The 516,035-nt window shown below is 34.8% G+C and overlaps 5 protein-coding genes and 1 long non-coding RNA gene across 11 annotated transcripts; 2 read left to right on the forward strand and 4 right to left on the reverse strand.

Moving 5' to 3' along the window:
* Positions 1 to 6,075: 6,075 nt before the first annotated feature.
* LOC118194685 (52 kDa repressor of the inhibitor of the protein kinase-like) lies at positions 6,076 to 10,847 on the forward strand. Its single transcript, XM_085824229.1, has 3 exons — positions 6,076 to 6,253; positions 6,892 to 6,990; positions 8,227 to 10,847. Exons 1-3 carry the CDS (start codon positions 6,204 to 6,206, stop codon positions 8,354 to 8,356), a joined length of 279 nt encoding a protein of 92 aa, XP_085680355.1. The 5' UTR covers positions 6,076 to 6,203; the 3' UTR covers positions 8,357 to 10,847.
* Positions 10,848 to 183,606: 172,759 nt separating this feature from the next.
* Positions 183,607 to 204,567, forward strand: LOC118182031 (uncharacterized). Its single transcript, XM_035351299.2, has 3 exons — positions 183,607 to 183,761; positions 193,066 to 194,012; positions 204,441 to 204,567. Exons 2-3 carry the CDS (start codon positions 193,077 to 193,079, stop codon positions 204,486 to 204,488), a joined length of 984 nt encoding a protein of 327 aa, XP_035207190.1. The 5' UTR covers positions 183,607 to 183,761; positions 193,066 to 193,076; the 3' UTR covers positions 204,489 to 204,567.
* An 8,700-nt stretch (positions 204,568 to 213,267) lies between these two features.
* On the reverse strand, positions 213,268 to 257,104 carry mRpL22 (mitochondrial ribosomal protein L22). 2 transcript variants are annotated; one of them, XM_035351298.2, is made up of 6 exons: positions 256,949 to 257,104; positions 241,347 to 241,582; positions 228,624 to 228,689; positions 225,166 to 225,243; positions 224,969 to 225,038; positions 213,268 to 213,638 (listed from the first exon to the last, which is right to left on the reverse strand). In XM_035351298.2, exons 2-6 carry the CDS (start codon positions 241,551 to 241,553, stop codon positions 213,424 to 213,426), a joined length of 636 nt encoding a protein of 211 aa, XP_035207189.1. In that variant the 5' UTR covers positions 241,554 to 241,582; positions 256,949 to 257,104; the 3' UTR covers positions 213,268 to 213,423. The 2 variants fall into 2 exon arrangements, with proteins under 2 accessions (XP_035207189.1, XP_035207187.1); XM_035351296.2 differs by having other exon boundaries at positions 213,268 to 213,641.
* An 8,855-nt stretch (positions 257,105 to 265,959) lies between these two features.
* MED15 (mediator complex subunit 15) lies at positions 265,960 to 462,348 on the reverse strand. 5 transcript variants are annotated; one of them, XM_035351291.2, is made up of 16 exons: positions 461,832 to 462,346; positions 455,331 to 455,418; positions 446,270 to 446,321; positions 296,211 to 296,561; positions 291,187 to 291,323; positions 287,529 to 287,624; positions 281,938 to 282,011; positions 281,703 to 281,833; positions 277,000 to 277,131; positions 276,826 to 276,889; positions 276,605 to 276,659; positions 274,186 to 274,373; positions 270,397 to 270,560; positions 270,161 to 270,259; positions 269,883 to 269,980; positions 265,960 to 266,118 (listed from the first exon to the last, which is right to left on the reverse strand). In XM_035351291.2, exons 1-16 carry the CDS (start codon positions 461,903 to 461,905, stop codon positions 266,065 to 266,067), a joined length of 1,857 nt encoding a protein of 618 aa, XP_035207182.1. In that variant the 5' UTR covers positions 461,906 to 462,346; the 3' UTR covers positions 265,960 to 266,064. The 5 variants fall into 5 exon arrangements, with proteins under 5 accessions (XP_035207182.1, XP_035207183.1, XP_035207184.1 ...); XM_035351292.2 differs by lacking the exon at positions 287,529 to 287,624 and having other exon boundaries at positions 461,832 to 462,348; XM_035351293.2 differs by lacking the exons at positions 446,270 to 446,321; positions 455,331 to 455,418; positions 461,832 to 462,346 and adding an exon at positions 367,149 to 367,374.
* On the reverse strand, positions 381,545 to 404,756 carry LOC146995513 (protein FAM200C-like). The gene is made up of 2 exons (XM_085824231.1): positions 404,678 to 404,756; positions 381,545 to 383,428 (listed from the first exon to the last, which is right to left on the reverse strand). Exon 2 carries the CDS (start codon positions 383,420 to 383,422, stop codon positions 382,982 to 382,984), a length of 441 nt encoding a protein of 146 aa, XP_085680357.1. The 5' UTR covers positions 383,423 to 383,428; positions 404,678 to 404,756; the 3' UTR covers positions 381,545 to 382,981.
* Positions 462,349 to 486,017: 23,669 nt separating the features above from the next.
* Positions 486,018 to 493,303, reverse strand: LOC146995514 (uncharacterized). Its single transcript, XR_015043116.1, has 2 exons — positions 492,231 to 493,303; positions 486,018 to 486,345 (listed from the first exon to the last, which is right to left on the reverse strand). It is a non-coding gene; the product is annotated as an uncharacterized LOC146995514 (long non-coding RNA).
* Positions 493,304 to 516,035: the final 22,732 nt, after the last annotated feature.

Raw genomic sequence — 516,035 nt, forward strand, 5'->3', positions numbered from 1 at the left:
GTATACTGTACTATTATGCATATATTATACTTAACAGATGTGTGAATTTACCTCCCAGTAAATTCAGGTGGGAGGAATATGTAGCGAATAGTTTATCCAACAGATGGCAGTATCTGCCAAGCTCCTTTGGTAATTGTCAGTGCGCATGCGCAAGCGGAGTGTAAAAAGAAGTAATTGATTAGGAGAATGAGCTTTCGGTAATAATGTTGCTGCGCGTTTTCGCTGTGTAAATAAAAGTATATTTTTATATCATAGATGTTCTTTACTCTCTAATGCGAAGCACTAGGTTAGTGCACGAATCTCTTCTGATTCAGAAACCATTTTCAAACCGTGGATCACCACAATACTGGTGTTATCGCCTCCAAGTCGCTACAATCACTTGAAGCTGGTACTAAAGGCCTAGAATTAAGACAGGATTCAATTTGGGTTATTAATGTCAAAAATTCCTCGTATGTTAAAATAAGTGTTCCTAAACATCTTTTTAAGTGATGTTTCATAGACTTGATACCCGCTTCCCAAAGCCCTCCAAAATGAGGGGCAGAGGGAGGATTAAACAACCATTTAATATTTTCTAAAGAAATATAACCCTGTAGCTGTTCATCACGTTGAACAATAGAAAAGGCTTTCCTTAATTCTTTATTAGCTCCTATAAAATTCGTTGCACAATCACTGTGAATTTCACACGGTTTGCCTCTACGAGCTATAAACCGCTTAAGTGTCGCGAGGAATGATTTTATTGAAAGATCTCCAACTAATTCTAAGTGTATTGCTCTTGTAGTAAAACAAATAAATAGACATACGTAACACTTAAAGATTTTGACTCCTCTACCAGGACGATATTTAACGTTAAATGGTCCTGCTAAATCAATCCCTACACGAGAAAAAGCTCTACTTTGAGTAACTCTTGAAGCGGGTAAATCTGCCATTAGCTGGGCTGCAGTTTGCGCTCTAACTCTACGGCAGATAACACATTGGTTTATACACTTTCTTATAATATCTCTAGCATTCACAATCCAAAATCTATGTCGTATGACAGAAGTGAGTAGCTGCGTACCTGCGTGAAGATACGTGTCATGATAATGCTTAATAATTAAACGCGTAATATTGTGATTCTTAGGTAAAATCATAGGATGTTTCTGATTATTTGAAACTGCAGAGTTTCTGAGTCTTCCGCCTACACGCATTACTCCCGCGGAATCCAAGAAAGGACTTAAAGACAGTAATTTACTTGATGTCTTCAAGGGTTTACCAGATTCTAAACAGAATAATTCTTCTGGAAATCCGGCTCTTTGCACAATCCTAACAATCATAGAAGTAACTTCACAGAATTCTTCAGTAGATAAATAACCCTTTATACGCTCTGTAGGTAACTTGCTACAATTATTTCTAAATCTTAAACACCACGCTAACACTCGACATAACTTTAACCATGATGAAAATCTTGAAAACACACTAGGCTCTTCAAATTTGGAAGCATTTGAACTGAAACTCTTTTTCAATTCCTTTAACATAACTTCACCCTCTAATTCTACACTTGAATTTGGCTGTACATGAATTACGGATTCGTTTAACCACTGCGGTCCCTTCATCCATAACTCACATTGTAGGAATTCTGATGGAATAAAACTTCTGGTCCCACAGTCTGCAGGATTTTCTTTCCCAGCAACATAATTCCATTGAATACCTGGAACAGCTTCCTGGATTTTTGCAACTCGATTTGCCACAAAAGGTAGCCAACGGCGAGGTTCGGACGAAACCCATGCCAATGTAACCCGCGAGTCGGTCTATGCGTAAATATTGTTAATAGGCAGTTCTATGCATGATAATACTGCATGTAAGAGGTTTGCTAAAAGTAACGCAGCACACAACTCTAGTCTCGGAAGAGACTAGGTTTTTAAGGGCGCTACTCTGGTTTTCGATGTCAGAAGGCTGACTTTGACTGACGAATCAAGGTCGATTGTACGGAGATAGATGACTGCACAATAAGCCTTTTCTGAAGCGTCGCAGAAAGCATGGATATCTATCACTACTGCCTTCGGACTCAAGACATACCTCGGAAATTGCAAGCATGAAAGTAAGGGTAATTCTAGATAGAAACGCTTCCATTTTCTACTTATTCTCTTATCAACAAGTTCATCCCAACCCAGCTGTAAGTTCCATAACTCTTGCAATAATATTTTCGCGTATATTATTGTTGGCGCTAACCATCCCATTGGATCAAAAATTTTCGCTACTTCTGATAAAATAGTCCTCTTAGTAAACTCTTTATCACTTATGCATACCGAAAAGTGAAACGTATCACTAGAGTTGTTTCAATTAATTCCCAATACTTTTACTTTCTTGTCACTGTTTATTTCAAGAGAAATACTGGATTCTCGTAAGCACTCGGGAATATTCTCTAAAATAGCTGAACTGTTTGAAATCCACTTCCTTAAGCGAAATCCACCCCTTTTCATCATTTCATTCAACTGCTGAACTAGAACATTCGCTTCCTCTTCACTTTGTGCCCCTGAAAGCAAATCATCAACATAAAAATCACGAAGGGCAATTTTTGATGCTAAAGGAAATCTAACTTGTTCATCTAATGCAAGTTGTTTCATTACTCTAGTAGACAAATACGGCGCACAAGCAGTCCCATATGTAACTGTTACTAATCTAAATGTACTCAAGGGCTCACTAGGACTATCCCTCCAAAGCATTCGTTGCCAATTTGTATCTTCTGGGTGGACACGAATTTGTCTGAACATCTTCTCTACATCGGCACATACTGCAATTTTGTGATTTCTAAACCGTAGAAGAATTGGAAACAGCTCTTGCTGAACTCTTGGCCCAACCATCAAAATATCATTCAATGAAAGACCCGATGTCGTTTTAGCTGAAGCATCGAAAACAACTCTCAGTTTAGTCGTAGTACTCGATTCCTTTAATACGGCATGATGAGGCATGTAATACGTAAAGTCAATAAGAATCTCTCCCTCAGGCACTCCCTCCATATGTCTCAGCTCAAGGTATTCCCTCATGAAATCCTTATACTGTTCATATATCTGAGGCCTTTTTAGAAGTGAATTTTCTAAAGATTGGAATCTACGCATAGCTAATTGTCTGGAATCTCCAAGCTGAGAAGGCGGAGAGTGAAACGGTAATTTCACAGTATATACCCCCACTTTCCTCTCTCGTATATGTAGATTTGAAATAATCTTCACGTGCTCTCTCCGATTTAGTAAGCATGTCAAACGTAGGTACAGCATCCAATTTCCAAAAGTCAGACAGCATCTGATCAGTTTCCACTTGTATATTATTAACATAGATAGTAGGATTAATTTCTGTTGAATTATTCACACTACCTGAAATAATCCATCCTAGTTCAGAACGAGAAGCTACCGGTTTACCTTCTTCGCATTTAATTATTTCTCCCTTTAAAAGAGGTAAGGCAATATCTACGCCTAAAAGTATATCAACAGGCCCACTTTTGTAAAACGTTGGATCTGCTAACATTAAATCATTATATTCCTCAACGTACTTCTTATCCAATGTAAAATGCGGCAAAGTTCCAATAATTCTATTTATGATAAATACTGGTGTTTTAAATGACACTTTCGCCGGAAAATGCGGAACGAAGTTTATTTCCGTAATTCCATTAGTTTTCGTATCCAAAGACCCTAAACATGAAATAAAAACTTTGGCATTTCTTCTTGCTAACCCTAGCCTTTGTACACAATCTTCAGAAATCAGGCTTGCTTGACTGCCAGGGTCAAGGAGGGCTCTACACAATTGGTATTCACCCGATGAATCTAACACTTTAATAACAGCCGTACATAATAAAACTTCACGCTGAAAGTTAAAGTCTGAAACACAAGATTTAATTACTGGACTAGAACTTGTGATATTCTCCTCTGACCCAGCCGATTGAGCGCGAGGTTCTGGCCCAGGGAAAAATGGCTTAGCCGTCACTGATAATTCATTCGAACTGTTCGAAACTCCTTTAAGTGCCTTTGGTTCATTTTGAACTCTTTCGAAATGCAGTAGTGTGTGATGATTTTTAAAGCACTTTTTACATTTATGTGTACTTCTACACTCGAAAGCTTTATGGTTTGAAACCAAACAATTAAAACAAACATTATTTCTCTTCACAAAATTAACGCGTTCCTGAACATTCAGATTTAAAAACTTATTACATTTAAAAACTGAATGACCGGCTTTACAATACGTACACTGCGCGCGAATCTCTGAGGCCAATGAAGTTAATTTGTCTTTTGTAACTTGTTTTTTATCACCTTGCGTTTTACCTGCTTGCAAGGTTCTGGCATGAGATTTCAAGAACTGTAGCAAATTATTAAGTGTTGGTATTTCCTCACTCTTTAATGTTCTTTCCCACCATCCTCTCGTCGAAGAATCCAATTTAAACTGTACTATTAACATTAAAATAGTATCCGCGAATTGCTCCACTTTGAATCCTAGATTTTCAAACGAACATACACACTCTCTTACAGTGTCTACTAACGCTAATATCTGACTAGGAATTTCAGATTGTAAATTTGATAAATACAAGATTTTCTTTAATAACGATGAAAGTAATTCTCTCTTATGTGAAAATCTTTGACACAATAAATGCCACGCTATTTCGAACTTCCTGTCACAAATAGTTAAAGCTTGAACAATCCGCAAAGCATCTCCTTTTAAAGAACCCTTTAAATATTGTAGCTTTTGTGCACCTGATAAACGGTCATTATCCACTATCGCCGTTTTAAATAAATCAAAAAATGATAACCATTCTTCAGTACTGCCACTAAATACAGGAAGAGTTAGCTTAGGTAAGCGTATACTCGCTATTTCACAAGATTTAGTTTCCACACTAATGTCTTTAACATTCTTAACTCTGGTTAGCATTAAAATTAACTCATCAACAGTATCTTGTATGACCTGTTGTTCTTCTATAAATACATCAATATCTTTTTCTTCACACACTACAAATATGTTACTAAAAATATCCGAAAGTTCGGTCATTAAGTCATTTAATCTATATTTAAAAAGTTCTAACTGATCAACATCAGCAGAATCGTAAGTCACGGTAATTTTCTCTTTCAGTTTACTTAACTTAGCTTTAGCTACACGCTTTTTAGTCTTAAGCGTTGTAAATTCCATTATCTAATAAGAAAGATAAAAAAACACACTAACTCACCAAATTTACTGTGACTCCGTAGCCGACGGACCATAAAACATGTACGTTCCGTTGTTTAAAAATAGTGGACTGTAAATTAACTTGATGTTACTTCAGTATAGAACTCAAAAAACCTCAGACTCCTAACTTGACCGAAACTTCTTTATTGACTTTCAAAGATTACGTTAGTTGAGGAACGGCGAAGACCACACAAACTCCGACTTCTGTGGCAGCTTACCAACACAAACTCAGAAGAACCTCCGCTTAGTTGAAACTCCAGTAATTCACAGCAACCTCAAAGCTCTAAACGCGAGCTTTAAAAACCTAACAAATTTGCGTCTGCGCCGCTCCTCGGTACAAAGAAAGAAATACAATTTGCATAACATCGAACAAACAACTTACATTGAAAGAAATGTTTAATAAAGTAAACAATAAATATTAAGCTTTTTTTTTTTTTTTTTTTTTTTTTTTTGTAAATTTTGATACCCTCTAGATCATAATTGTTCTTTATTTCATAAATTACGGTTTCATATTTTTAGTTTTAGAATTTATGCATGCCTTCTTACGAGATTTAAACTGATGATCTATAATCCGGAATCGCCGAAGTCCCGACGAGTCCGAATTAACGACTTTTGACTGTATAGAATTTTGACCGTTGCCGAAACAAGTTAGACTTTACAACTTGTAATAAGTGTGTTATAATTTACAATCTTATGATTAAATATATTTTATTTCTAATTTTACATTAGAATTTGTGTATATAACCTATGTTAAAAACAAAGAATCTCTAAGGAGAAGAAGTAAAGGTTTCTCGAGGCAAATGTGGCTCCGTCAGACTGAAGAGACACTGTGTATGTCCCTGAAGCTTATTTTAAAGGGGCAATCCATCCACCCTCCGTACCTTTCTGCGCATGTGCGAAATAGCAGGCAAGAAACCGGCATGTCGTCAGCCATATTAGCAATCTTTTACCGCGTTGTTCGAAGAGGTTCATTGAAAGTTTTTTTCAGTTCTTTTCTCTAGTTATTTAAGCAGATCATAAGATGGATGTTTCGCAAGGACGATCACCGGAATTCACCCGATTCTCTTTCTGTGAGGTAAGCTTGCTTTTTTAATTCGAAAACCTATCATAGATTTTAAAAATTGATTTTGTATAGTACATTAATTTTGATTCCCAAGCTCCAAAAATATTTTGTCTCATTGTATAACACAGCAGCTAGATTTTCATTCTTAATATATTTACTTTGCATTTTAGCATATGAATCTCAATTTATATAATTAATCATGGCAAGCAAATACTATAGTTTTTGCAGGCATATTGGTATTTCTTTCCAAATTTTTTACTGAGTTTTAAGCTTTAAAGTCAACTAATAATAATATTACAACAAAACGAGCGATCAGGAATAAATTTGCCATTTATAATAATGCGGCAGCTAATGGCATGTATGATTGCATAAATTAATTTTATTAATAAATTGTATTATGCTTCAGCTTTAAATTTATGCTATAGATTACCAAATAGTTTATCTGAGAAAATTTATAAACTTATTTAATATTAGTGGCCAATGAAGATTATTTTTAATTTAGTATATTGATAGTTGTATACAATTTTTCGTATTTTATGATTATTTTTGAAAATTTTATATTCATTATTATAAAAATATAATTTTGATTTCTCTCAATATTTGATGTGGTGTGGTGAATAACAGACTAACTCAATCTATCTTTTACTTAGCAAACAACCCAAATCCTGGTATCGCTGTTGTCTTTGTGGGACAACATCTCGAAAAACACCAGACAGGAAATTCTTCAGATTTCTTAAGGATCCTATTAGGTAAATTATTTCTAAGTTTAAAAGAAACTAAGCTTTGATTATTAATAATATATATATATCTCAATTTTTGATAGAGAAGCAAATATTTCATGTATTTGGAATAATTTAAATAAATAGCTTGTTTTTTTCCATTAAGTGTTCCTCATCATAGACAAATAGTTCAGTGTTCTTCTGTAAATATCCAAGATAACTGTGCTTGTGATACAGTTGCTCCCAAAAGTGTTCATACACTTTAAGAATTTGTAAAAAATGCGCTGTAGCCCGGAATTGAATTTAATTATAAAGCCCAATATTTTCGCATATCTCGAAGTGATTTTGAATAAAACCAAATTTTTTAAAATTTTTTTCTTCTAATATTTTAGAAGATAATTTTTGTAATTTATGTATTACAAGCTTGAATGCTGCAGGATATCCTACAAAAACTGACAGAAATTTAACTGCAATATTTCGTAATAGTGTCTGCAGATTTCTTTAAAGTGCACGAAGATTTTTGTGAGGTAACTTTTTTGTTACTTTTTAATTATTAATTCTCCCCGAAAGTTTTACTGTATTCTTATAATACTTTTGTAGAGTTTTGCTAAGATAAATTTATAGATATTAAAAAATTCTCACAGTACTATTTCACTGAAACATAAGTGTACGAACACTTTAGGGAACCACTACATATTAGTGTGAATAAGGAAGGAAACATTTTAAAGATGCATTTTACGAACAATGTGTACTTTTTATTGGTGCCTTATCCTTTTCTAATCATATTGTTAACAAAACTGTACAAAGAAATGCTAAATTGTTTAACTAGATACTATGACCGGTAACTACAATTTAACACAATATCTGCAAAATTATTGGTTTTCGTACATCAAAATAAAATTAGATGAAATGCAATCGTTTCAGAATTTGTTACTAATGTAAAAGGAATTTTTTAACAAGGTTAAATTTCTAATAACACTGAAAAGAGGTTCTTTTAATTAAAGAAAATAAAATTGTTTTTTGTTTTCATAGATCAAAATAATAGAGAATTAGTATAAATATGTCAGAAATGTATTAAATCATATTATGTACATGAATTTTTCCTTAAATTATAATTTAATGTATGTTCTTAAAAAATATATAACCCTTCTCGAGATTGTGTAACTAATGTATAAGGAATGTTTTAAGTTTGCTATTTTTCTACTAACACTGAAAATGGATTTATTGAAATTTAAAATATAAAATTAATGTTTTTCATTTTTATAGATCAAAACAAGGGGCTGCCGCATGCAGTAATCAAGACTTGTTAAATAAATCACCAACTGATTTGTATAAAACTGCACTAATATGTTCGTCACACTTCAAAGATCACGATTACTGTTCACCAAAGATGTGATATTTACATTTCTGTGCAGTGCCGACAAAATTTGAACAAACAGGTATCTACAGTGTTTACTGTTATTATTTCAGTATGCTTAACAATAGCGCCATCTAAGAAATAACTCATCAATAATAGTGGATCACCTGTCATGTTATGCTCAATGAATACTGTGCAACAAAATTGATGGTTTGGATCGCCTGTCAAGACTTGTTAAATAAATCATCAACTGATTTGTATAAAACTGCACTAATATGTTCATCACACTTCAAAGATCACCATTACTGTTCACCAAAGATGCGATATTTACATTCCTGTGCAGTGCCGACAAAATTTGAACAAACAGGTATCTACAGTGTTTACTGTTATTATTTCAATATGCTTAACAATAGCGCCATCTAAGAAATAACTCTCAATAATAGTGGATCACCTGTCATGTTATGCTCAAAGAATACTGTACAACAAAATTGATGGTTTGGATCGCCTGTCATGTTATGCTCAAAGAATGCTGTGCAACAAAATTGGCGGTTATTAGTCGAAATCTTGACTGTTGATTTTTGGCAAAATTAAAATTATGTAAAATCCAAGCATACAGCATTTTTAGAATTATTATATGTATAGTGAAGGTGGAAAATAGGCATTTATTGTAATTGCTATTTAAAAGAATTAATTTCTAATTTCATAATTTGAAACAATCTTCATCAGGATGAGCTGCAACAATATTTATTTGATTCAGTGAATTACAAAACTTCTTAATACCTATAGGTTTGATTTTCAAGTTAAGTATTTAATCTTATATTAATAAATGTGAGAAGTATTGAATATTTTATGAACAAAAAGAATGAAATTAGTTATTTTAGTAATTTTATGTGCAACTTTTGTAAGACTTTTTAAATGTAATCTTGTATTTGTTAATTTAAGTGAAATGCTTTTGGCTTTTGGTTGCAAACTTTGCTCTTTTTTCATAATGGTCATTCCAAATAATTAAAATTTCTCTTTTTTTTTTTTTTTTTTCCCCTTTAAAGTTGAGGTCAGATAATTGTAATGTATTTCAGTGTTTTCAATTTATTTAGGGGTACTTTTAATTGTTTTTAATTATTTTTTCTGTTTTGGTTAGTTATATGCAAATTTTGCTTGTAAACATTTAAATATGGCTTCATAAAAATTCATTATGTGTTGCATGGCATGTGTTTTCTTCTTTTTTAAGCTTACAGAATTAAATGTACTCATTGGTCGAATAATTCTTTATTAAATAGAGTTTTGGCAAAATTAAAATTATGTAAAATCCAAGCCCAAGCATACAGCATTTTTAGAATTATTATATGTATAGTGAAGGTAGAAAGTAGGCATTTTTTGTAATTGCTACTTAAAAGAATTAAGTTCTAATTTCATAATTTGAAATAATCTTCATCAGGATGAGCTGGAACAATATTTATTTGATTCAGTGGATTATTTACAAAACTTCTTAATACCTATAGGTTTGATTTTCAAGTTAAGTATTTAATCTTATATTAATAAATGTGAGAAGTATTGAGTATTTTATGAACCAAAAGAATGAAATTAGTTATTTTAATAATTTTTGTGCAACTTTTATAAGACATTTTAAATGTAATCTTGTATTTGTTAATTTAAGTGAAATGCTTTTGACTCTTCGTTTTCATAATGGTCATTCCAAATAACTAAAATTTCTTGGTTTTTTTTTTTTTTTTTTTTTTTTTTTTTTTTTTTTTTTTTAGGGTCAGATAATTATAATGAATTCAGTGTTTTCAATTTATTTAGGGGTACTTGTAATTGTTTTTAATTATTTTTTTTTGTTTCAGTTAGTTATCATGCAAATTTTGCTCATAAAATTTTAAATATGGAGTTATAAAAATTTATTATGAACTGTATGGTATGTGTTTTTTCTTTTTTAAGCTTACAGAATTAAATGTACTCATTGGTCGAATAATTCGGGATTAAATAGATTTTTGCAAAATTAAAATTATGTAAAATCCAAGCTACAGCATTTTTAGAATTATTATCTGTATAGTGAAGATGGAAAATAGTCATTTTTGTAATTGCTATTTAAAAAAATCAATTTCTAATTTCATAATTTGAAATAATCTTCATCAGGATGAGCTGCAACAATATTTATTTGATTCAGTGGATTATTTATAAAATTTCTTCCCAGGTTTTAATAACACCTGGAAGGTTTGATTTTCAAGTTCAGTATTTAATCTTATATTAATAAATGTAAGAAGTATTGGATATTTTATGAAAAAGTAATGAAATCACTTATTTTAATAATTTATGTGAAATTCTTTAAAAGGCCTTTTAAGTGTAACTTTGTATTTGTTAATTTAAGTGAAATTCTTTTGGTTCTTGGCTGCAAAATTTGCTCATTGTTTTCATAATGGTCATTCCAAATAATTGTCTAAAACATTTCTTGGTATTTATGAAGATGCTTAAAATTATTTTGCATATGTATATTCTGAAACTTGAGAAATGTCAATAAAAATAATTTTTTTACCTCAAATGTGTTATTCTTTGTTTTAATATTTAATAATATGCTTGATATGAAAAGAAAAATAGCGTTATTTATGTAATTAATTGCAGATTTGTTAGAAATCTAACATCCCGGCAGTAGTTAATTTTGTTTTCTATTAATTCTGATGTTAGTTATAAATTAATGCTAGATATTATATCAAAAGAAAAACAATTATGTGAGTTTACGGAAAGAAGGGTTAAGGGGAAAAATAATAAAATTTATTTATTTATTCATTTATTTTGCAATTGAATTTTAGGATGTTCTATGCGAAACATCTAGACGATTAAAGATTAGAAGATAAAAGATCAGCTACACAATTTATCTGAAATGTATGAAAATAAAACATTTTGAGGAATTTCAAAGTAAAAAAAAATTACTATTTCCTCGGACTGCGCTATTTAAATTCCACCCTGCGCTGCTGTTTCACTGCATAGCCGTGGCTCCTCGATATAGCGGCGCAGAGGTGAAACAAGTTTACATTGCGTCTATGGAAGCTTTCATTCTTTTCCTTACAGATTCTTTGGTTAAAAACCTCATGTATCTTCTTATCTTAAAACTATCTTGGATGGTGTGCCCACATTATCTCCATTTCTGTTAATGCATCATTTTTATATGTCTGTTTTGTTTTGCTTTTGTTTCCCCAGTTAGTTTTGTGCTATCCAGCACCTGAATTTTAATATAAAATTCTGCATTATTATTATTTTGAAAGAAGATGAAAAGTTTATTTTATAACCTATGACAATTTTATATCTTTATAACAGACATTTTTTAATGTTAGAATTTTAAAACCCCAAGAAGAGTGTAATATTATGAATCATAATAAATTTATGAAAATCAGGTTTTAAAATCAAGTGCTGAAAAAAGCGTATATGACCTTAAAAATGATAAAAGTTATAAATGATGCAGCAGATTTCATTACAAATAATTTTAAGCATTATTTATATCTTAAACTCTTATCTTACACGATAGGTTAGAAAGGGAACATATGATTAACTTAATTAAATGAATACTAAATGCAGGACTTAGAAGAGAAGAGCTAGTTCATAGAGCATCCCCCCCCTCTGAAAAAGGAAGTGAGAAGATATGACGTAGTCATGACACTAATTGCAAAGACGCAATTCGCAGCCAAGAAATGAACTTTTTGAATTTGAAAAAAAAAAAAAAAAAAAAAAAAGCTTTTAAAGAAACTGCGTGAAAAAATAGCTTTAGTTTAGAAGAGAAGATATTATTGTAAACATTTATAACGTTTAAAAAGTTAACAATACTTATTTATTAATTAAAAGAATAATAGATAAAATTCACTGCGTTTTCTTAAAAGTTATTGATTTTTTTATCTGTGCATTTATTATTAAATCGCGAAGAAAAAAATTATGGCGCTTATTATATTTTCTTCTGGGATAATTCTATTACTCTTTCTAAGATAACGATAATAACATAGTTAGGCAAAAAGAAAAAACTAAGTTTGGCGTAATTTTGAATATATGTGCCAATTTTTTTCTCTGCAGCTATAGAAAAGAAAACTTATAGGAAATTGCTAAAACGTATCATCACATATTGTAGATACTCATCGGTAGTCTGGTTCTTTTCGTAGACTTACTAATTTTCAACTAAAATAAAAAATCTGTTCTAATGTACATGTACTCAAAAACAAAGCGAGTGTTTTTATTGCAAAAATTCATAACTTAAGATATTTATCTTTTGAAAAGTACTAATAAAAGTCAGGGCCGTTCCTAGGCCATCGTCTGCTTGCGTTCCTAAGATTGCCGCCTCTGTACTTTCCTAAGAATGTCGCCCCCAAATAAAAAAAAAAATTGCACAATGATTAATAAAATTTTTATGTCATACTCACTAAGTACTTACACATGACAAATTGTACTTTACATATGACAAGTACTTACAATGAATTTAAAATATTTAGGCATGGTATTACCAGAGTTCGGCTGCCCGTGTACTCTTGCGCGCTGCAGCCTGCTATGAGCGGCCCTGATAGAAGTTAATCACATTTATATCTTAAAATCTTTGAACAAGATTTATATCACAGTAATGTCACAATTAAATTAACTGCAGTCGAACTCCCATTATCTGAATCAATTGGGATCGGACTCGATTCAGATATTTGGATTTGTTCCCTAGAAAAGGTCTATGTACACTTTAATTAACCCTTTGATGGTTATGAACGAGTTCAGCTCGCAATCGAATCGTGCTTCATAATGCGCGCAAACGAGTTCCGCTCGGGAGCAAGATTTTGACCGAAATGGTTAGTAACGAGCACTACTCGCGTAGTGAAATTTTTCCCCAATGCGCGCTGACGAGCTGACTTCGTTCGCCATTATTATTCTGCACTGATTGTGTTTCAAACGAATGCTACTCACGAAATTTAGTTAGTTTTACTGTCTACAGATGGCAGTACGAGTTCTATGAATTTCTTTGCATAATGAAGGTGGATTTTTTTTGACCTTGTTCATTTTATACGTATTTTGGCGCGGTTTTCAGGGTGTTTGTACAGTAAGTTGCTCATTTCCATAACCGTCAAAGGGTTAATTACTGTATTTATTGTGCATTGAATAAAGGAAAAATAAAATATTAAAAAAAACAGGTTTTAATTGATTAAAATGAAAAGGCAACACTTTTACATAAATGTTATGTAGCGTACTGTCGTCACCATCGAGATAGATAAGGCCTGCGTGCTGAGTTACTACGTCACTGCTAGGGAACCGGTCTTCGCGCAGTTTAGCTTCCTTGCTAAACACCCGTTTTCTAAACCTATTCTATGAAATTGGTATCTCATACTATAAAATCAGTCTAAAACAAAATTACGGCAATATAATGTTTTACAAAGCTTATACGAATATGAAATATTTTCATTTTCTTTTGTTGGTATTTATTTTCAAAACAAAATTATTTGAGAATGGTGTGGTGCTTTTAAAAGCAAATCATTTCTTTGAAGAAAAATTGGTTTTAAAATTCAAGTAGCTAAAATTTTTACTTTGATTTTTCTGCACTGTTTTTGTGTCTCTCGTTGATTCTCATCAAATTTTTTTGTTTCACCCACTACTTTAACAAAATGTTTGCCAGTTGGAATACATGTTATCTCTCATTCTATAATTATTGCATATTTTTATATCTATCATATTAATGTAGCAGGATTATAAAACATCAAACGAATGCAAGAGACTACTTAATATTTAAACTAACATTTAAATGCCTTATATCAGTCAGAAAATTTTTCTGATTGTAATAAATTACTAAACAGTCTAGTCTTAAAATTATTTCTTACTTACATATTGTATGTTAATCTGTATTACAGTTAATGTTTTCCACTTAATGCTACATAATTATTCGAGAGAATCTGTAGTTAAATTAAGATAATGTTTATTACATAGCTCTGAAGACTATCAATATTAAAATTCCAAATAAGACAGGAAAAAAGTTTTTTAAATAAAGTTATACACAATTTTTTTGAAAATATTTTAAAAATATACGAATTACTTAAAAAACTTTTAGAAACTGTAATTTCTTGCAAATATTTACATCATACCTATTTAACTATAAGCGTTACCTCTGTTCTGAAAATATTTTTTCTATTAATATCCACATGAAAAGAAAATATAAATCCTAACATTATGTTCAAAACTTTTCTGTATAATGTAAGCAATTTTTTTAACTTAACTTACATAGCTTTTGGTGGTGCCACGTACTCAAATTAAAGATTGTAATTTAAAAGATAATTAAAAAAATTGTTTTTAAAATTGCATTGAATTAAAATACAATGAAAACAAGTATGTTTACATATGAATTCAATTATTACTGCTTCTTCAATAACTGTACATTTTTAAAATTTCATTTTGCAGTTTCGCAATTTAATTACCTTAATATGACTCTGACATACATTACTTTAGAAACTTTTCTATCATTCTCAGAAAGATTTATATTGCATAACAAATTTTAAACAAACTGATTGCATGATAATAACATATATAAAAGTGAACAGAAGCTATATTAGCTAAACATATGCATTTAAGTTTCATCATGATAAAATGATATTTAATGATTTGCAAAAAACATTGATATTTAAATTTAAGAACACAGTACTCTGTCAAGAATCAAATTTACTCTGCATTTGATATTCTACATATTATGTAATGAAATAAGTGTTATGCTTTTAACCCCTTAGGACAGTTATTTCATATAAAATTAGTTTCCAATTAAAATAAATAATCATAAATTTTGCTGACAATTTTTATATTACTAGTGTTAGTAATTATTACAAGGGATAATGCTTCAGATGTCAAAAGTAAACATAAATTCAATTCTTAAAACGTAATGAATAAAAAATTACAACTTATTAAAGCCAACAAAAAGTTTGCTGAGGGTCCCTTAACCCGTGACGTCACAAGCCAGTTTCGTTTCGGCCTTATCTATCTCGATGGTGACGGTACTGTACAGTACTTACAAGTGTGAAAGTCATTGCTTGCTGAACATCTGGGTCAAAGTAAGCTGTTTGACTGTCTGCATTCGTTTTCGGGCAGCTAAGTTGCGCATCGCTTGACGATCAGAAGTTGCATGTGGAAACATTTAATTTCTTTAGTCTTAGTTTTTGGCTTAAATTCCGAAAGTGATTCGAATAATCAGCGATTCGGATAGTCGGAGTTCGAATAATTGGAGTTGTACTGTAGCTCTATTTCTAGATTTTCCGAAGAGTTACCTTCGTTTTTGGCAATGAATATAGCATCAAATTGGACTCCACACAATTAAACATTTTCCATGAACTCTTGTCATAATAATGATAATTAATTTACGAGAAATGTATTCGCTGGCAGCATAAAGTTACTTCGAGGGTCGCCAGTTTTACATTGGCACTGCTTTACTAGAAAACTATATATGATTGAAATTAATATAGGTTGTCCACATTACTAGTTTTAAACAGGCTAAGTCAGAGCAGATGCAACATAATAATGACTTCAGACTACTTTCTGTTAATCCCCCCCTCCAAGAGTGTCGCGTCGGCGAGGAGTAGCACAAAGGGATGAGCTATCCGTTCTATTCAAGGAGGTTAGAATAGAAGGAGGGAGGGGTCGCAGTTTCCTCCACTATCGGGAGACAGAACCAAAGAAGCGGCGTCCCTGTTTGTTCTGTCAATACATTGCACTACGGCAGTGAAATGTACGTGTTTCTAAGCTGTTCCGTGCATGTATTTTCCAGTAAAAATATGTTAAATTTATAATGAAATGCTTCGCTATTCTTAAACTTTTGTTTTAAAGTAATAAAGATGATATCCATAATTTACTATGTACAGAAAGTTATTAAGAAATAGTTCGAAACCTCCATGCATTTGTATAACAATATTTGTATAACATTGAATCGTTTAAAACTGATGTTTCTGCATATTTCAAGGATTTATTTAGGTTTTAATAATAACCTGTTGGGTGTACTTTTCCAATTTTTCCTTTAAGAAGTGATATTTCTGATTTATTCACAATATTATCATAATTTATTAAAGAATCATTTCATATACTTAGTTTAAGAGATAGGAAAGAAAGTATTTTATTTTAGTATGCTTAAATACTTCAGATTTAAGTTTCAATATATTAAAATAGAAATTCATATATTTAGTAACAATCATCTAAAAAAAAACACAGGTTGCATTTTTTTAAATGAAAGTTTTAAATATATCCCTTTCAAAACCAACAACCTTATAACAACAAGAAATGTTCATGAGAAAGGCGTAAGAAATTACGCAGTCTTTCTTAAAGGTATAGAGAAAAATCTTAACGTAAACAATCTTAAAATTTTAAAAGATGAAATATCCAACAAAGTGTCTTTAGTTAAAAATATTGACTTTATTTAAATTATAAGGGAAGGCTTCTGATAAATACCTCAGTGGGTGAATACGAGTGGCAAATATTAAACATAACTGAATTGCATAACGTAAAAGTTTCCCCGATGCTTGCCTTGACGGAACTGACAAGCAAATTTCTTCTGTCGTCCATTCCAGTAGAAGTCGAGCTCTCGGAGCTGGCTAATGAGCTGAATCATAACAACGAAATTGAAGTATTAAATTTAAGAAGATTTATGGTCAAAAGTTCAGAAAGCAACAAGAAGCCCTCGGAAAGAGTACTTGTCACTACTGCAGGACACCACTTGCCAGTACATGTGAAAGTATGGTTTACAAAAGTAGTAGTTTACAAAAGTATGGTTTACAAAGAAAGTATGGATTACAAGGTTTTATGATAATCCAAGGCAATGTTCTCAATGTCTGAGGTTTGGTCACGGGATTAAAAGCTGTAGAGTATTAGTAAGATGTAGCAAATGTAGTGAAAATCATACCAGAGTACAGTGTCAGAGTGCGACGATCAAGTGTGCGCTGTGTAGTAACTCACATGAAGCATCCTCAGAGAATTGCCTGAAATACATCGAAGAGGGCAATATTCTCAAATATAGTGCTGACCATCATGTTCCCATAGTAGAAGCAAGGTAGGCTGTAGCAAATAAAAATTCTTATGCGAAGGTAGCAGGAACTCAGCTATTAAGTCCTGCAAAGGAAGATTTACTGAAGGTCATGACTCCAATAATAGCTACGCTGCAAGGATCTTTTGAAAGTACAGTCGGTCACAAAAGTATTCGAACACAAATGAAAAGTACAGTCGGTCACAAAAGTATTCGGTACCTTATCAGAAAATGACAAGATGGCGTTTTTTTCTCTTTCTCTCTGTGTGTCGTGTTATTCCATCCTAGGTTTTCTTCTCCCCCCCATCTTGGAAAAAACTGGAAAAAATTGGTTACGATCTCTTTTTGAATGGGGAGATGCCATTTTGAGAAAAAGCTGACGACCCTATCTTGGAGAATGAACATGACCGCTCTACACACCCTTTCACTCTCTCTCTCTGAATTGGGAAGCCATTTTGGGAAAATGCAGACGACCCTATCTTGGAGAATGGAAATGAACGCCTCTCCCTCTCTCTTTGAAATGGGAAGCCATTTTGGGACCCTCTATTCTTGGGGAGGGAGAAAAACTGAAGTCTGCATTTCGCTGTCTCTGAATGCGGAAAGCCATTTTGGGAAAAGCGGACCCTCTTCTTCTGATCTTGGAGAACTGGAAATGAACGCTCTACACGATCTCTCTTTGAATTCAGAAGGTATTTTGGGACCTTCTAATGTTGGAAAACTGAAATGGACGCTCTACGCTTTCTCTCTCTCTCTCTCTCTCTTTGACATGAGTAGCCATTTTGGAGGATTCTCCACCACCATCCTAACCTTGGAAAACTGAAATGAACGCTCTACACCTTCTCTCTCTCTCTCTCTCTTTCTCTGAAATGGGTAGTCATTTGAAAACTCCCTAACTTTGGAAAAAACAGAAATGAACGCTCTACACCATCTCTCTTTGAAAATGGGGGGGGGGTGTCATTTTGAGACCTCCCTCCCCTAAACTTGAAAAAAAAAACTGAAATGAACGCTCTACACTTTCTCTCTTTGGACATGGGTAGCCCTTTGGGGACCCTCTCCTCTTGGTATATAAAAAAAAGAACTGAAGTGAAGGCTCTACACAATCTCTCTTGGAATGGGATCCATATTTCGGGAAACGTGGATCACCTCATGCTGGAAAACTGAAGTGAACCACCAAGATTGGACTCTATATAATATTTTTTTTTAATTGACATCATGACCCTCCTCCAATTTGTTATTAAAAAAAAGTTTTTTTGTTTTGGTTTTTATCCCATTTCCGATGTGATTTCAGAAATGCAATTCCATAACAGTTCAATTTCATTCGAGGTTAAATGATCTAAACAGTCTTTGACCCACCCATCCGTATGATTATTTTCTTCTCCTTCCTGTTGCACCAAATTTTGTAAGTCCATATAATCATTCCATACGGGAAGGGCTGGATCCTCACAAGGCTGTCTTGAAACACTTGGAGTCTCTTTGGGATGAGTGGAGGGATCTAGGATGTCTGGACCCGGCTGCGATTCTACCTCCATGATTTCTGGACCCGTTGGAACTTGTTTACCCGGCTGAAATTCTACCTCTACGATTCCTGGACCCGTTGGAACTTGTGAACCCGGCTGTGATTCTGCCTCCATGATTTCTGGACCCGTTGGAACTTGTGGACCCGGCTGACATTCTACCTCTACGATGTCGGGACTTTTTGAAGCTTGTGGACCCGTCTGACATTCTACCTCTACGATGTCGGGACAGGTTAGAGAAGAAGAAGAAGAGGATACTGGAAGAGGTTCTGTCTGTGAGGAGTCCGAAAGAGGTTGCCTGTTTGAACAAGTCGGGGAAGAAGAAGAAGAAGCTTCTGGGTTCTGAAGCGGATCTTGCACGCCAGGTAGGTTCCGGTAAGTCGACCGTTTTTTAAGAGGTAATTTTTTTTCTTCCTCCTCATCTTCAATTGTGATGACTTCAATTTCATTCCGTTGCCGGGTCGATTTTGTTTCGGGCCATGACGGTTTGGTCCAGCTCCTCTTATCATCTAAGGAAGGGATGGGTAAAGGTGGCGGAGGGTTTTCTTCTTTTTCTTGAAACATCATCGGCGATTGGAAAGAAATCTCCTCTTTCAATTGTTTCCAAAGCGAGTACGAGCACCGATCGACGAGAAAGAGACTCTTCTGGGTTGTGACGATGAGATATTGCGTTTTCGGGGGAACGACATAGTTTTGAAAAGGTCTTAGAATATATTTCTTACATTTCATCCTGTCGCTGACTTTAAAAGTTCTTTCCTTCAGATTGGGGGACGATGATTCGTAATAGGCGAGAGGAGCGGCTGTGGTTTGAACAATATGAACTTCGTCCTCAGCCGTCGTTCTCACTCCAAACGTAAAATATCGTTTCGTGAGAAAAATATTCTTCCACCGAAAACTCGTGCGCGGATCCGTATATCGCCGGTCTGTTTGAATGGGCCGTCTCAAAGCTCGATCCATCCGATTCCAAGAGAAGGGAGATTCCTCTTTCGTTTGTTGCGATTCGAATAAATTTCTGTATATATTCTGAACGAGCAGGTTGGAGGATTCGACATCTTGGTTGAAAGAAACGATCGCTTGATGAGGTGGTAAATGCGGAATAAATGTCGCACAATGACACGCCAAAAAGATTTTCAAGTTGGAGATTTGCTTTAGCGTCTTCAAATCCTCTCTGTTCGAAATCCGTTGAATTGGAAAAACGTCTAATAGCGACATGGCTCCCAATGGAAAAGAAATGATCTCGCCCAGTACTCTCGCCTTTATATATATATATAGACACACACAGACACACATAGAGGCTCTATGACGTCCGTTTTATTTGTTTTTTTTTTGTTTCTCTCTCTCTTCTTTCCAAGAAATCTTATCTCCATGACCTCTTTTTCTTTTCTTAAAAGATGAATGTGTGTGGGAATGAGGAAGTGAAAGTAATAATTTAATAAACAAAAAATTATCCAACCATGACCTTCTTTTTTTTTTCAAAGTCACCCTTTCCAATCCAAGGACGTCCAGAGATAGAGGAAGCAGGGGGAGAGGAGGAGGGAAGGGAAGGTCACACTCTCTTTCTCTCTATAAATAAAAGGGGAGAGCCCCAAAGTCGTATTTTTGTCCAAGTGGATCATGAGGAGGCATCCCCAGCTCATTACGTGTATTCCTTTCAAATATAAATATGTTGATCTTTCCTTTTATATCATCCAAGGAGTCGTTTACTTGAAAGCCTCCGATTTTTCAAAATATGCGGGTTATCATACCGTGGGGAGTTATCAAAAGATGCGGGACGAATTTTTATCCGACGAAAACGTGTTGATGGCTCGTGACATTCCACCTTTGGATGCACAAATTTTGTTAATGAAACGAGCCAAATATTTTTACACGTCCCACTTTCTAACCGTCTCGCAAATGAATAGGATTATGGATCGTCTTGAGAAGACAAAAGGGATTCTCGTTCATTTTAGTGAATGGTTGCACAAATGTCTGCACCAACCTCTCTCGATCGAGAAGACTGGGAAGAATACCTACTATATTCTTCTCGAGGACTCTCCTCCTTCGTCTCATCTTAAGGAGGCTACGACTTTTGAAAAAATCCTCGAGCAAGAAAAAATAGAATGGTGGAACAACTACCCCATCCCTCTCCCCGAGCATCAAGAGGAGCCTGTTCAGAAGAAAAAGAAAAAACCTTTCCAAAAGCCTATCCTCATCCTCCTCGATAATGATGGGGATGAGGAGAAGCCTGTTCAGATTCATCTCCGTTTGTCAAAACCCATCGAGGATGAAAAACCTCTCCCTTCCTCAAGACCCCTTGAGGAAGAGAGACCCCTCGAGAAGGAGAGATCTCTCCCATTGTCAAACCTCCTCGAAGATGAAAAACCTCTCCCTTTCTCAAGACCCCTCGAGAAGGAGGGACCTCTTCCTTTATCAAACCCCCTCGAAGATGAAAAACCTCTCCATTTATCAAGACCCCTCGAAAATGAGGGACCTCTCGATTTGTCAAAACCCCTCGAGGATAAGGGAACCAAAACTTCTCTCTCTTTCGAAGAGGAGGGACCTCTCAATTTGTCAAGACCCCTCGAGAATAAGGGAACCGAAAATCCTCTCCCTTTCTCAAGACTTCTCGAGGAGGAGAGACCGCTTCATGTCTCAAGACAGGACCCCCCTCTATCTCTTGAGGATCCGAGGGAAACGATTCCTATTGAAAAACCATCTATCGACGATCCCCAGAAAAGGTCTTCGGAGGAGATTAGACTTCCATGTAGAAAACGAATCTGCCACAATCATCATCATCATAATAATAATAATATACCCCCTTCTCAACAACAGAATCCTACAACATTTGCAGATAAATGCATTCAAACCAATCCCTTTATAGTAACCCTTTTGATTGGAGAACCCGTGCATTAGCCTCGAAAAAAAATGAGATTGTAGACTGTTTCTATGACCAGAATGTTAAGCCAATAGATAGGTCTAGCTCAGAATTTTTCTTTTTAAAAGAAAATAAATAAATAAATAATCCAAAGACTATTCGTAAATATAAATGGTAAAGTCTCGAGTCGGCTGGAAAAAAATTTTCAGAGCTGAGAAAAATTCTCCAACTCAAAAAAAAAAAAAAAAAACTTTTTGTTAATTTTTATCATGTCTTAGACATGATAAAAATTAACGACCCCCCTTACCTTTTCGTCTGGGAATGTTGTCTCACTCTTTTGAAAAACAAATCGTGATTCATTCATGGAATGATTGCCATTAGCGAAAGGATGAGTCATGGTCTATTTTTAGAAAGGGTGAGACATCCTTCCCAGACAAAAAGGGAGGGTCATTAATTTTTATCATGTCTAAGACATGATAAAAATTAACCAAAAGTTTTTTTTTTTTTTCATTAGAGAATTTTTATCTCAGCTCTGAGAAATTTTTTTTTCTCCCAGCCGATTCGAGACTTTACCATTTTATTAAGAATGATTTCTCCCTGATCTATTATTTCACAATTCCAAGTTTCGCTTCAGAACCATCTGTGCTGTTGAAGAAGTAACGTGATATATGTATTTTTTAATGAGTTCTGTCAAGATTGAATTGTGCAGGATCGACCTTGCGAATTTCTTCTCTGTGTCTTTAAATAATAATGATACCGAACCGCTTTTTGTAGAGCGCAATGGAAAAAACCTTTTGTATGGTTAGGACAATTCATGTGTTCGATCCCATTGTATTTGAGAATCTCTTGCGTCGATCCCGAAATGCAATAAATGGATCTTTGCAACCATTTTTCTAAAAACCGCCGTTTCATTTCTCCTCGCACCCAAATCATGGAAAAAGGTTCCGTCAACATCGTTAACACCCATGGAAAATAACTGTACGGAATTTCTCCTTCGTACCACGACAAGCCGTGATAATAATCACTCGCCCACACAGCGGTTCGTTTTTCTTTCTCGGTGAGCATTTGCCATGGAAACGGGTGTTTAAAAACAAATACCCCTCGAGAAGTACCGTCCAATGTGACGTAAGCCAATTCTTTCACAATAAAGGCTCCTTGAGAATCGTAGAAACCTTCAAAGTCGAGCACGAGTTCCATGTTTTTTATTTCTTTTTCTTTCCAAGGTGACCTTTATTATTATTATGATCGATGTGTATTGAGATACGCACGATATTATTCAAAAAACAAATATATATACGAATGTGACCTTTCCCAGAATTCATACGGCTTGTCAAGTGCAACCTTCTCTCTCTCTGTATATAAAAGAGGAGACGGCGAGAGAACGCTATCCATTTTTTCCTTCAGGACACACAGCGAGAGAGAGAGAGAGAATTTTGTTTTCTTTTTTTCCTCAATTGAAGAAGATGGACATTTTGAGTGCCAAACCTCTCAAAGATTCCTACATTGTTCTGGACATGGAATACTTTCACTGTTATGATCCAAAGGCGGGAGATATATGTTTCATCTTGAAAGAACAGGGCTACATCACTTGCGATTTAACCTTATGCGGATCCATGATTTTTCTCCCTCCTGTCCATTACGATGACTTATCGTCCCGCAATCAAGCTGTGGTCAACCAGACTACAAATAACCGACACGGCCTGCAATGGACCGAGGGTCGTCTTTCCTACGAGCATCTTCCTACGATCCTGAAAATACTGACCGAAAATGTGGAGGTGATCTACGTCAATGGATACGATAAAGCCGAATTTTTCAGCAAGCTCTGCCAGCGATCCGTTTACGAGTTTTACATCCCAGGGAAAACCGAGTGGCGGAACAAGTCGAAATGCATGCGACACCAATATTTCCAAAAGATGATTCATTGTGCGGAGAACAAGATGAGAAATTTTCGATACCATTTGATGGAGGGTAGTTACGTTTTCCGGAAATTACATTGTTACCCCTCCGAGAGCAAAGCTGTCGAAGACGAAGAGGAGGCGGAAGAATCTCCCCAGGAGAACTCGTGCGACGATGAGGAGGAGGAGGAGGAGGAGGAGGATGAACTTTCTAATAATAATAATAAATGTCTAAGTTGGGATGCTTTAGAGACCCAAGAATATTGGTCTCAACCCTTATCTCACCTAGACCTGAAAGAGGATCCTCAAGTGTACTCTTTGTGGTCCTCTTCTAAAATTTGGTCTTGGAGAGAACCCTTGAATGTTCATGAATGAAATGGTATGTAAATCCCTAGAGAAAAAAAATAAAAAAAAAAGTTCCTTTTTTTTGTAATGTGTTGATTTCTTTCCAATCCCATTTCTTTTCCATAACTCCAGCCCAATCGACGAGAAGAAGAAGAATTTTCCAAGTTACACAAGACGAATCTTCCAAGTTACACAAGACGTAGAAAGATTTCACAAGGATTTATAAATCACACGCTCCCACATGATATATGTATATAGAGAAAAAGACCCTCTGTTCTCTAGCCAATACGTCAAGACTTCCCTAAACTAAGAGAGACCATGAGTACCGAGGAAACCTTAGCAGAGCAAGTGGAAAGACTTTCAAAGAGATTAGAAGAGTTAAGACGGGATAGATTTACAGTTCCGCCGACTAAAGAGGAAACTATCATCGATTTCAACAAACCGCTGTACTTTCATCCTCTACCCCAAAGAATGAGACGAATGGACTCGCCGTTGAACAGTTCCAATGAGAAACAAAATGTCACTTATTTGAATAGTCAATTTCAACACATGAATATTACATAAGTATTTTTTTGTTTTTTCCCTAAAGCGTAGGGAGATCGGATCAGTAGTTTTTCCCTTTTCATCGTCGAAAAAGATTGGGAGGAAAAATCTTTCTCAGCTCTCTCAGAAAAATTTTTCCGCCTTAAAAAAAAAAAAAAAAAAAAAAAACTTTTTGTTAATTTTTATCATGTCTTAGACATGATAAAAATTAACCCCCCTTTTGTCTGGGAATGTTGTCTCACACTTTCTAAAAATAGACCATCACTCCTCCTTTCCTAAAGAATAGAATTCCAAGAATGGGATCTGGTCTATTTTTAGAAACGGTGAGACCCTATTCCCAGACAAAAGGCGGGTAGAGTTAATTTTTATCATGTCTAAAGTTCAGGGTGTTTTTTCCCCCTTTCTAGATCTTCCCTGTTATACATATATACCTTTTCGATTCGCTTTTTGCTCCTGTTTGTGGAAGACATCACCGTATTCATCGCCATGGCGTGTTCAGAAAACTTTATCGTGCTCGATCTAGAGGGTTTCCAGTCCTACAACCACAAGAAGGGTGAATTTACCTACGTTTTAAAAGAATTGGGATATGCGACAAAAGATTTTTTGACCGTGGGATCGTTGACGTTTGCTCCTCCTCACCCCTTCCACCAACTGAGTGAAAAAAACCAAAAGACGAATGCCTGGCTGACGAGAAACCGGCACGGACTTCGTTGGAACGAGGGTCATATTCCCTACAACCATTTAGGACGCATTCTCCAATCGCTCACTCACAGCTTCTCCACGATTTATGTGGTGGGATGCCAGAAAGCTAAATTTTTTGCTAAAGCCTTGGATTATCAAAAATCCGTGACGGAAATTTATGTGCCAGATGGAATCATTTGGAAGTATCGGGAAAAATGTGCCCGACATCATCAAAGAGGAAATATTTCCATTGTGCCGAAAACAAAGTGCGCAACTATCGATGGCATATTACGGAAGGAGATTTTCATATCAATCACGTCTATCCAGACGGAACGGAGAAAGAGGAGAGGATTCAGGAGGAAGCAGACAATCCTCTGCAAGCTTTTGATAAGGCCTACGATCAGTTAGAGAAGGATCCGTCCCCAAAAGCGTACGATAACCTCATCCAGAAATGGGATAATCTGTCCTGTTTCCAAGTGATGGAACATCAGGATGAGTATACGCCTTTCCACTTGATGGGCTCTTCTACTTCTTCTTTGTCGCAAACTTCCTCCAATAACTCGAGGAAGACGGAGGGTTGGGAAGACATACCTGAAAATATTCCCCATTACGATCCAGCAGCCTGTTGGGACGAACCTTCCAAAGAATCTCATGAGACCCCCAAAATATCTTCAGAGGATCCAAAGACAAAATCCACTGAGTGTTGGGACGATGAACGGACGACTCATGCTCCAAAATCCACTAAGACTATGTCCACTGAGTGTTGGGACAATGAACGGACGACTCATGCTCCAAAATCTACTGAGACTATGTCCACTGAATGTTGGGACAATGAACGGACGACTCATGCTCCAAAATCTACTGAGACTATGTCCACTGAGTGTTGGGACGATGAAACCGAAAAGACGACAGAGAATTGGGATGACCGTTCTCAAAAGTATTTGAATTGATATATACATAAACTCAGGAGAAAAAAATAAAGAAAAGATTTTTAGAAATAAGTAGGGAAAGGTTCTCCGCTTTCGCTATATTTATGGAAATGGACTGAGAAGAGAGAGAGAAAGAGACGAATCAGGAGACCAAAAAAAAAATGGGTCTTGGAAGGAATGAGTGCAAATGCATTCGATTCCTTCCAAGTTTTAGATGTGAATAAAACTTTACTGTTTTTTAAGAATGTTATTTAATGGATCGATTTTAACCTATCGAGTTTCGCTTGAGTTCCGGCCGTGCTGTGGGCCCACCTGGATACAAGTTTTCCTTTTGGAATAGAATTTCCGTCAAGGTAGGCTACTTTTCCTCTTTTTGCATTTTTCATGTCATTTCATTTGTATTACAATATACTGAATACGGGCGTTCGAACTGATTTCTAGGCTATTTCTATACAAATGGAGCTCGATCCAAGAAAGAAATGACGTCTTTTTTTTTTATTTTGTGGACTGCCAATTTGTATTGGAATATACTGAAAACGGGTGTTTGAGTCGGTTTTCAGTATATTTCAATACAAATGGAGCTCGACCCAAGAAAGAAATGATGTCTTTTTTTTTATTTTGTGGACTGCCAATTTGTATTGGAATATACTGAAAACGGGTGTTTGAGTCGGTTTTCAGTATATTTCAATACAAATAGAGCTCGATCCAAGAAAGAAATGATGTCTTTTTTTATTTTGTGGACTGCCAATTTGTATTGGAATATACTGAAAACGGGTGTTTGAGTCGGTTTTCAGTATATTTCAATACAAATAGAGCTCGATCCAAGAAAGAAATGATGTCTTTTTTTATTTTGTGGACTGCCAATTTGTATTGGAATATACTGAAAACGGGTGTTTGAGTCGGTTTTCAGTATATTTCAATACAAATAGAGCTCGATCCAAGAAAGAAATGATGTCTTTTTTTATTTTGTGGACTGCCAATTTGTATTGGAATATACTGAAAACGGGTGTTTGAGTCGGTTTTCAGTATATTTCAAACAAATAGAGCTCGATCCAAGAAAGAAATGATGTTTTTTTTTTTTTAATTTGTCGACTGCCAATTTGTATTGGAATATACTGAAAACGGTTGTTTGAGTCGGTTTTCAGTATATTTCAATACAAATAGAGCTCGATCCAAGAAAGAAATGATGTCTTTTTTTTTTATTTTGTGGACTGCAAATTTGTATTGGAATATATTGAAAACGGGTGTTTGAGTCGGTTTTCAGTATATTTCAATACAAATACAGCTCGATCCAAGAAAGAAATGATGTCTTTTTTTTTTTTTATTTTGTGGACTGCAAATTTGTATTGGAATATACTGAAAACGGGTGTTTGAGTCGGTTTTCAGTATATTTCAATACAAATAGAGCTCGATCCAAGAAAGAAATGATGTCTTTTTTTATTTTGTGGACTGCCAATTTGTATTGGAATATACTGAAAACGGGTGTTTGAGTCGGTTTTCAGTATATTTCAATACAAATGGAGCTCGACCCAAGAAAGAAATGATGTCTTTTTTTTTATTTTGTGGACTGCCAATTTGTATTGGAATATACTGAAAACGGGTGTTTGAGTCGGTTTTCAGTATATTTCAATACAAATAGAGCTCGATCCAAGAAAGAAATGATGTCTTTTTTTATTTTGTGGACTGCCAATTTGTATTGGAATATACTGAAAACGGGTGTTTGAGTCGGTTTTCAGTATATTTCAATACAAATAGAGCTCGATCCAAGAAAGAAATGATGTCTTTTTTTATTTTGTGGACTGCCAATTTGTATTGGAATATACTGAAAACGGGTGTTTGAGTCGGTTTTCAGTATATTTCAAACAAATAGAGCTCGATCCAAGAAAGAAATGATGTTTTTTTTTTTTTAATTTGTGGACTGCCAATTTGTATTGGAATATACTGAAAACGGTTGTTTGAGTCGGTTTTCAGTATATTTCAATACAAATAGAGCTCGATCCAAGAAAGAAATGATGTCTTTTTTTTTTTATTTTGTGGACTGCAAATTTGTATTGGAATATACTGAAAACGGGTGTTTGAGTCGGTTTTCAGTATATTTCAATACAAATAGAGCTCGATCCAAGAAAGAAATGATGTCTTTTTTTTTTATTTTGTGGACTGCAAATTTGTATTGGAATATACTGAAAACGGGTGTTTGAGTCGGTTTTCAGTATATTTCAATACAAATAGAGCTCGATCCAAGAAAGAAATGATGTCTTTTTTTATTTTGTGGACTGCCAATTTGTATTGGAATATACTGAAAACGGGTGTTTGAGTCGGTTTTCAGTATATTTCAATACAAATGGAGCTCGACCCAAGAAAGAAATGATGTCTTTTTTTTTATTTTGTGGACTGCCAATTTGTATTGGAATATACTGAAAACGGGTGTTTGAGTCGGTTTTCAGTATATTTCAATACAAATAGAGCTCGATCCAAGAAAGAAATGATGTCTTTTTTTTATTTTGTGGACTGCCAATTTGTATTGGAATATACTGAAAACGGGTGTTTGAGTGGTTTTTCAGTATATTTCAATACAAATAGAGCTCGATCCAAGAAAGAAATGATGTCTTTTTTTATTTTGTGGACTGCCAATTTGTATTGGAATATACTGAAAACGGGTGTTTGAGTCGGTTTTCAGTATATTTCAATACAAATGGAGCTCGATCCAAGAAAGAAATGATGTCTTTTTTTATTTTGTGGACTGCCAATTTGTATTGGAATATACTGAAAACGGGTGTTTGAGTCGGTTTTCAGTATATTTCAATACAAATAGAGCTCGATCCAAGAAAAAAAATGATGTCTTTTTCTTTATTTTGTGGATTGCCAATTTTGTATTGGAATATACTGAAAACGGGTGTTTGAGTCGGTTTTCAGTATATTCCAATACAAGTGGAGCTCGATCCAAGAAAAAAATGATGTCTTTTTTTTATTTTGTGGACAGCCAATTTTGTATTGGAATATACTGAAAACGGGCGTTCACGTCGGTTTTCAGTATATTCCAATACAAGTGGAGCTCGATCCAAGAAAAAAATGATGTTTTTGTTTTATTTTGTGGACAGCCAATTTTGTATTGGAATATACTGAAAACGGGCGTTCACATCGCTTTTCAGTATATTCCAATACAAGTGGAGCTCGATCTAAGAAAAAAAGGATGTTTTTTTTTATTTTGCGGACAGCCAATTTTGTATTGGAATATACTGAAAACGGGTGTTTGAGTCGGTTTTCAGTATATTTCAATACAAATAGAGCTCGATCCAAGAAAAAAATAATGTCTTCTTTTTATGTTGTGGACTGCCCTATTTTGTATTGGAATATACTGAAAACGGGCGTTCGAGTCGGTTTTCAGTATATTCTAATACAAATGGAGCTCCATCCAAGGAAAAAATGATGTCTTTTTTTATGTTGTGGACAATCAATTTTGTATTGGAATATGCTGAAAACGGGCGTTCGAGTCCTTTTTCCGACTATTTCTATACACATTCCACTATATTAAAATGACGTCATGGTTGAGTCCAAACAGAGTCGTCCCCGGACAGAGTCGTCTCCGGACAAAGTCGTCCCCGGACAATTTTATACCGAATTTGTATAGAAATATACTTAAAATGGGCTTGGAGGGGGGGCGCTTTCTAATATATTCCTATATACATTCGGTTGCATTCAGAAACAAAAAGAATGTCTTTTTGAATGGACAGGATGACTATGGAAACCGGATCTCTCTCTCTCTCTCTCTCCCAAGATTGGATGAGTGAGTGCCTCCTATTTGTATTGCAATATACTGAAAACGGGCTTTCGAGTCAATTTCTAGACTATTTCTATACAAATGGAGCTCTATTTACGAAAAAAAATTATGTCTTTTTTATTGTGTGGACAGCCATATTTGTATTGCAATATACTGAAAACAGGCGTTCGAGTCGGTTTCTAAACTCTTCCTATACAAATTCCACCATCTATATAGAAATGATGTCATCGTTGAGTCCAAACAAAGTCGTCCCCGGACCATCTTGATGACCAGACATATTGCCTTTTCAGCAGCCCACATTATTCTGAACAAAAACGTGGAATACTTTTATAGAAAAGAGAAGAATTGAAAGTGAAAGTCAAAACGCAAAATGGGATCCGCTGGGAAAAATTTCTGAAAGCCGAGAAAAAATTCTGAGTCAGAAAAAAAAAGAAAAAAATATATAATATATATATTATATAATATATATTATATAATATATATTATAAATACTTTTTGTTCATTTTTATCATGTCTTCTAGACATGATAAAAATTAACTGATCCCTTTTGTCTAGGAATGTTGTCTCACCGTTTCTAAAAATAGACCATGATTTATCCTTTTTAAAGAATAGAATTCCAAGAAAAGAATGGGTTCTGGTCTATTTTTAGAAACGGTGAGACAACATTCCCAGACAAAAGGGGGTACATTGAGTCTGTGCTGTAGACCCTGAACAACCTTTCGGTCACCGGTAATATATCTTGAAGGACCCCAAAAAGCTATCCACTGTCGTTGGAATTGTGTTCACTGGAGGCTATTTCTTTTTTTGCAATCTCGCTTTTAGTTTTCTCTGAAATTCTTTAGAAATGGGTGAAGATGGGTAGTGTGAAGCGGGGGACACCTGGATCAGGATTCCCGATTAGGGTAGAGAGGGAGGCCTGCTGCCTTTTCAACAGCCCACAGTGTTCTGAACAGAAACGTGGAATGCTTTTAAAGAAAAGAGAAGAGTTGAAAGTCGAAAAACGAAATGAGATCGGCTGGCAAAATATTTTCAGAGCTCAGAAAAAAATTATGAGATGTAAAAAAAAAAAAAAAAAAACTTTTTGTTAATTTTTATCATGTCTTCTAGACATGATAAATATTAACTCACCCCCTTTTGTCTGGGTATGTTGTCTCACCGTTTCTAAAAATAGACCAGAACCGAGTCTTTTCTTGGAATTCTATACTTTAAAAGGATGAGTCATGGTCTATTTTTAGAAAGTGGGAGACAACATTCCCAGAAAAAATGGGGGTGAGTTAATTTTCATCATGTCTAGAAGACATGATAAAAATTAACAAAAAGTTTTTTTTTTTTTTTTTTTTTTTTTTACATCTCAGAATTTTTTTCTGAGCTCTGAGAAATTTTTCCTAGCCGATCCCATTTCGTTTTTCGACTTTCACTTTCAACTCTTCACTTTTCCTATCCACTGTCGTTGGAATTGTGTATGGAGGCTATTTCTTTTTTTGCAATCTCGCTTTTAGTTTTCTCTGAGATTCTTTAGAAATGGCTATACAAATTTCACCATCTATATAGAGATGATGTCCAAACAAAGTCGTCCCCGGACCATCTTGATGACCGAATATGTATAGAAATAGTCTGAAAATGGGCTTGAGGGCCGGTTTCTGGACGATTCATCTACAAATTCGGCCGCATCCAGAAAAACAAAAATACATAATTTCTTTTTGGGTGGACAGGAGATGATAAATTTCTTTTCTCTCTCTCCCAATATTGGAGGAGAGAGTGGCCCAAAAAAATGGGTCTCGGAAGGATTCGAATGCATTTTGAAATGCACTCATTCCTTCCAAGACCCATTTTGTTGGTCTCCTCATTCAACTCTCCAGTCTATGGTATAGGGAAAGCGGAGAACGTTTCCCCTTCCTTAAGCGACTGGAGACCATAGCGCATCATCATCATCATCATCATCATCACCATCGTCCTCTTTCTGATACTTTTCAACGAAGGCTTGATGTCTCTGGATGATTTTGGGGAGATGATGGATCCCGAATTGAGTGATGAAAAAGAGAGGACTCTTTTTCCTTTCTTGTTCGTCTTGCACAGTCTCTCGGAGGGTGATATACGTTTCCCCGTCCTCCTCAATTTTCGTCGGAGGTCTCATGAATAATTTACACATCCAAGGGAAGAGCGACTTGTTATGCAGGGATTTCGAAGCGACGAAAGCCGCTTCATTCGAAGTGAGGACAATCTGGTTCGGTTGACCCCATTCTTTGGAGTAGTTGTCCAAATCGCCTAGTCGAAGAAAATGGTGTCGATTAGGAAAAAAGACTTGGAGAACACTCGTCGTATGCGAGACGTTCGTAGGCAAGAGAGTCAAGATATCTTTGGCATTCCAGTACAGGAATCCTAGATCCACATACGCGTGCACGTAATAGTCATCGTTATATTCCAGTTTGAGCAGCATGGCTTTTGTATTTTTTTTTCCGTTCTCAAGGCGAAACACTCGTCTGATATGAACAAGAGCTCGCTGGCGATCCGTTTATATAGACTCCTCAGAGAGAGAGAGGGAGAGAGAGGGAGAGGGGAGGAGGAACAAGGTTGATGAATTCTAAAATATAAAAAAATGATAAAACATGAGTGTTTGTGATCGGCTGGAAAAAATTTCTGAGAGCCGAGAAAAAAATTCTGAAAAAAAAAAAAAAACTTTTTGTTAATTTTTATCATGTCTTCTAGACATGATAAAAATTAACTCACCCCCCTTTTGTCTGGGTATGTTGTCTCACCGTTTCTAAAAATAGACCAGAACCCAGTCTTTTCTTGGAATTCTATTCTTTAAAAGGATGAGTCATGGTGTATTTTTAGAAAGTGGGAGACAACATTCCCAGACAAAAGGGGGGGGGTGAGTTAATTTTTATCATGTCTAGAAGACATGATAAAAATTAACAAAAGTTTTTTTTTTTTTTTACATCTCAGAATTTTTTTCTGAGCTCTGAGAAATTTTTCCTAGCCGATCCCATTTCGTTTTTCGACTTTCACTTTCAACTCTTCACTTTTCTATAAAAGCATTCCAAGTTTCTGTTCAGAACAGTGTCTCTCTCTACCCAAATCTGAAACCCTAGTCACGAGAGAATATGAGACTAGAAAAATAGTTTAGCTTATTGATCTAAAAAATGTCCCATACTAGAACTCAGGATTATAATCAGAGCGGGGCTTTCCAGTTTCCACTTCCAAGATTTTAGATTTGCCATGGGTGACATGTTCCCAAATTCATAAATTCTTCAATTATAGTCCCCTTCTTTGACAAATGGCTAAGAAATTCTTAAAGAATATCATGATAAAGATTTAGCTATCTATATATAACATTATGTTTTCTTTTCAAAAACAAAATCCAGTCTTGATCGAAATGGACTTTACGCACAATTTATTGTGTCCCCCCTTTCCAAGATTGGTTTGAAGAAGTGATAAAAAAAATGGGTCTGGAAGGAAAAGAGTGCATTTCGAGAAAAAAAAAGAGGACCCTCTTTTTCTCGCAATGCACCCGTTTCCTTCCAGACCCATTTCTTTTGCCTCCTCAGAACTCTCTTTCTTTTCTCCTCCCTCTCTCTCTTAAGAGGGATTGAAAGAAAGAGGCTAGATGGAAAAGTTTCTTTTTTTTTCTTTCGAGAAGATAAAAAAAATTTGTAGGAGGAGCAAATTTTTTTTGGGTGGTGGTGGTTGTTTTTTTTAGAAGGTAATGACTTTAGTGACATTTAAAGAGACCACCAGAGGATCCGTTTGAATCTCGGCGACCTTTTCTTGACGGGGGTCTGTCTGGCAATAAGCGCTGGCATATTGTTTAGGGTAAGTAGAAGAGTCCGTCATGCCTGGATGAGGCGGTATGTAGCGCACTCCCAGATTAAAGAGGGTGATGAAGGGAAATCTCTCCCCCGGATAGAGCAGTCGGTAAACGGGTTGATTGGGTACAACTCGAACCAGCGGCTGAGTTAAAATGCTATACACCCAGGCCAGAAGCTGATTGTTTTTAGGATTCTTTTCGGCCAGATGTAACATTTCTTCGCTGGAGAGGACATATCCCTCTTGAGAACTCCCAAGACTCTCAAGATCTTTTATTTTCCTGAAGACGTGGTGTTCGTCGAAAAACACGGAGAGAATGTCCCAGGTTCTTTTACTGGAAGTATGAATCAGACGCAAAATGTCCGTAGCGTTCCAAAACAATCTTCCGTCATCCACATAACAGCGAATGCTCACAAACTCATTATATAAGATGCGGATCATCATCTTGAGTAGAAATACGGCTACGCACAGCAGTCTCTCTCTCTCTGGGAAATAGAGTCTGTCTTCCACTCGCCTCTCTATATATACGAGAAGACCACGTGATGGGCGACGTGACGGTTGACTTATAGAAAAAAAATCAACTTTGTCTACCTCTCTCTCTCTATATAACCTTCTATTTTTTTTTCCTAAAGGACACCCCGTCACCTTTTCAAAAGTCATGGGATTGAGAGGAACGAAAGAAAAAAACAACCATCCTTTGTATACTACCTATGACCTTCTCATAGAGACCCCTGTCATTTTCTTCTCGAGAGCTACGTGATGACAGCTTTTTTTTTATTCTAGAGTTTATCAACTTTGTAGACACATGAGCCCATCACCTTCTCAAAGGTCATGTCGTATGGAATGGGACCCTTTTGGTTTTTTCTTTTGAGAAAATAAAAAATTAAACAACTTTATAATCATCTCTCTATGACCTTCACAAACACTCATGTTTTATCATTTTTTTTATATTTTAGAATTCATCAACCTTGTTCCTCCTCCCCTCTCCCTCTCTCTCTCTGAGGAGTCTATATAAACGGATCGCCAGCGAGCTCTTGTTCATATCAGACGAGTGTTTCGCCTTGAGAACGGAAAAAAAAATACAAAAGCCATGCTGCTCAAACTGGAATATAACGATGACTATTACGTGCACGCGTATGTGGATCTAGGATTCCTGTACTGGAATGCCAAAGATATCTTGACTCTCTTGCCTACGAACGTCTCGCATACGACGAGTGTTCTCCAAGTCTTTTTTCCTAATCGACACCATTTTCTTCGACTAGGCGATTTGGACAACTACTCCAAAGAATGGGGTCAACCGAACCAGATTGTCCTCACTTCGAATGAAGCGGCTTTCGTCGCTTCGAAATCCCTGCATAACAAGTCGCTCTTCCCTTGGATGTGTAAATTATTCATGAGACCTCCGACGAAAATTGAGGAGGACGGGGAAACGTATATCACCCTCCGAGAGACTGTGCAAGACGAACAAGAAAGGAAAAAGAGTCCTCTCTTTTTCATCACTCAATTCGGGATCCATCATCTCCCCAAAATCATCCAGAGACATCAAGCCTTCGTTGAAAAGTATCAGAAAGAGGACGATGGTGATGATGATGATGATGATGATGATGCGCTATGGTCTCCAGTCGCTTAAGGAAGGGGAAACGTTCTCCGCTTTCCCTATACCATAGACTGGAGAGTTGAATGAGGAGACCAACAAAATGGGTCTTGGAAGGAATGAGTGCATTTCAAAATGCATTCGAATCTTTCCGAGACCCATTTTTTTGGGCCACTCTCTCCTCCAATATTGGGAGAGAGAGAAAAGAAATTTATCATCTCCTGTCCACCCAAAAAGAAATTATGTATTTTTGTTTTTCTGGATGCGGCCGAATTTGTAGATGAATCGTCCAGAAACCGGCCCTCAAGCCCATTTTCAGACTATTTCTATACATATTCGGTCATCAAGATGGTCCGGGGACGACTTTGTTTGGACATCATCTCTATATAGATGGTGAAATTTGTATAGCCATTTCTAAAGAATCTCAGAGAAAACTAAAAGCGAGATTGCAAAAAAAGAAATAGCCTCCATACACAATTCCAACGACAGTGGATAGGAAAAGTGAAGAGTTGAAAGTGAAAGTCGAAAAACGAAATGGGATCGGCTAGGAAAAATTTCTCAGAGCTCAGAAAAAAATTCTGAGATGTAAAAAAAAAAAAAAAACTTTTTGTTAATTTTTATCATGTCTTCTAGACATGATAAAAATTAACTCACCCCCCTTTTGTCTGGGTATGTTGTCTCACCGTTTCTAAAAATAGACCAGAACCCAGTCTTTTCTTGGAATTCTATTCTTTAAAAGGATGAGTCATGGTGTATTTTTAGAAAGTGGGAGACAACATTCCCAGACAAAAGGGGGGGGTGAGTTAATTTTTATCATGTCTAGAAGACATGATAAAAATTAACAAAAGTTTTTTTTTTTTTTACATCTCAGAATTTTTTTCTGAGCTCTGAGAAATTTTTCCTAGCCGATCCCATTTCGTTTTTCGACTTTCACTTTCAACTCTTCACTTTTCTATAAAAGCATTCCAAGTTTCTGTTCAGAACAGTGTCTCTCTCTACCCAAATCTGAAACCCTAGTCACGAGAGAATACGAGACTAGAAAAATAGTTTAGCTTATTGATCTAAAAAATGTCCCATACTAGAACTCAGGATTATAATCAGAGCGGGGCTTTCCAGTATCCACTTCCAAGATTTTAGATTTGCCATGGGTGACATGTTCCCAAATTCATAAATTCTTCAATTATAGTCCCCTTCTTTGACAAATGGCTAAGAAATTCTTAAAGAATATCATGATAAAGATTTAGCTATCTATATATAACATTATGTTTTCTTTTCAAAAACAAAATCCAGTCTTGATCGAAATGGACTTTACGCACAATTTATTGTGTCCCCCCTTTCCAAGATTGGTTTGAAGAAGTGATAAAAAAAATGGGTCTGGAAGGAAAAGAGTGCATTTCGAGAAAAAAAAAGAGGACCCTCTTTTTCTCGCAATGCACCCGTTTCCTTCCAGACCCATTTCTTTTGCCTCCTCAGAACTCTCTTTCTTTTCTCCTCCCTCTCTCTCTTAAGAGGGATTGAAAGAAAGAGGCTAGATGGAAAAGTTTCTTTTTTTTTCTTTCGAGAAGATAAAAAAAATTTGTAGGAGGAGCAAATTTTTTTTGGGTGGTGGTGGTTGTTTTTTTTAGAAGGTAATGACTTTAGTGACATTTAAAGAGACCACCAGAGGATCCGTTTGAATCTCGGCGACCTTTTCTTGACGGGGGTCTGTCTGGCAATAAGCGCTGGCATATTGTTTAGGGTAAGTAGAAGAGTCCGTCATGCCTGGATGAGGCGGTATGTAGCGCACTCCCAGATTAAAGAGGGTGATGAAGGGAAATCTCTCCCCCGGATAGAGCAGTCGGTAAACGGGTTGATTGGGTACAACTCGAACCAGCGGCTGAGTTAAAATGCTATACACCCAGGCCAGAAGCTGATTGTTTTTAGGATTCTTTTCGGCCAGATGTAACATTTCTTCGCTGGAGAGGACATATCCCTCTTGAGAACTCCCAAGACTCTCAAGATCTTTTATTTTCCTGAAGACGTGGTGTTCGTCGAAAAACACGGAGAGAATGTCCCAGGTTCTTTTACTGGAAGTATGAATCAGACGCAAAATGTCCGTAGCGTTCCAAAACAATCTTCCGTCATCCACATAACAGCGAATGCTCACAAACTCATTATATAAGATGCGGATCATCATCTTGAGTAGAAATACGGCTACGCACAGCAGTCTCTCTCTCTCTGGGAAATAGAGTCTGTCTTCCACTCGCCTCTCTATATATACGAGAAGACCACGTGATGGGCGACGTGACGGTTGACTTATAGAAAAAAAATCAACTTTGTCTACCTCTCTCTCTATATATAACCTTCTATTTTTTTTTCCTAAAGGACACCCCGTCACCTTTTCAAAAGTCATGGGATTGAGAGGAACGAAAGAAAAAAACAACCATCCTTTGTATACTACCTATGACCTTCTCATAGAGACCCCTGTCATTTTCTTCTCGAGAGCTACGTGATGACAGCTTTTTTTTTATTCTAGAGTTTATCAACTTTGTAGACACATGAGCCCATCACCTTCTCAAAGGTCATGTCGTATGGAATGGGACCCTTTTGGTTTTTTCTTTTGAGAAAATAAAAAATTAAACAACTTTATAATCATCTCTCTATGACCTTCACAAACACTCATGTTTTATCATTTTTTTTATATTTTAGAATTCATCAACCTTGTTCCTCCTCCCCTCTCCCTCTCTCTCTCTGAGGAGTCTATATAAACGGATCGCCAGCGAGCTCTTGTTCATATCAGACGAGTGTTTCGCCTTGAGAACGGAAAAAAAAATACAAAAGCCATGCTGCTCAAACTGGAATATAACGATGACTATTACGTGCACGCGTATGTGGATCTAGGATTCCTGTACTGGAATGCCAAAGATATCTTGACTCTCTTGCCTACGAACGTCTCGCATACGACGAGTGTTCTCCAAGTCTTTTTTCCTAATCGACACCATTTTCTTCGACTAGGCGATTTGGACAACTACTCCAAAGAATGGGGTCAACCGAACCAGATTGTCCTCACTTCGAATGAAGCGGCTTTCGTCGCTTCGAAATCCCTGCATAACAAGTCGCTCTTCCCTTGGATGTGTAAATTATTCATGAGACCTCCGACGAAAATTGAGGAGGACGGGGAAACGTATATCACCCTCCGAGAGACTGTGCAAGACGAACAAGAAAGGAAAAAGAGTCCTCTCTTTTTCATCACTCAATTCGGGATCCATCATCTCCCCAAAATCATCCAGAGACATCAAGCCTTCGTTGAAAAGTATCAGAAAGAGGACGATGGTGATGATGATGATGATGATGATGATGCGCTATGGTCTCCAGTCGCTTAAGGAAGGGGAAACGTTCTCCGCTTTCCCTATACCATAGACTGGAGAGTTGAATGAGGAGACCAACAAAATGGGTCTTGGAAGGAATGAGTGCATTTCAAAATGCATTCGAATCTTTCCGAGACCCATTTTTTTGGGCCACTCTCTCCTCCAATATTGGGAGAGAGAGAAAAGAAATTTATCATCTCCTGTCCACCCAAAAAGAAATTATGTATTTTTGTTTTTCTGGATGCGGCCGAATTTGTAGATGAATCGTCCAGAAACCGGCCCTCAAGCCCATTTTCAGACTATTTCTATACATATTCGGTCATCAAGATGGTCCGGGGACGACTTTGTTTGGACATCATCTCTATATAGATGGTGAAATTTGTATAGCCATTTCTAAAGAATCTCAGAGAAAACTAAAAGCGAGATTGCAAAAAAAGAAATAGCCTCCATACACAATTCCAACGACAGTGGATAGGAAAAGTGAAGAGTTGAAAGTGAAAGTCGAAAAACGAAATGGGATCGGCTAGGAAAAATTTCTCAGAGCTCAGAAAAAAATTCTGAGATGTAAAAAAAAAAAAAAAACTTTTTGTTAATTTTTATCATGTCTTCTAGACATGATAAAAATTAACTCACCCCCCTTTTGTCTGGGTATGTTGTCTCACCGTTTCTAAAAATAGACCAGAACCCAGTCTTTTCTTGGAATTCTATTCTTTAAAAGGATGAGTCATGGTGTATTTTTAGAAAGTGGGAGACAACATTCCCAGACAAAAGGGGGGGTGAGTTAATTTTTATCATGTCTAGAAGACATGATAAAAATTAACAAAAGTTTTTTTTTTTTTTACATCTCAGAATTTTTTTCTGAGCTCTGAGAAATTTTTCCTAGCCGATCCCATTTCGTTTTTCGACTTTCACTTTCAACTCTTCACTTTTCTATAAAAGCATTCCAAGTTTCTGTTCAGAACAGTGTCTCTCTCTACCCAAATCTGAAACCCTAGTCACGAGAGAATACGAGACTAGAAAAATAGTTTAGCTTATTGATCTAAAAAATGTCCCATACTAGAACTCAGGATTATAATCAGAGCGGGGCTTTCCAGTATCCACTTCCAAGATTTTAGATTTGCCATGGGTGACATGTTCCCAAATTCATAAATTCTTCAATTATAGTCCCCTTCTTTGACAAATGGCTAAGAAATTCTTAAAGAATATCATGATAAAGATTTAGCTATCTATATATAACATTATGTTTTCTTTTCAAAAACAAAATCCAGTCTTGATCGAAATGGACTTTACGCACAATTTATTGTGTCCCCCCTTTCCAAGATTGGTTTGAAGAAGTGATAAAAAAAATGGGTCTGGAAGGAAAAGAGTGCATTTCGAGAAAAAAAAAGAGGACCCTCTTTTTCTCGCAATGCACCCGTTTCCTTCCAGACCCATTTCTTTTGCCTCCTCAGAACTCTCTTTCTTTTCTCCTCCCTCTCTCTCTTAAGAGGGATTGAAAGAAAGAGGCTAGATGGAAAAGTTTCTTTTTTTTTCTTTCGAGAAGATAAAAAAAATTTGTAGGAGGAGCAAATTTTTTTTGGGTGGTGGTGGTTGTTTTTTTTAGAAGGTAATGACTTTAGTGACATTTAAAGAGACCACCAGAGGATCCGTTTGAATCTCGGCGACCTTTTCTTGACGGGGGTCTGTCTGGCAATAAGCGCTGGCATATTGTTTAGGGTAAGTAGAAGAGTCCGTCATGCCTGGATGAGGCGGTATGTAGCGCACTCCCAGATTAAAGAGGGTGATGAAGGGAAATCTCTCCCCCGGATAGAGCAGTCGGTAAACGGGTTGATTGGGTACAACTCGAACCAGCGGCTGAGTTAAAATGCTATACACCCAGGCCAGAAGCTGATTGTTTTTAGGATTCTTTTCGGCCAGATGTAACATTTCTTCGCTGGAGAGGACATATCCCTCTTGAGAACTCCCAAGACTCTCAAGATCTTTTATTTTCCTGAAGACGTGGTGTTCGTCGAAAAACACGGAGAGAATGTCCCAGGTTCTTTTACTGGAAGTATGAATCAGACGCAAAATGTCCGTAGCGTTCCAAAACAATCTTCCGTCATCCACATAACAGCGAATGCTCACAAACTCATTATATAAGATGCGGATCATCATCTTGAGTAGAAATACGGCTACGCACAGCAGTCTCTCTCTCTCTGGGAAATAGAGTCTGTCTTCCACTCGCCTCTCTATATATACGAGAAGACCACGTGATGGGCGACGTGACGGTTGACTTATAGAAAAAAAATCAACTTTGTCTACCTCTCTCTCTCTATATAACCTTCTATTTTTTTTTCCTAAAGGACACCCCGTCACCTTTTCAAAAGTCATGGGATTGAGAGGAACGAAAGAAAAAAACAACCATCCTTTGTATACTACCTATGACCTTCTCATAGAGACCCCTGTCATTTTCTTCTCGAGAGCTACGTGATGACAGCTTTTTTTTTATTCTAGAGTTTATCAACTTTGTAGACACATGAGCCCATCACCTTCTCAAAGGTCATGTCGTATGGAATGGGACCCTTTTGGTTTTTTCTTTTGAGAAAATAAAAAATTAAACAACTTTATAATCATCTCTCTATGACCTTCACAAACACTCATGTTTTATCATTTTTTTTATATTTTAGAATTCATCAACCTTGTTCCTCCTCCCCTCTCCCTCTCTCTCCCTCTCTCTCTCTGAGGAGTCTATATAAACGGATCGCCAGCGAGCTCTTGTTCATATCAGACGAGTGTTTCGCCTTGAGAACGGAAAAAAAAATACAAAAGCCATGCTGCTCAAACTGGAATATAACGATGACTATTACGTGCACGCGTATGTGGATCTAGGATTCCTGTACTGGAATGCCAAAGATATCTTGACTCTCTTGCCTACGAACGTCTCGCATACGACGAGTGTTCTCCAAGTCTTTTTTCCTAATCGACACCATTTTCTTCGACTAGGCGATTTGGACAACTACTCCAAAGAATGGGGTCAACCGAACCAGATTGTCCTCACTTCGAATGAAGCGGCTTTCGTCGCTTCGAAATCCCTGCATAACAAGTCGCTCTTCCCTTGGATGTGTAAATTATTCATGAGACCTCCGACGAAAATTGAGGAGGACGGGGAAACGTATATCACCCTCCGAGAGACTGTGCAAGACGAACAAGAAAGGAAAAAGAGTCCTCTCTTTTTCATCACTCAATTCGGGATCCATCATCTCCCCAAAATCATCCAGAGACATCAAGCCTTCGTTGAAAAGTATCAGAAAGAGGACGATGGTGATGATGATGATGATGATGATGATGCGCTATGGTCTCCAGTCGCTTAAGGAAGGGGAAACGTTCTCCGCTTTCCCTATACCATAGACTGGAGAGTTGAATGAGGAGACCAACAAAATGGGTCTTGGAAGGAATGAGTGCATTTCAAAATGCATTCGAATCCTTCCGAGACCCATTTTTTTGGGCCACTCTCTCCTCCAATATTGGGAGAGAGAGAAAAGAAATTTATCATCTCCTGTCCACCCAAAAAGAAATTATGTATTTTTGTTTTTCTGGATGCGGCCGAATTTGTAGATGAATCGTCCAGAAACCGGCCCTCAAGCCCATTTTCAGACTATTTCTATACATATTCGGTCATCAAGATGGTCCGGGGACGACTTTGTTTGGACATCATCTCTATATAGATGGTGAAATTTGTATAGCCATTTCTAAAGAATCTCAGAGAAAACTAAAAGCGAGATTGCAAAAAAAGAAATAGCCTCCATACACAATTCCAACGACAGTGGATAGGAAAAGTGAAGAGTTGAAAGTGAAAGTCGAAAAACGAAATGGGATCGGCTAGGAAAAATTTCTCAGAGCTCACAAAAAAATTCTGAGATGTAAAAAAAAAAAAAAAACTTTTTGTTAATTTTTATCATGTCTTCTAGACATGATAAAAATTAACTCACCCCCCTTTTGTCTGGGTATGTTGTCTCACCGTTTCTAAAAATAGACCAGAACCCAGTCTTTTCTTGGAATTCTATTCTTTAAAAGGATGAGTCATGGTGTATTTTTAGAAAGTGGGAGACAACATTCCCAGACAAAAGGGGGGGTGAGTTAATTTTTATCATGTCTAGAAGACATGATAAAAATTAACAAAAGTTTTTTTTTTTTTTACATCTCAGAATTTTTTTCTGAGCTCTGAGAAATTTTTCCTAGCCGATCCCATTTCGTTTTTCGACTTTCACTTTCAACTCTTCACTTTTCTATAAAAGCATTCCAAGTTTCTGTTCAGAACAGTGTCTCTCTCTACCCAAATCTGAAACCCTAGTCACGAGAGAATACGAGACTAGAAAAATAGTTTAGCTTATTGATCTAAAAAATGTCCCATACTAGAACTCAGGATTATAATCAGAGCGGGGCTTTCCAGTATCCACTTCCAAGATTTTAGATTTGCCATGGGTGACATGTTCCCAAATTCATAAATTCTTCAATTATAGTCCCCTTCTTTGACAAATGGCTAAGAAATTCTTAAAGAATATCATGATAAAGATTTAGCTATCTATATATAACATTATGTTTTCTTTTCAAAAACAAAATCCAGTCTTGATCGAAATGGACTTTACGCACAATTTATTGTGTCCCCCCTTTCCAAGATTGGTTTGAAGAAGTGATAAAAAAAATGGGTCTGGAAGGAAAAGAGTGCATTTCGAGAAAAAAAAAGAGGACCCTCTTTTTCTCGCAATGCACCCGTTTCCTTCCAGACCCATTTCTTTTGCCTCCTCAGAACTCTCTTTCTTTTCTCCTCCCTCTCTCTCTTAAGAGGGATTGAAAGAAAGAGGCTAGATGGAAAAGTTTCTTTTTTTTTCTTTCGAGAAGATAAAAAAAATTTGTAGGAGGAGCAAATTTTTTTTGGGTGGTGGTGGTTGTTTTTTTTAGAAGGTAATGACTTTAGTGACATTTAAAGAGACCACCAGAGGATCCGTTTGAATCTCGGCGACCCTTTCTTGACGGGGGTCTGTCTGGCAATAAGCGCTGGCATATTGTTTAGGGTAAGTAGAAGAGTCCGTCATGCCTGGATGAGGCGGTATGTAGCGCACTCCCAGATTAAAGAGGGTGATGAAGGGAAATCTCCCCCCCGGATAGAGCAGTCGGTAAACGGGTTGATTGGGTACAACTCGAACCAGCGGCTGAGTTAAAATGCTATACACCCAGGCCAGAAGCTGATTGTTTTTAGGATTCTTTTCGGCCAGATGTAACATTTCTTCGCTGGAGAGGACATATCCCTCTTGAGAACTCCCAAGACTCTCAAGATCTTTTATTTTCCTGAAGACGTGGTGTTCGTCGAAAAACACGGAGAGAATGTCCCAGGTTCTTTTACTGGAAGTATGAATCAGACGCAAAATGTCCGTAGCGTTCCAAAACAATCTTCCGTCATCCACATAACAGCGAATGCTCACAAACTCATTATATAAGATGCGGATCATCATCTTGAGTAGAAATACGGCTACGCACAGCAGTCTCTCTCTCTCTGGGAAATAGAGTCTGTCTTCCACTCGCCTCTCTATATATACGAGAAGACCACGTGATGGGCAACGTGACGGTTGACTTATAGAAAAAAAAATCAACTTTGTCTACCTCTCTCTCTCTATATAACCTTCTATTTTTTTTTCCTAAAGGACACCCCGTCACCTTTTCAAAAGTCATGGGATTGAGAGGAACGAAAGAAAAAAACAACCATCCTTTGTATACTACCTATGACCTTCTCATAGAGACCCCTGTCATTTTCTTCTCGAGAGCTACGTGATGACAGCTTTTTTTTTATTCTAGAGTTTATCAACTTTGTAGACACATGAGCCCATCACCTTCTCAAAGGTCATGTCGTATGGAATGGGACCCTTTTGGTTTTTTCTTTTGAGAAAATAAAAAATTAAACAACTTTATAATCATCTCTCTATGACCTTCACAAACACTCATGTTTTATCATTTTTTTTATATTTTAGAATTCATCAACCTTGTTCCTCCTCCCCTCTCCCTCTCTCTCCCTCTCTCTCTCTGAGGAGTCTATATAAACGGATCGCCAGCGAGCTCTTGTTCATATCAGACGAGTGTTTCGCCTTGAGAACGGAAAAAAAAATACAAAAGCCATGCTGCTCAAACTGGAATATAACGATGACTATTACGTGCACGCGTATGTGGATCTAGGATTCCTGTACTGGAATGCCAAAGATATCTTGACTCTCTTGCCTACGAACGTCTCGCATACGACGAGTGTTCTCCAAGTCTTTTTTCCTAATCGACACCATTTTCTTCGACTAGGCGATTTGGACAACTACTCCAAAGAATGGGGTCAACCGAACCAGATTGTCCTCACTTCGAATGAAGCGGCTTTCGTCGCTTCGAAATCCCTGCATAACAAGTCGCTCTTCCCTTGGATGTGTAAATTATTCATGAGACCTCCGACGAAAATTGAGGAGGACGGGGAAACGTATATCACCCTCCGAGAGACTGTGCAAGACGAACAAGAAAGGAAAAAGAGTCCTCTCTTTTTCATCACTCAATTCGGGATCCATCATCTCCCCAAAATCATCCAGAGACATCAAGCCTTCGTTGAAAAGTATCAGAAAGAGGACGATGGTGATGATGATGATGATGATGATGATGCGCTATGGTCTCCAGTCGCTTAAGGAAGGGGAAACGTTCTCCGCTTTCCCTATACCATAGACTGGAGAGTTGAATGAGGAGACCAACAAAATGGGTCTTGGAAGGAATGAGTGCATTTCAAAATGCATTCGAATCCTTCCGAGACCCATTTTTTTGGGCCACTCTCTCCTCCAATATTGGGAGAGAGAGAAAAGAAATTTATCATCTCCTGTCCACCCAAAAAGAAATTATGTATTTTTGTTTTTCTGGATGCGGCCGAATTTGTAGATGAATCGTCCAGAAACCGGCCCTCAAGCCCATTTTCAGACTATTTCTATACATATTCGGTCATCAAGATGGTCCGGGGACGACTTTGTTTGGACATCATCTCTATATAGATGGTGAAATTTGTATAGCCATTTCTAAAGAATCTCAGAGAAAACTAAAAGCGAGATTGCAAAAAAAGAAATAGCCTCCATACACAATTCCAACGACAGTGGATAGGAAAAGTGAAGAGTTGAAAGTGAAAGTCGAAAAACGAAATGGGATCGGCTAGGAAAAATTTCTCAGAGCTCAGAAAAAAATTCTGAGATGTAAAAAAAAAAAAAAAAACTTTTTGTTAATTTTTATCATGTCTTCTAGACATGATAAAAATTAACTCACCCCCCTTTTGTCTGGGTATGTTGTCTCACCGTTTCTAAAAATAGACCAGAACCCAGTCTTTTCTTGGAATTCTATTCTTTAAAAGGATGAGTCATGGTGTATTTTTAGAAAGTGGGAGACAACATTCCCAGACAAAAGGGGGGGGTGAGTTAATTTTTATCATGTCTAGAAGACATGATAAAAATTAACAAAAGTTTTTTTTTTTTTTACATCTCAGAATTTTTTTCTGAGCTCTGAGAAATTTTTCCTAGCCGATCCCATTTCGTTTTTCGACTTTCACTTTCAACTCTTCACTTTTCTATAAAAGCATTCCAAGTTTCTGTTCAGAACAGTGTCTCTCTCTACCCAAATCTGAAACCCTAGTCACGAGAGAATACGAGACTAGAAAAATAGTTTAGCTTATTGATCTAAAAAATGTCCCATACTAGAACTCAGGATTATAATCAGAGCGGGGCTTTCCAGTATCCACTTCCAAGATTTTAGATTTGCCATGGGTGACATGTTCCCAAATTCATAAATTCTTCAATTATAGTCCCCTTCTTTGACAAATGGCTAAGAAATTCTTAAAGAATATCATGATAAAGATTTAGCTATCTATATATAACATTATGTTTTCTTTTCAAAAACAAAATCCAGTCTTGATCGAAATGGACTTTACGCACAATTTATTGTGTCCCCCCTTTCCAAGATTGGTTTGAAGAAGTGATAAAAAAAATGGGTCTGGAAGGAAAAGAGTGCATTTCGAGAAAAAAAAAGAGGACCCTCTTTTTCTCGCAATGCACCCGTTTCCTTCCAGACCCATTTCTTTTGCCTCCTCAGAACTCTCTTTCTTTTCTCCTCCCTCTCTCTCTTAAGAGGGATTGAAAGAAAGAGGCTAGATGGAAAAGTTTCTTTTTTTTTCTTTCGAGAAGATAAAAAAAATTTGTAGGAGGAGCAAATTTTTTTTGGGTGGTGGTGGTTGTTTTTTTTAGAAGGTAATGACTTTAGTGACATTTAAAGAGACCACCAGAGGATCCGTTTGAATCTCGGCGACCCTTTCTTGACGGGGGTCTGTCTGGCAATAAGCGCTGGCATATTGTTTAGGGTAAGTAGAAGAGTCCGTCATGCCTGGATGAGGCGGTATGTAGCGCACTCCCAGATTAAAGAGGGTGATGAAGGGAAATCTCCCCCCCGGATAGAGCAGTCGGTAAACGGGTTGATTGGGTACAACTCGAACCAGCGGCTGAGTTAAAATGCTATACACCCAGGCCAGAAGCTGATTGTTTTTAGGATTCTTTTCGGCCAGATGTAACATTTCTTCGCTGGAGAGGACATATCCCTCTTGAGAACTCCCAAGACTCTCAAGATCTTTTATTTTCCTGAAGACGTGGTGTTCGTCGAAAAACAAGGAGAGAATGTCCCAGGTTCTTTTACTGGAAGTATGAATCAGACGCAAAATGTCCGTAGCGTTCCAAAACAATCTTCCGTCATCCACATAACAGCGAATGCTCACAAACTCATTATATAAGATGCGGATCATCATCTTGAGTAGAAATACGGCTACGCACAGCAGTCTCTCTCTCTCTGGGAAATAGAGTCTGTCTTCCACTCGCCTCTCTATATATACGAGAAGACCACGTGATGGGCAACGTGACGGTTGACTTATAGAAAAAAAAATCAACTTTGTCTACCTCTCTCTCTATATATAACCTTCTATTTTTTTTTCCTAAAGGACACCCCGTCACCTTTTCAAAAGTCATGGGATTGAGAGGAACGAAAGAAAAAAACAACCATCCTTTGTATACTACCTATGACCTTCTCATAGAGACCCCTGTCATTTTCTTCTCGAGAGCTACGTGATGACAGCTTTTTTTTTATTCTAGAGTTTATCAACTTTGTAGACACATGAGCCCATCACCTTCTCAAAGGTCATGTCGTATGGAATGGGACCCTTTTGGTTTTTTCTTTTGAGAAAATAAAAAATTAAACAACTTTATAATCATCTCTCTATTACCTTCACAAACACTCATGTTTTATCATTTTTTTTATATTTTAGAATTCATCAACCTTGTTCCTCCTCCCCTCTCCCTCTCTCTCCCTCTCTCTCTCTGAGGAGTCTATATAAACGGATCGCCAGCGAGCTCTTGTTCATATCAGACGAGTGTTTCGCCTTGAGAACGGAAAAAAAAATACAAAAGCCATGCTGCTCAAACTGGAATATAACGATGACTATTACGTGCACGCGTATGTGGATCTAGGATTCCTGTACTGGAATGCCAAAGATATCTTGACTCTCTTGCCTACGAACGTCTCGCATACGACGAGTGTTCTCCAAGTCTTTTTTCCTAATCGACACCATTTTCTTCGACTAGGCGATTTGGACAACTACTCCAAAGAATGGGGTCAACCGAACCAGATTGTCCTCACTTCGAATGAAGCGGCTTTCGTCGCTTCGAAATCCCTGCATAACAAGTCGCTCTTCCCTTGGATGTGTAAATTATTCATGAGACCTCCGACGAAAATTGAGGAGGACGGGGAAACGTATATCACCCTCCGAGAGACTGTGCAAGACGAACAAGAAAGGAAAAAGAGTCCTCTCTTTTTCATCACTCAATTCGGGATCCATCATCTCCCCAAAATCATCCAGAGACATCAAGCCTTCGTTGAAAAGTATCAGAAAGAGGACGATGGTGATGATGATGATGATGATGATGATGCGCTATGGTCTCCAGTCGCTTAAGGAAGGGGAAACGTTCTCCGCTTTCCCTATACCATAGACTGGAGAGTTGAATGAGGAGACCAACAAAATGGGTCTTGGAAGGAATGAGTGCATTTCAAAATGCATTCGAATCCTTCCGAGACCCATTTTTTTGGGCCACTCTCTCCTCCAATATTGGGAGAGAGAGAAAAGAAATTTATCATCTCCTGTCCACCCAAAAAGAAATTATGTATTTTTGTTTTTCTGGATGCGGCCGAATTTGTAGATGAATCGTCCAGAAACCGGCCCTCAAGCCCATTTTCAGACTATTTCTATACATATTCGGTCATCAAGATGGTCCGGGGACGACTTTGTTTGGACATCATCTCTATATAGATGGTGAAATTTGTATAGCCATTTCTAAAGAATCTCAGAGAAAACTAAAAGCGAGATTGCAAAAAAAGAAATAGCCTCCATACACAATTCCAACGACAGTGGATAGGAAAAGTGAAGAGTTGAAATTGAAATTCGAAAAACGAAATGGGATCGGCTAGGAAAAATTTCTCAGAGCTCAGAAAAAAATTCTGAGATGTAAAAAAAAAAAAAAAAACCTTTTTGTTAATTTTTATCATGTCTTCTAGACATGATAAAAATTAACTCACCCCCCTTTTGTCTGGGTATGTTGTCTCACCGTTTCTAAAAATAGACCAGAACCCAGTCTTTTCTTGGAATTCTATTCTTTAAAAGGATGAGTCATGGTGTATTTTTAGAAAGTGGGAGACAACATTCCCAGACAAAAGGGGGGGGTGAGTTAATTTTTATCATGTCTAGAAGACATGATAAAAATTAACAAAAGTTTTTTTTTTTTTTTTACATCTCAGAATTTTTTTCTGAGCTCTGAGAAATTTTTCCTAGCCGATCCCATTTCGTTTTTCGACTTTCACTTTCAACTCTTCACTTTTCTATAAAAGCATTCCAAGTTTCTGTTCAGAACAGTGTCTCTCTCTACCCAAATCTGAAACCCTAGTCACGAGAGAATATGAGACTAGAAAAATAGTTTAGCTTATTGATCTAAAAAATGTCCCATACTAGAACTCAGGATTATAATCAGAGCGGGGCTTTCCAGTTTCCACTTCCAAGATTTTAGATTTGCCATGGGTGACATGTTCCCAAATTCATAAATTCTTCAATTATAGTCCCCTTCTTTGACAAATGGCTAAGAAATTCTTAAAGAATATCATGATAAAGATTTAGCTATCTATATATAACATTATGTTTTCTTTTCAAAAACAAAATCCAGTCTTGATCGAAATGGACTTTACGCACAATTTATTGTGTCCCCCCTTTCCAAGATTGGTTTGAAGAAGTGATAAAAAAAATGGGTCTGGAAGGAAAAGAGTGCATTTCGAGAAAAAAAAAGAGGACCCTCTTTTTCTCGCAATGCACCCGTTTCCTTCCAGACCCATTTCTTTTGCCTCCTCAGAACTCTCTTTCTTTTCTCCTCCCTCTCTCTCTTAAGAGGGATTGAAAGAAAGAGGCTAGATGGAAAAGTTTCTTTTTTTTTCTTTCGAGAAGATAAAAAAAATTTGTAGGAGGAGCAAATTTTTTTTGGGTGGTGGTGGTTGTTTTTTTTAGAAGGTAATGACTTTAGTGACATTTAAAGAGACCACCAGAGGATCCGTTTGAATCTCGGCGACCTTTTCTTGACGGGGGTCTGTCTGGCAATAAGCGCTGGCATATTGTTTAGGGTAAGTAGAAGAGTCCGTCATGCCTGGATGAGGCGGTATGTAGCGCACTCCCAGATTAAAGAGGGTGATGAAGGGAAATCTCTCCCCCGGATAGAGCAGTCGGTAAACGGGTTGATTGGGTACAACTCGAACCAGCGGCTGAGTTAAAATGCTATACACCCAGGCCAGAAGCTGATTGTTTTTAGGATTCTTTTCGGCCAGATGTAACATTTCTTCGCTGGAGAGGACATATCCCTCTTGAGAACTCCCAAGACTCTCAAGATCTTTTATTTTCCTGAAGACGTGGTGTTCGTCGAAAAACACGGAGAGAATGTCCCAGGTTCTTTTACTGGAAGTATGAATCAGACGCAAAATGTCCGTAGCGTTCCAAAACAATCTTCCGTCATCCACATAACAGCGAATGCTCACAAACTCATTATATAAGATGCGGATCATCATCTTGAGTAGAAATACGGCTACGCACAGCAGTCTCTCTCTCTCTGGGAAATAGAGTCTGTCTTCCACTCGCCTCTCTATATATACGAGAAGACCACGTGATGGGCGACGTGACGGTTGACTTATAGAAAAAAAAATCAACTTTGTCTACCTCTCTCTCTCTATATAACCTTCTATTTTTTTTTCCTAAAGGACACCCCGTCACCTTTTCAAAAGTCATGGGATTGAGAGGAACGAAAGAAAAAAACAACCATCCTTTGTATACTACCTATGACCTTCTCATAGAGACCCCTGTCATTTTCTTCTCGAGAGCTACGTGATGACAGCTTTTTTTTTATTCTAGAGTTTATCAACTTTGTAGACACATGAGCCCATCACCTTCTCAAAGGTCATGTCGTATGGAATGGGACCCTTTTGGTTTTTTCTTTTGAGAAAATAAAAAATTAAACAACTTTATAATCATCTCTCTATGACCTTCACAAACACTCATGTTTTATCATTTTTTTTATATTTTAGAATTCATCAACCTTGTTCCTCCTCCCCTCTCCCTCTCTCTCCCTCTCTCTCTCTGAGGAGTCTATATAAACGGATCGCCAGCGAGCTCTTGTTCATATCAGACGAGTGTTTCGCCTTGAGAACGGAAAAAAAAATACAAAAGCCATGCTGCTCAAACTGGAATATAACGATGACTATTACGTGCACGCGTATGTGGATCTAGGATTCCTGTACTGGAATGCCAAAGATATCTTGACTCTCTTGCCTACGAACGTCTCGCATACGACGAGTGTTCTCCAAGTCTTTTTTCCTAATCGACACCATTTTCTTCGACTAGGCGATTTGGACAACTACTCCAAAGAATGGGGTCAACCGAACCAGATTGTCCTCACTTCGAATGAAGCGGCTTTCGTCGCTTCGAAATCCCTGCATAACAAGTCGCTCTTCCCTTGGATGTGTAAATTATTCATGAGACCTCCGACGAAAATTGAGGAGGACGGGGAAACGTATATCACCCTCCGAGAGACTGTGCAAGACGAACAAGAAAGGAAAAAGAGTCCTCTCTTTTTCATCACTCAATTCGGGATCCATCATCTCCCCAAAATCATCCAGAGACATCAAGCCTTCGTTGAAAAGTATCAGAAAGAGGACGATGGTGATGATGATGATGATGATGATGATGCGCTATGGTCTCCAGTCGCTTAAGGAAGGGGAAACGTTCTCCGCTTTCCCTATACCATAGACTGGAGAGTTGAATGAGGAGACCAACAAAATGGGTCTTGGAAGGAATGAGTGCATTTCAAAATGCATTCGAATCCTTCCGAGACCCATTTTTTTTGGCCACTCTCTCCTCCAATATTGGGAGAGAGAGAAAAGAAATTTATCATCTCCTGTCCACCCAAAAAGAAATTATGTATTTTTGTTTTTCTGGATGCGGCCGAATTTGTAGATGAATCGTCCAGAAACCGGCCCTCAAGCCCATTTTCAGACTATTTCTATACATATTCGGTCATCAAGATGGTCCGGGGACGACTTTGTTTGGACATCATCTCTATATAGATGGTGAAATTTGTATAGCCATTTCTAAAGAATCTCAGAGAAAACTAAAAGCGAGATTGCAAAAAAAGAAATAGCCTCCATACACAATTCCAACGACAGTGGATAGGAAAAGTGAAGAGTTGAAAGTGAAAGTCGAAAAACGAAATGGGATCGGCTAGGAAAAATTTCTCAGAGCTCAGAAAAAAATTCTGAGATGTAAAAAAAAAAAAAAAAAACTTTTTGTTAATTTTTATCATGTCTTCTAGACATGATAAAAATTAACTCACCCCCCTTTTGTCTGGGTATGTTGTCTCACCGTTTCTAAAAATAGACCAGAACCCAGTCTTTTCTTGGAATTCTATTCTTTAAAAGGATGAGTCATGGTGTATTTTTAGAAAGTGGGAGACAACATTCCCAGACAAAAGGGGGGGGTGAGTTAATTTTTATCATGTCTAGAAGACATGATAAAAATTAACAAAAGTTTTTTTTTTTTTTACATCTCAGAATTTTTTTCTGAGCTCTGAGAAATTTTTCCTAGCCGATCCCATTTCGTTTTTCGACTTTCACTTTCAACTCTTCACTTTTCTATAAAAGCATTCCAAGTTTCTGTTCAGAACAGTGTCTCTCTCTACCCAAATCTGAAACCCTAGTCACGAGAGAATACGAGACTAGAAAAATAGTTTAGCTTATTGATCTAAAAAATGTCCCATACTAGAACTCAGGATTATAATCAGAGCGGGGCTTTCCAGTATCCACTTCCAAGATTTTAGATTTGCCATGGGTGACATGTTCCCAAATTCATAAATTCTTCAATTATAGTCCCCTTCTTTGACAAATGGCTAAGAAATTCTTAAAGAATATCATGATAAAGATTTAGCTATCTATATATAACATTATGTTTTCTTTTCAAAAACAAAATCCAGTCTTGATCGAAATGGACTTTACGCACAATTTATTGTGTCCCCCCTTTCCAAGATTGGTTTGAAGAAGTGATAAAAAAAATGGGTCTGGAAGGAAAAGAGTGCATTTCGAGAAAAAAAAAGAGGACCCTCTTTTTCTCGCAATGCACCCGTTTCCTTCCAGACCCATTTCTTTTGCCTCCTCAGAACTCTCTTTCTTTTCTCCTCCCTCTCTCTCTTAAGAGGGATTGAAAGAAAGAGGCTAGATGGAAAAGTTTCTTTTTTTTTCTTTCGAGAAGATAAAAAAAATTTGTAGGAGGAGCAAATTTTTTTTGGGTGGTGGTGGTTGTTTTTTTTAGAAGGTAATGACTTTAGTGACATTTAAAGAGACCACCAGAGGATCCGTTTGAATCTCGGCGACCTTTTCTTGACGGGGGTCTGTCTGGCAATAAGCGCTGGCATATTGTTTAGGGTAAGTAGAAGAGTCCGTCATGCCTGGATGAGGCGGTATGTAGCGCACTCCCAGATTAAAGAGGGTGATGAAGGGAAATCTCTCCCCCGGATAGAGCAGTCGGTAAACGGGTTGATTGGGTACAACTCGAACCAGCGGCTGAGTTAAAATGCTATACACCCAGGCCAGAAGCTGATTGTTTTTAGGATTCTTTTCGGCCAGATGTAACATTTCTTCGCTGGAGAGGACATATCCCTCTTGAGAACTCCCAAGACTCTCAAGATCTTTTATTTTCCTGAAGACGTGGTGTTCGTCGAAAAACACGGAGAGAATGTCCCAGGTTCTTTTACTGGAAGTATGAATCAGACGCAAAATGTCCGTAGCGTTCCAAAACAATCTTCCGTCATCCACATAACAGCGAATGCTCACAAACTCATTATATAAGATGCGGATCATCATCTTGAGTAGAAATACGGCTACGCACAGCAGTCTCTCTCTCTCTGGGAAATAGAGTCTGTCTTCCACTCGCCTCTCTATATATACGAGAAGACCACGTGATGGGCGACGTGACGGTTGACTTATAGAAAAAAAAATCAACTTTGTCTACCTCTCTCTCTCTATATAACCTTCTATTTTTTTTTCCTAAAGGACACCCCGTCACCTTTTCAAAAGTCATGGGATTGAGAGGAACGAAAGAAAAAAACAACCATCCTTTGTATACTACCTATGACCTTCTCATAGAGACCCCTGTCATTTTCTTCTCGAGAGCTACGTGATGACAGCTTTTTTTTTATTCTAGAGTTTATCAACTTTGTAGACACATGAGCCCATCACCTTCTCAAAGGTCATGTCGTATGGAATGGGACCCTTTTGGTTTTTTCTTTTGAGAAAATAAAAAATTAAACAACTTTATAATCATCTCTCTATGACCTTCACAAACACTCATGTTTTATCATTTTTTTTATATTTTAGAATTCATCAACCTTGTTCCTCCTCCCCTCTCCCTCTCTCTCCCTCTCTCTCTCTGAGGAGTCTATATAAACGGATCGCCAGCGAGCTCTTGTTCATATCAGACGAGTGTTTCGCCTTGAGAACGGAAAAAAAAATACAAAAGCCATGCTGCTCAAACTGGAATATAACGATGACTATTACGTGCACGCGTATGTGGATCTAGGATTCCTGTACTGGAATGCCAAAGATATCTTGACTCTCTTGCCTACGAACGTCTCGCATACGACGAGTGTTCTCCAAGTCTTTTTTCCTAATCGACACCATTTTCTTCGACTAGGCGATTTGGACAACTACTCCAAAGAATGGGGTCAACCGAACCAGATTGTCCTCACTTCGAATGAAGCGGCTTTCGTCGCTTCGAAATCCCTGCATAACAAGTCGCTCTTCCCTTGGATGTGTAAATTATTCATGAGACCTCCGACGAAAATTGAGGAGGACGGGGAAACGTATATCACCCTCCGAGAGACTGTGCAAGACGAACAAGAAAGGAAAAAGAGTCCTCTCTTTTTCATCACTCAATTCGGGATCCATCATCTCCCCAAAATCATCCAGAGACATCAAGCCTTCGTTGAAAAGTATCAGAAAGAGGACGATGGTGATGATGATGATGATGATGATGATGCGCTATGGTCTCCAGTCGCTTAAGGAAGGGGAAACGTTCTCCGCTTTCCCTATACCATAGACTGGAGAGTTGAATGAGGAGACCAACAAAATGGGTCTTGGAAGGAATGAGTGCATTTCAAAATGCATTCGAATCCTTCCGAGACCCATTTTTTTGGGCCACTCTCTCCTCCAATATTGGGAGAGAGAGAAAAGAAATTTATCATCTCCTGTCCACCCAAAAAGAAATTATGTATTTTTGTTTTTCTGGATGCGGCCGAATTTGTAGATGAATCGTCCAGAAACCGGCCCTCAAGCCCATTTTCAGACTATTTCTATACATATTCGGTCATCAAGATGGTCCGGGGACGACTTTGTTTGGACATCATCTCTATATAGATGGTGAAATTTGTATAGCCATTTCTAAAGAATCTCAGAGAAAACTAAAAGCGAGATTGCAAAAAAAGAAATAGCCTCCATACACAATTCCAACGACAGTGGATAGGAAAAGTGAAGAGTTGAAATTGAAATTCGAAAAACGAAATGGGATCGGCTAGGAAAAATTTCTCAGAGCTCAGAAAAAAATTCTGAGATGTAAAAAAAAAAAAAAACCTTTTTGTTAATTTTTATCATGTCTTCTAGACATGATAAAAATTAACTCACCCCCCTTTTGTCTGGGTATGTTGTCTCACCGTTTCTAAAAATAGACCAGAACCCAGTCTTTTCTTGGAATTCTATTCTTTAAAAGGATGAGTCATGGTGTATTTTTAGAAAGTGGGAGACAACATTCCCAGACAAAAGGGGGGGGGTGAGTTAATTTTTATCATGTCTAGAAGACATGATAAAAATTAACAAAAGTTTTTTTTTTTTTTACATCTCAGAATTTTTTTCTGAGCTCTGAGAAATTTTTCCTAGCCGATCCCATTTCGTTTTTCGACTTTCACTTTCAACTCTTCACTTTTCTATAAAAGCATTCCAAGTTTCTGTTCAGAACAGTGTCTCTCTCTACCCAAATCTGAAACCCTAGTCACGAGAGAATATGAGACTAGAAAAATAGTTTAGCTTATTGATCTAAAAAATGTCCCATACTAGAACTCAGGATTATAATCAGAGCGGGGCTTTCCAGTTTCCACTTCCAAGATTTTAGATTTGCCATGGGTGACATGTTCCCAAATTCATAAATTCTTCAATTATAGTCCCCTTCTTTGACAAATGGCTAAGAAATTCTTAAAGAATATCATGATAAAGATTTAGCTATCTATATATAACATTATGTTTTCTTTTCAAAAACAAAATCCAGTCTTGATCGAAATGGACTTTACGCACAATTTATTGTGTCCCCCCTTTCCAAGATTGGTTTGAAGAAGTGATAAAAAAAATGGGTCTGGAAGGAAAAGAATGCATTTCGAGAAAAAAAAAGAGGACCCTCTTTTTCTCGCAATGCACCCGTTTCCTTCCAGACCCATTTCTTTTGCCTCCTCAGAACTCTCTTTCTTTTCTCCTCCCTCTCTCTCTTAAGAGGGATTGAAAGAAAGAGGCTAGATGGAAAAGTTTCTTTTTTTTTCTTTCGAGAAGATAAAAAAAATTTGTAGGAGGAGCAAATTTTTTTTGGGTGGTGGTGGTTGTTTTTTTTAGAAGGTAATGACTTTAGTGACATTTAAAGAGACCACCAGAGGATCCGTTTGAATCTCGGCGACCTTTTCTTGACGGGGGTCTGTCTGGCAATAAGCGCTGGCATATTGTTTAGGGTAAGTAGAAGAGTCCGTCATGCCTGGATGAGGCGGTATGTAGCGCACTCCCAGATTAAAGAGGGTGATGAAGGGAAATCTCTCCCCCGGATAGAGCAGTCGGTAAACGGGTTGATTGGGTACAACTCGAACCAGCGGCTGAGTTAAAATGCTATACACCCAGGCCAGAAGCTGATTGTTTTTAGGATTCTTTTCGGCCAGATGTAACATTTCTTCGCTGGAGAGGACATATCCCTCTTGAGAACTCCCAAGACTCTCAAGATCTTTTATTTTCCTGAAGACGTGGTGTTCGTCGAAAAACACGGAGAGAATGTCCCAGGTTCTTTTACTGGAAGTATGAATCAGACGCAAAATGTCCGTAGCGTTCCAAAACAATCTTCCGTCATCCACATAACAGCGAATGCTCACAAACTCATTATTTAAGATGCGGATCATCATCTTGAGTAGAAATACGGCTACGCACAGCAGTCTCTCTCTCTCTGGGAAATAGAGTCTGTCTTCCACTCGCCTCTCTATATATACGAGAAGACCACGTGATGGGCGACGTGACGGTTGACTTATAGAAAAAAAAATCAACTTTGTCTACCTCTCTCTCTCTATATAACCTTCTATTTTTTTTTCCTAAAGGACACCCCGTCACCTTTTCAAAAGTCATGGGATTGAGAGGAACGAAAGAAAAAAACAACCATCCTTTGTATACTACCTATGACCTTCTCATAGAGACCCCTGTCATTTTCTTCTCGAGAGCTACGTGATGACAGCTTTTTTTTTATTCTAGAGTTTATCAACTTTGTAGACACATGAGCCCATCACCTTCTCAAAGGTCATGTCGTATGGAATGGGACCCTTTTGGTTTTTTCTTTTGAGAAAATAAAAAATTAAACAACTTTATAATCATCTCTCTATGACCTTCACAAACACTCATGTTTTATCATTTTTTTTATATTTTAGAATTCATCAACCTTGTTCCTCCTCCCCTCTCCCTCTCTCTCCCTCTCTCTCTCTGAGGAGTCTATATAAACGGATCGCCAGCGAGCTCTTGTTCATATCAGACGAGTGTTTCGCCTTGAGAACGGAAAAAAAAATACAAAAGCCATGCTGCTCAAACTGGAATATAACGATGACTATTACGTGCACGCGTATGTGGATCTAGGATTCCTGTACTGGAATGCCAAAGATATCTTGACTCTCTTGCCTACGAACGTCTCGCATACGACGAGTGTTCTCCAAGTCTTTTTTCCTAATCGACACCATTTTCTTCGACTAGGCGATTTGGACAACTACTCCAAAGAATGGGGTCAACCGAACCAGATTGTCCTCACTTCGAATGAAGCGGCTTTCGTCGCTTCGAAATCCCTGCATAACAAGTCGCTCTTCCCTTGGATGTGTAAATTATTCATGAGACCTCCGACGAAAATTGAGGAGGACGGGGAAACGTATATCACCCTCCGAGAGACTGTGCAAGACGAACAAGAAAGGAAAAAGAGTCCTCTCTTTTTCATCACTCAATTCGGGATCCATCATCTCCCCAAAATCATCCAGAGACATCAAGCCTTCGTTGAAAAGTATCAGAAAGAGGACGATGGTGATGATGATGATGATGATGATGATGCGCTATGGTCTCCAGTCGCTTAAGGAAGGGGAAACGTTCTCCGCTTTCCCTATACCATAGACTGGAGAGTTGAATGAGGAGACCAACAAAATGGGTCTTGGAAGGAATGAGTGCATTTCAAAATGCATTCGAATCCTTCCGAGACCCATTTTTTTTGGCCACTCTCTCCTCCAATATTGGGAGAGAGAGAAAAGAAATTTATCATCTCCTGTCCACCCAAAAAGAAATTATGTATTTTTGTTTTTCTGGATGCGGCCGAATTTGTAGATGAATCGTCCAGAAACCGGCCCTCAAGCCCATTTTCAGACTATTTCTATACATATTCGGTCATCAAGATGGTCCGGGGACGACTTTGTTTGGACATCATCTCTATATAGATGGTGAAATTTGTATAGCCATTTCTAAAGAATCTCAGAGAAAACTAAAAGCGAGATTGCAAAAAAAGAAATAGCCTCCATACACAATTCCAACGACAGTGGATAGGAAAAGTGAAGAGTTGAAAGTGAAAGTCGAAAAACGAAATGGGATCGGCTAGGAAAAATTTCTCAGAGCTCAGAAAAAAATTCTGAGATGTAAAAAAAAAAAAAAAAAACTTTTTGTTAATTTTTATCATGTCTTCTAGACATGATAAAAATTAACTCACCCCCCTTTTGTCTGGGAATGTTGTCTCCCACTTTCTAAAAATAGACCATGACTCATCCTTTTAAAGAATAGAATTCCAAGAAAAGACTGGGTTCTGGTCTATTTTTAGAAACGGTGAGACAACATACCCAGACAAAAGGGGGTGAGTTAATTTTTATCATGTCTAGAAGACATGATAAAAATTAACAAAAATTTTTTTTTTTTTTTTTTTTTTTTTTTTTTACATCTCAGAATTTTTTTCTGAGCTCTGAAAATATTTTGCCAGCCGATCTCATTCCGTTTTTCGACTTTCAACTCTTCTCTTTTCTATAAAAGCATTCCACGTTTCTGTTCAGAACACTGTGGGCTGTTGAAAAGGCAACACGCCTCCCTCTCTACCCTAATCGGGAATCCTGATCCAGGTGTCCCCCGCTTCACGCTACCCATCTTCACCCATTTCTAAAGAATCTCAGAGAAAACTAAAAGCGAGATTGCAAAAAAAGAAATAGCCTCCAGTGAACACAATTCCAACGACAGTGGATAGCTTTTTGGGGTCCTTCCAGATATATTACCGGTGACCGATAGGTTGTTCAGGGTCTACAGCACAGACTCAATGTACCCCCTTTTGTCTGGGAATGTTGTCTCACCGTTTCTAAAAATAGACCAGAACCCATTCTTTTCTTGGAATTCTATTCTTTAAAAAGGATAAATCATGGTCTATTTTTAGAAACGGTGAGACAACATTCCTAGACAAAAGGGATCAGTTAATTTTTATCATGTCTAGAAGACATGATAAAAATGAACAAAAAGTATTTATAATATATATTATATAATATATATTATATAATATATATATTATATATTTTTTTCTTTTTTTTTCTGACTCAGAATTTTTTTCGCGGCTCTCAGAAATTTTTCCCAGCCGATCCCATTTTGCGTTTTGACTTTCACTTTCAATTCTTCTCTTTTCTATAAAAGTATTCCACGTTTTTGTTCAGAATAATGTGGGCTGTTGAAAAGGCAATATGTCTGGTCATCAAGATGGTCCGGGGACGACTTTGTTTGGACTCAACGATGACATCATTTCTATATAGATGGTGGAATTTGTATAGGAAGAGTTTAGAAACCGACTCGAACGCCTGTTTTCAGTATATTGCAATACAAATATGGCTGTCCACACAATAAAAAAGACATAATTTTTTTTCGTAAATAGAGCTCCATTTGTATAGAAATAGTCTAGAAATTGACTCGAAAGCCCGTTTTCAGTATATTGCAATACAAATAGGAGGCACTCTCTCATCCAATCTTGGGAGAGAAAGAGAGAGAGATCCGGTTTCCATAGTCATCCTGTCCATTCAAAAAGACATTCTTTTTGTTTCTGAATGCAACCGAATGTATATAGGAATATATTAGAAAGCGCCCCCCCCCTCCAAGCCCATTTTAAGTATATTTCTATACAAATTCGGTATAAAATTGTCCGGGGACGACTCTGTCCGGGGACGACTCTGTTTGGACTCAACCATGACGTCATTTTAATATAGTGGAATGTGTATAGAAATAGTCGGAAAAAGGACTCGAACGCCCGTTTTCAGCATATTCCAATACAAAATTGATTGTCCACAACATAAAAAAAGACATCATTTTTTTCTTGAATGGAGCTCCATTTGTATTAGAATATACTGAAAACCGACTCGAACGCCCGTTTTCAGTATATTCCAATACAAAATAGGGCAGTCCACAACATAAAAAAAGACATCATTTTTTTTCTTGGATGGAGCTCCATTTGTATTAGAATATACTGAAAACCGACTTGAACGCCCGTTTTCAGTATACTCCAATACAAAATTGGCTGTCCACAACATAAAAAAAGACATCATTTTTTTCTTGGATGGAGCTCCATTTGTATTGAAATATACTGAAAACTAACGTGAACGCCCGTTTTCAGTATATTCCAATACAAAATTGGCTGTCCACAAAATAAAAAAAAAGACATCATTTTTTTTCTTGGATGGAGCTCCATTTGTATTAGAATATACTGAAAACCGACTTGAACGCCCGTTTTCAGTATACTCCAATACAAAATTGGCTGTCCACAACATAAAAAAAAGACATCATTTTTTCTTGGATGGAGCTCCATTTGTATTGAAATATACTGAAAACCAACGTGAACACCCGTTTTCAGTATATTCCAATACAAATTGGCAGTCCACAAAATAAAAAAAGACATCATTTCTTTCTTGGATCGAGCTCTATTTGTATTGAAATATACAGAAAACCGACTCAAACACCCGTTTTCAGTATATTCCAATACAAATTGGCAGTCCACAAAATAAAAAAAAGACATCATTTCTTTCTTGGATCGAGCTCCATTTGTATTGAAATATACTGAAAACCGACTCAAACACCCGTTTTCAGTATACTCCAATACAAATTTGCAGTCCACAAAATAAAAAAAAAAAGACATCATTTCTTTCTTGGATCGAGCTCTATTTGTATTGAAATATACTGAAAACCGACTCAAACAACCGTTTTCAGTATATTCCAATACAAATTGGCAGTCCACAAAATAAAAAAAAAGACATCATTTCTTTCTTGGATCGAGCTGCATTTGTATTGAAATATACTGAAAACCGACTCAAACACCCGTTTTCAGTATATTCCAATACAAATTGGCAGTCCACAAAATAAAAAAAAGACATCATTTCTTTCTTGGATCGAGCTCCATTTGTATTGAAATATACTGAAAACCGACTCAAACACCCGTTTTCAGTATATTCCAATACAAATTGGCAGTCCACAAAATAAAAAAAAAGGACATCATTTCTTTCTTGGATCGAGCTCCATTTGTATAGAAATAGCCTAGAAATCAGTTCGAACGCCCGTATTCAGTATATTGTAATACAAATGAAATGACATGGAAAATGCAAAAAGAGGAAAAGTAGCCTACCTTGCCGGAAATTCTATTCCAAAAGGGCAAAACTTGTATCCAGGTGGGCCCACAGCACGGCCGGAACTCAAGCGAACCTCGATAGGTTAAAATCGATCCATTAAATAACATTCTTAAAAAACAGTAAAGTTTTATTCACATCTAAAACTCAAGCGAAACTCGATAGGTTGAAATCGATCCATTAAATAACATTCTTAAAAAACAGTAAAGTTTTATTCTATTCCAAAAGGGGAAAACTTGTATCCAGGTGGGCCCACAGCACGGCCGGAACTCAAGCGAAACTCGATAGGTTGAAATCGATCCATTAAATAACATTCTTAACAAACAGTAAAGTTTTATTCACATCGAGTCGGCTGGGAAAAGTTTCTGAAAAATAAATTACCCCCCTTTTTAGTCTGAAAATTTGAAAATTGATGTCTTCAATTTTTGAAAAATTGAAGACATCAATTTTCAGACTAAAAGGGGGGGGGTATTTTTTTTTTTTTTTTTTTCAACCAGAGAAATTTTTCTCCGGCTCTCAGAAATTTTTCCGCACTCGACTGGATGAATAAAACATCCCCGTTTCTTTAAGAACGGGCTCACTGTTAACTATTTCAGCATTCGACGTTTCGCGTCCAATAATAACTGCCGGGTGTTCAAGAATGCAGATGCACCTACTAGATTTTCTACAGAGAAGCTTGACTGGATGGAGAGTGGATGACTTTTTCCAAGATTCTCGACTTTGGACCGTCAAAAGGTAATGCATCTTTTTGTTTTTTTCTTTTAAGAAAATTTATGGATAGATTCATTTCTTTTTGAATGGACCTAGAAAAATAGGACAAAGTTCTTTTCCAAGATTGGATGAGAGAGGGACCCAAAAAAATGGGTCTTGGAAGGAATCGAATGCATTTGCACTCATTCCTTCCAAGACCCATTTTTTTTGGTCTCCTGATTCGTCTCTTTCTCTCTCTCTTCTCAGTCCATTTCCATAAATATAGGGAAAGCGGAGAACCTTTCCCTACTTATTTCTAAAAATCTTTTCTTTATTTTTTTTCTCCTGAGTTTATGTATATATCAATTCAAATACTTTTGAGAACGGTCATCCCAATTCTCTGTCGTCTTTTCGGTTTCATCGTCCCAACACTCAGTGGACATAGTCTCAGTAGATTTTGGAGCATGAGTCGTCCGTTCATTGTCCCAACATTCAGTGGACATAGTCTCAGTAGATTTTGGAGCATGAGTCGTCCGTTCATTGTCCCAACACTCAGTGGACATAGTCTTAGTGGATTTTGGAGCATGAGTCGTCCGTTCATCGTCCCAACACTCAGTGGATTTTGTCTTTGGATCCTCTGAAGATATTTTGGGGGTCTCATGAGATTCTTTGGAAGGTTCGTCCCAACAGGCTGCTGGATCGTAATGGGGAATATTTTCAGGTATGTCTCCCCAACCCTCCGTCTTCCTCGAGTTATTGGAGGAAGTTGACGACAAAGAAGAAGTAGAAGAGCCCATCAAGTGGAAAGGCGTATGCTCATCCGGATGTTCCATCACTTGGAAACAGGACAGATTATCCCATTTCTGGATGAGGTTATCGTACGCTTTTGGGGACGGATCCTTCTCTAACTGATCGTAGGCCTTATCAAAAGTTTGCAGAGGATTGTCTGCTTCCTCCTGAATCCTCTCCTCTTTCTCCGTTCCGTCTGGATAGACGTGATTGATATGAAAATCTCCTTCCGTAATATGCCATCGATAGTTGCGCACTTTGTTTTCGGCACAATGGAAATATTTCCTCTTTGATGATGTCGGGCACATTTTTCCCGATACTTCCAAATGATTCCATCTGGTACATAAATTTCCGTCACGGGTTTTTGATAATCCAAGGCTTTAGCAAAGAATTTAGCTTTCTGGCATCCCACTACATAAATCGTGGAGAAGCTGTGAGTGAGCGATTGGAGAATGCGTCCTAAATGGTTGTAGGGAATATGACCCTCGTTCCAACGAAGTCCGTGCCAGTTTCTCGTCAGCCAGGCATACGTCTTTTGGTTTTTTTCACTCAGTTGGTGGAAGGGGTGAGGAGGAGCAAACGTCAACGATCCCACGGTCAAAAAATCTTTTGTCGCATAGCCCAATTCTTTTAAAACGTAGGTAAATTCACCCTTCTTGTGGTTGTAGGACTGGAAACCCTCTAGATCGAGCACGATAAAGTTTTCTGAACACGCCATGGCGATGAATACGGTGATGTCTTCCACAAACAGGAGCAAAAAACGAATCGAAAAGGTATATATGTATAACAGGGAAGATCTAGAAAGGGGGAAAAAAAACAATAAAACGTTTCAGAGTTGTCGTCTTAAAAGAGACATTTTTCTTTTCAAAGAGTTAAGAAGTTTCAAAGTTTCAAAGGTCTTTTTAAATGAAGTTATGATTATTATGATTATTAAAAAAAAACTAAGAATAAAATCGATTTTATAGATAACCATATTCATAGGACCAAAGGGACTTACCAGCTCAGTTCACGTCTTCTTCTGTTCTCTGAAGAAATCTCGCGGAGGACACACATTTTTATACTCGCGCGACATCTGTCGGGATCGCGACCCCATCTAAATGTCAGGGCCATTCCAACCTCTTAAAAGGATCGGGATGAAAGAAACACTTTGATAAAAAATATATTTATGAAAAGATATCTGAGGGTCGTGAGAACATTTTCTCTCCCCACCCCCCGCCTATTTCAAAAAAAAAGTCTTTCTTGGATCGCGTCAAGATTACAAAACAACTCACAGGACTTGTTTATCTCGATCTCGTCAGGGTCACCGTTTCACATAAGAAGATGGATGGACCCTGAACTTTAGACATGATAAAAATTAACTCTACCCGCCTTTTGTCTGGGAATAGGGTCTCACCGTTTCTAAAAATAGACCAGATCCCATTCTTGGAATTCTATTCTGTAGGAAAGGAGGAGTGATAGTCTATTTTTAGAAAGTGTGAGACAACATTCAAAGACAAAAGGGGGGTTAATTTTTATCATGTCTAAGACATGATAAAAATTAACAAAAAGTTTTTTTTTTTTTTTTTTTTTTTTTTTTTTTTTTTTTAAGGCTGAAAAATTTTTCTGAGAGAGCTGAGAAAGATTTTTCCTCCCAATCTTTTTCGACGATGAAAAGGGAAAAACTACTGATCCGATCTCCCTACGCTTTAGGGAAAAAAACAAAAAAATACTTATGAAATATTCATGTGTTGAAATTGACTATTCAAATAAGTGACATTTTGTTTCTCATTGGAACTGTTCAACGGCGAGTCCATTCGTCTCATTCTTTGGGGTAGAGGATGAAAGTACAGCGGTTTGTTGAAATCGATGATAGTTTCCTCTTTAGTCGGCGGAACTGTAAATCTATCCCGTCTTAACTCTTCTAATCTCTTTGAAAGTCTTTCCACTTGCTCTCCTAAGGTTTCCTCGGTACTCATGGTCTCTCTTAGTTTAGGGAAGTCTTGACGTATTGGCTAGAGAACAGAGGGTCTTTTTCTCTCTATACATATATCATGTGGGAGCGTGTGATTTATAAATCCTTGTGAAATCTTTCTACGTCTTGTGTAACTTGGAAGATTCGTCTTGTGTAACTTGGAAAATTCTTCTTCTTCTCGTCGATTGGGCTGGAGTTATGGAAAAGAAATGGGATTGGAAAGAAATCAACACATTACAAAAAAAAGGAATTTTTTTTTTATTTTTTTTCTCTAGGGATTTACATACCATTTCATTCATGAACATTCAAGGGTTCTCTCCAAGACCAAATTTTAGAAGAGGACCACAAAGAGTACACTTGAGGATCCTCTTTCAGGTCTAGGTGAGATAAGGGTTGAGACCAATATTCTTGGGTCTCTAAAGCATCCCAACTTAGACATTTATTATTATTATTAGAAAGTTCATCCTCCTCCTCCTCCTCCTCCTCATCGTCGCACGAGTTCTCCTGGGGAGATTCTTCCGCCTCCTCTTCGTCTTCGACAGCTTTGCTCTCGGAGGGGTAAAAATGTAATTTCCGGAAAACGTAACTACCCTCCATCAAATGGTATCGAAAATTTCTCACCTTGTTCTCGGCCGTACAGAAATTCCGTACAGTTATTTTCCACGGGTGTTAACGATGTTGAAGGAACCTTTTTCCATGATTTGGGTGTGAGGAGAAATGAAACGGAGGTTTTTAGAAAAATGGTTGCAAAGATCCATTTATTGCATTTCGGGATCGACGCAAGAGATTCTCAAGTACAATGGGATCGAACACATGAATTGTCCTAACCATACAAAAGGTTTTTTCCATTGCGCTCTACAAAAAGCGGTTCGGTATCATTATTATTTAAAGACACAGAGAAGAAATTCGCAAGGTCGATCCTGCACAATTCAATCTTGACAGAACTCATTAAAAAAAATACATATATCACGTTACTTCTTCAACAGCACAGATGGTTCTGAAGCGAAACTTGGAATTTTGAAATAATAGATCAGGGAGAAATCATTCTTAATAAAATGGTAAAGTCTCGAATCGGCTGGGAGAAAAAAAAATTTCTCAGAGCTAAGATAAAAATTCTCTAATGAAAAAAAAAAAAAAACTTTTGGTTAATTTTTATTATGTCTTAGACATGATAAAAATTAATGACCCTCCCTTTTTGTCTGGGAAAGATGTCTCACCCTTTCTAAAAATAGACCATGACTCATCCTTTCGCTAATGGCAATCATTCCATGAATGAATCACGATTTGTTTTTCAAAAGAGTGAGACAACATTCCCAGACGAAAAGGTAAGGGGGGTCGTTAATTTTTATCATGTCTAAGACATGATAAAAATTAACAAAAAGTTTTTTTTTTTTTTTTTTTTGAGTTGGAGAATTTTTCTCAGCTCTGAAAATTTTTTTCCAGCCGACTCGAGACTTTACCATTTATATTTACGAATAGTCTTTGGATTATTTATTTATTTATTTTCTTTTAAAAAGAAAAATTCTGAGCTAGACCTATCTATTGGCTTAACATTCTGGTCATAGAAACAGTCTACAATCTCATTTTTTTTCGAGGCTAATGCACGGGTTCTCCAATCAAAAGGGTTACTATAAAGGGATTGGTTTGAATGCATTTATCTGCAAATGTTGTAGGATTCTGTTGTTGAGAAGGGGGTATATTATTATTATTATGATGATGATGATTGTGGCAGATTCGTTTTCTACATGGAAGTCTAATCTCCTCCGAAGACCTTTTCTGGGGATCGTCGATAGATGGTTTTTCAATAGGAATCGTTTCCCTCGGATCCTCAAGAGATAGAGGGGGGTCCTGTCTTGAGACATGAAGCGGTCTCTCCTCCTCGAGAAGTCTTGAGAAAGGGAGAGGATTTTCGGTTCCCTTATTCTCGAGGGGTCTTGACAAATTGAGAGGTCCCTCCTCTTCGAAAGAGAGAGAAGTTTTGGTTCCCTTATCCTCGAGGGGTTTTGACAAATCGAGAGGTCCCTCATTTTCGAGGGGTCTTGATAAATGGAGAGGTTTTTCATCTTCGAGGGGGTTTGATAAAGGAAGAGGTCCCTCCTTCTCGAGGGGTCTTGAGAAAGGGAGAGGTTTTTCATCTTCGAGGAGGTTTGACAATGGGAGAGATCTCTCCTTCTCGAGGGGTCTCTCTTCCTCAAGGGGTCTTGAGGAAGGGAGAGGTTTTTCATCCTCGATGGGTTTTGACAAACGGAGATGAATCTGAACAGGCTTCTCCTCATCCCCATCATTATCGAGGAGGATGAGGATAGGCTTTTGGAAAGGTTTTTTCTTTTTCTTCTGAACAGGCTCCTCTTGATGCTCGGGGAGAGGGATGGGGTAGTTGTTCCACCATTCTATTTTTTCTTGCTCGAGGATTTTTTCAAAAGTCGTAGCCTCCTTAAGATGAGACGAAGGAGGAGAGTCCTCGAGAAGAATATAGTAGGTATTCTTCCCAGTCTTCTCGATCGAGAGAGGTTGGTGCAGACATTTGTGCAACCATTCACTAAAATGAACGAGAATCCCTTTTGTCTTCTCAAGACGATCCATAATCCTATTCATTTGCGAGACGGTTAGAAAGTGGGACGTGTAAAAATATTTGGCTCGTTTCATTAACAAAATTTGTGCATCCAAAGGTGGAATGTCACGAGCCATCAACACGTTTTCGTCGGATAAAAATTCGTCCCGCATCTTTTGATAACTCCCCACGGTATGATAACCCGCATATTTTGAAAAATCGGAGGCTTTCAAGTAAACGACTCCTTGGATGATATAAAAGGAAAGATCAACATATTTATATTTGAAAGGAATACACGTAGTGAGCTGGGGATGCCTCCTCATGATCCACTTGGACAAAAATACGACTTTGGGGCTCTCCCCTTTTATTTATAGAGAGAAAGAGAGTGTGACCTTCCCTTCCCTCCTCCTCTCCCCCTGCTTCCTCTATCTCTGGACGTCCTTGGATTGGAAAGGGTGACTTTGAAAAAAAAAAGAAGGTCATGGTTGGATAATTTTTTGTTTATTAAATTATTACTTTCACTTCCTCATTCCCACACACATTCATCTTTTAAGAAAAGAAAAAGAGGTCATGGAGATAAGATTTCTTGGAAAGAAGAGAGAGAGAAACAAAAAAAACAAATAAAACGGACGTCATAGAGCCTCTATGTGTGTCTGTGTGTGTCTATATATATATATAAAAAGGCGAGAGTACTGGGCGAGATCATTTCTTTTCCATTGGGAGCCATGTCGCTATTAGACGTTTTTCCAATTCAACGGATTTCGAACAGAGAGGATTTGAAGACGCTAAAGCAAATCTCCAACTTGAAAATCTTTTTGGCGTGTCATTGTGCGACATTTATTCCGCATTTACCACCTCATCAAGCGATCGTTTCTTTCAACCAAGATGTCGAATCCTCCAACCTGCTCGTTCAGAATATATACAGAAATTTATTCGAATCGCAACAAACGAAAGAGGAATCTCCCTTCTCTTGGAATCGGATGGATCGAGCTTTGAGACGGCCCATTCAAACAGACCGGCGATATACGGATCCGCGCACGAGTTTTCGGTGGAAGAATATTTTTCTCACGAAACGATATTTTACGTTTGGAGTGAGAACGACGGCTGAGGACGAAGTTCATATTGTTCAAACCACAGCCGCTCCTCTCGCCTATTACGAATCATCGTCCCCCAATCTGAAGGAAAGAACTTTTAAAGTCAGCGACAGGATGAAATGTAAGAAATATATTCTAAGACCTTTTCAAAACTATGTCGTTCCCCCGAAAACGCAATATCTCATCGTCACAACCCAGAAGAGTCTCTTTCTCGTCGATCGGTGCTCGTACTCGCTTTGGAAACAATTGAAAGAGGAGATTTCTTTCCAATCGCCGATGATGTTTCAAGAAAAAGAAGAAAACCCTCCGCCACCTTTACCCATCCCTTCCTTAGATGATAAGAGGAGCTGGACCAAACCGTCATGGCCCGAAACAAAATCGACCCGGCAACGGAATGAAATTGAAGTCATCACAATTGAAGATGAGGAGGAAGAAAAAAAATTACCTCTTAAAAAACGGTCGACTTACCGGAACCTACCTGGCGTGCAAGATCCGCTTCAGAACCCAGAAGCTTCTTCTTCTTCTTCCCCGACTTGTTCAAACAGGCAACCTCTTTCGGACTCCTCACAGACAGAACCTCTTCCAGTATCCTCTTCTTCTTCTTCTCTAACCTGTCCCGACATCGTAGAGGTAGAATGTCAGACGGGTCCACAAGCTTCAAAAAGTCCCGACATCGTAGAGGTAGAATGTCAGCCGGGTCCACAAGTTCCAACGGGTCCAGAAATCATGGAGGCAGAATCACAGCCGGGTTCACAAGTTCCAACGGGTCCAGGAATCGTAGAGGTAGAATTTCAGCCGGGTAAACAAGTTCCAACGGGTCCAGAAATCATGGAGGTAGAATCGCAGCCGGGTCCAGACATCCTAGATCCCTCCACTCATCCCAAAGAGACTCCAAGTGTTTCAAGACAGCCTTGTGAGGATCCAGCCCTTCCCGTATGGAATGATTATATGGACTTACAAAATTTGGTGCAACAGGAAGGAGAAGAAAATAATCATACGGATGGGTGGGTCAAAGACTGTTTAGATCATTTAACCTCGAATGAAATTGAACTGTTATGGAATTGCATTTCTGAAATCACATCGGAAATGGGATAAAAACCAAAACAAAAAAACTTTTTTTTAATAACAAATTGGAGGAGGGTCATGATGTCAATTAAAAAAAAATATTATATAGAGTCCAATCTTGGTGGTTCACTTCAGTTTTCCAGCATGAGGTGATCCACGTTTCCCGAAATATGGATCCCATTCCAAGAGAGATTGTGTAGAGCCTTCACTTCAGTTCTTTTTTTTATATACCAAGAGGAGAGGGTCCCCAAAGGGCTACCCATGTCCAAAGAGAGAAAGTGTAGAGCGTTCATTTCAGTTTTTTTTTCAAGTTTAGGGGAGGGAGGTCTCAAAATGACACCCCCCCCATTTTCAAAGAGAGATGGTGTAGAGCGTTCATTTCTGTTTTTTCCAAAGTTAGGGAGTTTTCAAATGACTACCCATTTCAGAGAAAGAGAGAGAGAGAGAGAGAAGGTGTAGAGCGTTCATTTCAGTTTTCCAAGGTTAGGATGGTGGTGGAGAATCCTCCAAAATGGCTACTCATCTCAAAGAGAGAGAGAGAGAGAGAAAAAGCGTAGAGCGTCCATTTCAGTTTTCCAACATTAGAAGGTTCCAAAATACCTTCTGAATTCAAAGAGAGATCGTATAGAGCGTTCATTTCCAGTTCTCCAAGATCAGAAGAAGAGGGTCCGCTTTTCCCAAAATGGCTTTCCACATTCAGAGACAGCGAAATGCAGACTTCAGTTTTCTCCCTCCCCAAGAATAGAGGGTCCCAAAATGGCTTCCCATTTCAAAGAGAGAGGGAGAGGCGTTCATTTCCATTCTCCAAGATAGGGTCATCTGCTTTTTCCCAAAATGGCTTCCCAATTCAAAGAGAGAGAGAGAGAGTAAAAGGGTGTGTAGAGCGGTCATGTTCATTCTCCAAGATAGGGTCGTCAGCTTTTTCTCAAAATGGCATCTCCCCATTCAAAAAGAGATCGTAACCAATTTTTTCTAGTTTTTTCCAAGATGGGGGGGAGAAGAAAACCTAGGATGGAATAACACGACACACAGAGAGAAAGAGAAAAAAAACGCCATCTGGTCATTTTCTAATAGGGTACCGGTGTTCGAATACTTTTGTGACCGACTGTCTGATTATACTGGGAGAACCATAAAATCGGAAAAGCGAGGGGTACACAGTTAACGAGGCAATCGAAGACAGACTGGGAAAGAGAGATCCTTTTTTTTAGCTGAGAAGCAGATTGCCCTTGAAATCCGTGACTCTGACCATATAATTTCTCCATAGACTCTTTGAACGGTATTCAGGAGACATCCTTCATGAGGGAAAAAAAATCTCCCCTTCCCCTTCTAAATCGACTGGAAAGAGAATGAGGTGGAAGAGATCCATCCACGAGAGATCATACTCTTGAACGTCAGACAAATATGAAGTCGAATAGCTTAAACAAAAAACGCTTGAAAAGTCATCGAGTCTCGAAAATCTAGGTCTCTCTCTCTGAAGGAAATGAGAAAATGGGAATCTGCGTTTTTCTTCCTCAACGGCTGACATTCATCTGAAGTGACACTCGAAATGCTTAAATAGATAAACGAGAGTCCATTCTTAAAAAAATGGCGCTGTGTCGTCAATTGGAGAATCGAGTCGGCTGGGAAAATATTTTGAGAGCCAGGAAAAAAATATTCTAACTCTAAAAAAAAAAAAAAAAAAAAAAACTTTTTGTTAATTTTTATCATGTCTTTAGACATGATAAAAATTAACTACCTTCCCCTTTTGTCTGGGAATGTTGTCTCACCGTTTCTAAAAATAGACCATCACTCATCCTTTCTAAAAAGAATAAAATTCCAAGAATGGGTTCTGGTCTATTTTTAGAAACGGAGAGACAACATTCCCAGACAAAAGGAGGGTAGAGTTAATTTTTATCATGTCTATAAGACATGATAAAAATTAACGAAAAGTTTTTTTTTTTTTTTTTTTTTTTTTTTTTTTTTTTTTTTATAGAGTTAGAGAATTTTTTTTTCCCGGCTCTCAAAATTTTTTCCCAGCCGACTCGATTCTCCATTGACAAGAGAGCGCCATTTTTTTTAAGAATAAACTCTCGCTTATCTATTTAAGCATTCCCAGTTTGGCTTTAGATGAGTGTCAGCCGTTGAAGAAGAAGCATCCTGTCACTTGGGAGAGACATATTTTGAGGAGTCAACATGTTGTGTGGACCGTTGAGATCGATTTTTCTCTTCCCATTGTGTGGACATTGTTGAGCGTTTTGTGAAGCTTTGAAAGAATGGAGGGGTTTTGATGGAGAATATTTTTTTTATTGAATTTTTAAAAAAAGATTTAAGATTGACATTTTATAACAGGTTTTACATGGAAAGAAGGTTTTTCTTCTAGTTTGACGACTTCTTTTTCTTGGCAGATGTTTCTATTGGAAAGATGGAAGGAAAGACGATTCCCACATTGAAGAAGGTTCATGAGAAACTCGTACGGATCTTGGTTCTCTTTTCGAGCCGATATATCATACGGAATCCGGGACATGTTTTGCAATCGCTCCAGTTCCTCCTCGTATTTTTGCTTGCTCGCCAATTTCATGCGGGGACGAAACTGGTCCAGAATATACAATCCCTGGGGTTGAGTCACTCGAGAAAAAGCGACATATTGCTGAAATCGATTAAAAGGTCCGTGCATGTAAATTGCGATCGACGGAAAGGTGGCTCCTTGGGCTTTATGAGCCGTAATCGCTTCGGCTAACATCAAAGGAAACTGTTCGCGATAAAATGCGAGTCTTTTCGTCGAACAGGTGTCAATACGAATGGAGACGCGATCGATAGGAGCTAGACTACTCGAAAATTGCAGCCAGACACGCGTCACAACTCCGTCTTCGTCCTGGTCTATTTGGTGTAGTGTTCCAATCGCTCCATTCATCCATCCTTTGGATCTGTCGAGCGTTTTAGTCAATTGATATCGCGCTCCTCTTTGTAAATGGAGGACGGATTCGAGATTCGCCATCTGAGATCGATGTAAATGTCGACTCCGTTTCATCATCCTCTTCCGCAATTTTTCGCTCTCGGAATAAATCACGTCTCGAGCCAGACACGAACAGTACGTCCCTCGGGATTGGAGACGTTTCATATTATATTTCTCTGCATCCTTGCTCGAAAAACAGAGAATAATAGCTTCGCGAGGAATTTCGTCGAAACTGCGAACGCGGGACTGGAAAAATGCCACATCGTCCGGTTCTAAAAAGTGATTTCTCGTTAAACGATCGAGTCTCTCCTCGTAATCCAGAGAGAATCGCATACATTCGACTAGTTCATAGTAGAGCGTGGATTGAGGCGTCCACCACCCTTCAGAATAAAAAATGGGCGTGTCGCGAATCGGTTGGAGCTGCTGCAAATCTCCGAATTTAATCATATGCACATTCCCAAACGGCTTATCCGGCACATGACACAATTGTCGAAGTTGCTGGTCGAGGCGCGAAAATAAATTGGATCCGATCGTGGAAACGTCATCCAAAATCACCATCCGTAAAGGAGCATACAGGGGTCTGTAATAGTCTAAAGTCTCTTAGGTCAGAGGTCGAACAAAAGTCCCGTTCATTTGAAGACGCAGGGCATGATGCAAAGTATCTCCCGTAATGTAGACCGCTCCTTGAGCACTGAGTGCGAGTTTGAGAACCGAGCACGCTTCGCTAAAAAGAGGCGTTCGAATCAGAGTTTGGTATAAAGCTTGGATCAGGAAAGATTTACCCGTTCCGGCAGATCCTTGCACAATAATATCCAGAGAAGGGGGACGTTTCGATTCAGGTAACGCGTAATAGGTGTACAAACGGACGAGAACGTAGATCAGGAAATTGTATTGCTCTTTATTACATTGTCGAATACTTTTTTGATAGGCTTCTTCGGACCACATATCCTTACACTGGAAATTCGTATAGCTTTCCCACTGCTTGGGAGGAAGATGTTTCTTTCGCGGTCGGGTGTTCTTTTTAAGAACAGCATAACGTTCCCTTTGAAGTATTCGTTCTCGCTCTCGATTAGCTGAATTGCTTCGCCAGCGTCGTTTCTGTTCACGCATTCTTTCCCTAAGACGTTCTCTACTGGATAGGCTCATCGTGACACCACTCAAAAAGGTGAAGTGTGTGTATGAAAATCACTTCCTTTAATTTATATATATATATACTTTTTGAGGAGGAGGAGGGGTGTGTGTGTGTGTGTGAAATGACCTCGTCTCGAAACGAACCAATAGCACTTCGAGAAGACTTGGAACGAGATAGGTTTCTTAGAGAGAGAGAGAGGCACAAAAAAATATATAAAAAATCAGAATGATTTATCCGTCGACCTCTGGGCTAAAAGTAAACAAACAAAATTTGAAAAGGTCAAGGTGAACTCACTGAATTCATCTTAGAAATCAGATAGGAAAAAAAAATGAGGGTACCCATGTTTCCTCTTCAACAACATAGACTCATCTAAAAGGAAACTCGGAATGCTTACACAAATAAACAAGAATCCATTCTTAAATAAAAAATGGGGACGTCTTGTCGATCGAGTCGGCTGGAAAAAATTTCTGTTACTCTGAAAAAAAAAAAAAAAAGAAAAAAAAAAAAACTAAGTTTTGGTTAATTTTTATCATGTCTTCGAGACATGATAAAAATTAATGAACCCCCTTTTTGTCTGGGAAGGATGTCTCACTCTTTCTAAAAATAGACCATCACTCACCCTTTCTAATAGAAACAATTCCAAGAATGAGTCATGGTTTGTTTTTTTCGAATGGGTGAGACATCCTTCCCAGACCAAAAGAGGGGACAGTTAATTTTTATCATGTCTATAAGACATGATAAAAATTAACTAAAAGTTTTTTTTTTTTAACTCAGAAAATGTTTTCAGAGCTCTGAGAATTTTTTTTCTAGTCGACTTGGCTGGACAAGACATCTCCGGATTCTTTCTGGAATGGACTCTATGATCTATTTAAACATTTCGAGTTCCGAGTTTCGCTTCAGTTGAGTGTGAGCCGTTCAAGAAGAAGAATCCATCCTGTGACTGGATAGAGAGAACTATTCCTTTTTCCATTCACCCGTTGTGTTGAACCGTTCAGATATTTGCTTTTATTAATATTTTTTTTCCTAACCCACCCGTCTTTAAACAATGGAATAGTTTGAAAGGGTCAACCCATTTTATAGATATCAACCTCATACCCTCACCTCATCTCAAGGGTCTCGAGTGGGAGGAGGAAGGAGCAGGCGACGAGAACTAAGCATATCTGTTTATCGAGTAGACGCATCGGGGAAAGAACGATACCCGACCGACCCGCAACATCCTCATTACGAATTATACGTTACGGATCCTGAAGGAAATCCTATCTTGGCTCGAGACGAAAATGGTCATGAGTATTACGCGGTAGATTTAAACGGAAACCAATACATTTTAGCTCCTCGACGGTATGCCCGAACGGCTTTTCTACGAGAATACTACCCGAAATTTCAAAATGGGGACGAGTATTCGCTTTATACGTCTGTTTTATTCCCTTATGCCAAAGACGAATCGGGGCATGAAATGTATCCTAAAAAGGCGGATGGAGTCGAATATTGTTTAACGGCCGGCGATCGAATTTGTTATGCTCGCGATGCTTGGGGAAACGAGTTTTATCCTCGAAGAGCGGATCAGCAAACGGAATACCTCTGTGAAGAAGTGGGATATGCGAAAAGAGCCGACGGATCCGAAACGTATCCTAAATTTTATATCTATACTTCTGGTTAAGATCTCTCTCTATCGAAAGAGAAGAAAATAATAAAGAGTGTGTTACTGCAATGGAGCATTCTGACGCGGAACCTGTTTCGTATTCCATTTGGTGTGTGAAATGCCGAGCCAAGACCGATACGGTCGACGTCCACTATCGCATGTCGAAAAATCGACGGCCGATGGTCACGGGAAAATGTCAGGCGTGTGAAACCAAGAAACAACAGTTTATTACAAATGCTTCCGTTCCACCTGGAATTCAGTTCCTGGATGAGGAGGAAGAAAAAGGAAAATGTTCCGAGTAAGAAGAAACAAGTATATTCAAATCAAAAATTGGAAAAAGATGGATCTTACTATTATCTGCTCTCCTAAAGCGGGTGGTTCACCTTTACAGTTTGGCATACAGACGGATTCGCATAATCCGGTTCCAAGACTCGTGAATTTTCCTCAACCGGCAACTCCACCCTTAGATACTTCTTCTTTGAATGAGTTTTCTAGCATTCTGAAAGAATATCTAAACGTCGTGAAAGAATTGATTCTTCCCCTGCATCGAAATGTTGAAGAAAAGAGCTCTGAATGTGGAAGCAAGGACACGGATCCAAAGCCAAATTCGGAGGGTTGAAAGGGATAGGTAAAAATCCATTATTAAAAAAAAAGAAACAATGGTCATGTCATGTCTTGTCGATCGAGTCGGCTAGAAAAAATTCTCTAGATGAGATTGAAAAAAAAAAAACTTTTGGTTAATTTTTATCATGTCTTACAGACATGATAAAAATTAACTCTCTCTTCTTTTTGTCTGGGAAGGATGTCTCACCCTTTCTAAAAATAGACCATCAGTCACCCTTTCTCAAGGCAATTATTCCAAGAATGAGTCATGATCTATTTTTAGAAACGGTGAGACAACCTTCCTAGACAAAAAGGAGGGACAGTTAATTTTTATCATGTCTAGAAGACATAATAAAAATTAACCAAAAGTTTTTTTTTTTTTTTCACTCAGAAAAATTTTTTCCAGAGCTCTGAGAATTTTTTTTCCCAGTCGACTCGATGATCCAAACAACAAGACATCCAAAATTGTTTCTAGAAGAAACTCTCGCTTCTCTATTTAAACCCCTCGCGTTTCCAACTTCAGATCCGTGTGTGCTGTGCACTCAACCTAGATACGCGCTTCTCCTCCCTCCTGGAAAGAGCCTTTTTTTTCTGAGCTCTTAGCATTTTTTCTCAGCTTCATTTCCATTCTCCAGGTTTCTGTTTCCTCCTTTCCGTTAACACTGCAAAATTTCTAAATTTCTCATCACTCAGAGCTTGGAAATCTGTCATCAAAAAAACATGACATAGCTCTGTTTTCAAGGAGTCGATTTAGATTCGTCAGGAACATGGCTGATTTTCCATGACGGCTCTCCAACCTCAATATTAGAGTTTGAAAGGAATAAGGTAAAAAAGTTCGTCCTAGATATCCAACGAAACGTAAAAAGAGCGACAAGGATCTAAAAAAGCTACGACCCTTTCCAGAAGGGGAGGGAGCAATGAATATTCAGGTGAGTCCACAGCACGGACTGCACGAAAATGAAACGGCTTCCGCAGATAACAGAATGTTCGAGATGTCTGTCGTCGATCGAGTCAGCTGGTAAAATTTTCTAAGAGCTGAGAAAAATGTTCGCATACCTTCACAGAAATTCTTTCCAGGAGGGAGAAGTGTGTATCCAGGTCGAATTCACAGCACAGACTGAACTGAAGTTGGAAACACGAGTGGTTTAAATAGAGAAGGGAGAGTTCCTTCTAGAAACAATTTGGATCTGTCTTGTTTAGATCATCGAGTCGGCTGGGAAAAAATTCTCAGAGCTTTGGAAAAAATTTCTGAGTGATAAAAAAAAAAAAAAAAAAAAAAAACCTTTTGTTAATTTTTATCATGTCTTCTAGACATGATAAAAATTAACTCTCTCTTCTTTTTGTCTGGGAAGGATGTCTCACCGTTTCGAAAAACAAACCGTGACTCATTCTTGGAATAATTGCCATGAGAAGGATGAGTTTTGGTTTCGCTTTCGAAACGGTGAGACATCCTTCCTTGACAAAAAGAGGGGACAGTTAATTTTTATCATGTCTATAAGACATGATAAAAATTAACAAAAAGTTTTTTTTTATGATAAAAATTAACAAAAAGTTTTTTTTTTTCATTACTCAGAAATTTTTTCCAGAGCTCTGAGAATTTTTTTCTCCCCCCCAACCAACTCAATGGACTAGACGATGAGTTTTTAAGAATGGACGTTTTGTTATTTATGCAGATATTCCGAGTTTCGCGTCAGGTAAATGCGCGCTCACCTTAGATTGGATTTTTTTCAAACAGGTCTAGAGAGTGGATAACCCATCAAGAATTCTTCGACAGGTTTTTGGAAAAAGAAATCGTCAAGAAGTGAGTATTGATTTTGATATTTTCTTTTCAACCTTGGTTCAGTTTCTAGTACATTCCTATACTAATTCCATTGTATTTAAAAAAATAATGTCAGCACGGACTGATCTGACCCGAAACGCTTGCCCATCCAGTTGGCTGGAGGGAGGGAAAAAAAAAGAAATTTGTTGTGAAGGATATGTCAGTTTTTTTCTAAAAATAGATTTCTAAGAAAAGAATGAACCTTTGTTGGAAATCTATTTTTAGAAACATGTCTAGACAACATGTTGACAAGAAAAAAATTCTTTTTTTTTCCTGAGAGCGAAATGATTTTTTTCTTTCCACCCACTTTTCTTATTCTTTGGGAGGAAGGAAGAACTTCCCTTCCCCCCGCCTTTTTTCCACTAATATTTATATAGATCCGAGTTTTTCTGCCTACAGGGTTCATTCTCGTTCTTCCTTCTCAACCGAGCAAAACTAAAATGTCGACCGATGCCGTTGCAGTTCTACCTACCCTGGTGGAAATCACGCCCGTCTGTCATCTCGAACGAGCTCATCAATGGGAACCGCTCTCCCGTTTCGAAGAATGGTTTCGGGACCCGGAGCGTATGGAACAAATCGTCCAAGAAACCATGTGCTATTTATCCTGTTACGATGGAAATATCCTGCATTATTTTTCGTCCATCGAAGCTTTCAAGCATTTTGCTTTCCAATCGATGATAGAGGCAGGAACCTTTCGCTTACACGCTTATCTGCGATGGGAAAATGTGATCGCCGTCGATGCTGGAACATTTTTAAAAAGTGTTTTACGTTTCACCCGAGTGGGTTCATATCCTTCAAACCGGAGAAGCTTCTATCCGTCTTTATGGATGGGAAATGGAATCAGAAGCCGACGGGTATCGTATGATTCCCTATCGACTGGGAGCTCGCTCCGTGTACATTATTCACGGACCTCTTTACTACCAACTCCAATTTCATGACAAGACGGTGTTTGCCGTAGACGCCCTCTCCAGGAAGAAAATGGAGCCTTTACGAGCGTTGCATCCTGAACAGCATTTCCAATTCCCTGCTCGCGAGGAAGAGAGGAGAAGGAAAAGATCCAGAAGGAGGAGACACCTAAAGAGGTACTAAAAAGAAGTCGGAAGGTAGAAGCACTTTTTTTTCATTAACGGAAAAGAACAGTGGATCATTCTTTGTATATTTCTTGGAAAAAAAAAGAAAAGACTAATAGTCATAATAGAGGGAGTTAGGAGGGACCCTATCTATATATAGCTCTCTATATAAATCGGAAGCGTCAACAGGACGGTCCACCCAAAACAATCTATCCTATCTTTCTCAGAGCAGAGTGGAAGAATGGCCAAGATGCGTGGACTCATTGGAAGCAAAATTCGAGTGGTTTAAATAGATAAGTGAGAAAAGATTTTGAGAGGTGTTGTTTTATGGATGGAGCTGGCTGGGAAAAAAATTGGCAAAGCTCAGAGAAAAATTTCTAAATTGAAAAAAAAAAAAAAAAAAAAAAAAAAAACTTTTTGTTAATTTTTATCATGTCTTATAAACATGATAAAAATTAACTCTCTCTTCTTTTTGTCTGGGAATGATGTCTCACCGTTTCGAAAAATAGACCATCACTCATCATCCTTTCTAAAATAATAGAATTTCAAGAATGGGATATGTTCTATTTTTGGGGTATGTTAATTTTTATCATGTCTATAAGACATGATAAAAATTAACGAAAAGTTTTTTTTTTTTTTTTTTTTTCATAACACGAAATTTTTTTCCAGAGCGCTGAGAAATTTTTCCCAGTCGACTCACTCATCCAAACAAGACATCTAAAATTGTTTCTAGAAGGAGCTCTCATTTTTTTCTATTTAAGGAACTCGAGTTTCGGCTTCCCATCAGTCTGTACTGTGCATTCAACCTGGATACCCATTTTTTGGAGATAGGGGGGAAACTTTCGCAGTTTTTTTTCCTGAAACCCTCTATGGATCAGAGAATCTCACACATATCCTCCTCCGTGGATCGAAATGGACTGACCGCCATATCTGTTTTAGATAATAGTTTTGAATTTTCCACCTCCTCCCCAAGATTGGACTATCTCAATATTTTTTTTAAAGAAAAACAAAATTATTTTTTATGATTATTCTACAATTTTTAGTTTTTCTTTCCCCCCACACTCTTTAAGAAGAATAAAAACATAAAGCACATTGAAACAGTTCCGATAAATTTTGAAACTGAAAGTCCATCACCTTGTTCTCCACGGGACTAAAATAAGTTTCCCCGGTCTGAGAATCTTCTTGAATTTGAAGAGGTTCTCTCATCACACTCTGAAGCCAGGTCGAAAAGAGGAGAGCGTCTGGACCCAAATCGTTGAGCAGTCTTTCCAGGGAATCGAAGGTGATAAAAGGGGTATGGCGGAGAATCCGGCTGGGGCGGTCCGACGTATCGATCCAGAGATCCGTCGTTAAGGATCGGTAAGGGCGAAAAGGGGCTCGAGAGATCCATTGCTGAATAGTCCGTTGACCTTTCGGACTCATCCAAGTCCCTTGCTGGGAAAGGCAAGTCACGAGTTCCGATCCTCGAAAATAGAGCGTGCCCGACCCCAAGTAAAACGTGAGGGGGATGGTCTTGGCGAAACGGAAACGAATCGCGAGGGAAAAAGACTCTCGCCGTAACCACTCCATGGCATTTGGTTTTCTCTCTCTCTCTCTCTCTCTTGAGGACGAGATGGAAAAAAAAGAAAAGACAACTTTTCTCTCGGTTTCTTTTAATATATAGGAAGAGAGGGGGGAGTGTTCTCGAAAAGACTCATGGGAAATTTCCTCTTCTTCTTCTTCTTCTTCTTGGGGTAGGTGGGAGGAACTCGTTTTTTTTGGCGGAGAGAGTGCGTCGGATGACATCCCTAGACATTTAAAAAAAGAATAGATAGGATGGATTCTTCAAGTGGGAAATGCGGGGTGGTTAAGGGATCTTATTCCATTTTTTTACTTTTCTAAATAACAAATAGAATCGGGTGGATTCCATTTATCTCCGTCTAAAAAATATAGCAACACTTGATCCTTCCCGTCCTTTTTCATTTCCTGTTGACGTGTTAGATTCTTTAGAGCCTCTTCGATTTTAATTAAGTAACCCCTATAGACCATCCGATCATCAATACTCCCGATATTGCGTTCGAGAGCCATTCTATAAGCAGCTTGAGATTGGAAAGGAGAATAATTATCAAAGTAGGTATTACGGCGTAAATGTTTAGGATGTTCGACTATAAGAAATATTGTGTATAAATGCATTGATCTAATCCCGTAAATTCTAGTTTGATTAAGGGATACTGAGCCACGTCCGAGGGTTGGTAGGCGAATCGGTAGCCGGACTCTTCTTCAAATTCCTGATACGCGACTCTGAACCATTTGAAACGAGGGTCGTCGTCTTTCTTGAAGCGTCTTTTATCCATTTGTCCATGCGGGAAATCCCATTCATCTTCATAAGCTAATTTAGCCTTGTACCGATCATAATCGTCTTGTAAATTGGCATGGAGAGTCGGATAAATATGGTTTTCAAATTCATCTTGAAGCACCGATATTTTTTCCAAATCGAAGGGTGGTTCGATACGTTTATTTTTTAAAAGCTGAATTAAATAATTTTGAAAACAGTATGGCATTTTTCGATGAATCATCACCACCTGTCCTGATGAGGTCTTTACCACTAAACCATATGAAGTAGAGTATTTGTTTCTCTGGATCATCTGAAAAAAGGAAAAAGAGAGAAAAATTCCTTGATTACCTATCCACTCAATGAATACATTTATGAACAGCAAATTTCACTAATTGTTGGAGCGCTAGCATGGCCATAAATCGATGACAAGATTTCGATCGACAAGATGGACATTGCTGTGGCTGACGATGTTGAGGTTTGTAAATAACAGTCCATAAAAACTTGAGAGGTACCTTTTGATGAATTTTTTCTCGAGTGGGTTCATTCGCCACGTAGAGTTTTTCAATATGAAGTCGTTCCAGATCCGCATTCAATTGCCGAATAAATTCCTTCGTATGTGTTTTCAGGTCTCTGGCTATAAACCGGACGCAGTTCGTAAGAGTATATCCATCAGAGGTGACAGCCAACACACCAACAATTTTTTGGTGAAGCTTGGTCTGTGAGGACTTCTTCTTTCTAGAGCGCTGATGAGTGGATAACGAGGGAGGAGAAGACAGTATTTCCAAAGAATGAGTTGGAGAAGGAGAAGACTTTTTCGGTACTCTAAAAACGGGTGAAAATGGTCCATAAAAAGTGGGTTCCGTATCTGGAATATCCTCAAAGGGATCTTCTTCACATGAAATGACTAAGTTATCCGTTGCCATGTGTTCGCTATCTTTTTACGAAACAGAATGAACCCCGATTTCTTTTTCAACCATTTATATACTAAGAGAGGGGGGAATAAAATAGGTAGAGGTATCGAGATATCGTTGAAAAATATTTTTAAGAACTAGGAAAAAAAATTCTTCAGTAAAAAAAAAAACTTTTTGTTAATTTTTATCATGTCTTTTAGACATGATAAAAATTAACTCTACCCTCCTTTTCGTTTTGAATGATGTCAACATGTTGTCTAGACATGTTTGTAAACAATAGACTTCCAAGAAAAACATGATCATTCTTAGAAATCTATTTTTAGGAAAGGTGAAACATCATTCAAAACAAAAAGGAGGGTAGAGTTAATTTTTATCATGTCTAAAGACATGATAAAAATTAACAAAGTTTTTTTTTTTTTTTTTTTTTTTTTTTTCAGCCAAGAATTTTTTCTACCCGATTCGATTGACAAGACATCCCAGTTTTTTTTAAGAATGGAATTTCTGTTCTATATATTTCAGCATTTCAACTGTTGCTTCAGATCCCTCTGTGCTGTTGAAAAAGCCTGCACTTCAACTCTCCTGGAAACAGTTTAAGCCATGTCTTCTCTCAAGATTCTCTTTAGATCCAGCAAAGATGTGGATTGAGTCTCGTGAAATCAGTTCATTGTTCAAGAAATTCATGGAAAGATGGGGAGGTCTTTTTAAATGTATTATTTCTTTTTATTAACTCTTTTCTTATGTTTACGACCTTGACAACTTGTTGCTTTCTCAACTTCAGGTTCTTTGGTCGGCTGTCTAAAATCAGCTCTTACCTCAGTGGACGATGCATCAAATTCCATTGTACTGAATTCTCCATTTCCCGAAAAGACTTCTTTCAACATGTGGATGGCTTCTTTGGTCAATTCTAATGTTTTATCTATCGTCTTATTCTTTTCATTTTCTCTACGTTGGAGGATAACGGGAGTTAAAAAAGGATTTTGACAACAGGGTTCAAATTCTTTCGTTTTGTCTTTGCGATCATGACGATGTATTTCTATAATCTTGTCATCCGTATCATCGGGGTTTATCCATATTTCCAAATCTAACTCTTTACCTTCAGAATTTTTGGGAGATAGATGAATAAGTACAGGATCCATCGCCATGGTTAAATTATTGCTTCTTCCTTTTTTATTACTCTTCTCCCTCTTCATTTTTTCAAAGTTTTTTTTATATAATCCACTCTTCAAGTCCCATATTCAACGAATATATTTCTGGCTTTCTTTAAAAGCTTCCAATAGCCACTGAAATCGGTATCGTATCAAGTAGGCCAGAGCTCCAAAGTAAAATAATAGAATTAAACAGACGACATAATAATGAATCTTCAATACCCAGTAAAGCGAAAAGAATCGTAGGACCTGCCGTTACCAGTAGTAAATGAATGGCGAACGTTTGTCTCTTTGACCATCCTTCCTCTTTGGGGCTTTCGTCTTCCTTTTCAAACCGACTCAATTTTTGGTCCGTTTGAAAGTTTTTCTCGATTCGTTTGAAATGAGATGTCATTCTTGACCTCTCGAAATTTTAGGAACACTTGTTCCATGTACAATGACATAATCGTACGCTGTGTTGCCTCGCAAGACCCGTTTTGTGAACCGTAACACCGACTGATTCTCTGGACAATAAATCGGTCGGAATTCAACAGATTGGTCGGTCATACATTCTCGTTTTCCCGTTAACCTATGCTTTTCGTCTATGTGTGTATATTCCAAAACACAGGGGGAAGATAGATCGCCCAGGACTCGATGCACGTAGGGTCCACATTCACAGACGTCGTTCGGCGTCCCATCCTAGTCCGGGCACGTTCCACAAATCTCGAACGCAGTAATCGACAGAACAGACCCACGGAGATGTTTGAATCATTCGATTACCTCGTCGATCTAAAGAATGGCATTGACACTGGTATCGGAACGATCCATCTTCTAACGTTTCGTAATAATCGGCTACTTCTTGAGCGGGTTGTTGGGTTCGACGATCTATTAAAACATTGAGAGAAGGATCACGGGCTTCTGGATGTTGACAGGGATAGTTGAAAGAGGAACGAGGAGCACAGAGCCATCCCGAGGCCGAAAAAATAGGAATTTCCGAGGAAGAAAGACAAGCGGTCCGGATTCCTTGGGGAATACAATAAGTACCCGGATCGAGATGATTCCATGTTTTATCAGAAAGAGTGAGTTTTTCGTAAAACGTGGGATTTGTTTCACAGAGCTGAGAACAATCGCAATGGCTATCGGGACACTGAAAAATTTGGAAAGGGCAATACGTCTCGGTTGAAATTTCTGGTAAGGCTAATGATGATGAGGGAGGAATAGAAGGCATCCGGAGATCGGGTTTATAAAAAAGATTCAAGAGAGTCACTAGAAATACAATGCATAGAATGATCGCGCTCGGGTGTATCATTTTTCTTTCTTTCCTCCTTTATAAATTAGAACCGGTTCCAATCCCTACGAGTTCTCATTATACTGTGATTCGACACTTTTCCAAGGACAAGTCGCTTCTGCAACTGTTTCCTCAAGACGTTTACGTGTTCGTCGATCAAGGTATTTGTTATTTGTACGAGAAAACCAACGAAGAGAAAACCTATATTTCAGCTATCCGGCTCGATACGCTGAAGCGGCACGATCTTTTACATTATAAATACATGCTAAAATGGCCTCATACGATTGAAATCGTGTCGTATCCGAATCATCTCACCCATCCGATGGATATTTTAAATTACAGAGCTTAAGGTTCGGTTTTGATGAAAGGAGCCGTATTCTTCACGGCAATATCGTTTTTATTCTCCGTAGTATACCAATGAGCATCGACCTCCCAAATATTTTGAATAGCCTTGCGTTGTGTTTCATAGACGGGATCGTCGAGCGATTTGAGAGGCAATAACGCGTTCGGTTGTAACCGTTGTTCGGCATTCTAACCTTGGTGAACGATCCGTTTCAATATAAACGTAAGAAACAAGCGACGTTTTCCAAAGAAAACCAGCGACTCTTCTGTATGGGTATCCATAGCCGGATGAAAAAGTGTGAAATGGCGTCCTTTTTGGGGATCCATCACGTATTGGATGACGATATGATGATACCAATCGCGTTGCCGCATTTGCGAGAGGAAGTGAAGCCGTTGCAATTGACGAAAATAACGTCGGGTTAGACGATACGAATCCATTCTGACTTACTTTTTTATCGCGCCAAGATCTTTCTTTTTTGTTGACAGGATAAACATTCACGATACAGAGCCGGCATTTCATCCAACGCGCGATCTTGTTTTAAAAAATGTCGATAATTCGGTTTGGAACAACACGCTGCTGCGTCCTTTTTCGGAATTTTTTGCTCTTTCCATAATTGGCACATCTCGTTCATGAATAAAGGCTGGATGCTCGCCATACTTTTATTCGTTTTGGGTTTATACTACTGCTACTTGTATTTCTATAATTTTTCGGTCCCGTCCCCGAAAGTTCCTTCTTCTCCTCCGACGACAACGACGCGTTTCCAATATCAGATCGAGACCTCAAACGACAACGAGGTTTCGTTTCACACCTCCACGGGAAAAACATGGACGTTTCCTCTCCCACTCGAATATTATTTCGCGGAAGGACGGATTTGGGGAAAAGATGAATGTTTTGGACAGCCCGATGATACTCAGCTCCCCGCAACGGGGGAAAACCTCTACCTGTTTTTATTACGATCGCAGAGTTTTGTACCCCGCGAAAAGTCCATGATGTATTATTATTATCGATGTCGGCACGGTCGTGTTCTAGACGTGCTCATGTGTCAAGAAGAACATTCTCCTTCTACCTGCATTTCCGTCAATCCCTGCATCGATCAGCATGACGGATCGGTTTTACCTGATCCAACCAATCGACGTTTTTATTACGAATGCCAGAACGAACAACCGATTCGAATCGCCTGTCCGCCCAAGACATTTTTCTACTACGACGCTTGCACTTCGCGAAAACATTTCGTATCTTACTGTGAAGACGGTCAACATTTTCCGATTGACGAGGTGACGTATATCGAGTGTCGTGGCCATCGACCGAAAATGATTCGATGTTCGCCCGGAGAAAAATATTCGACACATTATCGGCGATGCGTGTCTGATCTCTGCGACGGATTTCCGGATAATACGCAACGACCTCTCCCCATCGTCCAAAAAGGATCTTTTCTGTACTCTCCGGGTTACGCGATTTGTGAAAACGGAATGGTTCGCGACACTATATCCTGTCCTCTTTCCTGGGACACATGGATCGGCGATGCCTTATTCCATTTACCGATGGTGTACGACGAAACGTCCCAAACATGTCAACCGCCTCTTTTCTGTGAAAATGTTCAACTGAGCTCAAAAGAAACTGTCGTTCCCGCTCACGAGTATACGAAACATCTCCCGTCCTATCCATTTTCAACATCCTTGGATCGAGCTGTAGCTTACACGTGTGATCCAACCCGAAAACGTACGGTTCTAGAACCAGGCTATCGAGTGTCGGATCAATATACGGTTGAATGGGCTTGTGAGGATAAGACGTCATCGTCGAAACTCGCGATAGGCGATACGAGCGATCAATATTTTGATTGCGCTCGGAGGGAAATTCAAACGTGTCCTCCTCAAACATTTTTTGACGGAAATGAATGTCGACCGCGCATCCCCGGCGCGTTTCAGTATCGGCATCTCGATGTGTTTAAATTCGATCATTTATCGATCGTTGCGAATTGGATTCGGCCCTGGACGACTCTTGATCATGAACCTCGTGCCTCTTGTGACGAAACCAACGAAGAAGTTTATATTCCCGGCTATAATATTTGTTCTCATCCCGACTGCACGCCGTACCCATTCCTCAAACAATTGAAAACGGCTATTTATTTACCCACTTCTCCTCACATGTGTCTTTTCGAAAAGGGAAAAATTCGAAAAAAACGCGTTCGACGGCAAGGTTTGAAATTTTGGTCGCAGCGATTTGTGAAACAGGCTTCGACTTATAGTGTTCCCGAAACGTGTCGTGAAGGCCATCGCATACGATCGGGACGATTTATTCCCGATTCCGTATTATACGCCACTTGTAATTGGCGTCAACCTTTTGTCTTTTGTCCTTCTTCCTCCACAGAAGGAATTCGAGCCACTCCGTACGGGTATCACGTATGCGTACCCAAAGAAGAAGCCTATGAAGGGATTTTACCGGCTGGATTAACCCTTCGACTTGAAGTTCAAGAGCTGAGTCGTATTATACCGGAACATGGAGCGCGATATAAAATAGATGGACGAGAAGCTGTTTTTGATGCGACGCAGCATCCCGAAGGTATCCCCCTCCTTACCTCAGTCTATGAAATTTGGACCGAGCGCGACATGAAATTGTTTTTTAGAATTCTCGTCACGCATCCTCGTTCAGCTTACTGGGAAGACCGAAAATTAAAAGCCCTCCCCGATCCTGACATGACGTTGTTGTACACGGGTGAAATGACCGAAAAGCCCGTCACGACCGATGACTATCCGGTCTCGGTCGACTCGTTGATTCAAATGGAATAAAGTAGAAAAAAAAAATGGATCGTTATTTAGGTCAAGGTATATTGTTTTACTCTACGGTTTATATCAGCATCATCCTAGTCGCAGTCACCCTCTTAACGAACCGGCTCATCTTTTTATTTTTATTAGTCCTCACGTTTGGTCTAGCCGCTTACATGGCTTATTTGACCGTTCATAATTCCGAACATCTCAAAACGACGGGCCAATCGATTGAAGACTGGATTCGAAAGATGTATCAAAAGATAACTGGATAATCGGAGGTGACTCATGTAAATATCAAGATCGGTAAAGGAAAAAAAACATGGTTTCGGTTTACACCATAGATGAATTTGGAAAAGAACGATATCCGAAAGATCCTAAAAAACCTAAACAGGAGCTGTATTATTTCGATAATGACAATCGACCTATTTTTGCCAAAGACGAGCATGGAAATGAATATTACGCTGTGGAATATCGGGGTCATGAATATATATAGCGCTTCCTCGTCGGTACGCCAAATCCAATTCCGGAGACGAATTTTATCCTAAATTAAACAATGGAGGAGAATACCCGTTAAATTCATTGGATGTAAATGTGAAAACGTATGCTGTCAATGCGAGGGGAGGAGAGATTTATCCTAAATCCAGCATTGGAAAAGAATATTATATACAGGATAGAATTCGGGAAAAGCCAGAGACGAATTACATCCGATATGCACGAGACGAAAATGGAAATGAGTATTACCCGAAAGATCATAAAAACGAGGAATTTCTCTATATCTATCTAAGTTATGCTAAAAAAGCGAATGGTGATGAATTTTATCCGAGAAAGTGGTATTATTGAAAGATCTTCAGGAGAACAGTATCCGCAGCATGGACTCATCTGAAACGAAACTTGGAAAGCTTAAATAGATAAACGAGTCCATTATTAAAAAATGGTATCTTGTCCATCGAGTCGGCTGGGAAAAAATTTTTCACAGCTGAAAAAAAAAAAAAAAAAAAAAAAAAAAAAAAAAACTTTTGGTTAATTTTTATCATGTCTTATAGACATGTCTTATAGAAATGATAAAAATTAACTGTCCCCTCTGTTTGTCTGGGAAGGATGTCTCACCCATTCGAAAAAACAAACCATGACTCATTCTTGGAATTCTATTCTTTAGAAAGGAGTGATGGTCTATTTTTAGAAAGTGTGAGACAACATTCCCAGACAAAAGGGGGAGGTAGTTAATTTTTATCATGTCTAAAGACATGATAAAAATAAACCAAAAGTTTTTTTTTTTTTTTTTTTTTTTTTTTTTTAGCTCTTACAGTTTTTCCCCAGCCGACTTGATCCACAAAACCAGACATGTCAAAATTGTTTCTGGAAGGGATTCTTGCTTATCTATTTAAACTCCAAGTTTCACTTCAGATCACTCTGTGCTGTGAAAGAAGAAACATCTTCTTATAATTTGTAAGTACTAACTGATTTTTAGTTTATTCACTGGTTAGCTACTCCCCCTCCAAGTCATTCGTTTTTTTTCTCTCCAAAAATCTTCAGCTTTCATTTAGAATGACGATAAAAATAAAACAGAAATAGGAAAAAGATGGTCACGCATAAGTAATGCATGTAGGGTTGAAATAGGAAGGTGAATCCTGTTAACAAATAAACAATTATCGTGAAATAAATCCAATTTTTCGGGGTTCTTTCGTCTGTTCGTGATTTTTGGAGAAATGACATTCGCGTTTGGGGTCGATCGGTCATGGGCACTTTATGGATAGCATCTAAATATTCTTGCACTTTCTCGGCAAAGAAGAGGTATCGATCGCTCGCATCTTCTTCTAACACGTCCCATAGAAGATCGGGTGTGATTTCTAGAACATGGTCCGTTTCTGATTGATAAAACTGAACGTCTAATCGCCAGTCGATATCGTAAAGAGTTCGAGCGGTCAGCACTTTATTGAAATGAAACGGATCCAATATATCGAGTACGGCGGACAGAATACTTATACCCGTCAGCACATTGGAAGTAACCGAGAATCCTGTCGCGGCGATTCTGGAAAGTGTTGCGAGCGTACTTAATTGGGTCCGAACGACGGCTTGAAGGATGGCCGATTGAATGGGAAGAGACTGCATACTCAATTTGGTTAAGAGTTTAGGCATCCGTTTTTCAAGGATTTTTTGCGCGGCTTCTAATCCGATATCGATCCCTACATCAATCGCCAATTCATGAACCAAGGACCGTTTCACATGTTTCTTGGGCCAATTTTGTACAAAGTCGGGAAGATGAGGAGGATATGGTGGTAACGTATGATTTTTTTGCAGAGTGGAAATAGATCGATAGATACTGCTTCCCAAGAACAATTCGCCAATATCTTGCCCCGTCGTCGTCACACAATCAGACCCGTTGAAAACAAGACCGTACGCTTCACAATAAGGCTGGTTGAGTCGTAAATGACCCTCGACGAGATTGAGGCCGGCATGATGACGAGGAAGAGAAGGATGATTTGATTGAAAGAAAACTTGTTCGGGCAAGAGAGCTAATAATTTCTTGGCGAGATTTACGGCTACACATTTTCCATTTCGATATTCCGTGTCCAGACTTTGCTGCGTGTTGGAATATAAACGATCGCAGGCGGGTTGGCAAGCTAAACTGAAACCCGTTCCGAGTCGAATCCATCGCGGTTCATCTTCCGGGGAACACGATTCTAAATTTTCTTGGAAAGGGAAGCAGGCAATCATGTCACATCCCGTTTGCGTAAAAACAAATTTTTCGACGACGTGACATTGTTCCGGATCGAGGGTTTTAGGTATGTAGTAATCCCGTTTGGAGTCGGCTTTTCTTATTTGGAAGGTGGTATGTTTAAAAATAAAAGCGTACCGACTTTGAAGAGCTTGTTCGTAAATATAGAGTTGAGTCGCTTCTTGAGCATACCGAATAGCGTGATCGAGATCGTAAGAAGTGACAGTATATTAATTTCTATTTTGAAACGAATCCCATTTCATCTTGAAGGAGGGCTTTGTTCCTATATATTGAAAAAATGTTCGATGTTGTTGCTTTTTTAACAACAAAAATAAAAGGATTCTTTTTTTTATATAGTAACAAGTATAAAATGAGATTCAATTCAGTATTTACAGTTGCGTATGGAACATATACAAAAACCAGTTCGAAAAAAAATTTTTTTAATTAAAAAATAAATTGTCTCAACTATAAAATCGTATAAATTTTAGTTTTTACAGTTGCGTATGGAATAGCGATAAAAACCAGTTCTCAAAAAATTTTTTTAATGAACTATCTTATCTATAAAATCTTGTCAAAATCAGTTTTTACAGTTGAGGATGGAACCTGATGAAAAAATATTTTGGAAAGGATGCTATTCGAAAAACATTTTATCATGGTTAGTAGTTCTTGTAAAGGACAAAAACAAGTTCATTTCGTCTAATATTTGTGCATCTAAAGTATTTAAATCTATTCCAAAAAAATATATATATAGTCTCCCACATACCTTCAATGTATTATTGGACTGTTCACTCTTTATATTCCATTAAAGAGCCATGGAAAAAATGTTCCGAGTCTCTAGGGGTTCATTTTGCCTTGTTCACTACTTGTAGTTTCTACATTTTCGTCTTCACACTCTAGTCTTTCGAAGGAAGCTTCTACAGGATCTTCTCCTCCCCTTTCCGATGGAGGTGGACTCTCGGGAGAAATAGGATCTTCTTCCCCCTTTTCCGATGGAGGTGGACTCTTGGGAGAAGGATAACGAACAGGTTGTAAATCGACAATCGAAGGGTCGAAATAATCACTCGAAGCTAAAGTAAGGTCCGACATATTATTTCTGTTTTTCTTCTTGATTCTAGGATCCTCTCTCACATTCTTTCTCTTTTGAGAATTATTTTCTTGTTGATTCTTTTTCGCCTGGTATTGTTCCAATTCTTTCGTCTTCCAGACTTTAATTTCGTAAAATATATTTGAAAATAGATCCTCTCCAAGGTACTTTAAATACAATGCACCCCATTCGCTTACTTCATCACTGGTAGAAGGTGTAGTGTTTATTATTTCTTCTATAGTACGTCGAATCACATCCACGTAGAGAAGAGATTCCGATCGTTTGGAAACTTCGTGATATAAACAACGGACGATTCGAGCATGAACTGCTTTAAAATCTAGAGCTTCTTGTTCGCTTAAAGGTGTTTTTTCATCTCCTCCGTACTGTAGATTAAAAACATACTTTTGCAGATCCTCGCCCAGCAATCCGTCTACGGCAAATAATTTATACACTTCTATCTTAGGTATTTCCTGTCGTTTGAATAAGATGTTGGAAAGTCTTATTAGATCGGTTGATCTAGAATAGTCTTTAGATAAAACTTTCTCGATCATATTCCATTCATCTGGCGTGGAGATGGTTTTATTTTGTACCAACTGCTGTTGCACATCCATCCATAAACGCCAAATGGTATTTAAACAGTATCGATGGACGGGTACAAGAGGTTTCAAATCTTGAATCAAGGTCCACGGAAACATCATCATATTAGCTATTCTTTTTAAAACTCTCAACTGAACGGTGGTTTTAGTCGTAAACAAATTAGATTGATTAAATTCTTCCAGCACGACTTCATCCAACACGTACTTGAGACGATCCTTCAAGGGTAATGTCAAAGGCTCCAGGGTTACAGTGTTTTCCTGATCCATCTTGTCCTCAGTATGAAATGAGAAAATCGTCTCAGCTCCAGCTGTTTATATACTGTGAAACGAAAGGGGGGGGGTGAAGTAGAAAGGAGAAGCAAAAGTTGGGTAGTAGGAAAAAATTTAGCTTAAAAAAAAAAAACTTTTTGTTAATTTTTATCATGTTTTTAGACATGATAAAAATTAACTCTCTCTTCTTTTTGTCTGGGAATGATGTCTCATCTTTTCGAACATATTTCTAAAAATAAATTTCCAAGAAAGAAATGAGTCATGTTCTATTTTTAGAAACATATCGAGACAACAGATTAACATCATTTGAACAAAAGGGGGGATAGTTAATTTTAATCGTGTCTGAAGACATGATTAAAATTAACAAAAAGTTTTTTTTTTTTTTTTTTTTTTTTTTAGTATGGCTCTGGGAATTTTTCCCAGTTGGTTCGATCGATAAAACCAGAAAAAGGACTTCCACTTAACTATTTAAATTACTCGAGTTTCGGTTTCAGATCAGTCTGTGTTTTGGATACCAGCCTCGAAAGAGCTTCAGTTAAAGTCTATTATATACACATTTTGGTAAGTGAACTTTATTATTTTGTTGAATTGTTTTTTGGCTTTTGTGAATTGCTTGGATATTGTTTCTTTTTCAACTCGTTGTGTTTAAGCTCTTTTCTTTCTCAAAACAATACGAGCTTGTCGTGGCAATCGATCTCGAGCTGTTGGATGCCGTCGTGAGCAATGACTTAATAGATATCGACAAGCTTTATTGGGAATTTTCTTATTTCGTATGTGGGCCCCACCTTCGGTCACAAACGTAATGGAATGGTTACCATATTTATGAAGCAATCGATTAGGACCCACACGAACGGTTCGAGATCCAAGAACGTATCCTCGACGTTTTCTCATAGGTCTTCTACGAATGGGTCTTTGTGTTCCTCTACGATTCATATTGGAAGGAGAGGAAGAAGAAGATGCAGACGATGAAAAGGAAGCCGAACGACTTCTTCTTACAGAACTTCTTCTTCCAAAATGACGTATTTCTAAACTACGACTACGATTTCTTCGACTTTTTCTTCTTCTTGGACTTGGACTTCTGCTCCTGCTTAGACTTGGACTTCTGCTCCTTCTTGGACTCGGACTGCGTTTTCTTGGACTTCTTCTTGAACTTGGACTCGAACTTCGAGAAGAAGGAGAAACGGACGGTCGAATAATGTAAGGGCTAGTGGTTACATCGGATTTGGCATACGTGTGGAGAGGAAATTGAAGTTCGAAATCGTCAGGAAGGTCGACTTGGTTTTGAATTTGTGAAGGTAGAATATCGTCATAATAAATAACTTCGGGTGTTCCAAGAGGTGGAATTTCCTTCGAAACATCATCCTCGTTAGGATCATTCATTCTGACTTTATTTCAATCGAAACACGGATCCGACGACAGGATCTAAGTTATATCGCATAGAAGATCGATACGCATCTTGAACCGATGTGCAAAGAATATATTCCAAAGGTCCGAATCGTTTCTTTTCTAAAATAATGGGAAGATCGACCGTCCCTGCTCGATAAAAAGGCGTGAGGGAGAGAATTTCATTCAATTGTAACACGTTCCCGTGCTGGAATTCCCTACAACAGAGATAATCGATCCATTTCTGAACGAGTTTCTTATAAGCACGAGCTTCCGCGGACGTTTTAAAACACAATTGCCAGCCTTCAATGCGATCGATATGATTCAGCATGTAATCAAAAGCTGTCCAAAAATGAAATAACAGTGACGACGTATTCCGGAAGGACGTGAGATCGATTAAAATCCATGACGTGTTTTCTAAGGGAGTCGGATCGGGATTCTCGGGACTGATCCATCGATCCAGGGTAGGACTAGGACCGATCGAAAGAGCTTTCTTGGACTCTTTAACTTCGGGTAGATCCGTTTTGTAAAGGAACGTCTGTTCCAAATCCATCAGCTGTTTGGTTTTTTCCATATACCTTTCTAAACTTCCCGGGAAATGAAAATAGGATAAATAGGAACACGTATGGTATCGATCGATAAAAATCATGTGGCTCGTTAAAATGACGAGGTGTTGAGCCGTTTTAATGTCGTGGTGTAAAACGGCATGCGGAAAAGGTTCAATGTAGAATAATAAATCGCACGTGTTCGTGCTCAATTCTTCCGGTTTAATTACACGCACATGAGGGGAAGACGGGTACGTATAAAAGGGACAAATGTCAAAAATGGTGAGGTGGGATAAATGTTTGGAAATGTAATCGTTGATCACATAGGGTAATCGACTCAGGTTCCCAAACACAATTGTTTTCTTGTGTTGGAGAAGGTACTGAAACAATTCGTCTAAATGATTCATTCTTTGCTCTTCTTTTTCTTTTTCTGAAATAAATGAAAAAAAATATTTAAAAATAAGGAACCATGAATTCAGAAACGATTATGAAACAAACTGTAGCTTGCATTTCTTGGTTTTTGAATGAAACGTTCGGTCCCTCGATTGCCGATCGGTTCAACCAAGAAATTCAATGTTGGCCTGAGACGTGGAACCGGTTACGCGAATGGTTAGTTCATACGCCGATGCAGAATCCCAAAGACTGTATTTTATCGTTTGCTCAAACTCTGCCTCAGTACGAAACGTTCCAGGTCTCTTTAGAAAATTCGCTCGCTATTCACGAAGAATTTTGGAATAAAGTATTTACTAACTTGAGAGTTGCCCAGTCGCTTTTAGGATCCCCATGAATATTTCGAAGCTAGAACCGTTCGGCATCTTTGCTTTAGCGGGCGGATTACTCTATTCCATTTGCGTGTTGATTGTGCATGAGGAAGAAACTCACTTTAAATTTCATTTCACGGTCTTAACGCTCGTCATTTTTCTAGCGCTCATGGCCATCACATCTTTCAAATATTTAAAATACCGCTATCAATGTGAGAGAATGGAAGATATAATGTCCGCTTTCAAAATTCAATAATAATAATAAGAAGAAAAAAGCACTTCCATCATGAATTTTGTCGAACAGTTATACGAAATGACGTTGGATGAAATGGCCACTTATTTAAGTGAGAAAGATCCTATTTTCCGGAAATTGTTCACTGAATATGTGGAGTATGCCAATTTATTACCCGAAGAACAAACTCAAGCCGAAACGCTTTACCGACAATATTTTCCAGAATCGGAGGATACTCTCGACGCGTTTATTGACAATTGGCGACGGTTTAAATTACAGTATCGTTCCGACGATGGCCGACAGGTCGAAGAAGATGTCGAACCGAACGAGGTGGAAGTTCGTTCTCAAAAAGGTGGACCTTGTCCGGGTTTCGTCTTTGATCCGAAGGGGAAACGACTTTACAGTCCGAGAATCCTGAAACCGTTCAAATCCGATCGCCGGCCAAATGAATTTGATGTGTTCAAGTTTCTCATGGACAAAGAACGCAATCATGAAGTGTATCACCTAAATATTGAACCGAACGCCAATGAGCTGTATTTAGATATGTCTTATGAAGATAGACGCAACATGGACACTCGAGCAGATCAAGCGCTACGGAAAATGGCGAAAATGGTGACCATCTTAAATCAAAATTGCCATTATAAAATATTGGATCTCTATAGCGAAAGACGAATCACATAAACTAAACGCGAAAAGCCAAAGAAATAAAAAATATATTATTAACATACCTGAACAGAAGCTTGTATTCAGGTCATAGCACAGACTGATTTGAAGTGAAACTGTGATGGTTTAAATAAATAAGTGAAAGTTCATTATTGTAAGAAAGTGGTGATGTCTGGTCAATTGAGTTGGCTGGGAAAATTTTTGAGAGCTGAGAAAAATATTCTCTAGTAAAAAAAAAAAAAAAAAAAAAAAACTTTTTGTTAATTTTTATCATGTCTTTAGACATGATAAAAATTAACTCTACCCTCCTTTTCGTTTTGAATGATGTCAACATGTGTCTAAAAATAGATTTCCAAGAAAAGTATGATTCATTCTTAGAGATCTATTTTTAGAAACATATTGACATCATTCAAAATGAAAAGGAGGGTAGAGTGAATTTTTATCATGTCTAGAACACATGATAAAAATTAATAAAAATTTTTTTTTTTTTTTTTTAGCTCTTGGGAAATTTTTCTAGCTGACTCTGATCATTCTTGTTCTTCCTTCTTGAGTGGGCAAGATGTCAATAAAAGCAGTTGTTGGTATATTTCTTCTTGGATTGAAGTTACGCCCGTCCATCACCTTCAACGTGTTTATGAATACGAGTGACTCATCGTTATCTATGAAAGTATTTCTCTGAAAGATTTTGGATTCATCTTGGGTAGGTCTTGTCATATTTTTTTTAATTAAATCATTACTTTTTCATAAAAATGCCTCCACCTAGCATCAGAGCAATAATATGTAGCATTATATTTCCGTAAAACATCCAGTTGCGTTGATTAAAATGTTCGGCTCCTGTTTTGGGTGTCGCATCACTGTAAATAGCTGTTGCCAGGTAGCCGAAATTGAGTAACGAGACAAATACAATTCCTAATAAGATAATTACCATGATAGCCTTTGTATCCATCGTGATGTATTTTTGAATCTAGTCTTTATTCTCTTTTCGGTTACACGTAAAGTAATAAACCGACCATTAGTATATTGATCACATTGACAACCGTTGGAGCAATGAGCAACATTTTATTGTTGGCCCAGAAATCGCTCGCTGTCGTTCCTTTGGTCGTGACTTTATTCGGATCGGCAACATCGTAAACGAAAGCCATACTGCCGTAGGAGAGACGATATACGATGAGGGCCATGATGACCAGTGTTGTCACCAGACATATTAAAATGGTTATGGCGAGAGTCGAACGAAGATTAAAACCAAACATTGTTTTATCCACTAATGATTCCTTTATTATGTGATTTCTTGATGGACTTGTCGATACCATTGAAGAAGATTGAAATGAAAAGGGATCGATTGTCCCGAATAATAGACGAGTAAATTTCGGTACATGAAACATTGGAATAGGTAAAGAAGAAAAAAACAGAGTAGATGAAATAATATCATGATGGAAACGATTCTTGATCGTTCATCAGCTTGGATTCCTTATCAGGAAGAATTTCTAAGAAGTCAATTGTTATTGACGTATCCCAAAAATATTATTTTTACAGCTCAACTCTTAGACGCGCATTTACGATATGTAACGGAACATGTTTATCCCAATTACCCCTCGGCAGAAAATTTCAACGTGGATTCTTTAAATGAGGTGGATTGGGCTCATTCCGTGATTCTGGTGAATCAAGACGGACAATTATTAATCGCTCCTGAACCGGTTAAACAGCTCGTCAACCTTGATCGGCGTTTACGATACCATGAAGCGGCCGAAACTATATTCCATGGATTTAATTTCTTTCCTAAACTCTTCTATATATTTCAATTTCGATGGATCGTGTTTCTGGTGTTGGTTGCGTGGTTTATCGAATGGAGAATAGACATTCAAAAAAAGAAATTCTTTTAAGAATATGGACCCAAATAAGAAGGTTTTTCCTATGATGGAGTATAAGCTTGGATCCAGTCCACAGCACTGACTGACGATTTAAATAGTTAAGTGAAAGTTTATTCTGGTTAAAAAAGGGTAACTTCTTGTCCACATCAAACTGACTATGAAAAAAAAAAAAAAAAAAAAAAAAAAAACTTTTTGTTAATTTGTATCATGTCTTTAGACATGATAAAAATTAACTTTACCACCCCTCACCCCTATTTTGGTTTGAATCAGGTGTCAACATGTTTCTAAAATAAATTTCCAAGAACGATATGACTCATTCTTTTGTTTAGAAATCTAGTTTTAGAAAGGGTGAGACATCATTCACAACAAAAAGAAAAAAGGGGGGTAGAGTTAATTTTTATTATGTCTAAAGACATGATAAAAATTAACAAAAAGTTTTTTTTTTTTTTTTTTTTTTTTTTTTTTTTAACTCTTAGAAAAATTTTCCAACTGACATTGTCATGTTTTGTTACTAATGGACTTTCGTATTCCTAAGCTTTTTTTTTTCATTGGTTATTTTTCTCCTTTTCTAGGTGTTCCGATCATTTCAAAGTCAGGCGTAGATGCAGTTGCATGATTCGCTGCGATCGCCATTAATATACTTGTCACGTATTTACTGACGGCATACATTTGCTGCGTGAAACGATTATACAAAGGATTGGGGACTTTGAGAGGTTCCTTCTTTGACAATTCGTCTTAAATCAAAAACGAAACGCAATGGAGTTCCGTGGATACGTTCGTATCGTCTGCTTGCAGAGTTTCTTGGAATACGGCAAAAGCCCGATTCAAATCATGATCGGTGACGAGTTTCGTTAAATATGGAGCGATATATTTATCGTGAATGACTTTCCCGATCACGCCATTCAACATGTCAAAGATGGAATTAAACGCCATCAATTTTTTTAACTGAATTTCCGAATGGACGCATGTTTTAGCGATACTGTACATTTTTAAAAATCCTTCGTAGCCTTCTGGAATTTCGGTCGTTGAATCTAGAACATGTTTACTCATGGGCAGTTTTTCAATGACTTTCCGTAGATAAGAAACGAGATATTTTTCGCGAGCCGTTTCCAATTCTTGATTCATTTGCTGACCGGGATCTGTGTGTTTATTTTGAAGCTCTAATAATAGAGACACGTCCGACTGTTTAATTCATTTATGGGTAGGTTCTTCTTCCTCCTTCTCCCCCTCTCCATGGTCCATTTCCTTTTCGGATTCTTCATGAGCGCGTTTCATTTTTATTTTGATTATATGTCTCCCTTTCTTTTATTTTGATTTTCTCTCTCTTTCTCTTTAAAAGATATGATTTTTTTCCAACGCTTTCGTGGGTTCTCCTTTAATATCGGGAAAGACGGCTGGATCTAACGTCGCCGCATATGTTTCTACATAAGGAGCTCGAGCAAACGTGACATGCCACATGCCTTCCTCATTCGGTTTCATCTGAATACCGTTCGATCGAAGAAGGTTTGGGAGGGCTTTCAACAGTAAATGGAAAGGATTGAGAACGACATGGCCTTGATAAATTTCGGGAACGCGTCGATCCTCCTCTGAAAAAAGACATACGGGATATCGATACAGGAGCGTGTAGGCGTTTGCGTGTTGACTTAATTTTCCATCCAGTTCTTGCTCGATCAACTGGCAACGCGTGAGCTGGTTTTGTCGAATAATGGTTTCGTAGCACGTTTTAACATGAAAAATAGGATCTTCGTGGCAGTGACACGTATGCACCGTAAAGGGAAGGTACTTAAAAACATATTGCATGTAGTCAAAAGGCCACGTTTCTTCGATTTGTAGATGGTGTTTCTTGGATTGGACCACGTAATAATTGAAAGGATAGGATAATTGAATCGGGTCTAAATTTTCAAATTCGATGAACGCGACCGGCGAATAATCAAACATGTAGAAATAGGCAAACAGTTTCACATGATGGATCGGGGAATCGGGTTCGCTTTTAAAAATATTCGCGCAAGCATTATAGCCCTTATCGTTATTTTTCAAATAATAGGGATGATCGAGTCGCACCCCAATATTCCCATACCTCGGATCACACACACAACTTCCAAATTCTGCATGATAAAAAGTATGTTTTAAAGGCTGACCTGTAAAAGCATCGAAGGAACAGGGCTGCTGGAAGTAACCGGGTTTTTCGAAAGACGCGAGATACTTTTCGGAAAATACGGTCGGATCCCATACGTTGTTTTTTCTTCTTCCTTCGAAAACGCTAATCGTTCGTGAGCGGTCATTTCTTCACACCCGAAACCTTGCAAAAGCGGTTTGTATCCAAAATCGCAAACACATTTACCTTCTTTCAAAGGATCTTTGTCTAAATTTTCTAATCGGCCGTGAGGTCCGCAAGCAATGTCCACGTCACAGTTCCCCCCGCGTTCTTTTTGCGTGACGAGATGAGGGTATTTACAAAAACAGCTCGCGAATTTCAATCCTTTTTGATTCACCAGAACCCACTCTCCCGTAGCTGAAGAACAAGTGGAATGGGGAAGGAGTTTGGGAAGACATTCACCCCGAAAACATATTTGATCATCGTCACAATCGGTTGCGTGAATGCAAGTCGAATAAAGCGTCGTCCGCTGAGGAGGGTGGTAAGAAATGGATTGCCAAGGAGGGGTTGTAGTCGTTTGGGACTCGTTTCGAAACAGGTAGATCATGATCAGGTAAAGATAAAAGACGAGAAGAAATATCCAAAGCGTCATCTTTTTTTCAATAGAGGTTCACAACTTTTATTTTATCGCCTCGATCTTCATGCACCAGACCGGCATTATCTCGTTGGGCCCCTATTTGTTCAAAATATTGCAAAAGTTTATATTTGGTTTGTAGATTCTGGATCGATAATAAATACTTTCGAACACTGTAGACCATATCGTTTCGTTGAGCCTTCACCATTTTGACAGGGTCGTCCATTATTTTTTAAATTACTTGTTTACGCCAAACATTTGATTCAGTGCATCCTCCGTGGAGGTTCCTGGACCCCCCTTAATAACACTTACTTTTCTAGCATTTGGATCCTCTATTTGGTCTTTAGGAAGTCCTCTTCTGTCCATCGGTAATTCTTTCTGTTCCGGTTTCACCTTTTCCGCGATCGAGGTGGCTATTAACTGAAGGAGGAGAAGTTGATTAAAATTGCGGCAAGGAACGATTTTGTTCAAATATTGACTGTACTGAGGATCAATATTATCTTTTCGGTGTATAATGCTGGAAAGCATATGATCGGTAATCACAAAACTGTTACTCAACAGCGATTCCGATAAACCTCGATGAATAAACATATTATGAGGGGTGAGATAGGGAAGTTGATCCATTTCTTTTTGAGCCATCTTGGCAAAAAATCGGTAACGTCGTTTGGATAATAAATGTCGACGATGGATTTTCCATAAATCCATTTCTAAATGCTTTCTTCTTATTTAAAAATGAGTGACGGGTTTGAAGTAATTGGGAATGCCGATAATTTCGGGACACTTCTCTTCCCCTTCTTCCATCTCTTCGACTACAGGGAGGGAAAGAGGAGTTTCGATATCCAGATCGGTCGAGAACAGAACAGATTCTTTAAATAAGATAAATTCGCGAACTAAACCTCCTATTTTGTACGAATTTTCTCCGAAAGTGTACCGGTTAGAAATTTGAAGGTTTAGAATACCTAAAAAAGAAGTCGTCGTACCAAACATATTTTCAATCGAACACTGAAAAGTATTTTTTAAACCCTCTCCATTAAAGATCCGACTCTTTCGTATACACCACATATTTTTATGAATTTGAAATTTATCTTGGGCTCCTTTATAAGCAGAGCAAAACGCGGGATCGCACCGGTCCATGAAAAAACGACTGCGGATTCTCTTTCATGCTTTCGTCAATTTTAGTTAAAGGAGCACACAGTCGAGTCATGAACGAAGTTCCTGTTTTATTGTTCTCCCCCGGTTTCAAATACCAATAACCAGCCACGAGAACATTATAGCAATTTTGTAAACCAATAATGTTTCGGATGTGAACAGTATCTTTTCGAGTTCCTTTGGAAAATTGAACTTTTTGTTGACAATGTGTCTCGTACAGCGGATCGTGATTTAAAACATCTTCCCAGTTGGGACATATTAAGTTGAGAGCACCTTGACGTTCTTTTAATTCGTCGATAGCTTTCTCAAGGATGGGAGAAGAAAGAATATTCTTGATAATCAACGAATAATGCATTCTTACTCAATAGATTTCTTTTTTCGAACAAAGTAGAATGTAGTATCTTGGTTATTAGACTACTGGCCTTAGATGTTACCTCTTCAGCAGCAAAAACTGATTTGAAGCGAAAATGGGATGACTTAAATAGATAAGCGAGAATTCATTCTAGAAAGAATTTTGCAATGTCTTGTTTGGTCGATGAAGTTGAGTGGAAAAAAAATTTTGTGAGAGCTGGAAGAAAAATATCTGGAAAGTAAAAAAAAAAAAAAAAAAAAAAAAAAAAATTCTGAAAGGATTCAGATTTTAGAGTACGTCCAAAGGGGCATTGTCTCCGAAGGAATTTGATTGTCGTTAAAGATATGATAATTGTTTTTCAATACAAATGATTTTTACAATAGTTTTTTTTACTAAGGTCTATTACAATGGTTTCTTCTTACTGCGGTTGCTTGACTACCGTTTTATTGAGAATGATTACTATTCTATTGTTTCATACAACGGGAAATGGTAACCATATGGAAATGGAGGACAAGAGAGAGGAGGATGAGAGAGTGGAGGAGGATGGGAGAGCGAGGAGGATAAGAGAGAGGAGGAGGATAAAATAGCGAGGAGGAGGAGAGAGTGGATGAGGATAAGAGAGCGAGGAGGAGGTGAGTGTGGATGAGGATAAGAGAGCAAGGAGGAGGGGAGAGTGCATAAGGATAAGAGAGTGAGGAGGAGGAGAGAGTGCAGGAGGATAAAAGAGCGAGGAGGAGGGGAGAGTGGAGGACTATTACTTTCGTTCGGCCGTTTTACGTTGGTTTGAAAAGTGAACCGACACGTCTACGGTTTCCGACGCAAAACGCCCAAACGAAACTAATAGTCCTTCGGGGACAATGCCCCTTTGGACTAAAAAAAAAAAAAAAAAAAAAAAAAAAAACTTTTTGTTAATTTTTATCATGTCTTAAGATATGATAAAAATTAACACTATCACCCTTTTGTCTCTGAATGATGTCTTACCATTTCTAAAAATAAACTATGACTCATTCTTTTCTTGGAATTTTATTTTTAGAAATGGTGAGTCATGGTGTATTTTAGAAACATGGTGCTGAGACATCATTGAAAACAAAAAAGAGGGGTCATTAATTTTTATCATGTCTAGAAGACATGATAAAAATTAACAAAAAGTTTTTTTTTTTTTTTTTTTTTTTTTTTTTTTTTTCAATAGTTGTAAATTTTCCTGACAGATTTTTTTCCAGCCAGATTTTCAACCGACCTTTTCCCAATCATCATTTTTTAAAACTGGCTCGCTATTGGTTTGTTTAAAAATGACGTCATTGCTTCAAGAACTATATACACATAACTTTCTCGTACTCACTTCTCTATACGGAATGGGGTTCCCAGCTGACATAGCAAAAACCCTATCTCGCTTCATCTACAACTCTCGTTGATGATCTATACAAAATTGGGTAATTTTTTCCACGACTTTATACAGTTCTTGATCACGAGGATCTATCTGCTTGTACGGCTTCACGTGAATTCTTAAATCATAGCGCTCGTCCATATTTTCATTGACGTTATCATCGACCCCAATTAAAAGAATGTCGTAATCGTACAAGACTCTGATATTTTCCGAACATTTTGAAATATTATACTTTCGGCACGACTTTTCACATTGCGTGCGGCCAAATATCCGATACGCATATCGTGCAATATCGTGCAATGAACTGTTGATCACTCGCTCGACATAATCATCCGAAACTTTACTCCACAAAATGATATCGATATTGCAAAGACGTAAAAACTGGATCAGGAAATTGGTTTTGGGTCGAATTTGAAATGTTTCTCCTTCAAAGTATCCAAGCGTCTCATCCATATCTAAGACACAGACCACCACCATCTTTCTTTTTTAAAGAAAGAAGAAGATGAGTCGATCCACCACTCATACTATTATTGAACACGTGAAAGAAATTGTTTATTATGCTCCTTCCAAATGTTCTTGGCATTTTGATTATACCTGTTTTCTCATTTTAAATAATTTCAATCAAAGACGATTCCACTGCCTGTTTACTTCCCACTCGATGCAGTGGAGATCTTACAGTGCCAGCAGCTCTTGTGACTTGCCCGAACATTTTTTCGATTTGATCCTTCTTCATCGACAATTGAGTTCGGAGTATGTGTTGCCTTTTGCGACGCATTTCCGAGAACGTTCGGGATATACAATAGGTCTCTTTGAAATGAATCCTGGACTTTATAGTGCTCGCATTCTTCAACCGGAATATTTAGCAGAAACGTTTTGCACGTTCATTGTTTTCTTGTGTAGTATTTGTTATCGACTCGGAGGAACGGCTCCCGTTTTAAAATTATGTTCTTTTGTGTACACGGACCATCATCCCGTGCTCGTGGATATTGGAGCTCTGAATGTGGAAAAGAGAGAACGCATCGGTCATCGAGAATTTTTAAACGAGAAGAAATGGCATCGGTTCTTGAAACGACGAACGACTCGAGACATTATTCGGTACGTGAAACTCATGCATCCGGATTATTTTAAGAAGAAATGTCGTGGTCAATGCATTCTCTCCGAGAAAGTCGTCTTCAACGATGTAACGCATCAACTGATTTGTAAAAGTCGACAACGCAGTCTGGCCGATGTTTTAGATACTTTTCAAGAACTCATGCCCCATGAGCCTATTCGTCAACTCATTCGAACGTGGCTTTCTGCGAGATAAACAAGAAGATGGATTATAAACAATTCGTCGTCGATTTATTGAAACAGAAAAAATATCCCATTTTATTGGGTTATGTGGTCATGGATATTTATTACAAAGAGGTTTATAAATCAGACAGGAAAGTAAAACGATTTGACTCCCCATGTTTCGAGTTGAATCAAAGATATTTAGAAGAACCCAATCCATATAAACTGGAATTTATCACTTCGGACGAGAGTAGTAAATTGGTTATTCGACGACAAATCGATCCTAAAGATTTTAATATAAATCAATATCCGGAAAAATGTTTTCGTGTTAAACTGTCCAGCCACCATCTTGCTGAATTTGATATGTTTAAATACAAGATGTTCGAAGAACAAATTTATAATTTCATAATGTATCTGAATAGTAACATTCCTGCCATTCGAGAATTTTTGAACTTAACTCACGACGAAAGTACTCGATATTTACCCCAGTCCATACGACTATGGGTGTATAACTATGAAACGGCCAAGATCACTCATCAAATTATGGATCCCGAATATTTTGGACCGCGTTCATCTCTTTTACTGGAAACACGCATGATTCAAGGTTTATTATCACCATGCACTTCTAAATCAGTATTAATGTCTCTTCGAGATGATTATGCTTGGAAGAATCATACCAATAAAGCCATTTTACCGTCTTATGTATACGATTACGATCCTTATAATTTACATTATTCGGATCACTGGAAAGCTCTTGTCCCGCTGGCTTTTAATCCGTTAGAAAATCCCATCATTCATTAATATTCCAGTTGCAGCACATACTCATCGTCTTCACTCCCGTCACGAACAAAATTGATGTAACGTTTCGTTTGAGGATCCTTGTAGCGACAGACTTGGCGAATACCCCGACAAATAGATCCCGGCAAATTTAAATCTCGATCCATTCCTCGAGTCGGTTTTAGAATCAGACCCGATTCGTTTGTCTCGAGGGCTTTTATAAACTTTTGATCGTAGCCAACACGAGCTTTGAGTTTGGACTTTCTCTTTCTCCCTCTTTTTTTGGGTAGAGGAGCCAAGTAATGCCGAATGGGTATATCTATACTCGAAGAGCGACTTCGGGATCGATTTCGGACTCTTGTTGGACTTGGAGATCGACTTCGGACTCTTGTTGGACTTTGAGATCGTGTTCGGACTCTTGTTGGACTTTGAGATCGTGTTCGGACTCTCGTTGGACTTCTCGATCGACTTCTAGAACGTTGACGTTGAGATCGACGCCGCATATTTGGATTTATTTCTACTTTATTACGGTTTAAGAAACGTTTTACACAGTCTTGGACACGAGGTTCTTCACTCATAGCGTCATACCAGTAATTTCCCGGAATGATTATAAATTCATCGTCTCGAAACTTTATAAACTCTTCTGGACTATAGCGGGGCAAAAATTTTTGTAAATGAGACAAGTCGAATAAAACGTGCCCCAACGAACATGTCCCTGTTAATTCCGAACGACGCACGTTTCGATTTAATTCCTCTTCTAACACTTTTTGAACATACTCAATAGGAACTTTGGAAGGATAAGACATTTTTTTTTGCTTTATATATCCCAAATGACTTGTCCATAGAAATATAATCGGAAGAAAACTGAATCTCGAACGTGCTGGTGTGTATCATAGTAAGCGTGATCGTATAAATCAAACACACCTAAATGAGCCAAGGCATGTAAAGTAAAAATGAATAATAATTGCCATGTCGTTTCATTACGATAAAATCGAGTTTGATCTACATTGACCTGATTAGCATAATAGGTGTTCATATTGATCGTACCCCTGTTTTGATCTACCAGCATCTTGTTCGAAGTGGAATAGTTTAAGCAGTAATTGCGATGAATTTTAATAAACTCGAAAAGATTAAAAATAACGTAGACGGGAATTTTTCCTTCCTCGGTTTCGGTTTCATTAATATATAACTGAATAATCTCTTTGGGTCCTCCTGGCTCTTCACAATAATACATGGACATTTCGTAACGGTCCAATCGACGAATTGGATTTTCCAAGATACGATTGAGAATCGAGACCCATCGTTCAAATATGAAATGGAATTTTTTAAAATCGATCGTGGCCCAATCATCCATGATTTTAAAGCATGCCGTAAAAGCATCTCGCCAAGTATTAATTTTAGACTGAAGAGCCGTTCGACGACAAGATCAACGTTCTTCGTGTTGATCAACTCGTCTTTCCATATCCTTATCCTTTGTTTTTTGTCCAAAGAAAAAAGATGGCTGAAATATATATATTCTTGATGATGTTTGGTCTCTTTCTATTTTTCTTTCCTATTTCTGTTATGGAATCGGATTCCATCCCCATGAACGAATCGATACCGCTTAAAGACTGCCGACGAGAAAAAGTCTGGTGTGTGGATACATGTGATTTTCTTTGCACAAACGGGGAAGAAATGCAATGTGTTCGAGGACTCTGTATGCCCAAACTGAACCCTTACCCGTGTCAAACTGAAAAGGGGGGAATGATTATTCTTACGGAAAAATGGATTTTATCAGTGGTCGTGTTACTGCACGGATCCAGCTTTTTACAATGGACCAGATTGTGGAGAATCGGCGAAAGATGTTTGTCAAAATGGTACATTTATCTATAGGGGGTTCAATCAGCACGAATGCATGTGTCAATTTCCACAAGTAAAGGCTATAATTCAAGGAAAACCTCAATGTGTACATAGGAATATAGCTGGTTTTATAGGGAACCATAATGAACTGTTAGGATCAAGTCAATTAAGTTGGGTGAAAAAAAAAAAAAACTTTTGGTTAATTTTTATCATGTCTTTAGACATGATAAAAATTAACTCTACCTCCCCTTTTTTGTTTCGATCAAGTCTCAACATGTTTCAAGAACAGATTTCCAAGAAAGGTATAATCAATCTTTTCTCACAAATCTATTTTTAGAAAAGGTGAGACATTATTCCCAGACAATTTTTTTAGTTTATTCATTCAACAAAACATTTCAAAATTCTTTCTAGAATAAACTCTCTCTTATCTATTTAAGTAATCTGACTTTCGCTTCAAAATCGCCTGTGCTGTTGAAGGAGGTAACATCTTCCAAATTGGCTTACATATGCATTATGACAAAGACTTCAGTAAAGGTAGGAAATCTTTTGCTTTTTACCTATTTTTCATTTTGTTTGAAAGAAATTTTCTCTGACCAACTCCTTTCATGGAATATTCTTTCATAACTCTGATTCTCTGACATATTTCTTCACTCCCATTTTTTTTAACTCTATCTAAGCATTTCGACTGAATCTATAAACGTTAACAGTTACTATATTTTTAAAAAATAAGCTGTTACGTTTTTGATTCCATCTCTTTTTTTGCTTCTTCTAGCATATGTTTACGATAACCTACAATTTTCATGGAACGTTTAATGATAGTATAGGAAGGATTAAAAGGTCGATACGGAAAATATTTTCGAAAGAATCGTTTTAACTTTCTTGAACAACTATCTAATCTTCGAGGGAAAAGTGGGCCGGCAATAACCCAAGCCAGAAATTCATACAAAAACCGATTACGTTGATCCCATATATTGGACGATACCAATTTTTTTTGTTCATAATGCCGTCGAAGATCTGTTTCGTTCAGAATTTTTAAAATTTCTTTTGCTTTTAAATCAGTTTCAAGAATGATGAGAATAAATAATGCCATTTCTTCATATTCATAGCACTTTATAACTATTTCTTTCAGTTTCTTTAGGTCATCTAATGTAAGAAGAGGGCCTCGACACCTTTTAATATTAGTTTGCTTCGGACGCTCCCATTTAACACTTAATAAACGATATAAAAACCATAGTTTATTCTTCACTTGATTACGCGATTTCTTTTTTTCCTCAGTCAGATACTCTTCATATTTCTGTAGTGCTCTCTTATAATGATATTTTATACCATCACCATGTTTTCGATACCAGTCATAGAATTCATTAAAATAAAATTCATAATTAGTTCGTGTTGCTTCCGAAATATTCATCCGTTTAATAATATTTTGACATTCCTCCATTGACGGACATGGTATGAATACTGTATTGTCATGCTTGTGTCTATGTTTAGGAAGAGAGTTTTCCCAACATTTCCATCGTCTCATTCGTTGGTATTCCCTCTCTTTGAATCGAACGTTTGGATCTCTTCTCCTCTCTCGTAATCTCCATCGATTTGCTTCTTTTACTCTTTCCAATGACCAATAATGTTTCATATAGGCCTTTTTCTTCCTTTTCCTTTCAGATAAAATTGTAGATTCCTCATTATTCATCTTGATTCAATCCCTTCATATTAATTATTATATATGTTATTTTTGATTCCGTCTTATATTTTTTTAATCTAATCCTTTTGTGGTATCTAAAAATTAAATTGATTAAAAAATTATAGGGGTTCTATAAACCTTTTAAATATCCTTTAACCGTAAAATACAAAGCATAATAAAGTTCTAACCCCTCTATTATTACCCCATTTCTCGAACAAGGCACCTTGATCAAGTAATGGGGTTATGATAGAAGGGTTAGAACTTTAGTTATTTTTGTTATTTTACAAAAATTTAAGAAAAAGGTTTATACTAGAAGGTTTCAAAATTTTATTAATGATATTAAATTATTATTAATGATTTTTTGAATGGGTGCCAGGATCTGACGCTATTGATAAAGAAATAACTTAATCCATAATATATATGTCTGAAAAACAAATACCATGAAGGGGGAACATAGTTTTCCTAATGTTTATCTTGCTGTGTTTTATAAATCATGTAGATGGTCAGACAAATCACTAATGTAATGACAAATAAACAGTAAAGCTGAATAGTATGAATAAAGGGCATAAATGTCTTATAATTAGATCCAAAAACGGATCGGAGAAATGATTCATAACTCATTTTATCTTGTTCATTCCTTTCTCTCTAATTACATACAAGTTCTATCAATATCCTTAATGGATCCAAGATTCTACTTCAACTATAAAATTGACTCATCGTAAGATTTTTTACTTGCAGATACTCAAGGCAGTTTGGTCTGTTTATTAGAATTCCAAATACATTTCCCGCATCTGTTCTAACCAATGGATTCTGGATTTACAACGAGCGGTTTTTATCAGAAGCATAAAAGATTTTTCCCATCTATTCTCTAGCCATGGATTTTAGATTTTATTAGACCCCTTAGCGAATGTCAGTTCGGATACTACGCCAACTATAAAATCGGCTCATCGTAAGCTTTTCCACTTGCGGATACTTTCTCAGATGTCTATTTTCTTCTTTTTTTAATCCGACCCTCTCAAAAACAAAGGATAATGAATATTCATAAATACGCTACACTTTACAGCCAGTTTCATGGCTTGCATTTAGGAGGATTCAATGTGATTCAAGATACGATTTTTTTTCCCTTAGCCCATATGCGGCTTCAACCTTCTGTGATTCGAAAACTCGCTCATTTCGATAAAGTCGTCCCGAGTCAGAAACCACTCGTTCTCGCCCTAGCCGCCTATTGTAAAATGTTGGACTTGTCGTGTACCGTTTTTCTTCAACGCAATGCGTCATGGATCCTTCTTTTAGAAAACGAACGGGTCATTTTCCCCACGATCCCGAATTCATCGGAATCCTCCCACAATCTTTTCAAACTTTTCGCCACACCATTTTTTGTGAAAGATCCTAAAACGATCGAACGGTATTTACAAAATCCCGTGTTCGAAAACGTGTACCGCTCCCAAAATAATCATACAATTCTATATTTAGACGAATGGGATATACCGTATCCAGGAGGACATTACTTTGATGATGATAACGGGCCCAGATTACATTTACCAGCAGATGACGGAGGGAAAAGGTATCGTCTTTGTTTTTTGTCCAACCAGGTCCATCACGAGAACGACCTCGTCCATAATTTCATCAACGAATGGAAAGATCGACCGGACGTTTATTACGATCCTCTGAAAACGCAAACGGCTTTTCCGTCTTCCTTTATTGAATTTTTACCGTCCGTGAATCCTGAGAAACCCATCCCGTTTCCCGTTGAGTACAATAAGAGTACGGCGCTCATTCAAAAACAATGGACGTATCAGCACCATCCTCAATATATTGTCCAAGATATTTTGAATACTTACGATCAGAGAAATTCGCTTGAGAAGGTCGGACTCTTGATCGAATACCCGTTTCAAATCGGGTTCGAAAATGCTACTCGATCGAATCCTAACGGGAAATGCATTGGACTCGTCGTCAACGGTTCTGAACCGGAAACGATTTTATAAGTTCAATCACCGTATCAGCGGTACATGGAATATCAAGCCATCCCCACAACCGTGCACTGGATTCCTATTCTTTACGAACCAGAAACCACGTATCCACTTCAACCGGTCGTACTCTGTTCGACGGTCATCGGGTTTGAATACAAAAAGGCTTTCTTATGTTTAAGTTATGTCATGCTCGAATCTCATCCGAAACAACCTGCTAATAGAAACACGGCGTGTCTGTTCCATCCCGTCACAGATGTGAGCGAATTGACGTTTCTCGAGAGTTACGAATACGATTGTCAGCATGCGCTTCACCGAGTTCGATATGCTTCCATTCCTCATGATTTATGGTGTCTGACCAAAATCGAAGAAGAAAAACCAGTTCCACTTGCTAAACCCTATGCTCATCTACCTTACCTGGTTCAATCATGGCTGGAGTTTTATCATCAGAATCGTTCCACGGATCCAGAAATCATGTACGGCAATCTGAAACTCTTTCAATTGGCTCTAACTTTGGCTCGACATAAAATATGTTTTTCGGCCGAAACGGTCGAAACCGAAGAAGAAGAAGGTATCATTGTACCAAGAAATTCATCGATCCCGATCGTCATTCGCCTAAGTCGGGAAGCTCGAAAATTTCTTGATATTGTCCGGTTAAGAATTGAATTTATGGAACGACCAGTTTCCTCTCCATGTGTTCTGTTGTAAAGAGAAAAAAAACGAAGCAAATATCTGTAGATTGAGAAATGGTGATTCCCTTAGCTCAGCTAGGAACTCAACTCACAAGAAATGCGAAAGTTATCCACTGATATACACAATTCTTGAAACGATGACGTCATCTTGAAATGTCTTGTGAATCGAGTCGGCTGGAAAAAATTTCTGAGAGCTAAAAAAAAAAAAAACTTTTTGTTAATTTTTATCATGTCTTTAAGACATGATAAATATTAACTCTCTCTTCTTTTTGGCTGGGAAGGATGTCTCACCGTTTCGAAAAACAAACCGTGACTCATTCTTGCAATGATTGCCATGAGAAAGGATGAGTTATGGTTTGTTTTTTCAAACGGTGAGATATCCTTCCCAGACAAAAAGAAGAGAGAGTTAATTTTTATCATGTCTTAAGACATGATAAAAATTAACAAAAAGTTTTTTTTTTTTTTTCATCTACAGAAATTTTTCTGGGCTCTCAGAAATTTTTCCTAGCCGACTCGATTGGCAAGACATCTCAAAATTCTTTCTAGAATGGACTCTTGCTCATCTATTTAAACATTTCAAGTTTTACTTCAGATCGCTCAGGAGGGTTGAAGAAGAAGCATTTCGTCACTTGGAGATCATATTGTATTATTTTCCATTTCGGAATTGGTCAAGATTCGATTAGGAGCAGCAATCAAGTAATCATACATCTGATTACATCGTAGCAAATAATCGACCGTGATCCAATTGAGTTGAATATTCACAATCAACACTAAAAAATAGAGTATTTCAACGCGAGTTATTTCGTACGTCATATCTCCCCGTTGAGCGAACTGGTCGGCTATCTGATCTATTTCCGTAATGATAGTAAAAAAGTTCAGTGGATCCACGACCAATTCTGTATTCCATTGAATTGTAAATGGAAGTACGAGGTTTTGTTCACTCAAAAAATACAAATAGCCGTATTTCTCTTTTTCTCGAAACAGCGTTTGAATATAGTCTCGCACCGCTTCCCGTACTTCTGGATCGCGCACCAGTTCGAGCGTGACGAGGCTCGTGAAGGGCGGAAATTTATGAAATTTGATATATTGAGGTACCCCGGTATTCAGTCGAGGACGATATTTATGATGAAGAAGGTGATCGATAGGAGTCTTCAAGGATTGAAGTGTAATGATATCCATCTTTTCTTATACGAATTTCCAAATAATAAGGCCGATGATGACAAGAACGATTCCCAACAAGATTGGTTTTAGGTACGGTATATTACCCAAAACATCCAAAATACCACTCGTGATGGAACCCGTCACGTCTTGACTGAAATGCGTTAAAGCTTCTCCGATCGTGGGTCGACGGCATTTCAATTCTTGCGTCGGTGTACAATCGTGATATTGACAATCACATAATCGGCAACACGTATCCTCTTTCTCGTTGTCGTACCCTTCACACGCATTCCATTGCTGAATAGGAAATCCCGTGCACGATTCGATCCCGTGAACAGGTTCGGGTTGACAACAACTCAATTCTTTAAGTTTACAAACCATGTCCCCTCCGTTGTAGAGAAAACAGCCCGAATTGTCCCGAATGTATTGGTTGACATATTGAGAACCGAGCGCGACGGCCGTCACCCCTCCTGCGGTCAGAAGAGCTTTCTTACTAAACACTTTATCAAAAGCTTTTTGAAGGGGTTTATTCTTCGCGACGACTTTAGCGACCTCCCCTGCTCGTTTGACAGGAATGTCGAATCGTTTAAATTGTTTAGCGACTTTGCCTCCAGACTTGTTAAAAAATCGCATGTCTCTTGACCCTTGCCAGATTTTCAGAAACCAAGACAATGAACGAATCCAATTGTATTTTTAATAATCGAAAAATTCCTTGTGGGTCGGACAATATTTCGGCGTTTCGGAATATTCTCTGCCTGAACCAGCTTCGAAATCCTTATGGATTGCAAATTTATTATCATCGAATGGAATCGGAATCGCATACCAAGGTCGTTGGACCTTTCCTGATTGTGAAGGAAAATTTCTCGTTTCCGAAAAATACTGTCATTTTACCGACGCGCGAGTTCCTGGATAAACATTTCCGACCCGATTTACACGACGTCCAGTTGGACGATCTCACGTTTAAACTCAACCCGTGCATCGAGCACTATATCAACCACCTGTATTCTCAAGACCCGACCGACTTGAAACGCAATAACGCCATGGATGTGTTTGATCGGCGTTTCCATTACGAACTGCTACGGAATTTAAGTGTTGGCAACACGAACGAAATTGGTTTAGGCGTGAACAATACCACGAAGATGCAAGAAGAAATGATGGTTCATTTCAAGAGCACGCTTCAGCAACGTCTTTGCGGTTTATACCACTATATTAATAATTCAAATGTAGCGACGCTCTTCGACAAGATAAAGGTATGCGACATGGCGAATGGAGGTCTCTTTGTCGACCCTAAAACGGAATTCTCTCCTTTTTACAATTTCCTGCTGGCGCATTGTTTATTCGATTTTCATAAACTACCCAATTTATACCTCGTTCCCGAAACCGTCATTTCGAATGTCGCGTACAAGAAAGGGGTTGGGTTTTATACGTTAGAAGATATTTGTCACCCTGAACCGATTGTTGTGATGGGAGAAGAAACAGGATCTTCGTATCTCTATCAATCCAAATGCATCACGTATCCCAAAGAAACGGCTTTAAATAAACAATTGACGAGAAAGGATTTGCCCGATAATCTCATTATGAAAAATGCCATGCAGTTTTCTGATACGCGGTTCCTAACTTGCTAAATGCGAAAAGGTTTGGAGAAAAAAATTGATTTGGTTGGGGGGGTTAAAAAGTCAGTACAGAAAAATTTCTATTATGTAAAAAGGAAAAAAAACAAAATGGTAATATACCTTGACACAGAATCTGTTTTCATCATGTAGAAGCTTGTACACAGACCACAGCATTAAACGATCTGAAATGAAACTTGAATGGCTTAAATAGATAAGTGAGAACACATTCTTGAAAAAAAATGATGGTCTTGTTGATCGAGTCGGCTGGAAAAAATTTTTAAGATCTAAAAAAAAAAAAAAAAACTTTTTGTTAATTTTTATCATGTTTTTAGACATGATAAAAAATTAACAACCCCCTTCCCTTTTTGTCTGGGAATGTTGTCTCACACTTTCTAAAAATAGACCATAACTCATCCTTTCTAATGGCAATCATTCCAAGAATGAGTCACGGTTTATTTTTCGAAAGAGTGAGACAACATTCCCAGACAAAAAGGGGAGGGTAGTTAATTTTTATCATGTCTAAAGACATGATAAAAATTAACAAAAAGTTTTTTTTTTTTTTTACTTCTAATCCAGATCATCCAGATCACGATGAGACCTGAGAGCGTACGGTTTATACGCAAATTTACTAAACTTGTTCTTCATAGAACTGGCAGAAACCTCACCTAAATAGACTGGATCCTCATTGCCTTTTACATCCTCAGCCTCCTTCTTAGGCTTCTCTTTCTTGAATGGTTTGCACAGATCTGGATTGATCTTGCTTTTGATGGGAACCTGGTATGAATCCACCTTTTCAGTTTTGATTTTCTCTTTATCGAAGGTAGTGGAAATGGTTAACCTGGCGTTTAGATTTCTCGAAGAAGGTTCTAAAATATTTAACTGAAACACGGGTGGTTTTTCGATCATATTCAGAGCATCTTCTTGAAAGAGAATCATATCTCTACAAATGCCTCCTACTCTACAATACAAAGCGTCCGTTTCGTAAAAGTACCGCGAATTAATTTTAATATTTAAAATACCAATAAACATATCGTTATTCACAAATTCTTGGTCCAGGGTTTCTTGAAACACGTTTAAAAGGGTCGTTCCATCAAACACTTTGATTTTGCGTAAACACCATTGATTTTGAGACATCTGAGAATTCAGATCATTTCGTTGACTCATTTGCCGACACGCTTTACAAAGAGAAGGTCTACATTTTTCAATGAAGAACCGACATTGTTCTGAAATCAGCATTTGGGAATGATCGGCGGCCACGGCTTTGGTAATGTCCACCAGAGGAGGACAGAGTTTACATATGAAAGAATGGGCATTCAGATTCCTCTTATAATTAGTAGCGCAGAGAACCCAATACCCCGCTACGAGAATATTATAATGATGATTGAAATCTTTAATATTTGAATATAACCTTTTTCTACGGGATGCTGGAACGGGATCGCTTTAGCTTGAAAATCTTGAAACTGAGGATTGTTGGCTAATATATTTTTCCATTCCCGGCTCACGAGGTTTAACGTTCTCGGGTTATTTTCAACGATTTCGTCAATCCCCGCTTTTAAAATCGGGTGCGCAAGAATACGATCGATTAACTCTGAATATTCCATAGTTCCCCTTTATTATTATTTTATGGACTTCTAAACATCTCGGTCTGTTTCCTCAATTCTTTCGCGTACCGGTCAATGATTTCAATCGTTTGATTCATGCAATAGGTTAAGAATTCATCTTTAATGTAGGCTGTATGCGACCCCTGCCAATCTAACCCTCCTGTCAGAGTTTGTACGTCCCATTTGATGTATTGCAATAAAACATCGGTCCATTCTTTCACAGTCATATTGGATCGAATGCTTCGATCCACGAAATCCAATTTATTCAGCACGGATCTAATATATTCCTCCGACGAAAAAACGGTTTTTCCGTACACGACATCAAATCGTAATCGAAAATAGGACACGTATAATTGATAAAACAGGTCGCTGAGCATTTTGAAATCGGACGATACGGAGGGAGAAGGGGTTGGTTCGGTTTTAATGTGTTCCAATTCCTTTTGCAAGTGGGCTTTTTCGTCCAGACATCGATCTAAAGCGTGTTTGGCCTCTTGTAAATCCAATGACAGACCTCTTACATAGTCTTCGTCGACCGTCGATACGTGCTTTCGTTTATATTTCGAAGTATCGGACATTTCTACATCCTGCGGAGCTACGAGAGCTTTAGCCAGTTGGTTTTCTAAAGTTTGGTTTCGAGACCAAGACACTTCCAGTTGGTTTTGTAAATCTTTCACTTCCCGCTGTAATTCCTCCACTTGATCCGTAGGATACGTAATGGCAGGTACAGTAGTGGGTTCTTTCACTTCGGTAATGTGAGGACGTTCCTCCAACTGCCGTCGGTATAGGTCTCGTTCCTGCTCGAAATATAAAATCACCGAATTCGCCAATTCTTCAATGGGATCCGGTATGTTCGGAAACTGGGCTCGAAGCGTGACAATTTGTTTATAAACGAGATCTTGAAATTGTCGATGCTCGTGAATCACGTTTTGGAGTTGATGGACAACGGCTTGCGGCCAATCTTCCCTCTGATCACTAGGGTCATTCTGAAGGATCGTTTTTAGGAACGTGGTCAATTTCGTTTTGGCGTAGAGAAGGTACTCATTACATTTCGTATAATTACTTTCGACTTGATCGAGTTTCTGTTTCAATTCGAAAGTTGTTCTTTGGTTTTACGGAGCTCGACTTCACAATCGTTGCGATTCTCGACCTGTCGAGCCCATTCGATCATGCTCGACGCCAAATTATCGAATTGAACGACCGGTATTTCGGGAAAGTGACCTTTCAGTTGCGCCAATTGCGTTTCGAGGGTCCTCTCTAGATTTTCTTTGAAATGGAATACTTTTTCGAGTTCCGAGAGAATCTGATCGTGATCCGTGGCCCCAAAATACGCATTCCATTTAGTCCGTATCAGAGTTACCAAATTCGTTTTCAGGACCTCCAGTTTCTTTTCCAAAGCGACGCGTTGCCGTTTTTCATGTTCTAGACTCTGCTGTAATTTTTTATGTTCTTGGCTACGATCCCGATGGAGTTGAGCTTGGATTTGTTGTAGGACCTCCTTCGCTTCGTTCTGGTTCTCAATCGATTGTTGAAGATCGTGCAATCGTTGCAAGAGGGTCGTGTCTTCCATCATGCTTTTAGAAAAAGAAGGGAGACTGTGAAGAATGGTATGAGCTAAATTGTCGGGCGTTAGCGATTGATTTAAAGCATTCCAGAGAAGTGTTAATTGGTTCAAAAGCTGGGTTTGCCAATTTTGTAAATACTGGATATACGTTTGAATTTGTTGGAAGAAAAACGTTTTCCAATCTTGGTTCGCACCTAAAGGTTTCCAAAATGAGGGGGGAAGGATCGTCTGTAAAAACGTCATAAACTGCGTTTCGTGGAACTCCTTCATTTGCTTAGCCATTTCGTCTCGAAGAATCGTCTCGATATGAGGATTTTTCTTTTGCAGCGTGTCAAGAACGCGTTGAATACCTTCCTGAAAATGTGTTTCGGACTCGATTTTCCATTTTTGCAGGATGTCGGTTCGTTCTTTCTGACCCTGCTCCAACTGCTTTTCCAATATCCGTTTTTCGTTTTGACAAAGGGTCAATTGTCCTTTCAGTTCCTCGTTCAATTGCTGGACGTGCTGTTTTTGTTCCGATTGATATGATGTTAAAAACTGGTCGAGGGTTTCTTGTAATTGCTCTAATTTAGATCGCGACGACTCGATCATGAGCTGCTGAGAAGGAGGCGATTCGAGCGGTAAAGTTTCAATGACCGTAGTCGTAGAAGAAGGAGGAAGTTTCAGTTGCTCGATCGTTTCTTGTAAAGCCATTTGCAAAGGGCGGATTAAACTTTCCGTTCGTTGCATCCATTCTTCAAGTCCCGTTTCGTAGCGTTGGTGGAGCATTTGCCATTCGTTCATCAAACGGTTTGGAAACTCGATATTATTATTATTCAATTGTTGTTGTTGTTGTTGTTGTTCTACTATTTGCCTCTGCCATTGTATTTTTTCAGACTCATGCGTTCGAATTTGTGTCTGTAAGGTTTCGTGATCTCGTTTCAATTGCTCCCACTGAGTTTGTAAGGTTTCGTGATTCCGTTTCAGCTGCTCCAACTCAGTCTGCAGGGTTTCTTTCTCCCATGTAAGGCGTTCCAATTGTCGTTGCAAATCCACGACTGAATGCTCTTTTCCGAATCGAGCGGTATTCACATATTGTTCTTTTTCCACTAGAAAATAACGCATTTCGTTCCTGTGCTCTTGTTGGAGCGTCTCGATTTGTTTCTCAAAAGCTTTCCGATCTGCCTCCAATTGAGTTTCCAAAGAAGCGATTTTGTTTTCCAGGTCCTGCGATTCCATCGGAACAATCTCTTCCAAATGCAAGCCCGAAATGCGAAACAAGAAATCGATGATGCTCGAACTCTTTTTATACAGTTGAGGATAGAGATGGAGTAAAGGTCGACTCAGGAGAAAAGCATCGATCACGTCGTCTCGAAGATTTTGTTTGAGACCATCGACAACATTTAAAGATATAAAAGTGGGGTCGGACTGGTATTGAATAAGACATCGAACCAGTTCTCGTAACATTCTTTTCTTTTTGCTTTTTTTTAAATCATTAAAAGGTAGGCTACTTTGTTCAAATCGAGCAACATATATTGATATTTTTCTTCGGAGCGGGACGATAACCAAATCATGACTTCTTTCAAGTAGCGACGATTCTTTCTAAAGTGGGAAAAGTATATTTTAAATCCTTCTCGGGTCCATAATTCATTATTTCGGTAAAACGGTAGCCAATAATTACATTGTTCACGATTCACGTCGAGGAACGTTTCATGATGGAATGACGCAATCATGGGCGAAACATACATCACTAAAGACATATTCAAAACGACAAACCAAACACCGGTTAATTTCGTGTCATCAAAAGTAATTTCACAAGTATAAAAGTCCGATGGAATAGAATCCGTATGCAGGTAAGGTGGAAGGGAGCGTTTCCACAATTTATGAAGTTTGGCAGCCAATTGAGCACTCGCAGCTTGTCCCGTTAAATGTATGAAGTGGAGGATGACCATGGGATGTAAATAGTGATACCAGTTGGACCACGATTCCCAGACGTGCGTATTTCGTTTGAAAAATCGGAGGCGCATGCAATGCTCTAATTGGAAAGGTTCTCTTTTTATGTAGGTCATCGTCAGATCGCTTAAGGCGCGAAAAGCCATATTGCGAGGAAGTACTTTCCAGAACAAGGAAAACGGATTGATGGTCGAACAAACAAATAAAGTATTATTTTCATAGTAGACCTTGATAAAATCTCGAGAGGGAAATAAACTTTGTAAAAACTGATCGGTCGTATCTCTAGAGACGTTAATCCAACGAGGATCCTCTTTTGTTCCATGCACGCAAAAGACTAAAGACCCATGAGGAAACGGATAGTCTTTGTCTAAATTTTCTCCTTGGAAAATGAGTCGATTTTCACTGACCACGAGAATGCAAGGTGCTCGAACGAGACCCGGGTTAAAATGTTTCAAAGTATCGACATGGAAGATGGGTAGTTTGAAACGAACAGCTATAAAATAATATTGTCTATAAACATTTCCATACGCTTCCACATAATCCGAAACATTGTAATACTTTTCATTATCCATGAGAGAGCTTACTTTATCTCGCCTTCTTCCTCGAAAGGAATAAGTCTACAGAGCCAACTTACACGCTTTATATATACAGGAGAGATGACGTCATTCAAGGACATAAACAAGGACGTTTATGTCTAGAAAAGTAAAAGCTGGCTGGGAAAAATTTCTCGGATAATCTGAAATGCATATATATATAAAAAAAAAAAAAAAAAAAAAAAAAAAAAACCCTTTTTGTTAATTTTTATCATGTCTTTTAGACATGATAAAAATTAACTGTCCCCTCTTTTTGTCAGGGAAGGATGTTTCACTCTCTAAAAAATATACCTTGACCCATTCTTTTATTGGAGTTCTATTTTTAGAAAGGATGAGTCATGTTCTATTTTCCGAAAGTGTGAGACAACATTCCCAGACAAAAGGGGAAGGTAGTTAATTTTTATCATGTCTAAAAACATGATAAAAATTAACAAAAAGTTTTTTTTTTTTTTTTTTTTTTTTTTTTTTTTTTTTTTTTTTTTAATATCTACTTTAGAATTTTTTCTGAGCTCTGGCTAGAAAGAACTCTGGTTTATCTATTTAAGACGTGCGAAACGAATTTCACTTTAAATCATTCTGTGCCGTGAATTCAACAGTATATAGGAACAGACTTTATGAAGGTAAAAGTGCTCAGTTTATTTATTCTTTAGAGGTTCACGTGGAGATTTTATAGGATATTTACTTACAAAGCATTGCTTGTATTTTTTTAAGAAATATTAATCAAGTTAAAGATATATAATCATGTCGCAGAGCCTCCATTATTTAACAAGGATTAATTCGGTTGGAGATGCGCCCAACGATGCTTACATTTTCTACCAGATGTCGGGAGGAATCTTTTACTGTAACCGAAAAGACTACGCACAATTTTCTCGATTTTATACTCGAACGTCTGCCGAAAATCTTTTTTTAACGATGGATCTTTGATCGACGACCCATCATTCCCTTATCCTAGATATTGATATTAAAACCGAATGCGATGCATCCCTTCCTTCATCTATGCTCTACGATTATGTAGATTCTGTTATTCTCTCAACCTTAAAATTTTACTTTTTATCCCTTAAGCATTTTACTTTTATTGTGGCTGTTCGTCCAGGAGGTGGTATTCATGTCCATTTGCCGGAAATCTCGATCGCTCATGATGATTATATTCAATTCTGCAGCCAACTTCAACCCCGGTTCTATCACGAAACATCTGAAATTATTTTCCAGTTGGACATTTTAGCGAATGCGACGCTTGTGAATTCGTCCAAGCCTTATACGAATAAATACGAACCCATGCTGATTATTTATGTAGACGAACAAACCACCTGGCGTTTAGATTTGACCAATCCCTATGCTTTCAGCATGCGATTATTAGGCATTCAATCAAAATTTAAACGTCGCAAGGATAATACCAATTCCTTTTTTCGTAAACTGCTCCACCTCCAGCCAATGGATATTCAAAAACAACTTTATGAATATATGATGCCTGTGGTGACACTGTACGATCCTTTGTATCGAGTATCGTATCCCACGCTTATTAGCAAAGATGAGGAAGCTGGACCCGACGATGAAAAAGTGGCTACGTTTGTGTATAAACTAAAAACCCCGATGTATATTTACAAAGGGAAGGATTTTGGAACCGAAGGTCATCATTGGTTAAAAACGTTTTACTTTATCAAGTTTAACGGGTTTGTGATTTCAGACTTTGAATCGAATAACCGGGCTCTAAAACGATGGTACCGGGAAAGTCAAAATTCTATCGTCATCGAAAACGATGTATTTCAGACGGTGAATCAAGCTCTCAAGTTAGACAATCCTAGTTTGCATTCCGATCCCAATCCCCTTCGTACGATTATGCAGTACAATCAAGGTTACTATTTTTTACCTGTCTTTTGTGCCTTGTGTCAACATTTACGAATGTCCTCCCATACACTCGCATCCCATTTGCGTACGATATTAGAATCTCACGAACTCATAGATTCTGTGGAAAAAATCAACAGTAAAATTATAGATATCATTTCCCAAGATTTTACTCTCGACACGATGCTCTTTTGTGGTTCGAATCTCAATCCTAAAATTTACAAATTTAAAGATAAACTGGAAACTATTATCAAAACCATGAAAGGCGTTATTTTATATTCGGTGTCTGGAGATCAGCTCGTGGAACAAATTCATCGAATTCAAGAGCGATATTTTCCGATTCTCGTCATTACCATGCACAATTCCTGTAAGAAACCTCAACGCTATATGTGGAATAATATCCACGAGTACTGGCAAGAAGTGCCCCACCAGATAGAAATTCTAAACCTGATGAATGCCATCTGGTCCTCCATTCAGGCCTATGCTCGGAATCAGTTTGCCGATAAAACTAAAAACATGTGTCTTTTCACAGACATTATGAAACAGGTCAACATTAATTATGTGGTCTCGTCCATTCTGAGTCGAACCAACATTGATCGTAAAATCATTCAAATGGATCGACATAAATGGCATATTCGAACCCACGATGGGGTTCTGAATCTCTTGACGGGTCATGTAGGAGGGACGGTTCCGGAATTTTACCTATCGGATCGACGTCTGGGCATCAATTTTAGTCGACACGAGTTGATACAATTTCGTCACGATCCGGATTTGATAGCCATCTATCGTTTATTAACCGACCGGAAATTTTTTCTACAATACCTGAAAAGCTGTTTTCTCGACCTCACGGACGATTTACTGGATACGCTGCGGGAAAAAGTGCGCGAGTTTCATGACAAACTAGAAACCAACCCGCTCATTCAAAGCATGCTTCATTTTTATGTGCACATGTGTAAATATACGTGTTTCGAATACGATTTGTTCATGTACCTTTTAGATGTCCTGGCCAGTCTTCTCATTGCGACCAATTACGGTCGCAAATTTTTTATTTTGAAAGGCAACACGCGCAATGGAAAAAGTAAATTCTTTCAAATGATCTCGAAGGTCTTTGGAGGCTATAGTCATGGTATTCGAGCCGTCAATTTACAAACGACGAGTGGTCAAGGACTATCAGCCCAACCCGAACTGGCCTCTTCGTTATTTTGTTGTCGGGTAGTGACTGTTGAAGAAATGTCGGGAAAATTAAACGAAAACCTCGTGAAAGAAATCACGGGTAATTCGACCACCAGTTTTCGGAATTTGTACGAGCAAAATGTAGGAGCGATTTCCAGGGCCAAACTCATGGCTTCTACCAATACGTTCCCAGTGTGTACGGCCACAGAGGCGTTTAATGATCGCGTGGTAGCAATTCCTTTTGACGCCGTGTTTACGAAAAATGCTCCATCCCTCACCTCAGAACAAGTGATGCAGGATCAATATTTACTCGAAACCAAAGATTCTATCGTCGAAGATTCCTATAAAGGTTTCTTTTTAATGATTTATCTGCATCTGGCCCACAATATTAACATGGAGGACGGCATGATCCGTTACCGTTCCGAACCTGAAATATTAGTAGAATTCAAAAAAGAATTTCTATCTTCGACCGATATTTTTACACAATTCAAACAGTATTCCGATGTACAAATCATTCCCGGTTCTGTTACGACCTTTAACGAACTGAAATCGGCCATTCGACAATTTTTGAAAACGATGCGCGACACCTCCATCCACGAAACGGAACTCATTATGCGTTTCAATGATGAATTTGGACATTTGAAACGGACCGAAATGGATTTCAGTTCCTTTTCAGCCGAAAATAATATTTCCTCTTCTTTGGATATAGTAGAACCCCTTCAGTTTGAAAATGCCGAATTGAATTCGTCTGTCAAACGAAAGCATGACGACGAAGAGGGAGAACACTCAACCACGAAACATTTAAAAGTGGACGATGAACCCATTGATCTGCCTCAGCATAAAAGACAAGTTATTTATTACGATAATGTTATCATCAAAAATCTGAAAAAAGACAAGAATTACTAACCTTTTTACATATGCATGAGGTAGGTTCCCAACATTTCATTGTGTAATGACTTGGAAAAAACAAAAGTTGACTGAAGAAAGCCAGATTTCAAGATGTTTCTTCTTCAAAAACACAGAATCATGTGAAGTGAAACTCGCAATGCTGAAATATATAAGTGAGAGTCCATTCTTAAAACATGGTGATGTCCGGTCGATCGAGTCGGGTTGGAAAAATTTCTTAACAGCTGAGAAAAAATTCTAAAGATTAAAAAAAAAAAAACCTTTTAGTCTGAAAATTGATGTCTTCAATTTTTCGAAAATTGAAGACATCAATTTCGGAAGAAAAAGGGGAATTTTTTTTTTTTTTATTTTTTTTTTAATAGAATTTTTTCTCAGCCAGCTTCGAGTCATTCTTTCTCTTCTCACTGACTATATATAAGAACGTTGTTCTTACAGTCCTGGTATTGACATTAACGTAGCTGCTAGAATAAAAGCCATTGTAGGTATTTCAGCTAAGCACAAACAGAGGCATGGAAACAACTTTTTAAGAATTTCTTCAACGGGTACCGTGGATTGATAAACGCAGTTTCCTGCAGCATCGCATGTGCGTTTATAATGTTCTGAGAGAAGATACTTGTACTGTTCAAAATAATTCCAGGGAATGAGGACTTTTCCACTACATGTTTTAGCAAAGTAGATTTCACCTTGGGCATCTTTTAGGACGTAAGGTTCTTCATTTTTCACTAAATAATATTCGTTCCCTCGGAAATCCACCGGGTATCGTTCTTTTCCGTCCGCGTATTTGGCCAGAACGAATTCGTTTTGAATTTGAATAACGAGGGATTTTTTACGTTGTAGAGGATATTTTTCATTTCCTTTCCGATCTTTGGCATAATATGGAAGGCCGTCTCGAGTTTTAGCGAAAGGATCACCTTTGTCGGGATAGATTTCCCCCTTTTGGGAGTGAATGGCATACCTTTCATGACCATATTCACTTTTCACAAAGACTGGATCTTTTTTTCGATATTTGTAATATTCGCTACCATATCGATTCGGATAAAATTCCATTATATTGCTTTATCTTTTCAAAAATAAATTTCTCGTCTAATGATTTTATTTTTACTTTTCTTCGTGAGCATGTTTAGCTAATAAATATTGATGATATTTATTGCCGTGCATTAAATAATCCATTGTGATCCAAGTATATTTCGGATTCGCGAGCAGTGCGTAAAAATATAAGAGATAGATGCAAGTGATATGGTAATGAACAGAATCTTTAGGAAAAAACTGACTCATTGAAAATTGACTCATTCAAATGAAATCATTCATTTTGCGAATAGGGTCTAAGACTTCTTCATTCGATAAAATAAATTCTTCATCATTCCATTCCAGGGCATTAAACAGGGGCTGCTGATCGATTAAAAGATATAGGTGTCCATATTGCGACATATTATCTAACACGTGACGGATATGAGCAACGGCCTGTGATTGAAAATCTCGAACGAGTCGAGGCGTAATCTCAAAAAATAAATTCAGAAACCGGTACGTCGCTTGATAGTTTTCAAGTTGAGGATTTTGCCCAATCACGAATCGGATGAGTCGATCAATCGGTAATTGAATAGTTTTCAAAACAGAAATATCGTAATACTCTGCCATGCTTGTTTAATCCTTCGAACCGAAGAAGAAGAAAAAAAAATTAAATTAAATTGAAAAAAAAAATGAATCATTCAACCTTTCTTCCATGGCGAATCACCGAACGGTTCAATCAACAAATAGGTCCCTCCTTTCGATATATTGTTCTTATTTCCCATACTGCCACGTTTAATTTGGAAAGAGATTTAAAATCGACCTTGGGTCTTCAATCTTGGTCCTTAATACAATTTCTACAAAAGTTTCGTCAACATCGAGTGGGTATAGAATATATAACTCTGTTCACTCGCAAGGATAAGATACGTCTAGGACCTATTGCAGTACAAGTATCAGAGCGGATTTGTTTCCAACAATTAAAGAAAAAATATGGAACTCAATCCATCCACTTAGTTGGAGCCACCTATCTAAAAGGCAAATTGAGAGATTTTCATGTGATAACCGTAGAGGATTTTAGATTCAATGTTCTCCTGAAACAAGATGACCGATAAAAATAAAACATGGAATCCTATATCGTTCTCAATTTCGAAGGTTTCGAATTGAATGGTGATCCTCTCGCCAAAGAAATCAATCTTTCTTATAATGATGACTTTTCCGACTATATTATTAAAGAAGTGGCTTATATCACCCATGATCGTTCCCAAGGCATTATCTACGTGGAACCACCCATACCGTGGTCTGAATTATCCTATTCCGCCAAACAAAGTGTATCGAGTGTTCATTTACCGTTAGTGGATATAACGCATGGCTTTTCATGGAATGAGGGTCATTTGCCGTGCGATCAATTAAAACCGTTTCTCGTAGCTCTAACGGCAGGATATAAAAACATTTACTGCCCTCATTATTGGAAAATTAATGTTTTGTACCAGATACTGGCCCGTCCTATTTATTTCAATTTCGTCTCCAAGAACAAGGAGGCGTTTCATACCGCGCCCATACCAATGAACTATGAATATTAATCGTTTTGTCCGAAACATATAGGTCGGACCAAATATTGTGCTTTCCAAGAAACTTTGTTTTATTTTCATCGCCTTCAAGAGTACAAGAAAGAAACCTTTCCGTTTGTCATTCATAAATCTTTAGAAAAAAATGAAAAAGAAAGAGACTTACCTCCAACATTATCCAACACGTTATAGAATACTTTTTTTTTTCCTTCTCCATGAATGAGTCAACTAGGATCTAGGTGGGTCCCTCTTCAACAGCACGTACACATTTGAAGCGAAACTCGAAATGCTTAAATAGATAAGAGAGAGTTCATTCCTAAAAAAAATGGTGATGACTTGTGAATCCAGTCGGCTGGAAAAAATTTCTCAAAGCTATATAAAAAAAAAAAAAAAACTTTTTGTTAATTTTTATCATGTCTTCTAGACATGATAAAAATTAACTATCCCCTTTTGTTTTCAATGATGTGTCACCATGTTTCTAAAAATACACCATGACTCATTTATTTCTTGGAATTTTATTTTTAGAAAGGGTGAGTCATGGTCTAATTTTCGAAAGGGTGAGACATCATTCCTAGACAAAAAGAGTAGATAGTTAATTTTTATCATGTCTGGAAGACATAATAAAAATTAACAAAAAGTTTTTTTTTTTTTTTTTTTTTTTTTTTTTTTTTTTTTTTTTTTTCAGCTCTGAAAAAATTTTTCCAACCGACTGGATTGAAAAGACATCCCAATCTTTTTAAGAATGGATTGTCTCAGATATTTTTCTTTCTCTCACGACTTTAGTTTTTAAACAGTATATTAATGCAGATTAGGAACGCAAGTATGGCCAAGATACCTATCATAGAAAGAATGATTTTAGTCCAGTTGGTGGTGGATTGATGATTATTTTCGTCAGACTGTATCGGGTTGGCATATATTTTCTTCTTTCTTTTCTTCTTTTTCTCTTCCTCTTCCACTGGATCTTCCTGTCCTGGAAGACCGCTTTCCACTTTCTCGACCACTTTACCCTCCGAGTTATTATATATAACTTTATAGGGTTGGAACCCGTGTAGAGAAGCGCGTTTAGATCTCAAATTGGTCAAATAATCCATCGGTTTCGAATGCGATCGGTACAAATAGCCTATCAAATTTTCGGGTTCAATTCTAGGGTCTCGTATAAACGCAGGCGTCCAGGGCTTGTCATTTAAATTGGGAACAATGATGATTTGATCACACGTGATGGGGTATCCACTCGCAAAGATTTGTTCTTCACTCCCTTTCTTGAACTGGACAATGTACTCGTTATTGTATCGATCGACCGGGTAGTAATATTCACCCAATTTATTTTGAGCGTATCGGTTTCCTAAAGGTTTTTGGGTAATGCGCTTATCGGCATGAATGATTTCCGGATAGATTTCATTATTCTCTGCATCTTTGGCGTATCGTTTCACGGCCGGATCTTTCATCAATTGATCGTACGATCCTTTGTCCGTCACTAAATATCGTTCGTTGCCGTGTTGATCGACCGGGTAAATAATGACCCCGTTCTTATCATGAGCATAAAAGAATTCTTTCAGCCTCGTCATGGCGAATTGACCGCTGTCCGGGTAAATTTCGCCTCCATCCGCTTTCCGCGCATACACTTGGTTCTGATCGGTATCTCTTCCAAAGATGACTTGCTGAGTGAAAGGGTGAAGGATTTGATAAAATTCATCGCCTGTAGCATTTTTAGGATAGATGGGTTTACCCTGAGAATTGATAGGATAGAACGGAATACCGTTTTTATCGAGGGCGTAAGACATGTATTCGGGCTTGTGTTCCGTATCGTCGGCGAACAAGGGATATTTTTCATTTCCTGTCTCATCTTTAGCATAATAATACCGCCCGTCGGCATCTCGAGCAATCATGTCGTTCCCAAACAAATCTTTGGGATACATCTCGGCCCCGGAATGCTCTTTGGCATAAATTTCTCGACCCTGGTACTTTAGAAAGACGGGCAAGTTATTGATTTTTCCATAATACTCCTCAAATTTTTTTTCTCCACCGATATACACGGGTTTTTTAGCATAATGGGGAACTTTATATTTGTCTAGGGCATACAGTAGACTGGGATCGTCAGTGGTAATATATGTTTCAAATTCCCTTCGATCCTTTCTATATCGCTGATTTCCAAGATTGTCGACTGCATAATACTCATCTTTTGCCATCGAAGATCCTTTGGTAATCGTTTTGCTTTATTCGTCATTGTCGTCATGGTAAATTCTCGGATAATATTCGTCCAAGTTTTCATCTTTCGCATAAATGCCTCCTCCTAAAGCATCTAAGGCCGGTTCGTCCCTATTTCCAATTCGAATATACGTTTCGAGACCGTTGAGTTGCTTGGGATAGTATTCGTCCCCACTCGCTCTCTTAGCATAATAAGGGGTTCCATCGATGTTCCTAGCCGGCATTTCATTGCGCAAACGATCTCGAGCGTAAATTTCATCGTTGAATTCGTTGACGGGATAATATTCACCTAGCGTGTTGTTTCGGAAATACATTTCGTCCTGATCCGGAGAGAGTTCAAACAGCGGTCGTTTTGTGACGAGATTAAACGGGTATTGGAATTTATTGTTCTCTAAGGGAATATAGATCCGTTGACCGTTGGAATCGAGAGGGGCATATTCGATGGGGAATTGATTGACATCGAGTTTTCGAGCATAGTAAGGCTTTTGATGCTCGTCTTTGGCAAAATAGGGTCGATGGTGCTCGTCTAAAGCATAGATCTGTTCTTTGGTCTGAGGATTTTCCGGATACCATTCTTTTCCTCCGTAGAACAGATACACCATTTTTCCGTTTTCTATGGGAAACATGGGTTCCCCATCACTATCAAATCCATACACGGGACGGTTTTGGGCGTCGACGGGTAAAATAGAACGGTTCAGATGATCGACGGCATAGACAGGGGTTATTTTACCGGTGATGGGAGAGATTTGTTTTGCAAACACAATATTTCCATCGGGATCCAGCATATAAAATTCATCTCCTTGTCGATTCTTAGCATAAATCTCATTTCCGTCAGCCAATTTGGCATAGCGCTTATCTGATTTCATTCGATCGGGATAGTATTCTTCGTAATTCAGGAGATCTCGCCTATGCCGACGAATTATTTCCTCATCCACGTCCATGGGAATATTGCCTACATTATCATTATTAGGAGGATTGTCATGGATTGGAGGAGGATGGTTAGATGGATTGCTTGGAGGGTGATTGTTAAGGGGGTTGTCAACAACTGGGTCTCTTACATGATTAGGAGGAGCTGCTTCCATTCGAAGCAATTTTCGTTCCGCTTTATCAGATTTGGATTTATCCCTTCGAACCATTTTTTTAAAAATTAATATGAGTTACTTTATTATTATCTCTTCTCTTCTGACTCAGAACAAAGAAAACAAAAATATGGTATCGATCCTCTTATGGATTTTATTATTTCTCTTTATCCACCATCCCGTTTATAATGCTTACCAGAATATTACGTATCGGACCCTTTATTACGAGACATGAGGTCAAGAATAGAAAAGAAGAAGAAAAAAAAACAAATGGATTCCCTAACATTAGGAACGCTTTTAGTCGCTGGAGCGTATACGTCCTTCGTGATCCTGTTTTGTCTCATTTTAACACAAAGCTGGTTCTTTCTCCTTTTCCTCCTCATCAACGGACTCATTTTTCTCTTTCTGGCTTTTGGATACATTCGCAAGCTGACGATTTTTACAACTTTCGGCGAATTGCTCGGTAGTTTGGTGCAAAATAAAGACGTGGGAGATTGGTATTGCCGTTTTCGTCAATGGTGGTTTAAGTAAAGAGAATGGATGCTCAAACCTTTAAACGTTTAAAACGAACTTATTTAGAAGATGAACCGATCGTTTCGAACGAACTCCAAGAAAGCCAGGCTCGTGTTTTCGTGGCTCATAAAATTCATGAACTTTTACACTTCAAAACCCCTTCTTCTCCACCTCCTCCTCCGAGTATTGACGTCACCCACTTTACGACCGCTTTCCGAGAAGAAGAGCCCCAACAACGATTAGATGAAGTCGTCGTCACCTATTTATTATTCATGGCCAATTTAATGAACCAAGATAAATGGGGACGGACGTTTCTACGACCTGGAGCTTGGGTAGGCGAATACAGTTGGATTCAACTCTTTAAATTGACCACGTACTGCGTCTTAACGCTCCTGTACCGTATTCGATGGAAGAGCGAATACTTTTTCTTTTTAGACGAAGCGGTGATTGAATTACTCCAGGGGAAAAGTCAGGCTATTCGAGACTTAATGACCCGGATCGGCATTTCCGTATCCCCACAACCTTTTTCAGCCGAAGATTATTTTCATCACATCAATTACCACAACACGTTGGTCTTTGGTCCTTATTACTGGCGGCTTTTACATTGGATGGCCGAAGCGTTTTCAGTTCAGGACGAGCAGGACGAGGATATTCGTCTCGCGAAAACTCTTTGGAGAGACTTTGTGACAGAATCTTTATATCGAACTCTCCGATGCGGGATTTGTGTGTATCATTACTTATCCAAACTCAAAACGTATAAAGAACGGTTTTTAGGCGAACACTTTGCCCACGTCTGGTTTCAATTTCATAATGAAGTGAATACCAGTCTTCAAAAGCCACCTTATCCTGAATCGGAATTCCAGAAAGATCAAGAATATATGCGAGCTGCGTTAAAAAAATAAAGAAGCATGGGATCTTTTCTGACTCGTCTCGGGAATCAAGTATGTGGAACAACCACCATGGGTTCCATTCAAGATCTTTTCAAGAAATGTCAAGACGCACCCGTGACCGTTGTATTAGGTAATTTAGGAAGGCATCCTTCCCTCTTATCCTATCATTTGGAAACCCTTTTTGTTCGACATCATAAAACGGTCCATATTCTTCTCGACGATTCCAACGATTGGTTCGTCAGCGGGTTATATCCGTCTTATGAATGCGACGGCACGCATTGCGATCTTCTCATCTGGATCGAACCGAATTTTGGAGACTCGGTGGTCAAACCAGCCTATGCCGATCGTCTCATTGTTTTCACGAGCCATCTTCATCTCAATTTATCTAATTGTCAGTTACTGAATTATCATTTAGGCGTTCCCTACGACCTTCCTTCCAGTACCATGAAACCGTGGATCGAAGATGAGGCTGAAATATATCCACACAATGAAGTGCTGTACCCAAGGAAATATCAAACTAGGAGATGGTGGAAGCAAGTCGAGAATGAAATGGATGTTGTCTTTCATTTGAAACTGTGTCGGACAGCTCAAGAATGCTATCTCAGCATGTTAAACGCTCTCGAGATTGTTGGAAAGTATCGTCCCAAAACCTGGCGATTCCTTCTTTCCGAATATATGAAAAAGTCATTGGCTTTAAATCTTCGGATGGGATTAAAGAAATGGGATGAATATCAGTCCCAATCCATTCCATCGGTTCGAGTCCGATCCCTACATCCGTCATCGGCTAATTTACTCAAACCCATCTATGGTCTCGATTCCTTTTTCCAGTCTCAATTAGTTTCCTCACTCTGGTTTTCTTCCTCAGGTTCGATTGATTCTGTTTCCTCCTCCTCTTCCTCCTCAGAAGTTTCCCAAGGTCCCAATAATTCATACATGAGTAAATCATCTAAATCAGCCTCATCGTCTGAAAACCTGATGCGATTTTCATAATCGTAAATTACATCATATAAAAAAGAACGTCGCAAAGGGAGAAACATAGAAATTAATTTCTGCAGGGCATCTTCAAACGGTTCTCGGCAGACAGGACACGTCAATGCTTTTTCTCTCCAAATGTCAATACATTTCGTGTGGAACTGATGTTGACACGTTAAAGTAGAAATGGTTTCTACATCTTCGGCAATGAGTTCGTCTAAGCAAATTGGACAACATTCGGCCATTTTGTTTCTACTGTTTCTTCTTATTATTATAAATATTTTTTTTGATTCAAAAACCTATTAAAAAAATTATAAATAAGTAAGAGTTCTTCATTATACCAAAAATAAAAGAAGCATCATGTCTCCCTCAAAAACTAGTAAATTAGTCTACTCTATTTATGAAAATCAATATGAAACTTGGTGTTTACAAATGCATAAAGATCTAAATCATACCGAAACACTTCAAGAATATCACCAATATCTTATCGATCAAAAACAACGTTCCGCTAAATATATTTCAAATGCTTTAAATGCTATTCGAAGAAAATGGTTCTTACCTTCTGCAGATGAGGTGGTGGTCAAGAAACCTCGTCGTCGAAAACACCAACGTTTTACAGCAGAGCAGATGAATGAAATCCGTAATCACTGTCTCTCCAATTATGAAACAGATGAACTGTCGCTGATAGTCTTATTACTGTTAGAAACGGAATTGAGGATGATTCACATCTTGGGCTATCTAAACGATGATCCAGAGAAACGAAAAGCGTTTGCGTCTAAATCTTTAGAAGTCTATAAGGATCCAAATCAGATAAAGTTATTCCAGTTTCTTTTCAATGCTCCTCCATCCAAACTATTTGGAAAAAATCATTACCAGTATTTATTTAATCTAAAGCGACGATTGAAGAAACAGTATAACATCAAAGGGGCTTCCTTCGAAATGCTGAAGCGGTCTCGATATCTCGTGAAAGCAAAGGCGAAAACGAATGAATCAGAACCCAGTGAGTGAAACTTATATATCGACTTATATATCGTTATCAACATCTCCAAAAAAAGAAAGTAAAACCGACCGACTGGTGGAAAATATTTCTCAAAAAAATCTAATGTGGTATTAAAAAAAAAAAAAAACTTTTTGTTAATTTTTATCATGTCTTAGACATGATAAAAATTAACTCTACCCTCCTTTTTGTTTGGAATGATGTCAACATGTTGTCTAGACATGTTTCTAAGTATAAATTTCCAAGAAAAGCCTCCCAGATCGACTAATTCTTCTTCGGGTCTTCGTCTTCGTCGTTGCCTTGGCGGTTCTTCCACCTCTGGTTCTTCCTCCTCCTCCTCTTCATCCGAATCTATTCTTAAATGTTCCATTTGCAATGTTCCGCTGGTGAAATATCATCCTGGCTGATACGAGTCCGACAGGTCGGGCATTTCTTTTTACCATACTCTCGAATCCATTTCTTTATACATTTAATATGAAAGGAATGCTCACAATCGAGATTGTAGACTTTATGGCGTTTCGTTTCTTTGAAGGCCTTCAAGCAAATTCCACAGATTTCTTCCTCTGCGTCTGCCATTTTTCCCAATGATTTACTTGATTATGACATATCCATCTCTTCGCCGTCTTCGTTTCTTCTTCCTCCTCCTCCTCCTTGACATATTTCTTGACGAGAGGGAACTTGAGATTCCTTCGTCGCTACATTGAGTAACATTCTCAATTCTTTTTCCATATACCCGTCGGAACATAAGAACAGTTTCACCATTTCCATCGTCCAGAAAATTTCTTCGTCGGATTTTTCAAATTCGCGTATTTTCAAGGCCACTTTATGTACAAGACGGTAAAATTTCTTACCTGTCGCGATCGAACCTTTCACTAATCCTTTACCTTTGAGCTTTGAAATAATAAACCCGGTCCCGAAAAGATATCCGAGGTACTCATCAATTTGGGTGGCTTTTTTCGTCGTCTCTTCGTCTTCTTTCGGAACAAACAGGACGTAGGGCAAATTTTGTTTGAACGCAAACTGCTTTATTCGATCATCCGCTTTTCCTAGGAACACTTTCGCTAAAAAGGTTTCGATTCGACTCATTTTTTCAATAAATTCTAGTGATAAGGCATCGCACGTGCCGCCTTGTTGAATCTCTCGAAGGAGGTAGTAGAATTCTGTATTCCGATGGTACGTAATTTGAGAAGTGACCAGTTTTCGCAATTGCTGGGTCAAGAACGATTCTTTGAAGAAGAAGGGGCGACGACAAATGCGAACTCCAAACTCAAACACGAAATTCGCCACCACGTTGAGTTCGTTCCGGCATAAATTGCAATAAATCATGACGTGCACAAGATCAAATAGGGTCGTGTAAGGAGAATAACGAGCCCGAATTTGATTCGAGGCTTTCATTTGCAAACATAATTGATAAGCGGGATCCTTTTCAACATCCTTGGAAGTAAGTAGGAGGTAGAAGGAACGAAGCATCGTCGCCGTCACATATTTTTACGTAGGGAGCTAGGACTTTGTGATAATAACTTAAGAAATTGAAAGGTTGGTCCTCGTCTTGATGGACATTTTCCATGAGCGATTTCATGTTGGTGAAAAGAGCGTGCAGAGCCGCTTTATCGACTTGGGAGTGATTCTCTTCGTTGGCGATTTTTTCAATATGCTGGGCGTATTCGTCCATGTATTCGATCATGAACCGTTCGAGCGATTCATACGATTCAAAAGGTTCGGCCTGGGATCGAAAAGGGGCATTCACGCATTGTAATAATCGAATCCCGTTTAATAAAATACGTAACGTGACGGAAACATTACGGATCGGTAAAATACCAGGAATCCCTATGAGAGGAAATGTGCAGGGTACGTTCAAATCTCCCGTCCAATTCGCATATTCTCGAGCTAGACGAGCCGATAAGAACGGATCATTGTCATCAGGAAAGGACGCTTGTAAAATAAAAGCATACGCATCTTGAATTTGATCACATTCCGTGCACTGCAATTGACCATTGACACCTGCTACGATTTTATCGGGACCGTGACACGTTGAAATGAAATCAAGGAACATGGTAACCAAGATCCTACTTGTATTATTCTTATTCTTATCATGCCGTATACACCTATTGAAATAAGACGGGAAATTCGTCGTTCGTATTATGAACGAGGGCAAACGGTTCGTCAAATTGCTCGACACTTGAATGTCGCTCCTTCCACAGTTCAATATTGGATCTCCCGCTCCTCGGAAAATGAGGAGAACTATCAAACCAAACACAAATCCGGCCGACCTCGAGCCACGACCCAAGAAATGGATCAACGTATTTTTGAAATGTCGACGGGTGATCCTTTTTTACCCGCGACGGATATTGGTCGTCGATTACAAGTGCCTTGCACCGCTCAAACGGTTCGTCGACGATTAAAAGAAAAAGATTAGTGTCGCGCATCCCCGTCCGAAAAGATTATTTGCGGGAGATTCATCGTCAACGACGCTACGACTTTGCTTCTCAGCGTGCGGAATGGACGGTCGATGATTGGTCCCGGATTATATTTTCCGACGAGAAAGTATTCAGTTCGATCGGGTACGGTCCTATTCGCGTATGGCGGCCTCGACAGGTCCTGCGTTATCAAGACGAACGTTATTTTTCTTCTGCGTTAGAAGGCCGTCAACGTTCCGGTCGTTTTAATCTCAGTGTCTGGATGTGCATGAGCGGAAAATTTCCCAACCAAATCCGTCGAATCGGGATCCAGCATTTAAATGCCGACTATTACCTCTCTAATATTTTAGAGCCGGTGCTTCTCGATCATAGTCAACCTCCCGATGTTTCTTTAAACCCTTTGATCACCGAACACCGTCTCTTGTTCATGCACGATCTCTCTCCGATCCATACGAGTTTACGCGTCACACAATGGATTCGAGAACATGAAATTCCTATGGTCGAAGACTGGCCTCCTAAAGGAGCTGATTTGAATCCCGTCGAAAATGTTTGGGCGGAATTAGAACGTCGATTAGCGAATCGGGTAGCTCGAAACCGATTGGAATTATGGGACTTGGTCCGCGATGCTTTTTATAGTTTGGAAGAAACTTATTTTGAAACATTAATCGCGTCCATGCTTCGACGAATTGCATCTGTCATAGAACACAGAGGAGGTTGGACAAAATACTAATCATCATCTATAAAAAAAAGACACTTCATTTGGTTCTTCAATGAATATATTTATTGACACCATATTTCACTATTTGTTGCAGGGCGATCATAGCCATAAATCGATGACAATATTTCGTTCCACAATACTCACATTGCTGTGGACGACGAGAAGGTTTATAGCTTACTGTCCATACATATTCAACACGGAGCAATTGATAAATTTTTTTTCGACAATGTTCATTCGCGACATACAGTCTTTGAATATGAAGTTTTCGCAGATCCTCATTCAATTGCTGAATCCATTTGGTATGCGGTCAATACGTTTTCATGTCTCTAGAGGCAAACCGGACACTGTTTGTCAGAGTGTATCCATCAGACGTGATGGCCAGCACACCTATGACACTCGGATGAATTTCAGTTCGATATTTCTTTTTTTTAGTAGAAGAAGTAGAATGAGATGAAGAGGGAAGATCTTCTTCGATTGTAGAACGCATGCGTGGTGGAGAGGATTGGTCCATTATTTCTGAATAATGAGAGGAAGAAGACGAAATGGGCGATAACGGCGGATTGAAATTCAGAGAAGGAGTATCACGAATTGGATTAGGTTTCTTCTTTTGGATCCTACGGCGGACAGGTGGAGGAGAAGGAGTTGGCGATATATCAGACCACGACGTGATATACTCATTCTCCGAAGAAACACATTCATATAAAGGCGAAGAAGGTTGCAAGTCCAAACAGGGTTCATCATCGTCTTCACACGTCATGATTAAGTCTCCCTTAGCCATCTGTTCTCGACCTATCTGCTCAAGAAAATGAGCCGCGATTCCTTCTGCAATCGTTTATATAGAGAAAGAGTGAGAGGGGGGAATGAAAGTAGGTAGGAGTAAAAAAGATAAGTCGTTGGGAAAAATATTTCTCTCAGAAAAATTTTCAACCTTTTAAAAAAAAGAAAAAAACACCTTTTTGTTAATTTTTATCATGTCTTTAGACATGATAAAAATTAACTATACCCTCTTTTTCAAATGATATTGATAACCTGTTGTCTCGATATGCTTCTAAAAATAGAACATGACTCATTTCTTTCTTGGAAATTTATTTTTAGAAACTTATTCGAAAGGATGAGACATCATTCTCAGACAAAAAGAAGAGAGAGTTAATTTTTATCATGTCTTAAGACATGATAAAAATTAACCAAAAGGTTTTTTTTTTTTTTTTTTTTTTTTTAAGGTTTAGAAATTTTTTTTCTTGGCTTTCAGAAATTTTTCCCAGCCAACTCGATGGACAAAACCATCCAATTTTTTAAGAACGGACTATCGCTCATCTATTTAAGCATTCCGAGTTTCGCTTTAGTTCAATCCGTGTTTCCTTTTAGAATGAGTGTGTGCTCTCCAACATGGTTCTACCCTCTCTTCTCAAGAACCCCGTCCAGTGAAGAATTTAAGGATATCTCCTACCTATCTATCAAAGAAGCTACGCGTAAATTTAATAGAGTTGAATTCAATATGAGTTTTTCTAACATTTTTCATCAATGGATATTCACAAAATTAATAATAAACGCGGAACCACCCGTTTTTTATGAACACAGATTAACGAAAAGAAATGCTTTACATTTCGCTATTTTGTTCTCCATGGATGATATCGTTCGGCAACTGATTCTTCTTGGATGCGACATGAACAAACATGATATTTTTGGTTTTACCCCTTTACACTATGCCTGTCAATTACGATGCAAACTCATCGTGGATATGTTGTTGCTTGCTGGTGCGAATGTCCGGTGTTGCGATCCCAAAACCGTTTTAGAACGCTGGCGAAAAAATGGAAAATTGGAAGAGGAAAATATGCGGTTACTCAATTATGCTGTTGAACCACGTATTCTTAGCCTGGAAAATTTATGTTACATAACTATTAGAAAACATATGAGGCATGTCAAAAGGAATGCTCATCATCTCGGATTACCTGACTTAATGGTAAGACGTCTCACCCTCGAAGAATGGTAATAATATTCTTTAAAATAAGATCCCTTAACCACCCCGCATTTCCCACTTGAAGAATCCATCCTATCTATTCTTTTTTTAAATGTCTCGGGATGTCATCCGACGCATTCTCTCCGCCAAAAAAAAAAAAACGAGTTCCTCCCACCTACCCCAAAAAGAAGAAGAAGAAGAGGAAATTTCCCATGAGTCTTTTCGAGAACCCTCCCCCCCCTCTCTTCCTATATATAAAAGAAACCGAGAGAAAAGTTGTCTTTTCTTTTTTTTTCATCTCGTCCTCAGGAGAGAGAGAAAACCAAATGCCATGGAGTGGTTACGGCGAGAGTCTTTTTCCCTCGCGATTCGTTTCCGGTTCGCCAAGACGACCCCCTCACGTTTTACTTGGGGTTGGACACGCTCTATTTTCGAGGATCGGAACTCGTGACTTGCCTTTCCCAGCAAGGGACTTGGATGAGTCCGAAAGGTCAACGGACTATTCAGCAATGGATCTCTCGAGCCCCTTTTCGCCCTTACCGATCCTTAACGACGGATCTCTGGATCGATACGTCGGACCGCCCCAGCCGGATTCTCCGCCATACCCCTTTTATCACCTTCGATTCCCTGGAAAGACTGCTCAACGATTTGGGTCCAGACGCTCTCCTCTTTTCGACCTGGCTTCAGAGTGTGATGAGAGAACCTCTTCAAATTCAAGAAGATTCTCAGACCGGGGAAACTTATTTTAGTCCCGTGGAGAACAAGGTGATGGACTTTCAGTTTCAAAATTTATCGGAACTGTTTCAATGTGCTTTATGTTTTTATTCTTCTTAAAGAGTGTGGGGGGGAAAGAAAAACTAAAAATTGTAGAATAATCATAAAAAATAATTTTTTTTTTCTTTAAAAAAATATTGAGATAGTCCAATCTTGGGGAGGAGGTGGAAAATTCAAAACTATTATCTAAAACAGATATGGCGGTCAGTCCATTTCGATCCACGGAGGAGGATATGTGTGAGATTCTCTGATCCATAGAGGGTTTCAGGAAAAAAAACTGCGAAAGTTTCCCCCCTATCTCCAAAAAATGGGTATCCAGGTTGAATGCACAGTACAGACTGATGGGAAGCCGAAACTCGAGTTCCTTAAATAGAAAAAAATGAGAGCTCCTTCTAGAAACAATTTTAGATGTCTTGTTTGGATGAGTGAGTCGACTGGGAAAAATTTCTCAGCGCTCTGGAAAAAAATTTCGTGTTATGAAAAAAAAAAAACTTTTGGTTAAAAATTAACAAAAAGTTTTTTTTTTTTTTTTCAATTTAGAAATTTTTCTTTGAGCTTTGCCAATTTTTTTCGCAGCCAGCTCCATCCATAAAACAACACCTCTCAAAATCTTTTCTCACTTATCTATTTAAACCACTCGAATTTTGCTTCCAATGAGTCCACGCATCTTGGCCTTTCTTCCACTTTGCTCTGAGAGAGATAGGATAGATTGTTTTGGGTGGACCGTCCTGTTGACGCTTCCGATTTATATAGAGAGTTATATATAGATAGGGTCCCTCCTAACTCCCTCTATTATGACTATTAGTCTTTTCTTTTTTTTCCAAGAAATATACAAAGAATGATCCACTGTTTTTTTCCGTTAATGAAAAAAAAAGTGCTTCTACCTTCCGACTTCTTTTTAGTACCTCTTTAGGTGTCTCCTCCTTCTGGATCTTTTCCTTCTCCTCTCTTCCTCGCGAGCAGGGAATTGGAAATGCTGTTCAGGATGCAACGCTCGTAAAGGCTCCATTTTCTTCCTGGAGAGGGCGTCTACGGCAAACACCGTCTTGTCATGAAATTGGAGATGGTAGTAAAGAGGTCCGTGAATAATGTACACGGAGCGAGCTCGCAGTCGATAGGGAATCATACGATACCCGTCGGCTTCTGATTCCATTTCCCATCCATAAAGACGGATAGAAGCTTCTCCGGTTTGAAGGATATGAACCCACTCGGGTGAAACGTAAAACAGTTTTAAAAAAGTTCCAGCATCGACGGCGATCACATTTTCCCATCGCAGATAAGCGTGTAAGCGAAAGGTTCCTGCCTCCATCATCGATTGGAAAGCAAAATGCTTGAAAGCTTCGATGGACGAAAAATAATGCAGGATTTTTCCATCGTAACAGGATAAATAGCACATGGTTTCTTGGACGATTTGTTCCATACGCTCCGGGTCCCGAAACCATTCTTCGAAACGGGAGAGAGGTTCCCATTGATGAGCTCGTTCGAGATGACAGACGGGCGTCATTTCCACTAGGGTAGGTAGAACTGCAACGGCATCGGTCGACATTTTAGTTTTGCTCGGTTGAGAAGGAAGAACGAGAATGAACCCTGTAGGCAGAAAAACTCGGATCTATATAAATACTAGTGGGAAAAAGGCGGGGGGAAGGGAAGTTCTTCCTTTCTCCCAAAGAATAAGAAAAGTGGGTGGAAAGAAAAAAATCATTTCGCTCTCAGGAAAAAAAAAAAGAATTTTTTTCCTGTTAACATGTTGTCTAGACATGCTTCTAAAAATAGATTTCCAACAAAGGTTCATTCTTTTCTTAGAAATCTATTTTTAGAAAAAAACTGACATATCCTTCACAACAAATTTCTTTTTTTTTCCCTCCCTCCAGCCAACTGGATAGGCAAGCGTTTCGGGTCAGATCAGTCCGTGCTGACATTATTTTTTTAAATACAATGGAATTAGTATAGGAATGTACTAGAAACTGAACCAAGGTTGAAAAGAAAATATCAAAATCAATACTCACTTCTTGACGATTTCTTTTTCCAAAAACCTGTCGAAGAATTCTTGATGGGTTATCCACTCTCTAGACCTGTTTGAAAAAAATCCAATCTAAGGTGAGCGCGCATTTACCTGACGCGAAACTCGGAATATCTGCATAAATAACAAAACGTCCATTCTTAAAAACTCATCGTCTAGTCCATTGAGTTGGTTGGGGGGGAGAAAAAAATTCTCAGAGCTCTGGAAAAAATTTCTGAGTAATGAAAAAAAAAAAACTTTTTGTTAATTTTTATCATAAAAAAAAACTTTTTGTTAATTTTTATCATGTCTTATAGACATGATAAAAATTAACTGTCCCCTCTTTTTGTCAAGGAAGGATGTCTCACCGTTTCGAAAGCGAAACCAAAACTCATCCTTCTCATGGCAATTATTCCAAGAATGAGTCACGGTTTGTTTTTCGAAACGGTGAGACATCCTTCCCAGACAAAAAGAAGAGAGAGTTAATTTTTATCATGTCTAGAAGACATGATAAAAATTAACAAAAAGTTTTTTTTTTTTTTTTTTTATCACTCAGAAATTTTTTCGAAAGCTCTGAGAATTTTTTCCCAGCCGACTCGATGATCCAAACAAGACAGATCCAAATTGTTTCTAGAAGGAACTCTCCCTTCTCTATTTAAACCACTCGTGTTTCCAACTTCAGTTCAGTCTGTGCTGTGAATTCGACCTGGATACACACTTCTCCCTCCTGGAAAGAATTTCTGTGAAGGTATGCGAACATTTTTCTCAGCTCTTAGAAAATTTTACCAGCTGACTCGATCGACGACAGACATCTCGAACATTCTGTTATCTGCGGAAGCCGTTTCATTTTCGTGCAGTCCATGCTGTGGACTCACCTGAATATTCATTGCTCCCTCCCCTTCTGGAAAGGGTCGTAGCTTTTTTAGATCCTCGTCGCTCTTTTTACGTTTCGTTGGATATCTAGGACGAACTTTTTTACCTTATTCCTTTCAAACTCTAATATTGAGGTTGGAGAGCCGTCATGGAAAATCAGCCATGTTCCTGACGAATCTAAATCGACTCCTTGAAAACAGAGCTATGTCATGTTTTTTTGATGACAGATTTCCAAGCTCCGAGTGATGAGAAATTTAGAAATTTTGCAGTGTTAACGGAAAGGAGGAGACAGAAACCAGGAGAATGGAAATGAAGCTGAGAAAAAATGCTAAGAGCTCAGAAAAAAGGCTCTTTCCAGGAGGGAGGAGAAGCGCGTATCTAGGTTGAGTGCACAGCACACACGGATCTGAAGTTGGAAACGCGAGGGGTTTAAATAGAGAAGCGAGAGTTTCTTCTAGAAACAATTTTGGATGTCTTGTTGTTTGGATCATCGAGTCGACTGGGAAAAAAAATTCTCAGAGCTCTGGAAAAAATTTTTCTGAGTGAAAAAAAAAAAAAAACTTTTGGTTAATTTTTATCATGTCTAGAAGACATGATAAAAATTAACTGTCCCTCCTTTTTGTCTAGGAAGGTTGTCTCACCGTTTCTAAAAATAGATCATGACTTATTCTTGGAATAATTGCCTTGAGAAAGGGTGACTGATGGTCTATTTTTAGAAAGGGTGAGACATCCTTCCCAGACAAAAAGAAGAGAGAGTTAATTTTTTTTCAATCTCATCTAGAGAATTTTTTCTAGCCGACTCGATCGACAAGACATGACATGACCATTGTTTCTTTTTTTTTAATAATGGATTTTCACCTATCCCTTTCAACCCTCCGAATTTGGCTTTGGATCCGTGTCCTTGCTTCCACATTCAGAGCTCTTTTCTTCAACATTTCGATGCAGGGGAAGAATCAATTCTTTCACGACGTTTAGATATTCTTTCAGAATGCTAGAAAACTCATTCAAAGAAGAAGTATCTAAGGGTGGAGTTGCCGGTTGAGGAAAATTCACGAGTCTTGGAACCGGATTATGCGAATCCGTCTGTATGCCAAACTGTAAAGGTGAACCACCCGCTTTAGGAGAGCAGATAATAGTAAGATCCATCTTTTTCCAATTTTTGATTTGAATATACTTGTTTCTTCTTACTCGGAACATTTTCCTTTTTCTTCCTCCTCATCCAGGAACTGAATTCCAGGTGGAACGGAAGCATTTGTAATAAACTGTTGTTTCTTGGTTTCACACGCCTGACATTTTCCCGTGACCATCGGCCGTCGATTTTTCGACATGCGATAGTGGACGTCGACCGTATCGGTCTTGGCTCGGCATTTCACACACCAAATGGAATACGAAACAGGTTCCGCGTCAGAATGCTCCATTGCAGTAACACACTCTTTATTATTTTCTTCTCTTTCGATAGAGAGAGATCTTAACCAGAAGTGTAGATATAAAATTTAGGATACGTTTCGGATCCGTCGGCTCTTTTCGCATATCCCACTTCTTCACAGAGGTATTCCGTTTGCTGATCCGCTCTTCGAGGATAAAACTCGTTTCCCCAAGCATCGCGAGCATAACGAATTCGATCGCCGGCCGTTAAACAATATTCGACTCCATCCGCCTTTTTAGGATACATTTCATGCCCCGATTCGTCTTTGGCATAAGGGAATAAAACAGACGTATAAAGCGAATACTCGTCCCCATTTTGAAATTTCGGGTAGTATTCTCGTCCAAAAGCCGTTCGGGCATACCGTCGAGGAGCTAAAATGTATTGGTTTCCGTTTAAATCTACCGCGTAATACTCATGACCATTTTCGTCTCGAGCCAAGATAGGATTTCCTTCAGGATCCGTAACGTATAATTCGTAATGAGGATGTTGCGGGTCGGTCGGGTATCGTTCTTTCCCCGATGCGTCTACTCGATAAACAGACATGCTTAGTTCTCGTCGCCTGCTCCTTCCTCCTCCCACTCGAGACCCTTGAGATGACGTGAGGGTATGAGGTTGATATCTATAAAATGGGTTGACCCTTTCAAACTATTCCATTGTTTAAAGACGGGTGGGTTAGGAAAAAAAATATTAATAAAAGCAAATATCTGAACGGTTCAACACAACGGGTGAATGGAAAAAGGAATAGTTCTCTCTATCCAGTCACAGGATGGTTTCTTCTTCTTGAACGGCTCACACTGAACTGAAGCGAAACTCGGAACTCGAAATGTTTAAATAGATCATAGAGTCCATTCCAGAAAGAATCCGGAGATGTCTTGTCCAGCCAAGTCGACTAGAAAAAAAGTTCTCAGAGCTCTGAAAACATTTTCTGAGTTAAAAAAAAAAAAAACTTTTGGTTAATTTTTATCATGTCTTATAGACATGATAAAAATTAACTGTCCCCTCTTTTTGTCTGGGAAGGATGTCTCACCCATTCGAAAAAAACAAACCATGACTCATTCTTGGAATTGTTGCTATTAGAAAGGGTGAGTGATGGTCTATTTTTAGAAAGAGTGAGACATCCTTCCCAGACAAAAAGGGGGTTCATTAATTTTTATCATGTCTAGAAGACATGATAAAAATTAACCAAAAGTTAGTCTTTTTTTTTTTTTTTTTTTTTTCAGAGTAACAGAAATTTTTTCCAGCCGACTCGATCGACAAGACGTCCCCATTTTTTATTTAAGAATGGATTCTTGTTTATTTGTGTAAGCATTCCGAGTTTCGTTTTAGATGAGTCTATGTTGTTGAAGAGGAAACATGGGTACCCTCATTTTTTTTCCCTATCTGATTTCTAAGATGAATTCAGTGAGTTCACCTTGACCTTTTCAAATTTTGTTTGTTTACTTTTAGCCCAGAGGTCGACGGATAAATCATTCTGAATTTTTATATATTTTTTTGTGTCCCTCTCTCTCTCTAAGAAACCTATCTCGTTCCAAGTCTTCTCGAAGTGCTATTGGTTCGTTTCGAGACGAGGTCATTTCACACACACACACACACCCCTCCTCCTCCTCAAAAAGTATATATATATATACATTAAAGGAAGTGATTTTCATACACACACTTCACCTTTTTGAGTGGTGTCACGATGAGCCTATCCAGTAGAGAACGTCTTAGGGAAAGAATGCGTGAACAGAAACGACGCTGGCGAAGCAATTCAGCTAATCGAGAGCGAGAACGAATACTTCAAAGGGAACGTTATGCTGTTCTTAAAAAGAACTCCCGACCGCGAAAGAAACATCTTCCTCCCAAGCAGTGGGAAAGCTATACGAATTCGCAGTATAAGGATATGTGGTCCGAAGAAGCCTATCAAAAATGTATTCGACAATGTAATAAAGAGCAATACAATTTCCTGATCTACGTTCTCGTCCGTTTGTACACCTATTACGCGTTACCTGAATCGAAACGTCCCCCTCCTCTGGATATTATTGTGCAAGGATCTGCCGGAACGGGTAAATCTTTCCTGATCCAAGCTTTATACCAAACTCTGATTCGAACGCCTCTTTTTAGCGAAGCGTGCTCGGTTCTCAAACTCGCACTCAGTGCTCAAGGAGCGGTCTACATTACGGGAGATACTTTGCATCATGCCCTGCGTCTTCAAATGAACGGGACTTTTGTTCGACCTCTGACCCAAGAGACTTTAGACTATTACAGACCCCTGTATGCTCCTTTACGGATGGTGATTTTGGATGACGTTTCCACGATCGGATCCAATTTATTTTCGCGCCTCGACCAGCAACTTCGACAATTGTGTCATGTGCCGGATAAGCCGTTTGGGAATGTGCATATGATTAAATTCGGAGATTTGCAGCAGCTCCAACCGATTCGCGACACGCCCATTTTTTATTCTGAAGGGTGGTGGACGCCTCAATCCACGCTCTACTATGAACTAGTCGAATGTATGCGATTCTCTCTGGATTACGAGGAGAGACTCGATCGTTTAACGAGAAATCACTTTTTAGAACCGGACGATGTGGCATTTTCCCAGTCCCGCGTTCGCAGTTTCGACGAAATTCCTCGCGAAGCTATTATTCTCTGTTTTTCGAGCAAGGATGCAGAGAAATATAATATGAAACGTCTCCAATCCCGAGAGACGTACTGTTCGTGTCTGGCTCGAGACGTGATTTATTCCGAGAGCGAAAAATTGCGGAAGAGGATGATGAAACGGAGTCGACATTTACATCGATCTCAGATGGCGAATCTCGAATCCGTCCTCCATTTACAAAGAGGAGCGCGATATCAATTGACTAAAACGCTCGACAGATCCAAAGGATGGATGAATGGAGCGATTGGAACGCTACACCAAATAGACCAGGACGAAGACGGAGTTGTGACGCGTGTCTGGCTGCAATTTTCGAGTAGTCTAGCTCCTATCGATCGCGTCTCCATTCGTATTGACACCTGTTCGACGAAAAGACTCACATTTTATCGCGAACAGTTTCCTTTGATGTTAGCCGAAGCGATTACGGCTCATAAAGCCCAAGGAGCCACCTTTCCGTCGATCGCAATTTACATGCACGGACCTTTTAATCGATTTCAGCAATATGTCGCTTTTTCTCGAGTGACTCAACCCCAGGGATTGTATATTCTGGACCAGTTTCGTCCCCGCATGAAATTGGCGAGCAAGCAAAAATACGAGGAGGAACTGGAGCGATTGCAAAACATGTCCCGGATTCCGTATGATATATCGGCTCGAAAAGAGAACCAAGATCCGTACGAGTTTCTCATGAACCTTCTTCAATGTGGGAATCGTCTTTCCTTCCATCTTTCCAATAGAAACATCTGCCAAGAAAAAGAAGTCGTCAAACTAGAAGAAAAACCTTCTTTCCATGTAAAACCTGTTATAAAATGTCAATCTTAAATCTTTTTTTAAAAATTCAATAAAAAAAATATTCTCCATCAAAACCCCTCCATTCTTTCAAAGCTTCACAAAACGCTCAACAATGTCCACACAATGGGAAGAGAAAAATCGATCTCAACGGTCCACACAACATGTTGACTCCTCAAAATATGTCTCTCCCAAGTGACAGGATGCTTCTTCTTCAACGGCTGACACTCATCTAAAGCCAAACTGGGAATGCTTAAATAGATAAGCGAGAGTTTATTCTTAAAAAAAATGGCGCTGTCTTGTCAATGGAGAATCGAGTCGGCTGGGAAAAAATTTTGAGAGCCGGGAAAAAAAAATTCTCTAACTCTATAAAAAAAAAAAAAAAAAAAAAAAAAAAACTTTTCGTTAATTTTTATCATGTCTTATAGACATGATAAAAATTAACTCTACCCTCCTTTTGTCTGGGAATGTTGTCTCTCCGTTTCTAAAAATAGACCAGAACCCATTCTTGGAATTTTATTCTTTTTAGAAAGGATGAGTGATGGTCTATTTTTAGAAACGGTGAGACAACATTCCCAGACAAAAGGGGAAGGTAGTTAATTTTTATCATGTCTAAAGACATGATAAAAATTAACAAAAAGTTTTTTTTTTTTTTTTTAGAGTTAGAATATTTTTTTCCTGGCTCTCAAAATATTTTCCCAGCCGACTCGATTCTCCAATTGACGACACAGCGCCATTTTTTTAAGAATGGACTCTCGTTTATCTATTTAAGCATTTCGAGTGTCACTTCAGATGAATGTCAGCCGTTGAGGAAGAAAAACGCAGATTCCCATTTTCTCATTTCCTTCAGAGAGAGAGACCTAGATTTTCGAGACTCGATGACTTTTCAAGCATTTTTTGTTTAAGCTATTCGACTTCATATTTGTCTGACGTTCAAGCGTATGATCTCTCGTGGATGGATCTCTTCCACCTCATTCTCTTTCCAGTCGATTTAGAAGGGGAAGGGGAGATTTTTTTTTCCTCATGGAGGATGTCTCCTGAATACCGTTCAAAGAGTCTATGGAGAAATTATATGGTCAGAGTCACGGATTTCCAGGGCAATCTGCTTCTCAGCTAAAAAAAAGGATCTCTCTTTCCCAGTCTGTCTTCGATTGCCTCGTTAACTATGAAACCCATCGCTTTTCCGATTTTATGGTTCTCCCAGTATAATCAGACAGTCGGTCACAAAAGTATTCGAACACCGGTACCCTATCAGAAAATGACAAGATGGCGTTTTTTTTTTCTTTCTCTCTGTGTGTCGTGTTATTCCATCCTAGGTTTTCTTCTCCCCCCCCATCTTGGAAAAAACTGGAAAAAATTGGTTACGATCTCTTTTTGAATGGGGAGATGCCATTTTGAGAAAAAGCTGACGACCCTATCTTGGAGAATGAACATGACCGCTCTACACACCCTTTCACTCTCTCTCTCTGAATTGGGAAGCCATTTTGGGAAAATGCAGACGACCCTATCTTGGAGAATGGAAATGAACGCCTCTCTTTGAAATGGGAAGCCCTTTTGGGACCCTCTATTCTTGGGGAGGGAGAAAAACTGAAGTCTGCATTTCGCTGTCTCTGAATGCGGAAAGCCATTTTGGGAAAAGCGGACCCTCTTCTTCTGATCTTGGAGAACTGGAAATGAACGCTCTACACGATCTCTCTTTGAATTCAGAAGGTATTTTGGGACCTTCTAATGTTGGAAAACTGAAATGGACGTTCTACGCTTTCTCTCTCTCTCTCTCTCTTTGAGATGAGTAGCCATTTTGGAGGATTCTCCACCACCATCCTAACCTTGGAAAACTGAAATGAACGCTCTACACCTTCTCTCTCTCTCTCTTTCTCTGAAATGGGTAGTCATTTGAAAACTCCCTAACTTTGGAAAAAACAGAAATGAACGCTCTACACCATCTCTCTTTGAAAATGGGGGGGGGTGTCATTTTGAGACCTCCCTCCCCTAAACTTGAAAAAAAACTGAAATGAATGCTCTACACTTTCTCTCTTTGGACATGGGTAGCCCTTTGGGGACCCTCTCCTCTTGGTATATAAAAAAAAGAACTGAAGTGAAGGCTCTACACAATCTCTCTTGGAATGGGATCCATACTTCGGGAAACGTGGATCACCTCATGCTGGAAAACTGAAGTGAACCACCAAGATTGGACTCTATATAATATTTTTTTTAATTGACATCATGACCCTCCTCCAATTTGTTATTAAAAAAAAAGTTTTTTGTTTTGGTTTTTATCCCATTTCCGATGTGATTTCAGAAATGCAATTCCATAACAGTTCAATTTCATTCGAGGTTAAATGATCTAAACAGTCTTTGACCCACCCATCCGTATGATTATTTTCTTCTCCTTCCTGTTGCACCAAATTTTGTAAGTCCATATAATCATTCCATACGGGAAGGGCTGGATCCTCACAAGGCTGTCTTGAAACACTTGGAGTCTCTTTGGGATGAGTGGAGGGATCTAGGATGTCTGGACCCGGCTGCGATTCTACCTCCATGATTTCTGGACCCGTTGGAACTTGTTTACCGGGCTGAAATTCTACCTCTACGATTTCTGGACCCGTTGGAACTTGTGAACCCGGCTGTGATTCTGCCTCCATGATTTCTGGACCCGTTGGAACTTGTGGACCCGGCTGACATTCTACCTCTACGATGTCGGGACTTTTTGAAGCTTGTGGACCCGTCTGACATTCTACCTCTACGATGTCGGGACAGGTTAGAGAAGAAGAAGAAGAGGATACTGGAAGAGGTTCTGTCTGTGAGGAGTCCGAAAGAGGTTGCCTGTTTGAACAAGTCGGGGAAGAAGAAGAAGAAGCTTCTGGGTTCTGAAGCGGATCTTGCACGCCAGGTAGGTTCCGGTAAGTCGACCGTTTTTAAGAGGTAATTTTTTTTCTTCCTCCTCATCTTCAATTGTGATGACTTCAATTTCATTCCGTTGCCGGGTCGATTTTGTTTCGGGCCATGACGGTTTGGTCCAGCTCCTCTTATCATCTAAGGAAGGGATGGGTAAAGGTGGCGGAGGGTTTTCTTCTTTTTCTTGAAACATCATCGGCGATTGGAAAGAAATCTCCTCTTTCAATTGTTTCCAAAGCGAGTACGAGCACCGATCGACGAGAAAGAGACTCTTCTGGGTTGTGACGATGAGATATTGCGTTTTCGGGGGAACGACATAGTTTTGAAAAGGTCTTAGAATATATTTCTTATATTTCATCCTGTCGCTGACTTTAAAAGTTCTTTCCTTCAGATTGGGGGACGATGATTCGTAATAGGCGAGAGGAGCGGCTGTGGTTTGAACAATATGAACTTCGTCCTCAGCCGTCGTTCTCACTCCAAACGTAAAATATCGTTTCGTGAGATAAATATTCTTCCACCGAAAACTCGTGCGCGGATCCGTATATCGCCGGTCTGTTTGAATGGGCCGTCTCAAAGCTCGATCCATCCGATTCCAAGAGAAGGGAGATTCCTCTTTCGTTTGTTGCGATTCGAATAAATTTCTGTATATATTCTGAACGAGCAGGTTGGAGGATTCGACATCTTGGTTGAAAGAAACGATCGCTTGATGAGGTGGTAAATGCGGAATAAATGTCGCACAATGACACGCCAAAAAGATTTTCAAGTTGGAGATTTGCTTTAGCGTCTTCAAATCCTCCCCGTTCGAAATCCGTTGAGTTGGAAAAACGTCTAATAGCGACATGGCTCCCAATGGAAAAGAAATGATCTCGCCCAGTACTCTCGCCTTTTTATATATATATAGACACACACAGACACACATAGAGGCTCTATGACGTCCGTTTTATTTGTTTTTTTTTTGTTTCTCTCTCTCTCTCTTTCTTCTTTCCAAGAAATCTTATCTCCATGACCTCTTTTTCGTTTCTTAAAAAGATGAATGTGTGTGGGAATGAGGAAGTGAAAGTAATAATTTAATAAACAAAAAATTATCCAACCATGACCTTCTTTTTTTTTTCAAAGTCACCCTTTCCAATCCAAGGACGTCCAGAGATAGAGGAAGCAGGGGGAGAGGAGGAGGGAAGGCAAGGTCACACTCTCTTTCTCTCTATAAATAAAAGGGGAGAGCCCCAAAGTCGTATTTTTGTCCAAGTGGATCATGAGGAGGCATCCCCAGCTCACTACGTGTATTCCTTTCAAATATAAATATGTTGATCTTTCCTTTTATATCATCCAAGGAGTCGTTTACTTGAAAGCCTCCGATTTTTCAAAATGTGCGGGTTATCATACCGTGGGGAGTTATCAAAAGATGCGGGACGAATTTTTATCCGACGAAAACGTGTTGATAGCTCGTGACATTCCACCTTTGGATGCACAAATTTTGTTAATGAAACGAGCCAAATATTTTTACACGTCCCACTTTCTAACCGTCTCGCAAATGAGTAGGATTATGGATCGTCTTGAGAAGACAAAAGGGATTCTCGTTCATTTTAGTGAATGGTTGCACAAATGTCTGCACGAACCTCTCTCGATCGAGAAGACTGGGAAGAATACCTACTATATTCTTCTCGAGGACTCTCCTCCTTCGTCTCATCTTAAGGAGGCTACGACTTTTGAAAAAATCCTCGAGCAAGAAAAAATAGAATGGTGGAACAACTACCCCATCCTTCTCCCCGAGCATCAAGAGGAGCCTGTTCAGAAGAAAAAGAAAAAACCTTTCCAAAAGCCTATCCTCATCCTCCTCGATAATGATGGGGATGAGGAGAAGCCTATTCAGATTCCTCTTCGTTTGTGAAAACCCGTCGAGGATGGAAAACCTCTCCCTTTCTCAAGACCCCTTGAGGAAGAGAGACCCCTCGAGAAGGAGAGATCTCTCCCATTGTCAAACCTCCTCGAAGATGAAAAACCTCTCCCTTTCTCAAGACCCCTCGAGAAGGAGGGACCTCTTCCTTTATCAAACCCCCTCGAAGATGAAAAACCTCTCCATTTATCAAGACCCCTCGAAAATGAGGGACCTCTCGATTTGTCAAAACCCCTCGAGGATAAGGGAACCAAAACTTCTCTCTCTTTCGAAGAGGAGGGACCTCTCAATTTGTCAAGACCCCTCGAGAATAAGGGAACCGAAAATCCTCTCCCTTTCTCAAGACTTCTCGAGGAGGAGGAGGAGGAGAGACCGCTTCATGTCTCAAGACAGGACCCCCCTCTATCTCTTGAGGATCCGAGGGAAACGATTCCTATTGAAAAACCATCTATCGACGATCCCCAGAAAAGGTCTTCGGAGGAGATTAGACTTCCATGTAGAAAACGAATCTGCCACAATCATCATCATCATAATAATAATAATATACCCGCTTCTCAACAACAGAATCCTACAACATTTGCAGATAAATGCATTCAAACCAATCCCTTTATAGTAACCCTTTTGATTAGAGAACCCGTGCATTAGCCTCGAAAAAAAATGAGATTGTAGACTGTTTCTATGACCAGAATGTTAAGCCAATAGATAGGTCTAGCTCAGAATTTTCTTTTTAAAAGAAAATAAATAAATAAATAATCCAAAGACTATTCGTAAATATAAATGGTAAAGTCTCGAGTCGGCTGGAAAAAAATTTTCAGAGCTAAGAAAAATTCTCCAACTCAAAAAAAAAAAAAAAAAACCTTTTTGTTAATTTTTATCATGTCTTAGACATGATAAAAATTAACGACTCCCCTTCCCTTTTCGTCTGGGAATGTTGTCTCACTCTTTTGAAAAACAAATCGTGATTCATTCATGGAATGATTGCCATTAGCGAAAGGATGAGTCATGGTCTATTTTTAGAAAGGGTGAGACATCCTTCCCAGACAAAAAGGGAGGGTCATTAATATTTATCATGTCTAAGACATGATAAAAATTAACCAAAAGGTTTTTTTTTTTTTCATTAGAGAATTTTTATCTCAGCTCTGAGAAATTTTTTTTTCTCCCAGCCGATTCGAGACTTTACCATTTTATTAAGAATGATTTCTCCCTGATCTATTATTTCAAAATTCCAAGTTTCGCTTCAGAACCATCTGTGCTGTTGAAGAAGTAACGTGATATATGTATTTTTTTAATGAGTTCTGTCAAGATTGAATTGTGCGGGATCGACCTTGCGAATTTCTTCTCTGTGTCTTTAAATAATAATGATACCGAACCGCTTTTTGTAGAGCGCAATGGAAAAAACCTTTTGTATGGTTAGGACAATTCATGTGTTCGATCCCATTGTATTTGAGAATCTCTTGCGTCGATCCCGAAATGCAATAAATGGATCTTTGCAACCATTTTTCTAAAAACCGCCGTTTCATTTCTCCTCGCACCCAAATCATGGAAAAAGGTTCCGTAAACATCGTCAACACCCATGGAAAATAACTGTACGGAATTTCTCCTTCGTACCACGACAAGCCGTGATAATAATCACTCGCCCACACAGCGGTTCGTTTTTCTTTCTCGGTGAGCATTTGCCATGGAAACGGGGGTTTAAAAACAAATACCCCTCGAGAAGTACCGTCCAATGTGACGTAAGCCAATTCTTTCACAATAAAGGCTCCTTGAGAATCGTAGAAACCTTCAAAGTCGAGCACGAGTTCCATGTTTTTTATTTCTTTTTCTTTCCAAGGTGACCTTTATTATTATTATGATGGATGTGCATTGAGATACGCACGATATTATTCAAAAAACAAATATATATACGAATGTGACCTTTCCCAGAATTCATACGACCTGTCACGTGCAACCTTCTCTCTCTATATATATAAAAGAGGAGACGGCGAGAGAACGCTATCCATTTTTTCCTTCAGGACACACAGCGAGAGAGAGAGAGAGAATTTTGTTTTCTTTTTTTCCTCAATTGAAGAAGATGGACATTTTGAGTGCCAAACCTCTCAAAGATTCCTACATTGTTCTGGACATGGAATACTTTCACTGTTATGATCCAAAGACGGGAGATATATGTTTCATCTTGAAAGAACTGGGCTACATCACTTGCGATTTAACCTTATGCGGATCCATGATTTTTCTCCCTCCTGTCCATTACGATGACTTATCGTCCCGCAATCAAGCTGTGGTCAACCAGACTACAAATAACCGACACGGCCTGCAATGGACCGAGGGTCGTCTTTCCTACGAGCATCTTCCTACGATCCTGAAAATACTGACCGAAAATGTGGAGGTGATCTACGTCAATGGATACGATAAAGCCGAATTTTTCAGCAAGCTCTGCCAGCGATCCGTTTACGAGTTTTACATCCCAGGCAAAAACCGAGTGGCGGAACAAGTCGAAATGCACGCGACACCAATATTTCCAAAAGATGATTCATTGTGCCGAGAACAAGGTGAGAAATTTTCGATACCATTTGATGAAGGGTAGTTACGTTTTCCGGAAATTACATTGTTACCCCTCCGAGAGCAAAGCGGTCGAAGACGAAGAGGAGGCGGAAGAATCTCCCCAGGAGAACTCGTGCGACGATGAGGAGGAGGAGGATGAACTTTCTAATAATAATAATAAATGTCTAAGTTGGGATGCTTTAGAGACCCAAGAATATTGGTCTCAACCCTTATCTCACCTAGACCTGAAAGAGGATCCTCAAGTGTACTCTTTGTGGTCCTCTTCTAAAATTTGGTCTTGGAGAGAACCCTTGAATGTTCATGAATGAAATGGTATGTAAATCCCTAGAGAAAAAAAATAAAAAAAAAGTTCCTTTTTTTTGTAATGTGTTGATTTCTTTCCAATCCCATTTCTTTTCCATAACTCCAGCCCAATCGACGAGAAGAAGAATTTTCCAAGTTACACAAGACGAATCTTCCAAGTTACACAAGGCGTAGAAAGATTTCACAAGGATTTATAAATCACACGCTCCCACATGATATATGTATATAGAGAAAAAGACCCTCTGTTCTCTAGCCAATACGTCAAGACTTCCCTAAACTAAGAGAGACCATGAGTACCGAGGAAACCTTAGCAGAGCAAGTGGAAAGACTTTCAAAGAGATTAGAAGAGTTAAGACGGGATAGATTTACAGTTCCGCCGACTAAAGAGGAAACTATCATCGATTTCAACAAACCGCTGTACTTTCATCCTCTACCCCAAAGAATGAGACGAATGGACTCGCCGTTGAACAGTTCCAATGAGAAACAAAATGTCACTTATTTGAATAGTCAATTTCAACACATGAATATTTCATAAGTATTTTTTTGTTTTTTCCCTAAAGCGTAGAGAGATCGGATCAGTAGTTTTTCCCTTTTCATCGTCGAAAAAGATTGGGAGGAAAAATCTTTCTCAGCTCTCTCAGAAAAATTTTTCAGCCTTAAAAAAAAAAAAAAAAAAAAAAAAAAAAAAAAAAATTTTTGTTAATTTTTATCATGTCTTAGACATGATAAAAATTAACCCCCCTTTTGTCTGGGAATGTTGTCTCACACTTTCTAAAAATAGACCATCACTCCTCCTTTCCTAAAGAATAGAATTCCAAGAATGGGATCTGGTCTATTTTTAGAAACGGTGAGACCCTATTCCCAGACAAAAGGCGGGTAGAGTTAATTTTTATCATGTCTAAAGTTCAGGGTCCATCCATCTTCTTATGTGAAACGGTGACCCTGACGAGATCGAGATAAACAAGTCCTGTGAGTTGTTTTGTAATCTTGACGCGATCCAAGAAAGACTTTTTTTTTTGAAATAGGCGGGGGGTGGGGAGAGAAAATGTTCTCACGACCCTCAGATATCTTTTCATAAATATATTTTTTATCAAAGTGTTTCTTTCATCCCGATCCTTTTAAGAGGTTGGAATGACCCTGACATTTAGATGGGGTCGCGATCCCGACAGATGTCGCGCGAGTATAAAAATGTGTGTCCTCCGCGAGAATTCTTCAGAGAACAGAAGAAGACGTGAACTGAGCTGGTAAGTCCCTTTGGTCCTATGAATATGGTAATCTATAAAATCGATTTTATTCTTAGTTTTTCTTTTAATAATCATAATAATCATAACTTCATTTAAAAAGACCTTTGAAACTTTGAAACTTCTTAACTCTTTGAAAAGAAAAATGTCTCTTTCAAGACGACAACTCTAAAACGTTTTATTGTTTTTTTTCCCCTTTCTAGATCTTCCCTGTTATACATATATACCTTTTCGATTCTTTTTTTGCTCCTGTTTGTGAAAGACATCACCGTATTCATCGCCATGGCGTGTTCAGAAAACTTTATCGTGCTCGATCTAGAGGGTTTCCAGTCCTACAACCACAAGAAGGGTGAATTTACCTACGTTTTAAAAGAATTGGGCTATGCGACAAAAGATTTTTTGACCGTGGGATCGTTGACGTTTGCTCCTCCTCACCCCTTCCACCAAGTGAGTGAAAAAAACCAAAAGACGAATGCCTGGCTGACGAGAAACCGGCACGGACTTCGTTGGAACGAGGGTCATATTCCCTACAACCATTTAGGACGCATTCTCCAATCGCTCACTCACAGCTTCTCCACGATTTATGTGGTGGGATGCCAGAAAGCTAAATTCTTTGCTAAAGCCTTGGATTATCAAAAACCCGTGACGGAAATTTATGTGCCAGATGGAATCATTTGGAAGTATCGGGAAAAATGTGCCCGACATCATCAAAGGAGGAAATATTTCCATTGTGCCGAAAACAAAGTGCGCAACTATCGATGGCATATTACGGAAGGAGATTTTCATATCAATCACGTCTATCCAGACGGAACGGAGAAAGAGGAGAGGATTCAGGAGGAAGCAGACAATCCTCTGCAAGCTTTTGATAAGGCCTACGATCAGTTAGAGAAGGATCCGTCCCCAAAAGCGTACGATAACCTCATCCAGAAATGGGATAATCTGTCCTGTTTCCAAGTGATGGAACATCCGGATGAGCATACGCCTTTCCACTTGATGGGCTCTTCTACTTCTTCTTTGTCGTCAACTTCCTCCAATAACTCGAGGAAGACGGAGGGTTGGCGAGACATACCTGAAAATATTCCCCATTACGATCCAGCAGCCTGTAGGGACGAACCTTCCAGAGAATCTCATGTGACCCCCAAAATATCTTCAGAGGATCCAAAGACAAAATCCACTGAGTATTGGGACGATGAACGGACGACTCATGCTACAAAATCTACTGAGACTATGTCCACTGAATGTTGGGACAATGAACGGACGACTCATGCTCCAAAATCTACTGAGACTATGTCCACTGAGTGTTGGGACGATGAAACCGAAAAGACGACAGAGAATTGGGATGACCGTTCTCAAATGTATTTGAATTGATATATACATAAACTCAGGAGAAAAAAAATAAAGAAAAGATTTTTAGAAATAAGTAGGGAAAGGTTCTCCGCTTTCCCTATATTTATGGAAATGGACTGAGAAGAGAGAGAGAAAGAGACGAATCAGGAGACCAAAAAAAGAAAAAATGGGTCTTGGAAGGAATGAGTGCAAATGCATTCGATTCCTTCCAAGACCCATTTTTTTTGGGTCCCTCTCTCATCCAATCTTGGAAAAGAACTTTGTCCTATTTTTCTAGGTCCATTCAAAAAGAAATGAATCTATCCATAAATTTTCTTAAAAGAAAAAAACAAAAAGATCCATTACCTCTTGACGGTCCAAAGTCGAGAATCTTGGAAAAAGTCATCCACTCTCCATCCAGTCAAGCTTCTCTGTAGAAAATCTAGTAGGTGCATCTGCATTCTTGAACACCCGGCAGTTATTATTGGACGCGAAACGTCGAATGCTGAAATAGTTAACAGTGAGCCCATTCTTAAAGAAACGGGGATGTTTTATTCATCCAGTCGAGTGCGGAAAAATTTCTGAGAGCCGGAGAAAAATTTCTCTGGTTGAAAAAAAAAAAAAAAAAAAAATACCCCCCCCTTTTAGTCTGAAAATTGAAGACATCAATTTTCAAATTTTCAGACCAAAAAGGGGGGTAATTTATTTTTCAGAAACTTTTCCCAGCCGACTCGATGTGAATAAAACTTTACTGTTTGTTAAGAATGTTATTTAATGGATCGATTTCAACCTATCGAGTTTCGCTTGAGTTCCGGCCGTGCTGTGGGCCCACCTGGATACAAGTTTTCCCCTTTTGGAATAAAATAAAACTTTACTGTTTTTTAAGAATGTTATTTAATGGATCGATTTCAACCTATCGAGTTTCGCTTGAGTTTTAGATGTGAATCTCTGGTGTTTGAGTCGGTTTTCAGTATATTTCAATACAAATAGAGCTCGATCCAAGAAAAAAATGATGTCTTTTTTTTATTTTGTGGATTGCCAATTTTGTATTGGAATATACTGAAAACGGGTGTTTGAGTCGGTTTTCAGTATATTCCAATACAAGTGGAGCTCGATCCAAGAAAAAAATTATGTCTTTTTTTTATTTTGTGGACAGCCAATTTTGTATTGGAATATACTGAAAACGGGCGTTCACGTCGGTTTTCAGTATATTCCAATACAAGTGGAGCTCGATCCAAGAAAATAATGATGTCTTTTTTTTTATTTTGTGGACAGCCAATTTTGTATTGGAATATACTGAAAACGGGCGTTCACGTTGGTTTTCAGTATATTTCAATACAAATGGAGCTCCATCCAAGAAAAAAATGATGTCTTTTTTTTATGTTGTGGACAGCCAATTTTGTATTGGAGTATACTGAAAACGGGCGTTCAAGTCGGTTTTCAGTATATTCTAATACAAATGGAGCTCCATCCAAGAAAAAAATGATGTCTTTTTTTTATGTTGTACACTGCCCTATTTTGTATTGGAATATACTGAAAACGGGCGTTCGAGTCGGTTTTCAGTATATTCTAATACAAATGGAGCTCCATCCAAGAAAAAAATGATGTCTTTTTTTATGTTGTGGACAATCAATTTTGTATTGGAATATGCTGAAAACGGGCGTTCGAGTCCTTTTTCCGACTATTTCTATACACATTCCACTATATTAAAATGACGTCATGGTTGAGTCCAAACAGAGTCATCCCCGGACAGAGTCGTCTCCGGACAAAGTCGTCCCCGGACAATTTTATACCGAATTTGTATAGAAATATACTTAAAATGGGCTTGCAGGGGGGGCGCTTTCTAATATATTCCTATATACATTCGGTTGCATTCAGAAACAAAAAGAATGTCTTTTTGAATGGACAGGATAACTATGGAAACCGGATCTCTTTCTCTCTCTCTCCCAAGATTTGATGAGAGAGTGCCTCCTATTTGTATTGCAATATACTGAAAACGGGCTTTCGAGTCAATTTCTAGACTATTTCTATACAAATGGAGCTCTATTTACGAAAAAAAATGATGTCTTTTTTATTGTGTGGACAGCCCTATTTGTATTGCAATATACTGAAAACAGGCGTTCGAGTCTGTTTCTAAACTCTTCCTATACAAATTCCACCATCTATATAGAAATGATGTCATCGTTGAGTCCAAACAAAGTCGTCCCCGGACCATCTTGATGACCAGACATATTGCCTTTTCAACAGCCCACATTATTCTGAACAAAAACGTGGAATACTTTTATAGAAAAGAGAAGAATTGGAAGTGAAAGTTAAAAAGCAAAATGGGATCGGCTGGGAAAAATTTCTGAGAGCCGAGAAAAAAATTCTGAGTCAGAAAAAAAAAGAAAAAATATATAATATATATATTATATAATATATATATTATATAATATATATATTATATAATATATATATTATATAATATATATATTATATAATATATATTATATAATATATATTATAAATACTTTTTGTTAATTTTTATCATGTCTTCTAGACATGATAAAAATTAACTAATCCCTTTTGTCTAGGAATGTTGTCTCACCGTTTCTAAAAATAGACCATGACTTATCCTTTCTAAAGAATAGAATTCCAAGAAAAGAATGGGTTCTGGTCTATTTTTAGAAACTGTGAGAAAACATTCCCAGACAAAAGGGGGTACATTGAGTCTGTGCTATAGACCCTGAACAACCTATCGGTCACCGGTAATATATCTGGAAGGACCCCAAAAAGCTATCCACTGTCGTTGGAATTGTGTTCACTGGAGGCTATTTCTTTTTTTGCAATCTCGCTTTTAGTTTTCTTTGAGATTCTTTAGAAATGGGTGAAGATGGGTAGTGTGAAGCGGGGGACACCTGGATCAGGATTCCCGATTAGGGTAGAGAGGGAGGCGTGTTGCCTTTTCAACAGCCCACAGTGTTCTGAACAGAAACGTGGAATGCTTTTAAAGAAAAGAGAAGAGTTGAAAGTCGAAAAACGAAATGAGATCGGCTGGCAAAATATTTTCAGAGCTCAGAAAAAAATTCTGAGATATAAAAAAAAAAAAAAAAAAAAAACTTTTTGTTAATTTTTATCATGTCTTCTAGACATGATAAAAATTAACTCATCCCCTTTTGTCTGGGTATGTTGTCTCACCGTTTCTAAAAATAGACCAGAACCGAGTCTTTTCTTGGAATTCTATTCTTTAAAAGGATGAGTCATGGTCTATTTTTAGAAAGTGGGAGACAACATTCCCAGAAAAAAGGGGGGTGAGTTAATTTTTATCATGTCTAGAAGACATGATAAAAATTAAAAGTTTTTTTTTTTTTACATCTCAGAATTTTTTTCTGAGCTCTGAGAAATTTTTCCTAGCCGATCCCATTTCGTTTTTCGACTTTCACTTTCAACTCTTCACTTTTCCTATCCACTGTCGTTGGAATTGTGTATGGAGGCTATTTCTTTTTTTGCAATCTCGCTTTTAGTTTTCTCTGAGATTCTTTAGAAATGGCTATACAAATTTCACCATCTATATAGAGATGATGTCCAAACAATGTCGTCCCCGGACCATCTTGATGACCGAATATGTATAGAAATAGTCTGAAAATGGGCTTGAGGGCCGGTTTCTGGACGATTAATCTACAAATTCGGCCGCATTCAGAAAAACAAAAATACATAATTTCTTTTTGGGTGGACAGGAGATGATAAATTTCTTTTCTCTCTCTCCCAATATTGGAGGAGAGAGTGGCCCAAAAAATGGGTCTCGGAAGGAATCGAATGCATTTTGAAATGCACTCATTCCTTCCAAGACCCATTTTTTTGGTCTCCTGATTCAACTCTCCAGTCTATGGTATAGGGAAAGCGGAGAACGTTTCCCCTTCCTTAAGCGACTGGAGACCATAGCGCATCATCATCATCATCATCACCATCGTCCTCTTTCTGATACTTTTCAACGAAGGCTTGATGTCTCTGGATGATTTTGGGGAGATGATGGATCCCGAATTGAGTGATGAAAAAGAAAGGACTCTTTTTCCTTTCTTGTTCGTCTTGCACAGTCTCTCGGAGGGTGATATACGTTTCCCCGTCCTTCTCAATTTTCGTCAGAGGTCTCATGAATATTTTACACATCCAAGGGAAGAGCGACTTGTTATGCAGGGATTTCGAAGCGACGAAAGCCGCTTCATTCGAAGTGAGGACAATCTGGTTCGGTTGACCCCATTCTTTGGAGTAGTTGTCCAAATCGCCTAGTCGAAGAAAATGGTGTCGATTAGGAAAAAAGACTTGGAGAACACTCGTCGTATGCGAGACGTTCGTAGGCAAGAGAGTCAAGATATCTTTGGCATTCCAGTACAGGAATCCTAGATCCACATACGCGTGCACGTAATAGTCATCGTTATATTCCAGTTTGAGCAGCATGGCTTTTGTATTTTTTTTCCGTTCTCAAGGCGAAACACTCGTCTGATATGAACAAGAGCTCGCTGGCGATCCGTTTATATAGACTCCTCAGAGAGAGAGAGGGAGAGGGGAGGAGGAACAAGGTTGATGAATTCTAAAATATAAAAAAATGATAAAACATGAGTGTTTGTGAAGGTCATAGAGAGATGATTATAAAGTTGTTTTATTTTTTATTTTCTCAAAAGAAAAAACCAAAAGGGTCCCATTCCATACGACATCACTTTTGAGAAGGTGATGGGGTCATGTGTCTACAAAGTTGATAAACTCTAGAATAAAAAAAGCTGTCGTCACGTAGCTCTCGAGAAGAAAATGACAGGGGTCTCTAGGAGAAGGTCATAGGTAGTATACAATAGATGGTTGTTTTTTTCTTTCGTTCCTCTCAATCCCATGACTTTTGAAAATGTGACGGGGTGTCCTTTAGGAAAAAAAAATAGAAGGTTATATATATAGAGAGAGGTAGACAAAGTTGATTTTTTTTCTATAAGTCAACCGTCACGTCGCCCATCACGTGGTCTTCTCGTATATATAGAGAGGCGAGTGGAAGACAGACTCTATTTCCCGGAGAGAGAGAGACTGCTGTGCGTAGCCGTATTTCTACTCAAGATGATGATCCGCATCTTATATAATGAGTTTGTGAGCATTCGCTGTTATGTGGATGACGGAAGATTGTTTTGGAACGCTACGGACATTTTGCCTCTGATTCATACTTCCAGTAAAAGAACCTGGGACATTCTCTCCGTGTTTTTCGACGAACACCACGTCTTCAGGAAAATAAAAGATCTTGAGAGTCTTGGGAGTTCTCAAGAGGGATATGTCCTCTCCAGCGAAGAAATGTTACATCTGGCCGAAAAGAATCCTAAAAATAATCAGCTTCTGGCCTGGGTGTATAGCATTTTAACTCAGCCGCTGGTTCGAGTTGTACCCAATCAACCCGTTTACCGACTGCTCTATCCGGGGGAGAGATTTCCCTTCATCACCCTCTTTAATCTGGGAGTGCGCTACATACCGCCTCATCCAGGCATGACGGACTCTTCTACTTACCCTAAACAATATGCCAGCGCTTATTGCCAGACAGACCCCCGTCAAGAAAAGGTCGCCGAGATTCAAACGGATCCTCTGGTGGTCTCTTTAAATGTCACTAAAGTCATCACCTTCTAAAAAAACAACCACCACCACCCAAAAAGAATTTGCTCCTCCTACAAATTTTTTTTATCTTCTCGAAAGAAAAAAAAAAGAAACTTTTCCATCTAGCCTCTTTCTTTCAATCCCTCTTAAGAGAGAGAGGGAGGAGAAAAGAAAGAGAGTTCTGAGGAGGCAAAAGAAATGGGTCTGGAAGGAAACGGGTGCATTGCGAGAAAAAGAGGGTCCTCTTTTTTTTTTCTCGAAATGCACTCTTTTCCTTCCAGACCCATTTTTTTTTATCTTCTTCAAACCAATCTTGGAAAGGCGGCACACAATAAATTGTGCGTAAAGTCCATTTCGATCAAGACTGGATTTTGTTTTTGAAAAGAAAACATAATGTTATATATAGATAGCTAAATCTTTATCATGATATTCTTTAAGAATTTCTTAGCCATTTGTCAAAGAAGGGGACTATAATTGAAGAATTTATGAGTTTGGGAACATGTCACCCATGGCAAATCTAAAATCTTGGAAGTGGATACTGGAAAGCCCCGCTCTGATTATAATTCTGAGTTCTAGCATGGGACATTTTTTAGATCAATAAGCTAAACTATTTTTCTAGTCTCATATTCTCTCGTGACTACGGTTTCAGATTTGGGTAGAGAGAGACACTGTTCTGAACAGAAACTTGGAATGCTTTTATAGAAAAGTGAAGAGTTGAAAGTGAAAGTCGAAAAACGAAATGGGATCGGCTAGGAAAAATTTCTCAGAGCTCAGAAAAAAATTCTGAGATGTAAAAAAAAAAACAAAAAAAAAAAAAAAAAAAAAAACTTTTTGTTAATTTTTATCATGTCTTCTAGACATGAGAAAAATTAACTCACCCCCCCTTTTGTCTGGGAATGTTGTCTCCCACTTTCTAAAAATACACCATGACTCATCCTTTTAAAGAATAGAATTCCAAGAAAAGACTGGGTTCTGGTCTATTTTTAGAAACGGTGAGACAACATACCCAGACAAAAGGGGGGTGAGTTAATTTTTATGATGTCTAGAAGACATGATAAAAATTAACAAAAAGTTTTTTTTTTTCAGAATTTTTTTCTCGGCTCTCAGAAATTTTTCCCAGCCGATCACAAACACTCATGTTTTATCATTTTTTTATATTTTAGAATTCATCAACCTTGTTCCTTCTCCCCTCTCCCTCTCTCTCCCTCTCTCTCTCTCTGAGGAGTCTATATAAACGGATCGCCAGCGAGCTCTTGTTCATATCAGACGAGTGTTTCGCCTTGAGAACGGAAAAAAAAATACAAAAGCCATGCTGCTCAAACTGGAATATAACGATGACTATTACGTGCACGCGTATGTGGATCTAGGATTCCTGTACTGGAATGCCAAAGATATCTTGACTCTCTTGCCTACGAACGTCTCGCATACGACGAGTGTTCTCCAAGTCTTTTTTCCTAATCGACACCATTTTCTTCGACTAGGCGATTTGGACAACTACTCCAAAGAATGGGGTCAACCGAACCAGATTGTCCTCACTTCGAATGAAGCGGCTTTCGTCGCTTCGAAATCCCTGCATAACAAGTCGCTCTTCCCTTGGATGTGTAAAATATTCATGAGACCTCTGACGAAAATTGAGGAGGACGGGGAAACGTATATCACCCTCCGAGAGACTGTGCAAGACGAACAAGAAAGGAAAAAGAGTCCTCTTTTTTCATCACTCAATTCGGGATCCATCATCTCCCCAAAATCATCCAGAGACATCAAGCCTTCGTTGAAAAGTATCAGAAAGAGGACGATGGTGATGATGATGATGATGATGATGATGCGCTATGGTCTCCAGTCGCTTAAGGAAGGGGAAACGTTCTCCGCTTTCCCTATACCATAGACTGGAGAGTTGAATAAGGAAACCAAAAAAATGGGTCTTGGAAGGAATGAGTGCATTTCAAAATGCATTCGATTCCTTCCGAGACCCATTTTTTTGGGCCACTCTCTCCTCCAATATTGGGAGAGAGAGAAAAGAAATTTATAATCTCCTGTCCACCCAAAAAGAAATTATGTATTTTTGTTTTTCTGGATGCGGCCGAATTTGTAGATGAATCGTCCAGAAACCGGCCCTCAAGCCCATTTTCAGACTATTTCTATACATATTCGGTCATCAAGATGGTCCGGGGACGACTTTGTTTGGACATCATCTCTATATAGATGGTGAAATTTGTATAGCCATTTCTAAAGAATCTCAGAGAAAACTAAAAGCGAGATTGCAAAAAAAGAAATAGCCTCCATACACAATTCCAACGACAGTGGATAGGAAAAGTGAAGAGTTGAAAGTGAAAGTCGAAAAACGAAATGGGATCGGCTAGGAAAAATTTCTCAGAGCTCAGAAAAAAATTCTGAGAAAAAGAAAAAAAAAAAAAAAAAACTTTTTGTTAATTTTTATCATGTCTTCTAGACATGATAAAAATTAACTCACCCCCTTTTGTCTGGGAATGTTGTCTCCCACTTTCTAAAAATAGACCATGACTCATCCTTTTAAAGAATAGAATTCCAAGAAAAGACTGGGTTCTGGTCTATTTTTAGAAACGGTGAGACAACATACCCAGACAAAAGGGGGTGAGTTAATTTTTATCATGTCTAGAAGACATGATAAAAATTAACAAAAAGTTTTTTTTTTTTTTACATCTCAGAATTTTTTTCTGAGCTCTGAAAATATTTTGCCAGCCGATCTCATTTCGTTTTTCGACTTTCAACTCTTCTCTTTTCTATAAAAGCATTCCACGTTTCTGTTCAGAACACTGTGGGCTGTTGAAAAGGCAACACGCCTCCCTCTCTACCCTAATCGGGAATCCTGATCCAGGTGTCCCCCGCTTCACACTACCCATCTTCACCCATTTCTAAAGAATCTCAGAGAAAACTAAAAGCGAGATTGCAAAAGAAGAAATAGCCTCCAGTGAACACAATTCCAACGACAGTGGATAGCTTTTTGGGGTCCTTCCAGGTATATTACCGGTGACCGAGAGGTTGTTCTGGGTCTACAGCACAGACTCAATGTACCCCCTTTTGTCTGGGAATGTTGTCTCACCGTTTCTAAAAATAGACCAGAACCCATTATTTTCTTGGAATTCTATTCTTTAGAAAGGATAAGTCATGGTCTATTTTTAGAAACGGTGAGACAACATTCCTAGACAAAAGGGATTAGTTAATTTTAATCATGTCTAGAAGACATGATAAAAATTAACAAAAAGTATTTATAATATATATTATATAATATAGATTATATAATATATATATTATATAATATATATATTATATATTTTTTCTTTTTTTTTTCTGACTCAGAATTTTTTTCTCGGCTCTCAGAAATTTTTCCCAGCCGATCCCATTTTCCTTTTTGACGTTCACTTTCAATTCTTCTCTTTTCTATAAAAGTATTCCACGTTTTTGTTCAGAATAATGTGGGCTGTTGAAAAGGCAATATGTCTGGTCATCAAGATAGTCCGGGGACGACTTTGTTTGGACTCAACGATGACATCATTTCTATATAGATGGTGGAATTTGTATAGGAAGAATTTAGAAACCGACTCGAACGCCTGTTTTCAGTATATTGCAATACAAATAGGGCTGTCCACACAATAAAAAAGACATCATTTTTTTTCGTAAATAGAGCTCCATTTGTATAGAAATAGTCTAGAAATTGACTCGAAAGCCCGTTTTCAATATATTGCAATACAAATAGGAGGCACTCTCTCATCCAATCTTGGGAGAAAGAGAGAGAGAGAGAGATCCGATTTCCATAGTCATCCTGTCCATTCAAAAAGACATTCTTTTTGTTTCTGAATGCAACCGAATGTATATAGGAATATATTAGAAAGCGCCCCCCCCCCTGCAAGCCCATTTTAAGTATATTTCTATACAAATTCGGTATAAAATTGTCCGGGGACGACTTTGTCCGGAGACGACTCTGTCCGGGGACGACTCTGTTTGGACTCAACCATGACGTCATTTTAATATAGTGGAATGTGTATAGAAATAGTCGGAAAAAGGACTCGAACGCCCGTTTTCAGCATATTCCAATACAAAATTGATTGTCCACAACATAAAAAAGACATCATTTTTTTCTTGGATGGAGCTCCATTTGTATTAGAATATACTGAAAACCGACTCGAACGCCCGTTTTCAGTATATTCCAATACAAAATAGGGCAGTCCACAACATAAAAAAAAGACATCATTTTTTTCTTGGATGGAGCTCCATTTGTATTAGAATATACTGAAAACCGACTTGAACGCCCGTTTTCAGTATACTCCAATACAAAATTGGCTGTCCACAACATAAAAAAAAGACATCATTTTTTTCTTGGATGGAGCTCCATTTGTATTGAAATATACTGTAAACCAACGTGAACGCCCGTTTTCAGTATATTCCAATACAAAATTGGCTGTCCACAAAATAAAAAAAAGACATCATTTTTTTCTTGGATCGAGCTCCACTTGTATTGGAATATACTGAAAACCGACGTGAACGCCCGTTTTCAGTATATTCCAATACAAAATTGGCTGTCCACAAAATAAAAAAAAGACATAATTTTTTTCTTAGATCGAGCTCCACTTGTATTGGAATATACTGAAAACCGACTCAAACACCCGTTTTCAGTATATTCCAATACAAAATTGGCAATCCACAAAATAAAAAAAAGACATCATTTTTTTCTTGGATCGAGCTCTATTTGTATTGAAATATACTGAAAACCGACTCAAACACCCGTTTTCAGTATATTCCAATACAAATTGGCAGCCAACAAAATAAAAAAAAGACATCATTTCTTTCTTGGATCGAGCTCCATTTGTACTGAAATATACTGAAAACCGACGTGAACGCCCGTTTTCAGTATATTCCAATACAAAATTGGTTGTCCACAAAATAAAAAAAAGACATCATTTTTTTCTTGGATCGAGCTCTATTTGTATTGAAATATACTGAAAACCGACTCAAACACCCGTTTTCAGTATATTCCAATACAAATTGGCAGTCCACAAAATAAAAAAAGACATCATTTCTTTTTTGGATCGAGCTCTATTTGTATTGAAATATACTGAAAACCAACTCAAACACCCGTTTTCAGTATATTCCAATACAAATTGGCAGTCCACAAAATAAAAAAAGACATAATTTCTTTCTTGGATCGAGCTCTATTTGTATTGAAATATACTCAAAACCGACTCAAACACCCGTTTTCAGTATATTCCAATACAAATTGGCAGTCCACAAAATAAAAAAAGACATCATTTCTTTCTTGGATCGAGCTCCATTTGTATTGAAATATACTGAAAACCGACTCAAACACCCGTTTTCAGTATATTCCAATACAAATTTGCAGTCCACAAAATAAAAAAAAGACATAATTTCTTTCTTGGATCGAGCTCTATTTGTATTGAAATATACTGAAAACCGACTCAAACAACCGTTTTCAGTATATTCCAATACAAATTGGCAGTCCACAAAATAAAAAAAAAAGACATCATTTCTTTCTTGGATCGAGCTCCATTTGTATTGAAATATACTGAAAACCGACTCAAACACCCGTTTTCAGTATATTCCAATACAAATTGGCAGTCCACAAAATAAAAAAAAAAGACATCATTTCTTTCTTGGATCGAGCTCCATTTGTATTGAAATATACTGAAGACCGACTCAAACACCCGTTTTCGGTATATTCCAATACAAATTGGCAGTCCACAAAATAAAAAAAAAAGACATCATTTCTTTCTTGGATCGAGCTCCATTTGTATAGAAATAGCCTAGAAATCAGTTCGAACGCCCGTATTCAGTATATTGTAATACAAATGAAATGACATGAAAAATGCAAAAAGAGGAAAAGCAGCCTACGTTGACGGAAATTCTATTCCAAAAGGGGAAAACTTGTATCCAGGTGGGCCCACAGCACGGCCGGAACTCAAGCGAAACTCGATAGGTTAAAATCGATCCATTAAATAACATTCTTAAAAAACAGTAAAGTTTTATTCACAACTAAAACTCAAGCGAAACTCGATAGGTTGAAATCGATCCATTAAATAACATTCTTAAAAAACAGTAAAGTTTTATTCTATTCCAAAAGGGGAAAACTTGTATCCAGGTGGACCCACAGCACGGCCGGAACTCAAGCGAAACTCGATAGGTTGAAATCGATCCATTAATTACCTTCTTAACAAACAGTAAAGTTTTATTCACATCGAGTCGGCTGGGAAAAGTTTCTGAAAAATAAATGACCCCCCTTTTTAGTCTGAAAATTTGAAAATTGATGTCTTCAATTTTTGAAAAATTGAAGACATCAATTTTCAGACTAAAAGGGGGGGGGGGTATTTTTTTTTTTTTTTTTTTTTTTTTTCAACCAGAGAAATTTTTCTCCGGCTCTCAGAAATTTTTCCGCACTCGACTGGATGAATAAAACATCCCCGTTTCTTTAAGAATGGGCTCACTGTTAACTATTTCAGCTTTCGACGTTTCGCGTCCAATAATAACTGCCGGGTGTTCAAGAATGCAGATGCACCTACTAGATTTTCTACAGAGAAGCTTGACTGGATGGAGAGTGGATGACTTTTTCCAAGATTCTCGACTTTGGACCGTCAAGAGGTAATGGATCTTTTTGTTTTTTTCTTTTAAGAAAATTTATGGATAGATTCATTTCTTTTTGAATGGACCTAGAAAAATAGGACAAAGTTCTTTTCCAAGATTGGATGAGAGAGGGACCCAAAAAAATGGGTCTTGGAAGGAATCGAATGCATTTGCACTCATTCCTTCCAAGACCCATTTTTTTTTTTTTGGTCTCCTGATTCGTCTCTTTCTCTCTCTCTTCTCAGTCCATTTCCATAAATATAGGGAAAGCGGAGAACCTTTCCCTACATTTTTCTAAAAATCTTTTCTTTATTTTTTTTCTCCTGAGTTTATGTATATATCAATTCAAATACATTTGAGAACGGTCATCCCAATTCTCTGTCGTCTTTTAGGTTTCATCGTCCCAACACTCAGTGGACATAGTCTCAGTAGATTTTGGAGCATGAGTCGTCCGTTCATTGTCCCAACATTCAGTGGACATAGTCTCAGTAGATTTTGGAGCATGAGTCGTCCGTTCATTGTCCCAACACTCAGTGGACATAGTCTTAGTGGATTTTGTAGCATGAGTCGTCCGTTCATCGTCCCAACACTCAGTGGATTTTGTCTTTGGATCCTCTGAAGATATTTTGGGGGTCACATGAGATTCTTTGGAAGGTTCGTCCCTACAGGCTGCTGGATCGTAATGGGGAATATTTTCAGGTATGTCTCGCCAACCCTCCGTCTTCCTCGAGTTATTGGAGGAAGTTGACGACAAAGAAGAAGTAGAAGAGCCCATCAAGTGGAAAGGCGTATGCTCATCCGGATGTTCCATCACTTGGAAACAGGACAGATTATCCCATTTCTGGATGAGGTTATCGTACGCTTTTGGGGACGGATCCTTCTCTAACTGATCGTAGGCCTTATCAAAAGCTTGCAGAGGATTGTCTGCTTCCTCCTGAATCCTCTCCTCTTTCTCCGTTCCGTCTGGATAGACGTGATTGATATGAAAATCTCCTTCCGTAATATGCCATCGATAGTTGCGCACTTTGTTTTCGGCACAATGGAAATATTTCCTAATTTGATGATGTCGGGCACATTTTTCTCGATATTTCCAAATGATTCCATCTGGCACATAAATTTCCGTCACGGGTTTTTGATAATCCAAGGCTTTAGCAAAGAATTTAGCTTTCTGGCATCCCACCACATAAATCGTGGAGAAGCTGTGAGTGAGCGATTGGAGAATGCGTCCTAAATGGTTGTAGGGAATATGACCCTCGTTCCAACGAAGTCCGTGCCGGTTTCTCGTCAGCCAGGCATTCGTCTTTTGGTTTTTTTCACTCAGTTGGTGGAAGGGGTGAGGAGGAGCAAACGTCAACGATCCCACGGTCAAAAAATTTTTTGTCGCATAGCCCAATTCTTTTAAAACGTAGGTAAATTCACCCTTCTTGTGGTTGTAGGATTGGAAACCCTCTAGATCGAGCACGATAAAGTTTTCTGAACACGCCATGGCGATGAATACGGTGATGTCTTCCACAAACAGGAGCAAAAAAAGAATCGAAAAGGTATATATGTATAACAGGGAAGATCTAGAAAGGGGGGAAAAACAATATAACGTTTTAGAGTTGTCGTCTTGAAAGAGACATTTTTCTTTTCAAAGAGTTAAGAAGTTTCAAAGTTTCAAAGGTCTTTTTAAATGAAGTTATGATTATTATGATTATTAAAAGAAAAACTAAGAATAAAATCGATTTTATAGATAACCATATTCATAGGCCAAAGGGACTTACCAGCTCAGTTCACGTCTTCTTCTGTTCTCTGAAGAATTCTCGCGGAGGACACACATTTTTATACTCGCGCGACATCTGTCGGGATCGCGACCCCATCTAAATGTCAGGGTCATTCCAACCTCTTAAAAGGATCGGGATGAAAGAAACACTTTGATAAAAAAATATATTTATGAAAAGATATCTGAGGGTCGTGAGAACATTTTCTCTCCCCACCCCCCGCCTATTTCAAAAAAAAAAAGTCTTTCTTGGATCGCGTCAAGATTACAAAACAACTCACAGGACTTGTTTATCTCGATCTCGTCAGGGTCACCGTTTCACATAAGAAGATGGATGGACCCTGAACTTTAGACATGATAAAAATTAACTCTACCCGCCTTTTGTCTGGGAATAGGGTCTCACCGTTTCTAAAAATAGACCAGATCCCATTCTTGGAATTCTATTCTTTAGGAAAGGAGGAGTGATGGTCTATTTTTAGAAAGTGTGAGACAACATTCCCAGACAAAAGGGGGGTTAATTTTTATCATGTCTAAGACATGATAAAAATTAACAAAAAGTTTTTTTTTTTTTTTTTTTTTTAAGGCTGAAAAATTTTTCTGAGAGAGCTGAGAAAGATTTTTCCTCCCAATCTTTTTCGACGATGAAAAGGGAAAAACTACTGATCCGATCTCCCTACGCTTTAGGGAAAAAAACAAAAAAATACTTATGAAATATTCATGTGTTGAAATTGACTATTCAAATAAGTGACATTTTGTTTCTCATTGGAACTGTTCAACGGCGAGTCCATTCGTCTCATTCTTTGGGGTAGAGGATGAAAGTACAGCGGTTTGTTGAAATCGATGATAGTTTCCTCTTTAGTCGGCGGAACTGTAAATCTATCCCGTCTTAACTCTTCTAATCTCTTTGAAAGTCTTTCCACTTGCTCTCCTAAGGTTTCCTCGGTACTCATGGTCTCTCTTAGTTTAGGGAAGTCTTGACGTATTGGCTAGAGAACAGAGGGTCTTTTTCTCTATATACATATATCATGTGGGAGCGTGTGATTTATAAATCCTTGTGAAATCTTTCTACGCCTTGTGTAACTTGGAAGATTCGTCTTGTGTAACTTGGAAAATTCTTCTTCTCGTCGATTGGGCTGGAGTTATGGAAAAGAAATGAGATTGGAAAGAAATCAACACATTACAAAAAAAGGAACTTTTTTTTTATTTTTTTTCTCTAGGGATTTACATACCATTTCATTCATGAACATTCAAGGGTTCTCTCCAAGACCAAATTTTAGAAGAGGACCACAAAGAGTACACTTGAGGATCCTCTTTCAGGTCTAGGTGAGATAAGGGTTGAGACCAATATTCTTGGGTCTCTAAAGCATCCCAACTTAGACATTTATTATTATTATTAGAAAGTTCATCCTCCTCCTCCTCATCGTCGCACGAGTTCTCCTGGGGAGATTCTTCCGCCTCCTCTTCGTCTTCGACCGCTTTGCTCTCGGAGGGGTAACAATGTAATTTCCGGAAAACGTAACTACCCTTCATCAAATGGTATCGAAAATTTCTCACCTTGTTCTCGGCACAATGAATCATCTTTTGGAAATATTGGTGTCGCGTGCATTTCGACTTGTTCCGCCACTCGGTTTTTGCCTGGGATGTAAAACTCGTAAACGGATCGCTGGCAGAGCTTGCTGAAAAATTCGGCTTTATCGTATCCATTGACGTAGATCACCTCCACATTTTCGGTCAGTATTTTCAGGATCGTAGGAAGATGCTCGTAGGAAAGACGACCCTCGGTCCATTGCAGGCCGTGTCGGTTATTTGTAGTCTGGTTGACCACAGCTTGATTGCGGGACGATAAGTCATCGTAATGGACAGGAGGGAGAAAAATCATGGATCCGCATAAGGTTAAATCGCAAGTGATGTAGCCCAGTTCTTTCAAGATGAAACATATATCTCCCGTCTTTGGATCATAACAGTGAAAGTATTCCATGTCCAGAACAATGTAGGAATCTTTGAGAGGTTTGGCACTCAAAATGTCCATCTTCTTCAATTGAGGAAAAAAAGAAAACAAAATTCTCTCTCTCTCTCGCTGTGTGTCCTGAAGGAAAAAATGGATAGCGTTCTCTCGCCGTCTCCTCTTTTATATATATAGAGAGAGAAGGTTGCACGTGACAGGTCATATGAATTCTGGGAAAGGTCACATTCGTATATATATTTGTTTTTTGAATAATATCGTGCGTATCTCAATGCACATCCATCATAATAATAATAAAGGTCACCTTGGAAAGAAAAAGAAATAAAAAACATGGAACTCGTGCTCGACTTTGAAGGTTTCTACGATTCTCAAGGAGCCTTTATTGTGAAAGAATTGGCTTACGTCACATTGGACAGTACTTCTCGAGGGGTATTTGTTTTTAAACCCCCGTTTCCATGGCAAATGCTCACCGAGAAAGAAAAACGAACCGCTGTGTGGGCGAGTGATTATTATCACGGCTTGTCGTGGTACGAAGGAGAAATTCCGTACAGTTATTTTCCATGGGTGTTGACGATGTTTACGGAACCTTTTTCCATGATTTGGGTGCGAGGAGAAATGAAACGGCGGTTTTTAGAAAAATGGTTGCAAAGATCCATTTATTGCATTTCGGGATCGACGCAAGAGATTCTCAAATACAATGGGATCGAACACATGAATTGTCCTAACCATACAAAAGGTTTTTTCCATTGCGCTCTACAAAAAGCGGTTCGGTATCATTATTATTTAAAGACACAGAGAAGACATTCGCAAGGTCGATCCTGCACAATTCAATCTTGACAGAACTCATTAAAAAAATACATATATCACGTTACTTCTTCAACAGCACAGATGTTTCTGAAGCGAAACTTGGAATTTTGAAATAATAGATCAGGGAGAAATTATTCTTAATAAAATGGTAAAGTCTCGAATCGGCTGGGAGAAAAAAAAATTTCTCAGAGCTGAGATAAAAATTCTCTAATGAAAAAAAAAAACTTTTGGTTAATTTTTATCATGTCATAGACATGATAAAAGTTAATGACCCTCCCTTTTTGTCTGGGAAGGATGTCTCACCCTTTCTAAAAATAGACCATGACTCATCCCTTCGCTAATGGCAATCATTCCATGAATGAATCACGATTTGTTTTTCAAAAGAGTGAGACAACATTCCCAGACGAAAAGGGAAGGGGGGTCGTTAATTTTTATCATGTCTAAGACATGATAAAAATTAACAAAAAGTTTTTTTTTTTTTTTTTTTTTTTTTTTTTTGAGTTGGAGAATTTTTTCAGCTCTGAAAATTTTTTTCCAGCCGACTCGAGATTTTACCATTTATATTTACGAATAGTCTTTGGATTATTTATTTATTTATTTTCTTTTAAAAAGAAAAATTCTGAGCTAGACCTATCTATTGGCTTAACATTCTGGTCATAGAAACAGTCTACAATCTCATTTTTTTTCGAGGCTAATGCACGGGTTCTCCAATCAAAAGGGAAAGAGATTGGTTTGAATGCATTTATCTGCAAATGCTGTAGGATTCTGTTGTTGAGAAGGGGGTATATTATTATTATTATTATTATTATGATTGTGGCAGATTCGTTTTCTACATGGAAGTCTAATCTCCTCCGAAGACCTTTTCTGGGGATCGTCGATAGATGGTTTTTCAATAGGAATCGTTTCCCTCGGATCCTCAAGAGATAGAGGGGGGTCCTGTCTTGAGACATGAAGCGGTCTCTCCTCCTCCTCCTCCTCGAGAAGTCTTGAGAAAGGGAGAGGATTTTCGGTTCCCTTATTCTCGAGGGGTCTTGACAAATTGAGAGGTCCCTCCTCTTCGAAAGAGAGAGAAGTTTCGGTTCCCTTATCCTCGAGGGGTTTTGACAAATCGAGAGGTCCCTCATTTTCTAGGGGTCTTGATAAATGGAGAGGTTTTTCATCTTCGAGGGGGTTTGATAAAGGAAGAGGTCCCTCCTTCTCGAGGGGTCTTGAGAAAGGGAGAGGATTTTCATCTTCGAGGAGGTTTGACAATGGGAGAGATCTCTCCTTCTCGAGGGGTCTCTCTTCCTCAAGGGGTCTTGAGAAAGGGAGAGGTTTTCCATCCTCGACGGGTTTTGACAAACGGAGAGGAATCTGAATAGGCTTCTCCTCATCCCCATCATTATCGAGGAGGATGAGGATAGGCTTTTGGAAAGGTTTTTTCTTTTTCTTCTGAACAGGCTCCTCTTGATGCTCGGGGAGAAGGATGGGGTAGTTGTTCCACCATTCTATTTTTTCTTGCTCGAGGATTTTTTCAAAAGTCGTAGCCTCCTTAAGATGAGACGAAGGAGGAGAGTCCTCGAGAAGAATATAGTAGGTATTCTTCCCAGTCTTCTCGATCGAGAGAGGTTCGTGCAGACATTTGTGCAACCATTCATTAAAATGAACGAGAATCCCTTTTGTCTTCTCAAGACGATCCATAATCCTATTCATTTGCGAGACGGTTAGAAAGTGGGACGTGTAAAAATATTTGGCTCGTTTCATTAACAAAATTTGTGCATCCAAAGGTGGAATGTCACGAGCCATCAACACGTTTTCGTCGGATAAAAATTCGTCCCGCATCTTTTGATAACTCCCCACGGTATGATAACCCGCATATTTTGAAAAATCGGAGGCTTTCAAGTAAACGACTCCTTGGATGATATAAAAGGAAAGATCAACATATTTATATTTGAAAGGAATACACGTAGTGAGCTGGGGATGCCTCCTCATGATCCACTTGGACAAAAATACGACTTTGGGGCTCTCCCCTTTTATTTATAGAGAGAAAGAGAGTGTGACCTTCCCTTCCCTCCTCCTCTCCCCCTGCTTCCTCTATCTCTGGACGTCCTTGGATTGGAAAGGGTGACTTTGAAAAAAAAAAGAAGGTCATGGTTGGATAATTTTTTGTTTATTAAATTATTACTTTCACTTCCTCATTCCCACACACATTCATCTTTTAAGAAAAGAAAAAGAGGTCATGGAGATAAGATTTCTTGGAAAGAAGAGAGAGAGAAACAAAAAAAAACAAATAAAACGGACGTCATAGAGCCTCTATGTGTGTCTGTGTGTGTCTATATATATATAAAAAGGCGAGAGTACTGGGCGAGATCATTTCTTTTCCATTGGGAGCCATGTCGCTATTAGACGTTTTTCCAACTCAACGGATTTCGAACGGGGAGGATTTGAAGACGCTAAAGCAAATCTCCAACTTGAAAATCTTTTTGGCGTGTCATTGTGCGACATTTATTCCGCATTTACCACCTCATCAAGCGATCGTTTCTTTCAACCAAGATGTCGAATCCTCCAACCTGCTCGTTCAGAATATATACAGAAATTTATTCGAATCGCAACAAACGAAAGAGGAATCTCCCTTCTCTTGGAATCGGATGGATCGAGCTTTGAGACGGCCCATTCAAACAGACCGGCGATATACGGATCCGCGCACGAGTTTTCGGTGGAAGAATATTTTTCTCACGAAACGATATTTTACGTTTGGAGTGAGAACGACGGCTGAGGAGGAAGTTCATATTGTTCAAACCACAGCCGCTCCTCTCGCCTATTACGAATCATCGTCCCCCAATCTGAAGGAAAGAACTTTTAAAGTCAGCGACAGGATGAAATATAAGAAATATATTCTAAGACCTTTTCAAAACTATGTCGTTCCCCCGAAAACGCAATATCTCATCGTCACAACCCAGAAGAGTCTCTTTCTCGTCGATCGGTGCTCGTACTCGCTTTGGAAACAATTGAAAGAGGAGATTTCTTTCCAATCGCCGATGATGTTTCAAGAAAAAGAAGAAAACCCTCCGCCACCTTTACCCATCCCTTCCTTAGATGATAAGAGGAGCTGGACCAAACCGTCATGGCCCGAAACAAAATCGACCCGGCAACGGAATGAAATTGAAGTCATCACAATTGAAGATGAGGAGGAAGAAAAAAAATTACCTCTTAAAAAACGGTCGACTTATCGGAACCTACCTGGCGTGCAAGATCCGCTTCAGAACCCAGAAGCTTCTTCTTCTTCTTCTTCCCCGACTTGTTCAAACAGGCAACCTCTTTCGGACTCCTCACAGACAGAACCTCTTCCAGTATCCTCTTCTTCTTCTTCTCTAACCTGTCCCGACATCGTAGAGGTAGAATGTCAGACGGGTCCACAAGCTTCAAAAAGTCCCGACATCGTAGAGGTAGAATGTCAGCCGGGTCCACAAGTTCCAACGGGTCCAGAAATCATGGAGGCAGAATCACAGCCGGGTTCACAAGTTCCAACGGGTCCAGAAATCGTAGAGGTAGAATTTCAGCCGGGTAAACAAGTTCCAACGGGTCCAGAAATCATGGAGGTAGAATCGCAGCCGGGTCCAGACATCCTAGATCCCTCCACTCATCCGAAAGAGACTCCAAGTGTTTCAAGACAGCCTTGTGAGGATCCAGCCCTTCCCGTATGGAATGATTATATGGACTTACAAAATTTGGTGCAACAGGAAGGAGAAGAAAATAATCATACGGATGGGTGGGTCAAAGACTGTTTAGATCATTTAACCTCGAATGAAATTGAACTGTTATGGAATTGCATTTCTGAAATCACATCGGAAATGGGATAAAAACCAAAACAAAAAAACTTTTTTTTAATAACAAATTGGAGGAGGGTCATGATGTCAATTAAAAAAATATATTATATAGAGTCCAATCTTGGTGGTTCACTTCAGTTTTCCAGCATGAGGTGATCCACGTTTCCCGAAATATGGATCCCATTCCAAGAGAGATTGTGTAGAGCCTTCACTTCAGTTCTTTTTTTTATATACCAAGAGGAGAGGGTCCCCAAAGGGCTACCCATGTCCAAAGAGAGAAAGTGTAGAGCGTTCATTTCAGTTTTTTTTTTCAAGTTTAGGGGAGGGAGGTCTCAAAATGACACCCCCCCATTTTCAAAGAGAGATGGTGTAGAGCGTTCATTTCTGTTTTTTCCAAAGTTAGGGAGTTTTCAAATGACTACCCATTTCAGAGAAAGAGAGAGAGAGAGAAGGTGTAGAGCGTTCATTTCAGTTTTCCAAGGTTAGGATGGTGGTGGAGAATCCTCCAAAATGGCTACTCATCTCAAAGAGAGAGAGAGAGAAAAAGCGTAGAGCGTCCATTTCAGTTTTCCAACATTAGAAGGTCCCAAAATACCTTCTGAATTCAAAGAGAGATCGTGTAGAGCGTTCATTTCCAGTTCTCCAAGATCAGAAGAAGAGGGTCCGCTTTTCCCAAAATGGCTTTCCGCATTCAGAGACAGCGAAATGCAGACTTCAGTTTTTCTCCCTCCCCAAGAATAGAGGGTCCCAAAATGGCTTCCCATTTCAAAGAGAGGCGTTCATTTCCATTCTCCAAGATAGGGTCGTCTGCATTTTCCCAAAATGGCTTCCCAATTCAGAGAGAGTGAAAGGGTGTGTAGAGCGGTCATGTTCATTCTCCAAGATAGGGTCGTCAGCTTTTTCTCAAAATGGCATCTCCCCATTCAAAAAGAGATCGTAACCAATTTTTTCCAGTTTTTTCCAAGATGGGGGGGGAGAAGAAATCCTAGGATGGAATAACACGACACACAGAGAGAAAGAGAAAAAAACGCCATCTTGTCATTTTCTGATAGGGTACCGGTGTTCGAATACTTTTGTGACCGACTGTACTTTAAAACAGCAGGCTGATTATTTCGAAAGAATCTTAGTAGGGTTGGATCAAAAGTATGAAAGCATGTTTAAACGGTTGCAAGAGAAGCTCGATACAAAGTTGAGTGAGATATCAGAATGCACCAGGGATAAGCATATTGAGAAAAGAGCTTTTGAACCCAACAGTGATACGGACTTATGTACGCATATTACGGTAATAGAACTAGTAAGAATCAAGGGCAATGTTCCGTCTTTTTGGTAGATAGGTGGCGCTCTTGATGCGCGCCGATGAAAAATATTCCACTTGACGCTTGAACATGAAGAATGACGCATGTCATATTTATTTGATGCTTGATTATGTTTCATGGCCGCTATAGGCGGAAGTAATATAAGTAATATAAGTTTATCGTTAATAAATGTTATTTCTATGTTCTGTGAACTCTTGAAATTTTGATTTGAAATTCTAATGCTCTCCCAACCTTGATTCCTGAAACGAAACGATCTTTGAATTTATGACTCATGAAGAGAGACACACAGGCAAGAAGCCCCATTCTAAATCAGAGTCTGTAACACGGGAAGTCTGTATTCAAAGCAAGCATGACTTGTCAAAACCAAAATATCTGGTTAAGGTTAGAAACTGTGATTTTATTCATAGCATGAGTTTTTCCCCCCTGCTTTCTTCTTTGCTTCCGTTTCTCATCTAGTTCGATGGGGCCAACGATTTGTTCATGGAATGCAAGAAGCATCTTTAACAAAAGAAATTTTATCATTAGCAGGAAAGAAATTTTGTGTGATGTTTTAGTTATCCAGGAGACCTGGCTTTCTAACTTACACGATTTTTGCTTGCCTGACAAAGTTATTTTTCGCAAAGATAGATTAAACTCTTACCAAGGCGGGGGCTGATGATTGCCATCAAAAAGGAATGGGCAAGCTTATCTGTACAAGATATTAGTTATGATATAGCGGGAGGAGAAATTATGAGAGTTGATCTTCGAGCAAATAGGAGCAATTATCTTAGGAAACTTCAACAGTCACAACTCTGCTTGGGGGTCGAGCAGGGGGTAGAGCGCGATTGGAGTGGTGTAACAATAACAACCTTTGCATTTCAAACACTGGGAAGCCCAGTCATGTAAGTCCCGGAGGAATCGAATCCTGCATTGGCATCGCTTTGTATTCAGCCGAGCTCTATGACCAATTGAAATGGGAAGTTTCTCTTGATCCCTTTACCAGTGACCACTACCCTATAAAAATTAGGTTCACAAGTGATAACAACGCCTCAGCTGCTGGCAATCAAAGAATAATTGCTCACTTTGACTGGAAGAAGTTCGCTACATAAAACAATAACAGGATCAGGGCTTTGCACCCAGGAGAAAGAAACCTGGATAATATCAACCTCATCTTGAGCGCCATGAAAAAGACAACCTCACAAAAATTGTGATTCAACGCAAAAACAATCCGTGGTGGGACACAGAATGTAACTTCATTCTAGGCCAGAAAAGGAAATGCCTTAGACTCGCTAAAGCTCATCTTTCAAGAGGTTACTGGATCTTTTATAAGAAATAGAACGCTTACCTTAAGAGAGTCATTAAAGTCAAGAGAAGGCTGTATTGGGAAAAAATTTATAGTCATACCAGAAAGGATGGCAACTTATTTAAGATAGTTAAAAATATTCAAAATAAAAAAAGTCAGATTCAGTTCTCGAACAACATCTTAAAGTATCAGAACGGCCACACCTGGTCAGCGAAAGAGCAGAGCGTAGTGTTTGCTAAGTATTATTCAAGATTCACTATTCAAAAACTCATTCCCCTGGATTTTAGTGGCGAAGAGAGTAGCCGTATTAATAATACCTTCTCAGGTAAAGAACTCGATAAAGCTATCAGGAGTCTCAGAAACTCTGCTCCGGGGCAAGATGACCTCGCAAGATATGCTATTACAGTTTTAGCTAATGACTGCAAGCAAGCGCTCCTTGAGGCCTGCAATAACTCATGGAATTCGGGTCTGATCCCTGAGAATTGAAAAGAAGCTATTGTTATTCCTTTTTTTAAAACCTGGAGGCGACAATGCGCTGGTTTCCAGTTACAGAATTTCTTTAACCCAAATTCTAGCCAAAGTGAAGGAAACGATGGTTCTCAATAGACTACTTCCAAGGATTCAGCAAAGGTTCTCAGATATGCATCACGGCTCTCTATTCCGAATAGAAGTTGTCTGGTCCTACTTAATAAATTGTTCAGTAGCATCCTGCACCATAAGAAGCAAAGAAAGATTGTTCAGCTGGTAGCCCTTGATCTCAAATCTGTGTTTGATTCAGTTTGGCATTATGGTCTGCTCTATAAAATCATGCAATTCGGTGTCAAACGGAATAGTATCCTCTGGATTGCTGGTTTCTTGAACCAGAGAACAATCAGAGTAAAGGGGAGAAGGGTCCTTTCATGAAGCTATGAGCTTACCAGTGGTGTCCCCCAGGACTGCATTTTGTTTCCAATTTTCTTCACAATTTTCATGCACGATATCTATGAAATTATCCCGGCTGATGTTGACTGCTACGCGTATGCGAACGACATATTCCTCTACAGTGCAGATGTCTCGTTCTCCAGGGTAGTCAGTAACTTGCAGCGTGCGCTGTTTAAAGCGCATAGATGGGCTAAAGAGTGGAACTTATGCATTTTCCCAGAGAAAAGTAAATCGATCATTTTCGGTGGGACAAAGAGTAGTGAAGAGAATCTTCTGAAGCTTGATGGTGTCAGCATCCCTACGGAAGATCACATTAAAATTTTAGGAATGTAGTTTGATAGTGAACTGAGTTGGAACGTCCATGTAAATAAAATTGTACCAAAGCTGGAAAGAATGCTGAATGTATTTAAATTCATCGCGAGCCCCAGGTGGAGTGCCAGAAAAGTGGATCTTATTAATATTGCAAACGCTACAATAAGAGGAAGAATAGAATATGGCAGCTGTCTCCTCATGTCTACCTCTCAACAAAATAAGAAAAAGCTTGAAATTGTTTATAATCACGCCTTAAATTGGCTATTGGGGCGCCTTTCACCCCTCTTCCGTTGTTATATGTTGAGGCAGTTGTTTTCACCTTAGATACGAGAAGATGCATCGCTGTTCTTAATAAAGAATTAATAAGTTCTTATAAAGAACCGAGAAGTTCTTAATAAAGAATATTGCTCTGTCAGCAGCCTCTCCTATTGCCTGTTTGCAAAGTTTCAAGTACAGGTGGGGTAAGATACGTAAGCCCATTAGCCAGTGCATTAAAGACAAACTAAGCAATCTTGATCTAGCAAGTGTATTACTTTTAACAATGAGCAAGATTTTTCTCAAGAAGTAAAGTGTTGTTTCAAAATAAATGAGTTCCAGAACAAAAATCTCTCAGATGTGGAGATACAGCAATTTTCCCTCTGCATTATTAATGATTATGTGAATCAAGGATTTCAGATTTACGCTACAGACGCTTTCAAGTCTAATACAGGAGTTGGTATTGCGGCGGTAGATCGTACCGCGGTGATAGTCAGCCAGTGCATAGACAGCAGAAGCTCCATCTTCTCAGCTGAGGCTTGGGCCTTTTATAAGCTTCTTGAGAAACTGAATCCTAACGAAAAAGTTGCTATCCTTACGAATAGCAAGTCAGTAGTTAGCGACATGAGCAGTGTTCATAGGAGACCCAACTCTCTCATTCTTAAGCTTCTTCGAGCGAATAAAGGCTTTCCATCACTTCACTGTCATCTGGGTTCCTGGCCATAAGGGTATAGCGTTCAACGAAAGAGCGGACGAACAACGAAACGAAACGAAACGTTCGTTCAACGAAAGTTTCGAAAAGAAGAAATATGAATAACTCGGGGGATTTTTCTTCAGACGATGCGTGTAGTTTCATCGAGAATCGAAGAGCAAGTCGACTGCTGGCGGACTTCTTATACCGGCCGCTAATTCAGCTAGTGAGAGGAGTAAAGGCTTAATCGAGAGGAAAATGGAAGTAGTAATTAGTAAAATAAGATTGCAATTGTTGAACACGAACCAACTACTGTATAGGTATCGTAGAAAGAATTCGCCATTTTGTGACTCATGTTATATGATCGACAGTACAGAACATGCAATTATTCACTACATAAAGTACGATAGTGCTAAAAACATTATGCTCAAGAAGATGAAAATTAGCAGTATTGACCTCTTAGTTGATCTTTTAAATCATTGTAATAAGAAACCTTGGAGATATTATTTCCTAGGCAAATTTGTCATTAAATACATCCTAAAGGATTCATAAGTATTATTAGTGTAAGGGTTTGTTTTTCAGACCGATGTTCCCCCCCCCTTAAATGGAAAGAATGCGTCCTTGTCGTTTAACATGCAAACAACATTATATTTGAGTAGGATCATAAGGCGCCAAAGGGTAGCCAAGCTTCAAGAAGAAGAAGAACATGTATTGTGTATAGAAAATAGACTTTCTTTGGCAATAGTGAGTTTGTGTTTTGTTATGCACACGGAAATTTGGAATGTTCTTTTATACTTCTAAAGGAGTTAGGTAATAATTGTATTTTCTTGTGTCATTTTTTACGTATAGCTTTGTGTCTAAGTATTTTCTGTGCTAATATTTGAATTTCACAATATGGTGCCCACACTTGTAAAAGATGAAGTACCATCTCAGCCCATTATATATACTTACCTCACTACATTTTTGTAGAATTGCTTCAAAAATATATTTCTTGTTTGTGTCCCCTAAAACAAATTCAGTTTCCAGAACTAAAATTAGTGGTGGTTTAGGTGCTGGGATAATTATTGTATTTTAGAAATGGTCGTGATTTGTTAGATTATTGTATAAGTAGTTAAGTTTAATGTAAACATTATAAAAACCTTTTAGCAGTGTTCGACATTTTATTGTTAATGACAAATAACAAACAAATTAGTAATAAGAAGTGGTTCGATGTCAAGAGAGTTTTAATATATTTATGGAAACTGATGTAAGCTGCCTTGATGTATTTGTGTTAAAACTCGTTTTTTTCGGGGGGGGCAGAGGGTGCAATGGATCACATTTGTTTTTGGACACTGGTATTTTAAAAATTTATTTGCATTGATCTTGTTCAATATATTGAAACAAATTTTTTAAAACAATATGTTTTTTTTTTAAATCTATTTTAAGCTTAGCTTATTGCAAAATGAATATCATCAATATATTTCTTATAATAAAATAATTTATTCAAACAAGTTTTTAATCAGTAACTCACATAATAATTGGGCACTTGAAAGTTCAGATGTTTTGTTTTTAGATATTATGTTTCTTGTCACAGTTTTTTTTTTTTTTTTTTTTTTGTCTGAAAAGAAAATGCATCACAGGATTTATCATCTTCATTTGGAAATTGTTACTTCTTTGGTAAAATGTATTAACAGTTTTATACCTGAAGTGAACATTGCTAAGTGCTGGAAATTAATCACTGATTATGTTAGAAAATTATTTATTCATTATTTAAAGATGGTAAAAGTATCTGAAATAGAAGATCCTTCATGTAGAGCATTCAACAACAATGGAAGTTGCAGGAAACCATTGGAAATGTACTTATTCTGAATCACTTCCAACCAAATGGCAAGAAGTTGGAAAATAATCCTATGAAAAATCAAACAACACCCAAAAAATTATGATGTAAAACTTTGGATTTAGAAGAATGGTTTGCAATATAAGATAACCATGAAACTTAAAAGATTCGTTATGGCATATGCATGTAATGGATGATCATCAAAAAGAAAATTCATCTTCAACAAGAGAAGGAAAATGTACACTGGAGTTAACAAAGTACACTGCGCAAAAAAAGGGGGGCCACTTGTATGTCTCCTGTTCTACTGGGCCGATTGATAAATTCAATGCGTTTTTCATGTCTCGAAAGCATGGCTTGTCCAGCAAACAAAAAGTGGAATTGCTGCAAAAAAGGGATAAAGGCATGAAGAAAGTGACAGGCTAGTGAAAACGAAAAAATTTCGATTGACAAGTTAGTCAACAATTATAGGCACAGCAATTACAGAACTTGAACAGCGGAACTTTGTAACTGAACAAGCAATTATGTCTGTTTATAGAATTAAAGAGAAAGTATTAGCACATGAAATGAAGCAACTTAAACAACTTACATTGAAAGAAATGTTTAATAAAGTAAACAAATAAATATTAAGCTTTTTTTTTTTTTGTAAATTTTGATACCCTTTAGATCACAATTGTTCTTTATTTCATAAATTACGGTTTCATATCTTTAATTTTATAATTTCCGCATGCCATCTTACCAGATTTAAATTGATGATCTATAATCCAGAAAAACCCCTAATCTGGAATCGCCGAAGCCCCGACGAGTCCGGATTATGGACTTTGTACTGTACTACATTTTTAAATTACTTTTGTATTATGTCAGGTTTAAATTCAATCCATACATTTATTATGTACCCACGGGATCCATTTGTAAATACTGGAACTACTCTGATATGCACCCTCAAGGCGCCAAATTTCTTGCCGAGAAACTCCATGCTGCCATATTGCTATCTAAATTTTTTGTCTACATTTCGAACTTTAAGCCTAAAATGTCTCCAAAAACACAGTTTTCGCGAATGCAAAAACCACGTTTTGAATGCACAATTTAAGCTAAAAATCCGAAACAAAAGCAAAAAATTTAGATAGCAAAACCGTGAAGTTTCTAACCAAAATTATTTTACAAGAGTCCATGTACACAGCGATATGTTTTATTTTAAAAAAACATCTACGAATGGCACAATCTATGCAACGAACGAATTTACGAACTACGCACACCTCGCTTTAATAAATTAACATAACAATAAATTTCAAAGAATACCATGTACACAGCATCCTGTTTCAACTTAAAAAAACATCTACGAATTGCACAACATAGGCAACAAACGAATTTACGAACTACGCGCACCTCACTTTAATAAATTAACATAACAACAATAAATTTCAAAGAATACCATGTACACAGCGTTCTGTTTCAACTTTAAAAAACATCTACGAATTGCACTATTCAGACGGTACTCACTAATCAACAAAATAACTAAAATAAATTTCAAACAATTCAAAAAAAACAACAATAACGACAGAAATTCATGCTAAAAAAACAATGAACATTACATTCTACAAAATAAGAACAAGAACAAAATAAAATGCACTTACGATTAATGCTTTTTCGAACAACAGATATACCAATTTCATACTGCCTTTAACATGCCACCACGTAATCACTAGTATCGTATTTATATGACAGCCAGACGCACTATCCAGAAAATTCATACTATGGTTCACAAATAAATAAAATAACAAATAATCACAAATCCCTACTTCTATCACGCACAACCACTAAAAATAATCTCTCATACCTTCTTTCCACACCTCCAAATACCCATTGCCCCTCAACAGGATGACCACGACGATATTTCCTTATGCCGAACTTCAATTCAACAACTTTCACCATTAAATCTTTCCCCCCTAGCTTCTCAGACACAAAGCATGATGGGAACCAACGAACTCCAGCGAAAGACTTTTCAACTTCAACGGGGTTGCCATACAACACGCAATCGCGCCAAAAACCAGCGCAGAACACATATCGCCACATTTGGTGAAATTAGGGCGTATATCAGAGTTGTACCTAAATACTTTTTAGCCTACCAACATTCAAGTATACTGATGTCTTTTAAATTTTGTTTGAATGATTTATAGATACATGCATCTAAAGGCTAAATTAATGGCATTAATTCGCCTGTAATAATTGCCATGTCTACATATTACATTCTTTCAATAATTTCTTCATATTATCCTTTAGATAAGTTCTAAACACATCCCAAACTAAAAGAATTTCTGGATTCTTAAAGGCAAAAAGACACTTTTGCCAAAGATTTCTATCTACAGTTTCACACCGTTTCAATCCCTCTATCCTTTATCTTGAACATAAATGAAAACACGATTTCAAGAATTACATTTCGGCATAGTCTTTCTTTTAAAAACAACCACGGGTTTTAATTTTATACCGTCTGCTATGTAACAAAACACTGCAGCGAGGTGAGACTTTTCATGACCTGTTGTTTTTTTATTCGAGCCATTTTCGTTCTTTTCGTCAATTGTTTTATTTCCAGTCGTATCAAATATTAGTGGAGTTTTGTCGATATTTCCAATATTTGATAGTAAACAGTTTTTGCTCTCGTAGGTCATAACATACTTCTGGAAACTTTTCAAATGCTCTTTTTATTGTTACCTTTATCACTTATCAGTTTAGTAGAACACTGTTCGAAAGCCTGTTAAAACTCTTCAAATGAATATTTTCAAAACGAAGGGCATCCCATATGTATCTTTCATGTTTCTTCATAAAAAAGGGTGTACATTATATGGTGAATATACCTAAAAATTAAAATATGTACTTTGAAATTATAGCTGCACATTATACACCGAAATATATGGTGTCTAGTAAATGTTCTGGAAATGCAAATAAAGTACAAGATAACCCCATAACAAATACATAAAATATGGCAGCGATGTTATATCATATAAAAATTTTACTTTCAGATTTCTTTGATTTGTCTGTAATTAATATCCTGTATTTTACCTGTTAAAATATGAAAAATATTTTGATTATTGTTCATGTTTTCAAATACTATTAACTGTGTGGTATATCTTAATCATTTAAAACTATCCTTTTGAGAGGGAGAAAGTTATGTACAATTAAATCTGATGAATATGAAGCCATAAATGCATATTGAGTATCCTGATAAAATACTGTTCTTGCTCATGGTCAGTTAATTTCATCGAAGTATTTATATACACAGATATTCACGGTGTCTTCAAAAGATTTGACTCGTAATTACAGCTGATCTTTGGAATATGGTAATGGGTGATTTGGCTGTTTAAATAGTGATTTTTATGACAAAGATTGCTGGATAGAAGAATTTGAAGACTAATACTATCTGTTTTGCAGCATGTGCCAAATAAATTTCATGTTTTAACCAAGGTCTACATACTTTAACTGGTTATTATTAATATTATATAAGCATTTTGTTCTACATTATGCTGTATAGCATTTTACAGAAACCATATCAGTACAATAATCCTACATGCAAATAGTTTCCATATTTTAACTAATTTAAATTTTATTGAATTTCAACTGTTTTAACACGTTTTGAATTCCGTAGGGATTTTTAACAATTTCATGCTGATTAATAATCATAAAACTTTTTTTTTTTTTTAAATTTTCTGTTGCAATTTATGTAGTTATTTTATGTGTACATATACAGTCAAAAGTCTTTAATCTGGACTCGTCGGGACTTTGGCGATTTCGGATTATCGATTTTTTTAATCTGGTAAGATGGTATGCAGAAAATATAAAATTAAAAATATGAAAGCGTAATTTATGAAATAAAGAGCAATTATGATCTAAAGGGTATCAAAATTTACAAAATAAAAAAGCTTAATATTTATTTGTTTACTTTATTAAACATTTCTTTCAACACGCGCATGCGTAAAGCATACATTACGCATAGTCGAAATTAGAAAATTGCAACCAGAAAACTATTTGATTTGTATTCGTGATATTTATAATGACGAGGAGTTTGATTTAAATCATATCAAAGATGGGTAAAATTATAGTTTAGGGTACCCCTTGGCGATTTTTGGCGGTACATGGATATCGATTTTGTGCAGTTCTTTGACTCGTTATTTTGGCTTGCGAAGCCACAATTTTTGTGCCAAAAATTGCCGCTACACAAAGCCAAATTAACAAGACAAACAATTGCTCAAACTCGGTATCCATGTACACATCAACTTATTTTCACTTGAAAAAAAAAAATCCTCGAATTGCACAATGGCATTGCCTACTCTTTTAACTTTATCCATGTACACATCGACCTATTTTCACTTAAAAAAAATCCCAGAATTGCACAAACTTGCATTGCGCACTCTCTTTACTTTGTCCATGTACAGATGGATATATTTTCACTTACAAAGTCAAAGGAGCACCAAATTCTGCAATATAGGCAAACAAAAAATACATAATCTCAATAAAATACATTTTAAAACAAACAATAAAATAACATAAAAAAGGAAAAACATATTATACATTTAAGCACTACCAAAAGCAAATATTCACTTACTATGATTTTAGAGTTCACTTCGTACACCCGGAGCCACGTAAAAATCAAAATATCAATCATACTCAAATGACTTTTTTTCAAACCAGGTACTCTTTCTGATGGAATGCTTCGCATAGTGACCATCTGAACCTTTCTTCCTACAGACCCATTCAAATCCATCTAAACGGTTTTTACGTTCGACTAAACGCATATCCATCCTACATACAGAACACTTAGAATGGCTACTAAGTAAACCTTCATTTACACACAAGCTCTTTTCCCCTTTCGCTCCAAATCGTACAGAAACTTCAAATTAATCTTACTACATTCGGTTAATCTTTAGATTATGGTAACTTGGTGATTTTTGGCGAAAATTTGGCGACCAACCCTACTACAGTAGCTTGCTAGTTTTTGTTTGGACGCCATTTTGTTTTCACGAAGTAAAAGCATGTTTTTTTTTTATTACTCAACATTTTTTCCAACAATCTGCTAGCCGAATTACACTTATGCTAGAGCTTTTATGGAACAAAAGTGCTTAATCATGACGAAGATTAGGTGCGAAATTGGGAGAAAATGCAGAATAGCAAACTGCTTGCCGCGTTTTTAAGAATTGCACATACACGGTATCATGTACACGTCAACCTATTTTCAGTTAAAAAAACATCCCAGAATTGCACAAAAACAGCATTGCGCACACTCTTGACTTTATCCATGTACACTGCTAAAGTCCTAGCTAGTAACCTTTATCGCCTTACCAAAATGTCGCCAAACTACCTGTTACCATATTCCAAAGATTAGCCAGCCATTCTACCATCTAAAGAATCAAACCAACACACACCATAAAAACGCTTACAAAACATCGCATGATTCAAAATTTCCCAGAATCATGCACCCGATTACGTCACAATAGGGTTTCCATAACATTCAACTACTCAGGCTACCATAAATGAAACAACAACTTGGTGATAAATAAAACAACAATTTCGCCATAATACAAGGGGTACCTTAAAGTCTACTCTACCCACAAAACTGTAAACTTTGACCCTATAAGTAGCTTTTACCTATTGTAATTACACAATGCAAGTTTGTGCAATAAAATATTATGTGTTTGATCATATGTGTGTGAAGCATTGTTTAGTGTTCCGAATTTGTAGTATTTATTTTCCTATCTTAATTTCTTTCATTGTGAGAAATTAGATTTTTTTTTTTATTAATATGCAAAATTTTAGTATGCCTACAGAGAATATGTGATTTAGAAATTTAAGAAACTGATATGAAAGCTTTGTATGATGTTCATATGCAATAAAAAATATTTTTCTTTTTTTATTAATGCAAAATTTAAAATTTTTAGAAAATAATAAAGATTGTGTGCTTACTGGTAAGAAAAGTATTATGTTGTTATGTAACAATAAGGTAATTCGTCAAAACGATAAAATGTTCCACAACATGAATTTAAATTTGAAGAAATAATTTTTTGGTTAATCTTTGGATTATTATAACTTGGCGATTTTTTGGCACAATTTTGGCGACCAACCCTGCTACAGCAACCTGCTAGTTTTTGTTTGGACGCATTTTGTTTTCACAAAGTAAAGGCATGTTTTTTTCTATCTTTTTTTACTCAACATTTTTTTTCCAACAATCTGCTAGCCGAATTACGCTTATGCTAGAACTTTTATAGAACAGAAGTGCTTAATCATGACGAAGATTAGATGCGAAATTGGGATAAAGTGCAGAATCGCAAACTGCTTGCCGCGTTTTTAAGAATTGTACATACACGGTATCCACGTACACGTCGACCTATTTTCACTTAAAAAAAATCCCAGAATTGCACAAAAATGGCATTGCGCACACTCTTGACTTTATCCATGTACACTGCTAAAGTCCTAGCTAACCTTTATACCTTACCAAAATGTCGCCAAACTACCTTTTACCATATTCCAAAGATTAGCCCATTTTTTATTTGTATGAATGCTAAAGCTTAAAATTCTTTGAAATTACTGAAACTGTATGAAATACAAGTATAAGAGACTATGTCGTTGTTTACCATTTTAATAATTGGTAGAATTCGCTTACTGTATCATGGTAATTTTAAATATAAACAATTTATTATATTAATATAAAATAATGCCTAAGCTTAATTGTTAAAAATGTAAATTTAAAGTAAAGAATTTTATGTTAATTTACAATAATAAACAATTCATTATTCTTATTTTTAGGCAAAAATAGAAAGTACAAGTAGCGTAAATGCGAGAATACATTGTGACGTCACAAGCTTAGTTCCACTCACATGAACGTCGCCTTCTCAACTTTTTTATGCAGCTTATTCTGAGCTTTTACCAATTTTTTAAAATATTTTTGTATATGTTTTCTGCTAATTTATTACTTTTACATTGAAATAGTGTAATCAGCGATTGTACATTTATTAAAACATAGATTATGTAATAATGAGGGTACACATTACATTTGTATGCTCTTAATGAAATGCCTTTCAGATTATAAACATATTAAGAACTATATTTTTATTATAAATGCTACATATTGAAACATTGGAAATTTATAGAATAATGAATTATTATGAAGGATGGAAAACATTTGTATATGCATTCATTAAAATAAATCTTATTCATTACATTAATACTAATAAACATACATCAACAACTTCTAAACCATTGCATCTCTCTCCCTCTCTATGTGTATGTAAATATATGATTTATTAGATATATATTTGAAATTACTTCTAATTCATATAATGATTATGTAATTGGCAGGAAGTGTAGTCATCAGTTCTTTGCACATTATCATGGGTATGGAATACACAGTTGAAAAATAATTGAAGTGAATTTTGTGCATTAGGCTAGTCATCAAAATCCACCCACTTAACACACAATGTTTACATTTGTAATTTACTTGGGAATTTAAACAAAGAAACTGAACAAGTAGCCTTTACAAAATATTCAACATTTTAGGGATGAAATAAGTATTTTTCACTTGTCACAAAACATATATCAGTAAATGACATTATATTGTGTACATAAAAGTTGTTAAATATAATGGATATAAAAAATATTGTTTACAATAATAAAATGAGAAATAATGACAAACCACTGAATGTACGATGTTAAACGTATTTACAAAAATATATACAACAGATCATTACAAGAATTGGAGTAAAAAATATATAATTTAAAAGTAACAAATAATGTAATAAGCACATGTCATTTTGCCAAGGTATTGAGCCAAGAGTATTAAAATAATTACAAAATTTTTTATATACACTGAATCCGAAAGCAAACATCTCTTTCACCAATCTGAGCGATAGCTGATTCCTGTTTGTCTTTCAAGTCTGTTTACCAAGTAAAGATGGTAGCCCGTTTCGCGGAACGGCAGTTCTGAGGGCTATTTCTTTCGATGTCATGTTCCAGCAACAAACAGCGTGTGTGATAACAGTCTAAGTTTGAAAGTAATCTTTTCCTGATCGTCATATCTGCAATAGCTATTAGATATTTAATATTAAGAGAATATGGTTTAAATTCTAGTATTTTTAAACATAATCCTTTATTCAGGGAAGGAAAATAAAAGACACTTTTATATCATGTAATATTGTATTTTCACATGTAATACTTTTTGTTAATTGATGGACCATAATATAAAGTTCATTATTTAAACAAGAGAAAAGAATAATCTTCTAGAATGTTTCTTTAATTTCTTAATTTTTTTTTTTTTAGGTATCTGAAGAATGAAAATACCTGAGGATGGTAATCTACCTCGTATAACTAGTTCAGGTCCAAATCCTTGCAAATTAGTTATTGTTAAAGTTCCGGATAAATTCCGAAAACGTGGTGAAAGTGTATATCAACTTTCTTCTTTAAAACGTGATACAGCAGGTGATGAATGGCCTGCTGATAAATATACTGCAAAACTGTTTCCTGGTTTTTATAAAGAAAGAAAGAAAGTAAAAGCCAAGGTAAATGGGAAAAAAATGTACACTCAAAATAAACATATGGCATCATCAAGACGACGCAGGCATAACCAAAAAAAATCATGGACTCGTGGATCACATATTCATGGAAGGAAAGCTCGATCGGATAAACAAGAACATCAGCAAAATCGATCTGCAACTGATATAGAACCATGGCTGAATCCAGAGCATATATTTCAGAACTCGTGGAACCAGCCAGGTGTTTTACAAAGAATTGAATTAGATCGATCATTGAACAGTAGTGGGGAAACATGTATACCACTGTACAGTCAGCCTTATAATTATCCTTCTAATACAAATATTTATCAGAATGCTGCTTTACAGCTTGCCAGTAACCAAATGCAGCAGTCATTACATGGCAGTAATCTTTCACATAATCTACATGGAAGTACTTCATTTAATGATTTAAAAGGAAAGCATTCAGTTGGTTTACTTGGAGATGCCCCTTCTCATATTATACTTAGTGATCGTCCTTCAACAAGTGGTTATTCTGCCCAGTCGGTTGATCCTCTTCCAGTGAATTCTCAGTTTAGTAACAGTTATCACAGATGGGAAAATGGACACAATTCTGTTTCTCGGCCCCAGCATATGGCTAACAATCAAATAAGAAATGATGTGGATAATTCTAGGCGAGAATATTATCATGGGGAAAGGCGAAACTTCTGGAAGGAACCTAGAGATAGAAATGCAATGGTATGTATATATTTAGCAATTTAATACTTTCTTATTAGTAACCCAGTTTTACATCTTGGAAGTTTTCGTTCACCTAGAAACTTTTTTTTTTAAATTGGGAAATAGGAACTTCTTTTCAGGTAATCAGTAAAATAATAAAAAGAAAAATGTATATATCAATCCTCTTTAACAGTAAAAAAATATTGTAACAGTAAAACATTCACAAAGAAAAAAACAATACTAAGCAAAAATTGTTCCTCTAAGAAAAAAGCAAATAAAAAGTTCGCATTCTTGTTTTGCATATCTTGCATCTGATATAATTTCATCATCCAATGGCTCTTATCTACATCTCTTAATAATTTATTTATTGCTGCCTCTTCTGTTTAGAAGGGTAATTGTCTTTCAGAAATTAATATTATAATTTAAAAATCATGACAATGTGTGATATGCATCATAATGCATAGCTATGTTAGTATACAGTACAAAGTCTGAGGTCCGGCATTGTCAGGACTTTAGCGATTCCGGATTTTAGATTATCAGCTTCAGTCTAGCAAGATGACACATAGAAGTTATAAAACTAAAAATGTGAAATTACTTGTGCATGAAATAATAGAATGTTTATGACCTTAACAAAATCAAAAGTTACAAAAAAGCTCAATATTTATTTGTTTTATTAGACACTTTGTAATTTACTTATTATTCTGTCGACCATGAAACTATCTCAAGGAGCATGATTAGCAACAATTACAGGTAAGGGTGATTGTCTTAACACACTTCTAACATCTTTGCTTTCATTTGATTTAACCCCGATTGATTCTTGATAGCCATATTTTGTTTTTATAAACAAGGATGTAAATCATCTGTTGTTGCTTTTTTTTTTTTTTCTTCTTTCCTTGTGAAAAAGATGAGTTTGAAGCCTGTATAATCACATTTGTGACTGAATTGTGGTTCATTTTCAGCTACTTGAAAGAATGAACATCTGTTGAAATGGGAAAAAAGAACTACTGTTTATGGCTGACACCCTTCTGGAGGCCAACTAGGATCAATCAATACTGAAATCTTCATATCAGTAATGTTGTATCAAGTAATGAGGGATCAACAGAACACAAATGTCTCTCTTCTCCTAACTTTCTTTTCTTCAAAATTGGCATATTGATATTGGTGAAATTTCTTTAGCTTGTGATATTTTTTTGTATTTTTCGATTTCTTGTATGATGACCTTCTTCCTTTCTACCTCGTACTAAGTAAGAGGCATTTTGCTGCCCATCATATTTAAAATTTTCACTCCTTAGTACTGATGCTCTAGAACTACACTGGTTGCTCTGGCTGTGCTGCCAGCATTACACGTCTTTTAATTTGTTATTTTTTGTCATTCTAATTTTTGCTCATCATGTATGTTTGACACACACCCTTCATGAAAGCTGAGTAGCCAAAAGAAAAGTTGTACAATGATCCACTGTTTGATCAATACAAATTTAAGGCAATAATGGGAAAGTTTTCTCCTGTAAATGTGTATTTTTAAAGTCTGATCTTTTATTTTCTAAAATATCCTTTGCCTACAGACTCCATTTCAAACTTCATGAAAGATTTATTTTCTGTACACTGGTAAAGTAACCCAATGAAATGTTGCACATGTGAATTGTACCTGAGTTATTTATTTAGAAATTCGAAACAAGACAGTAAATCATTCGCCCACCTATATGGGCCCAGCCGCTAGATAATGGTGGAAGCGTTACTTATTTGGCAAAAGCTTAGGAATTAAACTTTTGTGCAGATGTCTGCCGTATTACAAAAGGCTTCTACATCAAACATCTGTGTATATCCATAGAAATGCGAAGAGTTGCGAGTTCATGTTATATCTGCATTCGCAAAATAAATTCATTATAGTAGTGAGAGGTATGTTTTCTTTCTATAACATTAGTTTTGATTTACCGTGTATCTGAAAAACAACTCAAAATTAAACAGCTAGGTTGAAGAGTTCAGCTAGTAAACGGATGGAATATGTGCTCGACAAAGCATTTATGTAGCCCGATATTAGCAATAGGTTATACATGTCCAGAATTATCGTAACAGTTCTAGTGGTAGTTTCAAGAATTTTCAATTACGCACATGAACTTCGTTATCTATGTCCAAAATTATCAGGACAGTTCAGGAGATAGCTTCAAGAATTTTCAATGATATGTATGAACTTTGTTATCTGTGTCCAGAATTATCAGGTCGATTCTAGAGATAGTTTTGAAAATTTTCAATGATGCACCTGAACTTCATTATCTATGTCCAAAATTATCGGGACATTTCAAGAATTTTCAGGGATTCGCAGTGTACTCATTACTAAAACATTCTGGCAGATTCCGTTGGATGCCACGTTGAAATATTGCAAAAGTTAGGGCTGCCATGAGAGATACTGATTATTCAAATACCACTAAAATTGCAATCTTCTCTGTCTCTTTCTTTCTTCTTCTTCTTCTTCTTCTTCTTTTTTTTTTTTTTTTTTTTTTTTTTTTTTTTTTATACTGAGCATCAGTAAAAATAGTTATTCCAAAGTTTTTTGGGGAAAATTTTTGATTTCTTAGGTTAGGATCCAAAGATTCAAATGATCTCAGTATGTTGGTCCTTATGTTAATTGTGTGGAGAAACAAAATTACTTTTTAAGCAAAAGCCTAAACAAGTTAATAGCTTATTTTTAAATAAATATTCTTTCACGAATAACAGTTTCTCTGCAGTGTGCATTGACGTGTATAATTTAATTTTTCCTTTCTAAAAGACTATTCATGAGTCATTATAATTTACTCAAATAGCATTTTTTTATGTAACTGTAGACCAATGAATATGCTTCCTATTCAGTACTAAATAAAACAACAGTAACAGAGAGGTATAAAGGAAATCAGAAGAAAATATTTAGGTTCTGTACCTAAAGAAAAAAGCTCTGTTCATGAGTACAAAAGAGTTACACATTTTTATTTTGTAATGACTTAAATTTTTCTAACACAAAACAGTAGATATAAGATGTATTTATATGTATTTACAGTACAAAGTACGTAATCCGGACTTGTCGGGACTTCGGCGATTCCGGATTATTGATCATCAATATAAATCTGGTAAGATGGCATGCAGAAATTATACAATTAAAAATATGAAACCGTAATTTATGAAATAAAGAGCAATTATGATCTAAAGGATATCAAAATTTACAAAAAAAAAGAAGCTTAATATTTATTTGCTTACTTTATTAAACATTTCTTTCAATGTAAGTTGCTTCGTTTTTTTTTTTATTTTTTTGGTGCTAAGCGTGATTGCTTAAACATTAAACGCGCATGCGTAAAGCATACCAAAAAAAAAAAAAAAAAAAGTTTGTGGCTTTGAGGTCCGGATTATAGGTCATTCTGAATAATGGACGTCCGGATTACATACTTTGTACTGTATATGTAATCATGTTAATCACATATTTATTAATCTATTTCAAAAGTTTCTTTATATTCAAAGCCTATCTCATTAGTTTTGAAATTATATAAATTTGAACTTGCAACTCTCGATTGCTCATTAAACCTATCATGCATGCGGCTCCCATCGTCCTGAAGTTTGGCCATCCCTGTTCTACACTATCATCATATCACCACAACAAAAAATGGTTGCTATCTATAAATATGCCAAGCATTTTTGTAAAAAAAATATTTTTTGAGTATTTCCTCTCATAACTTTGCAATGCTCTTTATGTTAAAGTATTTTAAAAAATTTCAAAGGATCTTGTTACTGTTTAGAAATTTTAGCATATATTTTGAAAATGCTATTTTATATATGCATTTCAGTGTTTGCAGCACTCTGATATGAATTGATTGAACAGTGGAACTGTTATTTGATGAAGACAATAAGACAGAGCCATTCTTGATATGGATGTATTATCTCATTGACTGTACAAATTGGTTCATGAAAGCTGGCAGAGTTCTTTCCAAAGTTGCTTCAGTCATTTCTGGGAATTCTGAAGTAATTGATGCCTGTTTGTTTAATAAAAAAGCAGTGTTTAACTCGCTGATTTCTGCAGGCCTTTTCCTGAATTGCAGAAATCAGTTTCTACTGTTTTGTTAGACTCTCCGATTTTACAGGAAGCTCTTATTAGAATAAGGGCAAACTTCCCAAATGTAATTATTCTAATCTGTAACCACTTTGTTGACTATATGCAGCTGGCAGTGTCCTTGACATTAATACACACTTTTATCAATGACAGGATTCCATAACTTTGAAAATAATTTTACTACTTGCTGTTACATAGAAAGCAGGTCCCAAATTTTAATCTTTATTTTTTTAAAATTCAAAAATGAAAAATACAGTCAAAAGTTATTAATTCGGACACCCATAATCCGGAATGATCTATAATCCGGACCTCAAAGCTACAAACTTTCTGCGCATGCGCACAGGCGTTTACGAGAGCGCGTAAGACCCTTACGGCTGCGAATATGTTTGTGCGCATGCGCGTTTAATGTGTAACGGAGTTATACGCTAAGCTAAAGTTATCTAATTCAGTTAATGTTGCAGATTGCGTTGTTCCTTAATCTTCGAAATGGATCCGGCTTATTATTTTTTGCAGACTGTTAGAGCAATATAAAAGTAAGCTTGAACTTTCGATTATGTCAAATAGAATTTCCGATATATATTTACTACAAAGCGAAAGTATGTTTTGAAATCCGAAATCTGTTTATCAATTTCACGCTGCTCTGCGGCAGAGGGGGGGGGCAGAAACGTCATTATTAGATTATGATAGATTAGAAAGATTATGTCAAATAGAATTTCCGATATATATTTACTAATATGTAATTTGTATCTACAAAGCGAAAGTATGTTTTGAAATCCAAAATCTGTTTATCAATTTCACGCCGCGGATTGGAAGTTGATCTGTCAGCACTATCCTTATCTTCAGGGCAGATGTTTTTATTTTATTTGGTTTATAATTCCGTACTAAGTGTAGTATTTCATTTCGATGTACTCCGTCTTTGATATGATTTAAATCAAGTTCCTCGTCATTATAATTCGCTTCCGATAGTGAAGAAAGTGACCCAGAGGTTATTGAAAACGAAAACATTTCGATTGACAAATTAGTGGGTATTCTCAATACAGCAATTATAGGACTTGAACAGCGGAACTTTGTAATTAAACAAGAAATTATGTCTGTTTAATAGAATTAAAGAGAAAGTATTATCACATGAAACGAAGCAACTTGCATTGAAAGAAATGTTTAATAAAGTAAACAAATAAATATTAAGCTTTTTCTTTTTGTAAATTTTGATACCCTTTAGATCATTATTGTTCTTTATTTCATAAATTACGGTTTCATATTTTTAATTTTGTAATTTCTGCATGCCATCTTACCAGATTTAAACTGATGATCTATAATCCGGAAAAATCGATAATCCGGAATCGCCGAAGTCCCGACGAGTCCGGATTAACGACTTTTGACTGTACAACAATAGCTGTTTGTTGATATCCTTGTTCATAAAAACAAAACATGGCTGAGAATCCGTTGAGATGTCATCGATTGAAAGCGCATATATGAATGAGTTTTATTATGATGCACTTATTCCTAATTGGCATTAATTTTTGTTGTTTGGCAACAGTTTCTTTGTCAATGGGCTACTATGTAAGTACTATATTATCTTTTACTATAATTTGAAATGAAGTATGAGCCAAACAGTTGTCCATGTAAGCAGGACAATTTATGTACCCTCTGGAGAAATCAACCATTTTCAGATATGAAGTGATTTTCAAACCATATATTGATTCATTTATGTTTATGTCATCCAAGCTCTTTTGCTTGATTGATAGATAACAGAAAAAATCACTACTTTGTAAAATGCCTGGGGTTGTGTATTTTTTTTCCTATTCTGGAAAGTTTACATTTGTGTGTTTCTGCAAAATTTTGCACATGCCAAAATTGTTAGTCTTGCATTGGAATCTTTGATACAAGTTGGGGATTTTCTGCAAAGGTCGGCAAAGTATTTTAAGGTACATATTGTTAGAAAAGACCATTTTATCAGCTTTTCTGTGTTAATATGAGTTTAATGAATTATGTATAAATTGTTGAGTTGTTTTAGTATCAGCTGGAGCTATTTTGCCCAAAATGTTGTTTATAACTGCATACCATGATTTTTTTTAAATTGGTTTTACTAACCTGTAGAATATGTGCACTCAGTTTTTAAATCCATTTCCTGGAGAAATATTTTAGCTTGAGCCATTAACATTTGATCTATCAATGGCACACTGTCTCTTTCATTCAGTTATCATGGTTATCACTTTTAGCATAACAAATGAATTTTTTGTTGTGTTGGGGGTATTGGAATTGATAAAAAAAAACTAAATACAATTTTGATAAAATAATTGTAATAAAATAAATATGCGTTAAATGCATTAAATAAATAAGTGGAGTCAAAATAAAAGTTAAGGAAGAGTACAATATTTATTGAATGTAAGTTTCTCAGAATCCAATTTCTCTGCTGTTATGCCAACAAAAGAAAACCTATGTGACAAACATCCTATTCCAAACAAATATGTCTTGGAGTTTCACTTATTGGTTAGGTCTGGAAAAATCCTATTCCTCCACAACCATTCTAAGAGCCAAAACTGTGGTTTGGGATAATGTCTGTACATTGGTACTCAATGTATTGTCATTAGTCAAGGTGTGGTTCCTTAGCTAGCAGATGTTTGAAAGTAACATGTAAAAATCTCAGTAAATTGTGGGGGGGGGGAATGTCTTTTACAATACACCTGCTTTTTCTTGACTATTGTATTTTCCATTTCTAAACTTTATAAGAAAAAATAAATTAAAAAAAAAAAAAAAAAAAAAGAGGTTCAGTTATTGGATGTCTGAATTTTGAACTTCGCTAATTGCTAGTTTTTTCATAATCTAGTTTAATTCTTATCTCCTTATTTTTCACTTTAGAACACTATAAAAGAAATATTTATTGTAAATGATGCACTTTTTGTAATTTCTTTTGCAAAATATACAACTTTTCTTTGAATTTGATAGTTCTTTTTTAGAAATCTTACTTGCATTTTTAAATAGTTTAGATGTATATTTCATATTTATATTTTTTTATTTCCATCTATAATGAACGAGATAAATCAAATTTTTATCATGTTGTACTTATTTGATGTATTTTGTAGTAAATGCATAAATAATTCAGTAGCTCATACTTAATATTCATAACTAATTCAATATAGTCTTGAAAAATTCAGAAAATTGAAAGTGAGCAACTTGTCTGCATACTAACTATTTTAATGTTAGCCTTTGAAATCTGTGTGTGTTGTATTAAATCTATTTAAGGTTTACAAAAGATTTACATAATTATTCAAAATATATTAATTAAATTATTACTTTATGAGGGGAGAATGAAAGATTAATTTCATTAAGGACCTATCTCAACATTATTTACATTTTTTAATGTAATAAAAACAGTCTTCAAATCAAACCTGTACAAGCTGTATTAAATATGTTATACATATATTCATTATTTAAAATGCATTAATCCAGTCCTTAGTGTATATCTGGCTGTAACCAATGTTTCCTGTCAAAAATCATTCTTTATAAAGTTAGAAAAAAAAATTAAAGCAGTACCTTTAGTGTGGTTAGTAATCACCATCCAAATCTATGATTTTCTGCCAATATTTTGGTAGTTTTTTCAAAGCCTTCAACCCAGAAACTTGGTGGCTCTAAGTCCAAAAACGTATCAACCCAATTTCGGACGTCCTGTGCAGAATGGAAGTTAAGCAATAACGAAATGTAGCTGCGGGTGTGAAAAAGGTCCAGTGTCGGAGCTATATGATGTGTGTAGCAAAAGATCCCATTTAAGTCCATAGAGTTTAGCTGGTGAATGTAGACACATGTGTTTTTGCATTATCTTGATGGAACATTACCATTTTGCCTTGGAACTTAGTTTGACGTTTTCTCTCCATAGCAGCGTTGATGTGGACTAACCTTACTGTCGAGCCTTTTTCTATGTGTATAATAGCACGGTAATCTCAACAGATAGAAAGCATGATCTTTTTTGTTAGTCAAATTGCACTTTGCAATGCTGCCGATGGTCTCACCGGGTGCACATAAACTTCCCTTTCTGGCCTGTGTTGTTAAAGTAAATTCACTTTTTATCACAAGTGATGGTCTGGTACAGAATTTTGTCCTTGCATTGATATTTGAGCAGAATAGTTCATGGTCAACAGTACCATGATTTGCGAACAAAGAACTGCCTATGCCATAATGGTGAATTCTGATTTGAAATATTGTCGTAAATGTTTGTATTAAAATTCATGATGAGGATGTGAAAAATTGAAACTTGCAGAAATGCTGAACTGAGTTTTAACTGTGTCTAGATAATTACAGATTTATTTGTGACTAATTAACTGAAAGAAGTTTTAAATTATATTTTGACTGTTAGTAAATGCATTAAATGCCTATGAAAGACAAGTTTAAAATAACTTGGGTTTATACTTTACAAGCAAGGATATTTTATTTTACCTTGATTTGGTGGGTAAATAAAAACATTAAATATTTTTTTTCTATATTAAATATTTCTTTTTTATATAAGCTGCAATAAGTATGCAAATGAAATGTATCTCCAATTCCTTTGCAGTTGTTTATCTTTAATTACTGTATAATATCAAGAAATGGAAATTAGTATAAGGATATAGATCTGAAAATATGTATTTTTCTATTTGAGAGAAATTTAAGCTGTAGTAAGTATTTAAATTAAATGTATCTCTAATTCTTTTGCACTAGTTTATCCGTAACCCAAGCAGCATGTTTGAGTCCCAAGCAGCATGTTCGTGCTGTTGATATTTTATGTCAAGAAAACCCAGTACATTTCGAACCTTTTCGATTCATCCTACATTTTTGGGGATACATCAAAAAGTTAAACAGTAAATCTAGATTAATTTTTTACTTACTTTTTGCGTTGCTTCGCCGCTTGGTATTTCTCGACATAAAATAAAACAAGCGCTATCGCCAGGGCTGTGGAGCCGGAGCAGATTTTGGGGTAAAAGGAGTCTAAGCTGGAGTCGCTAAAAACATGTAAACTCCGACTCCAGGTTTTGTTGCACAGTTTGAATTTGAAATGAAATTAAAATAAATTGAAAAAATTAATGACAACCCTGAGTTATTATTTTTATTTATGGACTATATACATTAATAAATAGTTAGTTTCTATTTCATTGACAACATATTAGTAAATAAATATAAGGGAGGAGCATGGATATGATATTTGCCATTGGTGATTAAACTGATTCATTTAGTTACAAATCTCACTGGTAAATTTAGGTAAGCAGCAACAACTCCCAAAATTGATGCATTCTTAGGAAGCGAACAGGAAAAGGAGCAATTATTGATCAAGCAATGTGATAAGGAAGTACATATTTGATGATAAAGGGATTGTTAGAATTAAGAACTTTTTTAGATGTTTCTAATGTTTCACTAGCAAAAAGACTGTGGAATGATCTTGCAGAATTGGAAACTCTTCTTTCTACACCGTATATAGCCACAAAAAAGCTGCAATCTGAAGAATTGACAGGAGGCGAGAATGGAAGAATGTGAAGTTTGTTCTTTCTGAAATGGAGGGTTTGTTGCAGAAGGAATCATTTCTTCAATGAAGAAAAGAGAAACTAGTTTGCTACACAATGAGATCTTGCTGGATTCAATATATGTAGATCTGAAACACTGAATTTTCTTGGATGACAAACAAATTAAAAAGGCAAAGAAAGCCATCTATGAACTTTCATTAAGAATGAAATTATTCTCAGAACAATTGGAGAATTCAAATCAGGACAGTCAAACTGCAGACATTGCAATTAAGTCTCTATCATCCTCTTCCAGTGATAAATTATGATTTTGAGAAATACTTTTGGATAATATTGAAAAGGCTAAGGCAAAGCGAATGAAAATAAAGAAGAGCCTTTCGATATAAAAATGAAAAAAATACAAACAGGATTTCTACATGGCCTTTGAAGAAATATGATTGTGCTTGCAAGATACCTCTTTTTGAACTTATAAAAGTCTATCCTGAAAAGCTAAAAGAAGTAGCCCTAACAGTAACAGCTCTTCCTCCTACTCAAGTTAGTGTGGAAAGACTCTTCTCAGCTCTGAAGTTTATCAAATCGGATCTATGGCCATCCAACAAAGAAGATCTTGCTGGAGCTATACTGTTTATTAGAAATAACTAATGTCAGTTTTCCCATTTTATAATAAATGCTAATTAATATAAATTTGTTATGCCATCATTTTTTTTTTCCTGTAGCATCTATTTTTTCTTTTATATTAAAAAAATAAGCTGACTGAAACATAATTAAGAAATTTTAATATGAACTCTCTATTTGATTTTCTTTAACTTAATTTTTCATAACAAATATGTATTTAAGTAACTTGTACTAACTCTTACTATAATTGTTATTCACATATATTATATATTTTTTCAGCATGGAAGACCTTACAGAGGAAAAAGAAATGCATATCCCAGAAAATAAAGTTGTTCACTAATTTATGCATTTTGTTTTTCATTTGTTGACAAAATAACTTTGTAAATAAAGAATTAAAAATATAAAATGTTTTCATTTTTTGTAAGGTAAAAATCTGTTTTGCATTTTGGGTAATGATTTATATATGTTGATGTAAAACTATATGTGCATCAGTAGGTGCTGATGATACTAATATATTTTCAAATAATAGCTCTATGCCGTCTTTCAAGATTTAAGTGTTAATTTAACTCTTTTTCAAAGACTTACATAAATTTAAAAAAAAAAAAATATTTTTTTCAAGTAGAAACACTATCTGCAAGGAAAGCAGTTGTAAATAGAAAAATTATAAACACATGTACTAGTGGCACACTAGAGGGATAAATTGAGGTAATCTACTCTATATAAAAAAATCCAAAATGGAATTATCAAAGGTGGAATGATGAGCTGTTCTGTGGTTTTTGATGGCAGAAGAATGATAGAGGTGTCTTTGCTATTACAGCTTTCGTACACATTTCTGCACAGGGAAATTAAGTACTTTTAAGGACCATTAATGAAAAAATTAAGGACTTGTGAGCAAATGGGAACTGAGTCAATTCAATTAAAAATATTATCTATGCCTGAAATTCACTTTTGTAATACCATCCTAAAAATAAAATAGATCCGTAAGTAGGATGAATTATTATCAAGCATGCATTAATTAACAAAATCAGTATTAATGAGTTTGAGAATAAAATCAACTTTATAAAATGTATCAAGTAGCATTAAATATTTTTCACTTGTAATAGTTGGACATATTTGAAAGAAGATAAGTGACATTTTATGTTTTACTAACAGTTAGCTTTATGATGTGTGTGTGTTTTTCTTTTTATGTTTCATTTTGTGTCACTTACTTGCTTTACTTAAATGGCAGTCGTAAAAACAGACAGAAATTTCAGATGGTTAAAATTAAAGACCTTCTGCTGTTTTTGGCTAGAATTAACTAATTTGTTTTATTAAGGACTTTTAAGAATAAAAAATCGATTCCCAAAAACCCAAGGACCCTATAAACCGTGTATCAAATATTATACTACAGCTTGCTGTTCTTACTTTAATGAGCCCAGAACGATGGAGTTGTCTCTACTATTTTAAATATTTGCACAGCTTGCTATTTTTACCTTAAGTCCAGTGGGATGTCAGTTTGCTAGTACTTTGGAAACTCTTCTAGTTACTGTAAAAAAGATTGATAAATGCTTAACAGCTATTGCGAGGAAGATTTTCAACTTTATTATATGGAACTAAATTTTGACATCTGTTTCATCTTCCATGGCAACAACTGAATTATTTAGTAGACACAACTTGTAGAAATCAATTTCCAGAATGTGCCTAACTCTGGTGACCAATCGCATGATGACAATCTGGATTTGTTCAGTATAAAGATTTAAGAAAATTATAAAATGAAATTTAGAATATCTGAATATTAACGGATTTTAAAAGAGTCTCATTATAAATACAGAACAGGATCTGATCATTTTAAGTTGCATTGTTCAATTTTTGTGTCATTTTAAGTTGTATTGGTTTCCCCAATACCCTAACTGCTGATATAACTGCCTCAAGGATATGGTTATTTATTATGTTCAATATTAGTGTTTATTTATGTTCTCAAAAATATTGCTTACTTTTAGAGTAAATCGTATGTTCAAAATTTTTTATTTTCCCATTTTATAAAAATGAGTTTGATCACGAATTATTTGCAATGGAACTTGATTAGAATAATAAAAAAAGGATTCTGCTGTGTTTTATTATGGCACTCTACCTGCTTATCAAAGGTATGTATTAATGAAAGACTTCCAATGAGAAAACCACCAGTATATATTACACATGAAATTTTCTCATGTGCATTGTCAAGACGCAAGGAAATTTCAATCAGATTGTCAGCAGTTAGACACAGAACCTAGGGCATACTACCAAGACTTCATTACTTTAACTACTGCTGCCCATAATTACCTGTATCGTAAAAACAATTTCAAATCTGAAAATTATGGATATAAATAATATCTTTGAAATGGATGCAAAGAACTATTTATTGCAGTTTAGTCAAAGGCAAATTTCATGTGTTTCTTATTCTGTTGTTACTGGAATTAATAATAAAAAGGTAGCATTTAACACTAGAATGGCGGTAGGGGTCAACTTTTGACCATTGATTACTTTTGTTTTATTGGAAGAAATTGTTTGGAATTTTTTGACTTTTCCTAAATAGATAGCATATTTTTAAAAAAATTTTCAGCATTCTAGGTTTGTTAGTTTTTAAAATATTGGCATGTATTCCTAGAACGGCAGACGGGGATCATTTTCACCCCTTTACTTTTATCCCTCTTTCTGCTCGAGGCATTGTCAAATAACCCATTGAAAAACATTCACTGATAAAGATTTTTCGATTGCATTCATACTATCTTCTAGAGGGATAAAGACCTGGGTGGTATCACCTGGGTACTTTGTAATGTCTACATAAGTTGTTCCTTTGTTCGCAATTATCTATTTGCTTGAAGAAAGTACTGCAAGGAAGGTTAGATGCAGGGGTTTTCATACTTACATTTCTTTTCAGAAATAGTTTATTTTACATAGGTATTTTCCTGTTTGTTAGTTCAGTGTACTTACTGCAGGTGATAATAGTTAGGACAGATGTTTTCTTGGTAATTCCAAATCAGTATTTCAGTACATATGAATTCTGCCGTCAAGTTCATTATCACCTTTCCTTTACGCTGTGAGAACCATATGCTAAAATATATGAAGAATTTAAAAAATTCTTACAGGAGCTATCTGAAAATGAGTCTGACGGAGGTGAAATTGATAATTTTTCTGTAGAAACTGAAGATGAATTCCAGACACAAATTATTAGGACAGCGAAGTAAACAGGAAGAACTCGGGAGAAATAAATGGGCAAAAACGGATCAGGTTATTTGCAAAACTGTTTTTACAGTTCTTGATAACACTATATGGAATGAAATAAATTACAAAAATTCAGTCTGCGGCCGTGTTCCTGCTTATAACATTCTAAAAGAAATGGCAGGACCAACATCTTTTGCAGAGTCGTGTTTCTGAGGACAAAGTGTCTAGTGCTTTCAAACGTTTTATTGATGATGATATCTTGCTGTATATAAAGAAATATACAGAATCCAAAGCTTTTAGGCAGCGTGGAAATAAAGACTGGAAGTTATCTCTGGCTGAATTAGATGCTTTTGTCACTATATTGTATGTTCAAGGAGTAACAGGAGCAAAGGGCATAGATTTATATTCCTTGTGGTCCGAAGCATGGGGAATACCATTTTTCAAAGAAACTATATCAAGAGATAGATTCAATGAAATAAAATAATTTTTAAGGTTCGATGAAAAGAAAACAAGATCTACTCGATTACAGACTGATAAATTTGCTCTTGCATCAGACATGTGAAACAAATTTATTTAAAATTGCAAAATGTTACAGTTGAAGACAAATATTCCCCTCTAAAGCTAGGTGTAGATTTACACAGTATATGCCTAATAAACCTGACAAATTTGAAATAAAATTTTGGTTATCTGTCAACATTGATACTAAATACCTGTTGAATAGATTTACTTATGTAGGAAAAGATGAAACAGCAAATCCTCAATTAAGTTTGTCTGAAAATGTTGTCACAAAATTAATGGAGCCACATCTATACAAAGGGAGAAATATTACCACGGATAACTATTTTACTAGCATTAAATTAACAGAAATGCTAAAATCAAAAAATACAACTATGGTCGGCACAGTGATAAAGAATAGAAGAGGAATTCCTATATCTTTGAAAAATATGCGTAGTAATCTTTATTTATCGTCAATAGTGGAACATGATAATATCACACTTATCATCTATCAAAGCAAAAGAAACAAAAGTGTTTTTCTACTGAGCTCATTACATTCTACTGTAAAAACTGAAGACAGTCTCAAGAAGTTGCCCGATTCAATAGCATTTTACAACGCAACAAAGTATGGTGTGGATATTCGTGATCAGGTGTGCCGAAAATATTCAATTAAATCGGCTTCTATACGATGGCCTGTACCTTTTTCAATATTTTGGATCACATAGCTTTGAACACCTGGATAATTTATAAAAGTGTAACAGGAAACACCATTAACAGGAGAGATTTTCCACTGAAATTAGGAGAGGAGTTAAGAATGGGATATGGCTTCAAAACTCCCAAAGATCTTTCCTGAGTCATCAGAAAAAACACATGAAAAGAATATGGATATAAAGAGAAAAAAGTGTCTAGTACTAGTCGCGAACACTTCGCCGACGGTACACTTAACTGACAAGACATTTAGCCGACAGGAGATTTAGCTGACATGACATTAAGCCGACGAGTCTCGCTCTTCCCAATGGTTTTAAATTTCTAATACTTTCACATTTCATTACTACTTTGCTCAACACATCGCACTACATTCATTCCCGTATAAAGTTGTTTCGCTCCTCCCACTAATGAAATTTCCTTTCCCTGTCAGGAAGTAGAGTGATTCACCCTACTCCTCGCCACACTGGAGCTACTTTTTTTTAAATCTAAAATGCTATTTACACCCTATACAATTACAGGTTAGGCATCGCATATTTATTAATGTGGAATAGTACTCCGGCAGGGGAATTCATACCTAGTGGCCTGCGGCAAGAAGTAAGTTTGGTTTATGCAATTACGGTAAAGCCAGAGGGCAATCTGCATAACGGAAGGGATACCTCCGTGGAGGACTTTCTAAGGAAAACTGGCTCATATACATGTTACACATGGGGAAAACACCCATGCAGCCTGTCCATTTGCGGGATTCGAAATTCGGACCGAACTGCCAGGGTTCAGTGACTTTACCGCTTGGCCACTGCTGGGCTTAACAGAAATAGAGTGATCGTTTTACTTAATATATAACCAGTCTCTTCCAATAAAATTGCCTTTTTAGGCTAGAAATTTATAAATGCATTCAGGAAAATGAACACAAAAATTTCCCTATTACCATGTAGCTACAACAGAAACGAGAAAGAGAAAAAAAAAGTTAATGAAAATTTATACATTTTTAACAGATATTGAGAAAGTTACATTTTATGAGAAAAACATGACACGATATAACATATTGAAAATTACACATCGTGACTTTCAAAACAGAGTACATAATATTACCTAGTTACATGACTGATCTAGTTAAATCTAGCTCTGATAGATGGCAACACATTATGGTGACTTTTCAGGATGTCTCGCTTTGCTCCGCCCTGCTTGCTGCTCCTCCTTCCGCAGATTCCTCCGATTTCTCTTTGGAAATTTTCCAACGTCCAGAATTTCATATCGGCAACATTTTCGATATATGAAGAGTGAAAAATGTAGTTTTTGAGAATAGAATTCTGTTATGAATGAAATAAAACCTTAAAGAATATTTCTTCTATGAGGGTTGGAACTTTAATAGTGGCAACACAGCTGAAAAAACGCTACGCAACAAAACCAAAGAATATCGCATATACCACACGTTACCTCTCTGCAAAAAGACTCGTCCTGCCTATGTCACGTGCATGCGGAGTGACGCGAAGAATGGATCCTTGTATTAGCTCGCGGTCTAAAGTAAGTGTTGTCAGGATGTTTTCAAAACAAGAACAAAGATGTTGGATAAAAATTGAATATGCCAGAGGTCGTACAGCACGACAGTGTCATCAAGGGCTTCAAGAGGTTTGCAGGGAATCTGCATCACCTTACAGAACCGTAGCAAGATGGGTGAAAGCATTCAACGAAGAACGGCAAAACGTGGCAGACATGCTGCTGCCAGGTTGTCCGAGTGTCAGCGATGCAGACGCGCAAGCTGTTGCCACACTAATGGACAGTGATCGCCGCCAAACGATTCATCAGCTGGCCAGACAAACAGGATTAGCGCATATGACTGTGCTGCACATTCTGAAGGAATGCCTGTCCATGAGAAAAATTGCTTCACAATGGGTTCCACGTCAGTTGACAGAAATGCAGAAATGGCTACGATATGATGCTGCCCGAACTCACCTGAAGCGCTAAGAGCGCGAAGGAGATGCTTTTTTACGCCGTATCATTACGCTGGATAAGACTTGGGCCCGATCGTACCAGCCAGAACTGAAAGGCCAGTCAAACGAATGGCGTCATCACAACGTTCGAAATTTCGTCAGAACCCCAGCAATGTGAAAGTTATGGTGATTCTCGTGTACGACTGTGATGGTGTCATCCTAACGCATACTGTTCCTCCACAGCAGACTGACACTGCGCAGTATTACTGCTCATTTTTGGAGCACAATCTCCAACCAGCTTTGAGAAAAAAATGGCGACACTTTCTGCAGAACGCTCCTCTCATTTTGCATGACAATGCTCGGCTGCATGCAGTGCAAGCTGTAGCTGATTTGTTCAAGCGATGGGGCTGGGAAGTGCTTTACTATCCACCATACTCCCCAGATCTAAGCCCTTGTGAATATGACTTAATTTTTAAGATGAAGGAACCACTTCGTGGCACTCGCTTCCAAACTGTTCCTGAGATTCTTGCGGCAGTAGACCAGTTCATTCAAACTATCAACAAAACAGGCGCTTCTACAGGTATTCTCCGACTTCCACATCGTTGGAAACGGGTTGTACACAATCCTGGCGACTATACTGAAGGACTGTAAAACATGGTGACATGAATCACTTTTGTATTCCTTGTAAATAAATATTTGCCACTATTAAAGTTCCAACCCTCGTAAATTAAACATAATGCACCAGTTTAGTGCTATAAACATTAACCTAAGTATTTTAAGAGAGAGGCTTGGTCAGTAAAATGTTACAGAATTTTTATTTCAAGAATGGTGGCATGAACAGCCCATTATAGAGGTCAATAATTTATACCTTTGCTTGTCTTGGTGCACTTTTTTTTAATTGTTTCTAATAACAAAATAATATATATTTCAAAACTAACCCTTCACCATCATATGTTTCTATAAAAAGTATTAATTCAAGAATAACAATTTTTATTGCATTATTTAGATTTTTCTTGACAGGGAAAGGAAATTTTATTTGTGGAAGGAGCAAAACGATTTTGTAAAGAAAAGAATGTAATATGATGTATTGAGTAAAATAGTAATGAAACGTAAAAGAAATTTGAAAGCATTTGGAAGAGCGAGATTGGAAAATTAATATCGTTAAGTAAACAAGAAAAATTATTAATGATGTGAAAGTGTTCAAAAGAACCCAGTTGATTTAATGAAAAAACTTTACGGATAATTTTTGAAGATCCCAAATGTAATTAAGTGACCACCGTACTTAGCTAAAAAGATTCTTTTTTTCCTTTTGAAATTTAATTCATATTCCCTGATGAGAAATTTCAGCGCTTTTCCAGTTTGGCCAATATATACCAAACAGCACACGATACATATAAAAAAATGCTAAATTAACATAATAATTAAAAGCACATATGAGATCTATAAGAATCGAAAAATAAATTTTACTGATAGGTGAAAATTATCTTAAATATTGAACTTATGGAGAAGGTCGAGAAATTTTGTAATTGATAGTACATTTAAATAATTATTGGGTATGTGTTAGTTAAACGTCACTGTTGGCTTAGTATCCTGTTGACTAAATGTCTTGACAGTTAAGTGTCCCGTAGCTAAATGTCCTGACGGCTAGCTCTCTGTGTCGGCCAAATGTCCTGTAGGCAAATGTCCTTGTCGTTTAAATGTCCTGTCAGCTAACTGTCCCGTGTTGGCTAAGTGTCCGTGTCGGCTAAATGTCCTGTCGGTAAGGTGTCACGGACTCGTCTAGTACAGAGATGCAATGGAAACAAATCTCAAGAATATTGTGCATCTTGTTCCAAAGTTGTGTGCGGAAAATGCATTGGAAAAATTGTTATAAATTATTTTTGTATCAACTGCATTAATTCTTAATAGGTATATCTAATCTCTAATATTTTACACATTAAATATAATTGAAATGATTTACATATTCCATTCAGCTACACATATAATGATATAACTGAAACATCAGAGAACATTTCTCATTTCTGGATTTAGAGAGTGAATCATCCTCCGAGTAGGTACATAAAAAATATTATTGTATAAATTGTGTTTTATTTTAGTTAACATTAGTTTTAGTTTGTGAAACCATGTATTTGAAATAAATTCTTATAGTAATTTTAGTATGATCCAGTTGATCGCCATGTACTCGATACATTTACGGTATTTTAAAAAGTCAATAAATTATCAAGTGATATTAAATATAAATTATGAAATACATATAAAGTACATATTTGTGCCAATGTATGGCATTTAAAATTGTTGTACCACTGTTATTTCAGTACTTTCATCAAAGGGTTAAAATGACCCCATACCGTCATTTCCAAAAAGTAGGTAAGTTTTTCCCGCCGTTCTAGTGTTAATCAGCTCAGTTGTATAATTTTTTAATTTGATGTCACAAATTTTTATTAATATAACTTCTGAATTTGAATTATTTATAACTGGCTATATCATTAAGAAGGTAATGAACACTGCTTTCATAGCCATTCCATTTTCCAAAGCAGGTACTGCAGCTAGTTTGGAAGTGGTCACATACAAATTAAATATTAAAATAAATCACAGAATCTTTTCTGCAGATGTATCTGAATTAATTAATTTTCATTGAAAACGTTCAGATGGTTTATTTAAGATTTGTTACAGTTGAAAACAATTATTCCCATCTAAAGTTTTCTACTCCTGTAACCCTATATGTTTCATCAAAATACTGTTACAGAAAAAAATGCATTTTGATAAAAAGGGAAAAAAGAATTCACAACAAATACACTATTAAGATATATTTTTTCCTATATACCTTTTGCTACAAAAGATGAGCATTTTATTACACTATGGAAAGAGCTGAAAATTCCAAACAAAAATTAAAACATATATTGATAAAAGAAATATATAATGATTATTTTGTAGCAGGAATAACATTTTCATAATGTTCTATGTATCCTCCTTGCTCTTAGTTCAGCAAAATATTCTTCCAGTTTTTCATTACCAGTAAGTTCTGGTGTATAGTAATGCTTTGGTGGTGGTCCTTCCACTAAACGGACAAAGTAATGGCAATATCTGTAATGTATAATACCAAATCTCATCTTTGCATGTTTTCTTATACCTTTAATTATTTGCCCTTTTCCAACAAATGATTCTGCTGCAAACAAAAAGAATTATATGATTAAAATAGAGGTAAGGTGTTATATTACACACTTATTAAATAAATTACTCTAAAACAATTATTTAAAGCAACACACACTAGAGCTATCTGCCCATGATGTATTACTTTTTTGCAATTTTAGTCAATGATCTTTAGCCTTAATTTTGGTAAGACTAAATAAAAATGGCAATAATTTCAACATTTTTTAACAAATAGGAAAATGTGTTTTAAAAAAATTACTATCAAATGATAAAATGGTGGAGGTAAGTGAGAACTAGAATGAGATGTATTAAATAAGATAATTTTGATGAAAGAAGAAACCTTCCAAGAAACAGTTCCAGCAACTGAAAACTTCTGAATAATTTTAGCAAGGCAGAAATACGCTTTTTTACAATATCTTATTTCTGCATTGCTAAAATTATTCAGAAGATCTTCAACAGATGAGATATTTCTAATTCTTTCCTTTATAGACATATTTTATGTTTTTGTAGCATTTCATCGTGTGAGTAAAAGGCGCTACATCACCTCTCCCGATTTTTATGACTCATTTTTTGGTCCTGAATTTATAAAATTTGTCCTGAAAAACGGTAGCGTGAGAACATAAAAGTTTAACTGCAATATATTTAAGTAGTGTAGATTGCAAACTGAGAATTCAAGTTATGAGACGTGCTATACCGGCTGCATAAACAGGTGATTCCTCATCTAGCGTTTACCTTAGAAAAATTGTAGTTGGGGGGGGGGGATTCTATTTGTCATACCTGCATTTCTCTTCACAAAGCCCTAGCATACACGAAATTTTGGTTTACAGCTGCAGTTCAGACCTTCACTTACAGGCAGCACTGCAATTTTTAATTGATATTCGATTGTGATTTGAATTTATAATATATACATATATTTTTTAATTATCAGTGGAATTCGTCCCGAAAATCAGAGGTTTAGTTTTTATATTAATTTATTATTATATAATTAAAAATTTTTTAATTATCACATTACATACGTGTTCAACGGTACAGAACATAAGTTAGTATGTATCATCCCCTTACATATTATTACAAGGCATCTAAAAATAATTCTTAGGTCTAAGGCATTTGAACAGGCCGCACATGTAAATTTAAGCTCAAACTTACTTAACTTTTTCAAATTTACAAGGTCAAAGCAATAATACTAAATGTTTTCATGCCTTACGTTTTAAGAGCTTTCCACAATGGTTTGGAAAAAGGTTCATTTATTTCGATCTTTACTGATGAGTCCAATCACAAGGAAATAAAACTTTTTCCAATACTTGTTACATTTAAGGAGTTTAGAATTTAAATCATTTACCTGGTGAAACACCCAATATTGTTAGCAACTATTTCACAAGTCTTCAAGAAAATAATTTAAAAGAAAAAGTTATTGGTCCTTTTTTGCAGATAGTAAGAATTCTAACTTTGGAAGAGCTGACAAACATGGAGAAAATAAGGTTTTTGTTAAATTAAAGCTTTAACTACGGTTTGATTGGAGTCGGATGTTCAGTGCATGTTATCCATAACACAATAAGAACATTGACTGATGTTTTCCCATTTGATATAGAAAAGATTATTTCTAAGATAGTATATTCTAAATCTTATACTGTTAGATTAGAAACATTGAGAAATTTCTGTAACTCCTAGAAACGGAATTTTCGACGATACTAAGATATTCACAAACAAGATGGTTAGCATCTTGTTTGCCATTGAAAGGCCATTGAAAGGGTACTCCAAAATGTTTTTACCATGGAAGGCTTATTTTCAATCTCAAGAAAAGTGCCCCATGCTTATTTTAAAATTCTTTGAAAATCCAGTCGCAGAAGCTTGGCTACATTTCATTAACACTTAGGCATGAGTATTTCATAAAATGGTGACAACAATGAAAATCAAACTGCATCTGTATTTGAGGTAATTGCTTCAACAGATGCTCTGACAGCTTCAAGATAGAGGATAACTTTATTTCAATAAATTAAAAAAACTCTAGAAAAACTTGAAAAGAATGCAGAGGAGTCACAATATGAAGTTATTGAATTTCAAGAACATTTTATCAGACAGCTGTTATTTATTTGGAGGAAAAAAAAATATTTCGGAAGATGGAAACGTATAGCTGGATCATATTAAATGAAATCTCTTCTTGGAGTCAAGTTGAAACAGCCTTTTTGTTAATTAAAAAAAAAAAAAAAAGAAGAAGAAGAAGATATCAAATAATAAATTATTGGAAATTGATATATATGAGGAATGTGTTTCCTTTAAATATTACATCACAGAATACAAAATATTCGAATGGCCAAAAAATATGTCCCTAGTTCAGAGGTAAATGGAAATAACTCCATATTTTAATAAGAACCAGATTCCTTGTTCAAATGCTTCAGTTCTTTGCTCTTGATGAGACTACCGCTGCAACTGAGCGAATATTAGCATTACGAGCAGTTTTGGGGCTAGTGATAAGACACAGCCTTCACACAGATTCACTTTGAAAGGTATGTTAATCACCAAAATAAATTTTATTGAAAATTGAACAGATTTTTATATAAGATCAAAAATGATAAAGATGTTCTAAGAAATATTCAATGCCTTAGAAAAATATAAGGCTACGTCATCAAAATAATTTAAAAGGATTACAAATTAATTTTTTAAAGATGAATACTGCATTTTGATTCATTCTTTATTTATTAAAAAATGTTATGTATCACTATTAAAAATAAATAAAAATTATTTATTTTGATTTATGTATTTATGTCATTTATGTACGATATTATTAGAAAAAGTTTTTCAGGAGGAACTATAAGGAACAGAAATTCAACTAAAACTATGAACTATTATAAAAAAAAATTATATATATATTTTGACCTACATATCAACACGACAATAACAATAAAATAATTTATTTGTTAAAAAAATTATATCCCGAATTTTGAACTTTGAAATCTAGTCACCTTAATCTATGCATTAGATTCGAAACTGAACTGATTCACCTTTACAATATGTATTATGGCACTGTTTATCAAACTTTTTTCTTGGGGGAGGGTCTATAAATTAGAATATTCTGCAGATTACCTTAGTCTCGTCTAGTGATGAGCAACTCGGTACTTTCTTGTACCCAGTACGAGAGTAACGGGTACAGACAAGTACCCGGTACAAAATACCCGTTACTCAAGTAACAGTTACTTTGAAAAGTACCGAAAACCGATTTCAAGTACCGAGTACCCAAGTAACGATTTGGAGTACCGAAGTAATGAAATACTGGAGTAACGGTTTGCTGTACCGGAGTACCCTAGTAACGGTTTGCTGTACCGGAGTACCCTAGTAATGGTTTGCTCTAGTAACGATTTGGAGAACCAAAGTACCCCAGTAACGATTTGGAGTACCGAAGTGCCCTAGTAACGATTCGGAGTACCAAAATATGCAGCCAACGATTTTGCGCACTGAAGGAACTCTGCCACGTCACCACGTGTTTGATTTTATCTGTACGGAGTAAGATTTTGAATATCAGAAAACATGTCAACTTCATAAGTGTCTGAGGAGCAGGCCATTCATGGACACAAGGAGCGCATATCACCATTTCGCAAATACAACCAGATACTACTGTGCTCGTACCAAACCTGAAGTGAGCTGTTTGGATTAATTAACAAAAAACGTAAATGCTTAAACTTGCATTAACGAGACAGATGAGCCTACTGATTCTCATACAACTCTTATGTGTTTGATGTATTCTTGCAAGCTCAAGTATGAGATTAGCATATACATTAAGTTAATTTCAGTTAATTTTTATTTGAATTGGTGATGAAAACCTATTCTTATGCATATACTTACAAGCAAACTGAATTATAATTTTTAAAGCACCATCATTTGGTTCATTATATTCCGTTTTGAATGGTATAATGAAGTCCAGAATTTAACCGTATCTTCTATTTGAAATTTCATTTTTAAGTCTGGTGTCAATTGAGAGTTCAACAGTATGTTCTATTTAATTCAACATATGTTTGCTATTATTAAATTCGAAGCGAAAAGGAAATTTATGAAAACTCATTATATATTTAATAAATAAGTTTCAAATTGTGATTCCCTCCAAACAACAGCAACAACAACAACAACAAAAAAAAAAAAAAAAAAACTTAAATGATTAACTTGAGAAATGCATTTTGAGTCATAAAAAGTTTTAAATAAAATAAGAATTTTATAAGAACAATTTATTTCTTTTCCCAATAATGATACAGTTGCTTTATACAATTAACTCATAAAGTTTCCTCTCAGACCGCTATAATTTCTCATGGGCAATGAAAACATCCAAAGAATTACCTTTTAGACAGAGATGTAGTTTTTTTTAGTTTAGGATAAGATATGCCAGTGTATGTAGTACATATCATCAGCATCAAATGATGTAAAATCTTATTCAATTTACAAATAACAGGATGTTTTTGCAAAACTAGATGAAGCATAAGGCTGGGCATTGTGAATGATACGTAATCTCCAGACCTTAGTTTCAAAAATGCAGTACAATGTTTTCTGAATATATGAGTATGTCAGTACTTTTATTTTTGTAATAAGTGGTGTATGATGTTTTTGGGGTAGGGGCACTGAAAGACAATATACCGGGTGGTTATAATTAAACTTCCCCCATAAAAGGCATTCTACAGCTCAAACAGGTGAACGGAATGCAACGAAATTGTGTATATGGGCTAGACATGAGATTCGCTTACGGAATTTCTAAAAAAAAATTTTAGTTCCAAAATGTCCACCAGAGGGCACCTATTCGAGAAAATATGAAATTTAACACAATAATCGACCAAAACGGAATACAGAAACAATATTAACAATCCAGAACAAGAATTATAAGTAATAAAATGCAAAACCCGGGAAAAGCTGTCAGCTGTAGGAGAAAAATGTCGATATTTGCATGCTTGGAAAGAAGAGGAAGGTTATGCAAAACAAGTTAGGGTATAAAACGTTTGCAGACGTTGTCATGTTTAAGTCGATGTTTCCGGCTGTACTAATGACGGTCTCTTTAGTTGAGCGTATGTTATTGGCGAAACTGTTTTACGAAAACAAGGGAAATGCTTCTGCTGCAGCTCGTGAATTTTGTCGCAGAAAGAACCTATGGCATGGATCAGTGTCTACAAGTATCCAGGCCATGATTAAAAGATTTGAAGAGATGGAGAAAATTAGGAGTTCAACCTGGAAGAGGCCGTAAATATGTCACACCGATATTTGTTGATGCTTCAAGACAGCTGTTGATGCACAATCACAGACATCAAAATTTGGGGGCAGTAGCGCATGTGCAGTTTCTCGACAGACAAGCTATTCTTACAGCACCGTCCAAAAAGTACTCAGAAACATAATGCACTACTTTCCATACAAGATTCGCCATACCCAGGAGCTGCTTGATAGCGACAAGTCACAACGCCTCTCATTCACAGTCAGTTTTCTTAACAGAATGACTGTTGAACTGTCATGCCCTTGGAATATTCTGTGGAGCGACGAGGCTCATTTCTACTTCAGTGGGACAGTCAACACACTGAGTTGCCGCATTTGGGCTAAGGAAAATCCGCTAATCCACACTGAAATTCCCCTACAATGTCCAAAGGTCACAGTCTGGTATGGATTCACGGTGACATTCATCCTTGAGGAAATCGGTGAATGTGGGCCTGTCACATGTTCCATTACAGGCCGTCGGTACCATGACATGCTACAGACATTTGTTGTGCAGTGACCTTCAGAGGCAGGTCCTTACATTCACCATTGTCATGCAGGATGGTGCACCTCCACATATCCATGGGTCCATAAAGGCACTATTGGCTCCAACACTTCACAGAAGAACGTGTTATTAGTCGCTCCTTTCCTAATCCATGGCCACCACTCCGTCAGATCTAAGTCCCTGCGATTTCTGGTTATGGGGCTATTTAAAAAGTCTGGTGTATCATGGAGGTGTTGTGACATTGAAGGACTTGAAGAACTCCATAATGCTTCATGTGTGAAGCCTCACAACTGATCAGTTACGATCTGCTGTTGAACACACTGTCCATCGACTTAAAATTTTACAGGTGAATGCAGGTGGTCAAGTGGAGCACCTTTCCCTATATCGTCCTAGACACGATTAACAACTGCTCCTCTTATGCAATTTCGCCCTAATCTGTTCTTGTTTCTGCAAATGGAACTGTTTTTGTTTCTCCCTTACTTTTACTTAATGTGGTTTGATGACAAGGTGATCAGAAACTAGTCAATGAATGTTAATATTGTTTCTGCATTCCGTTTTGCTTGTTTGTGTTAAATTTCATGTTTTTCCCCCAAAACCGCCCTCTGGTGGATATTTTGGAACTAATTCTTTTTTTCGAAATTCCGCGAGCACATCTCGTGTATAGCCCTATACAAAATTTCATTGCATTCCATTCACCTGTTTGCGTTGTAAGATGCCTTTTATAGGGGAAGTTTAATTACAACCACCCGATATATGAAATTTATTATGCTTGAGGCCATTCATCATATCATAATGGCACATGCAGCAATCCCTGTGTACACATTGACTAATATTGTTGTGCTGTGTGTTTGGCAGCTGATGACCACCACTCTGACATTCTGAGTAACTGTACAAGTGCAGCACATGAATCTGTCATGGTTAAATAATAATACAATTCCAGGTGAGTGGTCATTTGGGAATTTCTATCTCATGAATAACTTTTGATACATAAGTGTATTGCTCAGAATATCTGAATATCATCCATTAGCCATCAGCCCAATGCTCTTGAATTTCTGGCTAATACAAGGAAATAACTACAGCGATTCTAATTAGCATGCTTTTTGGCAACTAAATGATTGACGTTTGGATGTGATTATTCGTCATCTTGTTATATTTCATTTTGGAATGTTAATTGAGAAATTATAATTGTAAACTCTCACTGAAATTAAATGTTTTAAGATAGTATTCTAAAACAAAAAGTGGTAGTTTAAATAATAATTATAATTTTAATTAAATATTTACTCTTCTACAACAAAGCTTTAAAGCTGTTATGCTCCTTGCTTTAGTTCAAAAGTCATCTAGTAGATTCTGCTTGCATTATTTTGTTTTTAAGGTAATAAATTATTATTGAGTCTAGAACAGTACAAAGTCCGGACTCATCGGGACTTCGGCGATTCTGGATTTGGGATTTTTCCGGATATTAGATCATCAATTTAAATCTAATAAGATGGCATGTAAAAAATGAAATCCTGATTTATGAAATAATGAAGAATTTATGATCTAAAGGGTATCAAAAATTTACAAAAAAAAGCTTAATATTTATTTGTTTACTTTATTAAACATTTCTTTCAATGTAAGTTATTTAAGTTGCTTTTTTTTTTTTTTTTTTTTTTTTGTGCTATTACTTTCTCTTTAATTCTGTAGACAGACATAATCTCTTGTTTAGTTACATTGCTGAAGTCCTGTAACTGCTGTTTCAAGAAGTCCAACTAACTAGTCAATCGAAATTTTCTCGTTTTCAGTAACTTCTCTGTCACTTTCTTCACTATCGGTAGCGGTATTTTCTGGATACTACAGATTTTGCCATTCATAAATTGATTAAAGATTGAGAAGCTTTGTCATTGCAATGAAAAACTTCAATTATATCATCTTTATTTATTACCGCGTTTCTGCATTTCTTTACAAAATCCGTTAATTGAAAAATTTCACTTTTGTTTTGCGATATGCGAAAACCTTTAAAATTAGCATGCATCATCATCAAATTTAGCTATCCTTCACTATCACTGGCTATGCATCATGAGCTGAGCGACTAATGACAAGTTGTTCCTTTAAATTTTATCTTTCTTCTATCGTGCACTGAGACAATTAAGCCTGAGTTATATAGAGTTACTTATAATACATATGTCTATTTCTTGCACATGCTTAAGGTTTATCATAGTTCTGAATAAATAAATTCCCATATATACTTAAGCCTTATTGAGGGCCGGTGCTGATATCTTACCGCCTGATGCAATCTCTGTGGGTCCTAAATTCTGTGACTCGTTGCGGCCATACGAAGCCATGTCACTGGTTCTGAGTTTATGTGAATAACAAATCAGTTATTCTTAATTCAAATAGCCCTAAATGTAATCTTTGGGTTTATGAGTATCACCAACAAAATCTATTTTTAGCATATGGAAAGAAATGTTTGGTAAATTTTTCCTTGTCAACACTTTTAGTGCATTTAACATTAACTAAAATCTGTAATCATCGCCAAGCGTAATGTCAACATAAAAGGTTGCCATACTCCTTTATTATTCAATTACTAACATTAACTGTTTAGGCATCGCTACACGTGACTCAGGTTTGTCATGTTTTGATAAAATGGCGGCAATGAAAGGAAAGTATAATAAATAATGATTCCCCAGGTTGGCATAAGATCAACCATGTATCTATGTGGAATGTTTCAGTTTGAGATGTGTGCCAAGCAGATATGCAGCAACAGAGCCAAATTACTGATCATACAAATTTATACTAAAATGATTGTTTCTTCAATAACAAGGTATTTTATTTAGTGTTGAAGTGAAATTAAGAATCGGGGACTCTTCAGATGTTTTATTATCACAGATGAAGGAATCAAATGTGCATGCGTAAAGCCTACAAGAAAAACATTGGTGGTGGTTTTGAGGTCCGGAGTTTAGATCATTCCAGATAATGGATGTCTGGATTTCGTAATGTTTCGGTTTGAGATGAGTGCCAAGCAGATATGCAGCAACAGAGCCAAATTACTGATCATACAAATTTATACTAAAATGACCGTTTCTTCAATAACAAGGTATTTTATTTAGTGTCAACGTGAAATTAAGAATCGGGACTCTCGAGATGTTTTATCATCACAGGTGAAGTTTATTTTACACAGATGAAGGCATCAAATGTGAATGCATAAAGCCTATGAGAAAAACGTTGGTGGTGCTTTTGAGGTCCGGATTTTAGATCATTCCAGATAATGGACGCCTGGATTTCAGAATGTTTCGGTTTGAGATGAGTGCCAAGCAGATATGCAGCAACAGAGCCAAATTACTGATCATACAGATTTATCAGATCATACAGATGGATGATTCTGTATGTGACACAGCACCAGAGTTAAGCTAGGGCTTTTCTGAATTTTGACACTTTGAGTTAAAAAAGTTCATCCTCACTGCCATGTGGCAACAAATTAGTGGGGTTGTTTGTTCATTCTTGAGTAGAATTTAACCCAATCTAGTTTGCTAATGTGTATATTATGGCACTTAAAAATCTCCTTAATACACACCAAAGGAGATTGTCTCATTGACTCTGTATCTAGACATGTTGCTTCGCATAATGCCATCCAAGCTGGTCCTACAACCTATTCAGTTCTTACTCCTTATTATGCATATCATTTTGAAATAAAGGTTACTTATTGTTCATTGCTGTGTCTCTTCGTTTGCCAAGTTTCATCAACTTCTGGCCATTCCTTCTTGGTTGTTACATTTTCAATATTGGGTAGTGTATTACTACATAATTTGTTTTTCAGATGTGACACAGTTTTGAGAAAGTTATTACCACTTTTAGAATACAGAGGGAGAAATGCCCAAACCAAAAGGTGAAATTTAAGGGCTTTTGGCTCATTTATATTTTAATTCAGACTTATATATGTGTTTCATCTTACACACACACACACACACATACATATATATACATATATATATATATATATATGTATGGCATATATGTATGGCATATATGTATGGCATATATATATATATATATATATATGTATATATATATATATATATGTATATATATATATATATATGCCATACATATATATATATATATACGAGGCGTATTCGGAAACTAAGTACCGTTTTGAAAAAAAAAAAAAAAATAGTAAAACAATTTTTTCGAATCCAATTTTATTTTTACATGAAAATACATGTCTTAAACTATTTTTCAACATAGTTTCTGCCAATGATCAAACACTTGTCATAGCGGGTGACCAGTTTTTGTATACCATCATCAAAGAAACTTCCTGCCAGTTTCGATAACCATAACTACACAGCATTTTTATTTTCATCGTCAGATCCAAAGCACTTGCCACCAAGCTCACGCTTCATGTGCAGGAACAAGTGACAGTCAGACGGCGCCAAGTCCGGGCTGTACGGCGGGTGATCGAACTGCTCCCAATAAAACTGTCGAATTAACGATTGAGTGACACCAGCAGTATGGGGCCGAGCATTGTCATGGAGCAACACAATTCTTTTACTGAGCATTCCTCTTCGTTTGTTTTGAATGGCACGCCTTAGTTTTGTTAAAGTCTCACAATATCGAGCCGCATTAATGGTTTCACCTCTGGGAAGAAATTTAGTAAGCAAAACGCCTTTCCTATCCCAGAAGTCAGTGCACATGATTTTTTGTGATGACATTGTCACTTTGAACTTTTGTTTTTTCGGAGAATGAGTGTGTCTCCACTCTGGTGTGAAATGGTCTCCACTCTGGTGTTTCGATTCTGGTGTGAAATGACACACCCAAATTTCATCACCTGTCACAATTTGGTTTAAAAAGTTTTCTCCCTCATCATTGTACCACACGAGAAATGTCAGGGCACTACCAAGTCGCTTTGTTTTGTGAACATCAGTGAGCATTTTTAGAACCCATCGGGAACACAGTTTGCGATAATTCAAGCGATCAGACACAATTTCGAACAAAACAGTACGTGAAATTTGTTGAAATGCCTCTGAAAGAGTTGTCATTGTGAAGCGTCTGTTCTCATGAATTGCTTCATCAACTTTCCTTACCAAATCATCGGTGACAACAGAAAGGTGACCACTCCGAGCCTCGGCGTGGACATTTGTTCGACCTGCATTAAACATTCTTACCCACTTTCTCACCATTCCATCACTTATCACCGTAAACTTCTGTCACTTGACGATAAATTTCGGTCGGTTTAACATTCCTCGCGTTCAAAAATTTAATCACGGCACGAATCTCACAGTCAGTGGGAGACCTAATTGTCTTAAACATTTTGAATGTGCACAGCAAACTGAAAACACAACATAGAGCAACTGAAATGGCAACAATTGAAAGTCAGTGAACAAGAAAGACTAGTGCGCATGCGTGGAACGCCTACCACAGCGCTAGAATGAAACGGTACTTAGTTTCCGAACACGCTACGTATATATTATGACCATGATTATTAAAAAAAGTTGGAATTATGCATCATAGTAGTTTACTAAACATCTAAAGATGATTTATAAAATGTTAATTTAGTGAGTAACCCTATTAAATTTTTCGAGTATTAATTCTTGAAAATAATAATGAGCAAGTTTCTTATATAACGAACTGCAAGTTTGCATGTAACTTACCAACCCACAGATTACTTTTGTATTCTACATTATGTTCTTGGACAGCTAAATTTTGTGCTTCTTCAATTACCTAAAACCCAATACATGCTTTTAATATTTTATCTACTTACAGTCTCTTTTCATAAATTTACTGATTTTTATTTTAGACAGCAATAACACAAAACAGATTAAAAACACCAAATTTCCAAAAATACTACCTCTTTTGCAATATGTGCTCCCTTCGTTCGAACAAACGACAATTGTTTTATAGCTTCATCAACAGACATTCCTCTCACCTATGAAAAAGAAATCTAATAACAGAATATAAAACTTAATTACTCAAGAAAGGTAGCAGATTGTAACTTAAAATTGTGAAAAATAAGAGAATTATACAGCTGTTAGATACTCTGTGACGGTTGCTAATTGTTGTAGTTACATAATTGAAATCACAAGGGCAATCATAAAAATAAAAGAAAATGTTGCCTTTTTCTAAGAAATTTAATGTTTACAAAAACAACAATCAAAAAAATTGTTCAACTTTATTAAACATAACTAATTGCTATTCTCTTGTATAACAAAATTTAACTACATTTATACTAATGTACATTATTACTTAAATTATTAATTAAAATCATCCAGTTTTAACCAACATTCAGTTAATTTATATTATTAGCAAGATCTAACATACTATGAATGTAAAAAGTAATTTTACAAATACATATCTCTTAATTTCTATACCAATGTATTTCAAGTTCAAAAGAAATATGGTACAGTCAAATACCGAAAATCCACCGACCTGAAATCCGCCAACTCCTGAAATCCACGTTGCCTCTCAAAATATAAACATTCAGTTTATAGGTTTCGGAAAGCGCAACATTGAGTACGAAATATCAAAGAAAAAATACTTACCGAATAATGACATAATAATTACCAAACGATAATGAGTCATAATGGAAATACCAAATTATTGACATAAAAAAAGTTTTAAAAAATAAGATAAAAGTTTTTTTTCTCTCTAATCTCTGGATCGAGGTAAAAAAGCAGACGATTCACTAAACTGTTCATTCAAGTTCACGATTCATGTTGTTGTATTTTCTGAGCTTTGTTATTTCACGAGATTGTTTAGTGCTGCCTTTTTTTTTTTTTTTTTTTATCCTGATATTTTGTGGATAAATTAAGAATATTTTAAATTTCAGCCCTTTTTAATACAATGACAGAAAGAAACACACTCATGATTTTACTTCTTGGAATGTTGAAAAAGGTAAACATGTTGCATTGACGGTAACGCAAAAAGTGCAAATTCTTGCAAAAGATGGAGGCAGGTGCTACTCCTCGATTTATAGCAGAATGGTATGGAATTGCGACACAATTGTGTATGATATACGTAAAAATAAAAAGCTGTTGAAATTTTACAGCAACTGTGATTCTAACACCAGAATCCGAAACCGGAAATCTTTGCATGAGGCGAAATCAGCAAACCTCGATGCTGTGTACATATAATACAATGAATAAAATAATCAATTTATATATGTAATAATAAATTATTGCAATAATGTATATAATAATTTAATTAAATGTATCTAATATGCCTTATTTATTTTGCACTTTTAGTCCGAATATTATGCTTTATCTTTTCTGTCCTGAAATCCGCAAAATCCTAAAATCCGCACAACCTCTTGTCCCAAGGATTTGGACATAGGATTTGGACTTTGCGGATTTCTGGACTTTTACTATAGTACAAGGCTTCCAATTTCACATGTGTTTGTTTTGAGAATTCAGATCCCTTATTTACGTGACCTCAATTTACTGAAAACATTACTTAGTAATTTCACATATCTTTGAATCCAGAAATTTTCAATGATTCTGACATTTCATATAAAAATACACGTAATTGATATAACTTTAAAATAAATAAATAATGTTATCAAAACATATACCAGACTTTGATCTGTATATTTGCCACACATAAAATTAAAAGAATGAATAATTTGTAATTTACAATCTTTAATAACTTCCAAGATTTGTGCCAGAAAGAAATTAGCTCACTACATGAAAATTCAGCAGGCGAATTGTAAATAAAGCTTTTAAAAGTTTTGTTCAAGTAAAAATGTTTAAAAATACGGTGGAGCTTTCAGAATGTTTGATTACCTTAATTCTGATTCAAGTATTGCCTACACATTCATAAGATTATGCTAATTTACATTACTAGGAAGATTTTTTCTAACCTTACGTGTATATATATATATATATATCTTATTTTTGAGATTCATGGTTTGTTTTGGAGTTGTTTCATACGATTTTCCTAGAAACACAAATAGTTTGAATGCAAGATTTCCAGCTACAATATTTCATTCCAAAACGTTGCCAGTAATATGATTTAATGATTTAATGGTATCTTAACCACTTAAAAGCAAAATAGAGGATCATTCAAAATCCTTTGCCGCCAACACAAGTAATAAATGATTTCTGCTGGGTTCCAGTTTAAGTTCTAGCTGAAGATGGTAACCTAGAGAATGCCAAGAAAAAGGCATGCAGTAATTTGGCAACTTCTGCTTGAATCCGATACAGTTTCATTTTCGCAAAGCTCCTTATCAAGCATTTAAAATGACATTAAATCTTTCAGCAAATATATTAGCATTACATGAAATCTGAATTCACATACATATTGTTATATATGATAACTTCATAAATCAACAGCATACACTTCAAATTACTTAAACATTTCTTTTTAATATATATACAAAAGGCACACAGTTTAATTTTTTACTTCTTCAAGCAATCAATATCTTATGTGCACCTTTATCTACCATTTTAAATCTACAGTTTAATTTCTTGTTTTAAATTCTGCTTTCCTTTAAAATTAATCATTTCTAAGAAATGCAAATACAACAAATATTTAAGAAGATGCAGCAGGCATCAAAAGACAAATTGAAACAGAGAGATCAGTTAACAATGAATTATCCTACAGTGGCAGTCTTTTTGCAGTATAGCTGTTGCTCTTGTCCTTCACATGAACTAATCAATAGCAGACCTGATCCTGAGTTGCAGTTGTTCTTCATCTAAATCTGAATTCTACCTCCTACAATTTCAATTCTAGCTCTTCTACTACTAGACATTTTTGTGCAATTTTATCCAGCTGTGAATTATTTTAGTTACTGATCACTATAAGGGTAATTAATTGTCAAAGTTGTAACTAATTAATGGATATATAATGCAAATAATAGAAATTAAGTAATTGATTAGGACTTTAAAAAGGAGAAAGGAATATTCCTGATGTCATAACTGTAAGATGCAATTGTTAAATATTTGGTTGAATGTAACTCAAATAATTGCGAACTGATATATATAGTATCAGTAAAAAGAGTGAAAATAGTTTTGTAACCATAAACACTGTTAAATAAATGCCATCACATTTCAATCATGGAAACAGTCATTTTTTCTTTTAAATAAGACATTAATATTGATATATAATCTGATAGTCAAATGACATGTAAAATATCTGCAACTCTGATGAACTTCATAATAACCATAATTTTTAGAACATTCAGCATAAACTAAAATTCATAGGGATTAAGTAATTAGCGATTTTTAAAGCATTTATGATCTGCAGATGATACAAATTAAGTTAATTTAAAAGATAGAAAGTTAAGAAACTTAAAAGATAGTGTATACTTACCAGACAAGCTACATACCACATCTTTTTTGGAGAATATTTAATATTTTCTCTCACATGGCAGACCCACTAAATATCAGAAAATAAAACAGTCTAGTCAATTAAATAGTAAAAATATGCATTAATATACTACAACATATTCATAGAAAAACAAATATATTGCAAAAAAGAAAAATAAATAGCTCATAAACAATAATATAAAATGAACTCTTTCTAGTATATAAAACGCCCACTGTTTTCATACAGAAATTTAACTAAAATGTATATTAATGTGTTTCTGAGAGTGTTATTTACTATAAAATTATGATTCAACAAGCCAGCTGCACATAGGTTGAAAACTGGACAATAGCTGTCCCAGGTTACTGTTGCCGATGGCTCCATAAAGGTGGCTAATTTACCTGCCATCCTGAACACTGTATACTAGCGGTGCTCAACCAATGGCTCACAGGTGCTTGGTAGCCTTCTCTTCTAACTTTAGGCACCCACCAGCAACAGTCACAATATAGTCACGAGACAAAAACTTTATTCTAATTCCAATATAAAAAAACTACCATAAAAAAGGTACAATTATATGCCATGTAGAAGAGCATTGCATTAGTGTTCACCAACTCATGCATTTCACTGTCTCATTTCTACAGTTTTACCTGCATTGCAGATTAGGATTAGAGTGCCTGCTTTAACAAATTCACTGCCGATTCCACTACATGTCTGCACAAATGATCAATTATCCATGGTCAATAGCCATCAGTTAAGTTCAAATAATTTTGTGGTGTGCTTGTTGACATAAGGGATATGCTAGTGCCATCGAAGCGAAAGAAAACCTATTACAGAGGCTGTTCGCACATTTTTTAGACGATTTTGGTAAGCGGTAATTTTGGTAAGCGGACGATTTTGGTAAGCGGCTTGCAAGTTTTGTTTTTATTCAAAAGGGCGAATTTAACAAAGCAGTGGTTCTAAGGCTACATTTACGCTCTTTCTGAAGAGAAATATGCATACTCCATTATCCAAAAACAATATGAGAGTCATGGTTTTGTGATATCTACAGCATCGATAGGTAATATCATCAACAAGAAAGGAAAAAAATGTCAAATTGCAGCCTCAAGTGGGACAAAAATTCCAAACAAGTATCCAAGGAAAAAACAGACATCTTCGACTATTGCAAAGGTATGCTGTTCAATGTTAAAAGAAAATCCCCCTAGTCAAAGAACAGTTGCAAAATCATTAAAATGCTCGATGTCCACTATAAACAAAATGATAAATGTTGATTTAAATCTTAAGAAAGTGAAAAAACGCAATGTGCATCGTCTTCTTCCAAAGCATATCGCTCAACGCAGGACACGCTGCAGAATTCTATATGAGAAACACTTATCCAAAGAAAAATGGAAAACAATTGTCACAATAGATGAAGCATGGGTGTACTTAAATGATTGTAGCAAAAAAAAGAGCCATTTATTATCATAAAAGGGGAGAAAAAAATTTAAGTACATGGTTCAAAGAATCGAAAGAAAGTTTTTCTAAGGGATTCATGATTGTTGCTGGTATTTCTTATAATGGCAAGTTAAAAATAAAGAGAGTGCAAAAAAATGTCAAGATTAACTCCAAATACTACCAGGAACATATTTTATCGCCAATTTTTCTGAATGAAATACCACAGTGCCATCAATCTGCAAGACTCCATCAGGACAAAGCTAGCAGTCACATATCAAAATCCACTGTAAATTTCCTAGAAGAAATGGAACAAAAAACTGGTATTAAGGCCATACCCTTAACTGATATCACTACTAAATCTTCCAATGTGTCTGTCACCTATGGATTTTTGTGCTTTCAGACTTTTAAAAACTGCATTATCTAAACGTTGTCCCAAAACCCTAACAGAACTCTGGAAAGCTGTTCGGGAGGAATGGGATAGAATACTCTTCTGCCACTTCAAAAGGCATTATTATTCTGGAAATTGCGGTGTTGAAAGATAGTTCAGAATAAGAGATGTCAAATAGAACATTTAAAACATAAGAATTTTATGTAATTTAGTTTTGTGAATATAATATACATCATCTAAAAAATGTGTGAACAGCCTCTGTACTTCAACAATGAATGGGAATAAGAACTGTTATCTGCAAACATTAGCAAAAAAGCAATTTGTTTATTATGCAGTGCTTCAGTAGCAGTATCAAAATAACAGGATATTGACATCATCATAAAATCATTTATAAGGATTTCAATGGTAAATATCCACTCAGATCTTTACATAAAGTTCAATCACTGAAATCTTCTCTAAAAGCTAAAAGCAGTCTTTTTGTCCTCAAAAATGAAGCAAAGAAACACAAAGAAGCATCCTTCAAAGTAAGTTACATTCTTACATCACACAAAAAGGAATATTTTGATGCAGCCATTGTGAAAGAAGTTAGGCTGGAAATGCCAGAGTCTTCATTTCACAAATTTAAAAACAAAAATGAAATAATCTCACTACTAAAGATGTGTCATTGTGATGAAACACAGTGGCACAACTAGTGGATGATATGACAAAAGACATCTACATATAAATGTGATCTGGTGTGGAAAAATGTGCATTTTTTCTCCGGCAGCTTATTGTAAATCCACTAATGTTACTCACTGCAACTTCTGACATTCATGAGATAGAAGTTTCCTGGTTTCTTCATGAAAGAAGTATTGTTGACCATACTAACTTTGAGAAAACACACTCAAGGACAAGACACATATGAAGCATTTAAAAACAATTATTACTGAAGAGGAATATCAAAACCGATATTGCACCTAGGATCGGTAATAATACTGAGTTTATTATTATATTTATATTGTTCTCTGTAAGCAAGATTATGCATTTTCCAAATTCTGACCATTGTGTTTTAAAAAGAAAATCTGGCTGCTAAAAAGCTCAACTTCAATCATGTTGAGCTCTTTAGTAATCAGATTTTGTAAAAAGCCACCAAAAGCATTTATGGGAGGTCAACACCCCTCCGTGAACAGGCTTCTTCACAACTTACAATAACAAAAAGCAGGTACAGAAATATGTTGACTTGAAAACAACATGGTGCTGGCATGCTGTATATCAGGATATACTTCAAATTTTAAAAAGTAGTCAGAGAATACAGTCAAAAGTCGTTAATCCGGACTCGTCGGGACTTCGATTCCAGATTATCGAATTTTTTCGGATTATAGATCATCAGTTTAAACCTAGTAAGATGGCATGCAGAAATTAAAAACATGAAACCGTAATTTATGAAATAAAGAACAATTATGATCTAAAGGGTATCAAAATTTACAAAAAAAGAAGCTTAATATTTATTGGTTTACTTTATTAAACATTTCTTTCAATGTAAGTTGCTTCGTTTTATGTGATAATACTTTCTCTTTAATTCTATAAACAGACATAATTTCTTGTTCAGTTACAAAGCTCCGCTGTTCAAGTCCTATAATTGCTGTGTCGAGAATACAAACTACTTTGTCAATCGAAATATTTTCGTTTTCAATAACCTCTGTGTCACTTTCTTCACTATCGGAAGCGAATTATAATGACGAGGAATTTGATTTAAAGCATATCAAAGACAGAGTACATTGAGATGAAATACTACATTTAGCAAGGAATTATAAGCCAAATAAAATAGAAACATCTGCCCTGAAGATAAGGATAGTGCTGAGAGATCAACTTCCAATTCAATAATTCGCAAAGAAAGTGATCGCTTCCAGTGTTCGTGTAAAAATCACTTTTTGGGAAGCTTGCCATCTGAAGTTCTGACTTTTCCAGATTTTGACTAAAATATTTAAATTCCCTGACTTTCTTAGTCAATTTTTAAATTTCCCAATTTTCCCAGGTATTTAGATTTTCCAGGTAGTGTGGCAACCCTGTACTACATCGTGCGTTTGTAGTAAGAGTTTCATGTCTCCTAGTTGATTTTCTGTGGAATTACGGGCAAAATCAGAAAAGTTGCTGAAGTTTTGCACACTAGTTTACATTGATCTGAAACAGCGTACGACTTGCTATGCTTTTGCTTTCTCTTGGAATGTGAAAATACATTTTGAGAGTCCTGCTCATAACTTATACATATCAATAAATACAGTTTTGATTTCCAGTAATTATACAAATAAAAACATAAATAGCCCTTGAAATCAGCAATCAAATGACCTTGAAGCCTTAGCAGATCTGCAGTAATCATTGCTTTTTCAGAATGATAAACATGAAAAAGAACTTTTAGAGGACATTCCAATAATGCTACAATCAGAAATTAACACACCAAATAAATCAGCTGGTTTGAAGGTAATGTAATATTTTATTTGTATTTTTTTTTTTCAATTTAAAGACAATTATAAAAGTAATGCTAAATTTACAAAGATTGATTAAAATTTTATTGAGTAGCATTATAACTACCATAAATATAATAACTACAGTCAAAAGTCTTTAAGTCAATAATCCGGAATGATCTATAATCCGGACGTCCATAATCCAGAATGATCTATAATCCGGACCTCGAAGCTACAAACTTTCTGCGCATGCATAAATGCATTATGCGTTTATGCATGCACATATGCGTTTATGCACGCGCATAATACTTTTACGCATGCGCGTTTAATGTATAATGGACAGTATAAGCTAAGCTAAAATTATCTATTTCAGTTAATGTTGCAGATTGCATTGTTCCTTAATCTTCTAATTGGATCCTGCTTATTTTTTGCAGACTGTTAGAGCAATTTTATAAAAGCAAGCTTGAACTTTCGATTATGTCAAAAAGAATTTCGAATTCTGGAGATGCCAAAGGTTCTACAAAGCGAAAGCATGTTTTGATGTCTATCAAACAAAAAGTGGAATTGCTGAAAAAAATAAAAAAATAGATAAAGGCATATCCTTTGTTTCTCTAACTATTCCGAAACCTATTTATCAATTTCAGGCTGTTCTGCGGGGTAAGGGGGGGAATGTTGCGGCGCGCAATTAACCAGAATCTCAGGGCAGATGTTTTTATTTTATTCGGCTTATAATTCCGTACTAAATCTAGTATTTCATCTCGATGTACTCCGTCTTTGATAAGATTTAAATCAAATTCCTCGTCATTATAAATATCATGAATACACATCAAATAGTTTTCTGGTTGCAATTTTCTAATTTCGACTATGCGTAATGTATGCTTTATGCATGCGTGAGTTGAAAGAAATATTTAATAAAGTAAACAAATAAATATTAAGCCTTTTTTTGTAAATTTTGATACCCTTTAGATCATAATTACTCTTTATTTCATAAATTATGGTTTCATATTTTTAATTTTATAATTTCTGCATGCCATCTTACCAGATTTAAACTGATGATCTATAATCCGGAATCGCCGACGACGAGTCTGGATTAAAGACTTTTGACTGTATATCTTTGAACACACCTGAAAAAATAAACTACTGATGTACATATTGTATGCAGTATCTGCATTTTGATGTTGTGCACATATTTTGATTAAATGTAAAGCTGCAAATCTGAAAATGGGCAGATGTGATTATGTTTGACAGATGTTATTCAGATGGAGGACAAAACTATTAAGCAGTTAGTAGATTTTTAAGGCAAGTGAAATACTACTTGATGTCATCTGGGAAGTTTAATACTTCCCAAAACTTTGTCTCAATAATTTAGAGCCATTTTCGAAGTTAAGAAATAATTAATCATCTTGCTGATCATGAACATCTGAGGGTGAATACAGCATCTGAAGACTGTTAATATACTACTGCTGAAACAAAGAAACCTTACATAATCACTAGATAGTTAGTTTGGGCCAACAGCAACTGGTACTTGAGAAAGCAAATTAATTGTTTACCAAAGATAAAATCTTCATGCGAGATCACTATACTCATTTTACAGAGGAAAACATTTAATATGGGGGCCTACATACTGTTTATAAATGAATCCAAATTCCATTTAAACAATGATTCTAGGTGGTGTAATTTCATCAAGAAAGAGCTTGAAATACACAAGCATAAAAAAACACTGTTCCCATAATAAGAAATTCTTTTTTGGGGATAAATAATGAAAAACTTTCCAACTATGCTCTATATCTGTGACATAGTAATCATATAAAACTGAGCAGATGAAGTTCTGTGATCCTGAGTAAAACAGTTTAGGTGTTATTCAAAGTAGAATTCATTTGGATGCACATCATTGTGCCTTTCTTATTACTAAGTTTCTTATTCTAAGTCTAATTTGGTAAAATTATTAAACTCTCTAGTGCAGAAGCACAAGTAAGCATGAACCATATTAACCCTTATGTCAATATATGGGTACCAACTAGAGAAGCTAATAACTATGGCATTTCATTACAAATGGTAGGCTACTATTATTTGCTTCCACAGCTTGTGATTCCTGCCTTGCAGCAATAAAGATATTTAGAAACAACAGTTTTCATGTACAACAAAGCTACATTTCATGCTGAACAACAAGAGGAGTACAAGTAGAGGAATTGCTTTGGTTAGAGTAGAATTAAGGGTGCTACTTGTATTATTGTGCAGTTTTTGTTTTATTTATGGTAACCTGAGTAGTTGAATGTTAGGGAAACTAATTATGATGGTTGCATGATTGCGGTGAATTTGAATGATAGAAAAAGATTTGTAAGGGCTTATGGTATTCCTTGCTGGTTAGGAAGAACGTTGCTGTTTTGTAGTTTAGACAGTAAAATGACTGAATGTGACAAGATTAATTTGAAGTTTCTGTACAATTTGGAACGAAAGGGGAAAAGAGCATTAATTGACTGGTGTGTAAATGAAGGCCATTATAAGTTCCCTGTTTGTTGGAAGCAAATGCATATGGTCGAATGTCGGAGGATACTGGCCCTATGAAGGATATTTTTGACTCTTATCTTTGTGAATTTATGTGGTAACGCCAGTATACAGATCTTAGTTCAGATACTTTTATGAAGTTTTTGGATGCTGTTAAGGAATTTTGTTTAACTGAAGAGAGGGAAATTCTAAATAAGGTAAGTGGATATTTCCTTTGTGTAGTGCTAAGAAGAATTTTCTTTTTTATGTTATTTGATTGCTTGATTTAAAATGTAATTTTTTGACATTATATATCAGAGGTGGGGAACCTTTTTACCATTAGAGGCCACATTTAAATTAGGCAGCAATAAGAGAGGCCGCATAAGCTGATTGACCTAAGAAAGTGACTTTTGTGAAATTATTATAGTTTTTCTATAGATTTAACAATTTATTGCATTATATAGAAAAAATAAAATATAATACTACAAAATTTTAAATATAATATACATATAAAATAATATAAAAATATTATAAAAAAATACAATAAAAAATATTTTTTTATTCACTAAGTTAGTGACTTATTTGGCTTTGTTTTTTTTTTTTTTTTTTTGTTTGACAGTAATTGTATATTTGGATCAAGCTTCGTAACACGCAGCTTTAATTGATCCTCTAAATGTGCATCTGTAATTTGCGTTCTTAAATTTGTTTTTATTTTTGACATGAGAGAAAATGTTGTCTCGCAACAGTAGGTACTTCCGAAGCAGGAAAGTAAACGGCGAGCATGTTCTCGAAGGCATGAATATTCAACAGCATTTTTCCAGATTTCTATGGGATCCTTTTTAGCGTTAAAAAGGGATTTGATGATACTATCTTCCCCTAAATCAATTAACTCCATTTGTAGTTCTGCAGGAGCCTCGGATATATCTATTAAATGTGGTTCAAATGCCAGTTTCATAGCAGGAGTGTGCTCATCAAAATCAGAAAATCTATTAGTATACTCTTCTATTAAACAATCCAAGACACCTACATATTCATCGAATATTTTATTTTCACAGTTCTGCTCATTTAACATTTTAGCTAGCTCCGGGAAGTGTTGTGCAGATATTTCCGATCGACAAAGCAATGTTTTGAAAAAAGATAATTTTTTTCTAAACGCTTGGATCTTTTGCCACATTTCATAAATATATCTCGTTTCACCTTGCAGGCAAATATTTAAATTGTTTTGTTTTGTCATCATATCAGACAAAAATGCAAGGTTTCTGAGATATACTTCATCTGATAGATCACATTGTTTCCCTTGTTCTTTATAAAAGTTTAAAATTTGTCGTCGTAAAGACAAAACTTTTATCAAAACCTGACCTGTTGATAGCCAGCGAACCTTGCAGTAGTATGGCAGGTTGATAGCCAGCGAACCTTGCAGTAGTACTATACGTTTCCTCATCTAAAGAGAGCATCTGCCGAACGATCGGCTCCGCGAGTTCTTCCAGTTAGGGTACCCAAAGCAAGTAGTTCTTCGTAACATTGAAAATCTTTAGTTATAGCACGAATAAAATATAAAACTTGTGCCGAATCTGTTTTATCAGTGCTTTCATCTAAAGCAACTGAAAAATAAACATCTTCATTTTGTATAATTGCATGAAGTTGCGCTGTTACATTTTGCGCTAATTCGTGCTGTCGATCTGTTACAGTTCTTCTTGAAAGAGGTAATTGTTTGTATTTGTCAACATTTCTTGGATCTACGTAACAGCAACTGCAGCGGAATTTTGATTTACAAAGGCACTAAAAGATGCCTGCTGATGATGCGTCTCATTTTTCAACTTTTGAAGTGCAGCTTTTCGTGATTCACCTTCTAAAGCGAAATATTTATGTTCTTTATGAGTGAAATAGTGTTTATTTGCATTCGCTTTTTTTTAAAAGTATTTAAAACTGTATTGCACAACAAACACATCATTTTATCTTTCTCAGCAGTACACATCATTTTATCTTTCTCAGCAGTAAAAAAAAAAAAATCTAAAAAAAAAATCTAACTCCTATTCTACATTAAATGTTCTGTTTTCATCACCTAATTTTCTTCTCTTACTATTTGACATGATGGATAAAAAAACGAATATCAAATAATATCTTTAACAAAGTGTGTACTTTCTAGAAATACAATAAAACCGTGTACCTGTTATAAGCACGCACTGTTAACTATGGTTAGCTGAAGATCGCAACAGGGAAGCGTTGAGAGATGCGAGTCAGAGAAGCCAATATTTTTCAGGACAGCTCCAAAATCATGTTTTACAGTCATCGAAGATATACTATAAACACGCTGGAACAATCAGTGACACAGCCTTCAGGCTAACACGGTGAACACAGCTTCACATCAAAGCACCAAAGTACAGCTCCTGAAAGGTGTGACACTCAAATGGGAGATCTGAAACCGAGTTTTGTTTACTTCTTAGACAAGGTAGTTGGCGCTGCTAGCTGTGGGCCAGAGCCTCGCTCATGCGTGTTAAGAGTCCGTTTCAGATTAGTATTCTGACGTCATGTTACAATATGACTGTCTTTGGTGGGATTTTTCGTGCAACTGTCATAGCGTTGATGTACAATAGTTGTTTGAAACGAACTCTACCATTTTGTACTAGGTAGCAAAGGGCCGCACAAGAACCTCACGGAGGCCGCAGGTTCCCCACCTATGTTATATATTATTATGTTATTTTCTTCCTTCACGTTCGTAGATTTGGAATGAATAACGATGACACTCGATGATGTATTGAAACACACTTCATTAGCCAGTATTTTTCAGGACAGCTCCAAAATTATGTTTTACAGTCATCGAAAATATACTATAAACACGCTGGAACAATCAGTGACACAGATTTCAGGCTAACACGGTGAACACAGCTTCACGTCAAAGCACCAAAGTACAGCTCCTGACTCTGCTTGGTCGTTACTCTCCACGTTAAGTTGTTGTTTCATTTATCAAAAAGTTGTTATTTCCTTTATGGTAACCTGAGTAGTTGAACGCTATGCGATGAATTTGAATGATGGGAAAAGATTTTGAAAAGGTTTGTTTGTGTGTCGGATTTTGGATAAGAACTAAGTTGTTATTTTGTGGTTTACACGGTACAATGGCTGAATGTGGTAAGATTAATTTGAAGTTTCTGTACGATTTGGAACGAAAGGGGAAAACAGCATTAATTGGCTGGTGTGTAAATGAAGGTTTACTTACTAGCCATACTAAGTGTCCTGTCTGTAGGAAATGTGTATGGTTGAACATCGGAGGATACTGGAACTATGGGGGATATTTTTCACTCTTTTTTATTTTTGTAAATTCATGTGGAGACGCCAGTATACAGATTCTAAATTCAGATAATTTTAGGAAGTTTTTGGATGCTGCTAATGAATTTTCTTTGACTGAAGACAGGGAAATTTCTAAATAAGTGGATATTTCCTTTGTGTAGTGCTAAAATGAATTTCCCTTTTTATGTTATTTGATTGTTTCATTTAAAATGTAATTTATTGAGATTATATATTTTCTGTAGGCTGCTGCTTTGACTTTTTAAGTGAAAATACATCGATGTGTACATGGACAAAGTCAAGAGAGTGAGCAATGCCAAGTTTGTGCAATTCTGCAATATTTTTTTTTTTTTTTTAAGTGAAAATAAGTCGATGTGTAGATGGATACTGAGTTTGAGCAATTCTTTAACTTGTTATTTTGGCTTTGTGTAGTGGCAATTTTCACTACAAAAATCACTGCTTTGCAAAGCCAAAATAACAAGTGAAAGAATCACACAAACTTGGTATCAATGTACCACCAAAAATCACCAATTTACAACAAGGGGCACTTGTAACTATATTTTTACCATTGCTTCATGCCAACTTTAGAAAGATTTCAAAAAGTTTTCCAGAATTTTGGTCTCCACTGCTTTCTGGCTGTAGGAATTCTGGTCATGCTCATTAAGAAAGCATTCAGGCTCTGAGCAAGTTGAAAGTCAGCATAATGCATCAAGTCACTGGTATTCTTTGGGAATCTCTTTCATTACTGTCATACTTTCTAATGTGCCACAGATGTATGAAGTATACATACTAAATACAAGCTGCAACAACTTAGTTTGCCTTTCTTTTGCCTTGGGTTTACTTTGTATTGAAATACTGCAATTTCTACCTTGAATAAATTTTTGTTGAAAAATGTCACCCAGAGGCAAACAAAATTTGAATTATATTTATTTCTTTATATTTTTTCACAGTAATCTAAACAACCTATATCCATTACAATGGTTCTACAAAGGATTTTGAATAGATAAGTTCATGGCATTTATATTTTACGTTTGACAGTCAAAAGTCGTTAATCCGGACGCTCATAATCTGGAATGATCCATAATCCGGACCTAAAAGCTACAAACTTTCTGCGCATGTGTCAACGCATAATGCGTTCACGCATGCGCGTAATACCTTTATGCAAGCACATATGCGTGTACACATGCACGTTTAATGTATAACGGACAATATAAGGTAAGCTAAAATTATCTAATTATCTATTTCAGGTAATGTTGCAGATTGCGTTGTTCCTTAATCTTCGAATTGGATCCGGCTTATTATTTTTTGCAGACTGTTAGAGCAATTTTATAAAAGTAAGCTTGAACTTTTGATTATGTCAAATAGAATTTACAATGCTGGATACTGCCAAAGGATCTACAATGCGAAAGCATGTTTTGATGTCCATCAAACAAAAAGTGGAATTGATGCAAAAAATGGATAAAGGCATATCCTTTGTTTCTCTAACCATTCCGAAATCTGTTTATCAATTTCACGCTGCTCTGCGGGGGAGGGGAATGTCGCAGAGCGCAATGAACTGGAAGTTGATCTGTCAGGACTATCCTTTTCTTCAGGGAAGATGTTTTTATTTTATTCGGCTTATAGTTCATTACTAAATGTAGTATTTCATCTCGATGCACTCTGTCTTTGATATGACTTAAATCACATTCATTATAAATATCACGAATACACATCAAATAGTTTTCTGGTTGGAATTTTCTAATTTCGACTATGCATAATGCATGCTTTACGCATGTGCGCGTTGAAAGAAATGTTTAATAAAGTAAACAAATAAATATTAAGCTTTCTTTTTGCAAATTTTGATACGCTTTAGATCATAATTGTTCTTTATTTCATAAATTACGGTTTCATATTTTTAATTTTATAATTTCTGCATGCCATCTTACCAGATTTAAACTGATGATCTATAATCCGGAATTGCCGAAGTCCCGATGAGTCCGAATTAAAGACTTTTGACTGTACTAACAAAATGTTATTTAATTTACTTTCTTCCTTTCTCTTCCCTTTTCGCCACAAGGTTCACTTATTGCAGAATTTATGCAGATTTGAGACGTAAGCAGTTTTACTATAAAGTCTAGAAATTTACGAATAAGAATCTGAGAGTTAGGCTTGCATTCTGCTGCCCTTTCCGAATGAAGAAATCAGTCTGTTGGCAATGCTAATGCTGGTCTTGCTAGGAATACTTTAGATTCAGATTAGATCTTGTTTTGACAAGTGTTTGAAATTCTGCCATAGTGTGGATAATCTTATAGTCTCTAGCAAAATTAAATTAAATTTGTTGCTTTTATATCCTTTATAAAAGAATGTTTTGAATTTTAAATCAGGCCAAGTTGTTTGGTAAATTTGGGTTTGTATATTTTAATTTAAGCACTAACCAGTAGCAAGGAATAATAAAGTGTTTTAATTCTGTGTCTGTCTATTTAATGGTTAGATTTTATGATGGTGATATTTCACTTCACAAAACAAATGTATCACTTTATTGATACCATATTGATGAAGCTATGTTATTTGGAATCCACAACAAGTGATACAAATTTAATTATACCCATCTTGCATAACAAAGTCTTATATTAGCCACAGGAGAAACTGCTTTATAATTTATTTAACACAACAAGATGAAAATTATATACACTATTGCTTATGATAAACAAGATAAATTCTTACTGCTGGTCTTCTTTCTTCTCCAGGCTTCAAAGGTGGATAAACCCAATCATTCTGATTCAGCCAACCTTCTACTTTAGAGCATAAACTACTAGTATGAAAAGCATTTTGCATTCTCAGAACTGACTGACTTAATGGGGATGTCTGAAGACATATAGAAAGAAGAGAGCATCCAGGCCTCGACACATTTGATAAAAGTTTTAAAGCCATTGTTATGTAAAATGGTGAGCTACAGGAATCTGGGGGATGGGGAGAAAGAACAAAAGAAACATCAACATAATTTTATACACCAAGATAGAAATAATTCAAAGATTAATAAGATTCAAATATACATTTAAATAATGTAAATGATTATAAGATAAAATATCAGTGCTTTTCTGTTAAATGAAAAAACTAATTCCTCCAGTTAAAGGATATCAACCCTGATAATATATCAAAGTATTACCAATATAAATAACTTAAATCTGTTACAAGTGAACCATGCAAATTTTAACTAACTTTTGGGATACAGCCATTTAATTGCAAAATGTATCATTTCCTGCTTTTGCTAAAATCACATCAAACATGACCTGGAGCAGTCGTTTCAAATTGGCAGTACCAAAGCAATTTTACATGGTCCACAGGTACATTTCCCGCAAGTTAATTAGCATTATTATTACATTAATTTACTATAGCCAGGATTTGGAGTTTATAATTTTAATGATTTTGAGTCCAGTTTTACATTATTTTCATTGCCATTAAAAATGAACAGGAGTAAATGGAGCTAATTATGACACATATAAATCTTTTTTTCAGAGACATGATTAACCTTTTTTTGTAGTTGTCAAAAGAAAAATAACCTCAGTTACGAATTTTTGCAATTTTGGCTTTCTTTGGGAACATATTTATCTACGAATAGTTTTTCTGCAGTTGAAAACTGGTAAGTTTTAAAAAAAGAACCAGAACCTGACCAATGAGGATCTACAGTTTGTATTACTTTCTAGTAATTTTTCTCAGAGATTCCAAACTTTTATTAAAATCAAAATATCATGAAGTGTTGTAGCTGAAAGTGTAGTAAGAAATAAAGATGTTTGTAATTATTTAGATACAAATATGGCTAATCTTTGGAACAGGTAGTTTGGTGACATTTTGGTAAGGCGATAAAGGTTACTAGCCAGGACTTTAGCTGTGTACATGGATAAAGTCAAGAGTGTGCGCAATGCCATTTTTGTGCAATTCTGGGATGTTTTTTTTAAGTGAAAATATGTCAACGTTTACATGGATGATACCGTGTATGTGCAATTCTTAAAGATGCGGTAAGCAGTGGGCGATTCTGCACTTTGTCCCAATTTCGCACCTAATCTTCGTCATGATTAAGCACTTTTGTTCCACAAAAGTTCTAGCATAAGCGTAATTCGGCTAGCAGATTGTTGGAAAAAAATGTTTAGGAAAAAAAAAATGCCTTTACTTTGGGACACCAAATTGGCATCCAAACAAAAACTAGCAGGTTGCTGTAGCAGGGTTGATCGCCAAAAAATCGCCAAGTTACCATAATCCAAAGATTAACCACAAATATTTTACTGCACAAATCAAGGGAAAATTTAATAAATAAAAAAAAGATAATTCATTGTCATTATTTATTTTCAATTTCCCCTTTACTCAAAAAGTTTTTATAATTTATATAGTTTTAGTTAAGTTACTTAATGGTCAATTCAACATATTAGAATTATTTAAAATATATATCAGTTAAAAATTTAATATTTAGCTATCAATATGTTTGAATTACAAAGAATAACCATCAAATATTTCTTGCAGATACCAACTGGCTTACTTTGAGACATCTTTGAGTATCTCGACAGAAAGAGAATATACTTTGATATCTGGAAGGTAACCAATGTAATCCTAGTTGAAATTTACTTATTATACATGAAGAGGAGGGGAAGTGAACTTCCCTGCTTACTTTGGAATATAAATTGTCAAGCTGTCTCAAATCCATTTTCTAATTAAACAGTCTAAAATAAGGTCTGATATGATATCAGTAGATTATTAGCCATTCCACCCATCCACAAATGCACACACACACACACACAAAAAAAAAAAAAAAAAGGGGGGGGGCAAGATGTTTTTAAGCCAGACATTTCAATTATGAACTCGTTGCAAACACAGTGTTACAAAGATTTCAGTTATTAGGAAAACCAAGTTCACATTACTTTCATTGCCATTAAAAACTAATGTGAATAATGCATCACAATATTTATGATTGGAAGTTAGCTAATTTACAATGCAATATAAATCTTATTTCAAAGATTTGAAGATATTATTTGTACTTGTCAAAGAATAACTAAGCTGATTTACAAATTTCTGCACTAGAATAATCGCTTTGTCTGGGTATACATTATATGCAAACAGCTTTTCTTCACAGTTGAAAATTAATAAGAAAAGAATCAGATTGACTGCTGAGTATCTATAATCCATGATAAGATCATTTCCAGTAATTTCTCTCTGAGGCTAGTAATTTTATCAGAATTGGAAAGCTTTTATGTGTCAAGCTGCATTAAGAAATGAAAGAAGTTTATAATTTATACAATTTGTTTATGCATCAAAGAAAAATTGGTACTTACTTATTATCACAACCAGGTTGACACTATTTGTAAGTTTGAGTAAAAAAGTATGAATAGAAAGAAAATGTACATTTATTAATTACAGATAATTTTTAATACAGTTTTTTATATTATTTTGTTTTAAAATATAAAATAACAATTAAACCCTTCCGGTTTCGAATTTGAATAAGTTGCAGAATTATTTTTTCGGCAGAAATCCTTTGGCTATTGCTTTTAGCACTGATTGAAAACCGTATTCGCCATAACCATGTACACGTCGACTTGTTTTTACTTAAAAAAACATCCCAGAATTGCACAAAAATGGCATTACGCACACTTTTGACTTTATCCATGTACACTGCTATTTTCTCATAAATTACAAAAATTTGCACGAAAATGCAAGAAAATTTTGTGAATCTCCACATGCTCTTTTTACAAAACTACATATAACACGTAGGGTTGCCGAATTTCGCAATTTATGCGAATTTTGGCCTGGTTGCGTTAATGCGTAAGTACCGAAAAATTTAATGAATAACACGAAGAGGTTATGCTGAAAAGTTACGAGTTTTCGTAATTTCTTTCAGTTTAAAGCAAGTTATTTAATGATTCAATTAAGCATGTTAGAACTATTTTAAATAAAGGTCAGTGACAAAATTTAATATTTAGTTGCCAATATATTTCAATTACACAGTGTAACCAACAAAAATATCTTGCAGATATCAAATTTTAGATTTCAGATAAAAATAATATAAGTTTGAATTTTTCTCCCTTTGTAATATTATTATTGCTTATGTATGTTCTAAAGAATACTTAGGAAATGAAATTTATTATTTTTACTTGTTATTTTGGCCACACAAAGCCAAATAACAAGTCAAAGAATAGCACAAACTCGGTGTCCATGTACCGCCAAAAATCGCCAATGCGCACCCATTAATATATTTTTACCCCCAACATATATAGGTTTCATCATAAAAAGAACATCAGAATAATGAATATGATCAACCAATACCATAAGTCACCAGTTTCTATTTTGCATGTTACTCTTATATTCCAAGCAACTTCTTAATCAAAATAAATTTACATTAGCTAAAAAGTGCAGAAACTTTGATGAAGCAAATGTACATATTATTAATAAATGAAGAAATAAATAATTTCTAATAAAGAAATAACTAAACAATGTCTTAACTCGAAACTTTTCCAATTTCAGCGACAGCCAAAGCTCAGAGAAGCAAGTTATTTTTCTAACTACAGAAACAAAGAAGTAATGTATATAGTCAAAACTTGGGAGAGTGAATCTTAGAGCAGTGGTCTCAAATTTGGGGCCTCTCTGAAACAATTGCATGTGGCCTGCAAAGACATGTCAATAATGTATTTCGGCACTTTTCCATTTTGCGGGCGCAAGCGATAAAGTCGCCAATACTGTTACATCTGATGCCAAACAGTGTTAATCTTTGCTGGTAATCTTTTATGCCTCATTTTCAAAACAAGTCGCAGCCCTTTCTTACCAGATTGATTCTTTCAATATTGGTATACAATTACATAGAATATTTACAAAGATAATTAAATTTTATGCCCTAAGACCATTCGCGGTAATTAAGTCAATTAGGTTGCAATCACACCGCTCACCCGAAGATGAAAATATGGAAAAGGCAAAGTCAAGGGTTAAATTCATCCATTCTAATGAGAATGCACTAGGGAAGTAAAGCACTGCGGTTTTACATAATTTCTGAGTAAGCTATTCGTACGAATTGAAATAGTTTTTGCATTTAAACTTGTATTCCAAATTAAGATTTAACTTGAAATTAATGTAGAGAATTATATTTTTGTAGCATAGTTTACATGAGATGAGATTATTTAAAGTCGCGTGATACGAACCGGTGAATCAGGATGTTGAACCATGATAGTATACAGTCAAAAGTCGTTAATTCGGACACCCATAATCCGGACCTCAAAGCTAAAAACTTTCTGCGCATGCGCCGCGTTGGCACATGCGCACGGGCGTTTTACGCGTGCGTGTAAGACCTTGACTACTGTGCATATGCGTGTGCACAAGTGCAGAATACGTTTTCGCCTGCGCGTTTAATGTATAACGGACGGTGTAAGCTAAAGTTATCTAATTATCTATTTCAGTTAATGTTAATGATTGCGTTGTTTCTTAATCTTCGAATAGGATCCCGCTTATTATTTTTTGCAGACTGTAAGAGCAATTTTATAAAAGTAAACTTGAACTTTCGATTATGTCAAATAGAATTTCCGATGCTGGAACTTCCAAAGGATCTACAAAACGAAAGTATGTTTCCATGTCCAACAAACAAAAAGTGGAATTGCTGCAAAAAATGGATAAAGACATGAAGAATGTGACAGAGAGGTTAGTGAAAACGAAAAAATTTCGATTGACAAGTTAGTCGGTATTCTCGGCACAGCAATTAACGGGACTTGAACAGCAGAACTTTGTAACTGAACAAGAAATTATGTCTGTTTATAGAATTAAAGAGAAAATATTATCACATAAAACGAAGCAACTTAAACAACTTACATTGAAAGAAATGTTTAATAAAGTTAACAAATAAATATTAAGCTTTTTTTTTTTTTTTTTGTAAATTTTGATACACTTTAGATCATAATTGTTCTTTATTTCATAAATTACGGTTTCATATTTTTAATTTTAGAATTTCTGCATGCCATCTTACGAGATTTAAACTGATGATCTATAATCCGGAAAAATCGATAATCCGGAATCGCCGAAGTCCCGACGAGTCCGGATTAACGACTTTTGACTGTAGTAAATTCTTAAATTAATGTCTTTTTACAAATTTATTGCCTTTATTTATTGGCTTTTTACAAAATTTTAAATCATATTAAAATGTTTATGCCTTCAAAATAAAAAATTCTTAGAACTAACGTTTGTTAAAATTTTTTATGTGTATACTATGTTGTCGCCAAAAGTCTGCTTGGTGAGATTTGCGGCGGCGAAACGGAAAAGTACCTGTATTTGCTGCAAAAATGTTACTTAATTGAAGTCTGAGTTTATATAATTCTTATTTTTATTACAAACATAAATAATGCACCAGGAAATCTATACATAGAGTTAATTAACTTACTATATATTACAAATCTTATTCAAAGACACGGATATGATTAAATTTTATTTGTACATGTGAAAACAATAAGTTCAGTTACGAATTTTCATTTCGGAATATATTTATATGTGTACAACTTTTTTTCACAGTTTAAAATTAATAAGAAAAAATTCAATTGACTGACAAGCATCTATAGGGTCTGCAATGAAGATAAGTTCTAGTAATTTTTCTCCAAGGCTACAGACTTTATCAGAACCAAAATGCCATCAAGTGTCAAGCATTAGTAAAAAATAAAGAAGTTTATAATCATTTACATACAAAGAAATGTGTCAGTTATGCACATTGTATAACTGACATGAATAACTGACACATAACTGACATGAAATGTGTCAGTTAAGAAAAATTAAATAAATAAGAGAAAGAAACTAGGCTGTTATTATTTATTCTCAATGCTTGTCCCACATGGTAAATTTTCTTTAAAAATGTTTTCAAAAAAATCTTTCATAATTTACTTCTAGTTTAAATTAAAGTAAGTTATCTAATTATTAATTAAACATGATATAATTATTTGAAAGAAATGACAGTCTAAGAATTTAATATTTAGCTGCCAATATATTTAAATTATAATGTGTAACCTACAAAAATGGTCTTACAGGTACCAAACTTTAGATTTCCGATAGAAAATAAATATAAATTTGAACTTTTTCCCTTGCTTATCCAATTCTTGCTTTGGTAAAATTGGATATTATGGGCCAGTTTGGTGCGTTTTTGAAAAATCATCAATGCACCAAATGGGTTAGTTTCACATGTTTTAAAAAATAACTCATCAAATTGTCACATTAGATGGTTGCAATTTTGAATGTATCCTGTAAACTTGCAAAGAATTCATATCTAAAACAAAAGTTTCAAGAAATGCTACAGAAAAGGTATTTGACAGTTAATAATTGTGTATTTTACGGGATGAACACTAAGACTTTTCATAATATCATATACCATTTTTAAGATAGCAGCAAAAGGGTGTAAAACGTTTCATCACAAAATTTAAGAACCTGTAATAAGCAGTAAATCAGCAATAAATAATAGGAAAACACTGATTCATATGTGAGCTAAAACTTTAAAAAATACAAAAGAAAAACTAAGATAAAATTCAACATTTCGATTGACTGAAACAAAAAAATGGTTACACGGTTTTGTTTTTAAAGACAAGTTTTATTTATTTATTTAATTTGGCTTAAAAATTAAAACCAGTAACTTTCATTACTTTTTAGCTTCATATATTATTAATCACAAATTAATACCTCCCTCCTACATTATCTATGGAACTCAAAAGAACCTAGCCCCCTTACTCCCTATTATTGCTTGCTCAGGTGCTTAGACTACACCTCAGTTGCATTCTTTAATGCTGGTTACTTCTGGACTCCAGTTAACACAAATTGTCACAGACTTTTTCAATATTTGGATCTAAAAGACTGGTCTTATACCTACTTGCTGCTGACAAAAGGAAAACCTCTGAAGATATTGAAATCTGTGTCTCCCTAAGCAAGGAAACACTAATTTTGCACCATCTACAATCTGCTCATTAAAAAGGCTATCAAATACTTAACTGCATGAATTACTTGATTTTACCTTCATTCTGGACAAAGATCTGAAAATTATGCACTGTGACATGGGCAGCAATTCAACATATCATAGGAACTTCATCACCATGTCACTATTAATCCTCACTACCTGCACGTTTCAAAAATGGAGTAGAGTAGACTTTAAGGTACCCCTTGTATTATGGCGAAGTTGTTGTTTGATTTATCGCCAGGTTGTTTCATTTATGGTAGCCTGAGTAGTTGAATGTTATGGAAACCCTATTGTGACGTAATCGGGTGCATGATTCTGGGAATTTCTGAATCATGGGATGTTTTGTAAGCGTTTTTGTGGTGTGTGTTGGTTTGATTCTTTAGACGGTAGAACGGCCGAATATAGTAAGATTAATTTGAAGTTTCTGTACGATTTGGAGCGAAAGGGGAAAAAAGGGTTAATTTTCGGATTATGGAAACTTGGCTATTTTTTGGCAACCAACCCTGATACAGCAACCTGCTAGTTTTGTTTTGGACGCCATTTTGTTTTCAAAAAGTGAAAGCATGTTTTTTTTTTTTTTTTTTTTTTTTTTCTCAACATTTTTTCCCAACAATCTGCTAGCTGAATTACGCTTATACTGGAACTTTTATGGAACAAAAATGCTTAATCATGACGAAGATTAGGTGTGAAATTGGGAGAAAGTGCAGAATCGCAAACTGCTTGCTGCGTTTTTAAGAATTGCACATACACGGTATCATCCATGTACACGTCGACCTATTTTCACTTAAAAAAACATCCCAGAATTAAAAAAAATGGCATTGCGCACATTCTTGACTTTATCCATATACACTGCTAAAGTCCTAGCTAGTAACCTTTATCGCCTTACCAAAATGTTGTCAAACTACCTGTTACCATATTCCAAAGATTAGCCGAAAAGAGCTTTAATTGACTGGTGTGTAAATGAAGGTTTACTTAGTAGCCATTATAAGTGTCGTGTAGGAAGGATATGCGTCTAGTCGAACGTAAAAACCATATAGATGGATTTGAATGGGTTTGTAGAAGAAAGGTTCAGATGGTCACTATGCGAAGTGTTCGATCAGAAAGAGTACCTGGTTTGAAAAAAGTCATTTGAGTATGATTGATATTTTGATTTTTATGTAGCTCTGGGTGTACGAAGTGAACTCAAAAATTGTGGTAAGTGAATATTTGCTTTTGGCAGTGCTTAAATGTATAACATGTTTTTCCTTTTTTATGTTATTTTATTGCTTGGTTTAAAATGTATTTTATTAAGAGTATGTATTTTTTGTGTGCCTATATTGTAGAATTTGGTGCTCCTTTGACTTTTTAAGTGAAAATATATTAATGTGCACATGGCAGGGGTGTTTGCGAGACCTAAAAAAAATCCCCTGAAACTTTTACGGACTTACTACCGACATTTTGGAGTTTCGAGAAGGGGGGGGGAAATGAAAAATTACAATTTTGAAGTATTGAATGACCTAATTATAAAAGTTCAATGAATTACTTTTTTTGAAAAATTAATAACCATAAATTTTCAAACATATAAACTACTACATTTTATGTAAATATTTTAAATTACCTAAATTAATTCTTTAAAAAAAATTATCTATTTCTGCTGCTTTTTTTTTATTTTCTGATGTTTGTGGGCTTGTTTTTCTTTTGTGGTGAACTTCATAATTGCAGGAAGGTTGACTTTTATTTTCCTCATTTACAGTTGAAGAAATTTCCTCGAGAACTGCACATGCAGAGGTAGAAGCAGTTTGCTTTTCTGCTAAAGTAGAAGGTTTTTCAGAGACTTTTATAGGTGACTCATCTGAAATACATGTTTTTAAGTCCTCTTGATATGCTTTCCAACTTCTGTTCATATTCAGTAAGAGATCTTTGTGAATTGGATCAGTCATTGGATTTTTTTAGCCATATTTTTCACATGAGGTTTCTTTAGAAGCCATTAAACCATATTTAATAGTCTGCACTGCATCTAGGGAATCAATCTTAAGAGAGGTTCTATAGTCAGTGACAAGCATATCCATTAAGTTGAATGCACTTTCCACTAATGGGCCATGGAAGCAGCTAAGGCAGGCTTTGACCAATTTAGCCAATGTAGGATACTTATAATCATTTGTGAAATCATCTTTTAAATTAAAAACTTTAGACCAATATTTATCAATTGTACACTTGACTTGATTTCCACTTTCATCAGATGTGTAGAGCATTTCTTTGGTGATATCAATATCACTCTGGTATAACCTTATTTCAGCTTCTATTTTTGACTTTTCATTATCACTAAAAATATGGGACATAAAAGATGATAATTTTTCAAAAGCTAATATTGTACTGGTTTTACCTCTTAGCTCTGGATCTAATGCTGTAAAACTAATTAGATATGAATTTTTAAGGGGTAATTTCTGTTTCATATGCTGTGCTGTATTAGTATAAGCTTTCATCAGAGAAATTTTGAATTCTTTTGCTATTGGATGATTTTTTGATAATTTCATCAGGAGAGTGGAAGCTTCTGCACCAGTAAATATTACTTTGCTAGGTAGATGGAATTCTGGATTTGTGACATCAACCTTTAATAAATCATTATAAGATGTGCACTCTATATTTTCTGGCTTCATAAAAAAAAAAAAAAAGAGAAAAATTTTGCCATCAATTTATAAATACTGGAATGTATTAAATGAAGCATTGGTTTTTTTGTTTCAAATAATTTAATATATGTGTTGAACTCTGGTAATACTGCTGAATATAATGCCATATGCAATAAAGTTTTGTTTTGCATAACAAATAGCCCATTTAGTATTCTTTTTTTCCGAGCTAAAGCATCCTTTGTGAGTTGTTGGGAATGCAAGCAAGAATACAGCCCTTCAACAATTTTTTTCTGAGCTGCAGAAATATTTCTTTTATTGTATACAGTTTCAACATAAGAAAAATAATCCCCTTTATCAGTTTTATCCAAGTAGTGAAAATAAAATGCAATAAGAGCATCCCACAGATCTTTGATTCTTTCTAAAACACATAAAATGTACACCCACCTATGGTCTGGTCTCTTCAAGGGCTTAAGTTTTTTAATGGCAAGGGATTCACAGATTTTGAAAAAATTTTCTCTTTTACTGCAGCTTTTCATATCAAAATAGATGTCATCAAACAAATCTTCTAAGTATCTATCAAAACATGAAGCAAATTTTTTTGCACAGTTATTAGCTGTGTGACATGTGTTACCATCAATATCTAATAAGTGGGGTGCTTTGTTTGATCCTAGTCTGGTTTCAACACCCTTTTTTTTCCACGCATGGTGTTACATGAGTCCATTAATACACTAATTAAGTTTGCCCATGGAATATTATTATCTTCAATAGTATTAACAACTGCTTTAAAAACAGCTTCTGAATTGCAAGATTCCATCTTTAGAGATGCAAAATGATGAACTACAACTTCATTTTGATTGTTGTCATAAAACTGCACCAATATTGCCAGTATACTTTCTTGAGCATTGCTAGTACCATCCAAATTTAGAGAAAATGGAGTCTCCTTTAAAGTTTTAATGATATTTTCCTTAATAGTTTTTGCGAGCCCATATTTCATCTTATAACATGCAGTAGTCCTGGACATTTCCAACGAGTTTAGTGCCGTCTGATCGCGGCTCAACTGTTTGCAGAGTTCAATTAAATTGGGAGCTACATTGAAAGAAAAAGAATTCTCGGCGATAAACGAAGTTATTAATACCTCTTGGTGTGCTTTTCTTTTCACTATATCCACTGGCCGAGCATCAGTCTCCAGTAAGTCATCAGTATTTTTTGAATTAGCATAATTACTTAAAGTCATTGAATGTCTAATGCACTTTGAATATTTTATGTGCGTCACAGTTTTAGAATGATTTGTGAAAGCCTTGAATCCTTCCCCACCATACTTCAGCAGTGAGTTACAAAAAACACAATATGCTTGTCCAGCAACATTTATTTTCTTGCACCATGTGCCAATGGTATCCCCATTACCATCTCTCCGTTCAATCAAATTCGGTTGATCTTTACAATATGGTAACCGGTAGTTTGGCGACATTTTGGAGACGATAAAGGTTACTACCTGGGACTTTGGTAATAATGTGAGCAGTACTCAGTTCCGATTACGCATTATTTTGTATGAGGGAAATGAGAGATCATGGGATATGTCATGTGATATTAATGGACGAATTACGGTTCTTTAATCGGAAAAGGGGGGAAATCGGGAAAAAATCTGGAAATTTTGTATTTGGCTTTATTCTGTGTTATGTGAAACAGTGTTCGTGAATTTTTGGATCCCATGGCCGTAACTAAAGTGAATTCGAAATGGGTATTTATGTATGTATTAATTTAATGTATGTGCTCATTTATATTTTAAGTAGTGTTTTTGAATTTAATTATATTTTAATTAAATGATAGTTATTTTGTGAACTTTATGTTTGTAGGAATTTGGTATATGTTTAAGTTGAAGTAAACGTGCATGGAAATAATTTAAATATTTGATACTAAGTATTTGTAATGCTTGCGGTATGAATTCGTTGGTGACGTGTATAATGTAATAGATGATTTAGAGGTAAAAGTTTTTTGGATATTTTATTTATTTTATATGTGGAAATGTTCATATTTGGAAAGGGTAAATACTTTTTCACGATCAGGTAATTTCATATATGTTCTTTTTACCGGGTTTAAAGATTGAGAAAATTGTCATGTATTTTCGTGAAATTTTTCTAATTTATGAGAAAGAAACAGTGTACATGGATATAGTGAAAAGTGTGCGCAATGCCATTTTTGTGCAATTCTGGGATGTTTTTTTAAGTAAAAATAAGTCGACGTGTACATGGTTTAGTGATATTTTAATTAAATGATAGTTATTTTGCGAATTTTATGTTTGTAGGAATTTGGTACACGTTTAAGTTGAAGTAAACATGCATGGAAATAATTTAAATATTTGATACTATGTATTTGTAATGCTTGCGGTATGAATTCGTTGGTGACGTGTATAATGTAATAGATGATTTAGAGGTAAAAGTTTTTGGATATTTTATTTATTTTATATGTGGAAATGTTCATATTTGGAAAGGGTAAATACTTTTTCACGATCAGGTAATTTCATATATGTTCTTTTTACCGGGTTTAAAGATTGAGAAAATTGTCATGTATTTTCGTGAAATTTTTCTAATTTATGAGAAAGAAGCAGTGTACATGGATATAGTGAAGAGTGTGCGCAATGCCATTTTTGTGCAATTCTGGGATGTTTTTTTAAGTAAAAATAAGTCGGCGTGTACATGGTTTATGTGTATGTGTTATTTTGAAAAATGCGTAAGGAGTATGGTATTGTGCACTTTTTCCCAATTTTGCAGTGAATATTTGTCATGATTAAGCAGTTTTGTTAGATAAAATTTCTAGCATAAGTGTAATTCGGCTAGTAGATTGTTGGAAGAAGTGTTCAGTAGATAAAAAGAAAAGAAACATGTCTTTAATTCGTGAAGACAAAATGGCGGCGGGAAAAAAAAATAGAGGGTTGCTGCAGGAGAGTTGGTCGCCAAATTTTCGCCAAGTTACCATAATGTAAAGATCAATCTCAAATTCCACCTAAATGCATTCCGGACACCTTCTTCTAATTGTATAATATCACTATTTATATCAAGAAATTTCATAGTGAAATTCTCTTGCGTACATAAATAAAAAAATATTTCAATAAACGAAATGAAAAATTTACACGTGCACTAATAAATGAAACGAAAATTTTACACAGCGGAGGAAAAAAAGTTGAGAAGCGATCAATGACAAATAGCTAATATGGCAAAAAATCCCCCTTCTCTACTTATTGGCGCCACTCCAGGAGAGATAAGACCTTTGAACCCAGAGTCACGTGATCGCACATCTGGTCGAACGAAGTCTCCCCTTTTTTTTTCTGCCACGCCTACTTGCCAAAAAGAATCCAGAAGAGAATGTCCGAGAACCGGGGGAATGAGTCATAACTCGCAATAAGGAAAGAACAAAAAAGAAGTTTTTTTCCCCCTTTTCACGCATTATCACTGCCTTTGGAGAAAGAAAGGAAAAGTTTTCACCACACACACTGACCTTGCATTTTCTGCTTTCAAAGCAAACAAAATTACCCAGATCAAAATAAATAATTCATTATTATTCCTACTTCCTTTTGAACGACGATCCCTGGAATTTCCGGGTATCAAAGTTCAAAATCCCCGGAATTCCGAAGTTTCCCCGGAGCACAAACACCCCTGACATGGACAAAGTAAAGGGAGTGCAAAATGCAAGTTTGTACAATTCTGGGATTTTATTTAAGTGAAAATATGTCGACGTGTACATGGATAAAGTTAAAAGAGTGTGCAATCCGGGGATTTTTTTTTAAGTGAAAATAGGTCAACATGTACATGGATAAAGTCAAAAAAGTGCACAATGCCTTTTTTTTTTTTTTTAGTGAAAATAAGTCGATGTGTACATGGATACCGAGTCTGCGCAATTGTTTGTCTTGTGTAGCATTTGTGCAAATTTGTTTGTGCAATTTTTGGCTTTGTGTAGCGACGATTTTCGCAAGCCAAAATAACAAGTCAAAGAACTGCACAAAATCGATATCGATGTACCGCCAAAAATCGCCAAGGGATACCCTAAACTATACTTTTACCCAAAAAAGTTACATATATATTATTGTTTACATACATCGCTATTTAAAAACGACTCATATTTGTTATAAGAGAAAGAAAATTCAGGCTATGAAAAGTTAAGCATATGACGATATTTTTTTTTTTTACCCAAGTTACATTATTCACAAATGACGATATGGAAGCACATCCGCAGAGAACCCGGTAAATGTAAACATCGCCAACTTTGGCGATAATAGTTCAAACCTGGTAACTCATCGGATATATCCCTTGTTCGAAGTATGCAACCACTCCTTTTGCGTTTATTTTGTTGAATTATCACTGTCTTTGTTCGCATTTGCAGGTTTATATTATTCTTCTCTTATTTATTATTAGTTTTTCTGAATTCTTTAACAACGAATAAATAGAAATATTTTCGTAGATAGATGCCGGTTCTCGGTTCGGGATGAAAGGAGGGGTGAATGCTAATTTGTAACACGGCTGTTCACGTTGCGTTCTTAATTATGAACAGCTCTAAGAACCATGAGGTTTCCAACGTCTAAAGTAATTTGTTTTCGTAGACCGCAAAAATGTGCATTTTAAATAATTAAGTAATGCTTTTATTTTTATTATTGGTTATTGTCATCTAAAATTCTGAGAATAAATTCATTTTTATGGTGTAAAATTTAAACAAGATAATATATTGTTAATGCTTTTCTAACAATAACCTTTCAGAGGATGGCAGGTGTGACATAAATAGATGATTAAATTGAAATAAAAAAATATTATTGATTATCTAGGATGACAGAATAGTTTGATGCATCACCATGGTCATCAAAATTAGCAAACCACTGCTGCAGTAAGGAATATATTGTTTTCTGTGTTAACTGGAATTTAAGACAAATTTTTTTCGTATGTCACGTTTAACCGGTTAATTTCAGTATATTAATACTAATTTATATTTTTATATGAAGTTTTATTTCCGTTATAAATGCTCTTATGCAAAATATATTCTTTTCTGTGCTAACTTGAATTTAATACAATTTTCGTATATCACGTTTAACCGGTTAGTTTTACATCTACATGCTTATTATCTGTGAATTTTTACTACAATATGCTTAATACATTGTTTTATCTGCTAACTTGAATTTACATGCACTAAAAATCACGTTTACGGCTCGGATTATCATCGATGAACCGCGAGCTTGGCGAGTAAAAATGCAACGGCGCCAACGGGTTCTTTCCCGAAGCGCCAACGGGTTCTTTGCGGATGAAAACCCGACGATATTTTTTTTTTTACCTAAGTTACGTTATTCACAAATAAATATATTGTTAAAGCTGTCCAAATACCAAAATTAGAGACTAAACATTACAATATTCTTATATATATTCATCACTTTTTCAGTATCCACACATGTTTATATTTCAAAATCAAAGCTATTTATGAAATAAAACCTTATAAAATCTGATAAATCATTTGTGTGTGCAAATTTTTAAATCTAAATAACTTACATTAAATTATTTCTGTCTTTTAAATTACATCCCATTATTTGTTTCAATTTAATTTAATAGTTGATGTAATCGCTTTTAACTTATTTCATGTCTAAATCTTCTACACAGAAATCGTCTGTCTAATTTTAATTATCTTTTCTCAGACAACTTTTAAAGCGGAATGAACTAAAGTCTTGATTGGGCAAAACACAGCTTTTATAGATAATATATTCAAAGATAAAATTAAAGAATACAAATATTTTCTAATACCTGTAATTATACATGAAAAATACAATCAAATTTTACGATAAATGTTTGTTTTCAGCAAAAAGCATTGTTAGAGTTGAGACGTTCATCTCTTCTGTTACCTGAATCTATTTAGTGATGTGGCTGTGCATCATTCAATAATGTAATACTAATTTTTTTTCCTCCTACGGCGAGCACCGCAGTGGTTAATCGCACCGACGGTGTGAATAGCGTCACCTATGTTCGCGCATGCGCACAATCAGCTCATGTACCAGCATTTTAAGCCGATTTCCGTAAGGCAGGCGGTAGCGAGACCGAAGGTTTTTAACCCTAACTCAGCAATAGAAAGGGTTGTTAGTTCACCAGCAAAAGAATAATCAGTTACAAAGAGGAGGTCAATCTATATACATGATAATGTTCAGGAAATGATTAGATAAAATAGGGATTTAATGATGGTTCTAATTGCAAGCGAAGACATGAGTTAAAAAATCTTTAATGTCTTGACAAAAAAGTTACAGAAATTACTTAAATTCTTTTATTTAGCTGAGAAATTTTTATGCAAACTTAGACCCTAGTTTTATAGCATAGGACTGTCAGAATTTATTATTAAATAAGAAAACTTACTAAACATTACAATATTCTTATATATTCATCACTTTTTCAGTATGCACACATGTTTATACAGTGTCTCAAAAAAGTGATGGGACACTTGTGCTTTACAAAAGGAAACTGCAAAAAATTAAATTTATAAAACATGTAACATTTTTTGTGGGTGTGTTTCATACTTAAATTTAGTAACAATTATTACATAACATACATTTTCTGGTTTAATCCTAGTATCCGGTGCACTAGGGATTTGGCGACTTTTATGATGAACAGTAAAAACGGGACATATACGATGGGTAGTAAACGGGTCATTCAAAGAATATATATAGTTATACATTTTATATACTATGTAGTACTTTAAATTTAAATTTCATTCCTTGCAGCAATGGCGCAAAGAATATTTAATTAAATATGTATTTAAATTTAATTTTTTTAATTAAATTCAATTTATTCTTATGAAACAATAATGTATAGTATATACATAGACGTTCTTTGGGTCATTTTTGGTGTTGGCGATAATTTTCAAAATCGCGCCAAGGCTGCACCGTATACAAGGATTTTACCCATTTTCTCAAAATATTAAAATATTAATTTAATAAAAATACAATTGTTTAGAACGGAGCAGAAAATGGCTCACTTAAGTGATGGGACACTTACTTTTCCATCAAATATTTATCCAAAAATTTTACTTTTTAAAAGGTTTTAATATTTTGTTGGATTTCCTTTTACTTTTAAAACATGATTTAATTTTCTTGGGATGGATTCGACTAATTTTTTTGTGATTTCTGGAGTGATTTTACCCCATTCTTCTTGAAGCACCGATTTTAATTGTTGTTTTGAAGAAATGGTGTGTGCGAATTCTTGCCAAATATTCTCTATGGGATTTAATTGTGGGGGTGTTTTTATTATTCCAGGACAGTTATACAGCAGCCAGAGTCTAACGTTCAAAGCACTGTGCTTGGGGCCATTGTCCTGGTAGAATTTAAAATCGTTATGAAGGTTCAATTTTCGTGCTGAAGATTTCAAATTTTGATTTAAAATGTCAATATACTTGTACTGATCCATTATACTGTCAATAAAAACAAGATTACCAACTCCAGCGGACGACATACACCCCCATACCATAATTCCTCCTCCACCATGTTTTACTGTTGGCACCAAGTTCTGTTTGCGAAATTCTTCCCTGTGTTTTCTCCACACCAAGATTCTACCGTCAGAACCAAATATATTAAATTTGCTCTCATCAGCAAATATAACTTCATTCCAGTAATCAGAATTCTTATTTATGTTGGATTTTGCGAAAGCCAGTGAGTTTTCTATTCTTTTCACTTACGAAGAATTTTTTCCTGGCTGCTCTACCGTGATATCCAACAGATCGAATTACTCTTCTAATAGTCCCAGGATTAACAATTACTCCATATAATGCTTGTAAATCAGCAGCAACTTTAGGAGCACTCATTCTTGGATTTTTTTTAATATTTCGAAAGATAATTCGCTTTATTTCATTGGATAGCTTTGATGGTCGGCCAGGTCTTTTTTTATCCTGAATCATATGATTCTTTTTATATTGTTTAATGATAGAGAAAACTGCTGAATGACTTAAGTTAACTGTTTCAGCAGTTTCTCGAATAGATTTTCCAAGTTCAATATGCAAAGTAATAACTAATTTTCGAATTTCAGGCAAAGTTTCTTTTCGTTTAGCATTCATGGCTGCACAGAGCTAAAAAACACAAAAAATTCCAAAACAAACTGGAGAGAAATACTACAGACGATTTTATAAATTATTGCCAATTGCTCTTGTGTAAAAATAAAAAACCCCCAAAATATTTTTATTGTAGTACGTAACATTATCTAATGGTGTCCCATCACTTATGTGAGCCATTTTTTGCTCCGTTCTAAACAATTGTATTTTTATTAAATTAATATTTTAATATTTTGAGAAAATGTATGTTATGTAATAATTGTTACTAAATTTAAGTATGAAACACACCCACAAAAAATTTTACATGTTTTTTAAATTTATTTTATTGCAGTTTCCTTTTGTAAAGCAGAAGTGTCCCATCACTTTTTTGAGACACTGTATTTCAAAATCAAAGCTATTTATGAAATAAAACCTTATAAAATCTGATAAATTATTTGTGTGTGCAAATTTTTAAATCTTATTACTAACTTACATTAAATTATTTCTGTCTTTTAAATTACATCCCATTATTTGTTTCAATTTAATTTAATAGTTGATGTAATCGCTTTTAACTTATTTCATGTCTAAATCTTCTACACAGAAATCGTCTGTCTAATTTTTATTATCTTTTCTCAAACAATTTTTAAAGAGGAATGAATTTAAGTCTTCATTGAGCAAAACACATGTTTGAAGCTAATTGTATTCTAAACAGTATAAAAAATGTAAACAAAATTTTGTCCCACCTAAACTATTCCAACCGTTCAGGAAAACGATAAACATTGTGAAGATAAAAATCTGCCCTTTTTTATATAAACTTTAATAAAAGGAAATGTGTTCCATCTTTTAAAATTTTGAAAAAAAGGAATCCATTTTCCTTTCTAAACTTTTGAATGTGGCCAACGCTTAAAAAATGATAAAGTACGCCGCCTTAAAAAAAAAAAAAAAAAAAAAGATTCACTACAACACTTAGGCAGTTTGCGTACGTAGAATCCGTTCTTTTCGATTGGGTTCAAATGACGGATCCGACAACTCAGTGCGCATCCGTGGTTAATGTTGGTGCGAATAGCTCAAGCGGATAATCGCACCACTGGTGCGAATAGCATCGGCCGGCGAGCAATTGCCTATAATACACACACACAAACAGAGATCGTATTTTATTCTTGAGTGTCAAGATGTAGAAAGTCAAGATGTGGGTAGGATGTCACATGGGTACCGATGTTTTTCACTCAGATGGGTGGAGTGTCTGAGAGTGCTAATAAGGCTATTAACTGAATGAAAGAAATTGACCGCTAATCATTTAATATACTCTTGAATAAGTCCGAATTGAAGGCCTCTGTGAATGTAGATGTTTCGAATATACCAAGGAGCATTGATAATTTCTCGTAGAATTTGTAATTCTTTAATATTGGTTTTAGCTGCATGTCCCCAGATCGGAACTGCATAAAGGATGGCTGGACAAAGTATGGAGCAATATAAAATTAATTTGTTTGCAGTAGGTCGCATAGTAGCTGTGGTGATTTTAAATTTTTGTACTACGGAGCGGAGGTGAGCCATTTTTTCAGTTTTATGAGATAGTTTTGGAGTTGGTTTCTTACGGCGATAACTGTGCAGGCTTTAGTAAGTATGGCGGTGTCATCGGCAAAGAGTGCAAGATGGACAGAAGGGTCTTTAGGGATGTCTTGTGTTTAAATATTAAAATGGTACGGCGAAAGTGCTGACCTCTGTGGGTCACCAGCATTGCTTACTCTGGTGGTTGAGTAAGCAGTACCGATTTTGATTCTGAATGTTCTGTTGCTAAGAAAAGAGGCTATTAAGCGAATAAAATGATCTGGAAAATTGAGAGTGATTAGTTTATAAATAAGGTCTCGATGCCATACCCTGTCAAAAGCTTTCGCGATATCGAAGAATGTAGCACAGGTCGGAAGCTTGCAGTTGTAGCCTTCAGTGATAATGTTGATAACTCTAAAAAGTGTGTGGCAAGTGCTATGATGATTACGAAAACCGAATTTTTCTTCTGGGAGAAAATTCATGGAAGGGTAATTTTTTGGATGTGGAAAAGTAGGATTTTCTCAGTAACTTTAGACAGATGGCTAAGTAAACTGATAGGGCGATAGTTCTGTGGGAAGGTTGGATTTTGTTGCGGTTTAGCGAAAACAATTATTATAGCTTGCGTCCATGAGTTAGGAAAATGAGAGTATTTGATAATGTTGTTGATTATCTTCGTTAGGCAGGTAAGAGCGTTGATCGGAAGATGTATCTTAGTTAGGCAGGTAAGATCGGAAGATGTATCTTAGTTAGGCAGGTAAGATCGGAAGATGCCGTCGTGCCCTGGGGCTTTCTTCGTTTGTAAGGAGCTGCTAGTGTTGGCAACGATTGCTGGGGTAGTCAGGAAAGTGAAGTTGTACGGAGTAGGGGTATTAAGGAAGTTATTGACCACCAGGCTGCCCGTTGAATATGGTTATTGTCGTACGGAGTGGGATTAAGAGTGAATGTATCTTCCATATAGTCCGCGAAAGATTTAGCTTTATCTTCTGTATATGGAATTCCACTAGGTCCATGGATAGGTGGGATAGGTTTATAAGGTTTCTTGAATTTGGGGGAAATGTCAAATAGGGAATTGTCCTCTATAGCTAGGTTATTTAGGAAATTGGTCTATTTTTTGGTTTTTGAAGTTCTTGATTCTTTTGTTGATTTCTTTGTGCATAGAGTTTAGATCGCGTTTGAGTTGTGGATCTCTGGTGATTTGCCATCTTTTACGGATCCGGTTTTTCTCTTTAATACATTTTCTTATATCGGCAGACAGGGGGAGGAAAGGCTTGTTTACATAAAAAGTACCGTTGGCTTCCTTTAATCCTTTCAGCGTTACGAACGGATTTTTCCGTATCGAAAGATGGCTTTCAAAATCGTCACACACGGATTATTTTGCCACCTCTTGATGGGTCCGAAAGCGTTTCAAACGATTTTTTCTACCTTACATTTTCCGCCTCGAAATCGTTGAGGACGGAATATTCTGTACTGTCGTTCCTCCCCAACCTCCTGTTGTGGTTAATTGGGGGCGATCGTTAGAGAAAGATGTTACAATGGGAAAGTCATGAATAAAAACATCAACTCCGGCCATACCATCTGGGCGATTTTCGTGTCGAAACTGGAAAATACTGGAAAGCCTACGAAGGAAACTTCTGTGAATGCGAAAAATTTGCAAAGCAAAATTTCTTCTGCAAAAGTAAATGTAATTTGCACGGAACCCGTGAATAACTTTTAAAGAATTTAGCATCACCTAATTTACAAATAATTTCTTTTAGCATAGAATAAATACTTAAACAGGTGTCTTACAATGACTGTAGAAACAGAGAAATTTGATAAAATTTTTATTTTAGCTGTGCGCACATTAAAAATACTGTATTTTTTTTAATTACTATAACAGTTCACAAAGACAGTTACTTTGATAGTATATATTTTAAATAATTGTTCTGAAATAAAAATGAGATTTTTGAAAGAGTTCAAATCATGTAATTGAAGTATGGACAATTTATTATTGAAATATGAGGACAAGGTGCGTTTATTTAAAGAAAAATTTGTTTTACTCTTCTGATTTCTCGTCTAAAACGAACTACTGAGAAATTTCCTTGGCATGATATGAAAAATCATTTGCAAATAATATCGTATTTGATTAAATCGCTTTTGGCGTTGATAAAATAAAGTACTGAAAGTACATGAAATCGTATGATACATATTTTACCCTAAGCAAAATACTTCCGTTTCACTGAAAGTGTTATTGAATAAAAAGTCCAAATGATATTTAATTATGAATATTTTACTGTTATGAAGATGTGTTTATTTCCAAATTTCGAAACGGTTGAGACAGAAAATTCTCAGCAGGTAAGAGTAAATATTTATGAAAAACAGTTATTAGTAGAAGGAAAATGTAAATAGCTTTTTATAAAATCGTCACAAACATTATACGAAGGTGTGAAAAATATGATGGTAATCTGGGTGATGCAAAAAATTTCCGAAAAGGAAATAAGAATTTCCGAGTCTTTGTCTATATCAAGATTTAAAATGACACAATTAGATGCTGAGATAAAGATAGACAACTTTAACTTTCATAGGGAAAACAATTTGTTATTTAGGACTATGGTTAATTAATTAAAACAAATGAGGGCTGTCTCTGTATGGGAAGGGATGCCTTCTTGGAAGCACTTTTTAAAGAAAACTGGCTCGTATTCACGTTACATGTGGGGAAAACTCAATTCCACATCAAACTACTAGTGTTCAGTAGAATAAATGTTCGGCCGCTAGTGTTTAATGTTCGGCCGCTAGTGGACGTATATTTATGATGGTAATCTGGGTGATGCAAAAAATTTCCGAAAAGGAAATAAGAATTTCCGAGTCTTTGTCTATATCAAGATTTAAAATGACACAATTAGATGCTGAGATAAAGATAGACAACTTTAACTTTCATAGGAAAAACAATTTGTTATTTAGGACTATGGTTAATTAATTAAAACAAATGAGGGCTGTCTCTGTATGGGAAGGGATGCCTTCTTGGAAGCACTTTTTAAAGAAAACTGGCTCGTATTCACGTTACATGTGGGGAAAACTCAATTCCACATCAAACTACTAGTGTTCAGTGACGTTACTGTTCGGCCGCTAGTGGACGTATATTTACGACCAAGGACTGATGAGCTATGTTAAATTAGGTACTGATTACCATTTATTTTTAAATTCACTAGTTAATACTTATGATTGGGGTTTTACTATAAAGGCCAATATATGTATGTAGTTCTTGAAATTAAGAACAAAATAGGTCTATTTAAAATTTAATATCTATGCTTCGTTTGAAATATTTCTTTTGGGCTTGGTTAGCTTGACAAAGCTCTCGAGGATTATCTGCCAAACATAGGATGCCTTCATGGAGAACTGTCTAAAAGAAATGGCTCCTATACATGTTATACATTGGAAAAATCATGAAAACATCCATGCAGCCAACCCGTTCGCTTGGATTCGAACCGAACTACCCGTGTTCAGCAATTTTACTGCTTGGCTGTTGGTGGGGCTATCACCTTTTGAGATAATTATCATAATATTATGTTTTAATAGGCATCAAAAACAATCTATACTTACTATTGTGATTTACATTTCCAGTGATGTTAATCTCATAATTAATACTCTTGTGTACTTGACGGCTCTGTGCACAAGAGCAGTAAAGTTTCAATCGAGGACTTTATAAGCGGAACTGTCTCATATCTACATTATACATGGGAAACCACCATAATTAATTTTGTAAGTAATTCAATTCATATATTGTATACCATGTATAGGAGCCATTGGGCTAAAGAATAGTCATAAAATAATAATACAGTCAAATACCGAAAATCCGCCGACCTGAAATATACACATTTAGTATATAGGTTCCGGAAACCGCAACATTGAGTACGAAATATCGAAGAAAAAAATACTTACCGAATAATAATGAGTCATAACAGAAATACCAAATTACTGACATCATGATACAAGTTTTTATCCCTCTAATCTGCATCGAGGTAAAAAAGCAGACGATTCACTCAACTCTTCTTTTAAGTTCCTGATTCACATTGTTATATTTTCTGAGCTTTGTTATTTTACGACATTATTTAGTGCTGCCTTTTTTTTAATCTGGATATTTTGTGGATAAATTAAGAATATTTTAAATTTCAGCCCTTTATAATACAATGACAGATAAGGGTAAAAGTTTACAATTGGGTGCCCATTGTTTCTTGGCAATTTTTTTTTTGATGCCAAGATCGGCGCCAGGAAGGCACAATTTCAAGATGGCTGCTACACACACACACACACACACACACACACACACAAAAAAAAAAAAAAAAAAAAAAAAAAAAAAAAAAAAAAAGAAAGAAAGAATTGCACAAACTAGGCATTGCACACTGCCTTAAGTTTGTCCATGTACAAGTCAATCTATTTTCATTTAAATAAAATCAGGAAGCTAAAACAAACTATCATGGTAACCAGAAGTGAGGTTTCATCGCCAAAATTAAAAAAAAAAAAAAAAAAAAAAAGTTAATTTGAGATTTGGGCACCCAATTCTACACTAGAGCCCAGATGGAAACTACACTAGAGGCAGAAGAAAGAAGAGCTAGATTCTACACTAGAGCCAGAAGAAATGCACTCATGATTTTGCTGCTTGCAACGTTGAGAAACGTAAACACGTTGCATTGATGATAATGCAAAAGATGGAGGCAGGTTCCACTCCTCGGTTTACAGCAGAATTGTATGGAATTGCGACACAATTGTGTATGATATATGGAAAAATAAAAAGCTGTTGAAATTTTACAGCAACAGCGATTCTAACACCGGAATCCGAAACCGGAAATCTTTGCATGAGGCGAAATCCGCAAACCTCGATGCTGTGTACATATAATACAATGAATAATATAATCAATTTATATATGTAATAATAAATTATTGCAATAATGTGTACAATAATTTAATTAAATGTATCTAATATGCCTTATTTATTTTGCACTTTTAGTCCAAATATTATGCTATATTTTTTCTGTCCTGAAATCCTAAAATCCGCACAACCTCTTGTCCGAAGCTTTGTGGATTTCTGGACTTTTACTGTAATCATATCATGTTTATGTTTTCGGAAGTACTATCCATTTTTGAGGTGGTTGTCACAAAAAAGTTCGCCCTACTTAGTAAGGTTTCACATATTAGAGATAAAATGTAAATTAAAATAACATTCAAATAGTAATAATAAAATATTTATTTTTTATTTACATATAACATAGCACTTCAATAAGCAATAATTATTGATAGTTTTAGCAGTTCTATATTCACAAAATTGGAAACATCAATTTTCCACTGCCACAGGTTTCGAAGAACATGCTTGTCGAACACTCATTTCCTGCAATATTAAATATAAATTTAAATAAGAAGGGGAAAAAAATAGAAAGGTCTCATATACTGCTTTTAGTTCTATTTTTTACTTTAAATATGCAGCAGTGTGAATAAGAAGTTACAGCTTAATTTGACACAGTTGTTAGGTTACGGAAAATGAATAACAGAATATATTATTTTTGAGGAATGTTTTGCATTTGCTTTATCAGCAATATTTGAAATTTACTTCATAACATCATATATTAAAATTCAAACTTGAAAATTTTTTTATAGAACTACGTGGTATATCTTGAAAGTGTACATATAGTTTTTATGGTTAAGACAGTACTGAAAAAATATATATGAAATGTATTTTCTCATACATTACTTGTGTTGTGCAGCATGGGCAACAGGAATGAGACAAATTTTGGAAAATACAGTGATACGTTTATTTTAGCATCTATCTCACAAGCATTCCTTCCTGTACTTTGAGGAGAAGCCCTATTTATAGATATGTGTGCATCATGGTGCTCATCCAATCAGCGATATAAATTGAAATCACGAGGTGACGCTATCTTCTCATCAGGAGTATTAAGGACTTTATGTAATACGAGATTTATGAGTTTGGCAATTTGGCGGGGGCCAACAAGTTAATATAATTTATAATAAAGAAAGGATTTCGCCAAAATTTAGGAACAGGGATGCGATTTAGGTAGAGAATCGCCAACACATTATTAAGCAATATGATTAGAATTTAATTTAATCAACTGATTTAAAAATATCATTACATATATATAACTATTGAACATACAGTTATAAAAAATTATAACTATTTTCCATTTTTTATGCAAGTGATTGTAGAATAGATGCCTCTGACTCTTATGATAATGACGTATGTACAAGTAGTTTTTATGATTAAAACAATGTTGCAAAAAAGTTATAAACGTATTAATTAACTTTTGAACCTTGTATACACATAACAGTAGAATAAATAACTGTGCCCTTAAATTTTTAGATCGCAAAAGTAGACAACTTTATTCAGCCAAAAAACATCATTTAAGAGAACTTTTACACAGCAAAAGAGAAATCATGTTTTCGAACATAAATTAATTTGATCTTAATGTTCTACAAACAACAGCAAATGCAATACATTTCATTTAAGCAGTTTCAACGATAACATTGTTTTTTTAACTTCGGAAATGTTTCTTTTATAAGTAATAAACAGAGAGCAAAATTAGGATTCGGAAAAATGTCATTAGTTCATCAAATTGAGTATATAATAAAGCAATTCTACTTAGCTAGAGCAAAGAAATCATACATTTGACTTAATTTCACTATTTATTTTTCATAATTAGACATAATTTTCCTTTCATCCTGGGAATATTCCACTTAAATCCAGAAAATCCTATTTATATTTAAAAAGGGGAAATTTTCATACTCTATATCAAGATTTCTCAATATTTTTTCATTCTTGTGGAACCTATTTTTTTCACTCTTACATTCAAATTCTATGGAAACCCAGCATCCATGTAATAATATTTTTATTAATAGTCATGAATGGAAAAATAAAAAATGACTATCATTTTAGTCATTTACTTCAAAACAAAACAACAGCAACAACAAAATTACATGCAATTGGTACATATCAAGATTCCCTTTTACAACATCATTTTTTTTATAATTTTCTTTTACATCCAAGAATCTTGTCACTTGACGTTAGTATATTTTCTCTGCCACCTTGCAGTAACTTAGTCAGTTGATTCAGGTGATGAAAAATATCTGCTACATAAGCTAGCATTTGCACCTATGTTTGATCCTCAAAACACATAGTAAAATCTTGTTTGTAGTTATGTTGAAAATATGCATGCATTTCTTCCTTCAGCTCAAAAACCTTATTAAAAACTCTGCCTAACCAACGGATTTCAGTACAGAAGATTTATAACACAATAACAGATTTGTGTGCTCTTTATCCATGTTTTCACCGAGCTTTTTAAAAATTCTGGAGTGAAGTGACTTTCTTTTCATGAAGTTTACTATTTTACATCCTCATCAAATACCTTTTGTAATTCATTACAAAAAGATTTTGACATCAACACTTTTCTATGAATACAAGAGTGTGTGGAAAAAACATTGGTATATTTTTCTTTTACAAAAGTAACAAAGCCTTTTATGGAGTCAACCATGGAAGCAGCACCATCTGTACAAATCCCAACATGATTTTTCCCCTCCTACATGCGCAGATAAAATATTAAATATATCTATTCTTATGTTTGTCTCAAGTAATTTTTGACAGCAGAGAAAGTTTTCTTGAATTTCTGCCTCATTAACAAATCTTACAAACACTAGAACATAACATTGGTTAAATCTATTGACTTGCCAACTAGAATTGAAAAATGTATTTTTCAGTTTATCACACAAAACATCTTTAACATCACATGACATATCATTAATTCATTCACTTACTGTCTTGTTTAAAAGTGGAATATTTTCAGTTTCCTTTAGAGCACATCTTCTCCCAATATTTTACCCACTATAATTTTACAAGTGGGCTTTATCAGATTCTGTTCGTGTGACTTTTCCTTTTCTATGCAATAATCTCTGGTACCAAATAACTTGTTTCCTGAGCCTTTTCACTAATTGTGAATGTGTTTACAAAAGTTCTGCTCTGTTTATTTTAAGATTTTAACTGAGTTTTAAAATAATCAAGAGTTTTAATTTTCATATTCATATGATTTGTTATGAAATGTCTGTTCAATTTTGTTGGAGCACTGCTGTATTCAAAAGTTTTTTTTACTACAAACAAGAAACAATAAAAGAAAACTTTTTGGATCACCAGTCCATGTAAAGCTACTGACAAATAAATTTTGTGTAACAATGAGCCTTTTTTATTTGTTTTATTTATTTCTTTACCAATTTTTTGAAATTTTGTATCATATTTTAAATTTTCAGTAACTTCAGAATTATTTGAGTTGTTTATTTTCAAGTATCCCCATATTTTAACTATTAAAAATCTATGAATTCAAAAATGAGAAAGAAAACTGAATAAAATACTAATAAAATAGCAGTAAAAGAATGGTAAATAAACTAAACTAAATAATAGTAAAATAAAAATTATACACCAGTTCTCTGTTTAACCAACCACATGATCCTACACTTCTTGCATTACTAATGCATACACAGTCACACTAGATTCTAGTCCATGATGTCAAGTCTAAATCTGACTCTGGCTAGACTTTTCTCACTGGCACACCCCACTTTCCTCATCAAAGTTACCCAAATACAATAATGAATCAGAGAAAAAAATAATTTTCTCTTTCATGACGTACATGTTATTTCCCTATTTTTTGAGGAATTCTTAACAATGTTTTACAGAGCCCTGTTTGGGAAATGCTGCTCCCTATTACAGAATAGCAAAGATTTGGCATTAGCTTGCACAGTCTTACCCTGTAAAGCTACAGGCAGTTCCTCTGAGAGGTTTGTTTTCTGCAAAAAATCTACTATATTTGGTAATTTTTTTTTAAATTGTGATCCATGTGATTTTCATAATTTGTCTGCTTTACAGCTATTTTACTTCAGCAGTTTAATTAAACACATATTGGTCATAAATATTACACACTTATGAAAATGACTTATAATCCTCTCCATTTCTGAAAAAACTTCTTTGAAAAGTACACTATTTGGAACTACATAATGATAGTAGAATAACAATTAATGATAGTAGAATAACAATTATCAAATATATTAAATGGCCAGGTAACATAATGAAAATTACACTGACAAACATATTCTCACCCAGGTATCTAAAAGTGATGTGATGGAATATTTCTGAGGCATAGTACTGAGACGAGTTGAGAGAACCTGCTGAATGCTTTGAAGAATTGAAGTTGATTCTAAAACAAAATTTATCAGTAATTAATTTCAATATTTTTATATTTATAACCATACAATTAAATCTGAACTTTTAATCATTTATGCTTCAATAATAAATCACACTTTAATAATTTTTTTAATAACAAATACAAGCTTAATATTTTTGCAAGTTACTCACATAAAAATAATCAAATACGAACCATATTCATCTTTGGTAGTGTAGCACTGGGGTGGTTTTTCAGGATAATTTTCAGGGACAGTAATACTTATTGAAGGAACGCATGGGAGGTTTTTGTCATCTACAAATAATAATTATAGTAATTTGATAACACAAATTTAAATTAAAAACAAATAAAGAATAACACTACAAAAAACGAACTTCTTAATATGTACTTAAATACTTCAAAAATTGCAGAAATATAATAATTCAACTTACCAAGCTGGCAGATAAGATTAACAGTACGAGATCCAAGATGTTGAATGGGATCTAGTTGCACTTTGAATTTCTGATCAAGACGAGCTATTTCTCCCTGTAACACATCAGAAATTTCAGCTGAATCATCTTCCACTTTTCGGCGCTTTGGGGGTGGAGTTGGTACCCTAAAAATTAATGAAATGAAGTTTTAAAACATATATTCAAGACATTCGTACTTTGTCAACCAGATATATATAGTCGTCAACCTTGAAATAAAAAAAGCGGGAAGTTCTCAAGCAAAAACTGGGAGTTTCTGGGGGGTTTATGTGCAATGCAGTGACACTGTTTCAAAAGAAATGTAAATTTTAAATCCTTTTTATAATGCATAATTTAGGTAATTGAATAATTTTAAAGATTCCGACATAAATCTACACATACATTTAGATATTCTAAATTTTATGTTTAGAGAATTTCATTTTGTAATTTTCTTACATTACATTTTATAGTGAGTAAATCTTGAGTAGATACGGAAAGCTTTTATTTATCAAAGTGTTTTTAATATGAAAAAAGCAAAATTAAAAATTACATACATTCTATTGTATGGATAAACTCAATAATGTACCATTATACTGATGTAAAAAGACTTAAATACAAATATTAACTGATTAAACACTGGCTGAATTTTCATAAATTTTCTACAAATATTTACTGCATTCTAAGACAAATTAAAATTTAATAAGAAAAATTATGCAGAAAATAACTAGAGATGGGATAGTAGAAATTGTACAATTTAAGTTTTATTAATTCAATAAATATTATTTATAGCTGGTTTTTAATTTTCGGCCTTTAATTAAAGGCCCAAAATTTAAAACCAGCCGATATGATTTACTTGGAGGCTGGGAAATGTGATAAAAAGCTGGAAGTATTCTGGTAAAACTGGAAGAACTGGCAGCTATTATATATCATTAATTATCATTATTATTATTTTGGTTTCATCTGGTATGATAAAATAAATAATATCAAATTCTAATTTAGCAACTGCCATGGCTCTAATGAAAAATTATCATTAATCCAACATTACACCTCAATTCAAATTTAACACGACACCTATTATAAAATGTTAAAATTTTGTCTGCATTTGCCAATTATTATGACTACACAGAGAACTCAGATATTACTTTTCTCTGTTTTACATTTTAGGACAATACAGATTTGCTTTATCAATAACAATAAATGTAGTAACTATTTGGCAGCTATTAAAATTTTCAGACATCACTCTCCTATATGATGAAATCCCATTATATCCCACATCAGCAGCAATCAAAAATGACAACTATTTTTCTCCAGTTACTTTGTTCGTGAGAACATTATTTTGGTGATATGACAGAAAATTAGATGTTAATTCTTGAAAGGAGAGCTAAACATTAAATTTCTTGACATATTATTTTCCCATTTACATATGCAATAGCTACAATACTGAACAAAGAGAAAACATAATTATTGATAAGTATTATGACACCATAAACCACACTTGAAATCATCTTTGCTTGTTTCCTTTTTTGATCTTGGGAAGATATTAATATTTTCGTTTTAAATTTCAGCCTATATTCATTTGAACAAAGAAAAAGCTTTAATACATTTAAAAATTTTTTCATAATGTAAAAGCAATTAAGTAAATATTATCAAGAACATTAATGGACTAAGATTGAAAGAAAACTGCAGCTGAGTGAAAAAAGGGCGGGGCAGCCTCTTGAGGGAAATCTTATTTAAAGAGAAAGAATGAAATTTGGCCTCCCCTGATACATAATAAGATGTGTATGTATCATAAATTGCTACTGATTTTTTTTTTTTTTTTTTTTTTTTTGCTGACTGTGTAAGATAAAAGCTCAAAAACTACATCCAAGTATTTCTGAAAATTTTTGCAGGACATTTCAGTTTTCCTCTGAATGAATGAATGCAGTGCAATTTTATCCAATTAGATATTTCCATGATGAAGTTTCTCTATTAGAGACTTTTTTTTTTTTTTTACTAGTCACAAATATTTTATAGTGACTAATTGCTTTTGGCAATTTATGTAATGCAAATTAATAACTAAGTAAAAATATTACACAAAATAAAAAACAAAATTTTATATTTTTGGATAAGTTGTAACTGAAATACTCTTTACAGCTTTAAAAAACAAAGAACCAGAAAGAAGTAATGTCTTTTACTATTTAAATGGAAATTAAATAGTATAACTGCTAATTTGTTTTGTTAAAGAGTTATGAATAAATAACTCATTAAATTTTTAATTCTACTAAATTTAAAGATTATAAGGGGTAAGTCGGCAAATTTTTTTTTCAAAACAAAGATTGCAGATCATCAATATTTATCATAACTAGGCAAACATTATTAATGTATTATATTAAAAGGAAACAATTAAACATATGAAAATAATGATTAAAAATATAATTTATAGGGTTGACCCATGAGGTCTAGTATTCTTTTTTCAAAGTTTAGATTTCCACAAAAATAAGCAATAAATGAACAGCAAATTGATCAATAATGTATTCTCATTGGTCTTTACAACTTCTTCCCAATGTTCACCAAGCTGTACAATGCCTTGATGGCAGAAATCATCGTCTTTGAATAACTTAAACCAATTTTGAGATGTCCTAAGAGCATCGCTTCTTCGCTACACACTTCCCAAATGTCCTGGAAAGCTTCTGTGGTTTTGGCCCCTTGATTAAAACACATAAAGCAGGTGGTGTTAAAAATGCTCTTTTTTGTTGCTGTGACACTTCATTTTAATGATATGAAAGGAACAAAAAAGTGTATCAGCATAAGCAAACTAAACACACTGTTTTGTAGAATACATAATTCTCTATTAAATAACATAAAACACACTGCCAAAACATTTAACTTTTCTAGCAAAATTTTCACTACTAAAAATTTGCCAAGACTTATGGACTAATACAATACAATTGATAAAGTAATACAAATTAAAAATACAAAAATGACATATTAAACTAATATATGATACATTATTGCTATTCTTAACATGCACATAGTAATCTATTTTTGCTTAAGAAAAAAATCAGAAGTGCTAAATTCAGCACTGTCAACATTACATATTATATTGTATGCATTATTGTTTTTCTTCTTATGAACACAGTGCATTGACTTTCACTTAACAGCAGAGAACTGCATAACTCGGCATCACACACAGTCTTGGCATTACACTAGTTAAAATATTATCCATCCATATATTATATCATATATTATTGCTGTTCTTCCCATGTACACAACAATCTATTTTTGCTTAAAAAATATTAGAAAAATGAACAAATTAAAAAAAAAAAAAAAAGTTTAATAATCGCACACAGTTTTGGCACTGCATAGATTAAACATATATACATAGTATACGATACATCAACATAGTTCTACTGTTCAAAGACTTTTTTTAAAAAAAAAGTTTGCAAAAATAAAATCATTGCAAAATAAAGAAAAAACAGGGTTACTGTTATAAAGTTGTAAACTAACATGGAAATCCCTAAATTTGTTGTGCCCCTTATTCTTTGCTTTAGCCAGCTTAAATTTCAGTAGTTTAATAATTCAATAACAATAGCTTTATAAAATAAAAAATTCAATAGTTTTCGTATTTGAATATGTGATAAAATGAGAGGGGAAAAAAGATAAATAAATAAAAGCACTGGATCACATAGCACCTGATTACCAAATAAAGCCTTTATGTCAAATTAAAACTACATCTTTTTAATCTTGTATTTGCATAATAAGCTGCTCTACTGTATACCACGTGAATAAACTTACCTCACACTAGGCCCAAAAAGAGCTGTTACAGGTGGCCCAAAAGTCTTTTGAAGAATGTGATTAAACATAGGCGATTTGATATGATTAGTAAGGGCATCCAGAAGTGGCTGACAGATGTTCTGCTCTTGGGTTTTCATAGGTAATGCTGTTGTCTGTGTACTTGGTACACCATCCATTTGCATAAAAGACTAAAATGAAGAACGTATTTTATTTTCAGTTCATTTCAGTCTTGAGTATCAACTCTTTCTTCCCAAAGTCAGAAAAATAATTTATAATATTCTATAACTGATAGAATTACATGATATATTTCCAAATTTAGAATAAGACCACATATTAAAGAAATGAAATTATGCACACAAATATTAAAAACAGCAGAAAACACATTTTCTTTCAATAATAATAAAAAAAAGGACTAAAAATTAGCAAAGAAAAATTCAGTTTTTTTTGGGTGAGTAATCTTTGTCACTAAACATAATGATTATTAAAAAAAGGCAGATACATTTACTATAGAATCCATAACATTTGATTATTGCATGAATATGAAAGGTTAATGATAAAAATTTTAAATATTCATATTCCAAAGCAAAACACTGTTTACGAAACTCAACATATGACAGCCTACTGATAAGCTATGTAAGGAATTTAAAATTCAAATTAAAAAAAAAAAAAAAAAAAAAAAAAAAAAAAAAAAAAAACGTAAGTCCCCTCCCCCCCCCTCCTGAAAAATTACAATAGTTATCAGAAATTTATTAAGAGCAAACTCAGATGTAACTGCTAAAATCACTGATGTAATTGCTAAATGAAGATTTTTGTTATAACATAATTTACTTGCAGAGTGTTTTTCCGATATTTAACCCTTCATTATAGACACCTTTCTTCATCTGCTTCAGTATAGAAAAGTATTATAGGGTTTTAACTGTGTAATATTTACTCAAAATTCCTCAGATCTTATTAGGCTGACAAGCAAGTTATCGCTCTATCTGAATATGTACAACAAATCTTATAAAGATTTTAAATAAGCCTTTTTATTAAAGCTTGAATAGAACAGAAAGCATAACTTGTGCGTACAATCAGAAATTCTGCCACCTGAGAGTATTAAAATAACATAAGGTTGAAATTCCATTTAAAAAAAAAAAAAAAGCCTTGTTGCTGACAGCTACATAATAATGGCATACCTAAGCTAGCTCAATTAAATGGCCTGATTTAACTCCCATTAGTAACTGATTAATGCTAGAATATTAACAAGTAGTGCTGGGTGATAAAAAGTAAAGCTGCAATTGTATTACATACTGATATAGAGCCAAAAGCTCTATACATAAAACATTCAAAAACTCCGCCTTAAATATTCTTTAATCTCATTTGCATTTTGGTGAAGGCTAATGAAAAGGAGAAGTTATATTAAAGATCTAAATTATAAAAATTGGTTAATTTACATAAACCACTTTTATTGTGTCTTAGACTAATTACATCCACTAAAAGGTTAAACATATCCGGCTTTCAAATTCTGGGAAAAACATTTTTTAGATTTCATAATTAAGGTTGTATAACGATGGCTATGTCTACTTGGTGCTTTTATTCAGCTACAGAATTTTTAAAAAATATAAAGAAAGAAGTAAAGCAATCAGAGATTAAAACTGGAACACAAACAACCAAAAAGAATAAATGATAAAAAAAACAGAAGTTTCTGGGTAACTCTCACATAGCTTTTAGAAGACTGTTAATTAATCACAGCTAGAATTGTGATATAAATAAGGACTCTTTTTCTAGAGATCTCATTTTGACTCTAAATTCCAAAACTATTTGTGGCATCCTGTATTTCTGTAGCTAATTTGTATTCAGACTAGTTTGATGCCAAATTCTGTATTAAAAAGCATGAAGTGTATGTTAAGAGATGAGAAAGAAAAGTTACCAGATTTTTGTTTGTTCATATTAACTTTTATCCAGGAAGCTATACTTTTGAATGCTATTCCAATAATTTTTAATTGAAGAATTAATTTTTTTGAAAGTGTTCGATATCTTTAATATGTTGTTCAAACTTGCGTATTGCTTTTTAAACTCTTAAGCTTTTTATTAATATTGATGTTATTTTTTATACATTTACAGTTCTTGCTTTTGATATTAACAGGTATTTAGTTGTAAAAACACTTCAGGAATTTAATATACAGTTTATTTAGAAGAATTCTGCCCAATAGTTTGTGTCTGCAAAAACTATGCACAAACAAGTAATAACAACAATTAAATATGGCAGAACTTCAAATAAATAACATGGTTTATATGGAACATATAAAAATAAGATTTTAATAATAAAATTAATGTACATAACATACACACATTTATTCAAGATACTCCCGTTTTATTGAAAATGAGAATTTTTACATGAAATAATAACACATTTAATTTTAGAAAAGATATAACTTACAGGATTCATCTTTTCTAAAACTTGTTCACACTTTAAAAGTACTTCCATTGGGCACCTTTAAAAGATAAACAAAAGACAAAAATATTAAAGCAAACACGCAAATAAATTATGAATCCAAAAGTTCACTGCAGGTCTCTGCAATTTTTGAAGCAGAACAGAAAATAAAAGTAACTTCATAAATTCTTGTCTCGGATACACTGCCAAAACAATGTTTAAATTACCTGCGATTTGGATCCGTTAAAATGTCTAATAAATTCTTCATTCGATTTAAATCCTTCTTTTTATCTAAAAAAAGAATGTACCTTTTTTACTCAATTATCTCCATTAAGTAAAAAAAAAAAAGGGTTGAAAATATTATTAAATAAAAAGATAAAACTCTCACTAATAATACTTACTTTCATCTTTGTCAATACGGGCTATCATTTTCTTTAATGGATCAATATACTTGGATAATTGCTTTCTCTTCTCAAGGTAAGAATCCTCCTGCGAGGCTCGGCTCACAGGACTAGGAGTTGCACCTGGTGCAACTTAAAAAAAAGAAAAAAAAAAATTAAAATTATGAGAGTTTCAATGACAGTAGCTAGATGGAAACACTATGATTCTGAATTCAAAAACAGAAAATTTAACATCAGTACATACACACACACAGAAGGGGGATAATCGAAGAAGTAATAAGAGCAATGATACACTGTCAAAAGAAAAGTATTCAAAGAAATGCAGCTGCCTCTAGTGGAACTGCTGTATAGCATTTTGTTTTCAGTTACAATGATTTCTGTGCATCCACTTCTTACATACATAGGTAGTATTTTATATCATAATGTACATACATTATAATACAGAATCAACAGGAAGAAAGATATGCAAATTATAGACATTGCTTGCTTATCCAGAGAAGAGAGATTTGGGCATGCTTTTTTGGGTGTATTAATTGGGTGTACTTTTTATTTGAAACAGGTTGCAACTATATTTTTTAAACAATTTGAAATGTAATGTTCACAACATTATTGTAACAGATTTTGTTCTCTTTATATGTATGTGATCCTCACACAAGTAGTATGACATCTAACCAAAAGTTTACACTAAGCTGTCATATTACCATGCCCTGCATAAGGATAGTATGTACCATGTACCTAAAGGAGAAAAAATAAATCTTTCAATATTATTGTGACAGATTTCTTGATGTGTGTGCATCTCTATATATACACTATGCATTTCATTAGGATGCTTCTATTCTAGAATGTTTGTTTTCAGAGTTCATTCTAATTTCACTTGCATTGAAATTTAGCAAGCCATCAGTAGACAATTTTAAATGACAGTGAAAACTTGATAAAAATTACATTTAACTGGCTTTGATTTAGTAACCATACTTCATTTTTAAAATGCATTTCTATTACTGCCCCTGAATTTCATATTTTCTACATACTTAAAAATGCTGAGTATCATTTACTTAATAACTACTGAAAAAAATTGAAGGAATTCAAAAATTTGTGTAAGAGAAATACAGAGGGCATTTATACATTTTTAGCATAATTTCAAGGTAATTTAACTTATGTTTAAAATGTAAAGAGTATTTTTTTAAATGTTCAAACTGATAGTCTAATCGTGGTGGGTTTGTTCTTAAACAGCTCTTTTCAAGAGACCAAAGGACTCTTTTCAAGAGTTTCATACATGAAATGCCACGGGACTTCACAGGAATATGCTGAAAAGGTATATATGCAAGACCTGTATTGGTTTTCACTTCTCTGTGGAATACAGTGGTACTTTTCAAGATACGACTTGTTACTCCTTGATGAAGTTTCACTCTTTGAAAGTCATTTAGTGAAACAAATGGAATTTGTTCCGTAAATGTCGGATGTAAAACTTTCTCTTGATAGTACTATGATTAGATTTTTACATTTTCCCCCCATTCTTCTTATTTTTAATTTCCCACTGTAAGAGGATCCTGTGACAATCTTAAACCCCTTGTTGAAACTTTCTTTGCATTGATGAAACCAGATTTGTATATTTTTTCCTCTTCATTTTCAATAATAAACATTTTTACTTACTTATTTATTTTGTTGCAGCTATTTAGGTAAACCAATGCTTCATCAAGGATTACAACTGTATCTTCATTTATCTCCTAAATATTTTCCATACATGGTTCTACAAATTGTTTTGTACTCAGTCACAGGCCTCGGCAAAATCTGGTAAATTTTATGTTTTTTTAGCTTTTTTAAGTTGTAAATCTTGGTATAATATTTTAATTATTGTTGCTAGAAATGCATTTACAGACAGTGCAATTGGTTTCTGCAGATTGGTGGATTTCTCTTATTACCAACTATTTAACTTTAGAAACAGTATATACTTCTTTTTGAAATTCGTTTGGTATCTTTTTTCCATGTAGAAGTGATGATTGACGGTTTTTGTCTTTTCTGATAAATAATGTTCCTTAGTTTGCACTTAGAAATTTTGATACCATGCATTTCAAAATGTTTTTGAATTATGGAAATTTTACTATGGTATTTCTCTTCAGAAAGCATAAAAACATATTCTTCAATTTCCTGCTTGTTTATATGTGACATTTTGAAAGAAGAATAAATTTATAAGTTGCAGACAATACTTTTCATTTCAAATAATATGCTGCTGCCAAAAATTTTTATTCCAAAACATTTGCTTCTTTTTAAAATTCTTTATCGAAATTGTTCTAAAAATGTGTAAGCACTCTCTATAAGTTAGAAAAACATATTGTATTATTATTATATTTGTTTGAATTCTATTTTAAAGAAATTTAGTATCTTATATATAACCAGTATGCTTTTAATAATAGACACATTCAGCAATATCAAAATGAAAGCTTATTATGAAATCTGTATCAGTAATGTTAACCCTCTGACTGCAGATACAAAATTCATAAAAAGAGAGATTTTTATTCAAATGAAATCAAAAACTGATAGAGAAATAGCAGTTGCCGCTTTAATGCATCCCAGCATTTAAATATCAATGCAATAAGAACATTCACTGCATATATTCAGGAAAAATTTCCGGAACATGTTACCATAGTTGGAGGTTTAAAAGAAAGGACATATTCAGTAAGTTTAATCTTTCCTTTGACTATAATATTCATCTAAATTTTAGAGTCAATTAGCCTAATGAATTAAATTCTTCGCCTATGTTCAATAAGATATTTCACATTTGAGCATGTTTTGCAATCAACAAATGATTTTTATGATAACAAGATTCTGAAATCAATATATGCAGCAGTTGTATTATTTAGAATTCTATATGTACACAAACAAAGCATTAAATATGATGGGATCCTTATAATTTCAAGATACAATGAATGCCTATGTTATGTTTATTACCTTGCTTTTTTAAAACACTTTCACTATTTAATTTAATACAATCTACAGGTAGCAAAATTATTACTTAAAATTATTACTTAATCACTTAAGTTATTAAAACCCAAAAATAGCTACATAAAAAGGTAAAAAATTTTGTCTATTAATCTAAAAAATGGATATGTATTTACGAGGGCCATCCAGGAAGTAGATTACGTTTCCGTCTGTGTCCGCTAGGGGCGGGGCTAGCGCGGCCATCTTGGGGTCAGAGCGTTGCGCAGCTCAGTCTGCATCTAGCCATGCTAGTGAGAGGTTCGTGCTGTGCTCCGTTCAGATACTGTGACGGTTTGAAATGTCTGCGTTAATTGAAAATCCCGCGAGCTGCGCTCAGTAATAAGGTTTCTGACTGCAAAAAACTGTAAACCGATAGAAATCTATCGGCAGCTTCGTGAAGTGTATGGGGACAACATTATCACTGAAGGTGGAGTGCGTCAGTGGGTCATAAGATTTCAAAATGGCCGAACCAATGTTCACGACGAAGATCGAAGTGGGAGACCCAGCATAGTGACCGCCGAACTTCTCGAAAAAGTCGATGCTAAAGTCCGTGAAAATCGAAATTTCACAATAACGGAACTTTCTTTGAGTTTTCCACAAATTTCGCGAAGTTTGTTGCACGAAATCATCAGCGAAAAGCTTGGTTACCACAAGTTTTGTGCAAGATGGATTCCAAAAATCTTGACAGAGGACCACAAAAATCAGCGAATGGCTGCAGCGTTGAACTTTTTGGACGCTTACCATAAGGATGGTGACTCTTTACTCGATCGCATCGTTACTGGTGACGAAACATGGGTGAAACATGTGAACTGTGAAACGAAATTGCAATCAATGCAGTGGGGGCACACAAGTTCTCCCCAAAAACCCAAGAAATGCATGCAAACAATGTCGGCAAGGAAGATGATGGCGACTGTTTTTTGGGACAGAAAAGGTGTAATTTTGGTGGACTTCCTGGAAAGAGGCACTACAATAAACTCTCAAAGGTATTGCCAAACTCTCCAAAAACTCAGAAGAGCAATTGAAAACAAGCGCAGAGGAATGTTGAGCTCTAAGATCTTGTTGATTCACGACAACGCCCGGCCCCACACGGCAAATGTCACTCGTAAAGTTCTTGAATCTTTTAAGTGGGAGTTGTTTCCTCATCCGCCGTACAGTCCCGACCTGGCACCGAGCGACTTCCACCTATTCCCAGCAATGAAGAAGTGGCTGGCTATGCAGCGTTTTGATGACGACGCACAGCTGCAAGAAGAGGTAACGAAGTGGTTGAAGGCGCAGGCGGCCGAATTTTTCGACGAAGGAATTTCCAAGCTCGTACATCGCTACGATAAATGCCTTAATTTGTATGGTGACTATGTAGAAAAGTAGTATTTGAGTGTGGCTTTCATCTGTATATAATAAAATTTGTTTCCTATACTTTGTTTATTTTTTTATTCCAAAACGTAATCTACTTTCTGGATAGCCCTCGTATACTAGGAGTTCAAGACCACAATAGTTATTTAGGAGCAATACACCATCTACCCCTGCACAAAGATTAATTGCTGAAAACTAAATTACCAAAAAAATCAAAATAAATTAATGCATTTTAAATATATTACACAAGAAATAACATAAATATCATCCTACTATAGAGTTATAATTTGCCTTGATATATGCTATCCAATGTATTAAATGAATTCTAAATTTCAAATTTCTATTTTACTAGATTAGTAATTAAATTTATACATTACTTGGTGTGTTTAAAGCACTACCAGGTGATGGTGCACCAGGTGTGCGGGCAGAATAATTAGCAGCTGGAGATGGGGTAATTTGGGAATTTGGACTTTGGGCATAAACAGCAGGAGAAGGTGCCATCTGTGAACTAAAATCAAACACTTAAGAAATTTATATAAATATTAACTTTAGAACTTATTAGAACTTTAATACTGTTAGATAAATGTCTTTATTTTTGCTGATATTAATTACCTCATGCTTTGAGGATGATGATTAGCAGGGGAAGGAATTGCAGGTTGGTTACTGTTAGGTCCTTGACTTGCAATCTGCAGAGACAGATAACAGAAATCAGTATCATATATTAAGTTTTTAAAATGTCAGTTGCTTTATTTATTTCCTCAAAAGAAATATACAAACTATGCATAATATAATACACAAGTCTAATAAATAAGATGGCCATAAAACTGGTTATAAAATATATTTCTAAGTATTTTATAACTAAATTTACCAGATTACTAATGCTATCAAACTAATATCACAATAACCAACACATGGTAATTACACTAAAACATACCAGAGTATATAAATACTATATTAAGATTACACACCAATATTAGCCACAAATCACCCTTTTATTTCATGTAAGAAATTGAAGTTCCTGGAGTAATTTTTAACACTCAGTGGTTGAGATGGATATATTTTACAAAGAAATTTAGAATGTTAATTGACCAAGTTCCCTGGAACATCTGACTCAAAGAAGGTTCCAGATGAGAATGAAACATTAAACTAATTTAAGATTTTTAACAATGAAGGGCAAAACACTGCAAAGTAAAGCCTAACTGGAAAGATGATTTACACTTATACAATGTAACTGGAGTTAACTAAAAGGAAATTCAATACTGCTGATTGCTTCAAAAAGGAATTCAGAACTGTTTCTACAGTGTCAAGAGTGAATGCATGACAACAAATGGAAAAGTGTGACACGACTTAACTTCCTAATTTACTGCTTATAATTAGGCACTGGTATATATCATGTTCTGATACTTAACTAAAAATTATGCTATATCAAGTTCTGATACTTAACTAAAAATTATGCTTTACAAGATCACTACAATACAGATTTTGGACATCTTGTGCCGTATGACTTATATTTTTTCTTGCACCTTACAATTATACTGATGGATTACAATTACTGAAAAACAGAAAATATTATGAAACTACAAATATCAGTTCAGAAACAAAGGAATTTTTGCAAACACATGAGCTCCCTTTCTTAACATAAAGCTGATGACTATCAATGATATGAAGACAATTCAGCTTTTGGAAGAGGATCAGCAAATTTTGTTCTACATTAAATGTAGAACATGCATAATTTGCAGACACATTGATGTAACACTGCCATACAATGTTCTTTAGTAATGACTTGTTTTAGTAGAGAGTAAACCCTATAATTTTTTTCACTTAATGACAGCCATATGATTTTTTAAAAGCACATTTTTGAAAAAAATTAAAGAATTTAATTATATATTTTGCAGTACAGTAGGTATACAGATATAATTTTCAAGAAGAGAAAATGTTCATATCTTCAGAATTTTGGATTTCTTAATAATTAATACATTATACTTTGTACAGTCTTCTTGTTCCTTTTGATGCATAAACTGTAGACGCTACTGATGATGAATTAGCACATTCTCCCCATGTCTTGAAGGAAAACAGATGACAGCAGATGAAGGTTGTAACAATTTTTTAAAAATTTTAATTAAACTGAATAGAACATGCACTCAATTGGTGCTCACAAATTAACCACCACTTGTGGCTGAGTAATTTGAACACAAAATAGGATGTACAATCACAGTGAATAAAATTTTAGCTACATGATTGGCTCCTGTTCAATTTAAACCACTTAATCAGCTGCACACAGCAAAGCTGAGCCTAGAATATCAACATGATCTGACATAAGTGGCCAGCACCAAATATTCAGCTATCAAAATACTTTCAAACCATGTGCCATAAATTCGGAACTAACTCTTCTACCACAAACTCTTAAATTTTGCTACTTAAATACTATTTCCAAACGCATTTAGATTTGCATTCTGGCAGGAACTTAAAATCAGAAGGGAAAGCAAAATTTCTTAAAATAAAAATAATTGTTTAGAATAAAATAAGATCTTTACAGCTTTACCATTACAACAGAGCAATAATGAGACTTATAAATAAAGTTTGAAATTTAAATAACACTATACATATTTATCATTTTGCAGTATAATGTAAAATTTACTCCAATGGAGATAACTTGTATCTTATATTACAAATTAAGTTTCAGAAACATTTTTCTTCAGAACTGTTCATGAAATTGGGCATGATCGAAAGTAGATTCAAGCAAACTGTTTCTCACTCTTACTTTATTATATAATTTAAAATGCAGACTAATAAACTGTTTTAAAAACTTTCTTGATTCTTATTTTTCAAATTTATTTATTTCTGTCATCATATTTAGAATTTCAATATGCATTTGCTGTAATATCAATAAAGTGCATGTATAATGACTTACAATACTGAGCAAACACTATTGAACCTTAGAATTGATAAGACCTTTGAATAAATGAATTGAACAGACAGAAATCTGAGCAAATACTTTGCATGCTGTACTTAAAATTTATATGTTTCATATTTTATCATACATTCTTTATATTGAATAATGAATTTCAGTAACTATAGCATAGATTCTATAAAATGCATTCAATGGAAAGTCACAATTTTTTGCTAATAGTGTATTTATAACAAAAACAAATAATAACATTGTCCTTGCTATTATTTAATATAATTATGTCAACACTTGATAAGTGCATAGATATTGCAGGAAAAGAATTACATGGGAGCATGGACATTCATGCACCACTGATTGAACCTCATGATGGATACTTTGGAACTTTGTTCTATTCAGCATGTCCTTCAGGCCCACAGATATGGAAACATGATGGCAAGTCTAGATGAATATGGAGGATGTAAAATGAACTCAGAACTTCTAAACAGTCACTACTGTTTTCTCTAGCATAGTGGTTTTCAAATTCCCCCTCCCAATGTATCCCTTTTATCACTGCTAGATGATCATCACCCCCCTTTTTTTCCAAAAAATTGAAAAATACATATAAATTTATTTAAATTTAGATTATTTTTTAATGTGTTTCATATATTAAACAAGAAAAATTATTGAAAATACTGATAAATGCCAAAATTTGAATTAAAGCAATTTTTTTACAATCACAACTAAAGCTAAATACTAACCAGGTAAATAAAAGGCCGACTTTCTTCCTCCTGTAACTATTAAATTCCTCCCCACAGAGAGTAATTTCCCTTCTGGTTCAAAACCCCTGCTATCTAGCAGCATATGAATTGTCACAGAGAAGATCCCTTCCTTCAACAACCTGTCCAATTCTGACAAATAGTTGATTTCTGAGTTTCTTGTATTCTTGTGTCATGTCCCAGCATTCCTTGCAAACTTGTGCTGAGTTGCAGTTATGTAGATAACCTGTACGGCCTGTTCTGTGTTTTTAAAATGCTCAAATTGCTTGCCCTGTGAGAGCTACTGTCAGAGATACGTTTTTTGGTTGGCAAGAAACCTGTTTGCTGCAGATGTTCACTGGCAGATTTGCCAAGTTTCCGGCTACTGCCATGAGTGAAGGCAAAGTGCGTAAGTGGATCAGAGACTTCAAAGCTGGCCGTGACAATGTCCATGATGAGTTTCGTTCCGGCGGCCCATCTGTGATCACAGGTGATATGATGGCTTCAGGTGAAGCAATAATTTTTTGAAAACAGATGCTTCACCATAAGTGCTCTTTCAAACAAATTTCTTGAAGTGTCTAGGTCAGTGATGTACAAGATTGTTTCTGAAAAATTAAGATTTAAGAAACTGTGCTCTCGATAGGTCCCTAAACTCCTAATGGAGGAACACAAAAACAAGATTTGAGTGTTTGCTGAATTTTGTTACTCATTATAATGAAGAAAATGATGCCATATTGAGTTGGATCATAATGGGAGACGAAATGTGGGCTTCACATGTCACGCCCTGATGGAAGTAACAGTGGAGACACACACATTCTCCTGTATGGGTCAAGGCCAAATAGACCCTGTCCCAGTGCAAGATCATGGCATCCATGTTCTGGGATAAGCAAGGTGTTTTGTTGGTTGATTTCAAGCAACATGGATCCACCATAAATGCGGTAGCCTACGGCTACACCCTGCAAAAGTTATGCAGAGCGATTCAAAACAAAAGACACAGCATGCTGATAGAGGGAATTTTGCTACTCCACAACGATGCAAGGCCTCACACTGCAGCTTAGACCTGAGCTTTATTAGACTCTTTCAGCTGGGAAGTTTTGGACCCCTTCCCTACAGTCCAGAGCAATTTTCATCTTTTATGCTATTTCAAACAGCATGTTGGCGGCAACCATTACAATGATGACGAAGACGTAAAAATGGCCGTTCCCTCTTGGTTATTTGAGCAGGTGGCAAGTTTCTATGAAGAGGGCATTTAAAATCTAGTTCTAAGGTATGATAGGGGTTTAAACAAGCTTGGCAACTATGCTGAAAAACAGAGAAATGTACGTAGAATTTGAAAATAAATTTGGTTTTTATTTTCAAATTGGCGTTATTTAAAAAACAACCCTCGTATGTTACAAAGTACGATTAGCTTCTTGGGTACACATTAATAAGCAGGAAAAGTCATATGGATTTTGCCAATATATCATTGCATGAACTTCTTCAATCTGACATACAAGGCTTTGTTCAGAATATGTTTTGCCACTTTCACGACCGGATTTACCTTAAACTACACAAGCTATAGCTTAGGACCCCTCAAAAAATGGAAATATAGTATAAATAGTGTTAAAATATATTTTAACAGACTTATAAAGGGCCCATTATCTCAAATATCTTAGGGCCTTATCAAGTCTAAATCTGGCTCTGACCACTTTTGTTCTGGTTCACAGAAGTGTATCCTGCTTTCATTCCCAATGCTGCTATGCAAGCAGAAATGCTTAATCAACCTCATATTAATGCAGATGCTTTTGACAAGCATCAAATAGATTTCTTTCCATTTCAAGCATTCAAGTGCTTGTGTGTACCTATCTAGTACACATTTCTTGGAATTTCAGCTTATCATGAATGATATATGATATGATATGCTGATTACAGTTCCAACGTGCTGTGTAAAGGTTTTTTTTCCCCCCTTCTTTTGAAAAATGGATGATTATTTTTAGGATTTGACTGTAGCTGTCTACTTTCTACAGGTTCATTTTGAAATATCAGTCGGGAGTTAAAAAACTGTTTCTCATATAAAGTTAAATGTTTCACAACACCGCAAAAATATTGTTACAAAAAAAGCAGTAATTTTGTGCAAATGCTTTTTTCAATAATTGGTGTTCAATTTTATGATATTGTTTTAGGTGCATTCCACAAAATATGTGTCACAAGTGTCTAATTAATACAAAATCCTTTTTATTCAATTAATATGTTATATAGTATGTGCATTGTTATAAAAATAATGATAAAACAGTGTACGTATAGCAATTAAAAAATAGCATAAAAATATTTAGAAAAGTGTTCTTTGTACACTAAAACAAAACAAATAAAACACATCAGATTATTAGTTAGAGTAAAGGATTTAGTGAATACGTTAATTTCTTATATATACCAGCACCAAAAATATCCCCAAAGTCAATAACTGAATCACAAACTTTTATATAAATCATTGTTAGAAAGGAGAAATGACATAAATGTTACTGAAAACAAAATTAAGGTCATATTATTATAAAAATACAAGAAAAGTTAGTAAAATAACTGACTGTGGCAGGTGCAGGGCTATGACCTTGAAACTGAGAAGAGAGAGGACTTTGCTGAGACTGCATAAACATATTTTCATTGAAATTTCCTTGCATAGGCTAAGGAAATAATGCAAAATTTAAAAATCAAACAAAGAAAAATTTAATTAATTTTTAACTGCCTATATCCTGTAACTGATATTATTGTTATATGAGGAAAAAAGGTATAAAATATGCAAATATGATCAGTTAATATAGTAGAGGTAACAAATATTCTATTTGAAATAGTTTATATGACTTGTTGAAGTGATTTCAATTTGGAATTAATAAGATGCTTGAAATGTTTAATTTTTTACACGGAAGATATAAAAAAATATGTTTAAATAATACAAAATTTTATTTACATGCAGAAAGAAAATTACATGATTTTGATTTATAGTAAAATAAATATGAAATGCCTCAGTGTAAAATTAAAGTTATAAAATTTAACACTACACTACATTCAAACTGAAGAAAATCAAAACTAAATTAAGCACTTTTAAATTTTCTGCAACACCAAAGATTGAATGACAAAGAATTATAATTTAAAGTTTTAGCAATTTGTTAAAAAAAATTAGACTGTCTAAATAGTGAATCTCAATTTTGATGAGCAATAATTACATCACAGTTGTAATGAAGGGAGAAATATTTGAAAACTAATTTTTATTATATCTAAACTTTAATTATAAAAACTATATATGTTTGCTAAATTTCTCTATATGACATTATACGATAAATTTAAAATTTTCAAAAACTATGGTACAAAACACAGAACTAATTTTTGCTTGTTTAACTCAAAAAAGTCTGATTAGAACAATCTAATGCGGATGTGACTTCCTCGTATGGCCTATTATATTATACACACTTTTTGCTGCACTTCATTTAAACTTATTCCCTAGAATTATTCTAAATTAAGTAAGTTGGAAATTACATCAAAAACTGCAAATTCTGAAATTATATTCTGATCAATTTTTGTCGTACATGAATCAAACTTCTTGTATTTTTGATAGTGAGTATAAAAATTTCCCAAATGTGAACCAAGAAACCACATTAAAAGTTAGATCTCGCTACTTGTCTAAAATTATTTTTTTTTAAAAATTTGACATGATCAAAACATGAAACACTTTTGTAATTGGAATTATATGACTATGACCAATGATTGCAAAAATAAAGGCTGGGTAATGGAAATGAGTATAAATATACTTTCGGTACAGGGAAGTGTGTAGCTAGATGTTATAGCAGTCCCCAAAATAATATTTCAATGTTCTGCGATTAATTATTGAGTTAAACAAGATACATATGCCCATACGTTTAAAGAAAAAATTTCCACAGAACACGTCATACACACACACACACAAAACATACAAACAACCCTTCCTCCCAAAACTGAAAATTTTCAGATTTTAAATTACGTCCAAAGTGGCTTTTTTTTAACATTTTGTTTGTTACCTTTATTGATTAAATATAATGTTCTTCGCATTTAAACCATAAAATTCAGTTCAAGAGCAATACCACAAAATAATTTTAAATTGAGCATATCTTTAGAACTTCCTCCCCTACATAGTCTAACACACTGGAGATAAAAATGCTTTTTCTGTACAACATTGCCATTGTTTGCTTTGAAATCCTTGAGTTTGTTAATCAAAATTTCGTTAAATTTTTACAAAACATGAAATCGATAGTAAAACAAATTTCAAATTTGGGTTTCCAGATGCCCATATTGGCAGTAGAATTACGTTATTCAAAATTAGATGCAGTTGTTTTATCACAATGCAAGAAACATACATACATTTATGCATGAGTCTCAATTATTTAATATCGTCAAATATAATACAGGGTGATAATATTTGGTGGCAACAGTCTGAAAAGTGAAACAGACATTCAGAGTGATTCGATGCAAAATTGCAAAACAAAAACAATAGTCCCCGAGGGACAAAGCCTGGACTTAAAAAAAAAAAAAAAAAAAAAAAAAACTCTGAAATCTGATAACTGAAATTTTTTACAGTTACAATACTTCCTTCATTTCATACATGGAAGTAAAAAGGGGAAAGCACACAAAGTCTACTTTCTTCACAGGAAGACTATTTTGGTAAAGGATTTTCTAAGAAAAATAGACTTTTACTTGAAAAAGCCACAAAAACACTCGTATAACCAGCCTGTCTGCAGAGATTCAAGCTTAGTTTGAATTTTTAGTGATCAGCAATTTTATCCATGCAGCTACTGCCAAGTTGCATCTGACCGATTTAAAAAACATAACTGAGTCATGGATCAGATCAAACTCAGAATATAAATTAAAAATAATAAAAGTTTTAAAATAAGGTATGGTATTTTTTAACATCAATTTAAAGCTTTAACACATTTAAATGAACCATGTTTTCACAAAATTTAAAAAAAAAAAAAAAAAAATTTGATTTATAAGCCCCAAATTTTAAACAACATTACAACCAAGCTGCTAAAAAAAAAGGCCATTAAAAATTAGTAAAAGACTCAGAGAACTTCTTTTATGTAAAATTTTCATTAATTTTCAAAAAAAGTTTGGTTATAAGCAAGAGTTGTACTGGACTGCCTAAGATGTTAACAAAAACTTTTTAAAACTTTTTTTATTAAATGACTTATATAAACAGTGAAAGAAAATTACCCTATAATGTAACTCTTTTGACTGATGTAGAAGAAAGTACATTATTGCATATTGATTGTCGAAAATTTTTCGTTAAGCATTTTAAATAAATAGCAGCTATTGGAAACTTTTTTGTTTCAGGTTAAGATAACTGACACCATATGTTATTGCTCAGTTAATTTTTTTATTGATATCGAGAAAAAGTTTTTACATTACATTAAATTAAAATCATGACATCATATGTATACGTATTAACCTGAAGTTTTTGTTTCCTGGTTTGGCAACAAAAAATTATTTAGAATCGGTTGTTTCTTGGAAAGAATGAACTGATTTCATTCATACTGAAATGTTTTCATACATTTTCTTTTCAGATGTACATAAAACTCATAAATTTTGCTTCAGCTGCAGCCTGCTAGTAATTTATTAAAAGTAGCTTTCGTCAGATGAAACCATACATGCAAGCAGTTATTATCGACCACTTGACTAACCAATACAGACATTAAAAATGAAATGATTATCCAATGAAATAGAAGGGAATGATGTTTAATCAAGATAATGCCAAGCACCATCTGCACTTCAAACAATATATAACTCCCAGAGTTTGGTTGGGAAATTCTCACTTCCTTCTATATTCTTCTGCCACTGCTTCAATGGATTACAGTTTATTTTAATATTTAAAGAACCATTTAAATAGTAAACAGTATGCAGTTGTCAGGAAGTCAAACTCTTGTCTCACAGAATGTTTTAAAAATAACAAATAAATGTTTATAAAAATGCTATTAGTAAGTTATAGATAGATGGAAGGATGTTATAGGTAATGCAGGAAATCAGATTATTAATTCAGGATACTGTTAGCACACAAAAACTATTCTTCCTTTTTAATTTGAAAAATGAAAAATATTTCAGGCAAATAAAAAACGAATTTTTATACTAACATCAATTTACATCTTGTTACTTATTCAAAAAGTAATTTTTTAATATCAGAATTACAAATAAAATTCAATAGTAATTTAATAAACAACTTACAATTTGAGTACTTGTAACATTTGGTGGAGGACCTTGCTGTACTTGTTGCCTGTATTTTTGTAATAACTGAACATTTGGAGCAAGCATTTGTGGTCGTTGCTGAACTTGCTGAGATGCCAAAACCCCAGGACCCAAAACTAATGTATCAAAAAAGAATTATGAAGAAACAAATTTAGAGCAACGTGGATTTAGTATTCTTAACAATATTCTATAGCAATTTGGGGGAAGGGTGAGACATAACAATTGTTATAGTTATCTGTATACACTCACTTCCAACAGTTAAGCACGAAGACGTAAAATGCGAAAAAATCAACAAATACTGCTTTGATTGACACAAAATTCGGCAGGAAAGTAGCATATATATTTATGCATAAAACAAAATCAATAATTACATACAGAAATGAAAACAATATTAAATTTTTGTAAGTTATCAGATAATGACATACTGGAGACTTAAACAGAATTATGTATAAAGTGAAAATAAACAGCATAAAATGAAAAAAAAGGACATTAATAGGGTATGTGATCCCCCCTCATCTGTATACAAAGTTTACACCTTGTGACCATGCTTTCAATTAGGTGGTCAACCACCGCAGAATGAAGCAATCCCCATTCTTGTTGTAGAGCAGTTTCCAGCTCAATAAGAGTGGCTGCAGGTGGGAAACGTGAAGATACACCACGGCCAAGAGCATCCCAAAGATTTTCAATGGGATTAAGTACAGGCAAATATGCTGGACAAACCATACATGCAATCCCTTCACTCTCCAGGTAGTCATCAATGATGTCAGCTCTATGGGGACGTGTGTTATTGTCCATTAAAACAAAAGTAGGGCCAACTGCTGCAGCGTACAATAGTAATCTCACAATGGGTTCTAGGACTTCATCTCGATACCGGACAGCCATCAAAGAACCCCGTTTAAAGATGTGCAGGTCGGTGTGGTATCCTAATGAAATCTCTGCCCACACCATAATGCTTCCGTCTCAGAATGCGTTATGTTCGGTGATGTTTAGGGACTGATTGCTTGTTCGTTGTTCACGCCATATCCTTATACGCTTGTCATCTGGCTCCAGAGCAAATCTTGACCCATCAGTAAACATGACATTGCCCCAGTCAGACACATTCCAACTGACATGTTCCTGGCAGCACTGTAATCGTGCCCCTCTTGATTGGACGGATAGAGGAACACAAACTCGAGGTACCCGGGCGTACAGTCCACTTATATGCAATCATCGGCGTACAGTAGCTGCAGATATCGCCTTAACAATGGACGCTGTAACCATAGATGTCACACGTGTGGAGGTCGCTCTGCGATTCTGCTTGGCTACAATAGCAATATACCGATCTTCAGCGGGGGTCGTAAACTTTGGGCAACCGGCTACGAGCTTTCAGACAACTGTCTGTGTGGTTTGGAATTGTTTCCATAAACGTGAAATTACAGAATGATGAACGCCGAAGAAAAGAGCAACGTCTGTGATCGACTGTCCTGCTTCAATGCGCCCCATAGCACGCCAGTGCTCAGAATCTTCCACTTGTCTTCTGAAAGTCATAGAAACACGTATATCTTGAAAACAAATTGTACGAAAGTTTTAAACACCTTCTATCAGCACTTACTATCAACTTCTGTAACGCTCCATAAAGCTGGCTTCTTATAAGACTACCTTTTTTTGCATATTTCTTGACATGAAAGCGCGAATGGCTGTTACCTAACATATTTGCATACTTCCACCTACCTCTGCAGCAAATTGCATCCTCTTCATTTCTGATTGGCTTCCGGAAATTAGCATTTTCCTCTCCGTGCTTTTGGAAGTGAGTGTATTTACTGAATTATAAAGTTAAATATTGACAGTTAAAATCAGGTATTGCTGTTTCACTTGTATTTTAGTTTTATTTGTATTTTATTTGCTCTGTTATTCGATCTATGATATGTTACTTAACACCATTTATTGATAATAATGCATTTTTAATTAACTACTTCTCTTCATTTATGAGATGACTTAACTACAGAGTTGCATTTTCTAAAATTACAGCTTAAATTTTGTCAACATCAATACCATAGGACAGTTATTAGATTTAAATTTTGCATGTTATCACTGAAAATTAACTTCCATGGTGGCACTGTATCTCATCTGTTATCAGATTGTCATTCAAGTTGTACGAGGCTTTGAAAACAATGTGAAAAGATCACAAAACATTAATCTTTTAGTTATATTTTACATTGAAGTAAATGAAAAGCGTACACTGAATGCCCAATGATTTGTATAATTTCTTTGCCTTCACTTAGAATATTTAAATATAAATTAACTTACTCCATTTACTTGAGGGAAAAAAAAAAAAAAAAACATAATCAAAATTATAAATTAATATCATACTCAAATTACAAAATTCTACATGGTATTTATATATATATATATATATATATATATATAAACGAACAGGTCATATAAATACTATATTTCACACGTGAGAATGTGAGTTCGTTGCACTGTGAAAAGTTGACAGCATTTAAAGTCACCAAATTCTGAACACACGTAACCAATTTTGCAATAGATCATGAGCATCTCACTCTTTTTACCCATGTTTCTAAGAGTAAAAGGATAACATATCAGAATGACTAAACATAGAAAACATACTGAACCAAATTTTTAAGATCTGAGTGATAAAGAAATCATCTGCAACATAGACCTGAAGAACAATAAAGACTGCAGCAATGCTGATGAAATGGATAATTAGCAATACAGTCAATCTTGCCAAATGCATGGGCTGCATCATTAACACATTGTGCATATAGCAAAACTGCAATCTGCAGAGTTAAAATATGTGTTAGGTATGATTCAGTTAAAGAAAGTGAATAATTTAAACTAACCTAAATACTGCTGTAATTAAAAGGAAAAACCAAAATACATAAGTCAATTGAAAGGAATTTTATAACTGCTTAATACTTTTTTATACTTTTTTAATGATACAATTATTTCTAAAAGCTTGTAGTATTTGCTTGGAACAATGATTAGTGCAACTTGTTAAAAGTTTTGTGATAAGCAGTATAAAGTTTTTTAACGTCTCTAACGTCTTTTCTCTTTACTTCACTGCAAAATCAGAAAGTTCCTATGCCTTTTTAAAAAAAAATTTTAACTTCTTGTACATTAAAGATGCTTTATCTTCTTTTACATTATCACTGCTTTCACTTTCAACTAGCGATCGTCATTCTTCACTTGTCATTTCTCAGTTAATTCTTTGATTTCTCTTCATTCCATATCTGAAAATCTTTCACCACCAATTTTGTGATTTGTACGATGTCTTTGCCTTCATTTTCAATCAAAGAAAAATCCTTTAAAATTGCTAACAGCTTCTGGCTAGAGCTGATGCAAGCAAGCACTCAATAATGAATGAATGTTGAACCACATATGAATGAAATTCTAACAACGGGTAAGTTAAATGGAAACCATTAAGATATGCAAATATGTGAAATTGCTTTACACAAATTTGCACTCAGCAAGGGTTTACTGTACTGAATTCTCAGTTTATTTTGATGATGGCAAAGCACACATGGGTTGTAAGCCCTAAAAAGAAAAATACGTTTGTGGAAAATTTTTTTAAAAGAAATTGGCTCACATTTACATTAGAGTATCTGGGGAAAACTATAAAAATACTATATACAGCTAGCCCTTCACAAGGATTTGAATCCACGATGAACTAATAAGGTTCAGTTGTTTTACCGCTTGGCCATTAGTAGGTACTAAAGCTTGATTTTCAAAGTTTTCTTCCTCCCTTCTACCTGAGTAATATCTGGCATGATAATGTTATAGGACTATCACAAATAAGCCTAAAATACTTTTTTTTTTATGAAAATTTTAATGTTTCATAAAAATGCATGTAAACATTTGATAAAACTTTACAATGTGTGTAAATTTTGATGAAGTTTGTTTACTTTCCAATCTTTTTTCACGACTATTTTTAATGCAAAATAAAATGCTGCACAGTTTATTTGAACTGAAGAAAGAAACTGAAATTTTATCTTGTAATAAATAAAAGTGTTCGTTGAAATGTTAATAATAGTACTGTATACTTATTTTTAAAATACGAAGTGAATAATTTCAGAAAACCTCACTGTAAGAAAAATTGGCATAATTTAAAATTTAGTATATTAACCAGTCCAGATTACTTCAAATATGCAAGATACTATTGTTATTTTATATTCTGTGCCGCTCGGCTGCATATGAATGAAAATGAAATGAAATTTTTATACTTTTTTATTTCCAGAGACACTAATTTTCATTGCACAGTTTAAAATTTTATATCATCATTCAAAAGACACATGATCCACCTCAGTATTTTAAAAATTGATTTTTTTCATGGTTTTTTTAAAGATCCCAAAATATGAAAAATTGTCGAAAGTACTTTTTAAATGCAAATTATTAAAAAACTAATGGTTTCAGAAAAAATATATACACTTTAATGAACAGTTTCTGGCCTGTTAAAAAATTAATTTTTTCATAACTTTTTAAAATTAAAATTACTTGAATATCTTTTAATCAATTCTTTGCTGTGGCAGATAGCCAATCTTGCTATCTCAAGAGAGGAGTATTTGCATGTGACGTGATTTTAAATGAAAAATTAAAATGTTACAAAAATCTGCTGTCATTGCAGACTTCTATGTTCAGGATTTGGCAACATTATGCTCTGTTTCCATGCAAATTTACAAACAGATAAAAGGTTGGCCATATAGTAGGTGGCAAAATATTGCATAAAATGTATATTTCACTAAAATTTGGATTTTTGATAGCACAAAAAAAAATTTATATTAAGAATAATCAAGCTTGTTTCATACTGCCTAAGAACAAAAATATAATAACTGGGCATTATATTTGTGAAATTTTGAATGTATTTTTTAGTACACTTGTCATAACAACTCTCAGCTACAGTTCTGATGTTATTTTAGAAAAAGGGAAAAATATTTATATTACTCCTCTCATCTGAATTATAATTTTAAAAAAATGTACATTAATTTTTAATGTAAAAATCTTACATCGGGTTTGCTGCATAACCATTGGGCTCATGCCAGGAGGATTGATGGATGATGTCACAACATTTGGACCAGTAGCTGGATTAATTCCTGGTCCTAACGACTGTACTTGTATTTGAGGCTGTGGCTGTGGTGGTGTTGGCATCTGACTTATAGTGCCTCCAGAACCTAGAAGAGAGGCAGTCATCTGTGTTTGCCCAGGCTGGGGCTGAATTGTAACAGTCCCTCCACTGCCTTGTCCAGCCATGCTTCTGAGCGCACTCATAGGATCAGATACTTGACCTCCTACACCAACCCCAGCTGTTGAGGCCATGTTTCCAGATGGTACAGCACCAGTCATAGTTTTTTTAGAATCTAGAAAATAAAATATAAAATCTATTGAATTTCATTAAAAAACAAAAAGAATAAAAAATTTAATATCAAAGACAGCCAGAGAAAATCATCTTTTCAATTTACATACAAGTACTTTCCTGTACCACTCTCTGCACTTTTAAGCAACACAATTTCAACTAACACTGTTTTCAGAACTGCTTAAATTATTTTTATCCCCTGATGTGGCTGACTACAGCATCTGTCTATTAAAATTTAATAACAATAAAGAATTCAGAGATTTCAGATGAGACACCCAGTAATTAAAAGGAGCAAATTAATTTGTTCCCTTTTGTTTTGCCTTCTGAAAGTTTAAAGATCTTTCAGAAGGATCTTCAGGTATTAGCATGACAAAATAGATCACTGACACAGTAAGACTGCCACGAAGATGATCAAATCAGCTTCAATATTATGTTATAACTTGTGATGCTTCAAAATAATACCTAACATGACTTAAATGACATGAAGGTAAGACAGTTAAAAGACAAACACTACATTTTGAAAATACCATGGATGATTTGAGGTCAAGAAAAGGTCAAATCTATTAAAAAAAAAAAAAAAAAAAAGGCTTAATATTTATTTGTTTACTTTATTAAAAATTTCTTTCAACGCACGCATGCGTAAAGCATACATTACGCATAGTCGAAATTAGAAAATTGCAACCAGAAAACTATTTGATGTGTATTCGTGATATTTATAATGACGAGGAATTTGATTTAAATCATATCAAAGACGGAGTACATCGAGATGAAATACTACATTTAGTAAGGAATTATAAGCCGAATAAAATAAAAACATCTGCCCTGAAGATAAGGATAGTGCTGATAGATCAACTTCCAGTTCATTGCGTGCCGCGGCTGCCCCCCCCCCACAGAGCAGCGTGAAATTAATAAACAGATTTCGGAATGGTTAGAGAAAAAAAGGATACGCCTTTATCCATTTTTTGCAGCAATTCCAATTTTGTTTGATGGTCATCGAAACATGCTTTCGCTTTGTAGAGCCTTTGGCAGCTCCAGAATCGGAAATTCTTTTTGACATAATCGAAAGTTCAAGCTTACTTTTATAAAATTGTTCTAACAGTCTGCAAAAAATAATAAGCTGGATCCAATTAGAAGATTAAGGAACAATGCAATCTGCAACATTAACTGAAATAGATAATTAGCTTAGCTTATACCATCCGTTATACATTAAACGTGCCTGCGTAAAGGTATTATGCACATGCGTACACGCACATGCATAAAGGTATTATGCGCATGCATGAACGCATTACGCATTGACGCATGCGCAGAAAGTTTGTAGCTTTGAGGTCCGGATTATAGATCATTCTGGATTATGGGTGTCCGGATTAAAGACTTTTAACTGTACTACCATTCAGTAACAACAAAGAATTTAAAAACAAATTTGAATGCCAAAGTTAATTTAGTGGCTATGAAAATATTACAATTTTAAGGTAGATCATGGGATCCCAAAGATTCTTGTCACACTTCCCTACCGTCAAAAATGAGAATTCCTACACCCCACTTCTGCAATAATAATATTACCTACCTATAATGATAGTAAGCACAAAAAACATATCTTATAAAAGTTGCACTTTAAAAATATGCTGTTCACACACAATTGGTAAGGAAAAAAAAAAAAATCATTGAGATGGATAAGCTTGCATATTTTTGGTAAGATTTTCAATTCTGTGTTTAAAAGGGGCACAAGACACTTCGGGCACGTCGAAATGATCATAAAAATCCTCAAACTCGAAACACAAAAACTCATATTATATGATTAAAAGGTTATATTTTTTTAAAAATTTATACCTTAAATAAATAGATATGCCTTATTATACTGTATATGAAATGAACATTGTAAATAAATAAATAATTTGTAAATTTAAAAATGTACATAAGAGATATGTAAATAAAAATTGACAAATGTTGCGTGCATCATAAATTTGAAAATATTGCACATAGAAAACAATTTTTGGTAAAAATGTATTCGAAATACATTAAACCACTAATGTAAAACCAAAATATATTATAAAATGAATCTTAAATTTGGAAAATTAAGAAAACATTTTTAAAATTTAAAAATATGTAATTTTTTATCATTTTTTGAAGGTATTTTTTTATATGTACATATATTGACATATGTAATTTTTTTTGCTTTAGCATGCAGAGTAACAACAGTAGCATACACAGTTCAATTTTTATAGGCGTAACTTCAACTATGTAGTTACTCTATTACACCATCATAACCAAATAAAAAAAGTATCCAGTATATTATTATTTTCTACTTTTACTGTAGTAGATCCTACAGCCCACTTCTGCAAACAAAGCTTTAAGATTTCACCATAGTTCTTGGATATTAACATCTGAGTCATTTACACCTCGCTGAATCCTCCTTAAACGAGTTTTCTGGCAGCTTTCCTTAAACGAGCAAGACTGGGCTAGATTATTTAATTTAGTTAAAGCACACGACCAGGACATACCTGCTCAAGGTGGAGGCTCTGGGACAACATATAATGGGGTTTCCTTCTTTGTTGTTTCTTCCAACTCAACGTCTTTTTTCTTAGTTACAGTTGATAATTTTTATTGATTAAAATAGCTTTATAACTTTAATCAAATCAAAAATATTTCGATAAATGTCTTGTTGCTGTTTGCTACTAAATGTTATTTTTGATTCCTATTTAATCTTCTTAAATTAAAAAAATGAAACTTATGCAATATAAATGTTTGCCAACAAATTAATTAGGATACTTTATTTTTACACTCGGATTACAAAACTCTTTGTTTTTCTAACTGTTAAGAAACAAATTCATTAATTATTTCATCAAAATTAATTTTTATTAATGTTATTTATCAAGGTAATAAGGGCTCGATTACTTTCAGTTGAGAGCAAAGTTATTCTGGTGAGCCTTTCCTGTCACATACTGCTTTTCAAATGTTTTTTTAAAAATTAACTTCAGTTTTGAGAACGATTGTTCAGCCTTAGCTACAATCACACGAACCATTAAGCACCCGATGTCATACGTAAGAAAAACTCGATGGAAATTGTGATTTATCATCAATAATTCTTTTAATCCTTTGATACAATCAATTTTTTAAGCTCCTCTTTATCCACAACTTAAGGTGGCTTGGATGGACAAATTGATCACATATTCACTGGAAACTTGTGTATAAAATCAACAGCTTTGTCATTAAGCACTTCATTTGTTTTCATAAGAAAATCGAGTTGAGTAACTTAGTAAGTATCAAGGACATTCTTCATATTGTGGAAATGATGAGGAAGCTGGGTGCTAACCAGTCTTGTCATCATTCCTCTGGGATTGAGTTTAAGATTCAAAACTAATTACTTGAAGTTAAATTCAGTGAGTTAAGCTGACTCTGCAGATTTTCACTTCTTTTCTTGCCTTTTGTATGCGCATTTGATGTTTACTTATGTTCCTACAAAATAGGTCTGCTGGCTCCAGATGCTTTAGATTGGTTTCTTCTGGAAAAAGAACCCAGAAAGTTCGCTGATGAAGACCACTAGTACAGTTGAACTAATCTGTTGTAGCAGAAGTCAAAGAAACTAGGATGTGATAATACAACAATCCTCGAAATAGTCATTGTAAACCATACAGGCAGGCAGATCACTACCTATAATCACTGGAAACCCATCATGAGAGATAATCGTTAATCCACTCTCTTGATAAGAAAAAGTAAATACACTACCTTCGCACTGTGATGCACCTTTTTATACCTAATGTTTTTCTAGGACACCTGATTGCAGGACTCTACAAGAACATTGTCGTAAGTACCACCTTTTTCTGTCATGCTTTCTGGTAAACCCTAGTTTCGGATAGAAGCCTTTCATATAAGGTGGCCTACTGGGCATCTGGTAACAGGGTTGACATAATCTGGTTAGTCATCAATACATTTTGAAGGTATTTTTTATTTAATTAGAATTTAACTAATTAGATAAATAATTTCTCTGGTTCAAAAGTGAAAACATAAATATTGTTAGCAAAGTTTAATTCATTGATTTTTTTAAATAACGTCTACAATAAAAAATAAAATTAAAAGATTTTTCTCCTGATTCAGCCCCTCCCACCCCCAGGTTGGAATCAGAGGCACTGCTTCGGTGGTAGTTAGGGCGCTGTACATGAGAGTTAACAGTCTAAGTTACAACCTGATTCTGACTAGAGGCCCCCAAGGATAGAGACTGAGGATTTTGTAACTTTCTTCATCTACCAGCACAAATATATCCATGCTTAACTTAAAGTTTAAACATGGACTCAGTGCAGGAATCCTTCAGCCTGCACTTATTAGTATATATCATACAGAGCAACAAATGTGCTTCACAGACTATCAGAGATCAAACAAAAGTGCGGAAAATTCAAGCAACGCTAGTATATTTAATTTATTATGCCATATGGCAGTGAGAGACAGGCAGTGAACTCCACATTAAAGATGCTATAGACAGACGTTTGAAGAGAATTCAGTACGTTGGGCCTGAAAAAGTTCAACTGAATATTTGTTTTTTGCCGTAACACAACTCCACACTCATCAAACAGTGTCCAAGAAATAAAAATGTCCCCGCAATTCTCAACCCTTTTATTAATAAGATTCGGAATCATCTGTAGACTACTTTCGCTTCCCTAAAGTATATCTCAACTCGAAAGTTATTATTTTAATAAGACTGAAGAATTAAAAAAACATTGCAACAAGAGATTTACACAGTATTTCAAAAGATGAGTTCCACAGAGGAATCAAACTCTGTATGAATATGACAAGCGTCGAAAAGACTTAAAGAATCATATATAGAAAGCTAAAAAAGTAAGAGTATTGTTTTGTTCAACTTTTGATGTACAAACTCAATCTCAAAATTCTGTAGAAGCACTGTGTATAACTTTGTTTTTTTACGACATTACTAAGCATGCCCAGAAGAAATACACTACTACATTTTCTGAGAACGTCAAATACAATTTAATGAAATCAATGAACAACTAAAATACAATAAATAACGTATAAAAATTTCTTCATAAACTGAAAATAACGAATATATTATATATTCACACATTTTCAGAAACTTAACAAAGATTTTCCAAACTGAATTTTTTCTTTCGAGAGGAATCTTCGATACCTAAGCATAACGAACGGAAGTGTATGAATTAAAAAGTGTCCTGCTTTACGCAACGCATATGAATGGCACATAAATAAATGAATAATAAAAAAGACAAGTTTGCATGTAAACTAAGGAAAAAAGACACAACAGATGAGTGGACAAACAAATGCATCTCTTAATATCGCATTACCAATGAAGAAGTGTAACTCTCCTTACTCTGGAACATGATGAAGTCCAGAAGAAAATTCTTCCTGGTGAGAAGAACATAAAAAGAGTAGTTCTTGATAGCTGCGGTATTTATTACTGTAGAGTTATGGAATTTAGACCTAGTCCACACTCCTTAAAGCAAAAATTTATTTGTGGTAAATAAATAGAATGACTGATTTGTTCAAAGACAATGACAAGCATTATTTCAACACTATTCAAGCGCTAAAGAGAAATGACGAATATTTTAGATAATTTCTCCTCAAGACTTTAGAATAATTCTTGAGACTGGAATTTCTCCAAAAAGCAAATACAAATGTACAAGAAATATGATGCCGATACATCCACCACCATCTTAAAGCAAGTTAAAAAATTGCGAGATTTGTGTATATACATAGTGTAAGTTAATTTGCACATTTCTATCATTTACAACAGTATTGGTGATTTTAATAGCTTATGAAATTCTCTTATGATTTTAATGATTTAGGACCGGAATTGGGAATTTTTTCTATAACAGCCTATGATCAAGAAAGTGTTCCCATAACAAGCGCTACTGTGGAATGTATTGTCATGCAAAGTTCGCTGTATTAAGATATCAATTACTGTATTTCTCTCATTTTCATTTACAGAAAGGTATCTCTTGAAAGTTCATGTTGTCATAGTCAATTTTCTTACATACATATCATTCCTGATTATATCGAACTGCCTGCTGGTAACACAGAGACATTTCTTTTCTCTCTGTACCAATAATGATGATTAGATATTCGCTTAGGCCGAACGAGACTACTATTTCTGATATGACAACTGAAAACTTCCTAACACTGATTGTGTCACTAGAATAACAGTGTCAAGCAACAAGGGATATAAATGCTGCAAGATATACTGAGCCATAAGCAACATGAAGCATAAATGCAGCAAGCTATACTAAACTATGCTATTTCGCTGCTAAAAAAAGTTTTCTGTGATACCAAATGTTGGTGACTTTGAAGAAGTTAGTGTGTGTGTATTTAATTAAGCCTCGAGGGCTATCTGCCTAAAGGAAGGGATGCCTTCGTGGAGGACTTTCTAAGGGAAACTGGCTCGTATACACGTTACACATGGGGAAAACCACGAAAACGCCCATGCAGCCAGCAGGTATTATCTGGTCTAATGCCACTGCACATACGTGTGGAAACTGAAGCTGCTTACGCTATTGTTATCCACTTAAAGAAGGAAGCTACCTTCTGCGGAAACACTTATAGTCCAGTTCAGTATGAGCATCCAAGGAATACCCTGGAGACGCACCCTGCGCACAAGGGAAGAAATATAAGGATTCACGTCAGCAGAAGTGGCGAGCAAATTATACAGGATCCACGGTACCCAATGCAGTACTATACAGATGGATCCAAGCTCGACGAGGGTACATGTAGTGCCTTCGTCCTGTACCACAGAGGATGCAAGGAAATCGAGTGGAAGGGGCATCTTCAACCAATAAACAGTACATTCCAGGCTGAAGTCATAGCCATTACCACTGCGATTCAGCATGCAATTGACAGCGGGATCACCGATGCAATTTCGCCCTAGTCAACCATAACCACACCTCCCCAATGGTAGCGGACTTCCAGAATATTCTACAATCACATCCTCAACTAATTGTAAATTTAATATGGACTAAGGCACACGTTAACAACGAGGGTAACGAGACAGCTGACCAACTGGCAAAGGAGGCAGCAAGCAACATATCTGCACAGATGGTAACTATTCCAGTGCCACCCTCGTATCTCAAGAGAACTCTTAAAGAAAAAGGTCTGCAGAAGTGGCAAGCTGAATGGGAGACCTGTGATACGGGTCGCAGAACCAATTTATTTCTGCCTAGAGTGAAAATGGACCGCCAATACTCCATACCTTCCATCACTAATTACATCTCGGGGCACGGGCCCTTTCCCAGCTATTTTGAGCGATTTGGTATCTCTCATACAGGCTTGTGCGTCTGTGGGTCGCTCGGAACTCCAGACCATTACATCTTTGAATGCCCGCTCACGGAGGATAATCACCTCCACTTGCCAGCAGACAAACAAATAGCTTTCTCCAAATAGCCGGCTCCCCTAACCACTAGACAGTTTGAGCGGCTCTTATTTAATTATAATCATGGAAATATCTTTGCCATTCGAAGTTTAAAATTCTGCAGCAATCAATTTGCAACTTAATATACAAGGTGCCACTAAAGTCTGGTACCAGCCATTGAACTGGCGAACGGCTGCAGCTATAGTCATAAAAGTGGTATATAGGTATAGTTAAGTGACAATGCGCTACTAGATGAGAGCGCTTACAGCGCCAGCATTTCGAAAACAGTATGAAATAAAGTGAAATACCAAGTTGTAGAGTACCATCGATTTAGTACGAAAAAATACCTCATGGACATAAATATTCAGAAAAGAACGTTTAATATGCACATTTATTTATTTGTCCTCCACTGTGACATAAAGAAACAATCTTAGGAAGGAAAAAACAACTAGTTATCATGAGATACCTTTATTTTCGATGTTCAAACTTCTCTACGTCAGCTGAAATGCACATCTGCACCCGTGTTAGAACTTCACGTTGCACACGTTGTAGCACAGCCGGTGATACGTTTGCATAAGTATCTTGAACCTCTATCTGATTCCTGACGAAGATGCACCGTGCGAAACGTCTTTTAGCATCCCCGTCCAGTAATGTCCGATGAGGTGCATGCAGACCAGTATGGATGAGTAGTACTTAAGTCTATTAGGACTTTCCAAATGTGACTTTTTGAGAGGCCACAATTTTTACTTATGCTTTCTTGTGCTGCTGTTTGGATATGTGAGGGCATATAATACGTAGGTTGATCCAAAAAAAAGTTTACAAGCAGAAGCATTTGAAACGTAATAATTGTGGAGCGAATATTTCCACCCAGGGTGGTCGACAGATAGCACTAGTTGTCCTATAGCGGTTTTACGAGTAAGTAGCGTCAGTACGCAGACACTTAAGAGCTACAGTAATGGCACGACATCTAGAAAAGTAGTCTCGCATAGAGGTGCGAGACGTAATTCGATTCTTATGGGCCAAGAATGTGGCCACATCCGAAATTCACAGACAAATCGTTGAGGTATACGGGGACAAAGCAATGAGCAGACAACAGGTAGCGAAATGGTGTCGTTCTTATCAAGCGGGCAGGGAGCATGTGGAAAACTGCAATATGGAAGCGAGCGGCCGTCCAAGTTCTTCAAGGATGGATATCAACACGGCATGTGTTGAAGAAATCATCCAAAGGGATCGACGAGTAACCGTGCGTGAGATTGCCTCAGAGTTGGACCTGAGTTATGGTAACGTTCAGCGTATTGTAACCGATGAGTTGCGATATTCCAAAGTTTGTGCCCGCTGGGTTCCACGTGCGTTGCCCGCGGAGCATAAGGCCTCTCGAATGATGTGCAGCCTCACATTTCTTTAGCGATACCATTCAGCCGGCCAACACTTCATTGATCGCATCGTTACCGGTGATGAAACATGGCTTCATCACTTCACCCCCACATCCAAAAGAGCCACGATGGAGTGGAAACACGCTGGATCACCGGCGTGGAAGAAGTTTGAGGTCACACACCCTCTGCCGGTAAAGTGATGGCAACCGTTTTCTGGGATACGACTGGTGTTATCCTAATCGAGTATTTGGAGCGTGGCCATAACATTCAGGCCCATCGTTATTGTGCCACCTTAACGAAATTGCGTAAAGCCATCCGACGCAAACGGCCTGGATTACTGAGCAAAAGAGTCATTCTTCTGCATGACAATGCCAGGCCCCATACAGCTCGCCAGACTCAGGAATTGCTGCAAAGGTTGAAGTGGGAGGTCTGGAATCATCCCCCCATACAACCCCGGTTTGGCTCCAAGTAACTATTTCATTTTTCCGGCGTTGAAGCAATACTTATCCGGAACACGGTTCACCTCAGACGATGCAGTGAAAACAGCTGCCGAGAAATGGCTCAATGAGCAGGGCCCTGATTACTACCAAGACGGGATAAACAAGTTGGTCGAACGTTCTGACAAATGGGTTTGGCGACTATGTGGAAAAGTGAAGGCCTTATGTGTCGCCTGATTCCCATTTGTATCTTGTTTCTATTGTTATTGATCCTGTACAACTTTGTAATTTACTCTTTTCCTCCAATTTTGTACCGTTTTTGAGATAGAAACTAGTGTCTTAGCTGCATTTGGACACTTACAGCGAACCGAAAATCGTTTCGAGTGGTTTGATAAAGAAAAAGGTGTGGGAGTTGGTGTTGGTGTATTTAATTATGGCAAAGCACACTAGGGTTATCTGCCTAATGGGAGGAATGCCTTCGTGGAGGACTTTCTAAGGGAAACTGACTCGTACACACGTTACACATGCGGGAAACCACGAAAACGCCCATGCAGCCAGCCCGATCGCGGGATTCGAACCTCGAACCGAACTACCAGTGTTCAGCGACTTTACCGCTCGGCCGCTGGTGGGCAAAGGTATGGGAGACTCTTGGATCTATTCCTCGTGAAATTTTCCTTCAATACTGGACGGAGCTGCTAAAATTGTACTGCCATCTATAATATGTCCAGGCCCATGCCAACAACAGACGCAAGTCTGCGTCACGAAAAAAATTCGTGGACTTGTTCTGATGTCACGTCAAGTCAAAACATTTATATTTATTTCAACTGCAAGTAGATAATAATTAATATCCAGTCCATGCTTAAATACGAAGTTAATAGAGATTCTCCTAAAAATGATAAATTTAATTTTCTATATGGTCTCCAACATCTATTATACTCTTTATAAAAAGTAAAACGCAAAAAATTTGACCAAGTTATTTAATTTCAAAATTTACACTTTTTTTTGGCTTTTTTATTTATTTATTTATTTATTTTTTTTTTTTGATAGGTTGGTTAAAAATAATTTGAGGTTGATATTTTTCTTCTTTAATGTGATAAAATTATATTCTTTTATGATTCATTCTTTAACTTAAATTTTGTTACAATATTGCTCTAAAAGAATTTTCACAAAAGTAATTTATAAGTTCTCAAATGCTAAAATTATGTTATTAATATTTTTATGCAGTTTCATGACATTAGAATCATAATCTAATAATCATATAAAAATTCATTAAACTATAATTAGTTTCCATTTTTAAGTGAAGTAAATAGGTTATGTGCTAATAATAATGCCTGCCATTTTCTTCTAGAACCTGAATTCCAAAAGGTTCTGTGAATAAGATCTCCTTCTTTTGAGAGAAAAAATTACATCGATTATTACCTTTCACGACAGTCTAAATAGCAGTGCTTGTCACTTGATCCATTAACAATTGTCACTTAATCTAGTCTTCTAAACTGATGTTTCAAAATTGGTTATTTACTAACGCAAATATTTCGCTCTTCACTTCATGTACGACACGTGAACATGAACTTAAATTTTGAAATTAAATATCTCGGTCAAGTTTTTATCGAATGGGAGCCACACTTTAAGTTTTATTGTCTACAATAAATTTTTATTAAATATTACTGATTTATTAAATTAAAAAAATTCTAAATGTGAATCTTTGGTTCCTTTTAAACCTTTTTATAATTAATTGCAAGTACATATCTACGACCAACGGTTGCGTTAATAAAGGTCACATACATATTTTTGTGGGCATAGTGATTAAAAAATATCTGGCAAAAATAGAAACGTAGAACTGAATGAGTATGCTTTATAATTTAGTACGTATTGGGGCGAAGGCACTGTTGAGTGGCATAAGCGTCCGTTGGAGTAATCCATCATTTCGAGTCACTCGTCAGTTTCTGATAGTAAAAGGTGCGTTTGCCACTCGCTCATAATATTTGATGATCACTAAGTGTCAGGATAACATTTTGACTTCAGCCAACCTGATGGTCAGGCCTAGTCTTCACCAGACTTGGAGTTCGATTTACGCTGCCAACATCGAGGACTTCAAACTAAGTGGTAGGAATTACCAGATGAAACTCAAGGCAATGCGTCTAATTCAAAGCAGTACTTTGTTATGATGACAATGCCAGTTCTCCAGCAGAAACGGACATCGAAATTCCAGATTCAAGCGATATGGAATGTTCTCCTGTCGAACTAGATTCGGAAAGAGATGATGAAACAGTCAGCTCCGACCATGCAGCCAATGGCTGGGGCAGAAAACGTGTAAAAAACATATTTCAAAAATTATCTGTCGCGTAAAAATATGAATACATATTTTTATCTCAGTAGTAATAGTCCTGCCAAGGAAATTTTTCATAAAAAGTTCGTCAAAGTGCTGTAATATCAAAAAGTCATGTCAGTGGAGCTTCAACTTAAATACTACTCTTTCTCATTTGCATTAAACGCGATTCTGAAAACACATTCTGGTATGGAATTTGTAAGCTGAAATTAGGAGAGCTAGGAAAGGAGCTTTAACTTAAAAAGTAACTGTTTAAACTTAGAATAAGCATTACAACTGTTCTACTAAGAGTTTCAAATGTAAACAAATGGTGGCCTCATTAGGCCTAGCGCCACTTTAACTCTTAAATTGCTGATAATTATAAAATTATTGCATTCATATGAACTAAAGGCATAAAAACAATTAACCGGGACAACAATAGCAGAACCACTTCTAGAGCATGAAAATGCACAATTTTCCAAAATATAAGAATAAAAATACTCGCCAAGCCGGGTCACAACGATGAAATACACACACACACCTTTGACGAGGTCGATTGCAACGAAAAAGGGAGATGCACAATTGCATGTTATAGCAGTCTCATATACAAAATTTTAACGTTCTACGATTACTCGTTTTCGAGTTACGCGGGATAGTTCAGAAGTCACGAAAAAGATCTCTCCTGAATCCATTTTAAAAACCGATTTTGGGGTGGGGGAAATAGTCTTTTATTCTGTCCGTACGTCAAAAGTCAGGCAAAAAATTTTTTCAAATGGATTCGAGAGCAGTCAGAATGGATATTTTCGTTGAAATATAACCAAAAATTTTCGCGATTACAATACTTCCTTTATTTCGAAGAAGGAAGTAAAAATAGCAACTACTCCAGAAAATGCGATCTGTTTTTATTGTTCACCAAATAACTGGCATGGATACCAGTTCATTTTTAAATAAATATTTAGAGGTGAAATGTTCTTTCCCTAAGCTCTTTTTCCCGATCAGTCTTTATCTCAACATTCTCTTTTTAATCTCAATATTCACATTTCATTGTTTAATTTCTAAATTAAAGTTGCTAAAAATTATAGAACTATATTCATGGGCAGATGCTCATGCTTTCCAATATAGCTAGCGTTTTCAACTTTGATTGATCTCTGATATAATCCTGCGTATATATGCGTACATACACTGTACCAATAAATGCGCATTCGTGCTACTGAATTCGGTCCAAAATTAGCTAGAAATGAGATACGAATGTCATTATACAAGATTTCATAACGAGTCGGCTTAAGCAATTAGAAGGGCCGCATTCAGCCCACGGACTGGCTTTTGCCCACTCTTACTATAAGTCCTTCTTTTGAGATTAAGTTTATTATTTTATATTAAATCAAAGAAATATCTCCAATTTAATTTTGATTAAACAGAGTCATGCGTCTTGCTTCACCTAAACAAAACAATATATTTAGTTTTGAAATGGATATAGATTGTGTGTTTGCAAAAAGCAACTTTTTGTTTAATTGTTTTGGAAAAAAGTATGTTTACGATAAGTGAAAAAATAAAACTTTCTCATGTCCATTACAATAACAAATCAGCTTTAGAAAAGAGAGCAGATTAAATATATGAATAGACTGTGAGCTTATATTTTATTTACTAGTTTGCAGAATCATTTATAACCAACATCCAAAGCGACTGCGGCGGCTTTTGTATGCAATCATCAAATATGATTCCAGACATTATCATCAACTGAATTTCGAATATTTAAGAATATAAATGTACACTGGTACTTATGAAAAATGAAATTGCTACCTATTTTGATAACATACTCGCTGTAGGTACGGAATGTCGTAATTAATTCGAATCACTGGACAATAAATTTAAAAGCCCTAATTTTAAATTCGTAAAACGCAGATATTACAACTGTAAGAGCGAATATACCTTCTTGCGTAAATGATTTAAATAAATAAATAATGTGCAACCATCTATTATTCTTTATTAATAAATCTGAAAGGCGTAATCACTTATTAACTAGTACCAGAGAACATACCCGTCCCAAGAGAATAAAAAAAGCGAAAATGTTAAATCCGATTTTTAATCAAAAGAAGTCTCAAAAACTTATGTTCTGATCTGTAGATTGAGAAGAATGGTATAGATAAAAGAAATAGAAGTTACATAGCCGAAGAAGAAAATCTTAAGAAAGCAGTTATAGAAGAATAAAAAATCTTATAATCATATTGAATTTCATCTTTTCTTTTTATATTTTGTATAGAATGGCTAATAGTGTAATTTGCATCTCAAATTCTTAAAAAAAAATATAGAAAGGTTAATTTTAAGCAAATGATTCATAGAAGAAAAGATTCATTTTTAAAACTGCACCTTCCCTTTAAAGCTCTTTAACAGCAACAGCGAATATTTTTAAAATGCAACATTTATGGGAAGGGAAGGACAGCTCTTGTTGTAAAGGCTGATATTTGAAATCGACGTTCCTGCTACAATGGGAAAGAACTATGACAAATATTTCATTTGGATTATTGAAATCTGCTGTATAAATTGCCTTGAAATTAACAATAGTATAAAGCGTTCAATATCCAGAAGGTACAAGATCGATCCTGGAGCACTGAAGACTGCGCAGAGAGAACACTGCGCAGCAAACATAGAAGGTTCTTAAAAATTAACCTTATTTGTTCTTCCTTAGATTAAATAAAACACGAAAATTCACCCATTAAATATATATAACTCGCTCAAAAAAAAGTTTAGTAAAAGAAAAACAGCATCAAGAAACATAAAACGACAAAGCTAAGCTCCTTTTAGAAGTTTATCTCACATACGGGCGCTCTACGTTGGGCATGAAAATCCAATCAATACGTTGGGCGAGACCATTCCTCATTGGCAGGGTGTCGGAATATTTCCGTGGAGAGGGAATCAAATTCGGAAGGTTACGTTACATGTGACGTAATTGCATTTGATGGGTTATTAAACGGTTATTAATAGTATATTGAGGCATCCAGCAGTGCAGTAGGCTCAGATTACGTGATGGCATTAAGAAGCTGGACAACCAATTCCGACATACATACCTTAACCTTCTCTAATTCAAAATCAGAGAATAAGGAAGGCTAAGGCATTTTTCTTCAAAATACTTCTGAACAGGGTATATGTCTCTCTAGAAAACATTCGAATTCTACTTAAGAGAAAATATAATAGTAATAAAGAGTTTAAATCCGTATTAAAAAAAAACAAAACAGTTATTATGAGAAGAATATAACCATGATAGAAAAGGAATAAATATAACAAGTTGTTACAATTCTTAAAACCTAAATTACAGTTCAAATCTAAATATTCTTTACAGCAATAAAATGTGACATAATTTCAGATGAAGCACAGAAGAATCTGCTGAAATTTATTTCAAGTTACATAAAATATTTTAAAAAAAAAAAAAAAAAAAATCTAAACCACAGCTGCAAACTCTTATTTCGTTTTCGGTAAATTAATTTATATTTGTTAGATTTTTAAATGTCCGCAGCCCAGAGGAAAAATTGAAGGAGACGAAACTGTTCCTACAAATCCTTTACTTCAAAGAACACAGTTATACTCATAACAATTATTTGTAACGCTGGTTTGCTAACGATACAAATAAAAATTCAATTTTTTCGCGGATCATTCATTTTCAGTTAACAAAGGTTGAAATTTTGAGTTCTTAATTATTAAAATCTCGATGGAAATAATTCGTCATTAATTATCTACAGTGAGATTTTATTGATATAAATAAATATTCATATCCAAAGAAATATTGGTCAACTCGTTTTAGCCCAGAGGGGCAATTTTCCCAGTATGGCTATTAATTTCGTTTTGGTATTTTGCGCCGGCTCACTTTTCAAATTGTTGCCACCAAATATTAGAGTCCTGTATTATATTTAAAGAAATTAAGTAATGAAGAATCTACATTAATGTACGCCTGTTTCTCGCACTATGGAAAAAAAAAGGGGGGGAAGGGGGTACCTAGAGACATCCAATTTTGAATAACGTAATCTTCTACCGAATACGGGCATTTGGAAGTCCTAATTTGGAATTTGAAATTTGTTTTATTATCTATTTCATATTTTGTAAAACTTTAAGGAATTTTGGATTAACAAACTCAACAATTTAAAAGCGAGCAACAGCAACACTACGAAAAAAATTATCTCCAGGTAATCGGAAATTCTAAAGATATGCTCTATTAAATATTTCGTGATATTGCTGCTGAATTGAATTTTGTGCTTTAAATGCAAAGAACATGATATTTAATAAGCAGAGGTAACACAAAAAACGTTAAAAAACGCCTCTTTGGGGCGGAATATAATTTTAAATGTATTCTATGCATGCTTAATTATAGATCCAACTATTACTGTTAAACTTAGTAGCTTCATATATCAGAAGAATACAGTGCAAAGTATTTCCACATTCTGATTTTATCTCCCAAGATTTGGGAGATATTATAGGATAGGATATTTCAGTTACTTATGTGTTCAATGAAACGTCAAATACTTTTTTCCCGGACTTTTTAAAACCGGGGCGGAGAGCATTTGTGGTTTGCCGTATTACGGGGAGGGAAAGTGATGCTCCATTTCAGTCTTTTTCACTTTCACGGAATGGCAACAAAAATGTGCCATTTTAGCCTCGCTTTTTTTATTCCCCCTCCTTCACTATAGTTGTTCAAAGAAAGAGGTTGAATGAAAAGATAACATTTGCTTTACCACTTGTTTTTATTTAATAAAAAATATTTCCCGTTTGCTGCATTAGGTACGCACGCCAGTGACATTAACGTTATATTTAAACGATACCTGAACAAGAAGTTTAATGGGCAAAGCGTTATTGTGGAATCATTTGGTTCTAAGAAAAAACCCACAGGAATGCTCACAGGAAAAAAGCCCATACAGAAATATGCTCACTTAGAAATATGCTCACACGGAAAAAAAGCAAACATAGAGGTGTGCTCACATGGAAATAAACCCACTGATAAATAATTCACATAGAAATATTCCTTGCATTAATGAATCAATAATTAATCGATTTGAACATTGTACACCTACTTGAATTTTCTAAAGAAAAATTATTTGAATTACCAAAACATCTATGGTATATATTTCAAAAACTTTATAACTTATGTGTAGATTCAATTGCTATATAAGATTAACAAATGGACCGTTTTGAATTAAGAAAAGCAGAGGAGAAAGGAAGTAAAAATGAAACAGAATTATACAGTGAAAAATTATTACATTTTAACTGTTAAAAAATAAAACAATAATAAATATAAGTTACACATTTTACAATATAAACATTTAGAAGAATAATGAATAACGAATGAGAATTTAGAATGATTATTTTATTTAAATTACGTAAAATATTTAATTTTATCAACGATTTTATCGTAGTTTCTTACATGATTCACGATCACGTAAGTTTTCATATTTTCTTTTTTCAGCCCGTCAAATAAAAACCACATACTGGAATGGCTATAGTTAAATAATGAATTTAGTTCGTTATGAGAGCCTTCGCAACAATTTGTGGTTTTAGAAGATTTTTTGAAGGTTGCTTTATAATGTTCAACTGAGAGGCATCATCAAAGTGCCTAAAAATGTTAATTTTATTTATAAATGTTTAAATTTTTGCAGAAATTTTACAACTTTTTTGGCTCCAAATTTTAATAACTACATTCAAACATCAATTTTTATCGATACACATCAAAAGTATGCAAAAATAGAGTAAAGAAACAAAAATTAATTATTGGCAGTTACAGGAAAATACACTCAAGAGCCAAAACATTATGACCAGCCCTACATCTTGCGATGAACGCACCTGGATGACGTGAAAGACACGTAATCAGGTGGAAGTGGTATTTAACTGCTGCTGGAGAGTCTGAAGAATCATTCTTTCACTTACTTCTGTGTGTGATGGAAAAGGCTGCGGATCTCTTACTGTGTGTGATGGGAAAGGCTGCGGATCTAAACGACTTCGAGAGAAGGCAGATTGTAATGGCTCGAAGGCTCGGAACAAGTATTTCCGAAACTTCACGACTCGTGGGTTGTTCGCGATCTACAGTTGTTAGTACGTGTGAAAAGTGGATGAATGACGGTGAAACCAGCAGTAGACGACATGGTGTTGGACGTCCACAGAGACTCTCTCACATGGTGAAGCAAAACCGGAGCCAGACAGTGGCTCAGCTGACAGCCGAATACAATGCAGGGCCAAGTAGAAAAGTATCGGAGGACACTGTTGGATATGGGGCTACGCAGCAAACGTCCCACTCGTGTGCCTTTGCTGACCAAGCGTCATCGCCAACTGCGCCTGTGCTGGGCCCGGAGACATCGCGACTGGTCCATGAATCAGTGGGAGAGTGTTGCGTGGTCAGATGAATCATGGTTTGTCATTCATGACCGCGATGGCCGTGTCAGGATAAACCGTCTTTCAGGCGAACAGTTGTTCCCTCAATGCACAGTAGGTCATACACAGGCCGGTGGTGGCGGAATTATGCTCTGGGGGATGTTGTCTTGGGCGTCTCTGGGACCCATCGTTGTGGTAGAGCAGACCATGAATGCTACAGGGTATCTGAACATCATTACGGACCAGTTGCACTCTTACATGGCCTCTGTTTTTAAAGCTGGAAATGGAATGTTCCAACAGGACAACGCCCCGTGTCACAAGGCTACAATTGTGTTAGAGTGGTTCCAGGAACATGATGCTGATTTCCAGTTAATGTCCAGGCCGCCTAACTCACCGGATCTCAATCCGATAGAACACATTTGGGATTTCATGAGACGGCAGCTCAGAGGTCAAAGACCACCAATTCGCAATATCTCGGATTTGCGTGACCGTTGCTACAACATCTGGTACAATCTGTCTCCAGCCATCTATCAAGGTCTTGTGGCATCCATGCCAAGGCGGGTTGAAGCTCTGTTGCGCGCCAAAGGTGGCCCAACTCGTTATTAACAGGTGGTCATAATGTTTTGGCTCTTGAGTGTAAATGACGTTCAGGGGCAATGGTATAAAATACTACAGTACACGCAAAATTTTACTACAGTTTTCATGCTTCTATTTACTGTCCCTGAAAAGGTTAATGTGAGCATTTGTCCATGTGAACATATTTCATGTGAGCTGTTTTCCGTGTGAGCATTTTTCTATGCGGGCATATTTCCTTGTGAGCTTTTATACCTGTGAGCATTATTCTATTCTCTGAGCATTTGTCCGGTCACTGAATCATTTTTATACACGCTTTAACAGTCCCGTCTTATTTCTGATTCAAAGTCGACCCTAAATGGAAAGGTTGAAATGGGAAACTCTCTTACCAAGATTGAAATGGGATGATTTAAGTGCGACTGGGTTTTCATCGCTGCAATGCTAATTTAGAAAAGAAAATATCCACATAACTTCACGAATTTTATAAGATATTTTTAGAAACCATTTCACAAGACATAAATCAATCTTTTTCTTCGAAAATTACATATTTCTTGCAAAAAAAAAGATTTACGTAATCATGAATTATTTTTTTACAAAATAATATCACGCTTTTTTAAAAATTTCGTAAGATTATTAATAAAGTTGAAGAGTTGAATTTTTTATTGCACAGCTTAGTCTTTCCACTACGTTACACTAATAAAGCATTTACCATCTAATCTGGAGTTTTCAATTTTAATTCAAAAGTAGCAAATAATTCGACGTAATGAATGTATCAGCTGCCAAATTTGAAATGTGAAAAACTGAAAGTTTTCGAAAGTTCAGCGATGCCATTGCAAAAGAACTCCATATTGACTTAAATTGAACTTCTAATGCGTTATTCGGGTTACTGAACTATTTATAAAATGATTCTGAGGCAAAACATGTTAATATTTAATTTGATATTCTAAATTTTATGTTCTTCGTCAAATTTCACTTCGCAATTTTCTCACACTTTTATACTCAGAAAATTCTGAGTAGGGAAGAAATTCTTTTACTTATCAAAATACTTTTAAATACGATGAAAGCAAAATTAATAATTATGCACATACTGTTGTGCGGATAAACTTAGTAATGTACCACACACTAATCGGGGGAAGGGAATTGAAGGGTTTCAGATTTTAAATTACGTCCAAAGGGGCGTTTTTTTAACGTTTTGTGTGTTACCTTTATTTATTAAATATCATGTTCTTTGCACTTAAACCGTAAAATTCAGTTCAATAGCAATGTCGCAAAATAATTTTAAAAGGAGCCTATCATTAGAATTTCCGATACACAGCTCCGCGCGCTAGAGATAAAAAGGTTCCCCCCCCCCGTAGAGTGTTGCCATTTCTCGCTTTGAAATCCTTGAGTTTGTTAATCAAAAATTCGTTAAAGTTTTATAAAATATGAAATAAAACAAATTCCAAATTTGGTCTTCCACATACCCATACCATATTCGCAGGAGGATTACGTCATTCAAAATTTGATGGCTCTGTGTACTAATTTCTTCAAATATAAAGCAGGACTCAGGATTTGGTAGCAACAGCTTGAAAAGTGAAACGTACGTTTATAGTGATTCAACGCAAATCGCAAAACGAAAACAACAGTCGTTCAGGGACAGAGCCCCTTTGGACTTTAATAATAGTAATAATAATTATTATTATTAATTGATTCAATCTTTATAAAATGTTCCCCAAATATCTACAGATTAAGACAATTCAGATTAAAATAAATTTAACAAGAAAAATTATGCAGAAAATCACTACAGATTGGTGAATGCGATTTGCACAATTTAAGTTTCTTTAATTTAATAAATTATATTTATTGCTGGCAAACAACTTCCACAATATACGCAAAATTAAAAACTGGAACATTCAGTGATCAATAGAAGACCGAAGTTGCGATGACAAACGAGGAGTTTCCAGGTAAAACTGGAAAAGTTGACAGCTATACAAATGACTTTATTTTATCTTTCAGTTAGAAACTAAACGTATAGTAATATGAGGAAAATGTGTGGCAATGCTGCTGAATACTTTATAAAATGCCTTCGAGTGAGTCCACTTTGAGACGTAAAAGAATTTCGAAACAGAGCATCTTCAATTTTCTTTGTAGAAAAAAACTTGTTTAATGTTATTCATTTGGGATATGCATAAATTTGAAATTCTCAGTGAATCTGCGTAGAGCCTTTGAGTGACGTCGAGCTTCCACAATTCAATTAAAAAAAGAATATTGCATATTTTATTAACATATGCATCTTCATTTACCTGTGTGAAAAAAATTCTCCTGAAAGAATACATATTGTTTAAATATATATGGAGTTAATAATAACTCCATATATTGTTTAACTACCTGTATGATTTTTAAAGCTACCGAGCATTTTTATAAAAACAACCTGCACCTGTGCCAATAATTCGTACCGAGATTTTTCGGTATAATACTATGCTCCTCTATCTTTATTAGTATCGTTAAGCTTCTTTCTTGATATTTTTGTTCCTTTTTAAAAAATAAATATAGATTTGCTAAATTACGGTAATTAATAAAATAATTCTAAAGGTATAATGCATTACGTATTCGGAACACAACAATCGTTTGCGCACCGCCTAAGACAAATTTTAAACACTAGAATTCTGAAAAGAGCGCTAGGTAGGTTTTGAGAAAGATTCACCGAGTTTCGATGCATAGGTGACAACAGGGCCAGCTCTAAGTAAAAGCGACGTACGTAACTGCTAGAGCGCCGAATTTCGGAGAAGACTGGTGAAGTTATTCTTATAAGCGACAACTAAATTAAGATATTATTATGAAATGCTCAGCCGAGGTAAGACAACTTCCCCGTAAGGCGAGTTTAAGGTTGTCAGATATGGAAAGGGAAGTCAGGGTTGCCATATTTGGGGAGAAAGCCCATTTGGTGACAAAATTGGCGACATGCCCTAAACGAATGGAGAACCTTCTAGAAAGAACTCTTACCGGTTTGGCCCAGAAGGTTCTCGAAGGCAGGCCAAAAAGCTATATAAACCCTGCCTGTACGCGGAATGAGAGTCTAGTCTAATGAGTCAGTCAATGTTTCGTCTATCGAGTTGATCGCGAGTTAGCGCATTGTCAAGTTTTATCTTGAGTGTGTTGAGCTCCGAGAACAACCGAACCGAGTCAGGAGCTGTACGCTAGTGTTTATCGTCGAGTGCATCGCGAGTTGTAGCGTGGAGAGTCTCGAGAGTATGTAGAATTCCGAGAACGACTGAACAGAGTCGGGAGCTGTACTCTGGTACTGCCGTGAAGCTGACTTCACCGTTATACGCCTGATAGCTGTGTCGCTGATTGTTTCAGAGTGCTTGTCATAGTTTTTAGACGACCGTTAACGTGCTTTTGGAGCGGCCGAGTAATACTGGCTAATAAATCGTGTTTTTACTTTTCAGGAAGTATTGTCGGCAATCACTACAAATCCGAGAACCCGTACAAAAACGCAATACTATATTTCACTTTAAAATATTAATATTTTTAATTTTTATAAGCCACCAACTATACTGATCGCTTAGGGCTCTCAAAATGCTAGAGCCGGACCTGATGGATAGAAAAATGGACTTCAACTATACAAATAATATATATGATAAATGCTATAGAACGACTATTGTGTGCCATGTCATCGAATTCTTCAATAAAAACAGCATGGGGAAAAAAAAAAAAAATCCCTAGCTAACATTACTACTGCCAATGCCTACTGATAAACACAATAACATACCTCCTCCCATCCAAAAAAACACAGTTGAGATCTGAAGAAAAGAAATAAGCTGATCCATATTTTAATCTCCGTACTCTAATTGTTAAATAATAAGACTTTTTCTGCATTGATAAATAAAATAACGTTAGTACATTACCAAAAAGATAGAAAAAATTTTTATAAGGAAAACTTCATTTTATCCATCATTAAAAACTAGAAAAGATACTTCTTCAAATTTTTTTCTGATAGCAGTTAACTTCTAAATTAGAGGTTATTAAAAACGCGTGCATCATTTTGAAAATATAAGCGCTAAAATAACATACGCATTCATTTCATATATCTTTTTAAATAAAAATTAGTTATATTCGCATGAAACAAATATACTAACAAACTTGAAATTTAAAATTTGAGCTTCTAGCTGCGCTCGGATGCAGAACCACGTGTTCAAAAATTGGTGGTTGTAGGTGTCATCGTCTATCCACAAATTTATATGTATACTCAACTCACCGATTCATTTTTAAAAATAAATATAGGTTTGCTAAATTACGGTAATTAATAAAATAATTCTAAAAGTATAATGCATTACGTATTCGGAATACAACAATCGTTTACACACCGCCTAATACAAATTTTAAACACTGGAATTCGGAAAAGAGCGCTAGATAGACTTTTTATGCCGAAGATATTCAGGAGCATCAGTAACTGTAGTACAATTTCTAAAACTAAATGTAAGTAATTAAAACAAAAAAATCTGATGTGTACACCATATGACTTCCTTGTACGGAATATTAAATTATACGCATTTTTTCTTGCATTTCATTTAAACTTATAGGATTGAATTAAATCTACTTCGCCGACAGCGCATAAACCACAATAGAATAAATGCATTCTTTAAAATCCACACTAGTATTTGTTTACCACAGCGACACTCTAGATTCACTTAACAGTATTATATTTCGTTCATATTATAACTCATAATGCACAAAATTTATATCATTTAAAGAGTAATCTAATCGTTGCCACATGTTCTATTCAAATACTATAATAAAGCTAGAAAAATGTATAAAAGAAATTAAGCACACAAAACAAAACAGAAACAGTTTTTCACAGACGATTGAGTATTTCTCATTCAATTAATTCAGTTCTCACTTCGCGAGAAGGCAAAAATACATAAAACCTCAAAATATCTATATTAAAAATTACGAAGTAAATCTTAAACACTTACTTCCTCGAAAAAATTCCAGAAAGGATTAAGCATGATTTAATTAGCAATAATAAATGAAGGCGTTATCTTTGTTGTTGCGTTATCTTTGTTGAAGCTAAGTTTCTCTAGATTGGCAACAAATCCACTAGTCTGCTGTTTCAAATGTAAACAATTAATGGCCGCCATCAAAAAAAGGCTTAGCGGCACTTAAATAACTTTAAAATTATTGATAATTCTAAAAATATTGCACACAGATTTACTAAAGGCATAAAATCCTTAACCGGAAGATAAAAACAACATAATTCAATCATTTTTAAAGCAAAAAATGTACAATTTACCAACATATAAGAGTAAAGAAACTGAGATCACTGAGCCAGGTATCAGAGTGGATATATATATAAATTTTGGCTTTTTTCTTTTTTTGAATTTTAAATTTTTTTTTTTTTTTTTTTTACTTTTATACGTATTTGTAAAGAATTTGAATTTGTTTAAATTTAAATTATTTTAAATTTTGGCTTTTTTCTTTTTTTTTGAATTTAAATTTGCTTTTTTACTTTTTTACTTTTATACGTATCTGTAAAGAATTTGAATTTGTTTAAATATATATATAAATATGTTTATATACGTTTAGTGCGGCCGATTGCAACCAAAATACGAGGGGCACATCTACATGTTTTAGCAGTCCTATATACAAAATTTCAACGTTCTGAGGCTACTCGTTTTTGAGTTATGCGAGATACGTACGTACGCACGCACGTACGTACGTACATACGTTCGTACAGACGCCACGAAAAATTCTCTTCAGAATTAATTTTAAAGTAGTTTTATAATTTTTTTGAAGGAAAAGGGTATTTTATTCTGTCCTTATGTACAGATATCACGCAAAAACATCGTTAAATTGCATTCGATAGGGGTCAAAACGGATATTTTCGTTGAAATATGCTGCCTGAAACTTTTCGCAATTACAATACTTCCTTTTTACTTCGTACAAGGAAGTAAAAACAACGAAACACACACATATATGTATGCCTCACACTGTGAAAAACAAGCAGCACATAGAGCCACCAAATTTTGAACGCATATAGTCTTGGTCTGAACATGCGCACAAAGCCCGAATTTTGAACTGTGTGAACTGTTTGAAGTGTGAATCTAATGATATTTTGATTAAAAAAAAAAAAAAAAAAAAAAAAAAAAACGGCGATTTAAAAGCAAAGTGTTGCCACTCCGCAAAATGTAAAATATCTACGCTTTAAATTTAAAAGAAACATACTGCTACTCAGCAAAGTGTAAGAGATTAATGTTTCAAATTTAATAAGGAAATTCGGCGGTTGAACAGAAATTTATTGCTCCTGATCAAAATAAAATATTTTTATTATCTATGCACCAGTAAGATATTTAACTAGGCAGCGTAAGATATTTAACTTTTCGTTCGAATTTAATCTATTATTAACTAACAAACTAAGTGATTTAAAAACGAAAAACGTAATTTTTATCTGTATTATTATTAATTATTAGCTGAATCCGTATAATCATATTATATGAATTTATTCAAATCATTACATATTTTTTCGTTTTTATAATAAGTATTTCTGGCAGCTAGCCGTGCAAACGGGTTATACAAACAATACACTGTTACAATTAGAAAGGTATACAAAGGATGTTGGATGCTGTGCAATTTAATGATTTATCGATTTTTCTGTCACGAAGTTTTATTTATTTATCTCCCTCTTTTTTTTTTTTTTTTTTTTTCCCCCCTCCCGAGGAGAAAGAGGTATGACATTTTTACACAAAGCATTTTATGAGATAATAGATTTAAAGAAAGAAACAAACTCTATAAAGCAATTTAACCTTTCAAATAACACGATACAACAATATACATATTTCTGCCCCACCTAACTATAAGAAAAATTACGAAGGAATACTTTCTCCTTCCATAGCACCCGTAATTCTTAATACATGAATTCTTAAAATGGTTTTTAAAAGCACAGGGAAAGCCTCTTGAATTTTTAATAATCTTGTTTGCTTCCACTAAATGATAGAAGCCTCAAGTAATAGCATACGAAAGCAGAAATGGCGCAGTTATTGTGATTCAATCATATTTATAGCACAGGATTTCAGATATAAGATGTTATAAAACTGGAGAAGCTTTCTGGTACTTAAAAAATAAATGAAGGAGGTCTGAAGAGATGTCCGAATCTTGGAATATTCACTTACCATAATGCCAAACAAATTTAATATATTTTACTTTTAATTAAATTCTGATATAAATTTGATTACTATTATTCAATTTCTAATATCTTTGGTATTTACATATTCATTTTAACAATATTTAATATTCTCCCATTTAATAATTATTTAATTTGTATTCCACAAACACATTCCTACCGGCTGCGCCATTTTATTGTAATGAAACTGTGGTTGTATGACACGGGTCGAGTCGGATTAAATTCCTTTTATTTCTTTAAATTCCCATTTTGTGGCCACAACTCACTTGGCACTCTACTCTTGCCTATTAAAGAACATTTACAATTTTGATATTATTGTCATAGAAGCGAAAGTAGCAGCACACACATGATTGCAGAAAGGAGTCTGGCTAAGAGGAAAGCACAAGCAAAATTGACGCATCAGTTCATAGAAAGAAGGGAGGGAGTCAAAACTTTCAATTTTTAGTTTAGGTTTACAATTCGGCGATTGGTGAAGAGGCATCTGCATTAAGGGTTACTTAGGATCGCATGATTAATTTGAATGACGCAGTTTAGACTTAAGCGCAATTTTTAGGACAAATAGATGAAGTTTCAAGCGAAATAAAAAATAAAAGAGGTTATAGTGAATTAAATTCAGAAGTTTGCTTTATGTTTTTTTATCTTACATATATAATTCAGAGAACTAAATAAAAGTAATTAATTTTGCATTTAAAAGGTTGCGTTAAAGCTCCTAAGTAATAAAATAAGACTTTATTTATAAGAACAGTAACTCTTCGATAACTGAATTTTTTAAGACATTAACATTTCGTAAATTTTAGCATGTAAAATTTTTTACGACACTAGCATTAAGAAAGTGAACTTTCTTAATTTTTCTTTTCTTCGGAAATAACCAAATAACTGTTCTTATAAATAAATTCTTATATATGTATATAAAAAGTTAATTTTTATAATTATATCCCATTTCAGGCTTTCTCAAGGAAGGCGTCTTTAAAAATCATGCCGTTTCAGCCTTTCTTGATGACATTTTCATTCATTGTTAACCTAAAATTCGAAAGCACGATGAACTGATATCAATATAAAGCTTCAGCCTTTAAACTTAGTTTATGCACTGCCTAGACACACCCGTAATGATACTGGTGATTACACCTAATACACAAAACAAGATATTTTCAAGGTTTGATTACAATTCATTATTATTATCTAAATCAGGATCATGCCGATTTCTAAAGATCAGTGGCGGCTAAGGTATTTTGAGAATTCTGTATCTTGAAAACTGAAATACTAAAAGCGAAAGATAGGAATTGGCTAGCATTATATCCGGGTTAAAAAAATGTTTCAAAGAATCGCGAAAGTAGCTTGTAATGTTGCTATCACAATTTTAATTAAATAAATTACTTTTTTTTATATACTTTTAAAAATGTGACTTTCATCGATAAGCAAAATATTAAGCCATATTTAGGAAAAAAAAAAAAAAAATCCTACAACCATATGCCGAATGTAGTTACTATATTGTATTAAAACAAAAGATGTCTTCATTATGGGCTGAAATAATTGTTCTTTATGCCCCTTAAGAATCCTCTTTTCTTCCGTTTTCGTTGTTTCACTCACAGTTTATTCCGGAATCACTTATAATACACAAATTTTACCTTAATTTTACTCCTCCAATGTCTTCTCACCAACTATAACGAAAGGTTAAAAACACAAAGGCTAAAATAATACGAGTGTTGATGTTTTTATAACCGGAACACCTGAGAAATGATAAAGGAAAAAGAGCCTGAAATTGCGCGATTTTTGTTGCCACCTCAAGAAAGCCTGAATTGGAAAAGCCCGAAGGCACATCACGATAATTATTACTCAAATAAATAAAGCACGAAATATCGCTCTATTATTACATTTTTAATAATACATCTACTTATTCTGACCACCTAAAAACTGCACTCTCAATTAAATCACAAATAAACAGAAGCACGGAATCATTTTTCTGTACCTCTTCTTTGACAGACAAACATAAGATGTTTTCATTGGCAAGTTTATTGAACATTTCTACCAGATGTCACGTAACTTCTCGATTCAATTAACAGCTGGGTGTGCTGGTGAAGACTGAAATGCTACTCAAAAGATCTTAAGAGCCACCTCCCACACGATCATCAATCAAGATCAAAACGCAGTGAATCAACCCATCATTTTACCACCTTATTAACTCACCTCCCCGAAAAGATCTGAAGCACGCATGCAACAGTCAACACTTAGATTAGTTCATCATCATCCAGTCTAAATTATTCATCGCATGAATATGTGCCTCTGCTACGTAACCACTAAAAAAGTCATAATTACATAGTTAACGCGTGAAAAATAACTATGATAAGGATCCGCAGCCGAATGAAAGCATTTAACTGCGCGAATTAATATCCAAAAGGTACCGAAAGGCGAAAATTAAATCTCAAAATGCGATTCGAATAGATAGTACAAATTAATTTAACAATTAAAAAGTCGTAAACTGTTACTGATTTAAAATATTTAAAACAATTAACAATAAAAAAAAAGTTAAAATTTACAGCAGACATTCTAAAACAGCTCTGATACAGAATCACAAAACTGAAAAGATGCTTTCCATTAAAAATAGGGGGGTGCCCCTCTTTACCGCTGGGTTTCCGAATCGTTGAACATTGGTAGTTCAGCCTGGAAGTTTTCCAGTTTCCCCATTCGTAACCGTGAATACAAACCCTTCCCTGCCGAGCGGTTAAGTGCCTTAATACTGATAGTTCGGTCCAAGGTTCGACTTGGACAGATAGCAGCCCTTAAGTGCTCTGAAATAATCTAAATTCAGCCCCTAAAAAAAAAAAAAAAAAAAAAAAAAAAAAAAAAAAAAAAAAAAAGACCAAGCTGCCTTTAATGCGGGCTAATTAACGCAACAGCATGCACAGAAAACCGGGAAATAATAAAGGAAATCTAAAGGTGAACTTGTAAAATTATAGGTATTATAAAGTAGCTAATACGTGGATTTAAACAAACAGCATACCTATATTGTGTAAAAACATAAAATAAGGTTGAAGTAAAATAGTAAAATTTATGCAGATTTAAACTACAACTGCGCTTCCTACCAGCGTCGCAGTGTAAGACACGCAGATGACCGCTTGAATGAACAAAAGTTTCATTCTTCTTCGAAAGCTTTTTATTCTTTAAAAATACTATTTTTATACATGTAAATAAATTTAGTGCAGCTATTTCATCGTTGATATCACTTTTCTTACAATGGTGTTTCCTTACACATACAGACACATCATATATATAAATATGTAAGATAAAAATGTATGAATCAGAATTATAATATAACTATAAACATTAATTCTTCCTCTCTATTCTAAAATCGTAATAACTTATCTGCATTGCGTCATTCAAATTAATCATGCGATCTTACGTAACCGTTAATACCAGATGCCTCTTGACAACCAATCGCAGAATTGTAAACCAAAACTTTTCTCTTCGCGTGCTTCCATCTTTCATAACTACGCACTTCAGCTTTTGCTCTCTACTTTGCTAAGATGTAATTTCGCTGGCTTGCTTTCTATCTCAGCAATATCAAAAATGTAAATCCTCTGTGGAAAGGCACGACTAGAGTGCCAAGTGATTGTGGCCACAAATATCAACTGGAAATAAAAATGGAATTAAAACTGCCTCGACTGCCAAGTTCTTTAAATACTACGCAATCAAAATTCTTCTTCAATATGGATCTAATCACGCATCGACACTGCTCCGGCTTTTCCCATGTGCTTTTATTATGACATATATATATATGTATGTTTGCTTTGAACAGAATAATATATATAATGCTACATATACAGATCAAGCAAATTTGTAATAATTTTTTGTAAATAAAATTGCAGCTCTTCTTCATCGAATAAATCACAATTTTATATAATCTACCACCGTTTTTCTGAATTCATTTCAGGATGAATTTAAAAAACGTTCGAACAAATAAATTTAAAAATAAGTCAAAAATTATGTATTAAGAACAAAAATTTATCCTAGAAACAAATCCTATGAATAGAATGAATTTTTGTTTCTTTGGCTTAATATATTTATTATTAATATTGGACAAAATGAATTTTTGATTATTTGGATCATGGCCAAATCCAATCCTACCTTTGCCTTAGAAAAGACCGACTTCCTAAGGTCCCAATCACATTATGCTTCGGCTACGCGGGACTCGACGTCGAAAGGGACAATTCTCAGAACCCGCACATTTCCAGGAAACCCACGTTGCTAGGTTACCATTTTCACTTGCTACAAAGACTTGAACGCCAAACAGTAATCGATTATCGCTCAGATTGGAATCACATGATCCTTCAGAAGCAGAACTTTTTTCTGATCTCTACGCGGGACAGTGCTCCAGCCGAAACATTTTCGGCGAGGTTTTAACGAATCCCGCGTAGCCGGTACATCGTTTCTGTAGGTAGGCGGGACTTTCCTTCCAGCGAAAATCTTTTTTCTAGGAATCCTCCCGTTTAAACCAGTGATACCAGAATCTCGTTTCTTAGAATAGTAAAGTCTAGCAGGGACTGTTGCTAGTTGTGATAAAGGTTTAAGAGAAACAGACTAATATTTATGTCAAAAAATAGGCAAAATCACAATAATACTTGTGAAATCACACTTTTCTACCACTAGTTAAACATTCCAGAAGGAAAGAAACTACTACTGTTCAGTGACCTTAAGCTGGTAGATTGATTATTACTATTACGGTAAAGCGTTTAAGGATGATCTGCACTACTTTAAGGATTCTTTTTTGGAAAATTGTCTAAGGGACACCGGCTCCTAACCCACTGGCTAGCTAGCCCATTCAGTCGTCCAGAAATGAAAACCGAGAGCATATTTCACAAGTGCACATCTGTATAGCCACCGAGGGAGTGGTTTCTAGGATGGACCAATGGGCATCCATTGTCATGTCACATGACCTTTAGCATGCTTTAAGATTTAAGCAAGATGGTTGAAAATATTCTGCCACACAATTTTCTGTACAAAATAATTAAAGCATCGTCGATTTCTTCTCAAACTTTTCATTGCGAAATTGGATCAAATCTAAGCAATTGTGAAGATTTCACTACCTGGTTGAAGGGATTTTAATTAAATGCAAACAAATGTTGGATACTCCGCAAAAATATCCATGTAAAATATTACTTAATGAATGGTAAATAAGATGAAGAAAGAAATATGTGATAAACATCTGAGCCCCAATGATATCTTTATATAAAATTATGCGTATGAGAAAAATATTTACACCAATTATATATGTAAATAGAAGTCAGTAATTTTTATTGCAGTCTATATGAAAAAGATGTTATAATAATCAATGCAGAATTTTATTCAAAGTGAACTTTACTAATTTGGATTCGTATATATTTAGTGTACTAAATTTCACGTTTAATAACTGCTCACTCTTACATGAACTGTCTAGACAAGAAATACTCATCAAACTAAACGAATTTATCTTATTCACAACGAATATATTCAGTTTACACACGTATTAACTTTTAACGTTAACAATGGATATAATCAGATCCTACCCAATATTACTCGAATCTTACACTTTCAAAATTAAAGAATGCAAGCACTGAAATAAGAAAACACTAGATTCATTATAGCACTTCCAGTCCTTCTCAGCAGAATTTAAAAAAAAAAAAAAAAAAAGAAAAGAAAAAAAAAAAAAAAAAAGAAATGTACACTTGAGTTATCTTAATCCACAGGTGTTAGTAAATGCATAATATTCGAGGCTAATTGTAGCTTCAGTCATTTTCTTGGTGTAAAGAGCGATAATATGCCGTGAACATCAATCCCAATATTAATGCGTGATAAAAATCGCAAAAGTGAAATGTCAGCGATTAATTAAACTCATAAAACGAAAGCACTACGAGATTTTCTACTATTACGCCATACATTTTAACTGCGCTTTTAACGTGTGTGAAAATGTATTTTATTTAATTTTTTTAACTAACATTAACAAATATGTATTTGTGCACTAGCAACATATTCGAACAGTAATAGAATTCACATTCATAAAGATAAAATTATTTTATGAGGAAGGGCGTTTTCAAAACAAATGAAAGCAAGAGGCAGGTTTTTATTTAGCACAAGTTTTCACTAAAATTAAAATCAGAGAATAAACGCATAGGCGAAGGAACGAAAGCTAATATTATAACCTGCATAAGTATTTTTTTAAAGCAGGAGAGATGAAAAATGTGCAACGCCCTCGCCGGGATGCGAACCAGGGACCTCTGGAATACGTGCCCAGCGTGCAGACCACCACACCACGAAGGCATGCTAAGAAGGCGGGAGTAATATCTTACATACTCCCCCTTTTAAAGGGCGACCGAGGTTTTAGGGAACCCCATTGCCAAATTTTGGGTGTAGAGAATTATCACCCACCACCATTTTAGTTCGGGCGTCACTGTAGAGACATTAGGTATTTGTTAAAGCAGGAGAGATGAAAAATGAGCAACGCCCTCGCCGGGAATCGAACCACGGAACTCTGGAATACGCGCCCAGCGTGCAGATCACCCCACCACGAAATCATGCTAAGAAGGGAGGGATTTTTCTGCATTACTTTAAGAGAGAAGGTATATTATATTGTTAGAACATTAAATCCCCATTATTGACATTTTAACAATGAAAAAAATTTCCCTACAGTTTCTTTATTCTTCTTAATTTACAGATATAGTATTCGAAGATAAATAATGTAAATAGAATTCGAGGAGCAACAAAATTATTTTTTCAATAATTTGAATATTTTATTTAAATATAGGAATTAAATACAGTCTAAATATTTTATTATCGTAACAAAATCATAATCTGCTCCCACAGATTTTAATCCGAACATCAGAAAATAAAATTCACTATAATTAAATAAACTTTTTTTAAGCACAATTTCTGAAGAGAGCAAGTTTGAATCTAATCTTATGATGGCGGTTTAATTTAGATAACTATTAATTAAAATTACATAGTTATAATACCTAGAACTAACACACGCTACAGTCAATATGATGAAAATGCAATAAATCGTATTGTAACACCACAGAAATTTTTTTTTTTCTTTAGAGATGAATAATTGTTTGTTTGATCTTTTAATTACAGTAGAAAACTGTTTCTCAGGAAAATGGCATAGCAACTTTATTTTGTGTTTTCCAAAAACGTTCTTATTTGAATACTGGTCTCTATGCGAAATAGCCTGTTGTCACAAACAAATCCTTTTGTTCTTCTATTAAACTGAATTAGATCTGATATCATTTTGTAAAGAATATTTTGAAAATATACAGCTTGATTTATTCCACGACTCAGATAAATATGAATTTGTATTACGGCTTATTAACAGCGACATCTTTCAAAACAATTAAACGAAGAAACAAGATTTAAGCACGCAATAAAATACTACAAAATGTAAATGATTTACTGTCTACTTCAGGTGACAAGGAACTTGAAATATAAGAGCACATTCGACTGCTTAGATAGTTTTATATTATACAGATTTTAACACCATTCGGAAAATTCTATGAACTTACACTAAATCTATACAATCCCTTTCAAATTTCGAATCCATTCCACAAAATCATTGTGCGCTGTTCCTGCCTTTGTAATCCTCTTCCGTTAAAACTGAACACTATCATAGGATTTCCTTCAGCTTTAAAAAATTCCGCTAAAGCTGGATTTTGCAAAATATTAGATATTTATCTTGGAGGGGGATTAATAGATAAGAAATGAATAAAAAAATTACAATTAAATAAATTGTTAATTAATTAAAAATTTACTTAGTGACGTCAAATATACAGAACTACACTTTAATGTTAAAATTAGAATTCATACAAAATAAATTTCAATTTTCAAAGTTCCCGCTTTGTTTTCATATTTCTTTTTTTTAACGTAAAATGATATACAAAAATAAAATAACATAATAAAAAATATATTATCATTTGATGAAGGATAATTATTGTTCCGTTAAGTGAAAACAGTAAGATCAAGGCCTTAATTGGGGGGGGGGAGAAATCTGAAAGGTTTCAGATTTTAAATTACATCCAAAGGGGCGTTTTTTTAACGTTTTGTGTGTTACCTTTATTAATTAAATATAATGTTCTTTGCACTTAAACCATAAAATTCAGTTCAATAGCAATGTCGAAAAATAATTTAAAAAATGAGCACATATCTATAGAATTTCCGATACGCAGTCTCAAGCGCTGGAGAAAAAAATTTTTTTTTCTGTACAACGTTGCCATTCTTCGGTTTGAAATCCTTGAGTTTGTTAATCAAAAATTCGTTAAAGTTTTACAAAATATGAAATTGATAATAAAACAAATTCCAAATTTCAAATTTGGTCTTTCACATGTCCATATTCGTAGGACGATTACGTCATTCAAAATTGGATAGTTCTATGTACCATTATTTTATCACAATGAGAGAAAACATTTATGCAGATTTTTCATTATTTAATTTCTTCAACTATAATGCAGGACTCTAATATTTGGTGGCAACAGTCTGAAAAGTGAAACGGACATTTATAGTGATTCAACGCAAAATCTCAAAGCGAAAACAAGAGTCCTTCAGGGACAAAGCCCCTATGGACTAATAAAAAATGACATTGACAAGATTCTTTAAAAAAAAAAAAAAAAAAAAAACTGAAATGTTTCAGATTTTAAATTACGTCCAAAGAGGCGTTTTTTAACATTTTGTGTGTTACCTTTCTTTATTAAATATCATGTTCTTCGCACTTAAACCATAAGATCCAGTGCAACAGCAATATCGCAAAATAGTTTTAAAACGAGCATATCTTTAGAATTTCCGATATAGAGACTCACGCGCTGGAGATATAAATGTTTTTTCTGCACAACGTTGCCATTGCTCGCTTTTAAATAGTTGAGTTTGTTACTCAAAAATTCGTTAAAGTTTTACAAAATATGAAATCGATAATAAAACAAATTCCAAATTTGGGATTCCAGATGCCCATATTCGTAGTAGGATTACGTCATTCAAAATTCGATTGTTCTATGTACCGTTGTTTTATCACAATACGAGAAATATACATACATTTATGCAGATTTTTCATTATTTAATTTCTTCAAATATAATGCAGGACTCTAACATTTTGTGGCAACAGTTTGAAAAGTGAACCGACGCAAAATGCTAAAACGCAAAATGTCCGACGCAAAATGCCAAAACGAAAGCAATAGTCCTTCGGGACTCAAGTCCCTTTGGACTAAAAAAAAAAAAAAAAATAAAATAAAATAAAAATCTGAAATGTTTCAGATTTTAAATTACATCCAAAGGGGCGTTTTTTAACATTTTGTGTGTTACCTTTCTTTATTAAATATCATGTTCCTCGCACTTAAACCATAAGATCCAGTGCAACAGCAATATCCCAATATAGTTTTAAAACGAGCATATCTTTAGAATTTCCGATACAGAGACTCACGCGCTGGAGATAAAAATGTTTTTTCTGCACAACATTGCCATTGCTCGCTTTGCAATCCTTGAGTTTGTTAATCAAAAATTCGTCAATGTTTTAAAAAATAGGAAATCGATCATAAAACAAATTTCAAATTTCAAATTTGGTCTTCCACATGCTCATATTCGTTGGAGGATTACGTTATTCAAAATTCGATGACTCTATGTACCGTTTTTTTATCACAATACGAGAAATATACATACATTTATGCAGATTTTTCATTATTTAATTTCTTCAAATATAATGCAGGACTCTAACATTTTGTGGCAACAGTTTGAAAAGTGAACTGACATTTATGAGTCCGACGCAAAATGCCAAAACGAAACTAATAGTCCTTCGGGATTCAAATCCCTTTGGACTAAAAAAAAAAAAAAAGAGACATAGACAGGATTTTTTAAAAAAAATGACATAGACAGGATTCTTACACAAAAAAAAAAAAAAAAAAAAAAAAAAAAATACACAGGATTCTTTAAATGATCTCATTAAAAATGCCTGTTTGATATTTGTAGTTCCAAAACAAACCCAATTTAATTATAGGACGTCCTTCAGTGTCTCCGTGATAGGTATAGTGATTAGTATTTCTGGCTGCTGTATCGTACACTGGGCTCGCGTTCGAATCCCGGAGAAGGCATGGATGCTTGTCACTGTAAGTGCCTGTGCGGCTAGCTAGAAGTCCTCTCAAGTGACTTGGTGGTAGAAGAAGGGGGTGAGGAATACTCTCTGACTCGTCCCTTTATTAAAACTGGGACGGAAACTGGACAAAATGGTACTGCCACTTATATGGTGCTCAAACGCAGTCTTCAAAGAGAAACTTGCGCTCCTTACAGGGTTTAAATTTCAAGGACTTGTTTTGATTAGGAGAGGCAAATGAGATAGCTATAACAACGTCGTTCAGCAGGACACCAAAATTTAAAATATTATTACCATATTAAAAATCAGGTGTATGATTATTATCATTGCCGTATCAAGTATTCAAGACACAGGACCTTGAGCTACTAATATAAACTGTGTTAGCAAAAACAAATGTATAATTCTATAAAAATATTTAACCTTATTCTAAGTTGTTACTTGGAATTAAATTACAAAATGGAAGTTTATACAGCTAAATTGTTAAGTTCGCAACACCAGCTGGTATACTGGACTACATAGAAATCTATACTTGATACAAATTCTTACAGATACGGAAAAATGAAATAAATTTTGTCACAAAAATGTTTTATTACAGATTTTTGGTAAATTAAAGTACAATAAATACTTCCTATTACACATTTGATATAGAATAAAAGAAAAATCCATCTTCGATCCCCAAATTCCCCCCCCCCAAAAAAAAGGCATTTTCTTCCAAGTACAATAAATAATTTCCAAGTACAATAAATACTAGATTCGATATAGACTAGTAGAAAAATCCATCTTCGATCCCAATATATATATATAAATATTTTTTCCAAAAAGGCTTTTTCTTCTATAAGCAAATATTCTTAATAAATTCCCACAAAAACTGTGCTAAAATCATAAAACTATTAATTCAAATTCTAATATACGACTAATTCGCTACAATACAACACATGGTATATAAGCACAGCATATATAGTGGATTATGTTGCTTGATGTATGAAATAAGTATATTTCATATTTAGTAAGACAGTTCCATAATTAGAATTTCGCTCACCAGAACACCCAATACGAATTACGTACGCTTTTTACAATATACGATTACATATTAGAAATACATTAATTATCACACATGATGCAAGAAAATGTTAATGCTAAAAAGAATGTTCCCAATACATGTAAATAACAATAAAGGTTTCTGCATACCTTATATGAATTGAAGAATCAGTTCAAATGGTTAATATTCATTTATGATTAAATTTATCCCAAACTTATTCGCAGTGGGAACAAACGGTAAATAAGGTATGCAACGGGCATAAACGTCATCACAGATGGTGTAGAAATGGGTTGAAGTGAAGAGCTAAGAGCAAAGCAAACATTCGAAGAAAAAATTAAACAGCACCTTTCACTTTCTGTCACAGTTTTCTTTGTTATTTTTCAAGGTGTGTGCAGCGGATGATAAAAGAAATGCAGACTTTATCAGTGCCGCGACACAATTGCTCCCCACACCTTTTTGAACTTTGAACTCGGAAAGGTGTTATCACGAAAACGAAATAAAACTAACGAAAGTCAGAGATATTGATTCGCAGAGCGGAGTCACCGAATCGTTAGATTAATTCGGGTGCCTTGTGTATTTAGCAATGAACGTTGTTGAGATAACGGAATAAAACGATCAATTGGAAAGGAAAAGGCTGCAGTAATTTACGAACACAGTAATCAATCGAGATTATTACTTGCAGCATTGAGGCAAGACACCAAGATAAAGCTACAATTCATCAATTTCCAGTTTTATAAAACCAATGTCAACAATGATTTCATTAACTCGAGTATCGAATCATATTTACAAAAAGACGCTAGACATGGCATCCTTTTGAAAAATGGCTAAACATAAATTGAGAGAATGTAAGGCGAGAGAATTGAGAGAATGTTAACTGTTCTCAGTCCCATACTTACTCTACAGAAAATATTGCTTGGATTAAAAATATTAAGATGGCTATGGTAGAAATGCTGATAGTTCAGATAGCAAAAAGCTTACGTTTAGAACTAACTACTTTCATAAATATGGTTTCATACTATGGTTAAGTTTTCATCCGATGATTAAATTCTTCACACTTTTCTTTATCAAACAGAAGCCACAAAATATTTTGACCTCAATCTCTCAACTGATGATTTTAATAAAACAAAATGAAAAGAACAAGAAATTTAGTAAGGGCTATATGGATACAGATACTTATTATGCATAAGTAAAAACATTTTACAGAGACGCCAAACCGTATTATTTTAGACGAAAGTAAAACCTAAAGCGAAAAGTACCATAATAAGAATAAACTCTATCACTCAGTAGTTGACATATAATATTTAGGAAGAAATACCCATGCACTATTTCTATTCATTTTATTCCATGCCCTTTCAGATACCTCGAAGACGAATCACGAGTTCCTGCCAAACTTGCGAGTAATATTACTTTGTCCAACACATCATCCCAATTCTGATAAATAGCAGCCAGAAAAATCGCATCCAAAAATCTCGTACCTTTCTTCTACAGTGATAAGAATTGGGAACTACCGATGGGTCAAATTCCCATAGACACGGCGATTACAAACATCCACCTTGGATTCGAACCCACACCCCATCGATGTTGCATTTCACACTAGCCAACCACATACAGCTTAAAAATCTACACATCATACTAGCCAAGCATATGCACCTTAAAAATCTACAGGAAACAGAAATAATCAGCAGAGAGAACATTTTCTCATCAAATAAAAGCAATGCATCCTGCCGCAATTTCTAAAATTTAATTGATGCCTAGGATTTAATACCTTGCAATGCTAATATTTGCACATTTATCAGTACACACAGAAAACAAAACAGTATCGATGTTAACGTGAAAGACCGAAATTGGAGAATGTCGACTTTCACCGGAGAATATCAACATTCACCAAACACGTCGGTGAAAGACCGAATATTTCACTACATTCTTGTATATTCGGACCCTCACCGGTGTATGTCGACAATCACAGATTTGCTCTGGTGAAAGTTAAAAAGAGAGGTCATAAAGTGCCATAATAGTAGTTTAAGTTGTTGCAATAAATAAGATTTGAATCACATAGTTAAATAAGTTTTTCATTACTGTTATTTTATTTTCTCATTTAGAACGTACTGTATAATTAAGTAAGTTTTTAACTTCTATTATTTTCCTTTCTCATTTTGAATGTATTGTGTGTTTTAGGTTCTCATGTTCTTAAGTTCTTATTTCAAGTCTCAAGTGCGTTTATTCGCGACTGAATTACGGAGAAGAAAATATAATATTGTTATATGTTCAACATTCACCATTAGTACATGGTAAATGTCGACATTGACCGGTGTAAGTCAGAAATAAGAGTATTTGGAAAATATTTCGGACATACACCAAGAGACTATGTGAATGTTGACATTCACCGGTGAAAGTCGACATTCTCCAGATTTCGGTGTTTCACCGTAACATCGACATAATATGTATTACAGAAAAATCTCGAAGGCGATTAATTAATGCACTCATTAATAAATACTATGCAAAATCATATTGACAGAATGCAAGAAGCACGTAGAATAATTTTAATTTATTAATCACTGTGGATTTTTTAGGGGGGATGGAGAAAAGGAAGAAGCAATCTATTAAAAATCAATAGCTTATGCTTTTATTTTAATTTGTGAAGATTTAACTGGGTGATTTTTTGCAAACAAATGTTAATTAAAGTTGCGATTACAGTTTCCTGGTACGACAATATAATAACACACTATTCATACCAATTACTTCTATTTGGATGGAGGCTGAAGATCATGCGTTTCTAGCGAACCAGAGCACGTAAGCCTATCCGACGTGAATCGTAAACTTACGAAGATTTTTTTCAAGCACAGATCCGATTGAAAACCCTATGACATTTTCTGGAGCACGAAGTTCCCCCCCCCCAAACGGGTAAAGAGAAACCAAGCAGAGGTGATGCCACGAAAGAAATCAGTATTCAGATATCGATTTCTGGCTCAATATTTTTGAATCATAAATGTTACTTTTTCCCCTAAAAATAGTGAGTGACAGAAAATTGCCAACTCGGTGCTCAGGAATTTTTAACCAATAATTTAATTAATTTTCATACCTACCTAAGCATGCATCATGCCTTATTTAAGCATGCATAATGCTGATTAAATTTCACAAACAGATTTTGTTCTCTATCGGCACCGTAAAACATTGTGACATGTTTCGCATACTGTAAATTACGTATGTTACGAATAAAATGTAAGCATGAATTGGTTTTCTAAAACATTTGTTTCCCCCCATACTAATTCGCAATGAACAGCATAGTGTTCGAGTGAAGCAAATTATGTCCGAGATCACAGAAATGTAATTTTCAGTCGAATTCAAGCAAATTAGCTCTTTCACAAGAGCAGAAACCAAAGTTTTTTTTCTTTCTTTAATAATAACAATTAAAAAGGAGACAATGCCTAAATGAAAATATACTTTAAAGCTTGGAAGATGAACATAACGCACTATTAACTTAAATTGTATTTCATTAGAAGTACGATATTCGGTATCCAATGAATTGGCACGTCGGATAATCCAGCAAAAGATGGCACAATTAGTAGCATTTCATCACGCAACATTCAGAAAGGCTCCTTAGTTACTTTGCATCCCATTTTCATACTCTTTTGACGCTTTCAGAAAACGTTTTTATTGAATGGATTAAAAAAGATAAAAAGGGACTAACAGTGGAAGAATGTTGTTCACAAGTGCCACGTTTTTAACTATTATGTTACTAGTTCTATTGTGGAAAAAATTAATTGACAACGTCATAATTCAAAATGGGTTCTATCCTCAAGTAACGAGAGAAATGTAAAAAAGTAAGTAACGAAGAGAGTGAGATCGACTAAGAAGATTCAGTTAAGATTTTTTCGTGTTAGGCTACCGAAACGCTAAATACATTACTTAAATTCGCCGAAGAAACTAAAAAATATAACACTAGAGGGGAAGGGAACCCTCACATTCTATGGAATGATTTTTCTTGAAGGGACAGCACAGTCCGTGAAACCTGTCATAGTGGTCATTCGCATTTTACTGATGACTTCATCGCAAAAGCTGACTAAATTAACAATTAAATTATGAATAAATTTATTTACTTATAAGTTTTACACATTACGTTTTCAGATTTAACTACATTGCTTCATGTTCTTCTGTGACATTTTCGAGGGAAGTTCCTTCGATCAGAAGCAGAGTACAAATACAGAATATCAAAATACAATAAAAAGGATTAAAGTATTTACAGCATCGCCGCCTCCTTAAGTACTGGACTGCCCGGGACGTACAGTCTTTAAGGAGGGGGCTATGCTGTAAACATAAAATCTTATTATTGATTTTTTGAGTTTTCTGCTTTGCTGTAACATTTTATATCGCTTTACTTATTTAATTAATTAATTTTTTTATAATGGTAATCGTGGTTTATTTTGGGTTTAATGTACTTTGTGGCCACATGCCTTGTATATAATTGTTTATTTGTTGCATAGAATTATAGATAATTTAATTCTGAGTGCAACGGTTGTAGAACTATGAAAATAGCTTAATTAGAATTAGAAATGTAGGCAATTTCGTTTCCGAAACGCGGAAGATTCGCGAAAATACATTTTTGAAGCTCTATGACCGATTCTTCCAGAAATTTTCTGCTGCAGAGTATAAATACGGGTCGGAAAGCTGAGAGAGTATCTTTCGCACACTGTTGTCATTGATTTGCATTGCCTTGGGTCCTTCTTGAAAGCTATTATCGCTTGTCACGTTTTGCGAACTTGTCCGAATGGATTGTCTTGCTCCTTTTGGTACTTCTCTTCTCCTTTACTCCGTTTTCTCACGTGAGATTATCTCCACGTCCGGATTTCTTTATGTCAAGTGCCCTTGGGCTTTAACTCTGGAACCGGCAACGTTGCTCTTCGCAATAGCTCGGTCAATTATAAAGTCTAAGGGAGAGTTCAGCTGTTACACAGATGTAAGACTTAGTAGTTAGTTGAATTACGAGTTCTAAATCGTAGTATAACTAAGAGTGATTTGACGAACGTAACAACTTATTTCATGTATTAAGGAGGAACTGCTGAATATTCACGTTCTCCTTGAATTATTTCCAGTTATTATTGTGCTGTATACTACTTATTTTGTTTATTTTCCTAATAAATTGTTCATTTTTTCCTGCTTATCAGGACTTATTATTCAAAAGAATACCAATGATTCCGTATCTCGCAATAATAAGCAATTTCTTTTTCACTCCTTAACCCATTTAGCAACGCAAAATAAAAAATCTGTTGTGTACACCACACGACTTCCTCGTACGGAATATTAAATTGCATTTTTTTCCTGCCTTTCATTTAAGCTCATTTCCTCGAATTTCATTAGACATATATTTCTCATTCAATTAATTCAGTTCTCACTTCGCGACAAGCAAAAATATATAAAAACTCAAAATATCTATATTAAAAATTGAAAGATATAGAAAAACATAAAACAACAAATACAGTTAAAACAATTAAAAAAATTTTTTTTACAATTAAAATTACAGTTTCTAACGCAAAAACACACAATTCGGCCGGCCGGCAAGAAGGCAGATTTTTCGGTGCACAAAACTGAAAGTTTACTTTTGGTCTCACTCGGCAAAAACACTCTGAAGGCATAAAACTGAATTTGTTGTGGACGCTATGCTGAGTCAATATATGAGATAATTTAATAACTTAAATAATTCGAGAATGGATTAAGCATAATTTAATTCACAATAATAAAAGAAGACGTTACTTTGTTGTTGCAAAGCTTAGTTTCTCTAGATTGGCAACAAATCTACTATTCTGCTAAGTTTCAAATGTAAACAAATATGACTACTATGGCAAAAAAATTAGGCTTAGCCGCACTTAAACAACTTTTAAATTGTTGATAATTCTACAACTATAACATGCAGGATAACTAAAGGCATAAAAACCTTAACCGAAAGATAAGAACAACATAATTCAATCATTTTTAAAGCAAAACATGCACAATTTACAAACATATAAGAATAAAGAAACTGAACTCACTGAGCCGAGTAACAGAGCGGGATATATATATGTTACCGTGAAAGACCGAAATTGGAGAATGTCGACTTCATCGGAGAATGTCAACATTCACCAAATACGTCGGTGAAAGATCGAATATTGTATTACACTCTTGTACATTCAGACCCTCACCGGTGTATGTCGACAGTCATAGATATGTTCTAGTGTAGGTCCAAAAGAGAGGTCATAAAGTATCATAATAGTTTAAGTTGTTGCAGTAAAAAAGATTTCAATCATATAATTTAGTAAGATTTTATTACTATTATTTTATTTTCTCATTTATAACGTACTGTATAATTAAGTAAGTTTTTAACTTCTATTATTTTCTTTCCTCATTTTAAATGTACCGTGTGTTTTAAGTTCTTATATTCTTAAGTTTTTATTTTAACTCTCAAGTGCGTTTTTTCGCGACTGAATTACGGAGAAGAACATATAATATTCTTATATGTTGAACATTCACCATTAGTACATGGTGAATGTCGACATTTACCAGTGTAAGTCAGAAATAAGAGTATTTGGAAAATATTTCACCAAGCGACTAGGTGATTGTTGACATTCACCGGTGAAATTCGACATTCTCCGGATTTCGGTGTTTCACCGTAATATTTATATATACAGAGAGAGAGAGAGTGAGATATGTATATATATATATAAGATTGCTAACAATATACGAGTATGAGATATAAATTCTTTAATACGTATCAGAACACTGTTTATCAGTGTATCAGAGTGATGCCTTACAATATCATGAGTAAATACTTAATGTTATTAAAGCAAATAATTAAGAGCATTTTGCACGTTTAGTGCAGATGAATGATGATGATACATTTCAATAGTTGCTTGTACTTTCTTTAAATTTAGATTCACTAATTGCAAAACTAGTTACTTTAAAAACTGGAAAAGTTATTGAAAATACAAAATTTTATGCACGTTGAGAAACAACTTAAAAGGCCTACATAAAATGTTCCAAGAAATTTTCGAATGAAAAAATTAATTTTTTTAATTCACAAGTTTTAATTATTAAGCCGAAATTAACTCAAATAAACAAATTTAAAGTAGCAAATAAATAAAGTAAAAACAGAGATAGACAGAAAGAGAGGGGAAAAAAAAAAAAAAAAAAAAAAAAAAGATGCAATCACATTTCATTAACAAGCATAATGGTTCTGACCGTCCAGAAAATTTATAGAATTTAAATTCTCTTCTTAGATAACATTTTGAAGAATTTTCAAAATGTTTATATACCTTTTTATAGTTTATTATGCTTTACTGCGGTTTAGGGTGGGGTGGGAACTCTGATAGCAAATCAGTATCCATATATTTCTAGAGAACATTTGTCGGTTCATCAAAGAAAATCAAATGATTTCAAGGAAAAATATTGCACAAACCACAGATGGTTGACACATGAAAGCGGTATTCTATTAAGTTCCTTTCTAAATTTTCATTTTTTTTCGCTCTCTCTCTCTCTATATATGCGAAAGCTGATAATTTTTTTTTTTTTTTTTTTTTTTTTTTTTTTTCACATTTCTCTAAAAATGATTCAAGGAAAAAATAGCTCATCGCTTTGCTCAGAAAAAAAAAAAAAAAAAAAACCACCCGAAAGGTTCCAGCTTTTAAATTACATCCAAAGAGGCGTTTTTTTAACGTTTTGTGCGTTACCTTATTTATTAAATATCATGTTCTTTGCACTTAAACCATAAAATTCAGTTCAATAGAAATGTCGCAAAATAATTTTAAAATGAGCGTATCTTTAGAATTTCCCGCGCGCGCTGGAGATAAAAAGGTCCCCCCCCCCGGCAGAGTGTTGCCATTGCTCGCTTTTAAATCGTTGAGTTTGTTACTCAAAATTTAGTTTTACAAAATATGAAATCGATAATAAAACAAATTTCAAATTTGGTCTTCCATATGCCCATATTCCTAGGAGGATTACGTCATTCAAAATTCGATGGCTCTATGTATCGTTGTTTTATCATAATGCGACAAATATACATACATTCATGTAGATTTTTCATTATTTAATTTCTTCAAATAGAATGCAGGATTCTAACATTTGGCGGCAACAGTTTGTAAATTGATTCGCCGTTTACAGTGATTCAACCCAAAATTGCAAAACGAAAATAATAGTCCTTCAAGGCCCCTTTGGACTTAAAACTCGCATCTTAGTGAAGCAACTATTACAATTTATTAGTCCAAAGGGATTTGAATCCCGAAGGACTATTAGTTTCGTTTTGGCATTTTGCGTCGGACTCATAAATGTCGGTTCACTTTTCAAACTGTTGCCACAAAATGTTAGAGTCCTGCATTATATTTGAAGAAATTAAATAATGAAAAATCTGCATAAATGTATGTATATTTCTCGTATTGTGATAAAACAACGGTACATAGAGTCATCGAATTTTGAATAACGTAATCCTCCAACGAATATGAGCACGTGGAAGACCAAATTTGAAATTTGTTTTATGATCGATTTCCTATTTTTTAAAACTTTGACGAATTTTTGATTAACAAACTCAAGGATTTCAAAGCGAGAAATGGCAACGTTGTGCAGAAAAAACATTTTTATCTCCAGCGCGTGAGTCTCTATATTGGAAATTCTAAAGATATGCTCGTTTTAAAACTATTTTGCGATATTGCTGTTGCACTGGATCTTATGGTTTAAGTGCGAAGAACATGATATTTAATAAAGAAAGGTAACACACAAAATGTTAAAAAACGCCTCTTTGGACGTAATTTAAAATCTGAAACATTTCAGATTTTTTTTTTTTTTTTTTTATTTATTTTAAATTTATATTTATTTATATCCTTAGATACGCATTTCCCGTTTTTAGCACGTAAAAAGAAAGAGTAAAAATCGCATAGTTGCGTACTTAAAAACTCAGATAAAGATTAAACAAGTCATCATGTGCTTTGCCTAAATTAAACAATGCTGTCAAATCTGCTGCGTACAAAATAGCTTGAAGTCACGACGATAACATTTTCCATCACGAAAGTGCCCAGTTTGCAGTATGCATAGTACGTAACGTATTATTTAGTTAACAGTAAGGAATAAATTTAAAGGCTCAAGTAATTGAAATCATATACATTTTTTAATGTGCTGTTTTTAATTTGCATACAGATTAATTAAGGTTGATAAGGGAAAGGAAAAAACAAGCATGGTATAAAAGTAACATATGATTTTTAAATCAATATAAAATTCATACTACAAAAACATACGAAAAACAACAATGCTTTCGGAGCATGTGAACCTCATTTGTTTTCCCTTATTTTACACATTTAAGGAACACTTATATTTTGCGAACTTAAATGTATTGTATTCCTCAAACAACTGTGCGTGCAGTAGTCTCAAATTTGCTTTTTGATATGCATGACTGAATACTAAGCTACTCACCAAGCCACGTAAAGGAGTTTAATTAAATATTTGGTTTCATTATTCCGCTACTTTTCAGCACTTATTTTAACTGCTACATCAGCGGCTGAGAATTTAGACACAAAATTATTTACCAACTCACACTTGAATGCTTTTAAATACATTTCACTGGCAAATCGTGAACATTTCTATACGCCAATAATACACTAAAAAAAGCCCGGATTAATTTCTCAGCAGAATTATTATTTTTGATTCAGTTTTACAGCAATTTAAACGGAGGTTGATAATATCCCCCCCCAACCAAAAAATTGCGAAATTTAATAGACCTCATGGTTATAGCATACACACACAGAATTTGATATTTATCTTATTTTATTCACTTCTATTGAAAAAGAAGTATACCGTCGTCATCAGGTCAATACTAATAATTTTTTTTAAAATTTATTTCCTCTAAATGCTTAACCTTAAAGTTGCTTTTTAATGTTTTATTAGGCTACATGAGAGAAATACTTATGAAACTGATTATAACTAATATGAAATTACTAAGGCAAGGCCCGATTTACAAAACTGGAGGCCTGGGCTAAATCTGCTACCGAAGGTCTTTCCCCTCTAATTTATTAAATGTAGTACAGTCCTTGATGTAATTGATATTTCACGTACATTTCTTATAAAGCACAGTATTCGTATAAAATAACTTTTGTATATTTTGTTTTTAATGTTTCTGTTTAGTATCTGTTGCATAAAATCCAATCTTACAAATGTTAAACAAAAAATTTCCTCTTCTGAAAGAAAAAAAAAAAAAAAAAACATTAAAGAATTCTTATTTCTTTTAGTAAAGAGACACGCCTCCATTAACGGAATTAAATTGTTTATCAATTTAATAATGAAGTATATGAAATAAATACCGAATTAAAAAATTCAGTTTTTTTAAACGTGGAAGAAAGCATATCTTCTGATGGTATTTAATGTGTTGACCATCATAAATATTAGTCGTGGAATTACTTAAAAGAATTGAGCCATTTCGCTCAGTTATCTATGAAAACCATTAAAATTAATATATGAAACTTAATATTTTACTTCTGCTTTTAATTTTATGTTTTTAAAACTGAAAAAGTACCTAAATTTTTACATACTTCAAATGATACTTTTCCATTAAACACCTGCCATGCTTTTCGGCGGGTTTTTTTAATTTCAAAGAATTTCTAGATTCAAAATTTCAAAGAACGTTTAGTACGATAAAACTACTTTCGACTTCAGAATTGAAACAACTTTAAACTTTCAGTTTTATTTATTAACCGACGCTGAAGTTTTTGTCAATTTTCCAATTCTTCATATGTTGATATATCAGGTTAATTCATTTTACAGACTTCGATTTAGCGATCATCAAATGTACTGTAACGTGTTTTAATTTCACTTCCACTAAATATAAAGCCATTCTAACTAAAAATAAACGATATTTTCTTTATCTTCAAGTCTTCCAAGAATTTTTCCGTTCATGCATATGCTACGACTTTTAGAACAGCTACATGACTTCAGTTCTTTTATCTTTCAAATTACAGAAAATTGTTTATTAATGGAAAAAAAGTAAACAACTTAAAATTTATATTCTGGTCCTTTCTGATGGCAACATTAACAGAACATTTCTAACCTGAATAGGGGTTTCCATACGGAGATTTTTAAAAACAGTTAAACAATAAGAATCATCAATCAAAGGACTTTGAACCAATATATTATGCACCACAAAGATAAGAATTTTTTTCTTTGTCTCGCCTACCCGTAACATACACTTTTGTTACAATATATAATAAAATGACAATACACGTAAATATTTTCATTAGAAAACATGAAATACACATATATGCAATAATTTGATAATGTAGGTGACTTGTTGATTCCCAAATTGCTCACATACACTGACAGAGCCGTGTAAATGGAACTGATGATTCTGCACACAGATGTGGCCGAATTAAACATAATTTTATTATTGGATAAAGCATTTTTGAAGACATAATATTTGCTTCACATAGAATAATGGGTGCAGCATGTATCCCACAAGTTTAAAACTTAGCCTACCTTCAAACATCGACCTAAGCGGCGCGTGGAAACTATAGTAGGAAAAGCAGGGTGAAAGAGGGAGTTTAGTTGGATTGCAGAGGTATTTATCGTAAAATTTTTCTATTGATTTCTAATGACTGGCTAAGAACTATACGCAATGGTGAAGGTTAAGATGGCACAATGCGAATTACTTTTCAGATATGAGCAGTTTCGAAAAATCTATTACTATTTTAAGAATACAGAAGGGAGAGGAAATGAAAAGTAAAATGAGGAATTAAGGGTCTATTGCTAATTTAACGAACAATTCATCGCTACATATTTTTTATAACGTGCATGCAGTACCTTGTGGATGCATACGTGAGTAAAGCGGGCGTAGCCCGGGTAAAATTGCTGAACACTGGTAGTTTCGTTTTACTTTTGAATCTCGACAAACGGGATGGCTGCATGGGTGTTTTCGTGCTTTTCCGCATGTGTAACGTGTATCCAGTATCTTGTGAATGCATACCTGAATAAAGCGGGCGCAGCTCGGGTAAAATCGCCGAACACTGGTAGTTCGGTCCAATTTTCGAATCTCAGCGAACGGGCTGGCTGCATGGATGTTTTCGTGATTTTCCGCATGTGTAATATGTATCCAGTATCTTGTGGATGCACACGTGAATAAAGCGGGCGCCGCCCGAGCAAAATTCCTGAATACTGGTAGTTCGGTTCAATTTTCTAATCCCGAAGAACGGGCTGGCTGCATGGGTGTTTTCGTGATTTTCCGCATGTGGAACGTGTATGCAGTGTCTTGTGGATGCATACGTGAATAAAGCGGGCGCTTCCCGGGTAAAATCGCTGAACACTGGTAGTTCGGTCCAACTTTCGAATCTCAGCGAACGGGCTGGCTGCATGGATGTTTTCGTGAATTTCCGCATGTGTAATATGTATGCAGTATGGATGCACACGTGAATAAAGCGGGCGCAGCCTGGGTAAAATCGCTAAACACTGGTAGAATTGTGGAGGCATAGCCCGCATATTTGGCTTGCTTGCCCGCTAGTACACTGTATTAAAATTTCTAAGGCAAGCACTATTAACTAGAAAAAGAAAAACCATCAATCATTACTTCAAAAAAGGAAAGAAGACTTCAAACACATACGAGAAAAAGACACGTACCGTTTCTAATCGTTGCTAACAGAGAACGTTGATAATAAGAGAAAATCGTTCCACGCAGAAATCAATTACAAAGTCTTTAAATATATATGATCAATAATAAATAAAATAATAAACCAAGATTTACAGTTTAAAAAAGCTAAATACAATGTACACCAGCTTCTTCCGCGGCATGTGGCTCAACGTAGAACAATTTGCAGAACTCCGAATGGTTTGGTTTGGTTTATTAGATTACGGCAAAGCACTCGAGGGCTATCTGCCTTAAGGGAGGGATGCCTTCGTGGAGGACTTTTTAAGGGAAACTGGCTCGTATACACGTTACACATGAGGAAAACCACGAAAACACCCATGCAGCCAGCCCGTTCGCGGCATTCGACTCAGACTGAACTACCAGTGTTTAGCGACGTTACCGCTCGGCCGCAGAACTCCGAATGAAAGCTGTTCAACAGAAGATAAATAAAAATGCATTGTGACCGTTAAATGAAACTTGCGTTTACCTAAGTGACTGCCCCTCCCCCCAATAAAAATATTTATTATTGAAAACGAAGAGAGTAAAATATACAAACTTAATTCCGTCAACGCAAAGAAAGTTTCAGTAAGGGTTTTATGATTATTGCAGGGTTTTCTTACGACTAACCAGAAACTAAAAATAAGAAAAGTGGGGAAAAACATTAAAATCAACTCAAAGTACTATCAAGATAAAGTTTTACGCCCGACATTTACAGAAGAAATTCCATTTCTTTATCTCAATAACTTTCAAAGAGTGAAACTTCATCAAGACAAAGCAGTAAGTCAATACTTCGAAAACTACCACTGTATTCCTTGGCGGGGGGGGGGGAATCTGATGTGTACACCACATGACTTCCTTGTACAGAATATTAAATTATACGAAATTTTCCTGCATTTCCTTTAAACATATTGAATTAACAGTTAACGAATTTTCAATTAAATTTAATTCGTCGATAGCTCAAAAACCATAATAGAATAAATGCACTCTTTAAAGTTCACTCTATTTAATTACCATACCAACACTTCGGCGCTAGGTTCACTTAAGAGCGTTACATTTCATTCATTTTATAACTCAGAGTGCACAAAAATTATATCATCTGAAATACCACATGTTCTATTCAATTACTATAAAAAATCTAAAGAGATATATGAAAAAAGAAAAAGTTTTTCACAGACGACTCAGCGCCGCTTACCTAATGCTTATGCATTACTAATTAATTCAGTTCTTGCTTCGCGGCAAGCAAAAATACATAAAAATTCAAAATATTTTCATTAAAAATAGAAAGATATAGAAAAACATGGAACACCAAGTACAGTTAAAAGAATTAAAAAAATTTGATGTGAAACTTATAAATTGTTAATAATTCCACAGTTATTGAATGAAGATTAACTAAAGGAATAAAAATCTTAACCTGAATATAAGAACAACATAATTCAACCATTTGTAAAGCAAAAAATGCACAATTTACAAGCATATTAGAATACAGTCAAAAGTCGTTAATTCGGACACCCATAATCCGGAATGATCTATAATCCGGACGTCAAAGCTAAAAACTTTCTACGCATGCGCCGCGTTGACACATGCGCATAGGCGTTTACGCGTAAGACCCCTTACGGCTGCGCATTTGCGTGTGCGCAAGCGCAGAATACGTTTTCGCATGTGCGTTTTATGTATAAGGAACGGTATAAGCTTAAATTATCTAATTATCTATTTCAGTTAATGTTGATGATTGCGTTGTTCCTTAATTTTCGAATTGGATCCGGCTTATTATTTTTTGCAGACTGTAAGAGCAATACTATAAAAGTAAACTTGAACTTTCGATTATGTCAAATAGAATTTCCGAATCTGGAGCTCCCAAAGGATCGTACAAAACGAAAGTATGTTTCGATGTCCATCAAACAAAAAGTGGAATTGCTGCAAAAAATGGATAAAGACATGAAGAATGTGACAGAGAGGTTAGTGAAAACGAAAAAATTTCGATTGACAAGTTAGTCGGTATTCTCGGCACAGCAATTAACGGGACTTGAACAGCGGAACTTTGTAACTGAACAAAAAATTATGTCTATTTATAGAATTAAAGAGAAAGTATTATCACATAAAAGGAAGCAACTTAAACAACTTACATTGAAAGAAATGTTTAATAAAGTAAACAAATAAATATTAAGCTTTTTTTTTTTTGTAAATTTTGATACCCTGTAGATCATAATTGTTCTTTATTTCATAAATTACGGTTTCATATTTTTAATTTTATAATTTCTGCATGTTATCTTACGCGATTTAAACTGATGATCTAAAATCCGGAAAAATCGATAATCCGGAATCGCCGAAGTTCCGACGAGTCCGGATTAACGACTTTTGACTGTACAGAAACTGAGCTCACTGAGGCGGGTAACACAATATATATATGTCCACTGTGTTACCGGGCTATATGTTACCGGAGGTGCACATCTACATGTTATAGTAGTCCTATATTTAAAATTTCAAAGTTCTGAGGCCTACTCGTTTTTTGAGTTATTCGAGATACATACATACATACGTACGTACGTACAGACACCACGGAAAAAAATCTCTTCAGAATTCATTTTAAATCAGTTTTATAATTTCGTTGGAGGAAAATAGTCCTACGTACAGATGTCAAGCAAAAACATCGTTAAATTGCATTCGATAGAGGTAAAAATGGATATTTTGATTGAAATATGATACTCAAAATTGTTCGCGATTAACATACTTCCTTTTTACTTCGTACAAGGAAGTAAGCATTTTACGTGAGTTTCCTAAATATAAACTTAAATATTTTGCTCAAAATCAAATTACGTTCTTCCTTTTTCAAAACAGAACAATGCCAATATTTTTATGCTACAGTAGGAACAAAGGAATTTTCAGGTTACAACTGCACAGTGATTTTTTTTTTTTTTTTTTTTTTTTTACAAAATTTTAGCGATCAGTTATATAAAGCTTTTTTTAACAAAATATTTACCAAGGCTAGAAAACATAACTTTATATTATCTTTAATTTTTCCTGATGTTTAATAATAACAATAATAGGACAATTTCGTAAATGAACACCTAATGCAGATTTGACTTCCACTACATACAACTAAGCTAACTTTAGAGAATACATTCCGAAGTTCATAAATTTGAAAAGTAGTTTTAAGTGTAAAACTGAAAAATGGTTATATGACATAACGAAAGAAAAATCATCTTAATCATCGGATTGAGAGACCAATACACAAGAAAACGTATAATGCAGTCTTAAATCTTCTTTCCTATGGCTGAGTCAATTAATCTACACTCATGTCCAAAATTATGTTTACATGCATAAATTCACGGATTTCTCAGAGATTATGACTTATAATTTAATGAATTTTCGTGGAATCATACATAACATGATGACACATAAATGCAAAAGAAAAAATTGAAGATCACCTCATATGATATAAAATTGTAGCATGAAACAATAAAAATGATAATAAAGTGTGACAAAGAGAGTTAAGAAAAAAAGGAATGATTCAGAAAAAGAATTAAGTCTTACGAATTTAATATGGAATATGATCTCCCCTGACTTGTACACACATATCACAACGTGTTTTAAGGCTGGAAATAACGTTGTTAACCACAGTTTGGGGAATTAATCTCTACTCTTCCAGCAATGCCGTCTTCAGAGCATTTACATCTCTAGGAGGAGGATGTATACGTGCAATTGCTCTTCCAAGGTAGTCCCATAAGTTCTCTATCGGGTTAAGGTCAGGAGAGTTTGGTGGCCAAGGTATTCGCTTAATGTCTTCACTTTCAAGGAATTCATCAACGAGGTTTGCTCGATGTGGACGGGCATTATCATCCATAAATAAAACGTCAGGTCCATATGCACCCCTGAAAAGTCTTACATAAGGATCTAAGACCTCATACCGATATATCTGGCCTGTCACAGATCCGCTGCTGAACACGTGTAGGGGCGTACGTCCATCGATCATTATTCCACCCCATACCATCACACCTCCACTACCGAAACGGTCACGTTCCACAATGTTCGAGGGATCATTTCGTGTTCCTGACTCCCTCCAGATGTAAACACGTTTAGAATCACTAGTTAAACTAAACCGCGACTCATCAGTAAAGAGAACATGGGACCACTGATGTTCAGTCCAGTTTTGATGTTCTTTACACCAATTAAAGCGATCCCTCTTTTCCTGTGAAGACAGTAAAACACATACCCTTGGCTTTCTGGCATAAAGGCCTTTTTCATTAAGCCTTCTGTATATTGTTTGCCGTGATGCAACAGTTCCAGTGGCGGCTGCAAGCTCTGAACTTAACTGGCGAGCAGTAGCCTTTCTGTTACGACGGGCAGTTAATGCCAGATACCGATCTTTCAGAAGCAGTTGTCATTCGTTTCCGACCTTGTCCAGGCCTCCTTACAACACTTCCATCATTTTGAAACTGTTTCCATAGCTTAGAGACTGTCTGTCTTGAAATATTCAGACATGTGGCTGTTTCCATGATTGACTGCCCTGCCTCTAAACGGCCGATAATTCGCCACTTTACAGATTCTTCCAAATGATACTTCGAAGCCATAACAAACCGCTTTGAGTCCCTACACACTGAAATCCAACTCTATGTTGCAGAAATTCACTCAAATATTCAGTTTGCGCAAAGCGCTTGATTCACCCTTGGATGACGTAACGCCTAGATTTGCATATCACAAACCGTTCGATTACTTTTGATTGGATAATGCTAATTAGGCTTGGTTTTCACACATTCCCTGCAAATACGGATCACACTGATTCGATATTTCATTGAATATCATCATTTTTGGGTATGTAAAGATAATTTTGGACGTGAGTGTATTTCCTTAAATGCGAAGAGAATAGTCAGACAGTCGCTGTAATAGATTTGCATATCACAAACCGTTCGATTACTTTTGATTGGATAATGCTAATTAGGCTTGGTTTTCACACATTCCCTGCAAATACGGATCACACTGATTCGATATTTCATTGAATATCATCATTTTTGGGTATGTAAAGATAATTTTGGACGTGAGTGTATTTCCTTAAATGCGAAGAGAATAGTCAGACAGTCGCTGTAATAGATTTGCATATCACAAACCGTTCGATTACTTTTGATTGGATAATGCTAATTAGGCTTGGTTTTCACACATTCCCTGCAAATACGGATCACACTGATTCGATATTTCATTGAATATCATCATTTTTGGGTATGTAAAGATAATTTTGGACGTGAGTGTATTTCCTTAAATGCGAAGAGAATAGTCAGACAGTCGCTGTAATAGATTTGCATATCACAAACCGTTCGATTACTTTTGATTGGATAATGCTAATTAGGCTTGGTTTTCACACATTCCCTGCAAATACGGATCACACTGATTCGATATTTCATTGAATATCATCATTTTTGGGTATGTAAAGATAATTTTGGACGTGAGTGTATTTCCTTAAATGCGAAGAGAATAGTCAGACAGTCGCTGTAATAGATTTGCATATCACAAACCGTTCGATTACTTTTGATTGGATAATGCTAATTAGGCTTGGTTTTCACACATTACCTGCAAATACGGATCACATTGATTCGATATTTCATTGAATATCATCATTTTTGGGTATGTAAAGATAATTTTGGACGTGAGTGTATTTCCTTAAATGCGAAGAGAATAGTCAGACAGTCGCTGTAATAGATTTGCATATCACAAACCGTTCGATTACTTTTGATTGGATAATGCTAATTAGGCTTGGTTTTCACACATTACCTGCAAATACGGATCACATTGATTCGATATTTCATTGAATATCATCATTTTTGGGTATGTAAAGATAATTTTGGACGTGAGTGTATTTCCTTAAATGCGAAGAGAATAGTCAGACAGTCGCTGTAATAGTGTGTGCAGTATATTCAAAATTCACCATAAATGACGAAAAGATATACCAGTGGAAAATAAATAAAAAGCTAATGGAAATCTACTTTTTGGAACTTTATTCACGGTCAAAATAGAATCCAAATAAGACTAACACGAATGTATTAAATTACAAACGTCTATAATTACTTGTTGCTCAGAATCTTTCCGTATAGTATTATCAATGTCCTGATTAGTCCTGCTGATCGCATTTTTGTAATAGCTGAATTTTATTTAGGAGCTTCCCCGTTATAGGACAAAACGCGCCAAACAATTTTCTAAAAAATATATGTATGCGAGAAATACCGAACGCAATCTTTCCGTATAGCACTATCAATGTCCTATTAGTCTTGTTGATAGCATTTTTTTTAGGAGCTTCCCCGTTATAGGACAAAACACACCAAACAATTTTCTAAAAAATATATGTATGCGACAAATACCGAAAGCAAACTTTTTATAGGGCCCACCAGCGGCCGAGCGGAACACTGGTAGTTCGGTCCGAGGTTCGAATCCCGCGAACGGGCTGGCTGCGTGGGCGTTTTCGTGGTTTTCCCCATGTGTAACGTGGTTTTCCCCATGTGTTTCGTGGTTTTCCCCATGTGAGCCAGTTTCCCTTAGAAAGTCCTCCACGAAGGCATCCCTCCCCTTAGGCAGATAGCCCTCGAGGCTTTGCCATAATCACACATACACATACACAAACTTTTTATAATTAGAATCAAAACAGCTGGGGACACTTAAACGTTGCCCAGTATTACTTATTTATTACTTTTTTAATGACCGAATGCTTTATTTAGTAGCCATTAGCCTTGCACAACTGCTAGGACCGGAATTTAAGTTGCCATTTCATCATGGAAGCACCTAACAGTGTCCACTGTTGCCTCCGAATGGTTAATTTTAGAACAACGACAAGTAATAACTTTTTATAATGGAAATTGCAAATGATGTGCAAGATAGCACTTACTTAAGATGTAAAGCGCAGTTGTAATACGAAGAGGCTTAATAACATATCATGTCATGCATACTGTCAAGGGCCCCCCTTTTCTTTGATTGACTACAATGTTTTCTTTTTTGAATGTTATCCAAATTAATGAAACGCTGACGTCAAACATGTTAAATTTTGTCACATGAAAATAGGTATGCTATTAAACATTCAACTGCTTTTTTCAATTAGCGAATTTTGAATAAATAGTATTAGTTTTATAATTTTTATATAACACTGATAAAGCCATAGTACAGCCAAAATGAAATTTTGAATCACTGACGCAGATATGTTAAAACAAAAAGCCTTTAAATTTCGGTAGACTTATTTTTTACAATGCATTTACAACACACTAAAGAATCATGCACCTCAGAAGCTCAGTTATCAGTGGAAGACTGTAGGGTGAGCTACCAGACCTACAGAAACAGGCTTTTATGCTGAAACATGAAGTCATATCTATATAAAAGTCTGACAAAAAAAGCAATAAATTGTACTTCAATTAGCTGCCAGTCTTTCCAGAAGGAATCTTCCTACACAAATGCGGCCACTAAACTGAGTTTAAGCACAATGCGTAGGCAGTTATAACATCGTGGACTTTAGAAAAGACAAATGAGAGTAACCCCCCCCTCAAAAAAAAAGTTTACGTCACTTACGAAAACAGAAGTGAAATGCGCGAGTATAAAGGCGTTTTTGTCTTTTTTTGGCCGTCTACGTTAGTAAGCAAATACTTGATAAAACTTACCAACCTTGCACAATCTAGTTTTTCAGTCACCTCAAATCCATTATAACCATGCACTTATCCACATTTAAGCAAGATCACTTCATACATCACGTTCTGCAAATAAAAATCCTGATCGAAAGAGTTAGACCAGGATCCACCTGTTTGTCGTTTTCAAGAATTATATAGGTCAAGGGAAAAGAAGGAGCGGTTAAGGGGGAGGGAGAAGATACTTCGTAAAACACGCATTCTGTACCCCTCCCCTGGAGCGTAAGCATTGCATCAGTTTATATACGAGAAAAACAATACCTATACTTTCCGAAATGGCTACAATGTTTTCTGTTTTTACCCTTTGACCTCAATGATTTGTCTTCGAAGATTATTAAAAACAAATATCTCTAGAGGAAAAGGTAATAAAAATTTTCCACTACGCTTTTAAAAAATTATAACCTATAAGTGATTACTGATGAATTATAAAATCTACAGGCAAATGATTAACATCCAAGATACAGTTACGATGCAAAATAAGACAGCATATAAAAATTTTCCATCTAATGCTTAGAACCTTAAAAAAAAAAAAAAAAAAAAAAAAAAAAAAAATCAGTTTCAAGTAAGCGCTTTTCAGTCTTAAAATTGAATAAGACGGTTTTAAATTAATTCTTAAATAGCACTAGATTTGCGTCCTTATGTTTGCGTTTTGACCGATATATTCGCACACCATTCTAGTGCTTCAGCGGAATACATTCCTACCGCCAACTAGGTCACAAAACTTTTACTATCGCCAACTATCTGGCGCTAATCAATATTCCTAACTTTAAAAAAAAAAAAAAATTCAAATCATAACGGATGATTAACAACTGGACGAATGAATCACTAACTCGTTGAATTTCAATAGCAGAAAAAACAGCGATATTTAAAGAAATTGAAATTCGGAAGCAAACAATTTAAGCAATTAATAAAACTCGATTATGATTTACAAGCAGGTACCTGAAATATTTCCAACGAATATAAACTTGAGATCATCAGGAAAACAAGTTGTTGTTAAGAACACTTTCTTCCCCTCTTCTTTTCTAATTTTAAAAATGGGTTACCAGTAGAGAAAGAGATATAGTAAAACTTTAAATACTTCCTCATTCTGAAAATCAAGCATTGTCATCAGAAGTAGAAATCAGCTGCAGGTTCGGTATCAAATGTTTGCACTAGACACCTGCTTTTATTTGAACGTTTTATCACAGTAAACGCTATTGCAATGCATCGATTAAGAGCATGCCTCCAACATTTTGACCTTTCCAATTAGCATCAACGTTTCATGCAAAATATTGATAATTATCGCTCAATAACCATACAGTTCAATAACCATACAATAAAAACTTAAAACTATTATTAAAATAACATACATAACAAAATAAACTATTCACTTCAAACTGTCAATAAATTAACTAGAAATTTTTGGCTAATGAAACATTACTTTATAATCTTACTATATTTATTTAAAAAAATTTGAAGCGAGTGTTAATAGTGTTTCAGAAGTACAGAATATAGGAGGGAATAAACTAAAAAAATTAACTGTTAGAACTATAACAAAATCTTATAACTTTCTAAGGAAACAAGTAAAATAAGTAAAACTTTTCAACTGACATCATTATCGAAGAGTCTGGTGGGAGTGGATCTACAGTAATGTATTACGATTTCCACGGTTCAAGTACTTAGTTTTATGACAAGCAATTATTTGGAAAAGCGTGTGTGTGTGTGTGTGATTCTGGCAAAGCCTCGAGGGCTATCTGCCTAATGGGAGGAATGCCTTCGTGGAGGACTTTCTAAGGGAAACTGGCTCGTATACACCTTACACATGGGGAAAACCACGAAAACGCCCATGCAGCCAGCCCGTTCGCAGGATTCAAACCTCGGACCGAACTACCAGCGTTCAGCGACTTTACCGCTCGGCCGCTGGTGGGCCCCCCAATTATTTGGAAAAGAAAATTTAGTAAATTTCCAAAATGAAAAATTAAAGATTTAAAAAATAAAATCAAGATCAGCAGCTAAATTCTACTGCATTTTGCAGCATATCAACAGACCGCTCTCCTTAATTTACAAATAAATTCAAGCTAAACATATTTCATATGTTATTCCTAAAGATATACTTGCCAACGGTGACACTCAAAAATCAGAATTTTTTCAACGACAAAAACATTTTTAGAATAATTAAAATATATAGAAAGGAAATATATTTTTAATAATGAATTAACTTCAACTGTTAACTAATTAATATCTGAAAGATCAGTTACTATTTCTTAAATGCGTATAACGCAAAATTACTTACATGTTTAAAAAAAAAAATATATTACTCGTACCTTCCAATAACAAAACACTACTCTAAACAGTTCCTCTAATCATTATATAATACTTTAACCAGATTGATTACTAATCATTGATTGCCAAACATGAATTAATGGAATTCTGCACTGTAGAATTAACTGCGTTAAGAACATTGAATGATGGCAAAACGGATCAGGGAAAAATAAATAAATAAATAAATAACTAAAATAAAATAAAAAGGCAAAAAGCCTTGTTAAAGGTTCGAAAGAAAAATATTCGTTCTTCACAAGATAAATTACAATAATCGGAAAATGTGTCCCTTGTCAAGCGATTTTTTTCACTTCCTTGTACGAAGTAAAGGAAGTATTGTAAACACGAAAAATTCGCGTACCATATTTCAACGAAAATATCCATTTTAACCACTATCGAATGCAATTTAACGATGTTTTTGTGTGACATCTGTACGTAAGGTCAGAATAAAGGACTCTTTTCCCTCAAACGAATTATAAAACTGATTTAAAATGAATTCAGATGAGATTTTTTCGTGGCGTTTGTACGTACGTATGTATCTCACATAACTCAAAAACGAGTAGCTTCAGAATGTTGAAATTTTGTATATAATACTGCTATAACATGTAGTTGTGCACTTCCCTTTTTGGTTGGAAACGGCCCGTACCAAAAGTATATAAATTCGCTGTGTTACTCGGCTTAATGAGCTCAGTTTTTTTTATTCTTATACGTTGGTAAACTGTGCATTTTTTGCTTTAAAAAAGGAATGAATTATGCTTTGTCAATAAAGAACTATTTTTTTCGTTTTGCGATGAATTACTATAAACGGAGAATCACTTTTCAAACTGTTGCCACCAAATGTTAGAGTCCTGCATTATATTTGAAGAAATTAAATAATGAAAAATCTGCATAAATGTATGTATATTTCTCGCATTGTGATAAAACAACGGTACAAAGAGCCATCGAATTTTGAATGACGTAATCTTCCTACGAATATGGGCATGTGGAAGACCAAATTTGAAATTTGTTTTATTATCAATTTCATATTTTGTAAAACTTTAACGTATTTTTGATTAACAAACTCAAGGATTTCAAACCGAACAATGGCAACGTAGTACAGAATTTTTTTTTTTTTTTTTTTATCTCCAGCGGGTGAGACTGCATATTGGAAATTCTAAAGATATGTGCTCATTTTAAAAATTATTTTGCGACATTGCTATTGAACTGAATTTTATGGTTTATGTGCAAAGAACATGATATTTAATAAATAAAGGTAATACAAAGAACGTTAAAAAAAGGCCCCTTTGGGCATAATTTAAAATATCAACAATGTGTTCGTCACACTTGCTGGCAAAGAAGCTAACCCCTTTTTCAAGGCTAAATTTCAGATGTAACAGGAGCATTTCATAATTTGCAAATATGAATTTTCTTTTTTTAAATGCCTGTAACATCAATCTTCAAGCCTACAATTTCTGGTCCATTGTCGGCACTATGTGCTATACAATTATCCTGAAGAACTGCACTTTCTTTAAAGTTTTAATAATAAGCTACGCTATGTTTTAAAGCCTATCGAATCTCCTTCTAAAGTGGGAACAGAAAGTAAACTGTACTTAATTTCTGAAGACTCTAGAATAAAAAATAAATGAATAAGTAAAAATAACAATTGGATACAGTTATTAAATAAAAATAACAATTGGATACAATTTTGTATTGGTATTATTGCTTCAATCCGTAGAGCGGCAGTATAGAATCGTTTTAATGCAATCAATAACTGAAGAATTATTTTCATACCAATTTCTTCTACAATTGCAGCCGTTTAAATCCTTGCACTTGAATATTTTTTAGCGATTTCACTGCCGGCAAACATTTTTCTAAATAAAGCTGCAGCATGATCCGATGCATTCAGTGGCAGGCTGTGCTGTAGTAAAAAAGGCAGAGAACGGACATTCTGCGTTAACAATTTTTTCGTTCTTTGTTTTCACACAAAAATTTAATTTTTTTTCCGATAAAACTCCAGTTATCCTTGTGTACGGACATGCTTAAGGACATAGGCTCTTCCGCCGTGCGAAATCGAAATATCGCAGGTACAACTTGCAATATTAAATTTTTCTTGACGAAATAACAGAAAGAATGTCTTTTGTGCAGAATTTTTGAAAAGTACATGAGCATTTTATGTTTAGACATAACTAGTACAAAAGATTGCAGTTCCTTAAACTGCTTCTGGGAAGCAGGTGAAACACGTTCTCACTGGCGAAATGAACAAAATAACAACATCGTTCTTTCTTTGCGCTCATAGGTTAATATGCAAAAAAATTCGAAGCACCATAAAGGAAGCGGTTGTTTTTGATGAAATTGAATATGTGTATAGCTCACACACAGATAATAAAATGATTAAAAAATCAAGGTCATAGTGTGTTCACGGCTCACAATCACTCACCGAGTGTTCAAATTAGTAGTTGGTCGAACCGCCCCTGGCAGCAATGCATGCTTGAATTCGTCGAGGCAAGGAGTAGTAGAGGTTCCTAATGTCATCGCGTCACACATTCTGCGAGGCATTCATCAGTTGTCGCTCCAGATCTGCGGTATTTTCTGGTGCCCGAATTTGGCGGCTGCCATGCCCCAGACATGCTCGATTGGTGAAAGGTCTAGTGACCTTGCTGGCCAAGGAAGAGTATAAACCGTACGGAGATAGTCCAGAGATATGCGAGCGGTATGTGGCTGTGACATTATCTTGTTGGAAAATGGCCCCAGGATGACGTGCCAGGAAGAGTAATGTAACCGGCTGCAGGATGGTATCAACATGTAAAAGCTGTTAAAGATGCACGGAGCAAAGCATGGCTGTTAAAGATGTACGGAGGATCACTAAAGATGACTTGCTGTCATAAGAAATAGAGCCCCACACCATCACACCAGGGGTTATGGCTATATGCCTTTGTAAAACAAAGATTGATTGGGACAGCTGGCCCCTTCTTCTCCAGACACGAACACGGTGGTCATCTGTTTCAAGAGTGAAGCGGGATTCATCGCTGAACACTATACGATGCCAGTCTGATGGTAACCATGATGATCGGCTGCGACACCACTACAGACGACTCCGCCGATGTTGTGGGGTCAAAATCAAACGTCTTAAAGACCTCTGTAAGCATAACCCCGCCTCAGACAAGTGCCGTGAGATGGTGGACGGTACCACGGGAGGCATATACGTGACTGTAGTGAGTTGAACAGTCGACAATTATACCGTTCGGGCGGTTAGGGCCTGGCGAACAATCCTTCTATCTTGCCTCGCATTTGTGATCCTTGGCCTTCCAGAGCTTTCATTTCGTCGGCAATTTCGTTGTAGTAACCAATGGTGCCAACATCTTTGCACAGCAGCGTCTGTAGGCTGCAGGCGACGGCCTATTGCTCGGTATAACCACCCAGCTTCACGCAACCCTACAATGTGACCACGTGCTAAGTCGCTTAGTTGTCTGTAAGGTCTTCGATATGCATCTTTAGTTGATGATGTAAAGATGCATCTTTACGTAATTGCAATGGCAGGGAAAAAAAAAAAAGATAATAATAGCTAGGATTCATTAAGCGAAAAAGTGATGATTCACAGGTGATACATCCAAGAGAATCAACTAGCACTATGAATATTGAAGAGAAAAGAAAAATTATTCATAGAAAATATAATGAAAGTTATTTATCATTTGGGTTTATACTTGGAATGTAGATGAAATGGACCCTCATCCTCAATGTGTTGTTTGCAGTGAACCAAAGAATGTAACCACCGTTTTTTAAAAGACATCTTAAATTTAAAGGATAGATCTGAAGAATATTATAAGAGGAAATATCGGAGTTCAAAAATAGTCAACAAGTAATGAAAGGTTTTATTAGTTCAAATGAAAAAGCTTTTGGAAGCTAGTTGCCTAGTAAGCTTAAAAATAGCCAAGTCTGAGCAGGGTCACTATTGGAGAAAAATCTTATATTACCAGCATCTAAAGTTATCGTTTTAACATTCTTCAACGAAAAATCAGCCAATGAACTTCATAATATTCCATTATCAAATGGTACAGTAAGTCGGCGAACCGCTGTTATACTAGCAGTAGCGGACAAGCCCGCTAGTATAAAGGGGTGTGTGATGCCTTTGTGGAGGACGGTTTAAGAGGAACTGGCTTAATTTCGCCGGTATTTGAAAGTTGGACCGAACTACAAGTGTTCAGCGATTTTACACGGGCTGTGCCCGGTTTATTCACTTACGGATACATGTAACAACATGCGAAAAATCACGAAAACACCCATGCATCCACCCCGTTCGAAAGTTGAACCGAACTACCAGTGTTCAACGGATTTATTCACGTATGCATCCACAAGATACTGCATACATATTACACATGCGGAAAATCACGAAAACATCCATGCAGCTTGCCCGTTCGCCGGGATTCGAAAGTTGACGGAACTGCCAGTGTTCAGTGACTTTACCGCTCAGCCGCTAATGGGCCATTGTAGAATGTGAAATCGAGAAAATTTTTGCATTTATTATTCAAACAGTAGATTCGTTATTAAAATTCATTTTTATTTTATAAACTTCAATATAATCACACACAAAATTGTCTCAATATATATATTAATGCAGGCCCACCAGCGGCCGAGCGGTAAAGTCGTTGAACACTGGTAGTTCGGTCGAGGTTCGAATCCCGCGAACGGGCTGGCTGCATGGGCGTTTTCGTGGTTTTCCCCATGTGCAACGTGTATACGAGCCAGTTTCCCTTAGAAAGTCCTCCACGAAGGCATCCCTCCCTTTAGGCAGATAGCCCTCGAGGCTTTGCCATAATCACACACACACACATATATTAATGCAAGTAATAATTCACAATTATTTATAATAAGAAAAGTTTCCATATACCATCTAGAAGGAACACATATTCAATTTAAAACCCTGAACGAAAATTTAAATTAGTAGTTTAAATAGTAAATTTAACTTCTTGTTTAAATGTGTGCATAGAAATTCTTTAATCTTTAAAAAAAAAAAAAAAAAAAAAAAAAAGTAATTTCAACTTCTTGTTTAAATATCTGCGTAGAAAATGTTTAATCTAAAAAAAAGATCAAAAGTAAATTTTAAATATTGAAAAAAAAAAAAAAAAAAATAGCTATCGTCATTAATTGCAGTTCGAGTTTAATCATCAATTCGAGTTTAATCCACTTATCAATGGAATAAACCAATCTGCAATCAATTAACAACAACTAAATGAATAGAGTGTTTCTATTTATTGTTTTATTTTATCACACACAAAATTGAAAATGTATAAACGTGAATGCAATTTTTAAAGTAACAGTAACAATTAGGAGTTCCCACCTTCATTAAAGACTGTATTGGCGTCGTCATCACTTAATTATTAGCACGAAGTACTGCTGATATAAAGTACTTGTGACGTTCATTATATATGATATAAATATACAATTACAATAATAATTTTAGCTCTTGAATATGCATGCGTCTATTCAACTGAACGTTCAAATCTAAATTTTGCTTATTTCTCTGTATAGTCGCAATCAATTGCAATAAACGAAAGTTACAGTACCTATGTAAAAACAGTAAGAAACCGATAGAAACGTGGCATATGCACAGTCTATTCGCGTCTTGTTGCTACATGGTTCTGAACAGTTTTTTTTTTTTTTTTTTTAAATACTGTAAGGATTATGTTAATTTATCTAACAGTTAAATTTTGAGTTAAATTTACTCTCCTATCCTTTCTTAATTTCACGCTTACAACTTCCGGACGGAACGTATTTTTAGAATCGCGTTAAAATGCAAATGAGGAGAAGTAGTTAACTGAAGTTCAACTGACTTCGTTAGAAAGCCAGTGATTCTGACTAGCACGCGTTCGCCTTTTCAGGCTACTCTCTCTTGATAGCTTCGCCATTACTTAGCGTTAAAGGGCCAACTCTGTTAGAATCTTCATAACTTCCGCTATATCTTTTTAGTTAAGATTAGTTAAGTTTTAATTCTTAGTTTCCTGAGTTCAAACCCGAGTGGAGGCTTTATTGTAAAACTACAAGAAGGAGTTCTGTTAAAACTTTATTGGAACCTTCGTACGTTTTGTTCTCTGTCTTACGAACTCAAGTGATTATTCGCTTATCAGTTCTTAAGGTTCCTCAACTTTAGATTAAAACACTTAGGAATCTTACAATACCATTACCATCTATGAACTTTTTTCTGCGATCCGTTCGAGTTAGTAAAGTTTATAGTATCAACTATCATTTTTAATACTCGCTGAAGAAAGATATTCTTCGGCAGAATAATTTTGCTCCTTGAAAAATCAGATGGTTTAAATCGCCATCAAAATGCATATAATTTTTTTCCCTTCACGAAACCAACGTTATTTTAAATTTGAATTCTGATTAAATTTTCACTTTTATTTAACGTACTTATTTTTTATTTGCATTTATAATCCCAAAAATGAAGTGAGACTGATTTTTTAGTAATCAACTTAAATTCTGAGCAAGCCTGAAAGTTAACCCACGCATGCTATCATTTCAATGCTATTGGATAATTACTACATAAAAACACTTCCAAGCCTTTTTTACAGTTACTATCATGTTACCCAGAAATCCCGATGAGAACGGATCATTAGATCAGTGAGTAATGAGACACTTTTAAGTTTAGTAACATAAATTTACGAATTACTTGGGAATCTTTTGAACAGTTATGAAGGGAGGGGACGTAGAAAAGCGTCAACAAAAACTAACGTACTATAATAGAAAAGCAGAAATATAATTGGGCATGGCAAGTGTTAAAATAATGTAATAAGAAAGCAAGAATCTCCTAATTAAAAATGGGATTAAGAAGATACAGAATTAAATTATATATATTTTTTATAGACGGGTTAGCTTAAAAGAATGAGAGACTGAATACTTATGAATCAAAATGTGTTGGTCAGGAAACATTTAGTATAGTTCTACAGATGGAGTCTTCAAGTTTAAAATCGCCTTTTCTTTGTTTTCATGACGTCAGCATCAAATAAATGGTTTGATGTGGCCGCTGATCAAGCAGAAAAACATTTGGTGTGTTCAAATACACAAAAGCCAATTTTGTTACTGTTATCCAGCATCGTTTCAGAACATGGGTGCGGACAAAAGTGTTGGAATTGGCCGTTCAACAGACCAGAACATAGCTCTGGCATCTTGGCCACCAAGAATTCCCAATTTAACACCGTGTAACTACTTTTCATGGGAATGCATTAAGGGTCGAATTTTCTTTCTCCTCTTTGTACAAGGCCTATCAGCGGGCGAGCGATTAAGTTACTAAACACTAGTAGTTCGACCTGGGCTTGTTTCTGTGCGAACGGGTGGCTGCATGGGCGTTTTCGTGGTTTTCTCAAGGAAAGGAGACACTACAAAAATTTCCTACTGTCACTTTTAAAATGGAATGAAAAGTGCAGTTAAAAACGAAAGTGAAAGAACTGGGGGGAAAAAACTGGCGTATACCAAAATCTTTTAAGTGCTTAGGACATCTAAAATCTCAATCCAGCCCTGAGGAGGACATATCAAATGGCTGCAAAAACGAAAAGGATTTTAACATGAAATAAAAAGTCAATAAGCTTTAAATTTAAATAGCTATCAAACAATAAAAGAAATAACAATAAATATACTCAAAAGTAGTTACTTTGCTTTTGATTTCAGCTATCTGACATACTTTATTATTTCAACAGATTTTATTTTTCACGCAATTTTTTATAGTTTATCAGTTTTTCTCTCCCCGACAGACACTGTCTTTGTATGAGAGTTACTTAATATAAGTTAATGAAAACGAATTAATACTTAACCCAATAAAAACAGTCAAAATCTAAGGAAAAAAATACGCTTTGCTTATAGTAAAAACGGGATAAATTCAAGAAGTATAGCCATGGAAAATGAGCACGCTGAATAGAATGATAATTTAATGCTGACAGCCTTCAAAAAAGGAAGTGGAATCTCAATGACAAAAGTAAACAGCTCGATAATTTAATCCTCCAAGGACAATGCCTAACCAAAAACAGTCGCAGTATTACTCAAAACAAAAATGTAAACGTAAACCAGATGCCAAAATAAACATTATTCATTAATAATGTTCCAATTATAATTTAACTCATAAAATATTTTGAACGAAATTTATTAAAACAAATAAACTTTTTTACGGTAATCAACCAATAATTTTGATAAACAATAATCAATTAATCAGAAACTTCATTTACTTGTATTAATAAAAATTTCCATGAAACTCGTCGAAGACTACCAAACTCGTCCTCGAAACCATAAATTTCCCGTTGAATGTAATATTGTTCGGTTACTAATATTAATTTTAGCAATCGAACGATATCACAATTATTCCTACTTTCACAAAACTCTTTGTTAATAATTAATTCAGCAGACATATTAATTTTCTCAGTAGCAATCTTGACCAAAATTCAGGTTGACTGTGATATTGTAATGTTGATACCGATTTGAGATATCAGTGAAAATTAAGAAACCTGGCGAACTTTGATCCCGAAGTGAAGGATCTGTAAGCAGGAACGAATAATAGAAATTCTCTATAAATACATGATGACCATTAAAGTCAAGGGTTTTTTAGGTTTCAACGCTGATTCAAGACAGAATCAATTTGGTGAATCGGAATTTGATGAAAGCGTATACGGAATTATCGCATTTCCCCAAACATACTTACATGGTGTAAGCGGTTAGCACGTCCAGGTAGCAAATAGCAGATCTATGATTTGAATCTCAGAGAGGCCACAACTGATTTTTCATCAACACTGGTACGTAATGTCCAATGGAGGTGCCCAAATTAAAAAATAGTATATGATAAATCGTCACTACCTGGATTTGGTTGACTGAATCTCAAGCCTCTTCCCAATCACCTTCAAATGAAATTATATATAAGGAATTATTGTATTCCTTTATGCACGCTCTCTGGTACGACAGGTTAGTATATCCAGTTAGAACTTGGAAGATTCATGGCTCGAACACCGAGAGAAAGCACAATTTGTTTTTCATGCTTCTTGATTTTGAATATCTTCCGAGTCTTCACAAATCATAATCATAATGTTTGAATTTCCCTGAATCACACGGCAATACATTATTTAAATAGGTGGCAATAAATTTCTCCCTGAAATACAGAGATCCCTGCTAGTTTTCTGCAAAATGCATTAAAATTTTTCTTTTAAACTAACGTTCTAGGTCGAATTTCGCCGAATTCTGAATTCGATATTGGCTTGCTTTTCTTCTTTTAATCCAACAAAAATAAGATGAGATCTCCCTTTCCCTTACCCATTAAATATATCATAAATGTACTTTTTAATTTATATCAATTAAATGAATTACTAAAAAGTTAAATATAGATTTAAAATATTAAACTAAACCGCGTTTATTGCACTTGAATCGCTTAGTTTGTTAATGACTAATACACCGATTAAATTCGGAGGACAAATTAATAATTTTTATGCAGAGTCGAATGGCAACACTATGAAAACTGATTTCTTGTGAGAGCGCATAGAAAGTAAATGAAAAGTGTGTTATTTCATGGGAGACAACACATAACTTTTAAGTCATTCAAATTTTAATCAATAACATACATTAAATTTGAGACAAAATTATAGATAGGATGTTTTGCCGAATATTTAAACTCTAGTAATTTCCTGTGTGCATGGATGATAAATTCAAGGTCTTAACGTTTCACGCAATGGCAACACTTGCCAAGTGCTACTTTTTACATTCTTTATGTTCTTTTTACATGCTAGTTTTGTAAAACATAGCTTTATACGTTAAGGAAAACAATACAGTAATATGGTTAAAATAATAATTTGAAAATAAACATACTTCAAAAACACACTTTAAAAATATACAAAAGCACAATTTTCGCCAAGTGTTATAAAATTAATTGAAATCGCACAGTGTAATATAGCAGCCAATTTAATGCATAATCTTTTGTACTTCCTTTAGAGTAACAAAACAAACAACGGCAATTTCCAAAAAATTATATTTCATTTTTATTGGCAACATATCAAATAATGTCCTTCTATTCGTAAGATTTGCAGTATGCACTCAAAATATAAAACGGAAAATAATAAAATCGCTCTTATTTTTTTCGATTGACTCGTAGCTCTGAAACAATATTTATGCATCTATTGTCAAAAGATTTAACGAACAGCATTTCCCAAAGAAAAAGTACCTGACAAAGTTACAATATATTTTTTTATACTTCTGCTATATTTTAGTAATCACATCTTACATTACAGAATACAATCTGACGTAACCATATGCTTCAACGCATCGCATTTATTTAAAACAGATCAAAGTTTACATATATTTAACTACAGGATTCCCCTTTTCCTGCCAGACTAGAAAACGACTGTAATCTAATAACTATTACTGAACACACGAAAGAAAATCTCTGTTTCATAAGTAATTCGCAATTATACAATACAATTTTTACGGCAATCTAGTTACATAAAACTCCGAAAACTTAGGCACTGACGTAATAAAAATACAGCTAGTGCTGCCACCTAGCTTGCATTATTAAAATTAAGCAACATTGCCGCTTTCTAAGGTAGGCTCGTGAGCTAGCATTTTTAGTTATTTATATAACACTGAATGAATAAAACAGAAAAATAACGCAATAATTTCTGTTCTATTCCAAACCTACAGAATAGCCAAGCACATTTCACATGTTAAATACGTTTTACGCCTAACCAAACTTTTTCCGCCTTTCCTTTTTGACCGAGTAAAAATGTTTTCCTTTTAGAATGACGAATTAAACAGAAATTTAAATGGAATTTTAAAGTTCCTACTTTTATTTTATTTTCCTTGAAAAGAATCCTACGAAATTTTTAGAGCTGTCCGATTTTCCAGTAATTTATGTTTTATAATAAAGAAAGACCAATATAAAATCAAGTTTTGAAAAAGAAAAGGATGTGAAAGGAAGAAGAAAAGGCTTGATCAAACGTCACCATAGCTTTGATTACAAGTAATCCTAAAATCTTTAATATTAATAAAATATAGTGCATAAAATTTAAACCCCAAATTAAATCAAAACAAAAATAAAATAACATTTTTTATACTTCGCACCCCCACACTCGGAAGCAAAATTAGATGACAACCACATGGAATAACTGGAAAATAACGTTTAAGTTTTAAATGAATTTTTCTTCTCAAAAACTTGAGGAATATGCTTATTTATACTACATTACCTAAAAATAAATTTTCGTCACAGAAATATTTTCCTTCGTTTTCTTTCAGAAATAATTACTAAATGTAAATTCAAAGAAATAAAAACAAAATACTGAATTCAAAAAGAATAATACATATGCATAACAAAAAGAAACGCTTGAAATCAACTTACAAGAAAAGTAGAACATAACGGGTGAACCCGTTTAAGTACCACACTTTTTCTTTGCTACGGCAAACCGCCGGTAAAACACACTTAGAGAATAAAACTATTTTCCACTCGATAACGATGAAACCGCTATATAAATAAATAAATAAATAAACAAATAAATAAAAAGGCGCAGTTTCTCCGAGTCGACTTCGGAGGAGGAGAGACTGAATTCCGTGAACTTTTCCCGCGGCCAAGATGCGGAGCGGGATAGCAAAAAAAGAAGTTTTCGGATTCGCGAAGAACACGAAGCGCCGCTTATGAGAGTAAAGGAGCGGATGCTTCGGAATGAACAGGGTTGCCAGGCGCAGGAGGGTGGCCAGGTGGGACACTTGGCGAGAGCATTTGGCGGTCAAAGGAAAAGCAGAAATACCAAAGAGCAGTCGAGTAACCAACTGTATATATAAGAGGTAAAACTTTTTTTAAGGGGGGAAAAAAAAGAATTTTCTTCATTTTCTCTTGCGAAAAAAGGCGAATAAAGAAAGCCAAAACAAAAAATTTTATTCGTTACATAATTTCCTCTCGCCACATATTCTACTTTAACATTCACGGCAGTAAGACATCACTTCAAGGCACGTATCCGGGAATTTTATTTGGACCAAGCTGAAATGAAATGTGCCTATTATTAGAAAACAATTTGGACAGTTTATTTATTTATTTAGAAACGTTACTTTTCGAGAAAAAGTATTCTCAGTATGAATCTTAGTATGTCTTCTATCATTTAAATATTAAATATAACACAATTTTAATATTCAACATAGATAATATTCATTCGAAGCTCCTTTTCCAAATGTTACAATAAAAACATTAACGGAAATGTAACCTGACACTCTAATTTAAGAATGAGTACAGAATAAGAACTTTAGTTCTTATTACATACTTATTACATACATTGTTCATTTACATACTTAATCAGAGTGACATAGCAGATTTCAGTTTATCGGAACTTAAAGGGGGCGGAACCATTCTGAATAACAAACACTCTTTTCTTTTATTCCATTGCTGCTATTTTTCGATAATTAAAAGACAGAAATAAACACGTGTAATACTGTTACGCGTAATTATTTCTGTCGGTATGTGTTCAGATATGATGCATTTACGTATGCTGTTTTAAAACAGTCGTGTCATTTTAGCATTTATTTTTATTTACTTCCTTCGCGATAGAAAAGGTGCACCGTGTGGCGAGGCGGACCGCATCGGACCACTGATAAACGACTTAGACAATTAGATATACCGAACTATTGCTTGACGCAACGTTGCCGGTTCATGAGCTCAAACCCTGGGGCCCATGACATAGTAAAATCTGGACGAGGATAACATCTCTGAAGAGAAAATGGAGGAAAGGAAAATGAGAGAGGTAACCAAGAGAAAAAATCTGATGTGTACATCACATGACTTCCTTGTACGGAATATTAAATTATACGCATTTTTTCTTGCATTTTATTTAATTTTATTAGATTGAATTAAACCTACTTCGCCGAAAGCGCATAAACCACAATAGAATAAATGCATTCTTTAAAATTCACTTTGTTTACCATAGCGACACTCTGGCGCTAGGTTTACTTAACAGTATTATATTTCATTATTATTATAACTCAGAATGCACAAAATGTATATCATTTAAAGAATTATCTAATCGTTCCCACATGTTCTATTCAAATACTATAATAAAGCTAGAACTATGTATAAAAGAAATTAAGCAAACAAAACGAAAAAGAAACAGTTTTTCACAGACGATTGAGTATTTCTCATTTAATTAATTCAGTTCTCACTTCTCGAGAAGGCAAAAATACACAAAAACTCAAAATATCTATATTAAAAATTAGGAAGTAAATCTCAAACGCTTATTTCCTCGAAAAAATTCCAGAAAGAATTAAGCATGATTTAATTGGCAATAATAAATGAATGCGTTATCTTTGCTGTTGCGAAGCTAAGCTTCTCTAGATTGGCAACAATTCCACTAGTCTCCTGTTTCAAATGTAAACATCAATGGCCGCCATTAAAAACAGGCTTAGCGGCAGTTAAACAACTTTAAAATTGCTGATAATTCTAAAAATATTGCACACAGATCTACTAAAGGCATAAAATCCTTAACCGGAAGATAAAAACAACATAATTCAATCATTTTTAAAGCAAAAAATGTTCAATTTACAAACATATAAGAGTAAAGAAACTGAGATCACTGAGCCGGGTAATAGAGTGGATATATATATAAATATATTTATATACGTTTGGTGCTGCCGATTGCAACCAAAATACGAGGTGCACATCTACATGTTATAGCAGTCCTATATACAAAATTTCAACGTTCTGAGGCTACTCGTTTTTGAGTTATGCGAGATACTCGTTTTTGAGTACTCACGAACGTACGCACGTACGTACATACGTTCGTACAGACGCCACGAAAAATTATCTTCAGAATTAATTTTAAAGCATATTTATAATTTTTTGAAAGAAAAGAGTATTTTATTCTGTCCTTACGTACAGATATGACGCAAAAACATCGTTAAATTACATTCGATAGCGGTCAAAATGGATATTTTCGTTGAAATATGCTGCCTGAAACTTTTCGCGATTACAATACTTCCTTTTTACTTCGTACAAGGAAGTAAAAAGGCCAAAGGTATCTGGTAGGTAATAAAACTTGACAAGAATGGAAAAAAATCCAAAAAGATCCAATGACAATTCATCAAAAAGACAAATGCAAAACATGATTCAATAAAAACTACTAAACAGCAAAAGATCAATACAACAAAATAACAACACTAATTCAACGCATACAACATAAATATAACACAACTTCAGTCAAAACAACCTCTCAAGAAAAAGTCCAAACAACTAAGAAGAAAACACAGTCAATATCAGATAAAATGGAAGTATAAACAGCCCGACTGAGAAGCTAAGAGAAGAACTAGTGATGTCCACCCATGATAGCGTGTGCAGCCAGTGGACGTATGCTGCGATCATCAAACAGTATTTCATAGTTGAAGACTTGAGAACAGTTCACAAAGTCGCACTGAACTGCTTTTGTGAAGAACTTCTCATCTGTTCTTTTAATATATTCGGTGATGATCTCGAGCTTAAGATCTCTATGTAGAAGTTAGTTGCGGATGAGAAAGTCAGCATCTGTAATACGTAGAAATTTATTCTGCACCACTTGAAGTTGATAGAGCTGATTTGGAGAAGCAGTATTCCAGGCAGGAGCTGCATAACAAAGAATTGGACGGATGCAAGTAGTGTAGATATGCCTCTTGGTTCGTAGACTAAGGTTAGAAAATTTTCCCATGACTGGAAGAAATCTGCACATAATTCCAATGGCTTTATTTTTTACATTCTTAATATGATTAGTCCAAGTGAGAACTGATCAACGAGGCTCTCAAAGAACCTTAAGTATATGTACCTATATATAAGAATATAAGAAAAGGAAGGAGGTAAAAAGTGGTTTACATTGAAAATGTTAAAATTTATTTCGACTTTCAAGAATCGGTCCCTAACTTATATTTGACACTAAAGCCTGTTTTGATAGTGTTTCAGTTGCTTCTTGCGAGAAGAAATTGATTAAAAGCTATATTCGATCCACGATGAGCCAAGTAACGGTTTGGCAATATTTTTCATTGAAAATGAAGTAGCTAAAAACATAAAATTTTGATGAAGCTAGCAAAAAATATAAAATAAATAAATGTAAAAAAAATCTGAAAGCTTTCAGATCTTACATTACGCCAAAAGGGTTTTTTTTTTTTAACACGTTTTGTGTGCTGCCTTTATTTATTAAATATCATTTTTTCGCATTTAAACCATAAAATTCAATTCAAGAGCAATATCGCAAAATAATTTTAAAATGAGCGTATCTTTAGACTTTCCGATACACAGTCTCGCGGCTTTGAAATCATTGAGTTTGTTAATCAGAAATTCCTTGAAGTGTTACAAAATATGAATTCGATAATAAAACAAATTCCAAAAATGCATTCTCCTATATAGTATATTTGGTTTAGATCTATATCATTAAAGAACTTCTTAATGCTGTTATTTTTAAAGTGCAATAAATAAGCTTTTCTTTTACCTCGAGAAAATCATAATATGTTTGATTACCACTGCGGTACCACTTGGATCCAAAACATCTTTCAAGATATTCCAAGACAATCTCGAATCTTAAATATAAAAATGGGTATATCTGCGATAGTTTTAATGAAACTTGAAAGATAATTGACTTTCACAATACGAGTAACATATATGCAGATTCTTCTTTATTTAATTTCTTTAAAAATAATACAAGGAGATAATATATATGCAGAATAGAAGAATCTGCATATATGTAACATATATGCAGATTCTTCTTTATTTAATTTCTTTAAAAATAATACAAGGAGATAATATTTGGTGGCAACAATTTGAACAGTGATAAGCCGTTTATAGTGAACCAACGTAAAATCCCATTTCGAGACCAACAGCCCCCTTAGGACTTAAAAAAAAGTCTTATCCTTTGAAATATTTCTTGGAGAGTTTATTTTACATTTTTGTGTCTGGACGCAAGATTTAAAGATGTACTCAAGAATATAAAAATAAAACCTTTCTTCCCTCTTGAATAATGGTTCAGTTTCTGATAAAACTACATTTGCTATTTAATTTGACCACTTTGAAAATATTTATTCAGTGACTTCTTATTAGACCTAAAAAGTATACAATTAATTTTGGTGTATTGGTGTATTTAATTATGGCAAAGCACACTAGGGTTATCTGCCTAAAGGGAAGGATGCCTTCCTGGAGGACTTTCTAAGGGAACTGGCTCGTATACACGTTGCACATGAGGAAAACCACAAAAACAACCATGCAGCCAGCCCGTTCGCGGAATTCGAACCTCGGACCGAACTACCAGTGTTCAACGACTTTACCACTCGACCGCTGGTGGGCTCAATTAATTTTAGAAACCAGTCATACTGCAAAAGTTTTGCCAAGACGAACTCAACTCTTATGTGAAAACAATAACAACCCCCCTCAACCAAATAAATAAATAAAGCAGGCTATTTAAATTACAAGAAACTACCTTAGCCCTCATATGAGAAAATATTACACAATGCTTAAAATTTTAGTTTAAATTCGTATTAACGGGCTGCACTATACTTGTAAATGAAACTTTTTTCATCTTACTACATTCGAAAATATTTACTGATCCATTACACAATAAACTTTACCAACATATAATAATTCAATACTTTTAAATGTAACTTAATAACGCTTTCCCTCATATAACAACCAACTCAGTTACAGTAGACAGAAAAAGATTCTCCTCCACCTTCCAAACAAAAAGTTGTACACAGTTGACGTGTATTATCATTATAAAAACATCAACTGAAGTAAAAAATCCCCCAAATGATAAAAATCCATTAAATCTATTTTGGTTATAGTGACTACTCGTTTTTCTTCAGATCGTGAGAGGTTATTATAACGAGCGTCAGGTGTATACCCTCTAAAATGAGCTTACAGACAAAACATGTCTATATTTTATTGGAAACAATTTTTATAAATTTGAATTGTTACTCCGACGGATGAATATAAATATTTAAGTTCAGAAATAAAAATAAAATATTTATATTGATTGCATTTCGTTAATTAAAGCTGAGGAGGATGTCAAATTTGTACATAGTCCAAAAGTCAAACAACAAAAATCAGCGTTATATTTACAAAATTTTCACACGACTAGTTTCGATGGTTTTACCAAACAACCATCCTCAGCTGCAAAACTGCAAATGAACAAGATAGGAAATAATGATTAGATAAGATAAGAAAGCCTGGACAAGAATAAGCAAGTGGCGCCATCTGTTGGTGAAACCCGAACTAAAACATAATTTCTTTAAAGGCCGAAGGCAAATTTGGATTGGAATTAGGATCGTTAACTAGAACAGAAAGATTTTTATGAATGTGAAATGCCTCTAGTAAATCCGGTTCTCCAATGGAAGATGTTTTTTGAATAATTTTGGCAGCAGAAAAATTAAAAGTGTGATTTTCGGACCAACAATGTTGAGCAACAGAAGACTTCTGTGTTTCCTTTTTTCTAACATACGCCTCATGTTCCTTGACGCGAAATTAGAATCCTTCTCCGGTAATGTAAAAATATACATTTAAAGATTTATCATACAAATAAATTCATAACACGGAAATATGAATGAAAATATGACTACCATCTTTTTAAACACCTAAGCTAAGAAATAATTAAAAAGATGTAAAAATAAAAATTAATATTTATTCAACACTGTAATTTATTTTAGACCATGATGGCAATTTTCATGCGAATGTCATACAAAATTCTTAATGCTACTCTTAATTTTTATAAAAAATTATTATTATTACACCATTTCAAATTTTTTTAAATAACGTTAACAAATTAACATGGATTTTTTTTTTTAATATTAAGTCATTATTTTTCGCAAAAAGAAATTTGCCCCTTTCCTGCTAATAAGACAATACTTTGTAGCAAGTTAGACAAAATCGTTGTTTCTGATATATCGTAGAAAAATTTATATTATATTATGCTGAAATTTTCTTTATTTAAATTGTTCTATTATGTGCTATAATTCCATTATAATATTCTATTTATATCAAATGCTGCAGTAGACGATACTTCGAAATTTCAGAGAACTTCGACCACGTGATCTTTCAACCTGCAGCTAGGATTTGGAGTTTTATAAACCAGTCGAGAAATTTAAGTTTCAATCATGTTTGTTCATACTTTATATCGCTGATGTAGTAGATCCTCTGATTCTCTCACACTTAAAAAAATAACTAATTTCGTATTGCTCAAAGGAAGTATCATTGAACTTAGTTAACGAAGATGTCAATATGATTTATCGAATTCACAAACGAAACATATCACTCCCGAAAAATTTGCCTTTTTAATGAATCATCAAATTGCAAAGTAATTTTTGAGTTGTTCTTAACTAGGCTGACCACAATTAGTATTTTTCATAAACATTCAGTGCTCCAGTACGTTTACCATTGGATCTAATACTTTCTACTTTTTGATTAATAACAGTAAAAATAACACAAGAGAGTCAGACATTAATTTCTATTTCAAATTGAGTGCAGCTGAAGATGATACTTAGCAAGTCAAATCAGTTTTAATATCACTGCAAAATACCAAGTGAGGCACATTTTCTCCTCTTAACATTCACTCTACCAAACATAGTAAATCTAAATTTAGATTTTTACATTTGGGTTGAAAATCACTTACGTTTTCTAATTTCATCAGTACGAAGCTGAAAATGTATATCAATTAGCTAGAGTGGAAGTTCTTTTGAAATACGTTTAGATGGGCGGGAAGTGTCAGAAAGAGACATTAAGACACTTTAAGGGGAAATCTTCGTTTATCTATGCTAAGTTCTTCACAAAGTTTTGAAATAAATTTCAAAGATCCCGTAGCAATTCTGAAATGTGCAGAATGTTTTTACATTATAATGCTACACGTTTTATCTGTTAGCGAAAGTGGAAGTTCTAAAATGAGTTTAGATGAGAGTGAAGTTCCAGAAAGAGACATTACGACACTTGAATGCGAAATATTCGTACTTTAAATGGTACTGGTTCGTGAATTTTATTTCAGATAAATTTAGACGGATAAAAGTTTCGAAATGGGAAATGCTGCAAGAGAATAAATACTTTTGTAATTTAACAATATTAGTTAAAGCCTTAAAGCCGCATTAATGCCTTCATTCGTCAACAGCAGCTGAAAGATTATTTTCAGCTGTGATGATCAATAAGGATAATATAAGAAATTAATAACAAAATCCTTTGAAAAACGACTCCTTTTGACAAAGGAAAATTAAAACTTTTTATCAGCGATAGATTTTATTATTTCAAAATAATTAATTTAATGACGAAATATGTTCAGTGTTTCCATCATATTTAAGAACATATGCAATGAACATATTAAATAAATGAAATATCTATACCTAAATTGCATATAAACAACTAAAATGTCTGTACGTAAATAGAAAAATTACGTAACTAAAAGTGTAAGCTTCCCATACATTAAAGTGCATCCTGAATATTTTCTTTTCATATTTGCCTGAAACATGTTACATTAGTAGTTTCATGTCGAGTTAATTTAAGATAATAAGAATAGTAATATCGTAAAATATCCTATAGACAGTGAACAAAAGTATGCATTCCCCTCCCCAGATTTAATATTTTTTTCTTGCTGGGTTTCATAGCTCTTATTCGATAACAAAAAGAAGATGACAAGTAGTAAAAGCAAAACTGGTGATCTATCCGCCCAGGCAATTTTCATCAGAACTGTCAGTGTTACTATAATTAACAGGCGCAGAGTTTCCATAAAGGAAGAAGAAACTTTGAAACTGTTTCACAAATAGAATCACAATCTGCATTGCATGAAATTCTGTAGCAAAAGTATCAGGAACTTGAAAAATTTTGCTGAAAGTTTTAAAAGTTAACAAGAATTTTTTGAAGCCGGATTTTGATTACTTTAAATGTTTTCTTTTCCCCTTCTGTTCCGAGTTATCGAAATTCGACAGTATATCGAGGAAGGAAGCTTCAACCAAAATAAATAAATAAAAATAAAATAAAATTATGTCCAAAGGGGCGTTTTTTTAATGTTTTGTGTTACCTTCATTTTTTAACTACCATGTTCTTTGCACTTAAACCATTAAATTCGGTTCAATAGCAATATCGCAAAATAATTTTAAAATGAGTCTATCTTTAAAATTTCCGATACACAGTTCCGCGCGCTGGAGATAAAAAGGTGTCCCCCCCCGTAGAGTGTTGCCATTGCTCGCTTTGAAATCCTAAAGTTTGTTAATCAAAAATTCGTTAAAGTTTTACAAAATATGAAATCGATGATAAAACAAATTCCAAATTTCAAATTTGGTCTTCCACATGCCATATTCGTAGGAGAATTACGTCATTCAAAATTCGGTGGCTCTGGCTACCGTTGTTTTATCACAATGCGGGAAATAGGCATACATTTACGCACATTTTTCATTATTTAATTTCTTCAAATATAATGCAGGATTCTAACATTTGGTGGCAACAGCTTGAAAAGTGAAACGGACATTTATAGTGATTCAAAGCAAAATCGTAAAACGAAAGCAATAGTCCTTCAGGGACAAAGACCTTTGGACTTAAAAAAAAAAAAAAAAAAAAAAAAAAGCGGTTGGGGGTGTTAGTTACCAAATGACACTTTAAGAAACACCGCTTTAGAACATTTGGCTTCTCAAGATATTGCAAGGTCTATACTGAAAATATAAAGGCAAAGGACAGCAGCTAGCTATTTTACTCTTTAATTGGGAGACCTGGAGAATGCTAACTGTCAAGCAGAGTTGGTCGTTTATTCATTACAAATGATAATGATGTTGTTTAACAGATAACGGTAAAGTAAGAACAGAGAAGGCATGCTTTCGTAGAGGACTTTCTCAGTAAAACTGATTCGTATTAACGTTATACATGGAAAGGTCGCTTTACAGCTAGTCCTTTTGCAAATATTCAAACCCTGTTCAAACTAACAATTTTATTATTTTTTTATTATTTCAGGCTGTGACCACTACTAAGGACAGAGGCGATGATCATTTTATTATAGAGGCACCTAATAGGCGGTCAGCGTTTCCTCATACAAAGGGATAGACAATTTTACATCCATGCCTTCTCCAGGGTTCGAACCTGGGCCCTTCTGTGCGGCTCTCAGAGTCACTAACCACTTTCCCGTCTGGGCGGCTCAAACTATGAATGTTCAACGATTTTATTCATTTGGTAATTGGTGCGCTCAAATCATGGCAATCTGCTTATTATAAGCTAACCTTTTGAAGAAATAGCATTTATATTATACATGAGAAAAACTAAGAAATCTTTGTAAAAGTATAGTATATGTTAATTAACCGGTTATTTTATGTTACGAATCTATATTGTAATTTGTCTCTTTCTGTTTTCCTGCCAGAATGCAAATTTAGCTCGGGGTATTTAAGTCAGGGTTTCAGATTACTTTTGTTTTAGTCAGAGGGTGTTCTGCTTGCTGAAGACCACGTTACTAGTTGTTACTGTACGATAAGCATGCCTGTCTACGGCGTTGCAGATAGTGCCGTTACGCCTGTGTATGTTAAGAACCAACTTGTATTATTAATTTAAAATTCTACTTATGGGTTCACACTATAAATGCTCGCTGATTTGTAAGCACCGGAAGTGAATAAAATGGTCTTTTACACCCTTAGTACATTTCTATCTGCTTTCCTAGACACAGCGATAAGTCGCTTAAGTCTACATAGGAGTCTTGATTTAATGTATGTTACCAAAACAAGTGAGACTCTACAGTTTTATTTATTAGTAAATCAGTGGTACCACAAGTTAGTTAAGTCAGTAGTAGTACAAAGTGATGAAATTTCGATTACATGATTATGGTTAAAAATTAATTGCGATTTAAAAGTTTTATAGAAAGAGGGTCAGCAGAGAATTGTGCAAAGCTTTTTTCGTGCATTTGGATAACATCTGAATAATCAGATATAATTTCAGAGAACATCAACAATTAGCACTAAAATTTAAAACAATCTAATTTGGAGATAAGCCTTTTCAAAAACTGACTTTTTTATAACATAGTTAGCTATTTTGTTTACATCCTCCTTGAAGAAACAGCAACGATCTTAAAACGATTATCATGTTCTTGAAATTCATAAATTTCTTCAATCTCTGCATCTATTGACTTTAGATTTGCCAAAGACCTTTCCAAGAGTCAAAAGAGTACACATCTATGTATGGAAACAAATGTAGGTTGTATATATCTGAGAAATGCTACGATCTTTTCAAACTAATGCTAACATGACTTGGGTCCTATTTTGGTTAACCCTCAGAATGAAAATGTGTTCATTCTTGATACTAGAAATAATTCTATAGGCTATTCCTCTCCCCTTCTCAGAAACAAATATCAAATAAGAACATTCCATTGTCTATGTTTAACAGGAGTTTTACAAAAATCTGAAAAGCATTATTGTACATAAGAAAATATAACTATTAGCTATCGTGATGGCTAGAGCATTTTTATCCTGTAGCCACAAGTTCTTACTTAGAGTGACTATGTCTCAAAGAGCTCGTTGCTTGATCAAAAAATCAAAATCTAGACCGATTATGTTAGAGAGAGATGCGTAGATCTTGTCATAAAGACACTGCATGGGAATTGTGATGCATCTATAAGAAAATGGTGTAAATACGTGCTCTTATGAATGCTGTTCGAAAGCTGAAGAAAAATTCGGATGCTTAGCTTCTGCGGTCTATCATATTAGTTATTATAGCATCAGAAGCAGATCTAGAAACCAAAAATACACGGAGGCTTCAAGCTAAAAATTCAAATCAGTAGCTGCCAATAAAATTTGTGAAAGTGATCAGTATATGAATTAAGATAGTGGTATATGATATATTTTAGAAAGAAAACTGGGCTCTCTAGGATTCTTTACACATACATAATCGAGTTCTTTACTATCAAGAAAATGAACAGCTTCAAATGAGAGTTATACACACAGCTATGTCTGTTTTTACTCAGAAACAGCCTTACAGTACACTTATAACTCATGATTTCTATTTAACAAAGATCTTTAACGCAATTTTTAACAGAGTAATTGGAGAGTAGTGAATATTCCAAAGCACTACACCAGGGAAGTAATGACAACAAATACATCCTGATTGTCAAGCATATGCCAAGAAATAATCTGTTTCTTTAATCAAGATGAGGCAGATAGCTCTAGCGTACTTCGCCATAATCCATAGGCGAACTTCCCATTCCAGGTATTATTATTATTTTTATTCACTAACATGAAGGAACATATTCTATTTCTGCTTTTTTTGAAAACATGGTAATTGTTTCAGCATAGAAATTACTGGGACAACTTTTTTTTAGTCTACTGTCAGATGATATAGCACTGAAATTTAATCACACGAATAGATCATCTCTTTCTTGGGGGGGGGGAAGGGTTCGGAGTTAAGAAGAATAAGAATAAAAATTTTTCGTTTTTGTTCGCATAAAATAAATGTTGTTCATAGCAGTACTAGATTCACAAGCTGAAATTCTTTGGCCGAGATCTTTCTCTGCCATTCCTTACATGGAGGACAGCCAATGTATCTTTTTCACTTGAACAGAACTTTCGGCAAGAAATCCGTACAGCCACTAAAAAAAATGAAATACGCGATGAAGCCAAATTCCTACATCGGGAGATAAGAAAGATTAGCTGTGACTGTAATAAGCAAAACATTCACTGAAACCGATCTGAATCTCCAGACATTTCAGAGGAAACTTACTACATTAAAACATTGAAAGAGTAAAAAGCACTGTGATTCGGATCCGAAGGGTTCTATTGTTAAATTTTAATAATTTTGAGAGATGCATTATCTGGACATACATTTGAGAAAGCAGAATATTTTAAAATTACATAACTGTATATATGTTACTGATTAAACAATCCTTGAAGTTAAGGTAGAAAATTTTATGCATAGTGAAATTTTTTGTACTCACACCACTTTAATACAAGAAAAAATTCCCTCTTCATGATTTAGAAAGCTAGGCAGTATTTTGAGGATCCAAGACATTTTGACCAGCTGATATTTCAATTTGCAGTCGATATGGCTTACGAACAATTAGCACCAAAATTTCAAACAATCTAATTTGGAGATAAGCCTTTTCAAAAACTGACTTTTTTAAGAAAAATTTAAGAAAAGCAAAATAAATACAATCATCCTAAGAATTTGAAAACATGTGTGATTCTTCAGTATTGTTACGAATTTTATATTTAAATATCTAATGTTAGAAGAATTATAATTAAAATTTTATTATATCCCCGTGCAATGCAGCGTGAGGCATATTTTAAGAGAAAGCTACGCCGGAAGAGTAAAAATACATCAGTATGCGCTTTTAACATTTAATAAATAGATATCTCGTAATTTATATTTAAATTGAATCAATGTAATTGACTACTGTGTTAGCTGCAATTCTACTCTTTTGCTTTCCAGAAATCCCGAGAAGCAGAAATTACCCGAATTTTCTCGCGACCGATTAAAAAGCTTTAAAAAGAGCGGAGAGAGACATCTCAGCTCAGTAGTTGTTTAGTAAGCTGTTGTTGTTAATCGGATAGCCTTCTCTGCACTTTACATTGCGTTCTATTTAACATTTTAGTAGTTAAAAATATACCTACTGCGTGATATTGTGATATTGTACGATTATCTCTGAGGAAAAATCCAGCGTTTTGTTATATTTCTTCAAGAATAAATTTTATTAACTTTTTATCGGACTTGTGCATTTAATCTATTACGAACCTGTATGCACGCAACATTTTTTGGTGTCAAACGTGGGATTGAATGCCAATAACTAGAGGATGGAAGAACAATTAAGGCAGTTAATAACTACGTTTCCTGCATTCCAAGAAAGGATGGAAGAAACTGTAAACTCCGTTAAAGAAGTAATAAAAGCTTGTCAAGCATCCGTTAAAGAGGAGATGAAAGCAAGTCAACAGGAAATGACAAGAGAAATTACCTGCATAATAAAAAACAAAGTCCAGGCTACGGAAGGCAGAATTGATGCTGATGAAAAGAGTTAGACACATTGAAGAAAGTTTCTTCTGTAAAAGTACAAATAGAAGAGAGAGTTTCTGCCGTGAAACAGCAAATCGATGACAGGATTACTGCGGTCGCCAAAGATGTTGATACCTTGAAGAAATTCGTAGCGACGTCAGGGAGCAATAGTGATGGTTTTAAATTTTTACCCATGCCTGCTCTTCCCTCCCTGAATTTATACACATATGATGGGAATTATATAAGACACAATTTTCTATAGTGGCGGAAGTGAATGGATGGGATCCCCAAGCTAAGGCCTGTCATCTCGCCGCTTCTCTGGGAGCAGTCGGACTCTTCCCGAAAATAAAATGCTAGATTTCGAAGGTCTGTAAAGCGCCTTGGAGCTGCGCTTTGGGGAGAATTCTTTAAAAGACTACAGCAGGCTTTCATTAAAATCCCGTCAACAGAAACCCAAGGAAACTCTCCAGCAACTTGCGAAGGATGTTGAAAGGCTGTCTCATCTCGCCTTTTCAGAATGCCCGACAGAAACAAACGAAATCCTGTGCCTGCATACTTTATCGACGGCATCTGGGATCCTGAAATATAGAAAGCTCTACGAATGGCGGATGTTAAAGATTTGAAAAGCGCTCTAGTGTACGTCATGAAATTCGAAGCAGCCCAGTAAACAACTCGTAGAGACCGCCATCCAATTAGAGCTGATTAAGTCACTGTTCCTCTAGATCAGTGTTTCTTAACCTTTTTGGCACAATGAACCACTTTAAAAATTTTAAATATGTCACGGACCCCTCTGTGAAAAAACAATTGCTTGAACATCATTTATTACAAAATATATTCTCTTTTATTATTTATTTATTTTAATATTTTTATTTCACTAGTATAAAAAATTTGAAGAAATTACAATTTTTAATGTGAAGACTGTTGCTGCTTTTCCTTGATTAACAGATTGAATTGAGGGATGGTTTTCGACAAAGCAACGCGCATATCATGTTCGACATTCAGTCTATTTCGATGTTTTATTTTTATTGTGACAAGTGTGGAAAATCCCGCTTCGCAAAGATATACTGTAGCAAACGGAATAATGGCTGCCATAGCTCGTTTTACAAGCAATGGGTAGGATTCTCTTAAAGAAGACCAAAACTCTCCAAGAGTTTTTGAATCGAAATCCATTTTTAACAAGGACTTTGTTTTCAAATTAATTAGCTCATATTTGGCAAGGTTCATGTCATCGATACAGTCAATATCACAAAGAAAAGGATTACGAATCCACAACTCATCTTTTATATTTATTCCATCCGAATTGAAATATTTTTCAAATGAAACTTGAAGTACTCCCAGGTGTTCACAGATTTCATTTTTCAAGTTATTCTATCAAACTATCTTTCCGAGATCCATTTTCATAAAGCACTTTCAACATTTGAAAGTTTGCATATATCCCATTTTGAATTCTAATTTTCCAAAGTGACATTTTCAATAAAAATGCTTGTAGTTTCTCAGTGGCATCCATAATTGTTGTATCAGGCCCTTGAATTGAAAGACATATATCGTTCATGTGGTTAAGCCAATTTACATATAAAATCTTTTTTCTTGAAATATTCGAAGAGTGAGTTATCTTTTTCTTCTAAAAAAAGTGATACTTCTGTCTTCAACATGAACATACGTTTCAAAACCTGCCCTCGTGAAAGCCAGTGCACTTCCGTGTGGTACAGAAGTACCTCATGTTCTTCGTTCATTTCTTGACACAGTGTTTTAAAAAGACGATGATTAAGAGCTGTACTTCTAATAAAATCCACAGTTTTAGTAACTATTGACAATACTTCTTTTAAGCTGGTTGGAAGAGTTTTTGTAGCCAGTGCATGTCTATGTAAAAAACAATGTGTAACAATAAAATTAGGAGCCTCTTTTTTACCAAATCGGCAAAACCAGATTTATTGCCAAGCATCGCAGGTGCTCCATCCGTACAAAGTGAATGAAGTTTTTGTTTCCAGTCAAAAAAAGTTTTTGTTTGGAAAAGAAAACATTTAAAATCCCTAACACATCAACTGCCTTTGTAGTTTGCAAAAGAGGCTCACAAAATAAGAATTCTTCTTTGATAGTATCAGCAGACACGTAACGAACAAAAACAATAAGTTGACTACAATTCGAGATGTCTGTAGTTTCATCCAGTTGCATACCAAAGAAAAATGGCGATGCTTTCAATTCATCGATGATCTGTTTCAAGATATTGCAAGAAATTTCAACTATTATTGAATGTATCACATGTTTGGACAATGGAACAGCCTCAAGTTTTTTCTCTGTTCCAGTCCACGAACTAATTCAACCATTTCCAGCGCACATGGCTTAATTAATGTCTCTCCAACAGTATGCGGTTTCTTACTTTTGGCAATACGATATGCAACTCTGAAAGATGCCTCAACTAAAGGATTTTGTGAAATACCAAATCCAAGTTTGGTTAATGTTCCAGATTTCGAAAACTGGGCTTTCTTCTTTGTAAAAAATTCTAGATCTTTAGATGCATTTTCAGGATGAAGAGATTTGAGATGCTCTATCAATTTTGCCGGTTTCCTACCAGCGTTTGCTAAAGCTTTTTCACACAGAAAGCATTGTGGCTTTTCAACACCGTCCGATTCCTTCACGCAGCAGAATCCACATACACATTTTACATAATTTTCATCATACTTCCTTTTTTTGGACATTTTGGGCTACAAAAAATATCAAATAATCAAATGAAACATTAAGAACAAACATTAAGACACTAAAAAAAAAAAATACTTTAATTACAACTTATGAAAAAGTAAAACAAATATTTTGTTTTAAAAATTTGCAAGAACTTTGCGGAACTGATTTTAACGTCACTTTATTTCCAAGTGAAGTAAAATTCAAAGGCTACTTTGTGTTTCTAAAAATTTCAAATTTTATATGGTTTGCGAATGTTTTTTTCCTCGTATTGTGGAGGTTTCTATTATTGAGAAATGGCAGACAGACGATTTACAGAGGTTGCCCGTGACAAAAAAAAGTTTTTTTTAAATATTAATGCAAACATTTTAAAAATTAGGAGCAGTCAGCGGACCCCCAAAATATGACCCATGGACCTCGAAGGTGTCCATGAACCACAGGTTCAGAAACACTGCTCTATATGATTTAACCAGACAACTCAATGCCTTGAGACGGAATATTAGTGACAAGAAACCAACCCTAAAGTGCTGGAACTGCGATGGCGAAGGCCACATAAGAAGGAACTGCAGAATACCTCAGGACACGGATGTTAAGACCGCTCCTAGCAAGAAGCTCCATTTTAAAGCGTTTCAGATTTCTGCAATGAGTGGCGGCACTAAAGGAATTTTGATTACGAGACATATCAATGGAATTCCATGCAATATAACGGAGTTAACGTTACCATCATCCGAAAAGATATGGCTCAACAACTGAAACGTAAACTTACCTGGACGCCGCCCTGCGTTACCCTCCAGATTGTGTCCGGCGAGAAAATCGACATCGAGGGAAAAATTAAACGTTAACATCACCTTTAGAACTGCCGCTTGCCATCACACAGCATATGTGGCAGATATTACAAATCCTTGTATACTCGGATTGGACTTTCTAAGGAAATACAATTTTTCTTTGGACTTTAAAAATAACGAATTGCATTCTGCCTCTGAGGACATAGCCCTATTCGGAATTAATGATGAAGGAGTTAAATCTGTCCACAAAATCATAATTCAAGACGGTATCGCAATACCAGCAAGAACAGAATTTTTACTTCCTGGTTCCATAGCCGAATATAGAAATTTCCCGTATGGTATCACAGAATATCCCTAACAGCTTGAAAGGAGTAACCGTTAGAAATCTCGAGAAACAGAAATTACCAGAACTTTCTCGCGACCAATTAAAAAGTCGGAGAAAGACATCTCAGCTCAGTAGTAGTTGATAGGATTAGCTTTCTCTGCGCTTTGGATTGTATTCTGTTTAGTGGTTTTAAATATAGCTAGTGCGTAATATTGTACGAACATCTTTGAGGAAAAATCCAGCGTTTTGTTATATTTTTTGTGATAGGAATAAATTTTATTAACTTTTTACCGGACTTGTGCATTCAATCCATTACGAACACGTACGCACTCAACAGTATTGTACAAGAACTGATACATGTAACACTCCATACAAACGTTAGGAAACGCAACTGTACATAATTTGAGAACTGGGCAGATAACTTTTTTTACCTTAAGCTATCTCCAGAAATACTTGTATATGATCCCTAAAAATTTTACTTCATTATATTTTCAATAACTTTGAACTGTGATTCACATCCCCTGAAGCCCCGAATAAAAAATTTTCTTGAAAGATATCACAGGATTAAAACTGTTATAATCTGAAGACCCAGCTTATTTGACTCATTTCTTAAATAAGATTTATAATTCAAGCGATATTTAGCAGTAGCATCCATTTAAAACAGTTTGTTAATATATTCACTTAACTTTCAAACAACGGATCTATTACACATCAGCGACTGTCAGCATCCTTTCATTCACATATCTATTTTTTTCTTAGGATATTTCCTGCCAATTTAGGGAAAGCAACGGAGAAAATTCGTCATTGAAAGTGTAAAATAATATATGTTTTTGAAGACTATTTCGTTAGGTGGCATATTTTCATTTCCTTGAAAATTTATTCATGCTAAGGCTTCATATTAATAAATAAATAAACAAAAACATGACTTTTAATTTTTAGATGGAAATATTTATAAAGGGAGGAAAAACGAAAAAAGTCCGAAAATATTTTTCTTCTTTCTCTTGACATTTTTACTGTATTTAATAAAAATCTTATCATTTTAGGATGGACGGTTATGCATACTGAACACAATGCCTCACACTAGAGTGTAGAACTTCATCTCGATACCGTGCAGCCGCCACGGAATTCTCTTTAAAGATGTGCATCCTATTAAAATTCCAGCTCACAATCTCCGAATTACGTGATATTCGATGATCTTCTCTGGACTCAATTCCACATTCCTCATTCTCTCCAGACCCTCATATGCTTATCTGCGGATTTTAGGGCGAATATAGATTCGTCTGTGAATAGGACATTGCTCCAATCTGTTACAGTTCAACTGAGATGAAGACAACAAACTTTTTGACCGCTAGTTTTGAATGACATTAGATTTTAGTTTTAATGCTAGATTTCATGGAATGAGTGGCGCTAGTTTTCTTTGTCAGATAATCTCAAAGCTTGACATCATAGTTATTGAAGTTTTTGTATGCTATATTCGTAATGTGTATCGTTTAATTATTAAATCAAATAAAGCGTGACATGTTATTACCTAACTACACAACAAGCAATCCTTTCCATCAAACTTTCACCAGATTCCTTGGCGCAGGTTTTGGCGGGATTTCACGAGAAAATATGTAAGTATTTAATTTTTTTTTTTCAACATACTAAACCTCAGTTAAACTAAAGTGCGGAATTACTTCAATTAAACAGTTAACAAACTATAATATAAAGCAGTACACGGAAGGAGATAATCAATATAACTCAACAAACGAGATGGTACTTCTCATTCTAAGAAAGAAAAGACTTTAACAAGCATTCCTTTAGGTTAATTTGAGTAAAATGTTACTTTTCGTAGAGTGTTTATTAAACTTAAATCAACTTTAAATTAACTTTAAATCATGTCATCCGACTAAACAAAAGTTAGCTTCATTTTATTCCTATGTTTTCCGTGCTCGTCAAGTTTGCTCCTCCAAACTAGCTCTTGATGAAGAACTAAATTATTTAAAAGCAATAGCTATTGACAGGGGCTTTCCACCCAACATTATTAATCAAGCAGTTAGAAAATTCTCGTCTCAACACACTAAAAGGCACACTCTTGTTTTAGGAGATTATAAAAATTCTGTTGTCATTCCCTTCTTTCCATCAATTAGCTATAAAGTTGCACATATTTTGCAGAAATTTAACTTTCGGGTTGTTTATTCTCCCATCAATAAAATTCCGAGTTCCATACTCAAGGACCCCATTCCGGATATGAATTCCTGGGGTATTTATAGGATTCCTTGCCAGTGTGGTTTAATTAACATTGGCCAAACTAAGAGATCCTTAAAATTTCGCGTCAAGGAACATGAGGCACATGTTAGAAAAAAGGAAACACAGAAGTCGTCTGTTGCTCAACATTGTTGGTCCGAAAACCACACTTTCAGTTTTTCTGCTGCCAAAATTATTCAAAAAACATCTTCCATTGGAGAACTGGATTTTCTAGAGGCATTTTACATTCATAAAAATCTTTCTGTTCTAGTTAACGATCCTAATTCCAATCCAAATTTGCCTTCGGCCTTTAAAGAAATTATGTTTTAGTTCTAGTTTCACCAACAGATGGCGCCACTTGCTTATTCTTGTCCAGGCTTTCTTATCTTATCTAATCATTATTTCCTATCTTGTTCATTTGCGGTTTTGCAGCTGAGGATGGTGGTTCGGTAAAACCATCGAAACTAGTCGTGTGAAAATTTTGTAAATATAACGCTGATTTTTGCTGTTTGACTTCTGAATTAGTGTTTATTAAATTCAAAAAATAAAATAACACCGCATTACTTCGAATTTAAATTGAAAAATAAATAAATAAATAAATAAAGTGCTTCTTTTGAATCTAAGTCACAGTAAGATTTTGAAATTAGAAAATTCAGAAAATAATGCAAAATAAAAGTGGTTTTAAATAGGTACTAAAAATTTTAAAAAAAAAAAAAAAATCTTTATTTACTTAGACAGATACTAACAGAAATAATAATCTATCTAATACATTAGAGCAGCGTTTCCCAACCTTTTTTGGCCAAGGCACACTTGTCGCGGGGAAAAAAATCACGAGGCACACCACCATTAGAAAATGTTAAATAATTAACTCTGTGCCTATATTGACTATAATAAAGTAATTCTCTTGAATAGGAATCAAATAAGCACAAAGAAAGTATTTTATAATTACTTTATTATGAAATATTAAGTAAACACAATAGTGAAAAATTATAAAATACTTTCAGTGCGAAACCTGGGCCTGTTTGGCTGAACACAAAGCTGGTATTCTGGCTGGAATCGAAGAAAGACACACACGTAGCTCTTCGTCAACAGTTCTCATTCTCTCTCTGTATTTGGTTTTCATAGCAATCATGCTTGAAAAGCTAATCTCACACAGATATGTAGTGGAAAAAGGGAGCAATGTCAAAATAGCTTTGTTTGCCAGAAGGGGGAACTCCTTGGCAGTATCCAACCAAAAACTGTCCAAAGGTAGATCAGCAAATCTTAGCTTCCAACCACAATTTTGTCTCAGTTCAATTAGTTCCTCCTGCTCCTGTAAAGTCATTTCCTTTCCAACAACTGATGCTGAGCTATAAGGGTCCCTAACCCAGTCAAGGCATTCAGTGGAGACTGAAGAGAAATAAAATGACAACTTCTCCTCAAGAGTTTTTAAATGCTTAACTATTATCTCACACAGTGCAGCAGTGTGAACACTTTGCCATTGCATGGTGAGTGTGAACATTTCAAGATTGCCACTTTCCACGTGTTGATGCCAGAGTTGCACCTTTGAACGGAATCCATTTATTTTATCTGTACTTGTAAGCAGGTTTTCATTTCGGCCTTGCATTCGGGTGTTCAATTCATTCAGATGATGAAATATATCTGCCAGGTATGCCAGCTTTACACAGCACTCATCACTTGCAAGCTGCTTTGCGTAATCTGACCCCTCATTTGTCAGAAACACTTTAAGTTCCTCCCGCAGCTCATACACACGAACCAAGACCTTGCCACGCGACAACCACCGGACCTCCGTATGAAACAGCAAGGTTTTATGCTTTGCTCCCATCTCCTCACACAAAGCTGCAAATATGCGACTTTTCATGGGTCGTGACTTTACAATGTTTACCATGCGCACAACATCATCCAACACATGAACTAAGGCTGATGGTAAAGTCTTGGCTACGAGGGCCTCGCGGTGTAAAAAACAATGCGTAATAATCACATCTGGATTTCTTTCCTTCACTCTGCTTACAAAGCCTTTGGTGCGCTCGACCATGGCTGCAGCTCCATCGGTGCAGACACTTGTGCAGTTTTCCCACTTAAGTCCTCCTTGTTCAAGGTATTCTGATGTGACCCGAAAAATTTCTTCTCCTGTTGTTTTTTCTGGCAATACCTTGCAAAAAAAGAAGTTTTCTCTAATTGCATCACCATCAACAAAACGCACATTAGATAAGAGTTGAGCATGTCCACTGATATCAGTAGACTCGTCAAGTTGCAATGCAAATTTCTCACTGATACGGATCTTTTCCAAAACCACACTTTCGATGTCTGCAGACATGTCATTAATACGTCTGGAAATTGTGTTGTTTGAGAGAGGGACTTTGGCTATTTCCTTTGCTGCTTCAGGTCCGAGCATCTCCTCTACAATGGCTTTGCAGGCAGGAAGTATTAATGTCTCTGCCACAGTGTGCGACTTTTTTGTCTTGGCTATAAGTTAAGCAACTTGATAGCTAGCTTTAAGAGCTCTTTCATTTACCTTTGTTGTTTTTCTCATAAAAGTTGCCTGTTTCTCCATGTTGTCACGCAGGCGAACAAAATAGTCCACATTCTTGTTTTGAAGCAAAGGGTGTTTCGTTTGGAGATGGCGTTTAAGTTTGCTTGGGACCATAGCACTGTTAGCTAGCTTTTCACCACACACCACGCACAGTGGAGTTGGTTTGTGTTCATCTCCAGTGAAAGTAAATCCAACTGAAATATAGCTTTCGCTATATTGCCTTGCGCCAGAGAATTTAACCATCTTTGCTTTCTTTTGACCCCCACTCATACTCTGGCTCTCATCTGGCTCCAGATTTTGTTCAGAGTCCAGTTCTTTCCTTTTCAAAAACTTGTCCATCACTGCAGTATCAGTGTCTCTCTCCTCATAGCAGCCGTTGTCTCTCTGACACTGTGTGAGGCGTCTGCCTGCGTCTCATGGGGGCGGGGACACGGCGGACACTTGTCAAGATTGGCAGGGGGAGGAGTTATAGCACTGCACAGCGCCGTGACCACCTATGACACTGGCGGGGGGAGTGACGGGAGGAGTTATAGCGGGCGAACAGCACCGTGACACCCAGACCCGGCGGCACACCACGGTGCTTCAGACGGCACACTGGTGTGCCGCGGAACAGCGGTTGGGAACCGCTGCATTAGAGAACCTACATGGATATTATCACATTCTACACCTTCACTTTCGGACTTGAATTCTGATCTTCATTACTGTATCAGTGCACATCATGTTAAGTACCATTTACATCATAAGTGATACATCATTAAAAAATAAAATAAAATAAATAAAATCAGAAAATTTTCAGATTTATTTATAAAAAATGATTTACAAACGAAACGTTAAATAAACACCCACAGAGGCGTTCGTGCAAAGCTTTTTGTGTTACCTTTATTTATTAAACATCATGCACTCCGCACTTAAACCATAAAATTCAATTCAATAGCAATAATAATAATAATAAAAACCTCTTGCATAAAATATCCGTGTTTTGAAGATACAAGCGATGTTAATGGAACGCTTTGAAATCGTTCAGTTTGTTAATCAAAAATTCGTTAAAAATTTACAAAATATGAAATAGATAATAAAACAAATTCCAAATTTGCCCATATTCGAGTGGAGGACTATGTTATTCAAAATTGGATGCTTCCAGGTACCGTTGTTTTTCCACAGTGCAAAAAACATACATACATTCATGCAGATTCTTCATTACTTAATTTCTTCAAATATGATACAGGGCTCTAATATTTGGTGGCAACAATTTGAAAAATGATTCACACTTTTATAGTGAACCAACGCAAAATGGCAAAACGAAATTAATAGCCCTTCTGAGCTAACGCTCCTTTGGGCTTAAATAAAAATTAAAAGATCATTGTGGAGTGGGAGATCATCAGAAATAAGATATTAAGACATTCGTTTTGAGCTTAAGGCGTACTCTAATTTTACGTCTTAAAAGTGTGACTTAAATTCGGAGTATTATGGTATAAAAAACAAGTATTTAAAAATATTAAAAAAAAAAAAAACCCTCAGTATTTTTTTAAAACATTCAATAAGGTTATTTTTTTTTAAATTTTTAATCAAAAAGTTTTAAAAAGTTAATAATAGTTGTAGAGACATTAGGTATTTTTTTTTTTTAAAAGCAGGCAAGATGAAAAATTAACAAACGCCTTCGCCGGGAATCGAACCACGGACCTCTGGAATAGCGGCCCGGCGTGCACAACCACTACACCATGAAAGCACGCTAGGAAGGCGGGAGAAATACCTTACATACTCCCCCTTTTGAAGGGCGATTGGGGTTTTTTTTTAAGGGACCCAATCGTCAAATCCTAGATGTGGAGAATCCTCGTCCAACACCCTTTTAGTTCGGGCGCCACTGTAGAAACATTGGGCTTTTTTTTTTCCTTGAAGCAGGCAAGATGAAAAATTAGCAAATCCGGGAATCGAACCACGGACCTCTGAAATACCGGTCCAGCGTGTAGAACTACTACACCACGAAGGCACGCTAGGAAGGCGGGAGAAATACTTTACATAGTTATCACGAAAGTTAAAAAAAAAAAAAAAAGAAAATGAATTTATTCAACAGTTATGTTAAACGATTCTGGAATAACGAAAAACAAAAGCATAGTCAAAATAGCAGTTTTTTATGAAAATTTACGTAAAAAGAGAAAAATTTAAAATAACAACAAAATTCAATAAAGCAAACTTTCAAAGAATGAAATAAAACAGAACTTCGGTTTGTCAAAATTTAAAATTCGAACTTATCGTTAACTGGTAAATCAAATTTTTAATGAATCGTTTCCCCCCTTTTTCTAGTTTATTATTCACTTTTGTTCTGCTGTTCGATTACATTCATTCATTCATTCTTACATTTTACCATATAATAGTGACTCATGAAATATTAAGAATTAATTACTTACATTACGAAAAATTCAAAATAATTTTCTTATAAGAAAGATAATATTGCTTCAGTTTATAAACATACATAAAATTATGAGGCACATTACACTATTTACGAAGTTTAATAGAAAAATTAGACGTCAGCAGTGTTTACCTGAAAAGTGCAAATAAAGGATATAAATTACAATTCTCAAAATAACGATAGAAATAGTAGCAAGAATTAAAATAAATTTTCAAAAGTAACCTGACATTATGTTATTTGCTTTTGAACATGCATTTTTAATTACAAAATACATGCGAAGTTTCAGCAAACAATGTTAGCGGATATAAGAAAGCTGCTTTTCCAACTGATGTAGGAATTTAAAGGAGAAGAAAACAAACAGGGATTTTGTCCGGCTTCTAGTAAGGACTACGAAAACTTAATGAATTAGAACTAAAAAAAAAAAAAAAAAAAAACCCGTCCTACAAGAAATAAACTTTTATGGCTTCAAATAATTAAATTTTACGAATTCTTAGTAAATTTTATTCTTATTGGAGCAAGTAGAAATAATTTTTATACACAGCACACTAACATAATAAAAATAAATAAAATTAATTAAGCGACATCAGAGCACCTTCCAGGAGAATTTTCTCGGATATTATCAAATACGTCTTATTTATATGAATTTTAAAAATTAAACTTCAGTCACACAATTTTAGTTAAACGCACAAAAAATAAATACACTCCATGATATTTTTGCATATATGTTACTAAAAATTAAATTGTATGGCTGTCAACAAAGACGAATTTTAACTAAAATTATCAAAGAAAAATTTAAGTAGCAGTGTATCATTGAAAAACATGACGTCACTTTACTTTCAAGGTCTTCCGATCCACCCAATAAATGTATGTTTATATTCAATTAATTAAATTTAATTGGTTGTTTTTTTAACAACTTCTAAAAGTCGATAAATTTGTTACGATAAACCTAATTAACTACTAAACTACACTCTGTCTGACCTGCTCATTCTTTCGATGTTCGCACTTAACCAGGAGCTTTAGAACTTAGAGAACTCAGACAAGAGTTCTTTAAGCTGAACACTGACACGAGGCTTGAATCTCAAAGAATGGGTTGTATGCATGAGAGTTTTCGTGATTTTCCCCATGTGTAAAATAAATACGAGTCAATTTCCTTTGAAAAGTCTTCCACGAAGGCATTCTGCCCTATAGGCAGATAGTCTTCGAGTTACTTTGCCTTATTCAATTAACCTAAAAGAAAAGGCTAAAACTTACCTAAAAGGTTTATTAAAAGCTACGTCTTGTAGTATTGCTAACAGAAATACCAATATCTAAATACATACAAAACAAAAAATAACTTCAATATCTATCAACAAGGCTCCCTCTACCCGCCACAGTGCTAAAAAATTCAAAAGATCGCTCACTGAAATCAGATCAATATACAGGTGAACGTTTCAGGAAATAAACTGCTTTTCTGGTGACAAAGCTTTCCCTCTCTGAATTAAGCATTTGCTCATTATTTAAATTCCAACTAATTTGTTTACTGGTGAAGGCTCATATGAAAAATTGAAGTAAAAGGCCAGAATTAACATAAAAATAACACGTTGGCTAAAATAAATCTTACCAATAAAACTACAATTAAAAAAAAACTTTACTTGGAAGATTATTTTTCGATTTAAAAATCAATCGTAATGATTAATAAAAAATTCGTAATTGACAGTTTTCAAAGGTTAACACACTATGATTACATTGTTTACGGTTAATTAACCCCGAAATCTGAACTATATGGACTGATTACAACCGACCAGGGACCGTGTGGCTAATGCAGCAGAACACCTGTGATTCGAACCGGGGTTTATTCCCAGTGGTCTGGCCGCATCAGGTCTGATTGATTTTTCTGATAAGTCAAACAAATATCAACCAATTTGTATAAGGAAATTTCGTAAGAAGGCATCCCTTCCAATAAACAATAATCGCAATGCGCTTTGCCATAATAAAAGAATCCAACCAATGTGTTATCTTCATTTAATACTTATATTACGGAATGACCAGAGGAAATTTTATCCTATTCGAAATAATCATTTTTCTCGAGATAAACTTAAAATTATTAAATAAATAAAAATACACGAGAATAATAATAATAAAATCTGAAAGATTTCAGATTTTATATTATGCCCAAAGGGGCCTGTTCTTTTTAATGTTTTGTGTGCTAACTTTATTAAATATCACGGTCTTTGCACTTAGACCATAAAATTCAATTCAACAGCAATATCACAAAATAATTTTAAAACAGCATATCTTTAGAATTTCGGTACACAGGTCTCGCGTGCTGGAGATAAAATTGGTTCCCCCCCTTTTTTTCCCGTACAGTGTTGCCACTGCTCGCTTTGGAATCATTGAGTTTCTTAATCAAAAACTCATAAATGCTTTACAAAATATGAAATAGATAGTAAAACAAATTGCAAATTTGGGCTTCCAGATGCCCATATTCGGGTGAGACGTACGTTATTCAAAGTTTGATGGCTCTAGGTACTGTTGTTTTATCACAATGGAGAAACATACGTACATTTACGCAGATTCTTCATTACTTAATTTCTTCAAATATAATGTAGGATTCTAATATTTGGTGGCAACAGTTTGAAAAGTGAAACGGACATTTCCAGTGATTCGACGCAAAATCGCAAAAAGAAAGCAATAGTCCTTCAGGCACAGAAAAAAAAAAAAAAAAAGCGGTGGGGGTGTTAATGACCAAATGACGCTTTAAGAAACACCGCTTTAAAACATTTCGCTTCTCAAGATATTGCAAGGTCTATACTGAAAATGAAAAGGCAAAGGACAGCAGCTAGCTATTTTACTCTTTAATTGGGAGATCTGGAGAATGCTGTCAAGCAGAGTTGGTCGTTTACAGGGCGATAATATTTGGTGGCAACAATTTGAAAAGTGAAACGCCAGAAAATGCCAAAACGAAGTTAATAGCCCTTCTGGGTTAAAAATAAAATAAAATAAAATAAATAACACCTCAGACAAGTATAATCGCTCACAGTAAATTAAATCAGTAAATCACAGTAAATTAAATCTCGAAAACATACTAGCATATCGTTAAACTTTACAAAAAATCTGTATTAGTATTCTAAGAAAATATCTTACTTAACTACATATATATTATCTTGCAATATGGGAAAGCAACATTTGTTGTGAATGACGCTTTGGCTACTTAGCGATTGTTTTCTGCCAATTTTAAATTCTAAAGGTGGAATACATAGTTGAAGTAATAGAATGAAATAAATAATTCATTCATATCACGCAGAAAATTTGTCACAGTAACTTTTAAGAAAACAATATGTAAATTTACAAAAAAAAAAAAAAAAAAAAAAATGTAGACAGAAGCAACACAACTCTGTGTGACAGGACAGCTCTCGTCCTAGCTAATTGGCCATTTGAAATTGAGTGCTGTCCCGCACTTCTTACAACCGTATTTCCCCGACTAATTCCGACCCCCTTTTCACCACTGCCAACTAACAGGGTACAAGACAACTAACAGAAGGAGAAGAGTCGAATCGAGAGATATAATAAGAATCCGCAACAATCAAAAATCGAAAGAAAGAAGGGAAAAAATTATTTTAATCCAAGTCTAAGCGCCAATGCAGAGAGCGATCTGTCGCCAAAAATATTTCCATGCACAAACTCGCTTCGAAGAGGAACGATGGAGTAACGAGAGAGAGAGCAGGCGCAGTCACAGGTACAGTTAGGATTGGCTGCATCTACGCATAGCAATGGCCCAATCGGGAGCTGGAAATCCAGGAGAAATAAAGGAAAAAGAAAAAAGGAAAAAAAAAAAGGGGGTAAACACTGGGGGAAAGAGATGGGGGATGATGAAACGCAAGCAACATTTATATGATGTATATATGATGGGACCATCGGAATGCAAACAATGCAACAATTGGATTCACTCCAATAATTAAGGCAAGATGGAAATTGGAAAATGCGTTAAGTTCGGATTGCCAGCGAATAACTGGATATCAATCAATAAAGAACTTACGTGTTGAAAAGTTTAAAACTGCAGAAATTAAGTTTTAAACGGCAGAAACTTTAATGTGAGGCGCTGCGGTACAAGCAATCACAAACTAAATTCCAGTCTTGTACTAAACGAATAATTTCTGACCGGGGATACTGTGATACCATTAGATTTTATAAATTTCAGATAAATTAATATTCAAAATAAAATAAATTCTAATCTATGTTTTCTAGACAGTGGTATATTATTAGTAAAACTTGCCTTTTAAAATAGTTAAAAATCCATCACTTGTTATATGAAAAGACCCATAGCTAGCATTAAATAGATAAAAACGAAATCAATAGATTCAACAGATAAAGACCAATATTAATTATTAAAAAAACATGCAATCTTCATTTCGTGTTAAATCCAAAATTTCAAAGACCAGCATGATAAGTTTTTTCTGATACAGGAGAAGGGGGGGAAAAAAAAAAAAAAGTCCTTTACAATGCACATAAGTTAAAAATAAATAAATAAAAGTTGATAACAGCTTTATAACACATAAATATAAAAGTTAATAACTTTTTTACTGGATTTACTACAAAGTAATATTAATACTTTATCATTATTAAACAAAAATCTAAATTAAATAATAATTAAATTAGATTCCAATTCATCATTTTCCAGCATAATAGCAGTCCTTTAACTTAGCAGCGAATATACGAATTAGGTAGATGCCGTCTTCATGTTAAAGCGCTACCCTTTAGGGAAAGAACACCAAACTGATTGATCGATTTCAAGAATTAGAAATTCTAGTAACTATTACGGCTTTTCGTGAATGATAGTTCATTATATTACAATATGAATAACTGGTATCCAAATCATCGTCATTAATATAAATTCAGTATGGTTATTATTCAAAAACTTCTGTTCAAGTTTTGATTTTAACTTTTTTCAAAATATTGTAAGTTACTTTTTTTAATAATTAAAAGGGAGTTGTTATTTCACACAGCTACCAATTTACGAAGCTAACGCTTTACAAAGTTTACTACTTGATCCATGGAAATATGCGTGTCTCCAGTTTTACGAAAATACAGTTTCAAGCATTTCACTTCTACATTAGTACAGTTTTCGGCTTAAAAAGACATCCAAGATGATTTCTGCTTTTATGGGGAAGGGGAAAGGCATATTCCAGAAGGGAATAAAATGGACCTGACCTGAAATCTCAAATTAAAGGTTTTGGTTTGAATTTTCGTGTAAGAATACTTGCAATTTTTAAGCGTAAATTCAAATGAAAGCAGCATTAACATTTAAAAATGAAAAATAGCATTAACATTTAAAAATGAAAAATAATCTCAAAAAGTTGAAAGTAATGGAGAAATATCCTAAATTACCGTATTTATTTGATAATCGCGGGAAGATTTTAATTCCGGAGATCTCTGAAAATTCCCTAAAATTTGCAAAAACAATTCACGCAACAATAAAATTATCCGAGTTTTTTTAAAGGACCGGGAAATTTTTTTTTCCTGTATAAATTATTAGTAATTGCTTCGTTTTACTATATTTCGGTTACGACCCGCCCAGACGGTATATTGGTTAGCTTGACTGCGGTATCAAAGGGCCCGGGTTCAAATCCCGGAGAAGGCATGGATGTTAAATTGCCTGTCCCTTCATAGGAGATAACAGTAAGGGGTAGGTAACGATGGTATTAGGTGCCTCCACAATAAAATGGCCACCACTTCCGACCTTAGAAGTGGCTAGTGCCGTTATAGGCAAGTGCCCGCCGTTGGGGAAAAAAACTTGGTTACGAAAAGTGTCCAAGCAGAAAACAACCTGCAAAGGTGCTACATAAAACTGTTCGCTGTTAGCACAATTTTCTTGAGGATGCACCCTATGCCTTCCCCCTACATTTTACTAGCCAATGAATATATATATTTAACAATAAAATCGTTTTTACTATCATCGTGTGAATTAAGGAGCTTTTTTTTGTCTTTTAATTTATAAAAAATATTATATAAAATAAATTAAAAAAGTTAATACATTTCAATTTTCTTTCCAATAATAATTTTTGAGTGTTTCCTTTAGTTTTCTGGAATTTCGTAATTTAGTTAAAAATATTATTGGTATATATTACTAAATATTTATAGTAATCTGATACATTAACACAATTAATATAAATTAGAACTATTTAATGTTGATTATTAGGTCATCATCTGTGAAGTTAAGGCAACATGAAATACTAGTTCCGTAACACAAAGTTTATATCTATTCAACAACAAAATCTATCATATCCTGAATGCTTTCAAAATTTCAAGAGGTTCCCCCCCCCCACCAATGGCAAGGTACTTGACATGAACTACATAATATAATAAAATACATAAAAAGAATACAAAAGTAAAGTCACTGACCCTGTACGATCTAATCTTTTTTACTATCGTACGAATAAGCGTCTAGATCTCAGAGTGCGACTTGACGACTTTTCGCATAGGCGTAAAAATGAATACAGAAGGGAAAAGGTTACAGCCCATTTATTTATCACAATTCTTTAACAGAAGGGCACGGACTTAAAAAAAAAAAAAAAAAAAAAAAAAAAAACTACTGACAACTTGCGGTGAGAACTTGAGATAAATTTATCAATACATTCGAAAGATAAGAAGTAGTGTAGACTTCACATTTTAACTTAACCTAACAGCCTGACTCAGCAACCTACACCGGCGACTAAACTATTCGTTTCATCTGTTTCAATACTCTCTTTCACCCGTTTAATTTGCGAGGTTTAATGCGAGCGGAAATACAGAATTCAGAAAAGATACCAAAATTAAACAAACGGGTTAGTGTGCTAAGGGAAATCCTACAACTCCATAAGATGAACTGCAATGTACCGTATAAGATGGTCTCCATCCATAATACCATAACTGCCTAGTGGGCAGGTTGGGCTAGGCAGGATACCGACGCGAAACAGGTCATGCCCAGTAGTTAGTCGCAATGTCGCCACAGCTGTAGGATAAGACCAATTACGGAATTTTTCCTGAATAATCTTCAACCAATTCTTTTGTAGAATTTCCACGCACTATAAGTCTTGATGGCAGTTAGAAGCTTAAGTATGCTTGATAATATGTTCAGAAGTTGAAAAAGAAATCTCAATTTTAATCATCTGTGGAACCATGGATCCCTTTTTAGCTAACAGATCGGCTTGTTCATTACCATCCACACCGCTGTGGGTCGGGATCCACCGGAGGTTGATGCGGATTTTCATCTTAAGCTTATGCAAATAAATTCTACACCTAAAGATGCAGCTGCGGCATCAGAAGCAATAGCCTGAATAGCTGCCTTCGAGTCAGATACTATCACAACAGAAGTCAAATTTCTAATCAGAAGTTGTTGTAGAGCTTAAATGTCCGATAAAATGAGAATAACCCAGAAAATACTCCCGCAACGACATTTAGTTAACAGACTGAACATAAGCCGTCGGTGTATACTCTAAGCCAGTCAGATTTCGGATATCGGAGTTCTAGTCTCCAGCGTCATATTGTGGAAGATTTCAGGAGGATGTTCTTTTTTATAGGCTGGGCAATTAAAATTCCAAACAAATATTTATTGCTTCCAATTCACAAGGATTAGCCGGCCGTACTAGATCCTTATCTCACTATCTAGATTAAAGTTCGGACGTTGTTTTAGGAGTCCCTGGACAAAGCCAAGTTGAGACTATAAATTTATAGTCTAGATTGGTATTGTCTCGATGATCACCAGTTCTTATTAACTTTCCGTTTAAAATAGCTGCCCTTTCGTTTATCAGGATCTCAATTGGTTAAAAGTAGCATTGCGTCAATCAGCGTGGTCTTAACAGCGCCAATAGTTAAACTAAGTGCCTGATTCTGCAAAGTCTCTAGTTTACTCAAGCGCTGCTTAGAAATAGTAATCAGTAGTTTACAGCAATACGTTAAGACCGGCAGGATAAAAGCTTTATAAGAACTGTATAACGTTAGCAAGCACATCTCCAGAGACAACCAGCGAGACGCTTAAGAAGAGACAGTTTTTTAATAAACTGATGAGATATATATTCAGTGTGGCACTTCCAGTTCATCTTATTGTCAAGCGCAATCCAAAGGTTGGTGAACTTGTCAGATGTATTTAAACGATGCTTTAAGAAATAAATATCAGGTTCTAATTTCGTATGTGCAAGTGAGAAGGTGTAGACAACGTCTTATCAAGATTAAGAACCATATTATTAATATTACACTAGTTTTTCTAATATTCTAAGAACAACACAAAGGTGTTGTCGTGGATGCTCCAGTTGTAAGTTAAGTAACACTAGTCTTGGTGATGCATCTCTTTTTATTCACAACATAAAAAATACAAAATTTAATTAATACATTTATAAAATAGTTACGAGATATCCGAGGATGGTGACACGATCAGAGACGTTAAACAAGATGGCACTTGTCATCAATCGACGAATAAAAAGTCTCTAGACGTTAGCTCGCTAGCGGAGCTTCCCAACTCTCTCTCCGACTCGCGTCCGACAAGAAGCCTCTTCTCTTTGCGCATTACTCCGTTACGTCGTTGCCATCTAGAGTTCTTTATAATATTAAGAACTATATTATTAATATTACACTAGTTTTTCTAATATTCTAAGAGCAACACCAAGAGTCTCCTGAATTAACACTCTTTGCACTTTTGCGACTATGTCCGAAAGACCAGATCATCTGCAATTCAAAGGCAACAAATTCCCTCAACCGAGTCCAGCGCAACAATTAAGGTCATTTATGTTGATAAAGATGCAGATTAATACAGATCCTTGAGAGAAACCCAGCGGTACAAAACTACTAGATACAGGGGTTGGACAAAAATATGGAAACACCTTTAAAAGAACATGTTTCTTTGCTTAATATGGTGTAGGAAACCCGTTGGCATCCAAAACAGCTTGCAGTCTTCTCGGAATGGATAAATACAGTTCCTGTATGTTTGCCAAGGGAATATTATACCATTCTTTCTGCAAAACGGTGGCAAGTTCAGATAACGATGTTGGCGGTGGATAACGAGAACGCACTTTCCGTTCCAATGTAAGACCACAAAGGTTCGATAATATTCGGTTCTGGTGATTGTGGTGGCCAGGGGAGATGGGACAACTCATCCTCATGCTCAGAAAACCAGTCCTGGACAATGTGAGCTGTGTGAACAGGGGCTTTGTCGTCTTGGAAGACACCATCACCATCGGGGAACAAAGTTTGTACCATGGGATGAACTTGATCGGCCAAAATATTCACATAAGTCTTGGCAGTCATGTGCCTGACACAGTTATCATGGGGCTAGCAGAGAACCACGATATGGTTGCACAAACCATAACAGAACCCCCGCCATGTTTCACTCTTGGCAAAAAGCAGTCTGTATTATAGGCTGGAGATGGCGTTCTCCAGACGTAAACTCGGCCAGAAGTGGGAAACAATGTGAAAGCAGACTCGTCAGACCATATTACTCGCTTCCACTGCTCTATAGTCCAGGCTTTATGACTTAAACACCACCTTTTCCTGTTACGGGCATTAGCACCACTGATGAGTGGCTTCTCAATTGCAGCACGGCCAGCGATTCCCTGTTTATGAAGCTCCCTTCTAATTGTTTTGGTACTCACAGGGTTCGGTAACACAACATTCATTTCAGCAGTAACTTTTGCAGCTGTGGTCTTCTTATTTTTCGTCACAATTGCCCTTAATGATCGTCTGTCACGATCACCCAGGACACACTTTCGTCCGCGCTGTGATTTAGCAGATGATGTTTTTCCGCTTTTCAAATATGCGGAATAGATCTTCGATACAGTACCTCTTGAAACACTAAACACCTCGGCTACCTTGCTTACGGAAGCACCTACCATACGTGCTCCAACAATTTGCCCACGTTCGAAGTCTGTTAACTCTGACATAATGCAATGACAACCTCACATAACAGTACTCCGACAACAACTGAAGTGTTTAGCACATTTACGAAGTTGTATAGGTGGCGTCAGTAGCCAAAAACGCCAGCGCCACCTACATATTTCATTAAAATCAATTTTTCTTTTCAAACATGCATTTCACAAGGTGTTTCCATATTTTTGTTCAGCCACTGTACTTTATTTCCAATATGAAGTCTACAGCAACATTGGCCAATAAAAGAGGGAATCCTATTTAACATTTAATTTCAAATACCAAGAACAATAAGCTTAAGAAGGAATTTCAAAACAGCTTTGATTCTTTTTGACCTTCAATGATATTTAAACCTTTTCCCATAATTCGCGTGTCTTCTGAAAAGATAATATAAGAACAATTTTCTCTAAAAAGCAAACAAACAAAATTCCCTAACAAAAATTTTGTATTTTTTTTTTTGGGGGGGGGTATGATTACGTTATTTTGTTTTAATATCAGAGATGGAGAGAATCTCCACAGAAATTTACACGACTGTAAATTTATTTATGTACAAAATGAGAGAAAAGATGGAAATACGTACTATTTGTAAGTAATAATAAAATCACTTACAAATAGTACGTATTCTATTATTTAAGAATCGTTTTGTTATTCAAAGACCAAATGATAGAATTATAAAACTACTAAGAACTACACAAGGCATCCGCGCAAGTAATGACAAAAAAAAATTAGAACTCTTTTGTCATTACTACGCGGAAGTCATAACCAGACATAATATTCCGATCTAAATAAGGACAAAATGATTAAAAGAATCCAAACAATACTGCTAAATATAATAAACATTAAAGCTTAATACTCAATTACAAAACTAGTATCTCAATTATTCAAAGTTGCGTCGTTTTTTATGCACAAGACCTTTTCTCGTCAACAATGAGAGTAAATCTTCAAAAATTTTATCAATTTTTATTTACTTACATAAAACTTTCGTTTCGCATATAAGAAATAAACACATAACTCTATAACTTCTAAAGCCTATATTTGAAAGTTCAGTTATTTCAGGAGCGAAATTTAAATAAAATTGCAGTGAATAATAATAAAGGCATCTGAAATTCAATAACGCATTTCAGGGCTCCTCTCACCTTTGCCCATGCGTAATGCCTCTTCACAGTAAACTGAGACTTCTTAAATCTTAATGAAGACAACAGAAAACGAAAGAGCAATTAATATTTGTTTCATACTGATGATTTCAATTTTGTACAAATATCTAAATTTTAAAAACTTTTTTTTTAAGTTTTCAGATAAAATGCAGTGGGATCTTTTTAGGATTGCATTCACCTAGAGAACTTTCTATGTCGTTTGTATCCACCTAATGCATACGACTCAAAACATACATTAGCATTACAGATATACATGTACCTTTATAAAAGACCCCAACTCCATATCGTAGTCATCAACTATAATCCTCGCGTCTTTCCTCTCCTCTACAATTGTAGTGCCTCAGGCAATATTTTAGGACCGAGAGTTCATGGTAAAAAGTGCAGCGAAATGTACAAGAAATTCATTAACCACTAATTAAATACAGATGACCAAGAAGGAAGACAATTCCTGTTTCCAGTTCAACATTCCTTCCCCCTCCCAAAAAAGTCCTTGATAGTCAGTGGCAAAACCTTTCATCTGCTCCGCCCGACTGCAGCTGAATTTAGGTCAATTTTTGATTAAGGGTGTGAATCAGTAACAATCTTAACTACAACATACTTCGATAAAAAGCTATGAGATATTATTCAATGAGTTAAGATGAGCCCTTTCTATAACAACCACCTACTGGAAGATTTTGGTTTCCCATGGAAGTGAAAATGGCTTATCATCTTAAAAAAGGTGACTTCGATAACGGATGTTTATTTATGATTTCAGAAATATTAGTCAGTTTCAAAGGTAGACACAGTGAGAATCTTTATTTTATGACCACGCATTTTCAACGTAAAACAATCGGTTTAATTTAAATTTGCCAGTACTCTTTTATATCGATTAAATCACTGGATATTCTCCTAAGTTACTGCTAGCCAGTTTCAGTCCTACTTGCTTGGGCTTATTCACGTTTGCCGAAAACTTGCATGGCTTCCCTGTAGTCCCATTTGCAGCAATTTAAAATAACAGCGCAAGACGGCAACTTGAAGTATGGAGAAGTGTTGACGCATTATTCAAAAGACTGCTCTTAATTTTCAGCGGAAGGGAAGCATTTAACTTAAGTGGCATCAAAAACATCAATACAAAAAAAAAAAAAAAAAAAAAGCAAAGATTTATTGCACACATAACTCAAAAGAATAAAAAAGACACACCCAGAAATCAGCTGAAATATAGGATGAAAATAATACAATAACAAAAAGATGTATTGTGCGTATAAAAAACGGGGCAAAAAATTGGAATTCAAGTTCAAATATTTTATTTCTTTAAATCCACTAGAAACTTTTTTCCCTATCGAAAAAATTAAAAAATTTCTACAAATATTATTTAAAAAAGTATTTATATTTTACTGCTACATGATAATGTACAAACACAATAAAGTGGCGAAAGAAATCAACTTCTACGCGAAAATGAAATTTATACGAAGTTAAATACATTCAAAATGCCAAAAGGATCAACTAGTCTAAAACCTATTAGCCTTCAGACTGAGATGAAGTTCGGGAGACCGAAATCCGGTAAGGCTCAGACCTTTATGACACAGCTTGAAATAGTAAGTCTTTTTGACAGGTTTTTGGCAGGGAAAGAGCTTTTCTATATCTCCTGATGCTCCCCCAAAACACTGCGTTACAGCTAGGCAAAAGTATAATGTCACCACTGGTACCAGGCAGATACTTTCTCAACCCCCACTTACAATTTATTGATGGGTCTCTTCATGTCAGCGTTTAAGGACTTGGAATAAGAGGGAAAAATCTTTTTAACTAAATTTAAGTTTCCCTAGAACTACTTGAGAGATGTTTTTTAATCAGGCATGAATTCAAAATGTACCAGACAATTTTAAAATGATGAAATTTTGTTAAAATCATTATAAAACATTTGACGAGGTAAATTTTAAGTAATGGGGGAAAAAAAAAATCGGTTTTCTTTTCTCATCGTACCATTAAACATACTTACAAACTGGGAGTACAAAAATAATTTAAGAGTCGAAATGAGCTGTGATCAAACGCAGAAGCCAGAAGAAGCGGTGGTAAAGTATAAGAAGGGCATATGGAAAAGAACATCTGCTCAGAAACGAAATTAGAACACAAAACGCAACGGGCGTATAACAGCCGATTTAACCGAGAACAAATTTAACAGACAGTCTGCTTCATCCTATCTAAACACAGCTGCACATAGTAACTGAAGCAGTGTTTGGAGCTGCAGTTACTCCTTCAAGCTAAATAAAAGCACCTCTTATTGAGTATAGGGAATAAACATTTTACTTATTCAAATCGAATTTTTTTATTTTTATAAATGGATGAAATATTCATTAAACTGGAACCCTGAACATACGCAGAATATAATTTCAGATAAACTGTTATTAGTGAATTAGCTACATCACCAATACAAATCAGTGCACGAATGTGGTAATTAATAAATTTGTCTGAAGTCATTTACTACGACCAACAAAGTTCTTAAATGTTTAAATACTATAATGGCAATCAGGTGTTTGTAAAAATGATGTAAAATACAAGTAACTAAACGTTTGCTGAAGAAATACATAAACGATCTGCATATTAATTAGCTCTAAATACTGAAAGTAAGTAGTTTGCATTATATTTTCTCAACTATTCTTTGTACACATTAATCCACATGAACAGCTTCAAAATGTTTGAAAAAGCAAATTTAGTATATGTTCTTCTTAATGAACGCTGAAATATGTTTGTGAATGCGGTTCTATAGCAGATTTGCAATCGCTTTGCAAGAAATAGCAATATAAACATGCCATAGCTTGATTATTCTTAAGGCAACAGAAAACCAAAAGAGCACAATATTTGTTTCATACTGATGATTTACATTTTGTATAAATATCAAAATACCTAAATCTGGGGGGGGGGATTAAGAAAGAATGCAGTGGAATTTTTTTAGGACTGTGTTCACCTAAAGATCTACCTACGGCGTTTGTATCCACCGTAAGTATTGTTAGGCATAAAAGTAATCGCATTTTGTTGGTTGGTTGGTTAATTGATTCTGGCAAAGAACGCGAAGGCTACATGCTTCACACAGGATACAAGTGGACGATTTTCCAGCGGAAAAAGGTTTGCATTCACATAATATATCGGGAAAATCATAGAAAAACTCCTGTAGCTAGTCAGTTTCCCGGACGCCAAATGCGAAAAGAATTAGGAATGTACCAACTCGGCCATTCATAAGCTTTGACTACATCCCTCGAATATGAAGCAAATCAAAGCTCAATATTTTTTAACAAAGCTGTTTCTTCTCTTTTTTTGTTGATTATGTCCCTTTTGAAGAAATTTAGAAAGGTTTCGGCTTATAATGATTTAGGAAACACGACTGTCGTCTTCTAATATCCTCACAATAACCAGCTGTTTTTTTTAAATAATTCTGGTTGGATGGTTGGTAACGGAGGACGGGGACGCCTGATGTCTAACAGAGGTAAACAGGCGGTAAGAGTTTGACCGCCGCAGCCGTGACTATGAGCGCAAACAGGCATGTGCTATTCGGACAGATTTCTTCATGAAATAGGGAGGATGGCCATGAATCATGAAATAGAGATTCTTTTCTAGTATTATTTTTTTCCACTTATTTTCGCAGCGTTCAAAGAAACAAAATTAAAGCAGAAATAACTTCTATGTGATCTAGGCTAAAATAGTGATCATTATTTGTAATTAACTGCTTCATTACATTGTTTAATTTTATGCATTCTTTTATTTATTTACTGGTAAAAATAAGAGTATTTTTAAAACTCAAGTTTTGCTATATATACATCATTTAATGATACATTGTAATAAATAACTGGTATTGTTTTGATACGAATTTTATACTTAGATAGGTAATTTTAATGGGGTTATAAGTAAAATTGTTGTATTTCTTTTGTATAATTTAACATGAAAAATACGAAGAGACGAGCTATGCCGGAAAAGTAAGAATACAGTGGCAAGACTATTTAACATTTAGTAAATGGGTATTAATTTGGAGCGATATCGACAAGCTGGCAACGGTTTCGCAACAAAATTCTGTCGCCAAATTTGGCTAGAAATCGCCAAACTCGGCAGCATTTTGTTGTTCCGGTCCTTGTATCACCCTAATAGGTAGAGTAATTAAATAAATATAATTGATCACTATATAAGCTGTAATCGTAATTCGACCATCATGTTGTCTTCCAGTAATTTCGAGAAGCAGAAAGTAATAGAAATATCTCGGCAGCCGGGTGAAAACTATATAAGGCGGGTGGAAGAACTTGCTCTCAGTTGCTGTTGTTGTGAGTAGTCAGTTCCGTGTGAATTTGGTGTACTGAGATATCTCCAAGTTAGCTTTCTCTTTAGATGAGCTTTGCAGTGCATTGTGTTTGAGGTTCTTAGCAGTTTGAAGTGTAACTACTGATTGTACTCTGTGATACTGTGAACGCTTGCTCGAGTATTTCTGCAGAAGATTTCAGAACTCTGAAATGTTTGTTTCGAAAAAATAAATTTTATCGATTTATCATTGGACCTATGTGCATTCAATCTATTGCACACACAGAAAATATTGACTGCAACAGTTTTTAATATCATTATTTAATTGTTATATTTTATTGTATAACTTCCCTTATATTATTAGTATAAAAATTCTAATAACATTATTATAATTAGTTATAATAATTTTACAAGAGTAAATAATTATAATTAAAAATAATTATATATATTTTTTATCCTTGAACTTAAATTTATGTACATTATTACACAGTGAAAAAAAGGAATTTCTTAATAGTTAGTTATAATAATTATATAATAATAAATTATTATCATAGTTATTTAATAAATTAAACAATTATACTTTAATAAAAAATCATTACATTTCTTTTTGATATTTGTGCTAAAATCTATATTCTATTATTATTCTGGGAAAAACATGAAATTTATTTTAGGGGGCATAATATTCATGTAATACTGACAAATATCATCACGTTACAATGCTAGTAAAATGTTACGATTACAACACTGGCAAACGTAAAGTTACCACTTAACTACAAAAATGATGTAACTATGATCTCGACATAACACGCTCAAATAAGGTGAAAACTTGTTGATAATTTTTTTCTATACTTTGCTAAAAAATACAGTTCCATAATTTTTAATGATCTTATTTTTTAAAGTGAGTGTACATTCTGATCATATAAAATTCAAGAATTATGAAAAAAGGAAAAAAATTAGTACGCTTGGTTTCCAAGTTTCAAATCAATACGAATGTTAATTTCTGCTCACATGAACCAAAGGTGCTAAACGGATGTGAATTACAGACCACCACCCCAATTTAGACGGGCATTTTTTAAACATGTTTAAAATGTTTTTAATATTTTTATTACAACTCTTTTAACAGCAGTTTAATTCTCCGTTCTTTATATTAACTGTTAGAAACGTTCTTCTACCTACATTTAAATTTCACTAACTTCTAAATTAACTAGTTCATCAGTTTCAATTCTTTAAAAATTCTCAGCAGAAAATATAAATACAACCAGGAATAATACTCGTGCCAATATATATATATATATATTTTTTTTTTCTTTTTGTTTTTGTATTTCATGAAGAAACTTTCCCTTTCAAAATAAATCACTCATCTTCCCACAGCCATCTCTTTTCCTTCTAGTACATAAAGCAACATTTTTCATTTTACTCTACAATAAACCCACTTTTTCTCATTAATAAGAAATATATAAATTTTTCTCATTTTCAGAAAAATTCTGCATGAAAGGTATGGAACTAGCCATGCATGCTATGATGCATACAAAACTCTGTAAAGCATTTAAAAAATTCCTTCAATGTGTCATTCTCCCATAGTTGTCAGCAAACCTAGTTAGCAAATGGAAGATCTCTGGTTCAATTCTGGGCCTGGACACAACTGAGTATACAAGATCTTTGCTTTTTTAAAATAATAATAATAAAGACTAATGACTTCACAATTTTACATACCTTATTTTATTTATTGGTATAAATATCATTTAAATTTTAACTGATAACAGCAATTCGAATGTGGGTTTCTGCCATAGGCCAAAGCCTTACAGAAGGACTTCCTACAGAAAACTGGCTCATATTCATGTCCCACACAGAATATCTCAGAATTCCCATGTATTCAGACCGTTTGCAAGGAACAGAAACTACGATCGGTTTGGTGTCTGACTGAATAGGCAGCAAGTGGGTCTAAATCTCATCTTGATTAAAAAGAAAATGTAATAACTTTAAAAATGGGCATATTTGACTTTATACAATTACAATAAATTTACACGCATGCACTAAAACAGAAACAGCTCATCGCCCTCCCTCCCTCAGGGGGGATAAATCGGTATCAAATGTAGCAGTCGTCAAAGAGAAAGGTAAAATTCCTTTTTCTAAAAGAATGATATATCTTGAATCTTTGGTAAATAAAAAAGTCAGAAAATAAAGACAGAAATATAAACACAGGGGCTATTCAAGACTTTTACGTGGCCGTAGTTATTATAATCGGGATCTTGGTGACGGTTTGCGGCATACGTTGGCGATTTATTGATAATCTTGGAGTCCTTGAAAAAAGTAACAAGGATAATTTTTGTTTAGATTATGTTCTGTTAGTTGCTTACGACAAAGCACACGAAGGCTATCTGCCTAAGCGATGCCTTTGTGAAGGACTTTCTAGGGGAGCTGGCTCATATTCACATTACAAATGGAGAAAACCTCAAAGACCAACCAAGTAACCAGCTCGTTTGCATAGGTTCCAACTACCAGTATTCAGTGACCTTAACCAGGGTTCAATATTTGTAGGACTCGATGTATATACAGAAAGCTTTTAATAGTTTAATACTGTTGACATTTTTATGTAAACGTTTAGCAGGTGCTCGAAACACACACGCAGACACATAATTTATTTACACAAAATTTTAGTTATATAAGTCACACAAAAGAAAGTTCATCAATGCTCGAATGTCACCAGTTTATGAGCACTAAAAATCCTAACTTCATAACAAAACAAAACTTCAAAGACACACACACACACACACACACACACACACACACACACACACACACACACACACAAAAAAAAAAAAAAAAAAAAAAACACACAGTCTCACAACCCACACCTTGAAAACTGATGGACAAGAGAAATGAAATAAATTTTGAAATTAATAAGACTGATTTGTTGTAGCACCTTATTATCATATGAATACATAAATTATTAAATTCACAACCACTTTAAAGAGTTCTACAAACATCAAGCCTTGGTTAAGGTCGCCAAATAGTGGTAATTCAACCAGAGTTCGAACAAATACTTTGCCCTTCAAGGCAATCAGCTACTTAAAAGAATTGAAGGAAACAGAAAAATACAAAATAAGCAATGATTCAATTTATAAGTCTTTGATGAAAATTTCACCGTATACACAGTCTATGGCGGTGGTCTCAAACTCAACTTGAAGCGGGCCAAATACAAGATCTAAAAACAGAAGAACAGTTAACAAGCAACTTCGCTTGCTAAATATTTATCAAAATGCATATAAACGATAATAATAATATCGCAAAGGGAAGGGGAATTACATTTATTTTTTATCTGAACTGTAAAGTTTGATACCTGTAAACCATTTTTACTGGTTACACTCTAATTCAAATATACCAGCTAAATATTAAATTCTCAGAGTGATATTTCTTTCAAATAATTCTAACATTTTTTAATTCATCATTAATTAATTAATTTTAATTTAAATAAAAGTAAACACGAGAGGAAACTTTTTATGCATTAGGAGGAAATTTACCAAGCAGAATAAAAAAACTTAAGAATAAACAATAGCAGTTTAGTCTTTTTCTCTCATTAATTAAATTTTTCTTCGAAGCATAAATAAAATTAGACATGTTTGTATGAAAATAAGAACTACATATTTATGAACAAGTTATAACTTTCTTTATTTTATTAATAAACATTTTAATTTTGCTTAAAAATTCTGGCCTGTCAGCTATTTTTAGATCGTGCATTCGGCCCACATGCAATTCGAGTTTGAAAACACTACTTTTATGGAATATTTTTCTCCCTTTTTCTTTTTTAGTATTAAGTTTTTTGCATGTGGCAATTTTTTCTAACTATTCCCATATTTAAATTACAGTAATATTAATTTTCATTATGTAACATTCCAACTTCATCCCAGAACGATCAATTAAATAATTTTAAAATGATTAGTACTGGAAAGGAATTAAAAATGTCAGCAATTATTATTAACTATTGTACTATATTGCATTCACCTAGTTTAAATTATAACAGAAAATTTAAAGGAAAAACCTGGAAGTTTATTTTATGCAAAATGTAATCAAAAACAACATTACCACCGAAAATAACGACTACAATAATGAGCAATTCCTACTTGTTTTCGGAAGAAAACTAATCATTGATTATCCGAAAAATAGCGTCGCCTGAAACAGCCGTCCCAATATGAATAAACAGGGCTCTGATGCATTACTTTCATTTAATCGCGATACGCTTTCTCTAGCATTACAGTCTTTTGATAGAATCATTCCCATAAAGGACGAATTTGAAAAAATTTCAGAATTATACTTCAGAGATTTAAAAAATATTTTTTTTTTTTTTTTTAAATTCTCATTTTAATTCGTTATTTCAGGTGTTAAAAAGCGCTAGCAAAAACAAGCATTTTCCTTTTTACTTTTTTTTTTTAAATATATTTTCGAATTAAACCTCGAAATTTACAGAAATATCCGTCTTATTTTCAGACTCAGTAAAAATTTACAAAGAAGTTGCATGTAAATAAAATATAACAGAAAATATTCTTAGAGAATAAAACTATAGTAGTTGCTATAGAAAGTTACGTTTTGTTTAATCAGAATGCTCAGTCTAATGTAAGAAAGAAAATATAGGACGAATTGCATGTAAACAAATAACCCTTTAATTATATGGGGAATTTGGGGAATCGATAGAAAAATAATATTTGCAAAGGTGTATAAAAGAATATACGCACATAAACCTATACACAATATTAAACAGAAAGAAGGCTTCCTATTATTTATTCTTCCCATTTCTAAATTCTACTAATATTTCAAAAATAATACATTTATGTTTTTTTTAACGGAAGTACATTTACTATATCTGTTTCTCAACAGAAGGTTCGGTGATTCTGTTTAGATTCTGAAGTAATTCTTTTTTTTCTTTTTTATCTGTTCCCGATACATGAACACATAGTTTGTTTAGATTAAATTATCATCATTTGCAAAAAAAATTCAAGCTAGGTGTGACAATGCCTTGCAGAAAAGGAAGGGCTGATTCTTGTGTCATGGGGAGGTAAGATAATGTTCTGAAGTGAATACAAATTTTTGTGACTACAGAGCTGTTGCTGACGAATCTTACCAAAGAGGAGAGAATACAATTGAAACTCAATCAATAACGGCGGAGTCTATTCTGAAGGCATTCCTCTTATTCCCTTCGGACATTTAAAACCATTATCGAATTCCTATACAGCACCTTGCAAGCGCAGTTAAGAATAGCAAGCAAAGGCGCATCTCCCAACAGAAGGAATGTAATGTCGATGAAAAATCTTATTTAACTGGAGAATGGGAACCCCATAAAGTACAGAGGCTGTTCGCCCACCTTTTTAAATGATTTCGCTTTGCTGTCAAAAAAAAAAAAAAAAAAAAAACAACTGATGTGTACACACCACATGACTTCCTTGTACAGAATATTAAATTATAAGCATTTTTGGCTGCATTGCATTTAAACTTATTGCATTGAATTAAATCTACTTCATCGATAGCGAATAAACCACAATAGAATAAATGCACTCTTTATAATTCACTGTATTTGTTTACCGTAGCGACACTCAGGCGCTAGGTTCACTTAACAGCGTTATATTTCGTTTATATTATAACTTGTCTTATCACTAGCGACGGAGGCTTCTGTGCCGCCGTCCGTAGAATAAGTAAACTTTAAACAAATGAGGCATTCGTGTGGCGCCATCTATTACTAGGGATGAAAAGCATTTTAGTTGACTGGAGCTCTGGTAGCGCCATCTCTTGCAGGATCTACTGTAAGGCATATTATAACTCAGAATGCACATAAATTTATATCATTTGAGGAATTATCTAATCGTTGGCACATGTTCTATTCAAATGCTATAATAAATCTAGAACGATGTATAAAAAAAATTAAGCAAACAAAACAAAAAAGAAACAGTTTTTCACAGACGATTCAGTATTTCTCATTCAATTAATTCATCTTAAATTCATCATTAAAATATCTTAAAACAATGGTTCAAGAGTTTCAAATAAGGTATCTAAAGAAATTTTTTTCTAAGGAATTTACGATTGTTGCTGATTTTTCATATAATGGGAAATTAAAAATCGAGTGGAGAAAAATGTTAAGATCAACTCCATACATTATCAAACACATATTTTATACCCAATTTTCAAACAAGAAATACCTTCTCTTTGCACACACTGCCATCAGTCAGCAGAACTACATTAAGACAAAGCAAGCAGCGACACCTCAAAATCTCCTGTTTATATCCGGGAGAAAATGGCATAAGAAACGGGTATCAAGGCACTCTTCACTCATATCCCTAATAAATCTCCTGATCTGTCACCAATGCATTTTTGCGCTTTTGGACTTCTAAAAGTGGGTTGTCCAAACGTCGGCCTACAATATCCTTAGACTTTGGAAAGCTGTTCCACGGCAATGGGATAAAATACCTCTTCCGATACTACAAAAGGTTGTTTTGGAAATTGCGGTTTATAAAGATAGTGAGGAATAAGGGTTATCAAACAGAACATTTAAAACATAAAAATGTTAAGTAAAATATTTCTGTAATTACAACGAAAATCATCTAGAAAATGTGCGAAAAGCCTCTGTAAAATTGCGACTACATCACTAAAAATTTAGCAAGTATTATACCTAAAATGAAAGATAAATGTGCATGCAACGAAATGGAGGATAACGCACATATTTCACCAAGGAGGTTAGAATAGAAGGAGGGAGGGTTCGCAGTTTCCTCCACTATCGGGGAATGAAACTCCGCCGAACAAGCGGCGTCCATGTTTGTGACTTCAAAACATTGCATTACGGCAGTGACATGTACGTGTTTCTAAGCTGTTCCGTGCATTTATTTTCCAGTAAAAATATGTTAAATTTATAATGAAATCCCTCGCTATTGTTGAATTTTTGTTTTAAAGTAATAAAGATGAAATCCATAATTTACTATGTACAGTAAATTATTACGAAATAGTTCGAAATCTAAATGCACGCGCATAACATTAAAGCCTTTAAAAAATGATTTTTCTGCATATTTCACGAATTTTCTTAGGTTAGAAAATAAATCTTAATAAAATAAAACAGATTTATATGAATTCATTGATTTCAGTTTATGCGCATTTCATATTTATTAATCCCAAAGAAACTGCCTTTAATTAAGTTGAATTACAGAAATACACCTATATAAGTTTTTGGATACATCTTTCCACATGTTCAATTGTGTAAATATTTTACTTAATTTTATCACTATACTGCCCAGAAATTTGTAAGTTTATGCAAAAAATTTTTAACAACAGAACAGTTTATCTTAACTTAAAAAAATGAATAATAATTAATATATAAAGAAAAGCATTGCTTTATTTAACACCTTTACAATTAATAAAAATAGTAACAATTGATTTCTTACTTTTCATGAAAGTTATAAAACGAATTAACTAAAACGTTCAAATTATACAATTTAAATCCTACCATATAGCACTGTATCTTAAGGAACGAAGATACCAGCTATAAACAGAAACATTAAAATGTATTTAATATATTTTGATTATAGTTATATTAAATAACCTATTTTAAGTCCTTTTTTTTCACATCTGGAAAGAAAACCACATGACATTGTGATATTTTTGACATAGTTGTCATATTACATAAAAAAAGAAAATTAATAGTTACGTGTGAAAAATAATGCCCGGAATTTTTTTCGAGAATCTATTTGTGCATTAATATGCAATACAAGCTGACATGCTTCAAGAAGAAAAGAAAAAAATGTTGCAATGACAGACTTCCTTGCACAAGTCACGGTGATAACAGGAAGATGGCCGCCAAGCTTCACCGTTTGAGTTGAACCTTCCCTCCTTCTATTCTAACCTCCTTGTATTTCACCAAGTAACATTAATTGATACAGAATTTTCAAAGAACTACACATTACTTGAATACGTTAATTTACAAATGAAAAACTGCAATTTTTTTTTCCTTAGAATTCACGTTTGTTAAAACCTATTTTAAACTAAGAAAATCATTTTATGCTGTAAAAAAGTTGCCATCTAATTTATGTGTTTCATTTGATTTCAACACTTATACAGTTTTCTTTTTTACTTCCTTGTACGAAGTAAAAAGGAAGTATTGTAATCGCGAAAAGTTTCAGGGAACATATTTCAACGAAAATATCCATTTTGATCGCTATCGAATGCAATTTAACGATGTTTTTGCGTCATATCTGTACGTAAGGACAGAATAAAATACTCTTTTCCTTCAAAAAAAATTATGAAACTGCTTTAAATTTAATTCTGAAGAGAATTTTTTGTGCCCTCTGTACGAACGTACGTGCGTACGTACGTATCTCGCATAACTCAAAAACGAGTAGCCTCAGAACGTTGAAATTTTGTATATAGGGACTGCTATAACATGTAGATGTGCACCTCGTATTTTGGTTGCAATCGGCCGCACCAAACGTATATAAATATATTTATATATATATCAACTCTGTTACCCGGCTCAGTGATCTCAGTATCTTTACTCTTATATGTTTGTAAATTGTACATTTTTTGCTTTAAAAATAATTGAATTATGTTGTTTTTATCTTCCGGTTAAGGTTTTTACGCCTTTCGTAATTCTGGAAGCAATATTTGTACAATTATCAACAATTTAAAAGCTGTTTAAGTGCGGTTAAGTTTTAAATAACATGGCGGACATATTTGTTTACATTTGAAACAGTAGAATTGTAGATTTGTTGCCAATCTAGAGAGACTAAGCTTCGCAACACAGAAATAACGCCTTCATTTATTATTGCGAATTAAATCATGCTTAATCCTTTCTGGAATTTTTTCGAGGAAATAAGTGTTTAAGATTTACTTCGTAATTTTTAATGCAGATATTTTGAGTTTTTATGTATTTTTGCCTTGTCGCGAAGTGAGAACTGAATTAATTGAATGAGAAATACTAAATCGTCTGTGAAAAACTGTTTCTTTTCTGTTTTGTTTGCTTAATTTCTTTCATACATCGTTTTAGCTTTATTATAGTATTTGAATAGAACATGTGGCAACGATAATTCTTCAAATGATATAAATTTTGTGCATTCAGTGTCGTTATAGTAAACAAATATAGTGAATTTTAAAGAGTGCATTTATTCTATTGTGGTTTATGCGCTGTCGACGAAGTAGATTTAATTCAATCCAATCAATTTAAATGAAGTTTAAAAAAATGCGTATAATTTAATATTCCGTACAAGGAAGTCATATGGTGTACATATCAGATTTTTTTTTTTTTTTTTTTTTTTTTTTTGTTTTCTGTTGCATAAGGAATTACAAACAGTCATGAATCATTTACTAAAACATTCTTGAATTTAAATTCGTAACCCTTTTCTGCACTTTTAATGAAATAATCAAACTTTTTTAAACAAATCGCCGCTTCATCAACAGTCACACCATTTATCTCGAACTAATATTCCGCATACAGCCACAATGTCCTGACAAATGGCGTTGCATAGTCATTGCGCGATGGTCTCCCGAATATAGCAGCCAATATTTTGACAAATCTATTACTATTCTTGAAAAAGTGGCCTCAGGCGCTTAATTTGTTAAAATGGCCTTGAAGTGAATATTATGCATTTTCGAATTTTTAAAACGAAACAAAAAAAAAATTTTTTTTTTGATACACAGTGCAAGTTACAGCCGTTATGATTGTTTCGATACGAAGATAAATAGTAAATTATGCGTTTACAGATTAACAATAAATTAAGTATTTAGTATTAATATATTTTACATTAATAACTGTAAAACATAAATTGAAATATTACTGGTATTAGTAATCAATGCATTCGAAAATCACGCGAAGTTCTGAGAACTTTCTGATTAGTTTCACATGTCTATAGTTAAAAAAGTAAATCAAAAATTTGTTTGAACGGATTTTCAGGTGCGAAATATTACTCATATGCTAACGATAATCTAGCACTCTAATCCTAATGGAAATTTAACAAGTTTTTGAAATGCGTTTTCATCATTATAAAAGCAAAATTTCTGAATTATATGCATATCTGTACACATTTACAATTCCACATATCTTGGAAAATTTAACACGTTTTCGAAATTCGTTTGCAGCATTATGAAAGATCCGCAAATCATGAATATATGCATACCCGCATACATTTACAATTTCACATATCTTGGAAAGATAATACAGCACATTTTTAAAGAAAAGTTAGTTTAGAGGAAGGGGGACATAAAAATAAGGCCGAACAAATTTAAATTATATTCATAAACTAGTAATAAAGTTCTTTAGCATTTATTTAAAACAGCATACCAGGAATAAATATAGTAACTTTTTATATATTTCATTATTTGAAATTTTCCAAACTATTTACCTACGCGAAAAATTTCAAATATACAAGACTTAGGGCCCAATTTATACTTTTATTTTATTTATTTATTTTTATTCAGAAGAAAAGCAGTCAACATTGCTGCGAGAGATATGAAATAAAGTTGCAAAACTGCACCGAAGGAAAAGAAGCGGAGGCTAGATATCTCGACTCAACTATCCTCTACTTCAAAACCTCTTCTGACACGATTTTAGTATTATCACGTTTATTTAAGATACAGAAACACACCACGAATGACACTTGATCTACACCTTCACATAAAAATAAAGGACGTCTGAGACATTTCACTACGACGTGCAGAAAAAATAATATGGCACTGATAAAAACTGATAGATTTTTGTTCGATCAATTTTTATTTAGATATTTTATCTCATTTCAGACTTTTTGTATTAAATATTTTATTTCATTTCAGATTTTTTTTTTTCCGCATATGACAATAGAAACACACTGATGGAAAATGAAATCTCAGCACTAAGAAAAAAATCAGTTTGCAGGAATGAAATGTAGGCAAAGCATTTGTCTAAGTAATATATTTATTTGATTTATGTTTCATGGTTACAGTTTAAGGTACGCGCGTGAAAAGCCCATTTCAAATTTGAAACGATGGTGCATTAATAATCTTTGTAGTCGCCATGATGTTAAAATGCAAGCATGCAAACGCGCATGCACTTTGTTGTATACGTGCCGTATGTTATTTTGCGGGATGGAGTTTCATACCTGTTGCATTTGGTCATTCAAATCAGCAATGGAGCGCGCTGGTTGTGGGTGATGAGGGATTGTCGTCCAATCAATGTCCTAGATATGCTCGATGGAAGAAATACTCTGTAGAGCACGTTGATAGATAGCAAGGGGTATGGGGACAGCGTTAACCTGCTGGAAAATGCCCCCTGGAATATTGTTCAAAATTGGCAGCACAATTGGTGTAATCACCACTCTGACCTATAAATTTGGTGCACGGTCCGTGAGATAACAGCGAGAACTTGCTCCCCAGAGCACGAGACTCCCACGCTCTTGGTGTAGGTTACTACAGCATTGATTCCAAGCACTCACCTTGCCTCCTTTTAATTAACATATGTATACCCATCACTGGTACCAAGACAGAAACCTTCATCTGAGAACAAAAAAGATTTTCACACTGCCCTTTAATAAGCTCTTGCTTTGCACCAACAAAGACGCAGATGGCGTTGATTTGGAATTTAGATGTATGGTCGTTACAGGACATCTGGCTCGGAGCTGGCACTCAAGAAATCGATTTGTTACAGTACGCTATATCACTCTGGTGACAGCAAAAGCCTTAATGTCAGCTGCAGATAGTGCCATACGCCAAAGACACGCCTCGAATGCAGCAGTCCTCCCTTTCAATGGTGGCACGTGCGCGACCGGACCCCAGTCTTCTTGAGACAGTACCTTCTCATGACCACTGCTGCCAACATGCAAGCTCAGTGGCCATCCCTAGTAAGTCTTTCTGCAATATCGCGAAAAAGAAAATCTACTTTCTCGTAGTCCTATTAATACGGCTTAGTAAACCGCTGATACTGCCTTTGTCTCCTTAAAAGTCATTCTTCACTCAAACCTCGCTCACCGCCAATCCGGAAGATAAATAAAAGCATATGAAGTTTCAGAAGTTTCATCGTGTATTTAAAGCAAACGCGATTCGCAAATTCTTAGTGGCACTTTTAGCGCCATACTAATTCGTTTGATGCGAATTTTGAATAGATGTCATCTTTCAGATCTGCAAACAAGCCTTCCAAATTTCATTTATCTAGCACAACTCCTTAGTGTTGGGATTTTATTTTCTACCAGCGTATGTAATTCAATAGCCTTTATTAATCATAAACGAAATGAACGATTAAGCAAAAACCAGTTTGCGGTATCATACATCAGATTATGGTTTAAAAGTTAGATAAATTTTCTATATTAATAACAATAAAACACCTTTGACAGCAGTAGTTCCTGTTAGTTTTTCATCTGTAAATTTTTGGTAGTCTTTTCCCATAAATAGTACCTTTCAGAATTCTAATCGTCCTTTATTAAAAAAATGTAATTATATGGCTCTTGTTCATATGAAATGCATATACTGCAACTGTAAATACTTAGTTCAATACTGGGATTCGATCAGGAAGAGAAATCTCTGATTCTCGACATAAACCTTTTTTCATAAATCTTCTCTTACACCAGGAATGTCAAACTCATTGAGCCTTCTATCACAGAATAAAGACTAAAAAGATTTAAACTACACAAAAAAGTTTTAAAGACTTTGCAGGTGTATAGTGTAGAAGTACATATACACTATGTCCACAAAAATCTTTACCTGCCCTTTATTTTTGCAACTGTTGGTCATAGATATATACTTCCAGCATAACTGCCAACCTACAACACTCAGAAATCAGGGGATTTTTTTAAAGAAATTAGGAGAATTTTCTCAATAACAAAGAGATTTTTAAATTCTACATATTTTTAAATAACAGAAATATGTAGAAAGAAAACATATTTTTTCATAATGAAATAACTTTAAAAAGTAACTAATTAATATCTGAACGTTCAGTTATTATTTCTTAAATACAAATAATGCAAAAATACTTACATGTTAAAAAAAAAAGTTTTATAACTTGAACGTTCTAAAACAGAAAAATATTTTGATCATTTTCCCTAATCATTAAATAATATTTTAACCAGATCACTAATCTATGATTGCAAAACATGAATTAATGTAATTAATGATGGCAAAACGGTGTACAAAAAAGCAAATAGCTTTCTTAAGGTAAGAATACAAAAACATAAATATTCGTTCTTAACTTCATTCTTCAGAAATTACTTGAATTTCCTAACATCTATTTTTAATAGCGGAAGATATAACTACATCTCCATTTACTTGAGGTACTTTATAACTCTCAACAGAGCCTTTTATCTTAACTCTAGAGGCATTTATTTCTTCCTTAAAAAATGTAAGAATGGTTCCACTGGTCGAGGATTCTAGATAAACATTTCTCTAAAGATAACCAGTGAACTCTTTAAAATTCACTTTTGTTTACCATAGCAACACTCTGGTGCTAGGTTCACTTAACAGCGTTACATTTCGTCCATATTATAGCTTAGAATGTATATACATTTACATTATTTGAAGAATTATCTAATCGTTGCCAAATGTTCTTTTCAAATACTATAATAAATCTAAAACGATGTATAAAAGAAATTAAGCACACCAACCTAAAAAAAAAAAAAGAAAAAGTTTTCGCACATGATTCAGTATTTCTCATTCAATTAATTCAGTTCTCATTTCCCAACAAGGCAAAAATACATAAAATCTCAAAATATCTATATTAAAAATTACGAACACTTATTTCTGAACTGAACACTTATTACTGAAACACTTATTTCCTCGAATAAATTCCAGAATGGATTAAGCATGATTTAATTTGCAATAATAAAAGTAGTAGTTATCTTTGCTGTTGCAAAGCTTAGTTTCTCTAGATTGGCAAGAAATCCGCTATGTTGCCAAGTTTGAAATGTAAACAAACATGTCCGCCATCCCGAAATTCATTAGGCTTAGCTGCACTGAAAAAACTTTTAAATTGTTGATAACTCCATAATATTGTAAGCAAATTTACTAAAGGCATGAAAACCTTAACTGGAAGATAACAACAACATAATTCAATCATTTTTAAAGCAAAAAATGCACAATTTATAAACATATAAGAATAAAGAAACTGAGCTCACTGAGCCGAGTAACACAGTAAATATATATATACATATATTTATATACTTTTGGTACTGCCGATTGCAACCAAAATACGAGGCGCATATCTACATGTTATAGCAGTGCTACACTCTAAATCCCTCTTAATCCACTCTAAATGGGATTTGCAAGGGTGACAGCAGCTTTTGCTCCATTTCGGGTTAAACAACACAGGTTTACTGTCTTGGTAACGGAATATGTTTCGCCACCTGCAATTATGACAATGGAGAAAAGAGTGAGTTGAGAGACAGAATGCCCCCCTGTCGAGACAAAGTGCCGGAACATGCTTTCTGAAGCTCCCCATTTCAAGCGAGAACAATCATAACAATGGATGCACCTCCTTTGCCAAAAGTAAGTTCGCTTTTAAAACATATACAGTCAAAAGTCGTTAATCCGGACTCGTCGGGACTTCGGCGATTCCGGATTATCGATTTTTCCGGATTATAGATCATCAGTTTAAATCTCGTAAGATGGCATGCAGAAATTCTAAAATTAAAAATATAAAACCATAATTAATGAAATAAAGAACAATTATGATCTAAAGGGTATCAAAATTTACAAAAAAAAAAAAAAAAAAAAGCTTAATATTTATTTCTTTACTTTATTAAACATTTCTTTCAATGTAAGTTGTTTAAGTTGCTTCGTTTAATGTGATAATACTTTCTCCTTAATTCTATAAACAGACATAATTTCTTTTTCAGTTACAAAGTTCCGCTGTTCAAGTCCCGTTAATTGCTGTGCCGAGAATACCGACTAACTTGTCAAACGAAATTTTTTCGTTTTCACTAACCTCTCTGTCACATTCTTCATGTCTTTATCCATTTTTTGGAGCAGTTCCACTTTTTGTTTGTTGGACATCGAAACACACTTTCGTTTTGTAGATCCTTTGGAAGTTCCAGCATCGGAAATTCTATTTGACATAATCGAAATTTCAGGTTTACTTTTATAAAATTGCTCTTACAGTCTGCAAAAAATAATAAGCGGGATCCAAATCGAAGATTATGGAACAACGCAATCATTAACATTAACTGAAATAGATAATTAGATAATTTTAGCACCGTCCGTTATACATTAAACGCGCAGGCGAAAACGTATTCTGCACTTGCGCACACGCATATGCGCAGTAGTCAAGGTCTTACGCGCACGCGTAAAACGCCTGTGCGCATGTGCCGACGCGGCGCATGCGCAGAAAGTTTTTAGCTTTGAGGTCCGGATTATAGATCATTCCGGATTATGGGTGTCCGAATTAACGACTTTTGACTGTATACAGTTATTTCTTAATATCTTCAGCATTATAAATTATAGTCTTCTAGTTAGATTTATGTGTAAAAAATTGAAGGATGTAATAAAAAGTAGTTTTAGTTTGCTCTTTTTTTAAGGTATCTAAATTTGCTTTAGAGTGTAATGCTGTAACCTAGTTTTATTTATTACATACTGCTAACACAATAAAAGCTATATGCATGGATAGTATTTTTCGTAAACACTTAAATTTATTTTTATTTTTGTACAGTTTACACAACATTATCGATTCTAATTATTTAAATTCAGTTTTGCATGCATTTTGAATTCAAATAGGAAGAACAGAGGTGAAAAAGAAATCCATACTGTAGTTTTGATTTTTTATAACACAAGTGAGCAAATTATTTGGTAGAATAGCAGCATGTCAGCAAGAAATAAAAATTGTATACTTTACTGAATTCTCTGGTTGAAGTCATATCGTTTTCAACTTATAGTACTTTTTAATAGTTTTTTAAAATTTTTAATGTCATTTTTTGTCATGTCATTTTATTGCCATATTTTTTGTGTTGTATTGTCCATTTATATATGTATGTACACATATTTCCTAATAAAAAGTTTTTCATGCATTGCTTATTTTCATTTATATTTAAATTACTTTGTTTATGGAAATTATTATAATTCTGCAGTTATGTTAATGATTTCTACTTAGATTTAATCAGTAAATAAAATACATAAGAATTTTCGGCAGAATTATGAAAAATGAATTTTTATTTTACACATGTGAGCTAATCCATATTATTTAACTTTAAAATTTACTTTATTCTTTGCATATGGGACTTGGAATTAGAATTAGCATACATAAAAATGAGTTATAGTCTAAAAATACACTCATGTCCATAAATTAAGGATAATTCGGAGTCATGCGGAAATCGAACTCTAAAATAAATATATCACCTGTAAAATCTCTACACACATCTTCAAGAATCATATGCACATTTCAGGAAGTAACCAGATGACACCGATGGTACATCACAATGACGAGAGTGTAAGAGAGTGATATATAAGGAATACAGGTTGTGATATCTGGCGACTGTTTGGCGATCAACAGAGCATGCTTGGCGCAGGTAGCTCTTCTTCGAGAAGGGTTAATGTATTTATTAGGAGTTGCATGTTAGCCTCGGAAGAGGAAGGTAGTAGATTGTACTATGCGGTAGGAGCGACGTACTGCTCTGAGTAACTATTATATTATGCTTTGAATTATATGTTTAATAAATGTTTGTTTCGTCTTGCTAAATGGTGCCTTATTAAACCATGAAGTCATCACAACACGCTCTCTTTCGAGAAAACCAGAGAGGTTAGAAGCTTAGAGCGTTGAAAACGGAAGAGGCGTAAAGTTAAGCCTAACTAACGAAAGAAGTGTTCATTTGCAAAAGAGAGTAAAAACGTGAGAATTATTTAATCGAGAGTTTGAAAGGCTTGATTCTAAAGGAAAATAGAAGAAAATGTTCAAAAACGCAAAGAAAGAGGATTTAGTAACAGTTCTATTGGAAATTGGCGAAGAAGCATCCCCAGATTTGAAGCTGGTAGAACTGAAACACAAACTCCAGAATAGCAAGGAATACATCGAAGATGCTGATTTCGTGAAAGAAATTCTGATTACTACAGTGGAGAATAGAAAAAGAAAAGAAGAAATGGAAAGAATGCAAATGGAAGAAGAAAGAATAAGAACAGAAAGAGAACACGAAATAGAACTAGCGAAGATTCGAGCAACTCAAAATGAAGGAAGTAGAAGTCCAACACCTTTAATCCAAAACACAGAACGAGAAACCGAAATTTCCCTGGACAAGCTGATCAAAGGAGTAGAAACACTGACTATACCAGTACCGAAGAGAGCAGAAGAATGGAATATATTTTTCGATTCTATCGAAAGAGCATTTAAGCACAAGAAGGTTCCTGAAGAATACAAATCAGAAATATTATTGAAATTAATTGGAGAAAAAGCTTCAAATGTTCTTGTTTATATAAAGGAGGAAGATCTGCAAAATTACGAAAAAGTGAAAACTCTTGTTCTGAAGGAATATCAAACCTACTCCTCAAACCTGTTTAGAAAACTTCAGAAAAACTAAACGTTATTCCGGCGAAACGCATATCCAGTTCGCTTCAAGACTAACAGCTACATGGGACTATTACTGCAAGTCAAGAGAAGTAAAGGATTTCGAAACACTCAAGGAGTTAATTATTTCCGATAAATTATTCCAAGCATTAGATGAAGAAACAGCTGCACACGTCGCAATACGCCAAGGAAATAAATGGCTGAAGCCTCAAGAATTAGCTACAGAATGTGATATTTATTTCACGGCCAAAGGAAAATCTTTCGACGAAGTTCGAAATGGAATTAAGCGATCACCGAGATTCCTGGATACAACATGTGCACACGACAAATATATTCCACCACCCATGAGAAAAGAATATCCAAAACACGAAAGATTTCACGCGAGAAGAAAAGAATGTTATATTTGTGGAAATTATCAACACATCACGAGAGATTGTCCAGACAAAAGAAGAAAGAACGAAACTGCAGTAAATAAGAAGGGAAAGGATGATTCCAAAACTCAAAAAAATTCAAACAGAACATCAAAAGAAGAAGCCATCGTAGCTAAAGTAGATTCATCCCATTTACGATCTGAATTCGCAGAACGCATCGTTCAACCACTGCAAAAAGTAGATATTTTTATTAACTCTGAGAAAATCGAAGCTATCGTAGACTCTGGAACGCAGATAACGATCGTACATTCATCGCTCATTCCAAATTTAGATGAGAGAGAAGGAGGTAAAATATTGCTAACACCTGCTTTCGGACAACCAATTGAAGCAAAAGTTTGCCGTGTACCTATTTACCATAAAGATCATGGAAGCAATATATTTAATTTTGTGGATACATTAATTGCAGTGACTGATAAGCTAAATGTGCCTTGCCTAATAACTCCAGAAATATACGAACTGTTGATTAATCCTGCGGCAGAAGAACCAAACGCAGAAAGAAATAATTACGGAAGCGAAAACTTACAAACTTTATTCGCCAATGCACAGTCAAACGACAGCGTCGATTCCCCCCCGCTAATGCTTATGGAGGAGAAAAACGAAGAGGAGGAAGGGAAGAAGGCGAGTGTTTATGTAAACACAGACTTATCGTCTGCTGAACGCCTACGCGAAGAGCAACTTAACTGTCCCTCGCTGAGAGAAGCATGGAAGCTAGCAATAGAAAAAAAAGGAAATTATTTATTTATTGATCATCTTTTCCATCACCAAGAAAAAATATTAGGACAGAATGTTTTTCAGTTAGTGCTTCCACTTAGTAGAAGAGCACAAGTGTTGGAATTAGCACATAGTTCCATTTTCGGTGCACATCTTGGGATAAGAAAAACAAAGGAGCGAATACGATATTCATTTTATTGGCCTGGATTAGCACAAGATGTTGAAACCTTTTGTAAAACGTGCAAAGATTGTCAGTTGAAAAGTCCAGAAAAGCGATCTGACAAGATTCCCATCACACCGGTCAGAAGGCCAGGATTACCTTTCGAAACAGTTAACATCGACATTATTGGACCTATTGAACCTCCCTCTGCTAGGAAACATAAATATGTGTTATGTCTGGTAGATCAACATTCCCGATGGCCAGAAGCCATTCCACTGAGAAGCTTGACAGCAAAAGCCACTTGCGATGCGCTTTTGGAGATTTTCATGAGAACAGGAATCCCTAATACAATAGCTAGTGACAACGGAAGTAACTTCGTTTCAAAATTAACTAAAGAATTTCAGAAAAGACTAGGTTCTCTACACCTGCTTACAGTGCTTCAAATGGATTAGTAGAAAGATGGAACAAGTCCTTCAAGCAAATGTTACATCATGTCATCAGGACTGATCCTTCGAATTGGGATAAGCACATCCCATACCTGCTCTTTGCATACAGAGAAGTACCAAACTGCACCACGGGTGTCTCACCATTTCAGCTGATGTATGGAAGACAACCAAGAGGTCCTTTAGCAGTACTGAAGTCTTCATGGTCAGGAGAAATACCTATACCACCTAATCTAAGTGAATCGGCAGTGGATTACTTACAACTAGCAGCCGAACAAGCCAATTTAATTGCAAGTGATAAACAACAAAAATATGCTGAGTACTTTAATCGGAGATCAATACCAAAAAATTTCAAAATCGGAGAACAAGTTTATTTACTCATACCAGATTCAAATAACAAACTCTATGCACGATGGACTGGTTCAGGAGAAATCGTGAATCATTGCCCACCTCATTCCTATAAAGTAAAACTACCTGATGGAAAGATCAAACATGTTCATGCAAATAAAATTAGAAAATTCCAAGCTAGTGTCAATGCAGTTGGAGTGATATTTGAAAATGAAGAAGAATTTGGAGAAATTATAACTTTACCAGGAAAAGATCTCTCGACCCCCCTGGAAGATTTTAAAATAGATGCAAATCTGAATTTAGAAAATTTGAATCCGCAGCAGAGAAGAAAATTGATAGCTCTTATCAACAAACACCGAGCACTATTCACCGGAAAGCTGAAAATAGCTAAAGTTGAAGCTCATAAAATTAGATTAATACCCAATATGGAGAGGAAGAAACCTTACATTTATAGGATTCCTGAAGCATTGAAACCCAAGGTCGATGAAGAAGTAGAAGAATTATTGAAATCGGGACTAATAGAAGAAAGTAATGCAGAAATAGCTCATCCAGTAGTTTGTGTAAGCAAAAAAAATGGAGATATCAGATTGTGCTTAGATTATCGAGCTTTGAATGCAGTGACGAAGCCAGATGACTTTCCTATGCAAAATGCCATTGATTTAATGTACAGTATAGGAAGAGCCAACGTCATAACAACTTTAGATTTGCTGAAAGGATATTGGGCAATTCCCATGGAGGAACAAAGTAAAGAGTACACATCGTTCAAAACTCATCGAGGTCAATATCAGTTTAAAGTGCTACCCTTTGGATTAAGGAACGCAGCAGCAACTTTTCAGAGAGTAATGAATAACGCGCTGAAAGAATTTCAACAATTTTCAAGAGCCTATATTGATGACATAGCTATATTTTCCACGGATTTCGACACTCATCTCCGACATCTGGATAAAGTTTTTACCAAACTAGAGTCACTTGGATTTACTATCAATTCGAAGAAATGTTCGTTTGCAAAACCTCAAATTAAATATTTAGGACACATCATTGGATCAGGAAAACATCAACCAGATCCCGAGAAAATAGAGGCAATCAAGAAGCTGGAAACGCCGAAAACGAAAAGAGATCTTAAAAGTCTGTTAGGACTATGTAATTATTATCGCGATTATATCCCAGGGTATGCAGAGATCGCCTACCCACTCACAGAACTCACGAAAAATAAACAACCGGAAATACTCGAATGGAAAGAAATTCATGAGTCAACATTTCAACAACTGAAGGAACGATTAGTGATGTCAACGGAGCTGATCACCCCAACACTGCAGGATCCGTTTGTCATTCATTCTGATGCATCCCAAATCGGAATAGGTGCATGTTTGTCACAGCAAAGGGGAGAGAAGCAATTTCCCATCTGCTACGCGAGCAAGAAATTATCGAAACCTCAACAGAGCTGGCCGACTATAGAGCGTGAAGCTTATGCTATAGTATGGGCATTGAAGAAGTTTGAACCTTGGATATTCGGTTCATCGGTGAAAATTGTGACTGATCATAATCCTCTAGCCTTTATAGTGAGAAATGCTCCGCAATCGTCCAAATTACAACGATGGGCCATAGCTTTGCAGAAATATAATCTCGAAATAGAACATTGCCCTGGAAAAAAACTGTCAAACGCGGATGCATTATCCAGACTTCCCACTTGTGAACTTTGAACATTAATTTACTGTTCATCTTCACGAACATTTTGTATAGTTAATAATTAGATAGTTTTCTTTGCTTTTCATAATCATTTTACAATTTTGTGCAAATAAGATGTTTATGTAATTTGAAATAGATAGAGAAATTATTGGATAACAAATATTCGAGGTAAGTGGTAAATTTAGATATTTGTCTCCCAAGGATTTAAATCGTGCTGCAGCATCATTAATTAAAAGGAATGCTAAGAATATAATTTTATATATATATAAGAAACTTAATAATTTTACTGTCATCATTGGAATAATACTAGGGTATATTTTAACATGTTTATAAAAGAAAATATCAACTTGGTTTCTTTGAATTAAGAATTGATAAATTGTTACAATAATAATAAGGTTCGGAACAAGTGAAGTTAAAAATGATTTATCTATGTTTATATATAAAAATGTGTTATCTATGTTTATGTAGTAAATTGAGGTATGTCTACAGTAATTGAGATTTGAAAATTAGGATAGAATGTATAAAAGTATATGTAGTTTTTTTTTTCTTTTTCACGTTGATCGCAAACAGTTGCTAGATTTTAGTTTCCAGATTGCTGATTGATTTGTAAATAATATCAACAACAATCTTACGACGGGGGTGTGATATCTGGCGACTGTTTGGCGATCAACAGAGCATGCTTGGCGCAGGTAGCTCTTCTTCGAGAAGGGTTAATGTATTTATTAGGAGTTGCATGTTAGCCTCGGAAGAGGAAGGTAGTAGATTGTACTATGCGGTAGGAGCGACGTACTGCTCTGAGTAACTATTATATTATGCTTTGAATTATATGTTTAATAAATGTTTGTTTCGTCTTGCTAAATGGTGCCTTATTAAACCATGAAGTCATCACACAGGTAAAGAAGTAAAATTGTTAGCAGGCGCTTTATAAGCATTTCAGTGCAATAACCGAATAGTTATGACACAAAGGACGCATTTGGATGATTTTTTACGTGATAGAGTTATCGGCTGTTTGGAATGTGGGCGTACCCAACTGGAAGTATCAGACGAACTTGGAATTGACCAGAGTGTCATCTCCAGGCTTTGGCAACGATTCCAAGATGATGGTAATGTGCGTAGACGTTACAGCACAGGTCGTCCCAGAGTTACAACGCCAAATGAGGACCGGTATTTGGCAGTTACTGCCAAAAGAAACAGGCGGAGCACAGCCTCTGATGTGTCTCGTCAGCTCTTTTCAGACACTGGTGCGACAATTTCAAGGCAGACCGTGTACAGACGCTTAGGGAAGACTGGTCTATATGCTCATAGACCTGTCAGATGCATTCCACTTACTGCAACTTGCTGTTGCCTGCGGTTAGCCTAAAGTAGAGAGCATGCATTGTGGACACCGCAACAGTGGGCTTGTTGAGATGTTTTCCGACGAGTCCAGGTTTAGCTTGCAGTCTGAGTCTCGCCGGACTTTCATATGAAGAGCTCCAGGTACCCATTACCACCAAGAAAACATCATTGAACGACACCGTTACGGTGGTGCAGGAGTGCTCGTTTGGGGTGGAATTATTCTAGGTTCCAGAACTGACCTGCATGTTCAAATTGGAACCATGACAAGCCAAATCTCTTGGGACGTCATTCTGGAACAACATGTACGTTTGTTTTAAACGTACATGTTGTTTTGTGTGTGCTTTTTATTTCAGTAATGGCCTACTTTGATTCATAATCTTCATCACCAATAAATATTTTTGTAAGTACATAGGTAGCAAATCTAAAACAGATGTATATGTCAGATATTTAAAATCACAATAGTATGTTAAAAAGCAGTGTAAAACATTTTTTCAACAGATAATATTAAACAGAAATCTAAAACTTTACCTCAGCCATTAACTTTAAATACATCAAACACCAATTTTCAGTTTGCAAATAAAATAAATATAAAATAAGTATATAAAAATCACACCATCAAGGAGTGAGCAGAGTATTATAACTCCTTTTAATGTGTGTGGTTTTACCCAAATATCGGGTGATATTTCACTATCGAGAAGAGCGAACGAAGAAAGGGTCACTCCTTCTTTTGTGTGAGAAGGGAGCACTTTTTACTAGAGCAAAAAGTCACTCCTTTGAAGTTGGTGCCATTTTGGCATTAGAGGGAGGTGGGATATCATTCCTTTGGAGTCGGATACTACTCTTTCGAATTTAGAGTGTACTACCCCGAGGTACTTGGCTTTTCTGACCCTCGATCTTGCTTTGCGCACATTGACTAATATATTTGGCGCTTGATTCTCATTGGAGAACTGGAACATGACATTTTCGGACTCGTACACAAAACAGAAACAAGCCATATCTCAGAGATGCTTTTCAGTCTGGTCCTAGCAGTTGCACATGAAGGTTCTCTTAACACGGCTCTCGGTTTTACCAAGTCGATCTGATTTTTCTTTTACAATTAGTTGCTAGCACATAAAAGGTTGCTCACCGGTCTTAAGTGACCAAAGAGTAGTAAAAAGGTCTTAGTGCGATTTTACTGATTCTCTGCCTCCATTTTTCCTTGATGTCTGAGATGGTTTTAAGGACTTGATCATCATGTCACTGGTCAAACTAATCTTCGCTCGATATGCGGAATTAACTTCTAAAGAGAAGGATTTACCTTTGACTGAGTATAAAAAAATCGATTTGGATTTTCTACTAAAACTTCTCCCTAACTTATCGGATAAGGTACGAGCAAGTTTGAACTCTGCACATGGCTCTGAACTTAGCGCAAGTCGTTTCTAATCAGTTAGAGTCTAATGAAATTGATTCCCATCATGCTGATGCCTCCCAACACGATATGCATTGGACTGCTGTTACCAAAATGTTGGAAAATATGACCTATTGTAACCCTTTTTCTGCATCATCTCTCCTCCTTGAAATATTTCTAAGTTTTACATAAGGCTTAGTTCTTATTTTAAAGGGATATAGTACTTACTTCTACTTATTTTAAAGGGATATAGTATTACTTTACTAGCCGTAAAGTTCGCAAACACACACCCTGCAATCAAAAAGTTACAGAAGCTCCTGAAGAAAATGGTGTAAGCAGTGGCGAATTGCCATAAATGCAAGCAAGTCGCAGTTTTTAATTATAAGGAGGAAGAATACCCATTCGAGAATTAATAGTAAGCTTTACTTATTTTCTGAAGAGATTCCTAGAGTCAGTAAGGCAAAATATTTAGGAGTAATGCTTATTGAAAGATTAAAATGGGGAGACCATATTACAGAGGTCAAAATGGGGAAACCATATTACAGAGGTCAGAAGAAAAGTTTTCACTGCTGTCAATAGTCTAACCTCTATTTTGGACAATTACTCCAGCTTACACCTCTGGAAGAAGAGACTTGTTTATATCACGGCAATTACGCCGTTAATGACTTACGCGTTGCTGGCCTGGAGCATGGCTACTAATCTGAAAAGGCTTCAGATTATGCAAAACTGAGTCTTAAAGCTAATCCCTCATGCTCACTACTTTGTGAGCAATGCTATGCTGCATTGTGACTTGAAACTGGACTCTCTTGAAGAGCACCTGAAAATTAATAGGAAGTTCTTCACGAAAGCCCCGAACTGTGACCATATGAGTAATTTTGACATCTTTACCTATAAAACCTAGGATGAGGACTCTAATTTGCGTCCACTTGCGACACACCTTATCAGGGACTCAAACTTTCCCTTTTAGTGCCCACTTTGTAAATAGTGTACATAGTGTGTATATATTTCTTATTAAAATATTGCATTTTTCTTCATTTAATTTACACGTGTATGTATTTCATTCATTCACTGTTTTTCTGCACAATTGTTACTCACATATTATGATTCCCACTTAGTCACACCTTAACTGGGCCTGTTACTTATTACTGAGCTCTTGCGTTGCTGGTCTTCTTATCCTTTATCTGTCTTTGCTCCTACTTACGGCGTATATTATATGAAGATAGTCTTATGTTATGGTGCGCATCTGGTATAAATTTGATCAAGCTAGATAAACTACTGATCTTAGTGGTACTCTGGCGATATGTTATCAGTCAGTCATATCTCAGAGATGAAACGACTTCAGTTTTTTTATATGCATCTACAGAAAAACAAGCGCTATCAGACACCAAAAATAATTTTTTTTTGGGTGCAAATAATGAAGTATTAAACTAAGTTACATAAAAATCGTGAGAAATTTCAAGAAAAAGTCGGGAGAAACATGCTGAAAATCGGGTTCGCGGGAGTATGGTCGGAAATCGGGAGAGTTGTTACTGGCAACTCTGCTTCCAGTAACGAATATGTTTTACATACTGTAAATATTTATGTTCACATAATTTCAAATTTAAAAAAGAATCAATTTTAGACAAATTACAACTCTCTCTCTCTCTCTCTTTTTTTTTTTTTTTTTTTTTTTTTTAATGTGGTTTAGTGGTCCTTACATTTAGGAAAATTTAATACTCATTATGATAAACACAATGCAAAACGTTTGATTCCCATACAACAAAAAATGAATGAGATATTTAATTTCAATACTAATAAAAGTAGCATTTGCAACAGAGCATTCTAACTGTAGACTACAGCTGGAATGATAAAATTGTTTATTAATAAATATTTGAAGTTCTTAACAATCGTGTTTTAATATTTTAGTTATAAGGAAAATGTAACAGCATGGTTTAAATTTTTTAAAAGTAGGACTATGCAATGATAAAAATCTCACATTTCCTCTTCTGCAGTTATTTCATGAAAAATATTTGTAATTAGGGAAAAACTCTGTTGTTCAACCTGTATTACAGGAATTCTTGTAAAGTAACACATGTTGTTAAATAGTGTTAAGAAATATATCATCTTTTTCTGAAAATAAGACACTGTCTTACTTTCTTTTTTGGTCCAAAATACGCGCTAGGGCTTATTTTCGGGGGAGGGCAAAAATAAAAGTATATTTATGTATTTTTATTTAATATTTATTTTACACAGAATACAGAAATTTAAATTTATTCAATTACAGTCATGTCATCTTCTTCTGGAACATCGTCATAAATAAAATTCTGAATTATATTCTGATTTTCTTCCAAATCCATTTCCTGTTGAATCATTGGTCCGAATCTCTCATGTCTTGCGATATAGCTAGAATACTTCTTGTCTAAGTAGCCTGTTTGTAGTGCATTGGAAACCTCACTATCAGTTATTTTGTCTAACGGATGACGGTGCCTTTCCTGTGAACGTATCTCTCTCGGGGCAAACGGTGAACTGGTTAAGATAAATTCCAAGAATTAATTTGAAACGAACTGTAGAGGTAAACAATTAATTTCTTGGAATATTTTGTTTCAAACATTTCTCTGAAATACGAGTATTAGAAAAGCTAAACATATTATTACTTATACTTAATAAATCAACAGCATTTTTCAACGAATTCTTTTTGTCACATTCCTTTAACTAGCGATTATTTTTGGGGAGATGTCTTATTTTACAAAAAGTTTCGAATATCACGATAGGGCTTATTTTCGGAGGATGTCTTATTTTAAAAAAAATTCCGAAAATCACGATAGGGCTTATTTTCAGAGGATGTCTTATTTTCAGAAAAAGACCGTAAATATTTTTTTATGATTTATTTAGTTACTTGTTAATGAGAAACATGCTTTTACGAAATGAACTTAAAGAAGTGACCTTATTCATTGCCAATTGACAAATATGCTTTTGTGCTTCTGACCTAGGAGTTTCTGTGACTGTTTCTTCTTCTGTGACTAAAAGTTTTTTTATGAATAGTTGAAAACAATAATACTTTTAAAGTGGTAAAAAACCTGGGTAATTCACATGCAAGCTGAGATTCAAACCTAGATCATAGGGCACCTACATATAAATTCATATAGGGATATTACTCTTATTTAATACTATATATATATATATATATTTTTTTTTTACATACAAGAATTTCTACACAACAAAGCTAATTTACAGACTGTTACCTATAATTTTTTTAAAAATTTGATGGCAGAAATTAAAACAAATTTTTCAAACATTTAAATTTTTAAGATTTCATAGGCCTTTAAATACACTAGGAACTGAGTAAATAATTAACTTTGTTAAGTTCATAAAATATTAAAATGCACAAAATAACTGCACATTAACTCTCAAACTTTCAACTGCATAACCTCAAAGAAATAGAGTAAGTAAATTAATAACTATTCCACCTGAAAGATATGTTGAAAGGCCACATAATAAATTATGTCATTGATACTTCAAAATACAATACAAGAACATTAGTATTAATAATAATAATAATATATATGTGTGTTATATATATATATATATTAAACAGCTCAAGCAGTTGATTATGAGAACTATTCAGTTACACTTCTATCAATATTCCTACGGCCCCCATATTTCAAGAATGGATTTCATCCATCACATTTATCTGCAGAAAACAACGCTTAAAGTATTAACATTTTGAAATGAGTTATAAACATCACAATTATATTTTAAATATATCACCATTTACTTGTCCAAATTCTTGGTCTAACAGCAAATTTGGATAATTAATTTGAGGTGGAATATAAAAATCAAATCTTGGTGATTTCACTTTGATATTAAATTATAAAGAAATATAAAAGTCAGAATTAAATTTTAGTCCAAATTACTGCAACATTTTTGCAAAGAATATTATGAAAAATTAAGATATTGAACAAAACATGTGAGAATTGTTATCAACAAATTTCAGGTCTTTCATATTTTTAAATAACAGACTGTATTTCCTTAGAAGCAATCAACTTTCTTTTAAAATTAAAGAAACACTACAAAATTTATACTTTTAAACACAGGACACCAGAGTTAGTAAATACACTGAATGAACAAAATATTTTAAATCATATACATAAATTTTAGATTTTTTTTAGTTATTGACCATTGTGATAAAATTATTCATAAAGTAATGAAAGTTACTCTTGATTCAGAATATCCAGATTATTCTAAAATAAAGCATCATTTTACTTTGCTGTTACTATACTTTATTGTCAGGCTAACATTATAATAAAAGACAGAGTGTCAAGAGTTATAGAAACAAGCATTTGAAATATATGATTAATATTTTTAAAAATTTAAATCAATGAAAAATCATTCACCTGTAGAAAACAAACAATTTTAATCATTATTTTAATACTATTTACTCTATTTAATAATATTACATTTGTATCAACAGTGATATAATTCTGAATAATTATATTGTAAATCTGTTATACTGCTGAATTATTAGGATTTTGATGTTGGCATAGTGTGCGGGCCACCCAATTTTCTTAATGTTTTGTTAAGTTTTTCCCTTAATGTTTCGTAATTTTTATAATTGTGCATTTTTGTAAATAAATGTACCTTTAGATTCATATGCATTAAGGATATTAATGTAATAAGGTGTGTTAACTAAACATTTTATAGTTTAAATACCCATCGACCGCATTTTTAAAAAATGTTTCAAATCCTAAATTTTTCTAAATAGGCTTTCTTGTAAAGCTTTTTCTTGTAAAATAGTAAGTTTTACATTTGCAATTTGAATTACCGCACCTGACAAAACGCGCTATAAATGTATTAACTTGATTCAAATTTTGAGCTGCTTTTCCCTTGATAAATCAGGCTCAAACCTCAAGTTGAGCTATTTACCATTTATAGCAATTTTTTGTACATATTTACTGTGTATTTGAAATGTATTTAATGTTTACAAGATTCTTTTTAAAATTCTTTGTGCATTAAAATTTCTTTATTTTTTATCACCCTTTTTGATTTTTAAGTCATCTTGATTTGTAATTTTTACATTTAGTTTTTACGAGATAGCTTTTACTACTTTAATATTGTTTCTAGTTGTTACATTATTTTACGACTTTGCTAAGGAACTATAAAGTCAAATGTACTTTTTTAGCTTTTTCACAATCCTCTCTCTTATAAAATATATAATTATATATATATATAAGATAAAACTATGTAAAGCAAATTCTAATTTGCAATACTCCTATTTAAATTTGGCTATTTCTCCTTTCAGCCCTAAAGACAGGAACTGCTGATAATAAATCTCTCTTCATCATTTAAAATTTTATTCATTAAGCTATTATTTTGGTGAAACAATCACTAATTCCTTAATGATTAAGTGAACAGCTCATATTCTCTTATGAAGCACTTTAGATCAGGAATATCCAATAAATCAATCCCAATTGACCAGCTTATTGCAAAAGTAGAAACTTAGTCACAACTCATAGAAATAAATGCTTAGCATCATAGTCGATATTGGCAATTCACTTTTTGTAAAAGCCGCTGAGAGATATGAAAAAAGGTATTTTACATCACCTGTCATCTGTTCACTGTCATCATCTTTCAGGCTCTTAAGTATGTCTCTTTTAATTTTCAGTATTAATACAATACAAAGTCCGAGATCCTGATATCCAATATCCGGAATGATCTAAAATCCGAACCTCAATGCCACCACCAACTTTTTTTTGTGGTGTGTACTTTCTGCTTGCTCATTTGATTCCCCCCCCCACACACACATAATAAAACATGTGGAGAGTCCTGATCCTTAATTTCACTTCGGCACTAAATAAAATACTTTGTTATCGATGAAACAATTATTTTAGGATAAATTTATACGAGGGGGAGTCAAATGAAAACCATAATTATTTTTTTAAATATTATTTATTGGTCACACAGGGTACAGAAGTAAATCACTTTTCAACATAGTCCCCTCCTCGTTCAATGCAAGTCCGCCGGCGCTTCGGAAGAGCCTGAATACCTGCAGAAAAAAAGTCTTTTGGGCGACGGCACAACCACTCGTGCACCGCATTGCGTACCTCTTCATCGGAGTGGAACTTCCTGCCGCCCATTGCTTCTTTGAGCGGACCAAACAGATGGAAATCGCTCGGTGCGAGGTATGGCGAGTAAGGGGGGTGTGGGAGGCATTCAAATTTCAGGTCTGTGATGGTCGCAACCATTGCACGCGCCATATGGGGCCCTGCATTATCGTGTTGCAGCAGCACACCGGCTGGCAGCAATCCACGTCGTTTCGTTTTGATGGCAGGCCGGAGATGATTTTTTAGGAGGTCTGAGTGCTGCACTCAGACCTCCTAAAAAATCATCTCCGGCCTCACAGAGGTTCTTCGTTGCGTGTAGTGTTCCAAGATGATGCCCTTTTCGTCCCAAAAGAGGGTCACCATAACCTTCCCTGCAGACGGCTGTGTCCGAAACTTTTTGGGTTTCGGTGATGAGGAGTGGCGCCACTCCTTGCTCACTCGCTTTGTTTCAGGCTGATGGTAATGCACTCATGTTTCGTCACCAGTGACGATTCATGACAGGATGGCATTACCGTCACATTCAGCATGCCACAAAAGGTCTTCGCATGCATCAACACGTTGCTGTTTCAGTTCAGTCGTCAGTTGTCAGGGCACCCATCTTGCAGACACCTTATGAAACTGGAGAACATCATGCACAATATGATGTGCCGATCCATGACTCATGTGTACACATGCTGCAATTTTGTCTATTGTCACACGGCGGTTTTCCAAAACGATGGCTTCAACGGCTGAAATGGTCTCTGGAGTCACTACGCGCCAAGCCTGGCCGGGGTGTGGAGCATCAGCCATGGATGTAACACCATTTGCAAATTTCCGGCACCATTCATAGATTTGTGGCTGTGACAAACATGCATCTCCATACTGAACCTTCATTCGCCTAAAAATGTCAATCGGTTTCACACCTTCACTTCGCAAAAACTGAATCAAAGAACGCTGCTCCTCGCTGGTGCATGTGGCTGCCATTTTGGAACTGTTGTCGCGCCGGTGTTTGTGCATCTGCCGGCTGCTGCCACCTAGGAGACATCCGGCATACTATCGCAACAGGCATGCCAACTTACAGCTCACTGGAGTTATATGCGGATTTTTATTTCTACTTTTATGGTTTTCAGTTGACTCCCCTACATATGATCAATAATTTGGCTCCGGAGCTGCATATCTGCTTGGCTTACTACATCTCAAACCAAAACATTCTACATAGAAACATCCTTCATTTTACACCTGCTAATATTTTATATCTCTGACTTCAACTTGGCGAATCATTATTTATTACATTTTGCTTTCACCACTGCGTGTTTATCAGCACATGACAAATTGAGTAATGACTCGTTTAAGGACACCTAAACAATTTTTTTATATTAGTAATTGAATAAAAAGAGTATGGTAATCTTTTATGTTGACATTACCCTTGGCAATGATTACAAATTTAAGTTAAATGCGTTAAGAAATGTTGACAGGAAAAATTTAACAAAAATATCTTTCCATACGCCTAAAATAGATTTTGTTAATGATAGTCATAGGCCAAAATAATACATTTAGGGCTATTTAAATTAAGAATAATTTATTCGCATAAACCCAGAACCAGCGGCAGAGCTTTTATGGCTGCATTAAACGGCAAAATTTAGGGAAGACAAAAGGAAGCGCTTAGTAGCAGAATTCAGGACTCGCAGAGACTACATCAAGCAGTAAAATTTCTAGCGTCAGCTCTCAATAAGCCTTAAGTTTATGTGGAAATTTATTTATTCAGGACTCAGATAAGCCTTAAGCATGTGCAAGGAATAGGCATAAGTATAACAAATAGCTAAACTAATACATTTTGGGCTTAATTATCTCAGTGTGTGATAGAAGCAAGATAAAATTTAGTGGAACAACTTGTTTTCAGTCGCCAATCTCATGATACATAGCCAAATATGTATAGTGAATGATAGTTAAACTTTATGATGATAGCCGCGAATCTGAAGGTTTTCGGATATCCCAAATCAAAGGTGAAATTTTCTAATTAACGGATTTTGTAAATAAATGAAGATGATATAAAAGGAGTTTTTTATTGTGATGACAAAGCTCCTCAATCATCAATCAATTAACGAATGGAGAAATCTGTGGTATAATTCTAGATCCATAAAATACTGCTACTGATAGTGAAGAAAGTGACAGAGAGGTTACTGAAAACAACCCCCCCCCCCAAAAAAAAAAATCTGTTGAATTGTAGTTAGTCGGAATCCTAGACACAGCAATTACAGTACTTCAACAATGGAACTTTGTAACTCAACAAGAAATTATGCCTATCTATAGAATTAAAGCCTCCACAGCCAATATTAAAGAGTTATTTAGTAAGGCATTTTTTTATGTTACATACGAAATATAAAATAGATTATCCACAAAACGATGACTTTAAGAGACATTAAGGCTCAAATAAAAGCTACACAATATTTTTTTTAAAAATCCATGTTGAAGTCATGTGCAGTGACTATTGCATTTGATCAAAGCAAGCTAAATTTTGCCCTCCCAAAAAACACCTATTTTCTGATGGCGGATATACAAGATGATTCAGAATTCATCATCAATATTTTGGGAGGTAATGAATAGGAAAAGAAGGAGATTTCACACAGGAATGCATGGGCACATATGGAATGTAGTAGGGCAAAATGACCCTAGTTCTATGATGGAAAGAACACATAAAAAGGAAGTAGTAAGGGAAAAAAACATTTATTATCTTACATGTAACATTTCTTTGCATTGGTTTTACAGACTTACAAGAGGTGCACGAAATGCTGACCATGTGCTATAATGCATAACTCACAACGGTGTTGCATGGACAACCGGACCTTCTGGAATATGCCTGACATTTACATGAATATCTGCATTCCATGTATACCGGTTCATGTTACTTCTGCAAAGTCACCTAGTCGAATGACAACTGGCTGCACACGTCAAACAGCTGTAATATATAAGTTCATGTTCCTATGCTCTTTGAATGAATTGTCGATGTGCTTATGTATGGAAGTTGTGTACACACAGCGCCCTCTACACCACTATGCGTTCGTCTGCGCCCACACTTTCCTATGTGAAATCTCCCTTTTTTTTCTATTCCCTACCTCCCCACCAAATATTGATGATGAATTCTGAATCACCCTATATAAAAGAAACTCTATTTGGAAATGTTAGTCACTTTTAAGTGTTTTTTAAGAAAAAGAATGAAACTGCTTCTATTATAACATATTCTATAACTGTCTTCAAATACTGTAATGAACCAGACTAAAAAATGAAAATATAGAACAAATACATAATGACTTTAATAGATGTTCTTACTTTTCCCTTCAGTTTGATGAATCAACAGATATGTAAGTGATGCAACACAACTGCTAACTTTAATTCATATGTTTTTAAATATTATACATCTACAGAATTGTTACTTGTGATTTACTTGAAAAAAGGCTAGAAGTATAGATGTATTCAACTCTTTTAAAAACTAATACACTATTTTGAAACTTCTATTTCTTAAATTATTTTCAACAGTAGATGAAAAAAGAACAATGATACGCTACATAAATAGATTTAAAACTCTAAGACAAAATGATGACAAATTTTGAAGTTTTCTTAATTACACTGCATGATTTATGAACAAGTACTAGCCGGCAAAAGATTAAATAAAAAAGAAATAATGCACATAGCACTTAAACCGTTAATTTCATTTGAGTATATTCCCTCAAAATGCATCTTTACCAGTTACAGTTTGATGAAGGACAGCCAGAATTATTATTACATACCGACATAAGAAAGGTAAGTAGAAGTAAATTTCTGTAATGAGTTCAAGATTTATTCTCAGAGATAAACAAATTTTCTCGAACAGCAAAATTAAGAATGTGAAAATTTTAAAAATGAAATTTTGCTTAATGATTTGTTTAATGATTTTTGATAAAATGTGTAACATTTTAACGAAAATTAAGTGATTTAAATTTAAAAGTGAGAGAGAAAAAAGACAATAATTTAAATAATAAGCAGCAATTAATGCACACAAAACAAAATTTATTATGCTAATAGATCTTCAAAAAAACAATACAGATCACTTTTCAAATATGTCTAGTCACCTATAATAAGATCAAAATTATAACATTACAAAATACCCAGCACAATTTAAAAGGTGATTGAAGACTTTAAGGTCAGAATCCACGATTTTGAAAAAACTAAAACTATTTTATAGTTCCTTTCTCTTCATTTTAAAAAAGATTTAAATGTAAAACATTTCCAGCAAAAATTTCTAATACATTTTAATACTGAATAAAGCAAGTTAGAATATAAAATTATACCTTCAAATTATAAATTTAAGGATATAATTTATTAGTTATAAATTATATTAAGTTAGCTATATTATTTACAGTTAGTTATAAATTTAAAGTTATAATAAAATTGTAAATGAAATTACAATTAGGGTACTTGAGGAAGACTTTTGGAAATACATCAGTTGAGAAAATTATTCACCAAATTTAGCGAATATATCTGTACTTGTTTTAGATCTACATATTTATGGGAATAAGTTTTTTCATATTTAAAGCTCACTGAACATCATTCCTGCTCATTGATTCCCATTCTGAATATCTATTATCATGATCTTCATTTGAATACACAGCAAATTATGAAAGTTTGGCTTGAGACATGTAAATTCAGACTTCCCATTAAGGATAAGATAATAAAATTGGACTTTTGATATTTTTTTCTGTGTCTATCTTTCAGTTAATAAATACATTATGGTTTAGAACATCCTCCCCCATTACCACTTAGTATATAAGAAGACAAGTTTGAATGTGTTAAATGTCAAGATTTTAGTAGACAGAATATAGCACATTTTTACGAAAAAAGGTCGATCATATATACATAGAAGTTGACCACCCCTGGTCTAAACCATGTAATTCCAAACCAAACTTCCTAATCTATCCTTACCAAGAAGGCATCAGAGAACACTTACTCGAAATTAAAAATATCTCATACACTTTAGCACCAGTTTCTATACTTTATAATTTATTAGATTACTGCAGCACCTTGCAAAAAGAATGCTAGCCTCTTGATCCTTGAAGACAGAAGGAAGTGCAAATAGCAATACTGTGGCACTAATAAAATTATATATCTTGCAACTTAAATTTAGTGAATGTATGCTATACTTAAATAACGAAATAGTGTTTGTGATCTGTGAAAAGCCAAAATTATTTACAGTTAAAATATATTCTGATTTACTGCACTTCCATCATCAACTTACGGCTCTGACTAGGGGAGATTTCGTGCTCTTGATCACTATTGGGGAACATGAACACATGGTAAAAGACACCTGCTAATTTTAGGCACGTGTGGTTATACATTATTTTAGTTTAAAATATTATTTCAGCAGCACAAACATTTGTAAAAATGGCTTAATGCTAGTGACGGTCTGCAAGGGTCAGCTTGACCGTAAATATGCCTCAGCCAAATTAAGCTCTATAATTAAACACATGATAACTTCTCCAGTTTAACAAAAAATCTTATCATTCCTTAATATTTATACTGGAAAAAAAAGGTGAAATCCGGGCAGGGGGGGGGGCTTCCAGAACACTAAAAAAAATATCTTACAATCTAATTTAAAATTTTCCTTCAGCATATTTTCAATAGCACCACAATCTTGAAATAATAAAAAATGTGCATAACTTCTTTTTCAGAAAATACCTTGAAATTTACAGAATGGTGCATTAAATTTTTTTTGTTCCTGTTATATATTCTATAAACATGCAGTACTTTGTTTTGCAAAATGAATTAATCACATAGTATGTGTTTTACCTGAAGTACATTCTCTGAGAAATGAACATTAAGTTCAATATTTTTTTTGGCGGGGGGGGGGGTTACTTTTATATTAGACAAAAAATTATTTTATGTTAATGTAATCACTAATATAAGAAGTGCTTGTTACAAATACTTCCATATTTAGTACAAATTCTACATTATATGAAAATTTATAATGTTGGAAAAAATTATTGCTAAGCACAACTATGATTAGATAAGAAGAGGTAATATATATTCAAATTCTACTTCATTACTTAATTCGCAGAATAGACAGACAGGATAGGCATTTATAGACAAATTGTCATATTTGATAACTTTTCCTGACCAAATGCGAATATTATGTATTATTATTTAAAATTTGCTGAAGCTTGTATTATCACAACAGTCTTTTCTTTAAAACAGTCACTTCAAGGCTGTTGCCACCCTCTCCCATTTGCAATCATAAGGAGAGCTGTCATCCATCATGAAATTCATATTTTGAAGTAACAGACTACAGTTACTGGCAGTGTTAAAATACTCTTAATATCAACTTTTAAATTTTAATAGAATTGAACTAATTAAATTCAAGATTTATTTTTAAAAGATCTAAACTTGTAACCATTCAGTGTCCAAAAACATGATTTTTAAAAGTAAATAGAAAGTGATAATCTCTTTATTATGTTTATTTGGTTGTTTAATTCAAGGGGGCTATTTACCTAAGGAACCGATATCTTCATGGAAGACTTTTTCAGGACAAATGGTTTATTTTTATGTTATATATACATGCAAAAACTATGGACTCACTCATGCAGCCACCCTATTCACCGAGATTCAAAACTTAGGTTAGTAGTTGTATTACGAGTGCAGTTTTATATGCAAGTACAATTCCTAATAGTGAGGCTTTATTTACCTTTTCTGTTTCTTGCAATATTAAATTTGATGTAAATAAGATGCATAAAACTTATAAACTGATTTATGTTAAGATGCTATTATGTTCAGCACATTGCACCGATTTATTTATTTGTTTGGTGCCCTATATAAATTTTATGTAATAATATAAGCATTAAACAATAATAACAAAATGAAAATTATATAAAATAAGTGATACTGAATTTTCTGTCTCATTTTAAATATTAAATAATTTACATAATTAATAATACAACAAATTGTTGATTTGGTTTGGTTATTTCATTAAGAAAAGTAGGCGAGGACCTCAATGGAGGACTTTCCATAGGAAATTGGATTGCATTCACATTACAAAAACAAGAAAGCACTAATTCAGCTCACCCACTCACCAGAATTTGAGCTTTGGTCAAATACCAATGATTAGTGGATTTCTAAGGTATTTCTCCCATCTTCTTAGCATGCCTTCGTGGTTTAGTGGTTCCGCATGCTGGGCTGGTATTACAGAGGTCCGTGGTTCGATTCCCGGCAAAGGTGTTTGCTAATTTTCATATTTCCTCCTTTAAAAAATATACCTAATGTCTCTACAGTAGCACCCAAACTAAAATGGTGTTGGATGAGGTTTCTCCACACCCAGGATTTGGCTATTGGGTCCCCTGAAAACCCCAGTCGCCCTTTAAAAGGAGGAGTACATAAGGTATTTCTCCCACCTTCTTAGCATACCTTCGTGGTGTAATGGTTCTGCACGCTAGTTGGTATTCCAGAGGTCCGTGGTTCGATTCCCAGTGAAGGTGTTTGCTACTTTTCATCTTTCCTGCTTCAAAAAATATACCTAATGTCTCTACAGATTTATCCATTTGGCCATTGGTTGGGCAAGTCAAAGTCAGTCTTTATTATTATGAAGTACTTGCAGTGTTTTACAACTTAGCTTCTAATTCAACAAAAATTTTAATAAAGCTTTTTTTTTATTTATTTTAGATGTTATTACAGTTACTTTAATAAAACTATGATTATTTACAGCTGTTATTTACTGGTATTAAGATTATATTTTTCAGTATTACTAATAATTACCATCAATTATCAGAGCTATAGCAGTTTGAAACCATTTTACCTCAGAATAATCTGAAATGGTTTGTCTTAATTTCCACAATAAATTCAAAACTTTAAATCTCTTTGCATATCCTTTTGATAATAAACAATTCATTTGCTGCTTTATTATAAACTATTGAACAAATCAGAAAAGTCTTGTTTTACTTTTTCTTTACCCTCCAGTTTTTTAAGAAAATGAAATTAAGCTAATGATTCTCTTAATCTGTCTAGTAACAACTCTAGTTATTCTAGGAATATCATAAATGAAATCGACTGCTTAGTTTTAAGATAAATTAAATGTGATTACAACAGGTCAGAAATATAATCTAATTTGTCCAACAGCTAGCTTTGAAACTAAAAGTGCAGCAAGCCAAACTTTAAATGGAGAGATATGATAATAAGGTGCACTTAATTTTTAAATATTCTTAAGCTCCAGATGCTATTCTAATAAACTTCTGAGTATTAGGTCTGCTGAAAGAAATTTTAGGTGGTAGTTAACCCTTTCGCCGTCCTCTCCTGTCCGCGAAAATTCCTCCCCTAGCGGCCGTCTGTTTTTTGTAGCGTGTAATGTTGTTTTCTCTGTACATCATAACTTTCCATACATGACGTTCGTAGTGGATGAATGTCAATGAATATTAAGTAAAATTATAAGGAAATAAAGCATAATGGGAAAATAATAATATCCTGCTTATTTCTAACAGCAGGATAATTTGATAACATCTGATCCAGGCGGTCCACTTGAACATGCTTGAGAACGCTTGAGGCGCATTACGGCCACCCTGCAGAAGTTTCACTTGAATGCGCCAGATGCGTTACGGACGAAGAAGAGGTTAATTAACTATGGAAAATTTGTTACAGCAAAGTAAGAGTAGCAAAAGTTGTCATTCAGATTAAAACGAAACAGAAGAGAATTACTGATGTCCATAATGTGGTGTTTCCTACACAGGTTTAATCTATGAAGCTCAATACCAGAAATGTGAATCAAATTCAGCACATTAATTGCAATAATAAATTTCAATGTCATAAAACAATACATTCAGTTTTGTGATCTTAGTACTTATGAGAATAAACTGATGTAATTAATTCTTCAATCAATTCAGCTATATTACTTTTAGTACAAATTTCTGGAATTAATGAAAACCAAGCAATAAATGTTTACTAAAAAAATGATTGTGGTTGAGTAATAAAACATAAATTAATTCATATTTGAATAATTTTTCAGCTTATTATTGTAGTGCCAATCACTTGGACCTGTGAAGAAATCCAGATACCATGGCGTCATTCTCTCTACTATTACAAGCTACAAAAAGCTTTCATATTTAATCATGTATTACCAGTAACATACCACATAAAACAAACTAGAACATCACCCTTATAACTGGAAAAATAGCTCCTGTAAATCCGTTCTCTCAATCAATGAGCTAAAATTATAATATGAAGATTACATAGAAATTAAACTACAGTTATAAAGATATATGTAACTTACTCGTTTCTCTAACATGTATTATTAGCCTAGCAACAAAACCCAAATATTCTTCCTACATGGAAAAAATACACACAAACATAAAAAAAGATTCTAGATGATACAAAAAAAAAATATAATAATACAATAACAAATATCTTTAACTATATATATATATATATATAAAGTTCTTTCTTAATATATATATATATATATATATATATATATATATATTAAGAAAGAACTTTTAGGCGAGCTTACTACAATTTCTAATTTACTTATTTTGCAGCATATTGCGCAAAATGTTATCTACACCAAATTGGTCATTCAGTATTGTAATAACTACCTTGCTTGATATATATTAAGAAAGGTATTTCTGAATTATTAGGATACTTACAAATCTATATTATACACATTCAAAAATATGGTTAAAAGATTCTCATCCACTTGTAAACATTAGGCAGATATTATGAAAAGAAATTCAAATAATAACAGTATTTATGAATTTATAATTTGTATACTGAACTGTGTACTGAATGCATTGTAAAATGCATTAATAAATTTACATTTTGTCCAAATTTTAAGTAGTGAACAACAGTGACCTATATATTCATATTATTACTCAACATATTGCTTAAATTAAAGATTTATATTTGCTTTTATTTATGGTTAGGTTAGGCTAGGTTATTTGAATGGCAAAGCTCACAAGGGCTGGGATAAGAGGTCTTTTTAAGGGAAATTTATTCATATATTACACATGGAGAAAAACCATGAAAATCAAACATGCAGCCAGCTCATTCACCTAGGACAAAACCTGGCTCAAACTCTCAGTATTCAATGGTCTTTATGACTCAGCCGCTGTTATGGCCATTTTATTAAAGATTTATTCAATAATATACTACTAATCAAAGCATTGTCGATGACCTTTATTTAATAATGAATTTGCTTATGTGAATCACATACTTTATATGCCATGACTAATACAAAAGATGACACATTTCTAAATGTAATGTGTGATGCAGAGCTCCACAAAGCTCATTTTTCGCTTCATTATTGAATTGTTCTCTTTCCAGTGTATACAGAGGAGCACAATACTAAAACTATACAATTCTGGAGACATGGTTTTTTACATTACATCTCAACTAGTAGCTATAACAACATCAAAGCACTCCAAAATGATATTATACTTAGGTCAAATGCAAGTCCTAAATAGCAAAAGAACACTTAAACATATCCATATATAAAAAATATTCATATGCAAACTAAAAATTTTGCATGTGAAATTCCACCAGCTCAGACACTGCAACAAAGCTTTCATATATAAATCTGATGAAACTCATTGGCTATGGCAATGCCAATGAGTTTCTGATACTGAGATAGAGCCCTGATACTGAGATAGAGGAAGTCTACTCTGCACAGTGACGAGTCAACAATCACTCTTTTTCTCCTAGATGATTATGGGTGAATACAGAGTCTTCACATAAGAACTTGCAGTACTTAACGTATTATCCGCCTGACCACGTAACTGTTGCCAAGCAGTGTGATTTAGCCCCATTTATGGATAAGCATGATGTCACAACACACTTATAACACCCGCGTTTTCATTTGATGTAATGCTAATGGATTCTCAACAAGCTTTTGTTTTATAATTAAGGATATGAATTAGCTGTTAATGTTATATTCCCCCCTTTGAAATTTAGGGGGGGGATGAGTTTGAGAGTGGTTGAATCGCATTTGTGACTGCACTCCCCTTCATTTACAGACAAAACAGTAATGTATCATAACAATAATCTCCTGGAAATTTGTAAACAGAGCTTTCATTAAAATCAAAGGGCCTAATGAAACAGTAGAAATTTACAAAAACCTTTCTATAAAACACAAATACTTCCACAACAGAGGCTGTTTGGTGGACTGTGCAGACAAACTGATGAATGTTTTATTGTAAGAATTCAAGATAGAAGTGTGGCGCAGAATTCTGGAAAAATGATTCATGTGACTTTGGTGGGATCTCCTCCATCTTTCATGGCTCGATGGAAGCAAACGTTCAAAGTTGATGGAATAATATGTAACTATAAATTTCTCATAGCTCTGCATACACGTAGCATTCTAAATACTTAAAAACCTTCCATCAGTGTCGAAATTTTCTGATATGCCTCTTTTTTCTCATGATGATAATATAATCTTAATGTTTTTTTGGACTGCATGAAGGTAATAATGGACAGATTCTCTCAAGGTATAACTGTATTCTCAGAATTATTTATGAAATGCCTGGCTGTTGACCATCAGGTCATTAGGCAACGAACTCTCCAATACTTCTTTACAATACAGTCCCAACTCTTAACGTCCAGATGATCAGCATCCATGACTTATCCAGAATCACGCAAACGAAACAAATGAGCACCCAGGCAGTCATGTATAGTCAATAGTCTAAACTCAGCCACAGCAGTAGCACGATATTCTCATAATTATGACTAGACTTTTATCAACACTTGTCAGAGTAAAAAAAAAAAAAAAAAAGCTGTAATCAAAGCTAATGCATTTAATGCATTACTTGTCACATACAACACAATATTTTCAATTGGAATGCAAGACTTTCTAGGTGTACACCTTACAAATTTCCAAAAGATGTTTGTGAAGTCAAAAATGTTATAGGTTATAATTATTTTTTATTTAAAATTATTTAAAAATAAATAATTGGTGAATTTTATTTTGAATAAACCTAAATTTTGAAATATGAAAGGAAGAAGCATGTAAGTTTAATAAAAAAAAAGAGGTATTAATAAATATATATCAAATTCAATTAACATTAATATGCTAAAATCTTGAGAGCTAATTTTTTAAAAACTACACGTTTGATTTTTATAAAACTTGGCAGTTTGGCATAATTTGAGCTGTAGAATCAAAATACGGGATAAAAATGGCATGTCATTTCAGAAAAAGTTAAATTTTGTGTCAAAATACCTATAGTAGAACAATGCTGGTACAACTCTTATATACGCCCTCAGGTCGCCAAATGTGGCGATATATGTTCTGCGCTGATTTTTGGCAGGATTGTGTGTTCTGTGATGGTTTTTGGAGCGATGTTGTTTGTATGGCAACCGTTTTGATGTGGAAACTTAATTTTGCTATAGTGGGTTTATTTGCTGGTTGGTGGGCATTTTGAAATGTTTTATGTTGCAGTGAAAGCCGTGGTGGCAAAATTTCAGTTCCGTGCCTGGTACAACTATTTTTTCAGATGGCTGGAAATGCTACAAGGATAAAGGATTTGTGAAACATAGTATTAATTTTGTGGATAGTGAATGTGGCTGTCATATATATATATACGATAGAGAGTATGTGGTGGAATGTTAAAGCTAAATTGCCTACTTATAATCGGAAATGCGATTTTGAGTTTTATTTGGTGGTTTCTATGTTTTTTCATTACTGTTCTAAGATGGAGAAGATCCTTTCAACAAATTTATGGAAATTGTAAGATCTATTGAGTGGGATAAATTGAAAATTTCTTTGTAAAATATTTGATGAAAGTGTTTGTGTTTTTTTTTTTTTTTTTTTTTTTTGTTTTGAATTGTTGTTTTGCTGGTGTTTGAAATTGATATTTCTGCTGTTTGAAGAAGTGTTCACAATGGTAAGTGCATTTTATTTTATTGTTGTTCTTATTTTGTAGAATGTTATGTCCTTTTTTTTTCCTATGAATTTCTATCATTGTTGTTGTTTTCTGAATTGTTTGTAATTTATTTTGGTTATTTTAATTTATTTTGTTGATTTGTGTGCGGTGCCTAGATTGTGCAATTTGCTGATTTTTTTAAGTTAAAATAGAATGCTGTGTACATTGTATTGTTTGAAATTTATTGATGTTATGTTAGTTTATTTTAGAGAGGTGTGTGTAATTCCTAGATTCCTTCACTGCATAGATTGTGCAATTCTCTGATGTTTTTTAAAGTTGAAATAGATCGCTCTGTACATGGATTCTCGTCAAATATTTTTGGTTAGAAACTTTACGCTTTAGCTATCGGATTTTTGCCGTAAATTGTGTGTTAAAAATGCGGTTTTTGCACATGTGAAACCACGCTTTTGCAGACATATTAGGCTTCGAAATGTAGACAAAAAATTTAGATGGTAATGTGGTGTCATGGAATTACTCACCAAAAATGTTGGGCGAGAAATCAGTCGCCGACTGAGGGCATATATAAGAGTAGTACCATAATGCTATATATAAATCTACTATATATCCTAAGTTGAACTTTCAAGAAATGAAAAACACAAGTTGAATTTCGTCAATCAGCCCAGTAGAACGGAAGATATAGAATTGTCTAATTTTTTCTTTCGTGCAATGTAATTTCCTCTTAAGAAAATATGAAAGTATGCAAACAGCAATTTTTTGATACAGTTACTTCCCACATTATCAAATTCTGCTTTCAAGAAATAAGAAATTAGCAGCTTTTTGGGCTAACATTAAATAAATAAAATTTTCCATTTTATAAAAAAATGTGAAAATAAAAGTATGGTTCAAAATTTTATTTACCCATAAATGTATAATTGATATTTCCTTTTTATGGTGTCCTTGGTGAGATGCAGAAAATGGCACTAGGATAATTTGGTGCAATCTGTTGCTAAATGAAATGCACAACCTCAAAAACTAAACTGCCAAATGGTGACTGAGGAAAAAATTTTACTTTGTACATCGTTCCTGTTCTTTCAGCTTGTGAAATTTGGGATTGCCAAAATAACAGTTTTTTGCTGTAAAAATATTTAATACATTTATATGGTTTAATATGTTAAATGACGTTAAGATATTAATGGTTGATATTTCTCTCCTTCTTCCAACATGGCAAGCTTTGAGTCTTGATGACTCATTATGAGTCTTTATGATGACTCAATACAAATATCATTAGTGCTGTGTTCCAGTATACTTATTCTTTTTTCAGTTTGGATGGCAAAAACTATACTGCATATTATTTCTTATTAAGTTATTTTCATTAATACAAATCATGTTCTAATGTTATTTTTAATTTTAATAACAGTTTCTATGATTTCATATGTTTTAATAAAGGCCTGGTAGCACACATGATTTCTGCCATCTAAACTAATGACAATTATTTCCTTGCTTTACATCATTTCAGCTTATGAAAGGTTTCACAAGAATGTTCCGAATTCCCTTGTTATTATTTCCTCACTTTATATCATTTTAGCTTATGAAAGGTTTCACAAGAATGCTCTGAATTCCCTTGCTCTGAAAAACAAGGGTAACTTGTAGATTTTAAAGAAAAGTGATGCTATAGGGCCTATAATATGAAAACTAAGAAGAGACAAGGAAGAGAGTTTTAAATTTTGAAACCTGAATCATATATAATGAACATAACTCTAATGCATTTAATATTTACCAAACGAAAATTCAAAAAGTAAGAAATTCAAATACATATATACAAAATATGCAAATTGGTAAACATTGAAATATGGAAAACTAATACCTAATACAGAAATTATCAAAATAACTGACATAGTTGCAATTTCAGCATTCTTCTCATACCTAAGATTTCAGAAATTATTAAAAAGGCCAAGATTTATTTTTTAGCAATTTATATATTTCTTAAAGCTTTTTTAGTTGCATCTAAAATATTTTTTCCCTCAAACTAAAAACAAAGAATACACTACCATCATTCAGTAACATCTGTAGAATGTTTTTATACATTAATTTAAAAATGAGAAATTTTACCATGCTTTTATTTATAGACATGAACAAAAGTAATAATGTATTTTTCATTTTCTAAGAGAACATATTAATTGCATAATTTTTTAAATAACCTTATGATATCAAAAAACTACTTCAGATCTCATTAATATGATTTAAATAAACAGGAAATGTTATTTCTACAAAGGTTTTTCATAGCAGCATGATCAATCTGGAGAAAACTTTAATCACTACGATTCTCCCAAAATAAGACCTATTCCTAGTAAGTTTTTTTTTTTTTTTTTTTTAATTTTATTGTGCTTGTACTATACTATAAACCCTATCCCCAGTTAAGATCATCAGCCAGATAGGTGACAAGCTTATTGCTAAATGATCAACAGGAGTGAAGGCATAATACGAGGGTTGGAACTTTAATAGTGGCAACACAGCTGAAAAAACGCTACGTAACAAAACCAAAGAATGTCACGTATACCACATGTCAACTACATACCTACCTTACCTCTCAGCAAAAAGACTCGTCCTGCCTACGTCACGCGCGTGTGGAGTGACGCGAAGAACGGATCCTTGTATTAGCTCGCGGTCTAAAGTAATTGTTGTCAGGATGTTTTCAAAACAAGAACAACGATGTTGGATAAAAATTTAATGTGCCAGAGGTCGTACAGCACGACAGTGTCATCAAGGGCTTCAAGAGGCTTGCGGGGAATCCGCATTGCCTTACAGAACCGTAGCAAGATGGGTGAAAGCATTCAATGAAGGACGCCAAAACGTGTCAGACATGCTTAGGCCAGGTCGTCCGAGTGTCAGCGATGCAGACGTGCAAGCTGTTGCCGCACTAATGGAGAGTGATCGCCGCCAAACGATTCGTCAGCTGGCCGGACAAACAGGATTAGCACATACGACTGTGCTGCACATTCTGAAGGAGCGCCTGTCCATGAGAAAATTTGCTTCACGATGGGTTCCACATCAATTGATGGAAATGCAGAAATGGCTACGATACGATGCTATCCGAACCCACCTGGAGCACTATGAGCGCGAAGGAGATGCTTTTTTACGCCGTATCATTACGCTGGATGAGACTTGGGCCCGATAGTATCAGCCAGAACTGAAACGCTAATCAAACGAATGGCGTCATCACGGGTCACCACGACGTTCGAAATTTCGTCAGAACCCCAGCAATGTGAAAGTTATGGTGATTCTCGTGTACAACTGTGATGGTGTCATCCTAACGCATACCGTTCCCCCACAGCAGACCGTCACTGCGCAGTATTACTGCTCATTTTCGGAGCACAATCTCCGACCAGCTTTGAGAAAAAAACGGCGACACTTTCTGCAGAACGCTACTCTCATTTTGCATGACAATGCTCGGCCGCATGCAGTGCAGGGGCTGAGAAGTGCTTTACCATCCACCATACTCCCCAGATCTAAGCCCTTGTGACTATGACTTAATTTGTAAGATGAAGGAACCACTTTGTGGCACTCGCTTCCAAACTGTTCCTGAGATTCTTGCGGCAGTAGACCGGTCCATTCAAACTATCAACAAAACAGGCGCTGCTACAGGTATTCTGCGACTTCCACATCGTTGGAAACGGGTTGTACACAATGCTGGCGACTATATTGAAGGACTGTAAAACATGGTGACATGAATCACTTTTGTATTCCTTGTAAATAAATAGTTGCCACTATTAAAGTTCCAACCCTCGTATATATGCACACTCGATAATGAACAGGCATAGTTGTGACTAATTAGAATCTTCATAATTTAATGTGTCATGTGACATTGAATTCATGACACACGACACATTGAATGTATACTTAATGCATTCCTGTGAAATAAACATGTTCTGAATTTCATATTAGCAACTTTTGTTACTTCTATGTGGTCTATTATTCTTAATATTTTTTGTTGCCTTTTCTGTCCCATCAATTAACACTTGATTTAAAAATAAATTTGAAGGAAACAACATTTTCATCCTCAGACAAGATGAATTAAAAACGAAAATGCTATTCTGCTGAGCAGAAGACAGAACTCACGAAGGACTTGTCGGTCTTCCTGCAAAGAGAATTTGAATCTCCAAATGGTCTGAATGTGTGATCAGAGTACAGTAGCTCAATCAACAGGTGGATGAGGAAAACGCTCAAGAAGCACAACAACAGATAAGGTCAGCAAACATTATTTCCTGTGCTAGAGGACTTCATCTGGGAATAGATTATTTACAGAAGAGATTTGGTAATTTCAAGGTTTGATACTCAAACATGTACCCTTACAAAGGTATCACATATAGACCAGCATAGAAATTCAAAGCATCATAGTGCTGGACAGATGGCTTCCTTCAGTGACAGGAATTGTCTCTAAGATGATCAGCAACACTGTTCTAGCTGGAAGTTACTGATGCTACTAAACATATATTTACATTCAAGATTCTACGGCAGACTTTTTTAAAATACAAAATCCCCAAAATAACTGCTATAGGTGAAACTCCAATGTTTGTAAGTCAAGAATGTTACGAAACAATCAATCAAAAGTATTCTTTATCAATCTGCATTGCCTCCATTGATTACAAAAATATTTTTAACCTGTATTTCATGAATTCATCTGGAAGGTGCCCTGCCTCTATCAATTAAGGACAAGAAAAATAGGACTGACTATATTTTAGGCATTTATAACTAAAATCAGACATACAAAAGAAGTGGCTTGCTTTAATAATGCCACTTGTTTTGTGAAGTGGATAAAAAATCTGTTAGTTCAGGATTCAACCAGCATTCATCATACTAAAGACATAAAGCACTTCCTTGCAGACACAATACACCAAATAAAGATTATTCTAGGATCGGCTAAATAATTCCAGCCTCTTGATACTGCAATAAATAAGCCATGCAAGGACCATTTACACATGGAAATAAAGGACTGAAATGGAAATAGAATGGACAGAAATCATTGTAAAAGCTTTCTGTCTGCAAAAAAATAAAAAGAATTGGGTGAAGAATTCAAGGGATAAAATTAGTGACAACTGTGTTGGCAAAGCACTATGAGCTAGTTACATGGATTAGAAGACATCAGATATTAAAGCCAATGATTTTAGAGGAAATGTAGTCACAATAAATTTAGGTTATAATTTAGGAGTTCAGAGCATCATGATGGTGTTCCAGAAAAAGAGATGACTGTACATGAATAAATGTAGCTTTGTTTACATGAATATATAAATAAATGCATATTCTTATACATGAAAATTTTTTTATACGAGTTCACTGAAAAATTAGTCATCCCTTGAAAATGATTCCTAATGTCTTTTTAGAAGCAAAAATTTAATGTTAGACTTGGTCACTATTTATTACTTTAATTTTTTTTTTTAAATTTGTGATAAGTTAGAATTCTAATATTTCTAAATGAAAACAAACCTTAGTCTTAGCTTTCTGAAAAACATGAGTCTCCATTTCAGCAACACTCTTGGTTGTTGGATTTCCAGACAGTCTAATAGCTTCTTCACTATTGGATAAACAAAATGTGAGATCCCAGGAAATATCTACAGGCTTAAATGACTTAATTGCATACATTAAATATAATGAAAAAATGAGAAGGATTTAATATTCTTTCTACACAGCAGATACATGAAAAATGCAAATTTTATTTTGAATCTAAATTAAGTACATTTTCAGTGAAATGAGAAAATATACAAATCATGTTTTCTGAGTATTACGAACAGGAAATATTCTGTTATTCTGTATTCAATATTATGCAGGTAGGACTGATTACATTAAGCTGCATGATACTTAATAGAATACTAGTCAGAAGAAATGCAGGATTGGTTTGCTCACAGCAATGAATGCACATCCAGATTTTGAACTTGACCAGGAGATGAAAAAAACCCTCATCTGGAAAGAAATGGAAAGAAAGCTCACACTGCACGAGTGGCATGAAGAATGTTGAATTCATTATGTGTGTATCACTTACTTAAAATTCTGTATGTAACAAAATGTTAATAAATAAATACATAAGTAAAAAGGTGTCAACAATAAATGAAAGAGCCTTATAAAGCAAAATTATAATACTCTTGTATCAGTCCAACCATCTTGGTGGAATTTGGCTTTTTACAAAAGGAAAAAAAAAAAAAAAAAAACATGACTTATAACTGCAATAGATTATTTACTAAGAAATTTTATGGTGATTGCTTTAAGAATAGATTCAGAGCATTCCTCTCGCTTTCGTGATTCTGCGGCAAAACACTGTATTATAATACAAGAAAGACAAATAAAATCAATGCAAAAAGAAAGGTCTTACTGGTTATTCAGACTTCTTTTTCGAGAAGTTCCCAATCCATAAATGATGCCATTCCATATCATACATTCACAATGATAAAAATTTCAATTACACTGGCATTTGATAAACTTTGTTGATCACCAATATTCATGCTGGCAACAATTAACCAAAAGAAACAACCACAAAAATGATGTCTGAATTTCAGAAGTGCAAATCCACACACACCTGGGTATGTCAGATAAATGTTTTCTACCAATACTGATGGCTGCCATAGAAATATTTTGGCTATATACAACATTGTCTCAAGATTACTTTTAAAGCATTTCAGTGGAGGTGCAGATAATCAGAAAGTACTTTAAGTGGCTAAAACATTTTACTTCCGTTATGTTAGATTTCATATCTAAAAATAGTCCCCTGTCAAATGTATGTTTAATAAATCCATTGAAAAATAACAGTAATCAAAACTGTAAAGGAAATTATAAGACCATTACAGAAACACATATTTTACTGTACATAAGCAGTTTTAGCAAGATAAAGAATAATTATTGTACATTAGTAATAATAAATTATTTTATTACTATAAATGCAAACCTTTTTTCTGCCAATAAGACATACTTTAATGAATGCTACGGAGACTGGGAAAAAGTAAGAGTTAAATGATACACAAGAATTCCATAACAACATTTGTACCAAGAAATTTTACATACAATCATACTGAAACAGATGAAGATAACTCTTAATTTGGAGTTACCAAAAATGACTGAAACTATAAAATTTTTAGGGAAACACTTGCTTACATTTTGTGGTGATAAATAATGTTTTGATTACCAAAGAAAACTAACTGGAGCACTGGATTTTCTAGCCAAGGTTAATTAACATTTAATAGCTCATATATAAAAAATACAGCATAAAAGGAAATTCATAACTTATTTATCATCAACAATGATGAATTTTTTGAAATGATTAGTGAAAAAATCATTAACTGTTTAACATTTTTAACAATGAAATTAAGAAATCAAAAAATTGAGCCATATCAATTGATTCAACACATCTAATACAACATACCTCGATCATTTTTGTTTTATTATAGTGCACTATTCGTTAGATAATGGTCAGGTGTGGAAAGGTTCTTTGGCTTCTTACTTATGTATTCTTATTGTGCACCTCTGGAAGCCACAGTACTGGACTAGACAAGTTTGTTAGATGTAAATACACTTGCATATAAAATTAAGAAAATTTGCCCATTATGTCAAACTTCTGAAAAATTAACAGTTAGTCTATATTTTAGGATATCTTGGATTATCGCCAAGTTGTTGTTTCATTTATGGTAACCTGAATAGTTGGATGTTATGGTAACCTGAGTAGTCGAATGTTATGGAAACCTGTTATGACATGATTGGTTGTAATGAGTGATAGCAGTGATTTTGACTGATGGGAAAATATTTGCAAGGGAGTTAGGTATGGATGTTGATTAGGAAGTGCGTTACTTATTTTGTGCTTTACACCATAAATGCCTGCTGGTAGTACGATCAACCTGAAATTTCTGTACACTTTGGAATGGTTGGAAAAGAAAATATTGATTGGATGATGTGTAAATGAAGATTTAAATGGCTTCGTTCACCTCTCGGTAAATTAAACAGTGAGATTTAAGGATTTTGAAACAGGAGCTCATGTCAACACTATGGAAGTTATCTGGGGTGTAATAAAAAGGGATTTTCAAAAGAAATGCTACTGAAGTCCTGCAGTACGGAGGATATTTTTCATTTTTACTTTTGTGAATTAATGTGGCGACGGCAGTATACAGATTCTAGTTTAGATAATTTTAAATAGTTTCTGGATGCTGTTAAGGAATTCTATGTGTCACATATATCGAAGAAATAGAAATATCTAAATAAGGCAAGTTGATATTTCCTTTTTTTACAGCATAGATTAGATAACATGTATTTCTATTCTATTATTTCCTTGTTTTAGCGTAGATTTAAGGGTGCCCCTTGGATATTGCTAAGTTGTTTCATTAATGTTAAGCTGAATGCTATGGAAACCCTATTATGATGTAATTGGCTGTGTTTGCGGTGAATTTGAATGGCAGGAAAAGATTAGGAAAGGCTTGTGTGTGTCGGATTTTGGATAAGAAGTACGTTGCTCTTTTGTGGTTTACACAGTAAAATGGCTGAATGTGGTAAGATTAATTTGAAGTTTCTATACGATTTGGAATGAAACGGAAAAAAGCATTAATTGACAGGAGTGTAAAGGAAGGTTTACTCAGTAGCCATTATAAGCGTCCTGTTTGTAGGAAGGAAATGCGTATGGTCGAACGTCAGTTAATACCGGCACTATGAAGGATAATTTTTGCGAATTAATGTGGCGACGCCAGTATACAGACTCTAGTTCAGATAATTTTAGGAAGTTTTTGGATGCTTTTAAGGAATGTTATTTGACTAAAGACACGGAAATTTGTAAATAAGGTACGTGGGTATTTTCCTTGTGTAGTACTAAGAAGAATTTCCTTTTTTATGTTATTTCATTGTTTGATTTAAAATGTAGTTTGTTGAGATTATATATCTTTTCCTGGCTGCTCCTTTGACTTTTTAAGTGAATACAGATCGATGTGTACATGGACAAAGTCAAGGGAGTGCGCAATGCCTAGTTTGTGCAATTCTTTGACTTGTTATTTTGGATTTGCGTAGCAGCAATTTTTTAAAAAATAGGTTGATGTCTACATGGATACCGAGTTTGTGCAATTGTTTGAGTTGTTATTTTGGATTAGTGTAGCGATGATTTTTGGCTCAAAAATCGGCGCTACACAAAGGCAAAATAACAAGTCAAATAACTGCACAAACTCGGTCTCCAAGTACCGCCAAAGGGCACCCGTAAATATATTTTTACCCTTGTTTGATTTAAAATGCAGTTTATTAAGATTATTTATATTTTTTGTTTTAATTATATTTTACTGCATTATGTTTTGGATGCCATTTTATACTGAGAAGGGCGTTAAACATAAACTGGTATGGCACCAAAAAATCGCTAATTTACGCCAAGGGGAACCTGAAATATATTTTTACCAAATTAACGGACAGATTTTAATGAAATTTGGTATGAATTCACATTTATAACAAAGAAAGAGACATACTATTCAAAAGTCATTTCACGTTCACATGATTATCAATAAAGCTCATAATGTCCAAAATCTACATTGTGACATCAAACTGAAAATTAGCCAAATATGGGATATGGTTTCTTCTTACAGCTCATGCAGCAGGATGGCCAACTGGAGAAAAGGTAACTAAGGAGTCTCATGTGGTAGTCGATAATCCTGCCGCAGCGAGACAGTGTTCAACTCTAAGATGGTTCTTGAAGGGAGATAATGAGATGAAATTGCTCTCCCATGATGATCCCAGATATGCTCTATAGGGTTTAGGTCAGGAGATCTGGATGGTCAATCCATGTGACACATATTCTCATTTTTCAGGTAATCTTCGAGCAGCCGAGCCCTATGTGGGCAAGTGCTTCATCCACAGGAACGCAGGACCAAATAGGGCTCTGAAACGTTAACATTCGGATATATGACTGATTCTCTATGCTTCAGAGCAGTCAGATAGCCTTTATCAAAAACATGCAGGAGTGTGTCCATCTAACATAATACAGTCGTTAATTCGGACACCCATAACCCGGAATGATCTATAATCTGGACCTCACAGCTAAAAACTTTCTGCGCATACATCGCGTTCAAGCATGCGCATAGGCATTTACGCGTGCGCATAAGACCTTTACGGCTGCGAATATACATGTGCGCATGCGCATAATACGTTTACGCATGCGCGTTTAATGTATAACAAACGATATAAGCTAAAATTATCTAATTATCTATTTCAGTTAATGTTGCAGATTGCGTTGTTCCTTAATCTTCGAATTGGATCCAGCTTATTATTTTTGGCAGACTGTTAGAGCAATTTTATAAAAGTAAGCTTGAAACTTTGAGGTCCGGATTATAGATTGTTCCGGATTATGGGTGTCCGAATTAACAACTTTTGACTGTATATGAATGTGTATATATTTCATCATCAAGTTCTTGAACAAGTTTTCGTATTTCTTCTTCAGTCAGACCTTTTTCCGGTTTCAGCATATTGCTAGAAAAATGACAAAATAATTCCTAAAAAACTTATGAAAATATGAAATATTCTAAAGCAACGCAATGCTCTGTTTACAATTTACAAACGCAGTTATCACGGATTCTGTAGCTATGTAGCTACAAGAACTAAAAGGGAAAAATTGGGGAAAACCGGATTTTTAACACAAAGACCTTTGAAAGAGATAAGTGGTTAAAACCACAGGGACGTCAAATTTGACATTTCACCCCACTCTTTCAGCCTGTAAAATGGGGATAACGACATGGCCACTAAAGTGGACAATCCCCATCCTTTCAAACAGAGGACTCTATGACCACTATAATGGCCATCCCATCTTCAAAAGGTTAATGTCTTTTTATAAATTTATTGTCTTCTTACAAAATTTTAAATGATATTAAAATGTTTATGCCATCAAAATAAAAATATCTTATCCTCAGCATATGTTAATATTTTTTATGTGTATATTATGTGCTGTCACCAATAAAGTCTGCTTGGCGAGATTTGCGCTGGCGAAACAGAAAAGTACGAAATTTGTCGCCAAGCAAGAGCATACATAAGAGTAGTTCCAAAGCAATTTGTGTAAATAAGTATCCAATTAAAATTTTATCTACAAGCTTACTACAAGAAGTACCCCCCCCCCAATAAAAAAGTATTACCAAGTGCCTTAAATCCTTTGCACTGTAATCTTGTTTCTTCCAGGAAAGTGATATAAGTCTGGAATTACAAGACTTCATTTTGAAAAAAAGTTTTACACTAGCAACAAACAAAACAAGTAATAATAATGACATATCCAATTATGATCTCAAGACCCAGTAGTCTATTTGAGTTTAAAAAAAAAAGTAACAATTCCATTTGCCAACTGATGATTTAATTTTGGAAAAATAAAATATTTTGACAGCGATAAGTATAATTGTTAAATCTTTACAAATTATCGGATGATGACCTTTATGACTTAATAGCATAAAATAATATAGAGATTTGCGTTAATGCATATACGGAAATGTTAGAAAGAACGAACAGTTAATTTATCATAAGAGAATAGTAAATCATAGCTAGTTTCACTATCGAAATAAATGTTTCATGCAGAATTTTATGGATGTCAATGAATAACTAATCTACGCAAGGTGATTTTTGCAGTGAAAAAAATTTGATAAATCCTTATTTTCAAAGCAATCCTATAAAATACAGCTCGAACTAAAGTTATAATAAATTATCTTAAGAAATATTAATACCAAAGCACGTATTAGAAAAAATAACAACAAAAACAATTTTGTGAATACGACAAAAACGCAGTTCTTAGAATAAAATTTCTTAGCAAATAATTAAGCATTAAAGAGAAACATTTTCATTAAGGAAAAATTATACATTCAATTAGAAATAAACAATATATAAAAACAAATCCTATATTAAATATTTTTATATTATTTTACCGCAGATATGCATTCTGTGGCAAATATATACGATTTTTTATTGATCACAGGATATCGGTAAAAATTTTTGCACAATCGAACTTACATTTTACCCCTAACATTTTGACGGAAACTTTGCGATCTCCAAGAAACCTCTTGACCATCAGCCATGTTTTGCATTTGCAATTTCCGTATGATGCCAATTTACACTATCAAATACTTATATGTTTATACCGAAAGCAAATCAGCTGCAGTAATTTCTTTTGCAATATACCTTCGACTGTTTCAAAACCGTAAATTTTGTAATTTTGTTAGACTTGATCTTAAGGGAACTAGATCTTAGGGGGCAATTCAAGTGCGACGTTAGCAGCGGCAACTGCCTGTTAGCTGTTGGGTAAACCGAATTCAAGTGCGACGCTTTGAAAGACACGCCTCTGAAATAACGTCACGATTATGGCAAATTTTGAGACCAAACTGGAGTTCCCGCAAACTCTTAACAGTAGTGCTGTAAAAGTAACGAGGAATTATGTACCAGTATGTATTCGTTACTCAATCAAGCAGAACTCGTTACTAACGTATTGTTACTCGGTGCTTTCAGTAGAATCGAATATAATATAATCGGAGATCTCATTCGTTAAGTGGTATTCGATCCGAAGGCCTTTACCACTAAATGTTTATCATTGAACGAGCTACAATTCCGCAAAACGGAACCCGGAAGTGTGTTGTACGTCATCACCGGAAGTGTACCTACGTCATCGTTACATTATCTTTGCTGACCAATGGCATACGAGCAGGATTAATATAGTTCTAACCAAAGAAGCTATAGTGAGAAGAAGTCAAGCTTCGACTGCACAGCAACGCCATGGAGAGAAACTGAGTCTAAAATGTGTCTTTTTTGACAACTTTACAGGCGTAAATTCAGGTTCTCTGAAATTCATTCACGCATGCGCGCTAGAGCCAGAGAGTTTGTCAACAACATCGTAGAAGTCGTCATAGCGCGCCATATTGAACGCTAAGCACGAGGATTTCAGCAATTTTGAACATTTGGAATCGGAAAAAAATAATGAATCACGCTCTAGTGATCCTGCGTGTGAAAGGTACGTAAAAATATTTAATTCTTATACCTTTTCATAGTAGAATTATTTTTTAATTACCAGAGTTATGTTCAAATCCATTCCATAACATGGGATGGTAATCAAATATCATGTAATGAACGATTATTAATTAAGTTGGCATTAAAAAAGTTAAAAGTTTCATTGGAACATTTTATTGAAAAATTATAATTCCTACTGTTAAAGAAATCAGAAGTATTTCGAAAAATCTCTATCAAAGCTTCTTACGCAAAATTAGTATATTTGTATATAATTGCGAGGATAAAATCAAGCAATCATGGATGATTTACTATGATTGCTAATGAAAATTATTTCAGTTCTTCATATCCGATCTTTCCTGCAGTTATATGTAATGTATATTGCAACTTCTTCTATTTTCGTTTAACCAGGTATCAATTTTTTAGTTCATGATATTTTCTAATTCTATACATTGAGCATTATTTATAATCAAAGAATCTTGATAATAAACTATTCACAGATATCATTTTTTTGCTACTAAGAACTGCAATATTATCCCAATTTTTAATTATTTTTTAAATTAATTTTTTAATAATTTTTCCAGTTTTAAAAATAAAATTATTAAAGTAAATTAGCTGCATAATTCTGGTGTCATGATATTCATTGGCTCTTTTTTTATTTTATTTCAACCTTGAAACTTAAATGTATTCTGTAAATTAATTATTAAATATCCATATTTTATTTTTATATTCAATTTTTATATATTCTGTACTGATGTGATTTAAATCTTTATAATAATAATTCATTTAGGTTAAATGATCCTTCACCAAAGGCTTATGTGCGTTGTGTGGTGTGTAATGCCAATTCTTGGTATTTTCCTGAAAGAAAATTCTTTCGGTTTCCTAAAAATCCAGAGAGGTAAAAATTTAATTTTTATTTTAAGTTATAAGTATTTAAAATGCATGAAAATAAGTACAGTATGACAGATGAAGAAATTTTTTTAACTTTCTGTTATTTAAACAAATTATTCCTTTTCAAATGAAAACGTTATATTCATTAACATACTTTGTGTGATATTCAATGTTGCCTTATCTGTTTAGCCTAATTATATATACAATAGTAATAAAATATTTATGTAAATATTACAAAATCGTAGAAGCATTAGTTGAATATATGCATCAGCTAAAATGAATTTTTTCATAAGCAGAATGCTTAAAAATTTAACATTAGTTTGAGTAAAATGCATAAATATTAATTTTTTTGTACATAAATTAGTACTTAAATGTTATCTACATGTCAAATTTCTGGAAAAACTAAAATATGTGTTTGTTTTGCACAGTAATAAGTTACATTTTAAATGAATGCTTAAAACTAGTGTTCCCTGTGTAAAGTAGGTGTAAATTTCATGTTGTTTTAACTTTTATAGATCAGCACAATGGCTTGAAGCATGTAGAATTTACTTGATTGGACGTGACAAGGAAATATTAAAGAAGCCACCTTCTCTTTTATATCGAAGTCGTCTTTGTTCCGCACATTTTGAAGACAATGCATATTCCACAACTAAGAAGCATTTTTTGCATTCGAGTGCTAAACCAACAAAATTTGGTGAAACAGGTATGCATTAATTTCAAGTTTATATATTTCAAAAATTTTTAAAAATTTAACCTCTTATATATTGTACTGATCAACAACTTACTATGTTATCTTAGAAAGAGAGTAGTCTGCTGTCTTTAAAAAGAGTGATAAATCTTTTTCTGAAGGATAATTTAGTTTAATCTCCCACAGAAATTTCATTTGTTTACATAAATAATATAACTTATTTATTATGAAAGGACTCTTCTGCTGTTTCTTACATAGTCAATTTTGGTATGAGAGAATGTAAAGTAACCCTTTTTTAAAATCCATTAAATTTTCCTTAGTAAATCCTTTATGGATATAGCAGAATGTTCTTAGAATATGATGTAGCAGAATATATTTACGCAAAGTATAATTTTAGGCTTTGAATCAGATTTACAAACTCAGGATAAATGAAATTAATGATAATTAAAAATAAAATTAAAACTTCGGCTAATCTTTGGAATGTGGTAACTGGTAGTTTGGCGACATTTTGGTAAGGCGATAAAGTTTACTAGCTAGGACTTTAGCAGTGTAAATGGATAAAGTCAAGAGTGTACGCAATGCCATTTTTGTGCAATTCTGTGATGTTTTTTTAAGTCAAAATAGATCGACGTATACATGGATGATACCGTGTATGTGCAATTCTTAACGCTGCAAGCAGTGGGCGATTCTGCACTTTCTCCCAATTTCGCACCTAATCTTCGTGATGATTAAGCACTTTTGTTCCATAAAAGTTCTAGCATAAGCGTAATTCGGTTAGCAAATTGTTGGAAAAAAATGTTGAGTAGTAAAAAAAAAATGCCTTTACTTTGTCAAAACAAAATGGCATCCAAAAAAAAAAAAAAAAAAAAAAACAACTAGCAGGGTTGGTCGCCAAAAAATCGCCAAGTTACCATAATCCGAAGATTAACCAAAACTTCTTTTCTTAAAACTAAATGTCAAACCGTGTTAAAGGTTAGTTAAATATTTATTTGTTTAGAGATGAAATATTCATAAAATAATTAATTGATAATGATTATATTATGAATTATTATGCATTAGTCTTGTTATATATATATAAATTTTCTTTTTCCTTCCTAGCTGATGAGCTGTCCAGAAACGAACGACAGAGTTGTAAATGTTCATCAGCTGTCTATGAAGTTGTGCTCGAAATTGCAGCAGCATGCAATCAGTATCGATGATAATTCAAGTCCTTTGGCAGAAACAGATTCTGGCACTTCACAAACAGATTCTGGCTCTCTAGAACTTGGTTCACACCAGCACTCCATAGAACTAAATAATATCACCGAGACACCAAAAAGATTAAAATGCAACAAAAATTTAACACCAAAATCTTTAAAAATAAGGCAGTTAAGTCATAAGCTGGCATATTTAAAACGAAAACATTCAGCAAAAAGGAAAGCAAACAAAGCTGGAGTCAAAAAGGCACTCCAGCTGATTAGCTCATTAGTTAGTTCTGTAGTTTTCACTTTTATAAAATCACAAATAAAAGCATCAAATGTGTCAAAATACGGACGAAGATGGTCACTGATGGATAAAAATTTGTGCCTTCAGATCTATCTTAGTAGTCCAAAATCATATAATACACTGAAGGCTTTTTTGCATTTGCCCAGCAAGCCTACATTATTGAAAGCTGTATCTGGTATAAAAATGGAACCTGGATTTTCAGTTGCTGTGCTCAATGCCATAAAATTAGTTGCTAGCAAACTGAAAATCCATGACAGGTATTGCATCTTATCCTTCGATGAAATCACTTTAAAGCAAAGCTTATCTTATGATAAGAAAAGTGATTACATTGTTGGATTTGAAAATTATGGTTCCTACACTGAACTAAAAATGTTTCCCGAATATGCAACTCATGGTCTTGTTTTTATGGTCCATGGGCTGTGTAAAAAGTGGAAACAGGTCATTGGCTATTTTTTTTCTTCTCACACTACTCCAGGTTTTATGTTGTGTACTTTGGTCATGGAAGCCCTATCAAAATTATTTGATTATGGTTTGATACCTGTGGCTGTTGTTTGTGATGGTGGTGCAAACAATGTAGTTTGTTACAAAAAATTTATGAAAGTCACAGAAGAAAGACCATATATTATATGTCAAGACAAAAAGGTATTCACACTTTTTGATGTGCCTCACCTTTTGAAGTGCTTGCGAAATAATTTTAGAAAGTATGATGTTAAATTTCAGGGTGGCAAAATTGCTAGTTGGAACCACATTGTATCTTTGTGGGAATTTGATCGTAAAATGCCTCACAGATGTGTTCCGAAATTAACAGACCGCCATGTAAATGTGGATTGCCTTAGTGCTATGAGTGTAAAATTAGCAGCTCAGGTCTTCAGTCATTCTGTGGCTTCAGGCCTGTGTTACCTTAGTGCACTAAATGGCTTACCCGCATCGGCTAGTCTTACAGCAGATTTCTGTTCAAACATAAATATTTTATTTGACAGTTTGAACAGTAGAACACTTAAGCACTCTAATCCTTTTCTTGCAGGAGTTACCAAGTCATCGATTCACTTAAAAACCTGGAAGGAAAAGATGGATTTCATCAAAGGCATTGAATTTCAAACAGAAAAAAAAATATCTTTCCCAAGTATATTTGGCTGGAAATTAACACTTTCAGCAGTTAATTCCAGTTCTGTTGGAAGATGTACCATTTGTATTAATGTGTCGTTTCACCCAAGATGCCTTGGAAAAATTTTTTTCTGTTGTTAGACGTAGAGGTGGAAATAATGACCATCCAACTGCATATGATTTTCAACAGAGGATGAGAATACTAATGGCACAGAATATCATAAGCACAAGTAAGCTATCAAACTGTGAACCTGATAACGATACAGTTTTGATACCTACAGAGTTGCTGACAGTTATCGATAACACTGAGCCTGGAAATGGCAGTGATGTAAATGATATGGAAATTGACTTTGATGATCCCTTATTGGTAGCAAATGAAAATTCTGATACTAGTGCTTGTATTGCAAGTACATCATATGATGTATTTTCACAAAATTCAGCAGCTTATGTTGCTGGATATATTGCTGGAAGGGCATTGAAGCAATTTCCTTGCACTTTATGTAAGAATATTCTTCTTGTTGATAAATCTTTGGGTGAACACACTTACTTTTTGTATTTTAAAGAATTTGATGTAGTGAAAAATGGATTGTGTTACCCCTCACAACAGTTTACATTTACTGTTTGTGAGATGGGTGAAAAATTTGTAACTTTGTTTGATAAAATATGTAGCCAAAAAGATGTGAAATCCAAAATTATATCCCAACTGAAACTAATTGATCATGAATGGCTTACATGCCATTATCATGCAGTAAAAATGTGGGAATATATTGTCAGTTCATATGCTCAGCTTATGATATATTATAAGCTGAAAAGTATAAATAACAGCTTGAAAAACAGACGTAGAGGAAAGAAAAAAATTATTAAATTACACTAAAAAGTCTTATTTGTATATATTATATGTATTATTTGTAAGAAAAATATATTAATGTAAAGAGTATGTGTGAGAAGTTTTTGATTTTGTATTTTTGCTATATTACTATTTGTTGGATTTTAATGTTTTTGTAATGTAATGTAATTTGTTGAATTTTACAAAAGTTCATGTAATTTAATTCTCTCTCTCTCTGTATATATATGAAATTTCTATTTATGTATATATATGAAATTTGGATTTATGTGTGTATCTTCAAATGTAACTTCAGTATCTAAATTGTCTGTAAGTACAGTGAAACCTCAGTTAACGAATATAGTTTGTTCCTAGAGGTCATCTGAAATCTTTGTAAACCAAACCTAATTCTCCTTTAGGAACTTCTGTAAAATATATTATTGATTCATTCCTTCGCCTCAGATGATTGCAGATTTTAAACTTTTGCATTGGTAACATTTGCACCAGTTTACAATTGAAAAACCAGTGCAAATCATTAAATCTAAACTAGAAAGAAACTAGTTCAGTAGTAGAGAAATATACATGTATTAAAAAGAGTTGGTGATATAATTACAAGATAATGAGAAATGAAAAGGGAAGAAATATTGTTATTAATCTTTAAAATGAAATAGAAATAAATCTTGCTGATAGAAAAAAGGGTTACTTTTCCATTAAACTCCCGCAAACTTAACAAATATACTGAATTAATAGAAAATTACGAATTTAAAATAAACAAAAAAAATATATATATATATGTAAGAATTGCATTATATATAATTTTTTAACATTATTTTACAAGGTTAATCGTCAGAAAAATTTAAAATATAAACATTTATGTAATTTTTCTGTAGCAGTGAAAATATAAGTACCTACATAATAAGGACGTTTGGCTAAATGAGTAAAAAAACTCAGTAAAATAAGGATTAAAAAAATAATGTGTTTTTGTTGTTAAATTTCAAAGAAAAAAAAAATTTGTGACACTGTTCAAAGCATGTTTTGTCTTTTTGGTACATGCATAGACTCACATTCCATGTTTCACACATGTATCTTCTATGAGGTTTCTTCCTTGTGCTACAAAGTATACACTGCCTGGATCTAAATTTCACTGGTATATGTCCAGTGTTATTTAGTTTCTTTTCATCAGATGACGTTTGTGGTTTTTTATGTTAATGGGGAGGGCTTGGTCTTTTTGGCTTTGGTACGGATCATTCGTTTCCCATTCATACTTATTTTATTCATATTTCATCCCAAAATATTCAGAAAATATTTTTAATTTAAATAAAACTTTAAGCGATTTCAATTTTTATTATAGCAAAGTATATTTACATTAAATTTAAACCACAGGAAATAATTTATAAAATCACAATACTAGCTTGGGGAGCAAGTGTGTTGAGGTCAGAGAAAACTCTCTGGTAAAAGATCAGTAATAAATCAATTTTCATTCAAAAATTTCGGAAAGAAGAAAAAAAAAAATTCCAAAATTGGTGGGTTCAGGGCACGACCACCGCGCGTCAAAGGATTTAGGCATTATATAGAAACAGAAAAATCCTTAACTGTCAACTTCTTCAAAATCTCTGGTAATAATTTCTTCTAGATTGAATTCATTGTTTCATTAGTTATGTATTACAAGGCTTTGTCCATGAAAATTGAATAATAGAGAATATTAAAACTGCTCATTTTTGTTAGAAGTGACCTCAAAACATGTAGGAAATTCATTTATTGATAGCTTGTATGTTTGTCTTTAGAGACAGTTCTTTTTTTTGGTTAGGAAATTTGTTCATCGTGAAACATATTTGTAACCTGAGGTTCCACTATGCATTGAGCTGTGTTATGCTAATAAATTTTGACAATAACAATGTTTATTTTTTTTTTTTAAATTTACATGTGAAAAAAATTTTGAATGCTGTATTTGCTAACATTGCATCCTGCTCTGTATTTTCTTCTCAAGTTTTTTTTTCAACGTATTTAGACATGTAATTTATAGCTATATACAAAGTATAGAGAGATAAAAAAGTGCATTATGTAACTTAAAAGAATACAGTAGACGCTGCTTATTGTGGTCATGGTTAATGTTATTAATTGGATATTGTCATCGATGTGGTGAAGTCTCACTCATTTGTATATGAAAACTTGGAAAATACTTTGTTTATCGTGATCAACAATTCAGTTAATATTGTTTATTGTGATCAACAATTTAGTTAATATGTCCAGATTCATACAGAATGGATTTTTAAAATTTAACATTGCCAAATTAGATTAAAATAGATTTTAAAAAATTGTCAGGTGACACGGAAATGTTGCGAAGTGTGAGATTAGGTTTCCAAACACCTTGATTTCAACTTTAGTCATTTATTTAAAATCAGGTTTAAAAAAACAACAACTTTAGTTTGACGTATCCTATGAGGAACTCTATTGATTTTTAAGAACAATCACACATAAGTCCTTTCTTTTTCAGAAGCCACTCCCCCCCCCAAAAAAAAAATCCTGAAAACACTGATGGCAAATAATGGTTGCATTTTTGCTTAATTTTACACTGGCAGTCTTCAAACAAAAGATGCATTTTTAATTTTAAGATTACGTGTACAGAAGCAGTAAAATAATATCCAGGAACATTATGAGCAGTTCACAAACACATTTTTGCATTTTCTAATTAAAATGCTGTGAAAATACTTGTGTTCTTGATATTTTTTAATTAAATTAGTTAAATTCCATTTTCATTCTGAAGTGCTTTTTTAAAATTAATGTTATTATTCTGCTAATATTATGAAAATAGATATGAAAAAACATGATCACATTAAGTGGCACCTACTATGCAGTGATTTGAAAGTAATATTTGTATGTCTTCTTTGAAAATGTAGTATTTTAATTATTGTTACACCGCTTCATGTGTTCTTTTAAAACTGCTAAATTAATCACTGAATAAATTATAAATAACCATTTGCTTATTACCTTATAAAGTTAGAATTATCTTAAGCAGTATTTCTCACAAATTCTAAAGCATGATGAACAGGAAAGTCTTTGAACTAATATAAAAATGTGCAGAGGTTTTCAGATAGTTTTTAAGTTACATTTTAGGATTGGTAAACAAAGAATAATCTTATCACATATCTTACTTCTTTTCCTTTCAATATGAAATACTTTGTGAAGTGCATAATAGGAAATTTATTGCTACAGTATCTCATTCTATACAAAAAGATTCCATTATTTGAGATTTTATAATAAAAATTTCCTTCTTTTACTAGTTATGCAAATCATTTGAAAATTATCTTAATACAAAATGCATACCAAGCCATTTTTTATGGATAATATATTAAGATATTGTTTTCCATGTAGATGCTTTTATTTGTGATTTGATGAATGGAAATGCATTATACTGCTCAGACCCCTCAGTTGATGATTTTTCTCATACTCTTACAAATGTGCAGTTTTAAGATTCCTGCATTCAGCACGTTAAAAGATATATTTATTGACATTTTTATGAAAATTTGCAGCATTGCTGTAAGCATTGAATAATGGTGCTTTAACATCATGCATTATTATCATTGGTATAGAATGATTTAGTTTGCTTTTCTTTTTGTAAAATATATTTTCTTTTCAAATTTGCCACCCCCTCCTTTTTGGGGGGGAAAGCAAACAATGAATTTAATATGGAAAATAATCCCAAAATTTTCACATTCTCTCAAAACTGTTTTTAGTAGCCATAAGTGACAAATTCAGATTGTTTCCAAAACAATATTGACTGAATCTAAAATTTTCAGTCAGATATTGAATGTTTCTTAAAGAACTAACATAGATTGTTTGTTATGATATAGAAGTTATTTTTTAACTATTATCTCTTAATCTCTAATATGTGCTCCTAAACATTGGGTATTACAGAGTTTATTATTTTATGAAAATTACTAATTTACAGAAATATGACCTGTGTGAGATCTAAGTATTTAAATTTCAGAATAATTTGATTTCTAAAAGATATATTATTGTTGTAGTTTCTGCCATTAAAGCTATGCTAAGAATGTATGTTAGTATACATTCTTAGCATAGCTTTAATGGTTTCTCTCCTTTTTTTGTCTTTGCTATTTTTTCTGTATGATAAATCTAAAATTTTATATATCTCTAAAACAAAAATTTATGAATATTTTACCAAATTTTTTGTTTAAATAGTAGAAAAAAGAATTTCTAATAAAACACATAAATTACAATAAAATTTTAAAATGTATTATTCTTAAAAAACACGAAAATAATGTCATCTAATTATTGTTATACTGTGTTAATTGATATATCTTTAAAAGTTAGCTCAGAGAAAACTTATTTGAAACAAAAGAGGGAAAAAGATTTTATCAGCGATTGTATGAAAAATCATACATTTGCTTGTTATATATTATGTCATAGTGATTTGATAATTGTGTATCTTAGTATGAAATTTTGTGTAAATAAATTTTTTAATATCTTAATTTATATGTGTTGTCTTTATTTCTTTCAAGCTGAATAAGCAAAAATCTTTAATAAAATTGTATTGAAGAGTGCATCATTTATTTATTTTAAAATTGCGAACGGTTGATATGTATTTCAGACTATTAAATATATAGCCTTTGTGTGCTTTGCCATATCTCAGTAATTCTGTCATGTGCAATAACAAACGTTACATTTATTAAATTGCGTACATACGTACTACATGGCATTTAAAATTAAATCATATTTTAAAGCCGTAATTAAACGAAGTATTAAACTAATAGTAACCATTTATGAAATATTTAAGTATTAATATGAATAATTATGAAACGAAAAAAGTGGATGTAAAATAAAAAAATCATATACTGCAAAGCAAAATTAAAAAAAAAATAGTAAAAGCTCTGCTTCACGAGCATTTAAAGTAAGATCGATTTTCCGCCTCGACTACACCCTGCGTGTTTGCTTCACCGCATACCGACTTGGATTCGAAATTTGCCTGAGGGCGAGCCAACTGGTTTACATTGTGTCTACGAGAGCTTGCCTTCTTTTCCCCTAGAGATTCTTTGGTTCTAACTGTGGTTGCCCTATTCTTTGATTTATCACTGCTTGGCAATTAGAATAGGTAAATAATATCGTAAACAAGCACAGCAGCTATCGGTAACAATTTGCTATCGCTGTTATATGGTATGCACTTGAACTTTAAGGATATAGGAAAACTATTAAACTCTTGAGTGTTTTTTAGGCAGAACATTTTTAAATTCACAGATATTGTTCTTAGTTTGTAAACATTCCCTATTACATATAATTCACAATGTTTGACAGAAAATTTACATATGATATTACTCTGTGTCTTATATTGAATTAAATTATTATAATTTGAATACTGTTGTTATTGTATTGCTACGCATCTACTTGCACTCTAAGTGAAATAAATAACAGTAAGAAAAAGTAAACGGCATAGAACAACATTTTGGGTCACCGTATATTTCATATTTCGGTTATTAGCAAAACAGTTATTTGTAATGAATGAAAAGGAATAGGAAATCGAACTAATTCTTAACAGTATTTATATACCACATGTACGAACTGCTAGGACAATAATATTTGACTTTTATTTTTATGGATTAAAACTCTACAAGAAATATTATTTATTTTTTCATAAAAAACTTACTGTTTTGCAAAAACTTATAAACATCTTCAGTTGATTCTGTTGATATTTTCATTAGATCTCATCAAAGAGTTTCATATTTTTCTATCAGAATGTTTTAAAAATCATTTTTTCATCATAAAATGTCTGTATACATCTAGGTTCAGCAAAGAATTTTGTGTAGCTGGTACTATTTTCATTCACACTTGGGATCTTTTGTATTCCAAACTTTTGTATACTGTAGTTCTAAATTTGATGTACTTTGAAGTAATTATCTCACAATTTTGTGCATTTATTGAATTATAATAAAATTACTGTATTATTATTTCAGTTACATTTTAATTAATATTTTCATTCTGGGATATACAGTCTCAAACCTTACCTAGTGGTGCAGTGTTCCAGATTTAGAAAACATTTTGAACAAATAAGATCTTACTTCAAAATAGCTTTCTGTCCATCTTATCAAAAGAATGTAATCTGTCACTGAATAACAAATTTTCTAAAATTCCAGTCTTGTCATTTCATCCTTTCCTCTATATTCTAATTTATATTAATAACTTCTTACAATCCAAGGTACCCTTCTAATGTTTTAATCTGATGCTATACTGTAGGCTGTTTTCATATTTCAAATAAACTAATTTTCCTGTAATTCTATATATTCTTTTATTATAATTTGTCTTATCTTGATTCAGATTTATTAATTTGATTATATAATTTTATATTACTTGTCACAATACTAACAGTTTTGGCTCAGATAATTAGACTTTTTTAATTCTTTCCAGACATTGTTTAAATATTCATTGTATAACTGAAAAGCTGTAATACTAAAGGTAAATAAAGGAAGAAACTAAAGCATATTTCATGCATCTTCTTCTTGTCCCTCTTTTTCAATTCATGCAGTGTATATATTTCTCGTTGACTGTTCATTATTTGGCTCTAGTGTAGAATTGGGTGCCCCTTCGATTAGCGCATGGGCGTAGCTAAAGGGGGCATCTATCCCCGGGCGCAGAATCCAAGGGGCTCCAAACTGATGTTATGACATGTTAGAATTAAATGTTTTCCATCCTTGGCAAGCAGTAGGGGGCGCGAAATCTTCAGTTGTCCCTGGGCGCTGAAAACCCTAGCTATGGATTAGCGACAATTTTTAAAAAAATTTTGCCGATGAAACCTCACTTCTGGTTACCATGATAGTTTTAACTGTGTTTTAGCTTCCTGAATTTATTTAAATGAAAATAGATTGATGTGTACATGGACAAATTTAAGGCAGTGTGCAATGCCTAGTTTGTGCAATTCTAAGATTTTTTTTTAAGTGAAAACAGATTGATGTGTACATGGACACAGAGTTTGTGCAATTTTTTGACTTCTTATTTTGGTTTTGTGTAGCGGCCATCTTGAAATTGTGCCTTCCTGGCACCGATCTTGGCGTCAAAAAAGAATCCCCAAAAAACAAAGGGCACCCAATTGTAAACTTTTACCCATTATTTTTATAATTTGCATGTATTGATATGCATATTTTCGTAAATTTTGCATTGTTACTCATTTCATTCTGATATTCTGTTTATTTATTACATCAATTAATGGAAATTTATTTGTTTTGTCAAAGTTTAGTTATTGTTTATTAACTCCCAGTAAATTTAATGTGAAACAGAGTTTCTTTGAGTACTTTTCTCTAGTGCTGTAAATATTTATACATAGCTGTCTGTTTCTATACTTATTTAAGGATTTTGATTTTCCATTAAAAACAAGAATCAAAATTCAATTTTATAAAGCTAATTACTACAATTAAAATATTTGTTGCAAATAAATGCATTTAAAATTTTAAAATACTTAAAAACAATTTAAGTAACTACAGTTTTAAGTTTGCTTGTTGGAATTTCAAATAAAAATGCAATTAATTTGAATATTTTTATGTTAACTTAATTAAAGAGTTTAAAGCATTCAATATAGTAGTATTACATTAAAAATTCTGCATTATTTAATTTCATCGAGAACACAATGAACCTTCATTACAATATTCAGTTCATTCAATATTTTCAGAAATGTACTTGTCCTAAAATTGAAAATATAATTATTTTTTAAGAAAAACTTCCTTAAAAAATTTACTGATGGCTATTTTATTCATATTTCCCTAATTACTTATTTTATGAAGCTGTATTTTTTAGTCAATTTATGGCAAAGCACACAAAGGCTATCTGCTTAAGAGGAATCTTTCCTTCGTGAAAGATTATGTAACATTCATATTCACTGTGCACATAGGAAAAATTATGAAGACAAATTGTGCGCCAATAGTCTAACCTGGATTGAATTACCAATTCTTAGAGATTAATTTCGGGGTTCTTACTTTAAAGATAATTTCTGTACTAAAATTGTTGAGAACATAGGGGTTATTTAAATGTGCAGCTGTTATAAAGTAACACTTTTGTAATAAAATAGTAAAATTTATCTTTGAGATTCTTGTAAGAGATAAAGTTCATCATTATTATTCTTAATGGAGGCTTTTCTTAAGTTTTAGTTAGAATCATTAATATGCATGAATCACATATATGCAGAAACCACACAAAATTTAATTTTCTTTCTGAATTTTGAATTAAAATTCTGAACAGATTTTATTTGTTTAACAACTAGTGAAGAACCTTTGGTATGTTTACAAAAATTATGCATTTTCTATATTAAGGTCTGATTAATAGATTTTATTTTTTTTTATATACTATGAGAAGTATAGACATAATTATTTCTTAAACCTGTTCATGACTTTAGCCATTAAACAAATCTATAATAATATTAGATTAGATATAACCACAGATTCTAGTAAAGTTCACTATGCGTTTCTTGTAATTATAAAAGTTGAGTTTTTTTTTTTTTTTTAATTTACTAGAATTTTATGTGTCAGATACCTAAAGATAAAAAATTATAGTTTAGTTAATTAACTTCGAAAAATGGCAGCTCAGTATCCAAGCATGCAAAACTGAAGCATAAAAATATTTATTCATGAATACATGAAAAAATCCAAAAAGCAGTATCCATTTAGGAATAAAATATTTAAAAGAAAAAGATAGAGACTGTTAGTTTAGTAAAATCTTTTTATATTAAAAGTACCTAACCTTATATTAAAGGCAAACAGGCTGGCTGCATGGGTGTTTTTGTGGTTTTCCTCATATGTAATGTGTATACGAGCGAGTTTCCCTTAGAAATGCATGTCATCTCTTTCACCCAAGAACTTTCCATGTCACTGACTCAATTTTGAATTTTTAACAGGTCAACTTCATAAACTTCCGTAATTTGATATTTAATTTCACATGAAAGAGTATTTCTAGCGAGTAAAAATCAAGCAGGTGTCACTTCATATAAATAAGAACTTAAATTAGCACACATCATTGACTGACAATGGATGATTTTGATTGTCACTTGCTTATTGTTCAATCAATAGACTGGTGACAGAAGTATGTTACAAAGTAGATATGAACTCTTGTCTCCCACTTCAATTAGTTGCTCAATACTATGAATGTTTATATGGAAAATAGCCTGGCTTATGCATTTTTAAAATTAAAATGTTTATTCAAATAAATTTTTCCATTCCTTTTTATTGTGAAATAGCTATAACATTTTGTGTATGGTATACAGTAAATTACATTAATATTTTGCTCTTCATTTTGTATTCAACCAACTGTACACATACGTGTATTAATTTTCATAAATTTACTGAAAGGTCATAATTTATCATTACCCATTAATAAAAAATTACCCATGTTTTACTGTATTAGAAAAAAAGGCTCATCATGGGTAGAATGTTGTCTGAAGCCATGGAATGTTATTAGTTTGTTCCAGATTCAATAACCAGTAGATAAATAGATTGGAAACACATGGTTTTCAAGGCTTTCCCATAAAAATACAAATTACTTAACTTCAAAAAAGCTGCATTTATTCCTAGAGAAATTTAGCCTAATTGTCTTGAAAAAATTTCTCATAAAGGCATATCTTTTATATAATTTGTCACAATAAATTATCTATCCACCTGCTTCATTCAGACTAATGCAAAAATGTGCTAAAAATCTCAGAATTCATCATTAATATGAAAAAAAAAAAAAAAAAAAAACTAAATGGCTAAATGGTTTTCTGCGAATTGCTGAAAGGTACTATGCGCAATGTCTATTTTTGAAATGACCTTTGTAAGGAAACTAGAGACACTGTTGAATGCATCATGAAAAAAATATTCAGCAAATTCTAACTATTGAGAGGGACTAGATGCTGTAGAAACAGAAGTCCTTAAATTGTTTGTTTTATTTTTTCGAATATAGCAAATTACATTACAGCTATCTGCTTAAATGAAGGGATGCCTTCGTGGAGGAATTTCTAAAAGAAACTGTCTCATATTCATGTTGTATGTAGGAAACACTATGATCCCAGCTTTTACTTCTGGGTCCAAAAGGAAAAAACTGATTAGGCTTTTTTTTTTTTTTTTTTTTTTTTTTTTTTTTAGTATGACAAAATATATTGTTATTTGTTTATCAAGCAGAATGGCTTTGTGAAGATTTTTCTAAGAAAAACTAGCTGATACATCATTACACAAGATAAAATCTACAGAAATGCATGCAAGCAGTTTCTTCCAGCTACCAGAATAAACCTCAGGAAAAATTACAAGTGTTTGTGGCTTTAACTACTTGTCAGGCCAGTCTTCTGGTCTATAAACAACTGTAAGAAACTGATTTTTGTCATATACATATGGCAATACTCATCTGTCTCATATGCCATAATACATACGAGAATCTCATTTGTCATATACATATGAATACATATGGTTGTCTCTTTAAACAGTAACTTCAGATGAGCAGCAAGAAATTAAATAGCTGAAAGAGAATGTGGACATTAAGCTATCCCCCTTAGTGCATAAGAAATATTACATATTCCCAAATCACTCATGAATCAACTATAAAACGCTAACATTATTTTAAACCTCAAAGTCTTACAGCTGATTAACAACTAATTCGTCTCGTCTTTCAGAGCCGTATTTACACTGTCATCAAAATTTTAGGATAATGACAGAAATAAAAGTAGCTGATACTTAAAAATTATTAATAGAAATTTGTACAAAAGCATTAGTTAACATAAATTACAATATTTGGCAGTTGATTATTCACAAAATATTTAAATTAAAAGCAAATTGATGGGAAAATTAAGCCCCTCTTGCAGAAAATTTTTTCATTAATATGGTGTACGGTCACCTAGGGCAAGTTTGCACATCTGACATCTTGATTTCATAGACTTTACCAAAGTGTTGATGAAGTCTTGTAGAATTGTACGCCAATGATCTAAAAGTGGATTTGTCAGCTCTTGGAAGGTCCATGGACGAATTCGGCGTGCTAAGGCATCCCACACATGCTCAAGTCGGGTGAGTAAAGTGGTCAATACATTTGAGTGATATCTTCTGTTTACAAGTATTCTTACACCACATATACTAGACCAGGCCACAAATTTTCATCCATTAGCAAAACTTCTGGGCCAATAGCACTCCTAAACAGTCTAACTTGGGGTTCCAGTAGCTCGTCAACATATCTACAAACGGTTACAGAACCTCCTTGAAAGATTCCGATGCGGCCATTGGTCGTACGCATTAAACCGCGGAAACGGTATATTTCACGGACAAGAGAAGGGAAGTTGTGTGTTTCTTTCTCTTTCCAGATCAACACACGTCTAGAATCACTGTTTATACTACGTGTGGACTTCTCAGTAAACAATACTCGGGATCAGTCGTTTTGGCTCCACTGAACATGACGACGGTACCAGTTTAAACGGGCCCCTCTGGAAGATGGAGTGAATGGGACACAAACCATTGGTTTTCTTGCATACAGTCCAACCTCGTTAAGCCTTCGTGCAGCAGCAGAACGGCTAATTCGAGTTCCTATCGCAGCATGAAGCTCTAAAACCAAATCCCTTGCAGTTTCTTCGCGTGAACAAGGATATAAAACACTCTTCTGATGCACTTGTTGCTCTTGGTCGCCGTTGACCAAGGCTGTCTGTCAACCGATTCATTGCTTAAAAAAGCAGCTCCAGATTCAAATCTTTTGTGACTTCCATTTGTATTTGACTTCTCTCGATTATACCAATTTTTCGCCACTTTTGACCTTCACTTAAATGATGCTTTGAGCCATAACTATAGAATACTGATCACTCTCAGAAAACCATATTCAATTTAAACAGTACAACAGACCGGAATTCCAACATGCATCCATTGCGCACCGGCGTTAACGTATGCGCGGAAGTGCAATTTTGTGTTCAATTGTATATAATTAATAGAGGCGTAGCTAAGGTTTTCAGCGCCCGGGGACACCTAAAGATTTTGCGCCCCTTTCTGTATTCCAAGAATGGAAAACATTTTATTCTGAAATGTATATCATCAATTTGCCGCCCCCTGGATGCTGCGCCCGGGGACGGATGTCCCCCTTGCCCCACCCTAGCTACGCCACTGTTAATTAACGTAAATAATTATAGCATCGGGCATTGGTTGCAACATTAACTTAGTAAGCATATTTTTTCCTCATTATCCTTTAATTTTGATAACCAGTGTATATGGTGCAGCATGAGTTCTGTAACAAAATTGGTCTTAGGGCTTCAAAAGCAAGTCAGCAGCAAGACGCGTTAGAAGCGTACTTGTTCATACGTAATGTATTATTTAAGCTATTTTTACAGTTTAAATATTTTTGAACTCAGAATTGAAATATCTACAAGTGCATGTAAGAAATATATCTATATAAGAATAAAATGAATTTAAATATTTATAGAAATTTGCAACAATTAATATTTATTTACCTACCACAGAAATGTAATCTTATAAACATGTCTGTCCGGTCATGTACTTACAGAAAAATACTTGTGTGTATTCAGAAATATTCATGAGCATTCACTGATCCATCTATATAATGTAAAAGAGATGACAGACCTCCTGAGGAACAGGATAGCTTATTTGAATACGGGAAAGCATACTAGTCTTATCTGCTGAGGGGAAATGAGGACTTTCTAAAGAAAACTGGATCAAATTCATGTTTCAGATGTAAATACTGTGAAAACCTATCATGCAACCAGCGTTCGCATGGGTTCGAACTTGGGTGATACTACTAGTATTCAGTAGTCTTAATCATTCAGCCTGTGAAAGTCTCATAAAACCTCCAAAGTATAGGTGGAAAGAACTGAGCACCTTTGTCGCCTCATCCGAATTTCAGCCCTCTCTTTTAGTGAAATTCTTAGTAACATGTTTCGTCTGATATTATTTCTTTATGCCTCTTGCTTTCATAAAGAGACAAATTAGTCCTTAACAATTTAGAATCAGCCATAATTTAAGTTTTAGAAGCTAGAAGTCATTTCTGGCCAATCATCCAAGATATAGGTTTTAATGTGGTTTTGCATGCGATTCTCATGGACTATCTTATAAGACCTACAAAAAGCTTCCAAAATCTGTATTTATCTATCTTAAACTGCTCAGGTAGTTGAACTGCATAAACATCACATGTGATTGTGTGACACAGCAAGTCGCTTTTTCAAAAGGTAGAACGGATCAGTCTAGGAATTTTGTACCGTTTTACACGTATCCTAATTACCTCTTTGCCTGCTCCCTTTTTCTCATTGACCTATGTTCATCGCCTTTGCTTTCCTTTTCATAGTGGTGCAGTTTCCGAGATGAGATGTCTACTCTAAATCCTTTTGACATCCTCACCGTCCCTCTCTGTCTTCTGACATCTCGCGAAGACAGTACTACTCACGTATAAGAATTATTTGAAAAATAAATGAATTTTATTCATTGTAAATTCCCGAATTATTTAATTTACTATATTCTGTATGGTTGCTAAGGCAGGCTCCACAGATACACTACCTATCAATTCTTGCAGAACTGGACAGGCTGACTGCCAGTACATTGTGCATTTCGATGTCCGACGAAAAATGCTTTCCTTCTGGAACATCTATGTGTTTGGCTCACTACTGTCTTCAACCTGTACAGACTGATATTATATATCTGGTATCGATTTTACCTGCCTTCTAATGGACTCATAGATAATATCAACCGAAAACGCTGAAGATAGCACTTATCTGCATCATTCGTTCTAACCGATGATTTTAATGACTCTTTGAGGAATCCTCTTTGAGGAAGTAAGGATAAGAACTTAAATATATAAACAGAGCTACTAAGTATGTCACTGCGTATGCCTCCATAATGATAGATAGCAAACCCATATCTACAAACTTAAAAGGCTACTTCACAGCACTAATCTGGTTATATGTACGCCATTACATCTATCATTTTATACATTTAGAATCTAGAGTGATCCATTCCCAATATTTGCGTCTTTTAAAGGAATATGAATGTTGGACATATTTAGAGTTCCAAGGTTTCTTTAAGAGTGAGAGACTTAAACTTGTTTCCCTCTCTAGCTTTTCTTACGAATGAAAAAGTAAGGTGTGTAAAAATAGATGATACTGTGAAGGCCGTTACTGATCTGTTGTCCAGGCGTTCAGAAACCACAAATCTGTATTCCTACGTCATCAGACAGACTTCCTAGGTACATATCTAAAATCATAACAGAACCCTATGAAGAGAACTTTAGTTAAGACATATAAGGGAAACCCTAGTCTCAGAATATTAGCAATTCCATGCTGAAGCATTCGTTGACTAAGTCTTTTATTAGTTTCCCTTCTTACTCTTTGTAATAGAGGTTGTAGCAGGGCATTTAATGTTTGGCATTGAGAAATCCAAAAAACAAAACTTGGAAAAGTCAGAATTTCAATAATGTTCCGTTATATATTAAAAAAATGCTTTTTACTATATTTGCCCATCAGCAGCCGAGCGGTAAAATCACTGAACACTGATAGTTCGGCCCGTGGTTCGAATCTCGGAGAATGGGCTGGCTGCATGGGTGTTTTCTTGATTTTCCCCATGTGTAACGTATATACGTGGCAGTTTCCTTTAAAGAGTCCTCCAAGAAGGCATCCCTCCCTTTAGTCAGATAGCCCTTGAATGTTTAGCTGCAATCAAACAAAACAAACGAAATCGCCAGAATTTTGCACTAATGAATCACCTACGCAAACTTCTGGGGAAGGATGGCATACTGCAGCCTTGATCATTATTTAGAAGAAAATGATAATACCTTTCCTAATCACAATGGTTTTCTAGAAAAGGAGATCAATACTGAAAATGTACTTCTGTTCAGAGCTATATTTTCTGCTTTTTTTAAGAGGAATCACTTGATGTCAATATTTTTGTGACAAAGAAAAAAGTGTATGAATTAGAGTTCTCTAAAATCTCTTCATTGTTGTTTGCAGAGACCTTCCAATTTTTAAACAAAAATTTCTCGAAGAACTGGTTGTTTCTCATAAAAACTGGTACTTTGTTGTTTTAAGTCATTAACTCTTTCCAAAATTTTTGGAGTGTTATGTTACTTGGTTATTAAATTATCTGCAGTATCTGAAACCTTTTGGCTGACTGCCAATAACCATCAATATTTTTAATGGGCACTGCTGTTCTTTAGTTTAGTTTTAAAATCTGTTCAGTCCTTTTTTGACTGTCTTACACCGGTAAACTAGGTAGGCGTTCATCTCCACTGGCTGCCAATTCATAGGCCAGTAGTGATCTTCATGGGTACACGTATTCTTGGATTTAATTTTAAAAAGTATCTAAATTTACTGCAATATCACATATCAGGGATCTTTAACTTGTAGGTCTCTGGCAATGAACAACATTGGCAGGCATCCATGTTCTTCAATATAATTTTAATTAAAAATGCTATTTAAATTTAGTGCACTACTCTGTACTAGTGAATCTGTTTGTTAACAAGTGACAACCAAGCTTTAACTTTTTTTGGATCGAATGTTATAAATTATGTAGGGGCTACCTTTCTCATGGAAACAGCCTCACATTAACTGAAGATTTGGAACATCTATTCACAGACTACGTGGTTTGCTTCTAGCAGTCACTGCACCTAAGGTACAAAAAGTTCTCTTTGATTTCAAAATATTTTAGAAATCTGATCGTCCAGTGCTTAGTAACTACCATTCTTGGTACAAAATGCATCCATTCTGCACTCCTGCCTTTGGATCTCACGTCCAAAAGGTAACACAACTATTATTATGCCTGAATAGAGGATCTAGAAATATCCCTCTGCACACATGAAACTTTTAAATTATTTCAGAATTTTATTAAAGATAACAGTCATGTTCTTAACTGTAGCATTTTTATGAATACAGACAAGAATATAATAATTATATCTATACAAATGTTTCTAGGTTCCCTAATCACATCTGTTTGGCTGTTATGTATAATACAACACTACTTTAAATACCTTATATGGCATTGAACCTATGGTAACGTTTTTAAAAAGTACAAAATCTTTTTTATAGATATATTAAGTTTGTGATGAAGCCACAGTTAATTTTTATACTCCATAAACACAACAACGTGGTTTAACATAGTAAAATCTAAATTTTTTTTGTAGTTTTTTCAAAAGTTCACAATTTTATTTATATGTAGTAGTATTTTAAAACTGTACTTGGACGTATTCTTGTCTTTACTTACCAGTTTAGAAAATCTGGAAAATGTTTGGTATATACTTGATACTGTATAATGCATTTAATTTGCGCCAACAAAACCAATTCTTACTTTTGTTTCGCTCATACCTTGCAAAGTTCATAGGATATGTTTCATGTTTTGCAGGTGTAATCTTTGGCATGAAAATACAGTTATATCTTGAACAGATCACTTCCACATACACAAATGATATACTATAACACAAAATATTCTGGTGAAATCCTATCTGAAATGATCTAAATTTTTGTGTCATGTTTCTCAGTATAAATCATACACACCAATACAGAACAGTATCTCGTATCTAAAAAATATTTTTTGGTTTCTTACTTATATCATTACAGTATTCATTTATGAAACCTCTCATTTTCTAAAAATGCAGGTTTTATTCCATATACTTTTGACACTTTGACGTTTTCAATCTGTAATAGTGCTCAACTAGACCCAATATTTAAAATTGCTTGTTGTAGGCTTTTTACACCCCTATTCTGCATATCACAATATTAGTTGCTGTTATAATCAGTCACATTTATTCTGCTGTGAGAGAAAAACAGCACAGTTCAACATTGATGAAATAATTAACACTTAATTCCAAGAACCATTCCTACTATATTATGATACAAATTTAAGAGATTTATGAATGTGTTAGAATTGTAAAGTTTTCCGTTTAATGAAAACATTAGGAAATGTGACTTCAAATGGTTGCTACAGAATATTACAAGTTTGAATTTAACTGCACACTTTTGCCCAATTCATGCACTATAGAACCTCATTATTTTGGTTTAGTAGATTAATAATTAGATAACAGATTAGCATTAAGTTTTATTTTCTCTGTCATAGAGCATCCAAGAATAGAAATGATAATTAATTTAACACTTCAAAATATACTCATGTGCATGAAAATAACTGTAACTGATGCAGAATGGGAGAAAACATGGTCTTTGTAAAAGCAGTGTTTGTTCTTTAGTTATGAATGTTTAAATCAAATCTGGATTTTATGTATATGCTATTATTATTAAATTTAAATGAAATACATGTATATGCTTAGAGCAAATATTCACTTATTTTTAATGTGTCAAACAATTTATGGATATTAAGAGTTCTGCAGAAAATTCAACTCTTTGAAACCATCCATGCAAATGGGAAACAAAGAAATTTCAGCAAGTACTTCTGTAATGACAGGAAATAATAATAGGCATTATCTAACTATTAAGTAATGATAAGACTTATTCTAGAATTAAAATTATTTAATTTCCTGAATGCTTTAATACAAGTCTGGCTACACTCTTCTGTGTGAAAGACCACAAGCCCTTTGCCTGACACAAACTTTTAAGCCTCCTTATTTTGCAATAAATAGTTAAAAATTAAAAAATGGGCTGTAACTTTAGCACTCATTTTTCATAATTATTATAAGACCAGTATATTCATCTTTTTGATTAGCAGCAAGTTCACTCCTATTTCTTTGTTTTTGAATGTTGAAAAATTAAAATATCTAATTATTGGTAGCTCTTTTGATATTGGAATGTGTGAAAGTTTAATTTGTATACAGCTTTACATACTGAAACTTAACAAATATGCAAGTACTCTTATTAACCAAGGGAAAAAAAAAAAAAAAAGTGTCCACATTTTTAACTGACTATAGTGTTTTTTAATCTTAATCACTGAAAATCAATTAATATCATGGATGATGAAATAAAGAATGAAAATATATTTTATTTAAGAAGAAATTGGGATAATGTATTAGTCAATGTCTTGTAAGAAACACTACTTATATTATGCTTCATAGATATGACTAATTCCTAATATGTGGAGTAATTTTCAGTAAAAAATAATTCAACAATGGATAATTTTTTTCCCAGACTTTATTCAGAATACATAATAATTATTTTACAAAGTTTTTATTATCTTTTATTTCTGAAAATAAAGACATATCAGATAAAATTCCTTGAATAGAGTATAAATATTATTATTCAACCATATTACTAAAAAATTTATGAGTTTCAGTTTCAGAAAATTCTCCTGGCAGAGCTTGCTCTTGACTTTTAAATACATACCAGATTCCTGCCAATCGTTTACTGAAAAATAAAGAAGACTAAATTCAATTGTGAAACAACCAAGATCACTGAAAACAATGCACTATTCATTTTGCAAACATAAGTCTGAAATATTAAAAATGATCAGATTGAGATCAGATATGAGATTATTTATGAACAGAAAAATTTGCAGTACTTGCATACTATCCCATTGGCCATGAAAATTGGTGCAGAACCACTAATCATTCCTGAGGAAATCCTTCACAGTCAATGGGATGAAGTGTTAAGTACAAATTCTCTGATTCCTCTTTAAAAATAAGAGAAAATTTTGGCATGTAGGTCCCCGAGAATGCATTGTTAACATAAAATGAACTATTCTCTATTATCCACAATTGGGGGTATCACCCTGGCCAAAAGGGTTCATTGTTGCCTGCTTTAACAATTTTCTCTTATACTACCAAGTTACATACAAACATAAGCATTTTTATTTGTTTATTGGCCATATAACATCATTACAAAATAAAGCAAACTAAAAAAAAAAAAGTGTTTTTATAGAAACTGTATGGCAACAGATGAATTGCAAAATATTTGCCCATTATACTTTATATTTTTCAAGCATCACCAAAGGAAAGGAATGCTGTCCTGAAAAACATTTCTTAATTTAAATTTCTTTAAATATATCAATCACTTAAAATTATATGCTTGTATATCAATTTCCGGAATTCAGTTATATTAACTGGCGTATTTAAACTTTGATTTTTAATCCTCTGATAAGCATAGTAGCATACTAAAACACCACAGCTCATATTATCAGTTTGCAAAATATGTGAAGGACAAATTATTTTCCATTTAGTGCTAGTAGCAAATATTTTAGCTAAAACCTCACACCATGTATGAATTAAAATTTAATACTCTTGCCCACATGATTTATTTTGTGGATCATAAAATTCAAAAACCATATCTGGAATATTTACTATTATTAATATCCAATGACAATTTAAATTTGCAGGGATAAAAAATAATTTTGCTGATTTCAATCTTGTTAGTAATGGATCTTTAATACAAAAATTTGGTTTAGGAATTTGTAAATTAGACTTAACAAAGGCAAAATCTTCATAACTGTTTAATATTTTAAATAAAAAAGCATCAATTATAGTATTATAGAGCCATCCTTTTCGAAAACATGAAGATACAGATTTAAACAAGTGTTCTTCTTCATTACATATAAAAGGATCTATAGATTTTAACATATATGGTGTAATTTCAATATCATGTATTTTTAAACATGATTTGGTCAAATCTTTATTCATTCTAACATTTACTGAAAAGTTTTGCCCTGCTGATGATAAATTTATCTTTTCCTGTGTACAAGGTAGAACATTCTCAGTTAAAATATTATAAATAAATTTTCTAAATTGAAGGGTATCTAAAGGAAGATTTAAGGCTAATTTATTTACATGTTGAAATGCATAATAACAGATGAAGACCCCACAACTGCTTTCATCATTTTGTAAAGCATGCGGTGGACACTGAATATCCCATGAACCGTTAATTTGTAACTCACTGTTAATTACATTAGACCATTTATTAGTTAAGTTTATGTATTTTGGATTGCATGAATTTATTAACGAGTCATATAAATAAAAGGTATTTTTCTTTAAATCTGCTATGATCAGAACCCAATGAGAATCAATGCAAGCAGGAATCAATAAATATTTGAAAGATTTCAAAGAAACAGGAAAAACATTTCCAAGTGATAATGCATCAGATAAGATAAGCTGGGTAATCGAGGAACCAGCAAAAGTATATTGATCATCACTTTCTAAAATTTTGTATAAAAATGCATTTATGATTACATCAAATAACCACCCCCTAACAAAATCTGTACAAACCGATTTTATAAAAAATTCTTCACTTTTACTGATATAAGAATCTAAAGACTTTAAAGCAATACGATTGATACTATAGCAGCCAATTTGTAAAATTCTTTCAGAAATATCTTCGCTAGACTTTAATGGAAGGGAAAATGATTTATTTTGATCAACACTGGTTAAATCACATAGATATTTATCACTGTCATTTAAATCAAATGCTACGGCTTTAAATTTAATTTTCTTTTCCACACATTCATTTATTTCTGGGTCATCTACATTATCATTAAAATCTTGATTCTTATTCTGCTGACATTTCTGTAATTTTCTCTTTTTAGAAGTTTTAAACAATTGTGGGCTAAGTTTTTGATTTGGTGCAACTGGACATGATGCACTTGAATTTTCATTCGAGTTTAAATTCCTCTACATTCTGAAACTAATGAATTTAATGTTGTATGAACACACTTTAACATGACATTTTGGACTTTTGGTTGTCTTATTAACTGCAGTAATTCTTCTACAAGCTTTTCACATGCATTTACTCTCTGTTCAATACTTTGTGGATTGTAATGATTAACAGAATACACATTTATTGATTTCATACTTTCATTGCATTTCTGATTCGATTCAAGATTAATCCCCGAGGGATTAAACACACAATCATTTTGTCTATTAAGGAATGAATGCACTTTATGTATATGTTTGCACAGCAATTTATCTAAGCAATTGCAGTGATACAAGTGACTACACAATGAGACACATGATACTTTAAGGCATCTATAAAAGCAAAAATCCTGACACAGACAAATTTCAAAAAGACGCTGAAAAGTATATATTTTATTTTTTGTCTGAGAACAAACAGTCCAAGAAGTATCAGAGCATTTATTTACATCACTGTCCCTAATTTTTAGTCCTCTCTGATGCCTACTTAAACAAGAAATGGAATTTCTGGGAGATACATTAGTGTATAATTTATACGTATGATTTAAATATTTATCTTTCTCAATTGTCAGAAGTGTAGAAATTAAAATATCTAATCGTCTATTATGTCTCCGCTTAAAATAAACAGTTTTCAACTGATTGTGAAAAGATTCACAGTACATGTTAGTATCAGTAAATGCATGTGGAAAGTTCCGATAACACAAAGCCCATTCCTCTAATCTATTTTTATAATTTTCAGAAAAATATTCAATAAAATCTCTACTTTTCCTAGAATAGTCATTCAAAAACTTACTTATTTGATCATGAAAAGTGATCTGGTTTCTTTCATGTAATATTTTTGTTAATTCTCCTAGCATTTTTTGTTGCACTTCCTTATCTACCACTTTAGAATTTAGTTGCCGGAACCAACTTTGGCGTACGTGCCACGAACATAAAAGATGCTTAACATCTCGACCAAAAACCTTTGAAAATGCAGGATATGTAACTTTGTCATCATCTGTCATTACACAGTTTACATATAAATTTGGTACACGACACTTTAAACTATTAAATAAACAATAAAGAGTGTCAGCATCTAGAAAATTAGTAATAAAATGAGCAACTGGATAGCCACAACCAAATTCATCAGGTACTATAAGATTAAGAAGGTAAAAATACTGGTTAGTCTTATGTGTAGAATCGATACATAAAATCTCTGTACAACCTTTTATCATCATTTCTTTCTGTTCACGCGTCTGAAGACCAAGAGCAAACGATACTTTATGATTTGGAAGATTATCTAGATCAGTTGGACCGTACAAAGTTGAATTATTCTGAGGCTTATATAATAACACAGGATTGTATGCTTCACATTTTAAAGTTTCAATGATTGAATTAACAGAAACTGCATCACTACTTGGATGCAATGAATTGTTTAAATATCTAGAATAAGCAGAAATAGTTTTACGGGAGACAAAGCTTTCCTTTACAAGGAAATTATTTCTATTCTCGCAATTTCCTGATCCATCTTGTAAGATATCCCGTATTTTTTGTGGAGGCACAGATAAACGTAAATTTGCTTTTATCAAACATCGCGTACTTTGTTTCAATGGCTGATATTTACAATTTTCAAACTTTTGCTCATGATTATGTTTAGGAAAGTAAAAAACAGAGATTTTATTCATTTCTTCACAAGCCCATATTCTGACCGGACAACATACACTTTTTGAAATTGTACCTTTTTTATTTTTCCGACTAGTTTTTTTTTTTTTTTTTTTCAAAATCAGAATAACCTTGCGTGGTAAACTGACAACAATAATAATGATAAGTTTTAGAATTTTTCGTTACTTTAGAAAACTTTCTGAATGAAGTAAATGTCGAGGTTCCTTCCAGTTCTAGCCAATCTTGAAAATAACTCATTGTTTCAAATGAATATTCTTTTAAGTTATTTAAATTATGTTCATCTGCTAAATGCTTATTAAAATTTAAAACATATGTAAAAGACTTATGGCAATCAGGTATGAAGCATACATACAATTTATTAACTTCTGTGCAAAATTTCTTATGTTTAAAAAATGATAATTTTCAAGGATAACATTTATTACAATTTAGACATTTCCGAGGGTAAACAGATGAAAAATCTTGTTTTAAATCAGGTACTTGTTTATTTGAATTATTTTTTTTTTTTTTTTTTTTTTTTTTTTGTGGTTATAAAATGAATTCTTCGATTTATAAGTTTTCAAGCATATTTCACATTTACGAAGATAAGCCATTTCTATTTTATCACTAATACATTCTTTGGTTTCTAATTTTTTAGCACTCAATACATTATCAATGTTTATAAGAATATTACTCTGAGGAGAAGTTATTGAAAGTTTAAAATTTTCAGTTTCAAGTTTTTCTTTGCAATTTTTTTTATGATTATTAAAAGAATTTTTAGTTTTATAGTTTTTTTTACAAATATCACATTTTCTAGGATAAAGCGATGGTGCATTACAGTCAATTTCGGACCCCCCTCCAGTCAGAATAGGACACATAGACTTATTTTTCCTCACTTGACAATTAATTTCACTGCTTTCTACATGATCTTTTGATCTTTTAGTAAACAAAATTTATTAAAGTGAAAGAAACTTAGGCCTGAACTACAAGAAGTGCTTTTTCTGGTCATAGAAATGTTCTTTTGCTGCAAAACATAACTAGAGGCAGAGTAAAAATCATCTTTTGTTGTACACAATTTAGGTTGTGAAATATCAAAATTTGTTGAATCATTTTTTAAACTCCCTTTGCCACTAACAGAAGCACAATACAATGGATAACAATCACTGAAAGAAACAGCACTTGCCTGCTGTACACTACAACCAGCAGCAGTGACTGCATTCTTTAGTGATGATCCCATGTAGGCCATTACACTTCTTAGGCGCAAAACAGCTGAAGCAGCATTCTTCAGATGCAAACTGCCACTAACAGTCAAATCCCTCCTTGGACACAAACCATCACCAAAAGCACGAATTGGTTTCTTCTGAAAACTAGCAATTGGGACAGTAGTGTTCGTAGAAGAATTAACAATGGAACTAGCACTGCTCTTCAGAAAACGGCCAGAACCATGGACTGCAACACGCCTGGAGGAGTCAACATCAGCAAGGATATCATTTCTATGACAGGGGCTGGGAGTGACGTTATTCCTTGAATGCAAACCAGAAGCAGCTTTCTTCGGATGACAGCCAGTACCACGGACACCAACAAGTCTAGAATGACAGCCAACACCGGGAATGACAACATTCTCAGGACTTGGGCCAAAGGTAGCAACGTTCCTTGGACGCAAATCAGAACCAGAACGAGGGACGGCAGCATTCCTTGGACGTGAACTAAAACCATTGACATACTTAAAATGAGAGCCAACACTACATATGGCAACATTTCTAGGATGACATCTACGTTTAGTCCCGTTCCTTACATGCAAACCAGAACCAGTTCTATGGACAGAAGCGTTCCTTGGGCGAGATCAACCACCATGGCCAGCAATGCAAAGAGACCGAGAGCTAGCATCTGGGTTGGCAACGTTTTTCGGATGTGAGCCAGGGGTGGCATCATTTTGCAAATGCAAACTAAAACCATCTGTGTGGTTAACAGCATTCTTTGAATGAGAGTCACCACCATGGACAACACATTTAAAACGAGATCCAGCACCAGAAATAGCAACCCTCTTCAGCCGAGAGCCAGAAGCAACTTTAGCAGCATTTCTCAAATCAGAATTAGCCTTCTTAGTAGCATCTACAGCACAACCATGCTTTAAAACAGTTGAATAGAGAGGATAAGAAGGGCTTGCAGAAACAAAAGAATCACTCAGAGGTGGAAAATCCAATGTAGTAAATGAAACACAAGGCAATACAAAAGGATTTACCTTTGTAGAAACTGGCTTTGAAGTCAAAACAATCTTGATATTATCCAGGAAAACTGCCGCAAGTTTCTTGTTCCCCAGACGGTTTAGATGTAATCCATCCCTAGCCTATAACTTAGCTCCAAAATGATGAGACGACCTGCAAATAAAAAACGCTTCTCGATTTTGGCAGTACTTTTCAAGTTGAGAATTAATTTCTACAATCTTTCTATTAATTACCTGTAAACGGTTCAAAGCTGCTACTCGCTGATTTAAAGTTGTGAAAAAATCTTCACCACGTGGTAGGATATCTGAAATGATAACATTGATATTCGGGTTCAAACGTTTAATATCCTTAAAGAGGCAATCGTACTTTTTAAGAATATCTTCAACACTGTCATTCGAATTGTTGGTACCAACATGTACCAAAATCAAATGGTATCGATTGTCCAAAAAGGATATCTTACGTCTTAACCTTTCTATCGTTGCACCAGGAAAAGAATGTAAATCTACTTCATAATTCAGAAGATTTGCCGGTAAATATTCATCCAAATATTTAACCATTGAATCTCCAATTATAAGTAATTTCATCTTTTTTGGTTGCATATCGGCAAAACAAACAACTACAAATCGAAACACAGATCAATAATTATATATGCTGTAAATAAAATGCAACTATAAATTAAATGAAAATCAAACACTAATCATAAATATAACAAAATACAAATAATTATTAATAGAAAAAAAGAAGATAAATAGCTGAAGGAAAGCGTGAAAAATGGCGCAAAAAAATACACATCTCACACTCGCTAATTCACACGTGAACTAAATTAGCGCCAATTCTTGACCTCGCGGAAAAATTTACGGGAAAAAAATAACGCCAAATGCTCGCCAAGCTTTGTTGCCAACGGAGATATCAACGGAGATATCCGGTGATGACGTAGAACACACTTCCGGGTTCCGATTTGCGGAATTCTGTAAAACTCGTTTATCATTCCCCTAAGGACGTGTAAATGTTCGTCAAATTCCATAAAAGGGGGGAAATCCTGTGCACTTATAATAAAAGTGCTAAGTCTTCACTAGTGAAGAAGTTGATCAGGCGTGGCGCCATTTATCGGCCAGCGATGACGCACTGGCTAATCCCACCCAAGGTCCGTAAAAAATCCGTAAATCCTTCTACGGATCCTGTTTGAGTAATACCAGCTACAACTCTGTTTAGGTTTTATGTTTTGAAAATAAGTTCTATCGTTTCTGTAAGAATAACTGCTTCTAAAATTTTTGGAAATATCTGCAATTAAAGTGTTTTTCATATTAAATCCATAGTTATCTTCGAATCCTTTAAAATATTGGCGTCCGTGGAACAGGACTATGGATAATTTAAAACGGGAAAGAACACAATTACGGCGATATTTCACAACTTCTTTGAAATGGACACTGTTCTAAAAGATGAAGCAGTAAGTAAGATTGATTTGATATCTGTATTTAATATATTTAGCGATAAAGCTGACAGATTATTTCAGTTAGATGAAAAAGTTAAAGTAAAATGGCTAGAAATGGAAAATTTTAATGAAGATGAATTTTCTAATGATATGGATTTAACGGAAAGCTATCGAAATCAGTGGGTTGCTATGAAAACGAAAAGATATTGCGGAGAAACTAGGATTGAAACTTGTAGATCAAGAAATGATGAGCCATGGACTTTTTGGGGGCAGTGAAACTAAACAAGAGTCCCATAATGTCTACAATATTACATTACAAAGCTTGTGTTCAAATTTCAAGTACACTATTTCAGTTTTGGACGAAAAGAAGATATGTGTTGCAATTCCATGCGTAGAGGATCCTGATATTATCCAATTTTGAAAAGGAAAAATATTCTCCTGTATCATATATATATGATACAGGAGAATATGTGCCTGAAATAGGTTTATTAATAGGAGCTGATTATCTTGGCGCATTATTGACTGGGAGATTTCAGCCCATTGATAATAATTTGGTAGCTATTAACTCTTTCGCATCGAAGCCGCCCGTAAAGCCCGTTCATTCAGGCAACGGCAAACCGCCCCAACGCCTCGTTTATTTTCTACCTAGTTCTTTCCCCTCCACGTCAGTGTATGGCTCATTGGTTTCGCGAGTTGTTAAAAGACATGTCAATCATTCTTTTGAAGCAAATAAAGGAGAAATACGGAAAGCTACTGACGTTCGCAGGTGCGATCCGGCCCTAAGGTGAAACTGCACACAATGGGAGAAATCGCAGAAAAACCTCCAAGAGCAGCAAGGGGGAAAGGAAAACTATTCCAAGACAAATTCGTAAACACGGGCGTTTTCGATGTTTGTTGAAAACAGATTTGGTCGTCTCTCGATGCGAAAGAGTTAAAACAAAACTTGGATGGACGCTTCAAGGTAAACAAAGAAACTACTCAAAATCTTTGGAGAGTATCGTATATGCTAATAATTTAGATTTGACGGAATTATGGAGCCTAGTTGTCATCGATATAAGATGTCCTGCAGAAGTAAAGTCAAGGCAGGTAACCGATGAAGAAACGGTAGATTTTTTCCGTAAAACTATTAAAAGAAACGAAGCCAAAAGATATGAAGTATGTTTGCCATGGAAAAGTGGACGTCCAGAATTAGAAACGAATAAGGAATTAGCCACTAAACGGTTAATGTCAACTACCAAAAATCTCATACGATCTGGACATTTAAGAGAATACGATGATGTGTTTAATGAGAGGGTTCGGGATGGAATTATTGAAATTGTAGATAAAGACGAGAAAAGGGGACATTATTTACCACACCATCCTGTGATAAAAATTGGTGCAACAACAACAAAAATTCGTCCGGGTTTTGATGCGTCGACGAAAGATTCCAAAGGAAATTCTTTGAATAATTGTTTAGAAAAGGGGCCAAATTTATTAGAACTGGTACTCAAATTGATAATTCAGTTTCGGAAAAACGCAATTGGCGTAACGTCAGACATCAAAAAAGCATTTTTACAAGTCAGTTTGAATCGAAGGGATGAAAGTGCCTCTACGAATATGCCTCTACGCCCTGCAGCTAATGCTTCAGATTCCAGTGAAGATGATGATTCATCACCCGAAATCCCAGATTTTGTTACTAGAGCTGGTCGACGTGTTAAAATTCCCAATATACTTGATTTATAACTTTTGTTGCAATTTATAGGTATCCTACAAATTACAAGGTGGGAGGTTGTTTGAGTAATACCAGCTACAACTCAACTCTGTTTAGGTTTTATGTTTTGAAAATAAGTTCTATCGTTCGAAAATAAGTTCTGTAAGAATAACTGCTTCTAAAATTTTTGGAAATATTTGCAATTAAAGTGTTTTTTCATATTAAATCCTTAGTTATCTTCGAATCCTTTAAAAGATCCCGTTTCTTTCTACGGACCTTCATTCGCACCGACCAAGGAGGTTAGAACTCATGCAGATGGTCCTCCACGCAGTCCAAGTGAAGCCAAAAAAGGGAAAAAGTATGCCCTTAGTAGACGTGCCTTAGAAAAATTGTCGTGCTCTAACCACACCCAGTTTTGTTCCTGGTAGTCGTAAAGGATCGTAAATTCGTCACGACCTCTTTCCTTTACTTTTCTCGCCATTTCATTTTATTTCTACATTATGTAATTGCATCCTGTAATTAATGAAAGCCAGCATTAAACGTATTGTGAGCACAAAACAGTAACTATGTACTCAAACTATAATTTGATTATACTTTACTTATTCTAAGTACACATAATTCTCAAAATTTTTATGTTATGAATATTACTTATGTTTCGAAAAACTTAATTTGAATAAACAATGATAGAAATATGTAAATTGTACGTTTTTATTTTAAAACTCACACAACAAATGTGACTAAAAATCAAATCCAGTTATTATATATTTACTTGAGCACACAATAAAATGTAGTTAAGCACATAAAAGGTGTAAGCACTATTGTAAATTATTTAATTGTTATTAGACAAAATGGCAACAGCTAATTTCTGGATGTCATTCTATTTATAATTTTAAAAATATGCATTGAGATGATATACGCTTGAAATGTTTAATGGTACGATGCAGTAAGTACGTTTGATATGTTATGTATGTTTACGAATACGTTACCTGTAAGTTATTAAGATTTATCTTTAAATAAATGTTTGTTTGTCTTTTACAACCATTTTATGAGTGATTAATTTAACTACAAAAGGAAGTTAACAAAGGTAAGATCTGTAATGTAATTATGATCAGACATTATAGTAAACTGTTTTCTTTTCCATGGAGAGCTAGCCACTCCCTCTCCCCTTGTTTACTTATCGTTTTGCCATCCCATATATGTTAATTACGAATATCACTTTTATTATTATTATGAAAAGGTTAAATCTGAGAACTATATATGTTTCTTCGTGTACTTTACACAAAGGAAATACTCAAACTCTTTCTTGAAGGCCAATCAAACACATATTTGCACATTTCGATTATTCTACATTTTATGCACGTTCTAAAGCATTCTTTTACATGGACATGAAGTCAGAAATACAGACATTATTTCGCTGTAACAATTCAGTACCTTTAAGGCCTATCACATCTACGCATACAAAATCAGAAAACACACTGAGAACTTGAAACCAGCTGGGGTGTTACCTCACTTCGCTTAGTAAGGTAATCGTTTCCTTCCCCTGGCTTCACTTTCTTTCGTACTGCAATCGCAGAGATGCCATCTCCATGTATTCTAACCTCCTTGCACCGACGGTGCGAATAGCTAAGAGGCTACCACCTACTTTCGCGCATGCGCACAACAGCTCAGGTACCAGCATTTTACGCCGATTTTCGTAAAACAGGCGATAGCGAGAGCGAAGGTTGTTAACCCTAACTCAGGAATAGAAAGGGTTGTTAATAGCATAATAATAATTTGAAAGTAATAACTATCAGTTAAAAAGATGAGGTCAATCTATATACATGAGAATGTTTAGGAAACGATTAGATAAAATAGGTATTTAATGATGGTTCTAATTGCAAGCGAGGACGTGTAATTAGTTAAATCTTTAATGTATTGACAAAAACGCTACAGAAATTACTTAAATTATTTATTTAACTGAGGAATTTTTATGCAAAGTTAGAACCTAGTCTTATAGCATAGGACTTCCAGAATTTATTATTCAATAAGAAAACTCACTAACAGTATAATATTATATATTCATCACTTTTTCAGAATCCACACATGTTTATAGGTTCAAATGCCATATTTCAAAAGTTATTTATGAAATAAAACCTTATAAAATCTGATAAATCATTTGTGTGTGCAAATTTTTAAATCAAAATCTCTTACATTAAATTATTTTTGCCTTTTAAATTACATCCCATTATTTATTTCAATTTAATTTATTAATGTGTTTGTATTAATATTTCAAACTTTTTTAAATAGTTTTTGCGGCCTGAAAATGCCAAGTATTTCCATAAAAAAAATAAACAGGGATACAAAATTGTTAATAACCAGTATTTATTATTATATGATTAATTATTCATTTAATAGTTGATTTAATCGATTTTAATTTATTTCATGTCTAAATTTTCTACACAGAAATCCCCTGTCTAATTTTTATTATCTTTTCTCAGACAATTTTCAAAGAGGAATGAATTAGTCTTGATTGTGCTAAATGTATTCTAAATACTTTTAGTAACATGGCGGATTGTGGTGGTGACGTGTTCTATGCAGCTCTGGACAATGAGCTTCAAAAGGTGGAATCAGCCATCGTATCGAAATGCAATATGAATCCGCAGATTCGTGATGATGCAAAGAAGGCTTTGGGTGAGATTAAAAGTTTGATTACTAGGTATGTTGAGCATGTTAAATCTGTAAATTTTCGTGAAGCTTGTAAAGAAAGCTTATTGAATTCAGTCATGCAAACGAAATCGTATGCTAATGCTGTGGCGCCATCTGTTGGGGCAAATCAGACTGATTCAGATTGCTGTGTTTTTGTGAGTGCCCAAAACTGTACATCTGATGAAGTTAAAAAGCTCCTTAAAGCTGAAATCAACCCTCGAAAACATAAAATTGGAATTAGCAATATTCGAACAGTTCATAACAATAAAGTAATGGTGAAATGTGCTTCGGGATATGATAAAGAAAAATTGTTTACTGCTTTGCAGGAAGACTCATCTATTTTGAATCCCTCTATTCCAAGACGAAAATATCCTACAGTTTTACTTAAAAATGTGCCAAACAGCATTAGTAATGATGAACTGATAAAAATTATTGAAGAACAAAATCCTGAAATTACCGTGAGTGAAGAGACTTAGAAAGACGTTAAAGTTCGCTTTACTTTAAAAAAGTTTCAACGTGAGAGAAGCGTGGTTATTGAGGTGCATCCTTCTGTGCGCAAGCGTATTTTAAATTTTGGGCGTATTAAAGTGATGTGGAATATGTGTAAAGCTGAAGATTTTGTTGTTTTAAATAGATGTTTTAAATGTTTAGGCTACCACAGAAGTCTTGATTGCAGAAATCCCTTGGCTTGTTATTGCTGCTCTGGATAGCATAAGAGTTCAGAATGTGATAAAAAGAAGTGCAAGTGTGTATTAATTGCCTAAGATTTAATAAAAAGACGAAAAATGCAACTAAGAAAGTTGATGTAAATCATAAGCCATTTTCTGGAACTTGCCCCAGCCATACATTTATGATGAATCTTGCAGCTTCGAAAATTTATTATGGGTAAGTCCGACAATTTGTCTGTTTCTTTTGTACAAATAAATTTGCACAAATCAAAACTTGCTACTCAGCAACTTATTTTATATATGGAGGCAAATGACACGGATGTCGCACTGATTCAGGAGCCGCACTTTTATAAAGGTGTTCTTCCTGGCTTTCCAATAAAATATAGAGTTTACTATGATTCCGAAGCAGAAGTTGTCAAGTCTGCTGTTATTGTTCGCAACTAGAATCTTTCTCCTTTTTTAGACTTAAATCATATAGTTTATAATACTGTTGTTTTAGATATAAAAATCAACGGATCTGACTTGACTATATGTTCCGCTTATTTCGAGCCCCAAACTAATATTGACATAGAACTACATGGTACAGCACTTTCATGCGGTGGATAGCACATTTCTACACAGACTTTTCAACCTTTGTTTACAATTAGCAGTTTTTCCAGCACAATAGAAGAGAGCTCGGGTTGTTTTGATTCCTAAAACGTTAGATACAAGAACCCCTTATCTTGTAATATTAGATGCATTAGTCTTTTGCCTACTTTGGGAAAATGTCTTGAAACTCTCTTCATTAACAGAATAAATTGGTATTTGAGACAAAAATGCTTTTATAATGATTCTCAGTTCGGATTTACTCCTCGGAAGTCCGCTGAAGACGCCATTATTCGCCTTTGTAATATCTTGCAGTGTGCAAAGAAAATGAAGTATACTACACTTCTTATTTTCCTGAATTTCAAAGGAGCTTTTGATAATGCTTGGTGGCCATCTATCTTAAAAATTTAAAAAGATGCTGGTATACCAAATAATATCTATAACCTTCTTAAAAGCTTGAACGAGAGGACTGCTGAGCTTCAGCTTGGGAACGAAGCTAAGGTTTATTCTCTAGAAAAAGGCTGTCCTCAAGGCTCTGTATCCGGACCTACTCTTTGGAACATAATCATAAATGATCTTTTAAGTCATCTCGACGGTTGTTTAAAAATTGCGTTTTCAGACGACTTACTATTAATTTTCCAAGGAAGGATTTTGAATAACATTCTTTTGAGAGCACAAGAAGTTCTAGATTTTGTCTCCAGTTGGGCGATTTCTCATAAACTCACTTTCAATCCTTCAAAAAGTAAAGCTATGCTTGTTCCCAGTACGTTTGATGAACAAAATATTGCTTCTTTGATGCTCGATAATTCTCCTTTGGAATTTGTAGAAAATGTTAAATATCTTGGTGTCATTCTTGACCAAAAATTAACATGGAAAAAGCACATTGAATTCCTTTCTGCTAAATGTGAAAAAATTATTAATGGCTTTCACCGAATTGCCAAAAATACTTTTGGAGTAAGCTACGATGTTAAGAAACTCATGTATAAGCAGTGTATTGTACCTTTCATTTCATACGGCTGTCGTGCTTGGGGACATGTTCTTGCAAAGTAGGTTAACAAAAGAAATTTAAGAAAGATTCAACGGAGAATTCTTCTTCGTATTATTAGTGGTTATATAACCTTAAGCTATGAGGCTACTTTTGTTCTTGCAGGAGTTCCGCCTATTGATTTTGAAATTGCATATAAGAATAATATTTTTGAGTCATTGGCAACTCATGCTTCGGAAGACTGTATTAATGGAATTGTCCCCTTCACTGATCTTCGTCATCCCGCTTCTTTAGAACTCATAAATTTCTGCGATTATAAAGAGACTGCTGAAATAAGTTTTCATATGGTTTTCTTTACAGATGGCAGCAAGATGAACAACAAGGTTGGCCTTGCATTTGTTCTTTTTGAAGGCCATTCCGAGATTTGTTTTCTTAGACACCGTATACGGAATGAATGTACAGTTTTTCAAGCAGAACTTCTGTGCATTTATCTTACCGTCAAATGGATCCAGGATCATGGGACAACATCCTCAAAGTACCTTATTTGTTCTGATTCTCTTTCTTCTCTTCAACTTTTGAACAGTATTACCAGCTGCGATAAATTAGTTATCGAAACCCTAGTAACTGTTAGTTCACTTAGAATTAGAGGTATTGATATCTGCTTTGCTTATGTGCGTGCTCATCATGGTTTCTACGGAAATGAAAGAGCTGATTTCTTAGCTAAAGATGCCTTAAATTTACCCATTGATATCAACATTAGCATTCCAAAGAGTTATTGGAAGTCCTTTCATTATAAAAAGCTTTTAGCTATGTGGAATGAGGAATACATTTCATCTTGTAATGCTGAAGTCACCAAAAAGTTCCTTCCTTCTATTTACCATAGACTGAATTCCGAGTCTTTCCTCTCGTTAAATTTTAAAGTGTCTCAGTTTTTATCTGGTCACGGTAAATTTGCAAGTTATCTGTTTCGTTTTAATCTACGATCAAACAATTTATGTGAATGTTCAAAAAGAATTCCTCAGGATGTGGAACATTTGATTTTCTCGTGCCCTACATTTGATGGTCCTAGATTATGCTTACAGAACGATCTGAAAATGTTCGGAGTGACTTGGCCAGTGAACTTATCTGTTTTCGTGAAGTCCAGACTGCTGTTCTCTGCTTTTGTTCGCTTTATTTATGCATGTAATTTTTAATGTTTATTTATACATGTAACCTTTAATGTTCTAGTTAACTTACTTCTTTAAGCCCCGTGTTGTACATATGTGGTGCACGGGGAGTCTGTATGTTCTCAAAGGAAAAAAAAAAAACATTTAGTACAAAAAATGTAAATAAGATTTAGTACCCCCCCCCAAATCAGTCATTTAAACTATTCCAAACCGTTCGGGAAAACGATAAACATTGTGAACATATAAATATGCCTTTTTTATACATACTTTAATATAGACTTATTTTTTATATAGACTTTTTATATATCTTTTAATATATATAAGAAAAAGAACCCATTTTCCTTTCTAAACTTTCGAAAGTTCCCAATGCTTAGAAAATGATAAACTACGCCAAGGTAGTACAAAACCCGTTTTTTTTTTTTAAAAAAGATTTACTACAACACTTAGGCAGGTCGCGTACGTAGAATCCGTTCTTTTCGATTGGGTTCAAATGACAGATCCGACAACTCAATGCGCATGCGTGGTTAATGTTGGTGTGAATATCTCAAGCGGATAATCGCACCGTTGTTGCGAATAGCATCGGCCCACGGATGAAGTCTTCGTTGGATAAGCAATAATAGCAATTAGATATCGTCAGGCATAACTTTGGCATATCTTTTCGCAATGGCATATATTTTACACATTATCGTAGATTTGACACAGTACGATATAGTAAAAATAGAAAATAATATATACAAGTGCCAGAAATTTTCGTGCTTTCGTCTGAGGCGAAAGTACCTATATCTTAATACTCATAGGTATAGAATAATGAGGGTGCACGTTTAGTTTTTATAAACCATTTATTTATAATCATAGAATGTATTACATTACAGAGAACGGCAATACCAGCATAGTTCTATTTTCATATCAGTATCCAAAATGTTGCCAAATACAAGTTACTAAGTATTAAATGTTGCCATTTACAAATTATTAAATATTACATCTTTTGTTTCTTTAAAGAGTTCAAAAGTATCTTTTTAACAGTCTAAAATCAGTCCAAATACCTGGCCGGCTTTCTAATCACTCTCCCACTTCTAGTTCATTGCTCATCATCCCTTGTTTCTGAGTTAGCAGAATTTGGTAGTTGTTCTAAACATTGCCCTTGTGAATATCTGGAATCATATCCTTTTGAATCTGTTTTCTGTGCATTAACTCCTTGTTCTGCTCCTCTGATATTATCTTCAACAGCTGAACTGTTTTCTCTAATGTCTTTTCTATTTCTTCTGAATACTGACTTAGACTCTATAATTGACCGAGCTATTGCGAAGAGCAATGTTGCCGGTTCCAAAATTAAAGCCCAAGGGCACTTGACATAAATAAATCCGGACGTGGAGAAAATCTCAGATGAGAAAACGGAGATAAGGGGAAGAAGAGAAGTACCAAAAGGAGCAAGACAATCCAATCAGACAAGTTCGCAAAAGGTGACGAGCGATCATAGCTTTCAAGGAGGACCCAAGACAATGGAAATCAATGACAACAATACGAGAAGATACACTACAGCAATAGTTCTAATGACAAATTCAAATACAATTAAACAACATCAATCAGTAGTGCTAAATACAACACAATACAAAACAACTACATAACACAATTTAAATACAATTATTTAACGAAGCAACAGAAGAACTTCAATCAAAATCAGATGCATTAGAAGTGTAAATAGCTAACAATTGAGGATCTAAGTGAAAAAGTTGTCGTCTCCTCCCATGAAGGTGTGAGCTGCAAGTGGTCTGACGCTTCTATCTTCGAAGAGAATTTCATAATTAAAAACTTGGGAGTAATTAACAAAGTCACATTGCACAGCTTTGTCGAAGAATTTTTCATTAGATCTTCTGATGTAATCTGGAATCGTCTCAAGTTTTAAGTCTCTGTGTAAAAGTTTATTGCGGATAAGATAGTGAGAATCAGTAATAATGCGCAGAAATTTGTTTTGCACTACTTGTAATTGATGCAGTTGAGTTTGAGTGACCGTGTTCCAAGCAGGAGCAGCATAACAAAGTATCGGTCGAATGCAAGTGGTATATATATGTTTTTTGGTACGCAAGCTAAGATTTGAATATTTTCCAATGACCGGGAGAAATCTGCATATTATGCCCATGGCTTTGCTCTTGACACTATTAATGTGATTAGACCATGTGAGCCTTTGGTTCAAAATAATTCCTAAGTATTTGGCCTTTGTGACCAGAGGAACAGCTTCCTGAAAAAGGTAGAGGTCTTTAAAAGCAATGTTTTTCTTAGTTTTGCTAAGAATTAAAAGTTGTGACTTGCTATCTGAATACTGATCCACCTGATCTCAATATATATGATTTAGCCCCCCCCCGAGCGTTCGGGCTTTTTCAGGAAACGGCATAAAAAATAATCGTGTGTACTTACCAGGTCTGTCGAAAAAAAAAAAGAAAAAAAAAAAAAAGGCAAGTATTTTTACTCTAACTACTTTAAAAGCGGGCCCCCCTTACCATGTGGATATAATTAAGCTAATTCTCCCCTCCGTTGAATTTAGCGAGTGAAATTAGTTTTTCTTCCTATGGTATCTTCGTCGCAGGACTGGTTGCTGAAATCGTATTTTATCTCCTATTTGGCTACTTTATAATTTGCATACTAACAAATATGCGGTTAAAATTCCGTAATCGGTGTGAGCGCCAAGCTTGGCGAGAGTTTTTTTATTTGGTGCGATTTTAATTTAGTTGTGGTTTCCGGCTGTATGTTTTCTTGTGGCAAACCTAGATCTTTATTTCGGTAACTGTAAGAGCGCGAATTTAGTGTAGCCAGATTTTTTTTTAAATATAATTTTGAAATACTGTGTTTGCTTTTAAAAGTTTTAGTGTTTAATATTATTGTTATTACTTATATAAATATTTGCAGAAGGGAGTATGTTGGTGGAAGTATGTTGGATTCCATATGACATGAAGTTTATAATTTATGAATGTTATCATTTAATTTTATTTAGTTAATTTTTTTTACGTAAACAGAATAGCAAATTATGCGTATTCAACATCATAAACTAACTAAAATATTCATGTTACTATCGTCGTGGAATTCAACACACTAAACAACTTTTGTTTCTTGCATGTGGCAATCGAAAGATGGGGAATATTTAAAGCTTTGAACGAAAGTTGTTTAGTGTGTTGAATTCCACGACGATAGTAACTTGAATATTTTAGTTAGTTTATGATGCTGAATACGCATAATTTGCTATTCTGTTTACGTTTAAAACTGACTTTGCAGTGCTCTGATCCGATAAGTGTATACATTTATTTACTCAATAATTATTTACAAGAATTGTTCATTCTACTATTTTATGATGAATTATATATATATAGGATTATGCATTTATTTGCAAAGCTGTTGGATTTTGTTTTACTCATCTAGTATTTTATCATCTCATTTTACTATTCTGTTTACATAAAATAACGGCGTTTCACTACTGCAAAACTTAAAAGTTACTATTCTGTTTACGTTTAAAAATCCCATTTTAGTGCTTTCATTCAGTGCGCCTAAAAATTCGCCAAATTTTGAAGGCCAAAATAGTTTGGCGCCAACTTACCCCGCTTATGGAATTTTAGCCCAAAGACCAACCACTTGTGGTCTGAACGTAAAAATATAAAAACTACTAACTAACTTTAAAAGAAGAGTTAACTTAGAAACTTTTCACAAATAACTAACACTAAGACTGGCCTTTTAAATTATTACGCATGTAGTATGGAAACTGCGAAAAACCACAATACGTCTTTAGCTTTCAAGAGGACTAAAACCGCTGGCCTCAAAGGCGGACAGCAACTGACTGCACGCTCGCGTGAAATATAGTGGCAAGAAGGCTCGCTCTTTCCTCACCTAACTGTGGTCTTGGCAAAAAGACACAGCTTAAATACTTAAGCGTTAGCAAGTACAATTTGCATAAACATATTCACGCGTTTATTCTGGCCGGAAGTGGAAAATAAGAGAGGACAGTACAGTTTTAAAATAAAATAAACGTTAGTAAAACTTAAGATCTTTACAGTCTAACCACCTCGGAGGAAGACACAAAGCAGCATTTTGTCTCCCAAGGTAGTCCCAAAGATGCTCTAATGGATTCAGGTCTGGGGATTGAGCTGGCCATTCCATCCGCTCCATACGGTGACCTTCAATATATTCTTCAGCAAGCCGAATTCGGTGCGGTCGCACATTGTTGTCCACCAGAAAAAATCCAAGACAAATAGCAGCGGCATATGGGCGGACATATTGATCAAGGATCTCGTCCCGATACCTCATACCGGTCAAAGTTCCTTCTTGGAACGCATGCAGGTGAGTGGTCCAGGAGACGTGTTCTATTGCCCAACATAAACGGGCACCTTTGTGTCCTCGGGTCAAGAGGACACAAACAACTAGTCGTCTTGAGTACAGACCTGTATTGTGCAGGCGTCTGCGCACTGTAGCAGCTGAGATTCTTGTTCTTGTTGCAACTAAATGATCTGCCGTGAGCTGAGGCACAGTAATGTTACTCCTCCTTTGGGCCGAAAGAGCTAAATAACGGTTTCTCGCAGGTGTTGTAATTATAGGTTTACCTGGAACATGTCTTCTAGACACAGAATCCTCGGATTCAAACTGATTCCCTAGTCGGCGGACCACACTACGAGAGTCATTGAGACGTCTAGCGACAATACTTTGTGACATCCCGGTTTCCATCCATCCGATCGTCCGCCACCTCACCAAATCGTGCAAACGACTTCTCCTGGACGATAGACTCTGCTGGAACTGTAATAACAACTGAAGATCAACACTCAGGAACAAAAATTACAAATTTTGCATTTTTTCTCCAACTCCTATATAAGTATTCATTTCTATAAAATAAAAGTAATAGCTATTGTTTTTGCATATATTTTCTTAAACTTCGTTACTGTCATGCATATGAACTGTGAATTTAAACGTTACTGACATTTTTGTAATGTTGAGCTCTGAAAAACATGCTGCTCCTTAACGTTTGGAGGGCAGTGTACTTCATGATAACCTATTTGATTCTTAATGATCCAGACATATATTTAAGCCAAAAATAATGACCTTTTTAGCAAGTTTACATGTTTTCTACTTTATTTTTACTGCACAGTAATACCATAAGTTTTTTTCATAACCATATGCATTAACAGATATATTAATCCTTTTCATTTTTTTTTTAAATTTTATGTAAAGAAACAGGAAAATGAATTCCATCAAAATCATTCTCATATTCTTATAATCTGGAACTCTTTCACAATGATTGTTTACTGGACGAATTGTAGATAAAACAGATCGTATGAAATATTTATTGTCATTATTTATACACTTATAAGTGCTTTTTTATCTTTAAGTTCATTAGGTAAATTAATATAACTAGAACCTTTTAAAGGACCAAATTTATTTATTGCTAATTCTAAATATTTATTTTATATAGACTATCCCGAACCTTCTAATTCAAATTCGGTAACTTCTGCTAATAATTTATCACTGCAATAGATTTAAATTTCATCTAAATTTGTATACTTTATTAAAATACTATGTTTTTTTAAATAAATGTTTTTAAAATTTTCCTTGAGGATCATTCAAAATAGTTTTAAATTTATTTTTAAGAGCTTCTTCTAATTTAAGACTAGACTATTAAATCTTTAACACTTTTACTTCTTCCATTATATAAAAACTCAATAAGATCTTTGACCTCATGTATATTTATAATCAAATATGTTTTTAATCTACACTTAAAACTCGATTCTGTTTGTATAACTTCTTCATCACTCAATAAACTTGTATTTATATGTTCTAAACAAATGATGATTGACAGCAAAGCCAGTAAACAAATGATGACTTTTTGTAAGATTTCTTATAAAATCCACCACAAATTTCACATTTTATTTGTGGTATTTAGTTTTTTTTTGGGGGGGGGGTTTAGAATATAAATCTCTGTCGAAAGGAAACAAATTCAAAAATTGATTTATTTGATCTTGATCTTGCATATATTGAATGAAATCAGATTTATTCAGAGAAACTTCAAAGACTTGAAAATTATGTTTTTTACAACAGTCTTATAGTTCTCGTTTTGATTTAGTGATTCCATACTTCTCACGATTAAGTAAAGTAAATTTATGTTTTAATGATCTTAAATGATGTTTCATATAACATGGATACTGAATCTAGACTTATCATAGAAAGGAGTGACATTGTCCGAAAGGTTAGACTTCTGCCCGTTGGTCTGCGGAATTTATTTTATTAGGAAAACCAGTGGGTGTCTTCCTCTATCCACCACCTGGGGTCGTGCTCTCTAGGGGTTACAGGTTCTCCTGAGAAATGGTTAAACATCCTGGCGGAAAAGCAAAACAATGCTTGCTGACAATCTTTAACACATCATGGAAATCTGGCAGGCTGCCTAAAGCATGGACTAAAGACATGCTACCATTGTACTCAAACGAAATAAATCAGCCGGAATCGCCCCCCTAGCATCCTTTGCAAGGTGATTTATCTACTCCAGAATCATGGAGGTCCTCACAAAAAGCATGAAGGTAAGTTTCTATCAGACAGAACTACAGAAAACAACGTTTCACTGAAGACCAATTATTCTATCTCAGTCAACCTATCATTGATGGTTTTCAAAAACGACTACCCCCAAAATATATTGCTCTTTTTCTTGATATAGCTTCTGCATTTGATAGAGTGTGGAGACAAAAACTTATTAAATATACACATCATTATATATTGGAGGAAATTCCCTTATCTAGATGAATGATTTCTTGAAGGACAAAATTAAAGTACGTTACAACGGATGTTTGTCAAAGAGTATGATAATCCTTGAAGGTTCTTGAGTTTTGTTTTGAGCCCCTTCTTTTCGTATTATATGTGAACGACATTCACCCTAACCTTGACAAAGGTAACTAAAGCGGCTTGCCACGCAGATGATATCGTGATCTGGCACTACAGCAGGGATATTCATGATTCTGAAACAGTGCTCCAGAAATCCCTAAATTGGACTGTAATGTAGACGCAGAGCTTAAAACTCAAGATCAATGCTGAAAAGATGCCGTTGGGCAGCTGGTAGTTCGGTCAGGGGTTTGAACCCCCGCGAAAGGGCTGGCTGCATGGGCGTTTTCGTGGTTTTCCTCATGTGTAAAGTGGATACGATTAAGTTTCCCTTAAAAATACTTCCACGGTGCATGCTCCCCTTCCGTGTAGCGTCTAAGGGCGGAGCAAGTAATAAGTAAAAAAGCGCTGAAAAGACTATTGTTTGTGTCTTTTCAACAGACAGGAAGCATAGAGATCCTATGAATTCAGAATTATACATTGAAGGCAAATGCATAATGAAAACATTATGCTCAAAATACTTTAAAGTCATCCTAGATGCAGAACTGAAATTCACTGAGCATGTCGAAACTTGAGCTGACTGAGCTTTGAAAAGATTAAGAATGATTAAAAGTCTTTACGGAACAAAGCGAGGAGATTTTTCTGAGACATTTAGAATAACAAACACCTCTCTAATTAGATCGATCATGGAGTATGGTTCTCCCATTTGAGTTCACACTTACAGGACTATCTTGGGGAAATTAGAAATTGTCCAGGCAAAGGTCGAAAAATTCATTACTTCCACTAATAATTTAAAAGTAATTCAGGAATGTGGCCCCAAAAAACTCTGAAAAAAGAAGACAGTATAATGTAATAAAATTTGCAAACAAGGCAAGAAGCCGTATATCAGAACACATCATTAGGTAAATATTTGAGAATTGTAATCTCAACATTAGACTGAAAAGGTCATTTCCTATGCAGTTTGACAAAGATATTACAGACGTTCTCGGCCTCGATCACATCAAATTTTCTATCTTCCAGAGCTAAACATTTTCTTCCAGGTTTCCTATTAAATCCAAAATAGTACTCAACCTACTATAGCCATGCAATAATCGATGGTTATCATTAAATAAGGAAGGAATATCGAAGACTCGATTGATATCATTATATCGAAAAGGATCAGGACTGCTGAAAAGTATCCAAAATAGGACTTATACAGATGAGTCATCTGATGAGATAATCGCTAATGGAGATTCTGGAGTATTTGTGACTACTCCAAGTAATAATACTTCTCAACAAAAAACTGGCGCTAGAGCCATAATTTCTAATTTCACTTACAAGCTCTGGCAATAACGGAGAAAACAAAAGGACTCGTTGTCTTCTCTGATTCAGCTTTACAGGCAATTCCCTGATGACTCCCTCCTCCCTGGATGGAAGCTTCCTGATCACTGTAATAATCACTTTTGCCTAAACGAGCTTCAAAAGTTAGATGAGGTCTGTATTATTCAGTGGTTGCCAGCGCGTGTCAATATTACAGGTAACGAGAACCCAGATAAACTGGCAAGAGAGGCTCGAAATCTCAGCTATGATAATAATGTAAATGTCACCCCTTCGAGCACATTGCAGACTGAAGGAACAATAAGTTCCAATAAAGCACCAACATGATAACATCAATGGAGATCGACGTATAATTAAAACCATAAGCAGGCTTAGAACTGCCCAACACAGAGGCCTGAAAATTGAGAGAGAGGGCAGGAAAACCTAAAGCAACTGTGATACTGTCTGTGACGTAGAACTCATAATTGTACACCTTTTTGATTGCCCGGCTATCCTTGCTGAATTGTTAAATTTGGGGTATTCTAAGAGACCGAACCTCTATGATCACAAGATTTTGCAGATTGTCAGAGCTGTCATCTTCGCCCATAGCACTATTTAAATAGGCTTTATTATAGCCAAGATAACAACGACATATAAAATGGATTTAATATTCTCCACAAATCTTACATTTAGTTTCTGGTTTAGAAAAATAATCATTTTGGAAATTAAACGCTGCAACAAATTCTTTTCTTTTTATCTGATCTATTACAAAATTTTAAGTTCTGGTTATTTCCCTAAATACCTAATAATTATGAATGTTATGAGTTTTACAATACTTACGTAATTCTTTCACAGTCATCAATTGCTCTTCCAATTTTTGAAGAGTATTTTTTTCAGACGAGAGTTCTTCAGATCGCTTAATGATCAGTAGCCCTTAAATGTCTTTGTTTATGGATATATGTATACTGCTTTCCACATTCATGGTTATATCTCGTATAACTTATTTAATACTTAAAAAAATTACGAATACTATCATAATCAAATTTATCACAATTACGATATTTATAAAAATCATTGATTTGTTTTATTATCTGACAACAAGTACGTATTCTTATCACTTGAATTTATTAGAAAACATTTTTAAGAGAAAGCAGCTGAGCTGACACTCGTCTTTTACGGCTAAAAGGAAAATTCCTTCCCCATTAAAGGAAAATTCCTTTGTCTTTAAAGGTAACAGAGAAGAAATTACTGCAGAATTTTTTTTGTACCCTATTGTTTAATATTTTTACCCTATTTATTTATATTGGTAGGACAAATACAGTGATCACAATTTTTTTTAATAAAGTATATATTATTTAAAGATTTTTTTGTAATATGTAAAGACTAAGAATCTTAAAAACATATCTTCAGCTTTTCCTATATATTCTATTTTATGCTTTTTTAAAAATTTATTCAAATAACGAATTCTATTATCATATCTCTGTAAATTTTTCTAAATTAAGAATGTGATGTAATTTATTATCTTCGTCAGAATTTTCGACTATTTCATTAAATAATATTTACTTATATATTTTTTAAGTAATCTTCTGATAGTTGTCCTGTTTGTCTGTGTAATCAATAACACTTTCGTTTTCGAGAAATTCCGTATTGTACCCCCTCCCCCCAAAATTGTGTTTATTCATTAGGATACAAAAGAATGTTTCCACACCTAAAATTGACTAAAATAAGATTTCAGAAAAAAATTCTTAAAAATTAAATAAACTAAAGGAAATTTAATAAAAAACTTTAAGCTGAAAGAATTTCATCTTAAAAAGATTTAAAAGACTTGGATTATAATGATGTAGTTAAAAAAGCTTGGATCTCTTTTTATGAACACTAAATAGCACCACATATCAGGCATCATTAGTTATGTCATAAGTAGATCGGAAGCAACTCAGTTAAGGGTATATTTTTAAAAATGCTTATCAGCAAGACCCTACAGCACAAGAAAAGGTTGCTTAGAAACGTATTTTTGAATATAAAAAATTATCAGAAAAATTATCAAAGTTAAAAATTATCAGCAAAAATTACAGCATCAGAAATTATCAGAAGAAATTATAGAGTAATTCAAAGATGTAAATAGACTGAGTTGAGTGAAAACTTTTTTAAATGAACATGGAGATAAAGTAGATTGGTGTAATTCACATTTATATAAACAAGTAATGGAAAATTTCATTAAAAAAATTGTGAGAGAATTAAATTTAAATTATTAGTCCGCATAGGTACATAACTTAAAAAAACTTATGCTTAAGAATTGTAATTTGTTTTAATTACGAAATTTACTTTGAAAATGATATAGATGAAACAATATGCAAAAGAGCTAGATTTTGTCAAGAATTATTTGACCATTATTCGGAACCATTCGTACAAAAAACCATTATTCGGAAAGATTTATCTCAACAGTTTAAAGAAGAACTCATTTCGACACTATCCTGTGTTACCCTCCAGACTGCGTTTGGTGACAAAATCGAAATTGATAGGAAGTTAAACGTAAACATCACGTTTAGAAATGGCGTAGCATATGTGGTAGATATTACAGATCCTTACGTACACGATTGGTCTTTCTAAGGAAACATAATTTTTATTTGGATTTGATCCTCGCCTGGAAATGCCGTCGCCGTTTAGAAGATCCTGCTCAGAAAGCTGCCGATACTGTACCAAGATCGAAAAGAAACACGAGCTGCTGAATCCGGTAGCACGACAAGTTATCACTTCAACAACGGTTGATCTAGAACTATGGAGTGATGAAGAAGTCAGGAATGACCAGTTGGAAGACGGCGACATTAAACCCAATAGTGATTTAATGGAATCTTCAAACAGGAAACTATTCTGTCAAGACATTTCGATCTATAGCCCTACAACAAAACAAGCTGCTGGGCTCTCTGGGGCTCAACTCCATATTCGAAACGGCGTGTGGTACCGGAAGTTCGAATCGGATGATGGAAAGGCTTCCTGATGGCAGCTAATACTTTCAAGATCCCGGATGTTCTTAAAGAATTACATAGCAGTCCAATAGGAAGTCGCTTCAAAGTAATGAAGAGTTTGCATGGATTTCAAAAGCAATTCTACTGGAGTAATGCAAAAGAAGACGAGCCAAAGTGGGGCTCATTTTGCGATACCAATGCGGGTCTGAAAGGACCGAAGAAAAGCTGCCGGGGCAAGCTGCAAGATTACATTGTGGGAGCTCCATTTAAACACATCGCCTTTGACCTCCTGGAACCTCTGCTACGAACTGCTGATGGCAACAAATACATCCTGGTTGTCTCGGGTGTGCTGCGTTAACCATGAGGGCGATTATTGTCGGCTAGGAGGGTTGCAGCATACTCGTAAACTAAACTAAACATCCTGATTGTCACTGAATACTTCACCAAGTGGCCTGAAGTGTATCCTATTCCTGATAAAGAAGAAGTCACGATGACAGAGGTGATGATACTGCATTGGAATTTCAGATTCGAAGTGCATCTTCAGATACATTCCAATCAAGGAAGAAATTTTATCTTGGCGGTAATTAAAGAACTCTGCAAGCTATTCGGTATCGACAAAATCCAAACGACACCTTTACATCCCCAGTCGGATGGCATGCTAGAAATCTTTCGCTGGTGTTTCCAGAAACCTAAAGGACTGGGACAAGAATTTACCTCTGTTCTTGCTGGCCTATAGCAGTGCTGTCTACGAGACTATCGGCTGTCCCCCATCCCAGATGCTCTTCGGTCGTGACCTTCGTCTGCCATGTTATCTCTTGTTTGGTCGCCCTCCGGATGCGCCTTCATCGCCTGAGGAATACATCTAAGATCTCCAGGCACGGTTTGAAGTGATGCACAGCTTTTCACGAGAGCGAGTAAGCTTGGCGCCGAAGATGAAGACCCGATACATTGATTCAACGTAGGAGACAAGGTATAGTCGCGGAATCTGATTCAACGGAAAGGACTTTCCCCTAAACTACAGTCACCTTGGGATGGTCCTTGCACAGTCCTAAACAGGCTGAACGACGTCGTAGTTCGAATGCTTAAGTCATCGAATTATAACCCTAAAGTCGTTCATTACGACAGGCTAGTTCCTTACCATGGCCATAGTATGTAATGTATATAATGTAAATAGTTATAAGACCATGGTCCTATTTTTTTCTAAATTTGTAAGTTTATGTACTCAGTTATCAATTTAGTAATTGATTTGTTATTTACTGTAATTATTGTTTTATTATTACATGACTTGCCTTAGTTGTAAGTATGGCTTCCTGTCCAGGGATTGTACTACCCGGGAAGTGCTCCTTGGGAAGGGTAAAATGTTACGAATTTTGTGCATAGCTAGATGATTTTAGTGCAGTAACTTGTGAAATTGTTGTATTTTGCTGCGTAATGTAATAAAGAGACGAACAATGCCGAAAATGTATGAATATAGGGACAAGTCCATTTAATATTGAGTAATTGGTATCTTGGTAATTTCACGATGTAGCCAAGCTGACAACGGTTTTCGCGACTTATTTTATCTCTAAATTTGACGAGAAATAGCCAAACGTCGCCAAACATGGTGACCATTTTGCGATATTTTGGTCCGGTCCTTGTGTCGCCGTTATAGATGTTCTAGCTGAATAAAGATAATTGATCACTATATTAGCTGCAGCCTTAATTCGGCCCTCATATTGCTTTCCAGTAATTTCGAGAAGCAGAAAGTACTAGAAATATCCCGGCGGCCGGTTGAAAACTATATAAGGCCGGAGAGAGCATCTGCTCTCAGTTGTTTAGTTACCGTTGTTGCGAGTTTAGTTCAGCGTGAAATGAGATATCTCCGGATTAGCTTTCTCTTCAGGTTCGCTTTGTGTTGCGTTGTGTTTAACGTTCTTAGTAGTTTGTAACTGAACTACTGATTGTACTCTGGGAGAGTGTGAACACCTGTACGAGTATTTCTGTGGAAAATTCCAGAACTTTGAAGTGAATCATTTGACAAAAATAAATTATTTTTTTTTAACATATCATCGGACATGTGTGCATTCAGTCTATTACGAATCCATACACTCGCAACAATATTAGCAGGGTTTCTTATCAGCCTAAACACATGACCTCAACATTACAAAATTTGCATAACAGAACATTGTCAATACTTTTTGACATGCAAATTTACGTTTATGTTGTGTATTCTGTGTAGAAGGTCATATTAAAATGAAAGTTTCATTAGGATTTATGTGTTTATCACCACCTGTGTTCGTTATGTTCAGCTAAAATTGTCAAGCATTTCCTTTGTTAGTTAGTATGATCAATTATAGCCAATTACCAATACTTTTTCCTACTGAATACTACACTGTTTTCTACGTATGTGTATGCTGTAGTTCAACAGTTTGTGCTGTAGTTCAATGAAACAGAAATTTTTATCATTCGGTGATATGCCGCATTTTGGACAAAGGGCGTTTGGGAAAAAATGCATGAGTTTTTTTTTATCAAGAACAGATCTCTTTTATACCACAATTGCCTTATTTGGTCAATTTCTCTGTCAGCTCCCTTGTTCTCGTTTAGGAAAAAAATCATTGTTAAGTGAAAAATTTCAAGACGGTTTTACGCAGTCAAAGCTTTCTGAAAGTTAGTTCAATGTTTAGTTCAAATTATCCCAAACGACTTAACAAACATTCTATGACAGTTTAAAAGCAGGGATTCTACCAATTATTTTCAGGAATGTCAATTTTTTTCCCGTGAATTTCTTTAACATGAACCAGGAGCATAGGAATTATGTCAGTTAGAGTTATTAAAAATAAAATAAAGATATAATAAGGAATAACATTCACTGCTTTAAATCTCTCAGTTTATCAAGATATCTATATTTTTAATTCGCAAGATAAATTTAAAAATCTAAAAAGTCTTAAAAAGTTTCTCATGCTACTGACATGTGTTGAAAACAAAATCTGGAGTGGACACCACATGACCTATACGGCCTCTTAAATTATACACATTTTTTGCTGCTTTTCATTAAAATTTTTTCTTGTGTGATAAGAAATAGGAAAAGTCGTAGTAAATGCTGATGACGTAGTACATAGAATTCATAGAACGTAGATCCATACTGAAGAGGAAGAAATCTGATGGCGTAGAATGCTAAAATGTTTAATCCGTAATGGCTAGGAGACTTGGCAGTCGAGTAAGATTAAATATTCACTCTTATTCCAATTGACATTTGTGGCCACAATTTACTTGGCACTGTAATCGGGTCTATTAAAGAACATTTACGTTTGTGATACTGTTACGACAGGACGAAAGCACAGTTAAGTGGCGTCTAAGCAGCGCAGAGACTGAAGCTAAAAGTGCTTCCAATATGGAGGCTTATTAATAGTATGGAAGGCCCACCAAGCGAAGGTTTTGGTTTAGATTAGAAAGGTTTCAGTTTTCGAAATTTTAAGATTAGGTTCCAAAATAGCTACGTCATCAGCCTTACGCAAGCCATATGACATACACTGATC

The sequence above is a fragment of the Stegodyphus dumicola genome, chromosome 9 (assembly GCF_044657685.1).
Source record: "Stegodyphus dumicola isolate Sdum_Otavi_A_Nest chromosome 9, ASM4465768v1".
Classification (NCBI taxonomy): domain Eukaryota; kingdom Metazoa; phylum Arthropoda; class Arachnida; order Araneae; family Eresidae; genus Stegodyphus; species Stegodyphus dumicola.

What these genes read in the sequence shown, in the direction of transcription:
- LOC118194685 (XM_085824229.1), top strand. Translation starts at nt 6,204, where the DNA reads ATGTTTCGCAAGGACGATCACCGGAATTCACCCGATTCTCTTTCTGTG. An exon ending in CCCGATTCTCTTTCTGTGAG is followed by an intron (nt 6,254 to 6,891) that starts GTAAGCTTGCTT and finishes TCTTTTACTTAG; the next exon opens with CAAACAACCCAAATCCTGGT. An exon ending in TTTCTTAAGGATCCTATTAG is followed by an intron (nt 6,991 to 8,226) that starts GTAAATTATTTC and finishes TCATTTTTATAG; the next exon opens with ATCAAAACAAGGGGCTGCCG.
- MED15 (XM_035351291.2), bottom strand. Translation starts at nt 461,905, where the DNA reads ATGCAAAACATGGCTGATGGTCAAGAGGTTTCTTGGAGATCGCAAAGT. An exon ending in GGTTATGCAGCAAACCCGAT is followed by an intron (nt 291,324 to 296,210) that starts GTAAGATTTTTA and finishes TTGATACATTAG; the next exon opens with TTTTGGGTCCTGGGGTTTTG. An exon ending in CATCATCCTCAAAGCATGAG is followed by an intron (nt 281,834 to 281,937) that starts GTAATTAATATC and finishes GTTTGATTTTAG; the next exon opens with TTCACAGATGGCACCTTCTC.
- mRpL22 (XM_035351296.2), bottom strand. Translation starts at nt 241,553, where the DNA reads ATGGCTTTAAAACTTTTATCAAATGTGTCGAGGCCTGGATGCTCTCTT. An exon ending in GAGAAGAAAGAAGACCAGCA is followed by an intron (nt 228,690 to 241,346) that starts GTAAGAATTTAT and finishes TCTGATATTTAG; the next exon opens with TGGGTCTGCCATGTGAGAGA. An exon ending in TGTGGTATGTAGCTTGTCTG is followed by an intron (nt 225,244 to 228,623) that starts GTAAGTATACAC and finishes TCTTTTTCATAG; the next exon opens with GTGAGAGGAATGTCTGTTGA.
- LOC118182031 (XM_035351299.2), top strand. Translation starts at nt 193,077, where the DNA reads ATGAAAATACCTGAGGATGGTAATCTACCTCGTATAACTAGTTCAGGT. An exon ending in CTAGAGATAGAAATGCAATG is followed by an intron (nt 194,013 to 204,440) that starts GTATGTATATAT and finishes ATATTTTTTCAG; the next exon opens with CATGGAAGACCTTACAGAGG.
- LOC146995513 (XM_085824231.1), bottom strand. Translation starts at nt 383,422, where the DNA reads ATGTCCAAAAAAAGGAAGTATGATGAAAATTATGTAAAATGTGTATGT.